The sequence below is a fragment of the Pelodiscus sinensis genome, chromosome 5, assembly GCF_052426305.1.
Source record: "Pelodiscus sinensis isolate ZL-2025 chromosome 5, ASM5242630v1, whole genome shotgun sequence".
Classification (NCBI taxonomy): Eukaryota; Metazoa; Chordata; order Testudines; family Trionychidae; genus Pelodiscus; species Pelodiscus sinensis.
In genome coordinates this window covers 65,900,008-66,323,596 of record NC_143056.1, presented here as the reverse complement: position 1 = coordinate 66,323,596, position 423,589 = coordinate 65,900,008, and the positions used below count along the sequence as shown (strand labels likewise).

The 423,589-nt window shown below is 42.9% G+C and overlaps 6 protein-coding genes across 18 annotated transcripts; 3 read left to right on the top strand and 3 right to left on the bottom strand.

Moving 5' to 3' along the window:
* The first annotated feature begins 8,456 nt into the window (after positions 1-8,456).
* Positions 8,457-178,138, top strand: TTBK2 (tau tubulin kinase 2). Of its 6 annotated transcripts, none has more exons than XM_025190893.3 (17): positions 8,457-8,597; positions 48,735-48,894; positions 59,348-59,495; positions 66,552-66,617; positions 80,382-80,455; positions 90,909-91,049; positions 92,634-92,738; positions 126,221-126,286; positions 126,992-127,084; positions 128,775-128,900; positions 140,759-140,916; positions 142,552-142,768; positions 144,955-145,166; positions 145,724-146,327; positions 152,398-152,646; positions 175,264-176,543; positions 177,628-178,138. In XM_025190893.3, the coding sequence occupies exons 2-17, from the start codon at positions 48,826-48,828 to the stop codon at positions 178,094-178,096; spliced, it is 4,077 nt and encodes a 1,358-aa protein (XP_025046678.1). In that variant the 5' UTR covers positions 8,457-8,597; positions 48,735-48,825; the 3' UTR covers positions 178,097-178,138. The 6 variants fall into 6 exon arrangements, with proteins under 6 accessions (XP_025046678.1, XP_075783359.1, XP_075783362.1 ...); XM_075927244.2 differs by lacking the exon at positions 8,457-8,597 and adding an exon at positions 8,622-8,989; XM_075927247.2 differs by lacking the exons at positions 8,457-8,597; positions 66,552-66,617 and adding an exon at positions 8,622-8,989.
* Positions 178,139-189,771: 11,633 nt separating this feature from the next.
* Positions 189,772-195,501, bottom strand: LOC142829135 (uncharacterized). The gene is made up of 2 exons (XM_075927248.2): positions 195,054-195,501; positions 189,772-191,958 (listed from the first exon to the last, which is right to left on the bottom strand). Exons 1-2 carry the CDS (start codon positions 195,499-195,501, stop codon positions 191,300-191,302), a joined length of 1,107 nt encoding a protein of 368 aa, XP_075783363.1. The 3' UTR covers positions 189,772-191,299.
* Positions 195,502-195,645: 144 nt separating this feature from the next.
* On the top strand, positions 195,646-253,766 carry CDAN1 (codanin 1). Of its 4 annotated transcripts, none has more exons than XM_075927241.2 (28): positions 195,646-196,095; positions 204,630-205,345; positions 208,071-208,295; positions 210,208-210,398; positions 210,899-211,018; positions 213,064-213,142; positions 214,545-214,665; positions 217,845-217,954; positions 218,630-218,719; positions 223,497-223,572; positions 227,165-227,373; positions 228,231-228,345; positions 231,099-231,242; positions 231,944-232,110; positions 233,566-233,647; positions 234,359-234,448; positions 238,059-238,113; positions 239,189-239,322; positions 240,186-240,289; positions 242,664-242,813; positions 243,680-243,743; positions 244,297-244,375; positions 245,683-245,840; positions 247,442-247,549; positions 247,888-247,951; positions 249,967-250,169; positions 252,093-252,200; positions 252,844-253,766. In XM_075927241.2, exons 1-28 carry the CDS (start codon positions 195,646-195,648, stop codon positions 252,967-252,969), a joined length of 4,338 nt encoding a protein of 1,445 aa, XP_075783356.2. In that variant the 3' UTR covers positions 252,970-253,766. The 4 variants fall into 4 exon arrangements, 3 of the variants coding, with proteins under 3 accessions (XP_075783356.2, XP_075783355.2, XP_075783357.2); XM_075927240.2 differs by having other exon boundaries at positions 240,183-240,289; XR_012903455.2 differs by lacking the exon at positions 249,967-250,169 and having other exon boundaries at positions 240,183-240,289.
* A 7,371-nt stretch (positions 253,767-261,137) lies between these two features.
* STARD9 (StAR related lipid transfer domain containing 9) lies at positions 261,138-393,945 on the bottom strand. 2 transcript variants are annotated; one of them, XM_006135403.5, is made up of 34 exons: positions 393,492-393,945; positions 388,157-388,226; positions 381,141-381,257; positions 345,912-346,028; positions 344,520-344,552; positions 344,364-344,425; positions 343,588-343,700; positions 336,784-336,853; positions 331,323-331,395; positions 330,029-330,096; positions 327,840-327,937; positions 327,207-327,404; positions 326,780-326,877; positions 322,403-322,480; positions 321,530-321,604; positions 318,769-318,948; positions 311,655-311,706; positions 310,870-311,007; positions 308,470-308,552; positions 307,641-307,750; positions 303,133-303,180; positions 294,900-295,090; positions 288,265-288,751; positions 276,074-287,278; positions 275,683-275,880; positions 273,325-273,502; positions 270,810-270,956; positions 270,249-270,357; positions 269,427-269,569; positions 268,586-268,650; positions 268,284-268,489; positions 267,345-267,424; positions 263,699-263,857; positions 261,138-261,917 (listed from the first exon to the last, which is right to left on the bottom strand). In XM_006135403.5, exons 1-34 carry the CDS (start codon positions 393,536-393,538, stop codon positions 261,816-261,818), a joined length of 15,198 nt encoding a protein of 5,065 aa, XP_006135465.3. In that variant the 5' UTR covers positions 393,539-393,945; the 3' UTR covers positions 261,138-261,815. The 2 variants fall into 2 exon arrangements, with proteins under 2 accessions (XP_006135465.3, XP_075783354.2); XM_075927239.2 differs by having other exon boundaries at positions 294,900-295,087.
* Positions 393,946-400,799: 6,854 nt separating this feature from the next.
* Positions 400,800-410,980, bottom strand: HAUS2 (HAUS augmin like complex subunit 2). Of its 2 annotated transcripts, none has more exons than XM_075927234.2 (6): positions 410,863-410,980; positions 408,563-408,655; positions 405,026-405,095; positions 403,419-403,551; positions 401,508-401,616; positions 400,800-401,385 (listed from the first exon to the last, which is right to left on the bottom strand). In XM_075927234.2, the coding sequence occupies exons 1-6, from the start codon at positions 410,950-410,952 to the stop codon at positions 401,227-401,229; spliced, it is 654 nt and encodes a 217-aa protein (XP_075783349.2). In that variant the 5' UTR covers positions 410,953-410,980; the 3' UTR covers positions 400,800-401,226. The 2 variants fall into 2 exon arrangements, with proteins under 2 accessions (XP_075783349.2, XP_006135472.2); XM_006135410.5 differs by lacking the exon at positions 410,863-410,980 and adding an exon at positions 410,655-410,822.
* Positions 410,981-411,207: 227 nt separating this feature from the next.
* LRRC57 (leucine rich repeat containing 57) lies at positions 411,208-419,558 on the top strand. 3 transcript variants are annotated; one of them, XM_089778872.1, is made up of 7 exons: positions 411,345-411,359; positions 412,209-412,270; positions 413,066-413,240; positions 415,171-415,306; positions 416,172-416,440; positions 417,313-417,498; positions 418,491-419,558. In XM_089778872.1, the coding sequence occupies exons 3-7, from the start codon at positions 413,157-413,159 to the stop codon at positions 418,530-418,532; spliced, it is 717 nt and encodes a 238-aa protein (XP_089634998.1). In that variant the 5' UTR covers positions 411,345-411,359; positions 412,209-412,270; positions 413,066-413,156; the 3' UTR covers positions 418,533-419,558. The 3 variants fall into 3 exon arrangements, with proteins under 3 accessions (XP_075783352.1, XP_089634998.1, XP_089634999.1); XM_075927237.2 differs by lacking the exon at positions 412,209-412,270 and having other exon boundaries at positions 411,208-411,359; XM_089778873.1 differs by lacking the exons at positions 411,345-411,359; positions 412,209-412,270 and adding an exon at positions 411,370-411,508.
* The last annotated feature ends 4,031 nt before the right edge of the window (positions 419,559-423,589 follow it).

The window sequence follows — 423,589 nt, the reverse complement described above, 5'->3', positions numbered from 1 at the left end:
TAAAATATACAAAATCTTCTTAAATCAAACTCTAACTATTCAAATACACTTTCTTACCTTGCTAGTCTGTAAATTTTGATTATCATCAGTGGAAAAATTGGTTTGTATGTGTATGATGAAATGGATATTTACCAATAAAAAGCGAATCCTTCCAATCCTAGTTATAACTGATACAATTTAGTAACATGCTTACTGGGACTGTTTGCAAAGTACATGATATGCTAGAATAGCACTTTGGGACCCAGAAGGAGTGGTTGTGTATGTGTGTCTACCATTTACTGCCTAGAGGTCTGCATAGAGGGTAAGTGGAGTACTGCTACTGAATGCTAAGGGTGATAGCAACTATTTAATATCCTAGAGGTCTGCATAGAGGGTAAGTGGAGTACTGCTACTGAATGCTAAGGGTGATAGAAACTATTTAATATTATTTAGCTGCTTAGCACTGATACAGAAATATGTGGGTTGTATATGTATTAACCCAATTAACAACATGCGTATAAAAATGTTTTATCCTGCAAAAATAGACAAAAACACTGTTTCCTGAAGTAAGTATTGTATAATTATATTTTGATAATTGTTGGTTCTTTCAATCTTTCTTTCTTTCTTTTGACTATTAGTGGATGGTGAAAGGTGCTAGAATGACTGATCCGGAGCCTGAAGCCTCAGATCAGTTACAATACAAGTTGGTGCCATGCAGCCTTCTTCCAACATGCCTCAAACTCATGTGAGAAGAATCTATCTCTAGGAAAAGATTATTTTATGTGGAGTGAGAAGGGAAGAGTTAGGTCTTCATGGTACAGTCTTTCGCTGGCTCCTTTGTCAAGAAAAGAGTGCATGCTAATTATGATGGTGGCATTTTGATAATGATACTGAGAATTGTTCTTAAACCTTTAAACTTTGCTAAAGTTTTCCAATAAAATGCAGGGAAAGAGAGGGAAACAGAGGTAATTCTAAAAGTCAAAGTTAAGGAGTATGAGGATGGTACAAATCTTACAAGAGAGAGCCTAGTTTTATGTGCTAGAATGCTACAAGGCAGATTGCAAACAAGGTCAATTATAACTTGTTTATATCACAGTAGTGCTGAGAGGCCCAAATCATGATCAAGGCCCACAAGTACCATACAGACAGAATAAGAGCCAATCCCTTGCCCCAACGATTTTGCAGTCTAAACAGAAAAGAGGGACAAACGGAAGAAGAAAGGAAGTAGTTATTGTCCCAATGTTTTACATGTGGAAATGAAGCACAGGACAAGCTCACACCAGAAATGTGTGTCAGAGCTGGGAGTTGAAACTATACTTTAGATTTGTGAGAAGTCTAAAACTTGTGGGTCATTTCCAACTCTCTTCTATGTGAGTTGCCCACTCTTGTGGCATTGGACCCAGCTACACCAAGCAGTAGTTTTGTTTTCACCTTCTTGTCTCATGTCAGGGCCGTTAACACTGGAATAAATTGCCATGGGAGGTTGTGGCATCTCCATCATTGGAAATATTTAAGAGCAGGTTAGATAAACATCTATCGGGGATCATCTAGATCAGGGTTTCCCAACCTATGGGTCGGGACCCAAAAATGGGTCGCCGTTACATTTCAAAAGGGTCGCCAGGTGTCTCCCCAGGTGGCTCTTAAGGAGCCATTCACACATTTTTTGAATTGCCCTCGGTCACCAAGTCTTCCTGAATTGTCAAAATGGGTCCCCATCTGGAAAAGGTTGGGAACCGCTGATCTAGATGGAGTTTGCCTTGTGGGCAGAGAACTGGACTTGATGACCTCTTGAGGTTCCTTCCAGCTCTAGTATTTTATGTTCTACAGCAGTGGTCTCCAAGCTTTTTAACCATGAGAACTTTTTTAATTTAAGTGCAATCCAAGATCTACCTCAAACCCAAATTCCCTTGCCCTGCCTCCTTTGTGCCCCTTCTCTAAGGCCTTGCCCCTGCTCACTCCATCCTCCCTCCCTCTCCAATTCTCCCTCACTTTCATCGGGCAGGGAGAGCAGGTTGAGGTGCAGGTTATGGTCTTGGATTAAGGGATTCGGAGTGTGAGAGGGGCTCTGAGCTGAGTTTGGGGCAGGCAGTTGGGGTGCTGGAGGGGTTTCTAGGTGCAGGCTCTGAGAGGGTGTTTGGATGCAGGGGTGCTTAGGCCATGGGCAGAGGGTTGGGGTGCAGGAGGGGGTTCATTACTGGGGTAGAGTTTCAGGATGTGAAGGGTAACAAGAAAGGATTCTACAGGCATGTTAGCAATGAGAGGGTGTAGGGCCCTTACTGGATGAGTGAGGTAACCTAGTGACAGATAATGTGGGGAAAAGCTGAAGTACTCAATGCTTTCTTTACCTCTGTCTTCTCAGACAAGGTGAGCTCCCAGACTACTGCACTAGGCAACACAGTATGGGAAGAATGTGGGCAGCCCTTGGTGGAGAAATAACAGGTTAAGAACTATTTAGAAAAGCCAGACATACACAAATCCATGGGTCTGGATTTAATGCATCCGAGGGTACTGAAGGAGTTGGCAAATGTCATTGCAGAGCCTTTGGTCATTATCTTTGAAAACTCGTGGAGATTGGGAGAGATCCCGGATGATTGGAAAAAGACAAATGTAGTGCCCATCTTTTAAAAAGGGAAGGAGGACAATCCAGGGAACTACAGACCAGTCAGCCTTACCTCAGTAATCAGGGCAGGAGCTGTGCAGTAGTAGAGGGAGGGGCAGCTGAAGTGCCAGCACTTGATATCCTAACTGGTTTGGCCAAGAGGCTCACTGGTCAGAGACTCCAAGATCTACTGGTAGATTCCAGTCTACTAGTTGGCGAACACTGTTCTACAGTCAGAAAAACACAGGCCAATAATCAAGAAGCCTGTTGAAAATGGAATTGTAACCGCATTCTCGGAGTTCTCAGGAAGCTTCTTTTTAAATATCCAAGGCAAGTTTCCTTATGTTACTTTCCTTTTTAAGGTTACCTTCCTCAATGCTATACATCATAGGGTCAGTCAGGTAGGAGCCTTATACTCTCAGGAATTGTTTTTCCCCTGACAAAGTTAGCCTCAGAACTTGTCTTCTAAATATCTTCCACATTAAGAAATTTTCTTTCCATCATTTTGTCACAAGTCTTCTCTTAAGGTTGTTCATCACTCATTAAACATTATATGGACCATACAGTGTTACACACATAAGGCATCCTGTTTTAGAAAATATGAGGCAGTTTTCTGTAGCTGTATCCTTCAAGAAGAAATTCATACACAATCCCAAGATTGTCAGCTCTGTGTGTGAAGACAACTGTTAGCAAGGCCAAGTATCCATAAATTTCCTCTGAAAAAGCTCTGTGTGCCTTTGCTAATTTAATGATAACCTCATGGGCAGAGAGAAATGTCATCTTATGAGAAGGGCCTATCACATTCACTGTCCATTTTGGTCAATGTCACAGTAATAGGATTTTAAACATAATAAATTTCATGATTTTAGCTATTTAAATCTGAAATGTCATGGTGTTGTAGTTGTAGGGATCCTGACTTAAAAAGGAGTTTTGTGGTGGTCACAAGATTATTGTGGGGTCAGGTGGTTGTGGCACTCTACCCTTACTTCTGTGCTTGTGCTGCTACTGGAGAATGGTGGCTGCTGGCTGGGAGCCTAGCTCTGAAGGAGAAAGAAATTATAAAAATTAGATGTTATTTCTTCCCTTAAAGTTATGCCAAAGATTTTGTTTGCAGAATTTGAATTAAGATAAACATAATGCACATACTCTTTGTATTTAAATAAAATAATGCAGTATGATCTAGAACTGATCATTGGAAGTGATCAAATCTAACTCTTCCATTGATGTGTGAGACACTCACTTCACCTCTGAGCCAGTTTTCTTTCCTGAAAAATAGGATTACTGCTATTTACATTTGTTTAGCTTTCTGAGAACATTGGATGGGGGACTTGTTATTAAATAAAATACATAATTTACAGTTAAAGTGTAAGAACCTATTTGCAATATTGGACTTATTTCTCACAGTTACACAAACTAGTAAATTAAATTGTCTTCTCACAGACTATCCCATTATATTTTTAATTTTTTTTCTTTACTTATACCTTTCAATAGTAACCTATATGTTACAATGAAATTTTGATCAATGAACCCTAGGACATTTGGTATAATTAATTACATCTATCTTTTTACCTCTCCACCTGAAGCACTGATTCTCAGTCCTTGATTTCCCTCTCCTTCCAATTTGTAGCCAAGTGATTTCTTTAATATAGCATTAAGATATGACCAGGTATGTTTTTTAGTCTACTTATTGCCTTTGGCCACCGGAGACATTTATTAATCTTCAGCACATTTACAGGTTTTCCATCTTCAAAGTGTTTTACATACATTAACTTATAAAATGTTCCCATTTGGGTCGCTAGGTTGATATCGTAGAGCTACTGTATCTTAAACATTTAATACAAAAATAATTTAAAATATAATACAAAAATAATTTAAATAGAAACTTGTTTTCTAGTATACCTTTCCTAGCAAACAAAGAGGAGAATGAGGAAAAATAGCAGAGATGGTGATGGTGGAGTTTGTTCTGGGCACTCAATTTGCAAGTAAAAATAAAGTCTTATCTTGTTGCCAGGCTAGATTATCTCATTCCCAAGCATTGTAGCACAGAATAAAGATGAAGCAGGTCAAATGTGTCCTCTGTTATATCTGGGTAACTCCATTGCCTTCAAATTATATTCATGATGATACTGTGCAACCTCAGCATTGCTAGTAGATTTGCTAGGTGTAATTGATTTGCTACTTGAAAATCAATTCTGTTGCTCATTTACAAACAAAAACATAGTCCAGCTCTTTCCCTTTCTTGGCTTTGTAGGGCTAACAAGAGTCAAGTGCAGTTAAAAGTTGATGTTTTTGAAATCAGCAGATGGGATAGAAAGAGCTGATCTACTGAGTAAGATGGTGTTGTCTTCAGAGAGTCAGTTTCCAGAAGAGAGGTGCACTTTACATTTTTTTGACTTCTCTTTGTAAAATAGCTGTATTCCTGGCAGCACCTTGTCTAGATAGGTTAAAAAAAAATGTTATGTGAACCAACTGGGACACTGGAGCAGCACAGGCCTCCCATTAGGAGTAGCCTCTGCTCGTGGAGCATCCAGGCCTGTCATGGACAGAGGCTGCTGTGGCTAGGATACTGGAGCAGCCCTTGCCTATGGCAAGGCCCGAATAGCTAGAGCAGCCTCCTGCTCACATCAGGTGGGGAGTTGCTGCAGCCCCACCCCCTGGTTAATGGTTATTTTTCCAAAAAAAATTTCACTTACATTCACACTGTAATCACGTTCTTTTGAAAAAAAATTAAAAGAACAGAGGGGTTTTCCCAACATTGGTAAACCTCTTTCTGCAAGGAAGAAGCCTTTTTCTGAAAGGGCTCTTTCAGAAAAAGGAATATGTGGGCGGGGAAGCGGGCGTTCTTTCGAAAGAAGAGGAAAGAGGGAAAAGCACAGGTGCCCTGGTGACCACTTCATCCATAGTAATCACAGCTTAAATGCAAGATAGCGTCCACACTGATTGGATGCTATCTTTTGAAAAAGCGGATTGCTTTTTCAGTGTGCTCTGGTAGTGTGGATGCTCTCCTTCAGAAGAAGTTTTTTTGGAAGATCTCTTCCTGAAAAGCTTCTTCTGAAAGAAGCCTGCGGTCTAGACTTAGCCTGAGAAAGAAGTACAGTTTTTCCCTTTTTGTGCCAAGCAGCGTGAAGTTGGTCGCTTTATACAAAAACATGACATTTGGGGAATAATTTAAAATTATAAGTTTAAACAAACAATACAGAATAAATGCTTTTGGGACAATATAATTTATATACTGGCTCTAGGAATAAAAGACACCATCCTAAACTGTTTACAAATATAGAGAGAGTAAATTACAAATGTGCACAGTAAGATCTACTCTTCCGAAAATCCACTACAGTTTGCTTAAACGTCCATAGCAGTAATGGACTCTGAAACCTGCTATACATCTGAAATTAGAATCCGTAAAGAAAACTGGTCTTTCTGACTACTTTCAAAAATTAACAAATTAAAACATTTCTGTATAGTTTTTCTCATTCTATAATCTGTCAAATATAAAATCAGTGGTTAGAAGAAGATATTTTAAATATGGATGAATAGCAGTAGTGGAAACTGAATTCTCTTTTCATTGCATGGACTAGTACTATTTATTAGGTCAAGTTAGCTGATGAAGTCAGAGTCAAGTTAGTTATAGTTATCTTTGGTACTGACTCCTTCACTGCTGCTTAAGAGCTTCATTTTCTAGCTCCACCAGAACCTTCTCCCAAGGTTCTGGCTGCATGTTCCCCCATATCTATGGACACCTTGACTGAGACTCCACAAAGTTGTGAGACTTCCTCATTAACCATCTCCAGGTACTGGCCAAAATGGCCATCTGTAATACCAGGTGGAGGATCTGGATGAGGGGCTACTTTGCAACTATGGAGCCTACCTCTTTTCCTTCCTTGGCTCATGTAGCCAGGCCGAGTTCCTATGGGTGGCTTGTGCTGGTTCCCTAAGAGACACTTTGAGGAGCAGTGAGTGCTGTCCATGGTTCTCTTTAGTGTCCCCTAACTGATTCCTGATTGTGTCCAGGACTGTCAGCTTGGTCTTACTTTGAATGTATGGCTCCACCTATATGTGAGGGTAGGCTTTTTCTTGTTTGAATCATGTCAAAGGTAATTTGCGCTCAACACTGAGCAGATTGGAGAGAGATGTCAAGGATGATTTAGTTCAGGGGTGGGCAATAATTTTAGGGGGAGGGCCATTTCAGAAATTTTTGAAGTGGCCCTGAGCTTCCCCTGCAGGCAGTGCTGGACTGAGGCATGGCTGAGCTGGGCAGCTGCCTGGGGCGCCAACCGATGGTGGGTGCCTGATGGCAGCTGTAAGGGGCATGCAGCGTCCCTTAAAGCTGCCATCAGGCGCTGCACGCCCGGCTCCCGCGGTGCCGGCTAGCAGCGCCCTTCCCCCCACGGTCATGGGGCCCTGCACGGCCCGGCGCCTGCGCCAGCAGTGCTAGCTGGGCCAGGCTGGGCAGCGCATGTGCCGTGCGCCCTGGGGGCGGGCCCCAGACTGCATGCCAGTGGCTGTGGCGTGCATGCGCCATGCGCCCTGGGAGCAGGCCTGCACATGCGCCGTGTGCCCGGGGATAGTACTGCGCACCCGGGCACAGGGTGCCAAAAGGGCTTGGGCTGCCCCTGCCTGCAGGAGTGGGGTTTTGGGTGAAAGGGCCTGGGGGTGGGGAGCGCATGGGAAGTCTCTCAATCCCTATGCCTCCTCTTTAACCCCCCGCCCGCAAAGGGGTGCCAGTTGAGCAGTAGCTGGTGGTTGACTCTAAGCACCATGTGTCCCTTGTACGATGGGAGGAGATTTTGCATGCTCCTCCACCCCCAAGCCAATCAGGAAGTCTCCTACCGCCCTGCCCCCATCCTGCAAGGGGTGCACAGTACTTAGAGTCAACCACCAGGGTTGACTAAGTGCTGCATGCCCCTGGCAGGGATGGAGACTTCACGCTCTTCCCTGTCCCAGGTCCTGATTGGCGTGGGGGTGGGGGAGCGGCAGAGTGTCCGCCAGCTGGATCAGCCTGCTTGGTGTGCCAGATTTAACTCATGGAGGCCCTTTTACCCACCCCTGATCTAGTTGTTGCTTGGTCTGGCCATGCGGGCAGGCGATCTCTCAAGGTCCCTTCCAGTCCTGGTATTCTATGAAATGTGCAAAAAGATGATGCAGCAGCAGAAGTCCTATTAAAGTGCTTGAATATAATTTATGCTATTATTAATCATGTCACTTATCAATAATATTAAGTTGTATATTTTCAGTCATGCAAATGGGCATTCTTATAGGGGCCATGGGTGGACTACTTGTTCTGAATTTTGATGCCCATGGGTTTGAAAAGGTTACTGACCCCTGCTGGCCATAGACAAAAGGAGCAAACCTCCAGAGGCAGGGGAGAGGGAGAACAAAGTACATGTAACAGCTGTCAATCGTGCCTCTGGGACCCTACCGTCCCCTCAGTGCTTGCTCCTAGCACAGACTCCACTGCGGAGCATCCACACTTGCTGCGAGCGGAGAGTTATAAACTCCGTTTCGCCGGCCGGAATGTGCGGGCTGGCGCTGGAGCGCTGCTGAGGGTGGAGCTGGCGATGCAGTGGGGCGCAGTTACCCTGCTCGTGTTTTGCGGCTGCAGAGGCGAGATGCTCCAAATGCAGCAGGCGCTCGAACGGGGCGGCGGCGGGCGCAGCACGTGACGCGGGAACGGAGCAGAGCGGGCAGCCTTGGTAAGTTACAGTCAGTTCGGAACCGCGGCTTCTGCCCCTGGGCTCTATCCATCTTCTGTCGCCTCCCGCACCAGCTCGGGAGAAGACACGCCCCCTGACCACCCGCCTCTTTCCCAGTTGCAGCTGGAAAACTACACTACCCAGCATGCATTTCTGCCACAGGCATGCGTACAAGCCATTGTGACTCTGTTAACTGGTAACCTCTGCTCTCAAGCAAACCTGAAGACAGCGGCATTTCGAAGCTGCGCCCTCCTTTCATCATCAGTGACAATCCTGCCAGCCAATCCTCGGGGAGAATCTCAGCTGCCGTCAAATCACCGTCCAGAGTGAGTGCAGGTGGGCAGTGCTCACAGACAGCAGGCTAGTTGGCGCTTGGAGGAGGAGGAGGGGGGCAAGAGAGTCTGTTGCGACGGTAGAGGCTGAGCGCAGCCGGCTCCTGCGGGGACTGCAGCAGGCATGGGAGCGGCGGCAGAGAAGGGGTTAACCCTGCTGGGGCGGGACGCGGGCCCCGCAACACCCCGCTAAACACTCCTCTCCCCTCGGCACCGGTCACCCCGCCCGGCCGTCACCATAGAGACCGCGCGCGATGGGCAGGCTGCTGAGGCAGGGCCCTCGGCTCTAGCCCCGACCACAGCTGGGGGGCCGCAGGGGCGCGCTCTCCGCAGGCCTTCACCCGGCCCCCCGCCGGGCAGCCGCCGCCGGCGCGGCCACGTTCCAGGTGAGAGTCGCCCGCAGGGCTGGAGCTGGGCTCCGTAGCGCTGGAGCTGCCCCCCGCCGCCTTGCGCCTTGCGGCCGCTGTTGTTGATTGCGGGCTCTTTGTCTGCGCGCGGGCCGCGGGGTGCCGGGGCGGCTGGACCTGTCAGCGCCTTGTTGGCGGCCCATCCTTTGGCGGATGGTGACAGGGGCCGCGAAGCAAGTGGGACCGTTCGCGATGACGGGTCGCTCCGGAGCTGGGAGCGAAGTGTGATGAGCGCGTGTGTGCCCGCTAACGGGGAGTAGCCGGCGATGTGAGGGCGATGAGCGCTGAGGGCAGGGGAAGAACCTTCAGGGCTACAGCAAGACAAGATCCTGTTGCTGTATCATTCCCTGTTGGTTTCAGGCTGATTATCAGTGACGGGAAGGATCTTGTGGCATAAAAGCGCTTCAGGTCATTCCGATGAAAGGTGCTGTTACATAGTAAGACTGTAATTGAAATCTCAGAGGCGGTATTGTGGTGATGGCATAGATGGGGTTTGCTGTGCGCAGAAGCTTTGGTATGCTATGGGACACTCACAAAGAGATTCCTGTCACAGCACAGGTTGTGTAGGTTGGATGGGGGAGAATAGTTACTCCTTTATTTGATTTAACGTCATCGGGTGTACTGGAATCCAGCATCATTACTGTCCACCTTGGTTCTATTACTCTGAAGTTAAATGTATAGTCACATGACTATGCTTTTATAGTTTCTCTTACTAGAAAAGAATACACAGTATTTTTAGCAGATATTTGTCAGTTGGCATGTCTGTGGTTAACCGGTGGCCCAGCCAGTCTGGAGCAGTCCCCTGCCTGATGCTGGTGGGGGAACTGCTCCAGCCTGGCCCAGACAGCCCTTCACCAGCAAAGGACCAGAAATCCAGCTGGAGGAGCCTGTCTACTCTGGGTGAATGGGGGAGCGCCAGCCTGTTGGAGGCAGGCCTGGCCTGACTGGAGCAGCCCAACACGCTGCGGATGGGTGGTGGCCTGGCCTCCTTGAAGCAGCCAGTTAAGTGGTTAACTAGTTAAACATAACCAGTTAACTGATTAAACGGGTTTTTACATCCCTAGATGAAACAGCCAAGTTTATAATACTTTTTGTCTGTTTCCTTATACAAGCATTCTATGTTCATGTGTGTATATAATATACATGTATGGGGAAGGATGGATGGAGAATCTGTCTGGCATCTGTCACTAGAGAAAACAGCAGTTGTATGGATATATGAATACAAATATGAGAGATGCCTACATAGGCTATAGTTGAATAGATGTACTCTGTGCAGTTATACCAAGCAAACTAAGTATTTAGTATAGTAAGGGCCTTTTTAAAAAATATGCTTTTTGTCTATTGCTGGTAGTATTTAAAAGTATAAGAAAATATATTAGTTAGGAATTTATAGAAGAGGGTTGAAAGGTGTGTTATAAGTTCCATGCACTTCTGTTATCACAAGAGAGCAAAAGCAGTGAGAGGACAAAGATTAGTATGGAGTTTTTAACCTTGAGTGTGTATGCTTTGACAAGAGGAAATCCTCTTTGTTGTGAACGGTGATGGATTTACGAAGTCTGATAAATTACTGTGTGAGAATTGGAAAAACAAAAGAAATAGCATGCTTATAACTTAACCTTTTCTATATAATACATGGTATTTATAGAGAAGGTATTTATGAAGAAGGTGAAATGGAATGTGTGAACGGGTTTATATTCTTATGCAGGCAATATAAATGGAGAAACAGGATTTAAATTTAACAAACTGCATTTATTTTAAATGAAAAAAAACTTAAGTATATAGATACATACGTTACTATATACATTTTTTAGTATTAAGAAATCAGGTACTACAAAAACCTCAGAATGGAGATGTTGAAACTGAGCTGTGAAGATGCAGTATCAGAATAATAATTTAAAACTAGCAAGATTTATTGATTATATGGTGGTGAATGTAAAGAACAATGTACTATTGCATGTTGTCGTCTAGTTTAATACCTCTTAAATATAGTTAACATTGGAATGAATGAATTCTGTGTTACAAATCTGTCAAAAATAAATCCTCTGTAGGCAATGCTGTCTTTGTTGGGCTGTATCTGGGTGTGTATGTATTCATATTTGCTACAATACTTGAGAGAACAGTTAGCAAGATGTTAAAGGTGATATGATATGATCCTGCAGATTTTTGTGTCTCCTGATATCGACTCTCAGCTGTGACTGTGGGACAAATGTATTCATTAATCTGTGTAGCTCTCAATACAGAATCTTTTCAGTTCTTGACAATGACCTCTCGGATTATATAGGGAAATTCCCTAGTAATGTATTTAAGAATTAGTTCTTTGGTTACACAAAGTTAATGTCTTTTTCTAAAGGTAGTTTTGATAATATTAGTTTGATTTCTAAAGGATGAACAAAATTTGTGATGTGTATAAAAGAGTGACTGTACTTATTGCTAAATTTGCAAATGCTTTTTATTTGGCAGTCAAAGTAACTTTTGGCACAGTATGTCTAATTACTCTGCTTACGATGGAAATGTATTATTAGCCTTCTTCAGAAAATATCTTCATTTTTATTTGCTTTAGATCTTCTACTGTGTGCTTGGTAGCCACTGTGTCTTTAACCTCTTTGTGGTATTTTAGAAGCACTAGGGGATTAGGCAGAGAAATTCAGACTGAGAATGGAAGCCCATGAGACATTAATCAGGTCTTGTAGAATCCATATAGTACTGCATGTTGCATTTTCTGATAAACTGTAACACTGCAGTTTTCAGGCCAGATAAGGTTATATGTATACTAAAATAAAATTTGGATTGTTTCTAAAAAGAAAACATTTTTCCTTATCCATGACCGTATTTTAACTTTTATAGCAAGAAAATTAGAGAAAGCCAGTACGGCCAATTCTTTTTGTATTTGGAATGTTCAGTCAAAAAATTCATTTTATCTCATGTTAAATTAGGACTTGATCCTATAGTAAGAATACATCAACAGATTTCAAGCTGATTATGTTGCCATGCCCCCATATTTTTTTATGGAAATGTGTATTTGAATATGCATAACTCAGACATTTTGCAATACAGGTCATGTAGCCCATCATTCAAGAGCCTGTAATCCCCTGAATGTGTACTTTCTGTGCATGTATGTATCTTGTATGTGAAATTAGAAATAGTAAGATAGAACCTGTTTTATTAGTCTAGGTAGTCTAGTAAAAGCCATTAGTGATACTTAATGGCAGGGCGATCAAGTCAACAACCTGTGAATGTCTTTGTCTTTCCTGTGAGCCCAAAAGTGGGTGGTCCTACAAATCCATGTGACTATGCCACCTGACTTGGGACTCCATCTTGAATCTGGCATTTTTCCATGGGGACAGGAGTACTAAACAAAGGGTTCCTGGTCGGGAAAAGACTGTTTAAAGAATGGAAAACAGTGTTCCCTTAAGATTTTCCATCCATGAGTGGAGTGACACCAATATTGAAGTCATGTATGCTTGTTTGGATGTGTGTCACCATGGCACTCAGGTTATATATATATTTATTTATTTATTTAATGTTATAGAAGAAAGAATATTAAAACAAGGGATAATTAAGATGCATGAATTTAAATATTTATTTAATGTGAAGTAAAATAAAAAGAAAATTAATACTGCAAAATTGTCAGTATCCAAGTTCCTCAGTTTATAGCCCTCTTCCAGACCCTCACCCTGCTGGACTAGATGATCTTCCTTCCAGTCCTATGATTCTGTGGTTGCTGTCAGAATTCAAAACAACAAAAGGATGTTGGAGGATTTGTTACCAAAATCAGAAGTATGAGATCCAGCAGAAAAGTCTGAACTGCACCATATCTCAACTTTTTTTAGGATACCATGGTGCATGAGTGCAGGAATGAAAGATGTATCCAAGCTCCCTTTGAGCCTTCTGTATTTTCCATCTAGCCAGAAGCAAGTTCAGTTGCTGTTGTATGTTAGATTAGCCTCAAGACTGCTTTAAGTCTGCACAGCCTACGGTTCCATAGAACTCACAGGAGGCCAAAAATAACCACACACTGTGCAGCACTACTTTAATTTTCCTCTAGAATGCCCCTATTTCAGGAGCTTTGAAGGGGCACCACAGAGTCATTTCATTGGCTCTAAGCAAGAGAGAGAGTCCCCTACTTATACAGGGGGTAAGACCCAAGTAGGGAAGTGAAATCACTTTCCTTTAGGGTACGTTTGGTTACTGGAGTGCAAAATGGCCACACTGCATAATGCTGCACAAATAGCATGGACACCCACTAGCACAGTCAGGTGGAATCTCGGCCAGGGTGCTCCTTTCCCCTTTCTGTAGTGGTGCTGGGAGCTTCTGGCATGCTGCTGCAGGAGTCAGAATTGCTCTTCTCCCCCTGCCCTGGTTATCCTCTCTCCCAACCAGCATCTGAGCCCTTTTGTTGCTGTTTATATAGGGCGGCAGAGCAGCAGCAGGACAGACAGTAGGCAACACTCTGCGGGCTAAGGATGTTAAATTGCATTTAATCAGCTGATTGAATAGTTGATGGAATTTCTGTCAACTACTCGATTAGTTGATAAGGGGGGAAATTGCAGAGCTGCAGTGGAGTTAGCACCTGGCTCTGTGAGCTAACCCTGCTACAGCTCTGCCTTTTAAATGCAGCTGCCAGGCTCTTACTACATTTAAAAGGCAGAGGCACAGCGGGGGACCAGGCTGAGATGGTGCTGGGGGAACCAGCTTTTGGTGAAGGGTGAAAGTTAGGGCCAGGGTCATGTGGTAGCTTCCTAGTTACTCCTGGGGTGGGGCAGCTGCCTGCTACAAGGGTCCGCCCCAGAGTAGCCTAACAGCCACTGCACAGCTCTGCTGAAAAGGTGGGTGGGACTAAAATTCTTGGTGCACACCTGTGCACGTGCACCCCTTACAGAGAACTTAGATGGAAAGCTATCAGTCTACAGCTGGCCTATGAAGTGGCCTTTCCACCCTAAGAGGCTACATAATTGCTACCTGGAGGGGAGGAACCACTGTGCATCTCTCTCTTTCATTGATAAAAGGGGTAACTTCTAAGCTTTCTCGGTGTAAATGTTTTATACAGAATAAGATGGATTTATTTGGGGCTTTGGTCCTCTTTTGTAGGGTGTTCCTGGGTGAGATCAGCGGCCTTATAGCCAGTCCTCCTAGAGCTCAGCTAATTCGGTGTCTGTGTTGCTTTGCAAGGGGATGGTAACCCCAACTCTGGGCCTTGGATGGGGAAGACCAGAGCTTCTGGCCCAGCAGGTCTGGGTGGAGGAAGTCCCAGAGGGCAGGAACTCAGGCATCACTGGCTTGATCAGCACACCAGTTAACAACTGTAAGGGGACCTCTGCCACTTAATCCATCACACTATCCAATGAAAATGATCTTGTCAACTATTGCGGTAACCTTGACTATCTGACCCTGAATAAAGTTATTAAAGACCTGGTAACAAACTAACTTAAGTAGCACCTCTCTAATGCTTTGGCTTGTATCTGACAGACTTCAGACCAGTTTATGATATGAGGATGGAATTGAAGGACATCTCTTTATTCTCATAGAGGACCAACTTAATTGTTTGTACTAGATGCATGTTTCTTCAATATCATTAATCTTATGTTACTGTTGATTTGACTTGGAGACTTATCGGGAATGGGGTGAGTTGAACAGAGTTCCTAACTGGAATTGCTAATGTGTTCCTCCATCGTATTCTAAACTCATTGCAGATGGTAGGGGCCAGTGAGGATAGAAACAAATTGATATATTTTGGCCAAGTGGCTACAACTTTATTGGACCTGGATATCTCCTAAAAGCAGCGCAGCAGAGGAATGGTAAAATAGAAATCCATGGGAGCACATACATGCCCCGATACCTAGCCTGTGTCCTCTACTATGTGGTGATAATAGAAACAGTTTCCAATGACTTAAGAGATCCTATTATTTGTTACCTGTGGTAAGGGTCAATGGATCTCTGATCAGTGTTTGGGAAGAAGCATGCAAAACATACTTATGGTTGTGAAATGTTCAGGGCTTCAGACTGTGTTGCTGTTGCTAGATCTCTTGCGTACCAGGTCCTTGGCTACTCCTTCCTTGATTTTCTGAAGCAACTGCCAAAATCTTGTCTCACTGGCAAAAGGAAAAGGAGCAGTGTTGTTAGCAATACTCATTATAGTGATATCCCCAAGAGTATGCTATAATAGCCATCTTCCTTGTTTGTAAGCCTGCAATAATTGACCTTTAGAAAAGTTTACTTGTAGTGCTATAATTTGGAACTGAGTAAGCCGCAGGCTTGTGGCTGTGCGGGTGCAGGAATTTGGGCTGGGGTGCATGAGGGGCTCAGGGCAGGGAGGCTGGGAGTATGATAGGCTCAGGACACAGATTTGCAGTGTGTGGATGCTGCAGGAGTGTTGTGGCAGAAGACTGGGGATGTGGGTGTGCAGCAGTTTGGGGATGTGAGAGGCTCAGGACGGGGGATTCCAGTGTAAGATAGGCTCAGGTTTGGGGTCTGGGAGGGGTCCAGGAGTGTTACGATGCTGCAGCCAGATGGGGGCTTGTTGGCAAGGCTTCATTTTTAAATAAAATATTATGTCAAACACAAAATGTTTCAGCATTGTCTTTATTTATGAGAGGGGCAGGGAACCTGTTTTGAGTCAGGGTTTGCTGACCCACAGAAAAGTCAGTCAGGGCCACACAAGTGAGATGCAAAAAAACAACCATTCCACCCCCCGCCCCCCCAAGCCTCACTAATGTGGCTCCAACTGTGCTGATGGGGGAAGGGGACAGGGTGCTGGTATGTGCTGGGGCAGGGTACTCGTGGGGGGTGGGTCTGGCCAGGAGGAGGGGACAGCTGGGGCCAGTACCTGGGGATCCCTGGTCTCAGGAAGCACACTGACTGCTCTTCCCCTCCCCTCCTCCAGGCACTACCCTCCGCTCTAACCCAATCTCCCCACCCCTTCCCCAGTGCCAGGAACTGGCCCCCCTCTATACCAATCCCCCTCCTCCCCCCGCCCTAACCTAATTCTTGGGTCCTGGAGGTGGAGCCACCACTACAGCCACACGGATCTCCCTCCAGGCACTGGGGCACGTGCACTGAACGGCCAGCCTTGAGACATGCTGGCTAGGACGCCGTGCGCAACCCCTCCCCGAACCCAATCCCCCTTCCTCCCCTCCCCTAGAGCCAGCCCCCTCAACCCCCCGCTCTAACCTAATTCTCAGGTCCTGCTGCCGACGCTACAGTCGCGCGTTTCCCTCCAGGTGCTGGGGCGCATGTCCTGAGCGGCCAGTGCACTGAGTGCATCCTTCCCGTTCCCCTCTCCTACCCTCCTCTCTCCCAGAGCAAGACCCCTCCCCTCCCTGCTCTAACCCAATCCCCCTCCTCCACTAAACTTATGCCCAGGTGCTGGAGCTTCTGCTGGCGCTGCCGCTGCACCCAGAGCTGCTACCACTGCCTGCGCTCAGCAGCCGGCTGCTAGCACATGCAGGCTGGGACGCTGTGTGCGACCTGGCCTGCAAGTGCAGGGTATGACGTAGTGCACTGGGAGATGTGAGCAGAATGGCACAGTCCGTGAGCATGCATGTGGCTCACAGCGGCCTGGCCGTGAGAGCGGCTGACCTGAGCGGTTCCGGGTTCCGTCCCAGTTCTGTCAGGACCCTCGTTTTTTTTCTTTGTGACTTGCGAGCCGCGGGTTGGCCACCCCTGCTATAGTTGAATATGTCTGAGTCAATCTGACTGCATGACTCTTCCTCTCAGTTCTGAGTTCAGGTGATACCTCAAGCATCTTTTCAATGAAGATCCTATCACAAATTATATTCTCCCTTGGCTTTGGAAATGCTTCCATCTGATTTTAAAAGAAGTCTGTTGATACTTCACTTATCTCAGGTTTGCAGATCCAGTGCTACTGTTTCTCTAGAAAAATCTAAATTAAAATACTGGAGCAATTCTTTTCTTCAGTTAGAAGATAAAGATTAATGACCGTAGTACGATTTCCAAGTAGTATATATTAACCTGTGCAAGGACTCAGGATCCCCTATGAATTTGGGGGCTCTCCTAATGGTTTTCAGGATGTGGGTACATACCAAAAGCATGTTGTGCTTTCGTTTTTCTCCCTCCAGTGTGTCCACAAATGCACTCAAGTGCATGGATTATCAAGTTGCTTAAATAACTTGACAATCCAGGGTGGGTGGGTGGGTGGAGTTACATTTAGGGTTACCATATTTGAACTTTCAAAAAAGAGGACACTCCTGAGAGGGAGTGTATCTTTAACAGTATCTACCAACTCAGGTTGTATTTATGTAACATATTAATTTATGTTGGCAGATATATACACAACACATTAATACAACCTGAGTTGGTAGATATTGATAAAGATACACTCCCTTTCAGGAGTCTCCTCTTGTTTTGAAAGTTCAAATATGGTAACCCTAGTTACATTATTAAAAATACAATATTTGAAGAATTGTTTAAAAAGTACAGTTATAATACTTAAAAAAAAAAAGCCTTTCCCCTGCCATTGGAGTAGCCCCCCCAACCTTTGTAAGTGCTAGGCCCCCCCCTTATCAGTTCTATATCCCAAGGGTGCCAGGTCCATCCATCAGCATGCTGGTGGTGGCTGTCCTAGGTGGGGGAGTTGTTAGCACATTTAATAATTTTTATTTAAAAATGAGTTTGAGTACAATCCTGTAAATGTTAGTTTGTCTACTTCTACGGATTAAATGGTACATTTCTAAACTTTTGAAAACCCTTTTGCTATTATATAGTAAATTAAATTATTTAGCATTGGACTTTTTTCTGTATCAGCATGGAATAATTATCATTAATATGTTACCAGTTTTTTCAACCTTCTAGAGGTAATGTTACAGAGCAGTATCAGATATTTATTTAAGGATATAAGTAAGATGTTTCACTGACATAATGAGTCAGTGCTTATGATGTCACCAAAACACATTTAGTATCTTGTGAACAGTTCTCCCCCCCCCCCCCCCCGCCCAATATTGTAAAAATTGTTATGGAGCTCATGACTACTTGACTATTCAAGCTATGTTTCCTTCCATTTCTCTTTATGTAAGGTAATTTTTGTATTATGAAAACTTATCTCTTTCGTATTATAAACATTAGTAGTAATAATGGATATTTGAATATGATTGCAACTCTTCATGGTTTTTCTGTGCTACTGCTGCCCATTTTTCTTTGCCTATTTTCAGCTCTTTTCTCAGAGGCTATTTTCTACACTGCCTGTTTTTCTTCAGCTCTCCACATACGGTATTCTTGTTCCTGTTTCAATATCCTTAGCCAACTCCAACTCAATAGCTGCTTCATTGAGGATTATGTCAAGCTGATCTTTCCCCCCCACCCCATTCCTAGGGAAGTTGTAACCATGTCTGCATCCCCCTTATTTTTCTTTGAGGGGTATGGCTGCTTTACATGTTACTTACCTTGTGCCATGAACATAATTCTCATCTGTATGTCTTTTTCTGCTGCAGTTAATATGTCTTCTGTGCACAGGTGCTCAAACTGCATTTTAGTCAGTTTTGCATATGCTTTTTATTTGCTTATTTTGTGGGGCCTTTTGTTCTGTTTCCCTGAAGTAAACAAGCCAAAAACAACCTCCCCCCCCCCGTCCAAATGTATTACTTATGAATCTTTACCATGTTTATGTCCATATTCTTTGAGTGTGAACTTTGGTTACTGGATAAATTGGGTGCAGGTGCTTGGAAACATTTCAAAGTTAGCTGAGGATTCCTGAATGAATTACTACTATCAGCTCACAGTGGGTGAGAGCCCTGTCTGTGCCCACCAGGCAAAATTCTCTACAGTCACTGGCTTCTGGCAAGGCAGGCATTCTGCTCCCAGATCCATGACCCTGCTTGTTCTCTTCGCAAGCTAGCAATTTACACATTACACTCTGTTAAGGTGGAATCCCCCATTCCTTATCTTCTTGACATCCCCAATGCATACCAGTCTGCAGCCTCTGGAAATAGTGCATCCTAGTTTCACTGGTTTTACCTGAGTTCAATACTCTCCTTAGCATGAGGTGCTTAGACAGGTAAAACCAAATGGAAGTTTATTTAATAGAGCTTGGGATAAAGATTAAAATAAAAGCAAGGATAAGAATTTGAAAACCATAAGATTACAGGTAAAAGAAACAGAATACATTCTGTAGCTCAGGGGTGGCCAACCTGTGGCTCCAGAGCCATGTGTGGCTCTTCAGAAGTTAATATGTGGCTCCTTACATAGGTACCAAATCCAGGGCTGGTGCCAACTTTGCACTGGGCTGGAGGTTGCTCACTGTTCAACCCCCAGCTCTGCTCTAGGTGCTGTCAACCCCCACCCTTTTCCCCCTTGGATCCTGCCACTTCCTACCTTCTCCACTGTGCCTGTCACACTCATGCTTCTCCCTCCAGTGTCTCCCACTGAGAGAGAGCTGATAAGAGTGGGCAGAAGGTGATGGGTGGGGCTGCCTGTGGAAGGGATGTGCTGAGAGTGGTGCTGGGGAGATGATCAGAGCTGGTGACATAGAACTGTTGATCTTTGGCAATGTGCATTAGTAAATTCTGGCTCCTTCTCAGGTTTAGATTGACCACACCTGATATAGCTTATATTATTAAATTATTTTCCTGTCTTATAAAATATTTCTTACCCAGTGGTTAGGTCTTTCAGCACTTGTTAAGTTCTGAAAGATGGCATCCACTTTCATGAGTCACTCTTGCTGGCAGAATCTTTCCTGTGTAATGTATCAGTGCTTGGTTGTTTTTTTCTCTTACATGGTCATAAGCAGTTCTTAGCACCAGAGGGCCCCCTTTTCTGAGACAAAAAACAGGACTGTGTAGCACTTTAAAGACTAACAAGATGGTTTAATAGGTGATGAGTTTTCGTGGGCCAGAATTTTCTTCCACTATTTGATCTGAGGAAGTGGGTCTGGCCCACGAAAGCTCATCACCTATTAAACCATCTTGTTAGTCTTTAAAGTGCTACATAGCCTTGTTTTTTGTTTCAGCTACACCACACTAACACGGCTACATTTTTATCCCTTTTCTGAGAACTCTCCTGGAGTTTTTGTCTTTGAGTGTGCTCAAGACTGCATCTTTTCCAAACAGTAAACACAAACTGGCTCAATTGAAGGATGTCTGTTGTTCTCATGTTTATTGAGTCTGCTGTCAGACTTCACCTTCTCTGGTGATGCGTTTTATTCCCATTAGATTTGGCACATACATAGCCTAAAATACTCAAGAAGCTAACTGAGGAGATATCTGTGCTATTGACTGTTGCCTTAGAAAAGTCATGGAAGACAGGAGAGATTCTAGAAGACTGGGAAAGGACACGTAGGGTATGTCTAAACTACATCCCTTTTCTCGAAAAAGGAATGTAAATTAGACAATTCAAAATTGCAAATGAAGCCAGGATTTAAGTTTCCTGCACTTCATTTGCATACTCACGGCTGCAGTTTTTTTCAAAATGGGGCTTTTCGATAGAAAAACGGCAGTTTAGATGGGGATGTTTTGAAAATAAACCCTTTTTGAGGCATACAGGATCTTTTGAAAAAGGGATTGATTTTCGAAAGATCCCTGTCTAAACTGCTGTTTTTTTGTCAAAGCCCCATTTCGGAAAAAACTGCAACTGCCATTATGCAAATGAAACCCGGGAAACTTAAATCCCAGCTTCATTTGCAATTTTGAAATGTCTAATTTACATCCCTTTTTCGAGACAAGGGATGTAGTCTAGACCCAGTCATATAGTAACCATCTATAAAAAGAGAAATAAGGACAACCCAGGGAATTATAGACCAGTCAGCTTAACTGTTGTATTGGGAAAGATAATGAAGTAAATAATTAAGAAATCCATTTGCAAATATATAAGGTGGTAAGTAACAGCATGGATTTGTCAAGAAAAAATTGTCAAAACAACCTGATAGCTTTCTTTGACAGGGTAACCAGCTTTGGTGATAAGGGGGAGGGGTAGATGTGGTATATCCAAATTTTAGTGAGGCTTTTGATATAGTCTTGCATGACCTTCTCATTAACAAACTAGGGAAGTTAAATCTCAATGGTGTTTTTATAAATTGGGTGCATAACTGGTTGGATAATTATTCCAGAAAGTAGTTATCAATGGTTTGCAGTTATGCTGGAAGGTCATAACAAATTGGGTTCCACAGGAATCAGTTCTGAGTCCAGTTCTGTTCAATATTTTCATCAGTGATTTAGATAACGGCATAGAAAGTACACTTACAAAGTTTGAAGTAAGGACATAAGAAGTCATTTAAAAATGTAACTGTAACCACTAAACTCCTAATGGTTACATGTGTTGCAGGATCTGCAGTATAAAGCTTATTTAAGCTTAAATAAGCTTTATACGTGTAACTTGAGGAGGGGAGTTGGGCCTCACCACCAAGGGTGCCTCCTGTTCATTATTTAGGGAATTAGTATTTTTGGTGCTAGAGTGCCCCTTTCTAGCTGGTGTCTCACCCACCCACTGTTACTGTTACTCTCCACCACTCTAGGTCAGGGCCCACGTCTGTCCCAGACCGTTGTGCCCTCCTACCTGGGTATTTCCCTACTTCTGTTCTCCCACGCTCTGGATTCCTCCCCCCTCTTGAGACCCTCAATCCCTCTATGCCCACCTTGCCTCACTGACCCATTGCCAGTCTTCATCTAGCCCCTGCCACAGGGGCAAATTGCAGTCAGAAAATGGCCACTCATCATTGGCAAGGGGTTGTGAACCTGCTGCTTTTGCCTATCCTGGCAGCTACTTTGAAGCGCTAGTATCCTGAGACCTTGCTTCAGGCCCTGCAGCCTGAGAGCTTGGCTGACTTTCCCCAGCCCTGCTCTAGATCAGGAAGCCTCTAGCTTCCCTAGCAGCTAGGTCCCTCCTGCTCCCCAGCCAGACCAAGAGTGAGTCTCCCCCTTCCTCCCTCCTTAAGTCCTTATTTATACAGTCTGTAGATGTACCCTAATTGGCACCTATCTGCTGCAGTTGCTTGCTCCATGGCTCCAGCCCTCACCCTGGGCTGGGTTTTAACCCCTTAAAGGGCCCATTGCAGGGCAGATGCCTTGTTACAATACTGCAGATCCCAAAGCAAAGCCTCCCCAAGAGCAGGCTGCCAGCCCTGCTTCTGGGGAGCCAGCATGTAACCTGAGCAGACTTGGCAGGAGCAGCCCCTGCCTTTGGTGGGCCCCAAGGGGCTGAAGCCCTTTGCCCAGAGCGGGTGAAGTACTGCTCCAGCACTTACTGGTTAACTGGAACTGGTAAGCATGTTAAGGGTGAGTCTTTACCAGTTAACTGGATAACCATTTACCTCCCTAGTTTGCAGATGCTACCAAGTTGGGAGGGGTTGCAGGTGCTTTGGAGGATAGGATTTTAATTCAAAATGATCTAGATAAACTGGAGAAATGGTCAAAAAGTATAGGAAACGAACTTCAATAAGGATAATGCAAAATACTTCACTTAGGAAGAAACAATCAGTTGCACCCATACAACATTGGAAATTACTGCTTAGGAATAAATACTGTGGAAAGAGATCTAGGGTTGATAGTGAATCACAAGGTAGATATGAGTCAAGAATGGGACACTTGCACAAAAAACATCATTCTGGGATGTATTAACAGGAGTGTAGTAAGCATGACACAAGAAACAATCGTTCCTCTCTACTTTGCACTGATTAAGACTCAGCTGGAGCAGGTCAAGTTCTGGGCACGTTTCAGGAAAGATGTGGAAAAATTAGAGAAGGTCCGGGGGGGGGGGGGGGAAGGAGGGAGAGAGAGAAAAGATTAATGGTCTAGAAAATATGACCAGAAAAGAGAGAGCTGAGAGGGGACATAACAGCTTTCAAGTACTTAAAAAAAATGGTACAAGGAGGAGCGAAGAAAATTGTTCTACTTAACTTCTGTTAGGACAAGAAGCAACAGACCTAAACTGCAGCAAGGGATGTTTATATTGGACATTAGAAAAACTTTCTTAACTGTCCGTGTTGGAATAAATTCCCTAGGAAGACTGTGAAATTGTCACCATTGGAAATTTTTAAGCGCCGGTTAGACGTACACCTATCAGGGATGGTCAGTGGTGCTTGATCCTGTCATGAGTGCAGAGGACTGGACTTGATGACCTCCTGAGCTCCCCTTCAGTTCTATGATGATTTTGTGTTCCATAACTCTAAAGTTGATTCCTATACAAACATCTTGCAATAATCATGACAATCAACTATTTCATAGAGACATGACCCATTCAATGTAATATTGAGTAAATGGTTGGACATGATTGGGTATACCTGTGTCACAGATTGATTGGTAGGCTCCTTTCCTTTTTTAAATTTACTTCTGTGTTGTGTACAGTTCAGGAACTGAAGCTTTGTGAGAAAGAAGTATATAAGCTTTCATATGTAGCTTTTATTGTACTGTATTGAGATATTGTATATTTTCTGGTAATTTTAAAAAAGCAATGATTGTTAAACCTTTCATTTTCTAATATTCAGATATGTACACATTTACATATGTCTAAAGTTTGTGCAATAGCCCACTTTGGAAAATTACTTGTATATATTTTAATGTTTTAATTTAAAGCATTTATTCCTTGGGTTTAATTATACAAGTCATTGCAGTCTTGATTGTGGAGCTGCCAGGATGACTTCATTACATGTTATGCCAGTCTTGCAAAATTGTCTCACATTTACTAGTTCAGGTGAAAATCGACTAGGCTGTCTGAACTGTGCCATTGACAGTACAGTCTGGTCCATCTACTTTGTACACATTTCTGGGGAAGAAGAAGAAGGGTTAAGATTGTGTGTATGTTTTGCAGGGCTTTGTACGTTGCTTGAGGGGGGAAAATGTGGAAAAGGGGTTCCATTTTTGCTAGCTTCTCTATCTTCTCTGCATCACACAGTCTCCTGCATTCTCCTGTTTTCTTTTACACAGATGGAACAGTGTTTTGTAAGGCATCTACAACACAGCTAGATCATTATGAATTCTGAGCTGGTTCCAAAATATACTACAGATTGTGGTTTTATGTTACAAGAATGAAAACCTTAGTCTCTTTTTGTCTGCCCCAGAATTCATTGGCCCCAACTGAGCAGGTGAGTGGAATATTGTAAGACTGAATATGGATTCAGTTAGTAATCTTAGCTCCTCTCCACCCTCCTCAAGATAACGCCATAGCATGGTTACCACGTTTCCATGCCAGCTTTTGAGTGGTGGGTAAAGTGCATTCTGTAAAACACATCTAGATATTTTGATATGAAAGATACAGTATAATATTTTATATTAAAAGTGGCTTTCTTGTCAGGAAATTTGGAACACACTAAGTTTTCATTTATATAGTGGATTATGTTCGGGACAGTGGAGGCAAGGTTGGTGTCTATCTGTGCACAGTTAAATATTTTTTGTTCTTTTCTAAATTGTAACAAATTTTTCATGCTCTGAAATACTAAGATTCTGAAATGAATCTTAAATTGAATCTTCTCTTGTGTTGGAGTAGAGCTGTGATAGTATAGAGCTGTGATAATAGTCAATCTTATTCTAATAGGAGTTTTCTGTAGCTATTGTCTCTTCACAGATGCTTGTTGCTGTATTTCCTAGCAAGCTTCAAGTGGAAGATAGTATGTGGTTTCATAATACAGCTCCAGTGTAAATTAAAGCACCAAGGAAACAGCGCTAACTTACACTGCCTCCACTAGATTTCTGCCATTCCAGAAGAGTTCTGTGCTGGCTAACTCTCTAGATGGTTGAAAGCCACTTTGTGCCATTCCTGGCTTGAATGTCTGAACCTATAGTATCTGGAAATCCCATTTGTTAGCATTATCTCTAACTCTGAGGAGGTAAACAATAAACATGTCCTGTCTTGAATCAGCTAAGGTTTTTTGACAGGATTACGTACACATTGAATTTTTCTAGTCCAGCACCCTCGGAAGTGAGTAGTGCTGAACCAGAGAATTTGCCAAACCATGGGAAGATCACAGAATCATAGAATATTAGAACTGGAAGAGACCTTGAGGTCTATATCATCCCTGATAGATATCTTTCTGTCTAACCTGCTCTTAAATATTTCCAGTGATGGCTATTCCACAACTAGTCAATGTTGTCTAGAAGCATTACCAACACTGCTACTGCTTACCGCCGCTTAGTAGACATTGAGGGGTAAATTAAAGCTAAATATCAGCACAGAACACTGAGCGCTAGAACTGGTAGCTTTATACAGATTTTATGGGACCCCTGGAAACTTGGCTATACCCATGATAAGTAAACTGGCTAACTAAAATCATGCCGGAGCATTGATGTTACCAGACCAGAGAGTGCCAGACTAGAAAGATGCAACCTATGTTAATTTACAAATATTTCTGATTTCTCACAGCAGTTAAAATTTACTAGCCTGTCTTATTCCTTTTTGAACTTTTCTGTGATATGCTCAGTTGTCCAAAGAAAAAACTGTTGTTTTGCCCTACTGTCCTGTTAATGCAGGCTTTTAAAAAAAGCTTTGAAGGGGAAAATGTTTCACCTGATATCTTTTAAAAATTATACCGTAATTTTAGTCAAGTTACTGTTAAATTGACTACACCATGTTTCTGTTCTCTTCCTTGCCCCTGCCTTCGAGATCCCATCTGGTACAAGTTATTTTATTTTCTGTAGGGCAAATGAATGGAGAGTATTCTTTGCTGTCTTCTTAAAAGGAGCTGAGCATATATTAAGATGATAGTACCCTTACAAATCCTTGAATATACGTGAGTACTTCAGTACTGACATTTGGATTAGTAACTTTTCTCTCACACTTAGTTTTAAATAGCAACATACTCTATTGAGAAAAGAAGACCATGGAGTATGAGACTTTTGGTTGCAGGGATCACACATGACTATGTTATCTCAAGTATGTGATGAATTCTAATCTTTATTGCATTTTTGGACTTCTACAGTAATAGTCACTGTCATAGCCAGACACTTCTCTATTTCTTGTTAGACAGCTCTATCAAGAACAGAGTTAACTGTTCTAGAGCCTGGTTTTTATATACCTCTTGTACAGTGTCCAGGCAAGAAAAGGTCTCTGCCTGTTGTATTTTAGAGACTTTGGGTAGGATGTTAATATTGTGACAAGGGATTCGCTCTCCTTGCCTCTTCCCTCTTTTGCACCTGAGAGGCAAACAAGCCAATCTTCTTTTTTCTCTCCCACATTTCCTTTTATTAATTTGCATACCATTCTTCTGTTTTCATGTTGTTTGAGTTGCCTCCAGTTAAACAAATCCACATCTGTTACAGAGTCAGAAGTGAATGATTATAACACTGGTTGTGTTGTGGGGCTATCAGAGAAACTATTTCTGATAACATAGATTTTAGATAGAACAGTACACTACCACATATATTTAAAATGTACTCTAGTTACAGCTGGTAACTGTAAAAGTTTGATGCAGCAGTCTAGAGCTTGATCTTGATATGTCCTTGGTTACTGACTTGCTCACTATCTATCTACATCACTTATCTCTCAAATGTTAAGTGCTGTCTGGTAATCTATTGCAGATCTACTAAATATTGAGCCTTTCTCTGACACTGATCTGTATGATGCTTTGAGAAGCTCATCCTGATTGTTCCTTCTGTGTGGTTACCCAAATTCTGTTCTGCAAGGGGATCTCTCTTAGTCTCACTCTCTATTTCTTTTTTGACTATTTTCTTCCCTCATTTCTATGTTGCAGTCATCTTGAAAGAATGCAAAAGACCCCCACCCTCAGCCCACTCCTGCACCCTACTACTCTACCACCTTCCCAGATTCATCAGTCTCCAACCCATTTCTACACCTTCCATCCTGCCCAGACCCTACACCCGAAGCCTGCTTCCCAGCAGCCCCCTCCCACACACTGAAACCCTTATTTTTGACCCACCCCACAGCATAGAGGGGCCCACAAAATCTAGCTAGCTCAGGCCCCCTAGGCTTCGGTGTGCAAGGTCAATGTTGGGAGTGTCTTTCTGCTTCTTAGTCAGGGGCCACCTCAGTGATGTGGTTTTTGTGGTCTTTCTGTCTGTCTTTTTTGTTTTGCTTCTCACCTTTTGTGTGACCCCTGACTTATTTTTTTCTATGGCTCAGTGGCCCCCAACCCAAAAAATGTTCCCCACTCCTGTTAGAGAAAGATTTGGATCATATAAATCAGTATAGGCACATACTTAGTTTCTAGAGTGTATGTATGATTTGCTTTTAAATCTCCTGCATATTTTCTGCCTTGTCAGGGGAGATCTGAGTGTTTTTTAAATAGGTAGGTTATCCCGAGTTGCCTTTTCCAAAATGTTTCACTTTCGGTTACATATAATTACGTCTGTCTAGATGCATATATTGCCCCCATCACTACAGTGCCTGAGAATCTCTTCAAAGCTCAGCAGTGTATTATTTTGAGAGTAGTTTCCAGTGTTTTCTCTGTTACTTTTTTCCTGTTGAATTTGAGAGAAATCAAGTTTACATATACAGGCAGTCCCCGGGTTACGTACAAGATAGGGACTGTAGGTTTGTTCTTAAGTTGAATTTGTATGTAAGTCGGAACTGGCGTCCAGATTCAGCCGCTGCTGAAACTGACCAGCGGCTGACTACAGGAAGCCCAAGGCAGAGTTGCTGGGGTCCTGTAGTCAGCCGCTGGTCAGTTTCAGCAGCAGCTGACTTGGGGACGCCTGGGGTAGAGCAGCTGGGGCGCTGCCGGGTTGGTCCAGTAACACCGAGCAGCAGCGCTGCGGGACCAACCCGGCAGCGCCCCAGCTGCTCTACCCAGGCGTCGTGAGAAAAGCCCGGTCTGCTGGGGGGGTGCACTAGCTGTGCCCCCCCCCCAGCAGACCAGGGAGACGTGGGCGGCGGGACCGCCGAGACGCGCCGTGGTCCCGCCCGCATCCTCCGCGGCTTTGCTCGGCGTCTCCCTGGTCTGCTGGGGGAGCTCCCACAGCAGACCAGGGAGACGCGGAGCAAATCCTCGGAGAACACGGACAGCGGGACCGCCCAGACGCGCCGTGGTCCCGCTGCCCGAGTCCTCCGGGGCGAGAAAAGCCCCGTTTGTAACTAAGGATCCGACATAAGTCGGATCCGCGTAAGTCGGGGACTGTCTGTACTGGATGAATCACAAACCTTAGCTGCTAACACTGTATAAATATTAGATATCTCTAATTGTAGTCAGAGGAGTTTGACTCTCCAAACATTAATGGGTCTTATATTTGAACCACCAATATCTGATTAAAATTACTTTATGCTATTTATGTTCAGCAGTTTTATAGTAAATAACTCTCTCCTGGTTTATATTTCTTGTTTGGCATAATATACTAGTTACACCAATCATAACACTGTTAAAGTTTTTATGCTTTGCAAGCTTGCATTTCTACCTCTAAACTGCTGGTGAATTAGGCTCCTCAGGCTTCCCCTCCAGTTGCCGTGCTGGAGATTGATTTTCTGGTGCTAAGGTGCTCCTGGTAGTACTCCTCACAGTTACAGGAGTAAGGGAAGCCTGCAGGAGCGTTTGCCCCCCATCGACCTCCTGCTGTGAAGGTGGTGCCAAGGTTGGCTTAAGATATGTCAACTGCTACTATGCCATTTACATAGCTGGAGTTGTGTACCTTAAACTGACCTTCTGGGTCTACTATAGACCCCGCGCCTCCTCCGACCTACCCTCGCTCGCCCCAGGGAGGCCCGGGTGGTGGTGGGGCGCCGGGGCCCTCAGGGCGGCGCCCCGCTCGCCTCCCTCCCTCCCTCCCTTCTGCCTTCCTCCATTCCCGGCAGTCCCCGGGCTCATCTGCAGGCAACAGAAGAGCCTCCGCCAATAGAAACTTATTGAATGGCATGAAATCATAGGGTAAAATAAGTTAGTAGAGATGAGTAGAGCCCTATGTGTATACAAAGTTGGTATCTGTATCTGCAAAAATCCTTGGCTATAAACAGATATTTGCAAATTTGCAGGGTTTTAGAGACAAAATTTGTAGTCACATTGATATCTGCAAAATTGTCATGGTTGTGTGCATACATTCATGTATGTAGACACTCCAGGTATAAAGTGGATATCTGCAGATTTGCAGGGCTCTAGAGATGAGAGAGGCTTGTCTCACTGTTGCCAAGAGATCTTCTTTTAGTAGAGAGGCTGGCATTCAGGCCAGAGTTTCTGAACTATTTCTAGCAAGTATTTCCTTTTCACTAGGATTTTCAATAGAGGATGATCCTAACCTGTTAAAACAAGGACTTTGATAAGTATCCTGAAGTATGCTTTTCTTTAAACATTTTTGTTACTGAGAGATTGAAACTTGCCACTCATATGCTTTGAAAGTCAGAGATAATAAAGTTGTGTTGGATGTACTTAAGAAAACTCTAAATAGGCATGGATATATTGGAATGTTCTCATTAGGCAGGTTTACTACCTAGTATTTGAACAGTCTGCTGTCAAGATCATGTTTTGGATTTAGTACAAAATCCTAAAAGGATAAAAACAGAGAATCAAAATCCTGATAAATAGAATTTCCCACTAGTCAAGCTCTCATACCAGTTATGCCCCATTAATTATTTTCCCTCTTTCAGTCACCCTACCATCCTGCTTCAATTTTTATACCCTGCAATGAGGGATCTGACAGGCTTCAGTAAATTATCTTTGGGGAAATAAATAGCTGTGAAGTACTGTGTGAGAGCACACAACACATAAAGCAGTGATACAGTGTTTAGTGATTTTTTTTGGTGGGATTTTTATCAAGTTTCTAGTGTACTAGGTTTCTTGAATAATGAACTCTGTATTTGTCATGCACTATGCATCTGCAGTGCAGTTTTCATTTACCCTGCCTGACCCCAATTAGAATACATATAAAAACCCTATTCTCTTGAGGCCATGTCTCAATAAATCTGAGCCTGTCTGAGTGGAGTTAGTAGAATGTTTCTATACCCATTCTTTCTGTATTCCTTTGTCTTCCTCTGCTTTATAATCTTGTCAGGTATATGCAATTAATGTATGATTGGAAGGGTGGACGTGTGGCATCAGCAGAGGCTTAGTACCTTGACTTTATAACTAGATGCTAAGAGGTGCAAGTGCGTGGGTGATAAGCCATATGTCACAACTCATTTAACTGTATAGCAAATGTTCAGTGCAGGTACTCCATAAAAGAAGGCATACAGTAACAGGTAAATGGCTTGGGGAAAGGACATAAGGAGAGATGCTTGATAATTGAGCAAGCCGGGGGTATTTAGGAACTCTTATGATTGGTCCAGCATGGAGCGAACTCCCATTATAATAGTTCACCGTATTCCTCCTATGTGGGGTGGTTGGCAAGGTCCCAGTAATGGAATCTGCTGGAAGGACCTGGATGGAAAGGATAAGAGTTGTTTGAAGCTCCCCAAGATTGCAAGGTCCTGGCTCTGGATCTGCTGGAGGGACATGGGAGGAGTGGGGAGGGAATAAGCTAGCAAAGGCACTCCCCACTTGTTAATTATGGGAAAAAACAAAGGGGATGTGTGTTACTTGCACTGTACATACTGCTTGTCAAGTAGTCCCAAGCATCTAATAATAAAGTTGTGGCCTGAATAAACCCACATCAAATGTCTCCTCTCCTTTTGTCATAGCCAGGTAACCAAAGACTGAAAGCTGACCTAAGGAGTGAAGTCCTCATACACGCTGGTTTAGTATATTAATAAGCTATTCATTAAACCAGATATTTTTAATTTTTTTGCTTGAAATAAGTTCTACATCACCATAATGAAGAACTTCACTTGTCATAAAAGAAAATATCTTATTTGCCATGAAATTTTGAGACGTTTGTTCAACAGCAGCCTTAATGGAAATTCCACTATCTTTGAGAAGCAGATTTATACCTTAGTGCTGCTGACAACTCTCCTTTTGGGTACAATAATGAATCATCCCAGATTATGTATTAACAGAATATTGGTACGTTTTTGTTCTGTTTTGTAATAAGGATGTCAGTGATTAATGCTTACCCGGTAAGCATCACACTTATGAGGTAATGATTACTTGTAGCTCCCCTTCTGTCCCCGTTTAAGTGGTTAACTGGTTAAATGTAATGTTTAACTGGTTAACTGATTAAATGGGATTTTACATTCCTATTTTGTACATCATCAGCTGCCTGAGAAGTGCACCAGTCACCTACAAATGGGTATCTGGGATAATTGCATACTGTTAAAACAGGGCTTCCTACTTTTCAGTTTAATTTTATCAAACTTGTTACTTCTAGCTTTTTAAGGCCACTTTTCCCCCCCAACAGCATATGAATAAGATCTGTGACAAAGTATATTGTTTTTCCTTTGAATGATTGTCCATAAGTACATTCCACTAATCATAGAATACTAGAACTGGAAGGGTCCATGAGAGATCATCAGGGCTTGACAAACCGCTGTTTCTACTTGCCCATGAAGAGTAGATTTCAGCCAGTCGCTCCGTGCGCCCCCATTCATCGGTGCTGTGTGCATGTGCAGTGCCGGTCTGGCACATGCACGGTGCGGGGCTGGTGAGTAGCTCTCGCTGCATTTAGTCGAGCCCTGGAGATCATCAAGTCCAGTCCCTTGCCCTCACAGCAAGACCAAGCACCGTCTAGATCAGTGTTTCTCAACCTTTAAAAAAAATTTTTTTTTAAAGTACTCCCTTTATAAAAAAAAAAAAAAATTATAAGTACCCCCAGTACCTATAGTTTTCAGAAACACACAATTTTTTTTCTACCATTGCAACACATTTGTTTAAACAACTTTATCGTAGATAGATGGACGATGAAATTTTTGGGTGTCAAAAGTACAAAAATAATAAAGCGCTGTAAAACTTAAAAAAAAAAATTCAGTTTTGTCCAAATTTCAGTTGTATTGATGTACCCCCCAGACTTCTCTCAAGTACCCATAAGGGTACTTGTACCACTGGTTGAGAAACACTAGTCTGGATCATCCTGATAGATGTCTGTCTAACTTGCTCTTGTATATCTCCAGAGATGTAGATTCCACAACCTCCCTAAGCAATTTATTCTAGTATTGAACCACCCTGACAGGAAGTTTTTCCTAACGTCCAACCTAAGTCTCCCTTGCTGCAGTTGAAGCCCATTGCTTCTTGTCCTATCCTCAGAGGCCAAGGAGAACAATTTTTCTCCCTCCTCCTTGTAACACTTTTAGGTACTTGAAAACTGCTATCATGTCCCCTCTGTCTTCTCTTTTTTAAACTAAACAAGCCCAATTCTTTCAGTCTTCTCTCATAGGTCATATTCTCTAGACCTTTAATCATTTTTGTTGCTCTTCTCTGGACCTTCTCCAATTTCTCCACATCTTTCTTGAAATTGTGATGCCGAGAATTGGACACAATACTCCAACTGAGGCCTAATCAGCGCAGAGTAGAGCGGAAGAATGACTTCTTGTGTCTTGCTCTCAACACTCCTGTTAATGCAACCCAGAATCATGTTTGCTTTTTTTGCAAAAAGTGTCACACTGTTTATTCATATTTAGCTTGTGGTCCACTATGACCCCTAGATCCCTTTCTGCAGAACTCCTTCCTATGTAGTCACTACCCATTATGTATGTATAAAACTGATTGTTCCTTCCTAAGTGGAATACTTTGCATTTGTCCTTATTAAACTTCATCCTGTTTACCTCAGACCATTTTTCCAGTTTGTCCAGATCATTTTGAATTATGACCCTATCCTCCAAAGCAGTTACAACTCCTCCCAGATTTGTATCATCTGCAAACTTTATAAGTATACTCTCTATGCCAGTATCTAAATTATTGCTGAAGATATTGAACAGAACCAATCCCAAAACAGACCCCTGCAGAACCCCACTTGTTATGCCCTTCCAGCATGATTGTGAATCGTTAATAACTACTCTTTGAGAATGGTTATCCAGACAGTTATGTATACACCTTATAGTAGCCCCATCTAAGTTGTATTTGCGTAGTTTATTGGTAAGAAGGTCATGTGAGACCATATCAAATGCCTTACTAAAGTCTAGGTATACCACCTCCACCGCTTTCCCCTTGTGCACAAGACTTGTTATCCTATCAAAGCTGTCAGATGTGGTTTGACATGATTTGTTCTTAGCTAACAGCCAGCATGGATTTGTAATCACCTTATTATCTTCCAGATGTTTGCAGATGGATTCCTTAATTACTTGCTCCATTATCTTTCCTGGCACAGAAGTTAAATTGACTGGTCTGTAGTTTCCTGGGTTGTTCTTATTTCTCTTTTTATAGATGGGCATTATATTTGCCCTTTTCCAGTCTTCTGGAATCTTTCCTGTCTTCCATGATTTTTCAGATATTATAGCTAAAGGCTCAACTACCTCCTTTATCAGCTCCTTGAGTATTCTAGGATGCATTTCAACAGGCCCTGGTAACTTGCAGACATCTAACTTTTCTAAGTAATTTTTAACTTGTTCTCTTTTTATTTTATCTTCTAAATCTACCTCTTTCCCACTAGCTTTCACTATGTTAGGCATTCCTTCATCATCAGGCTTCTTGTCTGAAACAAAGAAGGCATTAAGCACCTCTGCCATTTCCAAGCTTCCTGTTGTTGTTTCTCCCTCTTCACTGAGTAGTGGGCCTACCTGTCCTTGGTCTTCCTCTTGCTTCTGATATATTTATAGAATGTCTTCTTGTTACCCTTTATGTCTCTAGCTAATGGTGTGCACCTGTTTTGTATGCTCAGATTCTGAGTATTTTTCCCATCATTTCTCTGTGACCATGTATATGTTCGCTGAGTGTCCTTGTGGCTTGCATTAAGGACGTGAAAAGATGGAGTGGAACAACTAATACTCACTTCCTCTTACTGCCTTTTGGCTTCAAGAGGGAATAGCTTGCAATCTATGGTTCATGAACAGCTATCACCTTTTTCAAACTTGTATATAGCTGGACTTGGAAGGATTGGATTTTTATCAGTAAATATCAATTTCTCTGTACTCGCATATGATAATTTATATTTTTGACACTTTTGAAACTTTGACATGTTGAATTTCAACATCTGCTCTCATTGATTATCTGGCCTCCCTATTGTTTGATCCCTCCACACTCCATATTTCTTACAATTGTATATGTTTAAATGGATTAAAATAAAAAGATAGGCTTAAAACTCATTTTATCCACCGTGAGAAATTTAAATTGATAAAAATAGAAAAAATACTTAAAAATAAACATAGATATTCTCAATTAAAATGATAAAAAATAAAAATTGCATTCTGCCAAAACGATCCCTAGCATCGATTATATAGTTTAGTTAGTTACCTGTTGGGTGCTTTATTTTTCCAAATTAAAATTCAGCTGGCCCCGGGATGGCCTCAGTCCAGTCTCCTAGATTCAAAGCTGCCCCTCATGTAGAGGTGGTGTACCCATCTTTATTGGGTACTTAAAGAGTTTTTGTTTAAGGAATTGCATATCCCTGGACTTTATGCCATTTGCAAGTCATTTATTATCAAGATTCACAAAAGTAAGGGTGCTTGGTTTATAGACCTACCTTATGGGCAAGTTCATGTTGCTGGCATCAGATCTAAGCTCCTCTGTATAGTCTTACTCTTGAGATGTGCTGACTGCATGCAGGCAGGATGATAGAACCTTCTAGTAGCAGTGCTTGTTAGTTCATTTAGCTCCTTCTTCCCGTCCCCAGCACTTAAGTGTTTTCAGAGAGTGTCATCCTAAATGAGAGTTGTTGCCCATTGCAGCCTCATTTGCTTCCAGTCAATAGGATGTGAACCCCTGTTTTTTCAGAGATGTATCAGATAAGTGTCTACCATAAGTTCTTCTTGTTAATAGCTTTTATATAGTTATGTTAGGATAAGTTAGTGTTAGTTCAGATACTTACTGGTCCTATGTAACAACTATGTCTGTTCTTCGCATTGGGATCCATCATGTCAGAAGCATGGGTTTAAGAGATGCATGTCATGTCCATTGGTCTTTCTGATATCCAATTCACAAATTTGGTGCCTGATAGATTTAGGGTGAAAATTATTTGCTGACATGCTGCGCTATATACTTCGTGAGCCCAGGAGAGACAAAATAGACTTCAGACTCCTCCTTTCTTTTTCTTTGGATCTTATTCTTGGAACAATCAGATCCAGTCATGGCAGATCAGATGCACACTGTAACATTTCTAACATGCGTCTGGATTTACGTCTCTTAATGGATCAAATACTTGGATCAAATACTATCACACTGCTCACCTGATAAGAGACTAATACAAGGTACTGAAATGGAGAGAACTTCTCAATCAATTTCCCTGTCCCCCTCCACTCCTAAGACTTCAGCAGGCTCACCTGAGAAGACTGCTTCCTCTCTCTCCAGTTTTTGAATTATGTTTGTGATCTCACAAGTTGTTTTGGGATTAGATAGCATATTGGCCAGCTTCTTCTTATCACACCAGGAAACCAGACTTTCTGGTGCCAGAACATGGTCCAGCGGAACCTATGAATCCAAGGCATCCACACCTGGAAACTTAAATATTCCCCTTCCCTGGCCCAGGATATACTTTTAAAAAAAGTGTACCAGGAAGAATTTTCTTTAGATGAATTTCAGTATACCTTAGAAATGGAAAGTGGCTCATCTCCTGATGATAACATTGGAATATTGACAGCAGCATATCCTTCCAATAATGTGTTTCAGTTTCATGAACTAGTTAATACGATGACATCAATGTCAGTAGCTTTGGAAGAGGCAATGCAGCCAGTGATTGACATTTTGGAAACTGCTCAAGAGTAAGGTCTCACTGGCAACCACCAAAATCCCTTTTAGCTCAATCCTTTTCATGCCAACTGATTTTTTTTTAAAAGATTGACAAATTATACCATGCTTTCTCGTACACCCTCAACCTAACTCTTCTGTGATAGCAGCAACATTTCAAAGATCTAGGTGAAGTCTTCTACTTTCTGCCTCTTAGGATAAAAAAGAAAAAATTGTAATCAGTAAGCAGATATGCCCTTATCTTACCTTAGAAAAGATTAAAAGACTCACTCCACAGCAAGATCTATTGAGCTTCGTCCTCCTTGCAGACAAATAAGATCTAACCCTGTGTTTAGATACTTGCAGGTAATATTTTCTACCTTTTCATCTTTGTCTTAGTTTCACCAAAGAAGACAAACATGTTCAACAGCAACTCTGACAACAAGGATCCTCGTAAATAGAGGGGAGGAAGAAATCCCACAAGTCCCATTTGAGAACAATAAATTTGTCAGCCACATCTGCTCTACTGAATGATAGGCTCCAGGTGTAATGCAATAATTGAGAGCTTCAAACCAATTTAAAAAAAACCTTGTCCATATTTTTGGAGATTGTCCCAATTTTATGATGCATAGACAATTGTCATCTCAGACAGATATGTTTTAGACACAGAAAAAGAAAGCTATTATATCCAAATGGACTCCATCATATATGAAGTGCTAGTCCATGTACTATCAACTGTACACCATGGTGGTTCACCAAAGTGTCAGCACATATTATGGTACATTTTAAGGAGAAAAAATGTTTCAGTGTACACCTACCTGGACAGTTGGGTAGGACCATGAGGATCTCCTTGTTGAATATCAAAAGCTATTATATTCTTGAACTGTTCCAGAGCCTGTGTCTGAATCAGCATTCAGAAATCCAGTTTAAATTCAAGCCTTTTAACAGGAATTATAGGAGCTCTCGGACTCCAGCCAAAATCTATAGCTTATTTACCTTAGGACAGGTTCAAGAACTTGCCTTTCATAATAACACAATTGGAGTCAAGTCCTAAAACTACAGTGATTACTTGTCTCTACTCTGGAGCATGGCATTGTGTACCTTTTGTGATATCACATGCCAGACTACAACTTCAGTTCATAGAGGACTAGTTAGGGTTAGTGTCTATTTCCCCCATCAAACATCAATTGGACATATCCTTCTGTGTGCCTCCACTAGTACTCTTCTTTCTGAAATAGTGGAAGGAGCTGTTGTTTCAATTTAGATGGAATAGAAGGACTAAAGAGATGTTTACATGACTCTTTCACTGTCCATTATTAAACAGTGATAAACAAGATCTGGGGCTTGGTATACCAAGAGCTTAGCCTGCTTAGTGCTATGGCAAACACAGCATTAAAATCCTTTGAAACTTTTTATTAAATACACGAAGGAAAAACAGTTAATGCATTTGAAATATAAAATATTAAATAAGATTTTCATTTTAACAATATCCCTTCCCTTTTCCTGTAGATAGTTTTTAGAAGGAAACTCCCCTGTTGTTTGAAAGGTTCTGTCCTGTTTTGGGGTGGGGAGAGAATAAATTAGTTAAGGTGGGCTAGAGAGATCATTGCTGCTATTGCTATAGTCTAATTTTAGAAAGAAAAATCCCTGTGTTTTCCAGTCTCTTAGAGTGTGTCTAGACAGCACCCTTCTGTTGAAATAAACTACACAATTTGCACTATGCAAATTGCGTAGTTTATTCCGAGTCTAAGTCTTGACCGTGGCCAGAGCAACACTCCCTGAGGAGAGGTTTGAGGCCCTGTTGGTTCTCATCCAGCAGCTCTCTGGTGCTCCTATGACACAGCAAGGGTGTGTCTGCAGATCCTGGGGCGTATGGCCGCAGGCATAAATAGGCCGGGGGTGGGGGGCACTTCCCAGAGCTTTGCAAGGAAGCTATGAGGCTCTGGGAGTTCCGTGTTATGCATAACATTGTGCTAGAGGCCCTTCACCTCCTAGGGGTACAGAATGTGAGCTAAGATCATCTAAACAAAGTTCTCCTCTCACCATGAGAGGGCTCCTCCCTGTTCTGCAACTGGGCTCTCCCCTAGTGGATCTCTTGGTGACAAAAGCATAGGCAAAACATAGCTGGTTCTGCTTCCAGTTCAGCCTTGAGCAGGTCTTCTTTTTGGATGTATTTCTGTACCTGTGGTCGGAGGGTCTTCTTTACGCCTTCCCTCTGTTTCCCTTCATCAACAAGGTCTTGCAGAAGGTCAAGAAGGACAAAGCGATGATGATCCTTGCTGCGCTGGCCTGGCCTCACTAACACTGGTTTGGGGTGTCCTTGAACTTACTGACCTGTGCACCCTAATCATTGCCCCTGAGACCAGACTTCCTGTCCCAGGACCATGGGCATATGCTCCACCTGAACCTCAGCTCACTCAACCATCTGTGGTTGAACCCCCAGAAGCTGGTGTGTTCAGTAGGTTCTTCTCGAGTAGAAAGCCCTCAGCATGGTCCATATATGTTGCCACATGACCCATTTCTCAGTATGGGTACAGCAGCGCCAAGTTGTCATGTCCAAAGCCTCCCTTCAGGAGATCCTGGACTACTTGCTCAATCAGAAGCCATAGGGCCTTGCTTTGGTCACCATTAGAGTCCACCTGGTGGCCATTTCTGCACTTCATCTGCCCATGCAAGGCCGTTCTGTGTTCTCCCATGATCTCTCTTCCCAGTTCCTGAGGGCCTGGAACGAATTTACCCGCAGACCAGAGACCCTCTCCTGCAGTGGAACCTGAACCTGACCTTGGTGTGGCTCAGGGGATCTCTGTTCGAGTCCCTGGTCATGTCTCTTGTAGGGAGGTGAATGGTTAACCGGTTAACCAGCAGGGGCTAGAGCATGGGTAGGGGCGCTCTAGCCCAAGCAGCCCCCTGTCCATGGCAGGCCGAGTCTAGTCGGAACAGAGTGCTGCAGGGATGCCCCAGCCCACCTGGAGTGTCCACTCCCAGCCTGTGTAAGCAGTTAACCAGTTGATCATAATATTTACCGGTTAACTGATTAAATGGGATTTTACATCCCTTGTCACTGCTGTCCTTCAGGGTAGCCTTCCTGATTATCACGTTGGCCAGACAGGTTTTGGACCTCGAAGCCCTGATTTCGGAACTGCCATACACCTGGTTCTTTGAGGATAAGGTCCAGCTGTGGCCTCATCCAGCATTCCTTCCTGACATGGTCTGTGCCTTCCACATGAACCAGGATATTTTTCTGCCAGTCTTCTATCCTAAGCCTCATGCATCCAATGAGGAGAGGCACTTCCGTGCACTGGATGTATGCCTGGCACTAGCCTTCTACCTGGAGAAGGCACAGGCGTTTTGCAAGTCCATGCAGCTGTTTGTGGCCTATGTGGAGCGCGGGAGGGATTCCCTGATTTCCTCCCAGCAACTTTCCAAGTGGATCACTTCCAACATCAGCACATGCTGTTAGTTAGCATGGACCCAACTGCCAGAACTGATCAGGTCCCACTCACAAGGGCTCAGGCTTCTCCATGTGCTTACCTTGCACATGTCCCGATCCAAGACATTTGCCAAGCAGTGACGTGGTCATTGGTGCATACTTTCATGTCTCATTATGCCATCACGCAGCAGGCCAGGGATGATGTTGCGTTTTGCAGGGTTGTACTGCAATCTTCATTTTCATAACTCCTACCCACCTCTGCAGACACTGCTTATAGTCACCTATTTTGAGTGGCCATAAGCAGACACTCGAAGAAGAAAAGATAGTTGCCTTTTTCTGTAAGCGATGTTCTTCGAGATGTGTTGCTTATGTCTATTCAATCTCCTCTCCTCTGTCAGTGTTCTAGCAAGAAGGAACTGAGAAGGAAGGGACTGGGGGGGCTCCCTAAGTGTGGCATGTGTGCACCACTCCAGAGGGTGCTGAGGACCCTGACCTATATGGGTACTGTTTAGGAAAAAGCTTCCAGCACCGGTGCATTTAGTAGGCACTCTCACCTATTTTGAATGGACACGAGCAATACATCTCGAACGGCAACAGTTACAGAACAAAAAAAAAAAAAAAAGGTCTGGTAGGAGGTTTACTCTATAAACAAATGGTGATGAGTTCACCATTACACTTATCAGTGAAAACATCATTCTTAATCCCTGTTGCCTCTTGATGAATGTAAGAGAAATCAGTTTTAATGTCTGGATAGGGGATGATATATGAAGGGATAGCCAAGATGTTTCTGAGGATACCTTCTAAATTCTTGCCAAAGCAGTTACTGTGTCTCATCTGAACCAGCAAATGTACCTATATATAGTTTTTTCCCCCCAAAGCCTCACACTACCAAAATGGTACTTTGCACTCTGTTAATATCAGGCATGCCCTGACATTGTATCTGCAAGGAACAAAATCTTTTAGATCTTTGCTGGAATTTCTTTGTCTCTATCACAGAGAGGATGTAAGTCAAAAATCATCTAATCTCAGAAACTCTGGAGGTGGACTTCTAATAGTGTGAGAACTTGTTGTAAGGTAGGTAAAGTAAACCTTCCTACCACACTGAGATCTCTCCAAGAGCATCACTGAAGAATATGCATATTTTGGATACTATATAGAAAGCAAGTACTTGAGGTTCTAGTCACACTCTTATGACACATTACTTTTTACTGAGGTCTTACAATCAGATACTGCATTTGACAACCCTATTTTGTAATTTTTATTCTCTTAGGATTTTGAGTTCTCACTTCCATTGCAGATCCAAATTGCTAGCACTAGTGGAAAGTGCAGATGGACTAGGGATATGAACGAGTAGTCAACTAGTCGATTAACCAATAAGTTTAGGCTTATCGCCAACTTCTTACGTTCCCCCCTTTGCTGCCTCTGTATCAGAGGCAGCAAGGTGTGTGTGGGGGAAGCTAACTTAAAAGCTGGCTCTCCCCCACCAGGTCTGTAGTGCTGTCTCCCTCACTTCATCCCCCCATGCTGCTGCTGCCTCTGATAGGGGGAGGGGAGGCTGCTTCGCAACAGCAACCCGTGCACTGCAGTGCCAGTGCTGGCCACTGGCAGAGGCTGCTCCGGCAGCAGCATCTGTCTGTGGCTAGCACCGCTATGGACAGGGACTGCCGCAGATAGAGACTGCTTTTCAACAGCCTCCTTTGCCCCTTCCCCCTCTCTCACAGCATCTTCTATCCGTGGGGAGCTCGGATCCCCCTGCCAACAGGGGCTCACCCCACACTGCTGCTTCTTTATCAGAAGCAGCAGTGTGGGATGGCAGGCAGCCGGTCTGCGAGGTTTTTAAACTGGCTCCCCTCACAGGCTAACTCCTGCCTGGCACCCCGTGCTGCTGCCCCTGATACAGAGGCAGCAGTGTACGGTGGTAGGGGGCTCCGCAGGAGTGGGGCCAGATTACACTGGCTGCTGGCCCCACCCCTAGGGTCTATAGAATAGTTGATTAATTTTTAAGAATTTATGCAGTTAGTCGACTATTCGATTAACCAGTAGCTAACATCCCTAACATGGACAACATAACTCAAAGAACTCCAGTTATTGTACTTATAAGTAATTTTCCTATTTGGAATGTCTGGTAAATGGCAATATCAAGAAGCCCCAGAATTGCTGACTAGGACTCTAAGCTGGGATCAGAAATAGCTGGAGCATATTCTCCTCCAAGGAAATCAGCATGGAGCATATATCAAAGAGGAAGAGGAGATCAGGTGTTGGCTACTGGATGTGGATGCAAAGCCAAATAGATACACTGTATACTTGTCTAGAGGAACAGTTAATGTGCTGAAAGCTGGAATGTAAATTTACTTCATGCTAGCCAGCTACTCACTAGCTGCCATTATGGGCCCTGCTGCTGCATGCTAAAATTTACCTGCTGTGCTTTTTTTCCTTGTATTTTTCAGGGACTATTTCTCCCCTCATGACAGGGGTGTGTTTCTCCTGTATCTCCTTCCCCTATACCAGGCTTTTCTATTTCAGGTGCATTGTTTGAACCCCAGTAGGAGTTCTGTATGCCTCCCTATTTCTTCCTTCCCATTTTCACCATACATTATTATTCCTCCCCATGTCCTTGACTCTGTCTGCTTTGTTTCCCTCCCGCTACTGATTGTTCCTTTTTTCTGTCTGGGCTAGAACTCATTTAGGGTGTTGAAATTTTAAACTTTGACAGGATCAGCAGATCAAAGACGCAGGATATTGTTATATTGAAAGGTGTTAATGGCTGCCATCACCTGGTTCTTTGATCTATAAAGTTACAAAGGTTGAAGCTGCTGAGCATGCTAACCAGATGCAGGGGACATTGTATTTTCTCCGTTTCCCCATTCTTTAGTATCAGAGGGGTAGCTGTGTTAGTCTGAATCTGCAAAAATGACGAGTAGTCCTGTTGCACCTTATAGACTAACAGATTTATTGGAGCATAAGATTTCATGGCCAAAGACCTACTTCGTCAGATGCATCAGAAGTGGGTCTTTGGCCATGAAAGCTTATGCTCCAATAGATCTGTTAGTCTATAAGGTGCCACAGGACTTCTTGTTTTTTAGAATAGTAGTTATCAACTTGTGGGAGCAGGGAGAACGCAGACATCAAAGTTTTTAAGACAAGGTGGAGAACCTTTTAAGGGTTGGGGGCCTCTGACCCACAGAAAAATCATTCAGTCACACAAGTGACAAGCAGAAGAAACCCCCCCACACTCACTGGCCTGGCCCCCAAGCGCGGAGAAAAAATCCTCTCTCAGATGTGGCTTCCAACTGAGAAACAGAAAGAAAAAGACATTCATCTCACTACCCTCAAACTCCACCCCAGAGCCTAAGGGACCAAGGCTAGTAGATTTTGTGTGTGTGTGTGGGGGCGGGGAGGCAACAATGAGTATTTAGTACAAGAGAGAGGGCTGATGGGGAGCAGACTGAGGTTGTAGTCTGAGCTGGAGGTTGGGTGTAGGAGTGAGCTGGGTGGGTGTGTCTTGGCAAGAGTAGGGGCAGGAGCAAGATGGAAGTGGTGGGGTGTCTGGACAGGAGGGAAGGTGCAGGAGTGGGGTCTAGGAAGGAGGTGGGCTGCAGGAGTGAGTTGGGGGTGGGGAGTCTGGGCAGAGGGAAGGTGCAGGAGCAAGATGGGATTTGGGGGGGTCTGGGCAGGAGGGGGAGGAGGAGGAGCAGGGTGGGGGAATGAGGTCAGAGGAGGATGCAGGAGTAGATTGGGGTGGGGGGTTGGGTCTGGAAGGGGTAGTGTAGGAGCAGGCGAGGGGTAGGAAGGGTGAAGTCTGGAAAGTTTGGTGCCAGGTGCAGGCTTGGGGTGTGAAGGGGTGGGGTCTGGAAGGGACTACAGGACCTGCTCAGGGCGATTTGACCAATGGGAGCGACAGGAGTGATGATTCCTGTACAGAGAATGTCTGTGGAGCTGCTTTTCCCCCCTGGCAGGCAGAGCTCATAGACTGGATCAGACCTGAGCTTGCCTGGATTGGGCCTGTGAGGCTTAGAGATTCCCCGCCTCGGGGTGGGGGGAGCCAGTGCTGGCAATCCAGCCATGGTGCTCTCACGGGCTGGATCAAGACAAGCCATGGACCATATGCAGCCTGGTGGGCCATAGGTTCTCCACCCCTGTTCTAAGAGATTGTGACAAGTCTTCCCATTCACACAAATTTAGTCTAGCTACCATTCTGTCATGACCAATTTGTCCATTGTTCTGTCATGGCTGGGAGAGGCCGGGTCAAATTTGAGTGTTAGGAGTGGTTGGGGCCAAAATACCAAATATCACTCTTTAATGCTGAAATTGAGAAATACTTCCCTGAAAAGGTTTTGAATATTAAGATATGTATTTTTAAAGGGATTCCTAGCTGGTGCAGTTAGACAGCAGGATGGAAGGACTAATTTTATTTAAAATAGAATCCCCTGTATTGGAATCAATGTATTAATGATGCCTATTCCATCTAGATTATGAGGAAAAGTCTCATTATGTAAGGAGAAGAGAGGGACTCCTAGGTTTGGTTTGGTTTTAATGGTTGGGGGGGGATGATTATAAAAAGGATTGAAAACTCCTGCTTTAGAAGGAGTCTGTTCTTTAAAAAATATCTGGTGCTAAATTCTATTTCAAACTTGAAATTGTGTGACAGCTTCTAGTGTATGTTGTGCTTTCTTTTTTTAATTAATGTTATTGTTTGATACTAAATTAAATGTATTTAATGTTGTCTTCAAACTGTAAAAGTGCTACAGACTCTTGTAGTGACAACATAGCTATAATGCAGGAGTTGCCAAAAAGGGAAGCTGAAGATTTTGGCAGCTGAATGTGAGACAGTTGGAGCTTTGTAAATGTGGGAATCTGTGGGTTGTGCTCTGGGTTTTTGGCACCCACAGTGCTTGAGGACGGAAGACACAAGATTGTTTTGACTGTTTTGTTCTCATTTACAAGGTTTTCTTCACACCCATTAAAGCTTGTAATTCAAGGTTAACATGTAAGATTGAAATGAGGACTACTATGATGATGATACAATAAAAATTTATATCTTACCTTTTTGAAATGACTAATGCAATTCTGGTTACAAGAGATGGAAAGACTCTTGAGTCTTTATGCCAAGAGGTTATGCACATTGAATTTTTGTACAAATTAATGTATTACCAAGTCATATTTATTTTGCAGTATACAGGCAGTCCCCGAGTTATGCGGATCCGACTTATGTCGGATCCGCACTTATGAACGGGGCTTTCTCGCCCTGGAGCTCGCAGGCAGCGGGACTGCCCAGAGCGCAGCGGTCCCGCCACTTCGACCTCCGGGGCGAGAAAAGCTGCTCCGGGTGCCCGTGGTCTGCTTGGGACCGTCTCCAGCAGACCAGGGACACCTGGAGCAAAGCCAGGGAGGCGCGGGACCCCGCCGCCGCTGCGGCTTTGCTCCGGGTGTCCCTGGTCTGCTGGAGACGGTCCCCAGCAGACTAGGGACACCCGGAGCAAAGCCGCAGCGGTGGCGGGGTCCCATGCCTCTGCGGCTTTGCTCCCCGTGTCCCTGGTCTGCTGGGGGGGGGGCCCACAGCTAGTGTGCCCTCCCCCCCCCCAGCAGTCCAGGCTTTTGTTGTGGACCCTGGGGTAGAGCAGCTGGGGTGCTGCCGGGTTGGTCCTGCAGGGACCTACCTGGCAGCCCAGCTGTTCTTTCCCAGGCTCGAGATTCAGCCGCTGTTGAAACTGATCAGTGGCTGATTCCGGGAAGCTGGGGGCAGAGCAATTCTGGAGCCAGTTGCGACTTACATACAAATTCAACTTAAGAACAAACCTATAGTCCCTATCTTGTACGTAACCCGGGGACTGCCTGTAAATAGTGTGTTAGAAGAAAGTTGTTGATTGCATAGTCATATGTTGCATCACATTTGACTCATTCATTTACAAGATTTATCATGTCGTCTTATATTTCCAGAGGATTTTAAAATACTGAACAGTGTTATTACTTTGTCATTAAATCTGATGAAAAAAGACTTCTTGCCCATAGAATTAGCCCTATCAAAACAGGGTTGAGGTATTTTACCCATAGGGAGTAACATCTTTTACTGTTGGCTATAAAATAGACTACTTAATACTCCTGATCTGTCAACTACAGTGCTGTTACTCCAAAAATTCCCACTGGAGACCACCCAGGATTACACTCGTATGGATTTATTCATTGAGGAATTAACACTCCAGTATATAGTTAAACTAAAGAGGACAGAGCTGGCACTAAAGGTTTAAACTAAAGGGGGGAACCAGCTCTCTCTCTCTCTCACAAACACGTGCATACACCTTCATTCATTCACAGGCATAGGGGTTTCAGAAGGAGCCAAGGCATGTTGATTCTGGAGGGTCTGTCTGCTGATCATGGCTGGGGAGCTGGTCAGAAAAGAAAGAGCACTTCTGGCTGCAGAAAGAGGAGCTCCTCAGAAAAAGACAGCTTCTGCCACATGTTCTCTCCTTTTATTGCCTCTGTACAACTCCTGTGACGCATCCACATTTGTCACCAGGGAGAATGTCTGGACTTCCCTTGATCCAGCAGAGCAGCAGTCTCCTTAATCGGTCTGATGACTCATCACCTGGCTCTGTGCGCTCTCTCGCGCACTCTCTGTGTCTCACGCACACGCGCGCACACACATCTCAGGGGAGAATGCAGTTTAGAGCAAATTACAAGGAAAGTGGTTGAGTTACAAAGATTACAAAGTTGCAAGGCTCAACAATCACCAAGTTTACAGTAAGTTGCTGAACTTATAAAGCAAAGTTGCAAGGTTTTTTTACAAAGTTGCAAGGTTTAACAAAGATTACAAAGAGTTGCAGAGTTTAAAAGGCAATGCAGCTGAAACAGTTACAAGCTTCAGAGAATCATTTACAAATCATCAGTAATGAAGTGATTTAGAAGACAACTGCCCCCCTCAGCAATGCAGTCAGCAAGAGGTTTTTGTCAGTCTCTAAGGGCATGTCTAAACTCCTTTTTCAAAAGAGGAATGTAAATTAGGCAACTCAAAAGTGCAAATTTAAATATCTTGTGAATCATTTGCGTATACGCATCAGAGCGCTTTTTTGAAAAAGGGTTTTTTGAAAGTGAAAGCACAGTCTAGATGCGGTTATTTCTGATATGAGGACCTTTTTTGGTTTAGTTTATGGTTGATCTTTGTAAGGATTTAAACTAGACAAAAAAAGGGATTCTTAATAAGTGTAAGACTGGAGTAAGAGTTCACTCGGGGAGTTAAACTGGTAAAGCTATACTGTAACTGTGTAGACCGGTCCATAATTTATCAACTTGAAAAACCTATTAGCTCACCATGGTTGATGCTAGGAAGAGGCATTGATTTCACTAAGAACTGGACTGGGCTCCAAGTTACCACATGTATATCACTGTATAAAAATCTAGATAAGATTACCAGAAGTCAATAAATTAAGCAGGATGTATTGTTCACGCTTACAATTTTTCATACTTGCTTTTTTTCTGGCTAAATATGAAGTTTAATTTGTACTATAACATTATAATTAGGGAAGTTAACGTGTAGACTAGTGGTTCCCAACCTTTTTTATACTGTGGACCGGCAAACCCATTCACAAACTTTTGGTGGACCAATAACATTTTATTTGCATAAAATGAATATACAAATATGCAAATAAAATGTTACCAGTCCACCAAAAGCCCCAGCCCCCAGAGCCACCTCGAACAGCCAGCTTCAGCTCTGGCAGTCACCACATAGCAGGCGACTGCTGTAACAGAAGCCAGCTGTCTGTGGTGACTCTGGAGGCCGGGACAAGAGTACACTCTGTCCCCAAGCCCCCCAGTGCCGACCCTAACCCCTAGAACCCTCCACCCCTACACTGCCCTCCAATGCCAGCCACTGACCCCAGAGTCCCCTGCACCCAACGCCCCCAGTGCCTGCCCCTCACCAGCAGACCCCCCCCATGCCAGCTTCCTGTTTCCAGAGCCCCACTGCACCCAACTTCTCCCAGACCTCCCAAATGTCAGCCCCCAGTCCTCAATATTAGCCCTGTCCCCAGAGCTCACTAGTGCTAGCCCTACCCCCATAATCCCCCCCATACTAGCCCCACCCCAGCACTCCCCTGTATCGCCCCCCACTCCTTAGAGCTCCCCAGTACTAGCCCTGCCACTAAAGCCTCCCAGTATTAGCTTTGATCCCAGAGCCCTCTAGCCTGCCTTTTAGAGACCCCTTCACTCCCAGAACCCCCCCAGCACTAGTTCCACCCCATGAGTCCCCAGTGCCTGCCCCGATCCCTTCACCTAACCTTGCGCTGCCTCCCGGCCACCATCTGAGCGCTGCTGCCCATGTTACAGCTGCTCTAAGACTGCCATGCTGGGCTCCACACTGCCCCCCTGCTGTGCAACAAACCACTCTTTCATGTCTGGGAGGAGGCCTCATCCCTTCCCTGTGCTGGTTGCTGAGAGGTGGGACAGGACACGCCTCTCCCAACAGCTGTAGCAGGAGGAGAAGTGCTTAGCAGTGTACCTTAGCCCCAGCCCCTGGAGCTGCTATGGCCCAGCAGCCAGTGGTTCGCACCCCGGCATTGGTCTGCGGTCCAGCGGTTGGAAACTGTTAGTGTAGACTACGTGATTAATCAGTAAACTTAGGCTGATTGGTTAATCCTGTCGACTACACACATTTTCCCCATCCCCTTACAGCCTCTGTATCAGAGGTAGCAAGGAGGTGGGGGTGGGAGCCGGTGCTGGAGGGAGCCAGCTTTTAAGCCGGCTCCCCCCGCACCAGCTTTGTGGTGTCACCTGCCCCTCACCCCTATGCTGCTGCCTCTATCAGAGGCAGCAGCATGGGGGGTGGGGGGACAGGCAAGGGAGGCTGCCGCGAAGCAGCCTCTGTCTGCAGTAGGCTTGAGTTTGCCGTGGACAGAGGCTGCTCTGTGGCAGCAGCCTCTGTCAATGGGGGGGTCTGAACTCCGTGCAGATAGGGGCTTCTGTCACAGAGCAGCCTCTCTCCTGTGGGGAGTTTACACTCCCTGTGGGCAGGGGCTGCTGCCGCTCTGTGTACTGTCTTGGTATTTTTAAACTAGCTCCCCTTATGGACCGGCTCCTACCTGGCACCCTGCACTGCTGCCCCAATAGAGAGGCAGCAGCATGTGGTGGTAGGGGGTTCCCCTGGAATGGGGCTGGTAGCACACTGGTTTCTGGTCCCACCCCCAGGGACTCTTGAATAGTCATATAACCGCTAAAATTTGTTGTTGTTACATGACTGTTCAATTACACACTATTTCACATCCCTAATTATAATTTTATATGCACACATAATCAAAGGTAATATACATGATGTGTAACACAGTATAGGAACCATAACTTCTTAATTTTCCCAGTTTTTGTGTGAGACTTTTAATTGTGAGATTTTAAAGTTACATTTAAATGCAATTTGCATTAAAATGGTGATTTATAGCCTTTTCAAACTTCCTATGTATTTTGATTCCTCCAGATTATAACTTTTGATTTAGACTGTTTTCTGCTTTGAAATGTTTCTCTCCATCAAATATCATTTTAGAAGCAAACATGGATTAGTTCTAGGTAGAGTTGGCTGAAACCCATTTAAAAATAGGAATTTTTTTAGTCTAAGTTTTTGTTAATTATAATTTTTTAAATTAGATTTCCTGCATCAGAATGGTCTAATTAATCTGTTAGATTAGGAATACAACTGATGCTTGTGGGGTTCTAGCATTAATTAATGATATCTTATGTGCTGCTATTTGTTTCTCTAGCCTCCGGTTAAATGGAATCCACCTCTGGGAGCTGGTTGATCTCTAGTGACATAGACTCTTCATAGCGGTTCCACCACATCTGGAGATTGCAATGAGTGGGGGAGGGGAGCAGCCAGACATCCTCAGTGTGGGAATCTTAGTCAAAGAAAGATGGAAAGTGGTGAGTATGTCTTGCTTTCATTTCTTTCTTTTTAAAAAAGTGTTGATCTTTGATGTGGTTTTTGCTTAGTACCAAAATTTATATTTGTCTGCCTGTACCAAATTCCTCTTGGTCTAATGCTCTTCCCTTTTATTGGACTTCTCTAATGTTTACACTGCACTATCACAAAGCCCTAGTCTGCAATGGAAAATGCACTGGAATGGGAAATTCAGTGCATTGCATCTGGAGATTACAATCAGTAGGGGAGGGGAGCAGTTAGGCATCCTCAGTCTGGGAATCTTAGTCAAAGAAAGATGGAAAGTGGTATGTCAAGAATTTATGACTGAAGGGCCAGATTCTGATTTCAGTTACAAAAGCTTAAATCATATATGAGTCCTTTTACCTCCATTGTTTTTGTGCAGTTTTAAATCTGTCACTGAGTGTAGAAGGTGGTGGTAAATACATCCATCATAGAAAAATATTCCAACCATCTGTGTCTAGTCAACGCTGACAAGGAAAAGTACCTTAAATTTCTGTTAGGGTGCTGCTGGTTTTACAACCAAGTTCTGCCTAACATGGATTGTTAACCCAGTATAAATGAAGCTTAAGACATGACCTTTATAAAACAAATACATTAGATGTAAAAATTTTACTTCCAGGAGGTGGAGAGAAACCTGGTGTTGATATTTATGGTGGTAATATAAACGCTGTTCCTGTTCTGGGGAGGGAGGAAAGATGGTTGGGTCCCAAAATCAGTGCTTGTCTTTCCCTTGAAAAAATGCCAGAATTCATGCTTCTTTCAGTTTGCTGTCTGAAGTAATTCATTGTGTATCTCTAAACATAAATTATACATTTGGGAGTTAGGTAAAGATTTGCAGTGGCAGTACATTTTCTCACAATTTTTAATTACTATATTTTGTTCTTTGTAACCACATAGCATAATGAGAAACTTATGACAATTCAGCAGAAAAATCTTATGTTAATTCAGAGTTCAAGTTGCTTGTTAGTGTGTTGACCAGTTGCAAAAAATTGAGTTGAGCAAAACCCAAATTTCTGAAAATCAGGGCATGGTCGACCGTATCTCTGTGTTTCCTGGTTTTCAGACATTTTAATTCTGCTTATCTCAGCTTTCTGCAATGGGATGTCCCACCAAATAAGCTTGCTTCTGCACTAATGTTGTTCTTTGCCATTGATTTTCTGTATATTTGAATCAGGAAAGACATATTGTGGTAGGAGATAGTCTTCCACGTATCATGTCCTACAATTTGCATACTGATCCACCCAACCAGCCCCCTCTTCCTTTTCCCCTTCCACCATCAGCAGGGCCCCACTAGTCATGTTTTGGTATGTCTTTCAGGTCATACCCCTGCCCATTTAACTAAATTCTCACCTCCAAACTGATACCCTTTCCACCATTGTACTGATCGACTCCCAGCCATAAGTGGGAAATGCGCTTTCCTGAAACTCAAATTATTTCTTTTGCAGTCATACCACCCATTCCACTCTCAATCCCCAACTCACACGGAGTTCCTGGAGTTGAGGACATGTTACAGTGGAATGGTGTTCCTGATTGTGTTTTAGAATGTCTGGAGAGTGAAGTTTGTGTTTGGGCCAACAAGAGAAATCACAGACAAGGTTTCTGTTCCAAAACATTGACAGTTTTTTATATTTGACACAAAGTTCCTCTGACATCTGTCTAGTAGGTAGACTGCATATCTGAAAAACAGGGAGATGTCAGAGCTTGTAATTTTACTATAATACTCTACACCTTTTTTAGTTAATCATGAATTCTCTATTTTTCTTATACTTATTAATAACTTTCATATTGACACTGTAGCAGTTCTGCCAACACTCACAGAAAGCAATAGCATTTCCTAAATGCAAATCTGAAATGTGGTCCTAAACTGTTCTCATACACTGTTTGAGGTGTTCACCAAGAATAAGGCCAAGATCATTTCTATCTTTGGTAACCATAGCAATCTCTGATAGATCACAGTGTCTTAAAGTCACTGGTTCCATGCTGCAGAGTGGGCAAAACACGATGCTAGTGTTGGCCACTTGTTTCCAGTCAAATCAGTCCATAGTCAGCAATCTCCCTGTCATGGTGCATTCCTTGCTGTCCTGTAAACTTCTGCAGTCTCATGATCTAGGAATCCCCTGAATCCATATGTTGGCAACCTTGACAGCACACACATTTATTTTCCCTAAAAGGACAAAGGAAAAGAGGACAAGGAATCTGCATTGTCAGTTCCAAACCTACATGTTATATGTCTTTGGAAACATCCCATTAATCTGCCCTTTGATCAGGAAGTAGTTACAGTCATTCCTCATTTAACACTGTAGATATGTTTTAGAAAATGATCATGTTAAGTGAAAACGTGTTATGCGGGGTCAATTTTCCCATTGAAAATAATGGAAAAGGTGGGGGTTGCGTTTTGAGCGGTGGTGTCTGTTGGGACCGGGACATAAGGTTGAGGGAGAAAGGAGACTGGGTTACAGCAGGGAGGGGAGGTGTTTGGCTCTGGAGAAGGGAAGGAGAAGAGAGGGGAGGAGGATTGGGTTGGGAGTATGCCCCTGTGACAGGTCTGCTGGGACCTGCACTGCGTCTGGCAAGGGGTGGGGGTCACCAGGGAATGGTGTGGCGAGCGGCGAATCCTCTGCCGCTTTGCAGGGAGGCAGAAGAAGCCCTGTGCAGCTGCCGGCAACGGGCCGGATGGGGAAATCGTGTTATTCCAGGGATGGTCGTGTAATTAAAAAAACGTTCCCTAAAATAAAAATCATGCTATCACGAAAACGTGTTAAGCGGGCACATGTTAAATGAGGAATTACTGTACTTGCCCTCCCTCTGAGGCAAATAAAATATTCTTTTTTGAGTGCTTGAGTATTCCTGTTGGAGGGGGAGGAGGGTGCACCATGTTCACAGCTGCTGAAAAGTTTGTACCCTAGCTGCTGCCTGTTGGATCGGCTGTGCAGTCCCCTGAAGTGGAGCTGGTGGATCCCAATAGTCTTTAGCCCTGCAGCATGGAGTGTCAAATTCTGCACCTGCCCACAGCTCTATTGTCCTGGACTCTCCAAAGGTGGAAGTGATGCTGTTTGGGCTGTCCTCCATGCACACATTCCAGACGGCTGGGGGTTTTATTGAAATGCCCTAGTCTATTTCCAGGGACAAGCCCCTTGAAGCCTTCAAAACTTCACAGAGGAAGCTGGCCATGCCAAGCCCTCTTGCTCAATTCTCAGTGTACCTCCTCTTTGAGTTTCAGCATCTCTCAGAGTCCCCGTACCGCTTAGCTGAGCATAATCAGTCTGGTGATTCATGGCACCATGCTTGCATCTGATCCCCTTGGAACCATTCCTACTCAAGTCTCCATGACGAGCAGATCCTGGTCGGGCTCAGAGTTGTCTAGTCATTCCAGCTGCTCCCATACCGCTTTGCACTGAAGAGGCTCTTGACATCGCAGTTTGCCATCTCACCTCTCTCTGCACCGATCTCCAGAGCACAGATGTTCCCCAGAATGCGTGATCTCATGCCAGCACTGCTCCACACTGTGGGGGGGAGCCTGCCTTGGCATGGATCCCTGTCTCGGCAATACTCTCCTCACCAGGTCTGCTTTTCACACCAGTCTCGTTTCCAACATCAGTCTGACTCCTAACTCCAGTATTGACCTCAATTCCAGTGCAGGTCAATGATTTGGCACCATGTGACCTATAGGTGCCGCATATGGACTTCACGCAGGTCCCAGTCCCATGAGCAGTCCTTATATCACCTTTCCTTGTTTCAAGGGCAATGAAGCCCAGCTCTGACCCTCGATGGCGACAAGCTTGACGCAGTCTTGGCCTTCTCACTTGGGTCCGCCTGCTTCTATTCCGAGTGACCCCCACTCCCTCCCATGGCTTCGGACAGGATAATGCCGGCGAGCCTTTGGCCCTACATGGTTCAAGCTGGGCCTCAGTGGCCATCACATTGGTCATTTTGGACAATGGGTATTTCTTCAGGCCCAGGGCACATTGCCCACTGGGCCCCTGTCAGCTTTGTTGAAATCCTGGGTCCTGGAGGCCACTGTCATTCAGCAGCTGCTTGAGCCAGCCACCCCTGCTATACCACCACCTGAAATCCAGCCTAGCCTTTGGGTGCAAGCCCAGGGCCAACCTGGAGATGGCCAGCAGTGTCTTTGTCCTCGTCCCTGAATGAGGCTAAGGATGTCAATGGTTAACTGGTTAACCAGTAAGCATCACCCTTATCAGGTGATAAGTGATGCTTACCAGTTAGCCAGTGGCCCAGCTGGGTTGAAGCAAGCCTCTGCTTCCTACTGACTCCCAACTGTGGCGGGTCCCAGCCCAGCTGGAGAAGGGAGCAGCCTCCTTCCCACCCCATTTAAGTGGTTAAGCAATTAAACATAACACTTAACCAGTTAACTGATTAAATGGGATTTTACATCCCTAGATGAGGCAGTGGCGAACACCTCTATCATGGGCCCAGCTCCTATGGACTACAGGGCTCTACAGGATCTGCTCTGCAAGATAGCCCTTAGCCTTAAGCTCCAGGTAGAGGAGGTCCTGGAACAGGGTGATCTGATGGTCGACATCCTGACCCCTGAGGGCCCACCCAGAGTGATGCTTCCCATTAATAAGACCATTCTGTCCGTGGCCATGACTGTATGGCAAACCCCTGCCTCTATTCCACCAATGGCAAAAGGGGTCGAGAGAAAGTACTTTGTCCTGGTCAAGGGGTTTGAAACTTGTTTACGCACTCCCCACACCTTTTCTGTGGTGGTGGAGGCTGTAAATGAGAGAGAATGCTCCAGGACTCTCAAGAGGAGTTTGCCACCTTGGTTTAGGATGGCAAGGCAGTCTCCTGTATCTGCCTGCAGGCATCTTTGGATGCCAGGGAATTGGTGGCATGGGTCATCTCCTTAGCTATAGTCATGCACCGGGTTGCCTGGCTCCAGACATTGGGCCTTCCTTCTGAGGTCCAGCAAATCCTGCAGGACCTCCCCTTCAATGGCATGGATCTCTTTGCTGAGCAGACTAACTCTTGCTTCCATAGTCTCAAGGACTCCAGTAATACCATGAAATCCTTGGGCAAGCACGCGTTCTCGACACAGTTGAAGACCTTTTAAGCTGATGTTCTCAAAGCAGCCATTCCCTCCTTACCCCAGAACTGACTTTTCACACAGATGGCTAAGCTACCCACACAATAAGCCATTCTGGTCATGTTTCGGTAACAACCAAGGACAGTCTAAGCCTTCCTTAGGGTCTAAGCAGGCCTTTTGAATGTTTACCTGAGGACAGAGTACTGAACGTTTTGGATCTTTTTCTGTTCTGGCACCAACCTTCCTGCTTCCACCAAGCCTGGGTCACCATCACCTCAGACCACTGGGTTCTCAGGATGGTGGAAATGGATAACTCCATCCTTTCCCTCTTCAGGGACCCCTCTCACAAGCATCTTCTCCTTCAAGAAGTGAACAAGCTCCTTGACGTTAGGTCACTGGAGGAGGTTCTAGGGGACTTCAGAAGCAGTGATTTTTACTCCCATTACTTCCTTGTTCCCAAGGCGAAGGGGGGATGTCTCAGGCCCATCCTGGACCTCACAGAGCTCAACAAGTTCATAGCCACTCATAAGTTTTGTATGGTCTCATTGAACTCCATTATTCCTTCCCTGGATCCAGGAGATTTGGTACACCGCCCTCAGCTTAAAGGACAAATACTTCCATGTCTCAATCAAACCATCTCACAGTCACTGCCTCTGTTTCCTAGTGGGCAACAACCACTTCCAGTTTACAGCCCTCCCCATTGGGCTTTCTACACCAAATGTATGATGGTGGTAGCAACATTCTTCAGGTGCCATGGTATTCAAATATATCCTCACCTGGATGACGTGCTCTTGTGGGGCCACTCAGATTGTCTTCACTTGGGACACTCTGCTCAGACTGGGTCTGCATCTCAGTCCTGACAAGTTGACCTTTGTGCACATGCAGCAGATCAACTTCATGGGGGTGGTGCTTGAGGCCACCAAAGCTTGGGTGTTTCGGCCAGAATGGCATTTCAAGGCACTGACCCTGTTCTTGTGATTGCTTACTGATTTTCTGGTGACCACAATCCAGACATGCCTCCAATCTATGGGTCACATGGTGGCATGTATGTACTTACTCCTGTTTGTCAGGTTCCACCTCCATTTCCTCCAGTGTTGGCTAGCGTAGACTTATCAGCCAGGGTAAGTACCACCACTTGGACATGGTGGTAATGGTGCTCTTTCATGTGATTCACACTCTCCATTGATGGTTGGATTCTTGTTCAGTGATGGCTGGTGTAGTTTCTCATGCTACAACCCATGCACTTCTTTGTCACAGACATGTCTGTGTTGGGTTGGGGGATTCACCTTGGGGATCCCATCACACAGGCGAGGTGAATAGCGGATGGACTGAGGCTCCACATCAATGTTCGCAAACTCAGGGCAGTCCACCTCATGTGTCTTGCATTTCTGCCACATCTTTGGAGTTGGTGTGTGGCAGTCAAGACAGACAACATGTTGTTACATCAACAAACAGGGCAGAGCCAGGTTGTCTTCCCTGGACCAGGAAGGCTTTCGTTTATGGGAATTGTGCATAGTCCATTCTATTCACCCGGAGGCTTTGTACATTTCGGGGGCTCAGAATTTGCAGGAGGATAATTTCAGCTGTTGTTTCTTCACCTATGAATGGTCCATCAGGCTGGATATACTCCACACAGTTTTCTGTACATATTTACTGTACGTATTTCCCCTGTTACTGCTGGTCCACAAGGTGATTGTCAAGCTCCGCAGAGACAGGGTGAATGTTATCCTGATAGCTCCAGCATGGGCTCATCAGCACTGGTACCCCACTCTCTTGGAGCTGTCGGTACAACAGCCGATTCCGCTTTCTCTGCTCCTGGACCTCATCATGCAGGACCATGGGCATCTTAGATACCCAGACTTCTGCTTCTTTCATCTCACGGTGTTGCAGCTTTGTGGCTAAACCAAGCTGAGCTGGCCTGCTCAGAACAAGTTCAACAGGTCCTCCTTAGTGGCAGGAAGCCCTCTACCAGGCTCATTTACTCTGCCAAATGGAAGTGTTTTTTGTGTGGGTGCCTGCAGCGCAATGTGGACCCTCTATGTGCCTCTATTCCTCACATTCTGGAGTACCTGGTGTCTTTGAAGCAGCAAGACTTAGTGACTTTGTCACTCAGGGTGAACCTGGTGGCCATCTCTGCTTTCCATCCAGGAGAGGCTGGCCACTCTGTGTTCTTGAGTCCCCTTGCTGGGTTGTTCCTCAAGGGTATGGACAGACTTCATCCTCCAGTTAGGTGCCCTATTCCTGTTTGGCACCGTAATCTGGTTCTTTCAATGCTCATGGGTCTTACCTTTGAGCCTCTGGACACGTGATCCCTGCTTTACCTTTCTGGTTGCAATTACCTCTGCTTAGCAGGCATCGGAGCTTCTCACCCTGGTGTCAGAACCCCCATATACTGTCTTCCACAAGGACAAGGTTCAGCTTTGCTCTCACCTGGCCTTCCTCCCAAAAGTAGTCTCCAGTTTCCACACCAGGCAAGTCATTTTTCTCCTCATGTTCTACCATAAGCCTCACAAGAACAAAGACTGCACTTCATTGATGTAACTCATGCACTTGCTTTCTACATCGGTTGGTCCAAGCCCTTTCACAAGACCTCAGAGCTGTTTGTGGTGGTGGTAGATCATGAGAAGGGATTATCTATCTCCTCGCAGAGCATCTCTTCTTGGATCACTGTGTGTATCTGGGCATGTTATTGTCTGGCTAAGGCAATGGTTCTCAAACTTTTTGGCCCGCAGCCCACCCCGCTCAATGCAAACCTTTTTGCAGACCACTAGCCAAACACACGTGATGACATAATGGGGTTCGGCGCATGTGTGGGGACTGGGGGGAAGTAGGATGCAGGCAAAGGGGGCAATTCCTCTGGGCTGCCACCATTTAAAGGGTCCTGGACTTCCTTTGAACTGCTGCAGGAGTGCTGGAGTGCCACTCTGCACAGCTTTGTGGGCTGGGTGGGCGCATAGCGCCGCGGTCCAGACATCGCTAAGAACTGCCTGCCCTCAATCCCACCTTTTCCAGGGGTGCAGAGCCACCCCCACCTTGCCCCAGGGCCTGTGGTGGCTGTTGGCCCCACTGGGTTCAGGAACAGGCTGAGGGTGCGGGTTCTGGGTGGGAGACTGAGTGCAGGAGCAGGATGGGGTGGGTTGAGGGAGAGAAGATATGGAGCAGGCTGAGGGTCGAAGGGTCTCAGCAAGAGGGCCGTGTGAGAGCACAACTCCAAAATCAAGACCACCCTCCTAAAGTCATGTTTGGTAGGAAAGTTTGTTTTACTGGCAGTTACATCTCAGGACTGTAAACCAGCATGCATTTTTAGACAGTATGTCTTCAATGTATGGGACTCTATGCTAAAATGTAAAAATATGCTCCAGAAAATGCTAGGCAAGAGTTACTGGTTGCAGTTATCTGGACTCTCATGGGAAGTTCAACGGACTGTGCAGGATCTGCTCTTTTTTTTTTTTTTTTTAAAGTAGACTGATGCTAAGTTCCATGGATTAAACCAGTGATTCTCAACCCGTGGTTTGCAGTGTCCGGGGGTGAGGAGGTGTGTCTTGGGTTGGGCTTCAGGGTCTGCAAGCAGCTAGCATTAGGGAGTAGGAAGCAAGAGAGTTGCCTGGGTCCCCACTCTGAGATTAAGGTAGGGGTTTGCAATTTTTCTAGTAGGGGGGTCATGATTTTTTAAGTCCAAAGGGGGCTGCCAGCATAAAAAGGTTGAGAAACACTGAGTTAAAGGACACTTTCAGGAAGCACTTCAGGTCCTCCAGCAGTCTGCTTCAGCTTTCCAGCAGGAAGTGCAGAGAAAGGAGGGTAGAGGTTATATGCTTAGATCACCTCGTCTTATATCTCTGCATCAATGCCTGCCCCACCCCTCACAGATATCCAAAGGGTCTGTTTTTTAGCTCTGTGTCAGCTCAACATCTGTCTCAAAAAGATCCTTAATGACTGGCTAGTCAAGGGCTGGTCCAGAAATCAGGTTACATCCAGTATTCAACTCATTTAGTCAGCCTTCTAGGCCTATAAGTGGAATTGGTGGAGAAAGTACTGTGAGCAGTAGTAAAAATTTAAAGGTGATATTTCCTAAATTGTGGTTGTCTTATTTTTAACAATTAAGCAAGGGTCATTGCACATAGGGGACCTGCAATTGCCCCCACGGTCTGCCGATTCAAAAGGGTCTGGGGCTTCCAGCTGCTGTTGGCCAGAGCCGTGTTCCCTTTACATTGTCACGGGAGTACCGCACCGGGTGGCTCTCAGGGCTGCCTGGTGGGGCCTGCAGTGCAGCATGCTTGAAGCAGCACAGAAGGCAGGCTGTCCCCGGCCCTGCTGCTTCTGCCCAAGGACTCATCCCTTCTGGAGCAGGGAGCTGAACCCTCCATTCCTTTGTTCAGGGGATCAGCAAATATGTTGGTTCCCCTGAGTGCTGCCATCGAGGGCTCTGTCTTTGGCCCCTTAGGCAATGGAGTTGAGTCTTTGACCCCATACCCAAGGAAGTCTAACACCAGCCCTGGTGACCTCTTTAAAACAAGGTTGTGACCCTGTTTGAGGTCCCAACCCACAGTTTGAGAACCATTGCAATAGAGAATGCTAGGCTGGTTCTGTGCAGAGATCCAAGGAATTTATAAGTGTATGTATATTCAAAATATATATTCCTGAAGACAAAAAAGGGGATATTTTCACTGTACATTAGTATGTGGATTTTTTTTTTTCATTTAGGTGTTTTAGAATATAAGAAATGAATATATTGGATATTCTGTGGGGTTCTTTCTTTGACCATCTCTTCACTAGAAAATTTTATTATGTTAAAAGCTTTTAACTCACATAATGGCTAAACACTATGTAAAATCAGGGGGAGGCCAATAATTTTTGCAGGGGGACAACTTCACAAATTTTAGTAGTGGTTGCGGTGCGGGCTGGCTCTGCCCCCTGCAAAAGATAGGCCCTCGGGCAGAAGGGGCAGTTCCCTCTAGGTGTCACGTGCCCCTGGTGGTGGGAGAAGACTTCAAGTGCTCCTCTGCCCCCAGGCCAATTGAAACCTGGGGGCAGGGGAGTGGCGGGGAGGCTGCGGGCCAAACCAAATGGCTTGGTAGGCCAGATCCCACCCCCGGGCCATATCTTGTCTACCCTTGATGTAAAACCTAGTGTAGATGGGGGACATGGTGGTTTAGTTACAGTAGTTAACCTTAGGGTCCTCTTATGGTACCACAATAAACTAACACATTTTTAAACATGACTGCCCTTGTCCAAATTAAGGGTGAAATCATGTTTAACATCATGTTTGTTTAAAAATGGTAGTAACGTAATTTAGTTTCCTACTAGGAGAACAATGCATAGAAATATTAATTATTTTTGTTTCCTTTGTCTTTTTTGTCTCCTCTATATACTTCTTTTTAATGCAGTTGAGAAAGATAGGAGGTGGGGGGTTTGGAGAAATATATGATGCTCTGGACTTGCTCACCCGGGAAAACGTTGCACTAAAGGTTGAGTCAGCACAGCAACCGAAGCAAGTCCTGAAAATGGAAGTGGCTGTGTTGAAGAAACTGCAAGGTAAGGTGGTTTCATTGGTATACCAAAAAGCTAGTGTATGGTAGATGGCTAAGAGAGACAACTGCATTCCTTGTCACTGTGTTCCATATTCTTCCATCTTTTCCTTATTATGTAAGTAGTAACATTGAAATTAATGGGGCTAGTCAAGGTAAGGGTGCTTCTGGCCTCTTGTGAATATTGATTATTAGCAATGGTGAGCAGAGACTTGGCATACTGAAAGTTAATGATTTTCCTGCCCATTTTATGGAAGCTTATGATGGAACTACTCTTATGATCTGAATAGGATAAGAGAAAATTTAGCAGAATGGTTCAATTGTTTTTAAAGTCAGAAGTTCTCAATTTTAGCTTCTTTTTGGATCCTGTTTTTCCTTATTTTTGTTAGACACTTTTCCCTAGGGTTGCATTTTTGTGTGCATGTAGTGGCGGTGATTTCTCTCCCTCCTCCCCCCGGTGTTGGTTTTTAACTTTTCCTTTAGTCTGCCTCTCTGGTGAAGGGCCTCCAGCTGACATCCAGGACAGAAATACTTTATATCAGTATTTAGGGTTATCATGTTTGAACTTTCAAAAAAGGGGACACTCCTGAGAGGGAGTGTATCCAACTCATATTGTATTAATGTGTTATGTTGTATTAATGTGTTATATGTAGTAAAACACATTCATACAATGTGAGTTGGTAGATACTTATGCAGATACACACTGTCAGGAATGTCCTCTTCTTTGGAAGTTCAAATATGGTAACTCTACCAGTATTTCATAGTTTCTGTCTTCTCAAAGGGAAGGTTTCAGTGGATTTTGGAATACTAACATGCAATGACTTTTGAGAATATAGACTTCCTCTAAGTCAGGAGTGGGGAACCTTTTATGGTTTGGGGGCCACTGACCACATAAAAATCAGTCGGGGGCCACACACAACTGAGAAGCAAAACAAAACCCATAAATCTTCACTGACATGGCCCGTGACTGAGCGAGAGAAAGGCACTCCCTGCATTCTCCTTGTACACCAGAGCCTAGTGGGGCCCACGCTAGTAGATTTTGTGTGCTCCAGCCCCATGGGGAGTGCAATTCTACATGAACCAGGACATTTTTCTTCCCGTATTCTTTCCTAAGCTGCATATTAGCAAGGGAATGAATGCTCCAGTCCCTGGATGTCAGATGAGCATTAGCCTTCCACGTTGAAAGAATGGAGCCATTTTGAAGGAACTGAATTATTGGCAGGGACCTATATACGCTGCTGTGAAAGGTGCAACTCCAATGGGCTTTACAGCTGACCCAATGGGCACTGCAAGGAAAAAATCTTCTGACAACTGCACACAGTGCACGCACACCTTTTTGGAATGGACATGAGCAATACATCTCAAAGAATGACAGTTCTGAGATTTTTTCCATTGATGTTAGCATTACTATAAAAATGCCTAAATTCGGTGCTGAACCTGGGTCTTAAATGAGTTTTTGAAAGGTTTACTAGAGAACAATCTGTTTTTACTATAGTTTGTTTTAATATAAACGAATACATCTACATTTAGAAACCAGTTCTGGGCTCAAAGACTTAGTTCAGTAGTTTTCAAACATACATTAATAAATAATACTTCACAGGAAAGTCCCACCTAATTGCTAGAAAATAGAAAAAAATCTGGAATTATTTATTAAATGTAACATTTTAAATAATATTTAATATTATTTATTAAAAGAATAGGTCCCTTAAAAGCAATATGCCTGAAATGTTTTAATCTGCACTATCATATTGTTTAATCGTAAATGATGGAAGAACAAAATGAATGATTCAATGCTTCAGTCCTTTTTCCACTTGACTTTTGATGCAAATAGCATATTATATACACAATACAGAACATTTCTTAAATCAGAGATAAAAATACTCCAAATTATGGGGACACATATTTGAGATACTGAGGCAGACTAATTAAAGGAAAAACAGTGGGCTAATATAATTTCCAGTTTTAATCACATAAAATTAAGAATGATTCTGTATAAATTTCTTCAAAGGTACATTAAAACCCCAAAACATACTGCTTATAAATGTGAGGAAAATTTTTTTGACTGGTGCTAAGTCTCAAGAGATTCATTAATATATGTTTTTTGAAAATGCATAGTAATATAACTATTTTGGATAAAAATGACTGATATGAACATGATTTATGTGACTGACCAAACACTGGTTCATTTCCTGTGAATCTTCAGACCCCAAAAAGAGGACATATTGCTAGGCAAATATTTTATAGGGAACCCTCAAAATGTTTTTGGACAAAGATCAAAAACCGAATTTCCTTAGATATAGCCTATTAAATAGCTTGTGATACTGAATTCAGTTCACAGGAAGTGAGGCTATATTTCTTTATGGTCATGGAATACAAGTAACTCTCTAGACATACTGGTGGTTTGTATATTACTGTGGTGTATATCAGTAGCTTATCTATAAGTCACAACAGTAAAATATATCCAAATCTTTTTATATTTTGGCATTTGTCTGACCAGGGTACTGGTATAATGGGTTTGTTTTTTGTAAAATAGTAATCTATATATATTGAGGTCTGATATCTGTCTTATACAGGCAGTCCCCGAGTTACGCGGATCTGACTTATGTCGGATCCGCAGTTACGAACGGGGCCCGTCTCCCTGGTCTCCAGCAGACCAGGGAGAGGAAGCCAAGCGGCGGAGCACGCGGGCAGCGGACAGCCCAGATGCGTCTGGGCTGTCCTGCTGCCCCCGTGCTCCGCGGCTTGGCTACGGACGCCTGTGGTACAGCAGCTGGGGCGCTGCCAGTTGGTCCCGTAGCGCCGCTCTGGGCGCTACTGGACCAACCCGGCAGCACCCCAGCTGCTCTGTCTCAGGCGTCCTGATTCAGCCACTGCTGGTCAGTTTCAGCAGCGGCTGAATCAGGACTCCTGGGGCAGAGCAGGTTGGGTGCTGCTGGGTTGGTCTAGTAGCGCCGAGGAGCGGTGGCGCTACTGGACCAACCCAGCAGCACCCCAGCTGCTCTGCCCCAGGCGTCCCCAAGTCAGCCGCTGCTGAAACTGACCAGTGGCTGACTACAGGAAGCCCCTGCTTCGGGCTTCCTGGAATCAGCCGCTGATCAGTTTCAGCAGCAGCTGACGTGGGGATGCCTGGGGTTCTTAAGTTGAATCTGTGTGTAAGTCAGAACTGGCGTCCAGATTCAGCCGCTGTTGAAACTGATCAGTTTCAGCAGCGGCTGAATCTGGACGCCAGTTCCGACTTACATACAGATTCAACTTAAGAACAAACCTACAGTCCCTATCTTGTACGTAACCCGGGGACTGCCTGTATTATCCTGGATCTCTTCCATTGTCAAGTGATAAGAATGTTAACTTAGTAGGTTTCTGGATAGCTGGTTTGTTTGTTCATTTACAGAATGCTAAAGTGAGCTATAAGTTAATTTATGCACAGTTCTCTGCCTCTAGATTAATAATAAAATCTATATGAACAATAAGCAGCACAGAACATCTTATCTTGTTTGGACTTCTGAAGTGAAATTGTCCAAGGACTTGGTTACAGTGTTGATAGCTTTCAATGGAATGTCTTTTGGCCAATGCTTTGCATTTGCTGCGTGTTAAAGGTAACTGATGCAAAATGATCATGTCCAGTTTTTAGATGTAGCCCTCCATCATTTTCTTAGAATATACACTGGAATCCTTTCAATTTATTATGCAGTGGAAGATGAGCATATTAGGAGATTTAACTAGAAGCAGTTATGATGCTTGCAAATCATTAAGAACTTGATTATCTTGTTTCCTAATTTGTACATACAGCAGTGGAAATGGATACCGATCTCTAGCATCAATATGTTCCTGAACATTCTAGCTGAGTTTCACACTTCAGAGTAACATGAAATTTGCTATGCATTTTGGAAATATTCAGTTTTCAAATGGCAAAGTAACTGTGCTCATATAACTGGAGCAGAAAAAAGATTTTGTGACCTAAAGTTTTTATAATGAAAATAGATAAGGATAAAGTACACCAGGCATGTCAAACTCGAAGCCTACTGAGGGCTGAACAAATGAAAAGTGATAGTTTTCAGGGCCACCAAAGAAAATGTACTTCTATTAGAAAGTTGTAATTATTTATTATTATAAGTTATGTTTTACGTATATTTTATAATATTTTCAGGTCTTGTTTGAATATAATACAATCATTTGATGAGTAAAATTGTTTTTGTTTGCATCTATGAAGACTTTGAGTTTAAGGTGCTTCATCCCCCCCTGCTCTAACCCAGTGCCCTCCCTCTCCCATAGAGCCAGGCACCCCCAGCCTCCCTGCTCTAACCCAATCCCTACCCTCTCTCCCAGAGCCAGGCACCCTCAGTCCCACTGCTTTAACCCAGTCCCCTAACCCAATCCCCTCTTCTCCCCCAGAGCCAGGCACCTTCAGCCCCCCTCCCACCCTCTCTAACTTAATGCCTGATTCCTGGAGCTGCTGCCGCCACCCACTTCTTTCTCAAGATGCTGGAGTACATGCACAGATCAGCTAGCCATGAGCAGTCTGGGCGCATGGCTCAGAACCACCAGGAGCCACATTTCAAAGAGCTGCATGTGGCTCATGAGCCACAGGTTGGCCACCCAGTGTTATAAACAATGTAACTGGGTGGGCCACACTTAGATAATTTATAAAGATGTAGTCGTGGGCCGCAAAAAAAATTTGATTGGGCTGCATGCGGCCCAAAGGCCGCATGTTTGACATGACTGATGTAGACCTATCTGTCTTGCTGGTTTCACTTCTCTTTTTGATATCTTGGTAGTTAATTGTCATTCTGTCTCTTAAAGAAGAGATGTATACAAACAAAATATGTTCTTACGTTTTTCTATTGCCTATTTATCACTACACCATCAAAGAGTGATCAGGTCACACTTACCTCATGATAACCTGTCAGCTCCTCATCTTTATATGTTTTTGTTGATTTTTTAAATTTGCTCTTTTCCACTGGCTTTATTCTGCAGCAAAGAGGAAAAGAGAAAAGAAATTGAAACGGTGCTGCAAACAAGTTTTGTATGGCTCTACATGTGACACTTCTGCTCGTGAGAGAGAGTCATTGATTTTTTCCATTTTTCGTTCTAAAGGGAATGAAAGCAGGAGTGAACAGAATGGAAAGGAACAAGCCAATCTCTCTACCACTACCATCGGCAATATGAGCCAGTGTGTGTCTGGAATACAAATTTCTATACATGCCCACTCCCACTTGGCAGTTCTGAAAAGAATGGGACATTTTGGACGGTCTAAAACTGCACATGACGTGCTCAAATAAGGTGTAAATGGGAGACTGATGTACTCAGGTGCAATTCAGATCAATGGGCAGCTCTGTCACCCCTGTCCTGCAACCTTAGATGCTTTATAAAATTTTGCTTAAGTAGCTCCCACCTGAGTTGCTCACAGAGTATCTTACAACATGCAAGTCAGTCAATTGGTCATACTTTGGCTCTCATCAGCATTAGTTATACTGCAGCTTGACCCTATCATATTCTCTGTTCTGGATTTTCTGCCAGAAATGTATGACTTGCACTGCTTTGCCCTGGATAGTTCAAATATATTAAGTCTGTGATTCCTTTAAGGCAATAATGCATCACAACTTGCCATCTTAAATGGAGTTACATCGACACTTTAACTTACATATACTGAACTACATAAAACAATATGAAAAAGTTTAACTGAGGGAATGAAATTAAGTGAGTACAAACAATGAGGCATGAAAGTCATAAATGGTTACAAGAAATCAAGATGAATACTTTCTAGTGCCTAACAGGCTTTTAAGATTTAATGCAAAGTTTCTCACCACATGCTTCCAACAGGATTACTGACCAGCCTTAGGTGTGAATACAGAGGTGTAGTCTTTCATAGAGAAACTTGGAAGGATAATTTGGGGCATAAGGGACCATTCAGAAAAACATTTTAGAGTTAGCAAGATCAATCTTATTTGTAATTCCATTGCATTGAGCAATAACAATAAATCTGATTTGGTTTCTTTAGATTATGAAGGGCTGCCTGAACTAGTCAGTAGAGTGAAAATCACTTTGACAGGTTACAGAAGATGACTGTTCAATGTACTTTATTGCTTGTAATTAATTTGCTTTTATGTACAATGAATTTGCCTTGTATGCTTCTACACGTAACACAACAAAAAAGCTATTTGACAGTCAACCATTTGATAGTACACATACACTTAAGGTTAAATGGTCCCAGTCAGTATACATTAGACAAGTATTTGTGAGTTTAATGGGACACTATCATCCTGAAAAATCACACTTGTCTGAAAATGTTGTAAGTATAATAGGTTCAAAGAACAGTCACTGTGTTTTGGCATGCATGCAAATAGGGATGTAAAAGTCTTAACTGGTTTAACCGATTACCTGGTAATTATTAGCCTTACTGGCATGTTTACCCAGTAACTGGCAGCCCTGTTGGAGCAGCCCCCAATCCACAGTGCAGTGGGACTGGTCTCCCCTGGCTAGAGCAGTCCCACATCCATAGTGTGGTGGGCCCAGCTGGAGTAGTGATCCCCCACCTACAGCATCCCCTCCCTCCTATGGCAGGATAGGGCAGCAGGATCCCAGCCTCGGAGGGCCCTGCCAGGAGAAGCCTCTGCCGCAAGATCCCAGCCCTCTGCGATTAACCAGCTAAACATATTTAACTGGTTAACTTTTTAAGTGTGTGTTTACATCCCTACATGCAAACAATAGGGGTTAAATGGCCAATGAGAGTGAAGGGATCTGGTTTTGTTTTCATGATGTGAATGTTTTAAAACAAGAAAAAAAAAGACTGCTGCCACTTCAGTGGACTTGTGCTAAAAGATAACTTTCATATTTGTTTATTGGAACTGCAACGTCAAAGCTTTTTTTCTCAATTAGTGACATTTATAAAATGTAAAATGAGCTTTTCTTCAAAAACAGAGATTTCAGCAGACTTTCCCTTTTCCCAGAAGAAAGCCACATTAGAGCCCTGCTATGGATGAAACTTATTTTTGTGAAAATGTGTTTGCACTGACTAAAATAAGAAATGACACTGTGATATTCAACCTTATGGTTGTCATTCCAGGATTGTCAAGTGACATGGAATTCAGAAAAGTCCCAGGGGCATGGAAATACTCTCCTTTGTTGTCAGGCAGGTATCCAGACTAACAGTAGATCTGATAATACACCTTGATTTGTATAGAATGGGTTTGTCAAGCGGAGCTTGCAGAAAAATGGAAAAAATTGAAACAATCTATAATGGTAAAGTAATATATTAAAATGTACCTCACACATTTGGATAATAGGATTGTACTATGAGTGAAAGAGAGTGATGAAAAGGTGAACAGGCTGTCACATACATATTGTATCCTGTTTTGTATATGCTTTGTTACTCTCTCTAATTAAATATACTATTAAAAATTCATGTCCATATTTGGACCCTGCTAAAAACTTTCTACAGTAAAGCAAAATAAGAATGAAGTAACTGATTAAATGTTTGCTTTTGATATTTTATACTTTTCAGTCTATACATACCTATACAGGCAGTCCCCGGGTTACGTACAAGATAGGGGCTGTAGGTTTGTTCTTAAGTTGAATCTGTATGTAAGTCGGAACTGGTGTCAGCTGCTGCTGAAACTGATCCGTTTCAACCGCAGCTGAATCTGGATGCCAGTTCTGACTTACATACAGATTCAACTTAAGAAACCCAGGCGTCCCCAACTAAGCTGCTGCTGAAACTGATCAGCGGCTGATTCCAGGAAGCCTCGGGCTTCCTGTAGTCAGCCGCTGGTCAGTTTCAGCAGCGGCTGACTTGGGGACGCCTGGGGCAGAGCAGCTGGGGTGCTGCTGGGTTGCTCCAGTAGCGCGGCTCCTCGGCGCTACTGGAGCAACTCAGTAGCACCCCAGCTGCTCTGCCCCAGGCGTCCTGATTCAGCCGCTGCTGAAACTGACCAGCAGCGGCTGAATCAGGACGCATGGGGCAGAGCAGCTGGGGTGCTGCCGGGTTGGTCCGGAGCGGCGCTGCGGGACCAACCCGGCAGCCCCCAGCTGCTCTACCCCAGGGGTAGGCAAGAAAAGCCTGGTCTTCTGGGGGGGGCACTAGCTGTACCCCCCCCCCTCAGCAGACCAAGGAGACGGGGGTGGCGGGACTGCCCAAGTCCTCCACGGCTTTGCTCCGTCTCCCTGGTCTGCTGACCTGGGAGACGCAGAGCAAAGCCGCAGAGCACGCGGGCAGTGGGACAGTCCAGGCGTGCCGCGGCTGTCCCACTGCTGGCGTGCTCCGAGGCTTTGCTCTCCATCTCCCAGGTCAGCAGACCAGGGAGACAGAGCAAAGCCATGGAGCATGCCCGCAGCAGGACAGCCCGGGCGCTCTTGAGCTGTCCCCCTGCGGGCGTGCTCCGCGGCTTTGCTCCCTGTCTCCCTGCAGACCAGCTTTGCTCTGGTGTCCCTGGTCTGCTGGGGGGGTCCAGCGGCTTTGCTGGACCCCCCCCCCCAGCAGACCAGGGAGACCAGGAGACACGCCCATGAGCTCCGGGGTGAGAAAAGCCCTGTTCGTAAGTGCGGATCCGACATAAGTCGGATCCGCGTAAGTCGGGGACTGCCTGTACAGGGTGCTTTTCAGTAGTAGTCAGGCTTTGAATCTAGCAAGCAAAAGCATAAGAAGATTGAATGGATGGAAAAGGAAAGCAAATTCAAATTGAAAATAAAGTGGACATTTTTAACTAATAGAAAGTAACCACTGAACAACTTACCATGGGAGATGATAGATTCTGCATCATTTGAATTCTTTAATTCAAGTTTGGATCCCTCCTTACAAGACAGGCTTGAATAAAGCCAAAATTATGGGCTTGATGTACGAGATACTGGAGTGAAGTACTGTTGCCTGTATCACACAAAAGGTCAGAATAAATTATTAGAAAGGTGTCTTCTGGCCTTAAAATCTTTGAAATTTACACTTTTTTGTTATAAGATTTTCTGTTTGTATTTATTATATTGTATTTGTTAGTGTGATTTGGTAGCTCAACACAATGCAAGGCCACAGCAAGAGTTTATGAGGTCCAAGACAAGTTAGGCCTGGTCTGTACAGCATAGTTTATGTAAGTCACTTTGAGTTGACCTATTTGTGTATGTGTCTGTACAATTTAAGAGTGGTATTACAGCAGTGTAGCAGATCCAGCCATAGTCAGCCTTCTTGTGAGTATAGTCACCGGATGATCTGTTTTGAGTATAACAGTTCTCCAGGAGCTGTCCCACAATACTCCATTCTTGTGACAGTGACCCCTGTGGTCACAATTTTAAACTCCACTGCCCAGGAGCCATGGGAAACCAGCTTTGCCATCTTTTTTTTTTTTTTTAAAAGGATGTTTTTGAAATACTGCCTTTTTTCTGATTGCCCACCTTGTTCAGGATACCTGGGAGTTTGCACTCATTGTATACAGCTGTTACTTGTTGTGACCATGACTGGAGTAGGCAGGAGATACTGGATCTTCTGGTCCTGTAGAAAGTAGACACTGAACAACAAGAATACCTACAGACTAGTCATAGAAACTTGGATCTCTGTGGACAGATTGCATGGGAGTTGCAGGCAAAGGGGTATCAGCATGGTGCCATATGAAAATGAAGGAAATTTGCCAGGCATATTACAAGACTAGGGAGACTAACAACAGATTTGGTGCTGAGCCACATGATCAGCTGTGTGCCAAACTTGGCACAAACCACACAGGCCACCGTGGATACCTTGGAGGAGTCTGAGACAGAGACTTCCCACTGTAAACAGCAAAGAGGAGGAGTGGGGAGATGTGGCAGGTGACTCCAGCCATGCTGTGAGTCAGATGCTGCTTGAGACTCCATTACACAGTAGCCACTGCAACCACGCAATTGTGGATAAAGAGGAAGGGAGCTCAGGTAAGTGTTCGCGTGCATCTTTCCTTACGATGTTTACATGTAAAATGGTGCCCAGCAATAGTCCCTCTAATCTTTTCCATCCATGTGCACAATACAGTTTTTAGGTGCATTGAGGCATGTGCAAATGGGCACCACCGGTAGAAACAAAACCTAGCTGTGGATGCTCTACTGATCAGTTGAGTGGCATTCGAATGTCTCTTAAGTAAGGATGCAAAATCCTGTTTAATTAGTTACCTAGTTAAACTTTGTTTAACTGGTTAACCATTTAAATGGGGAGGCCACTCCAACTGAGCTGGCTTAGAGTGCCCCCCCAGCTGCTCTGGCTGAGATGGAGTGGCCTGTGCATGGCGCACCCAGACCAGGGCTACTCTGGCTGGGCTGGAACACCTCCTTCCTCCAGTGGGCCCCGCAGGGCTGAAGCAGCCCCACTGATTAACTGTAACCAGTAAGCCTCACCTACTAAGGGAGAGACTTACCAGTTAACCATTCACATGCCTACTCCTAAGCGGCCACCAGGGCTGGCTTTAGGAAGTGCGGGGCCTGATTTACGGGGGGAATCGGCCTAAAGCTGGCCCTGACAGCCACACAAGTGCACAGTTTACAGGGAACACAAGTGCCCAGCTCATCAAGTTAACAAGCGCAGATATCAACTAGGGATGTTAAAATGCATTTAATAAGCAACTGTGTAACCACTGAAAATTTAAGTGGTTATACACAGGGCAGTAGGCAGCTCCTAGGAGCCAATGTGTGTGGGGAGCCATCTTTTAAGGTGGCTCCTTGCACATACTGACTCTCACCTTCAGTCCTGCACTACTGCTTCTGATACAGAGGTAGTGGCTTGGGGAGGAAGGGAGGAGCTCCCCATATGTACCAGGAATCTGTGTGTTACTGTGCACATTAACCGATGAGCCCAGGCTCATCAGTTAACTGTATACACTGTTACGCTTTCACATCCCTAATATCAACATTTAATTGTTTAACTCCTATGAGAAGAGGCACAAATACAATAAACAGAGGTAGAGTTGGCATCTGGTTTTTGTTCCCGAGTTGACTTAGGTAAGGGATGAAGTAAGGACGTTAAAATGTGGATAATCAGCTAATCAAGTAGTAAATGGAATTTCCATCAACTACTCAATTAGCTGACGGGGAAGGGAGGGGAAATTGCTATCCCCACTGTGGCTTTGCAGAGTTGCAGTGAAGTTAGCTCCCCAGGGTGGCATGAGCTGGGACTAAGCACTTTTCATTCTTGCTGCTCTGAGGAGCTAATCCCTGTATGGCTCTGCCTTTTAAATGTAGTAAGAGCCACCAGGCTCCTACTACATTTAAAAAGCAGAGGTGCAACATCTGGGACCAGGTGCAAGCCAGGACAGCTGATCCTGGCACATGCTCAGTCCCCACTGCACCTCTGCCTCCCCTGCCTCCTGTGCAGGACCGGTGCTAGAGGGAGCTGGCTTTCAAGCTGGCTCCCCCCAGCACCGGCTCCTGCTCCCCCGCTTTTTGTGTTTGATACAGAGGCAGCAAGGATGGAGGAGAGGAAGCGACTAGTCAAGTAGTGACTTGACTAGCTGCTGACATCCCTAGGGTGAAGTAGGGGGCTTTGTTTATGAACCTATGATTATCCCTTTAATCCTCCTTAGAGAGCTCAATGAAATTTTCATGAAGGTGCTCTGTATTTCTTTCTTAAAGGTTTCTAGATATGGCCACCTTATTTTTTTTTTCTGTGTGAAGGATAATTTCTCATTCTGGTCTGCAGTGAGTTCAGCTGGCATCATTGCAGTAAACAAGATAATAGCATACGCGGCTGGGCAGCTTCAGGACACCAGTAACATCTGTGTTCTCTGTGCTCTTGTAACCCTCAGGAGCTAAAGCTCACCTGAAACCTCCAACACTGGAAAATAGTGTCAATATTCAGTGCCATAGTTCTACATTTATATTCATGGAATAGGGATCAATATTTTTTTTTTATGCAACAGAAAAATCTTTCTCCTCTCCTTGCCATCTTGTGGTCCATACTCACCATGATAAGAGCTGGAGAGCAGTGCTATACAGAGGCATTCCCAAGTTTAAGTGTCAATAAGTATTTCTTATGATTAATGCTTATGGTTATGAAGGGAAGGACATTTAAAAAAAATTGTTGCGACTCTAAATCTAATAATACATCTGTTCTTAACAGAAGTTTGTGCCATGGTAGCCTGGAAGGGTGTAGTCTCTTCACTCCTGATGAATAGGAGAAAGAAGAGGATTGGGGATGACATGTTCATTGAGATCCTGCAAGTGAATCCTGCTTCAGACTGTGAATAGATGGCCTAGAGCAGAGGATTTCCAACTTTGGGTCACGGCTTGTAAGAGTAAGTCGCTGGCTGGCTGCAAGATGTTTTGTTTATGTGAGTGTCCATAGGTGTAGCCCCTCACAGCTCCCAGTGTCCGTTCTATACCATTCCTGGCCAATGGGAGCTGCAGGAAGCAGTGAGGGTGACTGGGCCACCACTAACTGCAGCTTCCATTGGCTAGGAACGGCGAACCACAGTCACTGGGAGCTGCAAGAGGCCAAACCTGCGGATGCTCATGTAAACAAAGCATCTTGCAGCCAGCCAGTGGCTTACCCTTACAAGCCATGACACAGAAAACCTCTGTCCTAGAGTGTCAGAATGACTGACAGCGTGGAGAAGGACCAAGACACAGCAGAAAGTTCCAGCAGGAAAAGGCAAGGGAGATGCACATGGACAGAATGGATCTTCTCAGGCAGCAAATCCAAATACTGCAGGTCCTGGTTGATCTACACATCTCAGAATTCAGGCTTCTCACCTTTTGCTGTCCTTAGAGAACTCCATGATAGCAACTCCCTACAGCCACCATACATTTGGCATTTCAGGCTACAGCATTACCCCTACCATGCCATGCTAGGGGACAGCAAGGAAAACTACAGCTTCACATACACTGACTTATGAGAACTATTATTTATATATGTATAGCCCTAACCTACTATATTTGTGCACTGAAATGAGCAGAAATGTTTGGTACTTTTCCTGTTTCAAAGTTCTACTCCATTAATTTATGTTAAATGTTTGCATTACATTGCCTGTAGTGTTTTGCACATTATTTTTCTGCATTTTTTTTGGTACTCAATAAATTTCTGGTTTTGGAGAACAAAATGATCTTTGAGTTCATAATATTTTGCATAAAGGTATTCAAAGCACACAGCACTTGTAAATGTACAACAAACACTACATAATTCATAGCTTCAGGAAAACACCCAATCACATTTATAAGTCTAAATCAAGCATTGAATAATTCTTAGCAGGACCTACAGTTCTCAGCCCAAAGCTGACTATTAAAATGCTCTTTCAAAGTCTCTCTCAACCACATAGCTCCATGTGGAGCTTTTATAGTTGCCCTTGTGTCTGTCTGTTCAAAGTCGGCACACAGCTCTCTGCATCTGTTGTCTACTTCAGCAGTAGCATTTTACCCTTTGTCTCACAGATAGTATCCAAGACACAAAAGGTAGCTATAATCATTGGAATAGTTTATTTACTAAGACCCAATCTAGTGAGTAAACATCACCAGCATCTTTTCAATCTACCAAAAGCACTTTCTACAGTCATTCTGCACCTGCTGAGCTGGTAGTTGAATCATTTTTTTGTGTTGTCAAGGTGACCATATGGAGAGGGACACAAGGAGGGCACTGGCCATGTGACCTGTTTCAAGTGTAACTTTTCGTGCTGCCCTTAGCCCAGGGGATAGCTGGGGGGATAGCCATCTAGGAGTTTTGAACTCTGATTGTCTATAGATCAAGGAATTGGTTAATGGATTCAGTTCATGCCTTTCCACAAAACAATGCCTGTGCTTATCCACCTGTACACTAAACTCTGGTCTATACTAGGCCCTTATCTCAAAATAACCCCCCCCCCCAAGGTTGAATTTATAAACAGTGAGCCTGCACTACCAAGCCTATTATTTCGAAATAACAGGCTGTGGAATTTGAACGCTGTACTCCTGCTTTTCATCAGGAGTAACGCTAATTCCAAAAAAGTAATTTTGAAATAACTGTAGTGTTGATGCTCCAGTGTCGTGAATTCAAAATAATTGGTCTCTATAGGCCTCCTGCAGCTGCAGCTCTGACTTGTCTGGCCACACCATGTGTCTCCATTGTCCTCCTCTTCCTGCAGAGCTCTAATAGTCTCAGGAAGAGGAGAAGGTCTTCTTCCATGTGGCCAGCTGCGCAAGTCCTGTGTGAAACCAGGACCCAAGAGATGTGTGTGACCCCAATGCTCCCTCGGATCCTCAGACAGCTGCCAGCACTTCTGCTGCTCCCACGGCCTCCATTGCTCAGGGACACAGAAGAGTTCTATCCTGGACTGGTGTGGAGATCCTGGACCTCACTGAGGTGTGGGGGAAGGAGTCTAACCTCCAGGATCTCCTCACCAAGAAGCACAATGCTGACATCTGTGGCAGGATCACTACCAGCCTAAACAAGAAAGGGCACAGCAAGACCCTTGTACAGTGTGGGCTGAAAATAAGAGATATGCCATGCCTACCACAAAGCCAGGAAGAAGAGTGGATTCTTGGGGAGCTTTTGCATGAAACCGTCCTTCAGTGTGCCTCTGAACACTATCCCTTGTTGTGCTCCCATGATGGTGATGATTCTGGCTGCTCAAACTCCCTGGCCAGCTGTTCATCCTCCTACTCTGGCAGAAAAGTCTCCCCCTTGTTCACACACAGGTTGTGGAGCACACAACAGGCCGCCACCATGAAGGGGATGTTGCACTCGCTGAGGTTCATATGGGTGAGGAGACTCCTGAACCTCCCCTTTAAATGGCCGAATGCACATTCCACCACCATTTGGCACCTGTCCAGTCTAGTATTGAACTGCTCTTTGCTGGGGTCCAGGCTGCCCATGTAGGGCTTCATGAGCTGGGGAGCAAAAGGTAGACTGTTACCTTGGATCACGATGGGCATGTCCACTTCCCCAACTCTAATGGTGAGGTCTGGGGAAAAAAGTGCCAGTGTGCAGAATTTCCAAAAGATGTCGTTATTGTGTGCCTTTCCTGACTATTCAGTATTGATGTTGGTGAAGCATCCCTTGTGATCCATGAGGGCCTGCAGCATCATGGAAAAGCACCCTTTCCTGTTGATGAACTTTGAGGCACGGTGGTCAGGGGCCAGAATGGGGATGTGCATGCTGTCTATGCCCACCCCTCCTCCCCGCAGTTGGGGAAGCCCAGGGCAGCAAGGCTGTCAACAATGCTGTCTATTTGCCCAGAGTGATGACCCTCCATAGCAGCACATGGTTAATGGCCATGGCTACCTGCATGAGCATGGCCCCACCTGTGGATTTCCCCACCCCAAATTGGTTCCCGACTGAGCGGTAGCAGTCAGCATGATGAGCTTCCATGGGGCGATGGCCATGCACTTCTGCCTACGGATGGCGGGTCTCATGTGGGTGTCCTGTTTCCTGAAAGCAGGGGTGAGCCATGGTGGGCCAGGCTGGGGTTCATGCTCGTTCTGGTCCTGCTGGAGCAATACTGGAAGTACTGCACCATTAGGTGCAGTACGAACCTGGCCCTGCTTTGCAGCAGTTTGGGCTCCATGGCGTCTGTGCTGTGACGTCCACATGGGCAACCAGAGCACAAGAAGCTCCTTTGACACAGTGCATACGCTGTGGTGCCATGGCGCATGCGCGGGGCCTGGGGCAGCTGCCCCTCTCGCCCTGCCCTAAATCCGCCGCTGCATGCCAGTCATTTGTTTTCATTAGGTGAATGTTTTACCCTGTGAGGCTTCTGCCTAGTTTTTTCTGCCTCTTCATTAGGAGGCAGGCTAGCCAGGTCAACTTGTAATAAAGCTCTTCTGAGGAAAATTCCAGAATTGTATTCAAATTTTTGGCTAACAATTTAGCAATTGGACCTCTAGATAGAACTTTCTCTGCCTTTTGAGTAGCTTTCCTCCCTCATTTATTTCCATTTTGAGATTTTGTAGTGACTGTGACTACAGCTGCAGTGACTACAGCTGCTGGGGAAAAAGCAAAGCTGAAAAAGCCAAACAAATGCAAAAGGAACTATCTGGGTCTTGATTGGGAGATTTGGGAGGTTTCTGTGGGCAGGAAGGAGCCCAACATGGTCAGGAGCCACAGGTGCCTTTGGTCAGTTTCCAGAACACAAAAGTAAGGAGGCAAGATCAGAGAAGCCAGCTGCAGTGGCAAGTGTCATCTTCTTTTCCATGAGCTGTTTGACTCTAGAAAGAAAACATGCTTGGAACAAGATTGTGCCTAAATTTCGGGAGTCTTCAGTAGAAGCTATAGCTCTGACTTTGGAGTTCAGTTATTTCCTCCTCCTGTGCCTTCCTTCCCTGAAGCCTCTGTTGGAAGATTTCTCACACAACATGAGATCTGTGGAAGTCACTGAGAGCAGTCAGAATGCTACAGGCCTAGCCTCTTCCTTTCCGCTGTTGAGATAATTGCACTAGAGTCTAAAGGTACACAGCACACTCCATTTGGCACTGCTTCCAGTAGAGAAGGAAACCATTTTATACCTACACTCCTTTGTATGGTTTCAGACTGTCTTCTGGACTCTGGAAGGGTATACATATGGAAATAATTTCCTTTAAAGTGAATACTTTCTTGGACTATCCAGAGCATGTCTTATACTCTTAAGTACTGAAAATGTGATTAGATGGGAAATATTTATAATTTTAAAAAGATGTTGCATCAAGCAGTCCCTAATCATTTTTGTTTTGTTCTAGATTAATAAATTTATTTATAGATTTTTTGGGGCAGAAGAGACCATTAGATCACTAGTCTGACCTCATCTGCTCTATCCCTTTGTTTTGGGCCTAATAACTTTTGTTTGGTTAAAGTATATCTTCTAGAAGGGCATTCTATCTTGATTTGAAACAAGAGATGAAGAATCTGCTACTCCCCTCTATTGTTTGTTCCAGTGATAATCACCCTCACTGTTAAAATTTTTTGTATGTGTGTCTACTTTCCAATTTGAATGTGTCTAGCTTCAGCTTTTAGCCATTGGTTCTTGTGAAGCCTTTTTCCATTAAATTAAAAAGCACTTTAATACCTGGTATTTACTCCCTGTGATGGATGTTGTACACTGTAAATGAGTCCACTTTCAATCTTCTTTTTGATAAGCTAAACATATTGAGCTCTCTAAATCTCTCACTGTATGCCTTTTTCTCCAGCCCTCAAATTTTTATAACTTTCTCCTGCAATTTCTTCAATTATTCAATTTCCTCTTTAAAATGTGCACACCAGAATTGTGCTTAGTATACTAATATCTGTCCCACCAGTGCCATTCACAGAGATAAAATCACCTCCATACTTCTAGCTCACTGTTTCCCTGTTTTCTATACCAAGGATTGTATTACTTTTTTGCAATAGCATCGTACTGGGAGCTCTTGTTGAGTTGGTTATCCACTAAAGATCCCTACATCATTTTCATAATCACAACTTTCTAGGATACATTTGCCTATTCTGTAGAAATGGACTACATTCTTTATTCCTAAATGTATAATATTGCATTTGGTTACATTAAAGCACATTTTATTTGAATAGGCCCATCTTACCAAGTATGAATGCTATATTCTCATAATTCTTTACAGTGCTGCCAGTCTTTGTCATCTTCAAACTTTATCAGCTGTGGTTTTGTTTTTACTTCCAGATGATTGATAACATTCACAGAACTTTCTGTGCTTTTTGACAGGACTTTCTCTGTCCTGTACTGATTGGCTGCTTGTTCCAGCTCTTCCCCATCCCTCTCTCACAATCACTTAACCTCAGATTCACTTCACGCTTGCCCCTCTTCTCCTCTGCTCTGCTGTGATTGTTGTATTTCTCTACTCTTCAATGTCCCCTTTACCTTCAGTTTTGTTTCCATGTAACTAATTTCTTTTAACCCCCCATTCCCAAATAAATCAAGGGAGTACCATAATGTTTGCTGCCATCACAAAGTTCACTTTGCTTATGTTCTGTCCCTTTTCCACGTCCTGTGTCTGTCTTGTCTATTTACCTAGTAACTGCTTTGAGTAGCTTACATTCTGCTACTTTAATTTGTACAGTGCTTAGCAAACTGGGGTCCCATCCTTGTTTGATCCTTAGGCACTGCTGTAATATATTATTATTTAGGGCTGTCAATCAATCACAGTTAATACCTGTGATTAACAAAGCAATATAAATACTTTTTAAAAATATGTTAATTGCTTACTTTTGGGTGGTTCAGAAGGAATCAGCTGAGGGGAGCGGAAGCCTCATTCTGCAATAAGGATGTTAAATAGCGAGTAATTTACTAGTTGAGTAGTCAATGGAATTTCCATCGACTACTCAACTAGTAGAGAGGCACTTCCGCATTCCTCGTTTGAAATATATAAGAGCCCCAGGGCTCTTGTACATTTCAAAGGAGGAATGTGGAACTCCATGTACAGCCCGCGCCAGTGGGAAGTCCACTGACTCCAGGCTGCACGCGGTGTGCCAGCTTTGAAATGTACAAGAGTCCTCAGCGGGGGCTCTTGTGCATTTCAAAGTGGAAGCACCCTCATGGAGCTTGGGGCCAGCAGGAGACTCAGAATCCCCCTCAGACCCGGGTTCCATGCTGTGCTGCTGTTTTGAAATGCCACGGGACTTCCCAGCTGACCCTGGGTTCCGCACGCATTTCCCCAGAATCCAGGGTCAGCTGACCTCAGGCTCCATGCAACGCTGCCACTTTGAAACACTGCCTTGGTGTTTCAAAGGGGCAGGCCTCATGGAGCTGAGCCCAGGATCAGCTGTGTGGCACTGCCCCTTTGAAACGCCGCCATGGTGGCGTTTCAAAGCAGCAGTGCTGCACAGAGCCCAGGTATGGGCTCCATGCGGTGCTGCCGCTTTGAAGTACCCCTATTTTCCCCCTCCCTTTGCTGCCTCTATCTGATAGAGGCACAGGGGAGTGGGGGAATTGACTAGTTGACTGGACTATCTGATAAGCTTTTGCTTATCGGATAGTCGACTAGTCCTTATGGGTATGTCTACACTACCCTCCTAGTTCGAACTACGAGGGTAATGTAGGCATACCGCACTTGCAAATGAAGCCCGGGATTTGAATTTCCCGGGCTTCATTTGCATAAGCGGGGAGCCGCCATTTTTAAATCCCTGCTTGTTCGAACCCCGTGTAGCGCGGCTACACGGGGCTCGAACTAGGTAGTTCGGACTAGGTTCCTAGTCCGAACTACCGGTACACCTCGTTACTCCACGAGGAGTAACGGTAGTTCGGAATAGGAAGCCTAATCTGAACTACCTAGTTCGAGCTGCGTGTAGCCACGGGCACAGAGTCCAAACTAGTGGACATTTAAAAATGGCGGCGCCCGGCAATATGCAAATGAAGCCTGGGAAATTCAAATCCCGGGCTTCATTTGCAACTCCGGTTGTCTACATTAACCACCCTAGTTTGAACTAGGGTGGTAGTGTAGACATGCCCTGTGTGACTTATCCAAAATGGCTACTGACATACTTACTTCCCCAGCTGCAGTAGTACAATTTACATTTTTTTAACCTGATTGTACTTACCCATTCTCTTTTTGCAGGATAAAGAGGAACCCGTTCATCATTTTTAATATATTCTGCAGGCTAGTGGTAGTGGATTCTGTTGCTGGATAGTCTTCCCCTCAGGTTGCCCTTTAGAACAGGGATCTGCCAGTTCTTTTCTTTATTTCTTTTCAAAATGGACTTTCTGGATGGCTATACATATTTATGGCACAGATTTGATTAAGGCTGGCTGGTTCTTTTTATCATCTTAAATTGCTTTTGGTTATTTTCCCCCTTATTTCAGAGAGATGGATTAAACCACCATGTTGTGTGCTGGTTTAACCTGAAGCAAAATGCAGGATAATGTAGCACTTTAAAGACTAACAAGATGGTTTATTAGATGATGAGCTTTCGTGGGCCAGACCCACTTCCTCAGATCAAATAGTGGAAGAAAGTAGTCACAACCATATATACCAAAGGATACAATTAAAAAAAATGAACAAATATGAAAAGGACAAATCACATTGCAGAACAGGAGGAGGATGCAGGGCGGGGGGCGGGGGGGAGCAAGGTAAGTGTCTGTGAATTGATGATATTAGAGGTAGGGAGAGTGGGATGTTTGTGAGTTAATGGTATTAGAGGTGATAATTGGGGAAACTGTCTTGGTAATGGGTGAGATAGTTCAAATGTTTAAGTCCTTGTTGGAAAGTGTCGAATTTTAACATGAATGACAGTTCAGAGGATTCCCTTTCAAGTGCAGATGTAAAAGGTCTTTGTAGCAGAATGCAGGTGGTTAAGTCATTGAGAGAGTGTCCTTTCTGGTTAAAATGGCAAGAAACTGTTTTCTCTTTGTGATCTTATCTGATATCTGTTTTGTGGGCATTAATCCTTTGGTGAAGTGTCTGAGATGTTTGTCCAATGTACATAGCAGACGGACACTTTCGGTACATGATAGCATAGATTATATTTCTGGATGCGCAGGAATATGTGTTCTTGATCTTATAACTCACTTGGTTAGGTCCAATAATGGTATCAGCAGAATGAATATGTGGACAAAGTTGGCAATGGGGTTTGTTGCAAGGGAAGGTACCAGGGTTGGTATTAGTGTGGTATGTCATGGTGAGTATAAAGGGCACTGTTTTCAAAGCCTATAGTATAGCCGTGTGGGATGGAGGTATCCTGGTGATAAGTGTAGGCATAGTGCAATAAATATTCTAGAACGTATAATCCTTGGTGTGGAAAAGATCATCCAGTTCTTCCCTCTGTACTGAGGCAGGATTAAGTATGCTTAGATCATTCTGCACTGCTAAGGGAGCTGATCTGTATGGCAGAAGGAGTTTTGTTTCACTGGCAGCAGAGCTGCTTCACTACTGTTTTAGTGTGAATATCATTTTTTAAGTTGGATAAAGGCACCTAGAGTAATATATTAGCACATTTTTGCATATTTTACTAGATATCTAAATGAAGACAGACAAACATTAGGTGTAATTGGCTAACTTGTTTCTTTTTTCCCCTCAGGGAAAGACCATGTCTGTAGATTCATTGGCTGCGGACGGAATGACAGATTTAACTACGTGGTAATGCAGCTGCAGGTATGTTGAACTAAATAGATTTTAGGGATTTATTTTTTATTCATGCTTGTATTTAGCAAAATAAATAAATACAATTTTTTTAGGCCATTGTTATGTTGGGGTGGTGAGCCAAGGAAATCTGAATACGGTATTTCATATTGTTCCCATTATCTGCCAGAAAAAAGGCAAAATCACACTGATCTTCAGAACAGCTGGATTATTTTAGAGAGAGGTGGGATGTTTTTTGAAATAATTCACCTCCCTCTGAAAACTTCACCTGAAGTTGAAAGATAGCTTAAAATGTGCCCAACTGCTTCTGGAATAGGTTAGTCTTTTTAGTATATGTTTTTGATCACTTTACTAATAAAAATACATTGCTAAGAAACGTCCTGTATAAGTTAAGGCTCAATCCAGAGGATCAGATGACCTGTTCTCAGTGGGTATGTCTACATTACGGTATTATTTCGAAATATCTTATTCTTTTTCGAGTGGCCCCGTGAGTGCTCCACTCAAGGTGTCGGGTCCCGTCCTGGCGCCGCGGCTCGGAGACTTTTCATAGCCGTGCTCTGCCGGCTCGTGCATGCGTGGTTCCCCAGGATAGTGTTCGCGCCTTTGATCAGCCGCGCGCGAGCCGGCAACCGTCAGTTCCTCTCAACCGCCTCAGGTCGCGGTCGGAGCTCCCTGATCTCTTCTTCAGTTATGGTTTTAGATAGCTAAAAATTTTAGTGTTAGCTGTGTTCCTGTTACTTGTTACGTATTCTCTTGTTTAAAAAAAAAAGAAAAAAAAAAGGTTTTTCTTTCAAACCTGCTTTTCACTCAGAAGCAGTGCGGTGAACGCTAGACTGTGAAACTGACTACCCACAGCGGGGGTCACAGCTGGGATCAGTTTTTCGTTTAACTCTACTGACAATGCCAGGATCAACTGGTTTTAAAAAATGTCCAGTATGCTGTGAAGCCATGCCAACGGCCGATGGCCATGACACGTGTATTAGGTGCCTGGGGGAGACTCATGTCCCTGACAAGTGCACCCATTGCCGTAAGTTAACTTCAAGAGCCCGGAGGGAGCGGGAAATGAAGATAAGGATGCTGATGTTTGGCAAGGCGTTGCAGCCTGATCCTATCCCTCCAACAGCCACAAAAACCTCCCATCACAAGAGGAGAGCAGCTTCTCCGGGACCGACTGGCTCCAGAGCATCAAAACTGTCCCCGACGCGCTCCCTCCCTGCGGCAGTCTCAACCCCGGCAGTGGCTTCTAAAGTGAACCCCGGGGGGTCCGGACAACTTGCTGGGGCTGGCATAAGTGAGCCCCCACCATCCGGAAAGAGAGCGGCTTCAGCGCCGTTGCTGGGAGCGGCGCCGCAGCTGACCAGCAAGCCTGCACCGGCTTCAGCCGCACGCTCCTTGAAATTGACGAGCGCGCCGGTGCCGCAATTGACCAGCCTCCCGGCACCGGCTTCAACGGCTTGTGCGGCACCCAGTGGATCGGCGCCTATTTCGCCCGCCCTGGCAGTGATGTCGGCACCGTCTCCTCCAGCACCGGGACCTGAGGCAGGACACGCCAGTGCCTCAGACCCGGCACCATTGCTAACCCCGGCACCGGTGGCCCTACCGGCACCGACACCAGATCAGCAGCAGCTGACCTCTCCGGCACCGTCTCACCTTCACTCAGTGCCTGGTTCCCCTGTGCTTCGGGCTAGGGATGAGACTTGAACATATAGAAAGTCACTGTCAAAGACCCATTATAGGGACAGATCTCTTTCCCCATCTGCTTCACCAAAAAGGCAAAGTCGCTATCACGGCTACTTTTCCCCCTCGAGGAGTAGGTACAGCCGGCACGATTATAGGGACGCGGTGTATTTAGATGCACATCGGTCCCGTTCGCGATCCCGGTCGCCCTCCTGTCTCTCGAGGTACGGATTGGTGAGGCGCTCTCCATGCCGCGTCTATTATATCCAGCATGGTAGCGCACGTTCTTCTCGATACCCTCTCTGTCACGCTCTGAACGTTACTGTGAGCGCTATCATAGATCATATGTCGATCATCCCCAGCATCACCATTCACCACCATCGCATAGGGGATCTTCTCACATCTGCCAATCACCGTTAGCAGAATACTTACCTCATCGATCACAACCACTGCGCTCCCCTTCTCCAACTAAGAGCCCAACAATCCAATTAGACCAATCCGAACCAGAGGAGGGTCAGTTGTCGGAAACAGAGGACCCTAAGACGGAAGCTTCCCCAGCGGACTGCCCATCGTCTTCCCCGGATGAAGCGATTTGCCCAGTTGAAATCTCCCCACCGGATGATCTGAAGCATTTTCAGGATCTCTTCAAACGAGTGGCAGACACACAGGACATACAGCTAGCAGATGTGCCTGTTAAGAAACATCGCCTTTTGAAGAACCTCCGTCCTCAACAACGTGTGAAAGTCGCGTTACCAATCGATGAGGTGATTATGGAAGTGGCGGATGAGATATGGCAAGCCCCAACATCGGTGGCACCTACAAGTAAAAAAGCTGATAGAAAATATTTTGTTCCAGCAAAGGGGTTGGACTTTTTATTCAATCACCCCAACCCAATTCACTGGTAGTAGACGCAGCGCAACGTAGGGGTAAGGTGCCACAATACAGAAATACCCTTTCGGACAAGGACAATAAAAAATTGGATATTTTGGGGAGGAAAGTCTTTTCCTCAGCTACACTTTTACTTCGCATTGCAAATTACTCAGCCCATTTGTCGAATCATAACTTCCATAATTACTCCAAACTAACAGATTTGTTGCACCATCTCCCAGACACCAAGAAACCACTCCTGAAAGCAATAGTACAGGAGGGGTACGCGTCATGTAGCGCTGCACTTCAGATTGCTATGGATATGGCTGACACAGCAGCTCGGGCCGCTGCGACTGGTATCGCCATGACGAGATCATCTTGGCTTTCGTCAGCAGGAGCGCCAAAGGAGTTGCAAAGCAAGGTTGAGGATCTGCCCTTTGACAAATTTAAGCTTTTTGCGGCAAACACTGATGAGGTCCTCCACTCGGGAAAAGACTCATGCACCACGCTACGTACACTGGGGATGTACACACCTTCCTTCGAACGTAGGTGTTATTTCCCTTACCAACGGAGATATGACTTCAATTTTGCTAGACAGCAATCACGTCCTTTTGACAACCAGCATCCTAGACAACGCCCCCAACGTAAACGACCACAGCAGAACCGTTCGGGTAATCGGCAGTTGACTAAGCAACAGATTTGACTTGCTTGTCGAGGATGCAAACCAATTGCCCATAGTCAATACAGAAGCTCATCATCTTTTTCACCATCGTCTACGCTCTTTTTACCACCACTGGTCTACGATCACCACAGACAGATGGGTGCTAGAGGTAGTTCAATCCGGCCTCTCCATCCCTTTTCTCTCTTTTCCCTCCACCACTCCCCCCTCCCCGTCCCTCTTCAGGGACCCCTCTCACGCGAAACTGTTGGAACAAGAAGTTCAACGTTTGCTCATCATTGGGGCGATAGAGAGAGTTCCCAAGCAGTTTCGGGGAAAAGGTTTTTACTCTCGATATTTCCTCATACCAAAGAAGTCGGGAGGATAGAGACCCATCCTGGACCTTCGAAAGCTAAACCAGCATCTTCGGAGGCAGCGTTTCAAGATGGTAACCTTATCAACCATTCTTCCGTCATTGAACAAGAAGGATTGGTTTGCAGTCCTTGACTTGCAAGACGCTTATTTCCACGTAGAAATTCACGTGGCACACAGACGTTTCCTTCGTTTCCGATTGGGGAGCGAGCATTACCAGTATAGGGTCCTACCATTCGGCCTGGCATGTGCTCCCAGGGTTTTCACCAAGATGTTAGCAGTAGTCGCGTCCCACCTACACAGACTAGGGGTGACAATATTCCCCTACTTAGACGATTGCCTTCTCAGGGGTACGACCTATATGGAAACATGTCATATGGTTCGGACAGTATCCGACGAATTTGCTACTCTGGGTCTTCTCATAAACTTGAAGAAGTCAACACTAGTTCTGTCCCAAAATCTCATGTTCATAGGTGCGCGCCTCGATTCAGCTATGGCGCGTGCATATTTACCGATGGAACATTTTATAATAATCAAAGAATTGATACACACAGTGGTCCACGCTCCGAAAATTCCCACACGCGTCTGGCTACAGCTGTTGGGGCATATGGCTGCTACCACCATCGTAGTGTGCAACGCAAGGTTACGTTTTCGTTGCCTCCAGCACTGGTTAGCCACGGTTTACATCCCGTCAAGGCACAGTCTCCACAGACTCGTAGTGGTACCACAGTATGTGCGGGAATCCCTGCAGTGGTGGACCAACCCGACCAATCTTCTCACGGGCGTCCCATTTCATCGCCCTCAACCTACTACACAAATAACTACAGATGCCTCCCTCATAGGCTGGGGAGCTCACATGGGCAATTCCACGGTCCAGGGACATTGGTCGCCACGAGAAATGCTACTGCACATCAATCTGCTCGAGTTGAGAGCGGTGCGGCATGCCTGCAAGCATTTTCGGTCACACATTCAAAATACAGTGACCAGGATTTTAACAGACAACATGGCGACTATGTTTTATATAAACAAGCAAGGAGGTGCCTGATCCCGCTCTCTTTGCGCAGAGAGCATCCGTTTATGGAATTGGTGTATTGCCAACAACACTGTTCTAACAGCTTCCTACTTGCCAGGTGTCGACAATTTAGTAGCGGACTCTCTCAGCAGGCGTTTTCCACACGACCACAAGTGGGAGATTCGCATGGACGTACTCAATCGTATTTTCGCTCGTTGGGGATTTCCGACGATAGATCTGTTTGTGACAGAACTCAATTTGAAATGTCCCAATTATTGTTCGAGAGCTGGGATAGGACAACACTCGCTGGGGGACGCCTTCCTTCTCCACTGGGGAACGGCACTACTGTACGCTTTCCCACCGACAGTGTTAATTCCCAGGGTTCTTGAAAAGATCAATGTAGACAAAGCTCGGGTAATCCTTCTAGCGCCAGCATGGGCTCGTCAGCCTTGGTTTTCAATGCTCTACCAGATGTCAGTGAAAACGCCATATCCTCTACCTTCTCTTCTGAATCTGTTGACCCAGGACAACGGATCCATTAGTCATCCGTGACCAGAGGTTCTACACCTCACTGCGTGGATGCTGGCTGGTTTACCGACTCTGAGCAATCCTGCTCTCAGCGAGTCAAGCAAGTGTTGATGCACAGTCGAAAACAATCTACACGAACCGCTTATACAGCTAAGTGGGCAAAGTTCCAAGCATGGTGCGCGGACAATAACATGGACTCGCGGTTTGCATCCTTACCTTGTATATTGGATTATCTTTTACAACTACACGACAATGGCTTGGCAATTGCATTGCTATGGGTACACTTGGCAGCAATCAATGCATTCCACCATAGGGATGATGATATTTCCTTGTTCGCTCACCCTACTACAAAAAGGTTCCTGAAGGGACTTTGAAATCTCCACCCTCCCCGGAGGCCTCCTCCTCCCTCATGGAACTTGGATCTGGTCCTACAAACTTTGACTCATCCCCCTTTTGAGCCTTTAGCGACGGTAACATTGCACTTACTTATGGTCAAGCTGGTATTTCTCCTAGCCCTCACTTCAGCTCGCAGAGTGAGTGAGATAGCAGCTTTTATGGCTTCGCCGCCCTATACGGTTTTTTCGAAAGAATCGGTAACGTTGAGGACTCATCCAGCGTTTATTCCAAAGGTGTCTTCTGAATTCCACATAAACGAACCGGTAGTTTTACCATGCTTCTTCCCAAAACCCCATACCTCAACGCAAGCAGCACACTTACATACCTTGGATGTGAGAAGAACGTTGGCGTTTTACATCGACAGAACACGGGGTTTTAGGAAAACAGACCATTTGCTAGTGTCAGTGGCGAGTCACTCAAAAGGACAGCCTTTAACTTCTCAGCGTCTTTCCAATCTCATAGTGTTGTGTATATCTATGTGCCACTCGCTGCGAGGGAAGCCTCTCCCCTCTCGTCCCAAAGCTCATTCAACTAGGGCAGTTGCTGCTACTACGGCCTGTCTCAGTGGGGTGTCCTTTTGTGACATTTGCAGAGCGGCAACATGGTCCTCGCACGCGACTTTTGTGAAGCACTACACCATAGTCGATCAGTTTACTTCAGATTATTCTGTGGCTACAGCAGTACTGAATCGTGCTGGTAGTCTGGATTCCGGAGCGCTTTAATTCTGTTCTGTGTACTGCTCCGGAGTCACCTAGCGTGGAGCACCCACAGGGCCACTCGAAGAAGAAAAAGAAGTTACTCACCCTGTGAAGTAACGATTGTTCTTCGAGATGTGCCCCGTGGGTGCTCCACGACCCGCCCTTCCTCCCCGCTCTGGAAATTTCTTCTTAATGTTCTTACAGATGAGCGGATGAGAGGAACTGACGGTTGCCGGCTCGTGCGCGGCTGATCAAAGGTGCGAACGCTATCCTGGGGAACCACGCATGTGCGAGCCGGCGGAGCACGGCTATGAAAAGTCTCCGAGCCGCAGCGCCGGGACGGGATCCGACACCTAGAGTGGAGCACCCACGGGGCACATCTTGAAGAACAATCGTTACTTCACAGGGTGAGTAACTTCTTTTTTTGAAATAGTTAATTTGAAATAGCTCATTTCGAAATAACGCGTCTACAAACAAAATGCATTTCGAAATAGCGTGTCCACACTGAGTGGACTCTAAATCGCATTTAAGGCTGGCCAGAACCAGTTCTGGCAGTGCACCAGATCAGGACTTACTGTGTGAGGCTGCTGTCTGAGGCTATCTGATATCTGTGCTTAAAGGGACCCCTCCTGGGCAGCCAGTTCTCAGGTTTCCCTGCTTGCTTGTCTACCTCAATGAGGGACAGCAAAGCATTTTGTCTCTGCATGCTCTGGTTGCCCTTACTCAGGACATCACAGCACTCTGCAACGTGGAGCCAGAGCTGCCCCTGGGCACCCTGGTGCTTCTCTTGGACGCTTTGCTGCGAGCCTGGCTGCACTTTCCGCAGGCTGCTATCCGGGAAGTCCCTTGGGGGGCTGTCAGTATCCAGGAGGCCCTGCAGGAGAGCTTCCATCCATTAGGAGCACTAAGAGCCTCCCTGGTGTGCCTCACTGGGGGCTTGTGCCTCATTCCTCCCTCACATCCTTCCACTTACCCCTCCCTAACCTCCCTTCCTGGTGTCAAATAAAATACACGTATTTTCGTGAACACAAACTCTCTTTATTTAACAAAACTGAGGGGGGGGAGGGAATGAAACTCTGGTGAGACTGGGGAAAGGAGGCAGAAGAGGGGAAAAGAGAGGGTGGGAGAGGGGAGGGAGAAACCTGGGAGGAGGGAGCTGGAAGGGGAAAGCAAGGGGAAGAAGAGGTAGGGGAAGCTTAGGGTTGAGGGTCTCGGCAGACCAACTTTATTTTCATGCGAATCTGCTCCTGAGTTTGCATGTGGCCTTTGGTGGCCAGGCTGGCAGCTATCCTGCCATAGATGGCCACGTTCCTCCATGTAGTGCGGAGATCATGGACGTTGGGGGTATCCCCCCCAAACCTGAATAAGGTCCATGATCTCCACCCTGGACCAGGAAGGCTCCTGCCTTCTCTGGGCCCTGGCAGGGTCCTGGGAGCTAGCAGACTGCTCCTGGGGGGCGGCGGAAGACTGGCTGCCAGTGGCTTGCTGGCTCATGTTTCGGGGCCACTGGGTCAGGGGCAGTGACTGCTGGCCCTGGGCTGGCAGGCTTGGAGCTGACACAGGCACTGTGGCCAGAGTCTACCCCTTTAAGGGCTCTGGGGAGGTGGGGATGGAGTGGAGTGTTCTTGGTTGCAGCTAGAGTGGCCACCAGGGCTCCCTGGGAAGGCTAGAGGCCCCCTATTTAGAAATAAGTGTCTACACAGTACTTATTTCGAAATAGCTATTTCAAGTTTGGCATTATTCCTTGTAGTAGGTTTACGAAATTCGAAATAAGCGCTCCACTATTTCGAATTTATTTTGAAATAGCGGTTTGGCTGTGTAGATGCTAGGAAAATAATTTTGAAATAAGGGCTGTTATTTCGAAATAACTTTGCTGTGTAGACATACCCAGTGATTGTGTATGTTCATTATACGAAATGTATCATGCACTGTGTGTTAGCGCCAGAGAATTTTCATTAGCTTGTGCTTAAAATCAAGGTATAAAGTTTTGAACCACCATTTCTACCTCTCATGTTTTACTGTTGGTCATCAGAGCATACTGCGAGTTGTTTCTTTGTGACCATGCAGTAAGTACTTTGCTTGAATAAGTACCGAATGGTATTCATTTGGGGGCTTTTCTTTTTTTGTTTCTTTCTCTCTTAGGGTATGTCTAGACTACAGGCTTTTGTCGACAGAAGTTTTGTGAACAGATACTGTCGACAAAGAGCGTCTAGACTACATCCAGTTCTGTCGACAAAGCAAGCTGCTTTGTCGACATGACAGTGTAGATGCAAAGGACAGTGTAAATGCAATAACGCCTTCTGTCGACAGAACTCTGTCGACAAAAAGCGTTATTCCTTGTAGAATGAGGTTTACAGCCGTCGACAAAACTGCTGAGTTCTGTCAACATTATGTCGACAGAACTCAACAGCAGTGTAGACACAGGTATAGTTTTGTCGACAAAAGTCCATTTTTGTCGACAAAACCCTGTAGTCTAGACACACCCTCTGTTCAGAGTGCTGCCCAATACCGAAGGAACCTATGCCTGGGTTTAAACTGTTCAGGGTATTGCAAACTGATACTTGTCAGCGACCCTCCTTACTGTTTCAGATTCTTTGGGGAGGGTCACATCAAGCACACACGTCCAGTGCAGCAGCTGGAGCTCTGGGCCCTTTAGAATCACCATGGGAGCCGCACACAGCGTGTTCTGGGCTGCTATGAGGGCTAGTGCTGGCTGGCGCAGCCCCACCCCCTTCAAGAACGTGGAGTTCCCTCACACACACGCACTGTTGAGGGGCCTGGCAGTCCTATCAGCTCCCCTGGATTCAGAAAATGGCAGTGGAAGGAAAGCGGTGCTGTTTTCCTCATGACAGTTCACCTGGTGGTTAGGGCACTCGCCTGATATGTGAAGAACCAAGTTTAATTCACCCCACTCTCTTAAATGGAGAAGGGATTTGGACTTGGGTCTCCTACATTGTAGTAGAGTACTTGAGCTATGCAGCTATGGAATATTCGGATGTGGATTGTTCTCAAATTCTACTGTTGAAGCTGTTGCAAAATTTATAAATAACTAAATAATCATTGGAGCATGGACTTGAACCTGAACTCCCATATCCTATGAGTGTCCTAACTACCAGAATATGGAATTATTCTCATGCTCTTTCCCTGGCCTCGGTATTATCCATTCAGATTCATAGATTCAATCCAGAATGTCACACAGCTCAGTGGCTAAGACATTGCCCTGAAATGTGGAAAAAACATGTCTAAATCCCTACTTCACACAACGGAAAGAGAGGAACTGAATTTGCATTTTCTACATGTCAGGTGAGTGCCCTAATCATTGGGCTAAAAGATATAAGGGCACCACCTCTCCACTCTCACCTCTAGCCATTTTTTAATCTAGTCATTTGTTTTTTGTCAAAATGCCCAAAATCTAAAATGAAAAATGTTGTCAAAATTAAATGTTTTATTTTGACTTTTGGGGGGGGGGGGGAGGTTGGTTTGTTTTGATTTTTTGGGTTAGGGAAATCTATTCTGGGAACTCAGTACAAATTTATGAATAGTTTCATGTTGACCAAAACTGCATTTTCTCCCCCAGGATGTTGTCCATCTCTAATTATAACTGATAAATATGGCAACATCACTTTTCTGCTAGATTCAAGTTGGTATGGTTCAAATTATCTGGAGTCAGAGACAGACTGAGTGACATTTTCAAAAATAACTTCTATACTTAATTTCTGAAATGTTTGGAGAATTTTGCATCTACATTTAGAACATCTTCTTCATCACTGAGACTTTAAGTCAAGATTGGATGCTTTTCTAAAAAATATGCTCTAAAATTATTTTGGGGAAGTTTTATGGCCTGTGTTATACAGAAGCTCAGATTAGATGATCAGAATGGTCCTTCTGGACTTGGAAACTGAATCTATGAGATGTGGCATCCTTGAAGACTACAGTCAGTGAGGGGCGAGTCCTGGGATGCGTTTCTTAAGACTTCCATTGTGAACTATTTTAAAAAAGCATACACTTTTGTTGTAGCTGTGTTGGTCCCAGGATATTAGATGGTTGAGAGCATTTTTATTGGACCAGTTTCTGTTGGTGAGAGAGATGTAAGCTTAAAAGCTTGTTTCTCTCACCAACAGAAAGAAGTTGGTCTAATATAAGATATTTACCTAATTCACCTTGTCTTAGTTAAAGATAAGTTAAAAAAAATATTAATGTTACCTGTGAATACTGGTTTTGGGACTGCTTCTGAAAATGTTTTTGTGTTTTGATTAGGGTCGGAATTTGGCAGATCTGCGTCGGAGCCAGTCTCGAGGGACTTTCACCATCAGTACTACCCTGCGCCTGGGAAAGCAGATTCTTGAGTCCATTGAGAGCATTCACTCTGTGGGATTCCTGCACAGAGACATTAAACCAGTAAATTTCTTCTTAACTGAAAACCAGTAATGAATATGTGGGCCTTAGTTGACAGCATTAAGAAGAAAGGACAGCATATTAGATGTTAATCTTAAGAAGTCAGAAGGTGCAGAGAATTAGATATGAATCTGTGACTCTTCCAAGATGGCAATAAAAAAATTATTTAGTGTCAGATTGCAACTGGTTTAAATGGCAGTTGTCCTCCAAGTGCTCTTCAATTATGACTTTCATTTGTCATCTGAGAAGACCTTAAAATGGGCAATTACTCCCACCACAGAATAAAATATGATTAGTGATTATTTGGACTATGGAAGCAAACTCTTAACGTAAGAAATCAAAGGGAGTTAATCTTTAAACCTAGGAAATATTTGTAAGAGTTTTATTTTTTTTATTTTTGTGGGTTTTTTAAATCTACCTGAAACTGCTGTATGTTTTTAATGTGTTTTTTTTTAATTTATTCAGCGGAAATGCTTTTTGTTTTTAAAAAAACTGATAGTTAAATTTGTCATTTGGACTTTGTGTTAGTATTTTTCTTGACACCAAATTTGTAGGCCTAAAAGCATGTTTCAAAATGATTTTTGAAGTTTTAAAGAATTGTGAAAAATGATTGGCCATGTTCTTTGCTTGCCTCTTAAGGCAAGCCAGGTACAAATTTCCGCTTCCTGATAAGTACCCTGATGTCAAGGAATCTGTGTGTGCACTACTGGAGGAGAAATCTGACAAGGCACAGAAAAAGAGAAAAACAAAGTTATGAAATCACAGTTATCTTGTCAAATGGATTTTATAAGAGTTCATGCCCTCTCTGTACAGCTGTTACAATGCATTTTTTGGCACTGTCTTTAACACATCTCAAAGCCAAATTCTGCTGTGGAATTTCTGTTATCATCCGAGTTTGATGTGGCAAGATTATCCGAGTAATTTTCCTTGATGTAGTATTGCTTATCTATTTTTCCTCCAATCTCAATTGCAAGCCTCTCTCACTGCAGTCTTTTGATGAACAAAAAAATTTGTCGGTCTAAATTCACTATCTGGAAATGTATGCCTGTCTTCCCTTAAGAACCTAATTTTGAACACCTCCCTATTGTCCCTGTTCTTCATGGAAGGAGAAAGATAGTAAGCATAGCTCAGCCTATTTAGATTGGCTATGGCCCATGTTTCATCTTCATTATAACAATTGAGGAGTGTGGTTCCTTCCTTTTGCTGACATCAGTGGAGCTGAAGTAGTGGAATGTTGAGAAATTTTAGGAAAAAAGGCTATGTAGAGAAAACCCAAAAGTGAAACTCTGTGGAAGCAGGTTTTGAAAGATAATTAAAATGAATGTTAATGAGTTTTCAAAGTGTATTGCCTCCACAATACAACTCGTTTGTATTTGAACATTTTTCTCTAGGCAGCCAGAAAAAAGGAGGGGGCATTCTGCATCCCTCTCTTGGCATATGCAATGTCAGTATAATGTGTTCTTTTCTCCAGAGTGAGTGGATTATGGGCAGATGTGAAAATACAGTAGGAAGGACAGAATGATGGACAATGTCATTCATTACTATGTGTATGTTAATTACGTACACTTTTTTTGTTTCTTTTTCTAGTCGAACTTTGCTATGGGACGTTTCCCTAGCACCTGTAGAAAGTGTTACATGCTGGATTTTGGCTTGGCACGACAGTTTACAAACTCATGTGGGGATGTCAGACCGGTAAGGATTGTTTTTTTACAGTTATTGTAAACAACTGTTTATTTGCGGTGATAATATACCAGAACCTTTCTGGAGAAGCGTCTGTGTCAGACTGACCTGATACAGTATGTAATTTTGGTCTACTATATTCCAGAACAGAGATGCTATATGCTCTAGTGGGAAGTTCAAAGGATAGAAAGCCAGGAAGAATCATGGGTATTTTCTTTGATCTAAGAAATAGATGTATTGTGCTGCCTTGAGCAATACTTGAATGCCTTGTACATCAATTTTTCTGTCCAGCTGGAAAATTAAGCAAAAAGCGGAACTTTGCTGAATAACAGATGTTATATAGGAACTAAACATTTCAAGTTACAGAAAATAATATAGTGGAGTAAAATTCAAACAGTACGTTGAAAACATACAGTAATGTGGAGAAGAAAGAATTGGGTGGTACGGTAGAATGAAATGAAATACAGCTAAGTTTAGTTATATTGCCGTAATAAGTGCAGTAATTTTCAAATATGAATTAGAAATTGGTGAATTATTATGATTTGAGAGATCACAGATACAGGGATCTGAATACAAGAATCACAATAAGTACAGTAGAGCTTCTCTAATTCACTGTTGATTGGGAGTCCATTGTGAATTCCTAAAGTTTCCAAATTGTGTAAGTAAGTGAACACAATGTATGGTGATACATTACAAATTCTAGTTTATATCTTTAACCATTTTTTGGTTTTAATGTTTATAGTAGTATTGAATAATGCAGTCAATATTATGTAGTATATTTTGTACATGTAATGAAATCTGAGTAATAGGAACATTCTCTGTCTATAGTATTTACAATTCAATCTTGGCTGAGAGGTGGGGCATAATGGCTATTTTTTTGTGTACAAATTCTGAGGTGTGTGGATTAGCTAGTAAATTAGTGAGGTTCTACTGTACTCTATTCCTTCAGTCATAATGCTGGACATTGCAATGAAAACAAAGAGCAGGGGAGACCACAGAGTGGCTGCAGCTGTTGCAAAGGTGAGCCAGTAGTTTTTTATTTTCACAAGCTCTTGTCTTTTTCTGTATGTCTGGTGTTTATGGTTGTTTTTCTGATTTGTGATTTTTTTAAATGAATTCTTGAAATTCTGTAAGTTCAAAAAAATATATCCACAAATGCTAGTATTTTCAGGAAAATTAGAGAAATACTGTATTTTCTGTTGTAAATTGTTAACACGTACTTGTTTTTCTTATAAAACCCCATTTTGTTACCTCTGGTTTTCATTGTAGTGCCGTGCAGTATAACTGAAGTAGTCCTTTAATTAATTGTAGTCTAATTCCAGGCTTTTCTGATGGTATAATGCATACTGGCAAATATATAATCTACAAGGAAAATTCACACTAATTTCTGTTTGTATCTTTAGGTTAAATCAAAAGTCCTCTCTTCAGTGCTGTATAGTTATTCTTCTGATTTTCAGTAGATTTCCTTATGTTTCCCTAAATATATTTTACAAATAATCTTGGAGATATTAAAAAATTCTCCAAAAAATTAGAGAGATATTTTAAAAATCTAATTAAATATAACAATAAAAGTTAATATATATGGGTCTGTCTAGACTACATCCCTCTGTCACTAGAGGCATGTAAATTAGACTACCCGATATAGTCAATGAAGCCGGGATTTAAATATCCCCGGCTTCATTAAAATAAAAATGGCCGCCGCACTGTGCCGGCTCAGCTGATCGTCGGCACGGCATACAAGTCAAGATGTGGATCAGTCGACAAAGGAAGCCTTTGTCAACCACTCCCTTATACCTTGTGAATGGGTTAGGGTATGATGGAATTTCAAAACTTAATTATTCAAACAGCGTTATAATAAAACCCCTACATTTAAAATAAGCAGAGAGTTCAATACAGGATTATTGGAACAGGAATATAAACAGAAGGTACAGGAAGGCTGGAGAGGAAGACCTTAGGGGAAAGTAGAAGCATTATCCTGTAGAAAGACCATGTTAAGAAGCAAGGAGGAAATAGGAAACTCGCCACATTATCATACAGAATTGTTTTGGCGAGTTAAAGACCATTGGCTAACTCCTAATACATTGGACCAAGGCAGAAAAGCACTGCAGTGTTGAATATACTTTTAAAATAACAGCATCATCTAATTTATTTCTGTTTTTCGTGGGACTCTTTCTAACTTATTGGTATCCCAAAGATATTTAAAGATGGGCCTTAAAACCTGGGACATCACCTCACCCTTTTGTATTTCTCAGAAGAGCCAGATGTCACCTCTATCTCCTCTGCTTCTGCTGCCTTAAGCTGCTAGCATTTCTGACAACATTTTGTCTCTGGATCAGTATTAATGACTCCCACTTTTGGGTCTGAGGAAGTAGAATGGATTGGCAATGCGGAACACCTTAATCCTGAATAACAAGAAGTGGCTATATACCTCTCCTCTTCTTTAAAGGATAATGCCTTCTCCACATGTAATGATTTCAGAGAATTTCAAGAGCTATTGGGACATATGGTTGAAGCTCCTGAAAGATTCTGTCTGACACCATCGTGGCCACCCCCAAACAAATATCAATACCCTGCCCCAAAGCATGGATATGAGAGTATTTTAACATCATTCTGAGAATGATTGAACTAATTTTGTTAAAGGTAATATTTAAATAAATCTGCATGAAGTAGACATCTGGCATGGGACATTTCAGACCAAACAATTAAAATGTGGAAAGTTATAAGGAATTGAAACAGGGGCTTGTAATATGAAGTATCAGGCAGCCCTATCTCTGGTGTGTCTGCCTGCACTGCGTTTGCCTCTGTTTAATACTGACTAACTGGTGGAGCGTAAACGAACCTCTGAAGATTGCAGCCAAGCAGAAAACCATTTCAGAGCAAGCTTCATAGCAGTTAAGGGTAGAGACTTTTGGGCCAAACTAAGGGAAACCTCTATTAGAAAGAATTTGTTTATGTTGAAAGTGGAAATGAAAATTAGTTCAGTCCAAAGGAATTGATCAGATATCTTTTCCAGTACCTACTCAGTATTGTTCAGTATTGTTTTTGTGGTTGCACCCAAAGGTCCTAAGCAGGCTTAATTGTATTAGGTATTGGACAAACAATGAAGACACACTCACATTCCCCTTCTGTTCTGAGATGTGATTTGTCCTTTTCATATGTGTTCACTTTTTTTTAATTGTATCCTTTGGTATATATGGCTGTGACTATTTTCTTCCACTATTTGATCTGAGGAAGTGGGTCTGGCCCATGAAAGCTCATCATCTAATAAACCATCTTGTTAGTCTTTAAAGTGCTACATAGTCCTGTATTTTGTTTTAGCTACACCAGACTAACACGGCTACATTTCTATCACTATTTCACATCCCTAATGTGAGTTTGGCTCCCCCTCTTCTTTAGTTTCTGTTTCTATGTGTTTAACAACACAAATCCTAAATGTCAGCTTCTGCAGCTACGCTTGACTGCCTGGCGTGCTCCAAATCCAGTTCTTTGGAAATGATTCTTCTTACCCATCCTATTAATTAAATCACGGGATCATAATAGCAGATCATAGACTCTTTTTGTGCAAATTTTACAGCATATTTGGATATTTATTGCAGTTTATTTTTTAAATCCTCCTCCTCTACCTTCCTGAAATAGTTTTAGCATTAAGATAAAAGCTGCTGCAGGCTTCTGTAACACATTAAATTCTATAGTAAAGAGATGTAATTAAGGTGAAAATTGCTCCTGTTATATTTTAGAAATCTGCCTTACCATAGAAAGCATGAAACCTTTCTTTAATACTGACTAACTGGTAGTGTAAGCATAAGATTTACATTTTTCTATCTTTATGTATATATTTTTTAATGTTGATTTGATCATCATCCATTGTATTTCTCCTGTTAAAACCAGTGCTCTACATTCAACTGAATGAGTCATTTTGATCTTTTATATTGTGGATCACAAAGAGATAAAATAAGGGCAAAGGATAATGTGATTGTTGTATTCCCTTCTGCTTCCTAGCATAAGTACTGAACATGACATAAATAATAGTAAGAGTACACTTACCCTGGTTCACTTTGCCTTGAAAATGTAGCTTTGAACAATATGATGCAGAACTGAGATGATCATATTTGTCAAGGAAAATATATTCTTTCAGTCAAGAAAATGGATTTTGCAAAGAAAAATGCTCAAATGTATGATTCTATATTTTAGCAAAGAAAGTAAAATAAAAAACACAAATTCAGTTTCTTGTTAGAAGATGTTAGGATGCAGAATTTCGGGAATGCTACAAGTTTATATCTTCCCAGCATTTGTAAGCTTTGCCCTTTTAAAATAATCTTGTCCCTTTGCAGCTACCAGTAGTTATCACCATCCTCATGTGCATCCATGTCACTGTCATCTACTGGCCACTAGATTCCTCCCCATCAGCCTTCCTTACTGATTTCAACTCCTGGCTCTCCCTCTAACTCTCTTCATAGTCTTCCTCACTGATCATTGGTGACTTTATTTCCATGCTGATGACCTACCTGACCTCTTGGCTGCATATTTCCTTAACCTCTCCTCTACATTAGATCTGCAGACCTAGTTCAATGCTTCCAATGACAAAAAGGATCATTGGTCAGTTGACTTGGTCTTCAGTAAGTGCTATTGTCTCTCTGATTCCCTGTCTGACTAATGTCTGGTCTCTTTCAGCTTCACTCATCAGCCGCACCATTCATGACCTGTAAATTGTTTTTTCTGTGACTTCTACTTCAGAATCAATGATGACTTCTTGTCCGCTCTCAATCCTCTTTTTCCCTGCCCTCTCTGCCCTTTTTCCTTTGATGTTGTGAATTCTTTTCATGATTCACTGTTTGCCATCCTTGAGACTGTTGCCCCCTCTATCTCATCAGAAGTCTGTGCTGCCAACCCCCATCCTTGCCTGACTCCCAGCATCAACGTCCTCTGCTCCTCTAGAGCATTTCTGATAAAAAATATATGAGGAGGCTGATTTCCTCCACTACAGATTTGTTTTATCCTTCGGTTCAGTCATCTACCTAACTAAACAACTGTACTTTTTCAACTTAATTGAATTCTACACTCTTGAACAGAGCTTTCTTTCTTCACCTTTGACTCATTCCTCTCTCTGTAGAGGATCTTGTCGACAGACATGTACTGTTTGAATTTTTAAAATTTAAACAATGTTAATAGATTAAAGAAAGTTTTAGGTCTTAATATTGGTATTATAATTTCAAATTTAATTTAAAATAGATTTATTTTTAAAAGGGAAATACCACAATACTAAGGTTTAACATAGAGGAACTTCTTTCAGCTAAGTAATTCTGAGACCATTAAGAAATGTATCAATAAAACTTTTCTGTAATCTGACATTTGTACGACTTGTGCTTTTTATTGTGTTCTTGGGGTGCCTTATGTGGATAATCTGTTTACAGGACTGTTGAGCAAACAGTCGTTTAGTTACTTTCCGCTCCAATGTGACTTGCTATTGGGAAACATGATATTTCACTTTTGGATTAGATTATCTCAAATTATCTCCATTCCATTTACAGCAGACAAGAGCCACTGTGAATGATTCTGAGGGATGCAAAAAGAGAATTCCAAGGAGGATTTCTTGGTGGATAAACAGTTTGACATTTGATAGAATCCAATAAATCACTGCTATAATTATTAACTCTTCTCTTCTCTTCTATATATTCCTTCATCCACAATCTTTCTTACCACCACATGTCTGTTTTCTTGTAAAGCATAAAACAACTCCTGGGATTAACTCCAGGAGTTAGCAAACAGCAGTTCCTCATAAATTGCTGATGCAGAAGGCACTGATGTGTAGCTATCTGTGGAGCAAGTGAATTAATGACATCTCCATTTGTCATCCTGATAGTTAGGCTTTCCTGACTCACTTAGTCATAGGCCTACCTTCTGATCTCCTGTTTGGGTCATTCAATTCATCTGATTCAGACTTTCAGTACAATGTATGACATGACACTGAAATAGCTGAAGAGTTTACCCATACTTGAAAATGGGAATATATTGCCACATGCTCAGAAATCTTCACATGCTTGTTGACTATTTAAAAATTGAATATTAAATGTTCTCCTTATTCCTCACAATACTCAAAACTTTCATTCATATCTCTTTTGTTTTTGTTTTATGGCTTTTAATTCAAGTGATATTCTTCTCCTGCTTTGTATCTGATATAGGCTTTGTGTGCTTATCTTTCTTCTTATGACATCTAAGGGTACGTCTAGACTACTGGGTTTTGTCGACAGAAGTTTTGTTGACAGTATCTGACGACAAAACTTCTGTCAACAAAGAGCGTCCAGATACATTGAGTTCTGTCGACAAAGCAAGCTGCTTTGTCGACAGAACCCTGTAGTCTAGACGCAACCCTTCAGGCAATAACACCTTCTGTCGACAGAAGGTGTTATGCCTCGTAAAATGAGGTATACCAGCGTCGACAAAACTGCTGAGTTCTGTCGACGTTATGTCGACAGAACTCAGCAGTAGTGTAGACGCTGGTATAGTTTTGTCGACAAAAGTCCACTTTTGTCGACAAAACTCAGTAGACTAGACACACCCTAATAGTTTCTCATAACAAATTAAATTCTGTTTTCCTAATCAGTTTCCTGTTTCATGCCTCAAAATATTTTTCACTGCAGACCTTGTTATTCTACTCTCTATTAATGTACAGATGCTTCCTGTATTTTTGTTTTTGTATATTTGTGTGTATATTCAATAATTTATTATCAAGTTTTTTGTGTTTAAAAAAAAACATTCAAAAATAAATGTTATAGCATTAAAGAGAAGAGTTCTTGTATTCCATGCGACTCTCTGGATGTAATTTTAAATCTAACATTATCCCAAGTGAGCCAGGGAGAAGTAAAAGTTTTAAAAAATTATGGAGACGGTTGTTGGCTGAAAGGCTATCTTGCTCGAATAGAACTGTTTTGCTACTCTCTTATTACTCAGCCTAAAATTTATGTCTAAAGCTGAGTGCCTGAAATATCTGTAAAAGGAAGTGCATCCCACTTGCTCACCACTGAGACTCACATGCTTAATATTATTACGTTATTAAATCAATGAAGACAATTTTTATGTATTCCAAGTCCTATGTTTAGGTTTGAAATTTAAACAGTTTTGATTAAAACTGATTATTGTAATAGATCTCTACAGTATTTTTCTCATCTGATTAATTTTCACTTCAAAAACAAAAAAGTTAAAGCTCTTTACAATAAAGAGCATTTAAAGAATCCTATTTTGCATGTTAGAGTTGCTCTGACAGAAAAATTTATAAAATGGAGAACGTTAAACATTTTCAGCCCTGTTTTATAGTTATTACCCTACATTATTTAAGAACAGGTTAGATAGACATCTGTCAGGGATGGTGTAGACGGAGCTTGATCCTGCCTTGAGGGCGGGGGGCTGGACTCGATGACCTCTCGAGGTCCCTTCCAGTCCTATTATTCTATGATTCTATGATTCTATGATTTGTTGAGAGAATGACAGTTTTTAATATTCTGCTGGATTTTTGTGTGTGAGTAGATCTAGTTTTGAACCAAAAGAGTTTCCATATCTCACTGACTTTATAAAATATTGGTAAAAATTTGCTTGTTAGTAATGAATCAGTCTGATACATACGACTTAACTCAGAAATCAACATATATTGTATATTTGTAGGACTGTAAAAGAGGGAGGAGATGTGGGAAAGAGAGGTACATAAATAACTCCATTACTAAAATGGCATGGAATCTGCTATGCTTACACCTATAGCAGAGTACAGATGTATGAATAGCTTATCTGGATATATTTTCCATTTCTATTTAATTTGGTTAACATTGCTTTTTTCCTAAACAAATTGGAAGTCTTGCTCCAGTGTATTAGAACAAATCCTATTATTGTCAGAGTTTTTATTTATAATGCATATGTAAATATTATGCCATCCTGAAGAATTATATAGTATCACCATTTGCAACCTTACACTGTGAATGCAATTACCTGTTTGTGTCATATCAAGTAGAGTGTGCGCTCAATTTAAGAATGTTTTAAAAAAATAAGGCAATATTCCAAAAGATCCTTGAAAAAGTATCCTTCCTGTTAACATGTGATTTATTTACTATTTTGGTCTTTAGTTTATTTATATGAACATACATAGAGAACTAATGGAATGTTGTTGTAATGGTGCGCTGTCAATGTGTACAAATACCAGATCTTTCTATAGATTTTAGATATGTGCATCTATCTGTCTGTGAGTCTGTTTGTTCAAGAACTCCTCAGAAATTATAAGAACTAGAACCACTAAATTTGGTATGCAGCTTTGTCCTTTTCCTAATTTAAAGCAAGGTCAGGGTTTGGTTATATGGGATAGTGCTGGCCATCTGACTGTTCTTCAGAAAGTGGAAAAGGGAGGGGGCAGAAAGAGGAGGGATACAATACTCACAGTCACCACTGTGAGTTATACTGTAGAGCAGGAGTGGGGAACCTATGGCCCAGGGTCCAGATGCATGTCCCGGCTTGCCTGGATCCAATCCCCAAGTCTCAGGGCTGTCCCCCAGCATTGGAAACCCTGTGCTGACATTCCAGCTCTCCCCTGCCACCCTGCTGTAGAGCTGGAATACACAACATCTACTAGACTGGGTCCACTGGGCCAGTGGTAGGCAATAATTTTTTGCCTGGGGCCACGCCAGAAGGGGCGGGGCCTCAAATAGAAGGGGCAGGGCAGGATGATCGCTCTGGGGGTGGGGGAGTCCCTTTGAGACCTCCCTTCTCACTAAGCACCCATGCGCCTGGTGGTGGGAGGAGACTTCCCGTGTTCCCTTACCCCTAGGCCAGTCGGGACCTGGGGGTGAGAGAGCATGTGAAGCCTCCTCCCACCCTGCCAGGAGTGCGTGGTGCTTCTAAGTGCCGCGTGCTCCTTACAGGGTGGGGGCAGGGCGGAGGAAACTGCATGCTCCCCCCATCCTCAGGATCTGATTGGTGCCTTCTAAGTGTTGTGCGCTTCTGGCAGGGCAGGAGGAGGCTTCACGTGCTCCCCTGCTCCCAGGCCAATTAGGGTCTGGGGACAGAGGGAGTGTGCGAAGTTTCCTCTAACCTAGGGTTGCCAGGTGTCCAGTTTTCTACCGGACAGTCTGCTATTTGCACCCTCTGTGCAATGTCCGGTATTTTCTGAATTTCTGGCTGGGCACCGGATAGAAGCCTGGCGGGGGTAGGGGAGCGACTGGGAGGCAGGGATTGGTGCTGGGAGCCCTGTGGTCACGGTCAAAGGCGGGGTGGGGCAGGACAGGACAGGATGGGGGCAGTGGCTGGGACTCCCAGCCACTCTCCCTGCCCAGCTTCTGCACACAACCAGAGGCTCCCAGCGCCAATCGTGGCCCTGCCCGGCTTCTACTAGCAACTAGAGGGAGTGCCTGCTGGGGGTGTGGCATGTTGGACTCTGGCTACAGCCAGTGGCTGCACCCCCTCTCTCCCCACACCAGCTCTGCTTCCTGCTCCCCTTCCTCTGGCTCCCCCTCCTCCCGTCCAGCGGCCCCCGATCCCCTCTCCCCCCGCTCTGCTTCTCGCCCCCCCTTCCTCCCGGCCAGCTCCGCGGCCCCCGATCCAGAGCCTCCACGAGCTGAATCAATCAGCTTGGCGGGTTGGATGTGGCCCGTGAGGCCCTTTTGCCCATTCCTGCCCTAAGCTCTGAGGGGAATTTGGTGTTCCCTGCTTCTGCTGTACAGTGACCACTACAGGGAGCGGCCAGCAAGGCTGGAGCTTGCCATATTGCCTGCCACCAGACCGGATAAATAGGGTGTCCCTGCCTGAGAGCCCTGGCTGCCACCCCCCATCCGGGAGAAGAGAGAGTCCCCTGCCGCCACCACCTCCGGACCAGAAGAGGTCAGGGGGGAGGGAAAAAGCCCCCTGCCAGTCCCACACTGCCAGCCCCCTACCCTGAAGGAAAAGTAGCATCATATTTTGGTTGAATACTGACTCTAAGCATGAGGTGTTCACATAACACATAAAATATCTAACAATACCTGAATTTCATGTTTCAGGCAACTACAAATCCATTTAAATCTAGAGGAAACAAATTATCTAATACATTTCTATGAGCAGTCCCTTGCAGAAAGCAAAATCCAGTCTTGACTGTCTACTGATGCAACAGAGAATTAAGAACACCACAATAGCAAAATTCTCAGCTCTGACATCTGCTGTATCTGAGAATCTGCCAGCAAATGCTGTAAATGCTGATCCTTACAAAAAGGCTCATGAGAAGACAGCTGTGAACATAAATGTTTAGATTTTTTAATTACTATGGAAGCAATTAAACATCTGTTCACATAGGATTTGTGAACATGTTATTCTACTCATGTCTTTGAATAAAATGCCATTTATCTTTGTTTACTGCTTACACAGGATTTGGCTTTTGGAGTACAGGCAGTCCCCGGGTTACGTACAAGATAGGGACTGTAGGTTTGTTCTTAAGTTGAATCTGAATGTAAGTCGGAACTGACTTACATACAGATTCAACTTAAGAACCCCAGGCATCCCCAAGTCAGCTGCTGCTGAAACTGATCAGCGGCTGATTCCAGGAAGCCCGGGGCAGGGGCTTCCTGTAGTCAGCCACTGGTCATTTTCAGCAGCTGCTGACTAGGGGACACCTGGGGCAGAGCAGCTGGGGTGCTGCTGGGTTGGTCCAGTGGCACCCAGAGCGGCGCTACGGGACCAACCGGCAGTGCCCCAGCTGCTGTACCACAGGCGTCCGGAGCAAAGCCGCGGAGCACGGAGGCAGTGGGACAGCCCAGACGCGCCGTGGCTATCCTGCTGCCCTCGGGCTCCGTGGCTTTGCTCTGCTTTGCTCCCCGTCCCCCTGGTCTGCAGACCAGGGGGACGGGGAGCAAAGCGGCGGAACACGCGGGCAGCGGGACAGTCCAGACGCGCCGTGGCTATCCTGCTGCCCTCGGGCTCCGCGGCTTTGCTCTGCTCTGCTCCCCCCCCCCCCATGGTTTGCAGACCAGGGGGAGGGGGAGCAGAGTAGAGCAGAGCGCGGAACGCGCGGCCAGCTGACAGCCCAGACGCGTCTGGGCTGTCAGCTGGCCGCGTGCTCCGCTCTGCTTCCCCCCCCCCCCCATGGTTTGCAGACCAGGGGGAGGGGGAGCAGAGCGGAGCAGAGCAGAGCGGCGGAACGCGCGGCCAGCTGACAGCCCAGACGCTTCTGGGCTGTCAGCTGGCCGCGCATTCCGCCGCCGCTTTGCTTCCTCTCCCTGGTCTGCTCGAGACCAGGGAGAGGAAGTGCCCCGTTCGTAACTACGGATCCGACGTAAGTCGGATCCGCGTAACTCGGGGACTGCCTGTATATCTAACAAACAGCCTTTTATCATCAGTTTTCAACATTTGTGTATCTGAATGCAGATACTACTGTGTGTATATATAACGAGGAAATAAAAAAGATCCTGTACAGACTAATGCACAGAAATGTGTTGGTGCAACTTCAGATCAAGCATTAAAAATACAGAGATTTACCCACACTTTAAAAACTTAGAAATAGACTTGACATAGATGGGAAATGATAATAATTAGAGGGGCTGTTCCAGTTAAATATTCTTATGAGTAATCACTCTTCAAATATTGCGTTCAGTGTTTGAGCAAATACAACTATTAGTTTGTGGCCTTTTTGATACTCAGTTAAACACATAGACACAAAATGCTAAAATCTTGAAATTTATATACAGCCTTATGATTCTCCTATGACTTGACTTTCCTAAAATATAGAAACTACCATGATCCAGAGTTCTTTGGAGTTTGTGTTGATTTTCTCTAAAGAATATTCATGAATAAAAGCAGATTAGACGCAGACTTAATCCTGCTTATTTTTGTTTTCTATGCCTTCTTTCTATACCTTTTTGAATAGACTCGTGTGTTTGAGGATGCCTGAGTGATAGACCATTCCGGGTGTCCCTGTCCCACCTGTACAAAAAAAGGGAAAAAGACGATAAGTAATTTCAAAAGTCACATTGGGCATTATGGGAGAAAAACTGGCAATACTAGAATGATAACTTAATAAGAACTGAGAAAAGAAAGCACACATACTGGTTGCTTTGGATGAGAAGATCGTAAACCTTTACTTGTAGACGTTAAAACAGATTCAGTAAAAAGGGCCAGTTCCCACTTCAAACAACATTTCATTTGTTCTCTTAACATTGTACTATATTTAGGGGTGTGGGTTTTTTTAATATAAAAGAGAACATTTATACTGGGCACAGGCCGCTAGATCCAAGAAATGGTTAGAGATGGATTATCTTTATATACTTGAGGCAAGGGAAAATTGTCCCAGGAAGACTTCTGAATTGTTTAGGCTTTTATATTCAATCACATTAAAGCAACTATTGCTTTTAATTCTAATAATATAGTTATATTTCTTTTGTAAATTAAATCTTGATCTAATTGAAACTGGAGAATGTTTTATTTATTACATTTGATATTGTACATAAATGTGATGACATGGCAGTGTGTCAGCTAAAACCATTGTCATGTGTTGAAAACTTACACAGATCCTAGGATCTGACCTTTAGAAATGTTGAATGCCCACAACTCCAATTGAAGTAGAGTTGGGAGATGCTCAACAGCTCTGGAAGTTGGGGTCCTTATATGTAGCATAGATGTCATTGGTATGCTTAGATTGACAAAAGTAGAGCTAACTACTCATGGGTTTCCCTTGCTGCTGAGCACAGCTGTAGTAAATATTTAATTTTCTAGGCAAGCTTTGTAAACAGTCATCCCTCTACCCCCAGCAAGTGTTGACATAACCAAAATGTACAAATATTGAGCTTACATTAAGAGCAAAATCCTTAGGGAGGTCATAGGAAATGGTTGTCAATTTTTTCTACAATTGTTGCATGTAGTCACAATAATGGTGTTTAGTCAGCTCAAGAAAACGGCAAAATAAGTCAATGTGTTGTTGGTTTTTTTAATATGCAGAAAGACAATGCCTACAATGAAAAGAAAAACCTGCAATGCATTTTCTACCATGAATGATGGGGTTAAAACTAAAATCATACTTTTAGAGATGAGGTGGAAGTACAAATTCACTAAGACAGTAAACATTGGTTATTACAAGCACAGTGTTAAACTGCAAGCAGACTATGTGAGAGAAATTGTATTAAACAGCATTACTCATTGGTAACATAAAGCTCTTCCAACTGGTAGTACTCTGGATTAAACTGAAACAATTGGCTAAAAGATGTTAACTAGTCCAAAAGGCAGTTCTTCAAAACCTAAACAAAAATGTGGAAAGTATGTTGCTTCAAGATACAGATCTGTGTCTCGTTTTTGCATACACTTTGCTATGGATGTTTAATCCTGGTGACATCATGTCAAACAACATATCATTACTGACATTTACTTTTGCAGTCTCTTTGTCAGTAATATTCTGTTGGCACCCGGCAATATGTAGCATAGAGGTGTTCGTAATGCAGAATAACATGATCACATTTGATATGGCTTTTATATTATCTTCCCTTGTAAATCCTTTCCTCTTCCCTTCTGTATTGTCCAGTTCACATAACTTAACATCTCTGCCATTACTCAAGTATATGTTATTTTTTCCCATCTTTCTTTACATCCAGGTCCTCACCAAAGCCTACCCATTCACATATCTCTAAAATTCATCCCCTTTTTCTCTCTTTGCTGACAAGTTGCTCATCCATACTATACTTATTTCCCACCTCAACTACTGCAACCTTCTCCACTTTGGCTTCCCTTTTACCCATCATCCCAGGGCCAATGGCTAGTAATATTACAGCATAGGTGCCTGTTATAATGCAAGGTGGTCGTGGTGGACTCCTGTTGGGGCTGGAGGTGATTCCATAGCTACCAAATTTTGTACAAATCCATCTGACATTTTATGCAAATTAAATTAGGATGGGAGAGAGTTTTGAAGTTAGATTTTGTAAGTATGAATGGTTGTGTGTGGAGGTTGTAGTCTGAACCTGGAAGTGTTTGGTGAGTGATGATTCAAAACTGAGGAAGTGGTTTAATAGCTGCCAAGTTTTGTGCTGCTGTGTGATTCATTGTGCATATTTAATTATTTAACTTACATATGAAATATTTTGTATATAACATTTTCAACTTTATATACAACACTCTTCAAGCAGTGACAAAGATAGCAGATGGAGCTGCACAAAATTTGGCAGTTGTGCTATGATGTGTTTGAATGAGAGAAATATGTTCTCTAAGAATGCTATATAAATATGCACCAGATCCTCAGCCCTTTTAAAACTGTGTTTGTGTTTCTTTAGTGGACAGTCCTAAGAATTAGTTCAACCTACACCAGATTTCTACCAAATTTCTCAGATCTTCTTTCCTTGTGTAGAAGATGGCAAGGAATAGGAAGGGGTGTGGATAGAAGGGATATGTTTCTGAAATCTACCAGCATAATGTCCCTGAAGGAACTTTTACAGACTAGGCAATATAGAACAGCCTTGAGGCTGCTTTAAGTTGCATCAGTGGCTGAACTGATACCTACACATACACAGGATTTGTGGGGCAGAAAAATGGCAGAACATTGTTTTGCTTACATCATGTGCAGGTTTGATAGATTTGGTATCTGACAATTCAACCCTGAGAGTTAGGAACCCTGCCCCTCCCCCCTTAATCAGTTAACCGGTTAAACATTGTTTAACCAGTTAACTAGGATTTTACATCCCTAGTAGTTACCACTCTGGTTGATTAGGATAGATTAGTGGCTAGGACACCCCTGGAAGCAAGGAAGGAAGGATGCAGTAAATTTAGTGGCTTGTGTTATGGCTTCCTCTGTTTCCAAGCAAGTCACCTTGGGTACAATCATCAGTTTTGCCTCAAGAGGTACTGTGAACCATACAAGACCTTTTCAGAGGCCTTTTGCTGTCCTCTGAGAAAATGAATGAAAAGCTTCATAGCTTTAATTACTCAAGCAACACTTAAGTTGTGGGGATTTGTACACCAGCAACAAAGAGCTTTCTGCCCAGAACAGTCTCAGCAATTCCACACATTTGTGCCTCATAGCTAATATCTATTGAGAGAGTGGGCAGAAGTTATAAAAATGATCTACGCCTCTTTCCTCTTCCACAGTGCCTGCTTCATCCAGGCAGACTGATCCCCCCTGCAGTATTAATTTTGACCTATAGGTTAAGAGCAGCCTATCACTTCTCTAGATACCATTGTTCCCTTCCCCTATCATTGCCAACCACTTATCTCATATCCTAAGTGCTCAGTTCTGCATTACCATAGATCAATGGGTCCTAAGTAAGGCATCCTCCAGGACTGCATCCTCCAGGTTACTTCTGTTTCCCCTTTCCATGACCTACTCCATTCCTCTCATGGGACCACTCTCATGAAATCATGATACGTCAGGAGATTCAGTCTCCTTGGGGTGAAAGGGAAAGCATAGAGGAAGTTCCCATCCCTTTTCAAAGGAAAGGATTCAGTTCCAAATTTCACCTAATGCCAAAAGCAAAAGGGAACTCAGGCTTCTTTTTGATCTAAAGCAACTGCACAAATTTCTGACGAAAATAAAATGTTGGATGATTATTCTTGCTTCTATTATCCTTTCCTTAGAGAGTGGGGACTAGTATGCTGCTCAGGACTTAAAGGATGCTTGCTTTTACGTGGCAATTCATTGCAGCCACAGCAAGCTCCTCAGGTTCATGGCCAACACACTACCAATTCGCAGCTCTCCCTTTTGACCTCACAGCAGCCCCTTGTATGTTTACAAAATCCATGGCAGCAGCGGTGGCTCTTCTGTGTAGGTTGGGATCCATATGTTCTCTAATCTGGATGACAGGCTACTGAGAGACCAGATGTCAAGTGCTCTCCCGGCATAGCCACTAGCCAGTCAGTCTTTCAAACACTGAGGCTATTAATACAGAAGAATCTGTTGTGATGCCAGTTCAGAGAATAGAGTTCATTGGTGCAGTGCTAGACTCCATGCAAGCCAGGGCATTCCTGCTGCAAAAGTGGTTTTGTGCACGGTGGGTCATTCTAATTCTAAAGCTACTTCCTCTCACTATGGTTTGACAGTGCTTCAGACTTCTATGGCACATGGTAGCATGCATCTACATGGTCCAGAACACTAGATTTCACCTTAGGGAACTGCAGGATTGGTTCGCCTCAGTATACTTCCCTCTCTATCAGAGTCTTTCTGACAGGAAGGAACTGAGTCACACAGGGGCCCTTTGTGCCTCAAGTTGTGTGAGGCACCACAGATACACAAGATACGCACATCTACACTGAAATGGATATGTGTACCATCTCAAAGAACAACAATTATGGAAGAGTAACTTTTTTATTGTCAGAGGCTTGACTTTTTCTCAACATGTGTCTTTGCGTGTATCTTTTCAAAGTCATTTTATACATATGTTGATAGGCAGCAATATGGACTGCTGTAATCTGGAGACTAAAGTAGTTTATGGGTCCAAATAAACTGAACCCAAGAATGACAGTTTTCATAGAAAGTTGAAGAACTCCTCTCTTTGCGAAGCTTTGTTACAATAATCAAAGGCAAGAAATTACAACAGCAGCTGCAATACAGTATAAAACAAAAACACAGTAAGCAAAACTGCTAAATCTGACACATGAAGAACAGAGCCCATTATCAAGTATGCTAGGAATATCTCTGAGAAATGTTATTGTAAACGATGCTCTAGAATTACAATCTATATAGATACAAACTGCAGAGTCCCAAGTGGAAAAGGATCTGAGCATTGATAAGGTCTCATAAACACCTCTTCTCCTATGGAAAAAGACTCAGACGTGATCCATTGGACATGTCCATTTTGGGGATCTAAAACCAAACAAAGCTTCACATTTGGTGATAAAGGAGGTTTTCTTTGAAAAATCCAGTCAAGTGGATGGTTTGGGAACTTATCTTTTATTACATGAAGCTTTTTGATATGCATCAGGAATTTTGATGCAGCAGTTTTAGAAGCTTAGTAAATGCCCAGAGGGCAGTAAATCCCATTTTAAACTGGCCCAAATAACTCTGCTGCCAAAGCCATCAGTAGTTTGGTGAGTGATGCAACTTAAGAGTATGATTAAAACAGGCGTTTTAATATTTAGTAGGCAGTTGTCATAATGAGAAGTTCTCTAGTTTATATGATAAAAAAGACTTAATTTATATTTTCCTGGTGCAAATCTTAGATGCAACAGATCAATAGGTTCAATAGACTGTAGAGGAGAGATTGCACTTAAAAATGTGCCTCAAAACACTAAAGGAGCTGTTTTGTGTTCAGTCTCCTAACCCCAAGTCAAACAAATGGAAAATGATTTTGTCTGTGTTAGTATCTGTAGGAAATCAAAGTCATTGGGTTCCTGTCTCTCCTAGTCACCATATTTACTTCATTATCCTCATAAAAGAGAAGTATTAAATTTGGTAAAAGTAAATACGTTCCTGACCTAATTTAGGCTGTGTCTACACTACAGCTTATATTGGCATTATTTACATTGCTCAGCCCTGGTCTACACTGAGGAGTTATTTTGAAATAACAAGTGGCGCATCCACACTACCAAGCCCGTTATTTCAAAATAACTCCTGCTATCCACGAGGAATAACTCTTATTTTGAAATAGTGGAAGCATTGACAGTTCACTGCTACTATTTCTTACTAACTACTCCTCAGAGTCATTCAAAGTAATTACTCCCAGTGCTTCCTGAGGCTCTAAGTCAGTGGTTCCCAAACTTTTCAGCATCACGCCCCTTTTTGATTTTTGAGAAATCCTCACAACCCTCCCATCTCCCCCACCATAGCAGCAAAACTTGTTGAGCAAAAAAAGGAACTGATTGGGGCAGAAAATCAAAAATAGCAGCAAAACTTAGGGGAAGGGGATTAAGGGGGGAGGCAGATCTGGGTCATCTTGCGCGCCCCCTGGAATTTCTGCACGCCCCCCACTTTGGAAACCCATGCTCTAAGTCAAGATAGTGCATCCACATTAAGGGAGTGTGACTTGGACTAATTTTGAGGTTTCCATTTAGTGTGGATATATTATTTCAAAATAGTTGTTTTGGGAGTTTTTATTTTGAAATCAGTTATTTCAAAATAATTTCCTAGTGTACACATGCCCTAAGGTGCATGACTAAGTCACCTCTGAGTGACATACATTGGTGTAAGTTAACTGCCAATGTAGACAGTGCTATTTCAGCAGGAGAGCTTCTCCCACAAACATAGCTTCTGCTAATTGTGGGGGCTGGAGTAGTTAAGCCAATGGAAGAGCTCTCTCCTTTCACCTTAGAGGGATTAGAGAGATTACAATGAGAGACTGATGCGGCTATAAAGTCTCTAGTGTAGCCATGTTTTTAGATTCTAACTGGAGACTGAAATCAATAATGCATTGGATTTCACTTTCTGGGTTCCTGCACTACTTCTTTGAGCAGTGTCCAGTGGGTGCTCCACTGTAGGTGTTGGGCTTGTCCCAGCGCCACAGATCGGAGATCTTTTTCAGCCATAGTCTGCTGGACCACACATGCGCGAAGTGCGGCTCGTGGCTTTTCGCGCCGTTTGACTGCGTGTGGTCTGGATCCCGCCAGTTCCTCCTGACCGTCCTCAGCCGCGGATGGACTGATCGCTCTCTCTTTAACTCCTGTTACATAGAGAGAGAGAGAGAGCTTATTGGTAGTCTTAGTACATAGTTACAGTTATAGTTATAGTTCTTAGTTATTTATAGTTAGCAGTTCCAGTTGTTTAAAAAAAAAATTTTTTCCTTCAGTAGCTATTAGTTTCTGTAAATAGTTTCAATGCCTGGGTTTAAGAAATATGGCGAGTACCACGAGGCAATGCCTGCCTCCGATGGCCATTCCCTCTGTATCAGGTGTCTCGGGGAAGGCCACATTCCTCCAAAAATATCCCCATTGCTCAAGCTCACAGCCAGAGCAAGAAGAGACAGGGACATGCGCTTGAAAATCCTGTTATTTGACAAAGTCCTGCAGCCCCAAACCCAACAACCAAAGGGGCACACAGAACAAACCAAGAAAACGAAGAAGAGACCATCTCCATTGCGATCCCTTCCACCTTCATGGGTGAGCGTTGGCGATAAGCCAGGGACCTCAGCGGCATCTGCCACACGCGGTGCTGGAGAGCCAAAAGAAAGCCGGAGTAAGTTGGCTCCAAGCCCCTCCATATCGGGCTCCATGGTCTCAGCCGTTCCCTCGTTCTCCAAACCGCCTCTAGGGACCTCCATGGCTCCAAGACCCTCTCCCAGTGCCGGATGCTCCCTGGTGCTGAGCCGCTCCCCAACGCAGGCTCCGGCACCGAGCTGCTCCTTGGCACAGGAGCGCTCGTCGGCACCAACTCATACTCCAGCACGATCACCAGAACAGAGTCGCTCTCTGTCCTGGGCACATGCGGCACCGAGACGTCCTTCGCCTTCAAGATGTTCTCCAGTGTCTTGACGCTCGCCGACACTGAGACAACCAGCACTGAGACCACTGATGCAGAAACGCTCTGTGACACCTGAGCGCCCTTTCTCTCCCGCAAGCTTGCCGGCACCGAGTCGATTACCAACACCGAGGAGTCTTTTGCCTCCTTCACACTCGCCGGCACCGAGACACTGATCACCGGTGTGGCGTTCGCCAGCGTCCAGATGTCTCTCTCCGTCGAGATATTTGCTGGCATTGAGTCGCCCTTCTGTACCGGGCTGATCATTGGCACAGAGGTGCCCCTCTCCATCAAGGCGCTCGCCAGCACTGAGATGTCCCTCGCCTTTGAGACGCTCTCCGGAACTGAGGCGATCCTCTCCCTCCAAACACCCATCGGGCCCATCACGATCGCTGGCACCGAGATGGTCTCCATCAACAATCGCCCCTTCGGCACGCCCCTCGGTGGTTGAGGGCACTTCGGCACTGTCTTCCTCAGTACCAGTGGAGCTAATTCCTCATACAGCAATCTCCAGTCCAACTTCCTCTCCTCCGGAGCAGTTGTTGGCATTACCTACCCGTCACAGGACCAGGAAACTACCATCTCTGTCACCAAGCCCAGAATTCTCGCCTGAAGTATGGTCACCATCTCCAGCATATTCTGGGTACTCTTGTACTCATCACGCTTCTCCACAATCAGGACATCACTACCATCATGATCATTGCTCATCCAGCTATACCTATTATAGAGAGAGGTCACGGTCTCCTAGATCACCCACATTTTCGACCCATTCTGACTATTATAGACAGTACCGGTGTTCCACATCGCCCTAACATCACCATGGTTGTCTTCTCATCACCACCGGTTACCTCATGTGCACTCTGTGACGGCGCGTTGGGGGTCCCCCGTCTCCTGCACCCCGAAATGTCACAAACAGACTCCACCAGCCAGTGGAATTGAGGGTGGTTTATTGCTCCTCCAGGATACAGCATAGCACAGATGTAATCTGGTTATAGGAACTGGGGCTAAGAGGCCTCAGTGCCCCCCTTGAGATAAGGGAGTCCCAGCCCCCCTTCCCCAGCTCCTTCTCCCCTGCTTTCCAGACAGGAACTAACTAACTCTCTTCCAGCCCTGCCCCCCAGCCAGGGCAGCATTCCACCTTCCTTTGTTCCTCTCCATGGGGGGTGTCTGGTTCAACAAGTTTGGCATCACCTTTGCATAGTGAGGTTTTCCCTGCTGGGTCTTGCTCCAGACAGCAGGGGTCACCACAGCCCAGCAAGTACCCCCACTACGTCACACATTCCCATTCCTCTCTCACCAGGGAGTACCCTGCTCCTCCCCCATCTTCAAGACCACCAGCTCCGTCAGGGTCTCCTTCACACACTTGAGCCACACAACAACCTCTTCCCACTCGAGAACCTGAACCCGATTGGTCGCCTACAGACCAATCTTCCTCATTCCCAGACGTCGCAGTTTTTCAAGGAGACACCTCACCCTCGGATGACCTCCACCACTTGCAAGAACTTTTTAAAAGAGTGGCAGAAAGCCAAAAGGTGCAAATGGGGGATGTGCAACAGAAACAACATCACCTCCACCGTAACATCAAGCAGTCTCACCAGCCAAAAATCTCACTGCCATTAGATGAAGCTATTCTAGAGATAGCTGATGATATTTGGCAGCTGACTGCATCCGCTCCACCCACGAATAAAAAGGCGGATAAAAAGTATTTTGTCCCCACCAAAGGGACGGAGTTTCTTTTTACTCATCCACAGCCCAATTCATTGGTTGTGGATGCAGTACAGCAGAAAGCGAAGATGCCCCAACATAAGCCTACTGCTGCGGACAAGGATAGTAAACGCCTTGACTTATTTGGCCGCAAAGTATATTCCTCCGCAACACTCACTCTACGTATGGCCAACTACTCAGCACTGTTGGAGAATCACAGTTTTGACAATTATGCCAAACTCGTACTGCTGCTTGAGCACTTATCAGAGACCAAACAGGACATCTTGAAGGCAGTAATACAGGAAGGATACGCAGCCTCAAGAACGACTTTACATATTGCCCTGGATACAGCCAACACTGCAGCCTGTATGACTGCTACATCGGTCGTTATGCGCAGGGCATCCTGGCTGCAGCAGTCATCTGCCCCTAAGGATCTTTTATCAAAAGTAGAGGATCTACCTTTCGATAGGCAGAATCTATTTTCTGATAAGATGGACCAACTCCTCCACTCAGGGAAAGATTCCAGGACTACTTTAAAAACGTTGGGCATGTACATGCCACTGTACCGCCGGAAATGATACACTCCTTACCAAAAGCAAAGACCCCTTCTCCAGCAGCCTCTTTCATACAGACCACATGAACAACAAAGGGGTAGACAACGCCAACAACGAAGACGCCCACCACCTAAAGCGTCTACCCAACAGGGTAACAGACAGCAGGTTTGATGCTCCCGTCGAGAGACTGAGAGCCATTCCCACTATCACCAGTCTGATTGCTACAAAGGCGGTCTTCCACCACTGCTTGAGACCATATCTCCATTGATGGACTTACATCATCAATGACAAATGGGTCCTTCAAACAATTCGGCTCAGTTATACCATTCCATTCATGTTGTTGCCTCCCCACTTCCCACCTGCCCTGTCTCTTTTCAAGGACCCATCTCACGAGTCCTTGCTCAGGCAAGAGGTTACTCGTCGACTCACCATCGGTGCGATAGTCTGTTCCAAACAAGTTCAAGGGCAGAGGGTTTTATTCCTGATATTTCGTAATGGAAAAGAAATCGGGGGGATGGAGACCAATATTAGATCTCCGCGGTCTCAACCGTTACCTGCGAAAACAACAATTCTGAATAGTTACCCTGGCTACAATCATCCTAACACTTCAGAACGGGGACTGGTTCACGTCCCTCGATTTCCAAGATGCATATTTTCACATTGCTATTCATCCAGCACACAGAATATTCTTATGCTTTTAAATCAGTGCAGACCATTTCTAGTACAAGGTCCTGCCTTTCGGTCTCTCGTCGGCTTCACAGGTTTTCTCCAAGACCCTTGCCGTAGTGACTGCGTATCTTCGTCGTCTACACGTGATGATTTTTCCGGTCCTCGACGACTGCCTAACCAGAGCTCAATCATTGCAAGAAGCATGCCATGCTACAGACACCACACACATAGTCTTTGAAGCGCTGGGTCTCATTCTCAATATCTCGAAGTCGTCCTTGGAACCACACCAATCAATACAGTTCATCGGAGCTCATCTCGACTCTACACACAAGCAAGCTTTCTTGCCAGCAGCAAGGTTCCAGGCAATACGGGATTTGATCCAGATTTTGCTCATCAGCCCAATGGTTCCCATACTATGGTGTCTACAACTTATGAGAAACATGGCTTCCACGATGTATGTCGTCAAACATGCAAGGTTACGTTTTCACTGCCTTCAACATTGGATGGCAAGGGTATGCCTGCCAAATGTTCATAACGTACACATGGCAGTAACGATTCCCACCCACATAAAAGCGTCACTAGCTTGGTGGACCGTTCCAGACAATCTAATGTCAGGCGTACCCTTTCATCTCCCACAGCCATCAGTACAGCTTACAACTGATGCGTCATTCATCGGATTGGGCGCTCACCTCGGGCACGAACAAGTACAAGGCCTATGGGCTCCCGATGAATCGTTGATGCACATCAACTTTCTGGAACTCAAGGCAGTGTACAACGCCTGACAACATTTCCTTCCCATTATTCGAGGACAAATCACACGAATCCTCACCGACAATATGACGACCGTTTATTATATAAACAAACAGGGTGGAGCCAGATCCCACTTCTTGTGCGCAGAAATGGTACATCTATGGAATCTGTGCAACCGTCACAATGTTTCTGTAATTGCAGAATATATGCTGGGCCAGCACAACTTCATAGCCGATGCCCTGAGCAGACATTTTTCTCTCAACCATGAGTGGGAGTTACATCCCAAAGTGCTTTCTACAATATTTCAACGTTGGGGATTTCCGTCAGTAGATCTATTTGCTACTCACAGCAACGCGAAGTGTCCTCAGTATTGCTCAAGAGTGGGAATTGGGCGAGATTTGAAAAGGGACGCTTTCCTGTACAACTGGGGTCGTCACCTACTATATGCGTCCCCTTCTCCTCCACACCTCTAATACCCAGGGTCATGGAGAAAATTATCTGAGATGGAGCCACAGTGATCCTAGTAGCCCCCTCTTGGCCATGGCAGACGTGGTATCCTTACCTCCATCATATGTCGATACGTCCTCCATATCCCTTACCAATACGACACGATCTGCTTTCACAGAATCACCGCTCCCCACTCCATCCGCAGGTAGACCATCTCACACTGACAGTGTGGTACCTAGTTGGTTCCAAGAGTCAGAAATAGCATGTTCACAATCTGTCAAACACATATTACTAAATAGTAGAAAGTCATCTACGCGAATACTTACCTCTCAAAGTGGTCTTGCTTCTCATCATGGTGCTTTCAAATGGGCCTGGATCCAACTTCTGCACCCATACAGTGCATCCTAGACTACCTGGTGCATCTCAAAAATTCTGGCCGTACCTGCGCTTCCATTAAAGTACATGTCGCTGCAATAACTGCCTTTCACCAACCAGTCGAGGGATACTCAATATTCTCCCATCCTATAATGAAAAGGTTCCTGAAAGGAATGACTAACTTGTATCCACACCATACCCAACCTGTGGACCCTTGGGATCTTGAAATGGTCCTCAATGCTTTGATGGGTAAACCTTTCGAACCCTTAGCGACGTGCGACCTTCATAACCTATCCATGAAGGTCGTTTTCTTGCTGGCAATTACCTCTGTGAGGAGAGTCGGTGAACTAGCTGCTCTATATGATATTCACCCACCAAGGAGTAATATTGCAACCGCAATTTCGTTTTCTCCCCAAAGTGAACTCGTGCTTTCACATCAATGAGCCTATAGTTTTGCCTATCTTCCACCCCAAACCACACCCTTTTCCCGAGTATGTGCGCCTACACTCTTTGGACGTGAGACGGGTGCTGGCCTTCTATAATTGAAAGAACTAGACCCTTTCGAAAGGCGGACTCACTGCTAGTATCCATAGCGGAACACTCTACGGGCCATCCATTATCCACACAACGCATCTCCTCCATTATTGTGCAATGTATAAGGAGTTGCTATAATCTGCAAAACAAACCACTGCCATGCACATTGAGAGCCCACTCGACTCGGGCTTCACTGCTTTCCTCAAGGGAGTTCCACTGAGAGATATTTGTAGGGCTGCCACATAGTCTTCGAACTCAACCTTCGCAACACATATGCCATCCCTAATCTCCTAATACCAGATTCAGCGGTGGCGTCAGTGGTGTTATCCATGGTTAGCTCCGAACCCTCCTCCATTCGTGAGCTACTGCTGTACATTCACCTACAGTGGAGCACCCGTGGGACACTGCTTGAAGAAGAAGAAGAAGTTACTCACCTTGTGCAGTAACAATGGTTCTTCGAGATGCATGTCCCGTGGGTGCTCCATGACCCACCCTCCTCCCCTCTTTGGAGTTTCTCTATTTTATGTCTTTCAGATCAAGAGGCAGGAGGAACTGGCGGGAGCCGGACCACGCGCACTCAAACGGTGCGAAAAGCCACAAGCCGCACTTCACGCATGCATGGTCTGGCAGACTACAGCTGGAAAAGATCTGCGGCGCTGGGACAAGCCCAACACCTACAGTGGAGCACCCATGGGACACGCATCTCGAAGAACCATCGTTACTGCACAAGGTGAGTAACTTCTTCATTTGGGGTATACAGAATTCTTCTCTTCTCATACTGAGGACTCTAAGGTGTTGGCATTTTAGGGCTACAATCTCAATATCCTGCAAAAAAGTGCTTCCATTCAGACTGTTCCTTGTGGAAATTTGCTTTAATTATGGCAGTCTTAGAAACCGCTGTAAGATAGAAGGCCTCTTGGATGACTGATTTGTTTATCATTGGGAGTGCTGGGCTAAAAACCCATTAAAATAATGAGTTGAGATTCTCCTGAAATCTTACAGAAGGACCCCTCCTGAATTTACCCAATAGTATGGAATTTCTGCAGCATGACATTTTCTGGCTCTTCTGTGCAGGATAAAATCTAAAGCCAATGACATACCTGCTCTCAGAGAGTCCTGACTGGATATTAGAAGAAGAGCGTGTATAACATGCAACCACTGTATGTGTGTTATAAAGACTTGGTAGAAGGGGCTTGTTAAATCCTGATACTTCCATTATGTGGTAGTAAGGCACATATAAGACTCAAACAGCTACATAAGTAGGCTGTACTCTGGGCTTAGCAACTCTTAGGACCCATTGTGCCTGATACAGGGGAAGCAATATCATTCTCTTCGAGTGATGTCCCCGTGGCTGCTCCACTGTAGGTGTTGGGCTTGTCCCGGAGCCACAGTTCGGAGTCTTCAATAGCAGTAGTCAGCCAGACCGCGAATGGGTGGACAGCGTCTCGCAGTGTTCGCACCTTTTCTCTATGCATGAGGTCCAGCTCTTGCCAGTTCCTTCATTGCCACCCTCAGTTGCAGACAGAGTGAGCTCTTCAACTATTGATCACAAAATTAAGAATTCTGTTAGTTAGTTTACTGTTCCTGTACATAGTTCATATCATAATACTTATAGTTAATCATAAGAAAAAAAACTGGTTTTGCCACTTTTCTGAGGTTTAAAAAAAAAAGAAAAAAAAGAAAAGGAGAGAAGAGAAGATAAGAAAAGAAAGGTCTGAAATTACACACATTGAAGTGAACTTTGATAGCTCCCCTCATACAATGCCAGGTTCGCTGGATTTAAAAAAAAATGCAACACATGTCGTGAGGCCATGCAGGCGTTGGACAGCCATTCAGGAGGTATTAGATGCCTTGGAGAGTCCCATGCTGCCTCAGAAATACCTGCATTGTTCTAAGCTCACAGCTAGAGCTTGTTGAGATAGGGAGATACAGTTAAGCACGCTCCTTTTTGATAAAGTGCTGCAGCATGTGGACGATATTCCACCTAAGACTCCTTCAAAGACTCCTAAGGCTCAAAAGTACAGAGCTTCTTCCCTGACTATGCTTCTTTCCTTTCTGTGTTGAAGAAGCGCTCTTTGCTTGCACACTCCTTGCCACCGGTACCAGTGAGCAGGATCAGGACCATGGATAAGCCGGGGATCTCTGGCCCTGCTTTGTCACAGCCAGGGCTCTCTCCGAGCCGAAGAGCCAACACCGAACACCGTCAGTGCCAACAGCAGGAAAGGATCTTGGGCCCTGAAGGCATTGTCAGCACTGGCAGCCGCACCAGCAAAGGCTCCAGCACCAATGTCGGTGCCGCAACCCATGGCACCGACACCACCAGCTGAGCCAACACAAGCACCTCATCTTTCCCCAGCACCAAACACACTGGATACTCTCTGGAACCAAAAAAGACATGGACAAAGTCAAATAGACCACTCAGTCCTAGCCCTTCACCAACCTTCTCACTGGTGCTGTCTCCTTCACCACTGGCACCGAGATCACCAGTATTACCCTCCCTCAAGATGCTGGTCCCCCTGTTGCTACTGATCCCGGTCCACACACCGTGAGTCATCCCCTCTGACTATCCCTGCACAAAGCAGCCAACCTCATGTGTGGTGGGGAGGCAGGCACCAATCTGAGTCGGAGGAAGGTCAACTTTCCGAACCGGAGGAGCAACAGCCGGATACATCACCCACAGACCAATCCGCCTCTTCAACAGATGAGGCCGTCATCCTTGGAGATTACATCTCCCCCAGACGACCTGAAGCAGTTTCAAGAACTGTTTAGAAGAGTGGCCGCTAGCCAGGAGATCCAGTTAACAAAAGTCCAGAAGAAACAATATTGTCTCCTCAAGAATTTACAACCCTCCCAGCACACAAAAATAGCACTGCTGATTGAGGAAGCAATTATGGAGTCTGCCAAAGAAATATGGCAGACCCCGGCCTCTGCAACCCCTACAAACAAGAGGGCTGACAAAAAATATTTCATTCCAAGCAAGGGTTCAGAGTTTTTGTTCTCACACCTGCCACTGAATTCTCTGGTCGTAGATGCAGCCCAGCAGAGAGCAAAAACTCCTCAGTATAAGAATGCTGCAGTGGAGAAAGATAGTAAGCGTATGAACCTTTTTGACAGGAAGATATATTCTTCTTCGACAATTTTGTTATGCATTCCAACTATGCTGCGCTGCTGTTGAATCATGACTTCAACAACTATTCTAAACTCACGGCACTGATAGAACATTTACCCGATGCAAAAGGCCCATTTTAAAATCCATCGTCCAGGAAGGATACGCCTCCACCAGAACTGGGCTGCAAATTGCATTGGATGTGGTGGACATGGTGGCTCATTCCACAGCCACCACTATAGTTAGAGGAGGTCCTCATGGCTTCAGAATGCTGGAGTTCCATGAGAGCTTCAGACTAAGGTGGAGGACCTCACATTCAACAAACAAAAGTTGTTTGCTGAAAAAACAGATGAGGTCCTCCACTCGAGCAAGGACTCGAGGACCACTCTCCAAACCCTGGGGATGTACATGCTTCAAATCCGCTGCAAGAAATACACACCTTTCTGAAGACTTTGACTTCTCGCAGCCAAGATACCACCAACGTCCATTGGACCAACACCAGAGAATGAGACAAAGGCTCCAAAAGAGGCGTGCCTAAAACAACCACCCCTCCACTCATCGTGGTAACAAGCAGAATGTTTGACAGCCTGGTCGAGGGCTCGCAAACCCCCTGGACCACATGCCAACCCAATCCTGTAGTTGCCATTTTCCATCACCGGCTCAAACCTTTTTACCAACATTGGGCCAGCATCACCACTGACCGTTGGGTTCTAGAGATCATTTCGACAGGTTACATCATCCCTTTCATGTCAGTGCCCCCAACCTCCTCACCTTCCCCATCCCTCTTCAGGGACCCTTCTCACGCTCACCAGTTACCACAAGAAATCCACTGCCTCCTTACCATTGGAGGGGGTGCCATGCAACTTCAGAGGCAGAGACTTCTATTCCAATTACTTTCTCACCCAGAAAAAAACAGGAGGTTAGAGACTCATACTCGATCTTCAGAAACTCAACCATTACCTGAGAAAGCAGCATTTCAAAATGGTGACTCACTCAACCATAATTCCAGCGCTAGATCACGGGGATTGGTTTGCAGCCCTCGATCGTCAGGATGCATAATTTCACATGATGATCCATCCAGTCCACAGAAGATTTCTTTGCTTCGTGGTTGGGGAAGACTACTTCCAATATCAAGTTCTACCCTTTGGACTCTCTTCAGCACCTAGAGTCTTCTCCAAAACGCTCATGGTGGTAGCTGCGCATCTCCGCTGACAAGGCATAGTAATTTTTCCTTATCTCAACAACTGCCTTTTGAAGGGTCAAACCAAAGCTGAAGCCTCTCACATGATGGTGACGGTGAGAGAGCTGTTTGAGTCTCCAGGTTTGTTCATAAATGACCAGAAATCAACACTAGAGCCAATTCAAAACATAGAATGTATAGGAGCACGTTTGGACTCCACGATGGCGAGAGCCTACTTACCTATACAGAGGTACCAGGCCATACAAGATCTGATTGCAATACTTACCTTAAGCCCTACAGTCTCTGTCCTCATGTGCCTACAGCTCATGGGCCATATGGCAGCCACAACATCTGTGGTCCATCATGCAAGGCTGCATTTTCGGTGCCTGCAACAATGGCTAGCGTCGGTGTGTGTTCCCACAAGGCACCACGTTGGCAAATGAGTCACTCCAACTTCTGCTGTGATATCTTCCCTAGAGTGGTGGACCAGTTCACACAACCTCCTTGCAGGAGTCCCATTTCACCAACCTCAGCTGTCTGTTCAGATCACCACAGATGCCTCTCTGGTGGGCTGGGACACGCATATCAACAATCTGTCCATTCAAGGATGATGGCCACCATGGGAGGCAGCCTTTCATATCAACATCCTGGAATTCAGGGCCGTCCTCAGTGCCTGCAAACATTTCAGAACACATATCTCTGGTACCACAACCGGAATCCTCACCGACAATATCGCCACAATGTACTACATTAACTGCCGGGATCGGGGGGGGGGGGGGGGGAGAGGGAAAGGGGAAGAAGAAGGAGGCTGATCCCATTTCCTTTACGCAGAGACTCTTTTCCTCTGGAACTGGTGTATCTGCAACAATGTTACACTCATAGCTTCATACTTACTGGGAACCCGCAATACCATAGCAGATGCATTAAGCAGACCGTTTTCCCTGGATCATGAATGGGAGCTCCAGGAAGATGTTCTCCAGCACATCTTCAGTCTCTGGGATTCCCACAAATAGATCTATTTGTGTCCCAGAAAAACTCAAAATGTTGACAGTCCCAACGAGAGCTGGGATTGGCAGAAATTCTCTGGGCGATGCCTTTCTTTTCAGTTGGACAGGTCCACTTCTCTGTGCCTTTCTGCCTACCATGCTGGTTCCCAGAGTCCTACAGAAAATCAAGAGAGACAGAGCCAAAGTAATCCTTTTAGCACAATCATGGGCTTGCAAACCATGGTTTCCTTTTCTTTATCAAATGTCTCTTCTGCCACCTTATCCCCTCCCCAACCTACTGACCCAGAACCATGGGACTCTTCTCCACCCACAGCCTCACATTCTCTGCTTGACAGCATGGCTCCTTGTTAGTTCTCCAATAGGGAGAACCTCTGCTTCTCTCCGGTCAAACAAATCCCAATACAAAGCAGGAGGGACACGACTAGAACAATCTACATGCATAAATGGCGTAGATTCGTTGCCTGGTGCGCTAACAAACGGGTAGATCCATATACGGTACTTCTCCATGAAATCCTTGAATACATCCTATCCTTACACCACGCTGGGTTGACCATAGCATCCCTAAAAGTGCACCGGGCGGCTGTTACTGCCTTCTGCCAGTCTGTGGATGGCACGTCTATATTCTCGCACCCTACCGCCAAGTGGTTCCTCAAAGGGTTATCTAACCTCAACCCTCTCCACAGGCCTCTGCCACCTCTATGGGACTTGGACCTAGCTCTAGATACCCTCACTAAACCGCCTTTTGAGCCACTGGTGACAGGACCTCTGCCTATTATTACAATGAAGGTTATTTTTCTACTGGCAATTGCTTCGGCCTGCAGGGTCAGTGAACTGGTGGCCCTGATGGCAGTACCACTGTACGCTGTTTTTAACAAGCATAGTGTAGTAATATGGCCATACTCAGCCTTCATTCCTAAGGTCTGTTCTCAGTTTCATATTAACAAACCCATTGTTCTTCCGGGATTTTTCCCTAAGTCTCATCCCTCCATTCAAGAGACATTACTGCGTACCCTCAACGTGCACAGAGCACTAGCCTTTTACATTCAGAGGACTCAGGACTTTAGGAAGTCCCAGCGCCTTCTGTTATCTCTCGCAGATTGCTCTAAAGGACATTCACTATCCTCTCAACACATCTTGAACCTCATAGTGGCCTGCATTGAGAGATGTTACACTATCCACAACAAACCACTTCCGACAACACTGAGGGCTTATTCCACCGGAGCCATATCCAAAGCATTCCTCAAGGGAATTCCTCTTTCGGACATCTGCCGCTCGGCCACGTGGTCTTCTAATGCCACCTTTATGAAGCATTATGCTATACTACATCATTGGGCCACAGATTCAGTAGTGACCTAGGTGGTGCTTTTCACAGCCATTAGACCATGACTCTGAGACCCACTGTCCAAGGGTTCTTAATCACTGCTACAAAGTCACCTACAGTGGTGCACCAATGGGGACATCGCTCGAAGAAGAAGTTAATCACCTTGTGCAGTAATGATAGTTCTTCGAGATGTGTGTGTCTGCGGGTGCTCCACTACCCGCTCTCCTCTCCACTTTTGAGTCTCTGTTGGTAATTGTCTCTTTCAGATACTTGGGTGGGCAAGAGGACCTGGCGGAAGCCGGACCACTCGCACAATAGAAGGGGCGTGAATGCCACGAGATGCTAACTGCGCATGTGCGGTCTGGCTGACTACTGCTATTGAAGACTCCGAACTGCAGCACTGGGATGAGCCCAACACCTACAGTGGAGCACCCACAGGTCTCAAAGAACCATGGCCCTTTCCCATGATGGGCCAGTGCCCCACTTGGATCCCTCCTCATCAGTCATTTCTGGTTACAATCAATGACAGCAGTTTCTATCTACCAATATGAGGACTCCCAGTGTTGCTCACATTGATGGCCATGAACTAATTATAGCTGCATTGGGTAATTAAAAAAACTTGTTTGATTATATTCATAAATTTATATTGTGGTGATCTCCAAATACATATGAATAACATTTCATCAAGTTATTTTTGAAAACATCTCCTGCAATGAGGAGTAACGGTAGTTCGAATTAGGAGCTTTAATTCGGACTACCTAGTCCGTGCCGCGTGTAGTCGCGGGCAGGTAGTTGGAACTACAGAGCATTTAAAAATGGCGGCGCCCGGGAATGTGCAAATGAAGCCCGGGATATTTAAATCCCGGGCTTCATTTGCAAGTTTGAATGCCTTCATTAGCCACCCTAGTTCGAACCAGGGTGGCAATGTAGACATACCCTTACTGACAGTGTAATATAATACTTATTTTATTTTGTACCATAAATATGAAGAATAAGCTATTACAAAGTAACTGTCTAGTTACACTGCTACTGTAATGTTTTATTTGCCGCAAAATACAATAGGACGTCATTACTATTCTCTAGCTATCTGTTCTATAGCTCTAAACGTTCAGCTTTATCTGTGAGAATATGCCATTTTCTCAGCAGAAAGAAAGAAAGACAGGTATTCAGCATCTAGAAGACAAAGAGAGAGAGAGAGATTCTGCCAATTACAGTTGCTTGGTTCTGCCAAGTTTAAAAGATCAGGAGGAGAAAAGACACTGGAAAAAGTTCCTATAAAAGAATAACCCCATTCTGTGGAGAGTTAGGGACCAACTAGCTGCCAAAGAAGGTGCTTCTGGGGAAAATGGTTGCTTTGGTGTTGTGCTTACCCCTTTCTTTGAATTTCTCAAATCATTGCTGTGAAAAATAATTGTGATAGTAAAAAATAATTTTAACAAATGCCAGATTGTGCCTTAGCTGTTCTCTGATTTAATATAGCCGAGGCGTAGCAGTATCTTCAGAATGTTCAGAGAGACTTGTATGCTTCTTGTCTTTTCTTAGTTTAAACTTCAGACTTCCTGAGATTTAGAACCAAGACTCATTGGAGAATGATGATGATAAACCTAGAATACATCTTGATTTTTCTAGGAAGCCTCTTTTGAGGATTTGATTCCTCTTCAAAACAAATGTTGACCTAAATAGAGGATAGTTTTCTTCTGGACCTAAACCATGTGTGGATATGCAGCACACCATCTTGTCATGTACATTTGAGCCCCCCATTTTATTTCTTGCAGTAATATTGTACCAGCAACATATATGGGAGACTGAAAGTAAACAGTCTAATTGACATTTGCCTTTGCTCCGTCTTCTGTACTGTAATAGGTTTTACATGCTGCATTGTGTCATCCAGGGCTGCCAAAAGAAATTCTGGGGCTTTGGGCAAGGCGGTGAGGGGTGGCTCCGGGCTCTCACAAGGAGCAGGACTTCAGGTGCAAGGGATAGGGATGAGGGGCTAGCCTCCCACAGCCAGCCCTTCAGTGCTGCCCAGGGTTCTGGTGCTGTTTTAAAGGGCCAGGGCAGCTGCCACTTTTGCCCCATGCTGCTGCTGGCCAGGAATAGCCCATGAGTGCTGGACTATGGGCAACAGCTCGATGGTGCATGCACGCACACAGCAGACACAAGACACTGCCACTATTGTGATTTAAAGGTGACAGGGAGCCCCAGATAGCTCAGAGCTCCCTTGCCAAGCCCCTACTGCAATTTAATTACTGCAATTTAAAAGCAGCAGGGAGCTCCCAGCCTCTGATGTTGCTACCATGGCAGCAATAGTGGCCAGAAGTCCAAGCTCTTTGAAGTCATGGGGGGCAGAAAGGGGGACCTGGACAATTGCCTCTCCTTCTGTTCTCTCCCCCCCCCACTCCCCATTGGCATCCTGGTGTGATAAGATGGCTTACCTTCTACGATACTGAAAAATATTTGATTCTTATGTCTGTGTTTCTTTGATAGCCTCGAGCTGTTGCGGGTTTTCGAGGAACAGTACGATATGCATCAGTCAATGCTCACAGAAACAGGGTGAGTATCTGTACTTATATCAAACAAGTCTGAGTTTCTAGCAATTAAAAACACCATCAATTGAGTTTATAGTATAAATATTGCTTCATTTTCTGTATCCCTCTGTAAAAATTATTATATAGAAAGACTGTGGCAGATATTTAGGAAAGAATAGGTCACGTTTGTTGTCCTGTAGATAGCTGAATGTCTTAACTTCATAATTGTGTTCTGATTGCAGAAATCATTATAGTAGTTTTAATAATTGCCATCACTGTTTTAATCATACCACAGGATAGTAGAACAGGACAGATGAAATCATCAGGTGATAACTTGTTATATTTATAGTATATTCTACTTATCATCATGATCTCAGTATATTAGAGAACTTTGGACAAACTGCTATTGCCAGTGTGATGACATTTCACTTCAATAAAAGGATGTACATCACTAATCATATTTTAACATATTTCTTCTAATTTTTTCTGTGCTTCTTGTTCTTCCATCTGAAGTTATGAGAAAAGGGAAGAGTGTTTTCCTACTTGCAGTATTATAGGGATCTATTTTGCTATTTTTATTCTATTCAGTTTTACTGGGAATATACAATAGTTAAAAGAATCTAGAGCCATACAGGATCTAGCAAAGCCCATTAGTTCTGATTGCTTAGTAGTAAGGTAACTTACAGCACTTATGAGAGGTAACAAAATTTCACCTCTTTTTTTTTCACAGGAAATGGGAAGGCATGATGACCTCTGGTCCCTATTTTATATGTTGGTAGAGTTTGTGGTTGGACAGCTACCTTGGAGAAAAATAAAAGACAAGGTAAAATCTAGAAATAAGAACCTTAGATGTACATTGGACATAAACACCTTCATAAAAAACTACTCAAGAATCATTGGTTCATAAAATTCCAATATTACATTTTATAGCCATTTCTACTGATTCCTCCTCCCCCTTGCTTCACAGTACGGATGTCATGGCATAAAGTGCGGTGGAGTGTTACAAATGGTCTTAGTTTGAAAGAGAATTTAGACAGAGCTTACAGTTTTTACAGATATATTATAGAGTGCTTTTTTTCCTTCTCAAACCTTCACAAATCCCTTCATTTCTAATTTGACATTTCATCTTGGAAATAAACATTCAGTATTTGCTGTTAGACAAAGATAGCCTAGCAGATCTGTGGTCATGTTGTTGGGCAGATGTCTTATAGGAAGTATGCAAAGAAAAAACCGTTTCTGATGGCCTTTGTCCACTACTTCTTTCAACATATTTTGAGTGTATAGCATAAGCAGAAGCACTTAATGATGAACTTGGCTATATAGGTAGATGAAGATGGGCCGTACAAATGACTGCTCCTGTTCATCTGACTTTAAAAATCACAAACTACAGGCAGTCCCCAACTTACGTGGATCCAACTTACGTCGGATCCCTAGATACGAACGGGGTGAGGCAACTCCCGCACATGTGCAGCAGCATTCCTGGGGCTCGCTCACCTGGGTCCTAGGATCCTCCTCCTCCTCGGGCCGGCTCTGACTGGGGTCCCGCAGAGCTGCCGGGCAGAGGAAAAGTGCCTCCCCACGCCCGCTGCCCCCCCCCACCCCTCTGCCAGCAACAGGCTGCCCCCTCCCCTGAGCAACAGGCTGCCGAACAGCAGACAAAAGCAGCCTCTCCGCCCCTCCTCCCCCTATACATGCTGGGCTCCCTGGGCAAACAAAGACTCCACCAAAACAAACAAAGTGCTGGCCTCATTGTGTTAGCAAAAAAAGGATCCTCCTCCTAGAACCCTGGGTGGTGTGTGGAAATAAAGCTATTAGCTCAAAGCATGGTGCAGAGCTGTTTGGTATTTGATGAGTTACTCCTTTAGTCCTGAGTTTGTCACAGGGACAGAAATAGATGTGAAATCTTCTGAACAGGGGAACAGACAGCAAAACAAACATTAGAGGGGAGTTAACCTTTCCCTATGCTATCCAAAACTAAAAAAAATGTTTGGCTAGATTTTCCCCTACAATATGTACCAGTTCCGACTTACATACAAATTCAACTTAAGAACAAACCTACAGTCCCTATCTTGTACGTAACCCGGGGACTGCCTGTAATTGAAAGGGAACTGAATAAAAATACTGAAAAAAAGACTGCTTTGAAGACTAATTATGTATCAAAAGTGAACTGAAGTTGATGACATAATAATACTTTTTAATCTCTGTCTATGTTTCTAGTAGAGTTGTGAAGTCCAATTATAATCAGTGGTGTCAAACAGCATCAAAACACACACACAGAGAAAATTAATTAGCATTTAAATATTCAGTTGGAGGTTTAAAAATACATTGTATGTTGGTGCTGAGGGCAGTGGCAGGATTTCTGATCTTGCTGTAACCTGAAGGATTAGTCATTTATTTGTATACCCTTCAACTCTGGCCAGAAATATTGCACTTACTGACTGTGATATATAGTGTAAATACTCTGCAGTTGGGAATGGAGATGTACTAATGTTTTTTGTACTAACTGTTCTTAGGAGCAAGTGGGCTCCATAAAAGAGAGGTATGACCACAGGCTTATGCTGAAACATCTCCCCCAAGAATTCAACATTTTTCTAGATCATATCTCCAACTTAGATTATTTTACAAAACCTGATTACCAGGTAAGCCTTTTTACTTTTTTATATTTCTAATTTTTTAAATAATTTTGTTTCACTTCATTTTATCATAATTTGTCTTCCTTTGATTGGAGCCTGCATCCATAATGATAAAGATTATAGACTGTCCCATTATAGAGCTATTGTAATAGCCCATCAGGTTCTTTGATGAAGTTTGGCAGTTTGATTCCATGAAAGTTTGAAGGTTACATCATTGATTTGCTTAATGTCCTGAAATGGGCCACAGTATTAGTGATTTAATTTTTGTGATGGTTGGATAAAACCAGGGAGTTTTGTAAAGAGCCATATTTTATCTACAGCTGAGATATGAAGGGTAATTCCATTTGTAATTCCTTCTGGACAATTCTGTGTGCCCTTTGAACTCCTCCTGGTTGTAGTGCAAGTGTTCACAGGGTTGCCAGCTGTCCAGTTTTGAACCAGACAGTCCAGTATTTGAGCTTTCTGTTCAGGAAACAAATTGAGAAAACATAAATGAGAAAATATAAATGTCTGGTATTTTCTAAATAAGATGTAATGTAGATTGTGATGTAATGTCAGGTTTGTCCAGTATTTTTGTTGAAACCATCTGGCAACCCTAAGTGTTCAGCTAGGTTGGATTCTGCAAATATGTGGGAGACGTGGCATGGAGAGATGGAAGAAACTGTAGTTGCTGTGTAAAAGAATCTGGTGAGTTGATCTGTGGTTGGAGTTATTGTACATGAATTGGCAAAAGGGAGGAGAGAAACTCAGTCATTTTGGTGGTAACTGATAAAGAAACAGAGGTATTGCTCAAGACTTCGGTTCTCTCATTCCATCTATCCATCAGTCTTGGAACAATAAGACAAGAACACATGTAGATACACATTCAGGAGTGTCACAGGGTACACCACTCACTGCTGGACTGGCACCTCCCCCATTTGCACACCCATCACTCTGTCCACCTGCAGCTCTTCTCACAGTGTCAGCGACCTCTTTGTGTTTCTTTGGCTCTTTTACTGTCTGTGTTCTCCCTCCCGGGGGAGTCTAACTCCTCAGTAGTTCTAGGCAGTCTTCTTACTCAGGTCCTCTGTGCTACTCACTCCCCTGTACTAGGGGAACCCAGGTCCACCCTTTTCTCCAGGTCCTAGTCAAGGGACTCTCAGCTCAGCAATCTCTACCATCACTGCTCTATTCCTGGGCTTCTTCCTACCACTAGTTCCCTTTTTCTTCCTGGGCCTACCAGATCCCAAAGTTTATTTCCTCTTTCCAGGGAGTGACAGTAGTCTCCACTCTCACTTCTCCCTTTCTCCTAGGAGTAGCTGCCTTTTCTGTCACTTTTTCTCCTTTCAGCTCCTAGGCTTTATATATCCTGTCTATTCCTGGCTATATAAGCCTCCTTAATCAGCCACCTAGTGGGTTAATTGGCCTATCTGTCCTGCATTAATCCCTTCAGGATGAGTGTGGGGAAGTCATCTCATCACAAGGAGCTTGAACAACTCTTGCCAGAAATATTAAATGAAATGTGATCCTCAGTCACATGTGATATTAGATGGTAGACCATGGAGTTTGAAAATATGATTAAAAAACAGGCTATATGACAATATGCACCCTCATTTATCCTCTACACATTATTGTAATAATCTTTGTACAAAATATGCCTTGTGAGGTATCATTTGAAAAATAATTCACCGGTTGATAATTTCATGATGAAATATATGTAGTAACATTATATATAAAGTTATATACCTCAGCTGAAATTAGGTCTGAAATGTGTTCACCAGAAAAGTTTGGGTAAACCAGTTTCTTAAAGACACCTGGCCTCTAGCCAATGTCTGTTGGAGGACAATCACCTAAGTGGCCATTCTTTGGCAAGGAAAGGGGTTAGAAACAAACAGAATTGCATCTTAGCAAAGAAGAGCATGAAACCTCTTCTACAAGACTCCTTGTCTCCATCTTCACAGCAGGAATAAACAATATATAGGGATAATCCTGAAGAAAATGCTTTTTGAAGGGGGTCTAGACTGAAAAGCGAGAGACAAAGCCACCCTAAGAAACCCTCTTTCACCTAAGAAGGCAAAAGAAGCAACATTTGGAATATGGGAGCAGATCTGGGCCTGAAAATTTGGTCAACAGAGTTACTGGAAACATGTGGTCAAGGATTTCAATTTGGAAGTTTTAGTATGAAGAAGCATTTTATCTTCATTTCACTTGTAATAATTTTTTACTTTAATGCATTATATTCATACTTCCTTAAAATCTTTTTGTAGTTAAATAAACTTGTTTTATTATTTAGAAGAAGTCCATTGTTGTGTTTAAACTAATTGTGTGGATAACTCCATTAGCAAAGTGTTGGATTTTGATCCTCTTAAAGGGACAATGGACCTAAAATATCTGGATGGTCCATAACAGGATTGGGGAGTGCAGAACACACCCATTTGAGAGGGAAACTTTGAGGCTGGGATAGTGGTGGAGTCATCCTGCAAATGGTAACAAAGGCTATTGGAAACCACAGTGTTCTGGAAAGTGTAGCTATACACAGACACTCAGGATGTGATTTGAATGCTATTTGTCTTTTTTTGAGGAGCCCAGATTTGGAGCTACAGCAGCAGAGCATAGCGAGTCACCACAGGTTTCAGGGCATAGCCCCTCACTGGTCTTGATTGCATCCTAGAATGGCATAGGCTGTTACAACCACAAAGGGAATTTGAAGTCATGGCATGAAATGTGACATTTTTATAAACTGGTTGGTAACTAGCAGAATTGTGGGGCCATAGGAATTGGGAATGTCATTTTAACTTCAGGGAGTTGAGGCAGATTTGGCAAAGGAATCAAAGCACCCCAGATATTTGGTGCAGGGAATCTTTGTTCAGGTATACACCAACTGAATTGATGTAAGATTTAATGAACAAATGCAGTTTTGGCCACCAGAGATTTCAAGAGACCAGCCTCTATCTTTTCCAGTGACTGAAATGGACAATAAGGAGAGAATCATGATATAGGTGGAACATCACTTGTATATGGTTGACTGTTTGGAATATAAATCTGCAGTGGGAAATGTGCCCCTTTCAGGTGATTAAGCCATTCTTCAAAAGCAGGCTTGATGGCCAGCAATTCTTTGTCACATATCTTATAGTTTTGCTCAATGGGAATCAGTTTCTGGGGATAAAATGTACGGTGATGAAAAACATCTTGGGACCTGTGCTGCTTGACAAAAGTGTTCAGATCACATAGTTAGAGGCATCTGCTTCAACAACAGAGGGTTTTGTCAGGTCTGGATATACCAATATGGGCACAGATGTAACTGTTTCCTTTATTTGAGCAGAGGCAAATGGAGCTTTGTCGTTGATCTGAGTGGGAACAGGATTGAGTCTCTAGTTCCTTCTCAGGTTTAAAGTGCAGGACAATAAATGTGACTACAATAATTGTCCTTTGTTGTAAACTTCCATTTTTTGTTCAATGGCAATAAAAGAAATTGACCCCTTCTTCCCTGCCCTACCACATTTTCTCCTACTTTTATTCAGGATGTGTGAAAATTGTCAGGATCTAATGAAAACTCAGTAAGCCCCTTTCTGATGGCCTTTCAAATAGACTTGTTTGATTTATAGAAAATGGTATACTGTGTACAGACAAAGTCGCAAACTACAGAGAATGAATCTGAATAAGTGCATCATATTAACTAATTCAGGAATTACAACTTCCAGAAGACCACAGATAAGGATATTCCTCATCAGCATTAAATTATGCTTGGGCCTGTAAAACTAATTAGCTTTCCTCTGGAAAAAAAATTCTATCATACTATTCCACATGCACACATCTCTGCAGTTGCAAAGTAGAAAATATTTATGTGTAACATCTGCTAATTGTGCACTGGTTCTCTTGTTTTCACAGACCAGATTCAGACAAATTAAAGCCAACCTGATTAGATGGCCACTAATGTATCACTATGTATTCTAAGAAGACAGAAAGCAGCAGCAACTGAAGCTCTGTTACTGCACTTGTTTATCAGTTTACTCTGTGTTATATTTATCTTATACCTTTCCTGCATCTGTCTCTAGTAGACTGATGCCATCAACATTTTCCCTTAAGTTGATATCTGTGGAGTATTGTCTGGGAAACATGTTTCTTCTCGCTATAGTTTTTTAACTATTAGTTGCTGCAAAACTGTTTCTTCTGTTGGAAACTAATTTTCTTTATCTACTATTGAGATTGCTGATGAGGCAGCACAGCATAATGCCCACTCTTTTTAAAAATTCCTATTGTTTAATTGGTTTGCTGACATTAACAGATAAATCAAGATCTAAGGTTTTAAATGAGAATTCAAAATACCAAGTATCAGAGGGGTAGCCGTGTTAGTCTGGATCTGCAAAAGTGACAAGGAGTCCTGTGGCACCTTATAGACTAACAGATGTACCGGAGCATAAGCTTTCATGGGCAAAGACCCACTTTGTCAGATGCATGTAGTGTAAATTTCCAGAGGCAGGTTTAAATAGAAATACCAAGTGATATCAAGTTGTTCATGTGCCAGTGCATTTATTTCTTTCATTCTGTGTAGGTTTGCTGTGTGTGTGTGTACTATCCCCACCTTTCTTTATATGGATCACCCTATTAAAGACACAGAAGCTCAATAAGAGATTAAATTGAAACTTTGATAGAGTTTACCTGTTCCAAGGTGAACCCAGGACAGTCCTGTAGACTAATGTCCTTTGGTTATTCATAGAATTTTTATAGCTATTGTGCAAGCTTCCTGACACCTCCCTGCCCATGTGCCATAATCATGAACTGGACAGCCTTACCATTAGGGGTAAGAGTGTGTTGTACTTTCTATGTCCATTACATACCTGGATTACCTGAATTAGAATCAGATGTAAAAATACTTTTGTGGATGTGGATACGCGCCATAGTTCTTTGTTGTTTTTTATTTTTAGAATTTCAGACGTGTAGAACTGGAAAGGATCTTGAGAGGAGGTTACTTAGTCCCTCCCCCATGCTGAGGCATGACCAAATATACCTAGACTATTCTAACTTGTTCTTAAAGCCTCTGATGAACATTCCACAAACTCCATTGGTAACCTATTCCAGTACTTAACTATCTTTATTATTAGAAAGCCTTTCTTGATATCTAACCTGAATCTCCCTTGCTGCAGATAAGTTGATAGTTTCTTGTTTTACTTACCATGGAGGACAATCAATCACCAGGTTCCCCATCAGTCTTTTTTCACAGGATTAAACATATTGAGTTTTTGACCTTTCCTCGGAGGTCAGAATTCTTAAATTTTGATCATTTTTATTGCTCTCCTCTGGACTTGCTCCCATTTGTCCCACATGTTTCTTAAAGTATAGCACCCAATGCTGTACAAAGTGCTCCAACTGAGTCCTCACCACTGCTGAGTACAGTGGAACAATTATCCACAATTTCTTACATCTGAGACTCCTATTATTATAACCCCAGAATGATATTAGACTTTTTTGCAACTGCATCACACTGTTGACTCATACAGGCAGTCCCCGACTTACGCGGATCCACTTACGTCGGATCCGCACTTACGAGCGGAGCTTTCTCGCCCCGGAAGTCGGGGCGAGAAAGCCCCGTTCGTAAGCTGCTCCGGTGCCCCTGGTCTGCTGGAGACCGTCTCCAGCAGACCAGGGGCACCGGGCGGGTTCCCGCGCTTCTGAGGCTTTGCCAGAGCAAAGCCTCAGAAGCGCGGGAACCACTGCTGCTGCCCCTTGAGACCCGGTGCCTGTGGTCTGCTGGGGACGGTCCCCAGCAGACCACAGGCACCCGGACTGAAGCCGCAGCCGCGGGGGGGTCCCGCGCCTCTGAGGCTTTGCCAGAGCAAAGCCTCAGAGGCGCGGGGAACCGCCGCTGCTGCCGCTTTGACTGAAGCGGCAGCAGCGGCGGTTCCCCGCGCCTCTGAGGCTTTGCTCTGGCAAAGCCTCAGAGGCGCGGGACCCCCCCGAGGCTGCGGCTTCAGTCCGGGTGCCTGTGGTCTGCTGGGGACTGTCCCCAGCAGACCACAGGCACCCAGACTGAAGCCGCAGCCGTGGCGGGGTCCCTCGCCTCTGAGGCTTTGCCAGAGCAAAGCCTCAGAGGCGCGGCACCCCGCTGCCGCTGCGGCTCTGCTCCCCGTGTCCCTGGTCTGCTGGGGGGGGGGCGCAGCTAGTGTGCTCCCCCCCCCCCCCAGCAGACCAGGCTTTTGTTTTGGACTCTGGGGCAGAGCAGCTGGGGCGCTGCCGATTGGTCCTGCAGCGCCCGTGGGCACTACTGGGCCAACCCGGCAGCACCCCAGCTGCTCTGCCCCAGGTCCTGATTCAGCCGCTGCTGGTCAGTTTCAGCAGCGGCTGAATCAGGACGTCTGGGGCAGAGCAGATGGGGTGCTGCTGGGTTGGTCCAGTAGCACCCCAGCTGCTCTGCCCCAGGCGTCCCCAAGTCAGCTTCTGCTGAAACTGACCAGCACTGACTACAGGAAGCCCCAGGCAGAGTTGCTCTGCCCCGGGCTTCCTGGAATCAGCTGCTGATCAGTTTCAGCAGCAGCTGACTTGGGGACGCCTGGGGTTCTTAAGTTGATTCTGTATGTAAGTCAGAACTGGCAGTCAGTTTCAGCAGTGTCTGAATCTGGACGCCAGTTCCGACTTACATACAGATTCAACTTAAGAACAAACCTACAGTCCCTATCTTGTACGTAACCCGGAGACTGCCTGTATTCAATTTGTGATTTTCTATAACCTCAAGATCCCCGGTTTTACTATTTAGTCATTTATCCCCCATGCTGTAGTTGTGCATTTGATTTTTTTAAAAGACTAGTAACTATGTCTGAGAGAGAAATTGGATTGGTTTGGCATGACTTGTTCTTGAGAAATCCATATTGACTATTACTTATAACCATGTTATCCTTTAGGTGCTTACCAACAGATTGTTTCTTATTATTTATTGAAGTTTGTCTTACTGGTCAGTAATTCTCTGGTGCCTCTTTGTTTTCCATTTTAAAGTTAGGTACAGGTTGTACCTTCCTTAACCAGGACTCTCTGGTGTGGCAACATCTATGGTCTGTCATGGATCATGGATGTTCCTTGACCACAGAGCCCAAAAACAGGGAGGTCTGGCGGCGGGGTAGGAGAACACTAGAGGAGACTGGCGACTCAGCCGGGAGGCCAGTGTCAGGGAGGTAGCATGGTGGGGAGTTCTGGCCCCACTGGCTGGGGAGCTCCAGCCCCAGCAGCAGCCAGGGAGCTCTGGCCCTAGTCATGGAGCCTGGCCCCAGCCTTCTGGTACTGGCTGCGAAGCTCTGGCCCTAACCACGGAGCCAAACCGCTGCGGAGCTCCAGCCATGGCACTCCGGCCCCAGCAGCAGTGGGGCTGGTGGCAGCTTGAGAGCCCTGGGGGGATGGGACAGCAGCAGGGCCAGGCGGCGCTCTAGCCCAGTGGCAGCCGGGCAGTATGGGCCATGAGGACAGGGACCTTCCCTGGTCTGACACATCCCCCTTGTTTGAGACTGGTCAGGTCCCAAGGTTTCTAGACCAGGAAGGACCAACCTGTAACTATATTTGCCCTTGGTTCTTGTAGGACCTCATTCATCTTGCATGAGTTCTCCATGAGATAATTGCTGATGGTTCCAAGATAGCTTCAGCTAGTTCCTTAACTATCCTAGCCTGACTTTTGTCAGGCTTTGCCAGCTTGAATATATGTAATTTATCTAAATATTCTTTAACCTGTTCTTTCCATATTCTGGTTTGTTGTTAATTAATATTAATTGTGGAATCATTTTGTAGCCATTAACTTTTTAGGTGAAGTCTGAAGCAACATAGGCATAAAATAGCTCAACCTTCTTAGTGTCATCCATTATTAGGTGTCCTCCTTTATTAAGTGGACCTACATTTCCCTTTGTCTTTTTCCTTGCTTTTCATATATATTTATAACCTCCGTTTATTGCATTTTATGTCCCTGTTTAATGAGGTTAGGATGGTACCTAGAGACCCCAATCGAGATTGGTCTTATACTAGTCTAGAAAGTCTGTCTATCTTTGGTGTGATGGTTGACAAGCAAACTCATATATTGTTCTCCACTTTTAGTCAGGATTGGAACTTTCTCTTCATAGTTATCATGGTAAAGAATTATGCCTCACATAATATGTTTCTGGAAACAGTAGCAACATATTTGTTGCTTCTTTAGCTAAAGTTGGGTACTATCCAGGAACAGTTGGTCAAAACAGACAATTTTTAGCGTATGGTCACGGGATAGTTTGAGCAACTGCTGTTCTGTTTTTCCACTCAAATGAATCACACAGTGAAAGTTGAGAATGGATCCCAAACTTAATCATATTCCTCCATGTTTATATTTTTAAAGTGGATACTAAAGCACTCTGCCAAAGTTGAAAGGTAAGCAACAGTACTGTCTCTTTTACAGTCAGTTGTTATGCTGCTAGTATCCAGAAATTTTATCTGTAGCAGAAACACATATGTGAGATTTCACAGATCTGTCTAGTTTTCCAAATCTTTATTTTCTTCTCAAAAGCTGCTCCTGTATAACTCACCTCAAATATGGTTTTATTGCCCCGTTGAATGAACAGGTTCAGCACATTCAACAAAGTAAAAATGTCTGCAAAGTATGCAAGCTTTACAAGACATATCAAGTCTGAAAAATTTGCAGTGTTTTTAAGATTGAGCACAGAAAGAAAATGTAGCAGCTCTTTGTGAATCTAAAAGGCTCTTTTCAACCTTCCACTGTCAGATTGCAATCACACTTTCATAGGAAACAATAATTTGTTATGTCCTGCACCCATTTTTAAACACAACTTTGCAAAAAGGAATGAATTCAAAGGTCAGGACTTCACAAAATTCACAGCTGCATTTAGCACAGAGCTGGAGGGAGAGAGAACCTTGTTTTAGTCAGGGGCCACTGACGCACAGAAAAATCAGTCTGGGCCACACACAAGCAAAAAGATAGCAATAACCCCTCACTACTTACTTGCTCTCAGTGTTCCCAAGGTGGGGAGCAAAAAACCTACCTCTTACTCATTCTTAACTCAGTGCATGCTCAGTGCTAAAGCTCGGGGCTTCCAGCCCACAAAGTTGAGATTTGCAGCGAGTCAGATCAAATTAATCTGGGAAACAGATCCGGCCTGCGGGCCATAGGTTTCCCACCCCTGATTTAGTATATCATGTAATTTGGGTTTAATTTTATTTGATGCAAGGTCTTGTTGATGCAACATATAGTGCATTACAATTACCTGTGGGGTTATGACTTGTATTCTTGCTACACCACCACTCCTATTGCTTGTCGTAGTGGTATCACTGAGTGTTCAAACAGCAACACACTTCACCCTATTCAGCAAGACAGTTTCATGAAATGATCCTTTAATTTGACTATTTCTTAACCTGTTGTCCATTTTGGTAATTCCTGACAAAACAGAAAACCCTTCAACATTTTCCCCAGACAGATATAATGAACAAAAACTAATAACTGTGCTGCATTAACAACACCACTTCTTTCATCAAGCTGAATTACAAGATGTTCACATGTAAGAAGCCTTTCAGTTAGTTGGGATTTTATATCATTTGAAGACTCTTCAATTCTCCTGCTTACTGTGTTATTAGAAAGTGGTGAGATTTTAAGTTTCTTCACTACATCTTTGCTTATCACTTTGCACATTTCTACAGCAGCTGGAAGACTCAGTTGTTCGCCAGTGGCATGGGACTTTTTTACTCTTTGCAATCCAAACCACTGCTAAGAAAGATGCTTTCAAAGCCTTTTCTGGAACTGATGTTATATTTGTCATTTGAGTTTTCTGTCTATTGTATTCTTCATTATTTTATTTAACAAGTCTCTGAATTTATCTTGTAACTGCAGGTGCCTTGTTATGAGATGGTTTCAGCTCTGCAGATTTAATTGATTCGTTTGATAGGATTCATAAGCATACAACACATTGCAATTGTTCATCACTAAATTCCATAAAATCAATATAACTTTGGTCAAATTTTGTTCTTAATTTTTCTTACTACTTGAGTCTACATTGTCTCTCATTGCAGGAAAATTAGCAGTACTTGTTGAGGACATTTTCATAAACCTCTCTGTTTTGAGTATAATTTACTTGTACTTATAAAAATATATTCTATTTCCACCTGCCAAAGATGTCTCAGTTATAAAACAAACAAACAAAATAGGACATCACTTCTGATTTGCTGTTACATTGTTCATACACCATGGAATATGTTGTGTTAACAGAAATAGACAGTTTCAGTTTTAATCATTAGGCAATGCAGATGTGCAGTGAAATTATTTTTTTTTAATTTTTCTGCAACCTCTTAGACAGTCTGTGTGCTCATACACCCCTTCTCACAGAAGCACATAGTTACTGAAACTCCCATACTTCTCCATAGACACCTCCTTATGACCATGTTTCTTCTTCATAGATACAGGCAGTCCCCGAGTTACGCGGATCCGACTTATGTCGGATCCGCAGTTACGGACGGGGTTTGCTGCCCGTCTCCCTGGTCTGCTGAAGACAAGCAGACCAGGGAGACGGGAAGCAAAGCCTCTGAGGACACCGGCAGCGGGACAGCCGCGGCGCATCTGGGCTGTCCGCTGCCCGCGTGCTCCGCGGCTTTGCTCCACGTCTCCCCAGACCAGGGAAATGGGGAGCAAAGCCGGGGAGCACGCAGGCAGCGGACAGCACAGACGCGCCGCGGCTGTCCCGCTGCCGGCGTCCTCAGAGGCTTTGCTCCCCGTCTCCCTGGTCTGCTGGAGACCAGCAGACCAGGGAGACGGGGAGCAAAGCCGCTGAGCACGCGGGCAGCAGGACAGCCACGGCGCGTCTGGGCTGTCCCGCTGCCCCCGTGCTCCGCGGCTTTGCTCTGGACGCCTGTGGTACAGCAGCTGGGGCGCTGCCGGTTGGTCCTGTAGTGCTGCTCTGGGCGCTACTGGACCAACCCAGCAGCACCCCAGCTGCTCTGCCCCAGGCGTCCCCAAGTCAGCCGCTGCTGAAACTGACCAGGGCTGACTACAGGAAGCCCGAGGCAGAGTTGCTCTGCCCCGGGCTTCCTGGAATCAGCTGCTGATCAGTTTCATCAGCAGCTGACTTGGGGACGCCTGGGGTTCTTAAGTTGAATCTGTATGTAAGAACTGGCGTCCAGATTCAGCCTGTTGAAACTGATCAGTGGCTGATTCCAGGAAGCCCGGGGCAGAGCAACTCTGCCTCGGGCTTCCTGTAGTCAGCTACTGGTCAGTTTCAGCAGCGGCTGAATCTGGATGCCAGTTCTGACTTACATACAGATTCAACTTAAGAACAAACCTACAGTCCCTATCTTGTACGTAACCCGGGGACTCCCTGTACTGATGGCTTCCCATAAATTTTCCATATAGGCTTTGCAATGTCTCCTTTGCTTCCTTTTTCTGTAAGAAGTACAGTTTCTCCCCCCTCCTCCCCAAACCACAAGACTGCATCATGTCTTGAACTGAAGGAGAATGAAAAAAAATCTAATACCTGATATGAGTAATAAAAATAATTTTGTCCTAGTTTCTCTTTGCATACTTCAGGTTTGAGTAATGTTAGAATTTTTTATATTTCAATTTTTATTATTATTATTATATTTTAAAGAAATGGCTAAAAAACCAACACAAGAAGCAAAATGCTTAAAGTGCTCTACCAAGCATTACAAAAGCTAGTTCATCATTTTCAAGATAAAGAGTTCACCATCCTAAGCCACAGATACGGAAATTAGTGGCATAGCACTTTTGATAAACTTTACCTTTTTCACAGTTAATTGTCAGATAAAGTATTAAAGAAGAACTAGATTTTAGAAAAGTCTTAAAGGGAAACTCGGAATGGAGTGCTTTGTCTTTTACTTATTCAAAGAAAGAAGAATAAATTAATTATTTTCTTTATTTTTAGCTTCTCATGTCTGTGTTTGACAACAGCATGAAAACTTCTGGAGTTATTGAAAGTGACCCTTTTGACTGGGAGAAGAGTGGAACTGATGGCTCTCTTACAACAACAACAACGTCAACCACGCCTCAGTTACATACTCGCCTGACCCCTGCTGCAATTGGGTATTTTCAATCATTTCCCATGTTTACCTAAAAGGCCAACCACTTAGCAGCAGGGGAAAGTTATCTGTTATATCTGTTTCTTAGGGTGCTAACTAATAGGGAATTGCAGAATACTAGGTCTCCCTTTGCTCACTATTCAGCCTGTCCTTAAAAAAAACTTTGCTGTCCTAAATGTACAGCATGTACAGAAGGTTGGTACATATCTGGGTTAGGAAATTACTTTATTTACATTTTCCACTCAACCTTTTGCTAAAGCCTATGCTACAAACATATTGCAAATCTCTGGGAGCCAAAGATGAAAAATATTGTACTCATATGAATACAACATAGTATAATAGAATACAATATAAAATATAAATACAGGCAGTCCCCGGGTTACGTACAAGATAGGGACTGTAGGTTTGTTCTTAAGTTGAATCTGTATGTAAGTCGGAACTGGCGTCCAGATTCAGCCGCTGCTGAAACTGACCGCCAGTTCTGACTTACATACAGATTCAACTTAAGGTCCCCAAGTCAGCTGCTGCTGAAACTGATCAGCGGCTGATTCCAGGAAGCATGGGGCAGAGCATCTGTGCCTCGGGCTGCCTGTAGTCAGCGCTGGTCAGTTTCAGCAGCGGCTGACTTGGGGATGCCTGGGGCAGAGCAGCTGGGGTGCTGCTGGGTTGGTCCAGTAGCGCCGCTCCTCGGCGCTACTGGACCAACCCAGCAGCACCCCAGCTGCTCTGCCCCAGGCGCCCTGATTCAGCCGCTGCTGAAACTGACCAGCGCTGACTACAGGAAGCCCGAGGCACAGTTGCTCTGCCCCAGGCTTCCTGGAATCAGCCGCTGATCTGCCCCAGGCTTCCTGGAATCAGCCGCTGATCAGGACACCTGGGGCAGAGCAGCTGGGGTGCTACCAGGTTGGTCCAGTAGTGCCCAGAGCGGCGCTGCAGGACCAACCGGCAGCGCCCCAGCTGCTCTGCCCCAGGGTCCACAACAAAAGCCTGGTCTGCTGGGGGGGGGGGGGCACACTAGCTGCGCCCCCCCCCCCCCAGCAGACCAGGGACAGGGGGAGCAAAGCCGCATGGGCGGGGTGCCGCGCCTCTGAAGCTTTGCTCTGGCGTGGGACCCGCCGCCGCTGCGGCTTTGCTCGTGGTGCCCCTGGTCTGCTGGGGACTGTCCCCAGCAGACCAGGGATACCGTGAGGGAACCCGCCGCTGCTGCAGCTTTGCTCCCGGTGCCCCTGGTCTGCTGGAGACGGTCCCCAGCAGACCAGGGGCACCGGGAGCAGCTTTTCTCGCCCCGGAGGTCGAGGTGGCGGACCGCTGCCTGCGAGCTCCGGGGCGAGAGAGCCCCGTTCGTAAGTGCGTAAGTCGGGGACTGCCTGTACATGTTAATCAGAAGGTCTCTTTGACATTAGGGATCAGGAAGAGTGTGATTTCCAACTTTAGAAAGGAACTGCAGAGTCAGTAGAAAAACAGTTTTTAAAAGGTTTTCTTCATTCTTATAACTGAATTGCATATATGCAGTTTTATGGTATGATACAATTTAACTTTTCAGATTTTATGTTGAGTGGATGTTTTGATACTATGCCTTTAGCTTATGGAATTACCAAAGTCATTTCCACGGCATTATTTCTCACTTCTTCCTTTGTAGAATAGCCAATGCCACACCTATTCCAGGAGATTTGCTGCGAGAGAACACGGATGAGGTGTTTCCAGATGAGCAGCTCAGTGATGGGGAGAATGGTATCCCTATTGGAGTCTCACCAGAGAAACTACCAGGATCTTCTGGGCATCAACGTCCTCAGGAAAAAGATGTCTGGGAGGAGATGGATGCCAACAGAAACAAAATAAAGCTGGGGCTCTGTAAGGTATTTTTAGAACTGCAGTGGGAAAAACCTCTTTCAGCAATTTTCTGGCATTATCAGGGACATGATAATGTGGCATAATGAATGAAAGATCATATGCTCATTTGGCACTTGAAATATTCTGCAATTTGTGCAGAGTAGAAAATGGTTTTTCAAAGCAGAGTGCTGCATGGTTTAATGTGTCAGTGCTCTTTTCACTTCTAAAGGCCTGGGTTCAAAGATGATTTTGGTTCCTGCTCACCGACTGAGGTCAGAAATGTTTTCTGTGGTAGTAATTAAGGGTGAAGATGTGACAATAGATCTGAACTATGTATGCATGCTTGTCTTCATTATGTATCATATCACTAAGTTTGTGTTGAGTAGACTCCCACTGCGGGAAAAATAGAGGTATTAAGGATCAAAATAGAGTTACGTTGACTATTTCATGAAAGGGAACTTGCTCAATGCTTATCTGGTTTATAACTGGCTCTTGACAGTGATTCCTGTCTCTCACTATCATTACTTCTATTATTCTCTCTCATAATCATTACAATTCATATTTAGACAGTTGTAACCAATGCTCCTCTGATGTGACAATGGTATCAGTAGCTGACAGAAAATGTTATTGAAGTGTTCTTTAAGCAGAAATTCTATTGAGTGACAATACTGTATTATTTTTCCAGGTATACATAAAAGATGCTGGTGGAAAACCAGACTGCTGTGATACTTATTTTTGTACCTGCCTACTGTATGTTAGTTTTTAAGGAAAAGAGGCAGAAGACAGGTGGACTTTTTCTCTTTGGGGGCCAAATTCAAGTCAGATACAAGTAGATAAAAGTTTCATTGATATCAGTACGAGTTATATCTGTTTACACTGGGAATCAGAGTGGTCCTTCAACTCTAAATCATAGTTATGTGATCTACAAAGTGAGATGCAGTTGGACATCTTATTTTAATTTCTAATAAACATTGCTCTGCATCATAAAGCTACCTTGTAGACTTTGAGTGCTGCCGTCTTGCATATATAACAGTGAATTCACATGGGCTACGTCTAGACTGGCAAAAAGTTTTCCGTTAAAAGCATTTTCGGAACAGAGCGTCTAGATTGGCATGGATGCTTTTCCTCAAAAGCACTTTTTGCAGAAAAGCGTCCGTGCCCATCGAGACACGCTTTTCCGCAAAAAAGCCCCATGGCCATTTTCGCGATCGGGGCTTTTTTGCGGAAAACAAATCTGAGCTGTCTACACTTGCCCTTTTGTGCAAAAGTTTTGCACAAAAGGACTTTTGCCCAAATGGGAGCAGCATAGTATTTCCTCAAGAAGCACTGATTTCTTACAGTAGGAAGTCAGTGCTTTTGCGGAAATTCAAGCGGCCAGTGTAGACAGCTGGCAAGTTTTTCCGGAAAAGCGGCTGATTTTCCTGAAAAACTGGCCTGTCTAGACACAGCCATGGAGATTAACCTTTCATCAGTTATAAGAAAGGCTATGTCTGTAAAGCAATATGAAGAAGCTCATAGGCTTCTGGATTCGGCCTGTTATTGATGAATTCTAGAAATAGGAGTGGGAATCAGTATATTTCTAAAATCAGGACATTATTGGTTTCTTCTGACTTATTCCATCCTGAGCCTTAATCACATCCACAGTATTGCTGGCAATTTATCCCTAATTTAAACTGGTGCCTAAGAAACTGGTAGATGATGAACACACATAAACTACATGAAATATGGAATGAACATCAGTTGAAGGAGCATCCTCAATATGAAATGATTTGTTAGAGAATAGAAGCCTTGGATTACTGCATACACCAGGGGTGGACAATTACCGGCCCATGGGATGATCTGATCTGCTAGGATTAGCACCTGGTGGGCCCCAACCACTGTATTTAGCTGCACAGCTGCACGTACCAGTGATTGCAGCTCCATTGCTGTGGATTGCTGTTCCTGGCCAGTGGGAGCTGTGGGGAGTGATGTCCCCATCCACGCTGCTTCCTGCTTCTCCTATTGGCTGGGAAGAGCGATCCACTACTAATGGGAGCTGTGATCGCTGGTACCTGTGGCCGTGCAGGTAAATAAAGAAGCAGTAGCCCACCAGGGACTAATGCTTGTGAACCACTATCATGTCATTGCCAACCCCGGCATACACTGTTGTCTTCCATTATTTCAGCATACCTATGAGTTACATTTTTATTTCTATTGTGCTTTATTTGAACAGGCTTCTACTGAGGAGGAAAACAGCCATGGACCAGTGAATGGAATTCTTAATGCACCAAGCCTTGGTTCTCCGGTTCGAGTCCGCTCAGAAACCACCCAGCCAGACAGAGATGTCCCACTGATGCGAAAGTTACGTGCAATCCACAGCTTTGAACTGGAGAAACGCCTGACCTTGGAATCAAAGCCAGACACTGATAAATTTCTTGAGACCTGGTAAACAGATTATTTCTATCTCACCTTTATGCTTGGATCTTTTAGAGGCTTGTTGGCATAGACTGTATTTTCTTTTTTGTGGTACTGTATCCACAGACAGTGGTCAGTGAAAACTTGAAATGAAGATGCTGAGCTATGCTTATGCCAGCTATGACTCATAATGTTTACTGGATCCATAGTATTTGTTCTGAGGAACATCCCTTGCTTATATCCTATTTTGCATTTTCAAGTTACATTTTTATTGAATGTTTATTACTATTTACAATAAGCTGCAGGTATTCATGGCATCTTGTAGACAAATGAAGGTAAAGACCTTACCTCAAGGAATTCTTAATTTAAGGGCCCATTTCTGTCACGCTTCTGTAAATTAGCACATGCTTACAAAGTTAATTTTGTAGGTTATTTTTTATTTGCTTTTCTTCCCAGCTTCTAAAATGTGGTAGGAAACACTGCAACAGATTCTCAAATTAATTTATCTTGGGTTTGTTCCTATGGCACAATTCAAATAGCATAGTTCATTCTTAACTAATTTATATGTAACTTCTTTCTCTCCTAAGCTTGCAGAAGATGCAGAAAGATTCACGTGCTGGGAAAGAATCTGCTGTTGCTGCTCCTCCTCCTTCTCTTCCTCAGAAAATATCTGTTCCTGCTCTGGCTGCCCGCACTGACCATGTCTGGCATTATGATGAAGAATATCTCCCTGATGCTTCTAAGCCTACTTCAGCCAGTTCTCCAGAACAGGTTGATGGCATTGTTAGTAATGGATTTGTGGCTGTCAATTTAAGCTCCTGCCGGCAGGAGGTTGATTCCAAGGAATGGGTGATAGTAGATAAGGAACGGGACTTGAAAGATTTCAGGACCAATGGGGCTTTAGTACATAAAACAACTGGAAGTCCCTCAGATGAGGAGCCTGAGGAGCTACAGGTCCTAGAAGAATCCCCCCAAGAGGAACATCTAAGACTGGGTACTTGGGCAGAAAACAATGTCCATGCTAAGAATGAAGCCTCAGGTGTGGGGTTAGATCTAGCTATTGATCATGCTACTGCTGCTTCCGAAAGATTTACAGATAAATTAGAATTCATGGCTGGAGCTGCTGGCCAGTTTCTTGCAGCCACACCTTCAAGTCCAATGGAGGCCCAAGCTGAAGGAGCCCTTACTCTGGTAAGAAACTCGTAGTTGTAATCATGTCTTTACTCTTTATTCAAAGGTATATGAGAATAAAGCAGTAAATGAAAAGGCAGTGGCTAAAATGTAAAGTGTTCTGGAATTTTTAGGTAATGGGATATGAGGCTTGACTCTGCACTGGGGATTTCCCAGGATCTGCTAAATTTGTTTGAATTATTTAAGAGGTTTGCTACTCAGTAATGAACAACCCTCAGAACTGGGCATAATTTAAAAATATATATTACAAACCTTTCAGCCAATGAAATATACACATATGAATGTGAGTAAATAAACAGGAAGTATAACAAATGTGTAAAATACCATGCAACTGGATGTTATGTCCTTTCGAGAAAGTCTAATGGGCAGAAGCTAGTAGTGTACCAAAGAAACAAAGTTCTTTTCTCCCTCCAGCTTAAAATTAGTTTCTTTCTCCTGAATATCCTCTGCTGCTTTCAGGCCCTGAAACAACTTCTTGGCTTCCCTTTTGACAGGCTAGACTATGTTTATTGATTATAAGGACTTCTAGTGCATAGACACTGTAGTATTTATGTTTCTATTACCTTTAATATATTTTGAACCAGTTAGATTTCTCTACTGGCTTCTCTAACTCCACTGCTACTTCCCACTCCTGAAATAGTTCTGTAATTGCTTGTCATATGCCTCTCTTCTGCTGGACAGAGTACCCAACAGATTCCTCTGCTGCTTCTCCTATTGGCACATTTTTCTTTTCTGTGTCATGCATCCCTCACCTGCACAATGTCCAATAGTTTTCCTTTACCCTCAGACTTTATATCTCCCCTTCCTTACTCAGAGAAGCACTATAGTTTAGAGCTGTGGTGTCCAACATACTAGCCCAGGGGTCAGCAACCTGTGGCTTACTAGGCTGTTTTGAAGCTCGAACCCAGTCACCCTTTGCTCCCTCCGCAGCAGGGAGCCCACACTGGAGCTACAGCAGGCCCAGGGCAAAACAGTTCAGCCTGTGGATATAACAGGGAGTCTCAGGCAGACTCCCTTGCTTGCCCTGCCCCTGCTCACCACTCAGAAAAGCAGCTTCAGGACTGTATATTTTTCACAAATTGTGAGCAGGAGGGAATGGGGAGTGGTGCTTCATGGCTGCTCCTGCCCTCAGCACAATCCCATTGGCTGGTTTCTGGCCAATGGAAGCTGCCTTTTTCAAGAACAGGCAGCGTGCGACGCACCAATCCCCCTCCCCTCCGGCTCTTAGTCACACAACACATGACCATTCAGCTTGTGTGGGGGCAGGGCAGGCTCCTTGAGAAACATGCTGAGTTGCGGGCTGGGAATCTCACTGGAAAGTCTCCTGGCCAGAGTCTGCGTCTGGCACCCCAGTCCCTTCCTTCCCCACCCAGTCCTCTGCCCGCCTACCCCACATAACCCAAACCCTCTGCCGCCTTCCTGAGCCCATCTCCCCTATCAGACCCTGTGCCCTAACAATCCCTCCTACATCCCAGTCCCCTGCTCTAGGTCACAATCCAAACTCCTGCCCCTCAGTCCCGTGCCTTGGGTCACAACTGCCTCCTTCACGTGAACTCAGTGGCCCTCAACCCAAAACAGGTTCCCCACTTCTGCCATAAATAAAGACAATATTGAAACCTTTTGTGTTAGACATAATATTTTACTTTATTTAAAAATGAAGCCTGGCCAGCAAGCCTCCAATTGGGGCCCAGTCCCCATCTGGCCACAGCGTCATAACACTCCTGCACACCCCCACACACCTACCCTGAGCCCATCATACACCTGATCCCCCTTCCCTGAGCTTCTCATACCTCCACATCCCTAGACTCCTGCACCCCCACATCCTCAATCCCCTGCCATAATACTCCTCCATCTCCCACATACCCGAACCCCCTGCCCTGAGTCCCTCATATACCCCAACCCAGATTCCTGCACCCCCATATCTCCAATTCCCTGCCATAAGATTGATGGAAGACAGCCTGAATGTGTGCATGAAGCTGGATTTGAGCAGTTATGATGTAAACTTCAAAGAAAAGCATGAAAAGATGCAGCATAAGTCCCATTAAATAAAGTCTGTGAGTACAATGTTTCATTTATGCTATATTAATCGTGTCAATTATCAATAATATTAAGATGTGTATTTTCAGTTATGCATATGGGCATTCTTATATGGCTCTTTGTTGACCACTTGTTCTGAATTTTGATATAGTTTGGCTTTTTGGTTTGAAAAGGTTGCCAACTCCTGCACTAGCCACATGTGGCTGTTTGGCTGGTTGAATGTGGTCATTTCAGAACTGGTTGGAAACCACAGGTTTAGAGGTTAAATCAGGGTACAGGGACTCAGTATTTGTGATTTCAGTTCTTGTCTCTTACACTTTCTGTGTCATCTGTAGGGCCCTACCAAATTCACAGTCCATTTTGGTCAATTTCAGTCATAGGATTTTAAAAAATCATAAATGTCATGATTTTGTCTTTTTAAATTTGAAATTTCATGGTGTTCTAATAGGTTCTTGTCCCAAAAAAGAAGTTGTGGGGGTTTCAGGGTTATTGTGTGTGTGCGTGTGGGTGGGTGGATGGATGGATGGATGGGAGGTTGTGGTACCTTTGCTTCTGCAATGCTTCTGGTGGCAGCATGGCCTTGGAGCTGGACAGCTGGAGAGCATAGGCTGCTGCCTACCATCCCAGCTCTGAAGTCAGATATGCCACTAGCAGCAATACAGAAGTAAGAATGTCATGGTATGATATTGCCACCCTTTTGTATGATTGCTGGCAAAACAGGACCTTCAGTCAGCAGCCACCACTCTTCGGCTTTCTAGCACCATAGAAGTAAGGGTGGCATGGTATGGTCTTGCACCCTTACTTCCTTCATAGCTGAGCACCTGGTAACAGCAGCCATTTTGTGGCCACCCAACTCTGAAGGCAATGCAGAAGTGAGAGTAGCAATGACATGACCCCCCTAAAATAACCTTGCAACTTCCCATAGTCCCCTTTTGGGGGTAAGGATTCCCAATTTGAGAAACGTTGGTCTCCCCCATGAAGTTTGTATAGTATAGAAGGAAAGCAAACAAAAAACCAGGTTTCACAGAGAAGACCAGATTTCATGGTACATGATGTGTATTTCATGGTGATGAATTTGGGGGGGGGGGCCCTACTCATGTATATGAGAGAGAAAATTCATTTACTTAACTTGTAAAGCAAGCACTGGTCTTGGAAAATCTCCTTTTACATTAAAAGAATGTTATTCAGATTTAGTTTGTAGATGTAGTTTCATTAATTCTACTAATCATGCTATCTACAATGATGTTAATGTTTTCTGCCTAATTTATGTAGTTCCTGCATTAGAACTAAACTCTCTGGGTCAAAATGCATGGCTGTAGAAGCCCTACTATGTGGAACCTGAACTCAAAGAGGAAAGAGAACAGTCCAAGGGTGCATCTGCACAGCAGGGCTTAACTTGAAATAAGCTATGCAAATTGAGCTACGTCAATTGCATAGCTTATTTCGGAATAGCTTATTTCGAAATTGGGAGCGTTTACACAGCATTTATTTTGAAAGAGAGCACTTTTCCTTCAACTTCCCTTACTCCTCGTACAATGAGGGTAACAGGAGTCAGAGTAAGAAGTCCTCCAGCTTGACAGTTTTTTGACATTTTTTTTAAATAACTGCCTACTGTGTAGACACGGACTAAGATAGTTAGAAATAACACTAGTTATAATATTGCTGTGTAGACGTACCCCAAGATGAATCTATTGGGGGAAATGAACAGGCATAGTCCATGAGTAATGTGTAGAGCTCATGGTGCCTCCAAATAAGAGAAATAAAAATTACAAATGAGGGAACTAATTTTCCTGTTCTTTCATATTTCTGCTGTATCCAATTGCACTGAGACTGCATATGCTATATGAATATGTAGTAGTTGTCAGATCTCTCAACAATACAAAATTTTCTCTAGTATTGAAAGAGGCCAATCTGTACCAGCTGATATCACTTTTACCTTTCAGTTTAAATTAATCATTCAGATGTTTGTTTTTGTAATACTTGTTTTACAGTCCACTTTCAATATATATTTGAACAATTATAAAAGTTTGTCTGCATGTTTCTGTTTGTTATTATTTAGAAATGTCACTAAAATGATCATAAGTAGCAATCTTTGAAATTGAGGGGGTATAGGAAGTAGGGCTTTGAAATTCTCTTCCATTTATTTTAGAGTTCTTCCTCTTTTAATTTTAAGATATCTTCCTTCTTCACATCTGATGTTATGACACAGGGTTTTTTTAAGTGAATGACAGCTGTGCTTTTCAGGTACTGAAGCTCTAGGGCTACGTCTACGCTATAGGGTTTGTGTGCAAAAATGGCTGGTTTTGCACAAAAACCCACAAAGCATCCACACCTCAAGTGCGTTTTTGCACAAGTACATTTACAGTAAATCAAAAGAACAGAGGGGTTTTTGTGGTGAATGTATTCTTCTTTCTACGAGAAATAACTCCTTTTTGCGCAAGAACTCTTGCGCAAAAAGGTGTGTGTGGACGGGCAACAGGGATTTTGTGTAAAAAGAGCCAATTGAAAAAAGCACAGATGCTCTGGTGGCTATTCTGTGAATAGCAATCAGCGCTTTCTTTCGAGAGAGCGTCCATGCATTCTGGACACTCTCTTGTGCAAGAAGTTTTTGCGGAAGAGATCTTCTGCAAAAAGCTTCTTGCACAAGAAGCCTGCAGTGTACACGTAGTTCTAAGAGTGCTGTTAACACCTTCTCCTTGGAAATTGTGCAATACATCCACAGTACTCTGTTTCCAATCACAATAGGAAGGCAAATGGGATACACAATGAAGGAGATAAATAATAATATCATCTGATGATTTTTAGCAATAGATATTCCATAATATTGCTTCAGTGCTTATTCAATGCTTGCAAAGATTTTATTAGCTTCAGAGTTATGCATCACAGAGCTATAGGTTTTAGTGGCATTTTGTCTACCTTAAGTGAAAAGGTATTCCAAAAAACTGTTAGATGGAAGGCTTGTTCTTGCACTTCTTGCATATTGCCTATTCCACACACTGCTGCCATTCAAGCTCTTTCAAGGGTATTTTTTTTGTTGTTAGTTGCAACATTTGGGATGAAGTCTTATGCTCAGTCCTGATCCACATATTACAGGAAGCCACAATTGCTTCACCATTTCATACCATGATTTGGAAATTTCCTAAAGTCACACCTTTTAACCTCAGTGCTTAACCCTATGGCTATGTCTACACTGGCGAGTTATTGCTCAAGAACGGTGGTTCTTCTGCAAAGTGTCCACACTGCCCACCCGCTCTTGCGCAAGAAGATTTACAGTATGGTGTGGTAAGAGAGGGCTTCTTGTGCAAGACTACACTCTTTTTTTAACAGGTGTAAGCCCTCTTGCGCAGGAGCTCTTGTGCAAGAGGGCAGTATGGACGCTCGGCAGGGGTTTCTTGCGCAAGAAAGCCATCGGTGTTTCTTGCACAAGAGTGCATCCACACTTCCATGGGCACTCTGGCACAAAAACACATCTCACACATGGCGATGTGGACGTGTTCTTGCGCAGGACTTCTTGCCTAAGAATCCTTGCGCAAGATGTTCTTGCACAAGAAGCCACCAGTGTAGACATAGCCTTCGAGTTTAGTGTTTCAGCAATCCCATTGTGCTTCGGTACAACCACAGTTGTAAAGCATGCTGTGTATTGATCTGCACAAATAGTTCAGTCAAAAAACAATGCTGTGTTAAACAATAGCAAAGACCAGTGCAATGATCAACAATTGCATGCACTCATCTTTGCAACAGTTTTTTTGCCTAGTGTTTCTATATATCCTGAATGTATGTTTGCTGAATATATGAGTAAAGTTAGGGGAATAGATGGCCAAAGAGAATATCTAATTTTGATATTAATTTTTTAAAATGGATGATAAATGTGGGGGCTTCAGATTTTATATGCCTTTTAAACTATCACCTTTTAGCCTGAGACACAGTTGATTCTGGCATTGTAAGAAAGCTACACAGAGAGTAAGTTAAAAATAAATTGTTACAAATAATATATTTGAAAAACTTATTTTTCCCCACCATGTTGTTCTCACAGCTCAACTCATCTCATATGCTGCATTTCTCCACTCCGAGAATTTCAAGTCCCTTCCTCTGCACCCTGAGCCATATAGCCCATCTGTCTTCCCACTTGGACCCTAAGAAAGAGGCTGGGTTACCCAGGAGTCAATCAGCAGAGAGCCATTCCTCCTCTTCCTGTTCAACTGGCCGTAGACAACTTCCTGTCATTCCCAGTGGCAACAAGTTTCCCCCTGTCATTCGCATCTCAAAAGCACAACTCCAACAGGTGAATAAGTCTTCATCTTCGTAAAAGCACTGCACTGTCTCAGTCATTTGCTAAGTTGTAAGGTTCGTAGCTGCTTTTCAGGTACAGCAATATGGAGGCACTAATCTTGCTGCTATAAAATATCTCTTGAAAAAGCATATTGAGAAGATCTATTGAAAGAGCACCTAGTGTACTTCATCAAAAAAAAGAGCCAAAAACATTTCCTGAGAAAGATAAGTTAGTACCACTGAAAGGGATAAAAACAGAGTCAGAAATACTTGCTAATCTTTCAGAGGACAGGCTAGTTAGTAATACCTAGAGATTATTTCTTTTGGAGAGGATAAAGGCAAGATCACTTAGGGAACTGTTATTTGAGATCTGTAAATCTACTACGTCTGTGAGGATAGGTTTAGGTTCCCCCAAAGTATTTTGGTGAGAAAAGATGGGAGCATGAATGTAGAAAGAGGATTCTTGCTTTTAAAAATAAGGTCAAGAATTCTCCATTTGTGAAGATAGATTATTTAGAAACATCTGATTACTTGTGGGGAGGAATATACAGTTTAATCTGCCTGAAAGACTTTTGGTAGAAAAAAATAGTGTCAGTATGCTTTCTTTGGGTATTTGTAACACTTAACAATCTAAAAAGATTGCATTGCTTCTGGTGGATAAATTAATGTTAGGAATAATCAATGAGAACTGCTAATGGCAAAGCTAATAGGGGAACTTGTGACTTCATTGTTCTCTGCTGTGTCCAAATTCTGCAGCTTTTTTCCAGTAAGAAAGAGATTAAAGTTCAGAATTATACTTTGTGAGTGTCATAATTTGTATTGTGGTCACAAAGATTTCGTTTGCGAAATTCTAAGCAGCTTCAGCTTGCAAGGACTATTGAAGCAGTGTGACATAACATTGATTTCACATAGATCCAAACGCCTCATCATTTATCATTACACCATCAACATTTCATCTAGACTAAAAAGAATTTCCACATTGTCTTCTGTTTCCTGTATAGTTATTATAAATAAATATCTATATCCAATGTTTAGTTTTTCTATAAAGCTGTAACCCACCCGCTAGTTTGATAGTTCTGATAGGTGGAAGGGATTGCTAAGCCTCCCTCTATACATTAGTTGCTAGAGTGGCAGGAGAAATAGGCTCTCACCTTCATTCACATTTTGATAGAGGTGCCTTCTCCCTGTCATATGGTCATGCAAGATTTGGAAGGACTTAGATGCTTTCTGCCTTCTTGTTTTGTTTAGTTTGCATCATGAGGAAGATTAAAGGATGTCACCTCTTGGGATGTTGTTATATAGATGTTTAAACAATTAACTGATAAGGTTAATCCAAATGACTACACGCAGCCCCGCCCCTTGCTGCCTCTGATACAGAAGCAGCAGCACAAGGGTGCAGACAGGAGGGGGTGCCTGAGCAGAGATGCTTGCCCCCCACCTCCGCATCTCTGTTAGAGGTAGCAGCATGGGGGAGGAGGGCAGGCAGGAGCTGGTGCTGCCTTTGTAACAGAGGCAGTAGTGTGGGGGGAAGTGTGGGCAGGGAAGGCTGCCATGGAGCAGCCTCTGTCTGCGGCAGCCCAGGCTCTCCGCAGACAGAAGCTGCTCCACGAGATGTCAGTGCAGCCTCTGTCTGTGGGGAGCTTGTGGCCCCCATGGACAGGGGATGCTGCTGCCTCTATATCAGAGACAGCAGTGCAGGGTGGCAAATTGTTCCCTGAGAGTGGGGCCTGGAGATGGGAATGCACTGGCTGCCGGCGCCACCCCTGGGGACCAGTTTAGTGATCATGTAACCGTTAAAAATTATTGTGGCTACATGATTACTAAAAACACAATATCTAAAATCCCTAGGCAACATATGAGTTACATTTAAGTTTGTAATATTAAAGTAGATAATATTGAGCAGATATTTGCAGCTTTTGACATGTGCTTCCAAGCCCTTTGGGTTTGGGTAGGGTCTAGTCACTGTACTCCTAGTCTCAGACCTTTTGTCTGACACATCTCTTCCTTGGGATATGGGATGTGCAAAGAACATTTAGCAAAGGAGTTTCTTAACTACAGTCTGTTTACTCTTCAAGCAGTCAAGGATTACAGATAGCTGAAAACAGTAAAAGTTGTGAGACCGTTCCTCCCATGGTTTGAGCTTGCCCTTCCTGTGAGTCCAGGGTTTGTCAGCATTTTAGATAGGGTAGAGTCCTGTCTGCCTTTGCACTCCTGTCAGTCTTTCTTATTGTTGGTAATGAAAAAAAATTAAAAATAACACATAGTTTTGCAGCATCTTAGAGACTAATAAAAAGTTTACAGTAATTCCTCATTTAACACTGTAGATATGTTTCAGAAAATGATCATGTTAAGTGAAAATGTGTTATGCGGGGTCAGTTTTCCCAGTGAAAATAATGGAAAAGGTGAGGGTTGTGTTTCAAGCAGTGGCTTCTGTTGGGACCGGGACACAAGGTTGGAGGAAAAAGGGGACTGGGTTACAGCAGGGAGGGGAGGTGTTTGGCTCTGGGGAAGGGGCAGGGAAGAGAGGGGAGAGGGATTGGGTTGGGAGTATGCCCCTGTGACAAGTCTGCTGGGACCTGCACTGTGTCTGGTGAGGGGAGATGGCCAGGGAACAGTGCAAGGAGTGGCGAACCCTCTGCCGCTTTGCAGGGAGGTGGGGGAAGCCCAGCCGCCAGCCTGCAAGCGGGGGTGGAGGAGAGGGGGCAAGGCGTCCAGCAAGCGGGAGTCAGTGGGGAATGGAGCGGTGAGCGGCAAACCCTCCGCCACTTTGCAGGGAGGCGAGGGAAGCCCCACGCAGCCACCGGCAATGGGCCAGCTGGGGAAATCGTGTTATTCCGGGGACGGTTGTGTAATTCAAAAAACGTTCCCCCCCAAAAAATCGTGCTATTGCGAAAACTTGTTAAGCGGGCACATGTTAAATGAGGAATTACTGTAGATGATATCATAAGCTTGTGGGCACAACCCACTTCAGATGAATGGAGTTAAGGGGTCTGGTTTCCAAATAAATAGCAGGGAAAGAAAGGAGACTGGGGCGGCGGGGGGAGAAGAGAAGGAAGAAGAAGGAAAAAAGGGGGAAAACAATTAGAGTGTCCACGTTAAATGAAGCTGATAGACTGGTTATGAAGTGCTCTTAAGTATCCTGTGCTTGGTTTTTTATGTCATTAGGATGTGAAATATAGCAGGCCATTCACACACGGTCTTTGTTTATTTATCTGTTGCAGGTATCAAACTTGTAAATGAAATTAAGTTCAGAAGCCTCAGTTTCAAGATGGTTTTTAAAATTGGCTTGCAATAATATGATAACTTTGAGATCCATTAATGTGTGTCTGAGCAAGTTAAAATGTTCCCCAACAGGTTTCCGAGTGTTACCATTTTGAATATCTGATTTGAGTCTATTAATCCTTTCTTGTAGAGCCTGTCCAGTATGGCCAATATACATGGCAGAGGGCATTGCTGGCATTTGATGGCATAGATCACATTGGTGGATATGCAGTTATACGAACTTCTGATGTGGTGATTTCTGTGGTTAGGTCCCGTAATGATGTCGCTTGTAAAGATGTGTGGACAGAGTTGGCATCGGTGCTGATTGCAGGGGTAGGTTCCTGGATGACTATAATGGAGGTATGGTTTGTGGCTACTGGGAAGAATTTGTTTGAGGTTAGGGAGTTATTTGTAGATGAGGATTGGCCTGTCCTCCAAGGCTTGTGATGGTGTGTTGGTAATGGTAATGGTTGGCTTTCCCAGCACAAAGCAGAACCTTGCTGTAAAGTAGGGTCTCCACGTCTCTGCATTGTGCTTCAGTGGGAAACTCTAGCCCCCTGCTGTCATGCCTGTCACTCCTTGCTGGCCTCTGGGAGAAAAAGCACATTATTCTCCTTAGAGTAGTGTTGTTGGGGTGCTCCACTCAGGTCTCAGTGCGTCCTTGTGCTGCTGATGGGAGATATTTGTCTAGCAGTATCTTCCTTCACCGCGCTTTTGCAGTCGCCGTCTCACGCTGTTTTCATTCATTAGATGCATGCTCAGCATGAGCTTCCCTCAGTTCCTTTTCTACTGTCCTGGGCTGAAGATGGAATCACAGCAGTGCTTTCCTTTCTGACATGTATATATATATATATATATATATATTTACATACAGTTTGTTGTTAATTTTAGTCAGTTAGTTTTACCTAGTTCTCTACTTGGGGGGGGGGGGAAGAAATCCACTCCCCCATTTTTTCTTCATCTTCTTCTTCCCTACTCTAGGTTTCTCTAGCTTCTGAATCTTCATGTTTGTTCAACATGCCATGTTCTCCTGGCTTCAAGAAATGTGATTCATGTCGGGACTCAATGCCAGTTTCATATGGACACACGTCCTCTATAAAATGCTTAGGGGAAAAGCCATGTAGCTCAGAAGTGCCTGCATTGTCAAAATAATGACAGCCAGAGTGAGCAAAGACCGTGAAATGAGGCTGAAGAATCTTCTCTGGGGAAAATCCCTCCAACCACCAAGGGAAAAGTTCCCAGAGACGTGGGCATATTCAGTGCCCTATAAAAGGGCCAATTCATCACCCCAAAGACGTTCTTGTATGCTGAAGTCTTCCCCAGCACTGTCATTGCCAGCTATGTCCTGGGCTGCTTATTCCCTGGGGCTGTCAACTTCCAGCACTGTGGAGAAGCGAAAACCGAGCTCAGCCAAGATGACTGTGTCGGAATCCAAGCGGCATACTATTTTTTGGCATGGCACCCACTGATGCGGTTACCCCACCGGCACTGACAAAGCAGCATATGCTGCCACCTGCAGGCAACCCAGCACCAGCTGAACACACCAGTTCCTGGCAGCCAGAACTAAAACATACTCTGGCACCGGAGCCTAAGAAGGCTTCTAGGAAGATGCGCCACGTAAACAGACCCCCTGAGGTGGGCACACCATCTCCATTAGTGCTGAGCATACCTTTACCACCACACTCTATGCTAGCCTGCATAGACAAGCTGCAGAAATTCTTGCTTACTCTCCCACAACATCATCACCATGAATCGAACATGGCTCCTCGCAGAGGAGTAGATTTTCATCACAGCACTCATCCCCAACAGGATCAGTAGCTTCATGGCACTCCACTGAGCACCAACCTTTTAAACAACCTCCGAAATTCCCGTGGTTTAACCATCCATGGCTGTACCCACTGCAAAAGTTTAAACCTCAGTGACCTCTTTGGGAGCCATAGCACCGCTATCGTCCCCGTTTCTCCCATTGCCACGGCCCACGTGATACACCAGCCTCTAAACCAGCGCACATAGCTACATTGTCTCCTGTTACCACAACACATTTGTCACAATCCCATCTCCCCTTCGGTAATAACCCAGGCTGATCCAGCAGATGATGGTGAGAATTTACCTCAATCCGATTCAGATAGCTCTTCACAGGTCCAGTAGTCTTTCACTTCTCCTGATGAGGCATTTTTCAATCATTGTCCTCTCCACCTACAGATGACTTAAAACAATTTCAAGAATTATTAAAATCATAGAATCATAGAATAAAAGGACTGGAAGGGACCTTGAGAGGTCATCGAGTCCAGCCCCCCGCCCTCAAGGCAGGACCAAGCTCCGTCTACACCATCCCTGACAGATGTCTATCTAACCTGTTCTTAAATATCTCCAGAGAGGGAGATTCCACCACCTCCCTTGGCAATTTATTCCAATATTTGACCACCCTGACAGTTAGGAATTTTTTCCTAATGTCCAATCTAAACCTTCCCTGCTGCACTTTAAGCCCATTACTCCTTGTCCTGTCCTCAGAAACCAAGAGGAACAAATTTTCTCCTTCCTCCTTGTGACACCCTCTTAGATATTTGAAAACCGCTATCATGTCCCCCCTTAATCTTCTTTTTTCCAAACTAAACAAGCCCAATTCATGAAGCCTGGCTTCATAGGTCATGTTCTCTAGACCTTTAATCAATCTTGTCACTCTTCTCTGTACCCTTTCCAATTTCTCCACATCTTTCTTGAAATGTGGCGCCCAGAACTGGACACAGTACTCCAGCTGAGGCCTAACTAGTGCAGAGTAGAGCGGCAGAATGACTTCACGAGTTTTGCTTACAACACACCTGTTGATACAACCTAGAATCATATTTGCTTTTTTTGCAACAGCATCACACTGTTGACTCATTCAACTTGTGGTCCACAATGACCCCTAGATCCCTTTCCGCCATGCTCCTTCCTAGACAGTCGCTTCCCATCTTGTATGTATGGAACTGATTGTTCCTTCCTAAGTGGAACACTTTGCATTTCTCTTTATTAAACCTCATCCTGTTTACCTCTGACCATTTCTCTAACTTGCTAAGGTCATTTTGAATTATGTCCCTAACCTCCAAAGAAGTCGCAACCCCACCCAGTTTGGTATCATCTGCAAACTTAATAAGCGTACTCTCTATCCCAATATCTAAGTAATTGATGAAGATATTGAACAGTACGGGTCCCAAAACAGACCCTTGAGGAACTCCACTTGTTATCCCTTTCCAGCAGGATTTAGAACCGTTAACAACAACTCTCTGACTACGGTTATCCAGCCAATTATGCACCCACCTTATCGTGGCCCTATCTAAGTTATATTTGCCTAGTTTATCAATAAGAATATCATGCGAGACCGTATCAAATGCCTTACTAAAGTCTAGGTATAGGACATCCACCGCTTCTCCCTTATCCACAAGGCTCGTTATCCTATCAAAGAAAGCTATCAGATTAGTTTGGCATGACTTGTTCTTCACAAACCCATGCTGGCTATTCCCTATCACTTTATTACCTTCCAAGTGTTTGCATATGATTTCCTTAATTACTTGCTCCATTATCTTCCCTGGGAGAGACGTTAAACTGACCGGTCTGTAGTTTCCTGGGTTGTTCTTATTCCCCTTTTTATAGATGGGCACAATATTTGCCCTTTTCCAGTCTTCTGGAATCTCCCCTGTCTGCCATGATTTTTCAAAAATCATAGCTAAAGGCTCAGATACCTCCTCTATCAGCTCCTTGAGTATCCTGGGATGCATTTCATCAGGACCTGGTGACTTGCTGACATCTAACTTTCCTAAGTGATTTTTAACTTGTTCTTTGTGTATCCTGTCTTCTAAACTTACCCTCTCTCTGCTTGTATTCACTACGTTAGGCACACCTCCAGACTTCTCGGTGAAGACCGAAACAAAGAAGTCATTGAGCATCTCTGCCATTTCCAAGTTTCCTGTTACTGCTTCTCCTTCTCACTAAACAGTGGGCCTACCCTGTCCTTGGTCTTCCTCTTGCTTTTAATGTATTTATAAAAGGTCTTCTTGTTTCCCTTTATGCCTGTAGCTAGTTTGATCTCATTTTGTGCCTTTGCCTTTCTAATCTTGCCCCTGCATTCCCGTGTTGCTTGCCTATATTCATCCTTTGTTATTTGTCCTAGTTTCCATTTTTTATAGGACTCCTTTTTATTTTGAGATCGTGCAAGATCTCCTTGTTAAGCTGGTCTTTTGCCATATTTTCTATCTTTCCTACTGTGACGGCGCATTGGGGGTCCCCGTCTCCTGCACCCCGAAATGGCACAAACGGACTGCACCAGCCGGTGGAATAGAGGAAGTTTATTGCCTCTCCAGGATACAGCACAGCACAGATGTAATCTGGTCCCAGAGCTGGGCTAGGATGCCTCAGGCCCCCTTGAGATGGGGGAACTGGGCCCCTAAACTCCAGCCCCTTCCCCTAGGCTCTCCTCCATCTCTCAGACAGCCAGCAACCAACTAACTACTTCCAGCCCTGCCCCCCAGCCAGGGCAGCATTCCACCTTCCTTTGTTCCTCTCTATGGGGGGTGTCTGGCCACTGGTTTGCATAGTGACTCATCCTGTTTTGCTGGGTCCTGGTACCCACGGCAGCCAGTGGGGGTTCCCCCAGAGCCAGCAGCATAGAAACCAGCCAGGTACCCCCACTACGCCACACCTACACAGCGGAATTGTTTGCTTTTGGGCCCTTAACAACGTCCCTTTGAAATACTTCCAACTCTCCTCAGTTGTTTTTCCCTTCAGTCTTGCTTCCCATGGGACCTTACCTACAAGTTCTCTGAGCTTATCAAAATCTGCCTTCCTGAAATCCATTACCTCAATTGTGCTGGTCTCCCTTCTACCTTTCCTTAAGATCATGAACTCTATTATTTCATGATCACTGTCCCCTATACTGTCTTCCACTTTCAAGTTCTCAACTAGTTCCTCCCTATTTCTTAAAACCAAATCCAGAACAGCTTCTCCTCTGGTAGCTTTTTCAACCTTCTGAAACAGAAAGTTGTCTCCAATGCAGTCCAGAAACTTATTGGATAGCCTGTGCCCCGCTGTGTTAGTTTCCCAGCATATGTCTGGATAGTTGAAGTCTCCCATCACCACCAAATCTTGGGCTTTGGATAGTTTTGTTAATTGTTTAAAAAAGGCCTCATCCACCTCTTCCACCTGGCTAGGTGGCCTGTAGTAGACTCCTAGCATGATATCACCCTCGTTTTTTTACCCCTTTTAGCTTAACCCAGAGACTCTCTACACAGCTATCTCTGACGTTCATCTCCACTTCAGTCCAAGTGTGTACAATTTTATTATACAAGGCAACCCCTCCTCCCTTTTTTCCCTGTCTGTCCTTCCTGAGCAAGCCATACCCTTCCATACCAACATTCCAATCATGCGTCCCATCCCACCAGGTTTCTGTAATACCAATGATATCATAGTTGTATTTATTGGTTAGCAATTCCAGTTCTTCCTGCTTATTACCCATACTTCTTGCATTTGTATATAGGCATCTAAGATACTGATTTGATCTTGCCTCCCTGTTGTGCCCTGACCCTCCTTTCTCCTTGCCATTATAGGCCATAGTCCCCCCCATTTCCAACCCATCTCCCAGTCCCGCACATTCAGCACTTACCTGTGGGCTTGCTCACCTGTCCCCGTCGAACCTAGTTTAAAGCCCTCCTCACAAGGTTAGCCAGTCTGTGTCCAAACAAGGTCTTCCCGCTCCTGCAAAGGTGAACTCCATCTCCGCCAAGCAGTCCTTCCTGGAAGAGCACCCCGTGATCAAGGAAGCCGAATCCCTCCTGGCGACACCATCTTCGCAGCCAGGCATTCACCTCCAGGATGCACCTCTCTCTGCCCGGGTCCCTACCTTTGACAGGAAGGATCGAAGAGAATACCACCTGCGCTCCAAACTCCTTCACCCCTACTCCCAAAGCCCTGTAGTCACACTTGATCCGCTCAGTGTCACACCTGGCAGTATCATTTGTGCCCACGTGGATGAGTAGCATGGGGTAGTAGTCAGAGGGCCGGATAATCCTCGACAATGCCTCCGTAACATCTCGGATACGGGCCCCTGGCAGACAGCAAATGAATGACTCAGTCTCAAGACATTGCACTCCAAAAAGTACAAGATATACAATACAAATTGCTCAAAATGCTTCAACCTGCTACATCCTCCAAGATAGTACTACCCATGAATGAGGCTATCATGGAACCATCAGACATACTCTGGTCGATGCCAGCCTCTATCCCTCCCACCAAATGGAGAGCAGACAGGAAATACTTTCTGCCAACCAAAGGGATGGATTTTCTCTTCTCACATCCCTACCCAAATTCATTGTTTGTGGACTCCATTCATCACAGATCAAAACATCCTCAATACAAGTCTATGCCTCAGAAGAAGGAACACAAAGTACTAGATCTCTTTGGGAAGAAAGTATACTCCTCCGCTACCCTCCAGTTTAGCATATCAAATTACACTGCCCTCCTGGCTCCATATCAACATCCTGGAACTCAGGGCCATCCACAAAGCATGTGTCCACTTCCTTCCTCTTATAAAGGGCAGAACCATTTGTGTCTTCATGGACAACACACCCTCTATGTTTTACATCAACTGATAGGGGGTGCCTGATCACTCTCACTATGTGCAGAGGCAATCAGATTTTGGAACTGGTGCCACAAACAAGTGAGAACCCCAAATGCTATGTACATACTAGGCCAGCAGAATACCACTGCTGACAAACTGAGCAGACACTTCTCCAAACAACATGAGTGTGGGAACTCAGTCTCAACATTCTCCTCCCAATTTTCTGACAATGGGGCTTCCCATTAATAGACGTATTTGCAACAGCAACTAACCACAAATGCCACCACTTCTGCTCTCCAGCAGATCAGGGCAAGAGAGGGAGACACCTTCACTATTTCTTGGACTGCTTTCCTCCTCTATGCTTTTCCACTGATGCTTCTACTCTCCAGAGTAATCAACAAGATCTGCTTGGATTGGGCCACAGTAATCATGATAGCACTCTCCTGGCCGAGACAACCTTGGTTTCCCTTCCTACATCACCTATCAGTCACTCTACTGAGTCCTCTCCCTATGAGTCCCCAGTTACTAACCCAACATCAAGGTAAAACCCACCACCTGAACATCAGAAGCCAGAAACTCACAGCATGGCTTCTCCATGGTTCAGAGAGAGTCAAGTGGATCCTACTAAATAGTTGATGCTCCTCCACAAGATACACCTACCAAAACAAATGGAAATGGTTTCAAGAGTAGTGCTGAAATCGCCAACTATAACCAAACACCGCTCCCATAACTACCGTACTGGATTACTTGATGGATCTCAGCAACTTAGGCCTCTCCATCAGATTGGTTTGTGTCCAATTCTCTCCACGAACTAGTCGACAAGCTCTCTCTTTCTTCACATGCCCCAGGACGAAGCATTTCTTAACGGGCTTGCGAAAAACACGTCCAAATTTACTCCCGCGTTGGGACCAAAATCTTGTGCTTGACACACTCACAAGGCCACTCAACAGCTGTTTCAAAAGTGAAATTGTGCGCCGGGACGCGTTAGTTCGAACCAAACCCCTTGGTTCAAACTAATGCTACTTCTCATTTTTTGAGGAGTAACATTAGTTTGAACCAAGGGGTTTGGTTCGAACTAACACGTCTTAGCACGCACTTTCACTTTCAAAACAGCTGTTGAGCTAAAGTGACCAGAATTTGAAAATGTGCGAGGAGGACACTGAGTTGACAAAAAAAAACTTGTATATGTATATAAATAATCATATAAATAAATGATCACGATTTTAGTCGTCTTATAACACAAACAGACTTAACGAAAACAATCATATAACATTAAAAACATCAATATTTGTTGCTCTTATGGATTTTCTTTAACAAATTGTCATTTTCTTTTAAGATATTTAAAAAAGCTACACAGTCTTTGTTAATATTGATTTTTACGATGATCATAGCTGCTAAAGTTTCTACAGAGAGTCTCGATTTTTCAGTTGTCCAAATGTCATCACAAATGGAGAATGTTCACTCTACATTGGCATTTGTTCCTGGTAAGCACAAACCCATTTCGACTAGAATTTTGATATTATCAAAAGGAATGTGTTGGTTTTTTAAGAAATTAAAAATCTCAATCCATTTTTTATCAATTTCGCGTTCGGTCCATTCATTGTCTTTTATTATATTGTTAATTCTTACGTACTTCGTCGAATAATAAATTGTCATTTGTTGTGATGCTAAATTTTTCTTTAACGAATAAAACTGTTTCAAGGATTTTATTCCATTGAATTTCTTCATTCAGCAGAATCCAATCAAACACGTACACTGGTTCATTATGCTTACTTCAATTTTCTAGATATTCAAGAGCATTTTTATATAAGCTCATCACCTCCCTCGTAAATTCTTTCTTCATCCCGGATTGCTCTCTTGTAATTTATTTAAATTGGTAATTACAACCAATGGAAGGAGGTTGGACTCAAGATGTGATTGAAGTTGCTCCTTTAATTGTTTAATATGCAATTCCACTTCTACAGAAGTTATATGCTGTTTTTCAATACTTTTTATAACTGACTGGAACAAAGTTGCTTGATTGTGAACAAAATACAGAGTTACTTCATCAGATTCATTCTTAAAAAAGTTTTTCAAGATCAGTGGACATTTTTCCAAACTTAGAAAATATGATTTTAAAGGCTCGAATAATTGCAGCACTAGTTCAATGGCTGGCATTAAAGCTAACCATCTTGTTTTCAAATATCCCAACAGTTTTTTATATTCAACCGAGGCTTCTTCGCAAAAAATCTTTAATAATGTAACTCTTACAGTGAATCGTTCAAAATGTAATTAAATTTGAGGTATTACAACTTCAACATTGATGGACATTAAGCTTGATGCTGTATTGATGGCATTAGATACAATATGGGCATTGCAACAGATTCCAATAATCGTTTTCCCAAGTAAATGCATCATTTTCTTTTGAACATTTTTATTGCCTTTGCGATTTACACTGCCAAAATTAGTATTTGTGTTATCGGCACACCTCGCAATAACTTTATCATTCAAATTATGATTATCCACTAATTTTTTGATATGATTGGATATTATTTCAGATGTCTCACCATCAATTGCTTCCAAATTCAAAACTTTGATTTAAATACCATTTTCAAAACTGAAGTAACGAACTAACACCGGATACAACTTTGTATCTTTCTGGTTTGAAGCATCCGAAAGAAGTGTAACAAATTTAGCTTCATCTAAATCTTTCTTCAAATTCTCTTGTGCGTAAGTTTGAAAAACATTGCAAATAATATCCTCTCCTTTAGTTCTGGCACAATGGAATTTTTTATTATAAAGTATTCTATTTAGTTTTGACGTACAGTCCATGCTCCAAAAACTTTGATTGTGCATCACAGTGTGGTAAGCAGTCGGACCTTCGGCAGCTGCTAAATTCTTTTAATCTTCTCCAAATGATGTACTTCCTAAGAAGTCTGTAACTTTCTGGAACAAAATACAGGACTATGTAGCACTTTAAAGACTAACAAGATGGTTTATTAGATGATGAGATTTCGTGGGCCAGACCCACTTCCTCAGATCAAATAGTGTAAGAAAATAGTCACAACCATATATACCAAAGGATACAATTAAAAAAAATGAACACATATGAAAAGGACAAATCAAATTTTGTCACAGATTATTAAAGCACACTCCACACACGTGATAGCCACATCAACTGCTTTCTTCCATAATGTGCCATTAACGGACATTTGTAGAGCAGCGAGTTGGTCTTCCCATCATACTTTTGCACAACATTATGCTCTACAGAAAGGGCCTATACTATCATCACTCTAGCAGATGTGGTCCTTGCTTCTTCACATAAATGACTCCAACACCCACCACTGTCTGGTAGGTACTGCTACTTAATCCCTTAGTGGAGCACCCTCGGTGACACTACTCGAAGGAGAAATAGTAGTTACTCACTCTGTGCAGTAACGGTGATTTTTCAAGATGTGTCCCCCTATGGGTGCTCCACTACTCGCCCTTTCTCTCCTCTACTTGGAGTCCTTTATTGGATTTCTGGTAGAAAAGGAACATAGGGAAGCTTGTGCTGTGCGCGCACCTAACGGACAAAAATAGCATGAGATAGCGACTGTGTATGCATGGTGCAGGAAGGTACCGCTAGGCAAAAATCTCTGATCAGCGGTGCAAAGACACACTGAGAACTGAGTGGAACACTCACAGGGATGCACATCTCAAAGAACCATTGTTATTGCACAGGGTGAGTAACTCCTTCTTCCATGCAGATGGACATGCAGTTGAGAAACAAAGTTAATGGCCTCCGATTACTCTTAGTGATAGTCCTTCAGTGAGGTAGCAAGAGCCTTTCCTGGGCATGACAAGTTTAGCCTGCTGTACAAAATATACCTGATGTACAAAATGAAGTTCATAATTTGATACAGACATATCTCACTTTGTCACATCTTCATGTGTGGGTTTCCAACTTGAGACAAATTATAAAGGAGTCTGATTTCACAAGGTACTGCTGAACACCCATTGCTCTCGTTGAAGTCAGTTTGAAGTGGATGGTCAGTGTATCAGTAAATCAAGCCTTTGGTGCCTCTAGCTAGCCACTCAAAATGTATGGGCACTTCATAAAATATGAGTTTTTATTTCACCAAGCTTCAGTTTTCCCTGCTGTAAAATGAGGATGATAATACCTATTTTGCCAGGGCAGAGATATTTTGAAAATCAGTTTATTGATGTTATAGTGTGCTCTGAGATCTTCCCAGGAAAGTCTTACAGAAGCACAAACCATTAAGTATTATTCATATCAAAGATGAGAAACACAATGCAGATATGAGAGGAGAAGTTTGCCCTTGATTTGTAAAATCTCACTGATGAGTCTGAGACTTCTAGAAGAACAAGATAAGATCTCTTCACACATGCAAAGGGTAATGAGAAAGTTACACAGTTTTTTCTATTGTAAGTTGCTTTAGACTTGTTACAGGTTTTTTATCATCCAAGCTTGCATGTGATGTTATTAAATTTTATCATTTTCTCTAGACTCAATTTGCCATGTTTTACATAGTACAAGCCATACTTCCAGATTACATTATTCTGCAACAGCCAGAGACAGCCCAACACTGGTTCTTAAATGTAACAACCCTTTCCTCTTCCTCAAAAACATTCATCTCCAGGTATATCTCTAATTAGAATGCTCGCTTTAAAATGATCTTTGTTGTCAGTGTGCTCTTAAAGTCCTTGTCACAATTAGGGTTAGAACCATGACTGCTAAAACCATGGTTTAAACTCAGTTTTGCTAGCAGTGATCTGTCATTGTTTCTCTGACCGTTAGAGGTAAGAAAGTTTTTCTATGAGACGTTTGCTACAACGACATTATAAAACCTTCTTATATATGAAGGAGCTATGACAAAGAGGGTTCTCAGGTGGTGCTTTTTTCTTTGCTATGATGTTCTGCTAGAGCCCTGCTAACAGCAACCATGTTTAAACATAATTGTAACCCCTTTGTGGACAGAATTTTAGGCCTCCATCAAGAGTGTAGCAAAGCTGTGTCAGACGGTGGTGCAAATAAAGTTTCCTTGGATAGAAACTGTGAGGATTTAGTCTAGCTCATAGCCTATAAGTTTCTGTCCGTGAGTAGGTTTAGTTAGTGTTTGCAAAGCAGGAAAAGTGCATTGAAATTGAACCTCTTTTCATGAAAGAGACCCTGCCAATTTAAAATTGACACTTTGTCTGAAAATTTTCTGTCTACTGTGTGACAATCACCTAATGCAAATGAAAAAGAATTTAAAGGGGGAAAAGATGGCTCTTTTTTTAACTTTGTGCATTTGACAACACTTATAGCGGATTTTTCAAAATAGCTTAACACAAAGCAGGTGTTATTAGTGATTGCCTCTGGGCACTTTTGAAAATCTGGACATTAGTATATGTTCACCAATAACAGTTGGCAATCGAGAGAGAAAAATTCTCAGAATTAGAAAAGTGCAATTGTAAAATCACAGAAATTTGCAGGGAGACACACAGAATGCCTGCCAACACTGTATTTTTTTAATTAAGTGGGTTTCAAATTGGTGGTATCCTTTTATAAATAGTTTTGGCCAATAAACTTTCCTCTATGGCAGACAGATCTTTAAAAAGTTCATTTGTTTGTTTAACGTGTGTCGATGATACATACATCTGTTTGGGATATTGAAATGTCTTGCTGCTGGGTTTGTTGTTTAATTTTTGCTTGTTTATATTTTTAATTCTGGAAAATGGAGAAGCTCACCGGGTCTTATTACTTTTCTCTTTGGGGCCATGAAAAATTCAGATTTACAGCATGTATCGTTAGCTGTGCCAGGGTAGAGGCTTTCCAACTTGTAAATTAATGAAGAAACAATTAAGGGCAACAAGGCAAATAGTGTGAGCTTGTTAATTTTTTATAAGCACTGTACTACCTGCAGTGAAAGTATCCATTTACAATGACAAGTTGTAGTCCATTCCCCTGCTCCCTCGGGCAGCTTTTCTGGTGGCAACACAAGGTCAGAGTGAAGATTAGCAGAGTAAATAGCAATAGTAACAGCACTTATATACAGCCATTACTAGCTTTCTGCATGCAAGGACAAACCAAATATAGGAGGAAAGTTATATGTGCCTAGTGGTAGAATTAAGAAAATACAAGAAAAAAGGCCCCAAAAAAGCCAAGTACTACATAAAATGAGTTTTATTGTTTCCACTGATATTTATAGTTCCTGAAATCCACAATATTTCTAAGACCTCAATATCTGAGGAAGCAAAATTCAACACCTGCGCATCTAGCCATTCTATCGCTATTGTAACCAATCTTTCTGTTTACCAATCTTAATGCCAGTTCCAGTCACTTCCAAAACAACTGTACATGTTCTTTGCAAAATAAATCCATTATTGTAGGTAGGGGGAAAGCTGGATGCGTAAGTGAAATGATATATGGACCTTTTCAACTCTTGATTGCTGGTCTACGTTGTTACAATCTGATAGTTCAATTAGGTCCATATTTTAAGGGTATTTATTCATTGCTCTAGTCAGTATTGCAATGCACAAGTGATTTAGGAGCCTCGTTTTAAAAAGAGATGTAGGCACTTAGGAACCTAAATTTCATTGACCTATATGGGTCAATAGGTGACCTATATGGGTCATTGACCTATATGGGTCAGCAGGTGATTATGGTCCTGTGCCGAGTGTTCTGGTATATCAGAAAACCATTATTCTGCCTGTCACTGATTGATACAGTTGTTGCCAGCTTTCACTGAAAAGCCAAGAAGTGTCAAACTTTAAAAATCACATTTCTGTTTGAAATTATTTTCACTTCTGATATTACACTTGAGATCATTAAATCTGAAAGAGATTGGACAAAAACATCTCCATTTTTACTTTGCTTACTTTGTGAATTTACCAACCCCTTTCTGCATAGTCAATTTTCCCCCTGTTGTTTGTGTGGATTTTTCACAAAGCAAAAGGAGAAACCATTTTTAAAAATAGAATGTAATAGTTAAAACCACCAAAATTGGCAGCGTGGTTAGGAGGAGATGTCTAGTACCTTAAACTATACATAATTTTTGCAAACTAACTCAATTTTAAATTGCTACTAATAATAGAGGTGTATAGAGTTGCCATCCTATTCTTATACACAGCCTTAGTTGGGGCCCAAAGGTCAGTTTATTACATACACACACAATTCAAGACATAACTATAAGCTCTGACCAGTTTTTGACAGCTTCTAAAACACTTAACCCAGTGAGTGCCCCTAGAAGGCTCAAAAACTATTTAGGGATATTACCCATTACAGTAATCCTGATATTTCTATTACAGTAGCATCCAGAAGACCAAAAGAATGAGCGCCTCACTGTGGAAAATACAATACAGATATTTTTGAAGACATGGTCCTGGTCCTGAAAAGCTTGCAATTTTAGGCTTTGTCTACTGTCATGTTTTGTTGCCAAAAACTGCCTTTTCGTGGCAAAACAGTGAGAGTTTTTACATTGTGTAATGTGACTTTTGTCAGGAAAAACACCCGTTTTGGGTGACAAAACATTTCCCGCAAGAGACTTTGTTCTTTTCTCCTCCCTTTATTGTCGACAAAGAGGCAGTGTGGATTCTGCCATTTGTTTTGTTGAGAGAACAGTTTTCTATCAGTATCCCACAATACCCGCTCTGATGGCTGTACTCAGTGTTTTGTGATCTCCGCTACCCTGTAGGGATGCGGCCTTCCCCTTTCAAAGCTCTTGGAAGCATCTGACAGCTGAATGAACCCACTCCACTTGGGGAACAAACAAAGAATAAAATCATTGGAATGCTCTTGTTCTGTTCTGCTAAGAATACAATAGTACATAGTCTGCTGCTGCAGGGGAGAGCTGGAGAAACTGCTGTGCTGCTTTCATGTTCCATAGCACAGAGACCTCAAGAGCTGCAAGGGAATCCCAAGATATGCAGGGATCAGCTCTGGCTTCCCACAACACTGCACTGAGGGATGCTTATCCGCATTGTTTTGCTCTTTCTGTGGATAGGGTGCTAGCAATGTGGCCATGAAATGTTGACAATGGGAGGCAGAAAAAACAGTTTGACCAGTTTTCACTTTTGGCAACTTTTGCACATTGACAACACTTTTGTTGACAAACCTTCCCAGTGAAGACATAGCCTAAAAAAGTTGAGAATGTCTCTTTAAACATGGAGCTTTATATATATTAGTGGACACCCATGTTTAAAATATAACTTTATCTTGCCAGTGTGGTTGGAACCTAGCCATGTTATAACTGTGTCAAAAGCTCTGCTCTGCTCTTGGCCTTGTATTTACAGAGGTAAAGCCATGCTACATTATAGATGGGCCTCTAAAATGTTTGTGGTGTGCATATATAAGCAACATTTTGTATTGCAGAGTAGACTATATAGTCGTTTACCATTGGGGTAGAAGGAACTGGGCTCTAAGCAAATCTCTATCAGCTTATCAGTGGGTGGAGAGAAGTTCAACAACAACCACAAACATTCCCATTTTGCAGTTGGTGGAAGCCCTAGTGTAGGCAAGACTCCTGTGTCCTGATTCGTCTTCTGAAAAGAACATTGACTAAACATGGTGGTAAAAATCCAAGAAGCAGCTGAATCCTTGTATTTATTAAAGCTCCCCACTACTGCTAACATTTGTTCAGCTTATTTTAAAAAATACATAAACACAGAGAGTGAGAGAGAAGAGAAAAAGTTATACCTTGAGGAAGGAAAAACTATGAGAAACATATTAATAGCAACAAGCTCCTAAAGACTGTATTACTCCATAACAGATTTTCAAAGGAGCCTTGATCTAGATTCTTAATTTGCACCTGTAGTTTTGTGGTTTTAACATTACAGGTAATAGAATTCGTATGCAAACTCTAGTTGCATATCTGATCAAATATCCTGAGACCTGCTTAATTATGTATGTAAATGCAATTTTTGTTCACAAAGCCTCCCTTTTGAGGCATAAAGTAGTTATAAGCAACAAGTGTAAATTTAATGCCAGTCCTATAACTGGATCTAAAGGAGTGTATCCTTTTTGCAGAGTCCCATTTAATTTGATAATGCTCAATACAGATGAATGGATTTGCTATCTGACTGCACAATTTGGGCATTACAGGCCTTTTTTAAAAAGAAAAAATTGGCCTTTAATGTTAGATGTGTAGAGTAGCAATAATTTAAAAATTAAAAGTGAACTCAAACTAAAAGTTCAGATATGGGCACCAAAATGTTGAGATGTTTAAAATCTGAACCAGGATCTGAAGTTTTCAAATGGCTTTTATCTTTATCTTATACCTGATAGTATCTTTAGATCTGAAAAATCTTAACACTTTTGGGATATATTCAAAATGCAACCCCAAGTTTGCTATTTGAAACCAGCACTTAATATATGAAAGCAAATTTGATGGGATTGAGTGGCTGAGTTTGTATACTTCAGGGGGTAGCCGAGTTAGTCTGTTACAGAAAAAAACAACAAATGGTCTAGTAGCACTTTATAGACTAACGAAACATGTAGATGGTGGTATGAGCTTTCATAGGCACAGCCCACTTCTTCAGATGACCGGAATTATGAGTTGGGGATATGAAAACTCGAAATAAATAGGAGAGGGGAAGGGGAGGGGGAGAGAAAGAGCATCATTAAGTATCTGGAGAATGGGTACTTAAACCTAATCAGATAAAAATCATAGTCAATAGACAGATTCCTAAAACAGGAAGAATACTGCTTAGGGAGCTGTTAGCACCTTCAGTGGTTATTAAGTAGGTAGAATCCCCACTAGCCCCATATCATGATTGAGTCCATTAGCATGTGAATTGAATTTGTGGATGAACTCTCATGACAGAATAAAAGTAGAGCTCTCTGCATTTAAAAAACAGAACATTTATTTAAATCTTTCAGAACAGATTTCCAGTTTGAAAAAGTGCAGGTTTTTAAAAATGAACTCATTTATTCCTTGTAAAAGGAAATCGGGATGGGACATTCCCTTTTCATCCTTCAGTTCATGAGATTATGGAAACACTTCACAACTCTAAACTTCCCAAAGACTTTTCAGGCTAGTGGTTCTTGTCATCTAAACTTGATTCAGAGGCTGTGTTATGCAATAAACCTTGCTTGTGGAATATAATGTCTGACTTCAGAAAAACAAAAGGCAGATTATTTGAATGCTTAAAAATTTTCCATTGCATTTTATTCCTCATGTGCTCAGTTCTGCCATCTGCCGGTGATCAGAGCTACAGCAGGATAGGATGTTTTTCTGGTTGGGTCAGATTTTTAACATCCTTTCCCTGAAAAGTGAGAGACTTTTTCTGTTTTTTCTCCCCAAGTTGTTATTAATGCTAGTGAGTTGAGCCATGATTCCCTCTACTCAGCAGCTAACAGTCCTACCTTTTCTTCAATAGCTTGTGGAGCCTGGCAGATTAGACTGTGGGGGAAGTTACAGGCTTCCTAAATCAGGATATGAGTCCTCTCTTTATTTCATAGGGACTCTAGATGCTTAAATGAGATTTCAAATGCCAATTGCGCTGAACTTTCAGATAATAAGGATTCTCTTCCAATCCCAGCTTCCCAGTGTAAGAAATCCTAAATCCTTTTTTGTAGATAAGTCACTATTTTCCATCCAGAAATCTACCATGAAGTATGGACCTAAGAAATCCCAGTTGCCCTTTATATTCTCTGTAAAGAACTTGTAATAAACGCTTCTAATAATCTGCTTTCATCAAACCCATAGGCACTGGGGTGGACAATAAAGAGAGATTTCCAGTTGGGTGGCTTATGAATTTCCTCACTGAGTTATGTTCTTTCTGTCTGTTACGTCCCAGATGAGTTTTCTCAAATTCCTCCCAATATCAGCCTCTCCCCAAAGCTAGTGGCATATCACCTTCCTCTTTCTTTGGCCAATACTGAAGATTTTCTTCTGAAGTATCCCACTTCCTGGAGGTCAGAGCCATTATCTCAGTGGAAAGGGAGCAATATTTTCTAGGAATTTGTCAAGTACTTTTTAATCCTCAAAGGAGCTGAGTGGGGGACAGATTTATCCTGGGCCTTAAGCAAATTCAAAATTCAAGATGGAATCCCTCCATTTCACCTTGACTGTTAGAGATTTAAAAAATATCCTGCTTCTGTGATGTTAATAAATATTTTATTCCATATCCTTATATTCTCATTGGTTCTAATCAGTATAAGGTTTCCTCTTGATAACTGGTGTTCAAAATAATGCATCTTTTCTTTTGGTCCAGTGTCAGTTCTGCAGTGGGGTATTTAAGCCCCATACAGGGACGGAAGGGGTGAAGGAGCAGATCTGGGCACAGATGACTCACCCCTTCCACACCTGCAGATCTTACTGTAGGTATAGGAGGAGCTTAAAATGGAGCCAGACAGCTCAGAAAGAGGGGGAGCCTGGCAGAGAAGGAACGATCTATCTCAAGAGCTCCAACTGGGGGTTGGACTCAATGATTTCCTGAGGTCTCTTCCAACCCTATGATTCTATGATTAAGGATTAAGATAGATCCCTAGCTGTAGAGAGACTCTACCAGTGACAGCTACCTTAGACCCTTCCAGAAAGGGCTACACTTTCTCTAAAACTAGGGTACCCTTTCCTCTTGCTTTTGGAGGATCATTGATAAGGCGTTTGTCCACTCTATGAACTAGGAAACTGGGAAGTGACAAAGGGAGGCAGCCCTGAAACACTCTGGGGAATTTACTATTACTGCCTCTTGCTGGGCTATGAGTTAGAGCCTAGTGGAGAGGTAACTTACATCAGTGGAATATTTGTATCTGATAAAGGTAAGTTTGACCCTATAATGATGGATATTTATTTCATGGGACTTCTAAGAGGATGTAAAAAAGGAGTGAGAGTCTCTGTGCTGTTATTGAATTCAAGAGAGTGCATGTCAGTATCAAATACCGGTTTGTTTGTTTTTGATGGAAGTAGATTGAATTCCACCAGTATTACCTGAGAAATATGTTCCTGGAACCTAATAGGTGAATTTGATTTTACCAACCAGTAGTGTCACTATGCCAATTATGCTAAAAGCCCTTGGAGCTCTCCAGCACTTTAAGACTATTTCTGCAGCAAGTACCAGTGAAGTCTTCAATATAAAATTGCAGATTCCATGGCAACTGTTATCAGCTTCACCTTCCAGCAGAGGTGAATCCAGGAGGCTCTTTTGACTCACATTCCATAATCATTTCCACTACTGATGAACATTATAAGCTCTGAAGACATGTCTATACAAGGAAGAGATACCATGGTGAATAGTATTTCATAGGCTAGGATTTGCTTTGAAACACAATCTGGAATTTTCCTCCCCTAAGGAGAATTTGCCTGGATTGGTAGTTACCTGCTGCATTGACCAACACCCTCACTTCTTTAATCCTAGCCTATGAAATGCTATTCATCATTTTTCATCCCTGACAGCAGGGTCTTATAATTTGTATTGTATAACTTGTTAAGGATTGCTTTTTACTAGTAAATTGAATGTGTGAAACTTTTATAAAAATATCCACATTTGTATAAAAATAACTGACAACATTTAATTTACTCTTTAGGCTGGCTCTATTCTCCTGTAGGGTTCTTAGTGATTGTAACCTTTTCAGCAAAGATAGTGCTTGTTTTCATGTGCCTTACATTTTGTCCCAGGATGATAGAGTATTTTCTTTTCTAATTATGTAAATCAAATGTCATTTTTTAAAATTAGCTGTTATTTTTCTAATATGAACATTATGATTGATGGGGACAATAACGCTTTGAACATACTGTATCAAATCTGCATTTTAAAGAATTTGAACTGTATAAGATGATATTATCATTTCATTTGTCCTTTAATTTTCCAATGTAGATAACAATACCAAGACCATCAGTGGCCTCCACCCAATCTGCCTCAGAGAGCTTTCATTATGGTTACCAGCTAGAGAAGAGAGACAGAGACACACATGCTTTGGAACACAATGTGGAATTTTCCTCCCCTAAGGAGAATTTGCCTGGATTGGTAGAGACAGAGGATGCACTTCCCCCTGCTTCCAGCAGAACAGATTTGGTACTTCAGTTAAATCATGAGGCATTTGAGAGGGAAGAACACATCAAAGAATGTGTTAGACTCATGAGCTGTGGCCAAAAGGACCTACTGGAACAATGTAGCAGTAGGGAGGAAGAAAAAGAACCTGAAAATCTCCCTATAGAAACTGAAGACAGAATACTTCCAGGGGTTTGTGAGGATGCCATAGAAATGTCTCACAAGAGGCAGAGTTCTTCTCCACCAGGGAGCTCAAAATTTTTGGAGAGGAAACCTCCAGTTGCTATTGAATCTGCTGATGAATCACAACCAAGGCCTTCCTGCTTGATGTCAAATTCAGATGCAAACTATGAGGTACAGAAGTCAGGAGCAGCTGAAACATCAGATATTTCACCGTCAAGAGTCATTGACCTATTTACTGATAGACAGGAAAACCACATGATAGTTGGTCAGGAAAATGGTTTCCATGCTAATGAAGAAATTGACCATTCTGAAGACTTGGAATGCCACCAGATGGACTTTTCTACATTTTTTCACCAGGAGGGCAAAGAAGAGAAACATGCCCTCAGAAATGGAGAGCTGTTCCATTGTATTTCAGAGAATGAGAGTTCTCATCAATCTAAGAAAGACTTAGTTAGGTCATCCTTTGCAGTCAGACAAAGTCGTATACCAGTTTTAGCACAAGAAGTAGACTTGACGTCAGAGTCCACTTCTCCTGTTTCCGCAAAGGAAAAGCTTTTTCTAAAGAAGGCCCATCAGACAGATTTGGTCAGGCTACTTGTGGAAAAGAGACAGCTCAAGTCTTTCCTTGGTGACCTCTCAAGTGCCTCTGACAAGTCACTGGAGGAGAAAGTGGCTGCTGCTCCTGTACCATTTTCAGAGGATGATGTCTTATGCTCCTTTTCAAGATTGACACTGGACTCTCATTTGGGTAAACAATCTGAGGAGGGCTCTTTGTCACCAAGTAGCTCTCAGTGCAGGAAGAGCAAGATTCCAAGGCCAGTATCCTGGGCTACAACTGATCAAGTCACCAATTCAACCTCAGCTCAATTCTTTCCTCATCCACCCCCAGGAAAACCACCAATGAGGCCTGGGGTGGAAGCCAGGTAATATAGATGAACAAGAAATATGTATTTTATTTTAAAATAATTTTGATCTAGCTTGCAAAATGTATCGTGAAAATATGCATTGTGTGAGTATCCAAAACATCTGTTATTTGTAAACCTATTTCTTTTAAAAATCCAGAATTTTAGTGATCTGACCACAAAAAAGCATTTAAGAAATATTTTAACTGTTTAAAAAAAAAAAAGCTTTAGCTTTAACATGTCAGATATTAATAAAATCTCAAAGTGTTACAGAAGGACGTGACAGCCTTCCACTGAACTCTCCAATAGCTACAGATAGCCAGGATTTTCAGGCCTGGATTCCTAAAGTTATAGCTATATTTATACACTTCAGTAAAGACAACCTGATTCTCAGAAGTGCTGAACCCTCACAAAACCCATTACAAAAGCACTCTTACGTAGAAGCTTAATGGTTTAAAAATTTTGATGAACAATATTAGACATAATTAATTTGGGTCAATTCATGGGTGATTATGCACAGGAATGGAAAGAAGGGCAGAGAAGACTCCAGAAGTTCTGCTTCACCCCCAGACATCTATTCATCGGCAGCCATAATCCTGTTCTCAGTATGACTAGACTAGAAGGATAAGAGGAGGGTTAGTGTCACTAGTGAATTACCCTTTGAAGGAAGTTGTAGGTGGATGGCCTTGCCCTCTTCTACACTGGATGACAGACTGCAACCACAGTGGGTAAACAGGTAGTGTATTCTACTCTTCCAAAAGAAGAGTTGATAAGCATCTCCCTACTGTATGCTCCTTCAAGTATTATATATATATAAAAAAAGTATGCCTGTGTGCACTTTGACACATCTGTCTAGTACTTATAAAGACATTCTTGATACATGTTGGGGATTACACAAATATGGGTATTTTATCCATTGGAACTGGATATGAACCAAAACCCTAGATCCAGATACCTCTGGACTTTAGGTAAGTTTATATTTGGTGTGAACTCTACAGCTAGAGACCATTTCTAGTTTCTATTTATACTATGTTTATGTATATTCATTGTAATGGACAAAGCACAATAAAACAGTGGAAATAATCTCTCTCCATTTCTTTTTAAGATTACGCAGGTACAGAGTTCTAGGGAGCAGCAATTCAGATTCAGACCTTATATCTCGTCTGGCTCAAATCCTTCAGAATGGATCTCAAAAACCAAGGAGCTCCACCCAGTGTAAGAGTCCAGGATCGCCACATAGCCCAAAAACTCCTCCCAAAAGCCCTGTCATCCCTCGACGCAGCCCCAGTGCCTCACCTAGAAGCTCTTCCTTACCCCGTACAGTTAGTTCTTCACCATCCCGGGCTGGACGGCCCCACCATGATCAGAAGAATTCATCGCCACACCTTGGAAGGAGTAAATCACCTCCTAGCCATTCAGGCTCCTCATCTTCTAGGAGGTCCTGCCAGCAAGAGCACTTCTGCAGCAAACCAAGCAAGAATGGTCTGAAAGGTTCCAACAGCTCCTGCCATCATTCCCCAAACACTAAAACCCCCACAGGAAAGAGCAAATCGGCTAGTAAACTTAGCAGATAGGAACTGAGACTTGACAGGTGTAAAACCCTTCTTCTAATCTGATGCATGTTGTGTCTGTGTCCTGTATATTTAAACAAAAACAAGCCCCCCCAAAAAATCAGTGTTGAATCCTCACTTTCAAAAGAAAGCAAACATAATAAATTATATGACAAGTCCATAGTGTGTAAATGAGTTGCTAGGCATTGCCTAATGATAGGCAGCAAGCAGATCAGGGAGGGCGGTGAAGCCAGAGCAGGACAGTTAAAGATGTGTGGAACATTTGAAGGTGAAACTGAGTGTTCTAATAGGAATTTTAATGTAGTTGTATTTTATCTTGTTTACTTAGGCCTTAAATTATTAGGCCAAATCTTCTTTCTCAAAGAATATGTAATAGAACCTGAAAAATCTGTTTTTATTTCCACAATGACGCTTCGACCTCCGAGATAAGTACTGTACTTCTCAAGCTGTTTTTTTTTTTAGTAGAAGTTTAAATAAGCACATTATTTGAAAGATGACTTTTTAAATTTGAGTCATTTCAGTGTCAGGCTGTGCACATCTCTTTCTGAGTCATTCAGTTTCCATCTCATTCTTTGAGATGAAACTCCTAAGGTACAGTTTCCCCTATCTAAGAAAAATTAGACACTTCACCTCTTCTATATACTGATGACATTTTAAAAATGTTTAACATTTTCTGAGTTTTTATAGTGATATTTTGCAGGGCATTTGTCTTTTGTTATTTAGTATCCAAGAACCTTTAAACAACAATAATGTTGTTGTTTTTTTCCCTTCTGGAGCCATGGTTTTCCTCTCCAGGACTGTATTAAATATATTCTGGAGACAGTCATTTAAGTCTGAGTTGCAGGAAAAGAAAGGTAGAGTCTTCAGCACGGAGGACTTAACCATATACCATTGTGTGTATTTGATCAGAAGTATATAAATTGTTTGTCTGAATGACTGAGTGCAAAAGAGAAACTTTGTTACAACAATCATTTTCCCATTAGCTATGACCCACTTAAGCCCATATTAACCTTATTCACGATGTTGCTGTCTTGACACTAAACCCAAGATGGCAATGCTGAGAAGGAGCAGATTCAGTTTTTACCTTGAAATTTAGCATAAATCTAGAAGATGAACTATGTATTTGTTTCATGCTGAAAGGGGAGTGCATAACCTCTACACTTGATAAGTTATAGACAAGAGGAATAAAGGCCTTCACTTCCTCTTCCTAGAGAATCTTAATGAGACAATTTGGCAATGTAACTGGAAGGAAAACAAATCTCAGAAACTTCTCTGAAATGGACAGTGGATCAGAATAATCTAAAACATGGAAGTACAGATCTGAGAGGGCTACACTAGCATTCCTAATGCTACCTGTCCTAACGATGCCGGATGAGTGGGAGCGTTGTCAATTACTGATCTGCTTGCTGTAGTCATATGCCTTTGTAGCCAATATCTGTGCTTTTTATATTTAACCTGTTTGTTGCCAAACTTGTACCTTTGGACTGAAAAGGAAATATTTCCCCTCTAACATATTTCTAAAGCTGCATCACAGCTATCCTGGAGCTGCACTGAATTTTACTTGTTCTGTCAAAGTGTATTGGGATTTTCTTTTCCCTCCTGTGCATACTGTTTTCCATATGTAATGTAGCACAGTGTGGAACCTTAGTGGAACTCAGGGTTTCAAGCACTGCAGAGGAATGCAATAGGTAGGGCATACCTACTGTTTCTGAAGAAATTATACCATTGGAGAGGCCTATTCCTTTGTATTATATTGTATAATAGGTGCTATATTAATAATTGCATGTCCTCATGGTAAATTATATAATATAAATATTTATAAATATATATATATATACACACACACATATGCTTATATACACTTATTCTTTCTCATTTTTCATTTGGAATTTATAGACCACAGATGGTGCAGTTCTTTTTCTATTGTGTGCCTGAATACTCTTAGCGTTGCATCTCTCTTTTCCTGAAAATAGTTTCCTGGCATCCACCAAGTCAAATAGCCTTCATGCCTCAGTACAAGGTTGAAGGGTTGGTGATTTGCCAGCAAGTCAGTGTTTTGTGTCTCAGCCTTTTCCTTTTATTTATAATTGTGTGTGTGTGTATGTGTGTGTTTGCGTGTGAAACAGGAACACAGACTCAGAGGTACTGTATCTTTGATTGCAAGATAGGATTTGTAATTATTGTTTTTTCATTTTTCATGTGCGTTTTTAAGCTGCACCACGATACAAGAGCAGTGACAGTTAATGAATGCCTAATATATGACTATGACAAAAACAAAACAAACCCCATCGTTTTCTTTTTGATTTCCTTACCTGTCACCTTGCAGTGCTCACTAAAGAGAGTTGAATGTCATTGTAGATATTTTTTCTAAAGGTTCTGCTGATACGGTTTCTTAAGACTGTGTGGCAGCTTATGATAATTTTTCATTCTCAATTTTCTGAGGAGTATTCACTATACCAGTCCTATACCAGTGAGGACTGGGAGAGGGGGTGGTGGGTGGCATTAACTTCAGTGAGGGCAAGTTTGGGCTCTGTGCCTTTCCCCTGAAATACTAAAATTAAGGTAATTGCATTTTCTCCCTGATATAGCAGGATCCCAAACCAGATAATCACTGCTGTTATAACTATAGGTTGTTTTACAGATGAGGGGAGACCTGAAACTTGAGATGTTTTCTTTCTCTTTGCCAGAGATTAAAATATACCAATATTATTGTGCAATATTACATAATTGTGAATATAACGGAGAACATTAATGTTGTAGAAATACATTACTATTTGCACTTCTTGACAATAAAAAGAGAGGGACTACATAAGAATGGAGGAAAGATCAAAGCAGAGGATGATGCTTTTGGCATTTTGAGTACTATGCATAGTAAAAGAACTTTATGTCCCGGGTGGTGGCTCATTGCAGATTTCTGAGACAAATGGTTTTGTAGCTGATTAGAAAAATACTGAGTTGCTAATGGAAGCAACTTTAATTTATGGATCAGTCAAGAATATAGCCTCTCTTGTACTGTTCTCCCTGTTTAAGTTTGTTGGTTATGTAACTTCTCTCCCATGAAGGTAACAAAATTGAGTATTATGAACTAAGCTATGAGCAAATGTAGTTATATAGTAAGTCCTGTGTAATTGCCATCCTTGTAACATTTCTAGAAGAGCCTCTGTAATCATCAGTGACCATGTAAAGAATAAATCCCAGCAGTGAAAATATATAAATTATATACATTTAATTCCAGTAATGCTAAAAGCCAAAGGCTGCTGTGTAAAGTCTAAGTAAATGGCTTTGTGCGGGGAACCAATGCTTAGGAAAGGGAGAATCTTCCCCAGGGCCCAGAGCAGCTGCAGCCATTCTGCACAGGTTTCAGTAGCTTCCTCTTACACAAAGGTTAGTTCATGAACCCATTATACTCTCCTCCAATCCATATCTCCATTTTTGGGGAGAGAACTGCTATGCAGCCAAGACATACAGAACTTTCAGATTTGTCCTGCATAGTTCCTCTTCAGTACCACGCATGTGTTCTGAAACTGGCAGTTCCACTGTTTCATGGGTCTTTTGTGGCCAAGTAGGAGGTGTTGGGGAAGGAGCAGAATTTTCCCCTTTTATGACTGCTACGCCCTCTAGAGCATTTTTGCACAGATGTCAGTATGACTCCCTTAATGTATTAAATGAAATAAAAGCAAGCATTTGATATCGTGCTTAGTTGGTAGTTTTTAAAAGTGGGTATTAGTATTAGCAAAACCTTTCCAAGGTACACCGACAACTTGTTTGATCAATTATAAGAAAAAACCTGTCTCAACTTAATGAGAGACATGCCAGAGTTGGCAGACAGAAGGATGCTAAGTGTATATCTGCCACTAGAACAGAGCAGGTGCCTCAGAATAGGCATAGGTAACATGCTGCTAATTGTGCTGTGCTACTGCTCTAAAAAAGGAGCCATACTTTGCCCCAGTTATCACTACATGTTAGCTGTCTGGGTGAGTGTCTTGGTGCAGGACATTCCCTGTAGCCAGCAACTATATCCTTTCTGGGAAAATCCTTTCTTGATATTTGCATGGGTGAGAAACAAGCTCCCTATGCCCTGACCTCACAGAATACTCATGAAGCACAGGGCTATATCTTGTCCTATATGTTTAAAAGTGGGCTGATGGTCTTTTCATCTTTTAAGACCTGTATTCTGAGATCTCCATTCTATGCATTTCTGGGGCATTGTGATCAATTATAGCAAGGGAAACACTGAACTTGGTCTTTTAAAAGTAGTTACATTCACCACCTATTTTTTCAATAAAAATGTGTGGGAACTACCTTAACTACCTTTAACTCTTTGTTAAAATTCAGCTCTGCCAGAACTAACAGAGGCCTACTGTCCTTTCTTTTAGTTTTACCTCCTTCTTGAACTACCCACACTTATCTGGCCTAATTGCAACCCCAGCCCTGCTCCTCCCCCCAATCATACAGTGCTAACTTGGGCAAAATGCCCATGCTCCTTATACAGCATTTGTGACAGTGGCTGAACTGTAATGTACTATAAACCTAATTCTTTCTCCCTCCCTAAAGCAGAACTTAGGCAATGCTTGATTTACACTACAGTCTCCTCTCAGCAGGCAACCTTTTCCATAATGAATTGTACATTTTCCCCAGAACTGTAAGGACATGAATTCTGGTAGTGGCATCAACATGAGAATGAAGCACTGCCAAAAGGTAATTGTTTCAGTCTCTTTAACAGTGAATTAGTGGCAAAGAACTAATGCATGCCTCCCAATACTATTTGATATAATATTTTTTTGTTTCATTTAAATATTTTTGCATATTTCATTTCAATGACATAAACGAATAGGAGGAATGTGTAATTGGAATCACAATCCAATTATTTCTAGTACTCTGGTATAAAGTAACAATTTGTTTTCTTATGGGCTTGATCCTGTGGAGTGCTGAATGCCCTCAACTCCTGTTGACCACTGTTGAAGATGAGGATGCTCAGCAACTTGCAAGATTAGTCTCATAATGTAAACACTGTCATTCCAACTGTCAGTTAGTTCATCTGTGTTTCCATTATACCACAGTCAGGGGACCTGGTTACTGTATTGAAAAAGATGTACTACCTAACCATGTCCCCTGTGTTTGCCTGTTAAAAATTATGAAAGGCCCTTGCTATTACTGGAGCATTTAGTCTAATGCCCTTTCATATATCTCTTTGGGGAAAATACAAGGAAACCAGACAGTGAACAAATGAATCTTAAGAAATACAGACAAGTCACCACAGTACACATAAGTTCACAATCTGTATGTTACTGGCCTCCTACCTGACCTCCCTTCCCCTGAAACACAAACATACAAATATCTTTGGAAAAAATAAATTAAATAAAGGGGAGACTGGATTGTGTAATCTCTCATACTACCTAGTTTTACCCTACCATGCCATCTAAGGCAGAGGAGATGGTATAATTACAGTCACAGCAGGCTCTGTAATATTATGCTTTAAATCATCAGGTTTATTTTAATATTGAGCCAGAGGTCTCTTTAAGACAAAAATATATAGACGCTTATTATCTCTAGGTCCTGTTTGTTATCTTAGTGGCTACTCCATTAATTAATGTTTTAATTTATATTTCACCTTCATTCCATTCATCCTTAGTAGTAGTGATTCTTTAAGAATGACAAGTCTCTAGTACTTTCAATCTTTCCTGTATAGAATATACTGTTTTTTGTTAGCCATTCACTTTCCAAGATGCTCAGCATCCGTGCCAGCTAATCATGGAAATGACTTTCTCCCTTTGCAAAAATTGTTCATTGAGGAGAAAATTATATTCAGAAATAAATATGTGGCTGATGCATAAAGATAGTACAAGAGTGTGATTTTAACTGCAAGCTCAGATATTGACTTGAACTTTTTCAAAGATGCATGGTATCTGAAGCCTCTGTGTTGGTTCAGAGTCCATCTCTCATTAATGCTAGACACTGTGCAATGCAAAACTTGAGCTTGAATATAACAAAGGCTTTTACTGAAATGCTGAAATAAAGAAACCCTGCTTATATACAAATGAATATATGTTGATTCAGATGTTTTGCTTCTTAGGCCTTCAGCAATATCCTTATCCAGTGCAAATGTTGGCTTATATGATCTATAAGTTTTGCTGTTTACTAATTCCATTCCTCCTGCATATGGATAATTTGGATCCTGGGCTGGTCTAGCCATTCTCGTGGAAATGAAACTCTCATTGAAGTCAGTGGAGCTTTTGCCAGTATATGAACTGAAGGAATGGGCACACTACACTGTGAGAATATTTACAGTTGCTGGTTATTTTATTTGGGAAAATGAATATCTGTTTCGTGACCACAGTGCAGACCTATGCCCCCTCCTTAGTTTATTTTAGCAATTATTGTGGTGGGGAGCCATTCTGTGACCGGGGCGGAGAGCACATGGACTCTAAAGCAATATCATAAGCAGGCTGCCCATAAGAGGTGTTCACCACTCAAAAGTCTCAAAAGGAATTTAACTACCTCCAATGGGAGATGTAGGTGTTAAGAGTCCTTTCAGAATCAGTTCATCTGTCAACTGACCAGTGTATGGGGTGCTCTAACAGCAGGACAATTTGCACTTACCTCCAAAAATACAATGTGGATGAGCCTGTCTTCCCATGTCTGGAGAGTGGGAGTCCTTTTTGATTCTCATAAACCCCTATGTATGCATGGCAGAGCAAGGTCATAATTTGACATTGGGAAAGTCAGGTTTTTTTTTTTTTTTTTTTTTTTTAAAGCTATGTCATACCCTCTGTTCCTCTACCTGCTTGACAAAATCCCAATAAGAAGTTACTTGGAGACTTTCCCTGCATTCATACTACCTTCCCTGGCCCGAGAGCAAGGTTCTAAAGTCTTCCTGACTTCTGATTTTTCTCTTGAATCAGCTCAGATACAAGCTGTTATGTTGGCGTGGGCGGCAACTGATTTTCAACTGTTTTCCTACAAGTATCCAGTACGATAAATTAAGGAAATCACCAGCAATGCGTAGAGATTAGTGAACTGCTGAATCTGTGAATCATTAGTTGCTACTGTAAAATCTCTGGGCAATAAAAGAAATAAATGAAATTCTGTAAATCAGCTACAGACAGAATGTTCCATGAAGCCAATAAGATATTTAACAACTCAAGATTAAAATATATGATATAATTGTTGTTCCCAGATCTTATTAGTGACCATTGTAAGAGGTAATTGTTGAGAGTCCTCCAAACTCTCTTGCCCTGTACTTTCCCTTTGTCTCCTCTCCCTGAAATCTTGTAAGCCATTTTTGTTTTCTTTTTGCTCAGGCATCAAAGAACATAAGATTTCAGCAAAAGAACTAATGCCCTTGTAACAGTTGTTTGTATATAAAGGTGTAATTATTTATTTGTTTTCCCATTTGTACCATATCAAGGCTTTGTACAATGTTTTATGTTCTGTTTTCAAATTATTTTGTATTTTATTTTTATAAACTGGTTCTAAATAAAATACTCATTCAGCATGCAAAACTTCAATCCTTGAATGCCTACATATAAGTTTATGGTTTATAAAACTCAGCCAATTATTTTTATAGCCTATTTCTTGACTCTTAAAACTCTGAACTTACAAATGGAGAGAAGCAGCATCAATTGTATTATGACATAATTGTTTCTTTTGAATATGTAGAACATACACAGTGGAAATTTGTTGGTATTAAAGCAAGTAACTGAGATGTTGATGTTGCAAACTGGAAAGGTTGGACCCAAAAGCTCGTACTGATTCACTATTACAGTAGTAAGGATAGACATTTTAGCTTTGCTGTTTCTAACCTCGCTCCCTCCATATAACCAAGCAATGACTCTGGTACAGGTCAGGTTCAGTGTAGTAAAAATCTGGCAGATACCAAATCTGTCATTCTGGCCTTGTTTACACTAGGAAACTAGATCAGCATAACTACGTCATTCAGAGGTGTGAAAAATCCATTCTCCGAGGTGACAGAGTTAAATTTACCTAACCCCCAGTGTTTACAGTGCTACTCAGTTGGAGAATTCTTTAGTTGGGATTGGTCCTGCTTTGGGCAGGAGGCTGGACTCAGTGACCTCCTGAGGTCTCTTCTAGCCCTGGGATACTATAAATCTATTATTCTCATGGAGGTGTCTTCACTGAAGCATTAAAGCACTAGTGCAGATGTCACTAAAGCAGTTTGTGTAGATATACCCTGAGAAACCAATAGTCTCCTTTGTTACCTCCCCTCCAGTCACAAAGGTCTCTGTGGTCAGTGTCGTCTTAGAATGATGGCAAATATTCTTTATAAGATAGCTGTCAGGGATGGTCCTGGCTTTTACTGGCCTTGCAGCTGCATGAGGAAACCAGCCTTGTCTGTATGCAATGTATCTGAGCTGCAGCACATAGAAAAGTGAAAGAAAAAAGGCTGTTGTAGAATTTGGACAAGTAGCAGTTACTTGTATATGCTACCAAGTTTTGTTAACAAAACTTTTGACACCCAGAAGTCTACAAACAAAAATCACCAGAGGGTGTTCACACTTGCTTCCTCTGTTGACAAATCATGTCCACGCTGGGGATGCCATCATTGACAGTGTTAGCACCGTGCAATGTTGTGGAAAGGCAGAGCTGATCCCTATGCATCTTGGGATTCCTTTCAAGTTCTCCCATAGCCTCCTCAGCTGCTGGGAGCGGCATCATGAGTAGCTTTGTGAGCTCACCATGTGGAGGAATGTCACTGCAGCATAGTAATCTCCTGCCACCTCCTCCCTGGAGCAGTGTTCCTAGTGCAGGGTAGAACAGAAACATTCCAACAACTTACTGTTACCCAGAGCAGCACACTCCGCTGCCAGATACTTTCTGGAACTCTGAAGGAGCAGGAGCATATGCTTGTAGGATAGCAGAGTTCAAAACAATGAGCAGAGCAATCAGGGTAGGCATTCTGGGAGACTGGCAGAAGCCAGATCTGTCAACAAAACAAACAGTAGTGTCTACATTGGCTCTTTGTCAACAAGAAAGGGAGGAGAAAAGAAAAAAAAGTTTCTCATAAAGATGGACAGTTTTGGTCACCGAAACTGGGCATTTTTCCTTTACACAAATTGCACTGCAGTATGCATACTCATGCTGCTTTATTGCCAAAAGCCGTTTTTGGCAACAAAACTTGGTAGTGTTGACCAGGCTTAAGTCACTTTTCATATATTTCTGATAAAGCAGGTACATGTAGGCTAAATCCCCTTCAATGGTTATATCTGCAAGTAAACATGCATTTCTCATTCCTGATTTGCTACAGAAAATAGTCTGGTCTGTAACATGGCAACATGGAATATTAGAGATGAAGTCCACAACAGGGGAAAATTCCATCAGCTCTATTTCAGCTCTATCACCAACCACATATGCTATGCCACTGCCATGCTAGGTATTGGCACCACAAATAAAAGGGCCAGGCACTGACCCCTTTACAGTCAATAGCAATACTCTCATTGGTTTCCACAGTAGCTGGAACAGGCCCTCACCTATTTTCTTTTATGCAAATAATCTCAAGTCTCTTCACACAATAGAAGCATAAATCCTGAATTCATTTACAGTCATAAATCTCAGAAAATGTCTTGGTTTAGAAGCAGGAAGGAATTTGGTAATATACTTCAGTAGAGAGAGACTTCCTATGCAGGTCTGTTGAAAGTCAGTAATATAATGGATGTTGCATACCAGTAGATCAGATGAGCACAATTCAAATGTATGATGCTGGGGATCGAAATAGCAATTCTGTACTGAAGCCAGGTAGCTCAGTGGGTTAATTTACAGAGCTGTCACTGCTCAAAACTTGATTGGAATATGAATCATATCTCAAATGAAAGGGTTTGAACTTTATCTGGCCACAATGAATGTAAGTAAATAATTACTAGTGACTAGTGTCGTGTTCATGATTGCATGGCGGGAGGGTCTTGTCCACCCACTGTTCTTAAAGTGTCTCAGGAATTCCGCAGCACTTGACCTACAAATATTGGCCGCTTCTCAGTTGAAAAAAATCCAACATAGCAGACTCAAATTTCAGTGTGAGAGAGATGTGTAGTACATGCAAGCTAGACTCTACCAAGCAATGCTGCAAAATAGCGAACAATTGGCAAAATAGCCTCAAAAGATGCTGAACAGTTAAGAAGTGGGTGCTGTAGCCTGGACAAGTTGGGAGTCACTGCCCAGCATGATTAGGTGTTCTTTAGAGCACATTTCTCTAATCTTGCTGCATGTTACTGAAGCAATAATCACTACTTGTCTTAACAGAATAGAGGTAAAGGCTGCATTTCAGTTAAAGCAAGGGTGGGGAACTTTTTTTGGGTCAGGGGCTGCTGACCCACAGAAAAGTTAGTCAGAGGCCACACAGTGAGAAACAAAGAATAAAAACCCCTCCCTGACATGTCCCCTGACTGAGAAGAAAGACACTTCCCTCGTTCCCCTTGCACACAAGAGCCTAGAAGAGCCCAGGTTTGGGGATTTTGTGTACTCCAGCCCTGTCGGTAGTGGTGGGTGGGAGGCCAGAGCTCTGAGCTTTGGAGGCTGGATACAGGCAAATTCCGGGGCCACATCCAGCCGCCAAGCCTTCGGTTCCCCACCCGAGGTAAAGGAAACACAACTTGATGAAGCCTACATGTCAATGAGCAGGTTCTGCCTATGTGAATTCCCATCACATTAATATGTGCACATCGAGCAAATAGGAATCCTATGCTATTCCCAAGCAATAGGAAGCTTTTAACATCAAAGCTTAGGACAAACTAATTCTGGATGGGTCAGTTTAAGGAAACCTGGTAGGTGATTCATAAGGTAGCTGTGCCTATTACCTGCAGCAACTGTGTTTTTGAAGTAAAACTTCTCAGAAGCCAGACCATCTTTTTGTAGAAGGCCCCTAGCCTGTATTAACCTATACTGAAGATGTATTGTATATTTGTGTTACAGTATAATCTTGCATACTGTACACAGACTAGGAAAGTGAGGAAGAACACACACCAGCAATATTATACTGCAGGTTTACTTTTAATTAGGCAACAGCTGCCAGATTAAAAAATATATACACAGGTGCTGAAGTTAATATAAAGGAAAATAAAAGGGAATCTTTTCATCAGCAGTAAAGGGAAACTAATGAGTTGGAGAAAGTAACACAATAGTTTCCAAAGGTGATGACAAAATAACCCTACTTTTGCATTTGTGCTGGTAGGTCTAATACAGATGGAACACCTCAGAGCTCTGAAGTCTGAACTACTTAAACCATGGCACCCGCAGGTAGCGTATCTTTGTGCTGGTGTTGGGTAATAGTCCATCCTTGTCTCAACCATTGGTTTGTTTCTTTCTGCTGCAGGAAGTAAACTGTCACTAATAACTGCTGTGGGGGGTAATGGATTAAAGGCCACCCCCCCAATACAATACTAAATGGGAAAAAAGTCTGTGGGAGTATTTAGTTTTAATACTGTCCGAGATTCCTTTCAGCCATCTGGATAACTTGTTTCAGATTTGTTTTTCAGCCATACCTGAAGAGCAGCCAACTAGAATAACAGAGCTCTCTCAACATGATCAAACCCTCTTCTATACAGGCAGTCCAAATGTGGGGACTCGGTGCAGGCTATGTGACTGAAATTTGCTCACTTTGGGGTAGCAGTTTCAGTCTCCAATAAGGGGATCTTATTTTGGGACCCCGATGAAAAATTCTTGCACTACTCCCTAATGCTGGCAGCTGTTGATGTCCCCTCAGCTTTATTGAAATTTAAAACAAAGGGCTTCATTATTTCCTCAGAATTAACAAAAAAGGTACTTCCTAAAAGCACAGTACTATGGTCACAACTGACTGTAAAAATGACATCTTACTTAACAGATCCATACCCTTTCTCAGCTAGGAAAGGAGCTGAACTCTGTGGGTATGTGGATAAAGCAATCATATGTACTAGTCACAATTAATTTAAGAAGAGCTGTTAAATAGCAATAGTTTTCACTATTTTGATACTCAAATGAAATGCATTGTCATCTATAGAAATTAATGTAAAAACCAGGCTTTTGTTCTATCAGGATAAGTAATGGTTCTCCTTGGCTCTTATTCGTGCCACCGCTGACATTTAGGAATTGTTTTTTCCCAGACTCTCCTTGTTTCCATCCTCTTTTTTACCTCCAGACATAGTACGGAACTATATTTCTCTTCAATGTGCCTAGCACAATGTGGTCCTGATCAATGAGTAGGGCTCTTAAGTGCTATGATATAAATAATAAGGGAATGGAAGGTCTTCTACCACTTCTGTCCAAACAGAGGCCCAGCAACTGGAACTCTTTCAAGAGCAAAGAAAGAGCACTTGTTCTGCCCCAACCGAAGTCAAACTCTTAACTGGCATATTCTGAGCAGCAAGTTTACTGTCAGTTCTGGGCAATGGGTTTTTTTCAGATGGTATGATATTTGTCCCCAGAAAGCATGCTGTATCTGCTGAAGACAGAACCTGGTGCTAAGATAGACCAGTTCCATATTGAAAGTAGACATCAGAAATATTGTTTTGCTAAGTTTGTTTTTCTTTTTAAATGATGACAAGTAACCTCCACTTTCATTGCAGTTAAGCAAAATGCTTCTGCAGGGAAGGTGCATCTGAAGAGCTGAAAGTGACCAGTGACCAGATGGAACAATGCTGGATTAAATCTGAGCAGCACACTCATGGATCAGCAGCTCTGCGGCCTAGTTCTATTCAATCCCTGAGGACGTAACGTTGTCAAACCCTTGGGGTACCTTGCACAGCTCAGATTTTTTACAAGGGCTTTTTAAAAATACAATAAAAATAGCAGACACTAAATTTAAAGTCAACTATTTTTGCAGTTGAATTTAAAAACACTCAACTTGTGTAACTAGCAGATTCTGCTCCTGCTATTAAATAATTGTAACTTTACCTTTGCACCCCACTCCATCATGCGTTTTATATTCAAAACGTCACTAACTCAAAGAGGATACACACAAGAGTCTTAGTCAAAATAAATTTGATTTTTTGGAACGAGGATAAGGAAGAAAACAGAAGAGACACATTAACCAACTGCAAACAGTTGGTGTTAACAAATGGGAGATTGGTAGTGTTAAATGCCACCTAATGTAAAACTTTCCCCACTGGGGAAAAAAAAAAAAAGCCGGAGGCAAGTCCAGTTGGCTCCATTATAGTCACAGGCTGGAGCAGACATAACAGCACCTCTAATATCAGTCATTTTACATATATTCAAGTTTTACACATCTGCAAAACAGAAATAGTAGCAGCCATTTGGATGTTCTTTCTTAATGGTTCTCAGGGGTGGTCTAGGAAATTCCGAAGGGCCTGGTTCTTGAGACATAGAACTAGAACTACAGCTGCTGCTTCTGCTGCTGCTTCCGGCCATCTGTACTCTGCCTCTGTCTTCAGCTGGGGAGATCTGGGGAGACCCAGGACTCAGATACCCTGCAGTGGTCTGAGTAGAAGTGGTGGCATAGGTGGTTGGGCCTGTGTTGTTTTTCACATAAACATTTTTGATAGCCACCAGTGTGTGTGCCATAATACTGAGGCTGTTGCTGAGATCTTGCATGCCTTGCTGCAGCAAACGAAGGTTGTGATTGACACTGTCAAAGCCAGATTGGATCACTTGCATCTGGTTCTGCTGAATCTGTATTAAATCCTCTTCAGTAATTTCATTTTGGTCTGCCTGTGACCGGCCTTTTGTTTTGGCTTTTACTTTCCCAGACAAGCCACCCCCAGCTGTTCCCAGAAAGGGCAAGTGCTCCTGGCTAGGTGGAACCACAGCCATGTCCTCAGAACTTTCTTCTGGCTCCACTACCTTCACTACTATTTCTTCTTTTAAGTTCATCTTCTCAAGACAGGGTTGATGGGATGGGCCAGGATCATCTGTAAACCCTAAAAGGGCATAGAGGAGAAATGGAAATAGGAGTCAGACTTCATCATCTCTGTGCTTAATCAAACCTCTGCCTACCCCGTGAGTACAACTGGCTTTTTTATGTGGTAGTTAATTCTTCTGATGTCAAGACCCTACAATGAGGAGTTGTACTGTATTATCTCCTACACTCATAGCACGCTTTGAAATAATCAAAACATGCTTACTGTAAATGACATAACTCAGCAATGCAAATCTTTGTCACCACAACAGCAGGGACTGACTGCCGATTGCTCAGAATCGACTCTAGTACTCCACCAGAATGAAATGAGTAAGGAGAGTTGATGGGAGAAACCCAGCACGGTGTGGACCCTAAGGTAGGGAGATTTAAGATACGCTGACCTGAGTTATGCTACTAATGCAACTCAAACTGTGTAGCTTAGATCAACTTGAACCTGTACTGTAGACCTGCCCTCCCATTGAAATCACTTACTCCCCAACAGATCAGTCAAAAGCATGTGATACAGAACAGACTAAATTCATTCCAAGCTCTTATTTTCCTCTCTCCAAGTTTAGCACAATAAACCCAGTATTTGCAAAGCAGACCCACAGTGGCACCCTCTCTGAATCACTCCTCCTTGTCAGAAGTCTCCAATTGTGGGAAGATCAACACTGCAGCAGTTGATCTTCTGGTGTATGATTTAGTGAGTCTAGTAAAAGACCTGCTAAATCAATTGCTCAGGGTGCCCCTGTCAGTGCCAGTATTCCTACTCCATATGAGGACTAAGGAAAGTAGATAGAAGTGTTCTATCGACTTCCCGCTGTGAGGATGGCGCCAAAACACAGCTTAAAGTACACCGACTCCAGCTACATTTTGTTATGTAGCTGGAATTGCATAGCTTAAGCTAGAGGTGGGGAACCTTTTGTTGGGTAGGGGCCATTAACCCACAGAAAAATCAGTTGGGGGCTGCACTCAAGTGAGAAGCAAAACAAAACAAACCCCTCATAGACATGGCCCCTGACTGACACTCCCCACATTCCCCTTGCACACCAGAGCCTAAGAGGCCCAGGCTAGTAGATTTTGTGGGCTCCAGCTCCATAGTAGGGAAACAATGGGGGAGTCTGAGCTCCAGTGAGGGCTCCCCAGTGCTGAGGAGGTCCGAGCCTTGGGGGCTTGACCTTCCCCTGCAGTGTGGACCTGGCCTCTGATTCCTTGCACTAATGCTCATACCTTGCAGCTCACACACAACAGGGTGTAATTTACCAGTTGGCTGCATTTTACAAAGGCTGGGATTTGCAAGGTGGAATACTTTCTTGTGAGTGTTTGGAATGATCCAAATTTGCATATATGCAGGTGGGTCTATACTGTTTGTTCACTTGTTTTCACTGCCTATAAAGCAAAACCTGCCAACAGTTCACCATCTATCTGATTTAGGCAAGAAGAGGAAGCCATTATAAACAAATTATGTTGAAAAAAGTATTTTGGACAGTAGAACATCCTTAATTTGCACACAACTGTGACCCCTGGTGAATTAGTAAATGAAGAAAAGGCTCTGCTTCTTAAATCATACTGTGTTCATTTCTTCTGACAACTATAATTACCTGTGACTTGATATTTTATACAATCTACTCATAAGATAGTGTTCTGGGAGTTTTTTTCCTTCTTGAGGCACAGAATCAGGTGAACAGATACTACTTAAAACCTTGGTTCTTATATTACTTGCCTTGACTATCAAGAGTAATCCCACTAAAATCAATGTTACACTTTAGAGGAATAAAGTGAAGCAAGTGTCTGAGTCTATGGGTACGTCTAGACTACCGCGTTTTGTCGACGGAAGTTTTGTCGACAGATACTGTCGACAAAACTTCCGTCGACAAAGCGTCCAGACACATTGAGTTCTGTCGACAAAGCAAGCTGCTTTGTCGACAGAACTCCGTAATCTGGACGCAACGTTACAGGCAATAACACCTTCTGTCGACAGAGTTCTGTCGACAGAAGGTGTTATGCCTCGTAAAATGAGGTATACCAGTATCGACAAAACTGCTGAGTTCTGTCGACGTTATGTCGACAGAACTCAGCGGTAGTGTAGACGCTGGTATAGTTTTGTCGACAAAAGTCCACTTTTGTCGACAAAACTAGGTAGTCTAGACACACCCTCAACAACAGGGCTAAACTCGAAATAAGTCACAGGACTTGAGCTACGCTTATTGTGTAGCTTAAGTTGCGAAATAGCTTATTTAGACTTTTGGAGCTGTCTACACAGCAGTTATTTTGAGATAGAGCATTCTTCCCCTACTCCTCACACAATGAGGGTTACAGGAGTCTGAGTAAGCAGTCCTCCAGCTTGACATTATTTTGATATTATGTCGAAATAACTGATTGTGTTTAGACATGGACTCTGTTATTTGGAACAGTCAGTTATTCCAAAATAACACTGCTGTGTAGATAAAGCCTAAGCATTTTCCAGATTAGAAACACTTTACAGTTAGATATAACTATGAGCAACTGCTATAACACAAAAAACAAATTGATTCTTCACACAAGCAAGCTATGCATCATGGTCCCTAAAACCACTGGAAGATGGAGACGTCACTGACAGGGGCATAAGCAAGCACAAAGCTTCAAACCGAAAACTGCCTGGGGTAAGTCTCACTTACACTTGTGTCCTTTGTACATTACACCACTGCCTCATGTGAGTAACAGGAGTTGAGGGGAAGGGGGTGAGTGATGCTCTGGTCTGTCCCTTAGGAAGCACCTCTGGGACAGGCTGCAGAGCTTCAAGCCACATCTAGAGGGGCCGTGGTCGTACGGGTCCCCGACAGGGCAAAAAAAAATCTCATCATTAAGAATGAAGCCGGGCCACGGCGGGGGGAGGGGGGGACCTGGGAGCCGCCGCTCCCGGCTGATGACAGGTGCCCCCCTTTCAGCGCCGGACGTGGGGAAGCAGCACAAAGCCGCCGGGAGCTGCACAGAGGCTGAGCTAACTCCTCTGCAGGGGGCATGGGCCGGAGGGGGGGGTAATCCCCCGGCTCCATGACAACGCCGACTCCTGCCGCGTCGCAGGCCCAGATTGGCGGGGGGGCGCCTGGGGCCCCGCTGTCCCGCCCCGCGGCTCACCGATGTCCACCACGGAGGCTCCCGGCAGGTCCAGCGTGTCGATGCCGCCCACGATGGGAACGGCCTCGGCGTGGCCCATGGCAGAGCCGTAGGCGCGGTGGTGGTCGGGCTGCGAGGCGGGCTGGGACATCTCGTCGGTGGGCAGCAGCAGGCCGAGCCCGCCGGGGGGGCCGCAGCCGTGCGAGAGGCGGCAGAGCTTGCTGCGGTCGCGGCGCTTCAGGTCCCGCCAGCGCTTCTTGAGATCCTCCACGTCGCGGGGGCAGGCGGCCACCGGGTTCACCTTGTGCCGGATCAGCTCCCACACCCGCCGCTTCTGGCCCGGGGAGGCGCGGCCTGGCCCCGCCGCGAACAGCAGCTGCTCGTGCTTCAGCACCTGCTCGATCAGCACCTCGGTCTCCGCCTCGTTGAAATTGGCCTTGCGCCGCTTGGGCGAGTCCTCGGCCATCATCCTGCCCGGCCCGCGGGCCGCCCCGATCGCCGCGCGCCCGCCGCTAGGCCACAGCCCGGGCCCTGCTCGGGAGACCAACGCCGCGCACGAGAGCGAGGGACGCGCAAGCCCCCAGCGCAGGCGCCGCGCGCCCCGCTTGTTGACATGGGGAGGGGGCGGGAGTCGGTGGCCGGGCCGCCCCGCCCCGCGCAGGGAGGCTGCGCGCCCCAATGGCAATACCTACTGCGCCCCGTGACAGCCCCCTCTTGCCCCGCCCACCAGAGGCACCGACCCTTGGAGCCCCGCCCCCTTCTGGCATCACACTCGCCCCACGGCGCCCATGGTGTGGTCCCGCCCTTTCCGATTCTAGCCCCTCCCCCCCCGCGGCGCACGAGGGAGTTAGTGGCGGCGCCGTCGCCTGCGCCCGCGTGGTGCAGCGTCTCAGCCCCGCCCCCGGGCCCTGCCGCAGCCGCGCTTGTCCGCGCGCTGCGGCGTAGTGCGCCTGCTCGGCGGCCGGGGATGGCGGCTGTTTTGGAGCTGCTGTTGCGGGAGGAGGTGGCGCCGGACGCCGTGGTGCGGTGGCTCGTGCACGGCCCCAGCCACGACCCAGCTGAGGTAACGCGCAGCCCGGCAGCGAGGGGCCGCGGCCTGCAGCAGCCCGGACTCCCTGCCCCGTGCGGGCCGGTGGCCTGGAGCAACCGGATTCTGGCGTCTAGGGGCTCTCCCGGGGGCTGCCGCGCTCCCTCCGCGCTCGGGCCATGGAGGGGGGCAGCCTGCGGCGGGGTGGGAAGCGCAAGCCGAGCTCAGCACCGATCTGCGGGCGGCCGGTGCAGCCGACAGGCCCCAGGGCTCAGCCCACTTGGCCGAGTCCAGCCGAGGTTGGGGCCGGGACTCTCGCCCGCGCAGGCAGCTCGTCTAGTTTGGCACCCTGTGTGGTGGGCCCTGGGGGCAGTCAGCGCTTCTGCGGGCTGGAGGAAAATAAGGGGGGAGGAGCCGCAGCCGCGGCGAAAAAGAGTTTGTAGCGTGTTCCTCCTCAACGGCCCAGCCCCACTGCAAAATAAAATGCCAGGTGTGTGTGATCCCTTGCGTCCTCCCGCTCTCAGCACCGCCCCTAGTTTCCATGCGCTGTGCTGGTGTGTTAAGAGGAGTTTTGTATTAAGTAGGTGCAGATTTTTTGTTTCTGGCAGTTTCCCCCAGGCAAAGTTTCCAACACTTCAGTTAGTCTATAAGGTGCCACAGGACTCCTCGCCGCTTTTGCAGATTCAGACTAACACGGCTACCCCTCTGATACTTAACCCCTTGATGTGACCCCCTTGATGTGACCCACAAAGCTATTTGGCTATTATTGTGATCTGTTGCTGCTGAAGAAAGCTTGGTCATATGAAAGTTGGACAGGCTATCCAGATAAACTTAGCCTAAGCTCTAGAGTTCCAAGTGTATTTACAGAATGTTCACAAAATTCTCTTGTATTCTATTCCTAAAATGTGAGGATCCCTGTAGTTTAAGAGCTCCATCTGCTGGTTTTGCAGCAAGCAGTTATCAAACACAATTTCAAAGGCATGTTCTAATAAGCTAAGAGGGTGCCTAGCCTGCTTACTACTTGAATATAGAGACTTCCAAAAAAAATCCAGGATGCTGCAGGAAGAGTGGTAACTTAATAGACTTCATTCATCCCTCTGAGTGAGTTCTGTTTTATTGCCCCTGTGGTGTGCTTGTGGATTCGCTGCTGCTGTCAATGCCATCTCTTAGGTGTGATGTAAAGCACTTCATTACAGTCTCTTGGCATTTGTCATACGTTAGAAGTTATGTTGGTAAACACCATTTTTACCAAATGCCTGCTCAAGTAATTACATTTTTTCTCTCAGCTTCCTTTCTAAAATTTATATAGCATGGCTGCTGAGCAGATGACATTTTCTAATGTGATAGTTATGGTGAATCAAGGAGTAGCTGAATTGTTAGTAATTGTTAACTACATTTACGGTGTGTTTGGCATTTTTGGGGGAAGAAAAGTGTTGTATAAATGTAGCTGAACTATGTGGTTGTGAGCCATGATGGGAGAAAAATCTATATCTCATGGAAAAAGGTCAAATGGTTAGGGAAAGACATTGCTGTTTTTAAATAAAAATTTTCAAAAAGGGAAAGAGATAAAATTGAGCTATAGTGTGAAGACATTGTTTGTGCAGTTTTCCCAGATAGTCGAATATTGCTTAAATGAGAGATTTGAGGTCTCATGAGTGAGTTCTGGACCTGGAACCAAGATACCTGGAGTTCTATCCCTGGCTCTGCCATTGACTTACTGTGTGACGTTAGGCAAATCATTTCACTTTGGCTTTTTCTATTACTTGTCTATTTGGAAGTTTCAGGGGGTAGCCGAGTTGGTCTGTACAGGATAAACTTAAAACAACAAATGGCCTGGTAGCACTTTATAGACTAACAAAACATATAGATGGTATCATGTGCTTTTGTGGGCACAGCCCACTTCTTCAGGGGTTCTTGTAGATTTCAAAGCAGGCATGCCATGTGGAACCCCAGGTCAGCGGAACTCCCAGCTGGCCTGGGCTCCCCACTGTGTTCTAACTTTGAAATGTACAAGAGCTCCAGACATTTCAAAGTTGGCCACCGCTGTGCCCTTGCCCACTCCCAGAGAGCTGGAGCTGGGGGGAACTGGCTTTTAAGCCGGCTCCCACCAGCACCCGCTCCTTCCCCCCCCTCCCCTCATTGCCTCTTTGTGATAGAGGCAGCAAGGGGGGGTGAAGCGACTGGTCGATTAGTTGCTTATATCCCTACAATACATCAGGTGTGGTATTTCCAGTACAGTTGGGCTACGTCTACACTGGCAGCTTCTTGCACAAGAACTCTCTTGTGGAAGAGTTCTTGTGCAAAAATTCTTCCGCAAGATAGCATCAACACTGCCATGTGCTTTTGTGCAAGAGCATCCATGGCAATTTAGACACTCTCTTCCACAAGAAAGCTCTGATGGCCATTTTAACCATAGGGGCTTCTTGCGCAAGAAATTCATGTTGCCTGTCTACACTGCCCTCTTGTGGAAGAGCTCTTGCACAAGAGGGCTTATTCCTTGTGGGGAGAGGAATAACTCTTCCGGAAGAAGTCCTGTTTTACGACGCTATACTGTAAATTTACTTCTGGAAGAACGCTCGTGCATTGTAGACAGCCGGCAAGTTTTTGCGGAACAACTACTGTTCTTCCACAAGAAGCTGCCAGTGTAAGCGTAGCCTCAAGAGACTAGAAGAGTCTGAAACTAGAAGAGCTGATGAACCAGGTGAGGGAGGAGAGAGCTTCTGGAAGGGAAAATCTTTAGATGAACCTCAATTGTATGGAGTAGGCTTTGCTATTAAGAACAAGCTCGTAAAGTGCCTCTCTGAGGTGCCAGTAGGCATCAATAAGCAGTTTATGATAGTCTGAGGCTCACCAAAAACCAAGAGGTAACTATTGTGAGTGCCTGTGTGCCAACAGTGGACGCTGATGAGGATGTAAAGGAAGATTTCTATTCTCAGCTGGAAACCATTTTATCAGAGACCCCTAAAGAAGAGAAGAATTTTTTTGGGGGGATTTCAATACGCACGTTAGACAAGACTGATATCTGTGTAAAGGAACAGTTTTCGAAAGGAGCTGGCAAAAGCAACTCAAATGGAATCCTGCTCCTGACCAAGTGTGCTGAACACGAACGTATCATTATGAACACCCTTTCTTGACCAAAAAAAAGTTCAAAACATCTTGGAGAGGCCCATGTTCAAAGCACTGGCATCTTCTTTACTATGTCATAGTTCATGCTCGAGTTTGTAGTGATGTACTTCTCATGAGCAATGACAAGTGCTGATGACTGCTGGCCTGATGATTGCCTCATTTGATCCACAGTGAAAATTAAGATAGCCCCCCAAATGAGGGCTGCAAAAGAAACAGATCAGGTGCAAGCTTGAAGGGTCAAGATCTGAAGGACCCATTAAGCATGACCACTTCCAAGCAGCCTTATAAGAAAAGGTTCCATCAGAGTTTCTGGAGGAAATTGAGGTGCATTGGAGCCAGCTGAAAGCAGCAATCCTCAATACTTGTGAGGAAACAATTGGCTATCATACCAGAAACTATTGGGATTGGTTTGAGAATGATGTTGAAATCAAACAATTCATCAATGAGAAGAAATTGCAATACAAAGAGAGAAGCCCATGCTAAGGTAAAGGCGGAAGTCCAATGTAAAACCAGAGAACTCAAGAACAAATGATGGACCGAGAGAGCACAAGAACTCCAGCACTTTTATGGCTACCCATAATCACGTATTTTTAGTGCTATTAAGGCAGTTTATGGACATGGCATGAACCCCCTTCGTTCAAAGGATGGAACCACACTTATGAAAGACAAAGCTATTAATTTTCACTGGAAAGAACATTTTGAAGATCTTAATTGTAATTCTACAGTTGCAGATGAATTTCTTGAGCGAATCCACCAATGACCTTCTAGGGATGAGCTTGGAGACCCTCCCAATTTGTATGAGGTATACCAGTGGTCCCCAATGCGGTGCCTGCGGGCACCATGGCACCCACCGGGGCATTTGTGTGCGCCCGCCGACAACCTGGGCCGGTGCCGGCCCCAGGCGCACGACACGCACCGGCTCCCGGTGCGCGGCGCTTGGGCGGCCCCAGCCCTGGGGCACATGCCGGCGCCGGGTGCAAGGGCATCCCCACCTCTGGCGTGCCCCAGGACGCGCGGCCCCACCCCCCGGGGTGCCTGGCGCAAGTGGCCCTACCCCCCAGGCGCCCGGCGCGTAAGTGGCCCCGCCCCCGGGAGCCTCTAAAGGTTGGAGACCACTGAGGTATACAATGCCATCAAGCAGATGAAGAAGAAGGCAGTAGGTCCAGCTGTGATCCTCGCTGAAATCTTTAAAGATGGTGGATCAGAGTTAATTTGTCTGCTTAGTTTGCTTATCCTTAAAATCTAGATAAAGGAGGAGATAATCAAGGCATCCGTCATTTCACTGGGTGTTGCCCTCTTTAAGAAAGGGGATAAAGTAGACTGGAAACTATCATGGTATCGTTCTTCTTGCTGTTGTAGGAAAAGTTCTGGCATGAGTCCTTGCAACCTGTCTTCTGCCCGTCAGAAGAAATTTTACCAGAGTCACAAAGTGGCTTCCGACCTTGTCCTCATTGGGATCTTCATTTCACAGCAGCTGCAAGAGATGTGTCAGGAGCAAAACTGACCACTGTACATGGCTTTCATTGATCAAACTTTTATTGAGCTTTTGACTCAGTGAATTGCTATGCCCTTTAGACTGTACTTTTGAAGATCTGATGTCTTGATAAATACATCAGTGTCCTAAAGTTGCTTCATGGAACTTGAAAGTGACTGTTTTGAGCAGCATTGGCTCCCAGAGTGGACCTTTCAAAGTACAAACAGGAGTCAAACAGGTTTATATTGTTATCCCAACCATGTTCACAGTCTTTATTGCAGTTGTTTTTTACCTAATTTCTGGGAAGCTCCCAACTGGTGTTGAAATCATCTACAAAATGGATGGAAAGCTTTTGTGAGGCTTAGCAGGCTGAAAGCGAAGAGTAAGATTTCCACCATATCTATTGTGGAACTTCAGTATGATGATGACACTGCAGTTTTTGCCCACTCTGAGATCTTCAGGTTATCTTGAACGTGTTTGGTGATGCTTATGCATGTCTTGGTCTCACCTTCAACATCAAGAAAACCAAAGTGCTCCACCATCCCTCTCCAAATGAGGTACCATGCACCCTATCTATTAAAATCAATGGAGAGGCATTGGAGAATATCTATCATTTTCTCTGTTTTGGAAGTTGTCTTTCATCCAAGGCTGTTGTTGATGTAGAAATCCAGCATTCTCTGAGTTGTGCCCCTGCAGCCTTTGCTTGTTCACAGCACAGGGTTTTTGAAGATCATGACATTCGAACAGACACCAAACTTCTTGTCTATCAAACCATCCTTCTTCCAACAAACTTGTATGGCTCAGAAACCTTGACAGCCTATAGATATCACTCAAAAGTGCTTGAGAAGTATCACCAGTGCTGCCTCTGCAAGATCTTCAAGATCAAATGAGAACACAGTCACCCTAACATGAGTGTTCTAGAAGAAGCATAGGCCACTAGTATTGAGTCAATGATCATCTGTCAGCAATTTTGCTGGACTGGTCACATTATTTGGATGCCAGACTATTGCCTCCCACAACAGGTCCTGTTTTCTCCGCTGAAAGAAGGATACTGTAGCGTGAGAACATAAGAATGGCCATACTGGGTCAGACCAAAAGTTCATCTAGCCCAGTATCCCGTCTGCCAACAGTGATCAGTGCCAAGTGCCCCAGAGGGGGTGGACTGAAGACAATGATCAAGCAAATTGTCTCCTGCCATCCATCTCCAGCCTCTGACAAACAGAGGTCGGGGCACCATTCCTTACCCCCGGCTAATAGCCTTTTATGGACCTAACCTCCATGAATTTATCTAGCTCCTTTTTAAAATCTGTTATAGTCCTAGCCTTCGCAGCCTCCTCTGGCAAGGAGTTCCACAGGTTGGCTGTGTGAAGAACTATCTTTTATTAGTTTTAAACCTGCTACCCATTAATTTCATGTAGTGTCCTCTAGTTCTTATATTATGGGAACAAGTAAATAACTTGACTTTTCTTCACCCTTTCCATACCACTCATCATTTTATATACCTCTATCCTATCCCCCTCAGTCTCCTCTTTCCTAAACTGAAAAGTCCCAGTCTTTGTAGCCTCTCCTCATATGGGACCCGTTCCAAACCTCTAATCATTTTAGTTGCTCTTTTCTGAACCTTTTCTAATGCCAACAGAAAGGACAACAGAAGCTTTATAAGGACTTGCTAAAGTATAATTTAAAGTGCAACATTGATGTTGATACTTGGGAGACACTCGCTCAATATCACTCAAAATGGAGACAAGTAGGGATGTAAAATTTCCATTATTTGGCTAATCAAATAGTCAATGCAATTAGTCAATATGGATGCTTCTGCCTTTGAAGTGTAGCAACAGCTGTGTGTCCCCCACTGGCCCCATGTACCCCACAGCGCTTTCGCCTTTGAAGAATAGTAATAGCTATTGCTACACTTCCAAGTCAGAAGCTCCCTTATCAACTAATCGAATAGTCTCTTTGAAGCACCCTCTCTTCCCCCCCTCCCCCCCGCCTCTTTCTGATAGAGGCAGCAAGGGGGGAGAGGTAAGCGACTAATCGACTGTTTATTATGCTTTTTGGGTAGTCGACTAGTTGTTCACATACCTTGAGACAAGTCCTACTCAGTGGCTCTCTGCATTTGAATTTGCCTGCTGACATGCTGAAGAAGAGAAGAGATTGAGGAGGAAGAGAGACAGGCTTCTTTCTATTCATGGTCAACAGCCTCCTGCTGCACCTGAAAACATCTGTCCTTGCTGTAATAGAACTTGTGGTTCAAGGATTGGCCTTATTTGTCACATGAATGTCCACAGCTCCCATTGAAGATGATCATACTTGGCAACGAGTGATTGTCGTCATCACAGCTAGAGAAGTATTAGTATAATCATACAACACATTCGTGATACCTTTGGAGTACTGTGCAGTTCTTTTAAGATACACGAATTCAAACTGGAACAGGTGCAGAGAAGAGCTTCTGGGATGATCAGAGAAAGGAAAAACCTACCTTATAAAAAGAGCTGTGAGAAGTTTGGCTTGTTTAGCCTAGCCATGTGAAGGCTGAGGGGTAGCCATGTTAGTCTGTAACTACAAAAAAAAAGTCCTTTAGCACTGTAGAGACTAACTGAACATTGAACTGATTAACCAATTAAATTGATTAACACTGCTACTCTCTATGAACATATTAGATACATACTAGGGTGGGTGAAGGATGAGGAGTGAAGTGCCCATGTTAACACAAGAACAAATGGCTGTAAACTGGCCAACAAATTTAGGCTTGAAATTAGATGAAGCACAGATGCTGACTTGATTTTCCTGGGAAGGGGATGGAAGGGACTTAAACCCCCATTCTGCCCCAGGCCCCACACCCATTCCAGCCCAGGATGTTGAATGGTTAACCAGTTAACTGGTAAGCCTTAGCAGTCCCTCTCCGTGCTAGGTCCAGGCATGTATATGAAGTAAAAGAGAGTGGTTCCCTTACCTCTGTTCTGAAGAAGCAGCGCCATAAAATGAAGTACTTGCTGTCTTCTGAATTTCTTGTTTTGCATTTCACTAGGATATCACTTAAGAAATCAGCATTTTTCTTTCTTGGATATGGCTGCAGAGACGAGAGTCCTAAGTATGACAATGTGGTTGCCAGGTCTCATACAAAAATGAATTAGTATCCAATAGAGTTATTCTGGCAGTGTGTCAAACTTTGCTTAACACTGTTGTGAGGAAAATAGTTGTGAGACCAGAGTGACTTTTTTTGCACTGCATACATGGTTTTACAATAATGCAATTATTTTAAAGAACTGGTAGAATTCTCAGGTAATTTTACAGATGCTACCCTTGTAAGGATTATGTTCCCATGAAAATTTAAAATATATTAAGGTTGCATTTTTTATTTACATTCTTGAATATTAATTTTGCATCATAAAAGTTGCTCCATGTTATATTCAGAGTTCTATGATATAACAAGTGGATATGACTTCATTAAAATATAAGACCGAAGATCTCAAGCATTATACAATCATTTATTTTTGGAGCATGCCTTGAAGTAGCTGGTATAAGCAGATTAGTTGGAAACTGAAGTAGTGAAGTTGCATGTTTAATACATTGTCCACTAGTTTTGTCTTAAATTTTGGTGTCCTGCTTGAGACATCTTAAAGGGGTCTGATTTTGAGGTGCTGATCATCTGCAGCTCTCAATGACTCCAGGTGCAGTTGTGGGTGCTAAGCAATTCTATAAGACAGGCCATAATTGTGTCCAGCTGGACAGCAAAAACTAATGGTTGCTTTTGAAAACTTGGACTAGAGGAATAGTTGTCAGACTTGGGAACACTCTAGAATCAAGAACTCATCAATCTGTTCTTTAATGTAATTACTAGAGGCACTCCCTCAACTTAAAAATTAGATTCCATTATGATAGTGAATTCATGCCCAGTATTTGAGATAAAGAAACAGTTTTTAGGGGTCCATGGTCATCTTTATTAATGTTTTGTTCTCTTTCCTTGCAGGAGAAACATGTCCATGACAAGTTGGTACCTCATAGTTTGCTTCAGAAAGACTTTGTGCCTTTTCTGTTGAATTTTTTAAGGGAACAGACTAGTCAGATCTTGACCAATGGGCCCTCTACCCCTGCTAAAACTCCAAATTCTAAGGCCCTCAGGAGCACGGCTAGCCATGGGAGCCAAAAGACAGGATCAGATAGGAGGGGGAGCAACACAGCAGGGTCATGCAGCAGCCGAATGCAGCTCTTTTCCCAGAGGACGGCTGCTAGCACCTGTAGCCGGGACACTAGTTTTCCCTCTTCTTCTGCATCAAGCGGTTCTTCTGCCTTTAGTGAGTCAAGCTTTTCTAGCCCCTGCAGTGATTTTCCCATCATCAGACAGAACTTTGGTTGCAGCCCTGTGTTCACCCACAATGAGAAACGTTCATCTCAGAGGGCCAACTTGGGCATCTTCCTAGTGCCCACACCAGATGTCCAGTCAGTGAGGCGAGGCAGAAGAAGAGGCAACAGCTCTGCCAATGCCACTGGCCGGCAAGTGGCTCGGGACTTAGGGCGAAGCCTCACTGAAGAGGACGATGGGAAGGGTGACAGCTCTTCCTTGAGTGGCGGGAGGAGGAAGCGGACTGAGGTGGGTCCTACCTCAGCCAATTCCCCACCTGATCATCTGAATCTCAACAACTTGGAGGAGTTCCCACCCATGAGTGCTGCTTCTGGCTTGACAAAGTAAGAGCAAGTCTTCTTGTTGCATTCTTATATTTTCTGATCGTGCTGGCAGCATTGAAAATACGTTATTTCTTGGGGGCAGCTGACGCCGTTAACTCCCAGATAACAATATATAGATACTATTGTACCTTCTTGGTGATGAATGTTTTGTAGGTTGCAGGTTGGGGGCTGCAGGGAAGTGGGTGCCATCTGGTAATGGCCTGGGTGAATGGTTGACACATGGGTTCTGTTTGAATCTTCAAGTGTATGAATTTCCCAATTGCTAATGATCTCTTCTAGCTGGGACTTCCTTGTGGTACAAACGAGGGATGTGAACGAGTAGTTGATTGGTCAATAAACCTAGGCTTATTGGTTAATCTAGTCAACTACTTGCATTTCTCCCCCAATTTGCTACCTCTATCAGAGGTAGCAGGTGGAGGGGAGCAGGAACCAGTACTAGAGGGGAGCTGGCTTTTAGAGGCAGCAGCGTGTGGCAGGGGGGCAGGCAGGGGAGGCTGCCGCAAAGCAGCCTCTGTCTGCGGCCAGCCCTGGCCCCCCATGGACAGGGACTGCTGCCACCTGATGCTGATGCCTCTGTATCAGAGATAGCAGTGTGGGGCAGCGGGCAGCCCATCTGCAAGGGGAGACGGTTTGTAGACCGGCTCCTGCCTGGCACCCCGTACTGTTGCCTCAGACAGAGAGGCAGCAGCATAGGGTACAGGGAGCTACCTGAGAATGGGGCTGGATTGCACTGGCTGCCGGCCCCACCCCAGGGACTATAAAATAGTCAATTAACTGCTAAAATTCATTTGGTTAATTGACTATTCAATTAACCAATAGCTAATATCTCTAGTCCAAACTACTGGTCCTTTTTGCTTGTTTTAAATGACAGCTAAGATTCACCATGAGGTCTCAGTAAAGGAGAAATTAGGCCATTGTAAGGGATCTCATGTTTGCCACCCAAAATCCCTTTTGAAAATTTATGTTGTGGCTACTTGTAGGAATCTGAAGGATGTGTGATTCTGAAGGGTCTCTTCAAATCAAAGCAGGGGCTTCTCTGGCTAGACTTAGCTGAAAATCATGTACGTCTGGCCTACTACTCCTGCCCACCTTAACTCTTTTTCCATTTACTAGACTTCAGAGGTCAGAAATCCTAATGGGACACCACAGTAGCTGATGCACAGCTCTCCATAGCACAGTGTAGGCTATCAGTATTCTCTTGCTGTCGGTGGCCTCTTCCTCCATGAGGAATTGAGAATGCCTGCTGTCTTTCCAGGAGGTGTAAGTACAGTTGAATGTGTGTTTACTGTTCCTCTCATGCCTGGTCTACCCTGAGGTTATATCTACCCCTCCTCCCCCCCAATTAACCACCTTACATGAAGGGTCAGGTTGCCTGGTCTTTGCAATGGCACCAACAAGTTCTAGAATCAATTAATTGAACTCATTTTAGAACTGGTTAGCAGTGTTCCTTGTAAGCTGACTGCTTGGGTGGCCACCCAGAAGAGATTCAAATGCTGCCTAGCTGATTAGCAGAATGCCTGAAGCCAGCAGCATGTGTTTCTATTAGTGGTGCACATCTGCATATGCCTTGGTGCACATAATGAAATTTATTTAGCATATGGATGGAAAAAATTAGAGGGAACACTGCAGGTTTCCTAACGGGTTGCACATGGAGGGAGGGGATTTAAAGATGAGAAATCCTTATCTGAGAGAGGGCATTGCCTAACATGGTGTGCATTTTCATCACAAACAGTATGTTTCAAGCTGTGCAGCGTGACTGATGTGAAGTGCAAGGAAAGAGGTCAAATATAGTGTTACTTCTGTACTTACAAGTAGCCTGAGGGCCCTAGCAGTTAACATGTAGCAGGCAGCATATTCATTGGAGCAGTGGTCCCCAATACGGTGCCTGCGGGCGCCATGGAGCCCACTGGGCCATTTCTGTTTACCCGCCGAGTGATCGGGGCTGGCCCTGCCCCCGGGCGCGCGGCGCAGGGACTGGCCCCAAAAGGTTGGGGACCACTGCATTGGAGAAATAGATGTCAGATGTAGCATACTGCTTGTATAATTTCTACAACATTTCATTGAAAATGACACATTACTGCTCTTTGGAGCCTTTTGTCCAAGATTCTCACAGCACTGCACAAATCTTATGCCCCACGTCACCCTGGTGAGATGAGTAAGCAGTATTATATGGCTAGGTTAAATGAGAGGCATCAAGAGATTAGGGTTTGTCTAGGTTACAAAGCAGGCTGGTGGCAGAGGCAGGAATGGAAATATGGGAGTGCTGATTTCCAGTGATCCTCTTGGTAACTAGGTCATGATTTCATGCATATTTTGAAATTGTATAAATAACTGAGAGCAGCCAGAACTAGGCATATCCTGTAAATGTAGGACAAGTGGTGTAGATAAGTAAAATAGTATCCTTTTTTTTTCAGTTTTCCTCCATGATGATCATAGTTACCTTTTAAGTCATAGCAGTGGAGTAGCAGGAATATGTTGTACTTTGTCAGGCTCATTGAAGTCTATATTTGTAGGATGTACCCATTCTTTTTCTACTGGGCAGGGCAAAATTAGCCATTCTGCCAGGTGTGATTACTATTCCTCTGTAACTTGATTCTCTCTTTCCTTGATTCTGTTTTAAGTTGGCATCAAAGTCCTCTGAAAGAGTTTGATAGATTTGACTGCTATTTTCTCTCTTGATGATCTGTTTATACTTTAAGTGGAAGCCTCTTTAAAATTGTTTCAGCAAAAGCAAGCCATCAAGACGAATCAACCCAACTCCAGTGAGTGCTGAGCGCCCCCTCTCAAAACCTAAGATGTGTTTCACATCCACACCAGTCAGCCAGTCTCCCGCTGCTTGGTTTCCGTCTGGGACCAATCTTGACACCTTTGCTGCTATCCAGGAAGGGAACGTTACCTCCGTAACAGGAAGCAGTCTTCAAGAGGAGAGGGAGATGCTGAAGAAAGAACGGTACAGTATAAAGGGGGGAGGGGTATTTCATCTGTAGGGAATCAAGCTTTTCCATTACAGGCAGTCCCCGGGTTCTGTACAAGATAGGGACTGTAGGTTTGTTCTTAAGTTGAATCTGTATGTAAGTTGGAACTGGTGTCAGCCGCTGCTGAAACTGATCAGTTTCAACCGCGGCTGAATCTGGATGCCAGTTCTGACTTACATACAGATTCAACTTAAGAAACCCAGGCGTCCCCAAGTCAGCTGCTGCTGAAACTGATCAGCGGCTGATTCCAGGAAGCCTGGGGCAGAGCAACTCTGCCTTGGGCTTCCTGTAGTCAGCCACTGGTCAGTTTCAGCAGCGGCTGACTTGGGGACGCCTGGGGCAGAGCAGCTGGGGTGCTGCTGGGTTGCTCCAGTAGCACGGCTCCTCGGCGCTACTGGAGCAACCCAGCAGCACCCCAGCTGCTCTGCCCCAGGCGTCCTGATTCAGCCGCTGGTGAAACTGACCAACAGCGGCTGAATCAGGACGCCTGGGGCAGAGCAGCTGGGGTGCTGCCGGGTTGGTCCAGAGCGGCACTGCGGGACCAACCCGGCAGCCCCCAGCTGCTCTACCCCAGGGGTAGGCAAGAAAAGCCTGGTCTGCTGCGGGGGCGGGGCACTAGCTGCACCCCCCCCTCCCCCCAGCAGACCAGGGAGACGGGGGTGGCGGGACCACCCAAGTCCTCCACGGCTTTGCTCCATCTCCCTAGTCTGCTGACCTGGGAGATGCGGAGCAAAGCCGCAGAGCACGCGGGCAGCGGGACAGTCCAGGCGTGCCGCGGCTGTCCCAGTGCTGGCGTGCTCCGAGGCTTTGCTCCCCATCTCCCTGGTCTGCTGGTCAGACCAGGGAGACGGGGAGCAAAGCCGCGGAGCACGCCCGCAGCGGGACAGCCCGGTCACGCGCTTGGGCTGTCCCGCTGCGGGCGTGCTCCGAGGCTTTGCTCCCCGTCTCCCTGGTCTGCTGGTCGGGAGACGGGGAGCAAAGCCGCGGAGCACGCCTGCAGGGGGACAGCTCAAGCGTGCCCGGGCTGTCCTGCTGCGGGCGTGCTCCAAGGCTTTGCTCCCCGTCTCCCTGCAGACCAGGGAGACGGGGAGCAGCTTTTCTCGCCCCGGAGGACGGGGGCGGCGGACCGTGCACATCTGGGCGTCCCGCCGCTCCCGTCCTCCGGGGCGAGAAAAGCCCCGTTTAACTGCGGATCCGACATAAGTCGGATCCGCGTAACTCCGGGATTGCCTGTATTACAACTCTACCAATAAGCTGAAATTAACAGAAAATATTCAGACTAGTTTGTATTTGTTTAATCAAAAATTAAGCTAAAAGCCGGTGAGATGAAAATGAATGTGGTATCAGACATACATTTCCAAATTCAGCCTTCACTCCTCACTTAGTTGTGCTTGTACTCTGCTAAGTGACTCTGGCATCATATTGGTCCTGAATTTATGGTATTTCAGTTAGTCCTTATTGCATTAATGCAAAGTTCTGAGAGTTAGACTGTACCCCTAAGCATATCTGTGTAACACTGTAGTCTTCAGATGATGCTTTGTTTTACCTATTCAAAGTTACTGAAAGCTAGTGGGTGAACATAGGTGTAATGTGGTAGGTATTATTCCTGGTATAGGACAGAGAGGTTGAGTGATTTGCCTAAAGTCACATTATGAACAATAGCAGTTCTGTGCCTTAACCACAAGACCATTGTTTATCATTTGGTAGGAATTGGATGTATTAGGTAATAAACCTATTTCCTACATTGAAACTGCATTAGATTCTGTAAATTTATTGATCAATTCTTACGGGAATCCAAGCAGACCATATAGTGAAGAATTTTTCCTACATTGACTGTAGTGTGTGTCATCTTCAATTCCCCTGTAAGTCACTGACTTTGAATTTCAGATACAAGTTGCTGCAGCAGACATCTCCTGGAGGGCTATCTCTGGATCCCAATACGCCTACCACGCCTAATTACAGTTGGAGTTCAAGCCTCGCTACTGATAGCCAGCTAGTGACCTGTGCAGATGTCAGTAAGGTCTCCTGCAAGAAACAGCTAGAAAATCTGGCTCAGCTCTATTCATCTTGTATAGCAGGTAAAGAACTGGGAGAAGTGAGATGACTGTGGTATGGAATATCTTTTTAAATTCTATTTCCAGAGTGCACCAATGACTTAATACATGTATTTCCTGAAAAAATGAACGGAGACCTCCCACCTACTCAAAAGACTATATCTACCCCTACTGGGTAGAAGCCTAGAAAATTCTATGGGCCCTACATGATTATCTGAATCTCAGAACTCTTGAATTGTATTGGCCCAGCTGGTAATGTGGAGAGAGACCAGGTCTCTCCCTGACTATTCTTATTAAGTTGAAGTGATTTAGAAGCAGTTTTCAATGGCTACCTTTCATTTAACTTTTGGGGGTTGGAGTGGAGGTAAAATACTTGCTTTCTGAAATGCAACTACACAAATGAACTTGGCTGTGTATCAGCATTGTTGAGTCCTGTCTGAGACTGGAAGTTTGAGATTTGATTATCCTTGTTAACATAGATTAATGCTGAGTATCTAACCATTTTATCTCATTACTTCTTCCAGAAAACCTGGTTCCAAATATTTTCCTGGAGCTGTTCTTTGTTCTGCAGCTGCTAACATCCAAGGGAACGACAACTTTGGAAGATGGCGAGAATGATCTGGAATTCAGTCAAGGATGTAAAGGTTAGCAGTGCTACTGAATGGAGACTAGGTTACCACCAGGACTGGTAATGGGATACAAAGCATATCACCTCTGATTCAAGGGGTTCAAATTCAGTGTCAGGGAATTAGTGACCAAAAGTCACTAAACTGAAGACTGAGGCCTGTATTGGGTGAATTAGCATGTTTTAGTGAGAGGTGTGGAATACGGCATTTGGGTAAAGAATAAAAAGTCCTAAAAATTTGCTTACTACAAAAAGACCAGTGTCTATCTTTTATAAGTATCAGAGGGGTAGTCGAGTTAGACTGAATCCGCAAAAGCGGCGAGGAGTCCTGTGGCACCTTATAGACTAACTGAAGTGTTGGAGCATAAGCTTTCGTGGGCAAAGACCCACTTCGTCAGATGCATGACATGCATCTGACGAAGTGGGTCTTTGCCCACGAAAGCTTATGCTCCAACACTTCAGTTAGTCTATAAGGTGCCACAGGACTCCTCGCCGCTTTTATCTTTTATAAAGCTCCTGTTAATATCAGGAGACGTTCCCCGAGGGAGCAAAGGGTGCATTTAGCTGAAGCTTATAGACCAGGCAAGAGAAGGTAAGTTTAAAAAAAAAAAGTTGATGCATCCTCCATCAAACTAGTTTGATGGAAGGAATGGATATTTTATAATCTTGGAGGCTATTGAAACCAGGTTATGTTAGCTCATTGTTATTGCCTAAGTTCTCTATGATTACCTGATAAAATAGATTTTCAGAGAGAAGAGTGATTTACCAGTTTTCTTCCTGCCATTGTTTCCTTCAAACCCAGAAATATTGCTGAACTCATACGTTTAAGGCATAGTTCTGCATAGGGATATGTGTGCAATTCCCACTAGTGGGACTTGTTCACATGTTTTTGGCAAGTTTGTACCTTACGATAAGCTAGTCGTCATCTTGGTTTTTGGGTAAGCTATGCATTCATGCAAGCCCTGTACATGTCTCACTCCCATTGACATCAGTGGAAATTCTATTACTTTGTAGGATTGACCCTTAAGAGGGATGCAGCCTCTTACCTAAGGCTCAGATTTAAGGAGTTTACATGAACACTCTGATCTGATTGATCAGTGTTAACTATGAAAGGTGAATAATTTTCTCCAATAAGAATACTGGTAACTATACTGATTGAAATAAGAATGTCCAGACTGGGTCAGACCAAAGGTCTGTCTAACCCAGTATCCTGTCTTCCAACATTGTTCATGCCTTCTGGGGCACTGGGCATTGTCCATAGCAGATAATCAAGTGGTCCATCCCCTGTTGCCCACTCCCAGCTTCTTGCAAAGAGACTAGGGACACTATACCTGCCTATCCTGGCTAATAGCCATTGATGGACCTATCCTCCATGAACTTGTATGTTTTTGTTAGAATCCTACTATAGTTTTGGCCTTTACAACATTATCTGGCAAAGAGTTCCATAGGTTGACTGTTGTGTGAAGAGATACTTCCTTTATGTTTGTTTTTAAACCTGCTGCCTATTAATTTCATGTGGTAACCCTATAATCTTGTTTTATGAGTAAATACTTCATTTTTTACTTTCTCCACATCAGTCATGATTTTATAGATCTCAATCGTATCATCCTTTACTCGTCTCCTTTCCAAGCTGAAAAGTTGCAGTCTTACTCATGTCTCCTCATGTGGAAGCTGTTTCCAACCCCTAATATCATTTTTGTTGGCCTTCTCTGTCCCTTTTCCAATTTCAGTTGTCTCTTGTGAGGTGGGATGACCAGGTATGCCCACGAGTGGCAATTAAATCCTAGGCTTCAAGGCAGGCTCCAGCTAATTACCACAGAGATGAGGAAGGTCGTCCTCTATTACACAACATTGTACAATTGGCCACATGTTAGAATGGTGTCTTCATAAGAGAGTTTTATCTTTGTGACATGTCAGGAAGGAGGATTTTGGTCTTGATGGACTAAATAAACCCTTGATGTGACCGGGTTTAGTAATTCTCGCATCCCTCTGAGTTAATTGCATTAGATTTTTCTATTCAGCTTCTGGATTTTCCACCGACTGTTAAACTCTATTTGTTTTCAGATGCAATGGAGAGGCAACATTTTCGAAATGTACACAACTGTGTTTATTTTGCTGTGCGGGTCTTGGATTGCCAATTTGCGTAAGTCAAACTTTTGTATTTCTTTTAGTGGGTTTGGAGAGTGTCAGAGTGTGAACGTGCAATAGAATGACACTGAGGTCATTTTAGGGGAAAGTGAGTAATTTGCCCAAATTTATGCACTGAATTAATGACTTGGCTGACTTAAAAATTAGGACCTTTCTTTGTGGTGGCTTTTATCCCATTATGCTTCAGTATAAGTGGCCCCACATGAAGGTGGTGGATTATGACAAAAAGCACCCAAAATTCAGTTGGAATCATAGAACTGGAAGAGACCTCAGAAGGTCATCAAGTCCAGCCCCCTGCTCTAGGCAGGACCAATTCCAACTAAATTAACCCGGCCAGGGCTTTGTCAAGCCGAGACTTAAACACCTCTAGGGATGGAGACTCCACTACTTTCCTAGATAACCCATTCCAGTGCTTCACCACCCTCCTAGTGAAATAGTTTTTCCTAATATCCAACCTGGACCTCTCCCACCGCAACTTGAGACCGTTGCTCCTTGTTCTGCCATCTGTCACTACTGAGAACAGCCTCTCTCCATCCTCTTTGGAACCTCCCTTCAGGAAGTTGAAGGCTGCTATCAAATCCCCTCTCACTCTTTGCTTCTGCAGACTAAACAGACACAAGTCCCTCAGCCTCTCATAAGTCATATGCTCCAGCCCCCTAATCATTTTGGTTGCCCTCCGCTGGATCCTCTCCAATGCGTCCGCATCCTTTTTGTAGTGGGGGGCCCAGAACTGGACACAGTACTCCAGATGTGGCCTCACCAAAGCCAAATAAAGGGGAATAATGACGTCTCTGGATCTGCTGGCAATGCTCCTCTTAATGCAACCTAATATGCTATTAACCTTCTTGGCTACAAGGGCACACTATTGACTCTCATATCCAGCTTCTTATCCACAGTAACCCCAAGTCCTTTTCTGCAGAACTACTACTTAACTGTTTGGTCCCCAGCTTGTAACAATGCTTGGGATTCTTCCGTCCCAAGTGCAGGACTCTACACTTGTCCTTGTTGAACCTCATCAGATTTCTAGTGGCCCAATCCTCCAATTTGTCTAAGTCACTCTGGACCCTATCTCTGCCCTTAAGCGTATCTACCTCTCCCCCCAGCTTAGTGTCATCCGCAAACTTGCTGAGGGTGCAATCCATCCCCTCATCCAGGTCATTAATAAAGATATTGAACAAGTGGAATATCTAGTGGAATGCTTCATATGCCACCAGAACAGAAAAAATGGGCTTTTTCCTTTGTTACCTACATGGGATTATGGCATTTGTAGTGTATCCTGTTGATGCCAGTAGGATCCAGATCTCTGGTGACTAGTTGTTAAACGTGTGCTTGCAGTGTATATACTTTATTTAAATTTTCTCCCTCAATCTTGTGTGCCATGTGTGTTCTCTTGACAGAATTATTTCCCGTTTAGAAAAGGGAACATTGAAACTTCTGGCTGAGAATGAGCGGATTGCATCCTTTTCACCTGGCTTTCATGAGAGCCTTATGAAGGCTTATGAAAGCAGCACAGCCAAGGTAAAAAATGAATAGCCCTTAAGGGGTTAAAGATATGAAATTCCAAGACATTTCCAGTAATATGTTTGCCTTGCTCTCCCTTTCCACGGTCAGTTTGACTGTTCTGATATCTGTTCATCCTGCTCTGGGATGTCACTTCTCAGTTTATTTGAAGACCATGTTAAAACTATGCTTCCTTGCCCAGATTGAACCTGTGAATTGATTGCTAGGGTCAATAATTTGTAGCTGGGAATTCCTTTAACTAACTTGTATTTCGATTAGGGTGAAATCCTGACTCCATTGAAGTCTGTGGCAAAACTTGTGGTGTTTTTGGTAAAACGCTTAATCTACTCTATACCTTGGTCCCCTGTGTGTTAATAAAAATAATAGAATGTGGGGGGTTGTACTTCCTGAGAGCAATATTGAGAATAAAATCAGCTGATAATTGTGGAATGCTTGTGAGGAGGGTCATATAAATAGCTAGAGGTAGCAGCTTTGTTGAAGCTGCCTCACTGATTGAAAGGTTTCCTTTCTTTCAGCTGAGGAGAGATGAAGACATGGGAATGCCCCGCTATTATTCTCACCTTCTCAGAATCCCTTTTTTCTTTGAGTGCTTGCTCATGTCCATTGCATGTTAGGGGTATGTGTTTGCCACATGCGTCAATGCCAGAAGTTATTTCCTTAGCAGTATTTGTAGGGTAGCAGCTCTGGCAACACCTGGAGTGGTGTCCTTATGGCACTATGCTCCTGTCTACCCCTCTTCCCCCCCCCCCCCCCCAGTTCTTTCTTGCTGCCAGTGAAGATGCTTATGGGTACTGGGATTAGTGTGTGGGGGTTGCTGCAGCAACTCCTGACTTTAAGTGGTTTCCATTAGATACAGGATTTACAGTTTATTTCAATGTTCACAGCACCTTCAGTATAAAAATTGTTCCAGTAACCCTGACAGTGCTAGAACTATTTGCTGCCTTGTGCTAGCTTTGTTAGTCATTCTGCCTAACAGCCTCTTCCTTTAAAATAGTTCATAGTTACAGTTAAGGATGTTAAGGACTAGTCGACTATCCGGTAAGAAAATGCTTATTGGCTAGTCAGTCAACTAGTCGATTTCCCCTTCCTTGCTGCCTCTATCAGACTGACCCCAGGCTCCATGAGGACGCTGTGGCTTTGAAATGCACAAGAGCCCCTGCTGGGGACTCTTGTACATTTTAAAGCTGGCATGCTGCGTGCAGCCTGGATTCAGTGGGACTTCCCATTGGCCCGGGCTGCACGCGGAGTTCTGCATTCCTCCTTCGAAATGTACAAGATCCCCAGCGGAATGTGGAAATGCCTGTCGAGTAGTAGATGGAAATTTCATCTACTACTTGACTAGTCAATTAACTGCAATTTTCCATCCTTAGTTACAGTTAGCCCTTAGTAGTTTTAGTTAGCAGTTTGTCCCAAATGGGACTTTGCATTGGGATGGGTAATGCCCTGATCCCCAGGTATTAAGCCATGCGATCACTGTAAGTGTCCCATGCCCATCAGCAACCCTCATAGCAGCTATCTGAGAGAATCTGGGAGAAGGACACATAAGTAACAGGTTTCACATTTGTAAGTCGTTTAAACCTAGGACAAAGAGGGAGAGGGACATTTGTCTCCAAGTGCCCCTATGGAGTTGGCATTAACTGTGGCACCAGAGCAGAGGTCCAAATCAGCCCTAAGCACCACAGCATTGGTGTGGAGCACCCCACTGGCACCAACTTCTTGATGGCACTGGTCTCCCTCCTAACCCTTTCCAAGAAGTCCAAGGAACTTACAAGGGGAAGATCTCCCATTTCCTGTAAAGGAGAGGGAAAGGCTGGAGGAGAGCCAGCACTTGCATTGGCTAACTCAATTTCTCCATAAGGGAGTCAGGTACAAGCTCAAGTTGAGTGGTCTAGCCTCCCTCCCCCTCTTCGTCCCCCAAACCCAGCAGTTTATGGTGGGGCCCTGGCCACTACCAGTTTGCAGTCCTCCTATTTGGCTTGGCAACTTCACTGAGTGCTCACCAAGTGCATGTCCGTGGTGTCTGCTTACTTGAGATGCAGAGAGTACAGATTTACCTGTACCTCAATGACTGACTTGTCAAAGGCCCCAAGTCCAAAGGAATGTTCGGGAACTACTGACCACTTGTGGATGTCTTGGCCTGGTCATGAACTCTGAAGCCCACACACATCCCTGTATGTAGGATAGAATTTATTGGAGTCTTACTGGGCTCCATTCACACCAGGGGTTTCCTGCCACAGGACAGGTTTCAGGCCTGGTTGAGCGTCGTCGTAGAAGTGTCTGCATTTCCCTTAACACCCAGAGTATGCCTGTGCTTGTTGGGACATTTGGAAATGTATCAGATGCCATGCCAGGCTCTACATGCGCACCCTTCAGCAATGGCTGACTTCCACCTACTCTCAATCCAGGGATCACCTGGACAAGCTCGTCACCATTCCCTTGGCAGTACTTACCTTGGTATGGTGGTGGATCAGGAGCGAAAATGTCCTAGGAGTGCCGTTGACAGCCCTGCTTCCTCTGAGTTGCTCCAGAATGCCTCAGACCTCAGCTGGGATGTGCACCTTCGAGGTGCTGTTGTGTACCTGGGGCTCAGTGAGAGATGTTGCCCATGTCCCTTCTATGACCCACCCTCCTTCCTCACTGTCAAAACTTCTGGCAAGAAGGAACTGAAGGTGGAGGGAGCGCATGGCGCCTGTTATACCTTGTGATGTGGGTGCTACTTCAGGGATTGCCAGAGCATTCCCCTATGGATGCTGCTAAGGGTAAAACTTCCAGCACTGGTGATGTGGTGAGCACACATCCCTAATATGGAAAGAAATGTGGAACGCATCTCGAAGAGCACCAGTTATGAAACAGGTGACTGTATTTTTTGAGCTGACATGCATTGAGTTATTGTGAATGGCTATTTCTCCAGGGCATAACCCTGTTAGTTTTGTTCTCCTGGTCTCAGGATAGTTCCTCAGGATAGGAGATGCCCCATACCATCCTCTTTAGTGACTGCCTTTTCCGCACTAATGCTGACTAAGAGTTAATCATTTGTGGTTGTAAAATGAGTTTCTGAACAGCTTGACTGTGGTAATACCTAAGTTCACATTAATTTCTTTTTATCCTTCCAGCTGTTGGGCTGTGTCAAATCAGGGAACTGCATTATACTAATGGAATCTGTTGTATGTTCATAGGTATCCCTCCTGCTGCCTTCGTCTGTACAGTTTGTTTCTTTCCAGCCAGAAACTGACAATCGCTCTAACTTTCCAAGTGACAGGGCTTTTCATATATTTAAGAAACAAAGGTAAATGTCCTCCAGTTTGTGTTTGGGGTATGATTTATCTAGGATTACGAGCAGTTGGTTACCGTAACATCCAGCAGGACTGCCTGTATAAAACATAGTGGGGATAGGCTTGGGAATGTTTTGCTGTAAAAACATAGGCCGTTACTATTTACAAAGGAATTAGAACTGAACTTCTTCAAAGAATGGAAGCCTTAATTCTGCAGTTGTTGTTGATGTGCCAATGCAACACAGTTCTGGTTTAACTCTGCCTTGGGAGCTGCTCCTTTCTGTGTATCTCCTATTTTGTGGTGGGAGTCTGGCAGGGCACTTCCTGTTGACTTCTTTTTTCCTGTAGAAGTGATTTCATGTGGTTCCTATGTTCTTCACTTCTTTGAGGGATCCACTCCACTGGTTCACTTGCTTATCTGACCCCTAATCTGCCTAATGAAATGAATGTTTTGGTCATTATGTCTGAGTTTAAGCAGAGCAGTGTCAGTGCTGTGCTGCAGAATGAAACTAATAATTTCAATGGTGATTGTCACTGCTGCAAAATGGTAAGCTATATGAGGCCTTGGCAATGTGACTTATTCCATTTGGAGTATAGTCCATTGAAATGTTGGCTGGGCTTTCAGTTGCTATTGGTTCAGATGTTGAAAGCTCAGGACTTGATATATGTTTGCATCTTTGGCTCAATAGGGACATCTTTTATGAATTGCTACGTGAGTGGGAGGATAACCGTGAAAAACCAGGCTGGGACTTCGAAATTGTTCTTGGCAACAGGATCAGGTAGGCAACTGATATTGCAGCTCTGATGTGCTAATGGGAAATACAGTTAAAAGTTGTTTTTGTCCCAGAAGCTAGTAGACCCACACATGGCATGGAGTTAATTATAAAGAAGCTGTTACTGTAAAGTACCATGTTTGGGAGCAGACTAGACTAATAGACTTCAAGTCCAGGAGAGACCATTATGATGATCTAGTCTGACTTCCTCTATATTGCAGGTGACTGAACTTCGCCCACCCACTCCTGAAATAGACCCCAATCTCTGACTGAGTTACTGAAATCCTCAAATTATTGCTTAAACGATTCAAGTAACAGAGTATTCACCATTTACTCTAGTTTACACATTCAAGTGACTCCTACCCCATGCTGTAGAGGAAGGCAACCCACTCAGCACTGTCTCTGCCAAGTTGATCTGGGAGAAAATTCCTTCCTGACCCCAAATATAGCCATCAGTTAGACTCTGAGCAGGTAGTCAAGACCTACCCACCGGACACCTGGGAAAGAATTATCTGTAGTTACTCAGAGCCCTGCCCATGTAGTGTCTCATCTCCAGCCATTAGGTAATTTTTGCTACTGGCAGTCACCAAAAGGCACATGTCATTGTAGGCTGTCCTATCATACCCTCCCTTCCATACGTTTATTAAACTCAGTCTTAAAGCCAGCTATATTTTTTCCCTCTGCTGCTTACCTTTGAAGTTCTGAAGCAGTCTTCCGTTCTCTGATGGTTAGAAATATTTGTCTAATGTCAAGCCTAAACTTGTTTGTTGTTTGGCTAGTTTATATCCATCTGTTCTTGTGTCCACATTGCTGCTTAATTTAAATATCTCCCCTTCCTCCCTAGTATGTATTCCTTCGATATATTTATAAAGAGTAATCATAGCTCTCCTTCAGCCTTTTGGTTAGGCTAAATAAGCCAAGCTCTTTGAGTGTCTTCTCAGAAGGTAGATTTTTCTCTTCCTCTGGTCATAGTAGCCATTGTTTCATCTGCTCCAGGTTGAATTTGTCTGTCTTAAACATGGGAGAACAGAATTGCACATAATACTCCAAATGAAGTCTCACAAGAGCCTTGTATAATAGTACTAACACTTCCCTGCCTCTACTGGAAATACCTCTCCTCAATTCATTCTGGGGATTTCATTAGCCTTTTTCATGGCCACATCACATTGAAGGCTGATAGTCATCCAGTGATCAGTTAATACACCCAAGCCTTTCTCTTCCTCCATCCAAGTGATGAGGCCCCATCTTATAGCAAAAATCTATATTTGTCCCTAAATGCATGATTTTGCACTCTGCACTATTACATTACATTTCATTCCATTACTCCCATTTTACAAGGTCATCCAGATTATCTGGTGTGATGTTCTGATTCTTCTCCCAGCTTTGTATCATCCACCAATTTTATTAACTCACTGTTACTTTGTGCCAACATCTGTAATAAAACTTAAATAAGATTGGTTGCAAGACTGATTCCTGAGAAACTCTGCTAGTAACCTCTCTCCAACCTGACAGTTCACCTTTCAGTATGACACATAATAGTCCTCCTCTTTAACCAGTTCCTTATCCACCTTTCAGTTTTCATATTAAGCCCCGTCTTCTCCAATTTAACTGATTGTCCTGCACCTTTCAGGGAGGCATATTTGGCTGCCTGGCTGAATGAAGGAAATAGTGCTTTATGGAGCGGAGGAAGGGGGTAAAAACTGCTGCAAAAGGAATCAGTGTGGTTACTACTTGTTCCCTAGGGATGCAGGGTTTTAAAGGGGCAGCCCTGAGCCCAAAGCATCCCTTTTACAATGCAGCAGGCTGAAATAGGGCCTATCCACCCTTTAGGTTATAAAATACCAGGTCTTTGGTCAAGACCTGCTTTGGGCATTACAATAGCTGCCCCTTTTGGGGTTTGGGAGGGGCAGGTCTGAGAAGGAATTTTTCCCTTTACCACCCAAGGGTGGTAAGTTGGAAGTTTTTTTGCTTTCCTCACAGTGGGTTTAGGAAGAGCTATGTTCTTGCATGGCATGTAAGGCATATGTTGTGACTCGTTATGTAAGTATAGGGTAGATGTTCATGCAGATACTCCATAGGACAGGTATACAGTTGACCAGATAAATGGCTTGGAAAAGGGCTTAAAAAGAGGTATGTGTTAAAGAAACAAAAGTGTGTGTGTTTGGGGACTCAAATGATTGGTACAGCCGGGAGCCAGCCTTCCATTTTTATAACCCTCTTTCTACCTCCTGTGATGGGCAAGGCCCTGACAATGGGTTTGCTGGAGTGACCTGGATGGAAAAAGAGTGGGAGCAGGTATGAGCCTCCCCACTTCCACAGGTTTGATGAGGCCTTGGCAATGGATTTGGTGGTGCACCTATATGGAAAAAAGAGGGAGAGCTAGTAAAAGCCTCCCTCTTCCCCCCAGTAATTACTGTGCTGTAGGGATGTGAGTGACTAGTCGACTAGCTGACCAGTTCGAGGGGTGGGGGGAGGAACCTGTGCTGGGGCGGGAGCTGGCTTAAAAGCCGGTTCCCCCAAGCACCTTCTTCGCAGGGGGCTAGCAGGGACCAGCGTGAGCTTGGACTGTTGTGCTTCTGCTTTTTAAATGTATTAGGAGCCAGTGAGCCTCCCCCCTTATCGACTAATTGAGTGTCAATTAGTGATTAAACTAAATTTAACATCCCTACTGTGCTGTACACTTTTTATCTGCCAAGTAGTATCAGACATCTAATAATAAAGTTGCAGCCTGATTAATCCCATTTCAAAATTCTTTTTCTTTGATATAGTCAGACAATTTTTCATTGGGAAATGTATCCGATGCCTTACTGAAATCCTAAGTAAATTATATCTACTGCATTTTCTTTGCTTAAAAAGTCAGTTATTTTCCCAAAGGAGATCAGATTGGTCTGGCATGTTTCACCTTTTGTAAAACCATGTTGTGTGTTTTCCTGATTACCATTCGCCTCTGTCCTTAACTACTTTCTCTTTCAAAATTTGTTCCAAGACCTTGCCTTGTTCCAAGACCTCGTTGAGGGCAAACTAAGAGGCCTATAGTTTCCTGGATTACTTTTTTCTTTTTCTTAAAAATAAAAACAATAGAATAGCAATTCTTCAGTTGTACGGTATGTGTGATGGAACTCCCCCACCCCCTTCCATGCTTTATGAAATGGTCTTATAAACACAAATATGTATAACTCAAAGATGTTTAGGACAAATTGCCTCATGTAACCTATCCATCTTTATGTCTTAATCCACTGGATCTGTTTCTTATTTTGGTATGTCTCAGTCTTGTGTGTAAAATTAGCCATGGAGTATGGAATGGTTTATGGTTGCTAAATGTGTAAATGAAAGCCATCAATGGGAATTCTGCTGCTGGGAGGCCTCAGTGTCTGGGCAATTGTATGCAAATAGCCTTTTGTCTTTAAGCTTTAGCTGTGGCTGGTAGGGACTGGCCGGGTGACTTCTCATGCATAAAGGGAATCTTTAAAAACAGTAGGAATGTACGAGTGTTTGGCTTAAAAGAAAAGGAAGCTTTTCTTCACTCAGCGCAGTCAACCTGTGAAACTCCTTGCCAAACGATGCTGTGGAAGCTAGGACTTTAACAGGGTTCAAAAAAGAGCTAGATATATTCGTGGAGGTTAGGTCCATCACTGGCTATGAGCCAGGATGGGTAGGAATGGTGTCCCTAGCCTCTGTTTCTCTGGAGATGGGTGACAGGGGTGGGGACCACCTGTTGTGTTTTTTCTCCCTCTGGGGCATCTGGTATTGGCCACTGCCTGCAGACAGGATACGGGGCTGGATGGACCATTGGTCTAACCCAGTATGGCCGTTCTTATGTCTTTGGCTGGCTGGACACCAGAGGGAAGGAACAAAAGGCCCCTGGGTGAAGAACAGCCCTGGTTTTGAAAGGCTTAGCTGGGAAATGAATAGTTTTAGGGTGAGTTTTATAATTTTGTACTGAAGATTTAGTGTTAGAATTAGCGAAGCGTTTTCTGTTACTTTTAATTTGTAATCTACTTTGCTCTGCCTGTTCTCACTTATAACCACTTAAATCCTACTGCTTATACTTAATAAAATCACTGTTACTTACTGTCAAGCCCAGTGTAAGTAATTATTACCTGGGGAAGCAATCAGTGTGTACATTGTCCCTTTTCATTGTTAAAGGGGGCTTACCTAAATAATTCTTTTGGGGTTCCGATCCCATTTGGGGAGTGGTATCCTGGGAAGTTGGGCCCTAAACTGCATTTTCCTTAGACCGGAAGAGATTTAGACCAAGCCTTGAGAAGCCCCAGAGAGCAGGAAGGCAAGGAGCAGTGGCCTTGTCAGTACTCCAGGAAGCTGCCTCCCCAAGGGGTCTTCTGTGTCCTCACCCCATCACAATATGAACCTCAGGTTTATAGATTAAATGTTCTTGCTATGGGGTTTGCAATTTCACCTGCCACTTCTAATATTCTTGGAAAGAGAGAATTCAAGGCCCCGTGAAGCTGAGTTGAGTTTGACTTCCATCTTGGATATGATGATTTCTACCCCCATATCTCTGTTGACATTAGTCAATTTGTCACTACCCCATAACTCTTACTTTGCCTCTGTTTTAATGAGGTTAATGATTTGTTCAGGTGTTGGGCCATGCCTTTAATCACACCCCATCCTCAGTGTTTAGCAGTGTCACTTCTGCTTTCCTTGTTTGCTTATTTATATGTCATTGGAAGGTATAGGTTTTAAAGAAGTCACATTGTGCTTCTGTGATAGCTGTATGTAGAATCTGTTTTGACTGATTTTAGCAGTTTATTTTCTTTCCCAGGGCTATGATGAATCACCTCACAGCAGCCTATAATCACAGCCACTTTGCCAGGCTTTTTCAGAAACAGCTTATCCAGGTAAATAACTTATTGTATTTTTCATAAATAGAGCAGTTTTGCTAAGCTATAGCAAAATGTAACCTATTATTTATATGTTTGTACACATACTTTTTGCTGTAATTGAACACAAGCAATGAGAATTATTTGAGGGAGTGGGGAAAATGGATATCTCATAGGCAGAATTAAGGCATTAGGGAGCCTTTCTCTTCTATGCTGGATTTGAAGTGATAGTCTAGATTTGTAGACCCATTATCTAATGACTTTTGAATGGGTTGTGTAACGTAAGTTTGTTCCATTACAGTTCCCAATGGACAAATGTCCACATCCTAATAGACACACTCAGGAATTAATCAATGACAGAGATTGGATTACTCAGTCTATTTCTACCTCTGAGATGATTTGTGTGTTTTGTAGCACACTGATAGGGCTGTGTAAGGAGCTAGGAATATACTGAGGGCTTTGGTCTTGACAGCTGTTCACCTAGCACATTTTACCAACAATAAAAATTAATATATTTGCAATTTAAAAAGTTTAGAAGTAGATGTATATCTGTTTCAGACTTGCCCAATTAAGTTTGTTGTGTTTCTCAGTGGAACTAATTGTGGTTGCTGGATCCAGATATGATGGCCCCAAATTTGGCTTAATTATGCCAGGAAGATGGTGTTCTGTCTAATTCTTTTACATGCTAACCTTCCAAGTAATGTATGAGATCACTGTAAGTGAAAGAGAATTTTCTGCTTGTTTGCTTTGTGTATAGTCTTGTCCATTGCTGATCCTGTATTGCTGGTCAGTTTCTCTTGTTTGTGGGTGGTCTCCATTTACATAGCACAATTGAGAGGAGTATTTTAAAAAAATCTAACCTAGGGATGTTAAGAGATTAACTGGTTAATCAATAAGCTTGATGATTATCAGTTTCTGTTAAGGGGTAAGATTGCCAGTGTCTCAGCATGCTTACCCAGTATGTCCAGGGTCCCTTTTGGGCTGCTGGCTCAGTGCCTGCTGCTGCCATTCCTGGAGCTCTGCTGCTATCCACCATGCCTGTGCACTTGGCATACCATCTGGCACCCTGTGCCAGAACTTTGCTGCAGTGAGGTGTGCCAGCTGCTGGGACCGAATGTGCTAGCATTCTGGGCAGCAGCAGAGACACAAGCATGATGTTCTTGTACTACACCAGAAGCCGGGGCGGGACACCTATGCAGGCGGCAGCAGAGTCCTGGAGGTGGTGGTGGCAGCAGTGGGGATCTGCAAATACCAGGGCAGCAATGGAGCTCTAAGTAAAACCTGGGGTGCTGTAGCGCACACACCCACACACACGTACCTGTAGTTTGCTGAGTAAACATTTAATTGATAGTTACTGTTTTTTAAAAGTGTGGCATAATCTCTAGCTGTAATCTGTGGGATATGTAGATTGTAGTGTTTTTTTTGCCCTTAGGTATGATGTCCATCTGCATTTGGAAAGGAAGATGTCAGTTTGGATCTGTGCAAGTTTTTGAGAAGTTGATGGATTTCCACTCCACACAGCTGAATGCAGTGCCTTGCATGTTTAGAAACTTCAGGGGGTAGCCAAGTTAGTCTGTACAGGATAAACTTAAAAAACAACAAATGATCTTGGTAGCACTTTGTAGACTAAAAAAAATGTAGATGGTATCATGAGCTTTCGTGGGCACAGCCCAATTATTCAGATGACCATCTATATTTTTTGTTGGTCTATAAAGAGCTACCAGACCATTTGTTGTTTTTTTAAGTTTATCCTGTACAGACTAACTCGGCAACCCCCTGACGCTTCTGTATTTTAAAAGTTACTTAAATCCCTAATGAAAACACACACCCCGTATCAGAGGCAGCAAGGAGGAGCCGGCTTAAAAGTTGGTACTCCCAGCACCATCTGTACGGGGGGAGGAGAGGCAGGGGAGGCAGAAGCACAGTGTGAGGGGAGACTGCTTCAGTCCCCACTTGTGCTAGGTCCCAACTGCTGTGCCTCTGCCTTTAAAATGTGGGTAGCTCTTACTACATTTAAAAGGCAGAAGTGCAACCGAGATAGCATGCATGCCCCCACTCCCATCAACTAATCGAGTAGTCGATGGAAGTTCCATTGACTACTTGATTAGCTGATGAATCTAAATTAATATCCCCAATCTAAACCCACAACATTTTTTCGGAAAGATTTGGTAAAATGCAGTACCAAAAACTACTTGCAATGCATATTTTTAAATTTCTCAACTTGTAATCAAATCGGTGTCCCTTTAGGATGGGACTTTCAAAGGAGATTAAGGAATTAGCTACCCAGCTTACAAATTGGGTACCTATCTCCCTTAGTCACCTTTGAAAATATGACCTTTTCAATATATTTCTAATCTGAAAAGACTACTTCTGCAGATGTGCTCCCTTTGTGTCTATATAATTGTCATCTGTTGACTTAATGAGGAAAATACACATGAACTGCTCTGGTTCTGTAAGGCTAACAGAAGTATGCTAGCTAAGAGACTGGGGTCATCAACAAAGATGTTAACTAGTTCCAGTTGCAAGGCCAGGTTTCTCCCTTGGTTGCATCTGAGCATTCCTACTGAGATTGTAGAGTTTTCACAGGCTTTCTATAATAAGGCACTGGTATAACTGTCCAGAATTTGACCTGCTTAGACTTGTGTGATTTGTGACCATCTAGGGAGATTGTGGACTTCACATATTGGAGATATTTAAGAGCAGGTTAGACAGCCATCTGTCAGGAATGATCTAGGTAGCGCTTGGTCCTGCCATGAGGGCCAGGGACTTGATTTGATGGACCTTTCAAGGTCCCTTCCGGTTCTAGTATTCTGTGATATTTAGGAAGGTATCCAACTTGATTCTCAGAGTCCAGGGTGAATTTATGAGGTGGGCAGATGTAAAATTACTTTCCTTTATAATTTGAGTATATTCGGTTTAGAATTATTGAGATGTAATACATGTTAACGTCACCGTACTGTATTTTAAGGGGTGTACTTCTCATTGGGGTGCTAGAATTTAAAGCTGCATCCTTGAGGTGCCTAGGTAACTGATCAGCTTTGAGGGCTTGCTGACCTCTACCTTTGAGTGCTGAGCCACAGAGTTCTGTGTGGATGAGCTACTGCAAATAGTACTTAAAATCTGTGACACATTGAGGAGCCCCACGGAGCCTGGTCCAGATACATGCAGTAGATGACTGTGAGAAGTGCAGTCTTAAATAGTCCCGATCCCCGAGCCGGTGCACTAAACGGTGGAAGACTGAACTTTGGTTCATGCAGGTTGTATAGTTATCCATAGGATTTATATTCTTGCTATGTAATAAGCTGGTCTGGCCCAGAAGCCTAGTGGCCTCGTGTTATGTGTTGGATCTGGAGTCCATTCCTGAGACCACTAGGCTGGAAGGGTGTGGGTCTTGTGTGCTTTTCTATATATTCTCCCCTGCCCCCCTTGATTGTCTGAAGGAGGTAGCATTCAGAAGCTCTATAAGGAGCCATATCCAGTTCTTTGCGTTGGATAGGAAGCTCCTAAACCAAAAGTCTTTATACGGGGCAGAGTATGGATGGGGCAAGATATCCAAGATAAAAGAAAATCTTAAACTTCCCATCTCCCTCCTTTTTCCCCCCTCCTGAAGATGTGTAAAGGTCCTATTGGTGGTGGCACAAGTTGGGGTGATACCCCAGACCAGGATGTCCTAAATATGCTGGGTTCCGATAACCTGAACCGGCTGAAGAGGCTACAGGAGAGATTTGTCGTTCCTCAGAGCATCAGAGGGCCCTGCCCACCCCCTGCCTTCCCAGGGTGCCAGCAGTTCTTCAGGGACTTCATTCTCAGTGCAGGAAGGTTAGCTGCATATCACTGCTTCTGCCTTGGCTAAGTTTGGATGGTTGTTGGTTAATACCACTGGCTTGTGCCACAATTGGGGAGTTGACTGAGAGACTGGTCTTGGAACTCCAGGTCTTTGGGACAGTGGAGCCCTAGTGGGGATGTCTTCAAACTGCAGAAAGTTGTCATTTGCACTGCCCATTAAGTACTCCTGATTGGCAAAGTTACCAAATTACTCTTGTTTCCACTGGCACAATCCATCTTCCCCTCTTAAGAGTTACATCAGGCTAGTTCCTAGTTAGCTTACTACAGAATCAAACTGAATGTCTTGCCACAGGGGATCAGGATTTTCCAGAGCTACGAGGTGATTCAACAATGAACAGCAGGTGCTCTACATAGCTGAAGTGTTCCTCACAAGGTGATATTTAGTGCCCTGCAATGGAGTGTGAGGCTGCTACATGGTTAGCCCTTCAGTGCATAGATGCAGATCTCCCTTAGACTGCAACTGCAGTGAGTTTAGAGGACCTCACAATCTCATCTGTAGATCATCATTATTAGAACCAGCACACCATTGGAGAATAATGAGTCTCTGTTCCAGAGAAGCCCAAGATTAGAATGGAAGAAGTGTTAGTTTAATGTCGAGGTTGGCTAGTGTATTGACAGAGCTGTGTGCAGAGACTTTCCTGGAGTCTAAGAGCCAGACAGAGCCTGGGCAGACAGTGCTATTCTTGACCACACAATGTACTTGGAGCTTCCCTTAAATGAGCTGATGTTTTGTATCAACTCTCCCCAGCTTCAGTGATTAAGGCTTAAATATTAGTTGAGATTCCACTACTATTTTCACCTTCAGTCTGACTTTTCATCTTTTGCTGAAGCTACCAGTTCAACCAGCATCTGATGGATAGCCTGTGCCTAAAGATACTCGAGCTGGATGGCCTTACTTTTGTAGAGCATGAACCTAGTGATGGGGAAGCAGATATGGATGAACAGGTAAGTGTTATGTTCCAGGTAATTGCTAAAAATTTGTTCATTGATCAGTCCAACAGCTGGTTCATGACGATGGTTTCCTAGCTGTTAGTGATATAAATAAGAATGGATTTGTTTAAAATTCAGTTATAGTTGTAATTGTTACCCTCTTAAATTCTAAAATACTATTTGCTGTTTTGTCGCTGTGTGTGGAAGGTAAGAAATTTTCCACTAAAGTTCCAGTAGCCACTTTAGCTTTGCTTCTGTGTCCTGCTACAGTTATGGTTACAGCAGAAACTATGCAAAGCATGGCACTTTTGATGTTTAACAACTCTTAAAATGTGGTTTTACTCTAAAGAGTGACAAGTTTTGGCATCTTAGCAGGTCTGTTCACTGTGAGTCTGATGGTCTGACTGCACTAAAAATAAAGTAATTTTTCATGTTAACTCTGTAGAACTAACATACCTATAGGAGAGAGAATTAGGTTCTCTTCTGGCTTATGCAGCATCATCAGAATTGTTAACTAAGTTCTGACTGTAAGGCTAACCGTGCAATCCCATTGTTCTCAAACTTTGCCTAGTTGTCTGTGCAACTCCACTAAAATCCTGAGGTTTTTACAGATGTAACAGAAGTCAGAATATGGCCAGCAGGATCTTTCATGATCATGTTGTACAACTCCCAAATAATTTAGTTTGCCTAAGATCCCAGGGTTTGTTGTTTCTTCAACTCTGGCAACAAAGCAAGCACAGCACGTAGCCAACAGCAGCCGAGCCGCAGCTGATGTCCCTGAGAACTTAGAGAGCAGGTTCACCCTGAAAAATGATTTGGTGAAGATGGCAGCCTAGCGTCCTACATGTGGTGTTTCAATGACTGATAGCTCAGCTTAAAAGTTGCTCCAGGGGTGACCTTGGCAATTACAGCCTGTAAGCCTGCTTTCAGGTACCGGGCAAACTGAAACTGTAGTAAAGAACAGAATTGTTAGATACATAGATAAACATAATTTATTGGGGAAGAGTCAACATGGGTTTTGTAAAGGGAAATAATGTTTCACCAGTCTACAAGAATTCTTTGACAGGGTCAGCAAGCATGTGGACTGGGATTCGGTGGATATAGTGTATTTAAGCTATTCAGAAAGCCTTTGATGTGGTCCCTCACCGTACCCTCTTTAGCCAAGTAAGCTGCCATGATGCAAGAGGGAAGGTCTTCTCGTAGATTGGTAACTGGTTAAAAGATAGGAAGCAAAGGTAGGTATAAAGGGTCAGTTTTCAGAAAGGAGAAAGGTAAATAATGGTGTCCCGGAAGGTCTGTTCTGGGGTTAGTCATATTGATAAATGATCTAGAAAAGGGGATAAATGAGGCAGCAAAATTTGTGGATTCTACAAAACTGCTCATGATAGTTAAGTCCAAGGCAGACTGCAAAGAGCTACAAAAGGATCTCTCAAAACTAGGCAGCTGGGGCAACAAAATCGCAGATTAAATTTAATGTTGATAAATGTAAAGTAATGTACTCTGGAAAGTATAATCCCAGCTATACATATAAAAGAATAGAGCCTAAATTAGGGATGCACAGTCTGGGTTGTGTGTGTGTGGGGGAGGAGGGGGGAGAACTTGGAGTCATCATGAATAGTTTATTGAAAACATTTACTCAACGTGCAGCAACAGTCAAAGAGGAAAAATATAGGGAATCGGTCAGCAATGGATAGATAAGATTGAAAATATCATATTGTCCCTATATAAATCCTTGGTGTACACCCACATCTTGAATATACTGTGTGCAAATGTGGTTGAGTACTGCTCTAAAAAGATACATTTTGGAATCAGGAAAGGTTCAGAAAAGCGCAACAAAAATAATTAGGGATATGGAATGGCTTCCGTGTGAGGTGAGGGTGATACATGGGGGTTCATGAGGGGTCACATGCACCCTTCCGAGGTGGGAGAGGCTGGCCAGCAGTTGGCAAGGAGACTAGTGGAGCCGGAGGGCTGGTTCTGGCAGCAGAAGTTCCCCTGCACTTACTAGCAGTGCCGCAGTGTGGAAAGTGCAGCAAGGCAGCACTACCTCGTGCTGCTCTCAGGCCATGCTGTTTGGGGGATAAAGGCGGAACCACCCCAGCACTCAATGGAAGTGGTGTGTGTGAGTAGGGTAGAAGTGGAGCAAGGGGGGGGGGGCTTGATGTGGAGGGGGTACTCATGGTTGGCGCCCCCTTACCAATCACCTCTGATGTGAGAAGAGATTAATAAGGCTGGGACTTTTCAACTTGGAAAAGAAACAGCTAAGGGGGCTGTATGGTTGAGGTCTGTAATATTGTGATAGCTGTAGAGAAGGTAGATAAGGACATACTGCTTACTCCTCCTCATAACACAAGATCTAGGGAGTCTCCAAATGAAATTAATAGGCAGCAGGTTTAATACAAATGAAAAGGAGTATTTTTTTCATACAAAGCATAGTTCCACAGGTTAACTCTGCCAGAAGATGTTGTGAAGGCCAAGATTATAACAGGATTCAAAAAAGAATCCTACATTTCACGTAGGATGGGTCCATTAATGGCTGTTAGCTGGGAGGGGCAGGGATGGTGTCCATAGCCTCTGTTAGAAGCTGGGAAAGGGCAATGGGGTGGATTACTACTTGTGCACATTCCCTCTGAGGCACCTGGCATTTGTCGCTGTTGGAAGACAGGATGCTTGGCTAGATGGACCTTTGATCTGACCTACTATGACTGCTCTTAGGCTTCCCAGTTTGTGGTGGTGTTGCTGACCAGTTTTACTTTTCCCTGTTTCAGGATGAAAAAAAGCATTTCATGGTGGCCCTGATGACTCTCCGACTCCTGGGAAAGTTTCTGGGATTTCTTGTTTTCCTGCCATATCGAACAGTGGAACCACCGAGTAGAGACTTGCAGGAGTCTGCAGTGGCATTAAGGAATCAAGTAAGTAACAGCTAGAAAACCAGCCTGTACCTTCTGGGCTTTTGCTTGGCAAGTAAGTTTTCTTTGCCCCCTGATGAGGCAGGTATTTCTCTGCTGCCTCTGGCAACGTCAAGTCAAGTAGTGAGGTGGGACAGTCTCCCTGATGAGTTCCACACTGTGCTGTGCCTTATCTCCTACATGTGTGCCCTGCTGTGTGAAGAGAAGTGTATAAGATAGAGAAAAGGGAGGCGTTAGTGGAGCAGTGCTGACTTTGTTGATAATGCTGTTGAATCATGGGCATTGTATCAGACCTGATTTTGCTGCAAAGACTTCCTTTTTCACATTGTAGGTAAGGGTTCTACTGCCAGAAACACTTTCAGAAGTGTCTCCGCTCTTCCCTAAATCTCTTCATTAATATACCAAACCATGTGCAGATTGCCTTTTATCTGTAAGAAATTAACTGAGCTCTATTGATACTATGTCAAGGTTCTATCCAGAAGACCATCTTCTCAAAACTACAGTGGGATCTCCATGAACTATTAATATCACTGTATTTAATTTATATAGGTCTCCAGCCACTAGCCATTTCATTACCACTTAATTGTGCAAAGCGTTAAATTGTGGAAAGAAAAGCCAGAAGATAGATGCGGATTTTCTTTTTAAAGTGTGAAAAGTTAGCTTCAAACTACTTTAAGTTGACTTAATGTGTATTGCCCATCAAGACCCTGCCTGTACTGGATGTATTGAAGCTCCTGAGACGATCGATCTTGAACCGACGTACTATCCTTACCATTCCTTGGGTTGTAGAATTCCTCTCTCTTGTGGACCATTTTGCTCCATTCCTTGACTACTATGGGAGGGTATTTTCCCTTCTGCTGCAGCTTTACAGGTGAGACACTGAGCAAGGGCTCCTGTATTTGCTTGAGAATGTTTCTTTGTAGTGGTGATGGGAATCCCACTCTTCTTCCAAAGTGGGGCTGTGCGGCTACTTGGTGGTCCTCAGGTGGGACCGTTATAAAAATCCCTTATAGCTGTAATAGGGACAGAAGGATGAAGTCACTTGTATAGAAACAAAAGAAATACTATGTTAAAAAAGAGCCCGTTGCAAGCTTTAGGAAATTTGACACTTGAGTGGACCTGAACCAGGGAGTTTGCTAGACGAGGGGAGGTCAGTGCTCCCCTGCTGGCTGCCCTGCTGTCAGCTCCGCTCCTTGGGGTTCCCAAGGCTGGAGTCCCGCTCTCCCCCCCGACACCCTGCTGCCTGCTTGTTGCCACCAGAGTTCCCCAGGCTTCCGGCCTGGGCCCCGCTGCCACCAGGGGTTCTCCTGCCAAGTTGCCCAGCCGCCACCAGCCCCACTCAGGTGCTGCTGGCCCTGCTGTCTTTGGGGGAAGTCCTTGGGGCTTCCTGGCAAAGGCTCACCTGCAGCCACCTGGCCCTGCTGCTGCTGGGAGTTCCCTGGCAGGGGCCACCCAAGTCCACCGCCAGTGGGGATATTCCCTGGCCCTGCCTGGCCCCAGTGATGCCTGGAAGTTCCCAGGCCAGGTCTGCCTGGCCTGCTGTCACTGGGGATTTCCTAGGGTTCTCTGGTCAGGGCTGCCTGGCTGCTGCTGGCTCCACTGCTGGGGCCAATCCTGCTTCTGCTGGGGGTTCCCTGGGTTCCCCAAACTGGTGTCGCCTGGCTCCACTGCCCATTGGGAGTTGCTTAGTGGGGTGGGAGCTCCCCATTCACCACCAGGCCCCACTGATTAAAGGGTTTGCCAATCAGGAGGACATAGGCTCCCTAGCCACTCCCTAGCTGCTGCCTGGCCCAGCTACTGCTGGCTCAGCTCGGGATCCCCAGTCCTGTGTTCTCCTGGCTGGCTCCCACTTCTGGTCTCTGGAGTTCTTTGGTCCAGCAACATCCTGCTGGACCATGGATGTTGCCAGACCAGAGAGTCTCAGATTTGGGAGGTTCAACCTGTATAGAGTTTGATTAAATATATATAACTTTCCATGTGTCTTCACTCACAGCGTGCAGCTGCCAAATATAAATTTAGAAGTCCCTCTGCAAAGTTCCTCACTGCCCAAATACTCTCAATTCTTCTCATCTCCATCAAAACTAAGGCAAAGAGATGGGATTTGTAGCATGTCTTACAGTCACTGCAGGCCAAATGTACAATGCATGTTGTACGTTATTTGTGTGTGGGATAAGATGCCTTACTCAAAAGAGCCTGAGATCTAAGGTAGACCATGCATGGGACAGGCCAGGGAGATGGAGAGCACGAAGACAAGTTATAACAAGAATATATTTTTTTAATCTGTTGAAGTATAAAAGTCTTTTCTACTGCCCTTTTTCCATGGCAGAGGCCTGGTTCTTTCTGAAGAAAAGGAGATGAGTTTTCTGAACAAGCTACTGATACTTGCAGTGCTGGGCTGGCTCTTTCAGGTACAGTAGCTCAACGTGTAAATGACTGGAGAAGTGTGCTGAATATAAATATAAAATAATTGAAAAGGAGATAAAGTGAGATGAAAATAAATGAGATCCTTTCTGTAGAGTGGGATTTATTAACGCTCCTGTATAATTTAATAAAGACTTATAGCCCTGCTGTAGAATTCTGTAGGCTGTTTCAATGTTCCTCTAGAGAAGATCTCATTGTCTAATCAGTTCCATAGTTTATTTCTGTAGGTCTCATTGTCATTAAACTAGATAGTATTTTTCCTCAAGAGCAAAGGAAAATTAATTCCTGCCGAAATTGGAAATGGTCTTGCCGAGGCAGTGTGCTGAGTGCTGTGGGGAGGTGGCAGTTCTTTACGATAACTAACAGAAAACTTGCTGATTTAAAACATGACATTGAAACCCCAAAGGGAGTCCCACTCTGTGCTCAGCAGAACGTTGCCTGTTTTAATGGAGTGAGTGAGATCAAAGCGGGAGGCTGGGATATGTGAAATGATGGGTAATAAACTCACTTGTATGGAAAAAAGCTACCTTTGGCACGGTGGGCCTGGCAGAGAATAGAAGACTCTCTGTGACAGAATATGGTTTGGTTTTGCTTTTGCTTTTGCTTTTGACTGTTGAAAGACTCTCCAAACCCAGTAGCTGGGGCTGTGTTTCACTTACTGACTGCCCATGAATGGCGATTGGGGGTTTGTTTTCCAGGTCCCCTCTGTCCCAGAGGAGTTGTTCTTCACCAGTGAAATCAGATGGGAGGGGCTGACCAGGGACACTGTGACATCTGCTCAGGCTTTGGTAAGTTTGTGACAGCAGCTGCTTTTAATGTTTGCTGCTGCTTGACTGAGGCATGTATGGCCTGTAGATTTCAATATTGAAGCCTGTGGACTTCAACATTCTATTTAGTGGCTTATGTGCTGAACAAAGACTCTATGCAGCGCTTCAACTTGTCTAACTGATCAGATTGCATTGCATGCTGGGACCTGTCTTCTCTGTGGTTTGGACCTCAATATTAAAGCCCAGGCAGCTGCAATCTGCTTCTTTGATGCAAATTACCTCTTGGGGCTTTTGATAAACCATGGTGGTGCTTTGCCAAGGAGACGAGTACTTGCTAGAGCATACAAGCATGTTTATTTAGAGACTGAGCTAGGGATGTAAAATCCCATTTAATCAATTAACCAGTTAAATGTCAAGTTTAACTAGTTAACCACTTGTATGTGTGTGAAGCCTGGCTAGGCTGGGGCTGCACTGGCTGGGCTGGAGTGACCCTGCCTGTAGCATACTGGACTGGGCCTGCTGCAGACAGGGGCTGCTCCAGCTGGGCTGGAGCATCACCACCTGTGGTGTGCTCCTCCAGATGGGCTGGACCTGCTGTGGACAGGTGTTGCTCCAGCCGGCCCCATCAATCTGCTTCAGCCCCCGCCAGTTATCTGTAACCGGTAAGCATCACATAAGAACATAAGAATGGCCGTACTGGGTCAGACCAAAGGTCCATCTAGCCCAGTAGCCTGTCTGCCGACAGTGGCCAGCACCAGGTGCTCCAGGGAGGGTGGACCGAAGACAATGATCAAGCGATTTGTCTCCTGCCATCCCTCTCCAGCCTCTGACAAACAGAGGCCAAGGACACCATTTTATCCCCTGGCTAATAGCCTTTTATGGACCTAACCTCCATGAAATTATCTAGGGTCTCTTTAAGAAGAGAAGAGTGATGCTTACCGGTTAACATTCATATCCCTACTTTGATCTGCTGTTGATAGAGTATCCCCAGTGCAGAATAGGGATGTGAAAGGCTAACCAGTAAGCATCACCCTTAACGAGTGATGGTTACTAGTTCTGGTTAACTGATTGGGGGGGGGGGGAGCTGGAGCAGTTCCCTGCCTGCCCTGAGGCCTGCCACAAACAGGGGCTGCTCCAGGGTTGGAGCAGCCCCTCTCCATAGTGAACCCAGGCATGCCATAGCCAGAGGCTGCTCCGGATTGCTGGAGCAGCCTATGTGGTGCACCCAGGCACCCTGCAGGCAGGGGCTGCTCTGGCCTGGCTGGAGCAGATCCTGGCTGTGGTGGGGTGAGGAGGGGGTGGTTGCTCAAGCCTCCCCATCCCGCCCTCCCCTTTACTCAGTTCACCAATTAAATGGAATTTTTACATCTCTAGTGCAGGATGAGTGAGTTGCAGCCTGTTCCAGGTGCTAGCAGTGATGACAGAACAGAAGCAGGAAATAGATGACTTGGGTTTTTAAATGAGTCTGCTGGTATTGGGATGCTTAACAGTCCGCTTGGCCTGGCACAGAGTAACTAGCACCTGAACAAAACCCATTTAGAGGGTAAAAAATAATTCAAGCTAGCAAATAGGCAGTTTTCAGATCCCACATCCCTTGTTTGTGTGGGGTAGCTTCGAGCCTGTTTCACCACTGTACGAGAGTGTCTTGTTACAGTGCAAGAAGTGCAGTCGCACCCCAGTGGCAGGGGGCAGATGCAGAACTCCATTGTGGCTTTTTCTAAATATGTACAATGATGGGATGCTAGGCTTTCCCCGATCCTCACCGTTTGGCTGTGCTGTATGGTACGACGGGGGTGGGAGGAGGAGAGGAAGTAGGTGGATGGTTCTGTAACTCCATGGGTCAGTGTCTCAAGTCAAGTGGACTGATTGTGTATGTCTGAGTGGAAGCAGTGGTGGAGCTTTAATTTTTAGTAATTGTGTGTGCTTTACCCTCCCCCTAGTTTGAGTTCCTCCCCATTAGGGCAGCAGGCCTCTGCTGGGGTCCCTAATCCTTCTTTACAGCCATTTACTCTCAGCAGGGCTTTGACAGTGATCAGGACTAAACCTCAAACAATGGGAGATCTTGCTAAAATGCAGCACTGTTGACTGCCCATTTGAGGGCTGGAATTAACTCTGTGGTAGGGATGTCAATGTGTATTTGACTACATGATTAACCAGTAAACCTTGGCTTATTGGTTAATCTTGTTGACTCCATGCATTCTCCCTCCCCCTCCCTTGTGGCCTCTGTATCAGAGGCAGCTGATAGAGGCAGCAGTGCAGAGGGTGAGGGAGCCAGGCTGGAGCTGATATGCATGGGAAACTGGCTTTCAAGTAGGCTCCCCGTGCACACTGACTCTGTGAACCCTGCTGTCACCCCCCCTTGCTGGTCTGCGGCAGCGGCCTGTCCGCAGGGTCTGCTGCCACCTCTGTATTAGGGATGTTAAAGAATAGTCGACTATCTGATAAGCATTTCCTTATCGGATAGTCTTTTGATAACTTCACTAGTTGATTCTCCCCACTGCCCCTATGAGAGAGGGGCAGCATGCTGGGGAGGGGTATTTCAAAGTGGCAGTGCTGCACCGCTGCTCCTTTGAAACCTCAAGGCAGTGTGCCGCTGCACGGATCAGCTGTGCGGCGGCTGCCCCTTTAAAACACTTCCTCCGCGCATTTCAAATGGAAAGTAATGGAGTCTGGGATCAGCTGATCCTGGGCTCTGCTAGACATTTCCCCAGAACCCGCGGTCAGTTGGGGAGTCCCCAGCTGACCCCGGGTTCCGCTGCCGCGCAGAGTCTAGAATCACCTGGGGAGTCCCCAGCTGACTCCAGGCTCCTTGTGGTGTTTCCCCAGAACTCTGGATCAGCTGGGAACTCCCCAGCTGATACCAGGCTCCTTCCGGCACTTCCCCAGAACCTGGGGCGGGTTCCGAGAAAGTGCTGTGTGGAGCCGGGGTCAGCTGGGGAGTCCTCAGTTGACTCTGGGCTCCTAGTGGCATGCAGAGTAGCATGGAGCCCAGGGTTAGTGGTGGGGACTCTGAGTCCCCTGCTGACCCTGGGCTCCATAACTTTGAAATGCACAGTGGGGACTCTTGTGCATTTCAAAGCAGGCATCTTTGTGCAGCCCGGAGCCCGGAGTCAGCAGGACTTCCCGCTGGCCCCGGGCTGTACGCAGAATTCTGCATTCCTCCTTTGAAATGTGCAAGAGCCTCAGCGGGGGCTCTTGTACATTTCAAAGGAGGAATGTGGAAGTGCCTATCGACTAGTTGATGGAAATTCCATCGACTAGTCAATTAACTGCATTTTAACATCCTTACTCTGTATCAGCTGGTCTGCATAGGGACTTGGTTTTTGAACTGGCTCTCCTGGCTGATGGGCTCTCACCTGCCACTCTGTGCAGCTGCCTCTAATACAGGGGAGTCCCTGTTAAGATTTCATGAGGTTACATGACTATTAGTTGCACGATATCCAACATCCCTACTCTGTGGGTGTTAAGAGTTCATGTTTCCCTTCAAATTGACTTGATCTGGCTTGTTGTTAGCTCCAGATTTTGATAAGGTGCCATGAGGCATCTGTGAGATGCATAAGGGATTTCTAAACCTCTAAAGATGCCTTTTATAGCTGTTCTGTCCTTCAGCTTCCCTTTCTTCCTTTCCCAGGATTCTGTGCCTTTGGTGGATCAGCAGTTACTTTATACATGCTGTCCCTACCTTGGTGAGTATTGTATTGATGCTAGTGCTAGCATTCTTTGGTCTCATGAGTCAGATCATCTTTCTTACCCCTCCCCACAACCTTAAATCTCAGCCATGTAACTTTGACCTTGATTAAAAGACCAAGTCATGAATATGTTGATAGAAGTACCTCTCAGGGGAGAGGGAGGCTGCAGACTGGCTGCAGTTCTGGCTGGGTAGAATGAGTGATTCACAGGAGTGGGCCAGCCTGGCTCTCCATGAAAGTTGGACTTGAATGGAGGAACGCCAGGCTGCCCAATGCTCTGTTTAAAGTAGAAGGGTTTGGATTCTGACAGTACCCTGATCTCTAGGCTGACACTTACTTAAGGCAGAGAGGGGGAATTCCTTTGTACCTTAATAGCTTTTAGTTTCAAACTTTTGTTGTCAGAATTGACTGAGGTACACTGTCACTTGCATTGTTTCCTTAAGAGACTGCTTACTAGTGGGTGCACTCATACAACAGAGGCACCTGCCTGACTTACGAAGGGCCAGTGTTGGCTCTGAATGTGATAGGGAGAAGTGTTACTTCATCATGCACTGATGTGCATGTGGTTGTAGGGAAAGCTCTACAGTCTGTGCAATGATTCTTACATGAGAAATGCTCATCACAAGTTGCAGGGTTGAAGTTCTCTGCATGGCGCTCACCTCCAGCATTCTCTCCATACCTGCCCTGCTATGCTCAGGAACCTTCGTTCTCCCACAAACCCAGTGGCCTTTGCAGAGCTGCCACTTTTCATCCTGCAATCTGAGGAGGAGTGGGCGGGATTGTCACCAAAGCCTGTCTAGCTCAATATGCCCTAGTCGAGCAGCTTCTGGGGGTGCTGTGCCAAGCTGCAAAGGGTAGGGGCTTGCATCTTGCTTCATCGCCACCATGAGTGTACGGGAGGCTGGGTTTGCACTGGCCTCTCCTCAGATCCGAAACTTACTCTCCTTTGGTTTCACAAAAGCTAAGACATTGCAGAACCTGTTTCAATGAACGCCTGGGCACATCTGGCTCATTGTCCATGGTTACAAATGTGTATGTGGGGACTACTCTTCACCCCTGTTTCTTTTTACAGGAGAGCTACGGAAGCTGTTGGCTTCCTTTGTGGCTGGCAGTGGATCAAAGAATGGTGGTTTTATAAGGAAAATAACCCCAACTGCCACGGAGTCCTTGGCACCCAAACCTTCCATCACACAGCAAAAATTGCAGGTAGAGAGAACCTGAGAGGAGCGGTGTACTGTCTTCTTGCACAAGTTAGGGATCTACATTGTTTCTATGTAATGAGAGAACTCTGAAAATGAAGTGGCTTTTTACAACAGATATACAAAGGGAGGAAGTGTTCAGGACTGCAAGCTGTACTGTTATCTTAAAACTATATGGGAGGGAGATCAACAAAGTCATAGTCAGAAAGCAATCTCTTGCTTAACAGTTAAGAGGAAGGATGACTGATCCTACTATTCTGCTTGTAAAATCTTCCAGCATTGATAGGAGGAGGGCTCTAAATTTCAGAGAACCTGAATATAGAATCCTTTCCTGTCAAACACACAGATGATTATTTACCCAGTCTGTCTTCCTCTCTCTTCTCTGTGGCATGTACCCTGACTTCCTGTTTACACTGCTCTGACTCCTCTGTAGTAATGCTAGGATGTGTGTGGTGCAGTGTTGCCAATTCTCTAATTCAAGGGGATAAAGCTACGCCCCCTGGGAATGGCTCGTTGCCATACAGTGCTCCTAGTTGAAGCCTGCTAAGAAGGTGCTACTCTCAGACTGGACAAGAGCTATCAGTATTTTTTTTCTTTCTCTCTTCCCCTTGTAATCAATCATTTTGCAGTTTCCCATAACTCAAGAAGTAAGCTTTGGGCTAACAGATAAGAGGAAGATTTGCACACCCTGTAAAATGCTTATATCCAGGGTTGTAATCACAAAATGCTCTATTCTAGGCAAGTTTTGTGTCTGCCGCTCTGTTGTGCACAGAAATGTGCTCTGGGCCTGTTTATTCCTGTAGTTCAGAGGAGAGGACCGGTGTGGAGTGCCTTGGTCTTTTTGTAGCTCTTGTTCTTCCTTTTGAGCAGGTGGAGCTGGAGCAGGCCTTCTTCCACAATCAGCCCCCATCCCTGCAGAGAACAGTGGAATTTGTAGCGGAGAGGGTGGGATCCAACTGCGTTAAGCACATCAAGTAAGTGCTGGTTTTGGCACCTTCAAAAATTCCTACTTGCCTGGTGTTTTAATCTGAGGCCAAGGGTTTGAGTGTACGCTGCAGAGAGAGTTGCTGCATTGGCCTCACTGCTCACAGTGGGCAGTCCGAGTCTGTCTGGTGCTTTGTTAGGCTCATTCTGGGGAGCACTCTGCATTTTTTCCCATTAGATGTATTGAAAGTGGCGTCCCCTTTTGAAGATGGAAGGAGATTGTGTAACAGCAGAGCCCATCCGATTAGACATCTGTGCAAATGCTGTTTGCCCACTTGTCTTGCCTCGCAGCCTCATCCCTTTGAAGATGACAGAACCTTCCCTAACCTGCCCCTGAACACTGGCTGCCACTTGCAGGCATTGTAAAACATGGGTGACGGGGGCCCTGGGAGTTAGCCACTGACCTGTTCGGCGCCGTTGGGCAGAAGTCATTTAATCTCTTGGTGTCTGTTTCATTTGTGGAAACAAGGAATTACTTCCCTGCCTGATGGAGTGTTAAGGTTCTCACTCATAACACAGTCCTATGAGAAGCCCGCAATTGGATGGCATTACAAATGGGCAGTGTTTATTTTAAAATTACAGCTTAGTATATCAGCTGTTTCAAAGGCGAGTTGCCACTTCCCTTGGAGAGGAAGGTGGGGAGAATCTCTCCCTGGATGTTGGAAGTTTTCTCCCATATTGGATTTCTTGAGGACGCTGAGACTGGAATGGAATCCACTTGGGCACTCTTTGGCCTATGCAGAATAAGCCTCCCCTCCCAGTGGTACCAAGCTTCTACTTTGAAAAACTGATCAATTTCATTTAGAAAGATCTGCAAATACGTTTATCAGATAAAAAGTTTTGAGCCCCATTTCTGTAGCCTCCTCTGAGGCAGTGATCTCCATGTCTCTGACTGGGGCTTGCCAGTTTTCAGATTCATTCTCCAAGGTTAAATACCCCCCCCCCCTTAGCCAGAGCTCAATGGCAGACACATTAGTCCAGAGTATCCCTGGGAGTGTTTCCTCTTTCTAATGAGCCCTCTCAGAGATTCTTCTCATTCTTTGTGGTGGTGGATTTTCTAAATTGAGAGAGAAACTCTGTATGAGAACCTGAGTGCTAGTTGGAGGCCCTGGACCGACTGTTTCAGGGAGTGAAGGCCTGTCAACAAGAGATAAAGTGCAGATAGAGTAAGGTGTCATAATATTGCACAGCTAGTTTGTATGATCCTGGTCAGATGGGCATCCACTTTTAGGGGTGAAACAGCAAGTTTGGTTCCTTGTCGTGTCCCATTTGCCCATGGCCTCTCTTTTGAGGGGCCATACCATGGTGGCTTCGTGACATAGGCATCTGTTCAGTAAGGCCATGTCATGTGTTCACTTGCTGCCCTGGAGATTGCTCTTCTCGTGGCCCCACTTGGCACCAGTACTTCTGACAGTCGCTGAGTAAGGGAAGCCGATGGGAGTGTGTGCTCCTGTTGGCCTCCCTCGGTGAAGATGGCACCAAACTCAATGGAAGATGACTCTAGCTATGTATTTTACATAGCTGAAGTTGCATACCTTAACCAACATTCCAGGTCTCCTGTAGGCCTGGCCTGTAAGACTTGGGCGGAAATTACCAGTGTTTTTAACATAGATCATGTAAGCAGACACTTACACCTTGATGTCTGCTCTAGAACATCCCTTTGAGTCTACTGCCTGCTGAGTTCAGTACTGTCAGTTGCTAGAGGACACCAGTGTAAGTGCTAGTCTAGGCAAGGTGCTGGTGACTAGCTGCCTGAACTCGTGCACAAAAGAGCTTAGTGTCCTAGGGTGTTTCTGAGAATACTTTCAGGGAGAGGCTGCGTATCCTTTGTCAGTTTGGATTATATCTGTTTGAAGTGAACATGGAAACATAGGAATTGCCATACTGGATCATGTCTGTAATTCTTCTAGCCCAGTGTCCTGTAGCTGATGCTTCAGAGAAAGGTGCAAGAAATGTCACATTGTGGGATAATATACCCTCCATGTTGTGTCTTATCCTAAATCCTAATATTTAGAGATTGACTTAAGGCCTGAGGCACGAGGTTTAATTTCTCTTCCAAAATGTGTTGGCCATCACTGACAACTCTGGATAGTCTTGCTGGTAGTAGAAACTTATAGTCCCTTTTTGAATCTTACTGTTTTTGGGCCTCAACAGCATCCTGTGGCAATGAGTTCCAATGAAAATGGGATAAGATTCTCTCATAGTGGAGGGGAGGGGGTTAGAGTAATACAATAAATACCATGTAATAAAGTTTTTTGTCTTAGTGTGGTGTTTCGCCTGTGGTCTAAAGGAAAATGGTTCCCCTCTTGAAGAGGTTTCCTGATTTCCTGACTTGTTCTCTGTTGTGCTGTTGTCTTGTAACAGGGCAACCCTGGTAGCAGAGCTGGTCAAAAGGGCAGAGGTCATGCTGCAGGATAAGGTAAAAGAAGAGGATGCTAATCATAGCAAACTGCTGGACGAGGTGTGTGCCCAGCTCTACGAGGAAGGGGCACAGGCTCTCCACAAAGGCAGAGAGTAAGCAGAAGCTACTCAAACTAGTCACTTCTCTTCCATTTCACTGCAGATTCCTTAATATGCAGGCTCTATGATTACACCAGTATTTTTAACCTCCCTGGCCTCTGCTTCAGACATTCTGGGATGTTTAGCAGCATCCCTATAATCTGAGCTCAGATTCTTTCTGGGTTCCTTCTGATCCTGGGAAGGAATTGAGGAGGGTACTATCCTGTATAACCTAGCTGCTCCTAGCTGCTTCTAGCTCCTAATGGACTTATTCTCTAGTGATTGTATTTTCCCCTCTTTTGTGAGAGGAAGGAAGGAGAGTCCTGGGTGTTACAGCTCAACTACCTGTAGCAGGAGCCAGTAATTAAATTGTGCGTACCTGATTCTGCCCTTCCTGGTCGTGGGACCCACTATAATGTCCAAATGATGAAATGTAATAAAGCAAGGGGAAGTCCCAGCAGAGACGTCCCTGTCACCCTAGAGCCGTTGTTCTCAAACTGTGGGTCAAGGCCCCAAAGTGGGTCATGATCCCATTTTAATGGTGGTGCCAGCACTGATGTAGACTTGCTGGGGCCTAGGGTTGAAGCTGAAGCTTGAGCTCCATTGCCTGGGGCCATAGCTAAAGCCTGTGCCCCTTTGCCCTTGGACATCAGCCCTGAGGTTACAGGCCCCTTGCCTGAGACTGAGGCCCTGGGTCTTTGGTAGTGGGGGTCAGACGGGTTCAGGCTTCAGTCCCCCACTTCTGTGCTTGTGTAGTAATTTTGTTGTCAGAAGGGGGGCATTGGTGCTATGAAGGTTGAGAACCCTACCCTAAGAGGTAGAGGTACCTCTAGAGCTTTGGCTGACACAACAGTAGGGTGTTTTGCCATTTTTCTTTGCAGATTTTGCAGGTTGAAAGGGCCTGAGGCTGTGAGAGTGCTGCTGCCAGAAGAGACGACAGCAGCAGTATGTATTGTGCCTACTAAAGGCCTTGCCTTTCATTCCTGATCAGTATCCCTGTATTGCCACTGCTGCCACTTTTAAACCCTTCCATGGTAGGGGGGCCAAAGTTACTGACATAAAGATGTAAAATCACTCTGAGTCGCGCATGCCTGTTCAGGTTGAGTGAGCGTTTCTGCCAAAATGATCCAAAATGGTCAAAGTTATTCACATCCTTATCATTTGACTTCACTGTTAGCTCCCATTCAGATTAATGTGATTCATTAATCATATTTAATATATATTCTACATTGTTACATGTCTCTCATAGCACCAAATACTGCCTGAGTCAATGGGGTTCACAGTGAAAATGTGTAAAAGGACCCTTTTGGTTATTTGAGAGCCCAGTTTCCTTGTCCCATTTGAATTGATCAGGAGATGCCCATATTGACTCTGAACACAATGTATGTTGAAATGAAGTCTTCCCTAGAGATTTTGTTCCTTTGTCTCTCCCTGCCTGGCAAGGCACAACTCTCCTACGAGTGGTGATAACTGCCGTGCTGCTTTGTCCATTTCAAAGGTTTTGAGCAGTGCAGAAGACATTGCAGTGGGACTGGCTACTGAGAAGGCCTGCACCTGGTTGTCGACCAACATCACAGGTAGGCCTCCACTCTCTGCACTGTGGCTGCTCCTGACCTGAAAGGCAGGGACTTCTGTAAGATCAGAGGAGAGGTCTTGCCTGTGTAATGAAGTACATGCTCTCCCTGGTTTTCTTTTAGTCAAAGCTTTGTCCTGCTCATCTGTCCCTGTTTAGAAGCAGAGGAAGGGGGTTGCTGTTCTGACTCATCTAGTTTCCAACCCAAAGTGCAAGGTTTTGAGTTATGGGACTTTCATCTTTGTCACTTCAGGATCAGAGAGGTCAGGAGTCTGTTGGGCACTGTGTTATACAGTATGGGAGACTTCCTCCTAATCTGTCTCTTGGGTTAAAGTATTTTCTGCACTATACGTTTACAGTGTTAAGGACTGCTTGTTTCCTACAGAGTGCTTGTAAAACACCTTGTGTCTACACCAGCAAGTACTCCTTAGGGCTTGCCTGAAAAACAAGTACCACTTGGTTTGAACAACAGTTTAGACAGAACCATTTCAGTCTGCACTGATTTCAGTGAAACAATTAGGCAGTTTTCCAGCTAGTGTTCTATAGTTTATTGGTAACATTTCAGAATCTCCCCAGAAGCAGTTGCTTCTGGCAGCTGTGCCAAGAACTGTGCGCTAGGTACTCAGCAAGCGCTGCAGCTATAACAGAATGACAGGAGGCCCCCAACTTGTGACGCGATCGGTTCCGGAGGAAGCGTTGCAACTTCGGGGTGTTATAACTCGAACCCGCATTTACGGTAGGTGCCATGCACCATTGTAAATGCAGGCTGAGGATGTAAGTCGGGGTTTCCAGCCCCTTCTGCGCTTACAACCATTTTTGCAAGTGCGGTGGGGGAGGAAGGGTTGGAACTTGAGTGGTCGCATCTCAGGGGCCTTCTGTAATGTGGTGCTGGGCTGAAAACGTGACTTGATGTGATGGCTAGTTCAGGTATGCTAGAGCACCGACATGTTAAATGGCACAACACACCAGTTCATCTTTCTAGTGTAAACGCTACCTAATAGTGATGCTTGTTTATCTGCTGCTGCTTACAGGACACACAGAGATCTTCTAATAGATTGGCTAGGCATTACCATTAACCTAAACTCCTGAGAAGAGCTGAGGGTGCATTGTTTCTGCTCTTGCCCTGGTTGGTGGGTCATAAGGAGCCTCTGATTGTTCAAAGGAATAGATGCTCAGAGGCCTGGGATGTTGGAAGCCTAACACATTCCTCATGCTGGTCCTGACACACCACTCAATGGAGAGAGATTTGAGGGAACTCTTCATGATGTGAATATAATGAATATAATAAGCCTTGTTCTTTTTTCCTTACAGCACTGATCAAAAGAGAAGTGAGAACTACTTTTAATCGAATGCTAAGAGTCCAGGGGCCTTCCTTGTCCAGTGAAGATGCACAGGGGGAGAGAAAAGGTTGTCCCTCTGACTGCCAGCACCACGCTCCGTTCCCTTCTCAGATCATCAATGAGATCAAAGTACAGAACTTCCACTGTTTCCTTGGTTACATAGATACTTTTTTGACTTTCTTTCCCTGAATAAAGTTAAGCTGTCTCACTTCCAAGGAACAAGCTCTGAGCTTGAGGTGGTGGGGTGTGTGCGCCTACCGTTGCTTCTTTCCCTTCCCTTAGCTTCTTAGAGATCAGCATTCTGTTCCCAAGGGACCTGTCAAATACAGTGTTCATAGTGATATGGCTGTGGAGGGACGAGGAGAAGGGAGATGTTTATCTGATTCCACGTATAAAAGTCCAGAATCCCTGCTTTGGGGATTCAAAGCCATCCTGCCACCGTGAGCTCTGTGCACCTCTGCTCTGAAGTGACCATATCAAAATGGCTCCTCCTTACTCTACAGATCTGCTCCCTCTGTTTTTGAGTGAGCTCTACTGAATTCAGGAACTAAGTAGGTCCAGGTTTTTATCCCTATCAGCCTTGCAGAGCTAGCTGGATTCTGATCTCTTATGCACCAACAGAACTGTGCTGGGTTCCAGACAGCTACATCAGGACAAATCTATGGAAAGGCATTTGCCTGTCTGCCTTCCCCTCTTCACTTAATTGGACTTAGGAGCAATTTGAAGTTCTAGAGATAGAAGGAAGTAGTGGGACAGCTTTAGTGGTTTTTTTCCAGATTCCCTTCCTATTAGAACTGATGTAAAATACCTTCCTACCTTCCCCTGTATCAGGTGTACATGGAAATTGTTCTCTTATAATAAAAAACTCTGAACTGTCCTGTTATCAGTTACATTAAATGATCGAATAATTCATAATCTCATCTGCTTTTCACTATTTGCTATGCTTGTTTCACTGAGTTAATTTCTGTTTATCTGGGTAATGAAAGTTGACTAGCTATAGTCATATTGCGATCAGTTTCACATATACTAGGCCACTGTTTCCAGTGCTTTGGTTGCAAAAACTGAAGCAGAATATGGTTTCCTTTTTTTTTTTTTTTTTTTTTTTGTAATTCCAGTAGAAACCCTTTAAAAAAAAAAAAAACCTCAGTTTTATGAAGATCTTAATTTTTTTGTAAAACCATGCTTTTTGCAAAGCTTTGATTTAGAGTAATTAGAGCGGACACAATCCTTTTGAAATTCTAAAATAGTTGTTTACAAGGCTTCTAATTGGAGTTGTGCCCATAGTTGTCATTCAAGTATACTGGTACAGGTTGGTAAGACACTGGTAATGCTAGATGTTAACCTTGTACAGCATCAGGAAACATTCAAAGAACCAGAGAGTTCTGCTACATTATTTGTTTTGAGTGTAATATAGCACTTTTTGTAATGAGGTTGAGCCTTATAGTGAGGCTGAAGATGATTGAAGCACAATCAAGAAGTTCAGTTTGGAGTCAGAAGACTTGGGTTCTACTGTCAGCTGTGCGACTGACTGATTTTTGGCAAATCATTTAGACAAAAACTTTCAAATTTGGGTGCCTTAATTAGTGATGTGATTTGCAATAGCAGTGAAGAGCTGTGGCCCTTATTAATATCAATGAGAGCTTACAAGCAAAAGTCAGGCCACTTATATGCTTAAATATAGATTTAGGTGCCTGCCTTTGGATACCATTTCTCTGCTTCTTTTCATCTAGGACGTACTCTGCATTGCAGTGGGACCTCGGGATGAAAATGAAGGAATTCCTTATGTCCAGCTGGAGTGCCTGTTGAAAAGACTGAGCCAAACACTTCGATGCAGAAAGGTAAAAGAAAAGACGTACACAGTGCTTTTTGAGCCTTCTGTGTACCTGCTAGTGTAATGAACCTGTCTGAGCTGGTGCTAGGGTTCAGTGGGCACCGTTTTGTTCTCTGGCCTTAGATGTGTGGGTATGTGACAACTGGTGCAGAACAATATTTTGCATCTTTCTCACCAGGCCTTCTTTAATGACCCTGAACCAGCAGTGCTGTGCTTCCTGCTGTTGCTGCTCATGCCTTTCCTAATAATTTTTAATGCAAAGCTGCTGTCTGTTAAATCAGAGGCAGAGGCTCTAGGTTTTGGGATGATTTTGTGATGGTGGCATGCCAATTTCGTTTTTTTTAGTTCATGTGTCCCACCTCAGAGCAGCAGCTGGCGAGGTGCACTGTAGAGTTGGCATCTCTCTTAGGTAAGTGCATTGTTAATGCTGACTGCTCTTCCTTCATCTCGCAGTGTCCTCCATGTCTCCTTGCTTTTAATTCAGTTTTGTTGGGTGTCTCGTTCCAAAAATATCACTGGGTCTACAAAGATGTTGCATCGCAAACCCCAGAGGGTGACTGGGAGATCGCTTTCTTAAAACCCTTCAAACATAATTCCTTTGAGCTGACCCTCCTTCAGCTACACATTTAATTCAGTCACACTCTCCCCCCTCCCATTTCTTGGTCCCCACATTAAGACACTCAGTGAGCTCTGAGATCCCTGTCTCTGGGTTCTTGGAGTTGAACACTTTTCTAAATGGAATGCTTGATTCCAGTGGTCATGCCTCTCTTGTGAGAGACAGTAGCTCATTTCACGTGGATCAGTGACCTCTCTGTAGATTCAGCCAACACAGTATTGTCTTGGTCTCATAGCAGCAGCTTAACTACAAAGTGTGATTTCTCCTCTTGCTAATTGTCAGATTGTGGTCTCTGATACTTGCATTGATGTCTCACACACTTCTAGCTAATGGCCAGTCTTCCACACTCTGCTATTTAGAGCAGAGATGGGCAAAATATAGCCTGTGGGCTGGATTCAGCTCACCAAGCCACCCAGTCCAGCCTACGGAAGCTCCCTGCCTGCCCTGACCCATCACGCAGCAGCTGGCTGTGGAGGCCATGCGCTTCTCTGAGCACTGCTGCAAGCCATAGCCGGGGAGAGGGCTTTGCGCACTACCCAGTGCAGGAAGAATCACTGGCTTGCGGTGCTCAGCAAAGCACATGGCCCCCGCAGCTAGCAGCTCTGAATGGTGTGTGGGGCTGTGGAAGGCAGGGGGGACCTGCTGTGCTGGTGGCTGGGAGCTACCTAGATAAGTGTCTCCCAGCCAAAGCACACCTGTCAGTTCAGTCCTCTTCCCCTCCCCCCCAAACTCTTTGCCCCTCCCCTGCCCCATGTAATCCAAACCCTTTGCACCCCCATACCTGCACCAGACCCTGCACCCCAACCCTCTGCTCCAGGTCACAACCCAAATCACCACCCCCTCTGGAATCCCTCTTCCACACCTCCTGCAGTCCTCCTGCATCTCAAGCCCATTACCACACGTCACAACCCTGTTCTTTACCCAAACTTCCTCCCACACCGAACGCCTCTTCCTGCACCCGAAACCCCTACTCTGAGTTCTCTCCTGTACCTCATCTCCATCTCAGACCCTGCACCTTCTGTGTTAGTAGAATGGATGAGTGTGACCCTTGACCACTTACCAAATTCTTGGAATGGCTCTCCATCAAAAATTATTACCCACCCCGATCTACAGTCTTCAGAGGGAGTAGTGGACTCCTCTTGAAATGTTCCCCTTTCAAAGAACAGTCTTTCCTATACCTTGGATGTGTGTAAAGCTTATGCTAAGCACTTTTCTGAGGCTGGAAGTGCAGTTCTGCCTTTTCATAAAATGACAAGCGACTACAGGGAAGATCTGAAGCTTTTTAGGGTTCATTATTTAGCTGAATTTACAAATACTGTAATAAGAATAATTAAAAAGGAACAGTTCATCCACTATAAACTGTTCATCCACTATTAACTGAGGCTGCTGTATAATCCACTATACAGCAGCCTCACAATCTAGGATCTACTGATCTATTAACACAAAACATACTTTTTTGTTTATATGTTCTGTTCAGTTAAAATAACCATTGGCTTCTGTGGGAGTGACTAAAAAGCAGTGGGCCAGTAGAATAGCTTTAGTCTACTTCAGAATAGACTTCTGTTTCTTGTCTGCAGACTCTTTTGCCATGGGTGCAGAGCTCAGAATATTGCCTGATCCCAGATTCTGATCCCCCTCTTTGTTGAAACTGCTGCTCTGCACTGTCTCTTCACCAGTGTTTTTACCTTCGTGTTTGTATTGGTGCTAGCCAAGCTTGTCTGCTCACCTAACAATGTGCTGCACATACCAAGATGACTGTAAATGTAATAGTAATAAACTGTATTGGTCCCATCCCCTCCATCCCATAGTTTCAGATCGTGTTCCTATCCAGGGCCTTAAGCCTCAGAGCCAGAAGAGACCTGAAAGACAGAGAGGGAAGAAGAATGCTGTCTACGGCCTTCTGAAATCGCTTCTATCTGTTTGGAAGGAAGACTTTTGGATCCCTGTTCCTGTTCAACTGATGTTCAGCAGAAAGAATGTTGGCTACCTCGCGGAAGTCGAGCAATGGGAGGTGGGACTTCCTTAGGTCTACAAAACAAGCTGCCCAATCCTGCTTGCCATACACACACTGGAGTTCTGCTGAGTTCTGTGATTTGCGATCATGTAAAGCTAGCATGTTTTGGCTCTCGCTGCTCAATTGCCAATGAGTTTCTTCAATGACAACAGAAAAGTAAGAGCAGTGTCTAATGTTATCAAGAAGGCAGACTGTGACATTGAAGAGACGCAAGTGGTGCTAGAATTTGTTCAGTTTAATGCCAGAGCAAATTACAATATAGCTGATCAACCTGAGAGATTATAGGACTGCAAATGGTTAACTTTGGGTCAGAAGAATTTTCCTGTCTAGTTCCACACCAGGATATCGGCTTTTTAAAAAATTAGAAAGGAACCTGTCCTAGAGTTGGGTAAGAAACAGTCTATTTCCAACTGGGAATCCACAACTGAAATCAACATAACAGTTAGAATGGATCAAACCAATGGTCCATCTTGCCCAGTATCGTGTCTTCAGGCAGTGACTGGTGTCTATGCTCTGAAGCATATAACAGGGCAGTTTATCATGTAATCCATTCCTTGTGGTCCAGTCCCAGTTTATAGCAGTCAGATTCTGGGAGACTGGGATTGCATCCCTGTTATCATTCCTCATGGCCATAGATGGACCTGTGCTCTATGAACTTATGAAATTATCTTGAACCTGGTACACTTCTGGCTTTCACAACATGCCCTGGCAATGAGTTTCTCTGTTTGATAGCGTATATTGTGAAAAGTACTTCCTTGTGTTTGTTTTAATCCTTTGGCCTGTTCATGTCTTTGACTTTCTTTTGTGTGTTGTGAAGGGATAAATAATACTTTCTTACTCACATTTTCTTTAGCATTCATTATTTTATAGCTCTCTCTCCTATCTTGCCACAGTTGTCTAAAGTGGGCAGTCCCAGCCTTTATATCTCCTTATATGGAGGCTGTTCTATATATCTCTGTACTTTTTCTAGTTCTTACATATATTTTTCTGAGCTGGAGCAAGGAGAACTGCATGCAGTATTTCAGATATGGGCATACCATGGATTTATATAGTGGCATTATTAGATTTTCTATTTATCCTTCTCCCAGTGGTTCCTATCATGGTTAGGTTTCGTTTACTTTTGTTGAACATTAAACAGATGTTTTCAGAAAGCTCTTCACAATGACTCCAAAATCGTTAAGTGGTAATAGCTAGTTTAGTGGTAATTTAGCTAATTTATTTTGTATATATAGTTGGGCTTATATTTTCCAATGTGCATTATTTTGCATTCATTCACATTTAAATGGTGTGATTGTTTTGTTGTAAAATAGACGAGCAGCAAGGGAAATTTATGCTATTCAGAATGTTTGTCATCATATAGTAGATGTGGTTTGTCCCAAAAACTCAGGGACCGAATTTAGTTCTTCCTTCCACCTTTCACCTTTGCTTTTTCCCCATAGTATAAGTTTGAGTAAAATCAAAACATAACTTGTACAAGGTTCTTACAGTACAGGCAGTCCCCGGGTTACGTACAAGATAGGGACTGTAGGTTTGTTCTTAAGTTGAATTTGTATGTAAGTCGGAACTGGTACATATTGTAGGGGAAACTCTAGCCAAACATTTCTCCAGAGCTCAGTTTTATTCTCCCACACCTCACTTCCCTCAGTCCTTTATTCTCAAGCTGAGGTGTCTGCTGAGAAAAGCCGCTCTGTGTCTCCCTCATCTGCTGGGGAGGAGGGCGCTAGCTTCGCGTCTCCCTGGTCTGCTGGGGGGAAGCAGCTAGTGCAGGGTTGCCTCACCTCATTTGTAAGTAGGGATCCGATGTAAGTCGGATCCATGTAACCCGGGGACCGCCTGTACAAGTAAAGTAGATAGATTCAGTAAATAGATGCAGGCCATAGTCTATTTTGAGGAACTTGACATTCCTTGTTTATTCTGCAGTGGGATTTGTTCCTGTTTATGCTTCATGGACTTGTTGAGCATGGTCTGATGGAAAATGCAGAGATAGAGAGATGCTTGCATAGCCTCCAAGAACTTCTCTGGCCCTCAGTAAGTATTTGTATTAACTTAATATTCAGGCTTGAATATGAGACTGTCAGTTTGAGTGTAGCTTTAATTTTTTGTACACTCCCCACCCCAAACACCTAGGCCCAGATTTTTGTGTATGTAGAGTTTTTCCATGGGGTAATATGGTCGGTCGGTCGACATGATTGTTCCCTGATTCTTAAACTGGATCTGTTTCTGAATGCACCAGATAATTTTGCCTGCTGGCTGGACTTTTCAAATGAGAGAGACTCAAGTTAGTCTTCTGACTAAATGTGGCCTGATTTTTTTGAGGTGCTCAACATAAATCTCACTGCAGTTAGTGGAAACTGCAGGTGCTCAGCAGTTCTGAGAATCAGGCAGTGATTTTTAGCGGCTAATACCAGGTTAGTGTATAAACTAAGATGGGCACAAGGATCAAAGGGAAGGCTTGGTATGCAAAATCTGTGTATCTTATCACTATGGCAGCTGCCCTCTCACTCTGCTTGAACTGTTTTCAGTGGAATAGCCTGTGTCATTGTATTAATTTCCCAGCACAAAACTTGGATCCATTTGCCTGGGAAATACCACCTTTGTTTCTGAAAATACTTTTGTATCCCTTGTTTCACGCATTTAAAATATGGTCTCTGGTTTGTATTGTTTCTTGCAGGATTTCTTGAAAGAACTGGAAATGATTTCTAGAATATTTATATCTGAGCATCATGCTGCGGAACCCAGGACTAGGCCTTGTGAACTGGTAAGACAACCAAGAGGTACCGTGGCAGCACAAAGCTAGTGCAGACAGTATCTGAGTGGATTAGAGAATTGAGAAGAACTCAAGATGTGGAATTTGATAATGCTCCTGAGTCCATTCAGTAAGTCCCTTCCTTGGATCACACTGTGTTGAAGGGTCACTTGTGCAAAAACTGAATCAAACTTTCCCTCAAAGGAGTGTCTCAAAATGTGACAGAACATACGTCCCTCAGTGTTTGGAGGGGTTTACATCTTCCAATGGAAATGTTTCCAAGAGTTGCTCTAACTTTGGAAATTTTTTAAGAATCTTATGGTGGTTCACAGCCAATGATCTACAGTTGTAATGGAAACACATCTCGTACTCCTGCAACAAGAGGCTCTGAACGGTGCCTGGAATCTGTTGTAGTGCACAAAACCTGCTACATTGCTGGAGAGAGATCTGGTGGTTTCCTGTGGTGCCATCTCTTAATTTAGTTGATTTTCATGGACTCTGTTAGAAAATACACCGTGCTAACTGGAGAGGGAAGAAGTCCCAACAAGATGAACAGATATTTATTTTTCACCTTGAGCTCAAGCTTGAAGGTTTGTTTTTTAAAAATTTTTAAGACTTGTTTTAAAAGTAAAATCACAGTGTATTTTGGAGCATTGGATCAGATATTTTAAAGGACGTGTGCTTATGTTTGTATCTCACTTAAACAAAAGCAGCACTTGTATTTCATGTTTTTTATAGAAATGAGGGAGATCGTCTGCTTATCTTTTATTACTGGGGAGAGTTGACCTATTTTAAGAGGCATTGCTTTTGTAATGTGAGTATAAATGCCATGTATGTGTTACACACTATGTTTAAAGTCCTTATTGCCTTGGTTTTGAGGCTTGTAACATAGAAATACTCTTGCTTGATAAGCACAGAGTAGAGTAACTAGACTGAAATTGTAACAAAACTCCCATGAAGGAGCATCACTAGGATGTTTGGAAAGAAGTGGTCCTGCAGTCCCACTGCTATGGCAGGCTGGTGAGTGCTGTTCATCCCCAGGGATCAACCTTAAATGGGAAACTGCTAATAAAGAGGGGTGTCTTATTTTCAGTATCTTAAATACAGTATTCCTTATGTTGGGGACTGGGTTTTTAGCAATATATTAATCACTCTTCAGAGAGTTTGCATAGGATTTGCCTTGCTGTATAAGGAAAGATTTTGCCGAACAGGTTGGGCTGATGGAGCATCTTTTTTCCGCACTAAATACAAGGTATTCAGAAAGCAAATCTATTTCCTAAGACAGGCAGCTACACAAGGTGAATCCCAGGCTGTTTGCATGGCTATGGTTTTTGCTTATTAACCCGTCTTTTGCTGGTATGGATAAGAATTCTTGGGGTATAAAATGCAATGTCAAGGAACTGAATTGTTTTTAAACATCAGACTAACTACATAAATCTGACTACTATTAAAGTCTACCAGACACAGATAAAACGAGGGAAGCAAAGATGCATGTGTGGCATCTGTTTTGGGTTTTGTCACCTACTTGAAGACTGTTGGGAGCTGGATTGAAGGAGACTGCAAACACCAGGTATTGATCTTAGTGTTATTTGTTTGCTGTTGTCATACTCACATGGTACTATTCAATAGTACCGTAGCATGTGAACAAAGTGTGTGGACAGTAACAACTGCTGCAGTATGAACTGAAAGAGCAGGTGTGCCTCGTACTATAATGTACTTCCTTCTGGGGATTCAGTACAACGGGACCATTTCACGACTGATCTCAGTGAAGCTGTCAGATTTGCTATAATAAACAGATTATCAAAATGCAGCCCTGTTGTATGTCTGAACTGTAAGTGTATAAAAGCTAGGCCATCGGCGCTTTTTTTTTAATGGTTGCAAACTGAAGCACACAAGGATGTCCATCGCCAGGGAGCTGACTCATTTTGTAATGCTCTGCAAGGCTTTTGTTGGAAAAGTGATATTTCTGGTGCAGCTAACTCAGGTGTATCACTGACTTTTCAAACATTCTGCTTGTGTTGGGTGGCGAATTGCTGTGAACGCTACATACAATCAGTTTTTGATCCTGAGCTTTCCCTGGCCCAAAATTGGTGGGCTACACTTCTTTTCCTGTGAATGCTGGAGGCTCTCCCCCAGGCACCAGGTCTTGTCTGTTCCATAGCATCCAATTGCTGCAAGTGGTGGAAACACAATGTCAATTCAGACCACTACCTTTACATTGTAGCCTCATGATTTTTAAAGCTTCTTGGGGGCAATAAAAATTTTTTCCACTTTTCTCATCTGTTCTGTCAAGATTGTTCCTGGGAAGTCCACAAGTCATCTTATAGACAGTATAACTGCAACAGAGCCTACATTCACATGGAGATAAACTGCTGCATGTCTTCTTTCCTAGACAGATGATTTCATTCAACTTAGACAACTGGGCAGGAGTGTCATTGCAGAATGGATGCTCTCTAGTGCTAGGCTGCTCAGCTTCCTTCATCCTCTCTCAAAACTCCTGGTATAAAAAAACCTTAAGCCATTTCTGATGAAAATTTTATTACTTTTAGTGCTAATGATGATAAAACCTGTTCGTCAGAAGGAAAAAGGTTGAGGGCACTGCTCTACTTTCTTCATAGTAAGAAAAGTTAGGAGACTAAGGCATCCTAGACTTCAGAAAGCATGATCAAGGAAGATGATGCACAAAGTGGACATCCTCGTTTGTCCTCTCTCTATTCTCTTCAGGAGACCTTCCGTACTGATGGACCAGGAAGAGACTTATCTGCATGATCCTGTCAGATCCTGCCATTGGCAGTTTGTGTTTTGTGTGTAGCAATTGCTGCTGTCATTTAGGGAAGTGAATGGTTAATTGGTAAGCATCACCCTTATTTGGGTGATGCTTACTGGTTATGGTTAACCAGTGGGGGCTGGAGCAGCCCGTCCACTGCAGGTCCCCCTCCCCACCTTGTTTAAGCAGTTGAGTTAAACATAATGTTTAACTAGTTAACTGATTAAACTGGATTTTACATCCCGATTATCATTACATAATGTTACTCTTCCATCTGTTTATTCACAGGACATGGATAAAACTATCAGGTGGGCTGAGGAGTCTAGGAATTTGTTCATACCCATTCTTAGACTGCATGTTAATCAAGGCATCATCATGGATATGTGATAGGACATACTACCAGATCAAGAAACCAAAATGTCTCAGTACCTATCATCAATCCATCTATTCCTGCTAGTCCTGTGTATGTGTGTCTGCATGTGATAGAGACCGTTGGAGGTTCTCCGGATAGACCTTGGCCTTTGAGGCATTCTCAACAAGAAATGGATACAAGAACCCCATGTGACTAGAAAAATGCTTCTTCCAAAATCCTGAAAGTAGCTACACAAAGGCCAGCTTTTCAAGGTAGGGAGTCCATGTGCAGGTGATGCTGAAGGCCAAACTAGGGTCCAGAACATCAGTTTTCTAGAGAGTGCACACTGGCTTTTCTGGACATCTAGAACCCAATGACCATAGTATATCTAAAATAGCAAAGCACCATAAGGAGGTGGAGTCTGACTATGTAGTCCAGGTCACATTGGCTCCATTGGGGCAATTAATCTAATGTAACTGCTGAACATAGCAGTGGGTTGGATAAATTGTCAGCAGCTAAACCAAGAAGAGCTCTAGCTAAAATCCAAGGAGCGAGGCCACTTCCTAGATGGGACCTATTCATGTTCAGGTGAAATGCCAAGTGAAAATCTTAACTCGTCAAATAAAGACCAATGGATTAGATGTGGAGTTCAGATGGCCATATCAGCTTCTCTGCTATTCTCTTCATTTCCACTACTGGGAAGAATTATGAAAAGATGATCAAAGTGTTCCTGTCATTCCAGATTCCTTGCCCAGATTTCCTGAGTTTTACCTCAGCTTTTGAATGGCAAATCCTAAACAAGGAATATCCCTTTAAAGGGCTTCTATAGCTTTGCACAGGCTTTCCACTAAATTATCATGTGCAAGAGAAGCCAGGTCTTCTGGGTAGCCTACATGTTGATGTGCAAGGCCTCCCAACCATCTCATCTTGTGTCAGCAGTGCTAAATAGTGTTATAACACCAGACTTCCTAATTGATATTCAGGTTGCTTTGGGAAGCTCTTCTGTTCAGTCAGGCTTGTCCCCTTCCTGATATTTGCCCATAGTACTGCAGATTGTCATGACTTGATCTGATCATTTATTTATGTTCTGTTACACTTGTCAACAGGAAGCAGGTGTTTGTCAGCCAGAAGGGGCAATGAAACTACACAAACATGTTAATTGTTCCTTAATTTTGCTCAAAACCTCTGAAAGCATGATGATGCATGTTTAGTCTGTGAAAACTATGTACTTGGATGTCGCTCACGTCTTGTGTAGATAAGTTTATTCCACACATCAGGAACTCCTTGCACCGTGTGCCATCACTTATTCCTTCTATTTCAGGGACTTCCTGCAACTCCCCTATTTTAAGGGATTTTATATGTCCATTACCACCTTCTCCATGTGAGGGTCCCCTCTCAATCCCAACAATCACCATGACCACAATCAATAAGTTCTGTTCATTATAGAGAAGGGGCAAATTTCTCACTTATGCATTTCCTCCCTTATTTCTTCATGTTCTACTTCCCTGTGAAGAAGGTCTGTGTATTTTTTTGTTTTGTTTTTCCCCCTGGGACTGATTTTACCCTCTCAGTCCAAGATGAGTGCTTTAGATATCTATACCACGACCTCCTGAGAGTTTGTTTATGTAGGTATTATACTTATCTTGCATATTATTTTTCAGGAATTTATGTAGTAAGAAGTATTCCCATAAAGGATAGGCCAAGCCCTATGAAAAAGTTGAATTGCAGGAAGAAAGGCACAACCTAATGATCTCTGGCCAGGCCAAGAAAAGAAATAAGCAGGTAACAGACTTTCCATTTTCTCTTTCGTCTCTGAAGTAAATCTAGTTCTTCCATACTTTAACAAAATACAGGACTATGTAGCACTAACAAGATGGTTTATTAGATGATGAGCTTTCATGGGCCAGACCCATATTATATGGTTGTGACTATTTTCTTCCACTATTTGATCTGAGGAAGTGGGTCTGACCCACGAAAGCTCATCATCTCATAAACCATCTTGTTAGTCTTTAAAGTGCTACATAGTCCTGTATTTTGTTTCAGCTACACCAGACTAACACGGCTACATTTCTATCACTATTCCATACTTTGAGATTAAATAAATTAGCAAATTCAACATTATATTCAATAGGCAAAGTAGGGCCCTCATCTTGTTAATTGCTGTAATAGAATCTGAGTTATAAAACACCTCAGGAATGGAGGCTGATTGCAGCTCTGACACACTTTTAAAAGTTTTCAGCTGAACATCAACTTGAAACATTTTTCTTTTGGATAGTAAATTTATTATTTAAATTGAGATGATTAAGGCAGCAAGAACAGAAACTGTTCCCTTATCACATTTTTTTAAGGGAAAAGCTTTTTAGTGGTTTACCTTTAAGATGGTATTGTATTTTTTTTGTCTCTGGTGCTGCCTGATTGTGTACAGCTGGTTCCCAGTGAGGTGTGTGGGGTGACTGGTAAGGCATTCTACTTTGTGTGTGTTCAATTTAAGTGAAAACCTTTGGGGTGAGATAGTGAGGGGAGGGGAAGTATGCTTCTCTTAGTCTCATTTGTTTGGGAGGAACCCATGCAGCCTCCTTTGAGCTTCCTTTGGCTGGGAACTATAACCAATAATCTGCAGGGGCCCCCTGGCCAGAAGAGGGACATGCCTCTGCTTCCAGGGGCTGCTTGAGGAGGTAAGTGTAGCATGGCACCTATACCCGAGCTGAAGCCCCCTCTCATCCTCCAAACCCCTCATCGCTAGCCCCACCCTAGTCAGAGCCCTTCCTCCCACTGCAGCCCCAATTTTGTGAGCATTCATGGCCTGCCATACAATTTCCATATCCTGATGTAGGCCTTGGGCCAAAAAGTTTGCCTGCCCCTCCCCTACAGGACATCTTGAAGTTTGAATAAGACTCGGTGTTATACTCCTGATTTCAGTATCTCAAAATTAAAGAGCTAGGCATTGAATTGCATGGAAAAAGCTATCTATGCACACACAATGTGAAGGAACTGCAAATGTCTGTTGCTATTTGCATTTTGTGTAGAGGTTTAGATTAGTTTAACTTCTATAATTTTTCATTGAGAGGTTATTTTATGGAAGGCCTATAGAAGAACTACTTTTACCATAAAATAATATATTTTAGGAAATAAACCAAAAAGCTTAAACTGAATTGTTTTTAATGACCATAGAGGGGCTAAAAATGTCTTGCTGAGTAGGGTTATAACATGCGAGCTGAGACAATGAATGTCGCTTGGGGTGTTTTCTCTTTTTTTTTTTTTTTTTTTTGGGTTAGAAAATGCCATTTATTGTGAATATGAAAATAGCAATCCTTGTTGCAAGCAAGATGGGATAAGAGATGGTACAGTATGATTGGTTTGATTCGCCATCATCAAAATCTACTGCTATGGTAGTAAAATATTGACAGGAAGTTTTCACCTAGTCTTGGTAACAAATACATGAACTAGCTTTTTTCCCCACCTTCTAAACAAACCAATCCCACACATTAACAGTAGCATAAAATGTTATATTTGCAAAAGGAAACATTTGTATAAATAGGGCTATTTAGTATCAATTGACAATTATTAAAAAAGCTTATTAATTGGGTACCATTAAAAATAAAAATTAGCTTCATCAGCATATAAAAAACTTCAAAACAAGCATATATATAAATAACTTAATTTGTAAACATAGAAAAATCATATGCATTTATAAAAATAAACATCTGATGCCCTGTACAATAAGACATTATCCTTCATTAGGCACTGTCATTATGACTTCCTTGAGTCTTTCTAGATGTTGTTCCTGAAAAAAACTGCTTTGTCATTAACGGAGTGCCATGTCCAAAATAAAGAAAAACAAACAAACAAACCTTCAATTATGCAGAAAATATTTGATGGGTTACGTGAAGATTTCATACCTTTCCTTGTAGAGCTCCCATAAAATAGCTTATTGGTACTTCCCCAATTGCAATGTGGCATTTACTGCTGAGTTCTGGGACACTTACAGCCAGGAAAAATTCTGCTTTGTGCACTTTACGAAGTCCACACCAATTAACAAGTCCATGCACTGGCTTTTTTTTATTAGGAAGATGGATATTGGTTGTTACCCTTTAAATAGTGTAGCTTGGGGAGCATGGCATGTGGCTGAAACCTATTTCTGTTACTTGTTTTCTCTGGCAGATGGGTGATGTTTAATGAAATAAACTCAACAGCAGTGATGTATGTTGAGTAGGTGCGGAGAAATCAGTATTTTACGTAACTTCTCTGAACTGTTTGAGACAGATGTTTAGTTTACTAGGATTTATTCTGCCCACTGTAGGTATGTGTGTGCAACTTCAGAAGTAAGTAGATTACACAGGTGACCTCAAGGCAGACTTTAGTTCTAATTCTAAAGGTGCATTGGACTTGTTCTAGGGAAAAAAACATGGCTGATTTTTCTTAGTTGCCATGATAAGCGATGCAGCCTTTTGCTAAAGTTAATACTTGATATAGATACCCATTCATCACATTTAAAGTGCAGTACTACTTTGAACAATATTGAGCTTTACCTCTTTCAAGCAAAAAAAGATGCCTTATCTTTGGCCATCTGCTCACTAATGTAAGTGGCCCTCTGCTATAGCAGTGTTGAAGAGTTTTACTCAAAATACAGATGAATGAAATGTAGCTCCTTACTTATTTTTAAAAGGATATCATGACCATGACACACACTTACAAGAGGGTTTTCTGTATATAAAGCTTTAAAGCTAGAGTTCCAGACAAAACACAGTTGGAGGTTTTTCTCCTACTTGTGAGCTCATTTGGAATGCTGCAAGGTAACTATGAACAGGAGGGGCTTTGGATCTTAGCAACTGTCCCAGGCTAGAGAATGATATAGGTGAGAGAGCATGGAAACAATGGAACAGCTATCAGGACAATATCTAAACATTTCATGTTTGCAGGATTTTAATTCTAGAAACAACTTGAATGGTCAGTTCTACTCCTTTTGAAAAAAAATCTTGCTTTAAAACTGACAGTTTGGTTTCTCCATTTCAAAGCACCTAATTCTGCATTGCAGTGTTGTGTAGTAGAGCAATAATAAATTGAGTCTCCTGAGGTGTGGTTGGTTTTTTTTTTTGCCACTTTTGTTGGATAGTGGCAGTCTGATCTACTAGATGGAAGTCTTCATTCAATCTGGTGTAGAGTGACTGGTTGATCATGCTGATAACATTTTAACCCTGCCAAGATGAAAGAACTTGTGCAGATGGGAAAGCTGGCTTTATGTACAATGTTTATAATGAAGTCTCCATCCGTAAGCATCTTTGTTAGACGCTACAAGGAGCATTACACTAGTTTTGTTTCTCTGTGTAAGGGCTTGTACAAGGCTGCTGGCCATGATACACTCTCTCATCTTGGAGGAAAAGATTACCATTTGAAATGGTTTAACTGGCATTTTGCAGCCAACCAGATAGATGGTGACTATTTCCAAGGTGAAGGCTTTCTGTTTTTGCTGACAGTTTTTCTACAGGCAGCACTTCCAAGTACTGACCAGCAAGGGCAGGTACATCAGGAACACTTCCTTTTTGAACAGTAATTCTTGGAGCTGATGATCTTCCCTTGGTGTGTTTCAGGAGTAGCTTTGCACATGCCTGGGTAGCCTGTGGCTTTTCACATCCAGTTCTGAAGTGGGGCATGACTGAAAATATTTCTGAAGCCTAATTTTACTCTCTGAGAGGAGGATAAATAATTTCATATTTGTTTCCTGGTATTTAGTTGCTTTCTCCCACTGTAACAACATATCTGGTTTTGTGCCAGCTATTGTTAACTAGCAAAAAAATGTGCTAGCCTAGCAATCACCAGAGGCTGTCGCTTAGCAATGGAGCTCAGAAGCCTTGGAGGGATAGCTGGAGCACCAAGATCGACCTGGAGAAATTAGAATAGAAGGGTTTTTGTGAGTCCTCTCAAGTCACACTATTTAGCCATTGGAAATAGTCTTAAGAGTATAAACACAGGTTGTTACACCTGTGGCAGCTTGTAAGAAATAAGCAAGTTAAGTGCAAACAAAGGTAAAGTGTTTAGCGTCAGATTCAGTCATACCACTAAAGTTGTCTGCCTACTCATACTGGTGATATATAAGAGCCATTCAACTTTATCAATTACAGTGTTTAGGTACCATCTGAGCAAGTGTAATTTGTGGTTTGATTTACAGCTTGTGATTTTAGTAGCTTAATCAGTTAGCGCCAACTTCATGAGAACAAGCTGCTCTGACAAACTATGCAAATGTAAGTGTATTGTATTTTACTATACTCTACAAACTGAAGCCCTCACTCATTGAAACTATATGGTACAGTGATTTTATATTAAAATATTTGAGTATTATACAATAGAGCAGCCAATTGGAAAATGGGGGTGAAAAATCCTTTTAAATAGAAAAAAAGCTTCATTACATTCTATTTTATCTCTTAGAATAGTACTGTGTAGTAATGTTCTACCCTTTTACTTTTTAACATACAGGTGAAATAACGGGCTTAGTCTGGATTCTAAGAGCATAAGATTCCTGTACCACAGTTCTTTAAAATAAGTATCCTGTTGTGTCTCAAATACTCCCTGATTTGTTTCTCACTCAACTTGGCAACAGAGGATTGAGTTTTGGAGATCTTTGATTCCTTGTAGCTGGCTTAATAATACTAATTAGCTGGAATTCTTTGTTGTAAGAATGGAAAGGGAGGGGGGAGAAAGGGAGGACTATGATGATTTTCCATTTCACTGGATCACGTTTACATTTGTTATGTCAGCTTCATTTATTGCCCCCTTGCTCTTGTGTTATCTCAAATGGTGGAAGCTAATTTTATCTTCACTAATTTGTAAACCTTCTACAGTGACCCCTCTAATTTGTCACCTCTCAGCAATGCCATTACATTGTCTCTGCTGTACCCACTTTCATCACCTGTCTCTGGTCCCTTTTCTGCTTGAGCTACGGGCTGAAATGAACACCATACTCTGAAAATAATACAATGCCATTATGCCAGACCTCAATCTCATTCTGTTTGATAGCTACAAGATAATACATAGAACTATTACTGAGATTGTTTACTTTCAGTTGCAGAGCCACACAAATTCTAGTTTGCATATAAAATCACCTTTACAAAAGGCTCTCAAAGCTGTTACATACCTAGGTGGTAGAAGGATAATTATTACACCTGTTTTACAGCTGGAATGACTGACACAGAGTGGAAACTATAACCTTGGCTTCTGGGACTTACTAGAAGCCATTACTTTTCTAACTTCAGACAGGTGGAACTTACTGGAGCGGAATACATTGCAAGTAGGTGTGCTAAGAGATGTAATGAGCAAAATCTATAGTTAAGACACTGTCATGTATACCATATCATGTGTAAACCAGTCTTTAGATGCTGTAATATCAATAAAGGGGTCTGCCTGCTATGATGTAACAAGGTTGTTTCTGTACTACCTTAAATGCTGTTCTAAGATGTAGACTGGAACTTAAGTCTGCTGTGGTAGCAAACATGAGCTTAGTAATTGAACTTAGTATGATTTTAAAATGTCAGTTATAAGAACACTTGCAAAGTACTCATGCTAGTTTACTGGGACTAATGTTAATTAGGTGACATCAGAAAGTGCTTATACTAATCCATAGAGAAGTGAATGTAACTGAATGAAAACATTTGTATGGACTCTCTCACCTGTGCCATATAAATGACTCGAGTGATGTCTTTTCCATTTACTTGATCAGGTTCCAATATCCAAGCACTTGGCAGAATCTCCCCTCGTACTACTTCTTTACAAGGACGAGGCATGGACTCGTCATAGACTGACTGAATAGCTAAAATTGACAAGTTTTCCTGCAGATGGAAAGAGTGCCAAAAATTTTATTTAGAGCGGAGGAAATGAAGCTTGCAAACTTTTGAGGAACAATGAGTTACACAGGACCTGAGACAAATTCTGGTCTGAAATGCTGCTGCTATGTATTAGACCTGAGCAAAAGGTAAATGCCTTCGTCAACTCATGCCCATTTAACAAAAAATGCTCTGAGGTTTTGTCCCGTTACCTTGTGATGGGATTCCCTCCCTCTGGCTATAGGGAAGAAAAGTGACAATCTGTTTACACCATCAGGTAGCATTAGTTTATTGTAGGTGATTCAAAGTAGGTTAAACTCACAAGCTGCATGTAGAATGGCAAGTTTTTCTGCAAAAGCAGCCATTTTTCCAGAAATCTTGCCAACTGTCTACACTGGTTGCTTGAATTTCCGCAAGACCACTGACTGTCATGGCTCCTTCCCCACTCTGGCATGATAAATGCAGAAGTGGGGGCCAGCAAGTGTACCCCAAAGCCTTATCTACCAGGCTTGGGTATAAAAATTCCCCCAAGATCTTAAAAACCTAGATCTTGGGAATAAAACTTCCGCTGCCACCACCCAAATGTTGATAAAGAAATCAGGGGAAAGATCATTTGGGAAATCTTACCCCTAAAATAAAAATCAAGGCACACAATTAACCACTGCCAGGTTAATAAAAAGAAAAGAAAGAACTTTTATTATTACAACAATATTCCTGTTGCAACCATAATGACTAGATAGGGAGGTAACAAAATATACTCATGGAGAAACTCCATGGGCCTAGAACTTAGTTACAAAGAAAAGCCAAAACATCTTTTAAACAGTGCCAGTTCTCAGATCCCATACCCAATCCTTAAAACAATAAAACCTAACGAAACTGCCTAAACTTTACCCTACTTACAGAAAATGAGAATGGTGCCTTGGAGAGAGAGAGAGAGACATGCTTGTCCTTCTCTAGCTGCAGAGAACTTACTCAGACAAAAAAGGAGAAAGGAAAAAACCCAAATTCCTTTGTCCCAGGTTGAAACTCCCTCCTACATTCCTACTGGTCACTCCACCTGGCTAGGTGTAGTTAACCCCTTAATCCCCAGGCTGCTGGCTAACCCTCATAATCATGACACTGACGATCTCATGTAAGATGGTCAGTGGTCTTGCAGAAATACTATGCTGCCCCTGTTCGGGCAACAGCTCTCTTGCACAAATGCTTTTGCGCAAGAGGGCCACTGTAGACAACATAGTATTGTTTTGCGCAAAAAAGCCCCGATTGCGAAAATGGCGATCGGGGCTTTCTTGCGCAAAAGCACGTCTAGATTGGCATGGACGCTTTTCCGCACAAAGTGCTTTTGTGGAAAAGTGTCCGTGCCAATCTCGAGGCTCTTTTCCGCTAAAAGCATTTGCAGAAAATCATGCCAGTCTAGACATAGCCTCAATGTTAGGCACAGTTGCTACACCAGCACTATAAAGAAAAAATCAGTGCTACATTTAAAAAAAAATCACCTATCCTCGGGTATCAATAATATTTACCTTTAACACTTGATTACTACTCTCAAACAAGTTTTTTATACAATGTGAAAGCAGAGGAGAAATATGGACAAGAAAGCCAATGTCTGATTAGCCTCTACCAGTTGCTTATAAATGTCTTGACTCTCCTGCAGCTGAAATGTAGGCAAATAAAAATGTGCAACACCAAATCAGCTGTGCATCCTGGACTTCGTTATACAGATGAGAGAATTTCCATTCATACATGTCAAAGCAAGATGAAAGCCAGGGTATTATCTGGACTAGATTTTAAAAACACCCTTTTGTTTCTATTGATGTTGTGATGGTCTTTTTTTCCCCTAGACCATCACCAGACTTTCTGAAATGGGTTGTGATAAGCAGAAACAAAGGTATTGCTGATGAAAGGGACTCCTCAAATGTCCCAATTACAAACACAAGCTGACATCAAAAAGGTACATCATTTTCTATAGGACTCATACAGTAATATCATGGGTGTCCTGCAGCTTTGTAAGAATCCAGTAAGCTCTCTGACAGTTTCAGCAACTTACTTCCCACAATCTGAAAGCACTTGGGGCCTAGCTGCTGAATCTAGTTCTTATCCATATCATCTACTGGTAACAGCAAAAATGTAGATAAAAGTACAGTAACAGTTTCAACCATAGCATCCCTTGAAGCTATTTTAGAAATCAGCCTTTTTCTTTAAACAAAAATTTGTATTTTTATGTATATGAAAAACAAGGTTTCACTTTGAACTTAGATGAAGAGATCAGCTATTGCAAACTCTCAAAATGAGCAACACTATAATTTAGATACCAGTTCCTCTTGCAAAAGATTTGACTTTTTTCATTCTTCCTAAGTGGATGCTGGGGGGGTATCGTTAGAATAAGGGGCTGGATTGTGAAAACCTGTGGAGGACTTAAACAATTTATTTCATACTTCACTAAGCAGTTATACTTAATTACTTCTAGGCTTCTAAGTAAGTCTGGTTTTTTTCCAACCCCACTGACATATAATAAATCAGTACAGCACAACAGGAAACAGCTTACATGCAGTGAAAAGTTAGCTTGAAGGAAAGCGTGTATGCATACTGAGGGCTTGTTTACAAATTATTTTATAATTGATAAAATACCCTGTATTAAGTTTCATTCATTTAAGTTTATAAACAGCATCATATAAACTTAAGCTGCCTTAAATTTTATTAGTCAAAATAGCTAAAGTCAATGCTTTAACTAAATAACCTGAAATTCAGTAAATTCCTGAGACAGGATATGGAGCAGCTGGACCATAATCACTCACAATGATCCCTTCTAACCTTGGAATTGTTGAAATATTACATGTTTTTAATTTACGTATTTTAATGGTTTCAGGGTGATTTTTTTCAGGCATTCATCACTTGAAATGTGTTTAGAGAAAATCTGCTGTATATCCAGCTAGATACACTGCTCTCTTTACTGATGTATTACATTCAGGTGTGAATACTGAAGCTTTTTGAATTACAGTACTATCGCTTGCATCTTTGCTGTAGCATCCTCCCTATGCTGGATTATTCCACAATCCCTGCTCCTTTAACAGAATTATAAATTTTTGAGAAGACTTTTAATGAGCAATGACAGTCCAGAAATTTAACTACTAAAACGCATCACCAGAAGACCATTATATAGACTATTCTGGTTGCACCCACAGGTGGGAGCTAAAACAAAAAAACAGACCATGGGCCTCATGTTGAGTAGCCCTGCTCTACTCACTCTTTCCAGAGCATTTTACATTCTATGTTATATCTCGCAATATAAGGAATCAGGTTAGAATGTGAGGGTCAGCATCTGAACTCCCAACACCAATAAGGACTCCAAAAGCACAGGTAAATATCTCTTCCCCTGTAATTCATTATGGTGTGCAACTGTGGGCCTTCTTTCCCCATACTCAATCATTTTCATGAACAGTAATCTTAAACAATTTATATTAGGCTGCATCTTAGCAAGTACTGATAAATTTACCTCTTTGGCCTCCACAGTGATGCAGCAGAAATCCCGTGGTTGCTTTAGGTAACACAATGAAGTTTCACTCACCAAATATACTGTAAGAAATTGGAGGGAAGAGAGGGAAAAAACACATTACAGCAACCACAGTGGCTATCTGCTTCTGAATGTTTTTAGAAGAAACTTACTCCTTGTCTACGCAATTCTCTAATGCCTTAAAGATTTATAAATGGCTGTATATTAACTTGTCCAAGCTGAAAAAAGCCAGCCCATTGCACCCCATCTCTACAGTTCCTGCCACTGGTGACTTGAGTTCGGAACTCTATCCAACAAATGTTGAGACAGCTGTGGATTAGAACTATGAGGGGAAAGCCATCTGCTTAAGAAGTCAATGCTGCTAAACTGTAAGGAGTCAAAAATCAGCTATTTAATAAGCCTTTTGTTACAGATTTATGCTTTCCTGCCAATGTCTATTTTCTCTGACAAAAGCCAGGCATGCTGGAGGTGGCAATATGCATTGTTGTAGCTTATTGTTTCTACAGAAGCTAGTAGATGACATTGAGCCAATAAAATACTGAATCTTTGGGGCATACTGACAATAAGATGAATTTTTAAAACACAACTAATATTCTAAAGTAACATCTAGGCTTTGGCATTCCTCATTGTGTCTGAGCTAAGGGTGAATCTTGCCTTTATTAAGAGTGTTTGAGCTTCTGTGGTCTCTTAGAGGTGTAATCAAAAGATCCTGGGTCTCTGAATCAAATTGGCATCATCTGAAGATCTGGACCTATATATACACATTATTAAAGTGACTATTTACCAAAGCATATCACTTCATATGTTTAGTTTATGAAGCAGATTTTCACTGAAGTTCTGTTTTTCTGTAGGGGATGATGACAGCTATGAACCAGTTGACAAAATTCCCCTTACCTAGAGCAATCCCAGCTGATAACTCACCCAGTTGAATATGGCTCGTTACTTTCTTGTGTACTCGAGATGTATTAATGGTTTTGTCATAAAGATGCCTTTTGTCAGGGTCTTTCACTATGCACCACACATTGGGAAGAGGTCTTTCAATCACTCCAGCTCCCAAAAACCCATGCTTAGTTGCTGATGGAAAGACTTTGTAATAAACCTGTACCTCTTTTTCTGTACACTGGTATCTAAAGGAAAAAAAACAAGCTCCAGATATTTGCACTAACACCAACAAAGAAGTGTGTTCAAGTACCATCCCCCCAACAATTCTGACATATACTTACTTCCAACCTGCTGCTGCCTGGCAGTTGTAAAGGCTCCTCAAATTATTTGAACAAGCTGCCATCACCTTAAAAATAACAATTCAGAGATATAATCAAGGGAGAGTTGTGTGATCTAGATATTGTGTTCACCTGTCTTGCAACACAGCAGTTTGCTTCAGCCAGGCTGAAGAGCAAGTCCTAACTGTTTGGCTACATCTCGACTGGCATGATTTTCTGGAAATGCTTTTAACGGAAAAGTTTTCCATTAAAAGCATTTTCGGAAAACAGCATCTAGATGGGCAAGGACGCTTTCCCGCAAAAGCACTTTTTGCGGAAAAGCGTCTGTGCCAATCTAGATGCGCTTTTGCGCAAAAAAGCCCTGATAGCCATTTTTGCGATCGGGGCTTTTTTGCGCAAAACAAATCTCAGCCATCTACCCTGGCCCTTTTGTGCAAAAGTTTTGCGCAAAAGCGACTTGCCCGAACAGGAGCAGGATAGTATTTCCGCAAAAAGCACTGATTTCTTACAGTAGGAAGTCAATGCTTTTGCGGAAATTCAAGCGGCCAGTGTAGACAGCTGGCAAGTTTTTCCGGAAAAGAGGCTGATTTTCCGGAAAAACTGGCCAGTCTAGACACAGCCTTTATGTATGAATTGTGTGAGTACATCCAGTCACTCCACAGGAGAAAGGCCATAACTCCCCGTTGCCTAGATAGTATACAATGATCTCCACTTCGAGCACAGCTGATGTTCTCTGTGACTGCAAACTTGGAGCCGCAGATGTTCCTAACTGTGTGTTCTGGGAAGCCTGCTGCAAGCTCTATTAGGGGAAATAGAAATAAAAAATGACTGCTCATTTACTCACCTCTGTGGTAGCATTAGCCAAAACACGTCTGGACAAATCCTGGTATTCTTTTGTAGGAGAAGAATGGACTGAAAGAGTTCGTCCATGAGTGAATCTATGGCTGATGCTAGCACATGGAAATGGCATCTGAACGCTACTGCTCTCTGTAGAGGATGAAGAAGTTAGAGGAGAAATCTTTGAGAGGAAAAAATATTCTACTCAGGCTACTATATGTATATCTTCATCATTGTGGTACCCAAATACCTCACAGTAATACGTTAAGCAACATGACTATCTATAGAAGACCATCTACTCATAATTAAGTTGCAGTACAGTTTAAAGGGTTTTACTACATACATATTAGCAAAAGAACAGTGCACACAAGTCAGTGTTTGTGTGTATAATGCAATTTGCAAACCTACACTTGAAAATCTAGTGCAAACTTTGTTTGACGGCATTTATACTCCGCTCCTCTGGTTTGAATACATTGCTTTATTACCTCCATCAAAGTACTAACATAGGAATTGACTCCTATGAACCTCTGTTGTATAATGCCTAACAAAATGAGATTCTGTTCTATGACTGGAGCTCCTAACTTCTACAGAGAAGGAAATAATACACCACAATTTGGTTTTCAATGCATTCTATTTTGGACTCTGGACATTGGTAGTCAAGGTTGGTTTTTTTTGGGGTTGGTGTTTTTTTTTTTTTTTTGGAAGATGCATAGTAACAAGATACATTCAAAAATCTAGAATCAAATCAAATTTGGATGATTGCGTAGATTATAAATCTACACAGATTTATGATGTGGGCCCCAATTTAAGTCCCCTCCCCCCCACTTACCACAATTCTTATTTGTTTGTAGGTGCTCTAACACATAAAGTTGACTATTTCTAATAGCTGAGCGACCTCTTGTATCTCCTCTTGGGAGTTCTGCACTTCCAGGAGAAATCTGTAATGCAAAAGAGGGCAAAAATATTTCACACTGAAGACTAAGGAAAGAAGTTTGATTAGGTAATTTAATACCATGATTATATCCTGAAACCTTCTTTACAAAGCTGATATCTACGTAGTAAGTTTATGGAAAACAGAGAAAGCTCTGGTCACTAAACTTTTAGCTAGTAAAATTGTTATAGTGGTGTCATTAACAGTAATGCACTATCTTGAAACAAGTCATACAAAGCTTGGTTCATATTAAAGAAGTGAGGACTATCATTTTAGTCATCTCCCCTTGCAGTTATAACATGGTGACCTGCAGTTATCAATAACACATACTTGGACTTTGAGAGCCCTGATGAACCATCAACCTTGCCTGAAATAAAGCCTGCTACTACATCCCTCTGATCACCCAAAAGTCAGAAAGGCATTACAGTTGCTCACAGGTTTTCAGTGACCTGCTCTTACCAGTGATTCCTGTTTGCTGAGCTTACTTGCAACATAAGTAGCAGCACTGCTGCTGTTATAACCAGATGTTGGGCCAGAGGAAAGACTGAGGCTGGAATCTGTACATAAAGTGCTTGTGCTTACAAGTGTCTTCAGCTTCGCTTCTTCCTGTAAAGGATGCCACATTATTATGAACATGCTAGACAGCAGGAGTTGTCTACTGTCAATAGCACCTAGCCAAATAAATGAGTACAGTAGCTCTGCCAAATGAAACCAATTTCCCATGGCTGAGCTATTCACATTACAAAAAATACCACCACTCCCTAGTATTAACAATTTCCCTAATAACCATAGACATGCAGGGCTGGAAGAGACTTCAAGAGGTCATTAAGTCCAAACCCCAACACAAGTGATGTCTGTCTAGCCTATTCTTAAAAAACCTTTGAGGGATTCAACAGCATCCTTTGGAATCTTATTCTAGTGACACAGAGTTTCAGGCCAGAAGGGACCACTAGATCATCGAGTCTGAACTGTGCTTTATCAGCCAAGAATTCCATCCAGCACCCTCATGCTAAATTCAATAACTTAAATGAGAGCACAGTATTACAGCCCTCTGGAAGCTGGACTGTTACATGCCACAGGCTGAGAATAGGAGGGGGGAGGTGTGCCAATGTTTGAGACCCCCCCACACACACATTGGCAGTGCTTAACTAACAAAGTAACAAAAGTTTGTCCTAATATTTAACCCAAATCTCCCTTGCCGCAGATTAAGCCCATTCTTGTTCTACCTTCAGTGGACATGGAGAACAATGGATCACAGTCCTCTTTTATAAACAGCCCTTTATGTATTTAAAGATTGTTGTCCGGTCCCCCACCCTAGTCTTCTCAAGACTAAACATGCCCAGTTTTTTAACTTTTCCTCACAGGACAGGTTTTCTAAACCTTTCATCATTTTTGTTCCTTTTTGGATTCTCTCCAGCTTGCCCACATCTTTCTTATGGTATGGGGCCCAAAATGGGACAAAACAGTTCAGCTGAGGCCTGACCAGTGCTGAGCACAGCGGGACAGTTACAGCGTGTGTCTTAAAATAAAACACTTGTTAATATACCCAGAATGATATTGGCCCTTTTCACAATAGCATCATATTATTGACTTGTTTTCACTTTGTGATCCACTGTAGCCCCCCCCCCGCAATCTTTTTCAACCGTATTACCACCTAACCAGTTATTTCGTTTTGTAGCTGAGTGTTTGATTTTTCTTGTGTATGTGCAGTATTTTTCACTTCTTGTAAACAAGAAATTTACATTTCTTCATGGCATCAGTGACTCTCTAGGAACTGAACTAAGAGGGGAGTGGTCCTAGGCTGAAAAGAGAACCAGACTATGAAATTTACAACAGTGTATGGTGAAACAAAACCTCTGCTTGTTAAATTAGGCATTAGCTTGAATATTATTCTTATTTTCTTTTGTAACCCATCTGGACTTTTATGCATCATCACTTGCAACCACTTACAAATCTCTCTTTCTGTACTTAATAAACTTATTGTTTTATCATAACCAGTATGCGAGAAACTCCACTTGGGATAACAAGGCTGGTGCATATATTGTTTCCTTTCCTGAAATGACAGACTTTATATAAGCTTGCATTGTTCAGTTATGTGCTGGACAGTACCAGACACACATTTTTGGGGGAACAAGGCTGGGACTAGAGAGCTTGCAGATGCTGCCCTGTAGGTAATTCACTCATGAGTTTAGCTGGCAATGAATTTCTGTGCTAAAGGCTGTGTAAGCAGGTCAGAAGTGGCTGTCCTGACACTAAAGAAGTGTAAAGGCATCCCAGATTAGAGCGTTAAGGTGACACAACTGTTCAGTGGTCCATACTGGACTCTGGGGAATGTCTAAGAGGGTTACTGCAGGTTCTGTTCATAAGAAGTGACAAATTAGTTACTATAGGAAAAGTATGGTCACAAATAGGGCAAAGTGACCTGAAGGTAACATGGTACCATTCCAAAGTCAGACAAAACACCTCAACTAAACTCAAATGACCAAAGGGTGACAAAATACTAAACAAAGGGAAAGGGTAAATATACACACAACAGACTAGAGAGAAAGAGAGAGAAAAGTAGATTAAAAAGGATGGCGAAATATTTCCTTTTCATTTTGTCATATAGAATTCAACCACATTAAGCCTGTAATAGCAGAGTCACTGCATGCATTAATAACCAGTACTCATGGCTTACAGACATCCTCTCATACAGTGAAGGAAGCTTAGGGTCTTGGCATACTGATTGTCAACAAAATGACAGTATTGTACAAGGGTATTCACTAGCAGCGCCATCAGTAAATCAGCATGGAGCTGTTTGTTTTTAAATACGTTAGCAACACTATTCCTTATTACCTTTACCTTCTCAACAGGCAAAGTTAAAGAAAAAGATATGCCTTGGGGTTATTCACCATCGTTGTTACTTTAATAAAAAAAATTGCATTAACATGAGTCATACAGAAGGGTTCAGTAACTACAGTAATTTAATGCTCACCCTTTGTAGATGAGAAAATATTTGCTCCTGTATCCGTCTCTTTTCTTGCTCAGCTCTCTCTCGAAGTTTGTCCCTTGCTCTTGCAATTTCAGTCTTGGCCTCCTCTCGTGCCCTCTGATAGTCTCGGAGTAGCAGCTCAATCTCTGAGGGATGCTGTCTCCTCTTTGGTTCTTGAACTCTAAAGATTGGGGATGGGGAAAAGACACACCAAGAAATGTCTGCCGCTATGCCATGGGACAATGATCAAGAATCACAGAAAGAGTTGCTTTCTTTCAATACGGAACAAGGAACTTATAAGAATAAAGAAAACAGGATTATTCTTTAAAAAAGACCGTCACTCCCTGTTTCATGGAAGAGCTTCTGACTAGCTTCTCTCCTCCCTGCTGAACATTTAAAGAAAAATGAAATCATGGTCACCTCAGGCTTTATTTAAATACAATATCTCCAATACGTATAATTATGCATGAAGAAAAATTGTATCTGCAGCAGCAACAAAACTCAATAATGCATGTTCTACTGAAACAACCACCCCATCTAATCCCTATTGCCTCCCTCTTGCTCCTTGTCTAACTCCTCACTCCCACCCTCCCATACACATGCCTCTAATTCTCTCTCTTTAACGGGGGACCTGGAACTCCTATGGTAAATCAACTCAGTGACCACCCAGACACAATCTTCTCATAGGGATACACAAAGCCTTGGAACGAGTTGCGTGACCCGCTGAATCACCACATTCACATTACATTCCCTCATACAGTGAATGAAGGAAATTACACTATGTTCTAAATATCAATAAACTTGGGTGCTGTCAGAACAGTGGGAGAAAGTAATTCCAGAGTGTAAGGCCTCTCTATTGCTAACCCTAGGCCAACTTGTTTGAATTTGGAGACTGCCCTGGCTGACCTCACATCCATTAGGTTTGGAAATTGGATTCAGGGTACATGTCTAGTATTTATCACAGAATACTGACACCTCTGTGACATCCTATTAACACAGGGTTTCCCAACCTATGGGTCGGGACCCAAATATGGGTCACCATTACATTTCAGAAGGGTTGCCAAGTGTCTCCTCAGGTGGCTCTGTGCCCACCCCTCCCCCCAGTTTTTGAATTGCCTTGGGTCACCAAATCTTCCTGAATTGTCAAAATGGGTCCCCATCTGGAAAAGGTTGGGAACTGCTGTATTAACATATAGGATCAACTTAAGGTGCTGCTTTTGCTCTATTAAGCTCAGTTAAACTGGTCTGAATGATCTATTAGCCTACTTCCCTATCTACACCAGACAGCAAAGCCAGGGCAGTCTCTAAATTCAAACAGGTTGGCTGTGTCTACATTGGCACCCCTTTCCGGAAAAGGGATGCTAATGAGACCAGTCGGAATTGCAAATGCCGCGGGGGATTTAAATACCCCCCGCGGCATTTGCATGAACATGGCTGCCGCTTTTTTCCGGCTCGGGGTTTTGCCGGAGAAAAGCACCAGTCTAGACGGGATCTTGCGGAAAATAAAGCCTTTTCCGGAAGATCCCTTATTCCTACGATCCCTACAAATAAGGGATCTTCCGGAAAAGGCTTTATTTTCCGCAAGATCCCGTCTAGACTGGCGCTTTTCTCCGGCAAAACCCCGAGCCGGAAAAAAGCGGCAGCCATGTTCATGCAAATGCCGCGGGGGGTATTTAAATCCCCCGCGGCATTTGCAATTCCGACTGGTCTCATTAGCATCCCTTTTCTGGAAAGGGGTGCCAATGTAGACACAGCCATTGGGTCTAAGGTTCTCAGTAGAGAGCCCTTAGACTCTGGAATTCAATTTCCCCCCTGCTCTGACAGCACCCAAGTTTATTGATATTTGGAGCATAATGCAAAGCCATCTTTCTTCCCTGGTTTTTTGGGAGGTGAGTGAAAGGAGAAGTTGGTGAGTAATTTATAAAAAATGGGGTGGAAACCTGTTTTTTCTTTTAAGAAAGTCTTGCTAAACATTGAACATATGCAAAAATAAGTCTACTGTTTACTACTTTAGACTGTGAATTAGAACTATGTAGACACGAACTATGAGGCATTCTCCTTTGAAGAGGGGAACCATAGTTCTCCTTAACTCACAAGAATCTTGTGTAGGTTAATAGTTTGAAAGGGAAATCACACTGACCAACACATGTACAGAATGTGATTGCCTTGAATGGAACAATAATAATAAACAACTTTCCTGTCCCAAAGGTCACCACTTCTACTTTTGGCATTCCTAGGGGGAATCTGTGTGTTCATTCTACCATCGGAAGATTGCTGGACACCTTAATGAACAAAATGGGAGTGATGCATGTGCAGACAAGGCAGTACAGGTTCCAAAAGCTGATGTTTACATGTCCCTACCTGGTATTTTCTACTACATTTCTTCTTAGTTGCTGCAGGTACTCTCGGCGTCTGCTGGGGAGATCCAAATCCCGCTGGTTTGTGTCCAGTGTCTGCAGCAGGCTCAGCTGCTTTTGTGGACTGAGACTGCGAGTTCTCCTAAAGCTCTGCAGCCTTTCTTCCCTCTGCTTTCTCAGGACTTCGATTGTCTTCATATGCCTATTTACGAGAACAAGGTCATTTACTACAGGTAAGAAAATCTTAATGTTACGCTTGTTCACACAATCCTTTCTGTTCTCCTGTTAAGATCTCTTAATAAAAGAACTCTCCTGCCATTAAGTTCACTACTTCTACATTTGGCATTCCATTCAAAATGCACGAGACTCCAACAAAACTATTTTAAGTAATTTACCTTTCATAAAGTTGCTGCTTGATGGGAACTGAAGTTATATCCTCCCCTGTTCCATTCTGAAGAATTCTCAGTAATGCATCTGTTTCCCCAATTCCATAATTCAGCTTTGCTTCAGTAAGCTCCACAGTAAGAGGGTGCTGCTTCATGTCCAGATGTACCCCAGACATAATCTGGGCACGCTCTTTTCGAAGTCTCTCAATTTCTCTTGTTCTATTTTCCAAAGGCTGGGATTTCTCTTCTGTTTCAGTTGCTCGTTTGCTGGTTGGCTTCTTTTGCATTTGATTTTGCAAATCAGCAGCACTACCAGTCAAGCTAATTGTTGAGGACGAAGGACTGCCCTTTACTCCACACCAATTGCTAAATTTATTATGTATGGGCAAGTCCTGAAGACTATAGCTTGGTGGCCTATGGATCTTCACTAAGGAGGCATTCTCATTTAGTAAAATTTCAGTATTACATTCACTTGTAGAAGCCGATGCTGTATCATCGTCTTGAAGGGGTAAATGCATATCACTCATTTTAGAAAGTGGAAAAGGGCAGCTATTTTGATTTTTCCAAAAGGAGCGGTGAAACTGTGCAGAAGAGGCTTCTATCAGTTGTTCTGGAGATCCATCAGCATTTGTCTTGCTTGACCAACATGTGCTAATTTCCTGATTAAAAAGCAAGTCAGAATTTGAAGGTGAATGTTTACATTCCTCAACATAAGAAGCTTGAGAGTGGTTTTTAATCAAAGAGGCATCATCAGAACTTCCGGTGGTTTTGTCACATCTGACTCTTCCTGAAGAACCTCTTCCTCTTCTGGTGACATACATACAATGTAGTGAACGTTCCATTGGTATGCGCTCGTTGAGATCATCAACTAAATATTCCCCATGGCCTGAAACCTCTAAAGTGCTACTTGAATGATACAGTCTTTTTGCATGAATAGCAGTGTGTCCATCAACACTGAATCTGTGCTTTTCCTTTGATTTTTCTGAAACACCTCCTCCTAAGAATTCTTTAGCCATGTTCTTATTTAAGAAACTTCCAGATTTCTTGGTCACTTCCTTGTTATCTCCAGAAGTTGTAGATTCATTGTCCGTTTCTGTTTGTGAAGAATTGTCAACATGAAGCTCCAAGGTGCCCAAGCCAGAACATGAATGTGATCCTTGTTTTCTTTGATTACAGCGGGAACTTGAAGTATCATTAGGATGTTTCACAGACCTCTTGATAGAACAAATGGACTTGCTACTCGTAACCTGGCTGCTTGGATTTGCACTAAGTGTTAGAATAGGGGAAGACGCTCTGTCAACTAATGTGTTTTTATAACTCAGTTTCCTTTCTACTGCAGTATCAGACTCATCAACAGTTCTCTTTTCCCGAGTATAATGTGCTGGAGACCGAGATGAATTAGAAGTAGAGTGGCTAACTATCATGCATGAAGATTCAGCTTGTCCTGAACTCAGTGAAGATGACACAACAGGAGAAACTGTGGTACTGCCAAAAGCAATGTTCTCCTGTGCACTGAATGGTGTTTTTTTTAAATCTGAGATAGGAGTGGAGGCTCTGGCTAACGAAGGGAGATGCATAAAGGAATCTCCCAAAATATCATCGGCAGAGTCATTCAAGTCAGGAAGGCTCTGCATTCTCATTCCAATGCTTTCTGGAGCTCTCTCTTCAATAGCCAAACCTATGTCTTTCTTTTCCTGAGGCCTACATACAACATCTGAACCTACTACTTTCACAATCACATTCACTTTCTGAGCTTTCATCAGTTCATTTTCAGTTTTTGCCTGGAATAGGGTTTTCTTGTTTTTGCTTTGTCGATGTTCTGAAATATCAGCTTGAATGCCTGTGGCCCCTGTAGTTTGGGTACAACTGTCTGACATAGCAGCCCTTACAATCTCATCAGCAATTCCTCTTTGATTGATTTTGGCATCATGCTCGTTCTCTATGACATTCTGTTGGGAGAGGTTTCCCAGCAGCTCAGAAGTGTTATGAAGAAGCTGTGATAGGTGCACAGACAGGTTCTGCATGCTTGCCCAAGAAGAAGGTCTCTGAAATGAAGTCCTGCTTGGATCTTGTTTTCTTGCAGCAACATCTGTATAGCTTCTCCGGTGCCTTTTCTGTCTTTTATACCTTCCTGTAACCATTGTTTGTGTTCCCTGCTCACAAGTAATGCTTTGTGGTTTTTTGGAGACTGTTTCTGACTCAGAGGGATAGAGGAGTACAATTTCATCAACTTGCATGGAAGTGTTTTCAGGTTGTTCAGAAGGATTATCAAATTTTGAAATTCTGTTTTCGGGGTTGGTTTCAAGTACCTCACGGGATACATTTATATAATGCTTGCTGTTGTCATTTGAAGACTCAAAGCCATGTCTCACATCATCCCATCCTTGGGGGTCTTCAATGCTGCTTAAAGTGCTTGATAGTACTTTTGCATTAGCATACGAACTGAGATGAGAGTGAAAAGGGGAGTTTTGAGAGTTTAGTCCATTATCTACACTAGAGCATCTCATAACTTTATGATTATCCAGGCTTTGAGAAGGCTGACTGCAAGAGACATCACTCGCACTACCAAAAACATATTGCTTCCAACCAATCTTGCAGGGTCCCTCTTGCTGCCATGGATGAATGTATGGATTGATATCACTTGAACTAAAATGCATTGCATCTTTATTGTCCTGTAAAAATAAATCTGTTTCTTCTGGTTGATATCTCAGTTCTTCAGTTGTCTCTTCATTGCACTGTGGTAAAGATGCATTGTTTGAATATTTTTTTGCTTCCATATTTATGGAATGACCAGTTCTATGTATCAAAGTAGTTGAACAGTGAACAGCAGAGGGATCTACGGAGTGGTTGCCTTGGCTTCTCTCCCCACAATTTTGTGAGTTCTTTGGATCATATTTAGCAAATCTCGGAGTTTGTACCAATCTCTGCTGAAATCTGGGTTTATATTTCGACAGTGCAAAATTATCTGACTCCAATTTTGAAAATCTTTCAATTCCATGCAGATCATCTTCAGTTGGAGACGGAGGCTCAACACTCATATTCAATTCTTGTAAAGATTTAGAGGAAGGATACAAAGAAAGATGGGTCTTAGATGAAACTTCTGAAGTGTATTCAAGATCAGAGTGTGCAGAAATAGCTGGGGCTGACAATCTGTGATTCTGTAAACAATGTCTTTGTTCATCTTGTTTGCACTGCTTTGCATTTTGTGTTGGAAAGTATGATTTTTCATTCCTAAGTAATACCAACTTGGGTTCTTGTGGAGGCAGACAACTGTTTTCTGGCAACATTTTGAAGGACGTGTTCTCATGTTTCATGACAGATTTTGAAGTCTTTTGCTTAATTATATTATTTTCCACCTTCTGATAATTGTGAGAGCTATCAACACTTGAACATGAATTATTTTTGCAATGTATCATATCTTTTCCACTTCTTACATTTGCTCTACATTGATCTTCTTCCCTGGCATGTCCAGCCTGCAGACTGTCTTGTAAATCTGCATGGGAATTTATATCAAAATCTGAGGCAGTAGGATACATTTCTTTGGGATCAGCAGTAATTTTATCTGTGGGACATACTTGCCTATATGGATTGTACATGTACCTGGAATCCACATTATTTCCTGAACACAAGTTTTGTGCTATAGTAATTTGTGGGTCCATGAACTCACTGGCAAAAACTGATGGTGCCATGGTTTGATTTTCAATATGATCTTTTCTTAAAAAATGTCTTCTCTGTTTCCTGTGTGGTGAAGGAAGGGTTTTCTCGGTGTTTAAATGCAATTCGTTCTCATTTCTGCTAATTCTCTCTTTCGTATTTTCTCCTTTAGTAAGAGTTGCTCTTGGAAAAGCTAATGATGATGGTATAGAAACATCATTGTGTAAATTTTCTAAAAATGCTTGTTGTAGTGAAGCTTTACCCCAGGGTTGTTTATCAACTTGTGTTTCATTGTTGAGTTGATCAGAGTTATTTTTATGTATTAACTTTCCATCTTCAGCAGGACATTCTTGAGAGGTAGATTTTGTATCAGCTATTGGAAAATGTCCCTTTTCTTTTGTAACAGAAAGGAGAATACTTCTTGAAGCAGATGGCTGCTGGTCAAACATCACAACCTCGTCAGATTGACTCTCTTGCATTTGCACTATAGCAAATGCAGAACAGTTTGAAGCTGTAAGAGGGTATTCTGAAAACATTTTTAATGATGGGTAAGAAACTTTTGGAAAAGCTTGAGGAAACTCTCTCTCTTGTCTTTCTTTTAGAGAATATGGATTTGTAAAAGTAGATGACAACAACTGGTCAGTCAAAGAAATGTCTTGCACTGAATCACCTAGCTGCTTAAATTTCAAAGATTTTGAGTCTTCTGGAGAATTGGAGGTTTCAAAGGTACTAAGATTGTTGGAACTTTGAAATATTGTATAAGCTGGAACATCCTCCACAGTGTGTGAGGGAGGAGGTTTTGTTTCCTTATTGCTAATTTGTTCAAGACTTTGATGTGTAAGCAAGCTTATTTCTGGCATTTTCATGCTAGAACTACCAATATAGTCCTCTGAGTGTACACAATTTTTTTCTTTTATTCCATGGCAATTCTGGAAAGAATCTTGACTTTGTTTTTGGTTTTGATCTACTCCCATAACCTCTTTGGTGATTTCATCATGCTGTGTCTCTCTCTCCTCTCTCTTGCCAACTCCAGAATAAGTTTTGCTTTCATCATCATTTTCTTGATTTACTTGTTTCTGATGATCCCTCTGTATAGGTACATCCAAATCTTCTGGTTCATTTTCACAGTATTTTGTTTTTCCAAAACAAACAGTATCAATTTTCCATTTGTCTTCTCTGCTGTCTAACAAAACATCTGCAAATGTAAAAGGACTACTCTTCAGCAGACCAGCAGAATACTGAGAAATGCAAGAATTCATATTATGTTTGGCAGAGACTTCATCATGATGAGCTTTTTCCCACAAGGGTTGATGAGTAGTTTTGTAGAGGGCCGTTTTGTTTTCAGAAGCAACTTCAGGATTGTCTTCATATTCCACACAGAACTCTCTAGAAACCCTGTATGCCTGAATCTCACTGGGTTCAGGTTGATATCCAATTACACCAGGAATCTTTTCACTATTACTTCTGAAGTCCGTTTTAATATAGTCTGCAGTTGAAAATGTCTTTGTCTGATTGCATTGTCCTAGTTCTTTCTGACTTGTATTCATATTTTGAAACACTCTCTCAGACAAGACCTCTGGTAATGACTGCTTTATTTTTTCTCTCATATCATTATCTTTCAGCATTGATGAGGAAAGATTTTCATTATCTGAAGTCATTGGAGCAGACACAGACACTGATGCAGCCCTGCTTCCTTCTTGTACTATACCTTCTAAGGAATTTAAACAAACTTTTGTTTCCTCCCCCACACTTAAGCACGTGCTGTGCTCTGCATAAAAATCTAACCTTCCCAGGGAAACTGAATTATTTTTGGTATCATAACTAGGTGCAACAATTACAGATTCATGACACTCTGCAATATATGAAGTAGTGTGTGTGTCATCGTTATAAGGAAATTGCCCAGATACAGCAAAGTGTCCATCCTCCTCCTTGTCCTGCATAATCATGTTTTGTAGCAAAGCACTGTTTTTATTCTGCACTTTATCAGAAAATGATTCATCTCTTCTCTCTTTGTTAAGTGTACTGGATGCTCCTACCTGCACATCATTTTCCATTAATGTTTCATAGTAAGGAAGAATAACTCCAGCACCAGCATTGCTATTAAATATCTTTTCCTGTCCTTTTAACACACTGAGATCCTCCTGCACAATTTCTGCACTGTTACTTATTCCAAAGTACACAGGATGATTTACAGATTGACACGGGAAGACCTTAAGCAAAGACTGCTGAATTTCTTCAGAAGACTGTACAGTTTCTAGTGTATGCTCTTGGTTATTAGATACTACAGAATCATTGGCATCATCACTTCTAGAATGACCTTTAGGTACCCAATTACTTTCTTTTAAGATCTCATTTAGCTCATTATTTGTCAGTTGGCAGCTGCCTTTGTTTTCAGGTGGAACTTCATTTTGATTTTGTGAAGCAGTCAGCTCCTGACCCTCAGTGTTTTCTTTGAAAGCCTTCATTTCTTTATCAGTTTTAAAAACAGATGCATTATCTATTTTCACGCTTTCATTTATTGCATCTGTTTTAGCCATTTGTACTGGATTTATGAGATGTGTTTTCTTCTCTTCTGCTGTGGAGCACTTTGGAACAGATTCAACATGACTAGATATGCTTCCAATAAAAGGTATACCCACATCTTCAGACACCCCATACTTGGGGTGGTCAGTATGAGAACTCCTATTTGTATTGCTATTCTCTTTAGTAAGTCTTCTAGAGTCTCCTCTGATTACACATTGCTCAATTACTCCATCATCATCAACTGAACTGTCACAGTTACTGATGCCTCCCTCCGATGTATTCACTATATCCGTCATGTCATTCTTTTCAATTGAATCCTGGCAACCTGCTGGTAACCTTAAAGTATCAATTGACAAAACATCTTGTTCTTCTAGTTTGGAAGCTGTAAAGTATTTTTCTGAGATCTCAGATTTATTTATAACTTTTTCACTGTCGTCTCTGTCACGATACAGATGATCTAGAGCTGGAGTCTCTTGTTTAAATAAAACATTTTCATCTGTATGCTGTTCACCACTCCCTGTGCAAACCAACATATCATCTTCTACATTAGTTTTTTCCTCACTCCCAATCATTTTGCATCCATCAATTTTGTTTTCTTGAAAAAAGTGGTTATGGGCCATCACCAAGCATTGGGTTATACAAATTTCACTTGTATTGCTAGAAATGTTGTTTAGTTCTTTTTCACTCTTTTCTAAAGAATTCTTGTCCCCACATCTAACTGGTATTATTCTGGCTGTGCTTTCAGTATTCAGAATGTTTTCCATTATTCTGTTAGTATTCTCAGAGAAATCTGATGAGCTGGAACACACTGATGATGGAGTGCTTTTGGAAGCAGCTTCCGTCTCTGCTGAACAATAATTTATTTCTGTGTCTGCTTTTCTTTTCTTTTGCTGAAAGCTACTTGTTTGAATACAGCCGTCAGAACGCTCCATTATTTTTGATTCATCAGTGTGTCCTGCATCAACACTAAACACACCTGACTCCTTTTTCTCTGCTTTTTCATGCTGTAGAGTTGTGTGCAACTTTGTGTAAAACTGGTGGTGATCTGTGCAAGCTACAGAGTCGCTGGGATCTTTTGATCTCTGAATCAGACTATTGCTTTCAAAATTATTTCTGCTCCTTTGTGCCATATCACATTGTGCATCAACTACTGAGTAATTATGCAAGGCTTCAGTTTTCTTAGATTTAATTTCCAAAATATTGCTTTCCAACTTGATGACACTGTTAACCAGTTTAGCAATTTCTTCAGTAGTGTTTATTTTTTTACTCTGATAAGGATCCCATGTCTCTTGTGCGATAATTTCATCTTCAGTATTAGCTTTCGTCTTTGTGCATTCAGGCTTTTTATTCACACATGGACTCCCTTCTTGGAAAGTCATGTCTGATGGAATTGTATTGTGTTCAAACACTTTTCCAGAGTCTGTTTTTATGTAATTACTAGTTCCTCCAACAAGCAAAACCTGTCCTAAGAAATCACTTTCTCTATGAACCATACAAGAAAAAGCAGTTTTATTCTCTTCTCTTGATTCAGGAAAGGATTTGTTCTTGGTCTGTGCATCATCAGATCCTACAGTAACTTTAGTCTTTTTATGCATCTTGCTTTTCTGCTCTTCAGATTTTAAGCAGCACATTGTGCAGAGGCAGTTAGAATTTATTCCAGAACAACAACTTTTTTGGACATTGTTTTCTATACTGACATTAGATCCGGTGTCACAAATTTCATTAACTGCTGTAAAACCTTGCAGTTTTGTATTATATTTCTCAGTTTCAGAACTGCTTAGAAAAAGATTAGTTTTTACTGTGTCAAAGTACAATTTGTGAGAGTTGGATTCATCTCTAATTTCACAAGTAGCAGCAGCAGTTGAGAAGTGAGTGTTTTTTCCGCTTAAATTCTCATTAAGATATCTTAATTCATCTACCACCAGATTTCTATATTTGGACGAAGACCTTTCCTGGCCTACAGGGTGTGAACTCAAATTACATTCTTTTCTTTCACTGCTTTCGTTTCTTATAGTCTCAAGACATAATGAAGTATTTCCCAAAACCTGTAGGGATGAACAACTTTCAGGATTATCCACCTGTATCCTTTCAAGGCAATCATTCTTCAAAACCATTTCATTTTCAAATTGACAACTATTTTGTGAACAGAGATCTTCATACTTCTGTTCATATTCTTCAGTATCTCTCAATGAAGGGCCCCCCAATGCAGTTTCTGTTAGGAAGTCTCTACTTGTTGTCATAGAGACTATATCTTTCTGAGAAGTGTCTACTAGTATTGAAAATTGGTCATAACAAGCATCCCGGGGAATGGCTGAAGGATCCGTGCCATAGGATTTTATTTCAGAAGAAAAATCTTTGTCTCCGGTTATTTCTCCTGCAGACATCTCATGGTGATCCACCTTCTGCATTGGTTCAAAATTATTCCCTCTGTAATTGAGGAGACCTAGTTTATCAGCAGAATTTTCTCCTTGTTCAACAGAAGTCTTAAGTGTATAACTTTCCTTTGTACCAGGGTTCCTATTCTCATTTGACAGATCACTTAGAGAGAAACCCTGATCACAGAAATTTGATATTCCTTCCTTTGCAAAACAGCTGGCCTGTTTTACTGAAGATGTTTCTACTGTGGATATTAAAGCTGTATCAGGAGACAGCCCTCTAGACAATCCAGCTGAATTGACAGATGCATCTCTAGTGTTTGAATCTACTGTTTTGGATTCTGTTATCAAACTATCAGTGACATTATCCGTGTCTTCTTTTTCAATAGTTCTAAATAAGCTATCTTCTAAATCAGAATCTTCATGATCTTTTCTCTGCTGTAAAACATACATAGATGGTGTTGAAATGAATGATTTTTTTTTAGAGTCCTGATTCTTGGGCAGTGCAGGATAAGTTGTGGGGAGAGAGACCTCTGCCTTTCCAGACAATGGTGGTAAACCATCTGTCATGGAGGCTTTTTTCAAATAGCTATATTGCTGTGTGTATACAAGAGTAGATCCATAAGTAGATGATATATTAAGCTGTTTGTATTTAGGATGAGCTGACTTTACTCCTTCATAATAACTATGTTTTGCTGAAAATGCTGAAATCGGGACACATGAAGTACTTGGCCCTACTGAACTGACAAACAATGATCTAACATCTGGAGATTCTAAAACAGAATCTTCATTCTCTTTAACCATCTTACTTAATAAAGATCCATTCTCAGGAGCTTTGTTTGCAACCATCTCAAAATGTGTTGTTTCTGGTAATGGTATTTCTGATCCATCAGAGGAGAAAGTTGCGTTTATCTCATTTACACCCTGTGATAAATGAGAAATACTATGTAACTGCTTATAGCCAGAGACAAAAGACACTTCAGCAGCTGACTGCTTTAAGTCATCTTTCTTCATCCAGCATTCCAGTTTGCTCTGATGAGCACCACGAAATTTCAAACTTTCAGGAAAAGAAGGTACAGCTATTCCAGGGCTGCCATTTTCACTTTTTGAGTTATATGAAGACAAAGCATCAGTGCGAGGCAAAGTGTTTCCATCTCTAGAATTAACTCTTTGATGAAGAGACCCTTTTTGTTCTACAAAACAAACTTTCATCTCCTTCAATGGCTGTTTGTAAGTATTACTGCAAGTGGACTGTGTTTCAGTTCCCAGATAAAAAGAGCTGCTTTGCATTAGATCACAATTTGTTCCTTTTATATCTCTATCATAGGCTCCAGGTTTCTGGTATTCTTCAGTCTGTATGGCTGTAGACCTAGGACTCTGCAGCCTCCAAAATATCTCTGCAGGCACTTCATCAGATGAATCAGATTTGGGTTCATCTACAAGATCTTCTGCTAACACCTCTTCTGCATCTGCTAAGCTATCCAGGGAAAAGCTCCTTTCAGTTTTTGTCAATCCATTCCGTGATGTGGAAGAGGTCACTAAAGGTGAGACATGGTGATCAGATCTGTCTTTGTAAAACTTAACTGGCTCTTGGTGAACCATTAACCTATGAAAATGTTTTTTACTTTGTTTTTTCACTTTATTTTCTTTTTCTAGCAGCGAGTCTTGAGACATTTGACTATCATCGCTTTCAGAATCTTCTGGATTAGTGATACATTTATTCCTGTCTGAATCTGCCTGTTTCAGTTGTTCGGTCAAGGCTTTTGCATAAGCACAGGAGAGAGAATCCACAGAGTAGGAACTATCAGTATCCGAAAAGTCATTTTCATCATCCTCTTGCCAGTTCCCTAGCAGATCTGTGGTTGCATTTGAGATTCCGACACTCAACACCTCTGCACTGTGCCACTTTTTTTCCATGTAACGGAGTGGTGTCTGGATGTTTATCTTATTAAGGTTTCCTACTGAAGTAGCTGTCATCAGAAACTCCTGCTTTTCCATTGACTGCCTGTCACGACTTGGCAAATATATCTTTGGCTCTCTTTTCAAGTTCCTCGCTGTTTGACTTAGACAACCTGATGGTGGCTTTCCACACGCTATTGATTTTTTTACATCCTCGGTAAAGCTTTCTGGAAGTGAATCTTGGTGGTCTCCTCTTAAATCTATTTTAGACTTTTTATGAGCTGCCTGGGATTCACTTTCTTCTATCTGTCTCTCTATAGGGTGACTTGACTCTCCTAATATCCTCCCTTTGGTCACCTGTGCACCTGTAACACAGGTTTCGAGTTCATCTTTCTTCTTATAGTGATCAGGAGAGAGGCTGTTAGAAGTCTGGCTTTGAGGTTCAGTTTGTACTGGTCTATCATCTAATTTTTCCATTTCTTGATTATCGTTGTTATGTAATATGATAACTGGACCATTATAGTCTTTTTCTGATCCCTTTTTATTTCCAAACTGTGAGGGCTTTTGTTTTTTAGTTAGCTGTCTCTGTGATGGGAAGGAACTACACCTCTTGTCATTAAGGTCATCTCTCCTGGAATTGTCTTTAATTGTTCTGGGTAGATATTCTAGAGACAGTGTTTTCCATGGTGAATTGCCTTCATGGCATTTACAGGTATTTGTTGAGGTAGATAATTCGGAGGTCGTCTCCCTCTTCAATAAAGAGCTGTGAAAATAATCCAAGACAAAAATGAGAGACTTTCATATACTGCATGAATATATACGTATGTATTATGTCCTTGGCTCAGAGAGACTCGGTAGCTGTAATCACTATTAGTCTCTATACAACCCTGAGTCACTGAAATCGGCTTATTACAAGTCTAGTCATGCCCCTTACCCTTGCCTTAAAGTTTTTAAATTTAAGAGAGCTCTCTGAGGAGATTCCCAGCTAGTTTAGTGATGGCTGGCCAGTGGCAAAGTCTGAGCCAGATCCAGGACTTCAGTCAGTGACAGACAAGAAGCAATGCTGCTGCTGTTATAAATTATTTAAAAATGCCCACAAGAGTGTTGGGTGCTTTCTAGGAAAACAAACAGAAGACAAGTTCCTGAACTCAAGAGCAGTCTAGTGAGGGACTTCTCAATCAAGTGATATCAACAAAAAAGGTATGGTGCAGGGTTATAAGTACTATCAGATTGTATATGTATATATACTCTAAAGGATATATATATTTTAGTAGTCTAAATGTTGTGAGTGTATTAAAGATGGTGTTTAAGGAGAGATTAAGGGTATCCTGCTTATCTTTCAAGGTGATGCTACAGAAGTGAGTTTTTAGGAGTGGTTTGAATCAGGCAAAAATGGAGATTTGACCAAGAATCTACGAAAGGGATTCCAACTTAGAGACAAGTGAGAGCCAGTGAATAGCGTATCAGGGAGGCAAGAAGAATGTAAAAGAGGAGACTAGGTCAAAGATTTAGGCAGGGGAGCAGTGTCTTGAAAGCAAGGACTAACAGTCTGAAAATGTATCATACAATGAGACTGGTGACTTAAAGGGAAATGAGAATGGTGGAACTACTTTTATGGAAGATGGGGCAGGGCTTTGACTTACGCAAAGTTTGACTTAATATACTCTTATAAACTTTTTTTAGTAAGCCACTTGATATTAGGGCACCAAATGTTTTTTAAACTTGGAACAAATATGAAAAATTACTAACCTGTAAATGGGTACATGTGGTGGGTAAAGATTACAGAAAGAATGTCTTCTGTGTTGCAAGGAACTTGAACCCAATGACTTGCTTCTCCTTTGCAACTTGTGCTCCCAGGAGGTAATTGTGGTATTCTGGTTCAGGACTTGGGACTGTTTCAAGTTATCCTCACTAAGCCAGAAGCTGGCCTCTAGCTGTTCTAGGTTTCTCTTGGCTTCCAGTAATTTTTGCTTCTTGACAATCCTCTCCAACTGAAACTTTACCTTTTTCCGTCTTATGTTTCTTTCTGCTTTCTTTAAAGAATATCTCCGCAAAAGTTCCAGCTGTACCAGTCTCTTCCTGTTCTTCTCTACTGGGGATGGGCAAATCTCCAATTCTCCAGTATTCTGCACTTCAGCTTCTGCATATGACTTAGACTCTGTTTGTACAGCAAACTCCCTCTGCTTTTGCTGGAGGGAAGCCAATTGTTTTTTCTCATTAATAAGCCACTGTTGGTCTAAAAGCAAAATCATAAAAGAAGAATATTAGAAATATTTTTATTATCCTGTTCCTAATTTCAATGAGCAGCAGAGACGTACCTGTAATCAATTATACATTAAGTCTTTGTATGAATTATTGAAACCAGATCAGGATATTTAAAATGGCTGCTGTCAGACATTTCTTCTGTTCTGCTTCAGTACATTATTGGCCTATCCCCACTGCCTTTCTTGATTCTAAGATCCCTTCTCTAGGGTAGAGGGTGTGGAGTCTCAAGGGTACACAGATGGGGCAGAAGCAGGCATCACCTATGAGGCAAGACTGAAAAATTGAGTTTGCTTAGTCTAAGAGGGGACATGACAACAGCTTTCAAGTGCCTAAAAGACTGTTATAAAGAGAAGGGGAAAAAATTATGTTACTTAACCTCTGATAACAGGACAAGAAGCTGTTACTGCAGCAGTGGCTAGATCCTCAAGCCCTTTAAATCACTACCTAAGCTCCACGTGGTATGCTCCAGGCAGCTCCAGGTGAGGGGAATGTGGCAGGGCACACTCCAGGAAGTGTTATGGGCTGGCTGTCCCCAGCTCCGCCACTTCCAGGAGCACAGAGCCGCACCCCCCCAACTTTGCCCAAGGCTCAGCAAGCCTGTTGGCTCCCCTTTGTGTGCATACTGCAGCATATGTTGTTTCTATAGTTCTCCCAAGTATAAGATATAGAACTTTTTTTGTTTGGAAATTTCTCTGGCTTTTAAACAGCAACAGAAGTTTAACGGGGATTAATGTATAAAGCTCAAGCAAAAGGGCAGCTCTGCTATCAATGATTTTGTAAGGTGCATGGCAGTAGAGACTTCCACCATAATGGATCTCATGATGCAGAACTTCGTGTGTCTGTACAGACAGGATGGAATTCTAGCTCAATGAATTATGGGAAGAAAGTGATTGAATGAAAATATTTTTTTCATATTGAGATTGTGTAACAGCTTAACATCTTCAGGTTTAAGATGGAAAGCACACATCCCCCATTCCTTTCAGCTCTGTCCCTCTCTTTTGTAGCCTTCTCCTGCCAAGCCATAGGAAAGTAGGAGTTACAAATTAGGCTTCTAATGAACCTTTGCCTGCAATTTTGCTCTTTTTGGGTCCATAGGGGGCACAGGGAAAGCCAGAGTAAGCCTACCACTGGGGTCTGTGATAAGTCTGGCAACATACTACGTAGCTCAGGGGTGGGCGATAATTTTTGACTAGGGACCACTTCAGAGATGTTTGAAGTGGACCTGGGCTGCCCCGGAAGGGGTGGGACCTCCGACAGAAGGACAGACCCTGATTGATCGGGGGGTGGGGAGAGTGTGCAAAGTCTTTGCCCCCGCCTCTTCCCAGAGAACCACCTCTAGGCACCCATGCCCCTGTTGGTGGGAGGAGACTTTGTATGCTTCCTCCCTGCCCCCGATCAATTAGGGCCTGGGGGATGTGGAGCACACGAAGTCTCTCGCTCCCTGCCTGCACCCTGAAAGGAAGCGCTGTGCTTAGAGTCAACCGCCAGCTCAGCAGCAGGTGGTGGTTGACTTTAAGTGCTAAGCCCCTTCCCGGGTGAGAGGAGACTTCATGCACTCCCCCTCGCCCACAGGCCAATTAGGCTTCTAAGCATCACGCGCTCCTTGAGGAAATTTTGTGCACTTCTCTGGCCCCAGGCCCTGATTGGCCTGGGGGCAGGGAGGAACACACCAAGTTTCTTGTTCTCTGCCCTCCAGCACGGCGTGGTGCAGCACACTCCCGACATTAGGCCCTAATTTGCCTGGGGTTGGGGGAGTGGCAGTCTCCGCAGGCTGGATCAACCTGCTTGGCGGGCCAAATCTGGCTTGCGGAGGCCCTTTTGCCCACCCCTGGCCTAGCTGGTCAAACTCCTGATTAGTTGGTGTGACGGTCTGACCCCGGCCCGCACTTGGGGGGAGGGCCGCAGCCAGGACCCCCCCAGAGAACCCAAGAGACGCGCCCCCACGGAGTCCCTGCTGGGATGCCGCGTTCCCTGCACCCAGCGCAGGGCAGGAGCAGGCGGCGTTTCCCGGCCGCGCCGACAAACCCGAGCATGCTGGGGGTGGGGGAAGCCGGGACGCAGCCCCGCCTCCTACGTCGTGACACAGGAGGGACATCAATGCCAGGGGCGGGGCGGACGTCAGGGACGCAAACCCCGGTGGGTTATTTAAACCTGGGGCCGGGGCCAGAAGGGGGGGGAAAGGATGCCTGGAGGACGAGCCCTCCCCCCCGGCTGAGGAGCAAGGCCCAGACACCGGAGGAGGACGGAGACAGGCCACCGGCGGAGAGGTAAGGGCTGAGGGGCCGCGATCCCATCGGAGCTTGGGGGAGGCTAGGAAGCAGCCTGGGGCAGGGCCGTACTGGCGCCTGTGGGCTGACGCGTTACGGGGTGGGACCCCGTCAGCCGGGTGAGGGCTAAAGATCCAAACCCTTAGGGCCCCGGGCTGGGACCCGGTGGAGAGGGAGGGCCCAGGTTCCCTTAGCCCCCCATTCGCCCTCCCTCACTTCCTTGATTCCACCGAGCAGTACGCACTGGAACCTTTACGTACGTGGGCTCGCAGGGCCGTAACCCCGGCATGAGAGGGTTACTCGCTCGCGCCCAAACTAGAAGCTGTCACAGTTGGACTGAACAGTGAAGCTAGACAGGAACAGGAAACAGGCCTATAGAGCCAGGATGGCAGATTCTGCTCCTCTACAGCCACTCATGAAACGCCGGCTCAAATCCTGCTTATCCCCACACCATACTTTCTTCTCCACAAACTCAGTTTCTCCCCACTCTGCTAGCTTTCTGTGTATCTGGTAGGAGACTGCCAACATGAGTCCTTGTCTGACAAAGCTGTTTAAATTAATTAAGTTCTGCTTGTCAGGAAACTTTGCGTACTAGTCCTCCCCTCCCCTTGGCTCCTTCCATCATGTTTCAGCCTTTTACAGAAACAGGAGATATGGAGAAGGCAGGAAGAGATTTGAAGGAAAATTTGTCTGACAAGCAGATCCCATTGCAACAGCAGAAATTTCTCTTTCTAGTGAATGTCCTCTAGTGTTCTAGAAAGAGCATCACTTCAACAGATCTCAACAAGTCTCTCAAACTAGAACTCTCACTTACAAAGTTCACAAGAGATTAGAAGGCCCTGCAGGAGCAGAAAGAAAGCAGTAAGAAACTGAAGGTGATGGGCTGCCTGCAGTGGTGGTCCCAATCCACCTTCAACTGAAATCAATGGAGAGAGACTGACTCATTTCAAAGAGATTTGGATCAGAAATGAAGCCAGGGAGCAAGACTGTACATGGGAGATCACATGAGAGAACTTGGCAGATTCCAGGACATCTCTCAGCTTTTCAAAGGGGGTTCTGATGATGGCAGGTGCCACCTTCTCTTTAATTTCAAACATGGCCACAGGACATGGGACTCAGGCGTAAAATTCCAAAACTTTTCACTGGAAAAGTTAGATTTAAAAAACCCAAACTGTCATTTATCCTCTGAACAATAATTTTGTTAAATTTGGAGACTCAAGTCAATCACTATACTATGAAATAAAGGGCTCTGCATTTAACTTTAATGGGGAACTGACACCTTTACATTTCTTCTAACTTACTAAAAACATTTTCCAATAAAGCATCCTTTAAAACAAGGTCATTAATTTTTAAAAAAAATTATTATAAGGGTTTCTGTGCTCCCCTGTTGATGTTGACAAAGTACTTTCCTAGTTAGTTTATCTCTCACTGACAATGAATGTAAAGAGGGAAACTGTCTACATTCAAGGTGCTGTCAATACACAAATAAGAGAACACGAGAAGAGATTTTTTTCCTGATAATTTCTCTCAGATACAGCTACCTTACATTTATCTGTAAGGATTTCAAATGCATAGCTTTCAGACAGAAATGTTATTTTCACCAAAATCTATGGGACCCTTTGAGGGAAAAGTTCAACCAAACCTTATTTATGCTTAGGTCTCCATAATGCTAGACTTAAGTGACAAAATAATGGTTAATAATTATCTCAGGATTAAATATCCAGTTTTGCAAATGAGATGTGCTATTCCTTTCCAGTCTTAGTTCTTACAGAAAAAGTTTCTCAAGAATGTAACAACTTTGCTCAACCTAGAAGGCCCAGATCCTATCAAGTTCTGATCATTTGTCCATTTCCTGGTTTTTCAAATACTGTTTCAATAGATTTTTTTTTTGTCTTCACCACCTCTTATTTTAATTTGTCAGTGAGGCTAGAAAACCCAACTTTTTTTTTTTTTTTTGACAACCAGCTTTTTCCAAGTCCATGTCATTGGCCCATTGCTTAGGGATAGTTGAGGATGTGCTCTGTTTCCATCAGTAAAATATCATTCTCCAGTCACCAAATCACTTTCACCTGAGGACCAAAACAGACATGGTGACATTCCTATAACACAGTCTTTTCCCAGACTGGTCTATATAGCAAGGATGCAGTATATTACAGATCACTATGCCATCTCTGAAGACCTGTAAATCAACATCCTTAACAATCTGAGTTCTTCCATCGTAGCTTCCATTTGAATGTACAAAGAAGAGACAATAGTAATGTTGCAGTTTTAACCTAGAAATAATTAGACTTTGCTTCAAATACTGCAAGACGTTTCTTGCTCACCGCTGACAAAGACATGAAAGCATTTTGGCTGGAAGGCGTCAATCTCATTTAGAAAAAGACAAAATTAACAATTTTAGAAGGATAAAAAATGAACTTTTGTACAGGGCTGCCATGAAGCATTTTCGAAACGGATGAAAGAATCACATGCACAGCTACAGGCTAGGGACTGACTGGCTAAATGGCAGTTTTGCAGAAAAGGACCTAGGAATTACACGGATGAGAAGTTGGATATGAGTCAACAGTGTGCCCTTGTTGCCAAGAAGGTGAATGGCATATTGGGCTGCAATAACTAGGAGCACTGTCAGCAGATCAACGGACATGATTATTCTCTTCTATTTGGCACTGGTGAGGCCACATCTGGAGAATTGTATCCAGTTTTGGGCCCCCATATTACAGAAAGGATGTGGACAAATTGGAGCGAGTCCAGCAGAGGACAATGAAAATGTTTAGGGGGCTGAAACACAGGATTTATGACGAGAGGCTGAGGGAACTGGGCTAATTCAGTCTGCAAAAGAGATGAGTGAGGAAGATCTGAGCCTTCAAATTACCTGAAAGAGGGTTCCAAAGCAAATGAATGAAACCAAGCTGTTATCAGTTGTGGCAGATGACAGGACAAGGAGCAATGGGGAGGGCTCGGCTGGATTTTAGGAAAAACTATTTCAGTAGGAGGATGGTGAAGCTCTAGAATTGGTTGCCTAGGGAGGTGGTAGAATTTCCTTCCTTTGAGGTTTTTAAGAGCAGGCTTGACAAAGCCCTAGCAGGATGATTTAGTTGTGGTTGGTCCTGTTTTGAGCAGGAGGTTGGATTAGATGGCCTCCTGAGGTCTCTTCCAACTCTATGATTCCATGAAGTAGGTGAAATTCTGGTTCCTCTACACACTAGTGTTTGATGTAAAACTCATTAAGTAGTGTATTAATCTAGAGTTTAAACAAATTATCTCCCTTCTTTTTCAAATTTGTCCCTCTTGTTATTTTTGGTTCTCTCTGAAGTTTAATGAGTTTCATTGTTTAGGCTTCACATGAAATCTGCAGAAGATTTCAATCAGTGCCACAGGCCTATATATATATATATATATATATATATATATATATATATTCACACACACACACACATTTTCCTATGAACAGCAGCTTGAGCATGATACTGTGGGCAAAGTGGGCAGTATATATCACTCACAGATCTTTACTGCAATTGCAAACATGAGTTGTTCCATCAGTGTGTTGGGTATGCACAACAGTCTATCTTTAGAGGGCAACTTCCTATATGCCTTTCATCGGGAATTATCTCAGCCTTGAGAGACCCTCTTGGGTTTCAGCTTCCCAGGATTAATCCAAGAGATAACAGAACATTTAAAAGTTTGATCGTTAATTTTCTCCTATTATTGTCCTTATTAGGAGAGCTATCAAAGACTCCAATCACAGGTCCAAAAATGTAGAGGAGAAAAATGAAATCAGAAGATGAAGAATTGCAGTAAGGAAGGGAAGTAGGAGAGAAAGAGATGGAAAGAGAGAAAGACATGTACACCCACTTTCTCTGATCTGCTGGTTGATTAGTGCCTGGTCATATTCTAGTTCCTGCTCTGCTTTGATCTGTCCGGTCAGGATCTGCTGCTTTAAATCCTCAACATAGAGTTGCTGCTGTTGAATGTGTTCCCGGTGGAAAGCTTCCTGATCTCTCAGCTTCTGCCTGTACTCTTCATGTATAGCATCAATCTCTCTGCTGAGAGAAATGTTGATAATTACTTTATACCAAGAAACAAACATCATTTTTGTTAAAACACATTTTTATGTAAGACAGATGCATGGATCAGACAAAATTCAAGTTAGTGGGTGTACAAATATTTTCAAAGGCTAGAAAATTATGCCAAGATCAGATCACCATATGCGCATATGATGTCATAATATGTCACAATGCCATCTAAAACAGTAAATGCCACCACACTTTAGGTTTCTCACGGTAAAACAAAATTCCATTATTAGAAAGTTAATAGCAGGGGAAATTTTTTTAATATGGTCATGGATCATTTTTGTTTAAGGTAATCCTAAGGAGAGCCTTTTCTTTAAATATGTAAAATACTTTGTATATTTTGTGCCTTTCATCTTAACATTTTAAAGTGCTTTGCAAAAGTGGCACTTGATTATTATTCTCTTGTTACAGGTCAAGCCCCCCCCCAAGGTCTAGGGAAGTTAAGCAAATAATCCAGATTTATAGAGTCAGTCACCAATAGAGTCAAGAGCCCAGGTCTCATCACCAAATTATCTGCTCTAACTGCTAGATCAGGTTGCTTCTTCTCTATCAGAGGTGGGCAATAATTTTTGATGATGGATGGCACTCCAAGAATTTGGTAAGTGGTCAGGGGCCGAACTTCTCTATGATATTAATGGAAAGGTGCAGGGTCGAAGATGGGGTTTGGGTATACCAGTTAACTGGAATAAGTAAGCATTACCTGTTTAGGGTGATGCTAACTGGTTAACCGGGGAATTGGTTAACCTTTCACATTCCTAATAATTAATAAATAAATTAAGCACTTTAACTTTATCATGTTAACCAAACTTTGTTTTAAATAAAGTAAAATATTAATTTATGTCCAAAATAAAAGGTTTCAATATTGTCTTTATTTATTGCTGGGGTGAGAAGCTCTTTTGGGTCAGAGAACACTGGCCCACAGAAAAATCAGTCACAGGCCACACAAAGGTGAAAAGCAAAAAACCCACCACAACAAAAAACGACCTCCCCCCCCAACTCTCACTTATGTGGCCCCTGACTAAGATACCATACTCCTCTCAAACTCCATGGGGAGGGAGGAGAGGAAGAACTGAGGTTCAGGGCTTCCCACAGGCCAGAGTAACTCTTCAGAGGTCCCAGGGCTAATAGATTGTATGGGTTTCTCTAGGCTCTGGGGTGGGGCAAAAAATGAGGGGTTCAGTGTGTGGGAAGGGGCTGCCATGCAGCATGATAGGGATGGGGTACAGGATCTAGGCAGGAGGTAGGGTGCAAGTGGGTGAGAGGGGTTGGGGAGCGACCCCCAAGCCGCAGCTGACCTGCAAGATGGTCCCACACTTTGAGAATCACTGCTCTAGAAAGTAGATTGAGACCACCAATTGTTCACCTGGACTAGGTTGAATTGATGACCTACTATTGAACTAAAAGTTTCTATATCCTATTATCAATTCACCAAGACATCCATTCTTCAAGGAGTTCATATTTGCTCTTCAAGAACTGATGATATCAGAAGCACATGAGATAACCATCCCATTTCTGAGTTAGGGGTGTGTGTGTCATCAACTCAAGGTATATAACTCAGAACTCAAGACAGGTGGACCAGTGAAAGAAACTGCTTTTTAAACAAAGTCCAAATCCTGCAGGTCTTATTCAGACAATGCTTTCATTGACATCAAATAGGTTTTTTTCCTGAATTAACCCAGAAGTCTTTTGCCCCATATAATTTTCAAAAGTAAGTCTAATGGACAGACAACATAGTTTAGAGGATAGCCAGAATGGAAATCGTAAGATATGGGTTTATCAATTACTGACTTGCTGTAATTTTGGCAAGTCACTTCATCTCTTGTTGCCTCTATTTCCCTTCTCACGTTTTGTATCTTACATATTTACATCATAAGCTCTTCGGGGCAAAGACTGCCTCTTGTTTCTGTACATAGTAAACAACAGGGCCCTAATCTCAATTGAGGTCTTTACATACTACATTGGTATAAATAAAAAACAACATAGTTCCTGTAAGCTTTAAGTCTGCACATACATTCTGATAATGGTTTAGAATTTTAAAGTACAGTAGAACCATGTTTATCCGGTCTAACTGGGACAGGAGCCACATCAGATAATCAAAACTCTGGATAAATTGGAAAAGGAGAGGCTGCAGCACCATCTAGCAGCCACAGGGGAGCTCACCCTCATCTTGCCCTGGAGTCCTGGGTTTTTTTTCCAGTAAATGTGGAAAGCTGGTTAAGGGAGAATGGGGTAAACAAGGTTCTATTATATTTTGTTTATTGGCATATAAATGTTTTGCTCATTTTAAAAGGTGGACAGAGTGGAGAGGCAGTTAGGCAACCTGGATGATGGTTTATCTCTGTCACTGACTGGAAGTGTCACCTTGGGCAAATCACTTAACCTCTCTAGGCCCTATATATAAAAGGAAAACATCTTCATTCACAAGCTGCTGGGAGGACTAATGAGCATTTAGTAAAGTACTTTAAACTTGTGGAGTTATGGAAATGCTAAGTATTATTAGGGCAGCTGATCTGTGTGTGTATAATCATCACTAATGGAAAAAATACAAAGACATGAAGGATCTGTATATATCATTGCCAATAATGTAAAAAAAAATGCAGATTTAGATAATATTAATACAAATAAATAACTACCATGCCACAACTGTGCTCTAAAAACCAAAACAATTTCCTCTACAGAACATACTATTTAATAATCTTTTCAAGTTAACACTTCTTGGTTGTAGCTTTCTGTATATAAACCCTCAAACATTCTTAATATAAATTAACCAAGTTACGTATCCCAAAATGTTTACAAGTGAGAAATCAAAAAGATAACACAGTAACAATCATACATTGCATTTGATCCTAAGACATCAAATGCCTTCCAGAGATAAGTAAATATCAGCTGGGGAAATGGAGGTTCTCAGTATACATTTTTCAGGAGCAGGGAAAAAACACTGGTGCTAAGTGTCACAGTTTAAACAACTCATCTTTTGTTTGCCTGTGGGTTACCTGCAGCAGCTGCAGTACCAAGAGCACTAGCATAGCCCCTCACAAGAGTTTCTTTTTGCTGAATTGGCATGAAGCTAGTGATCCTCCCCATTGTTAACGGTTTTGAGTTTGCACATTCAGCAGAACAATACTAGCCAAACCTACTTACGCTATTGAAAGCTCTATATACTAGGAATATGTCCCTTAAAGACACAGTACACAGAAGCATACCCATACCCCACTGCATTCAAAAATGCTTTGTAACACTTAGACAATACCATGGCTACAATTATTAGCATACTGTTATAATCCGATGTTTTCATTATAGGGACAAATAGCTATGGATCTTTACCTCTCTGAGGTTATTGGTTCTGTAATAGAGGAAGAGAATATTGTCTTGCTAAAATGGCAAGATACACATGCCAGTTACAATTCTCTTGCCATTTCAGTGTCCCTGCCTTTTTTCTGTGTGATTTTAGTAGTATTATGAGATAAAAATCAGACATGGCAATGAAGAAAGGCTTGAGTAACCATGCACTGGCTGGGACTGAACACCAACCAGCCACATTCATAGCCTGATAATGGTTTCTCTGAGGAGGAGGAGGAGAAGGAGGAGAGATGATGAAAATTCACAGACTGTCGCTTATATAATACAGGTATGGTAGAACATGGAGTGTTTTTCCACTGGCACTGAGGATAAGTGATGTGCTTGGATTTGGGATTCAGACCTATTATTCTACATTCAGTGATAAATTGATTACATGAATCCAAAATGTTTCCCTTTTACTTTCCGAATGCTTTACAGTCACCCAGAATTATCCTCTCTGGTTTGTGAAAATGATAAAGTAAAGTGAAATTACAAATGAAGTGACAATAGACAAACAAGAAAATAAAATGACAACATATTTGGTAGATGAATTTTTCGAACAGGCAATTTAAAGTCCAATTTATATGTTCAGAATACATCTAAATGATTAAATAAAAATGAAGGTCATCTTATGTCACAAAAACAAACTAGCGCATTCTTAGATAGGTACAGGTGGTTGCTTGATTGGTCCATAGAAACACACCCTGTACTGGACATACCAGTAAGATTTCATCTTGTTTCAGAGATTCTCAATCTATGTATTTCAAGCAGGGATCAGTTCCCTCTAGTGCCTGCATCCTTTCTATCCCTTATATTCTCTCGCTCTCTCTCACACACAATTAGGAAATAAAATAATTTAACATCAGGACAAGACCAGCATTTAGTGGTAAACAGCATGTCAAAAAGCAAGCTAAAAATAGAAGGCAGAATAAATTCCCTTTGTAGAATTGTACATAACAAAGCAGAAATTAATATTGTGCGTGCAGATTTACCAAATAACAGAAATATTAACACTTCATTCTCCTCCAAGTAAACATTTACAAGTATTTAGTAAGCAGCCAAAAAATACCAACCTTAACCTAAATGTAATTTATGGAGAAAATCTTCATACTATAACAACAAAGCTGGATTATTTTTTATCTCTTCTTTCTATCCACAAAGTTTGCATTAGGTATGTTAAATGAACCTGCTGTAGATTCACATTTTCTCCAGCCTGTTCTGTCGTCAGCTTTCTGGAGTCCTATTGTGTAATTCCCCTCCCCTCTTTCCCAAACACTTCCAAGGTTGATGCAGAGGCTGGCGGCTTCTACAGCATAATGCAGTTTTCAGTAACTATGGCAGCAGCAGCACTGGAATGAAGCACAGCGCTTCTCATAATATAACACTAAGGCTCAAAACAAGAAACTCAAGCGAAGTAGTATTGCCAAAAAAAAAAAAAAAAACCAAAAACAAAAATAGTGTGCCCTTAACACACCACAATTGTACTGATTTAATAACCGAAAAACCATCATTCAAATCAGACGGTTTCCCTCTTCTTACTTCCTATCTGCATTCCAGTTAAATGCTTCTTTATTGTTTAAACAAAAAATAAAAGCTTTTTTTTTTTTTTTTTTTACAAAGACATTACTTATATTTACAAAGCAAAACAGGCTGGCAATAAAACCAACTACAAGTCAGGGTTTCTAGCCCATCTGCTGATTTGCATTTTTCTATACTATATCCCCTCTCCAGGACATTTGTCCAGTCAGAATGCTCCTTTCCCATAGCACAGCCTCAGAATAACACACAGCAAGTAGAGGACTACGGCAACTGCACAGGACCATCTTAAGAAACTAGCTATACATATCTAACTCAAATATAGCACAGAATTTAAAGCTTGCAAACTCCCAAGGGAAAAGTGCTAAAATGGCCATGAACATGTTATATCATCTCCTTCTCCTACCTCTTGAGACACTGAAGGTTACATAATTACATGCAGAATTAATTGAAAGTACAGCCATATGTGATCTTTGAAAACAATCACAAAGGGAAATCTCTGAAGGTTACAGAAGGGAAATCGTCATGCTGCAAGACTGGCATTTAGTTCTTTGACAAGATGGTGTGCTGAAAGAAAAAAATGACTAGCGTGATTTTTTTCAGTTGCCTTACCTTCTCCTCTTAAGAATATGACCAACTCCTTCTACTACTTAAATATGCAGATCCAATAACATCAGTTAGGATTGGCATACCAATAATGCATCTGAGCATCTGTCCAGCAATGAGAGAGAGACACCGCTTCAGGAAAATATATTTACAGACCTTGCCCTTCCTTTTGCTCAAGAATCCCTGAGATCCATCTTGTTGATGTCACTGCTACCAGGAAAGCAACATTCCAGGACAGGCGGGAAAGGGAACGGGAGCCCAGCAGCTTGAAGGGCGGACAGATGAGTCTGGATATGATCTGGTTAAGATCCCACTGTGGGCCCATACTTGTGGGTAAAGCCTCTTAAGAACTCTCAGGAATCTGTCATGTCATAAGAAAACACCATCTGACCCTGGATTGGCTGGTGGAACATGGAGATGGCTGCATGTTGCACTCTGATGGAAGTGTGAGCTAGACCTTGATTCTTGAGTTGCAGAAGGTAATCCAAGATGGACTGCAGAGAAGAATGTGAGGGGCAAATGCCACGTCCAGGCACCCAACAGGAAAACCTTGTCTGCTTGGCCAGGTAAGTCAGTCTAGAGGATGGCTTCCTGCTTCCCAAAAGGATCTGCTGGATCTCCTCCGAGCAGGTACATTCTTCCACAGGAATCCCTCTGTGGGTTTAGCCACAGAGCATCCCATGCTGAGAGGTAGAAAGACATAAGGCTATGATAGCAAGTCCAGTCTGTTGGGAAGGTGCCAGGGAAGGGCTGTTGACAGGTTCACAAGCATGCCAAACCAGTGCTGATGAGGCCATACTGGGGTAACCATGATCACCCATGCTTTGTCTCATTTGATTTTTACCAGGACTATGCCGATAAGAGGGAGTGGAAGGAAGACGAACATCAGCTCTCCTGACCATGACAGGAGAAAGGCATTTGTCAAGCTTTTGACAAAGCTTTTGTCAACTCCTCACTGGAAGCAAAACTGATGGCACTTTTTGTTTTGTCTGGTGGCAAACAGGTCTAGTAGGAGAGTTCCCCACCTCTTGAAGATCGTGCAAGCCTCATCTGGGTGTAGCAATCACTCATGGTGAGAGGAGAAGTCCCTGCTGAGGTGATCTGCTACCATTATTCTTGATGCCCGGGAGATGGCAAGCTATGTCGTGACTAATGCAGAAGTCCCAGAGACAGAGTGCTACTCCAAATGGGTGAACTCCAGCCCTGTGTAGAAAGCCAGCATACAGCTTTTGCATCACTTTGAGTTCTGCTTGAGTCATATGTAAGCCCTTCTTAGAAGGCTCAAGATTGCTGACTCTTTGCACAGGTGTGAATTTCACTCATCCTGAACATTTTTGACACTATTTAGTCCTATGTGAGCTGGAATAATGTTGGAAGTTGGTGCCGTTGCTCCACAGTTCCTGCTAACTGGAGCATTTCAGAAACAGTCCCCTCCATTCCCTCAGAAGCAACATTTTCACACTCACAGTTTGACTGGAAAAAGAACCCTGAGATGAGATGATGTTTTGCAAGGCTGCAATCCATTTGTTAAATTGCACTTACAACATTGAAAATCCCACAACAACTGGTCAGCACAGCTTTGAGGTTGAACCCATTAGAATGTTAGGTTTCTCTCTCTTAGGATTGGCGTTTATTAGGATTGGCAAGCCACTAAATCAAAAAAAGCATCAGCTGTGAAATAAGACTAGCACAGTGGCAGCACACAATACGGTCTCATCTGTGAACTGCCATTCTTACGCTTCAGTGTGCTGAAGTCAAAGCAAACACACAATGCACTTTGGTTATCATGGTCCAGATTGCCTCTCTCTACAGAAGCCAATGGGGAAAGGAAAGATTAGAGAGGCCAGAAAATCAGCATGATTTTGACATCCTCCCAATAATTCTAACTTGTGAAATCCACAGATAACAAAATACAGAAAATTAAGCAATTAAACCAGGGGTGGGGAACCTCAGGCCCAGGGGCTGGATGTGGCCTCTGGCTTGCCTGGATTTGGCCCCTGAAGCTCAGGGCCTCTCCCAGCATTGCAGGGCTTATGCTAGCACTCCTGCACCCCCTGCTGCTCTGACAAAATCAACTAGTCTGGGCCCCCCAAGGCTCTGGTGTGGGAGATGAATGTGAGGAGTGTCTTTCTCCTTCTCAGTCAGGGGCCATGTCAGTGAGGATTTTCTTTTTTTTTTTTGGCTTCTCACTTGTGTGTGGCCTCCAACTGATTTTTCTGTGGGGCAATGGCCCCCGATCCAAAACAGGTTCCGCATCCCTGAATTAAACAATACTGTAAAAGTGAACTTAAATGTTCCTTATCCTGAGAAATATGGTGCAATTCCCACATCTGAATAGGCTGAGGCAAGGTCAGAGATTAGAGAGGAAGAAGCTGACTGCATCATTGTACCAGTATCCATTTCCCTGAACCTCACATATCTGTAATGCCTAAAGTTTGTACAAGGATGCATACACATTTACAGACTAGAGAACTGTGCAGAAAACCTCATGATGAAATGTACAATTACATATTAAATTCAAGTTATTCTCTTACCTCGTTTCAGCAGAATGTTTACATTCCTCATGGCCTATATGCTTTGTACTGTGGAATAAAGAATATATTACAGTAAATACTGTATTTCAGATATACTTCTATGATGTAACATTGATCTGTTCTGTAGAGAGGGCCTTTGCAACATCTACAGAGTACTTCAAACCATGTTAGTCCTATTTTATAGCTCTTTATGCTGACCCTATCAGGGGAAATATTTCAATCACATGAGCAAATCCACTTGTCTGAAATCAGAGGCACTTATCACTTAGTGAAAGGGTAGAAGAAACAATTTAGTAACTAGTTTAATTTTTTGGAAAGACTACTAAAAAGAAACAAAAGATCTCAGTAACCGACAATAATTATGATAAAATTAAATGAGCAAGGACATCAAAATATTTCATTTTCAGAATAACAGTTTAAGATAAGCATGGTAAAATGGAAAATAATATTATATAAGACAATACAGCATATTCTCATCAAAAAGGACTCTACTATCTTTACATAATCTGGAAATCAATCAGAAATAGTCCTCAATCCTATCTGGTTTATTAAGGCAATTCAAACACTTGCTAAAAAGGCAAAAGTGACGTACAATCATATCTGCCTTGAGATGTGTGCAGATATCTAATGCACATCACTGGGAGCTTACAACATAGTGTCTACCTCTTTTATATTCAAAACAGTGTAGCGAGTCTCCCAGAATCATGTAGCTTATTAGGAAAGGTTTTATTTGTAAATTTTTACCTTTTGAGGGAGAGGAGATTACCTGGTGTGATACATTTAAAAAAAAAACAAATAAATACCAAATATTGTTTGGTAAAGAAAGGTATTGTTATATAAAAATTAAAAGAAAATAGTTTAGGAGGATCTAAGGATGTTATCCTGAGAGAAGGAGAGCACAACAGTGCATTCCTGGAGGATGAAAAGTAGGGCTGTCAATTGACATGCGTTAACACCTATGATTAATGCAGTCCAGGATTAACGCATTAAATGTTTTAACATGTTAATCGCAGGCGTTAATGCTGCACTGCCCCCTTTGAAGTGCCATTGCGGCGCTTCAAAGGGGCAGCACAACATGGAGCCCGGGATCAGTTGGGGATTCCTCAGCTGACCCCGGATTCTGGGGAAATGCCATACAGAGCCCGGGTTCAGCTAGGGAGTCCCCAGCTGACCCAGGGCTCCACAGCGGCCCCTTTGAAATGCCGCCTTGGGGTTTCAAAGTGGCAGCGCTGCACAGTTGTGTGGTGCTGCCACTTTGAAGTACCCCTTCCCCCCCTTTGCTTCCTCTATCTGACAGAGACAGAAAAGGGGGGGGGAAGGAATTGACTAGTCCACTAGTCAACTGAGTATCTGATAAGCATTTGCTTATCGGATAGTAGACTAGTCTTTAACTTCCCTACCGGGAATCAGCTAGAGTGCCCAGCTGATCCCTGGCTCCACGTTGCTCCGGCATCTCAAAGGAGCAGCGCAATGCGGAGCCAGGGCCAGGCTCCTAATGTGCTCCTCCTTTGAGGCACTGGGGTGGTGTTTTCAAGGAGCAGTGCAATACAGAGCCTGGGATCAGCTGGGCACTCCAGCTGATCCTGGGCTCCATGTTGCGCTGTCCCTTTTATGCTCGACCACAGCACTTCAAAAGGGCAGCGCTGCATGGAGCACGAGGTCATCTGGGGACTCTAGCTAATCCTGGGCTTCATGCAGCACTGCCCCCATTGAAATGCCATGGGGGCATCAAAGGAGAGGCGCACGCGATTAAATTTTTTAATCACGCAATTAATCATGATTACATTTTTTAATCGCTTGACAGTCCTAATGAAAAGCAAGCCAGTAACACAAAAAATGCACACAAATACTGTATATGGATGCAAGTTTCACGTTCATAAATATAAGGTAGCAAAACATTTCCAGAGACTTAAAAGTTGATCAATTTTGCCACTGCACTAGAACAACTCAAGCAAAGAAATAGGTTAATGCTTCAGGTGAACTATGGAAGTAGTAATTATTCTTTCCCACACAATTAAATACAATTCACCAGGTAGTTGTCACTGATGCATGACAGCTCTCCCAGAGGAAGAAATTATTATATTTAGTTTTATAAATACATCAAGTGGCATCCTCTTTATAACTTAAATTATACACCACAATTTGATTAAAAGAACATTAAGGTTGCAAAATTAAACACTCAAAAGTTAGGAAATGGCAGATTAAGGTTGCTTGTGCAGCATTAATTCAGCATGCACTATGGTCTTTAATTACACAATTACATACTATATATTCCACACAGGGCATATGACAGACCTGCTCTGTGGATCAATCAAGGTTGTGTAGTGAAGGAGGATGCTGTCTATAGGACCCCTTTGCTGCAGAAATTGGAAGGCATGTGGTAAATAGCCAGCATGGGTTTGTGAAGAACAAGTCATGCCAAACTAATCTGATAACTTTCTTTGATAGGATAACGAGCCTTGTGGATAAGGGAGAAGCGGTGGATGTCATATACCTAGACTTTAGTAAGGCATTTGATACGGTCTCGCATGATATTCTTATTGATAAACTAGGCAAATATAACTTAGAAAGGGCCACGATAAGGTGGGTGCATAATTGGCTGGATAACCGTAGTCAGAGAGTTGTTGTTAATGGTGCTAAATCCTGCTGGAAAGGGATAACAAGTGGAGTTCCTCAAGGGTCTGTTTTGGGACCCGTACTGTGCAATATCTTCATCAATGATGTAGATATTGGGATAGAGAGTACGCTTATTAAGTTTGCAGATGATATCAAACTGGGTGGGGTTGCAACTTCTTTGGAGGATAGGGACATAATTCAAAATGACCTTAGCAAGTTAGAGAAATGGTCAGAGGTAAACAGGATGAGGTTTAATAAAGAGAAATGCAAAGTGCTCCACTTAGGAAGGAACAATCAGTTCCATACATACAAGATGGGAAGCGACTGTCTAGGAAGGAACATGGCGGAAAGGGATCTAGGGGTCATAGTGGACCACAAGTTGAATATGAGTCAACAGTGTGATGCTGTTGCAAAAAAAGCAAATATGATTCTAGGTTGTATCAACAGGTGTGTTGTAAGCAAAACTCGTGAAGTCATTCTGCCGCTCTACTCTGCACTAGTTAGGCCTCAGCTGGAGTACTGGGTCCAGTTCTGGGCGCCACATTTCAAGAAAGATGTGGAGAAATTGGAAAGGGTACAGAGAAGAGCGACAAGAATGATTAAAAGCCTAGAGAACATGACCTATGAAGCCAGGCTTCATGAACTGGGCTTGTTTAGTTTGGAAAAAAGAAGATTAAGGGGGGACATGATAGCGATTTTCAAATATCTAAAAGGGTGTCACAAGGAGGAAGGCGAAAATTTGTTCCTCTTGGTTTCTGAGGACAAGACAAGGAGTAATGGGCTTAAAGTGCAGCAGGGGAGGTTTAGATTGGACATTAGGAAAAAATTCCTAACTGTCAGGGTGGTCAAATATTGGAATAAATTGCCAAGGGAGGTGGTGGAATCTCCCTCTCTGGAGATATTTAAGAACAGGTTAGATAGACATCTGTCAGGGATGGTGTAGATGGAGCTTGGTCCTGCCTTGAGGGCGGGGGGCTGGACTCGATGACCTCTTGAAGTCCTTCCAGTCCTATGATTCTATGATAAATGAGGCAGGGAAGGGAAAGGATGGTTTCCTGGTTAAAGAAGTTGAAAGCAGAAGAGATTCCTGCTTGGGCCACACAATTCCTATGTGATGCTGGGCAAATCACTTAAACCGAAGTCTTCCCTGGTTGTCACTAACTGGGTTTCTCATTTTCTGGGTTTCTGAATTGATATCCTGGGGGATCTTCATTTGCAGAACTGCTGAAAATTCACAGCAGCAACTGAAGTTAGTGAAAGCTGTGCTTTGAAAGTGTGATGTACCCACCTATGCTAAGTATTCTGAAAAAGCAGATCCTAGTAATCTCAAATCAGACACCCAAAATTAGCGGAAGGTGCCTAAATTCCCTAGAAGACTAAATTTCTGGTGGTAATATGCCTACGTTTCCTGCTAGTCAGTTCAGCACCCTAGCTCATGCCTAAACCCTGGCAAGATTTTCGAACTTGACCCACCTCTCTCTCCTGCAGGACCTAGTCCAGTTGGGGTGTTTTGAGAGTATGCATATCAGACTGAGTCTTGTACAAAAGATAAATGAGGTTGACCATAAAGGGCATTTTTGGGGGATGGTGGTATGGGTGTTTCCCAGGATACCCTATAGCTCATTGATAGGGCACTCACCTGCAATGCAAGAGACCTATTTTTAAATCCTTACTCTGCTTCATTTGCAACAAGTACTCTTATACCTCAGGAGAGTGCCCTAACCACCAAGGTATACAGTAATTGACAGTGGTTCTCGCTCAATCTCTCTTACTGGAGCTATTCATCATTATAATTTAAATCTAAACAAGTAAATAAAACACGATGGAATTTGTGCATTCTAATTCTCTTTGAAATGAACCCTGCTTTCAAGGAAACTCCATTTTAAACTTACCTTTCTTTTTCAAATAGAGAAAAAATATAGGGAGGGGAAGGAGTGAAATTTCCATCCAAGTCCAGCCATTCCAAAGATCTACTGCTCAAAATGAGGGAGGCCTCACTAATCTATTTAAAAAAAAAAACAAGACGGGAATTGGATGAAAGAATATTCTAATAACTTGACATGTTACAACTTATTATTGCTGCTGTTAATATGTGCTTCAGCATACTGAAATGGTGACCTTACAGATGACTAAATCTGTTTGGAAATCTTAATAAGCTATCTCCTAAATAATATTCAGTAGTACTGAGTTACTTTTTTATACCCCACATAAAAATTATTTCCTTTTATCAATTTTTAATTTCCATTTCTAACTCTGCTGTATGTAACAAAAGAACATCTTCACGGCTAATATTACTGAGGCACTCATTAATTCTATAATTTCTCCAACTAAAATTGTTTTTAGCATATTTAATGATGAACAGTGAGAAAACAAAGGATAACTGAGAATATTATTGATTATGGAAAGTTTTTAAATTGGTCTTTCTGCTTCGGTATTCTGCCCATAGTGAAACTGTATCAGCCTTAATGAAGTCATGACTACAAAACAAGGAAATGGTAAATAATTTAAGAGGATCTCCATTTTATTTTGCTAAGCAAGACTGTGAGTGGCACTGGTGTTAACCCATAATGGCTTAGTGTTACCACAGACCACTACAAGGAGGAAATGAAGCAAGTGAATAAGTAGACATGAAGATGCATTATACATTTCAGAGACGCTTTTAAAAGGAAATAATGAGGTTAGTCACCAATGAAAAAATTTTGGAAAGAAAAATATACTTACCAATCTTCTTTGTCTTAAAATAGCAGCCTCTGCTGGGTGGTTGAACCTAAATTTATGAGCCTTACCCAGGACAACAAGACTTCCTATAAAAAAAAAAAAAAAAAGGAGAGTGAGGAAACTATGGACATAAAATTTACTAAACATCTGGAATTTGATGTGTATCCATGGTACCTACAATTTAAGCCACTCCTAATAATGCTTTGCTGATTGTTACTGCCAGGATTATTGGGAGTTTTTGACATGATAGTCGACTAGTTGCTTCTCCCCCACCTTGCTGCCTCTATCAAATATAGGTAGTAAGGGGGGAGGGGTACTTCAAAGCAGCAGCACCACATGGAGCCCAGGACTCCTCAACTGAAACTGGGCTCCGTTCGGCACTGCCACTTTGAAACGCCGGGGAGCCCAGCGCTGGGCTCCTTGTGGCATTTCAAAGTGGCAGCACCGCATAAAGCCTGGGGTCAGCGAGTCCCCAGCTGACCATAGGCTTTACACTGCACTTTCACTTTTGACGTGTAGACTTCAAAGACAGAGGCGCCCTATCGACTACGAATAGTTGATGCAAAAATGCATTGACTAGTCTATTAGTTAATTACCCGATAATTAACATCCTTAGAGTTTTTAAAAATGTTAAACCATGCAGGCCAGTGTCAAAGCCAGTAAGGTTGAACCTCTCTAGTCTAGCACCCTCAGGAACTGACTGGTGTCGAATCAGAAAATGTGGACAATAGGAGGTCAATGTTGGTAATGCTGATAGACAACACTTCTGTTGCCTACTGGGCTCTTAGAAGATATTTAGGGGGTAAATTAGAGCTAAATAACAGCACAAAACAATAAGAACCAGGACTGGTGGCTGTAAACAAACTTTATGAGACTGTAGGAAACTTGGCTACACCCATGATGAGTGAATATCCAGCTAACTAAAATCATGTCAGAGGGCAGATATTGCCAGACTAGAGAAACCTAGACTAGAGAGATTCAACTTGTATTAGAAATTTCTTTTTATTCTAACCTGTAGAAAACTGACTCCATCTCAATGACAAGGAACACATAAGAGAAAATGTCCCAGAAGTCAGTTATTAATATACTCAAGTATCTTTAAAGTGAAAAATTTTACAAAAACTGAGAAAAAATCTAAAGCAAAAATTATAAAGTGTAAAAAAAAAAAAAAACCAAAGAAAAAAGTTAGAAACACTCTGGCATAAGGCCATTTTAATCCCACAGCATGGTCTTGGAACTTAAGTAGAATTAAAAAAAAAGTCAGTAAGAAGATAAAGACTTGTCCTAGTAAGCTGAATAAGACTGTCTGGTAATGGTGTGTGAAAGTCGAAGCATCTCCTAATAGCAGAAGCTCTGGGCAGCCAACAAAAGTGGTTTCCCAGGGTCTGCTTTTGAAACCACAAAAAGGGGTCTATTCCACAGACATCACTGGAGTCTATGAGGTGCTTTTGTAAACCCTACCTTAAATCTCTAACTTTGAAATCAGAGACAACCCCTATACTCTGTAGCTCAGTGTCTACAATTTTGATAAAAATCAGATTCCAATAAGAAATGAAATTCAAGGTAGTTCAACCATGCTAGCACAGTCCACATAAAGCCAAGCCCTTGTGGCATTTGCAGTGGACACATTAGAGGGGTTTTACCTAACCCATAACTTCGTTGGTCAGAAGAAATCCTTAGTAAGTCTTCTATTTTCAGAGAACTAAGAATTCCTGTAGCTAAAATTAATAACATTACCATAACTGTTTAATTTTAACATAACACACATGTCCATTCATTTAATAGACATGTATGACTTCTGAAGATCCTAATTTCTGAACTCAAAGGATTATTGGGTTGTATTGTTCCATCCTAAAGAAGGGAAAGAATGTTGAGCAATGGAGTCACAGTATTTTTAACTTGCCTGGGTACTCATTAATGGATTTAAAAGTGGCTATTTTCTTACAAAGCAATTTCAGGAATCAATTCGAGAGAATCTGCGGAACTAGGCTTTATAAGCAAATTTGATACAATCTTGCAAGGCATGAGCAAAGACGTGAACTGGATGGGCCATTATATTCAACACCCAAATTACATCAAAAGCTAAGTATCAGGCACTTACAGCCCACGCTATTAGCCTTATTTAGCACGGACACTTTAATTGGCAGGTTTTCCCCCTCCCCTTTTCTTTCTCCTTCCCCTCTCCCCTCTTTTTCTGCTTTATATTTCAAACTCTGAGCCTTTGCTCCGTATTTGTCATCTGAAGAAGAGGGTTGTGCCCACAAAAGCTCATGATACTATTTACATATTTTTGTTAGTCTCCAAGGTGCTACAGGACCATTGTTGGTTTTTAAGATACTATATTCACTTACTGATATCTGTACGATTAGCACCAATATCACAAAAAGGAACTGTGAGACTCACCTTGTGACAGATGACAAGCACCACTGACTTCCTGTCCATTTACAGTACAATATGCTCCCTGGGCTGGCCGCAGTGTCACAATCCCACACTTATTATCTATAATGCAATGGTTCCTTTCAATCCATTGACCCTGCAAAACTATAAATTAATGGTCTCTTATTTGATCATTTTAGGTTTATTTTAAAAACTCTTTTCCACATTTACTTTAGAATAAAACCTCTAGCTACACAGTACTATGGTCAAACAACAATTTCTGTAATACGTATCAGTTTCTACTAGCTTTGGTATTTCTTGAATTTGTGGCTGCTAAAAATCACATCCAGAATGAAGCGGGGAGAAAGAATGAAAGTGAAGTGCTTTTAATGTCTAATATTAATAAACCAACACAGCTGGAAAGAATGATATTGAACCACAGGAAAGATACTTTGCTAGTTTTTTTCTCTCTCTCTAGCTTTTGCAGCAGGGGGTTAGAGAAGAGGCACTGATACAGGATTTAATATAGCAAGTTCTGGACTTTGAACCTCTGTAATTTTCAATCCCTAATGTAGTTTACACTACTGGGGAAAAACTGTAGGTCCTCAATTACTTCCATGGTGTTTCTTGACCCAATAAATAGCAGCAGAAATTAACTCTAACACTACTATATAGCATACCTACAACCAGCTATGTTCTCCTCAACTTCTCACATGGAGATGGCTGGTAAAGAAAAATGTTACCCTAGAAAAGCAAAAGAACTTAAGTAAAGAGAACACAATATGAAACCCTCTGTAATATGATTTTCTTACCAATATCCTGCTCCTGCTCTGAATCACTTCTTCCAATTTTGGTTGTTCCTTCCTAAAAGTGGGAAATAGTTATTGTTAATGAGGTGAATTAAAAGTCATCTACTGAAAATGAAAAAAGTTATCATTAATTCTGCTATAGTATCTTGGTAAATATTCCAGACAAGTTATCCCTGCCTGAATGGATTAGGGAAGACTAGTGCTATAAATTGTAATGTGTATGGAATCTTAACCTCGACTCTCCATGGCTTTGTAATTGCTACGTGCCACACTTAATGCTTCCTCTGCTGTTACTTAAGCAGATGCTACAACCAGACGGATAGTTGTTTTAAGTTGTTTCAGACAGATGCTTTGCTTGCATGGTTGCTCTCATGCACAATTACTGTAATGGAACACACACACAGATATTTGACTTTTCAAACTAGATACTCAGATGCCCAATGACCCAATCTGAATAGACAGTTACAATAACTGCATGCATAAATAGCTATGTGCGCAAAATGAGAAGACAATTTTGAAAACAGCCCAGAATCTGAATCTTCAAAGAGCAGCAATTTACTGATCAATCAATACATAAATGAAAGAAGACAACCAGAACGTTATTCCAGCTCTTAAAGGGAGTTGGGCACTGAGTATGGATGCAGTAAAATCACTATAAACAAAGAATAATCATTGTATGTAAATTTTCCAGGGGTGAATGAGTTATAGTAAATCAATATTTTTATTGATTAGTAACGTGTAGGTGTCCCTACATAGGAACAAATATTAAATACACCCACAATTTTGAAAAAAAAGAAAAGAAAAATAAAGTGTCAGAATAAAATTCAAGGACATCCAGTCCTAAAAATAAATGTGGACTGATGGAAGAGAAATAATTTCTATAATATTATGACAAAGGAAATGTCAATAAAACATAAGGTCACAAAATCAATATTCTAAATATGTAAAATAACAGTAAAAGCAGTCAACTCATCCTAACCGTTTTGTTCCTTGTTTTATTCCTTAGGAAAATAAAATCAGGACATTTCTTAGTTTTGAAGAGGCACTATATCTATTTAAATCTAGCAGTATGTTTCAATAGTTCAGTAAGCTGATTTGTATACACACATTCTCTAACAAGTTTATTTTAAAAAATATAACACAACTATATCTTGATATTCAGCTTTTAGACTATACAAATATTAATAAATAATAATAATATATGTATTTAAAGTTTTCTATGATCCAACCAAAACAAATGAAAATATGGTGTTGCCCCAAATAGCATACAACTGAATTCTAAACATGAAACAACATGAAAACTAATGGGATATTGCTTTCATTGTTTTATTTATCTATATCTCAATATAATGTAATATCAAATATTTACATTGTGTATATACCTGTAACTAAATAACCCACTGAATAAGAAAGAAGCCTTGTGAAATGCAGATGAAGAACTTTAATAGAAAAATGCTAATTTCAAAGCAAGGGGTCATTGTGTATGATGATCGGAAGTCAAAGATTCTAAATACATTCCTCATTCTCCATCATTAAGGGAAATGCCCATGTGATTATTGATGGGCAAAAGGGAAGAATGGAGCAGCCCCAGCCCACAGCTTCCCAGGTAGCAAGTGATAAAGAAGAATGGGACCCAGAGCCCTACACACTATGCTGGGCTGAAACCCTAGGCAGCTCTGAATCCCAGGACCCCACAAAAATAAAGAAAGCCTTCCAAAATATTTAAATACATGGAATTCTAACACTGTTTAACAGTGCAATTAAAATTGAAATTAATTGCGATTAATTTTTTTTCAATCGCTTGGCAGCCCTAGTTTGAATGTTTTTAATACTATTATTCAGTTTACTTATCTAAATGTTCTGCATAGAGATAAAAGCTTGGCATTTGATAAAAGGATTAAAATATCACCTAGATTCACTGTAGCAACTACAAGTGCTAGGCCATCTACTGTATATAATTATTGTTTTATACTCTAACTTTCTATAGCAATGCTCCATGAACAAGAACACCACTCCCTGAGCCTTCTGGAGGAACTGTATATTAGGGATAATATTTTTGCATTTCATTTTTAAAAGCACATAATCTCCCAAAAGACTTTACTACACAAACTGACTTGTCCTTTTTACACCAATACAAACAAATCCCACAACAAACTTCAGGTCAAATGGTGCAATTAAAATCAAGGGGAAAGGCACTGTTCACAAAAGACAAGCAACAACATATCACTAAGCTGTTGTAAAATTTTCTGTATATGAAAAGTATATGAAGTAGGAAGCAATAAGAGAATAATGGATAGCACACTGCTTGCTCTATATGATTCAAAGCTGGCTGCCTTTTCCTTCCATGCAAAAACTATGATGGAGCAGTGCTATAGCATAAAAACAAAAACACTAAATTTTACCTTCTTGTTGTTCAGATGGAAGTAACAGACACCAGAGCCTAAAAGAGGCAAAGCACAAAGAAAAGAAAAGGCAGCATCTAGGAGCAAAGAAAGAGGGGACAAAGATGTTAGTATAAGTGAAACAAACTTAATAAGAGGCCTTAATATGAGTCCTATCGGTGAGCCTTAAGATTAGTTTTTCTCCATTATCTCTTAACCACTTTAGATTTTGTCAAAAGTAGCATGTAGAATAATTCTAGTTTGCAAATTGGTACTTGAAAATATGGAGGGACTAGCTTAAAAAAGTGCTTTAAGTGGTGGATACAACTTTCTATATATACTTGAGATTAATGTAAAAAAATATGAATGGCTACCAACACTGACATCAATAGCTGTATTGCGGATACTCTCCAATTTTTGTTTTTAAAATGACTAACAAAAACAATTCTACACACTGCATATTGGTGACAATATCTATGTATTCTATGTCACTCAAGGGAGGAGACCTTTGGTTGCATTCACCTCACTGGTAATAAACCTTCATAGTAAAGGTAGTTTCATAATAAAACTTCATAGTTTCATAATAAAACTCTGTCTTTAGACTACAGCACCAAAGTTGTGGGTATGCAATTTACCAATTATTTTTGCAACAGAAGAGAGGGTTATGTCTACATGTATACTTCAAATTAAAGCATTCAAGCTAGAAAAATCTGATGCTTCAGACCAAATTAAAGCAGGAATCACTAAAAAATCTACAAGCACAAATTTCAAATGCTACAATTTCCATATAAGAAAAAAATCATAGCAAAGATGAGCCTTTGCAAGAAACAAATGACCTTAGCCAAACTGAACACAACCCCATCCCCACCATGTAACTAACTACCTGATGGTACGTACATGTTCAGTACATGCAGGCTCACATATAGAGGGTAATTTGAAAATCTGGTCGTTAGTGTATGAATTTGTTACACAAAGACCACCTTCAGATGAGGTCTGTATGGCTCAAACACTCATCTCTTCTCACCAACAGAAGCTGGTCCAACAAAGCTATTACCTCACCCACTCAGTCTCTACAAAATGTTCTAGCCATTTGAAATGGCCTCTTGCTCACAGGCTAGTTTAAGACAGTGAAGGAGTTAGGTTAGAAAAGGAAGAAGAAAAATACACTGCTCGTGGGAATTGTTAATTACAGATACTGCACTCCATTCCTGAACTGAATCCCAGCATAGAGCAATCTTTCATGGGAGCATTCAGGGACAGGTGATTGACTTGACAAATGGATTACTAAGAAAATAAATTATTTCATAATAAATAACATGAATGACAGTTCCAAGAGTACACGCCATTGTTTACCATAACAATGATTGCAGCTACCATAAGGACTGACAGGAAGGAGACATAAAACTAGTATTACAGAGCAAACTATCTGAACTACAGAGAGAACACTAAAAGGACAAGGAAGCTAGTAACAGTTCCCTCAAACCAGGTTAACAGACAACCTGTCAGGTTGTTCTAAGGATGAATTATCCCAGACAATATTTTCCACAATGTCACACAAAGCAAAAAGGCATTTTCCTGATCATGACGCTGATCTGATCTTTAAATCATATTTGCTGTCACACAAAAAGTAGGAGGGCTTGCAGCATTGTGCGTCATAAATGTAAGGGAAACAAATGTATGTTGCAAACCCACTTGTTGTCTGTAGCAGGAAAGCTAGATGTGCCATGTCACTGCATGCTAGTACTAGCTTCTGGCATCAAACAGTTAAAGAGGCATGCTGCAGCCAACAAAACCTCAGGGCTACGTCTACACTGGCATGATTTTCCGGAAATGCTTTTAACGAAAAAGTTTTCCGTTAAAAGCATTTTCGGAAAAGCACGTCTAGATTGGCAGGACGCTTTTCCGGAAAAGCACTTTTTCCGGAAGAGCGTCCGTGGCCAATCTAGACGCACTTTTCCGCAAAAAAGCCCCCATCGTCATTTTTGCGATCGGGGCTTTTTTGCGGCAAACACTACTGTGCTGTCTACACTGGCCCTTTTCCAGAAAAGCACTGATGATTTTACATTAGATCATCAGTGCTTTTCCAGAAATTCAAGCGGCCAGTGTAGACAGCTGGCAAGTTTTTCCAGAAAAGCGGCTGATTTTCCGGAATAACTTGCCAGTGTAGACACAGCCCTCGTGTCTAAAGATTGGGCAAAATTTTCCAAAAGTGCCTAAGGATGAGATCTTTAAAGACAGTTAAGCACCTAAAGATGCAAATACATGCCTACTGGGATTTTCAAAAGCAGCCAAGTATATAACTCTCATTGATTTCAATGGAAAATGATGAAAATCAATGGCAACTAAGTGCTAGGCCAGTGATAGGCAACATAGAATCATAGAATCATAGAATAATAGGACTGGAAGGGACCTCGAGAGGTCATCGAGTCCAGCCCCCCGCCCTCAAGGCAGGACCAAGCTCCATCTACACCATCCCTGACAGATGCCTATCTAAGCTGTTCTTAAATATCTCCAGAGAGGGAGATTCCACCACCTCCCTTGGCAATTTATTCCAATATTTGACCACCCTGACAGTTAGGAATTTTTTCCTAATGTCCAATCTAAACCTCCCCTGCTGTACTTTAAGCCAATTACTCCTTGTTCTGTCCTCAGAAACCAAGAGGAACAAATTTTCTCCTTCCTCCTTGTGACACCCTTTTAGATATTTGAAAACCGCTATCATGTTCCCCCTTCTTCTTCTTTTTTCCAAACTAAACAAGCCCAGTTCATGAAGCCTAGGTCATGTTCTCTAAACCTTTAATCATTCTTGTCGCTCTTCTCTGTACCCTTTCCAATTTCTCCACATCTTTCTTGAAATGTGGCGCCCAGAACTGGACACAGTACTCCAGCTGAGGCCTAACTAGTGCAGAGTAGAGCGGCAGAATGACTTCACGAGTTTTGCTTACAACACACCTGTTGATACAACCTAGAATCATATTTGCTTTTTTTTGCAACAGCATCACACTGTTGACTCATAGGCTAATGAGTGGGTTGCATGAGTGGCCCTCCATCTCAGTGATGAAGATGGTCTCCCAGGATAGGGTCGTTTTGCCAAATGAACCTGAGCAACACTTTGATTGGTTGCAGAGAGAGAACATGGATTTCACGGTCTGTCACTTCACTTGCCTGTGCTTTACATACTGATAGAAAAAAAAAACAGAGCTGGAAACCAGCGGAATCTAGCAACCTTGGGTGTGGGCAACAGTAAACAAAATCTCTTGCGAATCACACATAAGTCCCAAATGGCCATATGCGGCCCACAGGCTGCAGGTTGCCTACCACTGTGCTAGATACTTGGAAAGTTCCACTAGAAGCTTATCTGCTTGTTTACATGCCCTAAATTCTTTCAAAATCTGTCCCTGAGTGACCTAGAAGCCTAAATCCCATTTTAAAAAATGGTTTCTAATGGTAAGACTTGTAGTGAGACTTTGCTCATAAACAAAGTCCTGGATTCCCTAGGCAGCTCTTACCACAGACTGGCTCTAGCTTCCAGCCAGGCCATGGGGCAGAGCCTCAAGGAAAAGAGGAGGCGCAGCACATGGACCACAGTTCTGGGGCTGGTGGCCATCTCACTTCTACACAGGTTCCAGCGCTCCTGGCTACTATCCACTACACATTCCATGTAAAGGGTGCTTATATTAGAACACCAGGCCAAATTTTAAGCTTCTGCTTTTGCATACATACTTTGACATAACTATTGATTAAGCCTGTGACATGACAATTTCCTCCAATATCTTTGGGAACTCTTACTGTACTGAGTTTATTTATCATTGTGAACCAGGGATTGTATGTAATACCATGGGGGAGAGTAATCACCACTCTCCACAAACTAAGCACAGTGGAGTGTGATTAGGCAATTTCACTCAAGTACTAACACCTCCAGAGAAATACCATCACTCGGTCAGGCACATACAAAGTATTTCCAAGTTGATTCTACAGAGATAAGTAAACATAGAGGAGACTACTGGATAAACAGTCTGAGGGACTTTGTTCAGATTAAGCAAATGGAAGAAACTGGAAGGACTTTGGCATATTAAGGTCCCATAAGACTGATGGGTAATCTCTTTTACGCTTTTAGCATGCATACAAGAACTTTTATTCTGTAGGGCTGTGGGGTAGCTTACAACTACTGGCAACTGGGCTAAAGCACAGATGCTATTTAGGCAGTTTGACTTGCTGGGTATATCACAATGAAGACAGAAAATGGTGCAGCCTGGAAAAAACTTCTTAGGATAGAGAAAGAGATTGGTCTCAACTCATGAAAGGTAACAGCTGGAGGAGCATGGAGTCTAGAATCACTGCCCATGTTGGACCACAGAAAGGGAACACAGGAGTAGTTGCCCTGAACTGAGACAGAGCCCACAAAAAGTGACACGAACCCATTCTGTGTGTGCAAATGCCTATATGCTTATTTGGGCCATTGGACACTTAGTTTGGTTTCCCCATAAGTGTTGCATGGACACTGATAAAAGTCATCTTAATAGTCAGCTGAAAATATCTTGTTTTGTACAGCTAGTGTAGAATATAGTTTCCCCTTTGTTTTTTTAATGTTGTCCTGTTACCAGTGAAGCTGTCTTGCAATACAGCTTTTTGCTCTGTAATAATTGCCGTTCTAATGTCACCCAATCTGGATCTCTGTTCCCAAAGGAAAGACACTTACTGCAAGTCATAAAATAAAGCAAGAGATTAAGTCTCACCCTGAGATGATAAAGCACAACTCCAGTACTGAGGATATCATCATTCATTGCCATTAAATGAGGTAAATTGGAATCTATTGTCACTCCAGCCTTTTGTTTGTTGATGTCCACACTGTACTCTTCCATTATGGCTTTTCTGTCAGTCCACTTATCACTCCAGTCTTTGGTCAGCTGTTCGATCTTAAGGAAGACCAGAAAAGAAAGTTAACAGTAAAGATTTTATTTACACAGCAAGTTAAAGTATGGCTAAAAGAATCATTTTCCCCCAAAAAGGGCAGCTTTTCTTTTGCAATTTACTCTTACAAAATTTCTATCTTCTATTTAATTATGGGTGCAAACTAGGGATGTAAGCAGCTGGTTGAGTAGTCAACTACGCTTCTCCCCTCCCCCTTGCTGCCTCTGTATCAAAGGCAGAAAGGGGGGAGAGGAGCAGGAGCCAGTGCTGGAGACAGCTGGCTTAAAAGTTGGTTCCACCCCCCCGCCCCCCAGCACCATCTCCATGGTGCAGTGGAGGGGGGGGAGAGAGGGGCAGGGGAAACAGCAGTCCTGGCTTGCTCCAGACTCATGAGCTACCCCTGCTGCGGCTCTGCATTTTAAGTGTAGCAAGCGCCCAGCAGCTCTTACTACATTTAAAATGCAGTACCGCTGTGGCCCTGGAGCCGGTGTGAGCCAAGACTGCTTACTCCAGGCTTGTACCAGCTTCAGGAGCTACCCCTGCCGTGGCTCTGCAATTTAAATGCAATAGAAACTGGGCTGCCTGTGTGCCCGGCTCCTATTACATTTAAACTGCAGAGTCACAACTGGGATAGTTCCTGGCTCTGGTGCAAACCGGGACAGAGTGCCTCCCCTTATCGACTAATCATGTAGTTGATATAAACTGTATCGACTACACAATTAGCCAATTACCTGCTTCTTAGCATCCTTAGGGCAAACCTGGGTACTTGCAATTCTTAATGAAAAGCATATAATTAGACATGCAATTAGAACTGTAACTGCAATGTATTTCATGTGTGCAAAAATGCACCACTCTAAGGGGAAGCTGGGGCTTAGCACATTACTCCAAAATATCAAAGGATACATTCTCAAGGTGTTTTTCAAACTATTTAAATAATAATTTTTGTGCTGTTATAACCCTCACTGAATCTTAAAATTAAGACTTCAAATCCACTCCAGATCAGTGGTGATTTGTGGTCCTTTAATGTTATCTCTGTAGTCTAAATATCATTAATTCTTTGATAATTGTGAAGTAATTTATATGAAATACACTGGTGATCTCAGTTCAGGTCTTAAAATGACAAGTGTCCGTATCTCAAAACTACAGTCACTTTTGGTATAGGTTTTGATAGTCTTGCCAGAAAGATCAATGACATGAAAACCATGAAGACAAAGGTACACTATCAACTTGAGTTTTTGAAAGCTAACAAAACTGACCAGTTTTTAAAGACATAATTTTCTAGCAGAACATTTTTAAAATTGTGATTATGAAATATTTCTCTAAAAACGAAAGTTGAGAGTTTTTCTGCATGCTTGCTGATATCCATAAAGTTTTTTTCTGCTATTTAATTAGTACTTTACTTGTGGACTGTGCAGGCAAAACAGGGGAACTGATTAAATACACTCTGCTGTCAAAAATACAATTTAAACACACATTTTAAAAGGAGAATGTTTGGTTTTTTTTGCTAAATCCTGTAAACAACAATATTCTTGAGTGCCACTTGTAATAAAGAAACCATATAGATATAAGATTAAGTTGTCAAGCATCTCCTTTATTATATCCCCAAGATGTGGTTCGTTAAAGGTGAAGACTGACAGTGAACCGATGGGCAGAATGGGAAACATGCATTGCTGCTGACCAAGTCAGTTCAGTGAGAGGCAGAGCTACCGCCCTATGCAATTTAGCAGTTCTGCAAGATTAAAGTTTTTCTGCACTCAAGTGGCACTCAGAAGCTAGCATGTCAATAAGTACTAACAGACAACACAATTCTCATTTTCCATTGTTTGTGTCTTCCTAACAACTTCAGAGAGAAGGGTAGAAAACTTCTCTCCTTAAAGTCCACTTGGTATCTCAACACATACATCTAGCTTACCTGACAGGCACATTGCTACTATAGTGCTGGGTGCTACGGAACACTCAAAAAGGCCAGGTTACATAGGTATATGAAAAACATACCAGGAACTATGAAGGAGATTTTGAATGCTTGTTGTGAACTGAACAGATCTCTCTGCCTTTGTGCAATGAAAGTTTTATGAAAACTAGGAATATTCCACCAGCAGGTTTAAAAGTGTTATTAAGGGAACATTTTCACTGTTTAAAAAATATGTCACTTGGGCTATGTCTAGAATGCAGGCTTCTTTCAGAAGAACCTTTTTTCAGAAGAGATCTTCCAAAAAAAAACTTCTTCTGAAAGCGCGTCCACACATCAAAAAAGTGATCTGCTTTTTCGAAAGACAGCGTTCATACTGAATGGACACTATCTCACATTTAAGCTGTGATTACTAAGGACAGAGTGGCCACCAGGGCACCTCTGCTTTTTCCTCTTCTTCCAAAAGAACTCCCTCTTGCCCGTTCACACACACCTTTTTCCTCTTTTGGAAAAAGGCTTCTTCCTCGTAGAAAGAGGATTACCAATGCCGGAAAAACCCCTCTGTGGACATAATTCAGGTTCTGTCGGAAAAACGGCCTTTTTTCTGACAAAACTCTGTAGTGTAGACATACCCATATTAAAGTGTGTGTGATGGGAGACTAATAAAATATACCTACCTTCATTTCATTCTGAAGAACTAATTCTGTAAGATTGCCATCTCTGTCATCACTCCAAGAAGGGCTAGAATTCCTCTGTACAAACAAACATTACAGAAATTCTTACAACCCAGGCAGGCAAGGTCTATCAAACATTCTGATTTCAGAGAAATTAAGCAAGGGAAGTAAAGATAATATAGGCAGACAGCTCATTTTGCCCTCCATACTTACTCAGGAAATAACTTCTTGCTATTGCTTGTATGATACTGTGAAATAAATAGTTAACTACTGCCTTTGCACTACCCCTCTCTAAATGGGGAAGCTCAGAGCTAGTGTAGTATTAGCCGCTACCTGCAGCAGGAGTAGCGACACAAATGTGCTAAAGTTCACAGTGGGTCCAAAGGAGAAGCAGGAAACAGGCAGGAAAACAGCAAAGAACGCTAGCTGTATATTATGTCCATTCCCATCATCTCTTAGGGAGTAATATCTATGTTCTAACTCTAAACTACTTAAGGACTATTAGTCACTTTCTTAGAAAAGGATTAGGACAAGGGTGGGGGTGCTCTTATTTTGTTACTAGCCTGGTGCTCTTGTGCTGTATAACGGAATGTGTATACCAGCCTAGGTAGCTGAGTCAGCCTATCCATCCTAGAGACTGAGAGGAAGAGGCCCTTTTAATAATTGCTTAATAGCTTATGCTTATGGGTCATTAAGAAACAATACCAGAGAATGTAGCCTTCCTGGGAGAGGGGCAGCTGGTGCAAAACCGTGATGAGAACACTCAACAAATTAACAGATTCATTCCCTCACAGTCCCATTCAACATATACAATTATGTTTATTCAGCTATTGAAAGCACTACTGAGGGCTCAGCTAGATAAGAACTGACACATACCAGTTCAAAGCTCAGCAGCATAGTTTTTAATCTATCAATTTCCTCTCGCAGTTCTCTGATCAGTTTTACTTTTCCATCCTGAAACATGAAGAGATAATCATTAAACATCATACATAAAAATAATCATCTAGTAAAATGAGACAATGACTTACATTACAGATGGATAGTGTAAAACAATTATCTTAAAATAAAATTAGTATTTTCTATTAGAGGAGGGAAAAAAGGAAAATGTTAAAATAAAAACTGCCATTCCTCATGTTGTACCTCAATTATTGTAGCGCTCTCAGAAGCTCTCTGCCTCCCTCATGCCAGAGCCTCTCTCTGCCACAGTGAAAGGTGCCAGTAGCAGGCAAAAGCTCTGGCAGAGGGAAGGTCATAGGGAAAGGTTCTGGCAGCTCACAGAGTTTTCCTTCATACCAAAGGCTTTCCTCATCACAGTGAAAGTCTGCCTGAGCCTTTCCCTGCTGCCTCCCCACTGCTGGAGTCTTTCACTATGGTGAGTAGCTAGACGTGCAGTACTTGTTCACTACGTGATTTGTCCAAGTTCCCACAGGAAGCTTATGGCAGAGCTGGGAACTGAACTCAGGTCTCCCAACTCTTAGAACCTGTCCATGCTTACAGCACTGCAGCCGTGACATTGTAGTGCCAAGTGAAAATGCTACCTACGTCGACAGGAAAGCATCTTTTCCCAGCATAGTTGTATGAAGCAGTAGTTGTATCAATGGGGAGAAGCCCTTCCATTGATGCAATGCTATGTATAAACAGGATTTAGATCAGAATAAGAGTGTTGCTCGGGAGTGCAGATTTTCCTCACCCCTGAGAAATATAGTTATATTAACATAAGTCTGTCATATAGACTCATGTTTAGGTTAGTGTCCTAACCAGCAGGCCACTCTCATGTATAAGTACTGCTTATGGGATCTCTACTGCTGTAGCCCTCATTCCTGCAGTCTTCAAGGGTAATTTTACCTGAGTCAGGATTACAGAATCCAGGCAATGTGATATGATGAATATGGCTCTTAGCAACACCTATCATTAATGTTATCTGACACTCTCCATTTTAAGACATTGTCTAAAACTTTGCCAAATTTTAACCGTTTGGACTCAAATTTTCCATGTCTCAGCTCTCTGCTTCAAGCCAAAAAAAATTTTTTTTTAAATTTCAGCCAAAATGGCTCAACCATTTCCAAGAATAAGACTAGGGAAAGAGAGAGTAGTTTACCCTGCACAGTAATTGAAGTTCTTCAAGATGGTTGTCCCGGTGGGTGCTCCACTTTAGGCATCTTGGTGCCCTCAGCTTTGAATCAGAGATTTGTAGTAGCAATGCCTGTTTGGCCACACACATGCAGCAGTCGTCTCATGCTGCTCCAAGTGGCTACCTAGTGAACAACCAACCATCCCACAGTTCCTTCTCTACCCCAGAGGATTGAATGAAAACTCTGAATAAGAGGGGAGGGAATGGACAGTGGAACACATGCAGGGACACACATCTCAAAGATCCTCAGAAACTGTGTAGGGTAAATAACTCTCTTTTTCTTTGAGGAGAATCCCTCTGGGTGCTCCACTTTGGGTAGAGTAGAGCAGTGCCTCCAGTGGAGCAGAGGGACTTTGAAATCAGATTGTTAGCAGTGGATAGCACTTGTTGGCCAAACTGAGCATCTGCTGCTGATTGTCATTTAAGAGCATAGCATTTGGTAAAGGTATGAGCTGCTTTGCAAATGTCCATTATAGGAATAGGTGGCGGGGGGGCATGGAGCGAGATTGTGGGGGTATCAATTGAAATTAACTAGGATTAAAAGGCTAAAAGGAAGAAATATGAAGCTATCTATGGAATTGGAGGTTGCGCTGCTGTCACTTCAACTCAAGCCAAGGACACAGAGAAGAAACAGAAGGACGGTTGGCTGTGCGCGCTAGGTAGCTGTCCGGAGCAGCATGAGACAGCTGCTATGCGCGTATGCAGTCAAACAAGTGCTGCTACTACAAATTTCCAATTTGAAGCATAGGGCTTTAGCCAAGACACTTAAAATAGAGCACCCACAGGGACCCTCCTCAAAGAAGAAAAGTACATTTCAAGTACAAATCCTTTTTCCTTTGAAGAGATCTAGTGCCTGTGTGTAATCGGACAGAGATTCTGCCCCCACTGAACATAGTTGTACGCGTGACTGGACTGTGCAGGCACCATCTCCACAGAACAGCTCAAACTGCTCTATCCCTGGGCTACCGGGGCAAAACTGGACATCCCCTGAAATTACTGCTTCAGGATGGGGTGGGGTTGGGTCAGTCACTGGAACTGAGCAGGAAGCATGTCTCTCTTGTGCTCTCAAGGGCCACCCGTGCAGCGTGAAGGAGGAAACCAGCTGACGTGAATGAACAAGACGCAAAAGCTGGACTGAGGGAAGGGAAAGGAAAGGAAGAAATCAGTCTAAGGAGCCTGGTTAGACTAGGACTGGAGGTGGGCAGGCAGAGAAATGGTTTTGACTGGAACTGGTGGACAAGGAGATTGGAACTGGAAGCTGGGGAAAGAGGTGACTAGGATCCAAAAGGGAGGGAAGGCTGGACCTGCTTGGGCAAGAAGGCTAGGACTGGGAGCCAATGAGGGACGTGGGAGAGACATGGATCCAGCTGACTGGGAGTTACAGGATATCAAGATTAGACAAGGAGCTTGGACGAAACTGGGACTGGCTGGCCAAGGAGACAGGAACCAAGAACAGCAGCCAGGGGAGGAACAGGGAGGAGTAGCGGATAAATCCAACCAAGAGTTGGGATGCCAGGGAAGAACTAGAATTGACAGAGCAAAAAAACTGGGATAAGGAGTCAGGATCAGGTAGGACTGAGGCAAGGACCCAGGCAGGCAGTATGGGAAGACAGCTGTATAATGCGTCCGGTGAAGCTGACTTGGGAGGAAAGCAGGAGAGAGAATGGATGAGGAACCTGGAGGGAGTACTAGTACTAGCTGAGTAAGGACTGAGATGAGAATCCTGGGGAGTGGAGACTGGAACTGGCTAGAAGAGGAGAACGGGACTAGGACAAGGAGCTAGGGGCACACACGTGACAGCAATGCAACTGAGATAGGTTGGAGGGGCCAGCACATAAAGCGTCACATTTGGAGGAATTGGCAGAAGAGACTGCACCTACTGGAGAACGCTACCCTCCATACCCTGAAACAGAACTCAAGCCCTCAAATCTCACCATCTTTCTGCTGTCAGCAAGAACCTGACAGTCAAACCTGTCAGTGCTGGGCCACATAAAGGGCCACAAAAGTCAACTAATGCTACAGGTTATTCAGTTAATTCAGCTTGCAGACATCTGTGTCGTAAATGTAAATTTTCAAACCCTGCTGATGATCAATGTGGGGTCGAAATGATACCACATGAAATTTCTATTTTTTCATTTTTCTTTTGTATAAATCTAGGAAATTCCCCACACAAACCTATACCACAAGGACACTAATAAGGCTGTACAGTCAAGAACTCAAAACTAAGAAAATACCACAATGAGGCTGTCTGTGCAACCTTAATTCAGCCGCTTAGTTTGTATGTATTATGACAAAGTCTTTAAGGACATGATCACATGCTTCCCCCCCCATCGCCTAAGATCCCATTCTCATTCCGTGACCAGGACAGATTATGTTCATTTAATGAACTACTATTCAGTATTTTGCTTCATCTTCACTGCTCAGTGTATGTCCCCACACCTTATTTCTCACACACTATTCAACCCCTTCCTCTGAAGACAGAATTCTTAATTTCCTCAGGAGCTTTTCTATGACATCCATCACTAGAGGATCTGAGAGCTTCACAAATATTAACTGAATTATCTTTACGCCACCCTGTGTGATGAAAAGATGTTATGATATCCAAAGCTGGTCTAAGCAGTGCACTGAATAAAGCTTAAGTTCCATGGAAAATATAGCATGTGATCACATAATTCAATGCTCTATTATAAACATGCTCTGCCTTGAAAAAGGAGTAGATCAAAGCATACTGGGGAACTTTCAGTGCATAACAGCCAAGTCCACACAGACACATGCATGGAAGTGTGGGATAGATTTACAACTCAGCTTGTGGTCGACTAAAAGTGTTCCTACAGACAAGTCCATAGTAGACATGTTTGTAATGAAAATTCAGAAACAAAAGGGATGAAAACTGAAGAGATACAGAACATGAATGTCTCACCTGTCAAAGGTACAAAATGATAAAAAATGCACTCAGTCAATTGCAAACAATTCCTTTTGGATCCAGAATGACACTGACATTAATCAAAATATTATATATTTTATTTTTCAATTACTTAAAATGTGCTCAGAGTGTGTTTGATACATATGCTGAATAAATTTAAAACATATAAAATAAATAAAATCAGAGGTTAGTGTCTCACCTCATTCACCCGGGGCTTGTTAATAATGTTTTTGGCATTTGAGGCATATCTCAAGGTACTCATGGTCTCATTGTAGCTGGAGCTAGCAGGAGAGATGGCTTTAAATGAAGAACAAAAACTGATTTAAAGAGATTACTGTTTTTATAAAAATAGTAAATTTATTAAAAACTTAAAATGTCTTTAGGGACTTTTCTCAAGACCAAAAATCCCTTAACTTATAAAACACATCATCTAATAGAGCTGCTTTGTTCACGCTTAAATTTAGTTCCACTGATTTCCTTCAATAAGATTATTCCTTTGCATGGGTGAAAATTTTTGCAAGACCAAGCTTTACATGATGTAATGGATCTCATACCAAAGTAGTAGCTTATTTTTCAGCACAACACAACAGACACCACATATAAAGTGAACAGGAGACTGAACTCACTGGCAATCATAATGGTCTTCGAGTTGCCACCTAGACTGTCCTTCAGAAGCCAGGTGAGGATGGAGTCACGATATGGGATGTAAGCCGGACGCCTCGGCCCACTGATACTGCCTGCAGAGTGACTGCTCACATGGTTGTCCCCTTCACTGGGTATGCTGTTTATGCTCTGGCAGCTGCTGAACATCTGAGAGTTTTGTGCTGTGGGTAACACAATAGACATTTTCTGAGAAAGGTTATTTTCAATGGGCTTAGATTGAAATTTCTTGTCTACTGTATTTGGTGTGTCCTTATTTCTCTCAATTCCGTATCCTAATTGGCTGAAATAATAAAAAATATTCCTCGTTCTGTATTTTACACTGTCCTGCTGGCTCTCCTCTGATACTCAAGTGTTTAAAACCTTATCAGTTGTTTATCCGAAATTTTGTTTTAGAAATCAAGTTAGATATCACTGCATTTTTTCTAATGAGGGCTATTTTCATTCTATAATGTCACATGAGTACATGAAGGGGCCTCAGAACTGGTCTCTTTAGCTTGGTATTCTAAACCTAACACACTTTTAAAATACAGCACATAGTAAAGGATCTTGTGGCTTTGTGTATAAAATAAAAAAAATATTCAATTTATAACACATACCTAAAGTGGAGATGACAATTCCCAGAGTAACCAATGACTTGTTAATGTTGGCACCTTCTGTAATTCGATCTTTGCAATAACTGGGATCAGCTCTTTCACTATAACATACATCAGGGAAAAAAATACAAACCACCTGAATGTACTTCATATTTAACACATGCGAGGGAGCTCTTGAATGAGAACATGTTCTTTTGAGGTACTACAGAGGTCTCCAATGTGGTGCCCGCGGGTGCCATGGCGCCCGCTGGGGCATTTATGTGCACTCGCCTAGTGACCAGGGCCGACCCAAGCCATTCTTCCACCCCGGACCCCAGGCGCGCGGCACATGCGCAGCCCCACCCCCTGGTACCCAGGAGCCCCAAACGGTTGGGGACCACAGAGGTACAAGAACGACGGAATTTAATCCTCTGATGTAAACAGCATACACGTTGAGCATTTTATAGAAAATGTGTTCCTCTTATGCTCTTTTTTAAAGGGCAGCAAATCAGGACTCTGCTCTTCACCACATCCATATATACCCTTTTTAATTGCAGAGTAGGGATGTTAAGGACTAGTCGACTATCCGATAAGCTTATAGGATAGTCAGTCAACTAGCCCAGTGTTTCTCAACCGGTGGTACGCATACCTTAGGGATATGTGAGAGAATTCTGGAGGGTACATCAACACAAGTGAAATTTGGCAAAAAATGTTCAGGATTTTGCCCTGCAAAGGGGATCAGGGAGAGGACAGCAGCGTGTGCTTGTCAAATTGAATGTTCAGAGCCATGTGCCTGGACGTTAACAGCCGCTGTGAGCATGTGCACCAGCGTTGATGGGAAAAGTGCTTGGCTGCAGCAGTTCCGGCGAGACCCAGAGAAGTTCCAAGCTGGGGGGGCAGGGAAAAGAAAATCATTTCCATGGCCGCCTCACCGAGTTCGTTTCCTCTCCGGTAGCCTCCCTGGGTTGCTCCAGTGGGGAGGGCGGCTGAACCTGGAGACACGCATTACACTCACCCCCGCTAGCAGCTAGGTACAACGCATCCCCATCACCCCTTCCCCACGGTGCTGCGGAGAGGAGCTAAAAGGTGGCGAAGTGGCACAATAAGCTTTGCTCCAAAGGCCCCCACCCCTGCATCAGGGAGGCGCCGGGCTGAGGTGGGAGCGTACAGCCCCACGTGGCCAGTCTGGTGCTGGTGGGCCACTTGCTCCCTGCAGATAAGCCGTCAAGGCAGGGCTGGGCGGCGGGAGTGGGCACTTCAAAGGTAGGGTTACCATACATCGGGTGTCGGACTCTGGGGGAGGGGAGAAGCATTGAGTTACAGCAAGGCGGGGGGGGGGGAATGGGAGCGCCTGGCTCTGTGGAAGGGGGAGGGCATTGGGTTAGAGCGGGTGGGGTACTTTTTCCCCCCTCAAAAAAGGAGTACTTCATATTTAAAAAAAAACAAAAAAAAAAAGGTTGAGAAACACTGGACTAGTTGAACCCCCCGCCTTGAAAAAGGGGAAAAGGGGATACTTCAAAGCGGCAGTGCCGCACAGCTGAGGACTGTCCCCCGCTGGGGACTCTTGTGCATTTCAAAGCCTGTACGCCGCCTGCAGCCCAGAGTCAGCAGGACTTCCCCCTGGCCCCAGGCCGCATGCAGAGTTCCTCCTTTGAAATGTACAAGAGCCCCAGTGGGAGGAATTCGGAAGTGCCTATCAACTAGTCAAGCAGTTGATGGAAATTCCATCGGCTGCTTGACTACTCAGTTAACCGTTACTTAATATCCTTATTGCAGAGCTCCGCTGAAATAGAACAATGGTGTTGCAAATGGCTAGTGGTAGAGGAACACAGAGCATACTTTCTTTCCCCCTCATGGATCCTGCTACCCTGTTTAACACGGAGTCACTACTGTTTTGCTCCTTTCTATGCTGTACCATAGTGGAGAGAAAACTGATTTTAGCTCACTATTGTTGCATATGGTTTTGGTGAATCCATCTTTCATAATGATACTGGTTCAATGATACTCTACTCCCAAAACAAAACGATACACAACAAAGTAACAACTTTAGCTCAATATCCTCTTTGCTTTCATATATAGAAGTTATACTTAGCATTTTTTCAATTCAGTTTTCAAACATATAATTTCCATTTTTAAAACATCAGCATAATCAATTGTATGTAACACAGCAGTTAATATGTCAATAGAGCATTTCCCCCTTAGTTCATTATTACCTGCCTGCAAGGTCCACCAGGTTGATCTTGCTTGCAATTTCAGAGGGAAGACTGTTCTCCAATATTGCCTGAAAGGAAAATGTTATTCCACGTATTCAAATTTATAAAAATACAAGACACTACATGTTCTACAGAAGTGGTGAATATCTGGGTCTTCTACTTGCTATGTGATCTTACATCATACAATATTGTCAAAACATCAACCCAACAGTTCTCTTAAGTTACATGCAAAGCCAACTCGCATGCTCATTTTCTCTTGAACAAAAATCAATGCCTAAAGGCGTTATGAAAATATTTTCTTTTAGATCTGACAAAAATCACTATTAATGTATTCTAACAAACTGTAATTCTTTTGTGCAACTCCTGAAAAATATCTTGAATGTTCTAAATTTACAGGATGTTAGAAGAGAGAAATGGAAAAGATCTATTATATGACTGAAACCATCTCATCACAGTGTAAGTTAGGGTGTGTCTAGACTACAGGGTTTTGTCAACAAAAGTGGACTTTTGTCGACACAACTATATCTGTGTCTACACTACCACCGAGTTCTGTTGACAGCGGTAAACCTCATTCTACAAGGAATAACGCCTTTTGTTGACAGAACTCTGTCGACAGAAGGCGTTAGTGCATCTACACTGTCCTTTGCGTCTACACTCTCATGTCGACAAAGCAGCTTGCTTTGTCAACAGAACTGGATGTAGTCTAGACGCTCTTTGTTGACAGAAGCTTTGTCAACTGTATCTGTCGACAGAGCTTCTGTCGACAAAAGCCTGTAGTCTAGACGTACCCTTACAGTGCCCCCAGAAAAAGGATGTATCAGATAAGCACACTATGGATCAAGACGCTTAGGAGATGAACACAGAAATCTCAAAAAGACAAAACAGTCAGAGGAAGAATTAAAATACTACTCTTTATATTAAGATCCAAATCAGTAGTAACTGCACAGTACAAAAGGTAGTGAAACTGCAAACACCTTACCACACAGGAATTTTCACAACATTATTGGGGTGATATTGCAATATAAAGATCAGTTTTCAATTTCATTTTTTTTCCTTTCACTAGGAGCTTTTGGCTGCACTCCTAACCATAAACTGGCACAAGGAAATAGGAAGACTTCAATAAGTACAAAGCCTTTCAGGTGAAATAGGAAGTGGAACAAAATTTGCGGATTCAAAGAAATTAAATAGCATAATTTCTACTGAGACTCCTGAAAATAGCACAAACTTTGTACAGTATGTCAAACAATGTCCTTTGTGGGAGAACGAGAAAAAAATATTGTAATATTTAGCTAACCTGAGTGTATTGAATGGTGAAGATGGCATGGGATCTGCTGCTGGCATCATGAACATGTGTAGCTGCTGTGATTCTATATAAAAAGTGCAAAAAAAAAGTTTAGTTGGGATAATTCATGTTTCTAAAGTGCAAACACAAGAGTCAACTAATTAATGAAGTCTAAGACTAAATAAATGTAGCTTTAACTAGAGTGGCCAAATTCTGAGATCTGGCCAAATTGAGCCCCATATAGGACCTCAAAAAGTGGAGGGCAAAGGTGAATTAAATCCACATTTGCATTTTGATCCAGGGACAGTCGAGGAGCATAAATTAAAACTGTCTTCAGGTCATATTTATGGGGTTAAATAAGAGCTTAATATAGCCTGAAAGTATAAAGAAAGGTTACTCACCTGTACAGTAACTAGAGTTCTTCAATATGTGTGATCCCTATGCATATTCCATTGTGAGGTACGTATGTGCTGCATGTGCTTGATACTGGAAAAAATTTTCTAGCAGTATCCATGAATCCACACCTGCACCCTGCTCCTCGTTCTGAGCATACGGTGTGATGCAGACCAACCACTTCTCCAGTTACTTTTCTACCACAAAAAACTGCTAAGATAAGTCTCTGAGGCAGAAGGGAAGGAGGCTGGATAGCAGAATACGGACAGAGACCACTTAAATCAATGAGCTCTAGTTATCGCACAAGGTAAATACACTTTCCTTTAAGTGATGCTCCCTATCTGTGTTTCACTGTGGGTTACTCATGAGCAATATTTGTTGAGGAGGAGGGTTTAAGGAATCCTGTTGGACCAATGAGTAAAGGGCCACTCTGCCAAAGGATGCATCAGATGTGGAAGCTTGTCCCAGGGTGTAAAGTCTTGCAAAAGTATGAACACAGCCCCATATTGCTGCCTTACAGATTTCCAGGAGAGAGACATCTTGAAGTGAGACTACTGCTGCCCTCAAGTCCATCAAGAGTACAGGCGGGACCTTCAAGGTCTGGTCTGGCACCCTCGGGACATGACGGCCCAGACGAGGGATTCTGATGGACCAAGAGAGATTATTTCTGGCCCCCTGCTGCCAGCCCCACTCCCTGCCCTGCCACCCCATTGAGCTTCCTGGCTCCCCTGGAAGCACAGCTGGGTCACACGCCAGGCTCCTCCTCTCAACCCCGCTCAATTGGGTCATGTCAGGCTTCCCGGCTCCCTCTGCCCAGCCCAGCTAAGCCATGTACTGGTCTCCCTGGCAGCCCAGCTGGATCATGCGTGCTGGGTTTCCCCTTAGCCACATCCCAGCTGGGTCGCATGTGCTGTTCTTCTTGGTTCCCCCAACACACAGCTCAGCTGAGCCATGCACCAGCTCCCACCCTCCCCCCACAGCCCAGCTGAGCCATGCATTAGGTTCCCACCCACCCCCACACGGCACTAGGCTCCTGGGCCCCCGAACACTACAGAGCCCGGGGACTCTTAGATCCTGGAACATCCGTGGTCCTGCCAGACCATGAATGTTACCAGACCAGAGTCCCGTTTTATAGAAGTGCAACATATATTTGTGTTAGCTCTTCCGTTCTGAATTAGAGATCTAGATGGATTTTTATAATTAAGAGCTAATTTATTTTATCCGTACAGTTTCTCTTTTAATTTTGCGGTTTGTTATTTTGTAAAGAGTTTATTATAAGAGACCACAATATTTTAAAGTTGCTTGCTTAGCTCTGCTATCTGAGCTTTTGAATTTTTTAAAGTTGGTTTTATAGTTTTAAAGAATTTTTTTTACATTGTAAGCTATAAGCAACTGACATTTAAGTTACTCACATTTTAAAATTGCAATATTTGTTTCTATATTAAAGCTTAAAGGGTTTGTTATGTTTTAAACATGCAAGATAACATTTTAACCTTGCTTTTGATAACTGCTGTATTTTAGCAACATTTTGTTTTTCTGGTGATTTTGTATTATTTTATTAATTTCATTTTACTATTAAAGAGGTTTGCAAGCTTATTGTTATAATTAATGTTTTTGATAGGTAATTTTATTTTTTAAATTTAGCACTATATTTTCTTTTTTGCATTTAGGTTACATGAGTACATTAAAAAGCAGATAAACTCTACAGAAGTTTTGTGTGATTTTGATTACATTATTTTTAGTTACATCATTTTGCTTATGAAAAATTCCTAGGCATCACTGCACCAAATTATACCACTATAACTGGGTTAATTATTAAATTAAGGATTTAATATTTGAACATTTTAATACTTCATTTTTTAATTATTTAGTGAGTTTTGAAGTGTAAATTAATGCAAGTTTTTAAGTGCACGTTTCTAAAATTACTTCAATTTTATTTTATAAGACACTTCTGAAAACTTTATTAGCTACTAAATATTGGGATTGCAACTTTATTTTATTTTTATAGTAACAACTTGTTTAGTGAAAAGTCAGATGAGTTGCTACATTTTTAAAAAGGACTCTAGGGCAACCCTCCATGTCTTGAGCAATCTACACATCAGCACCACACACATCAGCACCACAGAAGAAATACAACAAGCCTCAGCCTTACAAAGAACCAGCCCCTCAAACCTTTTATCATGAGAGGTGTTACAAGCCACACAGAAAGTGTCAGAGAATGCAGTGTAGCAAACTAACATCGTCCCTTGTCTCTAGATGCAGGAAATAATGTAAATGGGCTTGCTGCTTAGGGTTGCCAGGTGTCCGGTTTTGAACCAGACAGTCCGGTATTTGAGGATTCTGTCCAGGAAAAAAATGAAGAAAATACCAGACATAAAAAATGTCTAATTAGGTAAGTTTTATTATTATTAGGAGTATCAGTACCTAGTTGCGAACTGCCTGGCTGGTAGACACGCTCACGCTGCGTAAGAATGTCTACCAGCCAGGCAGTATGCAACTACACGAGGGGGAGGTGGGATGGAATCCCCAGGGCCGGACTTGCTCATGCTTCGCTGGGATTGTGCACGGGATGGGCAGCATCCCGGGATCTGCGTGTGCCCGGGTCAGTCCCTCTCTCCGCCGGCTGATTCTTTTCCCCCGCTCTGTCCAACGCCCTCCTTACCAGCCCTGCTTCCCATCGGCCAGTCCCGGCCCCCCACACAGTCAGCCCCGCTCCCCCTGACCAGCCCTGCTTCCCACCGGCCAGTTCTCCCACCCCCTCCCAACCTGCCCTCTGCAAGCCCTGCTTCCTGCTGGCCGGTCCGTCCACCCCCACCCCGATCTCCCCTGGCCAGCCCTGCTGCCCCGACCCCTTCCCCCGCCCCCACCGCCAACCCTGCTTCCTGCTGGCCTGTTCCCCCCTCTCCCCCATTTGAGATCAAGTGTGTCCGGTATTTTTTTTTAAGCCACCTGATAACCCTAGTGCTGCTGCACCTCCTGATTGAAGCGGTTTCCATAATGCAGAGGGTTTATAGTAGGGGTGGGCAAGAGGCAGCTAGCGGACCAGATCCAAGCTGCCAAGATGGTAGATTCAGCTTGTGGCCCTTACACAGTAGTTGCAGACTGCTAATTGCTATGCAGTCTGGGCAGGGAGGAGAAAGCTTTGCACGGTGTCTCCACCCCCTAGCAAAATTCCCCAGCTCCCACTGGCCAGTTTCCCACCAATAGGAGCTGAGAAATTATGTTGAAGGCAGGGGCAGCGAATGAAGCTTCCCACTGGGAAAAACTTTCAATGTGATCTTTGAAAGCATCAGACCCTCTACCATATCAACTTGTTGAAGACTCCAGTATCAATTTGGTGACCAGCTAGCTCATTTTTGCCAGGCCTGGTATCTTATCACAACAGATAAATGGGATCTGGAAATAATCACCATTGGCTAACACTGTGTAGTCCCCGTTCCCCCACGAAACTTTAAAAAAAAGTCTTGTTCCCTCTTCAAGGAACCCTCTCATGTGAGGATGCTCGACTGAGATGTAGATTCCCTACTCCATCTGCAAGTTATGGAACAAGCACCCCCTCATCATAGGGAGAAAAGATTTTGCATTCAAAGTTCTTCCCAGTTCCCAAGAAGAAAGGAGATGGAGAACTACTGTAGACCTCCCCATCTTAAGAAAGAGTTTACTGGAGGAGTTTAAAGGCTTTAATATTGAAAAAGTTAGTGCAGGTTGTACCACCAAAATCTGGGACTCTCTGGTCCAGCAACATCCATGGTCCAGCAGGACTACAGATGCTCCTGGAGCAGAGAGCCTAGGAGCTTAAGGGCAGGAGGGCCAGGTGAGCGGGACACCAGCCCGGCTGGGGGCCATGCGCGATTGGGACCAGAGCCCTCCAGCAGCCCCCAGGAGCACAGGGCCAGGGCTGGAGCCTCACGGCTTCCTCAGGCTGTGCAGGGCTGGGCGGGGGCTGTGCAGGGATGGGGCCAGAGCCCAGCAACTTCCCCCGGCTGCTCAGGAATGGGGCTGGAGCCCCACGGCTTTTCTTGGCTGAGAGGGGCTGGAGCCCAAGCCCTGGGGCTTTCCCCAGCTGCATGGGACCAGGGCTGGGGCTGTGCATGGCCAGGGTCAGAGCCCCAGCCCTGTGACTGCTCCTGGCTGCACAGGAACATAGCCCTGTGGCAGGAGCTGGAGGCTCTGCTGCCCAGGGAGCCAGCAGTAGCTTGGCAAGCAGCCCAGCCAGGTTGAAGAGGAAGGTGAAGCAGGGATGCTTGCTGGGGTAGCCTGCCAGCAGCGGGAGATGGGCTTGGGAGTTGGTGGCAGGAGACCTCCCCTGGTCCTGCTAATTCTCTTGTTTGGGACCAGTCAGGTCCCAATGATGGTGGACCAGAGAGGTCCAACTTGTACTACGTTTGAGAAGTGGACTAAATATGAAGGTGAACCCTTTGGAATTTTCAGAGAAGTATTAGGTTGAGACTGGGATCAGGGTAAAGAACAAACTTTGGAGAATAATATGAAATAAAAATGAATAAAGAATGCTTGACAGAGCACAGCAAACATCTGCTAAATGCCATAAATAAATACATCATTGGAAAAGCACAGCAAAAGTCTATTAAATACCTCTCATTTATCTATTTTTTGCTATTTTATTAGATCTTTCCCATAGGAAAGGAAGGTACAAATGGCTTCTGCCCTGTTTTCACAATATTTCTACCCTGTGATCAGCCTGAATCAAGCGATAAGCATACATCAAACAGTTTGAAGTAAATCACAAATGTGTTGTGATTTCAGTAATCACAAACTAAGCTACTTTGAAATTCAATTGAAAACTATATCCTCTGAAGACTGGAGCATGGCACATACAGATTTACTTAGAGCAAAACATCTCCTTATAGTTCACTTTTCAGACTATATAAAAGTAATATTACGTGTATACTATGTGTAAGTCAGGATACAGTTTCGCAATAATATCTGTGATAGCTCAATCATTCTTTGTTTCTGTTTCAAGTTAAATGGCAAGTGTGCAACATTGTTGGAAAAATCAATAGTTGTGCTATCAAAACTGAGAAAAATAGGAACTACAGAAAAACAATTGATTAAAAAATACCTGTTGGCTATTCCTTCTTCTAGAAGTCCCATGACTTGTTTGTAGTCTGTAACTAAATGCTGCGACAATCCTGCCAGAGATTAAAAAAGTGAAGTCGGACGGTTAAAAATAGATCTTACTCAGGAAACATTGTTTCACTCTAGTCACTTGATCCAACTGTGCACTAAAGTCACTATCACAATTCACTGGAGAGAAGGGGTATACAAACATTCTGTCTGAGAGTTAGGCCTAGTCTACCCACAATTTTTGTATCCGTAAAACTATTTTGGTAAGCTTCAGTTTTGTTCTGAAGCACAAATAGTTACAATGGTACAACCGAAATGTGGATGCATTTATATTGATATAAATGTGTCTTATACCTGTATAGCTTATTCCTACTCCCATATAGGAATAAATAAGAATGGTATAAGCATTTTTATACCAATATAACTGCATACACAGGAGGTTGACTTTTTTGTCACTTTAACTACACCAGCATAGTTCCAGTGGTACAATTTATTCAGCCATTGTTTCAGCAGATGTAAAGTAAAATGTTCAGTTCAAATCAATCAAATTAATCAGAAAATGAGAAAAACTTCTGTCAGGAGTCTTTGGTGCTCACTTCATCAGTCGAATACCATGCTTACAACCTGCAACATACATCTCTGCATAAAAATCTATGCCCTACTCCATGCCAAAGTGCATCCTGGTTATGGTCCTCAAAAGAGTCAAGCATTAATACAGCTGCCCTGTGGGGAAACAAACAAACAAAACAAAACAAAAAAGGAGGAAATTGACTGGCCAGGAATTAAACATGTGGAAATACAAAAACTCCTAGGCCAAATGGACTGGCAGTGAGTAACACGGTCCCACTGGAGGGCAGTATGCTCTCTAGCATCTTACTAGCATCTTATAAAATGTAAATTGTAGCAGATAAACTGTTGGCTTCAATGGGCTTAATCCTGGGATGAAACTGACCTCACGTGTTTGCTCTGTCTTATTTTTGGTGGTTGTAGTATCATGGGTGATAACCTAGGAACCACAGACATGGCCTAGTGCTGCACCATACAAGATGCTATAGAAAATAACCTATGCCTAAATTGTTTATTGTGGGGATAGAGTGACATGTTACTCGTATTTTTTGTTGAATTTCAATAGTACAACAATCCAGGAAACATGTTTTCTTTTTAATATGTGCCACAGAATTATGTATGGGGAAGAAGGTGAAGAAAAGGTTTACTTTATTACCATAAAATAATTTATTGTAAGAATATTATTTCTTAAGATTAATTTTAAATGAGCAAGCAAATTTACATTAGTTGGCACCATAAAAAAAACCAAACAATATACAGTTTCACTGGAACATCTTATCTGCAGGAAGCAAAGAGTTTCTGTGCTATAGGTATCAACTTCCTTATTCCACAACTTCTATAGAAACCCTCTTCTAAAAGGTCTCATTTTAATAGTTAAAGTTATTTTTGTATCACGTATGAAGTCAAAATCAATTGCTTACCCTAGTCAATCATTTAAAAGCTCAGCAAGACATAAATGGCTATTTCAGAGATAGAGGGACAAAGTATGTCTTTAGATACTAAAAGGTTAACAAACTGTTTAGAGATCAGAATTTGGCTCAAAGATGAGTGATTTGTTTTAGCCCTTTTATATCTACCTGATCTAAAGAAAACAAGTTCTCACACCAGCATCACATTTATTCACAACTAAAAGAATTTCATCAGTGGCCTAAAAAAATGCAAAATTACAGGTTGGTTTACAAAAACAAAGCATTTATTCTACTGTTTGGAATTGTATTAGATATTCATTGAACTCCAAAAGATGTAATAGCATTTTTCTGTCACATAAAACAATAACTAGTTACTGTTCAAAATGCACCAGCATCTGCAAATCTACCGAGTATGGAAAAGCACCTTGTATTGTTCCTCTGATCACTTTTAAGGATTTTTAATCTTGTAAATAAAAAACTAGATATGTGATGGGAAGGCAAAATTATATTTATTATAAAATTTCCACTACATTTAAGTAATTACTGACACTAATCTCCCGCCTCCCCATACACAAAGATTTATTATAAAAAGGCAAAAGAAAAATGATTTGTTCTGTTGGAAAAGGAAAGGGGTTTTTCTGCTACTTGGAAAAAGAGTCTATTTTTAAGAACCACAGAAAAATGTCAAAAAACTCTGTCTGGACTAGAAATCTATCTCAAACTAAAAAGTCTCAGAGTAACAATTCAAATTGCATCATTTCCTGATTTGAAAGAGGCTGATTTCTTAACAGTGCAACCATCTGTAAGAGAGAATTTTGAAACCATTCCAATCTGAAGCACTGAAACACTTTCAGCATTTTAAACACTAGAAACGTGCTGCCTTTACACTGAAAAAACGATAATCTGGAAACTATTCAAAATACTTAGTGTTGGGATTTCCTGACTGGACTTGCAAATGGAAAATGCATTGCCTCTAACATGAAAGTAACTAGGCAACCCTAAGGGGTTTCCTCTTGGGTTCCCTTCCTTGTCTGTAGTTCATCCAACTATTGGCTTCTATACACTAGAGATTACTAAAACAAACTATGTAAGTGACACCTGCAGTATACAAGGGAGCTCTTACCCAATATTAAAATGTTTCTGTTACCCCTGAACTGATGGCTCATGCACAACAAGTACAATGCAAGTACAGATGCAAATTTGGATATGCTGCAATGTACTGTGAGATAATGGGAAATCTCTGGACTTTGCTTATGTTCATCTGTTGAACAATAATTTGTTCCATGCAACAGATTATCTGGTAGAGGAGTGTAAACATCCTCCTACGCAACTATAGGCTATAATTAAATGGCTATAATTCAGAAAATATGTCCTCCCAGCTATCAGTAATACAATTCCTATGGCATGATCCTGCAAAGACTTCACATGCAAAACTTCTGTGGATTTCAAAGGGCAAGGGCTCACACAGAAGGACTATAGGGTTATACCTTTACATTACTGAACTCAGCAATTATTGGTTTCAGTAATACAGTATAAGCAGCTCTTACTGGCATATGTGATCCACTTTACACCTGAATTGGAAGTTCTTCAAAGTAAGCCCCCTATCCTGATTAGCAGGGAGCAAAATATCTGAACGCTCTCCCCCTTCATCTGACATATAAACTATCAAGTACACTTCCCCAGGAATATACGTGATTAGCTCTTCTTTATTAACCTCTCACTAAAAACAAAATAACGCCACCTCACAAAAAAAACAGACCACATGCAATATATATCATACACATGGTAATAGTTGTTAAATGCACAACACACAGAGTACCATACACATACAGAACTATGTCATCTAAGTACAGACCCTAAGACACTGACTCATCAGTATCAATTCTATTCATGTGGTACCCTAACAACCGTGTAATAGTACCACATGACAGTTATAACAAGAAGTTAGTTCATTTTTAATTCATCCAGCCATTTTTTTCTAACATTTTGAATCATGTTAATTATGAGCAGAACTGCAAGTTTCTTGAAGAGATCTTTATCAGAATGTGAGAATGTTTGTCACGGGACAGATATAGGGGCAGGGCTAATTGAATGCTCAAACTGGGTTTCCTCATGTGACCAGAAATGGTACTTTCTAATTGTGTAATGGCTTTAATATTATGCTTTTCTCATAGTACAAAATAAGAAAAAGTCAGGGAAGGGGAAATTTTAAGGGACACTACAGAACTCCAAAATTATAGTCACTATCCTAATTACACACAATATTCCAGGTAACAGCTGAGTATTGAATTCTAATTTAAAGAACTAACGATAAATATAAAATACCAGAACTAGAAGAAAACAGACAGATTTCATCTCAAGAGTAGGGATGTAAGCGACTAGTCAACTAGTCCCTCAATTAGTTGCTTTCCCTTCCTGCGGGAGGAGCAGGAACTGGTGCTTGGGGGAGCCAGCTTAAAAGCTGGTTCCCTCAGCACTGTCTCTGTGAGGGGGAAGGGTGGTAGTGGGGACAGGGCACTGTGCTTCTACTTTTTAAATGTATTACGAGCCTACAAAGCAGAAGCGCAGCAGGGGGTGGAGGGGAGGGAGGAGGACCCAGTGCAACCCAGGACCGCTGATTTCCAGGCTCGCACTGAGTTTCCCGCGCTGTGCCTCAGCCTTTTAAACGTATTAAGATCCTGCCAACTACACAAACAAAAAATGGTATTCACAGTTTAGATAGAGTGAAACTGAGGAGCTGTTTGTGAAGCATTTTGAGATTCTTGGATGAAGAATCCTATGTAATATTATTATATCTTGCAAAGCTAAAATAATTGACTACAAATGTAGTTGGCAGTTCTAAAATTATCCGGCTCTTTTAAAATTCAGCCACAGTATCTTGATTTTCCGTTTCCATTTCCCTCCCTCTCCTAAAAAAAACCCCTGCATAAGATTAGGTGGCATCATAATGGCAAGGAGGGGAAACTTACAAAAGGGACAGAGTCAGGGATTCTATGATTCAAAACCAGAACAAGCTAGTACTTGATCTGATATGACAGAACCAACACAATTTTATCTTATGTGCATTTTACACATTAAAAGAATACTTCTTAGGTGTCAAATTTGCTACAAACTATTAGGCCAATAGCAAAGAGCAATTCCAGAAGGAATTTGAAGTTCTGCCCACTGTGTTGCTAAATACCACGTGCCCACAATAAAAAGGAAATGGGTGTATTTACTTTCCAGATAGACTCACCCATATTTATAGTTTGCATCAGTTTGAAAAGGTCTCTTTTTCCATTCTTGACTATTAATATGATTTATATGGCTTTAAAATAACTTATTCAGGGTTTGTCTAAACTGCCACTTTACTGCACTGTAACTCTCAAACTCAGGTGTGTAAAACACACACACACACACATGCAAACCCTGAACACAGCAAGTTACAGCACTGTAAAGCACCAGTGTAAACAGGCAGAGCTGTTAGCTACTACCCTCATGGAGGTGGTTTACCTACAGCCCTGGGAAGAGCTCTCCCAGTGCTTGTGCTGTGTTAATACTGCCATGTTAAAGTGCTACCACAGCAGCCCTATAAAATCAAAAGTGTCGAAAAAGCCTCCATTACTTCTACTGCCTTTAGTGGACTGATTCTGCAGAAATCACTGACCAAATGTATTACTTTTCAGAGGGCAAATTCAGTGCTATATAATGCACCTCGAACAACGTAAGCACCAACAGCTGAGAACATTTACACTTCTGACAGTAGGGCAGAGGCAGAAAGAAAAGAGACAAGGAAGCGGGAAAATTGGTAGGATAAAAGAAGGCTACGTCTAGACTAGGGATGTTAAATATCGGTTAATTGAATAGTCAAGTAACCTCATGAATTCTTATTGGTTAGTCAACTATTTTATAATCCCAGGGGTGGGGCTGACAGCCAGCGCACTCCAGCTTTTCTCCTGAGGAGCCCCCCTGCCACTCCGTGCTGCTGCCTCTGTATCAGAGGCATCAGCAGAGAGTGGCAGGTGGGAACTGGTCTGCAAGGGGAGCCAGTTTCAAAACCAGCTCCCCTCGCGGACTGGCTGCCTGTCGCCCTGTGCTGCTACCTCTGATAAAAAGACAGCAGCTCCTGTCTGGGGGTGTGTCTGAGCTCCAAGACTCAGTATGAGCTGGATCTCAGCCAAGCTGCCTGCCCACCCGGGTCCTAATATACTTTAAGCGCAGCGGGGGTAGGTCCCAGACCCACCATAAGCCAGGATTGAGCCAGGCTGCTGTGCTGGCCAGCCTGCTAAAAATATTTACTGGGGAAGGGGGTGGGGAAATGCATATAGTCTATAGCATTAACCTATAAGCTTTCATTTATCGGTTAATCTACTACACTATTACATCCCTAATCTAGACTGCAGAGCTTTTCCGGGATACCAGAGGTATCCCGGATAAGCTCTTCTGCGTCCAAGGAATGCATTTGCTTTTTCAGAACAGTTTCCAAAAAAGCGGACATATTCTTTCACCATCCCTATATTCTTGCCAGTGAGAGGAATAAGGGATGTTCCGAAAGGAGTTTTTTCCAAAATTTGGCCCCGTGTAGACAAATTTCAGAAAAGCCCCTTTGGGAAAAAAATACCCAAATTGCAGTTCACAATTTGCGTATCTTTTCCCGACTTTTCTCTGCAGTGTAGACATAGCTGAAGGTAAGAGAAAATATGAGGACTGAAAAGAGGAAAACAAAACAGAGAATCCACAATAAACAATTCTATTGAAAGGTGTAAGTTTGGAAACAATGTAGAACTGAATCAGAATGTTTTTATAGCTACAGAAAACATACATTTGTAAACTCCTAGATTAGAAATCTAAAACATAGTAATTCAGTGGAAAGAAATACATTGTTTCACAAGATGTTTCTGACAGGAAAATGAAGCTTTTAGGGTTTACAGATAAACTGCTATCAACTAAATGGCTATGTAAGTTTTTTTCTGCGCTTAGAAAGATATTTCTTCCTTGTATTAGCCAAGTGCAGTAAGGCTTGGAGTCAGATTATCAGCCTAGATATATCAATAACCTGATCCAATACAGTAAATCTTATGTTTTATATTTTTATTTAACACATTCACTACACACACAAAATGAGTCCTTCCTCTAGAATTTCACCCTCTTCAAATACTAAGAATTAGATTCCATGTTCTGCGATATCTTTTGCTGTAAAGCGTTTTAATTCTTCTAACTACATATTTCATGTTGACTGTTTAATAACTGGAAAGAATGGAAATATTAAAAATCATATTAGGAATGTAAATGAATATACAAAATAGCCAAACAGCACTGTAATCAGTACTGAAACTCACTCTTACCTTGCACATATGGACCTGTCTCAGGGTGCTCTCGGACACGAAGTGTATAAGGTTTCTTCTGGTTTGATTGCTTTAACAAATCTCGGACACGCTCATTATAGATTTCAAGGAAACTGAAAAAAAAGTAAATAAAATGATATATTTTTGGGCATATTCTATTCACAAAAAATATCTGAAGTTGTTCTTAGGACAATGAAAATTTGCACCAGCAGCCTGGGCACAGATATTCCACATAAAAAATTAAAGCATTCATCTTCCTTATCTCTCACATTACGTCTTCTTACCAGTTGTACATACAGACACTTGGAAAGGAACTGAGAAGCACTCAATTGACATTAAGCAAGAAATAGCTGTCCCCTCTTGCCAGCTGGTTGGAAATAGTGTTGATGCGTTAAATCATGTGCATTGCCAACACAATATATTCCTGCACTTTTAATGTTGTTCCCAACTCATCAATTGTTCAGAGTACATAACTCCACAAAGGAGATGGTGGTTATGAATGAGAAATAAATGCAGTGTATGGTCCAAATTTTAAAGAGTTAAAGAAGCAAGAAATGGACTCTTCTTAACCAACTATTACTTAACTGCATATTCTTTGGGATCTAACAGTGTACACACAGCATCCAAAGAACTACACTTGGACTGAAAACCAAATAGCAAGATTTTCCCACACTCGACAAAATGACTGGCAGCCCTGAATAGTGAGCTTTGACTAGGGAACTACATAATTGTAAATGTTTAGAAACATACGGCTAAAGATTACGAGACACTCCTACCTGACTTCTATTCGGCAAGATGCTGGCTGCTCTGAATAATCATCCTCCCTTGAAAAAAGGCCCTGAACAAATCAAAAGTTTATGTTTTTTTCTTTAAAATAAAAATAAAATTAAAAACAATTTAAACACATTCAAGTTCATAAAAGAAACAAATACCTCACATATACGAGGTGTCAACCCAATGGATGCCTTTAAATAAAAACAAATCAAAAGAAAAATCATTAAATGATATGATCATAGTCCCAGTTTCTCTTATAAAAAGCCATTTTAATAACTATAAACAAAGCTATGGGCAACATCCAACTATTCCAGCATCAACTACCCACTAAAACATGGATAGATACATAAGCAGTCAATGTGGAGATCACAGCACAACCTATCTTGGCACACTCAGTGCTAGATATTCCAGTGAAGGCATCTCTAGATGTATTCACTTAACAGGATGATGTACTCTGACAGTTATGGGTATAGCCAATCTCACTCTCACTCTCACTAAAAGACATTGTGGGAAACTTTTCATAGGCCATGGTTGCTGAAAAGTTTAACATTAAGATGACACCACTTGCCACAGCCATGGCTTCTGGAAAGAGTTGGAGCCACCCTCAGGCTCCACCTCTCCAACTCAGAATTTCTTTGAAGTATGGTGTGAAGATTTTTAAAAGGTATATTTGAAATGTAACAAATTGAGGAAAACACAACTTTACCTAAATAGATGCATTTGTGTGGATGTGAAAGTTCTTTACGGACCAACCTGGTTGATTTTCTAGCTATTAACAGTGCTAATAATGTTTTACAATAAATACAGTTTATTAAATATTGAATCAAAGCGGAATTCTTCCTGAAACACAAATCACTTTCTTATTAAGGAATCTAGTGACAGCCACATTACTACAATGAATGTGCTATGGGAAAAAGTAATGAAATTCTCTCCCTTCAATTTATATAGGTTTTCAGGGAGACTAACTACCTTTCTCTCTGGACTACAAATCCAGTAGCCCATCTACTGGAGCCACTGGTCTGGATGCTTTTAATATATAAAGGCACTTTCTGTGGGGTCCCATCACTCAAATATCTTAGAACAGAGTGGCTTTGAGGAGAATATGCTACTGTTTCATCTCCAAAGCTTCTATTTAAATTCATTTAATTATTGGAAGTGAAACAAGTATGATCACCTCAGACGGCTAAGTCTTCTCACAGAAATGCAGCAGAAAAGATGGCACAAACAATTATTCCAAATTTTAATTAGCAAAAGTAATTTAACTTCTACATGGTTGTCTGATTATCAAAAACAGTGGCAGTAGAATATTTTTTAGAGACTGAGGCTGGCTGATACAAAGAAGTATATGTTCGGTAGAAAACCTGATTTCTTTATATTAATTATTTTAACCTATGCTATTTAGCTATGGTCTTAATTATGTACTTAATTTTAAGCACAGTAATCCCAAATAAAACATACTTAAACATTTGGCTTAACTGGGATCTTAATCATGAACTTAAATTTAACAAACACATGAAAAACAAAACAGTGTTATGCAGGCTGTTACTCACTGGAGTTCCCATCATCGTATATGTTTTTCCTGAACCGGTCTGTCCATATGCAAAAAGACAGATATTGTAACCCTTAAAAGCACCAGACAGCACTGAGGTGCCAAGGTCCTGGAAAACCTGGAACGACAAAGGAAAAAAATGCACTCAGTCTTTCCCCCTCCTTGGAAACGCCCACTGCCATTCAAACATCATTAGTCTATTTTAAGCCTAAAATGATAAAAACTTCCATCCCATTTGTCTTTTATTTAATGGGACTAACATATGTGCTCATTTGTTTTAACCTTTCCTCAAAGATCAGGTTTCTAAACTTTTTCTAAAACAATTTTTGTTGCCCTCCCCTGAACTCTCTCTAATTTGCCTATCTTTCTTAAGGTGGGTTGGCCAAAATTAAATACAGTAGTCCAGCTGAAGGCTCATGAGTGACAAAGAGAGCAGGACAATTACATCCTATGTTCTACCCTATAACATTTATATTAATATGCCCCAGAATATTATTTGCAACTGTGTCTCTAACTCATTCAATATTGATCCTCTATAACATCAGATCCTTTTCTGCAGTATTACCACTGAGCCAGTTATTCCCTGTTTGAGAGCTATGCATTTGATTTCGTCTTGCTGATTGCAGACCAGTTTATCAAGATCATTTTTAATTCTAATCCTGTTCTCCTAAGCACTTGCATATGCTCCTAGTTTGGCTTCATCCTCAAATGTTACAACCATATTCTTCTCTCCACTATCCAACTCATTGGTGAAAATATTCAATAGTACCAGATCCAGGACAGATTCCTGTAAGACCCAATTAATTAGGGCTTCCAAATGTAACTGTGAACCATTATTAATTGCTCTTTGGATTAGGGATGTAAAATCCAATTTAACTGGTTAACCAGTTAAATGTTATGTTTAACTGGTGGGGGAAGGGGCGCTCCAGCCTGGCTGGGCTGGACCAGCTCCCCTACTCATGGTGGACCAGCTAGAGTGCCATGCCCCGTCCCACATGGACCAGGGCTGCTCTGGCTTACTGGTTAACCCGTTAAACATTCACATCTCTACTTTGGGTAAGGCTGACTTTTCCCCCCGTCTGTCCATCTGTTTTCTCTTGTCTTATACTTACATTGCAAGCTATTTGAGTCAGGGACTTTCTTTTTGTGCTGTGTGGTGTCCTGGATCAATTCTACAGCCACAAGGCACTCCAGCAATGTAAATAATACAAAATAATAAAGCCACATCTACACTGCAGGAATTTTGAGCAAGAACTTTTTGCGAAAGAGAACGACCACACTGCCATGTGCTTTTGCGCAAGAGCATCCATGGCAGTGTGGACACTCTCTTGCGCAAGAAAGCTCTGATGGCCATTTTAGCCTGTTGCCTGTCTACACAAAAGGCTTACTCCTCATAGAAAGAGGAATAACTCTTGTGCAAAAACCCCTGTGTTCTTACAATTAACTCTACGTTTTCTTGCACAAGAACGCGCTTGTAGTGTGGACGCTCCACAAGTTTTTGTGCAAAAATGGCTGGTTTTGCACAAAAACTCTGCAGGGTAGACATAGCATAAAAGAGCTGACTATTCCAATCATCAAGGCCAAAGGTTGGCTATTGCTAAGCATGGCAGAAAGTAGCAGATTTTACTTGCTGCTCAGATCCTACTTTGTTTTTTTCCTGCTTGGAGTTGACTGTGCCCAACACACTGATCCCATCCCCAATATACCAAATCCCCACTCCACTACAGTATTGTCTCCTCGGCAGCATGCACAGGGCTCTGGAGTCCCCTTTACACAAGCCGTCAACTGCTAAGTCCTCCAGCACAGGATACATTAACTGAGTATGGTTACAGCCTTTCAAAGAAAAATATTTTAAGTATAAAAATCTTTTCTACTCATGCAAAAAGTTAGCTATATACCATACTTGCTGCAAAAATTCAGCCAACTTGGTTTCTTTCACAGATATGTCAATGTATTAATCTTAGCAATGGTGGATAAAGAGAACAAATACACTGAAGGGACAATTTACCCCAATCCCAAGCAATAATAATAATAATAAACAGAGGTATCAAAAATAAAAACTCTTGAGACTTCAATTTGCAGGTCATATTACAGTTAAAAACACAACAGATGCAGAAAATGCAATAAAGTTCCAACTCCACTCAAGGCTGAGACTATACGCATATTTCATTAATCAAGAACAACTTGGCTATTTGTATTCTCTGATAATAAACCATCTGAGCCAGAAGTCAAATGTCAGTTGTAGTTCACGAGCAGTGGCAGAATGTCTAACAAAGTATTCTGCATCAGGAATGACAGCCCCTGGAAAGTTCAAGCAGGAAGACAGACTTGTATAACCATATAGAACACCTTTATCAACATATACTGTCTGAAAATATAGCCAGACACTGTAATATGATGGATTAAAACTATGCTGAACAGATCATCATCATCCTGTAATCTGAAACTGCATGTTTTTAATAGAGGAAATTTTTCATGTATTAATAACATTTATATGGCACAGTTTTTACAGACATAAATAAGATCTATTCTCTGTCCTGAAGAATTTCCTATCTTTATTTTTTTAAAGAAGTGCAAGAATAGGAGACAAGACAGCAGGACACATGAGTGGGTGAGATCCTGGCTTCGATTAAGTCACTGGTTAAAATGTCTATTGACTTCCTGGCAGCCAGAATTTCAGACTGTGTTCTAAGTCCAAAGAAGACATGGAGCAGAGATTGGAAAAAGATGGCTACAGCAATGATAAGACAAAAATACTGAATAAGAAGAAAAGGGAAAAAAATAGGGCTGAAATTATGAAGGACCTTGTAGGTGAGGATAAAGAGTTTGCATCTGGTGTGGCAATGGTTAAAAAAAATGTTTTCTTTCTGCCCAGAATGCTGGACAGAAGGATGCAGTAATAAATTCATATTCTCTCAGAGCTACTGGGAAACTGTTCTCTTGCAGCACTGTTCTCTCCTAAAAGCACCCAGACACCACTAGGCTTTTTAAAAATTTCTCATCACATACACATTTGAAATATAAAATAAGATCATAAGCAGCATTTTGTCCATGAGGCCTTCTTTGAGCTGTGGGAAAATGTAACCGCAGGAATTTGATTTGGGGTTAGAGTATTCTTGGAGGTTGCTTTGTAGTAGTGTTTCAGCATCTGTTTTCATCTCATTGGTTTCTGTGGAAAGGGAAATGTGCTTTTTAAAATAACTGAATAAATATCCAATCAGAATATGGACCGGATCCTGCAGTTATTACCTCACACAATCAATTCTGTGGACTTCAAGGGGACTGCTCGAGAGTAAGGTCTGCAGAACTGTCCGTGCTTCAGGGAGCAAATGTTTGCTAATAGAAAACTGCCTCAAATATCCCGTAACTCAATGGTCTCCAACCTTTTTACACCCAAGATCACTTTTTAAATGTCAGAACAAGCCAAGATCTACCGCCCCATCCTTCCTTGAAGCCCCACCCACTCTATTCTCCTCCTTTCCATCACTTACTATCCCCAGCCCTTATACACTCTATAGTGCCGCTTTTTTTTCGATTCTTCTGTAGGGAGAGGTTTTTCCAACATTTGGCCTGTCTAGACTGGACCAAATGTCAGAAAAACTCCTTCTTTCAGAAGCCCCCTTATTCCTCATGGAACGAAGAATACAGGGGTTACCGAAAGAGCATGTTTGCTCTTCCAGTAAAAAAAGTGGAAGAACAAACGCATCCCTGGATGCAGAAGAGTTTTTCCGGGATATCTCTGGTGCATTTCTAACACTTCTGTTAGTCTATAAGGTGCCACAGGACTCCTCGCCGCTTTTGCAGATTCAGACTAACACGACTACCTCTCTGATACTTAGTGGTGGTGGTCTGCCAGGGACTAACCCTGTGGGCTGCCATTTTTTTATTGCCCATCCCTGCTCTAAGACCAAGAACTAAATGGTCTAGATGGTGCTTGGTCCTGCTGTGAGGGCAGGGGACTGGACTTGATGACCTCTAGAGGTCTCTCCCAGTTCTAGTGATCTATGATTCTAATTAGCAGAGGGTAAGTATTGGGATCTGAAACGGGGAAGGAATTGCATGGAGGCAGCAGATTCTCCATGCACAGAGGCTTCTGTGAAATAAACTTGAGTGTGAATTTGAAGTGCAGTAGCTGTTCCACCCTAACTCCCATGCCACATTAAAGGTACCTTTGTATGCTTTAGTTTAGTTCTGAGGGCTGCTTGGGAGTTTTAAGGGTAAATTGGTGGGAAAGGAAAGAACAGTGAAGAGTGGAGCAGGGATGTTAAATTGTGATTAATCAGCTAATCGAGTAGTTGATGGAAGTTCCATCGACTACTTGATTAGTTGATGGGGGGGCACTTGGTACCCCTGCTGTGACTCTTCAGTTTAAATGTAGTTGGAGCTGGGCACACAATATTTGAAGGTGCATCCTGTTTTATATACTCTAACGTGGCATCAAAGAAGGCTTTTGAGATGTTTTAGGTAATCAATTGTTATGGCACTCAGTAAAACATCAACTCCTCTTACTTTAGCTTTTCAACCCTGGGTATCTTCAGATTTTGACAGAGGCTTTACATTGCTGTAGAAGCAGCATTCTCAGCCCCTAGCTTGAAAATGAACACTTATGTTGTAAAACAGAGGTAGCTAATAGTAAATCAAACATTCTATGCTGCCATGATCCCAGGTCAGTTACCTCCAAGTGTTTCTCTGATTAGAGTACTGTTGCAGAGCACTTGGACCTAAATACAGTGATTCTCAGTGCACCAATATTTTCTGAAGTCCAGAACTATTTTAGAACACTATAGGAATATATTTCAGACCAACCACTTTCAAAACTGCAGCAGTACTGTCATTAAAGAAACAAAAACATTTCACAGTTGCTAAAGCTCAGCAAGGCCACCAGTCAGCAACTAGAGTTATGGCCGTGGTAACCAACCTGTCAATAGTGATCAACCGTTCGATCGTGAGGACTCAGCCAGTCGATCATGAGGCGTTCGGGTCTCCCCCATTTCCCTCCACCCCCAAGAAGCCCCACTACTTACCTCCAGCGACAATGGAAGTAGTGCCAGCTTCCTGTGGGGTGGACGGAAGTCCTGTAGCTGCGCACCACTTCCGGAGGTTCCAGAAGTGCGCTGGCTGCTCCCCTCCCCCAGATCTGTGGTGTACTAGGAACTTGGGGGGGAGAGGGAGTCCCCAGAGGAGGCATGCGCTGGGGCTTCCCTGCTCTGTGGGAGGGGGGAGTTGGCCCCAGAGGAGGCGCGCGACGGGGTTTCCCTCCTCTGCAGGGGGAGGGGGGGTGAGGGAGGAGTCCCGGGAGGAGGTGGGTGTATGGGACTCCCTACGCCCAGCAACACCCTGTGCCCTGCCCCCACTGGCACCCTGTCCCCTCCTGCAGAAACCTGTCCCCTGCTCCCACTGGCATCCTGTTCCCACTGGCACCCTGTCCCTTGCTGCAGAACCCTGCCCCCCCCGGCACCCTGTCCCCCCTCCTCTGTTCCTGACTGGCACCCTGCCCCAGCACCCACTAGCACCCTTCCCCAGTACCATGTCCCCTGCTCCCACCAACACAGTTGGGGACACATTAGTGAAGGCTTGGGCTCTTTTTTATTTTTTTTGCATCTCCCTTGTGTGGCCCCCAACTGACTTTTCTGTAGGTCAGTGACCCCTGACTCAAAACAGGTTCCCTGCCCTTCTCATAAATAAAGACAATGCAGAAACTTTTTTTGTTTGAGACAGTATTTTATTTAAAAATGAAGCCTGACCAACAAACCCCCAATTGGGGCCAAGCCCCTGTCTGGCCGTGGCATCATAACACTCCTGCACTCCCCCTCTTCCCCCCCCCCCCCGCAGACCCCAGATCTAAGCCTATCATACACTTTGCCCATGAAAGCTTATGCTTCAACACTTCCGTTAGTCTATAAGGTGCCACAGGACTCCTTGCCACCACCACTAAGTTTACCTGCACCTCTGCAGGTATCCGAGAATCACAGCTCTGGTTGGCTGCAAACGCTGTTCGTGGACAATGCGAGCAGTGGGAAGCACTGTGGACAGAACAGTGATTCATGGCCAACAAGAGCTGCGATCCTCTGATACCTGCAGAGGTGCAGGTAAACATGGAGTTGGGAGCCCTGCCAGGGACTAACCCTGCAGACCTGATTCAGCCATCGGCCAGAATTGACCCACCCCTGACTTAGAGGCTGAGTCATGTCAGGGTTACAAACAGAGACTGAAAGAGAAATTGGTACAAACTGGATGGGCCTAGTTCCTCCCAACAGTCCCAATTCTGTATGATGATCCATTATAGAAAAGATGCCTAAATCTCTGCTGAGTCTGAAATGAGATTACAAAATGTAATGAAATTTGGAACACAAATCACAGTCTGAGCATAAATGATCTCACATCAAACTAGTCTCGATAAAAAAATAAGTGGCCTCATTAGCAACACTACCAGAAAAGTAAAAGTTAAACAGAAGAAATATAATATCTATATGATATAGATGTCACATGTGGAAAATGATATTACAAAATCCCCCAAATATCTATACTTATGCAGAGATCAACACTGTAGCAGTCAATCTCCCAGCATCCGATTTAGCAGGTCTAGAAAAGATCCGTTAAATTGAACGCTGACGGCACCCTCACTGACACTGGCACTCCTCGAATCACAAGGAGTAAGGGAAGTTGATGGAAGCGTTTGCTCCCATTGATTTCCCACTGTGGAGATGGTGCAAAAGTTTGAATTAAGGTATGTTGACTTTAGCTATGCAATTAATGTAGCTGGAGTTGTGTGTCTTAATTTTAACTTCCACTTAGGTATAGATGTGGGCCAAGGCTAAAATTAATAAGGTGCCTTCAATTCTAGGAAATGGCTAATCAAAAAGAGGCACAAAATTCATCTATTGTTCTTTTCCATTTTAAAAATCTTCCAAGGAGGCAAGGTTTCAAAAATGTCTTGCAGTGGATTTAAAATCCAGATTTAGTGACTATACTATGACTATTTCAAAAAACAAAAATAAAAACAAGTTTTCAAGATACTAAAACAGTCAAGCATTTGGCTTTGGAATGTGGCCTTCTTTATGAAAGACGTATATATTTATATAGATAATACATTTGCATTCTCTTCTGCAATAAGTGTCAATATATTTTTGGAAGAGCATCGAGAAGACATGGAAGTCAGGATGGAATGGGTGCAATGCAACATCAAAAAGTTATAGGCATTTAATGTGAGTAATGACTTGAGAACAAGTGGACACTTGTATTTTGCCACTGAGGCCTTTGCCTAGTCTTTGGATAGTCGTTAATACTTTTTCCATTAAAATACTCACAAAACTGGAATGTTTATATAACTTTGTAAACATCTGCTGTAAACATTTGTTGGATAAATATATTTGCTCACTGCTCGGCCATATTATATGGAATTTACTGTTGTCTTGGTAAGTCAGCAATATATGGATAACTTCTATAGCCTACATCGGGGTGGGCAATAATTTTAGATGGGGGCTATCTCAGACATTTTTTAAGTGGTCCTAGGCCACCCCAGAAGGAGTGGGTCTTTGGACAGAAAGGGAGGGGCCAGGACACTTCTGTGCTTCCCCACCCACAAACCCTGATTAGTCTGGGGGTGCGGGACCGCATGAAGTCTTTGCCCTGCCTCTCCCAGAAGGAACAGCTGGCAGTTCCCTCTAGGCACCCGCATCCCTGGCAGTAGGAGGAGACTTTGTGTGCTCCCATTCCCCCAGGTCAATCAGGGCCTGGGGGCGGGGGAAGCACGGGAAGACTCTTACTCACTGCCCTCACTCTGCAAGGGGGCACCACACTTAAAGTCAACTGCCAGCTGCTCAGCTGATGGTTGACTCTCAGCACTGCACTCCCTTTGCAGGGCAGGGTGGGACTTCCCCCTGCCCCCAGACCTAGATTTTGCCTGGAGGTGGGGCGATCACGTGAAGTCTCTTGCTCTCTGCCCTAGCCCTGCAAAGGGCACACAGCACTGGCAGGGAAGGTGACTTTGCGTCCCCAAGCCCTGGATGGGGGTGGGGGAGCAGCAGGGTGTCCACAGGCCAGATAAACCTGCTTGGTGGGCCGCATCCAGCCCATGGAAGCCCTTTTGCCCACCCTCATCTACATCCTCTTACTTTTCATTTAATTAACATGTATTGAATTAATTATTTGCCAATTTAGTAGGGTGATTGATATTAAGTAGTATATAGAAACTGTGCATATCTTTTTGAGAGAAACACTATGAGAACTACAAAAGCAGCTTCAGTTTAAAATGCACAATGCAAATTTTAAAGATATTTGAGGCCTTTTAATTATAATCCAATCTTGGTAGCATGAATTTTAAAAGCATGATATACCAGATCTTTTTCCTGATTCTTTTAGATCTTTAAAAACAGACTACTGAAATTATAAAAGGGAAATGAGGGATCTGTTTTAAATGTATCTTGGAAAAGGCTGGTTTGTGTATCAGGGTATCCCAAATATAAATCTCAGAATAACATCATGGAAGAAAAATGTAGCAGATTTGCACAGACAGCGTTGAAAACCAAGTTTGCAGAGCCAGGGGAATACTATGAGCAATAAGGATTTTTCAACTCCATGTTATCTATGGTAAATAACACTTGTTTTGCACAGACTGCAATAACTTGGCATTTTACCAGGACCAGTCCTAACTTATTATCAAATCCTGATGTCCTGAAATTCTCATTGTATCTTACCAGTGCACTCAGTGAGAGGTGAGAATCAGAATTTTGACTGATTTTTTAAAAAGTCACTGCTGGCTCACTGATCTATTCTGTAAACAATAATAGTGGTAATAATTTAATGAAATTAAACTGCTGATTCTGTGAAAATTTAGGCTGAAATTAGAGGAGTAATAGGACCTTCTATTTTAGAAATTAACAAAATAACAGGAAAATGATCCAAGTAGTCACCTCCACAAATAGAATACTTTTCAAAAACAACACAAGCAATTGTGTTTATTTTTATAAAGGCAGAAAACACTAGGTTTAATGTCTAAGAGATCAATAACTGGCTTTTCACCACATGACAGACGAGACCACCTCCATAAATGAAATATTAGCAAAAATTATCAGATGTTTCAGAGGGGTAGCCGTGTTAGTCTGTAATTGAAAAAACTCTAAAACCACCTAATAGTCTTGGAGCACCTTACAGACTAACAAAAATGTAGATGGTATCATGAGCTTTCGTGGGCACAGCCCACTTCTACATTATGATTCCTCAAATTCCATTATATACGTTCGTGTTAAAATTCACAGTGAACAAAGGAAGAAAATGTGCCTCACTATCAGCTAGAAAGCTTCAGAGCACAGTTAAGAAATTTGTAATTGATGTTCTTTACCTTACAAAATAAGTGCCATTCTGCTGGAAATAATGTGATGATTCACCACCCCAATTGCATTGCTGTAAACCTATGGTTTGGGGCAAATTTAAACCATCAGACAGACTTTTGTGCATATACATAATTAAGCACAAGGTAATAAAGTGCCCCACCCTGCAAGAGAGTTGAGGTTGCTTAGACCCTCCTAAAAGGCTGTGATGGCGCGTTGGGGTCCCCCGTCTCCTGCACCCCGAAATGGCACAAACAGACTGCACCAGCCGGTGGACTAGAGGAAGTTTATTGCCTCTCCAGGATACAGCACAGCACAGATGTAGTCTGGTCACAGAGCTGGGCTAGGATGCCTCAGGCCCCCTTGAGATGGGGGAGACTGGGCCCCTAAACTCCAGCCTCTTTCCCTAGGCTCTCCTCCATGCTCCCAGACAGTAACTAACTAAATTCCCTTCCAGCCCTGCCCCCCAGTCAGGGCAGCATTCCTTCCTCTCCATGGGGGGTGTCTGGCCACTGGTTCAACAAGTTTGGCATTACCTCTGCCTAGTGAGGTTTTCCCTGCTGGGTCTTGCTCCAGACAGCAGGGGTCACCACAGCCCAGCAAGTACCCCCACTACGTCACAAAGGCCTTGCAGAATCAGGTCCATGTAGAGGCAGTTTCCCTCTTGTTCCCTCTTGGTTGGGAACAAATTTTTAGAGCCCTGCAAATTTTTGCAGATTTCGGACTTATATCTCTGGACCATGTTTGTAGAGTGTGCATCAGATATGATTATGAATTTTGTATCCAACTAGGACTCTACAAATTCTCCCTGCTTGAAAGTGCCCTACCAGGACAGGCTTCTGAAGGACATAGGTAGTAATCTGGGGACCGTCCTAGGTAGGGATGTTAAATCTCGTTTAGTTAACTAGTTAGACATTATGTTTAATTGGTTAACTGATTAAATGAGGCAGGCAGTGGGATCGGCCACCTTACCTGCCACGACTGGGCTAGAACAGCCTCCCCACTGCTCCAGCCCCCATCAGTTAACCGTAACTGTTAATCCTCAACCATTAAGGGTGAGATTTACTGGTTAACCATTCACATCCCTTGTCCTCGTGTACGTCTACATTAGCTAGCTTACAGCTACACAGATGCAATTCTGGTGCTGTAAAATTGCTCATGTAGCTGCTCTATATGCACACAGGGATGAAAGCGACTAGTTGAGTAATTGACTACCTGATAAGCCTAGGCTTATTGGGTAGTCAAGTCACTACTCGACTACTTGTTCCCCTCCCCCTCCCGCCCTCCCTGCCCCTTTAGGCAGCAGGAGCCGGTGCTGGGGGAAGCCAGCTTAAAAGCCAGTTCCCACCAGTACTGTCTCCGGGGTGGGAGGGAGAGATGGGGAAGTGGAGGCACAGTGGCTTGGGACCCAGTGTGAGCCAAGACTGCTCAGTCCCTGCTGGCTCTGGGTCCTGGACCTACCCCTGCTGAGGATCTGCCCACCCGGCTCCTACTACATTTACACTGCAGAGCCAGAGTGGGGCCCCTTATTGACTAATCGTGTAGTAGATACAAATTTAATCGACTACACGATTAGTCAATTACCTCTTCTTAACATCTTTTCTCTCCCATCAACATCATAAAACCATCTTCACAAGCCCGCATGCAGTTTTGTTGGCAAGAAAGCTTCCCCCATCATTACAGTGCTGGACACACCACATTCTGTCATTGACACTTTTTGTTGCTCATGGTTGTTTTTCTTTCCACCTTTGAGCACCATAACTTATACAGGCAAAAGTGGTAGTTTAAAGAAGCCCTTAAGTAATGATTTAGGGAAGAGTTTCAAGACTCAAATCCTGTTGTGATTTTGATGGACTTTTTATAGATTTTATGAATAAAAAAAGCAAGCATATATACGAAACAAACATATAAGTGAGTAAACAAAAAATAGAGCACCATAGTACCAGCAGTATCTTCTTATACTACTTTTGTTAGAAAAACATTTGTTACAAAAATGTACTAATCCAAACTGTTTAAAGGATATATATCTGCACAATGTGTAATCCTCAAGTAACAGTGTAGCATCATGTAGCATATAATGAAATCACTGCATTTTAGCTTTTTTTACATCAGTTGTCAGTATTTGTTTTTTCTTACTCGGGTGATGCAAGTTGGAATTTTGGCTACTAATTGGATCTTAAAGATCACTGCACTGGAAAACACCTCTTAACCCTGTAATATATACATTCATAATCACAAACTGGCTTCTCACCCTTCACATGAGATCAGCTGGCAGTGCTGTAAAGAAACAAAATAGGTAAGATGTAGAAAAAGGAGAGGAAAGGATTATATAAAAAGTCATGTAAACAAGTCTTTAAAATAATAGGAAGTCCTACGAGTCAGGGTTTCCATTTTTAAATTTAATTGTTGTGGCATCATTCTTCTCTATTTGGAGTAGAAGCAAATTTGCTCCAACTCACACTATTGGACGAGAATTTCCTGTGTTTTGGCATTGTTTAGTCTGAATGGGCCTCTTGAGAGCGCAGCATATACTTCAGAAGGTCTCAAATGCACCTCAAGTTCTAATCTTTGGCATATCCAAATGATGCCAAGAAACTGAGGGAGATGTAGAAAGTAACTATTTTGATAAGCAAAATAGATAAGAATCAGAGTAAGTTATTTTCATTACTAGCTTCAGATTCCCATATTTCAATATAATTTTTAGAAGAAAGAAGAGGAAAGCTGTCCCACTATGCAGTGATCAGGTGGTCACACTTTAAACATTTTTTCCAACGTAAAAAAGCTACATGTTCTATATAGAAAATGAGAGAGTATCTTAAAAACTAAGCAAACATCATTAATACAACCACTATATAGTTTGCAGAATAAGCCTATAGGTTTGGCTGCCCGAAGTGGCCCTTTGTAATTTCCTGCTAATCTTTCAGTTCTGGCTTGAACATTACAAACCAAGATCAATTACCTCACCCTTTCAGATGAAAACTGGAAACCTATATATGATCATAGATGGAGTATTTACATCCTTTAAATATGAACTTCTAAAAAATCCAACATCTTCCCTTTTCTTTCCCTATTCCATCAAAACCAACAGCAAATTGAATATCTTTTTAAAATTACATAAGAACATAAAAATGGCCGTACTGGGTCAGACCAAAGGTCCATCTAGCCCAGTAGCCTGTCTGCCGACAGTGGCCAGCACCAGATGCCCCAGAGGGGGGGACCGAAGACAATGATCAAGTGATTTGTCTCCTGCCATCCTTCTCCAGCCTCTGACAAACAGAGGCCAGGAACACCATTTCTATCCCCTGGCTAATAGCATTTTATGGACCTAACCTCCATGAAATTATCTAGCTTCTCTTTAAACTCTGTTATGGTCCTAGCCTTCACAGCCTCCTCTGGCAAGGAGTTCCACAGGTTGACTACACACTGTGTGAAAAACTTTCTTTTATTAGTTTTAAACCTGCTCCCCATTAATTTCATTTGGTGTCCTCTAGTTCTTCTATTTAGGGAACTAATAAATAACTTTTCTTTATCGGCTCTCTCCACACCACTCATGATTTTATATATCTCTATCATATCCCCCCTCAGTCTCCTCTCTTCTAAACTGAAAAGTCCCAGTCTCTTTAACCTCTCCTCATATGGGACCCGTTCCAAACCCCTAATCATTTTAGATGCCCTTTTCTGAACCCCAGGGGCAGATGAGAGTTTTGCGGGGCCCGGGGCAGCACAATTTTGCGGGGCCCCCTTTGGAGAAAAAATAGAAAAAAGCGTCAAATGCGCAGATTGAAGGCTATTTTCATACTAAATGTGAATTGGATAAATCTGATAGAAACTTAATTTAGTTGGATAATTTTTATTTTAATTATATTGTAATTCATTGTTAAACAAAATTCTGCATTAATAATTACAAATTTTCATTTAATTATATTGTAATTTTGGCTGAAACAGAGTAGCCAGGCTGCCGTTTTGACCCTCATATCTTGTGATCCTACGCGGGCTTGGACAAGCGTCCGCCCCTGGAGCAGGGAAGGAAACCCTTGCTAGAGCAAAGCTAACCTGACAGGGGCTCTCAGCAGGCCTGCCCCAAGACAGGCCCTCTCTCCAGGTTGCCCATTAGCCCGGCGAGGTTAGAGTGTGGTGGAGGGATACCGCCCGCCTGCCTTTTTTGGGGGCAAAATAGGGCCAGGAGAAGTGAAGTTGGGAGAAGTTTGCCCGGCGGAGCAGAGGGGAAAGGACCGCCACAAGGGGGGCTCGCTCCGCAGGCTCAGCCCTGGCCGGGCTATGGCAGCGCCGCGTGGCTGCAGCCGCTTGGCTGCCGGCTGCCTGCTGCTGGGGCTCTGAGGGCTGTGCACAGATGCTGCAGTAAGTGCCACTGGTCCCCCCCCCCCCCATGTTCTGGGGCTCCGCTCTGGGCACCGGGGGCTCCCTCCCCCCTCGGCAGTGTCTTGTGTTTATAACCCGGGTAACCCAAACCCGCCGGGATGGGCGCTTTGAGGAGCTTTCGGCTGCTTAAAAATAGGCGCGTTGCTGCTCCTTGGCCCCCCGCCCTCCTGGCCACGGGCTACATCGCAACACCCCCTCTAGCGCTCGCCACTCTCCGAAAGGCGCGGTGTGCAGGGCAGTGGCGGGGCGCGACAGAGCAAACTGGGGAGGGGTGATCCCTGCATTCGGGTGTCCTCAGGTGGCCTAATCGCGCGTGTGTGTGTGTGTGCGTGTGTGTGTGTGTATGTCGTTCTAGATCCCAGCAGCCATCCGCCCCGGGGCTAGCTGTGATGAGCCACACACAGGCAGGCGATGTGTTCTTTCACGCTCCACACGAGATTCCTTGCTCTCCTCACGCTCTCTTGCGAGTTGAACTGGCAACTTGGGAGGGGAGCCTAAGGTTGTGAGAGAGAAAGAGGTGGCTGACCCCGGGGGCTGTGTCTGCACTTCAGCTTCGCTCTTAACCTAGCACAAACCTGGCGGGAGGCTGGCTCCCCAGGGAAGTGGGTAAGAGATGTGATGTAATCTAAAAACACGGCGCTGGTGCGGGGCCTATTGAAGCGCGGAGCCCGAGGCAGCCACCCCGCTCACCCTGCCCTATATCCGCCGCTGCTGAACCCTTTCTAAGGCCAAAATATCTTTTCTGAGGTGAGGAGACCACATCTATACACAGTATTCAAGATGTGGGCGTACCATAGTTTTATACAGGGGCAGTAAGATATTCTGTGTCTTATTTTCTATCCCTTTCCTAATAATTCCTAACATCCTATTTGCCTCTTAACAGCTGCTGCACATTGTGTGGAAGTTTTCAGAGAACTATCCACGATAACTCCAAGATCTCTTTCCTGATTTGTCGTAGCCAAATTAGCCCCCATCATACTGTACGTATAGTTGGGGTTATTTTCCAACATGCATTACTTTACACTTATCCACATTAAATTTCATTTGCCATTTTGTTGCCCAATCACTCAGTTTGGTGAGATCTTTTTTGAAGTTCTTCACAGTCTGCTTCTGTCTTGACTATCTTAAACAGTTTAGTATCATCCGCAAACTTTACCACCTTGTTGCTTACCCCTTTCTCCAGATCATTTATGAATAAGTTGAAAAGGTTTGGTCCCAGGACTGACCCTTGGGGGATACCACTAGTTACCCCTCTCCGTTCTGAAAATTTACCATTTATTCCTATCCTTTGTTTCCTGTCTTTTAACCAGTTCTCGATCCATGAAAGGACCTTCCCTCTTATCCCATGACAATGTAATTTACACAAGAGCCTTTGGTGAGGGACCTTGTCAAAGGCTTTCTGAAAATCTAAGTATACTATATCTACTGGATCCCCCTTGTCCACATGTTTGTTAACCGCTTCAAAGAACTCTAATAGATTAGTAAGACATGATTTACCTTTACAGAAACCATGTTGACTTTTGTCCAACAAATTATGTTCTTCTACGTGCTTGACAATTTTATTCTTTACTATTATTTCGACTAATTTGCCCGGTACTGAAGTTAGACTTACCGGTCCGTAATTGCCAGGATCACCTCTAGAGCACTTTTTAAATACTGGTGTCATGTTAGCTATCTTCTAGTCATTAGGTACAGATGTCAATTTAAAGGATAAGTTACAAACTACAGATAATAGTTCAGCAATTTCCCATTTGAGTTCTTTTAGAACCCATTAGAAAATTAAAACAATTTATTAAAATCTCAAATCATTAAACAGAATAAATGTGGAGAACAATGTCAGCCTAACTGTAACTTGACCCAAAATGTAAAATATCAAGCTAAAACAAGCAGAAGAATTCGATACATTATTTGTGTAATTACAGTAAAACAATAAACATTCCTCTGAAGAATGTGATAACCCAGACAACTGACTAAAAGTCACTAAACAATTACTAGACTAAAAGTTAACCTGCCTGTAAGAACTTCACTGATTTCACTGCCTAAGCTAAAAGAAATATACAAAAAAGTACTTTTTACTTCTGAGTTTTAATAATTTAAGATACTAACAGCATATATAAAAGCCATTTTTGTGTACAACATGAGTTAAGATGGTCATTCTTTTAAAAGTTACAAATACTTAAGTCATCATGGTGAAATGAAAACCTTTTTATTTATTAACTTTACAATTCAAGGCTATGTGTATTTCATGCAATAGTTCAAGACTTCATTAGTAAGAAAGCAGAGCAGTGAGCTGTTTGCCATGTACTGACTTCTTGTGCTTTGGTCACCCACCAGCTATTGAAAGAGAAAGCCATATCCCTTGATTCAGGTCTCAACAGGTCACTGAAAGGAAGGAGTAGTTTTCAATTATATTCTACAATTCACTTGTATTCTGCAATACCTGTAATTTAAAACTACACATATATTCTGTTTATAATCTAGGAGTTTACTGGTTTTGTATTTCTATTTGTTAATAAAGCATTTCAGATCACCAGCAAACAAATTGTTTTACTGTGTGATTATTACATGAAGCTTTGAGAAGAGTTTCTGACAATTTAATATTTAAGTGAACTGTAGCTATGTGTAAAAATGACTAAGAAGTAATTTGCAGAAAACATTTTAAAGGAAACACATTAACAGTATACAACAGAGATTCAGTTCTAATTCTTTCTCCACATAGGAAAAAAAATGGAGATTACAACACCTTCCCAGAATTTAGTTCACCAAATTTAGCCCTCAACATTGTTGATGTTAACAGTTTTTTATTTTGTTACATGTTACCCATCCACTTTTCACCATAGGCCCTCTTCTCCAAAAGGCTCCACCCCCCCCCCAGACAGGCCAGAAGTTGGAGCCCTGGAGGTTGGGGATACTGAGAGCAGGCCCCAGCCCGTGTCCCCATCTCCCAGGGCAAGTGGAGCATCCACAGCTACTCATATGGCTCTTACCCCAACCTGTCTCCAACTTCCAGCCTGGCATGTGGGCAGAGCCTCAAGGGACGAAGAACCACACCTAGACCATGGTAAGAGCTGCCTGGGCTACTGTAGCAGTCATCTGCCCTTTCTCCCACCTGGGTGAGAGGACAGGGGAACAGAGGGTGCTCTTGGACCCCAACCCTGATCAGGTGGAGGGAATGGCCGGAGGGAGGGGCAGGACCTCATTCCTCCCACTTTTAGGAAGAATTCATTGTCCCTAGCTCAAAGAGACATCCTACATGTACTTGATAAAAGCAGCAGCCAAGACACCGAGCCAGCTTTTTGCAATCTGGTTCAATACTTAAGACATGTTATACTGCAGTTCTGCCGTTCACGGTTGTTACTATGTATAAAAGCAAACATTCCAGAATATTTCCCACGAGCTTAAGGAAATATTGCTTTGAAGCTGTGCAGGCTCCTTGAGAATAACTAGTTTCTTGTAAAATGAGTCAAAACACCAAGTAATTCAAGGTCACTTATGAGTTCACAGAGAGAATTTTTGGGTTTTTTTACTTGGTAATTTAATGCAAAACAAAGTTTGCCAGAACCAGTGTTTAGTAAACTGCTAATCCTACCCCTTAGCTATGTCAGCTGCTTTCTTACATTCCGAACATGGAAGAATTGTGAACTCTAACATATTGACTGATGGTTTGTATGGGCTGCAATTCTTAGTCATAATGCAACTATTTAGGGGCCCTACAAATAAAAACAGAAGCTGAAATCATTGCTGATTTTCGCCAGTTTCTGTCCTGAGTGATAGTGACCATGCTGGACAAACAGACTAGCACGGGAAAGATTTACATCCCCGTTTGCTTCAAACTAATTATTTCAGTAGATAATTCAGTGAATCAATGCTCCAACGTAATGTTTGGATGCACTCTGCTAATAAAGATGCTAGATTTTTTTAAGACATAAAAACCCAAGGCCTTGTTATTTTTAGGGGGGGGGGGGGGAATCACCAGTTCTTTTCTGAGTAAGGGTTTTACTGCTGTGTCTAGGACAAATTCCAATTCAGATGTTATACTCTGTCCATCTAAACTCCCTCTGATGTGTCCTTTGGGTGTACTATTCTTCTGCACTTCCTTTCCCCAAACCATTACATAGCATTGTACCCTGCTGAACAGCAGCTGTATTCCATCCCACATTTGCATGTACTGCAGTTGTCAGCAAAATCAGGCCTGAAGATTCAAAGAGGTATTATGAGGCTTATTCTTTAAAATACTTTGAGATCAATGATGAGCTATGTTACAGAACCACTATTAATAATTATAATTATTACTGTTGTTGTTAATAGAAGAATGCTTCAGCTGAGGAAAAGGAAACACCTATCAATTCCAAATTAGTGAGCTGATGGGTAAAGAAGAATCTTTTGACTTTTTTTGTCCTTTTCCCACCCCCTCCATCCCCATGACATTCAATTGCAGAAAGCCTTTCACATTCATAACCAATGGAATAGAAAAGATTACATTCCATGTACTGTAATCAGGGAATAATTTTATGCAAATTATACACAGTAGGATGTGAAACAATTATTGCTTTGTGCTATGTTGAGCAAAAAAAGTCAGAAATGGCAAGGCTAATGGTGAAGAAAGGCATTGGGAAGAACTGGAACAAGCATAGTTTTATAGTCTGAAATCTTTATGCAGTTCAGTAAATGCAGCTTCATTTTAGTAGTTCTTTTGAGCTACTATTGGATTGATAGCATCTATTTAACTTTAACCTATAAAAGCCACTTAAGCACGTTTTAATTGCCAAGTTTCTACTTCTATAGTCCAGAGGAGTTGAAAGAAATTTATAAGAATATTTAGCATAGGAAATACCATATATTGTTCAAATACATTATTTCTTGAGGCCTCACTATCATTTTCTTGTTTTATTGCTATATCTTATATTGAAACACACTTGTGAATTGCGAGAATTCATGGTCCAAACAAAAAAAGTAAAATATCAGTTATTTCTAGTCTGTAGATTAAAAGATATCCTGATTACAGAAGTGATAGGTTTTTTGGCCTTAAAATTCTGGCTCGATTTCAGTGATCACTTTGATTTAACAAAAAGATTGTCCTGTAGACCAAGAGAAATCTGCTACTTATGTCTCTATTCATTAGAATTGTATTCATTAGAATTGTATTCATAAGAATATTCATTCTATTCATTTTGAATGACAGACATTATACTACCAGAATTATGATTCCAAAGTAACTTTGCAAAGATATTCTTGATTTTAAAAAAATCTTTTAAAAATCAAGAACAACAACTAAAATCAAGAACCACCAAAATTAAATGAACAATATGAAAGGTAAGCAAAAACATGTTTGAAAATACTTTTAGCCAATCAACTTGTCAGTGAATTCAAATAACCACCTACTCAGAAGCAGAACTGGTAGGATTTTAGAAAACAAGTTAGAATATGCAGTTAAAAACAAAAGCAAAAAACAAAAACCTATACAAGATAAGTAATACACACAATTTACTGTAGCCATTTTTTTATTTGTTAAACACCAGCCCTGCACGTAGTGCTTATACGGAGAGAGAATTCTTGCCCAGAGACCTCAGTGTCTTGCATGCGCAAAAAAACAAACAAACAAAAAAATTTGCATAAGACAATAGTAATTTTCCTCTTCCTCTTTAGCTTCTGGAAGTAAAGCAGTCAGCTAGGAAAGATCTCTCCTTCAGGGTGGAGAAAGAAAAGGAATATTAATTTATGAAACTTTTGGGTTTTTTCATATTTTTGACTTACTACAAAAAAAAGTCTGTCAACTTATATTCCTATTGGTAATTGACCATGTCCATTTATTGCAACCATCAAAGATAATATGAGCCAGTGGAATACAAGAAAAAGCATCTGCTGTAGCTCTTTCAAAGCAGTAATCTCTTTCTTGCACAAGACACAATCCAAATTCCTTTTAAAGTGTCCTCTGTTCAAGTTTACAGGACAATGGATCCTCAAGAAATCCATGATCTAGGAAAAGTTAAGCTCTTACTCTAAAAGGAATAATCCCCCCATGCCCTAAAAAACTCCTCCAAAACACTACAGTAACCTGTTGAACACATCTTCATTTTCTGTCATATTCCAAAAACAAACACATGGCTAATAATCAAAAGTTGAGGAAGGGTGGGCAGCAGTTCCTTTTAAAATATTCATTTTAAATGAGAATGCAATATATAATTTCCCAAAAGACAAGAAAACAAGACTTGTAGGGGGCTTGACTCTGATTTATAAGGTCTTTCCATCACTAACATTTGTAATCTTAATTGAGGCTGGGAGATGCAAATACTGAGAAAGACAAAAACTTAGACAGAAACACAGTAAGGAGATGCCTAGAAGGAATAAGGATAGCATAAACAGATGTTGCTGGACCAGAGAGCCCCAGTGCCTGGGAATCTGAGCCAGTCAGGGAGCCCAGCAGAGGGGAGCCCCACCATCAGACTGGTGAGCCCATCCCTGGAGAGCCACAAACAGACAGAGCAGCATTGGGACCAGTGAGCCCCATCCCTGTGGAGCCCTGTCCAATTTCCATTGGAGAACCTTTGATCTGAGAATTCCCTTGGAACACAGATCAAAATGAATTCACATCTCAACTTTTAGACTACAAGGCAAGACATCTCTCTGCAGAGATCTTACACAAAGGGGCAAGAAAGATTTTCCCTATTCTTTGATAGCTACTGTCCCACATCTAAGAAGTACAATAAAATCAACCACAATGTGTGACGGATTCGGTCACAGAATTTCCCAGGTGACTGTCATTTGATGTGCTGAAATACCACTGAATCAACCTTCTTGGGTGCCCCTTTACTCTGTCTTGCTGAGCTAGGCCCTCCAGCCTCCTCTAGCGCTGACGGAGAGATGGGGTCACAGACCTCAGCAGTGCAATACAGATACTGAGATCAGATTACCTCTGGGAAAGCTCAGCCAATGGGACTAGCTTCAGAATCCCGGTACTCCGCCCCAGTGGGACCAGAACTCCAGATAAATCCATTTTACTCTGCAAAAATTTTTACACAGGGTAAGCTCATGTTTTTCACCCTCTTTCTTATGTAAAGAGAGGTATGCACAGCTGCATCTCCTTCTCCCCTCTCAGTAACAATTATTTACACTGGGTTTATTATTAAATAAAAGTGATTTTAGTAAATATAAAAAGTAGGGTTTAATGGTTACAAGTACAGTAATAGCACGCAGAACAAAATTACTGAGCAAAATAAAGGCACTCCAGCTATGCTTAATACACTAAGAAGCTTGTTACATGTAATACCTTATCCTACCAATAGTTCTAATCATCTTCTTTTATAGACTGGGAAGCCTCCTGTCTGGGCCAAATTCTTCTTAATGTTCAGTTTCAGTATTTTTCAGCAGATATCTGAGATGGTAAACAGAGGTGTTCTCAGGACTGGCTGCCCCATCTCTAGGGGCTCTCCTGTTACATAGATTGTCCAGGAGGTGGGAAAGCTTTGTTTGTTAGCAAACCTCCCATCCTCCCCTCATGTGGAAAAATGCTAAATTGATGGACTCCCATATCAGATGACCTAAACACATGTACTTGTGGGAACTGAGCCCCGTCCTTCCCCCTTATGGGTTGGCCCATGGGGAAAATAACTCTATTTACAGATCATTGAACCATCAAGTTTCTGAAATACCCTTAATGGCCCTCACATATCATGTCCATATCAGTAACCCAGGTTAATGCTTTATATTTCTAACTTCAAATACAGAAATAATAAATGCACACAAATAGAATACAAGACGTTCAACCGATTATAACTTTTCCAGTGATACCTTATAAGTAGTATTTTATATAAAGCATTTCTAGTTATGTCACATTCATAAGCATATTTCCATAAAGAACATGGAGTGCCACGTCACTGCAGGATTATAAAGTACATTGCAAAATAATGATTCCTCTTTAATTATTGAACTGTATATGAGAGAGATGTGTGAGCATCCAGAGAAACTTACCTAAGTAAAGCAGTATGTTCTACATTTTAGACTGGTGAATAGAGTGCATTACTGCATCAGATTTTTGAGTCTTGTTTATTTCTGGTGAAACCACAGCTAGAGTCCCATGTCCAGCTTGTGTGGACATATTTCAAGAAAGCTGATTTGGAGTGGGGGGAGGTTCAGATAAGAGTCAGGAGAATAATTAAAGGATTGGCAAACAAGCCACATAGTGAGACATTAAAGGAGTTCAATCTGTTTAGCTTATGGATGAGAAAGACAAGGGCTGACTTGATCACAGTCTATAAGTACCTACTTGAGAAACGAACATTTGATAATGGGCTGATAAATCAACAGGCAAAATTTCATGGCTATGAATTTAAGTAAGACAAGTTCAGACGGGGAATATGGTATACATTTTTAACAGTACAGGTAATTAAACACTGGAAAAATTGTATGGCATATCCTCCATCCTCCTGGCAATTTTTAAATCAATATTGGATGTTTTTCTAAAAGATACATTATATTCAAATAGAAATCATTACAAAGACATTTGATGGTTGGTGCTATGCAAGAGGACAAACTAGATTATCACCAGGGTGCTTACTAATCTTAGACTCCATGAATTTATTAGCACAAATAATGAATATTTCCAATATTAAACAGTGAAAGCTTTCCATAATAGAAAGCAAATTTAGAAAAATATCTATTTATTAGGAAAAATTATATTCACAATTTTGAAGTTATAAAATGCTAGTCCACACAGTTAGTCTCTCCAGTGCAATTGGACAATTCATGAATTTTATAATCTTCATTCATCCTTTCCATGCTATTCAGAGGCATCACAAACAGAATCAAGATTCACAAAAAAGAGAGAGCTAAATAGAGAAGTCAATTTTACTTTTCATGAATGAGCTTTCCTGAGTAAACTTGTGTTGAATCAGAAACACTGTGGAGTTAGGTAACAATATAGGGCCTCACAGCCAAAAAGATAATTCACTCAGTCTTCAAGGGCACGCACACATTTCAGTGAGAGAGAAAACAATTTTAGTCAAAGATAAGGCATGCAGAAAAATAGATACTGAAAAAAATAAGTGCAAGTAGCTATAAAAGTGAGTTTTGGTTTTCTTTAAAAATATATTTGAATATTTGCTGTTTGTACCTAACACTTCGATAAGCAATCATACAATATCTGCAACAACATCTGGGTTTTTACAGTTGTGATTATTTATTCAAGTCCAATCCCATGTCTGCAACATGCCAGAAACACAAAACATTTTCAGACTTGAACAAATGGCTGTGTTGAACTAGACTGCAGCTGTTACAACAAATGTAGTCCATTATTCAGTACTAACATTGCCCCATCCAACAGGATCTTTCATAAGCCAGCTGTCTCCCTTCTCCCCGCCCATCCCCAGAAAACAAAAACAAAAAAACAAAAAACCAGAAAATTTTACATGTAGACTTTGCCAGTCCCACAGCAATGCATCCCCAAAAGCCTAAAAGGCTCATGCAGTTAACTCTATATTCAAACTAGTACTTTATATTTTTTTAAATAGTAACCAGTAACTCCCATAGGCAGGTATTTGGGGGACTTGGTGATATATATTGGAAGTTCAATGTGATTTGTCTCAACAAATCTTACTGCCAGAAGGAATGTCTCATGGTTCAGTTATTAGAGCCATATACCACTACAGGGTGGGGAAAAGAATGATTCTGGGTTAAATGTGACCACAGGACAAGTGCTTCTTGGCTAGGCAAAGATTTAGAAGCACTGTGGAGAGAGATGACTTTCCATTCCATGTGTATCCCTCTAAAAATGCCTTGTAGAAGATCAAGAGTGGGTTACAGTTAAGTCATGTAAAGGGAGAACATAGGGGACCTAGGACTACTGCGGGGAACCATGTCAACCCTTTCAGTCTGCAAACTGGAGGATCTTCTCATCCAATACTATTCTATCCTTCAGGCATCATTACCTCAGGGAAGCAAGTACAGGCAGTCCCCGAGTTACGCGGATCCGACTTACGTCGGATCCGCAGTTACGAACGGGGTTTGCTGCCTGTCTCCCTGGTCTGCTGGTCTCCAGCAGACCAGGGAGACGGGAAGCAAAGCCTCTGAGGATGCCGGCAGCGGGACAGCCGTGGCGCACCTGGGCTGTCCGCTGCCCGCGTGCTCCGCGGCTTTGCTCCACCTCTCCCCAGACCAGGGAGACGGGGAGCAAAGCCGGGGAGCAAAGCCGGGGAGCACGTGGGCAGAGGACAGCCCAGACGCGCCACGGCTGTCCTGCTGCTGGCGTCCTCAGAGGCTTTGCTCCCCATCTCCCTGGTCTGCTGGTCTCCAGCAGACCAGGGAGACGGGGAGCAAAGCCACGGAGCACGCGGGCAGTGGGACCGCGGTGCGTCTCGGTCCCCCGCCCGCGACTCCCTGGTCTGCTGGGGGGGGCGGGCCCATGGGGGGGGGGGGGCAGCTAGTACGACCCCTCCCCCAGCAGTCCAGGCTTTTCTCCGGACGCCTGTGGTAGAGCAGCTGGGGCACTGCCGTTGGTCCCGCAGCGCCACTCTGGGCGCTACTGGACCAACCCGGCAGCACCCCAGCTGCTCTGCCCCAGGCGTCCTGATTCAGCCGCTGAATCAGGACGCCTGGGGCAGAGCAGCTGGGGGGCTGGTGGATTGGTCCAGTAGCGCCGAGGAGCAGCGCTACTGGAGCAACCCAGCAGCACCCCAGCTGCTGTGCCCCAGGTATCCCCAAGTCAGCCGCTGCTTAAACTGACCAGTGCTGACTATAGGAAGCCCGAGGCAGAGTTGCTCTGCCCCGGGCTTCCTGGAATCAGCCACTGATCAGTTTCAGCAGCAGCTGACTTGGGGACACCGGGGGTTCTTAAGTTGAATCTGTATGTAAATCGGAACTGGCGTCCAGATTCAGCCTGTTGAAACTGATCAGAGGCTGATTCTAGGAAGCCCGGGGCAGAGCAACTCTGCCTCGGGCTTCCTGTAGTCAGCCGCTGGTCAGTTTCAGCAGCAGCTGAATCTGGACGCCAGTTCCGACTTACATACAGATTTAACTTAAGAACAAACCTACAGTCCCTATCTTGTACGTAACCCGGGGACTGCCTGTACCTCATTAATTAAGGAGCAAAGATGAAAGAAGCTAAAATCTTACTTGTCTAGACATGAAGTCCAAGCTTGAAAGATCTCAAGGAAAAGAGTGCAATCTATATGGTTGAGACCACTAAAACAAACAAACTTCCCCTACCTGCAAATTTAAAAGCTCACCCTTTAAATTAGTCAGACGCTTCATAACAACTTCAAAAAGTGCACCACTGAACAAGCAGGGTCACCAATGCAAAGTTTTCATTTTTACTTTCAAGACATTGAAATATTCATGGCTACTATGAAACATCTCTAATTGTCACCTTATAGATCATTCCAATGCACAAAACAACATGCAATAAAAAAAAAATATTACAATTCCCTCTGGTCTTTCTCATTTTATGCACCCATTGGCAGACATGAACACTTCAGTATTAGGCAGGTGATGTGCTTGGTTGAATATCTCAAAGCTGTTTATAGTTTTGTATTTGTTTTAAATTTGCGTAAGGGAAGGGATTACCAGGGTTCCCTCCTGGCACCAGATCAAAGGGCTGCCGCAGGAAAAGTGGAGGCAATGCTGGTAAGTGTCCTAATCTCTGCAAAATTGGGAGAGAGCTCAGCAATTAGCTACCTTTATATTATTTCTGCCACCCTGTTCTTCTCACCCAGCTTTCCATTTGTTTTGGAAGAGCCACAGTGCTTTCTCCCAAGTCTGTATACTAACAAATGCCTGGGTGCTACCTCTCACTCTCCCATAGCTTAGGCTTCTCATGTTTGAAACAGCTCAGACTTGCCTTCAACTGGTTCTGTTGGCTTCACCTCCAAATTGTAATTATAAATAAAAACTGAGCAAGAAGTAGGTAGAATTCAAGAAGCTATTTTGAAGAGAAATCACTAATCAAGGCTGGTCATTCTGAATAGGTTACTTTCTACCCACACCTCAATAGGTTGCAAAGCCCTGCAGTCAGTGACAAGCACATCTCTCTGGAGTTTAGCTTAATTGGCAATTCAAAATTTCCTCACACACAACTTTCCCCAAATTTGGATTTTCCTCTGCAATCTCCTATACTGGCTCGCTCGATTCCTCTGTGTAGATAGATACTCTCGCCTCACTTCTGTCTGGATAGAATTAATAAGCCACATGGATCACAATATGTCAGTAGAACTTCCACCATGGTAAGGCAGTGGATTAACAACATGCTCTGCCATATGGTTACAAGGAACAGATCACAGACACAATTTTGGGATGAGGAATCTCGTCTAGATTTTTACAGTAATGTACTTCCTATAACCTATCTTGCATCATGTATAAATTCTGTAATATAACTTTAGGTGAAGCAGCCAAATACCTAGTTATAAGTTTCTGCAATGTAGGGAGCAAGTTTCTACAGTTTTTCCACTGACCTACTCAGATGAAGTTGGTCAGGCTGCAGAAATTAAGTTTCAGGGGGCTTGTTCTATTTTGCATCTACTTCTAATGGACAAACAATGCACTGCTGCTGACAGCTGAGTGGCCACAGAACAACAGCTGCTGGAGAAGAGCCCAGCTCTCAAGGCAGAGACATCACCAGTGCAGACATAAGGATGGCACAGGTAAGATATCTGCACTGCTACTGGCATGGTGCTGCTTTCTGAACTGGGCATCTGGCCAACAGCCACAGCTCTTACTTCTCTCTGAAGTATTTTAGGGGCTCTCCCCCTAAAATAACCTTGGGATCCTCTGCCGCTTCCTTTTGGGTCACAACCCCGAAACTGAGAAAAGCTGGTCTCCCCCATGAACTGTAGATAGTATAGGGTAAAAGCACACAGAAGGCCAGATTTCACAGGGGTAGAACAGATTTTAGGGTCCATGATGCATTTTTCATGGTTGTGGATTTGTTAAGGTACTACTACTAATAAATAGCACCCATAATGCTTCACAGGTTCAAAGTGTTCTACAAATATTAACTAATTAATCTTTACAACATCAAGCATACAGCCGGTCCCCGAGTTATGAACAGTCGATTTACGACCGTTCGCATTTATGACCAAACCTCCCATTAAGCGGTCGTAAAGGCAGCCCCCGAGTTACAAACGTGACCCACGCTTACGAACAGCGCAGTCACAACGTAACTCAGTGTGGTCCGACTTATGACATTTCGAGTTACGGCCAAGTGTTTGGTCTGTAACTCGTTCGTAACTTGGGGACCGGCTGTATAAGTGTTTGTCAATGTTTTTCAGATAAGAAGCAGAGGTATAGGGAGGTAAAGTGATTTGCCTAGCCTTGGAAGCAGCAGGAAAAACTCCATTGGCATTTTCTCCTAGGTAGCATCTGGCTTAATCTATGCATCCAATAATCAGTAGTCAGTGTCTGTGAATATTTGTGTTTATGTGCAAATATTGCAGAAGTAAGACAGTTTTTTCTAAATATTCATATAATTGATATTTGTTCCCCCTTTTATACTCTATACCCCCATTTCCCCTTTTGATATATTTCATATTTTGAAATGCATGCATTTTCATTTATATTTGTATGCAAACTTACAATGAAGTGTGCAATTGTTTCCTCCGTTAATAGCTTCATAAACTAATTGTTTGCAACTCATGTTTTTCTGTTTGTATTTCTTCCTTTTCTCATAATCTCTAAATGCTGTCACCCTGCTACTAAAATTACAAAGGGTTGGGTTTTTTTTGTCCTTCATGTAATCATCTTTGAATCTCAAGATTATTCATTAAGATTCCCACTTAAATTTTATGGAAAAGGAAGAAAGCATGATATAGCCAGAAGACTGACCTTATTCCTCTATAATCCAAGCCATTTAAATGACTATTGAATGCAGCAGCTGTGTTGCTGGCAGAGGAGACAGGACAGAATTAAAATGCTCATAGTGGTGATTTACCTCCTTCCAATGCAATTCATTACATACTGATCCAATTATTGCACAAAAAGCCTTTTTCTTATAGCATGTTCTCCTTTTCACTTCTGTTTCTCCCAACCAAAACTATGCCAAGGATAGAATGCTCACTGCTTTGCAAATATTTCATGAGAAAATGCCATTTACACCCACAGTCTGCTCTTTCCTGTCTCCCCCTCCCCACTTCCCAAAACTGAAGAATTTAAAAGCTCTTCTAAAGTAGTGGTTCTCCTCCAGGGATTCAAGGCTCCCTGTGGGGCCGTAAGCAGGTTTCATGGGGGTCTGCCAATATATAATCAGAGCAGTGTTGGTGTTACAGCAGGGGTGGGTAATGATTTTTGATGGGGGCCACTCCAAGAATTTGGAAAGTGGTCAAGAGTCACACTCTTCCATCATATTAATGGAGGAGGTACATGGTCTGGAATGGAGGCTGGGTGCAGAAAGGAGAAGGGATAAGGGTTTGAAGCGCAGGAGAGGGTGTGGGGTCTGGGAGGGAGTTTGGGTGAAGAAGGCTGTTGTGACCTGGAGCAGGGAACTGGGGTGCATGGGTTTGGGTTGTGACCTAGGGAAGGAGGGGGTTGTGACCTGGGGCAGGGTACTAGGATGCAAGAGGGGGCGCAGGGGTTTGGGTTGTGACTTGGGGCATGGGATTGGGATGCAGGGTCTGTGAGGAGATATAGGTACAGGAGAGTGCAGAGAGATTGGGTTATATGGTGCGGGCAGAGGCAGACTCTGGCCGGGAGACTTATCTGCTTGACTCTCAGACAGCTGCCTTCTCGGGTAGACTCCCTGCCTGCCCCACCCCCAGTACTGATTGCAGGAGCCATGTGTCATTGAATAGCTACAAGCCTGAGGGGAGGGGCAGCAAGGGTGACAACAGGTAGCTACCACAGGCCAAAAACCGGCCAATGGGATTGTGCTGGGGCAAGGGCAGTGCATGAAGTCTCTGCCCCCTACCCCGGGCTCACAGCTGTTCAAACAGGGCCCTGCAGCAACTGCTTTTCTCAGCAGTGTGTGGGAGGCAAGCAGGGAGTCTGACTGAGGCTCCCTGTCGCATCCATGGATTGGATCCAGCAGCTTGATAGGCTGGATCCAGCCCACAGGCCATATTTTGCCCAATCCTGAGTTAGAGTCACTGCAGCCCACCCAGGGAAGAAAGCTGGAGTCTGAGCCCCACTGCCAAGGCCTGATGCTGAAGACTGAACCCTGCCACATGAGAATGAAGCCAACTTTACTTTGCAGAGCCCCCTGTGATGTGGACCTCAGGAATCTGTCCTGCTTGGTATCCCCTAATGCTGGCTCTGGCTTTTAATCTGCTGGATATGCAGAAAAACAGGGAGTTTTTATAGTATGCTGGGGGGGAGAGGCTCAAAGAAAAAGTATGAGAACACATGGTTTAGAGAGAAAAAGAAAGAAAAACCAAAACAAAATAACCAACCTTAACTAGTGACCTATGACTAAGAGTAGAATTTTTTTTAACCAAATTAGTGTTTTTTCCAAATATCATCGTTACTTTCTAAATTCTTTCTATATGCAAGTTATATCTAAACCGTATCAGAGTAAAATTAAGATCCTGCAACATCAATGAAGGCCTTATACACTGCTTCAAATAGGATAGTCTGTGAGGCAAACAGCATCTCTTCTGTTTGGGCTTCAATTATGCGTTGGAGGGAAGGGGGCAGAAGGATCTTCCCTCCGGCCCCCACCACTTGCTTAGCTGGAATTAGGACACAAAATCAGGCCAGGATTTTTGGGCACATGAAGGTTTGGTCACAAGTAATACAACCATTTAAAAACAGAATGAGGAGGGTAATAGCTCAAAAACTAACTTTCACAAATGTTCATATGATTTGTTTTTATATATAATCTCCGTTGAGTCACTATGTGCCTGTTTTCAGTAATGACCATTGTTATCCTTAGGGTGCAAAATGAAACAAACCTCAATGAGTGGTCTGTAGCACCTTAGAGACTAACAAAAATATATATATAGTATCATGAGCTTTCGTGGGCACAACCTACTTCTTCAGATGAGGGACGAAAACTGGTGATATTGTATATCTTTTTTTCTTAGTCTCTAAAGTGCTATAGGACTACTCTTTTTTCTTTTTTTTTTAAGTTACAGACTAACATGGCTACTTCTCTGAGACTTTCAAACCTCAATGGACAATTTAAAAATAAAAGCCATCAATAAGGAACTCCAATCAATAGATGATTTTCAATATCCTTTTTTTCCCTACCATCCTTTTTCACAAGAAGTTGTCAAATAAAATTTTGTGTGACATTGAAAATTAAACATTCCTTTGTTTTTTTAAGTGCAGTGTTTTCGTTATTGTCCTAACTGACAAGCTAAGTCAGTACTAGGTGTTTCATGTGTATGTTTTTGTGAATTACCAGAACGAGGCAAACATTTTTAATAGCAGCAAATTTTACTAATGAAAGTTAGTTAACACAATTCTGTCATAGCTGCTTTACAAATGTAGGGCTATATTTTGGCACATGCTGGTTAGGGTTGCCCAACAATAGCTGCAAAATATTTTGTGGGCTGGATTGGAGAAGTACTGGGGCTATAGACGTCCCACAGATGGGAGTTTGAGACCACTGCCTTAAACTTCTCAAAGGCATCTGGGAGATAAGTGAGCGATACAGAAATGTATGGTAATATTATGAAGCACAGCCATCTCTGGAGCACAGCACAGCAACTGTTTAATACAACAAGATCTGAAATGAACGTTTACATCCAGGAGTAACTGCAGGAGAAATTTACAAAGGAAGATTACAATTGTCAGAGTTGTAATTTTGCCTAGATACATGGATGTATACCCCTATTCTTGTCACTGCCATGGGATCTCAATAATAACTAGAAGCTGTTAGGAACTTGTTTTGACATCTTATCCAGAAGACAGGAAAGGACATAACTTTTTTAGGAGACAGTATTCTCAAGGAAGAAGCCAGAAGGTAGAGTATTTCATCCTTCAGCTAATAAACCGAGCCCTGGTGATAACTGTTGGCACAATAAGACTTCACTGTAAGGAAATACAGTGATTGCAGAGAAGCTTATAAAAGAAAGCTTTACTGTAGGGCAATGTTACTTAATTCCTTTAGTAGCTGATAATATCACTAAAATAAGGAAGCTGCTAGGAAACTGAATCTGTACTCATTGATAGAGTATTGATCTGAAACATGGAATTAAATACAAGGAACATCATTCAAACAATATTAGGGGTCTGACACTTACAAAAGCAAGCAAGTTTCTCCAGCACCCACTTATGAAATATATATCACATGTGCTATAAAAATGCTAAACCCGTTGGGGAAATCAGTGACAGAAATATACTCACTGTCCGAAGTCCCTCAGGACACCAATCTATCTTTAAACCCTTTCATCTTGCATTCCCTTGCTGCTGAATACACTTGCTGTTCTTTTAAATGCCAGACATTCCACTGGCTTGCAAGTAACCAGTACATGAGCAGCACCCAACATCCATTTAGCTTTGGGCATCAGGTACATTCAGTGACTACTCAAGGTCACTTGATGGTAAATTTTAAACACTGCTTCATTTATAACATTATTTTACAAGAACGAAGAGTACTTTATTGTCCTAGCTGATGCGCAATTCATATGGTAGCCTTTCATCCTTCCTCATATGGAGTGGAGCTAAAGAGGACATAGTGGGTTGTATTTATCAATGCCTTTTGCAAAAGTACCCTAGCTGGAAAGCCAGCCACCTAAAAACAGTTCTGGGCAAAAAAAAAAAAAAAAAAAAAAAAAGGTTTTCTGTATTGTTATAAAGATGGGAAGAAAAAGAATTCAGTGTTCACAACATGGCACACAGAAAAGAAGCTACTTCCTGCCCAATTTAGGTCCATTTAGAGGTCAATTTGAAGGGGGAAAACCAACAACACTGAGATATAGCTCATTAAATTTTAAGTCTTAAAGTAGAAGCAAAGTTCACTTAACACCCAATTCATAGAAAAGGGCAGGTGCTGAAGACCTTTTACTTTTACCGACTACAAACTTTCTCAGCTGCTAAATGCCCTATTTTCATTAGATCTACAATAGTTATCTTTCACTTGGCTTTCTCTTCTTTAGGAGCAGAATGGTGGCTGCCTTCAACACCCAGCCACTCAATCTTTTAATTTCCCCATCTGTGAAAAGGCATGTTGGATGGACTATCTCTCTCCTTCCACTTCCAAGTAAGGGCAAAGTTTCTTTGCTCAATAAGCCCACAGACCGTTCCTAATATAATTAGGGTTGGGAATCTAAGGTGAGAATATACTAGGAGCACTACAATAAAGCTGCTCTGGTCCAGGGTCGGATTTGGAGACTATAACTCAGATAACATGACAACACACTCTCGGTTCTAAATTTCTTCATATTTAAACCTTTCCCCTAACAGTAATTAAAGTGTAGCTCTATTCTGAATAGGGACCTTGTAAAAAGGCATCCCTGGACTCTGGTTTTTTGCTGTCTATCTATATCAAATGCTCAATTCAAACATCAAAAGATTAAGTGTCAGAGTGACTGGTGCATTTCTGCCTTTCTGCACTGGTCTGGTAGTGCAAACACCCTAGTAAATAGTGGCATGTGGTCAGCGGTTACCTCACTCTTGCTCCACCTCACCACTTAACCCCAAAGATTTAGATAATGGCACAGAGATTACACTTATATAGTTTGTGGATGATACCAAGGTGTAAGGAGTTACAAGTGCTTTGGAGGATAGGATTAATATTCAAAATGATCTGAACAAACTGAAGAAATGGTCTGAAGTAAACTGAATTAAATCCAATATGAACAAATACAAAAGTACTCCACTCAGGAAGGAACCTTCAGCTGCAGACATACAAATGTGAAATGACTGCCTAGATAGGAGTATTGTAGAAAGGGATATGGAGATCATGATGCTAAATATAAGTCAGCAGTGTAACACTGTTGCCAAAAAAAAGCAAACATCATTCAGAGATGTATTAGCAGGGGCGTTATAAACAAGACACGAGAAATAATCCTTCCACACTACTCAGGTCTCCCCAGGAGTAATGTGCCCAGTTCTGGGTACCATATTTCAGGAAAAATTAGAGAAAGTGCCAAACAGAACACCAAAAATGCTTAGTGGTCTAGAACATGACATTTGGAGGAATATTTAAAAAAAACTGGGTTTGTTTGGTCTGGAGAAGAGATGACAGAGGGGACAAGATAATAGTTTAAGTACATAAACGGTTGTTATAAAGAGGAGTGAAATAAACTGTTCTCCTTAACCACTGAGGACAGGACAAAAAGCTTAAATTGCAGCAAGGGAAGTTTGGTTGGATATTAGGGAAAACTTCCTATCAGGATAGAAAAAAAGCTTGCAGATGCCCCAACCAGAGCAAAGCCTCTGGAACTTGCCTAGCTGTATCCACCCCTTCCTCCCTAAAGGCACCCCATGAAGAGAAGAGGTGGGGGGGGGCTTCCCTTCCCTCCCACTCTTGCAAGGGATTCCCCTCCCCTTCCCTCAGGTCCCCTGCCTCCTTAACTGTTAAGGAGGCATTGCTGGCAGGGTATGACTAGCTAGGAGTACCAGACACTGCTACTTGCTGCAGCCAGCCTATTGCAGGGAGGGGGCTCTGGGGCTTACCCAGATGTGGCCACCCTTTCCTCCCTAAAGGCACCCCATGTAAGGAAGGGGTTGGGGGGATTCTCTTCCCTCCCACTCCTGCAAGGCATTCCCCCACTTCTCTCCAGTCCCACATGCCTCCTTAACCATTAAGGTTCCAGTCTGCCAGAAGCCAGCCAGCCTATGGGAGGAGGAGGGGAAAAGAGAAGATGGCCCTGATGTGTCCTCCCCTTCCTCCTGAAAGGTGCCCCATGCAGGGAAGGGGCTGAGGGGCTTCTCTTCCCTCCTACTCTGGGAATGGATCCCCTCCCTCCCTCCCTTTCTCTTCTCTAGTCCCACATGCCTGTTCATGGCAAAAGGAGTTTTGCTGGTAGCCTCTGCAGCAGCCTGAGCCTGGGAAGCAGCTTCAACGTCTTCTTCACTGCCACCCTGCTGAGACGCCATAGGGCTCCAACACGTGGTGTTTCTCCCCCCCACCAGATCTCCTGTGTGCGCCTCTCCCACATGCAGCAGAGGAACCGGAAGTATTCAGCCACACTGCATGGAAGGCTGGGGGAAGTTTCTGAAGTGGCCCCAGCAACCCCTCACCCACAGGGCCAGATTAAATTGTTTGGTGTGCTACATCTGGCCCTCGGGCCACAGGTTCCTCACCCCTAGTCTGAATAGTCCTGCCATAAGTGCAGGGGACTAGATTAAATGACCTCTCAAAGTCCCTTCCAGTACTACGATTTTACGATTGCAGCTGGTGGATAGGAAGTGTTAGAGGCATTGCACTCTAGTTATCTTTAGGTAACTGCAAGATGATGAAGGTTGGCACAATCCCCAGAATGCTCTAATTTGGGCTACAGCTGCAGCCAGCACAGATCCACCCAGACAATCAAGGAGCTGCAAAGAATTCCCAAAAGTCTTCTCCCATCCTGTTTTATCAGGTTTCTCCTTGAGAGATCCATAATTTTTGTAACTGCCACCTTGCAAATTTAGCATAGACACAGAGTACAGTTAGGTACTATGCACATCACCACCAATAAAACAGGTTATGCAGGGCTAATAAGGCCCTTAGTGACACCTGTGTAATTCCAATGTCTTCAACAGGCCTGCACAGGTATAATGATTGGAATTTAGTAAACAATTCTGCTGATGGACAAGATAAATAAATACAACTACCTTTTAGAGGTGTTGGTTCTTCAAGTCTATCAGCAGCAAAGAGCAATAAAAACATGATTTAGTCACTTCTGTCAGCAGATAACACTAAATGCACACGGTAGGGACTGTCTACGATAATTACATGTCATTTTACAAGCATACTTAAGAACTTCTGGGTTACTGAAAAAAAAGAAATTGAACCTCATTGTTTTTATTTTTTTAAATATACATACCCCTATGCCCTTTGTATTTAAAAAAAGAAATCTTGGACTATCAAACCAGGAAGAGTGCTGCTTGTTAACAAGAGATTTCTGACTCTTCAGTTAAAAGCTCAGAGTTAAATTATTATTGTTTAGACTACAAAAGTGTGGGTTTAACACTGAAGTTTAATACTGCCATATAAAATGTCACTTCATTGCTAATAATTTCAGTGAAAACATGGAGCTATTCTGAGGACTAAGTTTGGGATTGTGGTCAGCATTTACATAGAGTGCCATCATTTTCTCCCTCCAAAATCTGATCTCCAATTATCTTTCATTGCTTAATTGGAGTCCGTCAGGCTTCTTGCCTTTTCAGATTGAGTGCTTATCACAGAAAGCTGGTGACAGTGAAAGTGATGTCTTTCAACTAGTACAAAAAGTACTCCAGAACTTTTATTTTCAATTCAGGATTATGACATCACCACACCAGGGATACAGTACTGACGTATCATCCTCAAGATAAGAAAAAAAGACGCTCTAGGAAAAATAAATCAATTACCAGAATCTCAAACTTGGTTACTGAGAGTATATATATCCTCTCCAAACAATAATAAAGGTCAAAACAGGACATATACAAGGAATTGAAACATTACTCACCACTTCCTGAGATGCATACTTAGAATCATCAGGATCAACTGACCAATAGCAGAAATCAAAGCCAAAAGCCACAATCTTCTCTCTTGTGTCCCCTGGGCCCTCAAATCTATTGTCTACCTGAATAGGGGAAAGAAGGGGAGGGAAAAAGAGAAGACATGAATTTGAGATTACCAAATAATAGTAATTTTAAAAGTTTGTCCAGGATATGCTTTCCCCCTTCTCACAACACAAATATGCATAGCTCCAAGTTAATCCCTTTCTCACAAAACTCTAAGAAAAAAATATGGATGAATCCATCACAACACTGCTAAAGGTAGTACTTTCACTGAAAGTAGTACTTTCAGCTCATTCACCACTCCTCTCCTACTTCAAAACAGTACAATGCACATAACAGTTTTCCATTCAAAGCTCTCCAAACATTTTACAAGCATTACTGAGTTAATCCTCACAACACACAGGTTAGATGTGAGAGCATTAACCTCATGTTACAGATGGAGAAACTGAATTCCAAAGGTTAAATGACTACAAATGGCAGAGCCTGAAATACAGCCCATACCTCCTAACTCCTACTATCTCTCTCTATATATAATTTTTTTCCCTGTGGATCGACAGAATGACATCATGAGGTCTGCATCAACAGGCTGGGAGGGGGGTAGGCGAGCGAAAGAGATATTTTCTCCACTGACTCTGTGATGCTGGGGAGGAGGCGGCAGCGAGGCTGACCCCTAGCTCAGTTCGGGACGGCCCAAAGCAGTGAGTGCTGGCTGGAGTGCGCGGCACCCCACTGCTGGGGGAGCTAAGGGAGCTTGGAGAGCTGCAGAGAGTAGGGGAAAACCTGCCAGGCTGCAGCCCACGCTGTCAGTGGGCTCAGCACGGAAAAATCCTGAGCGTGGGTAGGGATGCAAGCGACTAATTGATTAGTTGACTATCTGATAAGCAAAAGCTTATCAGATAGTCAACACACTAGTCAACTAGTTGCTTCCCCCCCTTTCTGCCTCTATCAGAAAGAGGCAGCAAGAGGAAGGGGGGAGAAAGGAAGGGGTGCTGGGGGGAGCCGGTTCCTCCCAGCTCAAGCTCCATGGGAGGGGGCAGGGGTGCAGTGTCCTTGTTCCAACTTTGAAATGTGCAAGAGTCCCCACTGGGGCTCTTGTACATTTCAAAGGCAGAAGGCCAGGTGGCACTTCCGCCTTCAAAATGTAGCAACAGCAGAGTGGAAGCACACTGGGAGCCTTGAGACTTTCTCCCCCCCCCCAGGAAGTCGGCACTGGTGCTTCAATCTCATGGGGAAGGAGGGAGGCTGGAGCACCAGTACTTGCTTCTTGTGGTGGGGAGGGGGAAAAGAAAGCCCCAAGGCTCCCCATGAGCTGCCGCTTTTCTTCCCCCTCCCCTGGTGGCGGGGACAGCAGTGCAGGGATGTGCTTCAAGAAGGTTTTTCCTGCTGCTCAGAAGGGCAGTGAGTGAGGGGGGGTGCAGGATCTCAGCTGGGGGGGGGGGACGAGGCTGGAGCACAAACTCCCAGCATGTCCCTATTCCCCTCGGTTACCACCCTGCCGAGACCCCAAACCCCCAGTCCTCTTACTCATCCCCTCCACTGAGACGCTGTACCCCAATCCCCTCACTCATACCCCCCCAAGCCAAGACCCTGAACCTCCAGCCCACTCACTCACCACCCTGCCAAGACCCCACATCCCCAGCCCCCTCACACATCCCCTCCAGTGAGACCCTGAACCTCCAGCCCCCACTCACTCACTCCTTCTACTGAGACCCTACATCCCCAACCTGCTCCTGCACCCTCCTCCCAGCCAGACATCTGCCCCCTAGAGAGGGGGGGGGGGTTGAGGAATGCAGCTCACGCTCTCTGGCTGCGAAAGCCATGGGGGGGGAGGGGAGGTTGGCGAGTGTAGCAAGCAGGGGGTGCAGCCCCCTAGTTATGCTTTAAACACAAGTCTATCTACTCTCCTTCTTTATCTCGCATTAAAATTTTGTCAGTTCTCATCCTTCAATGTATTATGGATTAGCAAGTACCCATAACAAATCCTGAGTTTTGATTAACCAGTAATCACAACCAAACCCTCCTGTCATACCACTGATTAGAACTAATATTTTTCATTACTATTTCCCCTAAGATATACCTTCACTAAAAAGATCACTTGGGTGATTGGTATTCAGGTCTGAGCACTGAATAGTCACACTGCAAAACCACTACAATCTCACTAGTGCTACACTCCTCTGCATGCATAGATTCCTAGGGGCACATCCCATGGCTCTTCTGGGCTGCATTCAGCTGAGCTTCTCTACAATTCTTGCATAGTTGTGGAAGATGTATCTGTCTCTTGCAGGCACACATGTGAATTGTGATTATCAGTTAATCAGAACAGAATTTCTCAGTGCTACTTTATAATGTACAGGCAGTCCCCGGGTTACACGGATCCGACTTACATCGGATCCCTATTTACAAACGGGGTGAGGCAACCCTGCACTAGCTGCTTTCCCCCAGCAGACCAGGGAGACGCGAAGCTAGTGCCCCCCCTCCAGCAGACCAGGGAGACGTGGAGCGGCTTTTCTCAGCAGACACCTCAGCTTGAGAATAAAGGACTGAGGGAAGTGAGGTGTGGGAGAATAAAACTGAGCTCTGGAGAAATGTTTGGCTAGAGTTTCCCCTACAATATGTACCAGTTCCGACTTACATACAAATTCAACTTAAGAACAAACCTACAGTCCCTATCTTGTACGTAACCCGGGGACTGCCTGTACATAATTCTAAAAAAATCTTGTTCATGGTTTGAGCTTTCATCACCAGATAAGTCTGATGCCATACATTAAACTAATCTGTGCAACAAACAGCATATAACCCTACTGGAATTTTTAATCTGGTTTTAAACACACTTTGCCCTACCCCAATAGGAGGAGTGTGATGTCAGTTTCTTGATATTAGAAAAAGCTGTTTAAAGGAGCTGGTAAATTTTCAGAAAAGAGTGACACTATTCCTATGAATAAGGACTGAAGAATTAGGTTCAATATTTATGATTGCAAACTGCTAAGGATAGGTATATATCTTTTTTTTGAGCTGTGAAGTGCCATGAATGCCTATGTCTTTGTAAAAATAATAATTGTTTTCATAAAAGGTGACTTAAGTTGTTAAGAAAATCAAATAGATCTTGCTACACAAGTCATTATTTGATTCCCAACAAGATGTTCTATCTATCTATTTGCACCAAGCAAGTGGGCAAGCTACTTTCCCAAAAACCCAAACAACACTTCCTCCTCCCCAACTCAAAGGAAGAAACCTGGAGTCACACATTAGACCGAAATAGCTGGGTCCATACATAACACTGACATCAGTAAACAACAGAATTAGCAATCTTGACATCTGATAATAGCGTAAGTAGAAAAGAAAATAGTTATATTCACTATTAACTAGAACACAAAATACTGCATTAACAAGCCACTATTGCTATTAGCTACTTTTAAGATCTATGGATGAAAAGCACTGTAAATGCTAAGTATTACCATAATTTATGGAGATTACTGGGGAAATTGTTACACAAGCCTAGCTAAAGGAGCCTCTTTGCTAACAGCAGTTTTGTTGTTGAATGTATGTTGAGGGTGGGGAGAAAAACTGTACATTTATCCTTAAAAGAAAAAGGATATCATGTATGGATAAACCCTTATGATTCTAAATTAGTCACGCTGAATTAACTCCAACTGATGTTTCCTTTGGCTAGTGTTAAAATGTAAGCTAGTCTATTGATCAGTTAATTCAAAAGGATTATCTTCAATAAATAAGGCTTATTCAGAAGCCTTATAAATGCTGTAATCCAGAAGAGAGCTCTCCACTGTTCTCTGCAATGGCTTACTCAGAGCCCTGACTGCCTATTGTAAAAAAATAAAATGAATACTTTCTCCCTGCAAATTCAATTTTATAATCATAAAGTGACAGGCTACCAAAAGAAATCTCTGTTAATATAAAGACTTCAGTTATACAGTTTGTGCACTGGTGTAACTATTTCACTTAGGGGTATGTTGAGCTGGTTTAAAGAAAACCGATACACTGGCACAGCCCTAATGTGGAAATAGTTATGCTGGTGTAAAGGTGTCTTATATACCTATAGCTTATTATCTTCTTGTACAGCAATAGCTTGCTGGCATAAAGCACTTTCATACTAATAACTCTATCCATCTTATGGGGTTGTACTGCTTTAACATACTGAAGTGGGTTGTGCCCACTAAAGCTCATGATACCTTCTTTTTTTGTTAGTATCTAAGGGCTCATCTAAACTACATCCCTCTTTCAAAAGAGGGATGTAAATGAGCCCAATCAGAAGTGCAAATGAAGCTTGGATTTAAATATCCCACACTTCATTTGCATATTTGCATCCGATCACGGTTTCAAAAAAGGGTATTTCAAAAGTAAAACCGCAGTCTAGACGCGGTTCTTTAAAAAACAACAACCCATTTTCAAAATAACCCATACTCCTCATTTTTTCAGGAGTATGGGATCTTTTGAAAAAGAGTTCTCTCCCCCCCCCCCCCCCCGAAAGAACTGCATCTAGACTGCGGTTTCACTTTCAAAATACCCTTTTTCAAAACAGCAATTGGATGTGAATATGCAAATGAAGAGCGGGATATTTAAATCTGCTCTTCATTTGCACTTTCGATCGGGCTCATTTACATCCCTCTTTCGAAGGAGGGATGTAGTCTAAATGAGCCCTAAGGTGCTGCAGAGCTATTCTCTTTGGTAGGCAGTGCTGCCCGGCTGCCCCTGACCACCAGGGGGGTCCGAAGCCACCCCGGCCCTTGTCACCCCCCCCCTCCCACTGCCAGGGAGGGGGGGCCAAGGCCTGGCCACGCCTCCAGCCTTCACAGTTCACAGCACACCTCCGCGAGGGGGGAAGGTGCATGGCTCTTGGCCGCCCCCCTCCTTCCCCACCCGCAACAGGGGAGGAGGCGCAGCTCCTGGACCCGTTCCTCAGAGCACAAGGGAAGCCATGTGGCTTCTGCCCTGGCCCCGGAGATCTGAGGAGACTGGGGAAGCCATGTGGCTACCTCCTCGCCGCCCAGAGCGCCATGAAGACCGGGGAAGCCATGTGGCTGCTGCCCGCCCCCGCACCAGAGAAGCCAGGCCTTCGGCACTGGTAAGGGAGGAGAGAGAGAGAGAGAGAGAGAGGAGGCTGGGTAGCTGAGGAGGAAGGGTCTGCAGGATGCAGAGTGATGTGATGATGTCACTCTGTTGTCCCACAGGAAAAACTTGTTTTATATATATAGAAAGATTTTAAAGCAGTGAACCTTTGGTACGTAGACAAAGTAACATCTCTCCCTTACTAAAGTGTAATAGTTTTGAAGTAAAAAAATACAATATAAACAGGTCATCTCTTAGGGCTCCAGAGCTCTCTAGCAGACTTCTTGTAATCCATCTCCATCTCTTTGTTCATGGCTCTCTCAAAACCTCAGTCTAACTAGGTTCACTTGTACATCGGCTCCTGAGTGGTCCTAGATGAGGGAATCTGCCAGATCATGGTAGGTTTCCTTCCATTGGCTCCCTCAGCCTGCTGCCCTCCCAGCCAACACCTTCAGCCACACCGCCAACAGGTCAACATGGCTGCCCCAGCCACATTTCTAGAACAGCTGTCCCATCCCCACTGCCAGCCTGGTCCGAAATGCACTGCTGGGTGGCACGTGGCTCTGGCTGAGCTGCACTAGTCCCAGCTGGGTTGCCCGGAAAGGCTGTTGTGGCCCCGGACGGGCTTCCGCTGCTGGGCTTCTGCGGCCTGGCCTTGCTACCAGCTAGGCTGCCTCAGCCCCGGCCACACTGCCCGTCCAGCACACACAGCCTGAACCAGCCCAAGTTGTTCCTGCCCCGCTACAGCCACTGGGCTGCCGAGGCCCTGGCCCCACTACCACCAGCCTCACCAAGCGCGGGGCTCTCATCTGCTGGCCCTCCTGCCCTGGGACTCTCTCATCCAAGAATATCTGTGCTGCTATTGGACATCCGTGGTCCTACTATGTGTGCATATTCTAAGCTTCAAGGCCATTTTTGTCTTTTCTCTGACATACACAAGGCATATACAAAAAACCTCTCTAAATGACCTAATATTTAATATACTGATTGATAATTATGCTGTAGCCCAGGTTAGCATTATAACCTGCTAAACTTTCAGTCTATTTTACCATCTATGCTCTAGGCCTATTCCAAAGGACTCCCTTTGCTAAAGCTCTAAACCTGCAACATGCACTTCAGGTCCTTACTGAGACCTAAGATTTGCTCTGGCTGTACATTTACTTTAATTGTTGTTGAAACAACAAGGAGTCCAGGGGAACCTTAAAGACTAACAAATTTATTAGGGCATAAGCTTTTGTGAGTTGAAGTTCACTTCGTCAGAAGCATGAAGTGAAAAATCACACATTAGGGATATATACATACATACAGAGCCTTTCACACAGCCTGGTTCTCATGTCCCTTGCAGGTAACATCCAAAAATCCCAAAGGGAAAGGAAGGAGGGGTGCAGAAAATCAATTAAATTTCAGTGTTCCCAGTTACCCATTAAAGCCTCAACTGTGGCTAAATACATTTTGCTCAGTTTCACACATTAGTTGCAATCACATCTGACTGCAAATGGTGGAAGAAAGGAAAAAAGGCAAGAGAAAAAGTTATCCATATGTTTGGGATTGTGTGATTATTTTACTGTTACTAACACTTTACTGACAGTCTTGAACTATGGCATGCAGCCTCAGAGGCTTTGATAGCTGCAGAAAATAGAAAAGTAAGAAAAGGACAAATAGATATTTGTTTATCTTACAAAAAAGCAGATGTTCATGGCAATTCTAAAACAACGCCATATCTGGTCCAATTAAAGATTTTGTTCTTAGTATTTCCTTCCTGTTTTATTTTTAAGCTTGTTTTTAGATGAGCTAATAATTGAAAATACAGCTACACATTCCCACAGGATTCCATCATTATTTTAGTACCATCATAGTTTGGGAAGCAAAAGAAAAAAAAAACATAGAAAAAACGTACCTTTACGTTTCTGACTTTTGCCACTTTTTCATCAACTTCTACAATTATTCTTCCCCCTTCAGCATTCTCTCTGGAAACAACAGACAAAAAAAGTTAAAATACGAAGACAATGCAAGTTCATATTCAATATTAGATTTATTGGCTTGCACTATTACAATAAACGGCAACTTGTGTGATTAGTTCTAACAGACAATTCATTTTCTAAAATCTCCCTCAAGGCTGCAAAAAGTGTTCGTAGCTCTTTAAACTAGTGTTTTGACAATCAGAAAAAGTGGTTAAGAGCACCAAACTCAAGAAAAATGACAACTTAGGAAATAGGCCTTTTACACTGTTTGGAATTTAGTTCGTTTCAGATATTTTTAAAAGTGACAATCCACAGCTCACATAACTGGATGGTTTCTAGCAAGAGAAAAACCTTACTTTAGAAGCAAAAAAAGTTGATCTACTATATATTTGAGACCGTTTGTCTGTATCTCTGTATGTATGTCTGTTCAAGAATGCCTTCTAAACAGCAAAAGCTAGGACTGTCAAATTTGGAATGGAAATTCCTCTTATCGTAACTTCAGATGACTTTGACGACAAAACTTGGTAGTGTAGATGTAGACTTACTCACTGCACCCTTCCACACACACCCCCTCTCGCTTTTTCCTCTCTATAACTGGTGACATTTTAAATGGCCACTTCATCTTGAAAATTCTCCTGAATGTGTGTAAAATACTTATGATAAATAATCTGTGCCACCTTGTATTTAGCCTGCTAGAAGTTATCACTACTATGGTCAGCAACACAAATACTACTTTGATGCAAAGGTCCAAATATTGGTTCTTCTTTTGCATGTAGTACTCATTAATTGAAATCCCCACAATAGCAATAACTAGTGCATACAAAACTAGTCCACAGGCCATCCACAACATCCCCTTCTATTTACACATCGCAGTGCATAATTAAAAAGAACGAATGGGATAGAACATAGCACTATGTTTAGGGCACTCGTTAATTAACTAATCAGGTCATTTAATAAATGGTTTAACAAGACTGACCCAACACATTACCAATAGTGATTTTACTTTATAACAAAGCCATACAACTACTAATTAAACACTCGTTCTGTAATGTATTTTTAGATATTACTTTTTTAAAAGACATGATAATGAAGACATCATGGATATCACATACTGATCATGGTATTTTATACAGGCAGTCCCCGGGTTACGTACAAGATAGGGACTATAGGTTTGTTCTTAAGTTGAATTTGTATGTAAGTCGGAACTGGCTCCAGATTCAGCCGCTGCTGAAACTGATCAGCGGCTGACTACAGGAAGCCCTAGGCAGAGGTGTTCTGCCCCAGGCTTCCTGGAATCAGCCGCTGATCAGTTTCAACAGCAGCTGAATCTGGACTCCTGGGACAGAACAGCTGGGGCACTGCCGGGTAGGTCCCCGCAGGACCAACCCGGCAGCACCCCAGCTGCTCTACCCCAGGCGTCCCGTAACAAAAGCCTGGTCTGCTGGGGTGGGGGGACACTAGCTGCGCCTCCTCCTCCCCCAGCGGACCAGGGAGACCCGAGCAAAGCCGCGGAGGCACAGAGGTCCCACCGCCTCTGCGGCTTTGCTCCTGTCTCCCTGCTGTGCTGGGGGAGTCCCCCCCAGCACACCAGGGAGACCCAGAGCAGCTTTTCTCGCCCCAGAGGACGTGGTGGCGGGACCGCTGCGCTCCGGGAGGTCCCGCCGCCTACGAGCTCCGAGGCAAGAAAAGTCCCGTTTGTAAGTCGGGGACGGCCTGTACTACATTAAACTATCTGCTATACTTAAATATGCTGGGAAAACAGCAGCTGCTCTACTGAACTATTCACTAAAGCCAAATCCTCTTCTCAGCAATCACTTGAATTGCCAGACCAAGTTAGTTTCAAGAAATGATTCGGACAAAGTATTCCCCTTCACCCCCAGCTACAGAACATTACAAAAGTCACTCCATAGTGCTACAGTAGCTCACAGCCAACTATCTCCCTAGTCATGAATTAGGCAGCCCCCTCAACTACCCTGAATACTGGATTATGGGGGAGCTGCTATTAAGGATGTTAAAATGCTATTATCTGGCTAGTCGTATAGTCGATGCAATTTGTATCAACTATACAATTAGTTGATAAGCACTGCTCTGCTGCCTCTCATGACTGCAAGGAGTACAGGCTCTGGCTCGAGCTGCCCTCAGCATTTGATTTATGGGTCTACACTAGACTCACTAAATCCAACACCAGAACGTTGAACTCCGGTGCGGTCTTCAAATATGTGATTTTTGTTATCATTGTTTCCCTTACCTCTTAATCATTGCAGACCCACTTTTTCCTTTTTCTTTATACCTCCATGTATTCCCCTTACTACGAGCTTTTCCCAACCTTTAAGTTTACTCTAAAACACACACACAAGTCATTTACATGGCATCTGGATTCCTCCCACTTTTAGCATACTTCAATTGTTGGCCTCCCTAATCTTCGCTTTAAAAACTGTGTGTGGGGGAAACCATAATTAATTTATGAGAGATCTCTCAATGGAAGATATTGCAATTATTTTATTATAGTAATGATGGATGAACTGGTAAAACCACAACTCATTTTGCATTAAAGAATATCTGCAGATAGTCCTTGTCTACTCCAATAGAATTCTTTTTCCTAAAAGAATATAGGATTTGGAAAGATGTCAGATCAAAAGCACTGCCAAATTAAATCCCCCACCCAAAGTCAAAACAGCACAGACAAGGGAAGTGCTAGATTCCTCACATTTCTACATCCTGGTGAGAAGATCAGAGCCCCTGCCCATCCATTCTTTGGTCTCTTTTTCAGACTACCAACAGTGATGCTAATTGTCACTGATATCCACAAGGAGCTAGAATAACACCAAATAATAAAATACAGGACTAGAGGCTTGGCAGTCTTTTTGGAATATTCATTATGCAAGATACAAATGTGTGATAGATCACACAATGAAGTGGAATGGCAGATATAGTCAGATGCACAGTGAAAGTAGTTCCCAAACAAACAATCTGGGCAAGATTTAAACTAAAGCCTTTGGCACTAGAGCCTTTCAGTTATTGCCAACTACCGATTAATACTTACTCCTTTTCATTTTTGGGAGGTGTTTGAACACCAAAGAAATATCAAATACAAAGAATCATAGCTGGTAACATTAAAACAACATTATTTAAATTCATAATTGGCCTTCTCATTCTACTGCATTCTCTCCATAGTATAACAGCATAAATTAATGTCACAATTATAATGTTATTTGGACATTAGTTTTGTATTTGTTTTTAAATAGCAAGGATTTCACATAGCAGTTGCTTTTGAAATAAAGACAAAAATGCATCTAAAAAACTTAGAAACTTCTTCCCTCCCCCTTGCACAAACCTGAAATTTATATAAAAACTTCTGACGTTATTTTATTCAAATTTCATTTTACCTACTTTTTCCCTCCCTCAAACATCACCGATATAGAGGAAAGACTTTCTTTTGCATCAGCTGAAACTGAGGGTAAGTTTTTAAAAACAAATTATAAATTCAAACTATGTCAACATTTCTATGAAATTAAGTGTGCAAGATGTTGGTGAAATGAATGAATTAGTTCTCAGGTTGGGTAACACTTTCAGAAATATCTTGTCTATAACATAAAAGGGTTATTTATTACAGAGGTCAATTAAGCTAGGAGACAGCATGACAGACTCAAGGTTTTTTTTTAAAAGGCAACATCAAAATAAAGAGGAACTGATAGCATACTTCTATGTCCCTGCTGTGCTGTATTGCTTTTCTCCCTTAACCCTGAGGAGTAAGTTACAAGACACCCATAATTTTGCACAACTCTAGTGCTTTCTTGCTCTCTTTCCACTACTCCCAAAATGTCCACAGTACACATGGTTTTGATTATACAGTATATTATACACATAGGTCACATTAGAAATCTGTTCTAACTACAGCATCTTCAAGTCTGTTGAAAATTAACTTGCAAACATATTTTTGAGGCTGTTAAATTTCTTCTGGAAACAAACAAGCCCAAGGGAATGAGTGATATTCTGAACATCCTGCTTCAGCCAACCCAGGGAAAAAAATAGCAACACAGTGATGGGGGTGGGAGTGGTGATGCATTACAGAGCTGACAACTGCCTCATTTCTGCTGGGAACAAGTCAAATAAACAGCACCACTTTTTGTGTTTAATTAGACCTTCTGGGGATATGGAGATCTAAACAAGACTAGTTCAACTTAAAAAACAACAAATGGTCTGGTAACACAGTATAGACTAACAAACCATGTAGATGGTATCATGAGCTTTCGTGGGCACAGCCTAAAAACTCGGTCTTCTGAAGACGTGGGCTGTGCCCACAAAAGCTCATGATACCATCTACATGTTTTGTTGGTCTATCAAGTGCTACCAGAGCATTTGTTGTTTTTTAAGTTTATCCTGTACAGATTAACATGGCTACCCCCTGAAGCTTCAGGACTAGTTCAGTTATCTTCCTTGTTGCCTTACGCGAAACTTTTAAAGGCTGATTTCTTTTCTTCAAACACGAGCAAAGGAAGCATAGTTGAATATTGCCCCTTCATCCCACTACCCACACTGAATATAAAATACCAGTGGATTTAGCGACAGTGTTTACACCCTCGAAGTTTTAAAAACCAGAAACGCTAACCAGCGGCTGTCACAGGATAGTTAGCAACCAGTGCAAGAGAAAAGAAACACAGAACACTACATATAAATGAGAAGGGCGGAACACACATTTCATGGGTTGGAGTAGCTAGCAAAGCTTACAGCCATGAAAAAGGACAGCTGGTTGGGGGGCGGGGGGAGAGCAGTGAAATGGTCTCCGCCTTCATCTTTCCAGCCTCACAATCTCAGGCAGTATTATTGGGGCATTCCGGAGTTCAGTAAACCCCGTAAACACTCTCGTGCTTCTCTGGGGACCTTCATCCAATTCCTTTCTAACTTGTTGGCTCTATAGGGTCACTTCACTGTGCCATCAACGCTGTGTACAGCCGCGTACACGCACGCTCCCCAGCCACTGCTCGCAAGTTCTTACGCTGCACTCACACACCTGTGTGCACATACAGCCACCCGGCACTTACACGCCCGGCCGAAGCGCCCCCGGCAAACCTCGCCCTTGGCACGGAGGCACCAATCGGTGGCCCCGTGAGAAAAGACCGAAAAGACACGAGCCCCCCGCGCAGGGCACAGCTGCATGGGGCGCGCTCAGTGCCGTGGCTGGCACAAGCAGCCCAGCCCTGGGGCGCACGCGATGCCCCGTGGCCCAGCTCAGCCTCTCCGCCGTGGGCGCGGCCCCGGAGCCCCCCGCACCTTTTGCTCAGAGGCCGAACCCGCACGGCCACCTTGACAGTCGCCATGTCCCGCCTCAGCCCCGAGGGGAGACGCCGCCCGCGCCCCGGCTCCGGCTCACATCGCTGCCCGCGAGCAGCCGGCCACCCCGCGCTCGCGCTGCTCCCCGCTGTCCCCAGAGCCAGGGGATTGGCGGGGCCCCGCCGCCGCCCAGCGCAGCCCCCGGGGGGAGGGGCTGCCCGCGGCCCGCCCTAGAGCGGGAGATGGGGCGGGGCTCTGTCCCGAGCGAGGGGGACGCGGCTGGTGCGCTAGGCCCTTTGCTGAGAGCGCTGGGAAAGCCAGGGCACCCGCGCCCGTGGTTCGTGCCTCGGCCGGAGCGGGGAGCCCCCGGGGCACACTGCTCCGGACTGCAGGAACCTGCGGGCGGGGCTCGCTGGCCAGAGCCTTTCTACCGCTGAAGCTCCGGCTTTTGTTTTTCCAGCAGGTCTTCTGGTGTGGCCGGGGCCTGTACCAGCTGTGGCAGTGAGAGCGCAGGACCGTTTTAGGCAGTGCGGGGGGTACAACTGAAATTGGGGGTTGGAGGGTGTTTGAATCTACAGGGGGTGTCAGGACCAATGAGGGGTGAGACTGTGAAAGAGGGCAGTATGTTTTGCAATGTGCACTGCTTTGCATTTATCAGTCTCAACTATACATGGCAAATGATGGAGTCATTCCACTCAATGTGCAGCAACAGTCAAAAAAAACCACTAAGGAGATCTTAAGAACCATTAGGAAAGTGATAAAGACAGAAAAATATAATTCGGTGTATGCGCACATCTTGAATACTATGTGCAGTCTGGTCGTCCCATCCTCCAAATATGTACCTACATGCACACATACACACAAAATTTGGAAATTATGCAGAGAAGGGCTACTAAAATGATTAGGGATATGAAACTGGATGAGATTAAAATGATTTGGACTTTTCAACTTGGAAAAGAGACAACTAAGCAGGGATATGATACAGGTCTATACAATTTTAACTGGTGTGAAGAAAGTGAATATTTGTCAGGTAGCTGAAGAAGTAGGGGACATTCAATTAAATTAATAAGCAACAGATTTAAACAAACCAAAATGAAGACTATCTTCAGGTGACATACATAAAGCCCTGGGTGGATAAAAAATTTGTATCCACAAAAACACTGTCCCAGAACAGTTCTAAACATGTCAGCTTTAAAGTGGCCACTTAAAAAACCAAGATTTTCTATGGAGTAGGAATGTAAAATCCTGTTTTATTAGTTAACTGGTTAAAATTTATGTTTAACCAGTTAACTGATTAAATGGGGGCAGCTGGGCTAGAGCAGGCTCCCTGCTGCAGGTGGGGGTGCTTTGTCTGGGCCAGAATGCCCCTGCCCATACTGTGCCCAGACTAGGCCCACTATGGATGGAGGCTGCTCATGGTAGGCCCTGTGGGGTTGTAGCAGCCCACTGCCTATGATGGGTGGAGAGGCTTCTTTAACTAGTTAACCTTTTAAATTCCTACCATGGAGCCTAATCAGCACTGTCATTAAACATTGGTGAGGTGCAGCAGGTCAAAAAGTATATGTGATTCTTAGGCAGACCATCAGGCACCTGTTCCCACCCTCTCTCTCCACTGGGATCAATTGAGGGAGACACACATACAGGCTAAGTGCAGTTCTGCTGCCTTTTACACATAGATAAAGATAATATTGAATTCCCCTGGCATTCAAGTGATTTTTAACGCAACCCCAGTCAAAATTGATCATTTGGGCAACACGGTGATGTAACCAGTTGATAATTTGGGGAGTTCTGGGGAAATTCACACTGGGTATAGAGAAATCCCTGGCACTGGCAGCTAACGTGTACACATTTCAAATTATTACAGACCTCGCTGTTGCCACTGGCAGTTGTATGCAAAGGCCCTAGGCATAAACACATTAAATAACTGTGTAGGGTCCTGTGTACCTCAAGGGTGCTCCTTATTAGTATATGTTGGGGGTGTGGCAAAAAAAGTCCTGCTTGGAGACCCTAATGAGGTAGCCCCAGCACTGCTTAAATGTCTGCCTCTGGTGATCAGACAGTTGTAACACTGGCAGTTGAGAAGGCCAATGAAATGCAGATATGTAGACTCCTGTGCCTATACAGAAAACTACTGACTTCAGTGGGAATTCTGCACAAGCCCAAGGCATTCATCTGTGCTCAGGTGATTGCAGGGCAGCAGTGTAGGCCAGGTAGTAGGAGGCAGACAATGCAGGTTCTCTTCCAGCTCTACAACTGAAATTCTGCTCAACCGTAGGTAATTTCTTCCTATCATTCTTCAGTTTCCTCAGTTGTAAAATGGAGATAATTATCCACCCTTGTGAAGAAAGTCAATTTTAAATTTAAGGATAAAAAGTGCTAAGTGCAAGATATTTCAGTTATTAAGCCTCACAAATTGCTCTGTGATAGTTAAAGTACAAAGAGCTCACATTACTCATCGCCAACATTCAGCTGTAGTGAGATGCAGTTATCGAGCTGTGCAAAACCAGCACTGTACAACAATTTAGAACTGTAAATGCAAATAAATAACACTCTAAGTTAAAATAGCTGGGGAAACTGTAGCAGACAAACATGGAATTTGGTCATGACAGAGAAGTTCTCACCCTTGCAAGCAGTTCTATTTTGTGGGCTTCAGTGGTCATAAGTTGTCAGGATCTTGGTTTTATATCTTTGAAAAGAGTTAAGAAAAAACTACATACTGTCTTATGTTCTATGCTCAAATTATTACATTGCAGCTAGATCTAAGTAGTCGAGTACTGTAAAACTGTTTTCAAATTCCAAAGTGCTGTTTAATTCAGGCATGTTCAAACATTTGATTAATGCTGAAAATTGGGACTGCTTGTGGACTGCTAATATTAATTCTCCTGTATTCATTAGTTCACATCTTAACATTAGCAGAAATTATTTTCTGTTTGCAAGCAATTTGAAACCAGAAAAATTAGATAAATTGATTTAAAAATGTATTAACCAATAATTTGAACAATTCTAATTACTACTCCCCTTCCTGCCAAGATTACATACACAGTACACTGGTACTATCTATTTAGAACAGCTACATAGACATTTCAGGATTTTAACCATTTTCTTCTGTGGTGGACCAGCTATAAGCAATATCCTTAGGTTTGAATCTGAACACATTCACTATTGTTCACCTATGGTCCATCTAACATCTACTTTTTTTGTTTCATTTTTAAATGTTATAAATGTTTCCATATAGTTTGTGCATTTCTGCAAGATACAATATATTTACTGGCAGTTAACAGCTCTGGAAGAATGAAGTATCTGTGCTATTGAGTCAGCTAGTGGTTGATTTTCAAAAAATTAAGGGGGTTGATTTTATTATTCAGGCAGCTCATTTAAAACAAACAAACAAAAAAAAAACATACAAACAAGCTGGATAAAAGAAAATCTGATTTTTCATCAAAGATTCTGATCCTCGTGTGACAGAATGGGATGTGTCTATACCAAATTATTAACTCCAGTTTGAACTATGTATTAACACAAGTCTTCATACAACCTATTCTGTTGCATTCTAGACAACTGCACTGCACAGGAAACATTATTTACACTTCACTGAAGGACTATCATTGGATATCATCAAGGCTGTAGTCTGGAGCCATTAAATTTTACTGCCTCAACAACTGGCTTTCTTCTGCCAAACAACAATTTTTTACACAGGGATCCCATAAGTGGGGCAAGCATGGTAATATTGAAAGGGAGCATGTGTGGAGATTGCAGCTTCTCATTTAAGCACGACACAGAGAAGATACCTTATTTCAGAGCAGGGCTCTGTTTTATGCAGCAGTGTCTGACCATCATCATATGAAGGACATGCAAGAGAGGGGGGCACTCTGCCTAGGCAGAAACGGTAACAAACCTCAAACTTACAGAAGGGATGAGAAAAATGTAAAAAACAACAAACAGACTAATAGCACCTAAAAGACTAACAAAGGAATGAGGTCAGACACGAGAAGGCTATAACTCTCAAGTGCTTTCAGAGTACTATCACTGTGTAAGAAATTCCTTTGCTAAGGCAGCATTCTTTGCTTTCTTGCATGTTGTCCCCAAAGAGTGAAGCGCTGAGTGTCCACATTTTAAATGAAGCTAATGGACTTTGAAAGGTCTCAGTGTGGAGTTTAGTGTGACTGGTTGGCAGTGTCCCACCTACTAAAGAAGTGTCATATAAGATGTCTGAGCTTGGGGGTGTGCCCCCTTTTTTTTTCAGAGCTAGCAACAGTGCCTAGACCAGTCCTAAACCCACAGGGCTATGTTGGTGCTCTATGCAGTCCAGCACCAGCACTCCACGCTCCCCCATGAGGGGGGAGGGGGTGTTCTGGCTGCTCTGCAGAGAGAGTTCTGCAGGGGTAGAAGTTGTTAGGGGTGAAGGGCTGCCAACACTCCTGGACCAGACACCGCTTGCTGCACTGGTTGTCTTCTCAGCCTGCATACTGAACCCCTCATCCCCAGCTCCACTCCAGAGAAATGATTTAAATTAAGAAAAACAAAATTTGAGTTAAGGACTCGAGAATGCCAAGTAAATTTTTTAATGTTAACATCATGTCTGCTTGCCCTAGCTATATAACAGACCCAAAAAAGATGTTATTCTAATTGGAAAGCAATAATTTTGTAAAGGGAAAAAGTTCTATCTCCAAGTCATCTGTTCCTTATTGAATCTTAGCATATTTTTTTACATCTTAATTTATCCATGAATAGTCCTTAATCTAAGATTACTTGTAATGGCTACTCTATAAAAAGTGGCTTCATACTTGATGCTGTTCTTTCAAAATTTCTATTGCAGTTATCCACCCCTCTTACTAATGTGTATCCCCAGTTTATTTCTCCCAGTGAATGCAAGGAAACATCACATGGACCTTTGTAAGTTAAAAGCACTTTACAAGCACAAACTAACAACATTGACAAGACGTATAGGATAAATATGAAATAAGTATCTTAAATTTGGTAATGGAAACATGTTATAAACAAAGGCCTTGAACAGGAGAAGTTTCCACAGAGGTGATTGCAAATGGTGTTAAATAAGACAAAATGGTGGTCTTAAAATGAGCCAATATGGCCTTTCCCAACACCAAACTAGTAGTAAAGCCTGTGTGAATCCAGGAGCAATGGAAAGCTAGGAGCAAGGCCGAGGAAAGGACAGGCCCTGGGAGGAAATGAAGTTGTCAATCTTATGTGGATTAAGACTGAAAAGAAGGGTGAACTGTTTCTTTTTTTTAACTGAAGTCAGTAATTGGCATGAGGGTCATTGCTAATGAGTGTCAGTTACTATTGGAGCCAACTAATGGCCATCTACGCATCTTGAGCCAATTTGTAAGTATCTTGATCAAATGCTTGTAGGTGTTTGTTACTGTTTGGGTATAGTAAATTGCTTATTTTAAGGCACTTTTAGCAATTGTATAAGTACCATTTAGCCTTTGGATTTAATAAAGAATTTATGGTTAAATGAGTGTTTGGCATCAATATTAATTTCACATTAATGCCAAAAGAATGAAAATATTTCATTAGCACAACATTTGACATAAGGAAAAAATAGAAGCACAGAGGTAAAGTCACTTGGCTGAGGCAGCACAACTCATCTATACAATCAGAACTGAGAAGGTCCTGGTCTCCAGCCATATCTGGAATGGCAGTACTCAATCTGACTGTTTGAATATTCTGAAACTTGTAAATAGATCATCCTTTTTTAGTCTGAAATTTAAACAAATTTCTCTATCTTGTTGCCAAATGCTATTTTTGTTTACCTTATAATTTAAACAGTGAATAACCTCAACTCCCTTATAGCTGTAACAGTTTATTACAGGCAAAAACATTCCAAATGACAAAATTTGAGAGGGGGAAAGAAGCAACTAAACCACATAAGCCACATGCATCAAGGAGAGCAGTTTTTGAGTTTAAAAATCAACCATATTACAGCATTATTAAAATATCTTAGGATAGTTATTCCTATTAGCCTTTTTGTAAACTAGCTATTTGTTCAAAGTTGGACCCATAAGAGCAGCTCAGTCTTTCATCACCATATTCAAAGAGAGGAGGGATGACTGTTTCTGGTTTATCAACTTAAAACTAGCACTTAACTATGTATTATCCAAACTTCTTCTTGGTGCTATAGCCCTCTCTCTCTGTTTGAAAAGGAAACCCATGAAGTTACAATCATAAGAAAAAAGTGCACTGTTTTTGACACACCTTTAATATGCATCAGATCTCTGAAGATGCCATCGCTTAGCTAGGCTATGCGGACACTAAATAAAATACACATCTGATTTCTTGATTATGTATTTGACTGTTTATAATCCCTGCATAGTATGTTAGCCACTGACTATTTTGAAGGATATATCTACTCATTACTGCTATGTTTCGTCTCTTCTTCCTTTGCCATTTCTAAAGCCTTGAATTTCAAAGCTCACCTAACAGAAGGAAAAAATACAAAAAGTAGACACTACTGGAGATTGCAAATGATTAGGTCAGATTTCACTCTTTGAGAATGTAGTTTAAAATTTAAGAGTTATTCCCTGCCCTTTGTTTTCTGCCATGCAGGGTGCAAAAGCTGAAGAAAGTGTGCTTGGGTAGACAATTGTCAAGAGGAAGGGGAGTTTGAGCTAATTGAGCTTTATTTCCCTCCTCCCATCTACTAACTCCAACTTTGCAGATGTTTCTCCAGGCAAGTTCTATATACTTAAGTGGAGGGGTTTGGCATCTCAGTTCACAGCATCATCTCAGAGATTTTCCTTGCTTAAAACTAGGGATGTGAACATGCATCCATGTGCACAGTTAACCAACGATCTTGGGTTCATCAATTAACCCACACAGTTACACGCTACTCCCCCCTCCCCACCCTGCTGCCTCTGTATCAGATGCTACAGCACATCTTGCTGTAGGATAGGTGTAAAGCCACACTTACTGAACTTAAATACTAGATGGCAACAAGCAGCAAATCCCCGTCATTATTAAAATCTGTTGATATTCTTAAAGAGCCCTCAACCACAGTTGTAGCTACTTCTGTCACTTTACACTAAAAAGTAAAATTGTAGGCTTCAGAGTGAAATTATTGGATTCTTATTACATAGATGAGTAATGACAATTAATGAAGAACTGGGTATGGATTAATTATTTTGTGGGAGGTACTGGGGAATATTCTCCTTCAAAAGAAAGCTGGATTTTATAGGTACATTCCTTCACTTTCAAAGCATTTGACAGCTGGTGCTTTGAAAACGGAGCAAGCATTGAACTATTCCTGAAGATTGTGCTACTGTAGTTTTGGTTATTTTGTAATGAAAATTGGGTACAAGAATTTATTTTTCCATTTTATAATCTACTACACTTTGAAATTCCAATATTTGCATAGAAAAATACAGCAAATGATTTCAAAACACATGTAGAAACAAGTTTAGTCATATCATATGCCTTAGTCATAATAAAACAGACCTTAAACATACATTAATGATAGAAGCAAGACAGTTCCATCGGATTGCTTCATGGAGTTATGTGAACTTATCGGGAAACTCCAAAGAAGAATTACAGATCATTGTCCAATTTTAATCATCACTTGTTACCAACTAACATCTGTCTTCTACAATAGGGTGAGATCCAACCATAAAGTCTCTAGTTAGACTAAAAAGTACAAGTATACTGCAGCTATTTACACAGGACTGGCTAAAAAACAGAACTCAACTGGTCATCTTCTCTTTCCAACAAATAAGATGTTTTATGGTGGAACTAAGTTGCTGAAGCTAGAGTCTGATTCGTTAGTGATCTGGGAGTTGCCATAATGGATTCCTTTTTGCAGTTCTCTCCATGTCAGTATCTGCTCTGCCAGTTCTTCAGTCTCTGTCACAAGCAAATTAATTTTTGCAAGAGCATTGTCCTGGAATACAAGATGGGAGTTTCAGAAAGTGATATTAACATGGGGTAAATAATCAAATGATGTTGCATTTTGAGGGAAGAGCATTACAGGAGATAGAAAAGCAACCAGCATTACTTACTCACCATGTTTTTCATGGTCTGAGGTATCTGAGGGATGCTCCTTATGGTCTGCAAGTGGCTTTCCAGTTTCTCAATGAAGGCCACTGCCAATGTCAATAACTCTGCTACATACCTTTAATTGGGGAAGAAATATCCAGAAACAGGCAGTTCAAAATGATGCACAATTTTAAGTCTTTCATTGCATTCTTTCCTTGATTCCCCCCACCGCCTTAACCTCTTTTCCACAATAATCCTAGCCTCCTGCCTAGAAAGGAAATCTTAAAAGAAAAATACTGAATCAGCAATAAAGGCACAGGCGGTCAGTAAATGCCCTCTTTGGTATTTAAATACGTGTCAGCGAAGACATGGCTAGTTAGGAAGAACATGTACCATATGTATAGGGACTTACCCATGTGTGAATGGTGAACAAATCGCACAAAAGAAAGGAGAAATGGTACCACACTACAGTATTATTTGAATTTGGAGAAGTATTTATGAACCCAGAATTTGAAACATATGTTTTTAAAAAGTATAAGTAAAGCTGTTATGTCATCTGCTGGAGGAAAGACAGAATACATGAACAAAGGTTCAGTGTATAAGAGTATCATGAGACACAGAAACCCCATACTATCCCTGCTGGTCAAGTGAAACAGCACTGGTAGTCTCTTACTCAATGTACATCTCCTTCCCATTCCACACAATGCTCTGTGCTGGAGATGTAGTTTAGATCTCCAGTCAAGTCAAACAATTTTATCCCCTTCCAAAGTAGGGAAAGGGCAAGTGAGACGTCTCAACAAACAAGAAGATTCTTCTGCTCTTTGGGGGGTCTCTCTTCTCTGCTCCATTTGGACTATGTTCACAGCCAGGCTAGGCTGCCTTTAGGAGTCTCTGGGATACAGCACTTGACTCCCCTGGCTGGTTCCCTTGGAGTACCATTCTCAGCTCCTACGTAGCTGTTGTGTGTCCTTCTCTGTTCCGGTACAGAGCACTGGGCCTTCACATTGATTTCTTTGGAGAACCTGGTCTCCTGCAGACCCTCACTGAGGGCCTTTCACAGAAACCTGCCCACATCATATGGTTCCACTTCAGTCTGATTTCACTAAGCCTTTTCAATAAGGGTCTTTAAAGTACAAAGTGGCTATAACCATTGGACAGAGACATTATCTTTGTAGGTCTTCCCTAGTAACAAAATCATCCAGCTTTTAGAAGTAAGTCTGTTACCATCAAATTTTCCCCATTCTTCTCAGTAATGCATATAATAGTTATCCATATGTCAAAATAAATCTCAGATATGGGCATTGTCCTGGTTAAAGTTATTCAGTTAACACAGAGATTGTTCTTCAGATTAGTTCAGTCCAAGTCTCAAGTCAACTAGCATTACGTAAGAGCAGCCTACTGCCAGCTGCTACATTATGGAAATACTAGTTAACTATACTGCTAATACTATTTTGAAAAATGCAGTTAAATTAAGGTTTTATTCCATTGGATTTTGTAAGAACAAGAAAATACTTCCTTCCCAAACCCATAATTTAAAGGGGTCCATACATGATTTTTATGAATGTTTCAGTGATTTCATTTAATAGATTAAATAGTATCTTAAGAAGGCCTATTTATCAAATTTTAAACCAGTTTTTCTAGCATTTTGTGGCCTCTACAATAATAATTTACTTGAAATTTCTAAAGTTTTACCACATATCTAATACTGATAATGATAATGTCTCCAATAAGGAGGTCCAAATGGACAACACTGAAAAAATTATGGCATTTAGGTATAGAAGAATTAGATTAGCAACATGACAGTTTACTTTAGCAACTTTTTGTAACAATATAGTTGTGCTCCCACACTGGGAGTGATTATTAGGTAAAAGTAGTTTATTTGGACATGAATACAGCATGTGCAGACAATATGCTAGGAGCTACTTTCTAAGAGCTCACCTGTGGAATATGGCCTCAATAGGCAAGTTCTCTTGACACAAGGGCTTCATTAACCTCTGCCTGAGAGTCCTCTTCTCTTTCAGGACTGCTTCCAAGTGTTTATTCATAGCTTGTAGAACTTGGCATTTCTGAGCTACACAACAGAGAGAAATATCAAAAGAAAGCTGACTGCAAATTGTTTAACCAATGGTGCAAAAGCAGAAACTCATTCTGCATGACAGTTGATTCAGATTTTCCAGCAGTCTTTCACTCTGAAAGTGATGGAATCATGCTCTAGGATGAAAGCAGTAACCAGACTAGTTCCTGTTGAATGATTTAGGAATATTAGGATATGTTCCAAAGAGGCTCAGGAGATTAGTCCTGAAAAAAACAAAAAAAAAAAAACAAAAAAAAACCCCTTTATTAACCAACATGGTTTTAAGGCAGGGATGGGCAAACTATGGCCCGTGGGTTACACAAGACCTGTCAGATGTTTTAACATGACCCCTGAGCTCCTGCTGGGGAATGAGGTTAAGGACTTGTCCTACTCTGCATGGCTCATGGAAGCACCAACACAGCCCCTCTATGGATCCTATACATAGTGGCAGCCAGAGGGCTCCATGGACTGCACCTACCCCAAGTGCTGCATCCACAGACCCCAATGGCTGTGAACCCTGGGCAATGGGAGCTGCAGGGGTTGTGCCTACAGTCCAGGCAGCACGCTGAGCTGTGTGGCAGCACCTCTACGTAAGAGCTAGAAGGGGGCATGCCATTGCTTCCAAGAGCTGCTTGAAGTAAGCACCACCTGGAGCCTGCCCGCCCAAGACCCTGACCCAGCCCTGATCCCCCTTCAACCTTCCAAAGCCCTTGGTCACAGCCAAGAGCTGCCTCCTGTGCCCCAACTCCATCTCTCATAGCTTGCACCCACTGCTGGAACCCTTACTCTGTCCCACACCCCAACCCCAATATTGTGAGCATTCATGGCCCACCATAAAATGTCCATACCCTGATGTCAACCTTGGGCGAAAAAGTTTGCCCTCTCCTATTTTAAGGGATCTGACAGCTCTATGTAGGACTTATACTCATACCCTGTGGTATTTTAGTAATAAAAATTTCCTATAGGGATGTGTTGAGGTGATGAAGAAAAAAGACCCATAAAGATAAAGCAAAAAGATGGAGAAATATTGAAGGAATCAATCCCCCCCCCCTTATCCTACCAAAATAAAATTCCAAAAGGTTCTTCTGAATGACATTACATTTGAAAAAAAAGTACATACATCTGACTTATTGGGAAGGCAACAGATTTATGTACAGCACTGCTGGGGCACAATGGCTTATGAATGTTCTCAGAACTTGCGCTCTTCAGGGCCCAAGATATTCTGTGGAATACCACAAAGGACATACACCTGGTCACTAGCGATGTGAAATGTTCTAGTTGCATTTCTAGGCTAGCACCCTTTATTGGCTGATCACCCATGAGAGTTTCAGGGGCCACTACACACCAGTGGATGACAAGTGCAATGGTGGTGATGAGAAACAGAGAACTCAGTGGAGGTGACACACATTGGATGACCACTAGGTCAGAGAGACTAAAACTAACAACTGTTCCCCTGAACAAAGCGACTTACTCAGAAAGTATGGGTGAGCAATATCTGCCGTTTCCTTTTCCAGTCTCAGGATTTCAGTTTCCAGACTCTTCTACAAAAGGCATAAAATAGATACACTTGATTTTCAAATGGTTTACTTTCTATTTACCTATATATATATCTGTGGATATCCCCTAACATCTTAGCACAAGATAGGAGTGCGTTCCACGTATTTAAAATAAGAATACCACATTCATCCTTCCTTCTAGGTCTGTATAAGATAGTTTTTTAAAATGGATTAGTTTGTATGGTTGTTGCATTCCTGTGCATGAAGAATTGAGTTTTGCATTTAGTTCTGAATTCAGTGAAGCTTGTGATCATTTTTATTTCTTCTAGGAATGAGCTCCATTGTCTAAGTCCAGTTCCTGAAAACACTCACAATTCTCTTCCTGGAGACAAACAAGTTGCCTGGTTCCAACACACAGCTTTCTCTCAGAATGCTGATTTTGGATAGCTAATTTGATATTGTTCAATGGGGAGCCAGTCCAGAATGTGGCTAATGTCTACATATGCCCTGTGTTGCCAAACAAATGAACTGCTGCTTGTTGTACTAGTTGGAACATATTGCAATATGTTAGCCAGGCTGTCACAAGTGTAAATAGATTGAAAACCACTGGTCTAACCTTCTCTTCAACTAAACCAATAGGCATTTATCTGTCTGCAATACTGTTTGATGGCATGATGCTCTTGCTGTTAATGTATGCATTGGATAATTCAATAAGTAAGCGTTGCCACCAGACACAGCAATAAAAGAAAAATTCAGAATAGATTTAAGTTCTCTGAAAAGTAACAGCCTTTTTAGACAGTAGTGCAGGGGTGGCCAACCAGTTAGAGATGAAGAGCCAAAATAGCGATGGATAGAGTGCAAAAAGCCATGTATTATATATTTATTTGTATAGATCTCTCTCTCTATGTAAATAGATATAGTACACAAAACTTAGTGATAAAAACAACATTACAGGGTATTTCAGGAAAAAAAATCAAAAAGTCTCTAGTCACTTAAAAAAAAAAAAATCACGACCAGTCCATAGATCTTCAGAGAACTTGACAAGAAACAAACAAACATCAAATGTGTTACCAAAAAAAAAAAAACAAAAAAACAAAAAAAAAAACCACCTTTAAAAATACAGTAATTTTCTCACACTAAAAAAAAGCATTCCCATCATGTATTTTAAATTTAACACTACTGCCCTATTATATCCTGTGAGTTTTTTTTTTTTAATTAAATAGAACTGAGAAGTAAATTTGCACAATTTGATGGGCCTGTTTCACTCCAGCTTGTTGATCTCTGGTATGGTTTACTTTTTTTTTTTTTTTTTTTTATATAAAAACACTTATGAAGATTATAGCTCTTTTATAGTTCTAAAAATTCAGGGCTATCCCAGACCACAAATATGAGAGTTTCAAAAACAATAAAGGAGAGACTCATCTCAGAATAATTGCTTCAGCCTGGCAAACAATAGCCTTTGAATTTTCTTTAAAGAAACACAGTGTAAACCAGGTAAATGCTGATTCTTTTTTTGCCCTGCAATTTAAATATGATATCTGTGTTGGCTACCTTATTCTGTATCCATGAAAACTTTGAGTTTAAGGTGCTTCACCCCCCTTGCTCTAACCCAATGCCAGGCACCCCCAGTTCCCTCCACTCTAACCCAACTCCCCACCTCTCCCTCAGAGCCAGGCACCCCCAGCCTCCTGCTCTAACTCAATCCCTCCCACCCCCCGCCATTCTAACCTAATGCCTGGGTCCCGGAGCCACCATCGCTGCCACCAAGTGCTTCTCCCTCCAGATGCTGGGGCATGTGCGCTGAGCAGCCAGCCATTAGCATGTACTGGGATGCTGTGTGCTGAGCGGCCAGCTGTGAGCAGGCGCTGGGGTGCATGCACAGAGCAGCACAGCTGTGAGCAGGCGCTGGGGTGCCTTGTACAGAGCGGCCAGCCTAAGCCGTCCAGGTTTGGGGTTCAGAAGCAGCAGCAGGAGCCATATTTTTTTTAATCAAAGAGCCTCATGCGGCTCGAGAGCCACGGGTTGGCCACCCCTGCAGTAGTGGATCAAACTGTCGGAAAGGTACTATTTGGGATTGTATACATATGAAAATTAATTCAGAATAAGGTAGAGTATGAATTTTAAAAAAATTAAGATTAACTCCCATGTATCTTATTCTAAATTATTCAAAAAGTATTAAAGTAATTCAGAATAAGGCGCACTCATTCCAGAATAAGAATATCAACACACTGAGAGAACCAAGAACAGCTCCCTGTGTAGACAAACCCTTATTTTGTTAAGCTGGAAATGGTCCAGTTGCCTATAAATACAGCAGCTCATGAAACACCAGTTTCTGTTTACTGATCTAAGGAGAACAGATGTTCAGATCTGTTTCCTCAGTTTCTTCAAGAAGTTTTAGATAAAGTTTGCTTACTGGCTATAAATGTTTGCATCTTTCCAATTATTATGAAGAAAAGCATTTTATATGGGTCTCTTTTTCCTTTGTGACAATGTATTAAATTTGAGAAAAGTTGCCAACTGTTTAAAACAAAATTACAAATTGCTAATAACACCTGCCATTATATTTTACATTTTCTTTGTCTTCTGCCTGTTATGTTTTCTACTATACAATGGTAAACACACAGCATAAAAATATGCTTGTTCTATGGAATGGGCAGTATAGAGGTCAACAACAGCATGCTGGCTTGCTATCATTAGGCCCCTACCAATTTCACAGTCCATTTTGGCCAATTTCATAGTCATGCAATTTGAAAATTGGTAAATTTCACTTTAGTTGTTTAAACTTGAAATGTCATGGTGGTGTAATGGAGGGATCCTGACCCTAAAGGACACTGTGTGTGTGGGGTCACAAACCTGTTACCGGAGAGGAAGGATCATAGCATTGCCACCCTCACTTTTGTGCTTCCTTCTGAAGGCAGCATCCACAGAGCTTTCTGTGGTCACCTAGCTAGGGGGGCTCCTAGCTGCTAGTCCTGGGAGGGACACTACTTGCTGTCTTCTGCACAGCTGCAGGAAGTGCTGCACTCTGTGCCCCAAACTTAGCTCCAGGAACCTCAGGCTTCTACCCTGTCCCAGAGTATCCTACAGCAAAGAAGGGCACTCAGAGGTTGATCTGTCTGGTTTCTTGTCATCCCCAGCAGCTATGCAAGAGATGGACAAGTCATGTCCCGCCACTGCCTAGTTGGAGCTAGGAAGCCCCCTTTGATGGGGGCACTTCCAACAACACAGAGAAGATATGCTACAACTCCACAACCCTCCACCAGCTCCAGGAACCTCAGTCTGCTACCTAGTCCCAGACAGCAGAGGGCAGCAGTCAAAGGTGGATTTGGTCCTCCCACACTGCTAGAGCAGTTTGCAGGGAGGGACAAGTCCTGTGTTTGCTCTGCCCAGTGGAAGCTAGGGAACCAACCCCTTTGATGGGATGCTACTAGGAACAAAGTGACATCAGATTTCACAGTCCCTGAGGACTAGTCATCATACAGAAATATGTACCCTGCTACTGAGGATTTTACCTGGTGTATTTCAGCTTGAATTTCTGCAGTTTGCTCCATCTTGGAGAGGTGCTCAAAGCATGGAACTTGTTTAGCAAATAAATCCAGCCTCTCCTATCAAAGAATAACAGGAAAGGATGGTATCAGATCAGTAGCAATAAGAAGTCACAGGAAATTAGAACATTTTCAAGGTTAGCAAGACCACTAGTGCAACTGTTTCTCATTAAGCCTCTCCTAACATTCATGATTTGGGAATCCTAAATCCTGCATAGGCATCTGAGGAGACATTTCAGAAGGACAACATGGGCTTACAAAAATAAAACTTTTCCAAATACAAAATCCTTACAGAAGAGTCTAGTAGTGTGGTGTCCAACATGCTAGCCACTAGCTACATGTGGCTATTTGGCCAGTTGAGTGTAGCCAGTTCAGAACTGGTTGGAACCAACAGAACTGGGAGGAACCTCCTTAAAGATTTGTTGTTTAAATCTGTGCCACTGTCATGCACATAAGAGCAGAAGTTTGTTCTTTAGAAGTACAAGCAAGAGGAAGGGATCAGTTATTCCTCACATGGACAGTTAATATCCAAAGCGGAGTGAAATTCATCAGACATGGAGGAATTTTTCTCTTTTCTCCCCTTTTCATTTTTAACATTGTTTCTTCTGACAGAAACAGGGTTTATTATAATGGCATCTTAACTGAAAACACACATGGAACATTTTAAGGGGAAAAAATAACTAAAACCCACAAACCAATGTACTGGGAAGTAGCATGGCTATATTGGATAAGGCACTGAAACAGACCAGAGTTCAATTCCTAGCTATGCCTCTGTTGTACTGCATCACCTTGGGCAAAGCACATCTCTTCTCAATACCTCAGATTCCCCTTTCTCCTTTTGTCTTTCTTGTCTATTTAAATTCTGTTCTATATAATTTCTTATATCATGCTCATCACCATAGCAACTGAGCAGCTTCCAGTAATATATTAAGCATGCCAACTAACATGTCACCAGTTTGTTCTTTATTTTCTCTCCCAGGAGACGTATATGTAGTGTTTCTTTTCGGAATTTACTCTCTCACTCTCACCCTATTTATAGCAGAGATGGCAAGATCAAAGAAATGCTTCTTGCAAGGTGTGAAATGTGGTAAGGTTTGGGATGATCCTAAGTTCCTTTGGAATTCATTCCAAAATTGGAAAGACACATGCAATAGCTTAGTAAAAGCTAGGAAATCTTTACTAAAAACTGAAAGCAAAGGGCAAGAAATAGCAGCCCTAGAAATTAACCTCTGTGCACCCATCTGTCCACTTCGCTCTCTATGTAAGATTGATAGGGAACTTCTTGCCAGAGGATGTGGTAAAGGCTAGGACTTAAACAGAGTTCAAAAAAGAGTTAGCCATTGATGGACCGATACTTCATGAATCTATCTATTAGCCTCTATTTCTCTGGAGGTGGATAACGGGGAGGGATCAAGTGAGGATTACTTGTGTTCCCTCCCTCTGGGGCATCTGGTATTGGCCACTGTCTGCAGACAGGATACTGGGCTGGATGGACTGATGGTCTGACCCAGTATGGCTGTTCTTATGTAGCTGAAGTTTAACTATAGTTCTAATTAGACTATTTTCACAGCACAGATACAGGAATAAACTCAATAATTACACTTTATCTGTTCCAAGAGCAGTACCATTGCTGCTCATTTACATCTAGTGCCTTCTGTTGACATTCATATCGTGCAGATGAAACCCTAGTAGCAGAAAGCCATCCAGAAGCAAATACCTGGGGGCACAGCAGTTAGAGCCCAGTAAATACCTGGATATTTACTTTATATCCGTGGGGAGCTGCATCCATGGATGGATGCAGATACAAAATCTGTATCTGCACAGAGCTCTAACAATAGTGAGCAAATGTGTTCTAACTCAGCCTATAAAACAAGTTTATTTTTATTTTTTTTAAAGTTTTAATGAGCTAAAGAAGATCAAGAACTACAGAACAAAGGCTAATTAAAAGGTTGGATTTTCCAAACCCTGTAATAGCATTCTGCTTTTTAAGAGCAGACGTCTTCGTTTGCCACAGGCACTCAGGGATATAATCCATGAGGATACAGTTGTACATACCCACCTGACACAGCAGCAATCCCGGGGCTGCAATGGTGCGTAGGGCACGATTCCCGGCCCGGGAACAAGCCGCCACTCGCACACCAGGGTCTGGGGACTGTCACGCACCCGGCGCTCACCCGCAGCTGGACACCGAGGAGGCGGCGCGGCAGCTGCTCTCCCACGGGCCGCGCGGTTTCCCTGCGCAAGGCCCCGGCCCCGCCGCTCCTTACCTGGGTCACCGCGCCCACCACCAGGCACTTGGCCAGCACCTGCCCCGCGGCCGTGGGATGCGCCGGGTCCCAGGGGTTGGAACAAGCCATCGCCGCTGCCGCAGCTTCATCTAAACCCGCCGCACGCCCGCCCCCGGGCAGCAAGCTCCACCCCCTCGCCGCACTGAGTGTGGCGCGTCCGGAGCTGCGCCGGCGGCTGGGGCTCTCGGCCACCGCCATATTGGGTGCGTCGATGGCGGGGCGCAGGCCTAGTTTCTCTGTCGCCGCCATGTTGGGTGTGTCGAGGGCGGGGCGCAGGCCTAGAGTCTCTGTCGCCGCCATGTTGGGTGTGTCGAGGGCGGGGCGCAGGCCTTGTTTCTCTGTCGCCGCCATGTTGGGTGTGTCGAGGGGCGCTGGCCTGGTTTCCGCTTCCGAGGGCGCGCGGCGGCGAGGTGACTCCCCAGCCGGAACCGCTCTGCGGGCGGGTGCAGACGTGATGGGAGTTAGAACCGCGGCCGGTAGGTCTCGGCCCGGGGTGTGACGTTTGCCGGAGACACTGGCTGCCTCGGGCCCGTGGTGCCCCCTGGTCCGCGTGCGGCGGCGCCTCTGGTTCGGTTGCGCAACCCACAGCGGAACCGCCTTTGGGCTCCCGGCTCCTGAACTGCTGGTTCGTGCGAGGGGCCGGGGCGCTGCTAGGGCTCCGCGGCGGGGCGGTCACTGGCCTAACTTGCCGCCTTTTGTCTCTCCCGCCCTGCTCCCCCGACCCTAGAGCAGGGGGTTCAAACTTGTGTTCTCGCGACCCAGTGGAAGGACATTGTTGATGCCCCGCGATCCAACATAATTTGACTAGCTGTGGGCTCCGGGGTGGGGCTGAGCATCAGAGCTTCAGGGGGAGAGCACTAGGACAGAAGGGGCTCACCTGAAGGGGCTTCCAGTCAGTGGTGCAGTAAGGGTGCTAGGGCAGCCTTTCTGCCTCGTCAGGCATGGGGACCATGCTGCACCCCAGAAGCAGCAGTTTCTAACAGCATCTGACAAAGTGGGTCTTTGCCCACAAAAGCTTATGCTCCTAGACATCTGTTAGTCTGTAAGGTGCTACAGGACTCCTTGTTGCTTTTGCAGGTTCTAACAGTCTGCAGTACCAGGACAGGCAGGAAGCCTGCCTCTGCACCACGGATGGCCCCACAGCAATGAAACTCAGCACCTGACATTGTGTGACCTAGTACTGGGTCACAACCTGTAGTTTAAAAACCACTGGGGCTGTTATTCCATTGGTTTAAACTTGATGCTCTCCCTTTTAAAGGCTGAATTGTGTAACCCTTTTAAAGGCTGCATTTATGTAACCCAATTATTTGAAATCCTCTACAAAGGCTGAGGGATCTAAGACTGTTTTCAGTTTGTGCACACTACAAGGACATGGCCACAGTGCCAGGTATGTTGCAATAGCCCTTAGTGCACTACACACTACAGTTCCAGAAAGGGGATTTTCTTCTTTGTAGGCACTTCACCTCTCTGAGCTATGGTTACTAGCTGTGCATATTGTTCCAGTGACCTAGCTGGGTTACCAGTAGTTAGGTTGGCATAGTTGTAGCACTCATGGATGTAGATTTTTCACATCCATAAGTACTGTAACCATGTCAACCTAACTCTCCAACTCTAGCATATGGAGCCTGTGAACAATGTTCCCTCTAATTTTTTCATCCATAAGTGGAATAAATTTTATTTGTACAGAGGCATGTGTGGTTGCACACCACCAGTAGAAACATATGCTGCCATCTGTGGGCGGTATGCCAATAACTGGCATTTGAATTTCTTCTGAGTGGCTGCCCAAGTGCTCAGCTTACAGGAAACGCTTTGTGAAACACCAATGCAAACAAACATGGATGTACACACATGAAAGATATACGAATTGCTATGGTTTTACCCCATTATAGCTTGTTTTGACCAAAGTTTGCATTGTGGACATGGCCTTAGCCTGACACTTTGATCTTGCCTTCCACTGTTGCATGCTTTTCAACTTCCATACCATTAATTTAGCATTCATAGAACTATAAATAAAGTCCTCTTAATATGATAAATTGGGTTAATTTTATTAAGACATTTTTATTAACTAAGGATAAGAAACATAGCCTGACACATTAAGCATAACATTCAACATGTCTAGATTAGCCATAATGGAAGAAAACTCTTATGCACAAAATGACTTTGTACATTTTGCTTTTAACAGGAAAATTGAGTCCATTGTAGCGTGATTGAAAAAGACTGAACTGGGTTTGTGCCTTAAACAAAATCTTTGTACTTGACACAAGACCTGCAGAATGGGAAATAGTGCCTTAAAAGCTCACCTGGAGACAGCTCAGAAAACAGGCGTATTCCAGCTAACTGGAAAAGGACTCTCTGAGGTAGTAGAACTGTTTGGCTGCATGTGCATATAACTAATTGTCTTAGGCAGAGTCTCTATTTTCCTGTTTTGTAAAGTGCCACGAGCATTACTAGAGCTGTACAAATAATGCTCCAGGCACCTCACTATCTCTTTTTTAAGAAAAACACTTGCATGTACCTTTGCTCTTTGATTTAGCAATCACCAATGCTCCACTTACCTGAAAAATTATCTCTTTACAATTTCAGGTTTTATATTTAAAACAAATGTATTAAATCCAGGACTCTTAAAAGTTTGTGTAACAAAAAAGGTATCTCTCATTAGAAAATCTTACCTGGAGAGTATGAAATAAGTTTTGTAACTGTGTGTATTTATGCAAGATACTCCTCAAATTTGTGAAATACTTTTTGGCCCCAGTCGTTCATGTATTTATTCATTATGCCTAACCTTAGTCATGTGCATTATCCTTTTGCTTGGAACTGCTCAGGTGACAAAAGTAAAGCATGTGCATAAGTGCCTACAGTTTTAACACGTTACCTGAGATTGACTTGATTTTGTTTGGTCAAGTCCCAGAAAAATCCAAATCAGACTGGAACAATCACTCTTGGATCTAGCTCCTGTTTGTATGATGTCCAAATTAGCACTGTACCATGCTACTTAGTGGATATGGGGAGTAAAATATCTCTATCTCTTATATTTAATCTTCTTTTCTGATAATGTATTTGGGGGAATATGATAAATTACTGGTATACATTGCATGGAAAAGCTAAAACATGAGTAGCTTACAGATTAGAACAGGTTCAGATTTCTTGGTCAGGGTCCAGACACTACAGAAAATAATAAAGATTTTGGGATACATTCCAAAAGTATCTGGTCCAGATTTGACTTGTGGTCTGCCCAATGACTACCCCTTGACTAGAGAATAGTTGCAGGTATTTAGTGCTGTGGGTGACTGTGCGAGTAAATTATTTAAAAAAAAAATCCACAAGTGAGCAATGTAACATGTACTTTATGATGGCAAGGGGTTTGAATAAATATGAATTCCAAAGAGCAGACAGGTATTACAGCAAGAAGGAAGGAGATGGCTTTTATAATCTACAGTTTATAGACGATTTGCCTGACATCTGCCTCCTGCACTCCACAGCTTGAGTGAGGAATGCAGCAAGCTCTGCACTTTCCCCTCACTCCTTGATGAAGAGGAACAGCCAGCAATGTTCCCATGCAAATCAGAGACTGGGGATGCTTTAGTCCCCCCCTCCTCCACCTCCTTAAAGTGTGCTTAGGGGGTAGGAAGCTCCAAGCTGGGGCAATCCTGGATAGGGTGTGTACGTATGCCCCCAGCCAGCCACTTTCATCTGCTGGTGATTCTGTGTCTCTTCTGTGGGTTTTCTGAGAAGCAATCCCATTTTCTTGGGATATCAAACCTTACCTTGCTTTAAATTGTGATGAGAAGAAGCTGTATACTGAATTTGGTGGTCACAGCTCTTACCATTTAGGAGGAGTTCTGGAACAGACTCTCTCATATATATAGCAGATGTAAAGTAAAACAGAACTGGAGAAAGAACGGGTTTTATTTAGCTTCCATCATGCTTAAAGCGGGGGGAAATAATCCAGTAGGAATAGGTTATGTAAAAAATAGACATGAGAACATAAAAATGAAAAGTTTTGTAAACAGTATTTTGTATTCCTGTATTCACCCTCTTTTTCTTTATTTGTATCCTGTTTATTTAGATTGAATTATAGACTAGGAATCCATTTTACTAGAAGTCTGTAAAATGTCCTTTGCATTTAGGTGCCATAGAAAAAAGTAATTTCATATATTGGTTTTGCTTATAAACTTGAATTTAGGTGTAAATAACCGAAAAAAAGGTAAATGAAATTATATAATCTATTATGAAGTTACACCAGCTGTTCTAATGCTATATCTACTCTCGCCCTCTCCATCCCCCCAGTTTCCTGAAGACCTGCAGAAGCTAGCTGGCAACTTAAGGACAATAGATTTGTCAAACAACAAAATTGAGATCTTGCCACCACTGATGGGAAAGTTTTCTATTCTGAAGAGTCTTGCTTTAAACAACAACAAACTGAGTATGAGCTTTTAATATTGTCACAGATTTCTAAAATGCTAATGAATCACAGTTCTTTGTTGTTGGTCTGGCATTGTGATAACTTGTTTTTTTACAAAATGCAAAGGAAAGCACTGGTTTCTTACACTAAAATCTCTTGGAATTCATGATTAGGATTTGTTCAAAACTAGTTAACAATTTTGTTATATTTTCACCCTTGCAATAATGTGTAAGTACTAAGATCCTCTTAAATGCTTGCTTTGAACTTGTCTGATCTAAAAGCTGAGCGGAGTCAGATAGCTTAGTATTTGCATAGAAAACCTCTGAAGACTGTGTCCTTCAGAAAACAGTGTTGGTGATTCAGTAGGTGTCATTCCTCTTGGGCCAGTGCCCTGAAGATCTGCAAAGCTAGCAACTAGAAGTAAGGGGCACTGTGCTACTAGGTGTCGTCTTTTGGGTGAATGATAAAAACTAAACTTTTGATTTTCTGTGGTCATTAACAAAGCCATAGCATCTTTTATGGAAATAAAGTGTTATACCTAATGTCTTGGCTTAATTCCAACTCTATTTATATTCTGTCTACCTACAATTTCCCTTTAAGTTTATTAGGGATGTTGTTCTTCCTGTCTCAAAATTTTTCTGTTCGTGCAATGGTGAAGTGTAGAAGTTTTTTTGCTTTACTAGGATGGGATGAAAAAAACTCAAACTTAATTTAAATGCTGTAGAATGAATTTAGCCTAATGGTTTATGAAAGGATTTTCCAAAACAAAATTCCTCTATCAGAATAGGGTTGTATATTCCACTCAGGAGAAGACTTAGCTTTTAATGGCTATGAAAACTCAGTTGCTCCTCTGAGTAGACTAATTTCTTCATCATTTTATTGCTAGCTGCACTACCTGAAGAGCTGTGTAAGCTGAAAAAACTTGAAACATTGCATCTGAATGGCAACCACCTGACACAGCTGCCTGCTGCCTTTGGACAACTCTCGGCTCTCAAGACCCTGAGCCTTTCTGGAAACCAGCTTCGGACTGTGCCCACACAACTATGCAGTCTTCGTCACCTAGATGTGGTGGATCTCTCAAGAAACAAAATCCAGAGCGTACCAGACACAGTGGAGGACTTGCAGGCCATTGAACTCAATTTGAATCAGAACCAGGTCTGAAAACTGAGGTTTAGAGGCATGTGGACATTGAGTCTTAAATAGTTAGTTTTCTCTGTGCCACAGAAGTCAAGACTGACAGTTACCACTTCAGGATGAAAGGAATGCCTTTTGAATATGATAGGGTGGAGGGTCCATGTAAATACCCAGTTACTTCTCATCTGTGATATCTTCTATTGCCTGATGTGACTTTCTGGGATAACCTTTATGGGGTCAGGCTCACTTTGTAAAACAGTAACTTTCCTGTGTGCAAGAAAATATTGCCTGTTATGAGATTAGCCTCAGACATGCCTACCTTGTTCTATTCTCTTATTCCACCTAATGGGTTGTAGCATGAAGTCCTTTATTCTAGTTTCCAGATGGGAGACACCCAGATGCCAGTTGTCTGGGGTAAACTGCATGGTGAATGAAGCGTAGAATAAAAGGATTAAACTGTTTGACTCTGCCCAACTTTTCAATCTCTTGCTGTTTTAATTTGACTAATGGCAATGGGATTTGAATTCATGTCACCAGTGCACTTTGCACATATATGGAATTAGAATTAAGGACAGCTTCACTTCCAAGGTCTTATAGAAATACTCAAATTCCTCTTTATATTGTTAGAGGTATGACACTTCCTCAAAACTAAAATTATATAAAGTCGCTTGATACCAGTTTTGCTAGGAAAATAACTAGTTCTAATTAATTCCCTGTCATTATTCTAGTTAATTTACAGAACAAGTGACAGTGTTTATAAAATGGTACAAAAAACTGAAGTCAGACTGTATAGTAGTTGTGAAATACAGATCAGTGTACTTCAAATAACCAATTATCAGTAAAAATGTACTGTTCCAAGCCTTTTTCCACTTTTTCCTTTTGGATCATACCAGATTTCTCAGATCTCAGTGAAGATCTCTCACTGTCCACGCCTCAAGGTTCTGCGGTTGGAAGAGAACTGTTTAGACCTCAGCATGCTTCCTCAGAGCATACTCAGTGATTCACAGATCTCATTGCTTGCAGTGGAGGGTAATCTCTTTGAAATCAAGAAACTCAGAGAATTGGAAGGCTATGACAAGGTTTGTAGAAAAATGTTGCTAGTGAATTTTTTTTTTTTTGCTTTCTTGCTCCTAAATGCGCCTCTGGGGGATCAGAGTTCTGCTGATGAATGAGAGTTGCAACCATCCACAAGTATCTTGAAGGAATGATTTTTTTAAAAATGAATGATTACAGGAATATTCTAAGAATGACCCATTAAATAATAACAAAGGATCTTTCTCTGGTTTAGGAACTACATGTAAAATAAATATCTTGCAGCTTTCCTCTTTCCCCTGGTGATGCATATCCTTTTCCCCCCGGCACCTCAGACTGAATTGTAGTATATGCTTATAAGAAAACTTTTTGTGATGTTACAGTAATATTTAAGCCAGCTTTTAGACAATGCCCTAAAAGAAGAGATGGACCTTAATCACATTTGAAGCAATGATAGTCTTAGTACTCTGTTTTATTGAGCATTATACTGGTTAGGTTTCTATTTCCCAACTATTCCTACGTAGAAGAAACTGGAACTAATGGGTAATACTTGAAAAATTAGAGGTGCTATCTGGCTGTTTAATTAGCTATAGCATTCCTGGCTCCTTGCTTGCTTCAGGTTATTCATAATGCTGGAGATCATTGTACTGGAGAAAATGCTTTATAAAACAGCTTCCCCACTGTTGGCCTGTTTATACTTTTAATCTGACTCTAATAGGATGTGTCTACATTTCCAGGCTGTGTAGCAGACTTGCCATAGTCATTCTCTATTCTTTGACTAATAACCATTGCATGGTAGGTGAGGATGGAAATACTCTTTTTCTGTAAATGGGGGAAGAAGGGTAAGGAATCTAATTTGGTTTAATACAAACTAAATAACATTCTAAATGAAAGTTAATCCCATGGATTATAGGTCTATATAAGTGTAGAGTAGACTTCTTGTGTGAAGCCAAGAATGTCTAGTTTCAACATGGCTTTATTTCCCTGACTTTCCAATTTCAGAACAACCAATTTTGTTTTTTTGCTCTCTGCTTTCTAGTACATGGAGCGGTTCACAGCTACCAAGAAGAAGTTTGCATGATGGACTGCTGTACTGAATCTATCACTGTATGTAAAACATGGTGACTGAAGCAGAATAATCAGCAGCACAGCACTGTCTGCTTAGAATAAGAACTTACACCAAGACACAGTTTGGGACTTGATAATAGCGATGGGGAAACTGATTACATTAGTTTCATAGGTCTGCTGTGTTGCTACCACCACCATTTCAAATAAAAAAAAAAAACTGACATGGGGAAATTGCAACCTGGGCATTGAACTGTTAAATTTGGCTAGAAGCTGGCTGTACTTCTGGCTGGCTTCCTCACTTTGTTATTCTCCCTTTTCAGAATGACTTGTATGGGAGAAAAGGGTATATAATCCTCACTAGGTGATGAGGTAGAGGACATAAGCTTTTTCACAACAGTTGCTACTGCTTCCTGATAAAGGAGAGTTGGCTATTGTTTAGAATGAGTTAATTGCATCTAAAATGTTTGCCTGGTAGCATACTGCAGTTCTGCTATCACAATAATTCCAAAATACTAAGTTTACTTGCTGTAAATATCCTCTAGCATGGTGGTTAACTTTTACTTGTATGTTGTAATACTAAACTGTGTACACTTCATGAAGCACAAATAGTTAAATGAGCTCACATGGTTAATTTATCTTAAGTCTATTTTATATTGACTGCTTTAGTAATCAATGTTTCTATCATTTATTTTACCAGTTGTATCAATTCACAATACAATGTATAGGTTGTCTTCTAGCTGATGGAGAAATGCACTACTTCCTTCTGCTTGAACATACTGCTATTTAATAAACTACTTGACAGGTTCTCTCAGTATCTTCAGTAAAATGTAGTTTGCTGGAAAAGCTGTTATCCTTGCACTGATGAGCCCTCACATCTGCAGAGCCATGTCTAAACCTTTTTCACCTTATTACAGCTGCCTTACTACCAAAAGCACCCAGCAAGAGCTAAAACTGTATGCAATGATGTAACAGGCATTAAAATGTAGTTGTAATGGATTTAATGTGTGTATTTATTTACTGCAACACAAGAAAAAAAACCCTGTTTAAATGTCTCCATTCTAACCATATTTCTGCCACAATGTATTAAGTGTCTCAAAATGGTTTATTTTACCAATCTATATTTGTTTTTTTGTATAAAACTACTTATGACAATCTAACAATAAAGGCACTCCTCTTGAAAAGATAAAATTGCTGGTAGATACTAAGCCTTTGAGAGAGAAGTTTGCTAAATGCTACCACCTGTTCAATGATTTATGTAGCCATTCTACTAGAAAAAGTTGCATAGTAAAGTACTATTCCCTTATGCATCTGAAAAAAAATCACTAAAATGTTTAAGTTCCATGGATGGTGTACAGAAGATTTAAATACTGAGTAATATATAAAACCTTTCAAAGCTGTTAGGAAAGGTAGATCATGGGGAGGAAGTGGTTCAGTAGAATCAAACTTGCCATATTACCAGTGCCACCAACTAGCCTCCCCCACTGACCAGCCTCTTTGCCTGCAGCCCTACCAGCTGCAGCCCCTCCATGCACCACTCCAGCCCCCCTCACACCTTCCCCCAGCCAACAACCCACAACTCCCAGCATGCTCACTCAAACCCCCAGACTGGCTCCCTCCCACCTAGCCAAATGCAGAGCTGCAGCAGCAAGTGGTATTTCTGCACAATAGGCAAGGAGATAACCGGTAGCACTGACTTGAGTGGCCCAGGCCCCCTTTTCCTGGTGCCCTGGGGTGCCATGACCTGCTTCAGGGCAACACCACTGTTCTGGTGCTCACAGGCTGCTGGGCCAGCAGACTCAGGAGCAGCACCTTGCACAGGGCAAGGCATTCCATGTCCCCAAACACCTCAGCCCGCTGCCCCGAGTGGCCATGTCCTGAGTCCAGCACTGAGCTGCTCTGGTGAAACACGTTGCTATAGCCCAGCAATCCCTAAGGTGTCAAAAAGGGGTGACCCAGCAGTTGCCAACTTGCTGGTGCCTTTTCCTTGCTGGTCAGGTTGCCCATTTGTGGGAGGGGTTAGGGTGTGTGTAGGAGGGAGGAAGGGGGATAGGGTGCATGTGGGGATGTGTGGTGAAGTAGAGAGGGATGGTAGCATGAGGGGAATGGAGGCAGGGGGGATGGGCAGTGTGGGGCTTTGGAGGGGGAGGGGTTAGGAAAGGATGGGGTGTAGGAATGGAGGAAGGAAGTAAGGGTAGGAATGAAGATGGGGGAAGGAAGGGGGTGGTTGGGCTCTGGGCCATGGAACTCCAGGATAAGGACTAATGGCCCAGATTATCCCACCAGGCTCTCTTCCCATGTGACCCAAATCTAGTTCTCAGGAGGGCACATGAGCATAAAGCCATATGGGGGCACTCCTATGGTTTCATGTCTCTCCATCATGCCCTTGCCTCCAGTGTTTCTGCTAAGCTGTGGGGCAGCACAGCTGCACAGGTGATTAATCAGCCCCACCCAGTAAGTCATCTCCATGCATAGAACCCTGAGCCTCTGACTAGACAGGGCTGATCAATCACCTGTGAAGCTGTGCCACCCCACAGCTTCAAGGGACTGCTACTGTCCACAGGGAGCATGTCCCAGCCCTGCAGTGGGAACTTGCTTGCCAGCTAGAAGGGCACATATGGAGCACTGCTGCCCTGCAAAGACAGGCAGTAACGGAGCATTGAGGGAGGAACTTGGCATGGGAAGTATCCCAGCCCTGATCCTGAGCCAGGCCCCATGATCCAGCCCTAGAAAGGATTGGTAGCACCCACACTCCTCCTGAGGCATAGGTAAGAAGGCTGCAGTGGACAGAGCAGGGTTGGTAAACACAGTAAGCAGGCAGTATAGCCCCCTAGTACAGTGTAACTTAAATTATCTACCCTTACACTGTTCCTACCATCTCAAAGCTATTGAATCTTGTCTTCAAATTTTCCACTACCTTTCATCTTTTTCTAAGTATCTTCATATCGTTATCCCTTGGTATTTGCATAGTATTTTTTAGGATACTATTTAATAAAAGGCACCCCAAACAAGTTTTGTGGTGGTAGATCCAGAACAAAATCTAGAGTACTTTTGAGAACATTACAAGTGAGGCTATGCACACAGACCAGTGTTTCTATGATAACGTAGTGGCATTTAAAGGGTAGTGGGGTACAGGAAAGAGTAAATCCCTAGATGGAGGATTAGTTGGATATTTTCCCAGTCACCAGAAGTTTCATTTGGCTAAATATCTAAAAAGAAAATATCAACATTTCTGCTTCTGCTTTATCATCCTATCACCAGGAAGGCAGGAACTTTCAAAATCAGCTTTATGAGAGGATAGAAAGAAATGGAGACACTTCAACATAAGCAACTGCATGCTATTAATTACAACCTTGTACAACACTTCAGGTAAGGAGTTTGCTAAGATATGAATGAGCAACTATTTAAAAAAAGGAATACTTTCTTGGGCCCTTTGATTCCTCCTCTCTCAGCACCAGGACACCTCCAATAAAGAGAAAGGGAAACACTGCAGGAAGTGAAAACATTGTCATATCATCCAAAGGCAGGAGACTGGGCTGTGTATAGGTTAAAAATATTAACTAATAGTACGTACTTAGTGAAAAACTGCATTGTTACAGATTTCTATATTTTATCATGCACAATACATAAGTTTAACAGCAAGTAAGAGCAGCAGCTGAAATTATCTTCATCTTTAATACCATTAAAAAATCACATTTGCTTTGAGAAAAATGCATATACATTGTTTATTTTGTCCCAAAAGTATGATGTGTAATAGGATAAATGCTTCTAAAAGGCAAGTCCAATAGAGTGTGTTGCTCTGCAGTTTGCTCTGGAACATTTAAGGCCCTTACTCCCCTAGGATTCCAAATCTTTGTCCATTACAAGACAAATGTAAATATTCAGCTAATAACCAAGCTATAGCTCAATATTGTATCACAATGGCATATAGGGAGTTACAAGTGAGTCCTAGATAAGCTATGTAAATTGATTTTTAAGCTGTGGTATTAATCGTCCATGTACTACTGACAAATCCTCTTAGCTAAGGTACATACTAGCTCCTGTAATAACTTTGGAAAAAATCAAATATGAGGTATGCTGTAATAATGAAGGTCCAGGGAAAGAAGTTGTCTAAGGATTTACAGCAGAGGAGTTCTGCAACATTGTAAGTGGAACAAGAAAACAGTTTTAGTCTTCCATTCCAGCAGTACATTACTGCCTTTAAGTTATAAAAAGCTGAAGGCATGTTCTGTACAAAAGGTTCTTTCAACTAAGCCTCTTAAGTTGGTATAAGAAAGTTTTATCTGAGTACTGGAATCCTTTAAGCTTTCACATGTTGGGAGTTTTAATTGTATGAGGTGGTAATGGAACAATTAATGCTTCTTTGTTACTCATGTTTTGTGCATATAACTTTAGCTACTAATAGGATACATATACAGTTGATTAAAAATCCACTTTCTTTCCAGCTGTTCTGAAAGCCACAGAGGACCAACATGCAGCCCAATACAAATTTCAATCACCCACAAAAAGTTGCTTCATCAGTCTTTCGAATTGGATTTCCCAGAGACTTGACCTGGCTTTCTGCTTACTTTATACAGCAGCTTACCCTTTTGAGAGTTAGAATTCATTTCTAGTTACCCCTGACAAACTGATAAAGAGAGGGAGTGCAAAATCCCAGTTAAGGAGTTACCAAATTACTCTAATCTTTCAAGGTTGTAGTCACATCCTTCTACCCCAGGATCTACAAAGGATACAAGAATATTGGACATCTACTTTGCAAAGAATAAGCAAGCTTGAATGCAATTAATTTGGTCATTACTTAAAAATCACTAGGAGGAAAAATTCTGAATTATTCAAAGATCACAGCTTACCTCAAATAATCACTTTCCCTTTAATCCTATGCAAGGCACATAACTACTCCATTCTGCCTCTCAAATATGAGTGGCAAAGTTTATTGGAAGACATAATAAAGCTAGAACAAGCATCTTATTCCCAGAACAGGGGAAGAAGGGAGGAACAGTAGTTGCTTCATCTGAAGCATCGATTGCAGTAAGGTAGTATTTTAAGTATTATACTTAGAGTGACATGTTGCCA

Bases quoted from the DNA above. Each gene is read 5' to 3' on its own strand.
- LRRC57 (XM_075927237.2), top strand. From the start codon at position 413,157: ATGGGAAATAGTGCCTTAAAAGCTCACCTGGAGACAGCTCAGAAAACA. The intron at 413,241-415,170 runs GTAGTAGAACTG...CCATCCCCCCAG, and splicing joins CTGGAAAAGGACTCTCTGAG to TTTCCTGAAGACCTGCAGAA. The intron at 415,307-416,171 runs GTATGAGCTTTT...TTTTATTGCTAG, and splicing joins TTTAAACAACAACAAACTGA to CTGCACTACCTGAAGAGCTG.
- CDAN1 (XM_075927240.2), top strand. From the start codon at position 195,646: ATGGGGAGGGGGCGGGAGTCGGTGGCCGGGCCGCCCCGCCCCGCGCAG. The intron at 218,720-223,496 runs GTAGGCAACTGA...TTTCTTTCCCAG, and splicing joins GTTCTTGGCAACAGGATCAG to GGCTATGATGAATCACCTCA. The intron at 231,243-231,943 runs GTAAGTAACAGC...TTGCCCATCAAG, and splicing joins CAGTGGCATTAAGGAATCAA to ACCCTGCCTGTACTGGATGT.
- STARD9 (XM_006135403.5), bottom strand. From the start codon at position 393,538: ATGGCGACTGTCAAGGTGGCCGTGCGGGTTCGGCCTCTGAGCAAAAG. The intron at 303,181-307,640 runs GTAAGTTTAAAA...TTTATTCCACAG, and splicing joins TCTCTATTTGAAAAAGAAAG to TACAAAGCATATAGGCCATG. The intron at 263,858-267,344 runs GTAAATTTATCA...TTCCATCTGCAG, and splicing joins TCACTGTGGAGGCCAAAGAG to GAAAACTTGTCAATTTTAGC.
- HAUS2 (XM_075927234.2), bottom strand. From the start codon at position 410,952: ATGGCTTGTTCCAACCCCTGGGACCCGGCGCATCCCACGGCCGCGGGG. The intron at 408,656-410,862 runs GTAAGGAGCGGC...ATTCTTTGATAG, and splicing joins TGGTGGGCGCGGTGACCCAG to GAGAGGCTGGATTTATTTGC. The intron at 401,617-403,418 runs GTGAGCTCTTAG...CCCCAATTAAAG, and splicing joins ATTGAGGCCATATTCCACAG to GTATGTAGCAGAGTTATTGA.
- TTBK2 (XM_075927243.2), top strand. From the start codon at position 49,084: ATGCACTGGAATGGGAAATTCAGTGCATTGCATCTGGAGATTACAATC. The intron at 145,167-145,723 runs GTAAACAGATTA...TTCTCTCCTAAG, and splicing joins GATAAATTTCTTGAGACCTG to CTTGCAGAAGATGCAGAAAG. The intron at 146,328-152,397 runs GTAAGAAACTCG...TTGTTCTCACAG, and splicing joins CTGAAGGAGCCCTTACTCTG to CTCAACTCATCTCATATGCT.
- LOC142829135 (XM_075927248.2), bottom strand. From the start codon at position 195,501: ATGATGGCCGAGGACTCGCCCAAGCGGCGCAAGGCCAATTTCAACGAG. The intron at 191,959-195,053 runs GTGAGCCGCGGG...ATGCCCTTTTAG, and splicing joins AGCCTCCGTGGTGGACATCG to GGTTTACAGATGATCCTGGC.